Here is a 567,107-nt window from a genome sequence, read left to right as displayed (position 1 = left end):
TTTATATTTGATAGGAATACAAGAAAATACAAATTCATCAACATGTGTTTCTTCATATTGAATACTTATTAGTCCTTGTTTGGCAACTGTTAGTTGATGTTCAGTGCTGATGCAGTTTTGCAGTCTGTAATAATACTAAGTACTATACCACTGTAACCTGGTCGGTTTGTTACAGTTTGAAATGTTCAAACTTAGTCCAGCTTTGCGAATTTTGTTTTTATTAACTTAAGGTATAAGCTATTTTAAAATTTTGTACATATGTATTTATAAGATAAATACCGTAACTTTTTTTTTATTTTGAATCCAGGGTTTTTATATTGTACATACTTAATGCATTTTTTATATATGTTTTGCATAGGCTATCTTCCTTGTTATTTCATGATTGTTTTTTGAAAAATGTTTTTGAGTGTTTTTATATAAGTAAGTGTAAGTAAATGGTAATGTGTGTTTCAATGTCATCACATACATTTTTATTGTGTTTATTTACTGGAAATACATGGTTATGAATGGATTAGCATTCTAAGCCTTAAGTCAGAAGTATAGTAATTTGTAAACATCACTTCGAATTAAAATGTTTTTGTTTTGTTTCCTTTTTTGCTTATTTTTTTAAAGCTTTCTTACTTGATGGTAATGTGTGTTTTGAATCATCCAATAATATTATTTTGTTTACAATATTACCTTTTAAACATAGGAAAGTATAGTGTTTTTGAGATAACTTACAGGTAGACATTCAGAAATTGTGTCGCAGAGTTGTCTTATTGATACTCAAATGATAATGTATTGATAATGCAGCCCTGATGATTTGTATTACATGTAAGTTGTATGTAAAGTGGACACAAATTAGCTTAATTGGCAAACAAGTAATTAGAATATATTTGAAGTGTATTTGACAGGACAGGAAACATTAACATTAATTACCTTGGGTAGTTACGACTGTTACGAGAAATGGAAGTGGAAAAGATTTGGTTCTGTGTGCGTACTTAAATTGGGAGTGGTTGTCATGGTAGAACGTTGTGCACAAGATTGTCCCTGTGATTAGCCGTTTTAAATATAGTCGAACCTCGGTTTTATAGCACTTGTCTTGTACAGATGACTTGTTGAGCCAAATGGATCTCCACATTAGAAGTTGTACTGCCTCACAAAGCCAAATCAGGCAGGTTCTGAAGAATGCCTACTCTGTTAGCCTTACAAGTACTGGAGTCTTTCCTTGGCTGTATACCTCACTGCACCTCAGTGTGTTTGCTGTTAAGGTAGGGGTACATATTTAAGGGTCCGTCTAGCGAAGGAGCAGTGATGTCAGTAGGTTTACTTTCTCTGGCGCATCACGTGCACGCTCAACCTCACGATTAGAGACACGGGTCTCCGGGAAGCATGGCATGACCAAGCCAGAATTTACCTGGTGTGTGTAATACTGGACCCAGCAAGTACATAAGCATTCAAGGAAACAAATGTGAGTACTTCACACTCTTGCAGCTAACCAGTTTTGAAAACTGTCCTTTAGGAAGTTGGTGTCTAATAGCAGTTTGTTAATTATAGAATTTAAAAACTATTTTCAATTATTTTTTGTAAAATTGAGATAGGGTTCTATTAAATTGAAACAGTAAATAAACAAATAAACATTAAAAAAATATGTAAGGGAGAAATATTTAGTTGTCATAAATTCTTGTGTTGGTACATGTAATTTTTTTTTTTGTAAATTATAGATTGAAATTGATGAATGTTCACAAATTGGTTTTCTGTGCTTGAGTTAATCTGATACTCACAAAAAGATGAGTAAAGTACGCAGATGTGCAAGTACACATATATTTGTCGAGTATCGAGATGCATCTTTATTTGTCGAGTATCGAGATGTATCGATATTTTACGATTATTGAAATGTATCGATATTTTCAAGTATCGAGATGTATCGATTTTCGAGACGTATCGATATTTTCAATTATAGAGATGTATAGATTTTTTCGATTATCGAGATGTATCGATTTTTTCGATTATTGAGGTGTATAGATTTTTTCGATTATCGAGGTGTATCGATATGTATCGATTTTTTCGATTATCTAGATGTTTCGAGATGTATCGATTTTTTCGATTATCGAGATGTATCGATATTTTTATTATTATTTGTAGTATTGATATATATTGATATTTTTCAGGTATCGCTATATCGATAATTTGAAAATCGATGGATCAATATTTTTCGAATATTGATATAGACATTTTTCTGGTGTTGAAATATATAGATATTTCGAGTATCGAGATACATCGATATTTAAAGTATTAATATATCAATATTTTTTTACTGATAAATGTGGGTGATTTAATGTTCTTTTGTTTCCTACTTGGCAGCAAACAATGCCTTGCGTTTGCTCGGTACAATGGGCGAATTTCGGGTCACGGGATTAGATTTTATAAATAAAAAACTTTTGAATTAGTTTTTTTTTTGTATTTTGTATATCTCATCTTAAGACTAAAATATGTATTTTAACTCTCTTACATTGAACTTGTATAGTAAATGTAATTGGTGATCAAATTAAATGTTAGGGCTGCAAATTTCAGATGGACCCTATGCTTGGGTTGGATATGTGTTCCTGATATTTTTTTGGCCAATATGGGCTCATCTGTAAAAAAAAAATGAACTAAGCAAAGAAATTATTGTTATTTTTATTGTTATTGTTATTTTCTTGAGGATTTTTGTAATACAACCAATAATTTTATACCTCTCAATAGACCAAGTAAAGGGGTCCTTAAAAACTCCTTAGTTTCTGATTTTGACAAGAAGGTATGAAATGTAACCCGCTATAAAAAAAAGAGGAAACACCGTACTGGAATGAAAACCAGCAGTAACAATAATCTCAATGCAAACTAAAAATGCCGGCAGCGCAGTAATGCCACCTGGCAGTTTATGTCAACAATTTGAATACACCTTAAAAAATTTGGATGTGAAAGGCTTGTATAGCATCAGATTTACAGTACGTGCCGATAAACAGGATACAAGGTGGAAGCCTTTCGCTGTATCATTTGTCATTTTACACTTTTAGTGTTAGGTGTTATCAATCACTGTTTGTTTCTCGAGAGAGTGCCGATTTCTTAACATGGCCTTGTCGACAATCCAGTGCAAGAACTGAGGTCGTGCGACGGGCGTGCAGGAATGTCGCGGAGGAAGTCGTGACTGTTGTTTTACGTGGGGGCCGCATTGATCGGCGAAGAGGATTTAATGAGTAATAAATTATAATTCTAAGCGAACTGTTAACAAGTATTAAAGTTTTCCAACGTTAATGTTGCATGCAGAACGTGTTGTTAGTAACTGACGTCCTTACGGTAGTAGGAACGACGGAGGACAAATGGACTTGGCGCTGAAGCCTGACGTTTGCATTTGAACCTTGTGTTTTTAGTGAACAGAAATATATTTTTGTTTCTGACTTCATCAATATATTTGTTTTACCCAGTAGCTGCATATTAGCAAATCGTGCTTTTTAAGGTTTTTAATTAGTAATTGAAAGTTAAAAGTTCTTGTCTCAAATTGAAAGGCTTGAGTGGGGGGAGGGGACAAAATTCCGGTGGCCCGGGCTTAAAGTGGAGCCTAAAATAAGTTTTGAGATTTTTTACCTTGATAGAATGAAAATTACAAGTCTGTTGTAAATAGGTGGTTCATAGAAAACTTACAAGTGATGTAATACGCACAGATTACATTTACAGTCTTAAAACTTTTTAATTTTGGGTTTTTTTAAATATTAGGGCAGGTGCCCAACAAAATTATTTGACCCCGGATCCGTAGATTCTTTCGACGGTCATGGGTATTTTTTGATTTATTACAGCTGTGTTTTTATATGAATCATCAGTACATCACAGCCAGTATCACACGATCAAAAGAAATGTGTCTGAAATCTCTTAATTACCCTTTTTCATAGTTCAGCTATGTCGCTTGCACAATTATAAAATCAGTTCTGTATTGGTGAATCTCTGTTGAGTTTCAGTAGGCACACCGACCACTCGGTTGCCACCGTACTGGCACTGCTGAACTGTCTGGACAACTTGCTCTACGCACGGCTGGCGTATTCCTCGGCTAGTCTCGTGTCAGCAGATTATGGGGGTCTCTCGCGACCGTGCAAGCGGTCTCTAGGCACATGTTCACCTGTGTGACTGACGAGTGCAGACATTGTACTCTTATGCCATCACGCTTGACAGTGGAGTCCAAGCACATACTTCATTGCAACTTAATAAGAAAGTTTGTGTGATTTCATACCTCATAGGTAGGGACAGGAAAAATTCGCGGGTTCAATGACCTGCAGGATGAACTCCATATTTCTACGTACACTCGGACAAATGTCACCCACTCATTGGCTGCTGTCTTGTGAGGCGTCCCAACGTAGCAGCCTGTGATTCGATAAAGCTTTGGTTGGGTGTTTCTCATTGGCCCAGAGTCATCCAGGTGAGTTGTGAGCCAATAGCAGAGGCAGCACTCAGGTATAACTATTTGTATTTTAGCCTGTCGCGAAATGAATTCGCGAATTTTTCCGGTCTCTACTCATAGGTAATGCTTGCTTTGTTCTAAATGAGACGTTTTATTGTTGGGCAAAGGGGGCAACACACCCTGGATATATATATATTTTTAAATTTTATGTTAGTTTTAACATAAATCAAGGAAAGATAATCTTTTTCAACCCTTTTTATTGAAAAAAAAAATGGGTATCAAATATATGGATAAACCTATCTTTAGTTGTTAATAAATTTGAAAAACCTGCATTTAGTGTTGATCCCTTATGTTTTTATAATGCTGCTGCCTTACATTTATGTATGATTTTAAAATGTTTGAGCAGTTAATACCAACTGTTACTGAAGGATTTTTCTGTTCAGTGTCCATTTGTTCTCCAAGTTCCATGTTGATAAAAAAAAGTCTTAATTTTTTTTAATATTCCATTTGTACATCTCCCATGATTTTTGCAGTTTTTAGGTTTCCAATAATACACTGTAAGTTGTCAATGTAGAGATTTTGTCAGAATCCTCTTATGCACTTATTTTAAGGTTACAGTAGTACACACTGTCATAAAATTGTATGTGTTTTGTGACTGACTACACATTTGAGATGTAGAAGTACGTACTAGCATTCTAAACTATCTGTTGACTATGGTACATGTCTTGACGAAATAATGCCTTACAAGCTGCAATGTTACGAAGTGATTGAATATGAATTTGTATTTGCTCACAGATATATCATTCCATACCTAATGTGTTTGTTATGTGCTTGCCACAATATAATCATATCACAAAATTGTATGAGTATTTATTCTTGGCATTAAAATCATATCCCTTTTACGAAAGTGTGTGTGTGTCAGTGCCTGCATGAAAATAACACCTCTCACAATCCTTCAGTGGTGTGGCATCTTGAGTGTAAGAAGGGTGTGAAAGGGGGGTGGAATATAGGTATGATGTACACCCATAAATGTTTTCTGAAAGTTACAATGCAGAATTTGTACCTCCCCAAAATTTAACCATTATATCAATCAATATTACATTGACTCATACTTTTGTTGATCTGTTGATCGCTTGAAAGTAAACATATTAAAATAATGCTTATGTAAAATTTTTATTATGCTGTTAAAAAATGTCAGCTTTGAATTCCTCCAAACAAGTTAAAAAATAATTGGTTGTCTGTAAAGTCAGTTTACGGACGATAGTTTAACGTGACAACTTCATAACAAAACTTTGATGAAATGATTGCATACTTTTATGAATAATATGGAATCATTTTTAATTGAATTATCACTATTTTGTATGGATACAAAGAAGGAGTGAAATGAAATGTACAATTTAATTGGTAAATTTACTTTTATTTGCACTCATTAATTCAAATATGTTTATTACTTTAACGAACAGATTATTTTAACTATAACATTTATACATGTTTGCTATTTAACTTCTTCCAATCTGTGTTATTCTGTTAATGATAGGACAATGATAGAAAAGTAGGAAACGAATGGGAGTGTTTCAAGTTTAATGTGCCTCGAATAAGTCAAATCGATGGTTGTTCCAATCGAGTGGAAGAGAGATAGATAGATGCGGCGCAAGCTTACAATGAGCATAATGGGACAATGAGTCATCCTTTTCCGTGCGTGCAGCCGGCGTTTATAGATTTATTAGACGTCACGTCAAAAAAAAGTTGTTTTTACATGTTTTTTAAATGAGTTTTTATGCAACATTGATAAACTGAAGAGATACTTTCATTGAAAAATTTTTCGAACCTCAGCATGGTATAAACAATTGCTGATGTTCCTTAAGTTACAGCAAAGATTAAGTGGGAAATTTATGTGAAAGTTAAGCTATCTGATATTACAATCTATGACTTAATTGTTTGTACTGCATTCTTGCTTTGCAGCAATGCAGAAATTTCTACCAAAAGGTTTTGAGGCCGGAAAATATTTTGTATGGTCTAGAAAATATCAACAATTACTGATTGGTAAACAAATAACTTTGAACTAGTCTGCACATTATATTAGTCTCGTCAAAGAGTGATTGGGAAATTTGAGTGCTAAATAAAAAAAATAATTATTTGTGGTTTTTGATCACTAAAATAAGTTAAATTTTTTTAAATGAATATTTCCAGAAACTGTGGGATAGTTTAAAAGCATAACATTTTAGCCTTTGCAATATGAAGAAACTAAACATGCATACCAATAGAAATCAATTAAATTTGCTAAACAATTTTATGTAAACCAAGTATGTAATGCATGCTGACAAAATTCAATACAAGGAATTAAATCAGGGCTAATTCCACCAACCTGTAAGTATCGGGAGTTACACTGGAAGCCCAATCAAAAGTGCAAATTTCCCACTTTTTTTGACACGTAACATCTTAGCTCTCTATATATGGAATCTGGTGGGAGTAATTTCACGAAAGGAACGGAAATGTGAAACGATGATACTGACATCTGTAGCGGATGACACGAATAAACGTTCACAGAGCCAAAGGGAAACTTTATACAATTAACGGTTTAATGAATTTTAACATAAATTGACAGTATTTTAAAGGAAATTCCTTGTCAAAAATAAGGTCCAAAGTCTCTTTTGCCTTTATCAGACCATTTCATTACAGTACATACTTTCAAACTTCGGTCTGCTAATAAAATGATTAAAATGGCCGACGTAGCCTGCTCCGGTAGCGAATCCTAGCAGCGGATGCACAAACTACGTGTGATTCGCCTCAAGAATTTTTTTTTGTTGAAAACTCTGTTTATTACGCTCGGCATTATTTAAAAGAATTCTACGTTAAATTTCGTGCCGACAAGAAGGTATGTTTGCAATGTGAACGATGTGAGAGCACGTGAATGTTCTCGTTGCCGAGGTTGGATGTCGCACTTCTCTGGCGAGGTTAGAGACATGTGAGGAGTTGGAGCAGAGCTGCGAAGGGGGGCCGCGGACACCGACTGCCATATCGGAAGACTACCATAAAGAAAGTATTCCGCCTGGCCTCTTCGAAAAAGGCGGAAAAGTACCCCCGGACCGCCTCTTTATTTTTGAAACCAGTGTTCCTTCATAAAAAACAAACTTCAACCCCCCCCCCCCCCTTTTTCCCCTAAAAAAAAAAATCCTGGATACGTCTCTGTCCGATATGGTAGTCCTCCGTCGTCCCCTGCCAAGTACTCGGGTGTTCCGAGAGTAGCGGCGACCAGTCCAGGAGATGGCTGCCTGGAAGGGAGTAGTAACGGCCGCTACCCGCGGGAGAGACTACTACTACACCCCCCCCCCCTCCTCGGCGTGAAAGTCGTGACCGCTTACCGCGCTCAACCACGCAACACGAGGCGTCGCGCGAAAGTGAGTGCGTGTGAACACGGGGCCTCGTGTGGGTCGTCCCGAGTTTCCAGCGCTTCGGAAACACTCGGGCGTACTCGGCCCGTCGCCTCCTCATTCGGATACGGGCGATCCAGACCATCCATCCTCTGTCTCCTGTAAATTCCTACACGTAATGCATGCCAATTTGCATCCCGCATGAATGTGCCCAGGGTTTTACCTGGGCCCAACCTATCTCTAGTTATAGTCTAGATTTAAGAGTGAGGGGAGTTAGTCATGGCGCCAATCGCTGCCATGGCTGGCCAGTCCCCTCCTAGCACATGATGCATGCGACCTTCTCCTTGCATGGCTAATCCCAGCATGACTAGGCGTATAGGCTTCGGCCTGAGACGCACCTAGGTCCCTCCATAACCCGGACCCCTCCCAAATACACTTAGTTTTAAGTTAGGTTAGAAAAAATAAATTAATCGTTCAGTCAGTAGTTTCCCTGTGGAATGTTAATTATAATTCACGCTATCCGTCACAGATGGCAGCTCCGTTTTCACACTTGTCCGTTCCATGCGGCAACCGTTACTTACAAGAAATTAGTCCTACCAAATTTCGTATACCGAAGGCTCATAATACACCTAACCTTAAATAACTCTCTTTTTTTTTTCTCTCAGGAGGGTAGGTTTTCGCACGTTTAGGAGTTAGTAACTGAAATGAAAGGTTGGTTTCTCCGTGAGGTAGTCACAGGAACCGCCGTCTAGCGAATGTGTAGTTGTCGCGTCCCGTCACAGTCACGCTAGCTCGCATCGTCCTTGCGCTCCAAGCTGGCGTGACGAGCCCCAGCTCCTGTACGAGCTCCCAGCTCGTATGCACGCGGCTGCAACTCGCACTTTCCCCGCAGCCGGCGCAGCGGACCGCTGGAACGCTATCACGACTCAACGCGCAGCCCTAGCCCCCTGCCCCAAGCAGCCAACCAGACAGGAGGAGGGCGAGTGTCGGCGGACGGCTCCATCCACCATCCTCCGCTCTCCGCCGCAGAACAATGAAGCCCCGCCAAGCACCGCGCTTTCTCCCGACCTGTTGCGCAAGCGCCGATAACACCCTCGCCTCGCATCTCGCGCGCGCGGGCTGCGGTCCTGGGCTCGTCCTGTCTTCGACGGAGCGGAGATATCCACGTCCAACTACACATGTCCGCGCATTTATACATTTACACGAGGGGTGCTGTCGCAACTTAAGAGCACATAACCTAGAAACACTCATGATATAATATTCTAAGTTGTGTGATTCTAAGTTATGACAGTTCTAAGTTGTGATAATTCTAAGTTTTGATAGTTCTAAGTTGTGTTAGTTAGAGACCGGAAAAAATCACAGATTCAATCAGCGATAGGCTAGTGTTCAAATACATATATTTCTTAGATGATTTTGCTATTGGATCACTGTTCATCTGGACGAATCTCAACCAATTATAAACCTCTCAAACAAAGAAGGATCGAATCACAGACAAACCAGCCGAGACGATTTACAATTCAGCAGCCGTTGGACTTGGCGTTATTTGCCCGAGTTTACAGGGGAATGTGCAGTCTATCCTGAAGTCCATCGAAACCGCGAATTTTTCCGGTCCCTAGTGATAGTTCTAAGTTATGAATGTCCACGCTACGACGTTTCTAAGTTGTGTGTTTCTAAGTTACGTGTTTCTAAGTTATTATCGTTCTAACTCATGACAGTTCTAAGTTACGTGGATTTTTTTAGAGGTTTCTAAGTTATGACTGTTCCTAAGTTGTTGTGTTTCTAAGTTATTTGTGGTTACCCTATGTCGATACAAAATAGTGCTCGCAGTAATGCTGGGCATTTATGCCTTGCGTTGTCCCAGTACCTCCAATAGTTGTATAATAAGCATGACACAACAAAATAAAGTCACATCGTTGAATATTCGATTCTTTTCCATGGTTTGAATATATATATATATATATATATATATATACACACACACACACACACATATATATATATATATATATATATATATATATATACTTGAATGAAACATCAATCAGAATATAAACTTATGCACCAATTTTCGTAAGAAATACTCAGTATTATCTCTAAAAATAGATTTCATAAATGCATAAATAACAATAACCATGTGTTGTACCAAGTTACAGTATCTTTCTTGTAGCACAGTGTGTCCACAAAAGAATAACCCAGTCTCAATGTTATATTATAACAGTTTAATTTAGACTATTTACAAAAAAAAATTACATCAAGTTGAAGGTAAACTAACCTAGTTTTTTTTTATAGGGCGCACATCCAACTACTAACAATTAAAATATGTCATCAAAATGCCGGCTGTGGTTCTCTAAATTTAAGTGGACTTTAGGATAAAAAAGGGGAGGGAGGGATACAACCACTTTGCCCGCCGTTCGCTTTCAAATTATTTCGTTTGTTGATGTAAATATGAGATTTATCTAGATTTTTAGTATTTGGTTTGGGGGGGGGGGGGAGGAACTAATATATACCCCATCCCTACTGTGCACACCACATGCGTCTATGGGATAAAAATACTTTCATAGAAAATTCTAAAACTGAAAAACGAAATTCTTATTAGAAAAGAAAGATCACGCCGATTCTTACAAATTTTAAAGTACTACACACAAATGATCTAAAATGAATTTTTTTTATGAAGACCGTAACAAATTAGCGTAATGACTGTGAGAACTGGTCTGAAATTCAAAAAAAAAAAATCGTGGAATTGTGCTTTTTTGTGTCCCTGACGTTCCCTGAAAGACTCTAAACCAATGAACATTCGTCAACGGATCGCGACGAACAACACTAAAATACGTCAGAAAATGAATACATGAAATCAGTCTGAATGAATAAGGGAATATGAATTCTAGCGTACGTATCAGCGAACCGAGGAATTTTTACAGTACTTCGAAAATGGCACTTCGTCTTGGCTCGTTCTTTAAATGATCCATGCAATGGGGAATTTTGGTTTAGTACAATTCTTTGGACGCCATTGCAGATTTGCAAGGGTTGCCATGAAAAAAAAATTAAAGAATTAAAACGTAATAAAACTGGGACAGTAAAGTGGACATATGGCTCCAACGATGAAACTAAACAGGTATTATGGACAATACGTAGGGACCGGAAAAATTCGCGGTTTCGATGGCCTTCAGGATAGACTGCACATTCCCCTGTACACTCGGGCAAATAGCGCAAGTTTATTGGCTGCCGACTTGTAAGTCGTCTCGGCTGGTTTGTCTGTGATTCGATCCTTCTTCGGTTGAGGGTTTATAATTGGTTGAGATTCGTCCAGATGAACAGTAATCCAATAGCAAAATCATCTAAGAGGTATACGTATTTGAATTCTAGCTTATCGCCTAATGAATCCGCGAATTTTTCCGGTCTCTAACAATACGACAGTACAGACGAACACAATCAATATTTAAGCATCAGACAGCACAAGAATTCCGTGGAGGAAATTTAGTCATGAAAAACTAACAGCACAGACGAACAAGTGGGCTAACAACGACGACACAGTTTCAACTGTGTTGTTATTTTTAAATTAAAGTTTGTCTGTGCTATCACTGTGTTGTCCATAATACCTGTTTAGTTTCATCATTGGGTCCATCTGTTCGCTGTATCGTCCAGGTTTTCTTATTTTTGAAATTCTTGAAAATTTTACATTACAAACAGTGCAAATCTGAATGGCATATCTCCAAAGAATAATTGTATTAAATCACTTCGTGGTGGGTTTTCCAAGACACGTTTATCTTTAATTGTGGTCAATTACGAGAAGGGATTATCCTAAGTGGGTGATTCCAGTTTTTTTATTATTAGTAAACCGAGAAACAACCTGCAACGTGAACCTCGGTTTTGTAACACCGGCGAGCTTAAGAAAGTCTCCACTTCATTAATTGTAACCCCGGGAGCCGGATAATTAGTCAATTCTTCTGCTTAAATGTCTCTAAAAGCCGTTGCTTCACCTCAGCCCAACTCTACAACTGGCGCCTCAACGGACTTGGCTGAACGCCCCCGCTGTAGTTAAATTACACATTTGCAATTACACTCTCGGGCATGACTCCCGAATTAAGCTATTATCTTCATTTGACCGTCAGTCGGTGACACGGGGAGTTTGAAGTACAACTCTTAATGACTTCAGGAATCAACAATGAAAATAAAAATACCTATGGAGATAATCACAAATGCAAATTATCATAAAATTAAGTACATGGTTTGAAGCATACAATAATTACAGGGACTGTAAATTAAAATCGCGGGTGCAATGACCTCTGTGATATACACTGTTAGAAATTACAGTAAATTTGCGGACTTTCCAAAGAAGAATTTATTCACCTGAAATAAAACAAGAGTTGTTCATAATTTCAAATAACTGAATCTTCGTAGAAACCGCACAGAATTTTTTACTTCAGAGTTGTAAGTTTCGTTCTTAACAAATGTGTTCATTCTTTCTGCATGTTTTGTTAATGTACCAAGAATGAATATTCTTTTGGATTCATGTTGAAAGTAAGTTAACTCAGTGTCCGTAAATTTTTGAAGATAGTCGGAAATTTACGAAGAATCCTGGATAATATGGAACCAATTTTCTCCATAAATTAGAGGTGCAAATTTTTAACAGTGTAGTCTACAATACTTTGCATACTCGGGGAAAATACCACCTGATCATTCACTACTGACATTTGAGTCGTTTCAAATGGGTTTGGTTGGTGATTTCTCATTGGATTTCAGTACTCCGTATAAACTGCGAGACAATAGCAAACCGCAGCTCGAAGACGTAAGTATTTGAACTGTCACGAGATTTATATATAAAAAAATTTCGGTGCCTTATAAGTAGTGCCATATAATTTTTCAGGAAAAGATTTCGGGACAAACTAAGAGTCAAACTACTGTAGTATCTATCGTCTGTGTTTTGTGATTGGTAGAGACCTGAAAAATTCGCGGGTTCATTTCGTGTTATGCTAAAATTCAAATAATTATACCTTAGTGCTGCTTCTGCCATTAGTTCACTGTTAAACTGGAGAACTGAGGGCCAATTAGAGACCCTCACTCATAGAAGTGTCGAATCACAGGCCACTCAGTCGAGACGACTCACAAGTCAGCAGCCAATGAACAGTTGGCATTTGCCCGAGTGTGTAGAGGATATTGGAGTCTATCCTGGAGGTCAATGAACCCGCGAATTTTTCCTGTCTCTAGTGATTGGTCGATTTCAGGCACATTGTCTACTGTCAATCAGTGCGGAATAAAAATGCGTCATGAATGGCCCGGTCAAACAAAGACAATGGGTTCTCGTGCAGACGGCCGCCAATTACCAGGGAGACGTCGCTGGTGTTGGCATGCCACGTGGCATATGATCGGTATTCAATTTTTTTTTTTCGCGAAATATGCCTGGTCCTAATAATAAGTAGAGACCGGAAAAATTCGCGCATGCATTCGGCGATAGGCTAGAATTCAAAATACATATTACTTTTAGATGATTTGGCTATTGGCTTACTGTTCATCTGGACGAATCTCAACCAATTATAAACCCTCTCAACCAAAGAAGGATCGAATCACAGACAAACCAGCTGAGACGACTCAAAAGTCGGCAGCCAATGAACTTGCGTTGTTTGCCCAAGTGTGCAGGGGAATGTGCAGTCTATCCTGAAGGCCAGAGAAACCGCAAATTTTTCCGGTTTCTAGGTAATATATAGATAATGGACAAATTCGCACTTTGGATGACCTCCAGGATAAACTCCACCATCCCCTACATACTCGGGCAAATGCCACCTTCTCATTGGTTACTGACTCGTGTCACCTGTCAACTGGGACGTTTGCGATTCGATACTTTTTTGGTTGAAGGTTTTTCATTGGCTCAAAGCCCTTCAGATAAACCGTGAGCCAATCAGAGAAGCAATTTAAAGGTACAGTTGTTTGGGATTCTATCATATCGTGAAATGTATATGCGATTTTTTCCGGTCTCTAATAATAAGTTACGGTTGGAAACCCTGACTTGTACAGGCTAGCCTGTACGTTCGTGTACGTGCTCGAGAACCGGTAGGCCTTATCTCTTATCGCCTGCATCGCAGAGTATAGCCTTTATTGCTGACAAGCCGCCAGCGGCCACCACAAGGTCCTACCGCATATGCGCCGTGGCGTGTCCTCAGTCTTTATGGGGGCAGTCCCCCTTTCGATTCCTTTCTTTTTTTTATTTTAATCTCGTTGCCATCGAAGAACGAGTCCATGGACGGGATCCGTGAAGGTCAGTCAGCCGCGGCTCGGGTTTCTGTCTTACTTGTGCGTCCGAGTCTCCAGCTCCGCTTGCCCGCCCCGCCCCGCGCCACAGCGACTGCAGCGCTTCACGGGACGAGGCGTCCGTCGGGCGAAGCTCACACATTTGCACACTGTCAAACTACGGACATGTATTAATCCTGGGGAGCTCTATATTTCACTCCCTAGAAGATTTATTGAAATATATATAATTTAATTATATATATTTATTATATAAAATATACTTATTATACAAAAAATGGGAACTAAGAAGACCTATCAATAACCCCGGAAAATCATTTTAGAATCCAGGAAAGAATTGTATATATGTATAAAGAAATAAATTACAGAAATTAATTCTTCAAGTATACCCCCAAGGAGGCTTCTATCTTGAAGAGGAAATAAGTGCTGAATTAAATATTGCCAACATAAGGTTGGATAACATCTGTCAAACTACAGATATTTGTACATTTGTACATTTACACGAAAACAACTGTATCGCTACAAAAAAATAGCGGTCGCAGTAGTACTGGGTTTCGGATTCATATCCGGGGAATTAATGCTTTGTGTAATCCCAGTACATCCAATAGTTAAAGTTATATTTGTGAAACCGTTCCCTGAATAGCTTTCCAACACTAACTGTTCACATTAATAAGCATAATAAAACAAAACAGTACAATTATTGAATATTATATTATCTATTCCATGGTTTAGAAAAAAATATGAAACTATACTCCAATTTAAGTAAGATATACTCTGTTTTCTCTCGCAAAACGGATTTCATATATGTAAAAATAACCATAGCCATGTGTTGTACAAAATTACAATATCTCTCTTGAAGTATTACAAACTATTTCTTTGCAACTGGTTTCCAAAGATAGGTATCTTTTGTAAAAGTACAGGAAAATTTTCTTTTCCGCGTAGCCTAGTTTAATGTTTTTTTTTTTTTTTTTTTAATGTCGAGGTTGACTTACCTGGTGTAGTGATTGAGCATGTTTGTTCGTACGGCAGTGTGTCCAGCTTGAATTCGGGTGATTATGGGTTCCATCGCAGCCGACTGACTTTGTAGGGGTTGTTTCATCCTCAAGTGATTTCCCATCCCCAATCCAGGTGAGCGCTGGTGCAGGTGTTGCATATTTACCTACACCAATCCTAAAAACTTGTAAATTCTCGGATTCATTCTGCGATATGCTAGAATTAAAAATAAAAATAATTACATTTCGGCTGCTTCAGGTTTTTGGTTCACAGCCTATTTAGACGACCCTAGACCAAATGAGCATTCCTCATTAAAATGAAGTATCAAACCACAGGCTAACCAGTTGGTTTCTCAAACCAGCAGGTGGCATTTACAGAAGACTGTGGAATCTATCCTGCAGGTAATCGAAAACACGATTTTTTTTTTTTAACGATCCTTACATACATTCCACTTTTCACAGTTTTTTATTTTTATTTTTAAGGCTTCATGGGGTTATACTTGAGGAGTAAATATGACTTTGTCAAAATATTTTTTATAAATTAAAAAAAAAAACTACATTAAAAGCTATCCGAAATTCTGCAAGATGCAAAAAAAAAATTCCTTTTATTATTCTGCTCTTGCCGCCGTTAGAACTATTTAAATTTATTGAAATAATCATTGAATAAAAGTACCGTACACTCCCGATTATCCGTGAAATTAAGTGGCAGGGCCACCGCGGATAGTGAAAATCGCGGATAATCCGCAAAAGAGCCGAAAATGGGAAACAAAAAAGGAAACATTAATTTCAACTTAAAAATCTAAACATTTATGTACAGTAAAAGTTACAATTAACAGTAAAAAAAAATTAAATGATGCTAAAATTGTAATATTTTACTAAATAATTAACATAAATTACATTTCAGTAATGTAAACATAAAAGTGCTTAACAATAGGACTAGAAACAAAGCGTGACAGAGACAAAAATAGCAACGCATGCCAGCCTACTGCGTGAGTTCCGAGAAGGCCTGTGGCGTTTTACTGTATACTGCACACAATACACTCGTCAGTAGAGTTCAGATTTGCTCACTTGTAATAAAATACAGATTTACATATGTTATGTATTTTTTCGTAGAATGCGCGGATAATAGGGAGTTTACTGTATATGGAGTGCTTTAGTTTGTTTGTTTGTACTAGGAAGGTCCTGAACAAGTAGTTATAATGGCGCGCGCGCCGCTCAGAGAATCGTAGGAACTCCGGGCGGAAGGCCACGCTGTTCCTCAGGAAGCGCGCCGGTGCTGCCACCTCGGTCCAGCGGCCGCTGCCGGCAGCTGGGGCTCACTTTCACTTGTTCCCTTGACCCCTCCCCCACCCTCCCCTCCACCCTCCCTCCCGGACTGACAGCAGCGGCCGCAGAGCAGACACTCGCACAGAACCACGAGGGTCCTGTGGAAGAGGCCCTCCCTCCTCCTATCACCCCCCCCCCCCCGCGGTCCTTTCTGCTTTCACCCCCCTTCCCATGCCCGTAACTCTCCCCCCTAGAACTAATAACCTTATAAGTCGTGTGTTTGTAAGTTATCATTTTCTAAGTTACGATGTTTATAAGATGTGTTCTTCTGCGTTATGTTTCTAAGTTAAGATATCTCTAAGTTATATGATTTTTCTCAAGGATTCAAAGTTATGACTGTTCTTAGTTGCGTATTTCTAAGTTATGCGTGGATCCCCCATCAGACCCCGAGGGCCAGGATGTCAGGCTCGGGCATCGAACCCGGGGCCCGCAAACGAGGGCCTACCAGAGCCGAGTGCCATCCACAACCTCAGTTTTACATCTAATTGGTAGAGACCGGAAAAATTCGCGGTTTAGATGGCCTTCAGGATAGACTACACATTCCCCTGTACATTTGGGCAAATAACGCAAGTTCATTGGTTGCCGACTTGTGAGTCGTCTCACCTGGTTTGTCTGTGATTCGATCCTTCTTTGGTTGAGGGTTTATAACTCGTTGAGATTCGTCCAGATGAACAGTAAGCCAATAGAAAAATCATCTAAAAGGTATGTGTATTTGAATTCTAGCCTATCGCCGAATAAATCCCGCGTATTTTTCCGGTCTCTAACAATAGGTCATGATTGGAAAGTTACTGTGTAAGTTTATGTTTTAAATTTATAAGTTTATGATTTAATTTCTCGGGAATTTAGTTTTGTCAAGATGGTGCATGGTTGCTGGGACGTCTCCCAAGACAGCAGCCAACAATCGGGGGACTCTCTGGAACTCTGGGAATTTTGTCCTGGAGGTTCATCGAACCCCACGAATATTTTTTCCGGCTCCATATTCGCGAACATACGTTAAGATTCCTCTTGAATTGGGAAGTCGGTTATAAAACCGGTTGCCGTTCGCGAGCCACGAGTCTGTTTTCTTTTTTCGAGAAGCAAACTTTTCCGTCGTTGGTCGCTCGGTCCACGAAGGCGTCACCCCCCCCCCCTCCACCCGGCGAGAAGACTGCTCTCTGCCCGCGGACAACAGCGCTGCGACTTGGCAACCTCGCCTGCACAGGTAACAACTGCGGCCACCCACCCATGCTGTAATCTGGACCACAGCCGCAAGGGGGGTTTGTTACACGAATTCCCACCGCGCCGAACGGGAATGTTGGGTACGAAATAAATGAAATAATCAAACAAAACTGATGTTTCTTTATTTTTTTGATGACAGGGTGGCCACGCCAAGAAAAGTTGCGACACCAATCAGTAGAGACTGGAAAAATTCGCGCTTTGGATGACCTCCAGGATAGACTCCACAATCCCCTACATACTCGGGAAAATGCCACCTGCTCATTGGTTACTGACTCGTGTCACCTGTCAACTGGGACGCTTGCGATTCGATACTTTTTTTGGTTGAAGGTTTTTTTTTTTCATTTGGCTCAAAGTCCTTCAGATAAACTGTGAGCCAAATCAGAGAAGCAATTTAAAGGTACAGTTGTTTGGATTCTATCATATCGTGAAATGAATCCGCGAATTTTTTCCGGTCTCTACCAATCCGTGACAAACTCGGACCACCGTTCACAACCACTGGCTCAACATCAGAATCATCAGAGAGCTTGTCCTCAGGTTTCTGCAGTCCCCGTCGCTTCTCGCGAGGTGGACGGCTGTAGGCTCGCTCGAGCGCGAATTACACGCCTCGTTCGGGGGCTAATTTTCCCGCACTGGCTTTTTCCGTTGGTCACCTTTTGCCTCATTCGACACCTACGACACTGTTCTGCATTTTAAATTGCTTCTGCTCGACAGATTGTTTTTATTTCTTTTCCCCCAACATAAAGCCGTTTTCACCTAGACATGTTTGCGATTAATGGCTGCGAAACCAAAGTTAGTGTAACTTTGTAGTTATTCCACCCAACCAGCACCACTCAGTGCTCGCTCAAGATCACGCATGACTATATTCTCAACAGTTTAATCCGTCAGTTCTGTCGGCGAACCGCAAGACAGTGCCCAGGATTGTCATGTGTTATATATCGAGACCTGCAAAATTCGCGGTTTCGATGGCCTTCAGGATAGACTGCACATACCCCTGTACACTCGGGCAAATAACGCAAGTTCATTGGCTGCAGAATTGTAAGTCGTCTTGGCTGGTTTGTCTGTGATTCGATCCTTCTTTGGTTGAGTGCTTATAACTGGTTGAGATTCGTCCATATGAACAGTGAGTCAATAGCAAAATTATCTAAGAGGTATATGTGTTTGAATTCTAGACTATCACCGAATGAATCCGCGAATTTTGCAGGTCTCTAGTTAAATATATTTTAGAGAAGGGAAAATTGCTCCCCTTGCTGCGCGAATGTGTGTCAGTCACGAGTGATCGGGCTGAACCAAGGAGCAGGCGATGGCCGTGGAGCACTCGACCCTGGACTCCGCCCCCCCTCGAGGCCCTGAGAGCCTCTTACTTTCGGCCCCTAGGGACACCCGCCCCCTCGCGGCCCCGGGCGGGCGTCTTCGGCCACTTCCGTCCAGTCCTCCTCTCCCCTTGGTTGCGATGTCTCACTCACGTCACACTGCCGTTCCCCTGGCTGTAGGTTGCTGGGGTAGGTAATGGCTAATGGATAGAGACCGGAAAAATTCGCGGGTTTATTCGGCGATATGATAGAATCCAAACAACTGTACCTTTATATTGCTTCTCTGATTGGCTCACAGTTTATCTGAAGGACTTTGAGCCAATGAAAAACCTTTAACCAAAAAAGTATCGAATCGCAAGCGTCCCAGTTGACACGTGTCACGAGTCGGTAACCAATGAGCAGGTGGCATTTGCCCGAGTATGTAGGGGATGGTGGAGTCTATCCTAGAGGTCATTCAAAGCGCGAATTTTTCCAGTCTCTAGTAATGGATAGAGACCGGGAAAATTCGCGGATTTATTCGGCGATAAGTTCAAATTCAAATACATATACCTTTTAGATTATTTTGCTATTGGCTTACTGTTCATCTGGACGAATCTCAACCAGTTATAAACCCTCAACCAAAGAAGGATCGAATCAAAGACGAACCAGCTGAGACGACTTACAAGTTGGTAGCCAAAAAACATGCGTTATTTTCCCGAGTGTACAGGGGAATGTGCAGTCTATCCTGAAGGCCATCGTAACCGCGAATTTTTCCGGTCCCTAGTGATTATTATAGACACTCCCACTAGTTATTCAAGAATTAATTTCGCTCAGGTGAAACTCTGCTTCTCTATACATGACCAAGCGACGCCCACACTCTCTCATTGGCCGTTATCATGGTAGAAACGTTTCTCCATTCTCACGATTGTGCAACACTTCTCCCTTCTTACTTATTACAGGCTCACATAGTTAAGAGGCCCCGGGAATTCCTCTGTTTCCTTGGTCTCAAGCTGAGATTCACATTAGCGCTTCCTACTGGCTGAGTTCTCACTGCAGTGCCTCTCCTTATTCTAAGTGTGGTCAAAGTGATTCTGTGTCTCTGGTAGTTGGCTGGTAGTTGACTGGTCCACAGTCGTGGAGGGGAGGGGCGGAACTATTGTGAACTTGTAGGGACTGGAAAAATTCGCGGTTTCGATGGTCTTCAGGATAGACTGCACATTCCCCTGTACACTTGGGCAAATAACACAAGTTCATTGGCTGCCGACTTGTGAGTCGTCTTGGCTGGTTTGTCTGTGATTACTGATTAGTAGAGACCTGCAAAATTCGTGGATTCATTCGGTGATAGGCTAGAATTCAAACACATATACCTCTTACATAATTTTGCTATTGGCTTAATGTTCATCTGGACGAATCTTAACCAGTTATAAACCCTCAACCAAAGAAGGATCGAATCACAGACAAACCAGCTGAGACGACTTACAAGTCAGCAGCCAATGAACTTGCGTTATTTGCCCGAGTGTACAGGGGAATGTGCAGTCTATCCTGAAGGCCATCGAAACCGCGAATTTTGCAGGTCTCTACTGATTAGATCCTTCTTTGGTTGAGAGTTTTTTTTTAATTGGTTGAGATTCGCCCAGATGAACAGTAAGCAAATATACAAATAATGTAAAAGTTATATGTATTTGGATTCTAGCCCATCGCCGAATGAATCGGCGAATGTTTCCCGGTCTCTGGGCGTCGCCTCTCCGCGGGAGCTAGTTGGCGCCCGCGCCGGCAGATGTCGCCACGCTCTTCCCCGGCCGGGCGTCTGCAGAAAGTGTGCTTCCCTCTGCCGGCGATGTGCAACTGTCGTCACGAGTCCAGTCACCCCGCGCGGCGTCAATGAGCCATGCTTCTCTCTCCCCCCCCCCCCCCCCCGGGTCAGCTGACCGCTAGCAGGCCCACTGTTACGTCACACCCCTCTACGACTGTGGACCAATCAGCTACCAGCTAGCAGTATAGCGAGGCCGAATCACATCGACCGCACTCAGAAGAAGGAGAGGTCCTGAAGTAAAAAAATCAGCAAAAAAAAAAAAAAAAGCACATGAGGACTCTTTATTTTCAGTAATTCATTCATAAATCAAAATAAATAACGTTAAAAAAAAACATTTAAGTTTTTCAAGTTTGTGAGAAAAAATAATTTTTTATATAATTTATTAACGATTATACTAAAAATAAGCACACAGTCGTCGTGTAGCACTCTCGCAAACACTCTCGGATGTTTCCAAAGAGTGGTTTATCGTCCTCGCTGCTGTCCGGAAACGGTGCGCGACACAGCTGTTTTCATTAGTCTCGTGATTACTTTAACCGTCGCTTAATAATGCTACCGTTTAAAAAGACGCTATTATCTTGTCTGTAACAATTATTTGCTGTAATTCTGCTCTAATGTTTCTTACACAGTATTAACATTTTTTTTTAAATATTAACCAACAGTTTCTAGTACTTATTATTTAATTTTGTGACAATATGGTCCACTGTGAGTAAATATATATATATATATATATATATATATATATATTTTTTTTACTGTGGTATAGGTTCGAACATGAATTTTATTTTATTTATGTTTCAATCATAAATAGACAAGAGATACCATAGCACACAGGATTACAATACACGGTAAAATATACATAACATATGTTTGCTGCAATGTCTGTTATTTTAAGCGAAGAATGCAGATGACGAGGTGAATTATTTGTTGTTTGTTGATTGACACGAAGAGAATTGGTTCAATTGGCTTGAGTGACACTGGTTGCACAGTCTGCTTGCATGGGGGAGGGAATATTTTGCGTTGCTGTGTGGTTGTCGCACTCGACTCTTTGGCCCGTGGAGGATCTAGCCCCCGCGGGCGAGGGAGGACGCAGCGCTCGGGGCAACTGGACCCCTCCAGTACTCGAGTACCTCCGTGTACCAACCTGTTCCCGACTAATGTAACTCCGCCTGCCGTCCGCCCGACATCTGGGTCGGTACATCGCGGCAGAAGGAAGGGTATTCTTCGACGTGGCGCAACATCGCCAAAAGGGGGGGGGGGGGGGGTTTGTTAATTCCCCCACAGCGTTTAGCGATTGTAAGTAAACTGTAACCGGCAAAAAACAAATATAAGGTTCCGTTAATTGCGCGTGTTTAAGCCTGAACGCCATTACTTAATAGCGCTGCTACAGCGTTACGTTAAACGCCACGCCGCTCCAAGAACGAAGAAGACACGGCGTTGTTGTGAAAACGGCGTGAATGACAAGACCCACGCTTTAAAACTCGTCCATATCATTAAAAAATTTATTTATTGCGAATATTAGTAGTAATTTTTTTTAAGTATAGGTAATTATGTAAGTGAGGTTATGTTATCGCATGTGTAATTTATTTGCATTTTAAATTATCACATTTTTTAATAACTAATTAATATTAATAAACTAAAATAAAATTTCAGCATATTTATTGGTTTGGATTATTAATTATAATTTGTATAGATTATTTTACTAAATTAAATAATTAGTTTAATACACGTATTTATACATATTAATATTAAATACTGATTATTTACATATTTTTTATTTAAATTAATTTTTAAACGGGTAAAAAAAAATTATTATTTTGTTTATTCAGCGTATTGAAAAATGCAGCACTGTAGCGTCACTATGCCTGACGCTTGCCTGAGAGTGGGGAGTGAAACGCCCCATCCCCCCCTCGCCAACATCAAGTGCCCCACTCCTCAGTGTTTCACATATCGTTACGCTCGCCTTGACTAGCGCTATCGCTGCAAAAAGGTATAACTTATATATATATATATATATATGCAGTAATAAGTAGGGTCTGGAAAAATTCGGGGTTTGTATGACCTCTAGGATGGACTCCACGATCCTCTATGTACGCGGGAATATTACACCAGCTCATTGGCTACTGACTCGTGACACCTTCTAACTGGGATGCTTGTGATTCGATACTTGTTACGTTGAGGGTCATTCATTGGCTCACAGTACTTTCAGGCAAACTGTTTTCCAATCACTGAAGCGGCAATAAGTAGAGACCGGAAAAATTCGCGGATTCATTCAGTGATAGGCTAGAATTCAAATACATATACCTTTAAGATGATTTTGCTATTGGCTTGCCGTTCATCTGGACGAATCTCAACCAATTATAAACCCTCAACCAAAGAAGGATCGAATCACAGATGAACCAGATGAGACGACTCAGAAGTCGGCAGCCAATGAACTTGCGTTGTTTGCCCGAGTGTACAGGGAAATGTGAAGTCTATCCCTGAAGGCCATCGAAACCGCGAATTTTTCCGGTCCCTAGCAATAAGTTACACGCACTTGGATTCTAGCCTATCACGAAATGAACCCGCGAATTTTTCCTGTCTCTAGTAATAAGCATGTAACTAAACTAAGAAAATGTTGATAAGTCGTGGAAACCTGGAGAATTTAATTTTCTGTGGATATTGGGGGGGGGGGGGGGGGGGAGAATAGAACCACTTTTACCGCTGTTTTCTTCTTTCGAATTCTTTCCATGTGTTGATGTGATTGAGTGGTTGTTTCAAGATTTGCGTACACAGAGAGAAAAAAAAAATTCTGTGCTTTCACAAAAGATTCCTTTGGAAAACCGGTTGCCAAAAAATAGTTTGTAATACAACAAGAAATATATTGTAACTTTGTACAACACATGGACATGGCTATGGTTATTTTTGCGTGTATGTATGACGTACGTTTTATGAAATAATACTGCATATTTCTTACGAAAATTGGTACATAATTGTATATTTTAATGGATGTTTCATTCGATCATTATTTTTTTGTAACCGTGGAAAATATAATAAAACATTCAATAAATTTACTTTATTTTGGGTTCCTATTATGCTTATTAAAGCGCGTAGTTAATACTGGAAAGCAATACATGATATTGTAAGTACTGAGGCAAAAAAATAAAGTATAAACGCTCCAGGTAAGACTCCAAACCCAGTTTTAATACGCACACCATTTAGTAGTGATAGAGTTGATTTCTTGTAAACGTACAAATTCACAATTAACTGTAATAATACATGTATATATCTAGGGACCGGAAAAATTCGCGGTTTCGATGGACTTCAGGATAGACTGCACATTCCTATGCACACTCGGGCAAACAACGCAAGTTCATTGGCTGCCGACTTGTGAGTCGTCTCGGCTGGTTCGTCTGTGATTCGATCCTTCTTTGGTTGAGAGTTTATAACTGGTTGAGATTCGTCCAGATGAACAGTAAGCCAATAGCAAAATCATCTTAAAGTTATATGTATTTGAATTCTAGCCTATCGCCGAATGAATTCGCGAATTTTTCCAGTCTCTAAATATATCTGTTCCAATTACAAAAAAAAAAAAAAGACAGTGTGCGTCCCTGGTGGAAACCGGTTCATCATCGTGCGCAAAAGTGCTAAACGAGGGGAGGGCCAGGCTAACTTGGGATGTTTTTCCTTCTGGACCTCGCGTCTACGTAACGTAATGAAGACTTGCGCGAGGGATGAGTGGGGGGGGGGGGAGGGGGGGAGATCAGCGCGCGCGTGCGGGAGAGGCCAGCGGTGGAGAAGAGGGGGGGGGGGTGGTGTGGGGCGCCGCAATGTTTGTAGGCCGGCGAGTAGAGGGAGAGAAGACAGGTTGTCTTACAAGAGCGGCGACCGGCGCGCCGCGGAACCCAGTCGTCGCCGGGACACGGAGCAGAGCAGCAGCACAGCACCCGCTGCCATGGCGACCTCTTGGACACCCCTGCTTCTGCTCGCCGCGCTGACGACCCTGCCGAGTGAGTACCCTCTTTCGCTTCCTCGCCCTGGCTGGAGACTTCGACTTACGTGCAGAACAGAGTACCTGTACGTTCCTGCCCTCTTAGCTTCCTCGCCTCGGCTGGAGACTTCGACTGACGTGCAGAACAGAGTACCTCTCTGCCCTCTTAGCTTACTCGCCTCGGCTGGAGACTTCGACGAACGTGCAGAACAGAGTACCTCTACCGACCTGCACTCTTAGCTTACTCGCCTCGGCTGGAGACTTCGATGAACGTGCAGAACAGAGTACCTCTACCGACCTGCCCTCTTAGCTTACTCGCCTCGGCTGGAGACTTCGATGAACGTGCAGAACAGAGTACCTGTACCTTCCTGCCCTCTTAGCTTACTCGCCTCGGCTGGAGACTTCGACTGACGTGCAGAACAGAGTACCTCTCTGCCCTCTTAGCTTAATCGCCTCGGCTGGAGACTTCGATGAACGTGCAGAACAGAGTACCTCTACCTTCCTGCCCTCTTAGCTTACTCGCCTCGGCTGGAGACTTCGATGAACGTGCAGAACAGAGTACCTCTACCGACCTGCCCTCTTAGCTTACTCGCCTCGGCTGGATACTTCAATTGACGTGCAGAACAGAGTACCTGTACCTTCCTATCCTCTTAGCTTACTCGCCTCGGCTGGAGACTTCGACTGACGTGCAGAACAGAGTACCTCTCTGCCCTCTTAGCTTAATCGCCTCGGCTGGAGACTTCGATGAACGTGCAGAACAGAGTACCTCTACCTTCCTGCCCTCTTAGCTTACTCGCCTCGGCTGGAGACTTCGATGAACTTGCAGAACAGAGTACCTCTACCGACCTGCCCTCTTAGCTTACTCGCCTCGGCTGGAGACTTCGACTCACGAGCAGAACAGAGTACCTCTACCTTCCTGTCCTCTTAGCTTACTCGCCTCGGCTGGAGACTTCAATTTACGTGCAGAACAGAGTACCTGTACCTTCCTGCCCTCTTAGCTTACTCGCCTCGGCTGGAGACTTCGACTGACGTGCAGAACAGAGTACCTCTCTGCCCTCTTAGCTTAATCGCCTCGGCTGGAGACTTCGATGAACGTGCAGAACAGAGTACCTCTACCTTCCTGCCCTCTTAGCTTACTCGCCTCGGCTGGAGACTTCCATGAACGTGCAGAACAGAGTACCTCTACCGACCTGCCCTCTTAGCTTACTCGCCTCGGCTGGAGACTTCGACTCACGAGCAGAACAGAGTACCTCTACCTTCCTGTCCTCTTAGCTTACTCGCCTCGGCTGGAGACTTCAATTTACGTGCAGAACAGAGTACCTGTACCTTCCTGCCCTCTTAGCTTACTCGCCTCGGCTGGAGACTTCGACTCACGAGCAGAACAGAGTACCTCTACCTTCCTGTCCTCTTAGCTTACTCGCCTCGGCTGGAGACTTCAATTTATGTGCAGAACAGAGTACCTGTACCTTCCTGCCCTCTTAGCTTACTCGCCTCGGCTGGAGACTTCGACTCACGAGCAGAACAGAGTACCTCTACCTTCCTGTCCTCTTAGCTTACTCGCCTCGGCTGGAGACTTCAATTTACGTGCAGAACAGAGTACCTGTACCTTCCTATCCTCTTAGCTTACTCGCCTCGGCTGGAGACTTCGACTGACGTGCAGAACAGAGTACCTCTCTGCCCTCTTAGCTTAATCGCCTCGGCTGGAGACTTCGATGAACGTGCAGAACAGAGTACCTCTACCTTCCTGCCCTCTTAGCTTACTCGCCTCGGCTGGAGACTTCAATTTACGTGCAGAACAGAGTACCTGTACCTTCCTATCCTCTTAGCTTACTCGCCTCGGCTGGAGACTTCGACTGACGTGCAGAACAGAGTACCTCTCTGCCCTCTTAGCTTAATCGCCTCGGCTGGAGACTTCGACTCACGAGCAGAACAGAGTACCTCTACCTTCCTGTCCTCTTAGCTTACTCGCCTCGGCTGGAGACTTCAATTTACGTGCAGAACAGAGTACCTGTACCTTCCTATCCTCTTAGCTTACTCGCCTCGGCTGGAGACTTCGACTGACGTGCAGAACAGAGTACCTCTCTGCCCTCTTAGCTTAATCGCCTCGGCTGGAGACTTCGACTCACGAGCAGAACAGAGTACCTCTACCTTCCTGTCCTCTTAGCTTACTCGCCTCGGCTGGAGACTTCAATTTACGTGCAGAACAGAGTACCTGTACCTTCCTATCCTCTTAGCTTACTCGCCTCGGCTGGAGACTTCGACTGACGTGCAGAACAGAGTACCTCTCTGCCCTCTTAGCTTAATCGCCTCGGCTGGAGACTTCGACTCACGAGCAGAACAGAGTACCTCTACCTTCCTGTCCTCTTAGCTTACTCGCCTCGGCTGGAGACTTCAATTTACGTGCAGAACAGAGTACCTGTACCTTCCTGCCCTCTTAGCTTACTCGCCTCGGCTGGAGACTTCGACTCACGAGCAGAACAGAGTACCTCTACCTTCCTGTCCTCTTAGCTTACTCGCCTCGGCTGGAGAATTCGATGAACGTGCAGAACAGAGTACCTGTACCTTCCTGCCCTCTTAGCTTACTCGCCTCGGCTGGAGACTTCAATTTACGTGCAGAACAGAGTACCTGTACCTTCCTATCCTCTTAGCTTACTCGCCTCGGCTGGAGACTTCGACTGACGTGCAGAACAGAGTACCTCTCTGCCCTCTTAGCTTAATCGCCTCGGCTGGAGACTTCGATGAACGTGCAGAACAGAGTACCTCTACCTTCCTGCCCTCTTAGCTTACTCGCCTCGGCTGGAGACTTCGATGAACGTGCAGAACAGAGTACCTGTACCTTCCTATCCTCTTAGCTTACTCGCCTCGGCTGGAGACTTCGACTGACGTGCAGAACAGAGTACCTCTCTGCCCTCTTAGCTTAATCGCCTCGGCTGGAGACTTCGACTCACGAGCAGAACAGAGTACCTCTACCTTCCTGTCCTCTTAGCTTACTCGCCTCGGCTGGAGACTTCAATTTACGTGCAGAACAGAGTACCTGTACCTTCCTATCCTCTTAGCTTACTCGCCTCGGCTGGAGACTTCGACTGACGTGCAGAACAGAGTACCTCTCTGCCCTCTTAGCTTAATCGCCTCGGCTGGAGACTTCGACTCACGAGCAGAACAGAGTACCTCTACCTTCCTGTCCTCTTAGCTTACTCGCCTCGGCTGGAGACTTCAATTTACGTGCAGAACAGAGTACCTGTACCTTCCTATCCTCTTAGCTTACTCGCCTCGGCTGGAGACTTCGACTGACGTGCAGAACAGAGTATCTCTCTGCCCTCTTAGCTTAATCGCCTCGGCTGGAGACTTCGATGAACGTGCAGAACAGAGTACCTCTACCTTCCTGCCCTCTTAGCTTACTCGCCTCGGCTGGAGACTTCGATGAACCTGCAGAACAGAGTACCTCTACCGACCTGCCCTCTTAGCTTACTCGCCTCGGCTGGAGACTTCGACTACGAGCAGAACAGAGTTCCTCTACCTTCCTGTCCTCTTAGCTTACTCGTCACGGCTGGAGACTTCAATTTACGTGCAGAACAGAGTACCTGTACCTTCCTGCCCTCTTAGCTTACTCGCCTCGGCTGGAGACTTCGACTGACGTGCAGAACAGAGTACCTCTCTGCCCTCTTAGCTTAATCGCCTCGGCTGGAGACTTCGATGAACGTGCAGAACAGAGTACCTCTACCTTCCTGCCCTCTTAGCTTACTCGCCTCGGCTGGAGACTTCGATGAACGTGCAGAACAGAGTACCTCTACCGACCTGCCCTCTTAGCTTACTCGCCTCGGCTGGAGACTTCGACTCACGAGCAGAACAGAGTACCTCTACCTTCCTGTCCTCTTAGCTTACTCGCCTCGGCTGGAGACTTCGACTGACGTGCAGAACAGAGTACCTGTACCTTCCTGCCCTCTTAGCTTACTCGCCTCGGCTGGAGACTTCGACTCACGAGCAGAACAGAGTACCTCTACCTTCCTGTCCTTTTAGCTTACTCGCCTCGGCTGGAGACTTCAATTAACGTGCAGAACAGAGTACCTGTACCTTCCTGCCCTCTTAGCTTACTCGCCTCGGCTGGAGACTTCGACTCACGAGCAGAACAGAGTACCTCTCTGCCCTCTTAGCTTAATCGCCTCGGCTGGAGACTTCGATGAACGTGCAGAACAGAGTACCTCTACCTTCCTGTCCTCTTAGCTTACTCGCCTCGGCTGGAGACTTCGACTCACGAGCAGAACAGAGTACCTCTCTGCCCTCTTAGCTTAATCGCCTCGGCTGGAGACTTCGATGAACGTGCAGAACAGAGTACCTCTACCTTCCTGCCCTCTTAGCTTACTCGCCTCGGCTGGAGACTTCGACTCACGAGCAGAACAGAGTACCTCTACCTTCCTGTCCTCTTAGCTTACTCGCCTCGGCTGGAGACTTCAATTTACGTGCAGAACAGAGTACCTGTACCTTCCTGCCCTCTTAGCTTACTCGCCTCGGCTGGAGACTTCGACTCACGACCAGAACAGAGTACCTCTCTGCCCTCTTAGCTTAATCGCCTCGGCTGGAGACTTCGATGAACGTGCAGAACAGAGTACCTCTACCTTCCTGTCCTCTTAGCTTACTCGCCTCGGCTGGAGACTTCGACTCACGAGCAGAACAGAGTACCTCTCTGCCCTCTTAGCTTAATCGCCTCGGCTGGAGACTTCGATGAACGTGCAGAACAGAGTACCTCTACCTTCCTGCCCTCTTAGCTTACTCGCCTCGGCTGGAGACTTCGACTCACGAGCAGAACAGAGTACCTCTACCTTCCTGTCCTCTTAGCTTACTCGCCTCGGCTGGAGACTTCAATTTACGTGCAGAACAGAGTACCTGTACCTTCCTGCCCTCTTAGCTTACTCGCCTCGGCTGGAGACTTCGACTGACGTGCAGAACAGAGTACCTCTCTGCCCTCTTAGCTTAATCGCCTCGGCTGGAGACTTCGATGAACGTGCAGAACAGAGTACCTCTACCTTCCTGTCCTCTTAGCTTACTCGCCTCGGCTGGAGACTTCGATGAACGTGCAGAACAGAGTACCTCTACCTTCCTGCCCTCTTAGCTTACTCGCCTCGGCTGGAGACTTCGATGAACGTGCAGAACAGAGTACCTCTACCGACCTGCACTCTTAGCTTACTCGCCTCGGCTGGAGACTTCGACTCACGAGCAGAACAGAGTACCTCTACCGACCTGCCCTCTTAGCTTACTCGCCTCGGCTGGAGACTTCGATGAACGTGCAGAACAGAGTACCTCTACCTTCCTGCCCTCTTAGCTTACTCGCCCTGGCTGGAGACTTCGATGAACGTGCAGAACAGAGTACCTCTACCGACCTGCCCTCTTAGCTTACTCGCCTCGGCTGGAGACTTCGATGAACGTGCAGAACAGAGTACCTCTACCTTCCTATCCTCTTAGCTTACTCGCCTCGGCTGGAGACTTCGATGAACGTGCAGAACAGAGTACCTTTACCGACCTGCCCTCTTAGCTTACTCGCCTCTGCTGGAGACTTCGATGAACGTGCAGAACAGAGTACCTCTACCGACCTGCCCTCTTAGCTTACTCGCCTCGGCTGGAAATTCAACTTACGTGCAGAACAGAGTACCTTTACCGACCTGCCCTCTTAGCTTACTCGCCTCGGCTGGAGACTTCGATGAACGTGCAGAACAGAGTACCTCTACCGACCTGCACTCTTAGCTTACTCGCCTCGGCTGGAGACTTCGATGAACGTGCAGAACAGAGTACCTCTACCGACCTGCCCTCTTAGCTTACTCGCCTCGGCTGGAGACTTCGATGAACGTGCAGAACAGAGTACCTCTACCGTCCTGCCCTCTTAGCTTACTCGCCTCGGCTGGAGACTTCGACTCCCGTCCAGAACATCTGCGCGTTGAAAACACCTCGAATTCGGGTGCCTTCTTTTTTGTTGTAGGATGTGAAAATACGCGCTATAAATGACAGTACCGTTACAAACCTTTCAACTGAATTTTTTTTTGAAAATATTTTTAGTCTTTATGTCAGCATTCATGTATGTGTTGCGTCGGAAACCAATACAAGGATTACAGACATTGCAACGCGTATATTATTTCTCCCCATTTATGCAGTTTGTCGACATTAATAGACGTGTGGTTGAAGATTAATTTTACAACCATAAGGCTGAAAAAGAAAACCACGCAATAATGTTTTTGAAGCTCTTTTGTATCGTTACAACTTGATGTAACATGCAATAGCGTTGAAGTTTCACTTAGTACGTTTGACCTTCGTTTTCACAACTGCGTGTACCTATTTCATTGGAGAAATTTTAATGTCCAGCGCTGTAAAAGCTAAGGAATAAGTTTTAAACACAATAATTCATTCCTGTAATATAGATATCTGGAAAAGGTTGATTATTCTGTACTTTTTTTTTACGGATGTTCGATTATAGCTAGTACGTTGTTAATTGGATGCCAGCTAGTGCGTTGTTAATTGGATGCCAAAGTATAACAGGTATAGTCATTTTAAAAAAAAAATCTTAAAAAATTTACTTAGCCTTTCATATTCCTGTCCATTAACTTGGTATTGTCGGCCATGAATGCGGCACTCACCTCAGATAAATGCAGTCAGTGGCTTCCTGGTCGAGTTTTTCTGTTAAAGGTTTAGTATATTAAACTACATTCATTCTTTTTTAGTTCGTGTTTTTCACACTATGTTAGATAAATTCATGACATAACTATGTATAGTTAAGTGTTTACATAAATATGTCCATCTTTTTTAGAAACGTAAAATATAATTGAATTTGAATCCTATCAAGAAATGAGAACTTAAAAATTTATGAATTACAATTTTGAATAAACAATTCGCATCCAACCTTTGTCAAGTATTTCCAAAACTCTGAAAAATTCAAGTTTCTAAGTTTTATGAAAACAATAAATATTAATTATTTGCGAAAGATATTCAAAACTTAAGGGTTTTACGACAGAGGATATGCACTAATGGTTAATTCAAAATTGTAAATACCAGTAATTCAAGCTCTAAATTAATGTTAGGATGGATGTATAAATTGGCCTTTAAGTTTCTAAAAAAACCACTAAAATACTTATTTATTTCAAGAAATCATTAATGCATAATAATTTACGAAAATATTTCATGAACTTATTTAAAATCACCAGGAAAGCGGGTATTATCTTTCAGTCAGGTAAACCTATTTCACTGCTTAATAATTTGGAGCAGATGTATACAGGCCATGTTGAAGTTGAGTTTTTCGTAGTTGTGGCATTAATGACATGGGGCACGTATTTTTGCCGAAATAAGGTATGTCCATTCTGGCGATTGTGTCCTTGCAATTGGCGGCCCGTCTGCGAGCGAAACCACAGCCCTATTTGGCCGGATCATTCAGGATGCGTTTTCTTTCGCGCTGGATGGCCAAGATTAGCTTGCTGACTGTACACGTGTACCAGAAATAAATCCAGCCAATAAGAAACTCACGCAACGGCTACAATGTCGGCAGCACACAGCTGCTCCGTAAATCTTTTCGCGAAAAGTACATCGCTAGACGTACGGAAATTCCACCTATTGTTTAAGTCGCAAGTTAGAATGCATACCTTCACACTCTCGCACCGTGTTCGTGATTGGACCGCAGTTGTTTTGTCAACCCCCCTCCCCTACGACCGTGAGCCAACGATTCCCAGCCAGGAGAGAAGTAAGCCAATCAGTTAGTAACAACTGACAAAGAAAACAATAATCTTGGTAATAAATGAACCAATGGGAACGCAAACATTGGTTTAGCACACATATTCCTTTGAATTATATTCAGATGTCAGAAGAATCCGTGTACATCCAAGTACATCCTTTACAGCTATAGATGTGTATAGCAAATGTGGTTATGCAGTTCCAGTTAAACAAAAGGCAGGAGTGCTAGTCACCGCAGCCACGGAACGTATTTCAAAAGAGGCGGGAAGTAGGGAGAGAGAAGGAGTCCTAGGGAATTTAAACTGAGGGGGGAGTTCGATGATCAGTAAATAGAGACTGGAAAAATTCGCACTTTGGATGACCTCCAGGATAGACTCCACCATCCCCTACACACTCGTGCAAATGCCACCTGCTCATTGGCTACTGACCCGTGTCACCTGTCAACTGGGACGCTTGCGATTCGATACTTTTTTGGTTGAAGGTTTTTCATTGTATCAAAGTCCTTCAGATAAACTGTGAGCCAATCAGAGAAGCAATTTAATGGTACAGTTGTTTGGATTCTATCATATCGTGAAATAAATCAGCGAATTTTTCCGGTCTCTACCGGAAAACTTCGCGGGTTCAATGACCTCCAGGATCGACTCCAATATCCTCAACACACTCGGGGCAAATGCCACGTGTTCATTGGCCGCTGACCTGTGAGTCGTCTCGACTGGGTGGCCTGTGATTCGACACTTCTATCAGCGAGGGTCTCTGATTGGACCTCAGTCCTCCAGATTAACAGTGAACCAACGGCACAAGCAGCGCTAAGGTATAATAATTTGAATTTTAGCATAACACGAAATGAATACGCGAATTTTTCAGGTCTCTACCAATCGGGTTGTTAGACCACAGCGGAATGATCCTCGGGGGGGGGGGGGGGATACTCGTGCGGTGCGCGCGTGGGGCGGAGCGGAGATAAAGACAGGAGCTAGGACAGCGGGGCGCGGGGTCAGAAGAGCTGAGGCCGGAGGCTGCGGCCACGCCCACCGCGCGCCGGGCATTCCTCCGTAATTAGCAGGCGGGCGGGCGGCGCGGCGGGGGGGGGGGGGACAATGTTTTTGTTGCATTTCTAACTGTTGTGACCGCTTTATTAGCGGCGAGCGCGCGCCGTGGAATGCCAGCGGGCCCGGGCGGGGATCTGGGCCGGCGAGGACTGCTCCCTCCCACCCGAGGAGACCCGAGAACTGGTGCACGGGGCTCCTGTTACACCGGCGCGGCGCCCCGAAGTCGCATTCCAGGCGTTCCTCGCGCGCCTGACCGCTGGGACCCCGATACCCCCCCGTTTCAGGTCATCACTAATCACTGATCAACTTTTACACTTTTTCAATTGTTCAACTTTCACGAAATTTAAAAAAAAAAAAAAAGAGGGGTTGTGTGTAAAATCGGTTTACGCACAATAATTTTACGTGATAAAACGTGATAAACTGGAAAAATTCTCGGTTTCGATGGCCTTCAGGATAGACTGCACATTCCCCTGTACACTCGGGCAAATAACGCAAGTTCATTGGCTGCCGACTTGTAAGTCGTCTCGGCTGGTTGGTCTGTGATTCAACCCTTCTTTGGTTGAGGGTTTATAATCGTTTGAGATTCGTCCAGATGAATAGTAAGCCAATAGCAAAATCATCTAAAAGGTTCCGCGAATTTTTCCGGTCTCTAGTGATAAAGCCCTAAGAAAACATTGATGAAAAATTGCATACTTTTTAATTTTCATATATTATTAGCAGTTTTTGCACATTTAATTTAAATAATTAGTTTAAATATAATAACGAACAATTAGTTAAAAAGCCCGCCTTAACCTGTTTGATATTATAGAAGATTTTCTCGCTCGGTGGTCGGCCGGTTCTTGCACGCTCGGCTCAGGCGGTACGTGACAAATTTTCGTGAGTGTAGCCGGCGTTCATTTATTTATGAGACGTTATCACGTCAAAAACTATATATACGTTTTGCATAATTGGCTGCCAAAGTTACATTTTTTAAATTTTTTTGGGTTGAGGGAGGGGGGGGGGGGTACAAATAAGGAGAATTTAATTCATTGCAGAACTGAAACATTTTTAGATTTAACTGAAATGCCACTGGCTACTTCAAGAAGAGGTTTGAATTTCTTTCAGTAAATATTAATTAATTTTACCTGGCATTCAAAAATTTCTCAAATTTGTTACGATTTTGACCGCCAAGAACATGAAATGAGTTTTTGTGATAAAAATGCAAATCATATCATGAAGTAGCCAGTGGCAATGCAGTTAAACCTAAAGAAGTTTCAGTTTTGCAATGAATTAAATTCTCCTTATTTGTACAACCCAAAAAACGTTTAAAATGTAACTTTGGCAGCTAATTATGCATAAAGTATGCGCTGTATATATTTTTCATTTCGTGGAAGTTAAACAATTAAAAAAGTCTACAAGTTTATCTGTAATTACTATAAATATAAAATCATGATCTGAAATGGGAGGCACATTTGTGTGTTCTCACGTCGCAAATACACTTACAACACGACAGCATTCCGAGAGTGATAAATGCATGTAAGCAAGTTGTGTTTTGGACTAGATTTCTGGACGCGGATTCGCACGTAGTTCCGAAACCGCCGCTAGAATTCGCTGCCGGAGCAGTTACGTCGACCATCGAATCATTCGATTTTCAGAGCGAAAGGTTAAACTACATAATGAAACGGCTCCCATAAAAGCGTGGGGAGGGTGAGGGGGAGGGGGTAAACTTGAAAATAAATTATATAAAACCCCGTTTTTGGACCCGATTTTCAACAAGGAATTTGATTTAAATACTGCCCATCTGGTTAAAATTAATGAAAAGGTTAATACTATAAAGTTTTTGCAAACGTTCGATGTCTGTAAATTGTAACATTAAATATAAAGGATGGTTGGACTGAGCTATGTATTAAATAATATTAGAGCAAAAATATAAATAGTATATATCGTGCTTTAAGCATATGTATTTGTATTTTTGTTATTCAAAATCATAAGAAAATATAAAATATAATCATAAGAAAATATAATAGCAACGTTAAAACTACCTATAATTTATTAGCCATGAAAATTTAGTATTTTGGATTCTGTAGAGCATTACGAACATTGCGCTATCTTTGAGTATTTTTAAAATAAATTTTTCTGTCCAATAAATCCCGGATTTAAACTTGATTTTTGACAACGAACTGTGTTAAAATACTGCCCATTTTGTTAAAATTCATAAAACAGTTAATACTATAAATTTTCCACTCTAAAATATTAATCTGAAACATTTTAATACACATAACACTAAGTATTTGTCTTTGAATTTGTTGATCTTTCAAAATGGTAAAAAAATATATTTTTAGTTTATTACTTTTATTATTCTTACCGAAATATTTACATCTTACTTAATTCGTTTAGGATATACGATTTTTTACGATAAAGCAAAACGTGCTCCCCTTTTCACTCCTTAAAAGATAAAAAATAAATGAAAATAAATATGCATTACGTTACGCTAGTTGCAAGTTTTTTTCCTTACTTTCAGCTCTAATTGAATCGAAAGTGTTAATTTTTAGTTTTAAAAGCCCCCCCCCCCCCCTCCCCCTAGAGTTAGCATTTAGAAAAATGGTAAAATGCTGTAGGCAGTTTTCGTATGTTTATTATTGGTACTCAATTTCTTTCCTTATGCTTGATTAGTTTCAGAGATATACTTAACTATCCCAAAAATGATATATACCCCTTTTAGACCCCTTTAGTTGACTGTAATAATTATATACAGCCTATATTTTAAGTAAAAGCTTAAGTTTAATCAAAATAATAAAAATAAAAAAAGTTTTATCAAACTCCTCCAAGTAATTTTCGATTAATGCTGGAACAAACACATAAACAAACAGACTAAACAGACAAAAAATTTAAAAACACTCTTTTATTCCGATAGTTTTTTTTTTCATTATTTAATCCAGTGTACAGACTTATTAATAGTGTATGTAGATGAACATGCAAGACACATGTACCTAAAGGTAGTAGGGGGAAAAAACGTGGATTCAATGACTTTTATTTTAACTGCAGCCAATATATATTCAAAATCTACTTTAATAGTAAATTGATGTAATAACTATCAAGTTTTTTACATTGTTATAAAATTTCTTTCATACGTCGATAAAGAAGTATCGTTTTAAATTATAAATAAACCAAACTAAGTAGAAAATAAATAATAGTTAAAAAAATAAAAAAAACACGCTTTATATAGAAAACCAAACAAAAAAATAGAAAATAAATTTTAATAAATTTGAATTTGTAATAGTGTATATAAGAAAAAAAATGTATTTTATAAAAAAAAACGTGGGGTGCATAGTGTCAATAGTTATAAATATTTTATTGACATATATGAGTAGAAGGATTATCATTTCGATAATATCTTAAAAAGCACCCCACGCTTTTTTTTTAAAATAAAACACATTTTTTTCTTATATACACTATTATTAATTTATATTTATTAAAAAAATTACACTATTCTTAATTCAAATTTATTAAAATTTATTTTCTATTTTTTTATTTTGGTTTTCTATATAAAGCGTGTTTTTTAGTTTTTTTTAACTATTATTTATTTTTTAATTTCTGGCTAGAGACTTGACTCCGCGCCACGGTCAAATGGACATGTCTGGAAACCTACCTTCATTCTCCTTGGGCGAACTAACGGCGCTAGTAGTACTTGAGCCCATCAGTAACATTGCGTTAAATGATATTTCGCATCAAATATGTGATATTATTCCTAATTCCATCTCAATTTTTTACAATTTTTTTTGACTTGATAACGTCTTATAAAGCGATGAACGCCGGCTGCACGCACGGAAAAAGCATGGCTCATTGTCACGTTCCGCCTGAGCCGAACGTGCGAGAACCGGCCGACCACCGTGCGAGAAAATATTCTATAATATCAAACAGGTTAAGGCGGGCTTTTTAACTAATTGTTCGTGATTATATTCAAACAAATTATTTAAATTAAATTTGCAAAAAACTGTAAATAATATTTGAAAATTAAAAAGTATGCAATTTTTCATCAATGTTTTCTTATGACGTTATCACGTAAAATTATCGTCCGTAAACTGACTTTACTGACAAAACACCCCCCCCCCCCCTTTTTTTTTCCCCAGATTACTATTTTTTCATTCGTTTGGGTGCTTGGGAAATGCCTAGTCTGTACCAATTCGCAATTTGTTAGGTTAGTTGAAGTGCTGTTTCAGGCATATATTTAAAACACTGTCAAGTCAGTGGTTTGGCGCAGTGGTTTAGTGCATGGCCTAATAATCTCATAATTTAACTATGTTTGAACAGTTAACTTACATAATTGTGCGAGGCTTTAAATAAAAAAGTAAACCACGCTCTGCAGTAAATACTTTTAAAAAGTGTATAATTTAAAAACAATTAAAATTTACATGTATAAAAAAGAACTAATATAGGTACAGTAAACTTTAGTATATTGAATATTTATTATTTTTAATACACACATGAGTAAATGGCTGACTGCAGTGAACGTGATGTAAGTGTTAATAAGGCTGCAAGTATCCGCTCTACCACTCTGGTTCTGGGGTAGAGCGCCTGCCTTGTGACTTGTAGGACCCGGGTTCGCGCCCCGGCTCCTCCAAGGCGGATTGCCCAGATGAAATGGTGGCATTTTCTCTGGTAGGAATACAATCCCTTGCAACAAGTCAGGCTACCAAAAGAAACGGTGGGTGGAACAGAAAAAAACCTTCCAGGTGGCTTCCAAATGGGGAGCCCGTTTCTTTTCTTGGGCTCCCCATGCGGCGGCCATTCCGGGGGTTTCTCCGGGGGAACGGAGTTTTGAAAAAAAAATTTTTTTTTTAAATTTTATTAAATTTTCACTCCACCATGTTATAAATAAAGTTAAAAAGCAGCTAATCTGTTACTTGTTAATTCTGCGTCAGTAATTTCTGCTTTGCGATTGGCGCCCGTTTGCAATAGAAGCCATTTCATTATTTGGATAAGACATTTAGAACGCGATTGCTTCCGCATATGATTATTGGGACCCACGTGGGGCATGCACTTAAAAAAAACTCAGCCAATCACGAAACACCGGCGATGATACAATGTTTTGACACATAACTTGTATGGAAATCTTTTCGCGAAAAATCTCCACCTCTATTGATTAATACAACTTAAGTTTCGTACGTTACGAATAGCTGAAATTATGTTTGATTTCGTTTTTTTTTAATTCTAGCTGAGCACGGGGTGCAAATACAAATCTGTCTTTCTTGTGGTCACAGCTCACGCGTTCATGAGGTTGCTGCCACATTTCAGGAACTGGATTTATTAGTTATCTTTGAAAGATTTGTGCAATGGGAGTGCATGACTTGATGTAAGTTTTTGGACATACACCATTACTAAAAACTTTTTCTGTTGAAGAAAAACTAAAAAATAAAAATAAAGAAATATATAAATAAAACCCCAAAAAAGACAAAAAAAAATTAAGCAAAAAATTGCTGTTGTCAACAAGGATATAAACACCACAAAATATCCCGTGACAGGAATATGGTCAAAAAACAAAGAAAAATGTACCGAGAGAACGAAAAAAAACCCACAAATGATGACGACAGAAATATTGAACCCATAAAATTCAGCACAACGGTTGAAACGAAACAAAACACGACAAAACGAAAAGACGAAACAAACACAATAGTTTACTAAACAGAATAGGATGATAAATAGGATTTATTAGGATAAACTCCACCATCCCCTACATACTCGGGCAAATATCACCTGCTCATTGGCTACTGACTCGTGTCACCTGTCAACTGGGACGCTTGCGATTCGATTCTTTTTTTTGGTTGAAGGTTTTTCATTGGCTCAAAGTCCTTCAGATAAACTGTGAGCCCAATCAGAGTAGCAATTTAAAGGTACAGTTGTTTGGATTCTATCATATCGTGAAATGAATCTGCGAATTTTTCCGGTCTCTAATGGTTGGTAATCAAAGTGAAGAGAGAAATGAGAGCCCGGATCCCCGTATACAGCTTCCTGGCGGAGGTGTGTTTGCCGTTGTTGGTAGCAGAGGTTACAGCAGCCTTCCCGAGTGAGTGATGGGTTGTGGGGGGGGGGGGGGGAGGGGGACAGGCGTTAAGCGGCAGGCCGGGAAAAGCGACAGGAAAGCGAGCGGAGAAAGTGCCTCCGCCGCGCGCCACGAGCAATTAATGCGCGGGCGAACCGAAGGAGAAAGTGAATGTCCCGCGGCGGCTGGGGACAGCGACACCCCTAGGACAACCGAGGGTTCCGAACAACCACATTTCAACTGAACAATCCAACAACTTCTTGATCAGTAGAGACCGGAAAAATTCGCGGATTCGTTCGGTGATAGGCTAAAATTCAAATAAATATACCTCTTAGATGATTTTGCTATTGGCTTACTGTTCATCTGGACGAATCTCAACCAGTTATAAACTCTCAACCAAAGAAGGATCGAATCTCGGACAAACCAGCCGGGACGACTCACAAGTCGGCAGGCAATGAACTTGCGTTATTTGCCGGAGTGTACAGGGGAATGTGCAGTCTATCCTGAAGGCCATCGAAACCGCGAATTTTTCCGATAACTATTGATCAGCAGTGAAATTAACGACACTATTAACAATTATAGGAGCAAAACCTTTGGAAATCATCATTCCTACTAATATTATAAATTAAGAAAGTGTTTTTGTTGAAGTAGCTTGGCTTATGGTTTGTAGCCGTGTCCTTGGCGAATAACTCACCGACGTTTCGGTCGACATTGCAGTCGTCATCATCAAGGAGCAGTTACCTACTGTACCCAGAAGCCAAGCTACTTCAGACAATGGCCGTGAAAGTCTGCGAACATTATTGACGTGTATTTGTTGGTTTGTGTTTCTTTCATGTAGCAACGGATAAACATGATTTTTTTTTTCCATAAAGATAGTTTATGGGTTGGAGATGCACGGTTCCTGTGGAATGGATCTGGGGCGCAAACTAATAATGTTGCAATTCTGAAGCTTTATTTGTATCCGTGGTGACGTGTTTTTGTATCGTTGACACATTCTGCGTCTGCATGGCTACGGCCATTGCATCGGCTGCTTGCAGTTCGGGTCGGATCTGTCTATTAGATATCCACACTTCCATATCTCTTTGCTGATACTTAATTTCTCCGTGATATGAATGTATTTAAATTGTGTTTTTTTTTACTGGTATTTTCCAACAGCAAACGGTTCGACATGCAGTATCATGTATGTATGATACATGATTTTCTACGTGTGACTAAAGTTGTCGGTAAATTTGATCGGAGAACAGAAAAGAAAAATTTCTTCCCTCTGTATAGGGATCTTAAAAACAATTCGCATATTCAATAACCTATCGGCTAGACGCCACGTGATCAGTCAAAGAACGTTGGTCAGAGTATGCAGATAGGCCCTGGCGAAATACCATATGCAGAGGCAGGCAAATTTCACGGATTCACTTGATGACAGACTAAATATAAAAGACTCTACCCTTCTTTTGGGAAGGTTGATGTGATTCGATCTCTCTCTCGCTGTCTGTTAGTCGACTCAGTCGTAGAGGGGAGTGACGGAACAATTTTGAACCTGTCATTAGAGGCATAGTTCAATTACTAGACTGCAATACAGTATTTCTGCGACATTAATTTCTGTCCTGTGTGAATGCATATTATTTTTGCATGCGGGTCTGCATTTCTCTGAAGTTTCTATTTTCTGTTTGCTATATTATAAATTATTTAAGACTAGTATCTAGCGACATACCGAGAACTGTTGGCGTAAGCGAATCGCAGGAAATTTTATATGCAAGCATTCGTATTTGTATTAATTATTGGTGTGTATAAGTTTTAGCTCTTACATTACGGCATTTGGTAGGAATAATTTCATGAAAATGGAACGGAAGACTGTGAATGTTAATGTGTCACCAAGATGGTGAACCCACTTGTAGCAACATAAATCCATATATAGTCAATTTCGTAAACATCAAGGGACATACCAAACGTATTGGCCTTAAGGCTGTTACTTGGTAACTAGGGCTTAGATACTAATATTCGCTACTCTAATTGCTACTTTAATGATAATATTATGGAGGAACTGTCGGCGTATATAAGTCACAGGCAGATGGGAAAATAAGCATTCGTATTCGGACCATCGATTTTTTTCTAACCTTACTAAAACTAAGTGTATTTTGGAGGGGTCCGGGTTAGGGAGGGACCTAGGTGCGTCTTAGGCCGAAGCCTATACGCCTAGTCATGCTGGGATTAGCCATGCAGGGAGAGGGTCGCATGCATCATGTGCTAGGAGGGGATTGGCCAGCCATGGCAGCGATTGGCGCCATGACTAACTCCCCTCACTCTTAAATCTAGCCTATAACTAGAGATAGGTTGGGCCCAGGTAAAACCCTGCATAGACACAGGGTAAAAACCTGGCCACATTCATGCGGGATGCAAATTGACATGCATTACGTGTAGGAATTTACAGGAGACAGAGAATGGTCTGGATGAAGTGTTGGACAGAGTAGAAAAGAGTCTACCATGCGGGGGTTGGGCACTTGGACTCGTGGTCCGCTTTGAATTTTATTTGTATCTGGAATATTTGACCAGGGACGCAAGCGCCCCTGGTGGTGAGTGGTTACACTGACTACTCACTCCGCCGCCAGTCAGCACCTAAAAAACTAAGAAACTAAGACAGAAAAAAAGATAAATGACTTACAAATGCCTAGTTTGTAAGCATTCGGACTGAAGAGATCACGGCCACCGAGAGTTGCCGAGAGTTGCCGACAGTTGCCGAGGTGGGCCGACGCAGGGGAGAGTGCGCGCGCACCTGCTGGTCGCGTGCGACGCCGCGGTCTACTGCGCAGCTGGTATGCGCAGCAGGAGACGCTCTGAATGGCGGTTATTCCCCGCCCCGCTCTCCCCGGCCGGCACGCGACTGCGACGTGTCGAGGACGCACACAGTCGATGATTTAGTTGACGTCTGGTTGCCTCCGAGGTCAACATAGACGTGACGAGGCCCGTATCCTTATCCTGAAGTAGATACCTGAAAAATTCGCGGATTCATTTCGTGAGATGCTACAATTCAAATAATTATACCTTAGTGCTGCTTCTACCACTGGTTCACTGTTAATCTGGAGCAATGAGGGCCAATTAGAGTCACAGAAGTATCGAATCAAAGACACTCAGTTGAGACGACTCACAAGTCAGCAGCCAATGATCAGGTGGCATTTGCCCGAGTGTGTAGAGTGTAGTAGAGTCTATCCTGGAGGTCATTGAACCCGCGAATTTGTCCGGCCTCTACTCATGACTTCAAAATTTTTTATGGTAAAATTTTAAGTCTTTATCTATTTACAGAATATTCAGGACTATACCGAAAATATTCAGCTGCAGGTTCATTACGAAAAAAAAAAAAATATTACTTAGCACATAAAGTGTTCTCCGAGGCTGGTGTGTGCTGTTGTAGTGGAAGCTGAGCAACGTTTTTATTTCAGTGACAGCTATAGTCAGTGATTTTCTGCTCACTGGACTGCAGTCAGTCTCCGTCAGTAGTTTCTGATTTGTAAAGAGCGGAAAAATTCCCAGATTCATTCGGCGATAGGCTAGAATTCAAACACATATACCTTTTGTTATTGGCCCTCTGTTCATCTGGACTAGGGGCAGAAAATTTTCGCAAAAAAATCTGAACGCCTACTAGACTGCAACAAGTTATACCCACATCAGCGGTTTCTTCCTTGTGATTGGCGGCCGTCTGCGAGAGAAGTCGTTGACTTGTTTGCACGAGCCACTAAGGACGAGTTTGCTTCCACACTGAATCAGTGTGATTGGTTGATGTAACAATCGACATGCACCTCAAAGTAACTCACCCAATCACGAAACACAGACGATGCTACAGTGTTTTAACTTCCAGCTACTCTCGGGATCTTTTCGCTAAATTTTCATGGCCCTAATCTGGACGAATCTCAACGAGTTATAAATCCTCAACCAAAGAAGGATCGAATCACTTACAAACCAGATGAGACGACTCACAAGTCGGCAGCCGATGAACTTGCGTTGTTTGCCCAAGTGTACAGGGGAATGTGCAGTCTATCCTGAAGGCCATCGAAACCGCGAATTTTTCCGGTCCCTACTGATTTGTGATTGGAGGCCGTCTGCAAGAGAAGCAATACCTTATCTGGCTAGGCCAATCAGAACGCGTTCGCTTCCGGACGTAATCGCTGAGATCCTTGTGCCGGCAGTGGGCACGCCCCTGAAATAAACTCAACCAATCACGAAAACACAGGCGATAATACAGCTTTGTAACTCACAGCTTGACTAGAAAATTTTTTTTCGCTAATAAATCACTGGCCGTACGTAATAGTTAGAGACCCGGAAAATTCGCGGGGTCAATGACCTCCAGGATAGACTCCAATATCCTCTACACACTCGGGCAAATGCCAACTGTTCATTGGCTGTTGACTTGTGAGTCGTCTCGACTGGGTGGCCTGTGATTCGACACTTCTATGAGTGAGGGTCTCTAATTGGCCCTCAGTCCTCCAGTTTAACAGTGAAGCAATGACAGAAGCAGCACTAAGGTATAATTATTTGAATTTTAGCATAACACGAAATGAACCCGCGAATTTTTCGGGTCTCTAGTAATAGTAGAAAAAGAATTTAACGTGGAAAGCAAGTTGAATTAAAATTTATACAACCATCACAAAACTTGTCGCCAGTAATAAAATGACTTAACTGTTAATTGGGGTAACACCTTTATTTTCCATGCAACTTTTTTGACGTGTTGTGCTGTCCGATTATTTCACTAAAATAATTTTACGAGAGCGACGAGTTTTTTTAAAGACATTCCACCAATGAGATATTATCCAGACGCGAGTCTTTCAACTCAAATTTTTTCTTCTGGTTAAAATAAACAGTGTTTCAGCGCCAACTTTAAAGACGCATACCAGCCTTATAAACGACTTTAGACAATAAGCTGTAGAAACTTTTTCAATTTATTTTCAGTGATGAACCTGCAAACGAAGTTTTCCGGTCCAATTCTGACTCATGCTGTGTTTAGATTACTATTGTCATGTATGTGAGATAAACATGACGTAATTAGTAGAGACCGGAAGAATTCGCGATTTCAATGACCTGTAGGATATACTCCATGATCCTCTATGCACGCGGAAAAATTACATTTGCTGATTGGCTACTGACTCGTGTTACCTGTTAACTGGTACGCTAGTGATTCGATACTTATTTTGTTAAAGGTTTTTCATTGGCCGAGTATCATTCCGATAAACTGTGGCCCAATCAATGATGCAGTAAAAAGGCAAACTTTTTTGGATTCTAGCCTATCACGAAATGAATCCGCGAATTTTTCCTGTCTCAAGTAATTAGTCGGTTGCATACAATTATGTTTCATCGTCAAAATGCAGACGAAATTAGCACACATTTGATGAAGTAATATTTCTAAGATGCGTGCACAAAAAAAGAAAATTCGCTTTCAGCCATTGCATGCAGCGGGGCAATTACTGCGTTGTGGCATCGTTTGGGTGAAATAGAAAATGTTACGCTCTAAAAAATTTGAACTGGAACACGGTTGGCCAAACTAGTTTTAAACCAGTTATTATGTAAATCTTCTTCAAATACAGCACGCTAATTTCATGCCCTAACTGTATTCAAAATTTAGAGAGAGTTATTTATTTAACTGGTTTCTTATGCTTGTATCACGCACTTACGTATTTATGGTCGAAACAATTAACTACGTGGTTAAGTGCCGTGTTGATTTGGAGGCAATTAGTTCGACATGACTTGATTCGATGGATAGGCCTATAATGCTCGCTGGGTAAGATGCTAGCGGAAGCAATTCTGAAACGTAATCAAAGAGATGGTTACTACCATGATTTACGATGTCATTACCAACACTTACGTTCTAATTTTTATGCGTCGCTTCACCTGCCAACTGACGCATTATGGCTCTTTCTTAAGCACCCGATGGTATTCCAAGAGAAAAGTCCCTATAATATAAGTTTGTTTCAGATATATATATATATATGATTTCCACAGTGTATATATATATATATATATATATATATATACTGTGGAAATCATACATTCAATATTTCCGAATTAAAAGGAACAACAATGTTACTAAATGAAATAATAAGTTTTTTTATTATTTTTTTAATTCTACGTCGCAAAATGCAAATCTATTATGTAGTTTTCTTAGAGAATTTATTTTTAATTATGACTCAGAGGAAAATGTTATTAATTGAAAAACAGTGTAACGCAAAATTTATAGTTACTCGAGAAAACTGGCAACAAGCTTTAAAAACTATACATTAAAGCTTAATTTTTTTTTTCATTTGCTATTGTATATTTTCTTTGAGCTAGTATGAGAGTCCTCGCTAAATGACTTCCTGTCGAACCAGATCTGTGGCTATTACAAAATTACTTTGCTACTACCACAAACTATTTTTCAGGGTGACAGTACTTGGCAGAAGCCAAATTTTCTGAGTTGTGGCCGCCGTGTTGAGAATTGTCTCTTATCCGTGGCAGCGGTGTTGAGGACTACCACTTGTCCTTGGCCGCGGTATTGAGGACTGCCTCTTTGCCGCAGATGACTCGGCGGGACAAGAAGCCGACAACGGCTTCTACGGCAAGTACATCGGCAAGCTGAAGTCGTACCACCACGGCGTCTCGGGAGACGTGTTCGCCGTCGACTCCAGGACGCTGCACATCCGGGACTTCACGTACGACGGCGAGGGACCCGGTGAGTCTTACCCCCTTCCCTTACCCTCCCCGGTTCTTTCCCCCTATCCTTACCGCTCCCCGGTTCTTTCCCCCTATCCTTACAACTCCCCGGTTGTTTCCCCCTATCCTTACCGCTCCCCGGTTCTTTCCCCCTATCCTTACCGCTCCCCGGTTCTTTCCCCCTATTCTTACCGCTCCCCGGTTCTTTCCCCCTATCCTTACCGCTCCCCGGTTCTTTCCCCCTATCCTTACCGCTCCCCGGTTCTTTCCCCCTATCCTTACCGCTCCCCGGTTCTTTCCCCCTATCCTTACAACTCCCCGGTTGTTTCCCCCTATCCTTACCGCTCCCCGGTTCTTTCCCCCTATCCTTACCGCTCCCCGGTTCTTTCCCCCTATTCTTACCGCTCCCCGGTTCTTTCCCCCTATCCTTACCGCTCCCCGGTTCTTTCCCCCTATCCTTACCGCTCCCCGGTTCTTTCCCCCTATCCTTACCGCTCCCCGGTTCTTTCCCCCTATCCTTACAACTCCCCGGTTGTTTCCCCCTATCCTTACCGCTCCCCGGTTCTTTCCCCCTATCCTTACCGCTCCCCGGTTCTTTCCCCCTATTCTTACCGCTCCCCGGTTCTTTCCTCCTATCCTTACCGCTCCCCGGTTCTTTCCCCCTATCCTTACCGCTCCCCGGTTCTTTCCCCCTATCCTTACCGCTCCCCGGTTCTTTCCCCCTATCCTTACAACTCCCCGGTTGTTTCCCCCTATCCTTACCGCTCCCCGGTTCTTTCCCCCTATCCTTACCGCTCCCCGGTTCTTTCCCCCTATCCTTACCGCTCCCCGGTTGTTTCCCCCTATCCTTACCGCTCCCCGGTTCTTTCCCCCTATCCTTACCGCTCCCCGGTTCTTTCCCCCTATCCTTACCGCTCCCCGGTTCTTTCCCCCTATCCTTACAACTCCCTGGTTGTTTCCCCCTATCCTTACCGCTCCCCGGTTCTTTCCCCCTATCCTTACCGCTCCCCGGTTCTTTCCCCCTATCCTTACCGCTCCCCGGTTCTTTCCCCCTATCCTTACAACTCCCTGGTTGTTTCCCCCTATCCTTACCGCTCCCCGGTTCTTTACCCCTATCCTTACCGCTCCCCGGTTCTTTCCCCCTATCCTTACCGCTCCCCGGTTCTTTCCCCCTATCCTTACAACTCCCTGGTTGTTTCCCCCTATCCTTACCGCTCCCCGGTTCTTTCCCCCTATCCTTACCGCTCCCCGGTTCTTTCCCCCTATCCTTACCGCTCCCCGGTTCTTTCCCCCTATCCTTACCGCTCCCCGGTTCTTTCCCCCTATCCTTACCGCTCCCCGGTTCTTTCCCCCTATCCTTACAACTCCCTGGTTGTTTCCCCCTATCCTTACCGCTCCCCGGTTCTTTCCCCCTATCCTTACAACTCCCTGGTTGTTTCCCCCTATCCTCGCACGCACACACTGTAGATTCTTTTGGAAACCAGTTGCCAAAAAAATTAGTTTGTAATGCTGCAAGAAAGATATTGTAACACATGGCTATGATCGTTTTTGCATGTATGAAATTTGCTTTCCGAGTAAACGCTGAGTATATATTCCTTACGAAAATCGGCACATCTGTAGAAATAAATTAAAATTGTAAATGCTTGTTCGCTCGAAATCTTAAATCTCTCTTCACCGCTTGTTTTTGAAATTTGGACACAACGTTGCGTTCGAATACGCGTGTGTTTTTATATACTTGTATGGCACCTGCATTAGTTAAATAGACAGATAAAACTATAGATTGGTGGAAACCTAGATTTTTAATATTTTCATAATTATAGAGTGACATATAATATATAGGTGTATATAGGCTACAGATAGAGAGAGATAGATACTTAAATATGGATATATATATTCAGAGAGATAGACCAATGATTAGAAAGATAGTGAGAAGCTCTGTATATGTGTACTTCAAACAGATTACAAAAAAAATGAATGACCATTACAAGGGATGCCGAACATTTTTTTTAAATAATATTTTATTTTAATAAATGTTTCAGTCGGACATATATTTTCTTTTAAAACCGTGGACGAGGTAATCTAATGTAATACAATTTATTTATTTTTCGTTGTATCACGCCTGATACTGTATAGCTAAGGACACCTGTATTTCGTGATTTAATTTCATGTCAAGGTATTTCACAAAACACTGTAGCTTTTTCTAAGAGTTATGGCAAATTGTGAGGGTGCAGCAGTACGGTGACCACATTCTCATTGGCCCCGTCAAGAGCGGGACGACACCTCTCACCGACCTCAGCCAATAACCACAGGAGAAAAGCTACAGTATTTTTTGAAACACCTTGACACGAAATGTATTCGCGAAATCCAGGTGTCGCTATAGTATAACTGCTGAGGTGATAATGACGGGTGGTGAGACAACTCCCCCGCACGCCTGCAGCCCTGGGACACGTGGTTGCGCTGTGTTGCAGCGGCCTACTTCTACGTGGGCTCCACCAAGGCCCCGGGTCCGGACGGAGTGAGGATCCCCGACGAGAAAGGATCGTAAGTATATCTGCGGGACGAGCTAGAGACCGGAAAAATTCGCGGATTTATTCGGCGATAGGCTAGAATTCAAATACATACACCTCTTAGATAATTTTGCTATTGGCTTACTGTTCAACTGGACGAATCTCAACCAGTTATAACCCTCAACCAAAGAAGGATCGAATCACAGACAAACCAGCTGAGACGACTCACGAGTCGGCAGCCATGATGAACTTGCGTTATTTGCCCGAGTGTACAGGATAATGTGCAGTCTATCCTGAAGGCCATCGAAACAGCGAATTATTCCGGTCTCTAGGGACGACGCACCCCCAACGGCCCTCCTTCCCCGAGAACAGTTCTTGGGCCGATCAACGACGGGCCAATGTGAGAGAGTCTTTCCGTGGGCCTACTATTCGTAGAGGGGAGTGGCGGAACTATTGTGAACCTATCGTCAAAGCAATGCCGATGTATAGATACTTGCAATCTTACGGGTCAACAAAATAATCCTCGAATTTCCAGGTCTCTATTCATAGTATTTATTAAAAGGTTTGGTAAAAAAAATACGGTGAACAGTTTTACTACTTATTATTTCATAAAATTTGAACTAATCTCCTTCAAAACACTCTTCTTGGCTAGCGATGCGCGCTCATGCCGTGGTTGGGTCCGAGAATGAAAGCATTTCTGGAAGAGCCTTCAACTGCCCCGTCCTCTCAATGTCGGGAATGGTGTCGAAACTATATTTCCTTTTAGCACGACCCATTTTTTTCTGGTCTCCGTTTCAAAGACAAAACTTAATGTCAGTGCGTTGTTCCAAGTCCATGATTTTAAATATGGAAATTTCGCGATTTTCATTTAGTCACAAGCTAGAAGGCAAACCTTCACACTCTCGGCACTACGTTCGTGATTGGACCGCAGTTGCTTGGACACGCCCCTCTACGACCGTGAGCCAAACATGCCCAGCTATGAGAGAAGTAAGCGAATCAGGTAAACAAGGATAAAAATGTTTTCGCATAAGAAATCAACCGCTGGGAAAGCAAACTTGTTTTGAGCACGCCTGTAGCTATGAATTCTACCCTGAGACCAGACGAATCCACGAAATATCCGGGTGTCTATCCATGATGGACGACAGACATGGTAAACATGACCTCAATCTTCCGGCTGTGGAAGCCGACTGACAAGTCACAACTTGTTCAAACTTGTCACTGCATGTCTCAATGGATAAGGCTAGCGGGATTATCACTTCAAATAGATGTAGCGTCAGAAGTTGCTGCTGTTAACAGTTCATACACCCGTTGATCGCACCTGGTGAGAAACTGTAGCAACCAACAGGGCATGTGAGGTGGAGCCTTGAAAGATGATGATCCCCCTCCCTCTCGACCAATGAGAGCTCGGCGCTCAAGGCCACGGACCGGACGAGGGGCGCTCAGTCTCTGGAACAAGCTCGCTCCCCGTGGCGACACAATTCCTCGGGCGCGTGTTAGCAATCACCCTGGCACCATCACTCTCCCGCCACTCTGCCGCCACTCTGCCACCACTCTGCCGCCTCTCTGCCGTCACTAGACACCCGGGCCTTCCGCGGATACTCTCTGTCGCCAGGTCAGACTGCAAGCATTTTACCTTTTCATTGTTCTGATGATTGGGAAAAAAAAAATACTGTGAATGAATTTTTAAAGTATCAACTGATGATGCTACGTATTTTTTGAAGTAAAATCTTTTTCTTAGAATTTTTTTTTTTTAAATGACTAAACGGAGCTTATTTTACAAACAGCCCTCGTAGTTGGAGAGAAAGATTTGCCAGTGTGTCAGGGACTTTAGCGATGTTCGTGACGCACGTAGTCGGTTCTGCCGGCCTCGGGTGGTCATCCCCCCCTTCCCCCCCCCCCGGGTCCGGTGGGAAGCCGTACATTGTGTGGAGCTGGCAATTATTATTTCTGCCACGCCACGCTAACAGTTATTAGTCTCCACTCTCTTGAACGTAAACAAGCCGGTGGGTTTTGTTTATTGTCTGCTGACATGCTTGGGAGTTTGTCCTGACTCCTGCAGGAGAAGGTGCTTGCTTCTTGAGGTTTCGGATCTGTTGCCGGCTCTAGTGCCCGAGGAATAATCCAACAGAACCAAGGAAGGTGTGTAAGGATGCTAATATGTAGCCTCTCCACACCAAAGACAACCTGCTGCCTCCTCGTGGTACCAAGGGTGTTTACTAAAGAAGATATCCTTAGATGTTGTTGGAGAGAGTTATCTGATGAGGAGTAAGAGCCTTCTCTGCAAGCAACAGCAGAAAGTTCGGAAACTTCACCCGGGGGTTAGCAGTGCCAGACCCCCAGGATCTGGATCCCAAAAGCCATGGATATAACTTGAGGATCCATAATGGCATAATGGCAAAGGCTGGTCCTGGGTGGGACCGGGTCACAAAAGCTGTAATCTCCGGGGAACCGGAGACGGTGGGACATCTGAGGGGCTGAACTTGCATGTCTCCAGTTCCCGAGGTGACCCAGCGTTCTGGACTGGGGCAGTTATGCCTTTAGCTTACGGGCTAACAGGTCGAAGGAACACCTAATGATATGAAAAGTCTTGGCAGTAGGGCGGGACGACCACTCGTAATGGGAGATACCCCCTGGTGCCCACGTCGTGTGGTGTGTACTCGCGCCAGCAGTTAGGTCGCTCGGAGCTTTACGAGCAAGACAAATCAGAGGTTGGATAGTTCCTCGACCGGCTCTCTGGGTGTTCTGAGGAGTCCCAGCGCTCGCTGAAGGGACTAAGCCTGTAAGTTTCTGTTGACTGCTGAATGGGCTAGGGTTTTCGGTGATACCGATGATGGGATTGGTTGCCCTCAGCCTTTCGACAGAGCTCTTCCCCGACGGCTTTGAACCGCGCTGAAGTGGCGTATCCACATCCCTCACCATAAGGTGCCGCGTCAAAGATGGTCCAGTATCGTAATGGGAGTATATGCCGGTCCGTAAGGGGCATTATCGGACTTGTATTAAATCCGCGGAACGTAAGTTTTGATACTATGTTTTCTGACATGTTTTGAATTTTGTCACGGACTACTTGTCAGAGATCCGCGTGAATTTTAAATGATTTTGTTGTTTGTTTATTGCTCGTCAGGGTGGATCAGACCCGTGATAATGTTGTTGCAATGTTGAGGGTAAACAGTCTAGGGGTAGGTATAGTTCACTGACCGTGGCATCAGTTTCTTCCTTCTTACTGGCTGCTGTCTGCAAGAGAGGCCATCCATCACCTTATTTGGCCAGGCAATTCGTGGCGAGTTTATTTCCGAACTGGATGGCTGTGATTGTGTGCTGGCAGAAACACAGTCGATCCTACAGTGTTCTAACACACATTTAGTCTCAAAATGTTTTCGTGATAAAGACATGCTCTAGTAATAAGAAATAATTGGTGTTTAGCATGTTCGTACGTATGGTATAACACCCACTCCTGTGAAAACATTCGGCAAAAGAATTGAGGGGTGTCGGAGGGATGTCGGAGGGATGTTGGAGTGGTGGACGAGGGGTGATAGAGGGGTATCGGAGGGATGTCGGAGGAGTGCCGAAGGTATGACGAGGCATGATTGAGGGGTGTCGAGGGAGGTGTTAGAGGGGGTTGGTGGTACGACGGAGGAGTGTTGGAGGTGATGGAGGGATTACGGAGCGACAATGCGGGTGCTTCCAGGGACCAGCCGCTGCCGCGCTACGTGGGTAAGCACGTCACGCTCACCCTGCCAGAGTCCAGCAGCCTCAGCAGCATCAAGTGGTTCTCCGTGTGGTGCGACGAGTTCTCGGTGAGTGCACGGCCGGGAGCCAACACGCCCTCGACCGTCTCTCTCTCTATCTATCTATCTCTCTCTCTCCCGAGTGAGCGCGCGAGCGACTCGTGGAGAACGGAAAGAAGTCCCCAATTTATTTAAATTCGGGCAAATTGAAATACGTATAACTCTGTGCTGCTTCTACTACTGGCTAAAAGTTTATTCGGAGGAAGTTTTTTTTTTTTTTTTTTGCGAAAGAAAATTCTGACCGTTCATTAGACTACAAGTTGTAAGAGCTCAATTTGTTTTCAACAAACTTTTGTGTTGTTTCAGGTGGTATTCTATTTTTATTTGTTTGCAAAACGTTCCCGTTTTTCTCGTTTTTCTGTGTCATCTTGTATAATTTGAACTGCTGTGTAGGACTTTGAGGAAGTTTTTACCCGATCATGAGCGACCCAGTCATGAGCGACCCAGTCATGAGGAACCAATTCCGACATGTGAAAAGATAGTGACCTTGCTTCGACCAAAGATTCCACTGAAGTGTTTTTATTATCTATAGTCTAACCTGGTGTGAAAATAATCCGTTAATAATACTCTTTATAATTTCAGGGAGAAAATTGTATAGTTTATTCCAGCTGAACTAAATATTTTGTATTGACTTCTGACAGTAATTTTTGCCATAGTCTGAGAAAAAAACTTAAACACACGCTGTATTAAATATGTTCCAACTAGCAACAGGTTTCGACAAGTATGTTCATATTTCAACACTATTTTGACTGTAGGTATACAACGGACAAGAATTAAAAAAAAAAAAAGGGCTGAGATTCACTTGGACTCAATAAACATAATAAATTTTAGTATATTTTTGATTGTTTGAAGACCACTATAAAGGATAAAATATAAATTATAAACTGCAATTATGTTATTACAGGAGAGAAACTATAAGTGGCAATAGGTCACTAATTAAATAGAACAAGGCATTCCATTAATTATTTATAATGGTTAAACTGGGCCAAATATTTTAATATGAAATTGTGGTTGAAAGTGATAACCAAGATGGCGTCTTTCAGTTACGTTTCCGTAGAAGATAGAATAGAATATTATTTAAATATACTGTTTGATGAAATTCAAGAAGAAAATATATTCTCAAATTTCGCATTACAAAATAATAAAGGTGTGTCTATACCATTTATGCTCTATGACGTGCATCTGGCAACATAGCACGCTGTTTGCAGGTGAACTTCGGCGACGTGCGCATCCCCAAGAGCCTGGACTACCCGCGGCCGCAGAAGATCCAGGGTCTGAGCGGGGTCCACGGGGTGTCCTCCGACTCCATCGTCATCGTGGATGCGCAGACGCTGCTCATCCCCAACTTCTCCTACGACGGCGAGGCGCCAGGTCAGTGCGCCAATCCCCCGCCGGCTGACTCGGTCCATCAACCGGTCACCTGTCGAACCCCGCTCCTCTCGAATTCGAATACCAAAGAGTACTTCGAATATACCTTTCGAATCCGAATACCAAAGAGAAATTCGAATACACCGTTCATATCCGAATATCAAAGAGTACTTCGAACATTCCCCTCGAATCCATGTACCAAAGAGAAATTTGAATACACCTATCGAATTCGAATACCAAAGAATACTTCGAATATACATTTCGAATCCGAATACCAAAGAGAAATTCGAATATACACTTCCAATCCAAATACCAAAGATAAATTCGAGTACACCTAGAGAATGCGAATACCAAAGAGTAGGTACTTCGAATATACACTTCGAATCCGAATACCACAGAGTACTTCGATTTTATACCCCAAAATCCGAATCTAGGTCTCAAGTTTCCCAAATATGAATAATCTATGAGAAATGAAAAAAATATTAACATGGTTTTGAAACATTTAACTGGAAAACGGGAGTATCCGGCGAAAACCGTACCGAGCTCACGGCAACGTACGCCACGTTTGTTTCCCCACTTGCGAAAACATTTATGGGTTCGACATCCACCGGAAATGGAACCCGGATCTTCTCGTCTAAGGGAACCTTGGATAAGTCACTTAGGATAAGGCATCTTGGATAAGGAACCTAGGGTGAGTCACCAAGGAAAAGTCATCTAGGATAAGGTACCTTGAATAAGACACCTAAGATAAGGTACCTTGGATAAGTCACCTAGGATAATGTACCTTGGATAAATCACCTAGGATAAGGTACCTTGGTTTAAGGCACCTTGGCTAAGGGAGGAACCCCGGGTAAGGAACCTTGGGTAAGGCACAATGGATATGGTAGATAGATCTTCATCTTATGAGCAACAACTTGTTGATACAACAAAAAAAGATTTATAACGTCTGGTTTCCCAACAATTGTTTAAAATAGGTATTTATGTATATATATATATTTATATAACACGGCCTGCAAACATTTGAGAGTGATATTCAAGGATATAAAGTTAGATGGTGTGTTCGGGGTTGTGACACTGTCGCACTTGTTCGGACAGACGCCAAGTTCTGGGTGGGACGCGGCGCCAAGCCGGGCCCCCAGGGGGTGCGCGTGCCCGACGAAAACGGCCAGGAGGAACCGCTGCGGCGCTACGACCGCAAGACCATCGTGCTCACCTTGCCCGGCGACCTCACCGTCCTCGACATCGGCCACTTCGGCGTGTGGTGCGAGGCGTTCGCCGTGGACTTCGGCCACGTGCGGCTGCCGGCGCGCGCGCTCAACGTGCCGCCCTCGCTGCGCATGCTGGGAGTGTCGCCGCAGGTAGGCGCCCCCTCTCCACCCTCCGGGGTCATTACCACCCCCCTGGCCTCTTACCCTCGCTGCGCATGCTGGGAGTGTCGCCGCAGGTAGGCGCCCCCTCTCCACCCTCCGGGGTCATTACCACCCCCCCTGGCCTCTTACCCCCGCTGCGCATGCTGGGGGTGTCGCCGCAGGTAGGCGCCCCCTCTCCACCCTCCGGGGTCATTACCACCCCCCCTGGCCTCTTACCCCCGCTGCGCATGCTGGGGGTGTCGCCGCAGGTAGGCGCCCCCTCTCCACCCTCCGGGGTCATTACCACCCCCCCTGGCCTCTTACCCCCGCTGCGCATGCTGGGGGTGTCGCCGCAGGTAGGCGCCCCCTCTCCACCCTCCGGGGTCATTACCACCCCCCCTGGCCTCTTACCCCCGCTGCGCATGCTGGGGGTGTCGCCGCAGGTAGGCGCCCCCTCTCCACCCTCCGGGGTCATTACCACCCCCCCTGGCCTCTTACCCCCGCTGCGCATGCTGGGGGTGTCGCCGCAGGTAGGCGCCCCCTCTCCACCCTCCGGGGTCATTACCACCCCCCCTGGCCTCTTACCCCCGCTGCGCATGCTGGGAGTGTCGCCGCAGGTAGGCGCCCCCTCTCCACCCTCCGGGGTCATTACCACCCCCCCTGGCCTCTTACCCCCGCTGCGCATGCTGGGGGTGTCGCCGCAGGTAGGCGCCCCCTCTCCACCCTCCGGGGTCATTACCACCCCCCCTGGCCTCTTACCCCCGCTGCGCATGCTGGGGGTGTCGCCGCAGGTAGGCGCCCCCTCTCCACCCTCCGGGGTCATTACCATCCCCCTCTGGGGACGTGCCCCGGGGGTAGTGACCCAGGTCAGCCTCTTCTTAAAATCATCTCATCCAAATACACTCATATATACTAAACCAAATATGGCACTTTAGGGGGCACTTAATGTCGTAAAATAACATTTTAGATTTTACGTTTATTTATTTTTTTACAAACACCCCCCCCCCCCCCTTTTCACTCCAAGCAAAAAAAAAAAAAATCTTGCAGAGGAGAAGTAGAGTGACCCTCTGGATTTAAAAAGCCCTTCGCTATAACTTTCTTCGCTTATTTCGTGGTCATAAGCTTAGACCGTTTAATTAGATGAGTTGTGTCGGTTACCCCTCACCGCCTTTTTTTTTTTTTTTTTTTTCAATGAGCGAAACCCTTGGGCACGCAGTTTTCTCTTCCCCCCTCATTTTTTTCTATCGACTCCTACAGACCTGCTCCCTGGCAGAACTTGAGGGCCAGACCGGTCAGACTGCGCCATCTGCATCTGACGTCGTGGACAACATTCGTGAATTAGAATCACGACAAAATCGAGTGGAATAATATTATTTTTTTTCAAATATAACGTTTAAATATGTGGGTATTTTTTATTTTCATTTAGGGCAAATGTGTTATTAATTTTTTAACCTTTACGATAGAAAACGAAGTACCCGAAAATAACAAATCGAATAAGTTCCACTTATAAGTGCGTTACTCATGAAAATAACAGGTCTGGCCTAAAAAAAATATTTACAAATTTCTTAGTTAAAATCTTCAACAAGTGTAACAATACGCGTTCTTGCTAATCTTTATCTGTGTCAAGCCGAGAGGAAAGCCAGGATAAGTATTTTAAACAATCTACCGCACTGCGTTCTATGCACTGTCACGAGAACCAGGTTCGTCGGACAAGTGAACGTGTCTCGCTGCTACAGGAGACGTATCGGACAGCAGGGTCGGACAACTCGGTCGGACAGACGCGACTGCGCAAGTGGAAGGTTCGCCTTTTAGCCCAGTCACAATCCGAGAACATAGCCTAAGACTCCGTAAACAATACTCTACGCTGTTCTCTCCCCTAATAGCTAGAGGTGAAATCAGAAATATTCCATCTTCAATTCAGCAATTTTGAGGTTAGAAACCATTTTTTTTTTTAAATCTTTTACGTTGTCGTAATTTAATGTAATGCCTTGAAATCTATATTCAGCCACCGCTTATTTGTGGAATCATAATAATTACATTATGTTTAGTCACTTTTTGTCTCAAAAAACGAATTATGTGTAATCTCTGTATTAACGACGGCAATGTGGCATACTTCGTTTTATTTTTTTCCTCCCTTTATTTTCGCATCGTATTTAAGTATTTTCATGTGTTTTTTTTATTTACCTTGAAGAGAAAATTTTAAAAATTAAAATATCTCAAATGGAAAATTTCTGAAAGAGTGTTTTCGAAAATACGTGACTCATATTTGAGTGGTGCAGAATAAGGCAAACCTTTCACCGTTCACAAAAATGCTTGGACACTTCTGTCTCATTTCATTTGTAACAGAGAAAGTTGGAGATGTCATGACAAAAGTTTCTTAATTAATAATTTATGTGACTTTTTTGATTTTAAATCTTTATAAGGCCATGGTATACTGAAGGTTGAATTAACATTAATATATTCAAACCGATATATTTTAAGTTTAATGGAACAATCACAGAAAATAAAAACTGCGATTTATCATAACTATGGTTTATCAGAAGATATATAAATAAAATATACAGCATTAATAAAATTTGAAAAGAAATAGCCTACATTCATGAAATCTTAAAAATAATATTATCGTATGGCCTCAGGTAGTTTTAGCTGTAGGTAATCTTAAAATTATACCGAGTCACCAACTAATGAAAGTTAAAACTGTTGAAATAAGGTTTATTTTTCACACAAAAGTCGAAGATTTTTTTCCTCTCCATTAATCAAGCACATTTTCAATTGAGTGGTTAATTTAGCATTGTTACTGAGGAAATAAAGAAGAATTTGTTTTAAAATGCAATTGAATCACTTGAAATGAATAGAAGTACCCAAGCATTTTTTTGGCTTATTTGATTGTTATTATAATGTATTGGTGTGGAACTGTGTAAGTTATATGCCCTTATGTATGTGCAAAATCCACAGGTTATATTCTACACATAAAAAAAGTAAGATTAAAAATCTATTCCTAAAAATACAAGATCAGAAAATAATTATTTTAATTTTATGATATCATACAAAGGTTTGTTTACTTTGAAAATATTTAACAATAATCCTGGGGTAAAAGTTACAACTATTCGGTTGGATGATTTGTTACTTAGATAAATATAAATCTCAAAAATCACGTCAGTGTGAACTTTGACTTACGTGGCAGTTAGCAGACAAAGCTCTGATCTCTGAATGTTTCGTCCTCACAAGTGAACATACAGCTAACGTGATACAAATCTGTCCCACTCTTGCAAGATTGTCTTATCAATTTAATGGTGCCAGTATTGTAAAACACGAAACGAGATAAACACAGCTGTTGTAAAATTACTACTTTGAAATGTTAAAAAAATATATTCTGAACTCGAAAATTTGCATAAGTAACCAAAAAATTCAAACTTGTTTACAATAATTTACCATGTAGTATTTCAAGGAAAACTTGCATTAATTGTTTTAATTTACACAGAATTACTATTAAAAGATTTTAACATTTGGACTTTTTAGAGTTGTTAGTTGCTCATAAAAATACATCCCCAGTATAAATTTTCCATTACTGCTAACTCTTTCGTCATCTTTTTATTGTATTGTTAACCGCTGATCTTTTCACACTGAAAAAAAAAGTTATAAAACATGTGATGTAAAGTTTTGCATGAGTCAATAATTGTCTCTAAGCTTAATTATTTAAAATAAGACTTTAAACTTCATAAGTAAACCCAAATGTTTAAAATTTTGGCCAAGGTGTCTGTGACTTAATTGCTTTAAAGAAAAATTAGTGGATTATAAACATATGGTATAGGTGTCTTCTTAGATGTTATTTAATTCAAATATAAACATTAAATGTTGTGTTAAAAGTTTTTAACATGTTATTGGGGAAAAAGAGCAGGTGTTGGATTCTGCGTTGTTCGCACTAGTTGCTAATTAATGCTTGGAAGTATCTGAGACGCTAAGTGCAATAAATGAAACCTGGTAACATATTTGGTAAGTTTAAAAATGACTTAAATGTCGTAAATTTTGGATTCAAATAAGTATTTTTTCTGTGAAATATGTATTATTTCTTGTGCTAAAGTAAAATTTGAATGAAAGACAACATCGTCCATATGAATTTATGAATTACTAAATCAACAAATATAGAACAAAACAAGCTAGGTTCTTGTTAAGGGTGTATGTGCTAGTTAATGTGGGACATAAATCGAGACATATTTAGCAAGAGGAAGATGTTTTTATTTGTGGAGTGGGAATTTATTACGCTAATGTGAGAACAACTCGTAAGATATCATCCATTCGAAACTCGTGTTTTGAAAAAATCGCACGTAAGACTTGTACGACCATACAAATATTGCAATATTTTAGTTCCCTCTAAAACGCTTTCTTTGTGCACTTTTACACGCGCAATTACTGTCAGAAGAATTTATAGTTTTACAACTCACAATGTCTTAACAAAAACCAAATACAAAAATAATTTTATACATATAGTTTATATTTTTAAAATTATAATTCACTCACTTTCACAGGCAAATTTTTTTTTTCTTTCCTCAAACCGTATTGGTACAATTCAGGGAACGCGCAAAGAAGGGTTTTTGGAATCAGGAAAGTTATGTTTCTCCGACAAGCAGACGTGTTGACAAGCACCGCGGGATGTTCGATGGTCAGATGTTTTCCGAAAATCACGTCAGTTGGCGCACTGCTGTTGGCGACGCTAAACACGCGCCGAGCCCAGTGCGACCAACCTCCTCTTGAAGCGTACGGAAAATTTCCCCGGTTTTCACTGCCAACCCAAAACTGAGCTCGCCCGGTTGCAGTCGGTGTACTTCAACTTGTCCCAGGTTTGACAGTTGACCGAAAGTAGACCCGGTGATCTGTCACTGCTGTCCCGTCAGCGGCGATTGTTAAAAAAGAAACCCTCGTTGGGTTGTCAGCATCCACGACCAAGTGGCAGTTAGGAAAACTGCTTTTTTTGAGAACTGTCAAACTGAGACAGGTAACACGGCATATATTTGACATAAGACACCGTGTCTCGAAAAAAAAAAAAAAATATTTTTAATGAGTGCAGTTTAAATAATTTTAAAATATCTGCATTTTTGACGTAGCGAAAATCGTAGTATTGCACACCGCTGGAGAGAACGTCGAACAGAGGTCAAGTTTAAGGATAAAAGTGGACACAGTGTGTCATGCCGCCGAGGTGCAGATATGTACATGTTCCCGCGGGAGTTGAGTCGACGAATGGGCGACGTGGGTCGACGAGACGAGGACGAAGCGCTGACGGAAGGAAGGAGAGAAACTGGGAGCACCCCGAGGAAACCCGTGTTGGCGGTGTTCTGTCCCGGTCTGGACCCCCCCCCCCCCACCCCTCCCGGGGGGTCACCGATGTCGAGGGCTCCGCGGGCAGAAGGTAAGGAGCGACCCTTGCGCCATCCCCACACCCCTAGGGGTCGCGACCGGGAACCACACATAACTTAGAAAGTCACAACTTAGAACTGTCATAACTTAGAAAACTTGGAAAAATCCACGTAACTTAGAAACACACAACTTAGAACGGTCATAACTTAGAAACACGTAACTTAGAAACACGCAACAAAGAACCACACAACTTAGAAACGTCGTAACGTAGAAAGTCACAACTTAGAACTGTCATAACTTAGAAAACTTGGAAAAATCCACGTAACTTAGAAACACACAACTTAGAACGGTCATAACTTAGAAACACGTAACTTAGAAACACGCAACAAAGAACCACACAACTTAGAAACGTCGTAACGTAGAAAGTCACAACTTAGAACTATCACAACTTAGAAACACACAACTTAGAACTGTCATAACTTAGAAACACACAACTTAGAAACACGCAACGCAGAACCACACAACTTAGAAACGTCGTAACGTAGAAAGTCACAACTTAGAACTATCACAACTTAGAAATACACAACTTAGAACGATCATAACTTAGAAACACGCAACGCAGAACCACACAACTTAGAAACTTCATAACGTAGAAAGCCATAACTTAGAAAATTCTAAGTTATGTGTTTCTAAGTTGCGTGTTTCTAAGTTGTGTGTTTATAAGTTATGACAGCACCCCGTCGCGACCGAGGAACGAACTCAGGACACCACGAGTACACGGGCAACTACGCGCCGTGGAAGGAAGCAACCTTTTTTCCATTTACGGCAAAGTAAAAAAAATAATAATAATGTTTGCAGGCTGTCACGGCCATTGTCTGAAGTAGCTTGGCTTCTGGGTTGTAGCCCGCGTCCTTTGGTGAATAATTCAACCGACGTTTCTGGTCGACACTGCAGTCGCCATCATCAGGGAGCAGTTACCTACCGATCAGGGAGCATTTACCTACTGAGTAGGTAATTGCTCCCTGATGATGGCGACTGCAATGTCGACCGAAACGTCGGTGAATTATTTGCCAAGGACACGGCTACAACCCAAAAGCCAAGCTGCTTTAAAAAAGTTTATCAAACAATTTTTTTTCCTGTAAAAAAAAATTAACCTTTAATATATAATCTTTCTTTGGTGTTTCTCAGTTCTTTGAGGCTACAATATTTTTTTTTTTCCTTGCAACACGAACTCTCACGTACAGAAAGTATAGCTAAACTTCACTTCACGCGAAGAAATGGATACTGGTCCACATTTTAAAAAATAAAAGTTGTTTTTTGCGTCGAAGAGAGCTGTTTTCCAGACCGCTGCCCCGCGCGCGACGTGGAAGTTGTTGGATGTACAGTCACTTCTGTAAACGAAAGGGTCCTTCGTTTTCACTGTTAATCTGGAGCAATGAGGGCCAATCAGAGACCCTCACTCAAAGAAGTGTCGAATCACAGACACTCAGTCGAGACGACTCACTAGTCAGCAGCCAATGAACAGTTGACATATGCCCGAGTGTGTAGAGTGTAGTAGAGTCTATCCTGGAGGTCATTGAACCCGCGAATTTTGGAGGCCTATAGTTATCGGTAAATTTAAGATGAACATAGAGAGAAAAACCGGTATTATAATATAGTAGTGTAATGAGTTTTTTTTGACGTGTTAACGTCTTATAAATCGACGAACGCCGGCTGCACGCACGAAAAAAGCATGACTCATTGTCACGTTCCGCCTGAGCCGAGCGTGCAAGAACCGACCAACCAGCACCGTGCGAGAAAATCTTCTATAATATCAAAACAGGTTGAGGTATGCAATTTTTCATCAACGTTTTCTTATGACGTTATCGCCTAAAATTATCGTCCGTAAACCGATTTTACAGACAACCCTCTTTATTTATTTATTTTTTTTCGCGTAAAGATTTGGAGACTAGCTGAGAGTTAAAACGCTCGGCTGCGGCGTCGTGATTGGTCGAGGTTTTTCTTCCAGGCACGTGTGTCCACAGCTGAACGGCCACGAGTAGAGACTGGAAAAATTCGCGCTTTGGATGACCTCCAGGATAGACTCCAAAAACCCCTTACACACTCAGGAAAAATGCCACCTGCTCATTGGCTACTGACTCGTGACACGTGTCAACTGGGACGCTTGCGATTCCATACTTTTTTTTTGGTTGAAGGTTTTTTCATTGGCTCAAAGTCCTTCAGATAAAACTGTGAGCCAATCAGAGAAGCAAATATAAAGGTACAGTTGTTTTGGATTCTATCATATCGTGAAATGAATCCGCGAATTTTTCCGGTCTCTAGCCACGAGTCGGACAAGGCGACGGCGTCTCTCTCCGATGACCGCCAATCACGAGGAAGAAGAAACCCCTGGTTTTAGTGGGGGGGGGGGGGAATCGTGCCTAATTGCAGTCTAATAAGCGTCCGGATTGTAGGTATTAATTTTTTTTCGCGGAAAATAAAAAAAAAAGATTGCCTGCTCCCTGGCCAATAATAATTTTGCAAGTGAAAGTCACTCCACGGATGTTACCGACGTGTTTTTTCCCCCTTTCGTGGTCCGCCTTTCTACATGAGAGGTTGTCCTGTCGACTCACACGGACTGAGGGGTGGGAGGGGGGGGGGAGGGATCATTGGGACTCGGCCGTCCGTAATTCAACCTCCGAGCCCCGGTCCGACTTTCGCTTTCGCCGTCCGCGGACATTCCCGAGGGGAAGAGCCGGGGAGAGATCGAGAGAGAGAGAGAGAGAGAGAGAGAGAGAGACGGGAGATAAATAAAGCAGGCAAGCGGGAAAACACGTAGAAACGCCCTTGGTTCGCCCGAGAAACACGTTTTGCCCGCCATCAGGTCCTCAAGGTCGCCGCGTTGACAGGGAAAGTCTGTCCGTGATTTCCTTCTCTCCGCCTTTTTTTTTTTTTACTTTAACATTTTTTTTTATGTACACCACTCTCCGCTCTTGTTTCCATGTATAAATAATTAGCGTCGTTCTGTGATATGTTCTCGAGTATCGTTAGGTAAGGATTTCTGCTCGAGGACATTCGTGCCGAACAATATATGTTTTTTTTTTTTTCAATACATTAAAAAAAATATGCGAGCGAGTCTCAGTCCTCGCCGGAGATGTGTGACGTCTAACCCATGTAACCAGCGGTTTAATGTGTTTTCGTGTTGAAGATACGCTTACAATACGGAACTCGTGTCTCGGACACGTAATTTTCCGTATTATTCTTTAAAATAATTTCGATTTAAAGTCAAAAGTTCTATCATCGTCCTATCCTTAAAAGAATAACACAGATTGGAAGAAGTTAAATAGCAAACATGTATAAAAGTTATAGTTAAAATAATCTCTTCGTTAAAGTAATAATAATAAACATACTTGAATTAATGAGTGAAAATAAAAGTAAATTTATCAATTAAATTTTAGATTTCATTTCACTCCTTCTTTGCATCCATACAAAATACGTAGCTAAAGTACATTTCTGGACGCGAATCACACGTAGTTTCCACAACCTGCCGCTAGAATTCGCTGCCGGCATCGTAACAGCGGCTTGCCACCATGACGCGCAGAGAGCAGCACTTTCGCTGCGTCGACTATCGAACCATTCGATTGGCACAAAGAAATTTGAAACTATTATGAAACGGCTCCTTTAAAAGCGAAAAAAGACTTGGGGGAAAAAAATACTAAACCCCTGCTTTGGACCTGATTTCCGACAAGTAATTTTACGAGAACGCTGCCCATCTTGGTAAAATTCACTAAAAAGTTAATACGATAACGTTCACCTTTGTCCTTGTGAACCTTGGTTCACGCTTTGGCCGCAGATAGCAGCACCTTCCCTCCATACTTTATGTTACAAATTTCCGTCGCATTACTTCTTGTTACGTAGTTCAGTCGCATTCACGAAATCACTCCCACCAAATTCCGTGAACCGGAAGCTAAGATGTTACACAACAGAACAGGTGTTTTCGCGGTATACTTCACGTATGAAACATTTGCTGCACAGTATTGTAAGTAGGATACGTACGGGTAAAAAAAAATTAATATGAAATATCCCGCTGCAGAATAATTAGGGACCGGAAAAATTCGCAGTTTCGAAGGCCTTCAGGATAGACTGCACATTCCCCTGTGCACTTGGGCAAAAAACGCAAGATCATTGGCTGCTGACTTGTAAGTCGTCTCATCTGGTTTGTCTGTGATTCGATCCTTCTTTGGTTGAGAGTTTTTAATTGGTTGAGATTCTTCCAGATGAGCAGTAAGCCAACAGCAAAATCATCTAAAAGGTATATGTATTTGAATTTTAGCCTATCGCCGATTAAATTCGCGAATTTTTCCTGTCTCTAAGAATAATATGGTCACCACTCAAGTCTACCTTCCCGAAGACTGCGCGTCAGTTCGGGGGCTGGAGCGTATGGGCCAAGAGGCGTGGGATGCGCGGGGAAGTTTCACCCTTAGAGCACCCTGTGCCCGACCAGGCAGACATCGCCTTAAGCGGAGAACTGCCTTAGTGCGCTGAGCCCTGCCTCAAGGCGTTCAAACGTTTGGAGATACCGCATTCAAGCTCTGGCGTGTTTGACCCTTGGATGTTCATGCGACCTTCCGAGCCAAACTTGTCAATAATAATGTTCGCAGGCTTTCACGGCCATTGTCTGGAGTAGCTTGGCTTCAGGGTTGTAGCCGCGTCCTTGGCGAATAATTCAACCGACGTTTCGGTCGACATTGCAGTCGCCATCATCATAGAGTAGTAACCTACTGTAACTGCAAGTAGGTGACTGCTCCCTGATGATGGCGACTGCAACGTCGACCGGAAACGTCGTTTGAATTATTCGACAAGGACGCGGCTACAACCCAGAAGCCGAGCTACTTCAAACGTGACCATAGGCTACTTCCGCCCACCTGCACCTGTCGATGTTTCCTCTTTTCAACAAGCTTACGCCATATTTCTGCTGTCTCAGTGAAGGGAAGTAGTTATGATTCACTTAAAAAGAAAAGGCATGGTTTATTTATTTCCGTTCATTCTTTTATAATTATGACTGTGTTTCCTAGGAAAATTAGAGAATTTTTACTTTTCTCCCGCCCATTTCAATTTTTCGCAAAATTACAGTCTACTCTAAATAGCATTACCACTTATTCCGCAGTTCTTTAACTGTTACTGATTTTGACGTACTTGATAAATTCTTTTTTTTTAATATAACTTTTTGTGATGCAATTATCACGGAATTTTCTGTAAAGATAAACAAAATATTATTTTGACTAAATAATCCTTTCAAATTAATTTTATGTATTTTCCTTTCTTTGGAATGTTTAAAATTCTTGTAATTAAGTATACTACATTTTCATTTGTCAATAATGTTATTTATATACAAATGTTAAAGTCAATGGTGTGACGGGTTGTAACGCAATACCTACAGTTTTAGCTTTAGTTTCTTTTCTGCGGTGGTATCGATGCGATTGAGTTACAAACCACATTTTGAACTGGGATGCATGCGACGCCTGTACCGTGCTATTTAGTGCGCTTTATTTTTAGCCATCTCAGAGGAGACAGTCATGCGGAACAGAAAATTTCAAAATTCTGAAACGCTTTTATTTTTTTATTTTTTATTTTTTTTTCTCGGTTCGGGTCTGTAGACAGGCTACACCTGAAACAGAATGTGCGGCAAGTTGTGTGGTCTTAACATCCTTGGGCGTATATCCCGGGGGGGGGGGTCAGAGGGCACTGCCCCCCCCCCCCACTCCATCCTTGGAATCATGGGCGCCACGCCCACCCGGGCATATCCGAGTGGGGTCTGCTTACGAAAAGCATTTAAGAGTTCGCCGAGGGTCGAAAAGTACTTTTGATTTCGGATTAAGTTTTTAAACTGTGTTTTTAGAAGAGTTAAAATGGCTAAAACGCATGTTTTCAGAGTAAAACAACCAGTACATATTCTTGAAAGCACTTAAGGGACTTGCAACACACCTTTATCTTAGGATCTAAAACGCCCCCCCCCCTTTCCCCCTAATCTTACAGTCACGCGCTACATTATAATTGCGTGGTTATTTCTTACCTACACTGTTTTTTTAGAATGTTATTTAACCTGAAAATACAGGGTATAATTATGATTATGGTTGCTATTTTATAAGTCCGAACTAAGCTTTGTTTATAAAATATTCAATATGTTTTTTTTTAGTTGGTAAAAAAATTATTATAGTTAGGGACCGGAAAAATTCGCGGTTTCGATGGCCTTCAGGATAGACTACACATTCCCCTGTACACTCGGGCAAATAACGCAAGTTCATTGGCTGCCGACTTGTAGGTAAGTCGTCTCGGCTGGTTTGTCTGTGATTCGATCCTTCTTTGGTCGAGAGTTGTTAACTGGTTGAGGTTCGTCCAGACGAACAGCAAGCCAGTAGCAAAATCATCTAAAAGGTTTATGTATTTGAATTCTAGCCTATCGCCGAATGAATCCGCGAAATTTTTCCGGTCTCTGTTGATAGTTGAAGATTTAAGAATAAACGGGGCCGGGCCACCCAGCCCCGCCCTTGTGGGGGTCGTGTGTCGGAGGAGGGCGGTCAGGGTTCACGGCCCAGGCGCAGTTACGTCCTTGGGCACTTCCCGCCGGGTCGCCGGCCTTGAGGGCTGACCCGGGGGAGCTCGCCGAGTAGAGACCCGCCCTGGCTCTGGGCTGGCCTCCCCTCCTTCCCCGGGCAACACACACTCGGCGCGCACAGCCGCACACAGTCCTGCTGCACAGACCTTGATGCAATCCATGCACTTGCTCGCAACTTCGTCTCCCTCTAAAAGGCCCTTCAGAACCGTCCATCTGAAGAATATCGCTCAAGTTCCATCCACAAAATTGCAACGAAACAATTTTTGTGTAATTGTATGTTAGCCTTCATAAGTAACCCTGTTGAGGCCCGGGCCGATTGTCAATTGTTTTTCACCTTTTTTTTTAATAATGTTGTCTTAAATTTGCAATATGCAAACCATATACAAATTATGAAAGCACAGTCAAAATAAAATAGAAAAACAATTTTTAATAAGAATAAATCGAATAGCTCGCCAACCAAACCTCGGCTTCTCACTTAAAAGCCTTACGATCCTCTCCGCCATCTGTAAGCCCACAGGGGCGGTAATAAATTCTTGTTCACCCTCCTTAGTGCCCCTCTGAAGTATTATTGACATATCTTTTTATTATAAGTTTATCTTTCCAGTACGTATCCAAATTTTTGTATCTTAGAAGTTTCTCCAAGAATTTACTTAATAAAATTATTAGCGCACTAAGGAGAGGCGTAACAAAATCCATATATTGACCATCCCTGAAGAGCCTTTCGAGCAGTTTATTAGCTTCTTGGAACCAATCCTCACAGAGCGTTAGCATTCATGAAGCATACCCCAGATCATCCATGCATAGAATGACTCTAAAGACCACAGTAAATTTGTTTCCCATTCATATCCATTTCAATTTTATACTTTAATGCGTAATATGTTCTTTATCACTAAAGATCTTTGAAAAAGTAAAGGACAACGTTGCTGCGAGATGGCTCCAGTCTCTAACTCCAAGGAGGAAGAGTGCGTAGAATGCAGGAGAGGTCATGTCTCTTCACTGTTAGTTATTATAGTAAATTTGCGGAATTTGCAACGAAAAAAAAAAATTGTGTCTCAGATAAATGAAGAGTTCTTCGTAATATCAGCTATCAGCATCTTCGTAGGAACTACAATGTTGAGTTCGATTGTGTCCAGGGTAGGAAGCCACTTGGAAGGTAGAAGAGTGTTATTTGCTGTGGACTTATCATGTTGTTGACGTGACAACGTCTAATAAATCGATGAACGCCGGATGCACGCACGAAAAAGTGTCCCGTAACGCACATTGTACCCGTCACGCTGTGTCCAGTTACGCTCATTGTACACTTGCGCCGCATCTATCTCTTTTCCACTCGATTGGAACAACCATCGATTTGACTTTTTCGAGGCACATTAAACTTGAAACACTCCCATTCGTTTCCTACTGTTCCTATCATCGTCCTATCCTTAACAGAATAACACGGATTGGAAGAAGTTAAATAGCAAACATGTATAAAAGTTATAGTTAAAATAATCTCTTCGTTAAAGTAATAAACATATTTGAATTAATGATTGCAAATAAAAGTAAATTTATCAATTAAATTGTAGATTTTATTTCACTCATTCTTTGTATCCAAACAAAATAGTGATAATTCAATAAAAATGATTCAATTTTAGTCATAAAAGTATGCAATCATTTCATCAATGTTTTGTTATGACGTTGTCACGTTAAACTATCGTCCGTAAACCGACTTTACAGACAACCAATTTATTTTTTTATTTTTTTTATGTTTGGTTGGCGTGCCAGGATTTTTCTTGTGGATTCGTTTTCAAAGCGAGTAAACTTTGTGCTCGTGAATTTACGAAGATGTTCGAGTAATTACGGAGATACGTGGATAATGTTTGACTAGAATAATTCTCCGTGAGTGTATGCGGAGGACATATTTAACAGCGCGGGGTCGACGGGAAAGGAAAGGACTCCGCCACGCACGCATCGGCCGAGGTCCGCACGACGCAACGCAGAGGAGGAAAAAAAAGAGGAGAGAAGAAGAAAGTGAAAGGCGCTTGGCGGCAGGTTGGCTGACCTGCGCCCGAGGTTTGTTCCTGGTTCTCCTTCGGCGCGCTGATTGCGGGTTGCAGCCCCGCCCCGCGGGGGGAAGAGAGGAAGAAAATGGCGGGTTGAAGGAGACGAGAGAGAGAGAGAGAGAGAGAGAGAGAGAGAGAGAGAGCTGACACAACCCGGCGTAACGCCCGTGCGATGCCACTTTCCAAACATGTACGAGCGATCTTCATTCGGCGGAAACAGTTCAAACCGTTCTCTCGTGGACAGACGACATTGCTGGATTACATTCGACGTCACAGGAAAAAAATCTCACGAATGAACAACAAAGATGAATACACAAACACCCTTTGAACAGTCCGAAAATCGGCTGTTGCCGAAAATTCCGTGAAAGGAATAGAGTCAATGCAAATAAATAAAAATTCAGCGCGGAACTTAACACATTTGGCTGACAACGAAAATATATTTGCAGTAAGAACAGTAAATACAGACAGACAACAAATTTTGGACAACGCAGCAACAAACAACAATTGTTTCTAATTTAGCCTCCCTCACTGCAAGAATCGTCAAAGAGTTCAGGTGATATTGTTGAGCTGTTTCTGGCTGGTGGACCAGTTAAAGTTCGGCCTTACATGCTAGTTGGTCGGCATTGCCGTCAATCAAGCATCATCACGCGGTGACCACATTGTCGCTGACCTTATGCGTTGTCCCGTCGCCGCTGGCCCGATCGATGCATTGTGTACAAAGCAGTGTAAATTCAACCGGTGGAGAAGGGAGAAATTTTATTTTTCTTACCCCCCTCCCGGTAAAAATATTCTCTCTTGCTTATTCCCAGCCAGGGAAACAAATTTCTAGAGATCGGAAAAATTCGCGGATTCATTTCACGATATGACAGAATCCAAACAACTGTACCTTTAAATTGCTTCTCTGATTGGCTCACAGTTTATCTGAAGGACCTTTGAGCCAATGAAAAACCTTCAACCAAAAAAGTATCGAATCGCAAGCGTCCCAGTCGACAGTTGTCACGGGTCAGTAGCCAATGAGCAGGTGGCATTTGCCCGAGTGTGTAGGGGATGGTGGAGTCTATCCTGGTCATCCAAAGTGCGAATTTTTCCAGTCTCTGCAAATTTACCCTTCATAAAATGCTAACACGGGAGCATCGAGTGAGACAAATAAAGCAACGTGTCTGCAGCCAGATGTCGACTGCAATGAACTGCTGTCGGAACAAGCCGGTCTAGTTTCGCAGCTGTATAATGTAGTGTATACGCTGTAAATAACATAACGCTTATCAATTTGCACGTAGCGCATGTACTAACTTCACTGATGGGCTGGTCTGACGACTAATCTTTACGAACAACCTCTTAATTATAGTAGTTTTTTAAAAGTGTGGCATGTACAACTAAATTTAGAATATTAATGTTAGTGTACATATATTTAACAGTAGTTGATGTCAAAAAACTATATACATAATTATAAATTTTGAGCAATCTATTTGTATAGCTATATGTTGTTTGGTTATGGATTTGAAATTATTTTTTTAAGTACCTAAAGTTAAAATATTAAATGCCCTGACGTTGATACTCTAAACAACAAAAATTGACACATTTTGTGTAAATACGTACCCTGCGCAGCGTTCCTGCTGCTAAAAAAAAACACACACACACATATATATCGGTGTGTTTGTTGACTAGTTGTGTAGTGATTAAATAAATTTTTGACGTGTACTTAAAACCAGTTTTCAGTCCAAAGTGTCCAACACTGCAGTAGTTGGTATTCGAAAGGAACGCAAATCGCAGGTCGGTCGGAGAGAGTGGTCGGGGCCAGTGTGTGCGAGGTACGTCCTCTTTCGAGTGCACGAGGCTTGCGGAACTCCCGATGTTTCGTAACGATCCCCGTCTCGTATGTGGGGAAGGGGGGGGGGAATGAGGAACATTCTTTCTTGCAACTCGCGGCGGCCGTCACGATTATATCTGGTTCACGGTTAATAGAAGGGGGAAAAAACCATGAAACCAGACACTGAAAGAAAAAAGAACCTAGCAGTACCTCCATGTAACTGTTTCAAAACTGCCTTCGTAACACACCGTCAATTTAACAGCAAAATGCGAGCAGTAACTACGAAGTTATCATAAAAAATTATCAAAACGACTGACATAAGAGCTCCGCATATGCCATTTACATTACTTCAAGTTCTAAAATTCCCTAAAACTCATTGAAATAAATTATCTGTTCGATTAGATGTTGCAATTAAAGCTTCAGGATAAACACGTGAGTAGGTAGCGGATGTGTGAATACAGAGAAAGAAGAGACTACGAGTAGCTAAGCATTGCTTACATCTGCTGCAGGAAGGCGACTGATTGACTGTCGACAAGTTTCTCCGCTAAATACCTGTTTCCGCAACTCTCAGTGAGCGTTTGAGAGTTTCATAATAATCGAACTCACCATGTTTACAGAAAGGAGTAATCTTGGAAGTTCTCTCTCCTTCCTAGATCAACGCGCTCAAGTAAGTAGGAACCGAAGATCTGAGTTTACAGTTTCGTAAGATACACATCATGTAATCCACTATGAAAGAGTGACTGTATAAATAGTCTTTTATGGACGATTATGCGACACATAAGTCTACATTTGTCTCTAGAATCTACATGATAGAAAGAGGACCCATCGACGCTTTGGACAAAGCACAGTTTTCACGAAAGAAGAGCTGGTTGTGGCCACTTTTGGGTTATCCCCCCCCCCCCCCGTAACTGGTGGTGGATATTGTTTTCTTCTAGACTCTGCTTCCTCTCGTTTCTCTCCTCCCCCTCCTTGCACACCGCTTCTCCTTCTGCACCTCCCCCCCTCTTTGTACAGAGCCGCCCTTTTGTCTCTGTGTGTTGCAGAGGGCGGCCGAGCAGCCCGCGCCGCCGCCTCAGCGAAACCTCGATATCGCGTTCAGCAAAGCGCGCGAACAGTTCGCCGAGGCGCCCGCCTCTGACGCCCGCCCCCAGCACCGCCTGCGGCTCGCCGCCTCCACGTACCGGCCCCCGGCGCGCGGCTCCGTGCAGATAGTGCCGTCCATCGCGGTGGGGCAGTTCGAGGAGAGAGCGCAGATTCAGCGCGACGACCCCAGGGAGAGGTCCCAGGCGCGCTCCTTCAGCCGCTTCAGCATCTCAGGGGCGTCGGGGGCCACCGACACCTTCGTCACGTACTAGCGCGTCGCGTAGCCGCCCTCCAGACAGACCCTCCACCTCGCCAGAAGCTCGTATCCTCGTCCGTCATTCTGGTGCGCTCCTTCAGCAGATATCTCCAGGTCATCGAGAGCTCTAGACACCTTCGTCACTTACCAGCGCCACGTTCTACCTGAGGACCGTCGCGTAGTCACCCTCCAGACAGACCCTCCACCTCGCTAGAAGCTCGTATCCTCGTCCGTAATTCTGGTACGCTCCTTCAGCATCTATCTCCAGGTCATCGGGAGCTCTCGATCCCTTCGTCATGTACTAGCGCGTCGCGTAGCCACCCTGCAGATAGACCCTCCACCTCGCTAGCAGCTCGTATCCTCGTCCGTCATTCTGGTACGCTCCTTCAGCATCTATCTCCAGGTCATCGGGAGCTCTAGATCCCTTCGTCACATACCAGCGCGGCGCTCTACCTGAGGACCGTCGTGTAGCCACCCTCCAGACAGACCCTCCACCTCGCTAGAAGCTCTATTCCTCGGCCGTCAGTCTGGTGCGCTCCTTCAGCATCTATCTCCAGGTCATCGGGAGCTCTAGATCCCTTCGTCACATACCAGCGCGGCGCTCTACCTGAGGACCGTCGTGTAGCCACCCTCCAGACAGACCCTCCACCTCGCTAGAAGCTCTATTCCTCGGCCGTCAGTCTGGTGCGCTCCTTCAGCAGATATCTCCAGGTCATCGGGAGCTCTAGACACCTTCGTCATGTACTAGCGCGTCGCGTAGCCACCCTGCAGATAGACCCTCCACCTCGCTAGCAGCTCGTATCCTCGTCCGTCATTCTGGTACGCTCCTTCAGCATCTATCTCCAGGTCATCGGGAGCTCTAGATCCCTTCGTCACATACCAGCGCGGCGCTCTACCTGAGGACCGTCGTGTAGCCACCCTCCAGACAGACCCTCCACCTCGCTAGAAGCTCTATTCCTCGGCCGTCAGTCTGGTGCGCTCCTTCAGCAGATATCTCCAGGTCATCGGGAGCTCTAGACACCTTCGTCACATACCAGCGCGGCGCTCTACCTGAGGACCGTCGTGTAGCCACCCTCCAGACAGACCCTCCACCTCGCTAGAAGCTCTATTCCTCGGCCGTCATTCTGGTGCGCTCCTTCAGCAGATATCTCCAGGTCATCGGGAGCTCTAGACACCTTCGTCACTTACCAGCGCCACGTTCTACCTGAGGACCGTCGCGTAGCCACCCTCCAGATATACCCTCCACCTCGCTAGAAGCTCGTATCCTCGTCCGTCATTCTGGTGCGCTCCTTCAGCAGCTATCTCCAGGTCATCGGGAGCTCTAGACACCTTCGTCACATACCAGCGCGGCGCTCTACCTGAGGACCGTCGTGTAGCCACCCTCCAGACAGACCCTCCACCTCGCTAGAAGCTCGTATCCTCGTCCGTCATTCTGGTGCGCTCCTTCAGCAGCTATCTCCAGGTCATCGGGAGCTCTAGACACCTTCGTCACTTATCAGCGCGGCGTTCTACCCGAGTACCGTCGCGTGGTCTACATGTTAAAGATAATAACTGCTCTCGTATGGCAAATAAAGGATTCAGTCTTTAAGTAAACCCATCACATCTGTTTACACGTTCCACATGCTTGACTCGTGCGTGGTCGGAGTATTCTGCTCAGGATGAATGGACATGACCTGTCTCAGACAACACGTCGCTAGTTTTGCGATAGTTCGAAGTCTATTTTATGTAGCAAGTTCCAAGTATCATACTGAAGATAACAGATAAAGAAAAGGCAGAATATCTAGTTATTCTTAGAGGGACAATAGATTGAAATGTTTCAAAGCTTTCTTTTTTTTTTGTGGTTTATATTTTTTCGCCATCGGGCTGTAAGTCCGCATTATTTTTGGAGAGAAACCAAAATCTTCTGATCAACCTATTATGGTAAAAATTTAATTTGTTAAAAGATATTGGTCGGTTTTGCAGGTTTCAGCTTCAAAGCAATGTCATGCTGACTATTTTAGAAGGAGAAACATGTTGTTACTTCACATGAGCTCACGAGGGCTTACCTGTAGTGACGGGTGTGATGGGCGAACGTGGGAAGAAAGCATAACTCTTGTTTCTTGGTGCGCGAGTGAAATGGAGTTCCACAAGTGACACTGGTGCAGATATCGGGAATAATCGTGATCCATAGTTTCCCGCTGGTCACTGGGGTGCCAATTTGGGTGCGACAGTAGACATTATAAGTTATAGTTGGTGTCTTGTCCGCGCTAGTTCTACTTCTAACAAGTAGTTTGCATGGATAGTATAATGTACAGTGTGCGTACAGAGGCTATTTTTTTTCTTAACTCTGGGGGAACCTGCCTTGCATATGCTTACATTGTATGGTATTTTAAAGTATTTATGATGTGATATTTTTATACTCATATAACTTAATAAATATATATTTTTTTTATGTACGAGTGAGTTTCTTTGGATTTTTTTTTTCAAGTGTAAAAAGCTTCCTAGCATGTTTGGTGATGGAGTAGATAAAATGAGTGAAGCTCTATTGATGTACAGACATCGAAAGCTTTATCCCATAGTATTTCCTGTGTACCTTAAGCCTGAATGCCTCTTTCCAAGACTGTGCTCGTGAAGGTAGTCGCCTGCATTGATGCCCTGATGGAAATATTTTTGCCTAGTAGACTCAACTCAACCAACGAGGAAACACAGACTGCAATAGAGAACTACATCTTGACAATAATACTTCTTCCAACTTTAAGGGTATAAGAAGCAGTTAAGTGGGATTGCAGGCTATATCAACACAAAAAAAAATTTCGGGATAAAACCTATATGCGTCCATCAAAATTAACCATTGCCATGCGCATTGGAAATTGTGTTGGTAATGTTCATAAACATGACGTAATGGAAGTTGTTAACCCAAGCAGCAAATGGAAAATTTACCATACATGTGTGGTAAATTTTCTTTTCGTTTAAGGGTGGGTGGATAGTATGCTATATTATATTGCTTATAATTTCTCATTATATTGCACATGATTTTTAAATAACTTCACAGTATAACCATTTGTGATTGTTTCTAAAAAAATTTTTTTTACTAATTAGGCCTAAGTCTTTATTTAATGATTTTCAGGGAAATAAACGCAAAGTGGGGGGAAATAAACTGGCAAGTAACACGATCGATTATGCTGGTAGAGCAAATGGGACGGTAACTATGGCAAATAACGGGATCGATCATATGGGTAGAGAGTAAATCGAATAGCAACGAGGTCGACTAACAAGTTCGAATATGAGGAAAAATTTCCCGTTTTAATCCTCATAAATTCTAAAATTTTGTATTCGAAAAACCTCAAAAGACTTTTGGCTTAGAAAGAAAACAAATACCCCCGGATGGCTTAAATTCCCCGACGACAAGCCGTCCCTAAGACATTGCGGTTACGACCTTGACGCCCGTAAACTTGAAATCTTTCATATATGACCAAAAAATTCCGAAAAAATAAAAAAAATATATATATTTAGAAAATTGTTTGCTTCAATTGTTTAGTTACAACATCGATTTCGATCCTTGGTTCAATTCCCGGCCAGAGTAAACATGTGATCTATTATTAACATATTTAAAAAAATTCTTAATAAAAACAAAAAAAAAATATAAAAATTTCTTACGTCACACCCGCCATCTTGGATTCTAGATCGTTGTAGAGCGAACAGGGATAGCAACTAGGGAAAGCAACAGGATCGATTATACGGGTATAATAAACAGGATAGCAACTAGGGAAAGTAAAATAATAAGGTGGCTGTCTGTAAAGCCGGTTTACGGGCGATAATTTTACGTGATAACGTCATAAGAAAAACATTTATGAAAAATTGCATACTTTTTAATTTTTCAAATATTATTTACAGGTTTTTTGCAAGTTTTAATTTAAATAATTTATTTAAATATAATCACGAACAGTTAGTTAAAAAAGCCCGTCTTAACCTGTTTGATATTATAGAAGATTTTCTCGCACGGTGGTTTTGGCCGGTTCTTGCACGCTCGTGGTTCAGGCGAAACGTGACAATTTTTTTTCGTGCGTGCAGCCGGCGTACATCGATTTATAAGACGTTATCACGTCAAAAGAAAGAAGAAAAAAACAGATTATATCCTTGGAGTAAACGGGACAGCATTACCTGCCCTAGTTGCTGTCCCATTTACTCCGGCCGTATAACGTGAGAACGTGAGAGCGTGAGAGCGTGAGACGGGGAGCCACGCTCACGCAAGCGGCCCGCGGTGAAAGTTGGCACGCCTGCCTTGTCGGCCTCGGCGTGGCTCCAGCGCAGGAGGAGGTTCCTCCGCGCAACAATGACTCTGGGGGGGGGGGGGGGGGGGGAGTTGCCGAAGTAACCGCCTTCGCGCTAACAAATATATCGGTTCACCGTTTTTGGTCTCACAGTTGCAAGCATTCGACTAAAACATTGTACGTCCGCTCTCTGCCTTGAGCACAGAGGCTTACAATTCCTACTAAATTTTCAAGACGATTATTAGAGCCACGGAAATTTCGCGGACTCATTTAGTCGCAAGCTAGAATGCAAACCTTCACACTCTCGCACTGTGTTCATGATTGGCCCGCAGTTGTTTGGACACGCCCCTTCTACGACCGTGAGCCAACGATGTCCAGCTGGGAGAGAAGTAAGCGAATCAGGTAGTGCCAAATAACAAGGATAAAAATGTTCTCGCTAAGAAATCAACCAATGGGAAAGTAAACATGGGTCGAGCACACCTATAACTTTGAATTCTATCCTGAGGCCAGAGGAATCCGCGAAATTTCCGGGACTCAAACGATTATATAAATTAATTATAATAATATTTTGCCATACAGTATATATTAAAAAACACAAAAGAAGCCGAAATATTTCTGCATACCGAAGAAAACAAAAAAAAAAAAGTTTTGTGGCAGCCACACGCAACCCCAGTGGGTGCATGTGAATACTGCGTGGATACTTCATGGAGCCGTATCCCCCCATCAGATGATGGTCTGTGTTATGTATGTTTGCGAAGTGAAGTGCAGTGTAGGCATAGCGGAAGCAGTTTTACAAAGGACTGTATTTTATGAACGTGACTGCGTTTGACGACGGTGATTCTAATTCACGCTCATTAGCCATCGTCACTCGAGTCCAAGACTCTTTTTTTTTTCTCACAATGTTTCCGGGTGATGCAATATGGCGATGGTAAGGTGGCAAGTGGTGTCAAATACGTAACAGCAGACGTCTCCAGACAATACCTGAACTACGTGATACAGTCCCCACTAAATATTTCGTAGTAACAACATAAACTTTGCCATTTCAAATAAACCACAAAATAATTTTGTGGTTTGATACTACTATATTTGATTCTTACAGTCAACTATCTATATGGTGATTTTACAACAAAAAAATTAATAAAAAAAGCATATTTCCCTGTGAATCAAACATTTTGAACAATGTATGCCGAACAATGAAATCAAAAGGCATCTTCTGAAAGTGAGTCCAGACAACAACACCCTGAAACTCCTTTCTTTCATCGGATAGCAATCCTTGGTATGGATATGGCCATCCTGCGTACGGAATGAGTCCTTCCACCCTGCGTTTCATGCTTCGAATGAGGTCATAAAGTAATTTTTTTTTTTCTTGGGTCGAACGGTCCTACACTCGGTGAGTTCCTGAAGATTGTCCGGCGGGTTTGGACGACCTGGAATGGTCACTCCTCGCATGCCCCGTGCGTGCTCAACTGCATCCGTGTCTGGGGACTGTACGGACCAAGTCATCCGAGAGACGTTGGGTCTTTGGAGACACCACACCGCTCTTATCACTAGGGACAGGAAAAATTAGCGGGTTCAATGACCTCCAGGATGAACTCCATAGCCCTACGTGCACCCGGTCAAATGCCACCCACTCATTGGGCTGCTGTCTTGTGAGACGTGTCCCAACGTAGCGGCCTGTGATTCGATAAAGCTTTGGTCGTGCGTTTCTCATTGGCCCAGAGTCATCCAGGTGAGTTGTGAGCCAATAGCAGAGGCAGCACCGAGGTATAACTATTTGTATTTTAGCCTATCGCGAAATGAATTCGCGAATTTTTCCGGTCTCTACTCATCACGACGCGACGGTGTGGTCTTGTGCTGCCATCTGCTAGGATGCAGTCCGTGAAGGCCACGCGAATGATGGTAGCACCTCTGGAATGTATCGGGGGGCGGTGCACTGCGCCCCGGGTGAGAAGGGGGGGGGGCGAGTAATTTTCACGCATCAAAAAGGGGATACCGGGTTGTTAACTAACATAATTTTAATTTATTATTGTAGTCATGACCGTGGTAACCAGTAGAGACTGGAAAAATTCGCGCTGTGGATGACCTCCAGGATATACTCCACAATCCCCTACACACTCGGGCAAATGTCCACCTGCTCATTGGCTACCGACTCGTGTCACCTGTCAACTGGGACGCTTGCGATTCGATACTTTTTTTTTTGGTTCAAGGTTTTTCATTGGCTCAAAGTCCTTCAGATAAACTGTAAGCCAATCAGAGAAGCAATTTAAAGGTACAGTTGTTTGGGATTCCATCATATCGTGAAATGAATCTGCGAAATTTTTCGGTCTATAGGCACCAGTCTATATTTTAGTAAAATAAAAAAAAAGAGTTGTTTAGTAAATTTCATGTATATTTAAAATGTTTTATTTTGAAGTTTTCAAATAAAACATTTCTTGTTTGTGTGTTTGTAGATTAATGCATGTGGGTATGATCGACTTCAGTTATCGGTAGGGGCAGGAAATTTTCGCGAAAAAATCTGAACGACTACTAGACTGCAACAAGGTATACCCACTTCCTTGTGATTGGCGGCCGTCTGCCAGAGAAGTCGTTGCCTTGTTTGCACGAGCCACTAAGGACGAGTTTGCTTCCACACTGAATTAGTGTGATTGGTTGTTGTAACAATCGACATGCACCTCAAAGTAACTCACCCAATCACGAAATACAGACGATGCTACAGTGTTTTAACTTCCAGCTACTCTCGGGATCTTTTCGCGAAATTTTCATGGCCCTAGTTATCGGTGAGCAGTGTTTTTGAAATGAAAGGGACATTAATTATTATTGGTGGGATAGGCGCGCGCATTAAACCTGCCCCGGTGCTGCGCGCGACCTTGAACCACGTCCACGTCAAGGCGACCCCCTTCACGCATTCCTCGAGCGACTGGCTCAGACGTCAGACCAGTTGCGTCTGTGTCGGCTCAGGCACAGAACAAGGAGGGAAATAAAGAAGTGCGACTCTTACAGTGGAAACTGAAACCACGTTTCACGCGACAATTGTCGCTATCTGTTGGGCGGGCCCATAACAACCACCAAATAAAAAATAGGAATCTAGGTTCTCATACAAAGTTTTGTTAGTTAATACGTTTTTTTTTGTTATATTATGTTATCTCCTTGGCGGCGCAAAACTAATTTAATCGATGCGAAAATACTTAATGCTGTTTTGTAATAAATAAAGAAGTATGAGGTGCAAAAACTCATTGTATTACACACCACATAATTAGTGGCTACCTAAATAGAGTGAATTTTCACTGGTTTGTTTGCCTGATGATAGCTTATACATTACTTCTCCTAATAAATTAATGTTGTTATGTCAGCAATATATTATGAAAACTACTATCTAGCAGACGGGCCAATAACTACTTCAAAAAACTAGGTCTCAGTCTCGGTAATTAGAGTTTCTCCCCCATGGGCTCAGGACAGTTACGTCTGTGTCGGCTCAGGCCAGTTGCGTCTGTCACTAGATGGGGGCTGCGGTGCGCTCATTGTTGACTGATTGTACACTAACGACTCGGCATTACCAACGTCGGGATGTCATTCCCCTTCAGAGCTAAATTATAAGTAATTTTTTTAATAATGTGACTTGAGTTAAAACTGAAATTTTACTTTCTTAATATGATTAGTTTGACTCGTACAACATTTTGATGCTGAGTAAACCATTCAACAAGTTTTTTTTTTTATATCAAGGTGCGAATCAACAAATGTTACATCGTCAGGTTGGAATCCTTGAATTTTCGAATGGCGCTCGTCAAAAGATAGTTGTGATTTGCATATGCCTGTCTATTGTTTTTTTTTTTTTAATAATACATCGGACGCATAGCTATTTAATAATGTGTAGCGCATAAATTTAAAGGAATTGGGAGACCTCGTTAAACGTTTATGTTTAATTGCAAACATTTATGTCAATTTTTGTGTGACCTTGAAGGCACGAATTAATGGTACATTTCCTCTCAGCGTATTTGCGGTATCTATAGCTACCACTTTCAATCAAGCTAATTTGTGTGTAATCCATTAGCTGGGCATTTATGTAAAATAACAAAATCGTGATTTTACGAGCCAAAAATGGTTATTTATTGTTAAACAACAAGGTTAACCTAACATTATTTAGACAACTAACGAACACCACCTCCCATTTCTTATAAAATCTTATGAAAATCCTTAATTTTTATGTCATGAATACCAAAACACGAAAATACAAATTCGACGATAGTTTATTAAAACGGATAAATGTAAAAAAAAATTCCTAGATCCTGAACCCGAATGATTACGTCAACACCCTAGATCCTGATATGGTCCGGGACAAAACAACTTTTCTTTGGTTTCATGCTGTGTGGTTGGTAGTATAAGAATCGTTAGTGACCATTTTCAGACAGAGATTAGAGAAAGTTACAGATGGAGCATAAGCTCTGAGCACTGTGGCCAGTAGTTTGTTCACGTAAGAAGATGGCGGCCATTTGTTTATATAGTATATAGAAATGTAGTTTACTACATACTCTTGTACCTACACAATCATTTTTCTCGAGTCAACAATCTTTATTTGTTTAATATTCATGCACTTTTCAACCACCATACATACATCACTTATGAGAAAATGCGATTTTCTTCATGTCACAATATGGCGGCGACCTGCTTAACCCTTACGTCCCCTGGCTTCAGCAGAGATACCTACAAACTGTGTTTATGCTCCATCTGTAACTTTCTCTAATCTCTGTTTTCAGAGAGAGATAGAAGAGAACAAAAGGAATTATTTTTAACCAGGAGTGAAATATCTGTTTACTTCAATACTCTTTGGGTAAAGCGTGAAGATAGCGCGACGCTCGCTGGTGCTTCTAGCGCAAGGCTCTGAACTGGAGCGCAGTTTTCTCGTGCATGGAGATGGAGCTGTGAAGATAAAAGTATAATACAAGACCCTTGAGTGCTTTAAGAATCTGTACCGGATGTTTCATGCCCACAAATTATTCTGAAAACAATCGTTTCGAACATTTTTCTCTTTTCTGAGAACACAGTTTTAAAAAGGAAAACGGGAGAAGAAAATTCTCATCCGCCCTCAGCGATTCTTTAATTTCCTCCCCCCCCCCCCCAGACATCGCTCGGATACTTGAGTTGTTTGGTCTGCACACCTGTGAGTAGGGACCGGAAAAAATCGTGGTTTCGATGGCCTTCAGGATAGACTGCACATTCCCCTGTACACTCGGGCAAATAACGCAAGTTCATTGGCTGCTGACTTGTAAGTCGTCTCGGCTGGTTTGTCTGTGATTCGATCCTTCTTTGGTTGAGGGTTTATAATTGGTCGAGATTCGTCCAGACGAACAGTAATCCAATAGCAAAATCATCTAAGAGGTATATGTATTTGAACTCTAGCCAATCGCAGAGTGAATCTGCGAATTTTTCCGGCCTCTACCTGTGTGTAGGTGAGACCGGAAAAATTCGCGGATTTATTCGGGCGATAGGTTACAATTCCAATACGCATACCTTTAAGATGATTTTGCTATTGGCTTACTGTTCATCTGGACGAATCTCAACCAATTAAAAAAACTCTCAACCCAAAGAAGGATCTAATCACAGACGAACCAGATGAGACGACTCACAAGTCGGCAGCCGATGAACTTGCGTTGTTTACCCGAGTGTACAGGGGAATGTGCAGTCTATCCTGAACGCCATCGAAACCGCGAAATCTGCAGGCCACTAGGTATGAGTCCCATGCCGTGGAAGCCGGTGTCGCCACGGGGTGTTCACGGAAGGGGAGAAGGGGGAAGGGGGGAGGGGGTAGGCACGAGCCGCCGGCGCCACGAAGTGTACCGCTGTTGCAGTCCAAGCTGAACTGCGAGGTGCTGCACGACGACCTGGCCCTGGAGGTGCGCTGGGCCGTGGCGGGGGACAGCATCGTGATGCAGCTCGTCGGCCGTCTGGGTGAGTGCCCAGCCTCCTCCCGTCGCCGCTCGATGACGTCACGCGATGGTCAGCTGAGAGCGGTTGGAACCTCCGTCGTTCAAACACCACCTGCTGCACTTCGTCCGGCCTAACTGGCGCAACAATGGTGCTGGAGGGAAAACTAAAAAAGGCTTCATTCACACACTCGCCACGTGATCGTGCAGACGTGACCACCCCTACCGCAGTCTTCTCTCTCTCTCTCTCTCTTTCTCTCTCTTTCTCTTACTGTGTTCCTCTCCTCTCTCCAGAGAAACCAACTACGTGGGGATAAAACCCGCCTGTCTAAAACCCTCCCCCATTGCCACGAAGATATTAATTTATACATAGGTTAATTATTTTGCTTCTAATATTCCGTGTTTTTTGTCATGACTTAAAAATAATTCATAATGCAACCATATGTTTTAATTGTTTATCAAAATTTTTTTTAAAAATAAAAATAACCTAATTTAGTGTTTGTATGAACTTAATGGCAAATATTTGTGTCAGTCCTAGCATGCACTGAAAGCATGAAATCATGTGTTATATACAGTTTTCTGTTAACCGTTCGTATGTAGCATTAGTAGAGACCTGCAAAATTCGCGGATTCATTCGGTGATAGGCTAGAATTCAAACACATATACCTCTTAGATAATTTTGTTATTGGCTTACTGTTCGTCTGGACGAATCTCAACCAGTTATAAACCCACAACCAAAGAATGATCGAATCACAGACAAACCAGCTGAGACGACTTACACAAGTCGGCAGCCAATGAACTTGCGTTATTTGCCCGAGTGTACAGGAGTATGTGCAGTCCATCCTGAAGGCCATCGAAACCGCGAATTTTGCAGGTCTCTAAGCATTAGTCTTCAAACATTTCTTTTTTTTTTTAGTACATATTTCATAATCAATAAAAAATTAAGCCAGTCACCAAGTGAATCCGCGAAACTTTCAGGCCCCTATATATAAAACTAGAGACCGGATTTATTTCGTGTAGTACTAGGATTCAAGCTTCTTCTATTGGTTCGCTGTTAATCTGGAGGGCTATGTTGGCAAACCAGTAGGGACCGGAAAATTTCGCAGATTCATAACGCGATACGCTGGAATTCAAATGCTTGTACCTTTGCGCTGATATTACTGTCGGCTCACAGTTTGTCTGTAGGAGTCTGGGCCAGCGAGAGACCATCAACCAAAAAAGCATCGAATAACAGGCCACCCAGTCGATGACGTCACACAGAAGTCAGCAGCCAATTAACGGGTGACGTTTGCCCGAGAATGCAGAGGAATTTGGGGTCATTTAACGCGCGAATTTTTTCCGGTACCTACATACAGGCAAGTCAGGTCTAGCTACTCGTGGCTGCATCAATGACTAGGGACTCTAGGATGGACTGCACGATCCTATTGCGTACTTGGGCAAACTACACCTGCTCATTGGCTCGTGACACTTGTTAGCCGGGATTCTTGTGACTCGATACCTATCTCGTCGAGGGCTTTCCATCGGCTCAGAGTAGAGACTGGAAAAAATAAAATTCGTGGCTTCAATGACCTCTAGGGACAGACTCCACGAACATCTTTGCACTCGGGAAAAATCACACCTCCCCATTGGCTAGCGACTCGTGTACGCCTGTTAACTTGGATGCTTGCGGTCCGATACTTATTTTTTGTTGATGGTTTTTCCATTGGCTCAGGTCCAGTCGGGTTTCCTGAGGTCCAATCACTAGAGACCGGAAAAATCCGCGGATTCATTCGGCGATAAGCTAGAATTCAAATACACAAACCTTTATAATGATTTTGCTATTGGCTTACTGTTCATCTGGACGAATCTCAACCAGTTATAAACCCTCAACCAAAGAAGGATCGAATCACAGACCAACCAGCTGAGACGACTCACAAGTCGGCAGCCGATGAACTTGCGTTATTTGCCCGAGTGTACAGGGGAATGTGCAGTCTATCCTGAAGGCCATCGAAACCGCGAAGTGTTCCGGTTCCTACCAATAACTGCAGCGGCATGAAGGTGGACGAGCTTGGATTCCGGCCTATCAGCGAATGTTCCCGGTGTTTGGCCCAGTCCCCCCGGGGTGAACTGCGGTCCGAGAGGCAGGAGTGTGTACCCGCGACTATACGACGGCCACACTGGCACGTGTTGTTCGCAGCCGCCGGCGAGTACATGGCGTTCGGGCCGTCGGGGGAGGACCTGGCGAGCCGCATGATCGGCGGCGACGTGGTGGTCGCCTGGGTGGACCACGCCTCGCTCAAGGGCTACGCCGTCGACTACCTCCTGGACGCCAAGTCGCAGTGCTCCGGCTCGCGCGGCAGCTGCCCCGACGTCAGGATCAGGGTCGGTGTCAGTAGCCTCGCCCTCTAGAGCTGACGAGCGCGGCGACAGCCCCTTCCGAGCCCACATTTCACTTCTCATTTCTTTGTAGGCAGGGGCGCAACACCAGGGTGGGGGGCAAGGGTATTTTGTCCCCCCCCCGGTCCACCTCCCCCCCCCCCTTGAAACGTTGAAGTGGTGGCAAACAGGGGCAAAAAAAGTGCTGTGTAATCAATTTTTAGATAATAAAACTGCTTAAATAGCATCATTTTCAAACCTTCAAATACGAATTTTCCCGGGGGAGAACCCCCGGACCCCCCGCTTCAATAGGGGGGGATCGATGATTCTTTATAAAAAGGTATATTGCCCCCCCCTTTTTTTTTTTGGAAATTTAGTTGTTACGCCCCTGTTTGTAGGGAATGTTAATGTTAACTTAAAATACTTACGTTAATGTGCTAAACTCTTCTTTCAATCATAATTTGTACGAAAATACTAAATGTCAGTATTTGAGAGCATGTATTTTGTGAATGTCCCAAGGGCAATGTCATGATTATTAACTGCATGCATCCTCCTGTGTGTGAGAGCCCTGCCCGAGAGGTCTTCCCGGAGCCGCCATTGCTGGCTGAAACACCGCGCTCAGGGACGTAACTAGGCCGGTTCACACCCGGAGCAAGGGTTCACCTCCCCCCAGATCAACACCTCAAATAACCACCACGTATTACATACACTCTTTCCAAATATTTGTCAATTCAACCTATACTTCGTTTTTAATACATCGCAAATTGGATGGTACGCGAAAAACCACAGTTTTGAAATTATTCAGTTCATCTTTCATCAAACATTTTTTTTTTTTTTAAAGTTTGATGTAAGCTTTTGGACATACGCCATTGCTAAGCACATGTATGTCTGTAGAAGAAAACTACAAATACACAAAAGACAAAAACACAAATTAGCAAAAAATTGCTGTACAACAGTTGAAAACGAGACAAAAACACGACAAAACGAAAAGAAACAAACACAACAGTTTTCTAAAACAGAAACAAGCTACGTTTCGGGAACTGCTATCTGCTCCCACCCTCAGGCAGAGACGCACATGGTACGAAAACACAGGTACGACTGTCGCTTACTTCAAGTCATGCACTCCCATTGCACAAATCTTTCAAAGATAATTTTTTTTTTAAAATTTTATAACACAAGTAAATATCTGTAGTAAAAATTACTCTGCCAAGTTACGTCCTTGACTTTCATGACAATGTCGGCAACCCTGTGTGCTACGTTGGCTCCACGTCATGCATGTGGTTTTAATTTCAACCTGAAACCAATTTTGGATGACAAGTTTTAAGGGTGATTTTTCGATGCAATGGTTTGATATAAAAACAAACTCTTTAAGATGCTCATAATCCCGCAATAAAGCCAACATTGTCAAATTTGAAATTAGGTTTATCTGAACGAGCAACCATTGTAGTTTCCCAAATCATGGTTAACACTGAGTACAATATATCTTTTTGTGCCCCACATACATGTGTCAAACATATTTAACTTTTTTATTTTCTTAAGGCACAGCAATAACATATTCTCGTTAAAAGTTTACAAATTTTTTTACGTGATTACGTCTTATAAATCGAATAACGCCGGCTGCACGCACGAAAAATTGTCACATTCTGCCTGAGCCGAGCGTGCACGAACCGGCCAACCAGTGTGCGAGAAAATCTCCTATAATATCAAACAGGTTAAGGCGGGCTTTTTAACTAATTTTCGTGAATATATTCAAACAAATTATTTAAATTAAATTTGCAAAAACTGTAAATAATATTTGAAGATTAAAAAGTTTGCAATTTTTCATCAATGTTTTCTTATGACGTTATCACGTAAAATTATCGTCCGTAAACCTACTTTACAGACAACCCCCTTGTTTTTTCCTTGTGCTCGTTCTACAATGACACGGAAGCGTAGACGGATGTTACGGAACAGAGTTTCTGCGACAGCACGCAGACGGAGACGTATCCGTACTGATTAGCTCTGCAATGCTGAGCTCTTCCGTGCGACCAATAGAAGCCGAGTACTTGGCTGCGATGGCAGCCATGTTTGTTTATGTACTAAATACTTTAAAATATGTTTCAAGTAAAAGACTGTCTGGTGTTCTATCATTACTTTGTGGTTTATTTTTGACGTGACGACGTCTAATAAATCGATGAAAGCCGGCTGCACGCACAAAAAAGTGTCCCGTAACGAACATTGTCCCGTTATGCTGTGTCTCGTTACGCTCATTGTACGCTTGCGCCGCATCTATCTCTCTTCCACTCGATTGGAACAACCATCGATTTGGATTTTTCGAGGCACATTAAACTTGAAACACTCCCATTCGTTTCCTACTTTTCCTATCATCGTCCTCTCCTTAACAGAATAACACAGATTGGAAGAAGTTAAATAGCAAACATGTATAAAAGTTATAGTTAAAATAATCTCTTCGTTAAAGTAATAAACATATTTGAATTAATGAGTGCAAATAAAAGTAAATTTATCAATTAAATAATAGATTTCATTTCACTCCTTCTTTGTATCCATACAAAATAGTGATAATTCAATAAAAATTATTCAATTTTATTCATAAAAGTATGCAATCATTTCATCAATGTTTTGTTATGACGTTGTCACGTTAAACTATCGTCCGTAAACCGACTTTTCGTTGCTACTTTTCCGTGTCGCTGTACAACGGGGCTGGAACGTCCACGAACAGAAAGTACTGTGATGTGACAGGGGAGGGGGGGGGGGGGGGGACTCTCGTGACGCGACGCGGGGCTCAGGACAGCAGTTCTGCCAACAGGAGGGCACGAACAGCGTGGAGATGCTGAACTCCGCCATGGTGAACGGCTACTCGATAGTGACGTACCAGCGCCCGCTGGCGGCCCAGGACGAGCTGGACAGGCCGGTGCTGACCAACGGCAGCCAGGCGGTGATCTGGGCCGTCGGGCCTCTCAACTCGCGGCAGGAGGTCTCCTACCACAGCATCACAAGCAAAGGTCAGTCCGAACATCCTTTCACTGACTCAAACTGTCTACATCACAAAGGTCAGTCTGGTTCTTACGTTGGTTCAAACATCCTTTAACTGACTGAAACTGTTTACATCACAAAGGTCAGTCTGGTTCTTACGTTGGTTCAAACATCCTTTTACTGACTGAAACTGTTTACATCACAAAGGTCAGTCTGGTTCTTACGTTGGTTCAAACATCCTATTTACTGACTGTAACTGTTTACATCACAAAGGTCAGTCTGATTCTTACGTTGGTTCAAACATCCTTTTACTGACTGAAACTGTTTACATCACAAAGCTCAGTCTGATTCTTACGTTGGTTCAAACATCCTATTTACTGACTGTAACTGTTTACATCACAAAGGTCAGTCTGATTCTTACGTTGGTTCAAACATCCTTTTACTGACTGAAACTGTCTACATCACAAAGGTCAGTCTGGTTCGTACGTTGGTTCAAACATCCTATTTACTGACTGTAACTGTTTACATCACAAAGGTCAGTCTGGTTCTTACGTTGGTTCAAACATCCTATTTACTGACTGAAACTGTTTACATCACAAAGGTCAGTCTGGTTCTTACGTTGGTTCAAACATCCTATTTACTGACTGTAACTGTTTACATCACAAAGGTCAGTCTGATTCTTACGTTGGTTCAAACATCCTTTTACTGACTGAAACTGTTTACATCACTTGCAACCCATGCACACTGTTGAAAACCATCCACCTTAAATATACGAAGAAAGCTGGTTATTTTATTATCCAAGGATCTACGTAAATTTACGGCCATGTTCGTAAGTATCTGGATACTTACTTTGAATATGACTCCAAAAGAATATTCTTAGTACATTAAAGAACCATTCATAACTGGTTAAGTCTACAGTGAGAACACTCTTATTTTTTTGTCCACGTGTGTGTCTACCTTTGGATAGAACTCGGAAGTCGAAATACGGCCTAGTCTCTAGGAGTATTCAGTTAGTTTAAATAACGATGAACTCTTCGTGAATTTGACATAAATTCTTCGTTGAAAAGTCCACAAATTTAATTTAATTTCTAACCGTGGTTACAAGGAATATATAAATTGTGTAAAAGGGCGTATATTTTTCGCGAAAAATATCTGACTGCAGTAAGACATGCCGTTACCTTGTGGTTATCGGCCCTCTGCAAGAGAAGCCACCGCCCTGTTCGTCCGGGCCTATCAGGACGCGTTTGCTTCCGCGCTGAATGGCTGTGATTGGTGTGAACATGTAGCTGAAATAAACCCAGCCAACCATGGGCGTAGATCCGACTGCCTTCCCCCACCCCCCGGGAACTGAGAAGCCTTCACAGAGGGGGCTGTGAAACGGAGTTTGATAAACGTAAACGTCCAAACTATTTAATGGGAAATTTTCTGTGGCGGTATTGTAAAGTTTCCCGCTTACTGCATGCGCGTGGACAATATATAGGGCCATGCAGATTTCGCGAAAAGATTTCGAGACTCGATGAAAGTTAAAAACACTGTAGCACCGTCTGTGTTTCGTGATTGGGTGAGTTTCTCCCCAGGTACATATCGATTGTAACAACACCGATCACAGTGATTCAGTGCGGGAGCAAACGCGTCCTGAGCGGCTCGGTCGAACAAGGCAAACGACTTCCCCTCGCAGACGGCCGCCAATCACAAGTAAGAAAACCACAGGTGCGGGTATACCTTGTTGCAGTCTAATAAGTGTTGGAAAAGTGCCTGCCCCTAACAATGTACCTAGAGATGACTCGAGTGTCGGTCAGAACACGCGCGTGGTGCTGATTGCTCGGTGGGCTACAGGCGACCTGCTGCTGGACTTCGGGCGCGCCCCCAAGTGGAACTGCCCGCTGCCCGAGATGGAGACCCCGCGGAGGTTCCAGGCCAAGTCCCGGGAGCACCCCGCTGCCCTGCGCGCCCAGCATGATGACCACCAGGTGGGGAACAAGCCTCCCTCGAAGGTACACCCCCGGGGCAACCTTCAGCTCCAGCCTCCAGCCCCGCTTCTGCTCCCTGGGAGGCATGCGACACTGCATCCACTTCTGACCACCAGGGACCGGAAAAATTCGCGGTTTCGACGGCCTTCAGGATAGACTGCACATACCCCCTGTACACTCGGGCAAACAACGCAAGTTCATTGGCTGCCGACTTGCGAGTCGTCTCATCTGGTTTGTCTGTGATTCGATCCTTCTTCGGTTGAGAGGGTTTATAACTGGTTGAGATTCGTCCAAATGAACAGTAAGCCAATAGCAAAATCATCTAAAAGGTATATGTATTTGAATTTTAGCCTATTGCCGAATGAATCTGCGAATTTTTCCGGTCTAACCACCAGCTTAAACCTCTTTTGATGTTCTTTCTTGTGGCATACAACACAAACATCTAACATACGTCAAATATTCAGATAATTTGGGTTAAAAATAGTTGAGTAAATAAATGAATTGCCATTTAAATTGAAAATTTGGTTTTTTGGGACATACTGATGTATTGTGCTTCCAGAGTAAGTACAATAGAAGGGGAAGTATTTACACCCCTATGATTCATGGGGTTTATCAAACTCTGAATGCGTGAGTAACATTCTAGTCGACATTATACTTCATGAGTATGAAAAATTTAAATTAAATTTATATGTTATAATATTATAATAATAGCTTACTATTATTACAACGTACAGTAACCAAAAAAAGTGTAGTTAAATTTAAAAAATAAATAAATAAAATATCTTAGGAATTGACAAAAGGTGACTGGAAAGGGTTTAAATTACGCGTAATGTAAAGTACGAAGAGTGAGACGTACAAATAAGATATCAAACTGATTCACTATGGAACTATCAGGACGACGTAATGAATGACCAATCCTAGAAGAAGCCCTCACTGCACACTCAGCGGCGAGCACGCGTCCAGCTTGCTACAACAAGCTTGAATCAAGGTGGCCACCACATGTTCACTGGGCTAGCAATTTTCGAACTTATTGCAAGCTTCCAAATGCGATTCAGCGCCATGGTGATCAAAGTTAAGCTTGAATCACGGTCTAAGTGGCAAGCTTGCAGACTTGCCGTAAGCCTAAATGATATGAAGGGGAAAAAATTGTGTTTATAAACTTTTTCAATTGTTTTTTTTTAACTGTAGGCCTATTTATATATTTGAGAATAGGTTATATATAGGTTATATAGGCGCGTTATGAAAAAATGAGCGCTCACCATGCAACAAAAATCTAGAGGATAAAAAAAGGGCTAAATACAAATAAAATTTTATATATATATATATATATATATATATATATATATATATATATATATATATATAAATAATGAGGCAGCGAGTTGGCATAACGGCCTGTGCGGGCAGAGAGAGCGACGAAGGGTGTCTTCAAAATAATTGAGGTTATGTTCCCTTTCGTAGGTATATTATAATATAATTATTGCAGTATATTTTATTCCAATATTATTTAATAAATAAATTTAAATAAAATATCAGCATGTTTATCGATTTTAATTGTTATTCAATGTTTATTTCGATTATTTTACTAAATTATTATTTTTTTTAATGTGTTCATATTAATATTGAATACTGGGTAATTGTTTAAATATTTTTTAATTTGATTGTTTTTATAACCTCACTCCAGCCGTTTTATTATTTTATTACTATAGAGTTATTTTTTTGAACACGCCAAGAAGTGTAGCTTCTAGCGCGTGGGGTTGGTAGGAGTTGTTGAGTTGACGTTGGCACGCCTGGCAGGCCGCCCCCCGCACCACGGCGAGGCCCGCCACGAGGCGCCCGCCCGCCACGCCGGCGCCCGCCCCCACCAGGGACGCCTGGGACATCCCGCCCATCCAGTGCCACGAGCCGGAGGACGGGGTCTTCTACGCGCAGATGGGGCCAACGGGGGGCAAGCACGGCTACCCGGCCATCACCGGTGAGGCCATTCGGTGACGCCACCAACCAGGAGACTTGATGTAAGCTTTTGGACATATGCCATTGCTATGCACATGTATGTCTGTAGAAGAACACTACAAAAAAAAAAACACAAATTAAGCCAAAAAATTACTGTTGTCAGGATATAAACACCACACAATACTCCACAACAGAAATATGGTCTTTGTTTGATGACCATATTCCTGTTGTGGAGTATTGTGTGGTGTTTATATCCTGACAACAGTAATTTTTTGCTTAATTTGTGTTTTTGTCATTTGTGTTTTTTGTAGTTTTCTTCTACAGACATACATCTGCATAGCAATGGCGTATGTCCAAAAGCTTACATAAAGTCATGCACTCCCATTGCACAAATCTTCCAAAGATAATACTAACCAGGAGGCTTCAACAATGCCCACAGCTACTTCCAACTCAGTGACGCACTTTCAGATGTGCATACGTAACTTCTGTGTACAAACGAAATTCCATACACAGAATACTGTGAAAGTATATTAAATCTGAGGATCTAGGTCAGAAACTGTTAAGTCATGCCGAAAGAGACAGTCGTTGGTGACCGGTGCCCAAAACTGACACTGTATAATAGCAGTGACGTAGTTTTGTTTCCGTTGGTGAAAATGTCTGTTGTGAATCGACATCATGGTATAACTGAAGGCAGGGGCGCAACAACAGGAAGGGAGGGGGGGGGCACGGGTATTTTGCTCCCCCTCTGAAACCTTGAAGTGGGGGCAAACGGGGGCAAAGAAAGTGTTGTGTAATCAATTTTTAGATAATAAAACTGCTTAAAGAGCACCATTTTCCACCTTGAAATACAAATTTTCCGCATGTTGTTTATTTATCGCAAAGTATATTGATATCCATGGCCCTCGAGAGAAACTATAAACCGGAGAGGGGGAGATGGTGGCAAAAAATTGTTACGCATTCCCTCCATATTATTATATGTATACCATTTCAAACCGTCACAATCTGTTAAAAATTCTAAGGACTCTGTTAATGTTACTGTATTCATAACCGTAACCATTATGTGTGCATATCATTACTTGTAAAGTTTGCTATAAATTATATTAACCATAGACTCGTAATTGTCGTCCTATCAGGGTAGACCCAAGCATTGAAAAAAAAAATTCAGAACTCAACCAGGGTTGCCCTGGTGTCAGGCCCCGAGGATTTTGTCCACCCACCCCCACCTCTTCAAGACCTGTCTCACTCGACGGCCCTGGATATATCATTCTTTGCGGCGAAAGATTTAAAACTTTCTGGAGCGAAAAGTGCTAATAGTACTTCCCCAGAACTCCTCAATTTCAAAGATTAGGTGCTGTGATCAACCTGTGCTGTATCGTATACGGGCATGCATATTTCGCGAAAAGATTCCTAGACTAGCTGAAAGTCAAAACAATGTAGCACCGTCTGTGTGTTCTGTGATTGGGTTAGTTTCTTTCAGGTCCATGTCTATTGTGACAACACAAATCACATTAAGTCAGTGCGGAATCAAACGCGTCCTGAGTGGCTCGGTAAAACAAGGCGACGACTTTCTCTCGCAGACGGCCGCCAATCACAAGGAAGAAACCGCTGGGTGCGGGTATACCTTGTTGCAGTCTAGTAGACGTTCAGTTTTTTTTTTCTCGCGAAAAATGCCTGCCCCTGTGTATCGATAAGCAGGCGCATCCTCACCAGCAACACTGTTCCTCGCAGGTCACGTCGGCTGGGGCATTTCCTGGTACATAAACGGCCTCCTGATCCCGGAGATAGACGTGGTGCGCGGCAAGACCTACACGTTCGTGGTGGAAGGCGGTCTGGACCCCGAGGTGCCGGCCCGCTACCATCCCTTCTACATCACGGACGACCCCGTCGGCGGCTACGAGCACAAGACGCCCGAAGAGCGAGCGGTAATCGAAGAGACACTGCTTGCGTAGTTTTCCAATCACCCGAAAAACTCCATGTTGGTTTCAACAGTTTTTTATACCATAATCATTTTTTTTATCGTTTAATTTCGTTAAGGCAAAGAACATAGGAATCAGAAGACGCCATATTAGTTTCAACAGATTTTAAGCCATAGCAATTTTCTGTCATCTAATATTAAAAACTTAACTTCGCTAAGACAGAGATCCAACATTTAAATATATAAAAATATTATAAAAGTAAAAGTTATTGTATTACCCCCCTCGCTCTCTTTCTACCAAAAAAAAAATCATTACTCGACACATCACAGGGTGTAATTGTGTTTCAGTCAATCACTATTTTTTTTTTTTTAGACAATCATATATTTTGTTTATGTATTATGCTTTAGCAAAGCCAAATTTTTGAAATCAAACTGTAGAAAATGTATGTAACTCTCTTTGTGCTGAAGTAAGAGTAAGGATGGTCAAAGAGAATTGCAATTGGTCACGTGGTGGAAGCAAGACTCTAATGAAATCATTGCCTCGACTTACACTATAACACTATAACGTATTTGGCCTGTCGCTGAATAAACACATTGATTCCCACGTCATGTCGACGTGCACGCATGCATATCAGAAATGTCACACATAACCTCACTGCACCTTCCAGGGGCGAGCCAGGGGGGGGGGGGGTTAGGGGTTCTAACCCCCTCTTAGCCACTATTTTTTTTCTTATCTGAAAGCAGGTTAGCTAAAAGCCTGGGTGTCTTACTGCTATCACCGGCCACTGGAGGGGTAGAGTAAGCGAGTCCTACCGATTCTCCTGTTTTCAAATATCTTACACCTATTGTATTTAACCAGCGCGGTAATTATAAGCAGGTGGTGACTGGGTAATTCTTCAAGCTAAAGCTAATTGTTTCCAGGAATAGGCCAGTTCTACCGAAACCCGACCATTTTTATTCCTTTATTTTTCTGTATTGTCGAGCTTCGAGCATGATTTATGATTTTGAGTGGACGTGGACAAGGCACTTGGATTGATTGAAATATCTTTAATTAATTTCTTACTTCATCACTCAAACAATTTTTTTTATTAAAAAATTAATAATATTTTTACCGTTACAATTTTTAAAGTTAAGTACCGAAAACTGCTCAAATAGCACTATCTTACACCTTAAAATCCGAATTTTTTCCCGGGGGTACGATCCCCCGCTTTAATAGGGGGGGGGGCATATTTCTTAACCACCCCTCCCCCCCCCCCCCGGGCCCATACACAAATCCTGTGGCTACGCTACTGGGTGGAAGCAAGACTCTAATGAAATCATTGCCTCGACATACACTATAACGTATTTTGGCCTGTCGCTGAATCAACACACTGAATCCCCGTTGTGTCCATGTGCATGCATGTGTATTGGAAACTGGCGTGCCCAGGATTTTGCTCTGTGGGGGGGGGGGGGGGGCGGTCAGGCAGAAGGCTAGGGCCTTTCCGGGGGGCCTGGGGGGTATGGAATACCCCCCAGCTAGGTGGGGGGTCCGGGGGTCCGGGGGTCCTCCCCTGGGAAAATTTTGAAAAATATGTGGTCAATATTGCTGATTTAGGCTATCTAAAAAATACTGGCCGTAACTTCATAAAAGTCAGTTTTATGAATTTTATATTAAAATATTTTTAGCCCTGGGGGGAGGGGGGGGGGTCCGGTCCCGCTCGTCCGTCCCCCCTAGGCACGCTCCTGATCGGAAATGTCGCACATAACCTCACTGCACCATCACAAAGCTGTGCCTGTGGGTAACGGACGCACGGCGTGGCGGCGTGTCGACAGGAGGTGCAGGTGTTCGCCGGGGTGCGCCAGACGCGCCGGGGCCCAATCCCCACGGGCACGGGCCGCCTCTGCAACTGGACGCCCGACCAGCAGCAGCCGCCCGCCGACGAGTTCGCGTCGTTCGGCGCGTACCAGCGCACGCTGAGCCTGGAGTGCGACGAGGGCGAGCCCGGCGTGGTGCAGTGGACCCCGGACCGCGACACGCCCGACACCGTGTACTACCAGGTGAGCTGGGCCTCCGTGTCGGGTCCTCAGCCGGGACTTTACAAGTGTTTGTTGTCCAACTGTGCAAACACGTGAGACGAACTTATGGCGAGAAACCGTGACAAAATTTTTAATTGGGAATATTTAAATGAATTTTTACAAATAGCAGATAATGCAAATAGGCGCAAATATCAACAAAAGTTATTGTAATATACCTATACATATATACTTTATCTACCATGTTACGTTATTCTATTTTCATATGCGAATAGCGAACATTTATTTGGAATCAAAAACTGTACAGAATTCCAATTAAACAATAAGATATTTGCACTTGTTCCAGCTATCAAAATAATCAAGACTATTTTTTTTAAATACAGTTACATGTAATTCTTTATTGAATTTTAATAAAAATCTCTTAGTAGACATTAAAAAAAATACAGATTAGCTGGAATAAACCACAGGATTTGTTTTCGGTTTAGCGCCATTCTTAAGAATGTTTTGTTAGGAATTTTGTTGCAAAATGCATGCTGTACATAACATGCTTCAAGTGAAGAGTAGGGCAACCGTTTAAGATTAAAACTTTGTTTGGCTAGTTGTTGAAAACAGGCGTTTCATTTAGGACAAAACTGGAAGTTGCCGTGGACTGTTTCAGTGCTACACGCATCGGTACCTCGGATGGAAGATCAACGTCCTGGACAGCTGCGACTACTCGGGAGCCGCCAGCGAGCTGGTGTCGTCGCGGGTCCCGGCCGAGGACGACCTCGAAGGGGGCGACGAGGACCTCCAGTCCCGACCCAGCATCCGCGTCACCACCCGCGTCAAGCCGAACGGACTGTTTCCCGACACCAAAAATCACGCAAGCGCCACCGACGGTCTCGAAGACAGCTACCTGAAAGGATTCCCGCGGTCGAGTGAGCTCCATCCGAACAGCCCCCAGGACTTTTACATATCCAAGAGCATGAAACCGGTGAGAGGCAACATCGAACCCGAGGATCAGCAGTATGAAGGCCATATCAGCAGCGACCCCCACGTACCGCCACCGGCACAGCAGAAGGAACCCCAGGGAATAGCGTACAACAGCAGCGCCACCATCTACCACCTTCCGCAGGCCACGGAGGCAAGCCGAGACGGCAGCAGCTTCCTCAAACAAACGGCTGGTGTGATGAGCAAACCCGGGACTCACAAAGTCACTTCCGAATCGCCTAGGACTTCACCGGCATCCCCCCAGCACGTTCAGATGAACAACTCGCTCAGTACCATCGATCCCAAGCGCAAGCCCATCGTGCATGCTACCACGCCTTACTCTGTACTCCCATCAAGCGAAAGTATTGCAAATCCTGTAAATCGAACAGAACAGAAGCTCGACGCTGATAAACTTCAGCTGGCCGAGGAATCTCAGCAGTCGGTGGTGACAGTAAATAGCAATGGGATCAGCCCCAAAAATGAGACCAAAGATCCGAAGCCGCTGAAGAGCATGACAAGTGATTTGACGCCGCCGCCTTTGGGCAACTCGTTCGGCAGTCCACCTTTCATTCGTGGATCGCCACTGCAGAACTTTGGCATCACACGGATACCGCAGCCGATTCCGATGCATCCCCAGATGCCATTTCAGAGGCCAGCTCATATTTACAATGGGCCACATTTTCGTCGCCCTGTGCCCCCTCGGAGTCACCCAAGGCCCTTGCCTTCTGCTGCCATGTACAGACCACACTATGTGCCAGCACCTATTGCCGGCTTCAAAACAAATCTCAAGAAGCCCTTCCACAGGGCACCAGTCGTCATGGCCAGTTCCCATCATCCCGTAATAGTCACACCATCATTGGCCTATCATCCACTAATGTCGAACTTGCCTCATCGCGGTCCGTATCAGCAACAGCTCATGAGCACAGTCAAGTATTTCCCGTACTCCCTACCGAATCCCCACATCATGAATCCCCACCAGGTACCGCCAGTTCCACTTACAACTGAAGCGGTAGCAGGAAGCATCTCTACCACAACTATGGTGCCATCGCCAGACACTTCTGTAAGCAAAGTTAAATCGGTAACTTCCGATAATCAAACTTCAGCCGTTAATCCAGACCCATCTGCTTCCATTTTAAGAGATCGTGGCAGCTTTGACATCCAACTCCCAGTAGCTCAGAATACAGGATTTCACCCAGAATCGGTTATCGTCGAAGGTGGTTTCAAACCGTTGGTAAACAAAAAAGTTATAGCTGAAGATAGGTTGTCTCTGGTAGATGAAGAGAAAGTAGATGTAAAACCAGAGGATGGCGAAGACACCGCGGTACACGAACGGAAAGAAAATCCTTTTGAAGGCCAGCAACCAGAAACGTTCGAACCGATGTTTATCCCATCCCCGCCCGACAAGATCACAGGACAAAAGAATGGCAGCGAGAAGCTTACCAAGAACCCTCTCACCTTGGCAGATGAGCTGGTGCCGCCCACACCAGGTGTGGACCACGGGCTCAGCGCTCAGCCGGCACGGAAGTCTCCACCACCTCACATCGTCAGGAACCAGTTCGACGGGGCCCGGAGGCCCATGCATGGCCACAAAGTGATCGTGCACTACCACCACCTGCCCGCGAGGAGCGGCTCGCCGTCCTTCAGGTACCAGCAGGCCTCGCAGCAGGACGACGAAACTGCGATGGCGGCAGAACGCATGGACATATACTACCTTCCCCCGGACGACTTCGAGCCTGAAGACAGGCAGCAGCCACCCCCTCCTGTGGACGGGGACCTACCCCCGGGGGCTGTCGTCGCGTACGACGGCAGGCCAGTCATCGACTCCTCCCTAGCATCCTCGATACCGGATCGTTCGATAGTCGCTTCAATGCAGACGCAGACTGGGTCTGCAAGCCTCCTCCAGAGGACGCCCCAGTTCGGCCCGTACCTCGGGGAGGTCCCGCCGCCGGTCCCGGGCGACCTCCGCCCTGAGAGCATCCCCCAGCTACAGAACCAGAGGCCGTCAAGCCTGAACCCTGCAGGCCTCACGGGCGATATCCGCCCCGTCCACGGTCAGCGAACCCAGCTCTTGCCGGTCGCCCAGTTCGAAGAGCGTGGTGAGACCGCGGACATGCTTCTTCCCGAAGCCACAGACATCAAAGAGTCGCGAATCCCTTCGGAGGTGGGAGCTGAAACTCCGTCTATGTACACCAGCACTGCAACAACTGCCGCTCTCCCGAGCTCGCGAATCTCCGATGATACGTCAGGAGCCACTGCTTTGCAAGAGGAAATCGGTAGGGTTCGGCGGTCGGCCTCCGCCCACCATAGTCCGGAGCACGACGCAGAGCACGAGCATGACCATCAGCATGGTGACCATGATCACCATCACCACCAGCACCCCGAGAGCCACGACCAACCCATCAGCAACGACCTTCAAACTAACCACAAGCTGATGACTGCACCCACACACCCTGCAAACGGAGCACTGAAACAATACTCCATACCGTCGGTCATTTTGATGGCCTTACTCACAAGTGCAGTTTTGAAGTTCCTAGAGGGAGTAGCACAATAACAGCAACTCATCCAACATACAGCTCAATTACGTGCAAATATCTGTGTCACAAAGTTGGAAAATACATATACATATGGCCCACTGATGATTTTCATGGTGTGTTACCTAGTTGAACATTTAAAAATTATTTATTTTCCAGTCACATGAAAGTGTTATAAATAATATTTAATTTTTGCTAGTGGTGAGAACAATCAGTGACTGCATACTTTGCAAGTAAGTGTCATATTTTACATACATGTGTATATCGTCCAAGCTGACAATTGTGAAATTGAACATACACATAAGTAACAGTTCAAGCAAAAGTGGAAACTACCTAATGTAGCTGGTAGATAAATGAATGTAGTGTCACATATATAATGCAGTTTAAATGTTACTCCTCTTACATGCCTGCTATGTTCTATAAATCGTTAAATAGCTAATGGCAAAATTATGGGAAGTAATGAATAAAAAAAAAATTAAGTTTTTGAATATATTTAAGATTCAGTGTAAATTTATGTAACGGGTAGTAACTTCCGTAATAATAGAATATCAATAATTATATAAATTTCAATCTCCCAGAAATATTATATGTAAAGTCTAGAAATATTTTATGAAATCCAAATAAAATTAAACCTCTTAGAAGCATTAGTATTTAATTTTCAACTAAATAGGAAAATAATTTATCACAGTGTAAATCAAAATCAATGTCAATATTATGTCAATATTGTGCAGACTGACATTTGTGTATCCTGAAATTTAGTGCTCCTCTTTATTTACTTAGTTAGAATTTGTAAGTAAACCTTTTATACATGAATTTATGTATGTACTTATTATTGTACAAAATTTAATTATAAGTGTTATGTAAGTAAATACACACCTGTGTTGTAAATATTAAAAAGAAAATACAGTTATTTTTAATATGACTTTCTTATTCTTTTACGGATAATATTTGGCAGAGTTCAGAATGGCAACTGTTTTATTCAGATAATTATTAGTTTACAATGAATGACATGCACAGTATTTATTTTTCTCAACTATATATATTTTTATGTCATTAACTTGTTTGTACACAGCATCTAGAATTTAAAAAAAAAAATCATACTACAGTAAAAACAAAAAATTTTATAATCGGTTTGAATAAATAGTCACACATTTGATCAATATTACTTTTCAAGGTCTAACTCTATGTCATCTTCAAATCTCAAGTATGTACTATGCAACTATAAAATTGAAAAAATACATTGGATTAACATAAATATTCAAACAAAACTTCAGCGCAAACTTAGAGACTTTATAAATACTAATGCCAATGAGATTGTCATGAATCTCATTTTAAATTCAATAGAAATAGGTACTAGAATGAATGATAAGTAGTTTGATTCCGGTAGCTTACATAAAAAAACACAGCATCATTCAATCAATATTTTTTTCCGAATAGCATGCTATGAAAAACTAACATTATATACGTCTTAGGCTGTACATCATCATTAACAATTGTTTATTAAATAATAAAAAATATAACTGTATGTCGTATGTGTATCACAAAAGATATTCGAAAAACTGTGAAGGCATACTTAAGTTGAAGATAACTCTATAAAAGCTACAAGACTCAATCTTCATGTCTTCACTTCTTTGAGTGTTTTTGAGTTAAAAACCTTAAGGGGCCCACCTCATCAGGGGCGTATCTGTGGCAGCGGAGCGGGATGATAAACGCGACGCTCGCTGGTGCTTCTAGCGCGGTGTCTCCTCTGGACTGGCGCGCAGTCTTCTCCCAGTGCATATGAGCGGTGACCGTAACATTATATGGCCGAGAAATAAAGATAAATGTGTGATGCAAGTCCCCTATGTGATTCAAGAATCTGTACCAGTAGTTTTATGCCTCAAAAATTACTCTCAAAACATGCCTTTTAGCCATTTTGACTCTTTATAAAAATACAGTTTAAAAACTTAATCCGGAAACAAAACTGCTTATCGGCCCTCAGATAAATTTTAAATGCTTTTTTGTAAACAGACCTCACTCGGATATCTTGAGCAGTTTTCAAGTCGCGTTGTTTTTCCTAAAGCTCTCCACACAGAATGTGTGCTCGCGCAGATGGTGCCCTTAAGTCATTAATCAAAACCTCTGTAAAAAAAAAATTTAATAACTCAGTGAACTCATTCCAAAATTGTAATTCTTGTAAAACAACACTAGGATAAAATTATTCGGCATGCTGTTAAAATATATTTAAATGAATTGCTCAACTAATATAATTTATGGAAGAACGTCTTGTAATTGGAAAATTTCTTACTGAATCACAAATGAAAGGCAGCAACTTGCAATTTAGTAACCAACATACCAAATTACCTATTAGAACAGTAGCATACTTGCTTAAACGTCCAAGACATGGGGAAAAAAAACACTGCATCATATTTACCAAACATTTATTTTATTTTAATATATATATATATATATATATATATTAATTTACATTCTACGCTTACTTTAAGCTTTTAAGTCTCCTCAAAGTATAAAATACTATAATACAAAAATTGAATCAAAATTTACGATAAAATTTTTTTAAACAAATATGAATATAAAGTAGATACATCAAATTCTACAACTGTGGGAACTTTCTTGTAGGAAGTAGTATTCCTTGGCAGATTCAGTAAATAAATGATTCATGATTTTTCAAAATTTACAATTTTAAAGCAATAACAGATTGGCATAAAATTTGACACAACGGAAGAAATGAACAAACAATCCAACTCACAAGAGAACTGTGAGGAAAAAAAAAATGTATTTTTTTTTTTGCTATTTACAAACGGTGCATGAATGAGGAAATCAATAAAAAGTCTAAATTTAAAATGAAAAGTCTAAACTTGGCACTGAAAAATATTGACGTGGAAAAACACAACCCCATCTGTCACTGTGAGGTACATCCGTAACAAAAGAAACATACCGAGAAAGTGCTATCACAGGTAGTAAGTATAGAGACGGAAACGCGGCGGGGCGGGTGGTGAATGCGGAGCGACTACAGCACGGGCTGGTGCCACACGACGCGGCCGCTCAGGCAGCCCGACACCAGTAGGCAGTGCCGCGGGGAGAACTTGGTGCTCACCACGATGTCCTTGTGGCACACGCTGGCGGCCAGCTCATGGAGCTTGACGGGCGGCGCGGCGGGCACGCAGGCAGACAGCTCCTCGCACTCGGGCGAGAACGCCAGCAGCCGCACCCCGTAGCCGAAGGGCGAGCACACCAGGCGCCCGTCCGCCGAGAAGCACAGCTCCTTGATGAAGCCCTTGCCCACGTTGGGCTCCTCGACGTAGTGCGTGAGCCTCTTTGCGTTCTGGTGGATGGCGGGGTTCCCGGGGGCGGGCGGCAGCCGCGGCTGCGTCGCCGACGCCCTGTAGATGGAGAAGTGTGAGTTGGGGTCGGCCGTGGAGTGGCTGCTGACCAGCAGGAAGGTGCGGGGGGCGTCCGTCGCTCCCGGGCGCTCGCCCCCCCCCGCCGGCGGCCTCGGGGCCGGGACGCCCCGGTCGCCCGCCTCCTCCCCCGGGGAGCCGTCCAGTATCGCGTAGTTCCGCCTCACGAAGATCCGCAGCCGGCCGGACCGGTGCTCCGCCTCCTCGGCGTCCGGGCTGGAGCGTATCCGCACGTTGAACCGGCGCTCCCTCTCGCGCTCCCGCTCGCGCTCCTGCTCGCGCTCCCGCTCCCGTCGCACCCGGGCGTCCCGGATCGCGACCAGGGCCTCCCACACGTCGGACGACGACACGTGGAGCTCCACGTTGGACGGGGAGAAGCGCTGGAAGGTGTCGCCGACGGCGCCGTGCCGCCGCGCGGTCCGGTCCCCCTCCTCCCCCCGGGGAGGCCGGGTCCTGCGGGCGTGGGGCCCGCTCGACACCGGCGAGAACCCCCGCAGCGCCTGGTCCGAGCCCGAGTGCACCGGGTGGAAGGTCTGGATGGGCACCGACACCAGCCCGCTCGAAGCGTTGGTGCCACTCTCGCTCAGCACTTGCTCCGGAGGAGGCTTGCAGGCCTTGCCCTCCGAGCTCTCCACTTCAAACGGGTCCGGTGTTTCTCGATCTTGAATGTCGTGCACGCAGGTCCACTGAAACAACACAACACAACACTGTAATTCTTTTTTCCATAAAGACTACTTGCTTTTTGTAAAATAGATGGTAACAGTCCTTCTGGTATAATGAACTCTGGTTATCATTAAAGAACTTAACATTTAATGTTATATTTTACCATGAGGTTACAAACTTGAGAAATTTACTTTTAGCAGCCATTTCTTTATACTACCTGGCCACACAAAGTTGCACAATTTAGCATTAGAGAACACAAATTAGTGAAAAAACCTGAATTTGAATCTCCAGGTACTACCATAGTTTCCCAGATCACTATAGGTACAATGCCAGGATGTATCTTTGGGATTAGCAATATTTGATGTAGCGTTCATATAAAAATTTCTTCATAAATAGAATAATTTTGTATCACATAGCATTGAGGTTATGTCTGTACAAGAAAGCTTAGGATTTGCATTATCACGACATACTATCATAGAAATATGAACATATAACATAGATAGGTATATTTTTTCCATCTTGAAAACCTGCTGTAAAAATATTTCTCTTTTGGTAAATCAACCCACGTCAACAGTGAATCACACAAAGGTAAGTTAGAGAACCTGAGAAATACATAAGACAAAAATATGAAGAAATTCTATAATTTTTTAAGTTTCTAATGAAATATTAATATTGTGGAAACCATATTTTTACACAAAATACATTTCCCATGTGTTAATTGATAACATTTCTGAATCACGTGGTACATCATAGTTGTGAAAGCAACACAAGAGAAAAATTTTGATAGCTCAAATGTATTTTTTCTACTACAGTACAAATTAAAAGTACTGATGAATGACGGAAACATGATACGTTAATCTTTGCACTACACATGGCAAAACAAAAGTTAAACATCTTGTATTTTCATATTTTTGATTATTTATTGCAATAGTGGTATCGTATGGTTTTGTTTACAAGAGAGACTACTACTGCATATTTTTTATTTATATCTGGTTTTGCACTAGATTTTTAGTATATTATGTGACACTTAAAATGAATGTCTGCCATGATTTGCCACTAGCGCATCCTAGTAGGCACCAGGTAAAATAGCCCTGAAAGCTTCTGGCTTTTCTCCCCAGAGCTGATGTTGACATGCAGGATGGTGGAATATAAACTTTCCTGGGGAAAGAATTGGCGTTATCAGAAATAATTATGCAATGAAGGAAGCATATAGCTATTAAGGAAAGAGCAAAATACAGTTTGTTGATTTTTCATATTATTAATTTGTTCCATTACTAATTCATTGCATTGTATTTAATGCTACACAAGTGCTGTTGCCATGAGGCGCGCAAGGAAATTAAAAGTCAAAAATAATTTTTGTTTTTATGAAAGTGAAATGTGGCACTGTTAACCCACAAACCGGGTAACTCGCAAACTGGATAACTCGCACCCTGATAATCGGAAGTCTACTGTAAATAAAAAGGTTTAAAATTTTACTACTTGTTGATTTTTCTAAAACTATAAATTAAGTCTTTGACAGTATTATTACAGTTATAGTCAATTTGAAAAAAAATTAACTTTAAACACCTATTATTATTTCAAACAAGAATCTATAGTTAACAGTCTGTCACTATTAATAACAAAGCATTCCATTAAATTATGCGCTATGCTCAAATAATAAAAAAAATTGAATATATGTTTTAGAAAATTTTTTTTGCCAAAAAGAGTTGAAACCAAGATGGCATCTTTCAATTATGATATTTTAGAAATACATACAAATTGAACGCTAGCAGATGACGCTCTTAATGAAACACAACCGGAAAATATATTTCCAGAATTCTCATTCCAAATTTCCCTTAACAAAATACAATGTTTAAAATATGTATTTTCACTAGATCACAAAGTCGTGTCTAGAACGGTTGTGCTCTATGGAGGAGAGCACGCTACCAGATGATGCTCTTAATGAACACAATCGGAAAATATATTTCCAAAATACTCATTCCAAATTTCCCTTAACAAAAAATACAATGTTTCAAATATGTATTTTCACGAGATGACAAAGTCGTGTCTAGAACGGTTGTGCTCTATGGAGGAGAGCACGCTACCAGATGACGCTCTTAATGAAACACAATCGGAAAATATATCTCCAGAATACTCATTCCAAATTTCCCTTAACAAAATACAATGTTTCAAATAGATGACAAAGTCGTGTCTGGAACGGTTGTGCTCCGTGGAGGACAGCGGGAGGGACGGGACGCCCACCTCGGAGCTCTCGTCGTTGGTGATGTTGCGGCTGAGCGCGCACCAGCCCTGCGGGTGGATCTGCAGCGAGGAGACCACCTCCGCCTCGTCCCCCGCGGGGAAGTCCGTCAGGAACTCCACCCTGTTGGTCTTGCGCTCCTGGGAGAACAGGTGCGTGCTCTCCGCGGCGAGCGGTATCGTCGTCTGGCTGATTTGCATCAGGCGGTACATGTTGGGCTGCAAGCCACAAGCATCGCTCGCCACCTCGATAACACACGCCTGACCTCGGGGCGTCGCCCCTCTACCACCTCCCTACCCCTCCTCGGCCCCGTGTGTGACGGACGGACGAGCTTCGTGCCAAAATCTGGGCTTCCTCTCACGGAGAAACAAATTCAGATAATCGTGTAGTAGCGCTGCGGGGAATCACAAATGTAATCAGCGAACAAAAATGAGACAATGATGTTGGCGATGCATTGCATGCTGGATATTTGCTACATCAACACTTAAAAATGTCTGCAAAATCGAAGTTTGCCGTTTTTCGTTTATAATGAAATTGAGCTACGTTCGTGTTGCACAAGTTTGCGTGAATGATATTCACAGCATTTCCAATTATTGACTTTTTATTGAAATGTGATGTTATAACCAGTTTGCCAACGTCAGTACTTGCTAATTTTGTAAAGCCACTTTTACAATGACCAGGTTTGTGATACTTGCACTAGCGACACTGATTTTAATAATTATTAATATTGATTTTCATTTAAAATTTTGATATTAATGTGGCCTTCCACGCGATGCACAGACACTGCAAAGAGGTCATCACACGGCCGTGAAGGGAGCGGGGACCGGTCTGAACAGCATGCACTCACGGCCCACTTTCATGCATCTGCTCAGAGTAACAGTGACTCAAGTCCCGGAGGTAAACAACCAGCTTCACTCGGACTTCGTACAACGGAACTATAATTGAAAGTGACGATGACGAGCACAGGCAATGTCACGGTGATGACAGCCGTCACGTCCCCACGCTTGCCGAGGCAGGATGACTCCACATGTGTTTGCGACTGCCTTCCGTGGGATGAAGGTCACAAACACCCAGCCCTGAACCCACGCTGGGGATCAAACCCGGGCTCCTTGGCCCGCCAGCCATTGGACCAAGTAGGCATAAGAGTAACAACCAAAATGAAAATTACCAACAAACATATGTATTTACAATAAATTTTTTCACTACTTACATACAACAAATGCAAAAATTTACTAAATTACTGACATATGCAGCCATAATGTAGGTCGAATCAAAACTCAATTTTCTCTAACTCCATGTTCTATAACAAACACACATAAGAAGGAAAGAGTTGCACAACTCTAAATACAAGATAGAACTCAAAAGTATATATTTCCAACACATTTCAGTCCTTATGTTCAGAATTCAACGCATCTTCACTTTTTTTTTTCCCCCTGCAAAATTCTATTTTTGGGCTACCTACTCATATTGTATTTTACCACTTCATTTAAACACAAAAATCCATTAAATCATTTTCAATAATCAAAATGGATTGTCCATTTTATACCTAAACATTACACAGTAAATACTTGCTTTGTTTATAGCTAAACCACACCAATTTAACGAAGACATGTTTGTTTCAACAGTGTTCCATAGAATTATAACAATATTTTATGTCGACATGTTTAAAGAATTCATATAAATATAACCTAAAAACATCACAATTATGGCCCAACATGTGCTAGACTGCATAAAAGCCTTGTATGTATTAGCTGTGGTGTACTAATAATAAATAATAGAAAACCAATCACTAAATGCAGCTGATGAATGTCTATTTTTATTGAATGAAACTGATTACTATACCAAATATTACCTTTTAAGAAACATGGTACTCTTATTTTGGTACTTCAAATCTTACTACATATCAGCAACACATGAAATGCTTGTATATTTGTACTTAATGACTAGACTATTTTACGCGATAACAGTACGCCTTTATTCTGCAGATACTTATTACTAGCTTACCTTGAAACCATCTAAATCTTGAGCCATTGTGTTCAGATCCAAGTTATGGATGACAATTAGGTAACCGCTGGTCGTACAAATAACCATTTTGCTTGCATCTGGGGTAAGGCGTGTTCGCATCAGACCATTGGTTTGAAACACTTTATTGTAGACGAAACCATTCTCCGTGTAGCTATGGAAGAGATAAAACAGTAAAAATAGAATTAGTACAGTACAACAAGTGACAAATATATATATATATTTTTTTTTAAATTTAAAAATAAACTTTTCACTTCTCTAGAAATGAGTGGAGACCAAAGTATTAAAAAAAAAAATTTTTTATACAAATTGTAAATTGATCTATGCTTGACAAAAAATTTAAAAATTGTTCTAATTACCTCATTCTAAAAACTGACACAACATTCGGGAAAGTTTAGAAGAAATTCCATTTCATAATATCAAAACGTGTGCACAACTTGAAAACGTTGCTAAGACCACAGGATTCCCCGTGCCAGAGAGATGACCAACTCACAGATTGCATTGTAATTAATATTTTTTTTATATATATACGTATATATATATTCATTTGAGTTTTACGTCCAGTCAATAAGGTCGTTAAACATGGTTCGCACCCTTGTGTTGTAGATGTGAGGTGTAGATGTGAGGTGTAGATGTGAGGTGTAGATGTGTGGTGTAGATGTGTGGTGTAGATGTGTGGTGTGGTGTGGTGTGGTGTGCTGTAGTGTGCTGTGGTGTAGTGTGGTGTGCTGTAGTGTAGTGTGGTGTGGTGTGGTGTGGTGTAGTGTGGTGTGGTGTAGTGTGGTGTAGTGTGCTGTGGTGTAGTGTGGTGTGGTGTAGTGTGGTGTGGTGTGGTGTAGTGTGCTGTAGTGTGGTATGGTATAATGTGGTGTGGTGTAGTGTGCTGTGGTGTAGTGTGGTGTAGTGTGGTGTAGTGTGGTGTGGTGTAGTGAGGTGTAGTGTGGTATAGTGTGGTGTAGTGTGGTGTGGTGTAGTGTACTGTGGTGTGGTGTAGTGTGGTGTAGTGTGGTGTGCTGTAGTGTAGTGTGGTGTGGTGTGGTGTAGTGTGGTGTGGTGTGGTGTGGTGTGGTGTGGTGTGGTGTGGTGTGGTGTGGTGTGGTGTGGTGTGGTGTGGTGTGGTGTGTGGTGTGGTGTGGTGTGGTGTGTGATGTGCTGTGGTGTGTGCATGCGTGCATGGTGTGCGCACGCGTGTGAGTGTGTGTGTGTGTGTGGCACTTGGCAAGCCCCACCTGTTGATGTCCCAGGTGTAGATGCTGCCGTCGAACCCCGACGACACCAGCAGGCCGTCGCGGGGCGAGAACTCCACGTTCTTGACCCAGTTGGAGTGCCCGTGGAGCGTCCTGATCTGGGTCTTGAGGTTGCGGGCGTCCCACAGCGCCACGGTGCTGTCGTCGCTGCACGTCGCGAACACGCGCGAGTCCAGGAACCTGCGCGAGGCCGTTCGCTCTCAAGGTCTCCCCACTGGTAGGCGGGCAATCGGACAGCACCGGCCAAATGCATGCACGATGGAAACAAGCAGGGAGCGGCAATTCTGAGTCTTAGTTTGTACTCGGCTAGAAGCCAAACTGATCTGAAAATGACCGAACAGTCTTAAAAAATAACTTCCGCAACTTTACACAGTTCCCAAAGCAATACCATAAAATTAATTTTTCCTGCTTGAAAATTGAATGTCTGTTAATAAAATACAAAAACCTGTTTTATATATATATATATATATATATATATATATATATATATATATATATATATATATATATATATATATATATATATATATATATATATATATATCTTAGCTCTCTGAATACAGCATTTGGTAGGAGCAATTTTGTGAAAATGGAACAGACGTCGATGAACAGAAATGTGACAATGGTTATGAAACAATAACTGCTTCCGTTACCTACTTTGACGGGGTCTTTTGATAACCGGTAATCGAAGAAAGAGAACCTGATTCCCGACTGTGCAGTAGCACATATCGCTTGTGTTTCTACGAGCAAATAAGATACTGTAACTTGTAACTGCATCTTGTAGTGCCCCTAGGTAATGCCGCGAAATTCCTTTCGTTAGCGAAACACCAGTTGTTGCTATCCATAGTACAGATTCTCAAACAGCAACAACTATTTTCTGAACTGAACTATCCATATCGTGCTTTCCCTTCACACAGTTCTTGGATATGATATAATATGATGAACTGTAATGAGACATCAAAAAAAAAATTAAAGCAAGTTACAAATGGATGCTGGAGATTGAAGTTTCACGACTTCCCAAACAATTACTGTTTATTCAGGCAATTTTTTTTTTTTGGTGACTTTCGACACCAGTCCTCCAGTTTCGTTAACGTGACTTCCGACTTCCGTAACCTGCAGGGACCCTGGATTGAAACCGAGACGCTCCGTGACAAGCAAGAAGCGCTTCCGACCTGACGCAGTTGACGCAGTCCCGGTGCGCGTCCTCCACGGCGTGGATCAGCTTCCTGCAGAGGGGGTCGAACATCAGGATGCTCTTCTTCTCGCAGGCGGCCACCAGCAGCGAGCTGCAACCAACCACATCCAGCATCGTCAGACCACAGCTCCGCTCCGAAACCTACCACGCTCTACCTGCGGGCAGGAACACTACTACAGCAACTCAACCTTCCTCCTTTATATACATGGAAGATCTCCGGGTAAAAGGTAACAAGTCACATTTTGGTGATTTTTAGAGAACAAGTCACTTAAACTCTTAAGTATACTTAGAATATGTAATGTATTTTTAATCATTGGCAACTATGTTGGTAAATATGTTGGTAAATAAAAGAATAATGCAAGAAAAATTTAAGTATTTAAATTCAATTTTTATCTAAGAGTTTTTTTGTTTCTCCTGCAAAAAGTGAATTCTTGACTTGTTACCTTTTACCCGGAGACCGTCCATATATTTTTTAACAAATATAGTTAAAAATAGGTACATTTCCTTGGCTTCTAGGTGTAGGCTATGTCAGGTAATTGTAGACTTCAGTCTACCTGATGATGATGCCAGCTGCAATGACTGCTGAAATGTCACCAGACAATTACCTGACACAGCCTACACCCAGAAGCCAAGCAAATTGCAGACAATGGCCGTGAAAGCCTGCGATCTTTATAGTTAAAAAGTACCTATGTCAAAAATATTTTTTTTGAATAGTGTTTCAAATAAATTTGTCTGTATTTTAATGTTTATTTGCCTAATGCGTGTCAAAAAGTGTTCTAAATTTCTCGTAAAAGTGGCACTACAACTGAAATAAGTATACGATCCCGCAAACAATACCTAGTGTAATGTGGCGCTTGCTACGATCATTTATAACAAGAGAAATAACTATTAACAACGCACACTAGCATAACATGTTTCTGAACTTAATAGGTACTTTCTTATACATAAATCTCTGCATAGCTAACCAAAATTCTTCCTCAAAACCAGACGTAAACTGAACACACACAAAAAATTCACTCAGAAACATACATTCAGTCACAGAACATGGTATCAGCGGCTAGTGTAAGTTTTAACAAAAAAATATAGTGACTTTTTTCTGGAATATTTTCCTTATTTTAAATTAATTTCACATCATGATTTCTCTGGAGTTAATCAACCAACCATAGGGTGAATTATTAAGAATCCACCTGATGGCAATTAAAAAATGTGATTAAATTATTAGCAGATAATCAAAAAATACTATTTCCAGAATTTTTTCTTTTCATAAAAGCATTTACTTACAAAATTTCCCATTGGCCTCTAACGCATAAACAAGGCAATATTTCTATTTCCTTTGTAATTTATACCATAAATAAAACATTTTTTTTTACAAATTAATTTCTTGTTAGGTCATGTGGGAATTATTCTTTGTAGGGCAAAAATGATTTTCGATAGTTGAGAATGGTTAATTTGCCATTTCACTTGTTTTTGCTGTTGTACACTTTCATTAATCTCTCATCAGTCCTAATAGCATCGGTGGTTACTTGGAGCTACGCCCAGTGAGCCCTCAAATGGGTACCGGATACGGGCATGCAACAAATATCTACAGCATGGAACTGAATATTTGATGGTTACTTGTCCAAACACACATCTTCAAGTTTACCATCTACTGTACAGTATAACTATTAGCAAACTTTTGATGTGTCAACATCTTATCTCTCGGTATACTGCATTTGGTAGGAGTAATTTTGTGAATATTTTTGAAAGTCATGAAATGGAAATGTGTAACCACGATGTTATCTGTGCGGATTTTACAAACAAAAGTTCATAGAAACAATGAAAATTTTATGGCATTAACTGTTTAATGAATTTTAACAAGACGGGCAGTATTTTAATAAAATTCCTTGTCGAAAATCACATCCAAATCAGATGCTTGGTATTTATTCAAGGTTTTTTCGCTTTTATCGGAGCTGATTCTTTAAATAGTTTAAACTTTCGCTCTGCAAATCGAAGGACAAAGGACCTAACTCCCATACAAGCAGAACTACAATCAAAACTAACATTTTGCACATGGATAGTTTTAACGATTAACACACAACAAAAAACAAGCAAAGTTTAGGATGGCCACAACAAACTCAAGCATAGCCACATACCATTGTTTATTTTTATTCTTTGCTTGCAAACAATTACTGTTACTGTAATTGGAGTGCTAAATCTTAAGGAAAAAGTGTTATTTACATAATGTAATCTCTAAAAGGGCAGGAATTTCAAAATGAAATATTGAAACAAATGAATACTCTCACAGAAAGTGTGCAGAGTATTTTATCACAAAGTTGTGGTTTTTGAAAATGTCAGAAATTAATAAGCCAATATTCTGTACAGTTTAGTCAACACTTACATTTTCATATTGGTAGCCTATTAAGGAGAGGGGCACATATGAAAAAAAAACTTTTTTTTTTATACTTCCTGACAGTTGTACAATTTTCTGTGGAAAACAAAAAGCAAAGCTAATTACCTGAGACAGCATTAATTACCTACAGGACGTTTATGGCTGGCTATACTTTATGTCATACTAAATACTTAGAACGAGACATTCATATGTGCATGTGGATGTTCCAAGCGGTTGTAAGTTGTTGCGAAGGTCAGTTACTTAACATTTCTTTGAATATAGTAGTATTTGTGTTTGATTTCATTAATATATGATACTGAAGTTAGATTACCACACATTTTGATGATACATGCCAAAAAAAAATTGTTTCCTGGGTTAGGTTAGCTACATTAATAAAACATATTTAATGTGTAATAAACACATTATACATAATTAAAGAAGCTGACCTGACATAACCAACCATTCACACAGTATTTATACTAATTTAAATGTAGCTAACCTAAAATAACCAATCATTAAAATGTTAAACTACTTGTAAACTACTACAAATATCAGAATACCATTTCTCAGAATGATTACAAAATATTTTAGAAAGTTAAAGATTGCATTTTACCCACACTTTACCAGTTTGAATAGTTGGTTAGGTTAGCTAAATCAAAACACTAAAATTGTTTGAATGGTTGATCAGTTGCGGTAAGCTACATTTAAAGTACTGTTAATCATGTGAACGGTTTGTTAAGTTATAGAAATAATAAGAATTTCATTAATTTTTTCAGAAAAAAATAGTTGCATGGCTATTGCTACATTAAAAATAATATATTATAGTACATGTGGTTGGTTAGGACAAGTTAGCTACATTTTATACTGGTCATTCCTAACCAATAATTTAATTTTAATTTTACAGTAGTTTTAATGTAGTTAACATAATCTAACCAACATTACTCTCTGTTTTAAAATACTTTACATGCAGTTTTGGGTGATCAAAACTAACTTGCTCATCACACTATTTTTTTACTATTTTTAATTTAGCTAACCTAACCCATACAACCAAAGTATTTAGAGCATATAAACTAGGTAACCCCAACCAATTGCTAAATGGTTAACTACAAGTAAACTACTTTAAGTACCAGAACACCCTTTAAGAGAATGATTCAATTACACGAAAAAAAATATTGACTTTTTGTTTATTTATTTTGCAAGAGGCTCTCCTTCAGAATTCCCCACAACAATAGACACCAAACAGGTCTTAAGACCTAATTCTGTGCTAGTGTAAATTTTTATCCTAAAATAACTCATTATATTGAATTACATGTTTTCTTGTGGAATGCTTATGTTGTGTGTCGCCCTGACAGGCAATGCCTGACAGGCAATGCACTAACTATGATAGGTACTTATGGTTCGAGGGGATAATGCATTATATGCACCAGCAAGAGTCAAAATTACTATTAGAAACAAGAAACCTACTTCTATTGCAACTACATAAAAGTAAAAAATAAGTCAGGGAAAACAATACTTGCCCATCTGGAGAAAACTCCAAATTGAATACACCACCGTGCATGGCGGTATTTGGGTCTTCCCCATATTCCCATGAAGTACATGGTTTCAGAGAAGAATATAACCCCTTTGAAAATTTATCAGAAAACCCTAGATTAGGTCTTTGTCCTAATTCTCTGTTCCTCAGCCAGTTATAATTCATAATTTTAGTTTTGACTTTAGGCATTTATGTAGTTTTTCTGCTCACACAAACTTATTAAATAGTATGACACAACACGTAAAAAATTGTTTTCTTTCTACAGTTCTTGGCTTACGCGTCACATAATATCACACACGATAAAAACAAGGAGAAAACGTAACAGTGTTTACAATACATTTAACCAAAAAACGTTCGACCAAAATGCATTCATCAAAGAACTATATGTACTAAAATAAATGTTGATCAAGTTGTTTAATTGTTACAATGAAAATATAATAACAAAAATCTTAGACGAAATTTCAAGACTTGCTTCAACTTGAAATGCATCACGGTACTTCAACATGAAATAGCAACCAAATATTTTACTGAATAATAATTTTAAATAACTTTAAAAGACCTATAATAATTTAATGTTTTAGGTAGGCAAGAATTATTGTAGTGTAGTCATTAAACTAGCCCCCCTTATTTTTAACTTAAAACTATCCTAAAAACAATAACTATAATAAAAAGTTAGTGTTTGTGTAGCGCACAACTATGAATAGTTGGGCTACAGTTGAATAAATTAGAAGTAGGGGTATGCAACCTATCTTGTATACATAATTTATACTTTGTCATCACTGCAGTCTCATGGTTGAAACCCGAGATGGCGTGACTTGATTTTAGTAATCTGGGAGGGCGCCAGGCTAACATGTGTGTCTAACCAATGATATTATGTGGGTCATCGGCCTCAGCAAGGTCCACTAAGCTCGTAGGTTAAAACTTAATTATTGAATAACTAGCTGATACACTACTGCACACTCTGACGCCGTCCCTGATACCTCTGACTATTTAGACGTGATTTTTGCTCGGGTTCGTGATCTCAGGGAAGGTCCGGCCTTGTGGCTAGAGGTAGGGGTTAACGCAGTAGGGCCCCCCGAGCTGTTATGGCCACTCGGGACGCCTGAAGAATAACACAAAGTTTCTGGAAGATATTTGGTAAATTTAATACAGCACAGCCCAATACATGGTGCTGCCCGTTCTGGCCGTAACTGTTTGCCCGACGCGACTAGACACACGCGCAGCTCACTTCCTCAGTGGCGGCTCACGACTTTAATGCGCGTGAGGGGTGGACTTGTACACGTGATGCGATAGTTACAAAAATACACTCTGACATGACGAACGATATCTTGACGAACAATACACTTCACTATTACCTAACAATTAATAAACTGGGCTAGTGGCACAAAGGCCCGTGTCTCCGGCGACTCTACGTGATACCTAGATGTGTCCCAGGGACTGATTCGTTATTACGTTCGATGGCACGTGTCGCCTGCTGGCCGCCCCGTGCGGGCCAAAATTAAGTAGCCTGTAGGCTAAGTTGGGGCGTAAAGCGCCGACGTAAATTCTCGTAAACTTCCCACAGTACTTACGTATGACGTAGAACACTCATCTTGGAGCACTGATTTAATTAAGTTAAATACCTCATGGTAGATTGAGGCCGACCGCGGAACTGTACATAAAAGTTTGAAAAGAAATTACACTATTGAAAACTACATGTCGGTGAAAGCAAAGGTTGATGGTTCTGCGTTGCGCACAGGCTGCCGGCCTGTTCGAGCTCTCGAAGGACACTCACTCTGTCGCCGCGCGCGACCCCCCTCCCCCGCCAGCCCTCCCACCGAAATGTGCGAATTTCGCGGGAAACTGAACCGGCCAGGTTCGGGACAAAACGCACAGTGAGAGATAATTTTGACAGGACTGAATTATTAATTAATGAAAAATGTTGTTTAATAAAAACCTGTGGAAAAATGTAATTAAAATAATTTGTTGTAGTGCAGCGGAGGGATATGCCACACCCGGCCGGATCCTTCCGCCGGCGCAGCACTCGTTGCATGGCGTTCGCCTCGTCGCACGAACTACACTTTGCTACGCGCACAGGTGCGTTCGGTGCACACGCTTTTGCAAGACGTTGATGAGGCATATAGCGGTCTATGCGACACAGAGGAGCATTGGCAGTCGGCGTCAAATGCCCCCCCCCCCCCGCTTCTCTGAGACCGCTATGTGCATCAACGCCTAGCTTCACACGCTGAGCACTTCACTGACGTTCGCCGCACTGTGAGCCCTACACTACGCGGTGGAGTGGTGGTGTGTTGTGATGCAATGATTCTGCCCTGAATACCTCTCCCACTCAATGAATGACAATGGGGGTACGCCTTGACCCTTGTCCTTTACCCCCTGGGCCTGTGCGAACCAGAGGGAGCACCGGCGTTCGGCATCAACATGTTACACACTCGTTAAATGCGAAACACACTAGAAATTGTTTTGCCAAAGTTTGGTGAGGGACGAGGTAGTTCTGATTGGAGCCAGCCAGCCTTGTAAAACTTAGTTAAAAACAAATGTAGATCGGACTCTAAAGTACAGGCCATAATTCTACATAGACTTTCCTAGCAATAATTATGTTTGATGCCGACAGGCATGTGCGCGACTCAATTAAGTGAAGTTCTGTCTTTGGAGTCGGCAATGCCATAAGCAATAAACCACATGGCAGGTGAAATTAATTATGGCCAGGTTATGCTCTGCACAGAAAATGATCCGGGGACACATAGGTAGTGAAAAGCAAAAGGTTTTAAGGTCAATGATGTATATTTACCAGAATTATTGAATCGGTAAGACTAAGATAAATGCTCCCCATGGGATAATGTGTCCACTCCGGATCGCGGTCTGATGAAGACTGCTGGAGGAAGGGCAAACAGTGCTGCCTAGTCCAAACCCAACACATAAATGTTAAATATTTGTATGCTAAACTTACAAACTAAACAATTATCTTTGTTAAATTCTTTGAGTGAAAAACAAGTGGCTGAAGGATTTGATGTTTGGTTGTTAAATTTTAATTTAAATAATTATTTATAAATATAAGTCAAAATGGAGACTTACTTCTCATACCTACTCCATTTATTACTGCAGACTAATCCACCATTAGGAAACACACTTGGAGATATTTAAATTAAGAAATTAAAAGGAGAATTCAGGACAAACAACAAATGGCACTTACAGATACTTGCGTGGTGACACTTGGGGTGGTATTCCAAGACGTTTGAGTAAGGTAGCGAATATGCACTGCCTTTTTGAGCAACTGCCGTACCCTAACTCTCGGGTCACATTCCAAAACGTGTCCTAACTGAACCCCTGTAAGGTATCAGATCGGCAGCCATTTTAATAAACGAGGACTTGTGCGAGGCTATAAACAGTTGTACATCGTGCAATCCATCGTAATTTTAGCTTATTTTTTAAAACTATGGAATTATAATGTGAAATAAAATATTTAATTTTGGTTGTACAAGAATAAATGATGAATTTTTGGCCGTATTTATGTTTGCTGTTTAAGATATTAGGGGGGAAATTGTAATCGTAAAAATTCCGTTAAAGTTCATTAAAAAAGGAAAAAAATTATATACAGTTATGGATCAAATCGACAACAGATAGGACACCAAAAATCAATGCCCTAAAAATAAGGGACTGGCCGTGTCCTATCGTGCACTTGGAATATGGTTAGGGTACAGGTGCCGTCGTCCGGGGTCTCGGGCTCGAGTCCCGGTGTGGCTCCTAGTGGGAAAAGGCGGTTCTTGCTACGTATTGTCCGGGTGGGCGCCAGACTAGCTCGGTTCTAGTCGTGAGTTTGGGGGTCGTGGATGTATGTGCCCCTGCGTGGCCCACTAGGGCCGGCGGCGGTGTTGCGTGAGATGATTTTAAATAAGAGGCGTGGAGTTAAGGTGGTGGTGTCGTACCTTTTATTCATAGGAACGAGTCGTACACAATACAACACTCTACAGAGGTCCCCGGGGGGGGTTTACTCGTTATTCCGTGGCGCCGTATGGTTTGTGTTCCGCGTTACGTGGCCTCGGACGCTGCTACGTCTCATACGTCTCACTGGTTACACGGGTAACGTAATTTCGTAACACAAAGGCGGGACACAAAATACACTGAATTAAGGGGGTGCGCACAAGTTACGTGGCACTCGTTACTCGGGTAACGTAAGTTAGCAATACAAAGTACGGGACACAAAAATACACTGAATTAAGGGGGCGCGCACAAATTACGTGGCACTCGTTACTCGGGTAACGTAAGTTAGCAATACAAAGTACGAGACACAAAAATACACTGAATTAAGGGGGCGCGCACAAGTTACGTGGCACTCGTTACTCGGGTAACGTAAGTTAGCAATACAAAATACGGGATACAAAAATACACTGAATTAAGGGGGTGGACGATTGGAGACGGCCAATCCCGTATGCAAATGTCTCGGCGCGGGTGTTGTGCCCACTGTGGTGAAACACGCACCGCAATTAAGTTTGTCCAAGTTCCCTTGCGGGTTTGTGGTCAGCGCCGTGCGCGTGACCTTAAATAAAGTTCTGTAAGTTGCGGGAGGCGGCCCGTGCCGTATACTGAAGAGCAGCCCCGCTGACCAAGTGTGGTGCGGGGTGTCTTTAAATTGATGCGGCCGGATTAGGTCCTGGACCGAAAAAAGGGACCGGGTACTCACGGAGAGGTTAAGTAATAAAAGGGGTTCTGTTAATTAGTGACTATATTTACCGGACGTTACTTTCGATGTAGACAAAGGATGTTGCCTCTCCGTGGGACGTAGGTCCGCCCCGGTCCGTGAGCTGCGCTGAACTGCCGAACTGGCATGGCGTCCGAGGGAGGCTCGGCCTCTCTCGCGCCAGGCGTGACCTCATTACGCTAGACTCCAAACGGGTGTGTCTGGAAGAGATTTTATTGTCGCTAAAATCCTAATTTAATGTTTTAGGAGGAATGGGTACGGTTCTTCTCTTGTCTACTCAGGTTTCCGCGGCTTTGTCTTTGATTGCTGTTCGGGTCGCCTGACTCGGGTGGGCCATGGCCAGGGGTGTGTTCCGTTAGCGGGAGCGTATACTGGCGGGTGCAGGTCGGGCTCTGGGGTGGTCGTCGGCCAGACGACGTCAAACGCCCCCCCCCCTGTGAAGCCCGACCTTGCGCCGCTTATGGTCCCGCTAACATGGGGCCACCCCTAGCTCCGGCCACTCCATCCCGGCGTGGTTCGCGGCTCAGCAGCTGGTTGGCTCCGCGTACTGGACCTGGTGATCAAGGCCGACTGGGCCAGCGTGCGCGCCGCCCCGGTTGCCGTCGTGGCAGGCGTGCCGGGGGCGGCGTCGTGGCGCCTGGGCGGGGTCAGCGGCTGATAGGGTCAGCGCACTGGACCTGGTGATTGTGGCCGACTGGGCCAACGTGCGCGCCGCCCCGGTTGCCGTCGTGGCAGGCGTGCCGGGGGCGGCGTCGTGGCACCTGGGTGGGGTCAGCGGCTGATAGGGTCAGCGCACTGGACCTGGTGATTGTGGCCGACTGGGCCAACGTGCGCGCCGCCCCGGTTGCCGTCGTGGCAGGCGTGCCGGGGGCGGCGTCGTGGCGCCTGGGCGGGGTCAGCGGCTGATAGGGTCAGCGCACTGGACCTGGTGATTGTGGCCGACTGGGCCAACGTGCGCGCCGCTCCGGTTGCCGTCGTGGCAGGCGTGCCGGGGGCGGCGTCGTGGCGCCTCCTAGCTCCGGCAACAGCTCCACCCGGGTGGCGCTCTCGGTGGCCGCAGTTGGTAGGGCCCGAGCACCTGTCCCGGGTCGTCCCACGCCGAACATCCGGGGGTCGACTCGTCGAGGTGGCCTTGCGGCTGACAGGCTCTGCGCCTCGTTCCCAGGTCGTAGTCGGCCAGGCGAACTGGAGGTCTGTGGGCCCGTCGGGGTCGTTCCGCGGGCTCGCTGGCGGGTTCGCTTGTCCCCAGTCGATGTCCCGGTCCGCGGAGGTCCTCCTTCGGCGGCGGTTGACAGTTCGTGGACTGGTACGGAGTCCGTTCCCGTTCGGGTATGGCGGCTGATGCTGAGGCGGCGATCTCCGGGTCGGTCTCTCCGGGTTGCGTGACGATCGGCGTTGGCCCGTCGTCGTTGCCCGCATCGGATTGACCTATGCTGTGCGACAGCTCGGCGATCTCCACGGCCTCTGCTTCATCGCCCCGTGGGTAGCATTGCGGTGGGGGGCTCTCGTACACCCCGCTTCCCTCCCAGGGTACCACTGCCGTCTCCGGTGCGTTCTCGTGGACTTCTTCTGGTTCGTCTGGCACGTCGTGGGCGGGGTCGCCCCCGGTGTCCCCCGTGGCCATGCTAAGGGCATAATCGTCGAGGTACGTGGGCGGGCGCCGCCACCGCCGTGGTCGTGGCCTCGCCTCGTCGTCTGACGCGGCCTCTGCGGGTGATGTCCCGGGCGTGTATGCGAGTTCGTCGCGGGGCCTGTTGGACGTGGTGTTCGTGAACACTAGGGTGCGGTATGGGCGCGGTTCGGGTCGGCTCCTAGCAGGGGTCGCTTCTGGCGAGTTGTCCTCTTCCTGGACGGCGTCGCTCTCCGGCGTACGGCGTCCGTTGTCGTCCGGAGTGGGGGGTCCTGCGTCCCCGTCTGGGTTCCTCTCCCCAGGCAGGGCGGTGAGCCGGATGTCGTCCCTGTGCACCTTTTTCAGGCGCCGTCCCTCCGTGCGGACTAAGTACGTCGTCCTGCCTAGTCGTCGCCGTACCGTGTATGGCCCGCCCCAGCGCGGGGCCAGGCCCGCGCAATAGTTGCGGGGTGCGGCTGAAAGTGGGTGTAGTCGCGCGAACACCTGATCGCCGACCTGCACGGCGGGTGGAGGGTGATCTGTGATTGGGGTGATCCGGTTGGCGTACCTCTCCTGCCTACGTCTTGCCTCGTCGTGCAGAGTCACCCGTCGTTCGTCGCGTTCCTCCGTCGTCTCGTCGGGGTGTGGAGCGCCGTGTGTGGCCCATTCTCCCGGTAAGGGCAGGTTGTGGCCCTGTATCATTTCGGCCGGTGTGCGGCCGGTTGCGGCGTTGGTGCGGCGTCGTACACAGAAGAGGGCGTCAGCCACGTGTAGGTCCCACTGCGTGTGGTCTGCCCCCAGCCGGATCCGGAGCTGTGCCTTCAGTTCCTGGTTCCGGCGCTCTGTCGGGTTCGCTCTCGGGTGGTAGGCGGGCGTCGTGTGGTGCTCGATCTGGTGTTCGTCGCACCAGCCCTTCCAATGTCGCCCCAGGAACTGACTGGCGTTGTCCGTCAACACCGACTGGGGGTATCCCCAACGGGACAGGAATTCCCTGGTCAGCAGGCTGATGATGGTAGGTGTGCGCACGTTCCCGCATGGATACGCCTCCGTCCACCGCGTGAAGAGGTCCGTCACGACGAGGAGGAAGCGTTTGCCGCGCGGCGTGCGGGGGTAGGGGCCCATTACGTCTAAGGCTATCGTTTGGAAGGCGGTGGTGGGTTCCCTGGGTCGCTGTTGCTCCTCGCCGTCACGCCGCCTCGCCTTCCTCGCCTGACAGACCTCGCATTCGCGCACGTACGTACGTACGTCGTACGTGACGCGGGGCCAGTGGTAGTGCCGGGTGACTTCTCGTCGTGTCTGATCGGTCCCCGGGTGTCCAGCGAGGTCGTGGTCGTGGAAGAACCGAAGGACCGCTTCTCGGGCTTCCGTCGGGACGTAGGTCCTCCAGTCTTCCTGGTGTCCGGGTGTGTGAGTCTGAATCAGGCCGTCTTGCATGCGCCACGCCTCGTGTCCGGCGGTCGCTTGCTGGCGGCGTCTTGCCGCGTCTATTGACGTTTCCTGTGCTCGACGTACCCGGTCCTGGACGTCGGCCACGGTGTTGGGTGGGTCTTCGTCCCCGTCCGCGTCGGCCGTGATTCGTGTGCATGCTGAGTCGTGCGATGCGTGTCCGTGTGGTGTGTCCGGGGGTAGAATCTCCTCCCAGTCGTCCTCGTCCGTCAGCTCTGTTCGGTCGTCGGGTTCCCGCGACAGTAAGTCGGGGAGCTGGTTCTCCGTGCCGGGAACGTGCTCGACGTCGAAGTCGAACGACTGGAGGAATAGCGCCCATCGTATGAGTTTGCCTTTCCGCCCCTGCATCGTACGCAGCCAGGTGAGGCAGCTGTTGTCCGTCCTCAGTGTGAAGCACTTCCCCTCCAGGTGGGGCCGGTACTTTTTCATGGCCCAGACTACGGCTAGGCACTCTTGCTCGTTGCTGTGATACCGGCGTTCGGCTGGTCCGAGCTTCGCGCTAGCGTAGTCGATGACCTCGCGGACCCCGTTCGGGTCCGTGTGAAAAAGCACCGCGCCCACACCGAGTGCGCTGGCGTCGGTCTGAAGGTAGAGGCGGCGTCCGGGGTCTACTCGTGTGAGGGTGTGACAGCGAGTGAAGGCGGCTTTTATTTCTTCGAAGGCGCGTTGCGCGGGTTCGCCCCAATGGTACCGTGCCCGTGGTGACAGGAGGTCGGTCAGTGGTGCGATGGTACGGGAGAAGTCGGGGATGTACCCCCTGAGCCAGTTCACCAGGCCGATAAACCGTTGGAGTTGCTTCCTCGTCCGCGGTGGTGCCGCTTCAGCGATCTTGCGCAAGTGAACGGGTTGGGGTCGGTTGCCAGCCGCGCTTACTAGGTGGCCCAGGAATTCGACCTCCTGGGTCCCGATATGACACTTGTGGTGTGCGGCCGTGAGATGGTGTGTGGCCAAGCGTTCTAGGACCAGCGCCAGGTGTCTGGCGTGGTCCTCCCACGTCTCGGAGAAGACGATCACGTCGTCGAGGTACGCGATCGCAAACTGGCCCAGGTACCCCTCCAACACTCGGGTCATCATTCCCTGGAACGTGGCCGGTGCGCACTTTAGCCCAAAAGGCATGGCGCGAAATTGAAACTTCCGCCCGTCTGGTATCGTGAACGCGGTTTTCCCCCTGTCTTCCGCCCGTATGGGCACTTGCCAGTACCCAGCCTTCAGGTCGAGCGTACTGAAGACTTTCGCGCGGCCGAGTCCGGCTACGGCGGCGTCGACGCTGATTTGAGGTGGGGGTGAGCTAATCGTGATCGCGTTTAGCGGCCGAAAATCGACGCAGAAGCGTAGCGAACCGTCTTTCTTTGGGGCTAATACGACGCAAGCATTGTAATGACTGTTGGACGGCTCGACTACCCCGTCGCGAAGCATGTCCGCCACTTGCTCCCGGATGGCCCTCTGTTCCCGGAACCCGTAGCCTCTCGGGGCCTCGTGTACTGGGTTGTCGTGGGTGGTCGGGATGTGGTGTTCGGTGATGGTGGTGCGTTTCAGTGGGTCGGCTACCGCGAAGACGTCCTGCCTTTCTGCCAACACGCGTTCCACTGCTGCTCGGTACTCGTGGGGGACGTTGTGGCGGAACTGGTCTAAGGTTACTTTCTCCCCCTGACTCTCGGGGGTAGTGCCTATGGCGTACACCGTGAGCCGCTCGCGGGTGCCAATGTAAACTCGTCTGGGTTTCATTTCGATCACCGCATCTTGTCTCGCTAACCATGGTTGGCCTAGTACTATCCCTTCGTGTAAGTCCTCCACCACTAGGGCGGTTACCGTGGTGACGTCGTCCCGAATGCGTACCTCGAGTTCGGCTTGCCCTACTGTCCTTCCCGGTTGCGTGCTGGTTGCTAACCGTAACTCGGCTTGGTGGGGCTGCAGCGCGCCGGGGGGTACCAGGTGGGGGGCCACGAACACGTGGCTCGCGCCCGTGTCTACCAGGGCCGCCGTGGGTTGCCCGTTGACTTCCACTGGGATACGGAGTAGGCCGTCGCGAGGGCGGACTAGCTGGTTTATCTGCGGTGTGGCTGCTTCCGCGGCGGGTGTGGGTTGGCTCGGGTTACTCGGAGGCGCGGGTTTTACCGCCGTGCCCCCGGATGGGCGTTTCCCGACGTGTTGGTGAAGGGTGGTGTTTGCCGGCGTGGGCAGTCGACATGCCAGTGGCGGGTACCTGCGGGGCAGCCCAACTGGCATCGCGGTAGTGGGGGTTCCTGCTGTGTCGATGACCCATCGGGCCTACCAGGTGGTGGTGCGTCCTCGATGGCTCGTCGCGGGCGGTCGGGTGGGTAGCCCCCTGCTTCCCTGTTCTGGACGCTGGCTATTCTCTGACCCATTGGGCGTCTGGCCAGGTCCCGGCCGGTGTTCGGGGGGTCGTAGTGTCGCAGTCCCCGGATGTTCCGTTCCGTGTCTATGGCTTGTCGGACGTAATCCTCGACTTCCTCTGCGCGGTGACACCGCATGAACGGTTGCAGTTCATTGTGTAGGAGGGTGGTAATGGTTGCGAGCGCGGTGGCTGGCGCGGCGCCGGGTGCTACTCGATTGAACAGTTGCATTTTCTTGGCCAGAAACTGCTCGACGGGTTCGCCGTCGCGTTGGCGTTCGCCATAGAACTGTGTCGTGCATTGGACCAGTGCGTGTTCCGTGTCAAATCGGCGGTTGAATGACGTGGCAAACTCCTCCCAGGGCATGCCGAAGCGTCCCCAGATGTTCCACCATTGGCGGGCGGTCCCCTTCAGCTGTTCGCTCGCTCGCCCCGACCATTCATCGGTCGGTATTCCGGACCGTGCCAGTCTAACCTCGCAGTGTGTTAGGAAGTCTCTGGGTACTTCGTGCCCTATTCCGCTGAACTCGGGTAGTGCTAACTTCCCTGTGTAGCACGGGTTGCGTGTATGCATCCCCATGTTTGGTCCGGTGATTGCGCTTGGTGGTGGGATGTATTTGGGTGCCAGATTGGTCCGGGCACTCGTGAGGCCCATAGTCGGTAGTATGCCTCCCAGTGTGACGTTAGCTTGTGCCTCCGTCTTAAGCGGTGCCCATGACCACGGTAATTGGGTGTGCGGCTCGCCGAGTAACGTCTCGCTCCAGGGCTTGCCCCAGGTCTGTTCGGTGACGTTGTCCCGGGTGTTCGCGCATTGGCATGTCCTGTACCACGGCAGTGATCCCGTCAATAGGTCTATTTCCCTTGGTAATAGGCAACGCGTGCACACGAGGTCTGTAGGTGGTGCCTGCATGTTGAGCTGTATGTTGTACGTTCAAGTTCGCCGTCTGTGACGGGCTGTTCGTAGTCTGGGCGCGTGTTGTAGCGCGCGGGTTTTAGATCGGCGGCGGGCAGGTGCCCGGACAGCCGCACAAAGAGGAGGCGAAAACGGTCCGCGCGGAGTGGGGGTATCGGGATGGTTGCCCGAAGCGGAGAGCGTGGAGCGGAGTGACGAGGTGGGGGTAGGTGCCCGGACAGCCGCACAAAGAGGAGGCGAAAACGGTCCGCGCGGAGTGGGGGTGGTGACGTCGCTCCGTTGCTCGCCTCGCCGTGATGACGTGCGGGGGTGGGGGTGGTTGGAATGTCCTTTGTCCGCTCGCCTCGTCGCGCTGGTCTGTCTGGCCTTCGACCCTTCCTGTGTCCAAAATGGCCGTTTCGTGTCTCCGCTGTCGCCTGTTGGTGAATTTATTTCGAAAATGTCCCGAAGTGAGAAAAAAAAAATTTTTCACGTTATTTTCTGCCCCACGCAGCGGGCGCCAAATGCCGTCGTCCGGGGTCTCGGGCTCGAGTCCCGGTGTGGCTCCTAGTGGGAAAAGGCGGTTCTTGCTACGTATTGTCCGGGTGGGCGCCAGACTAGCTCGGTTCTAGTCGTGAGTTTGGGGGTCGTGGATGTATGTGCCCCTGCGTGGCCCACTAGGGCCGGCGGCGGTGTTGCGTGAGATGATTTTAAATAAGAGGCGTGGAGTTAAGGTGGTGGTGTCGTACCTTTTATTCATAGGAACGAGTCGTACACAATACAACACTCTACAGAGGTCCCCGGGGGGGGTTTACTCGTTATTCCGTGGCGCCGTATGGTTTGTGTTCCGCGTTACGTGGCCTCGGACGCTGCTACGTCTCATACGTCTCACTGGTTACACGGGTAACGTAATTTCGTAACACAAAGGCGGGACACAAAATACACTGAATTAAGGGGGTGCGCACAAGTTACGTGGCACTCGTTACTCGGGTAACGTAAGTTAGCAATACAAAGTACGGGACACAAAAATACACTGAATTAAGGGGGCGCGCACAAATTACGTGGCACTCGTTACTCGGGTAACGTAAGTTAGCAATACAAAGTACGAGACACAAAAATACACTGAATTAAGGGGGCGCGCACAAGTTACGTGGCACTCGTTACTCGGGTAACGTAAGTTAGCAATACAAAATACGGGATACAAAAATACACTGAATTAAGGGGGTGGACGATTGGAGACGGCCAATCCCGTATGCAAATGTCTCGGCGCGGGTGTTGTGCCCACTGTGGTGAAACACGCACCGCAATTAAGTTTGTCCAAGTTCCCTTGCGGGTTTGTGGTCAGCGCCGTGCGCGTGACCTTAAATAAAGTTCTGTAAGTTGCGGGAGGCGGCCCGTGCCGTATACTGAAGAGCAGCCCCGCTGACCAAGTGTGGTGCGGGGTGTCTTTAAATTGATGCGGCCGGATTAGGTCCTGGACCGAAAAAAGGGACCGGGTACTCACGGAGAGGTTAAGTAATAAAAGGGGTTCTGTTAATTAGTGACTATATTTACCGGACGTTACTTTCGATGTAGACAAAGGATGTTGCCTCTCCGTGGGACGTAGGTCCGCCCCGGTCCGTGAGCTGCGCTGAACTGCCGAACTGGCATGGCGTCCGAGGGAGGCTCGGCCTCTCTCGCGCCAGGCGTGACCTCATTACGCTAGACTCCAAACGGGTGTGTCTGGAAGAGATTTTATTGTCGCTAAAATCCTAATTTAATGTTTTAGGAGGAATGGGTACGGTTCTTCTCTTGTCTACTCAGGTTTCCGCGGCTTTGTCTTTGATTGCTGTTCGGGTCGCCTGACTCGGGTGGGCCATGGCCAGGGGTGTGTTCCGTTAGCGGGAGCGTATACTGGCGGGTGCAGGTCGGGCTCTGGGGTGGTCGTCGGCCAGACGACGTCACAGGTATTGCATATTCAACACCAAAACCCTTATTGTTGTGTCTTGGAATACGGTCCTTACTGTTTAGGACTCAAGTGTGCTAATTGGAGAGTGTTTTCCGCCAGTGGGAACAGGTTCTGGTGGGTTAGGGACCAGGTTTTACTCTCTCAAAAGGTACGATGTCAAACACATTTAAACGGACATTTGACAACCATCGACACAATTGCACCCCCCTTTTTTTCGTTAATAATAGTTTCAAGTTATGAGTTTAAGTTCTGTTTAACATCAGCTAATTAAATCATTATCTCGACTGTTCATAGGCACACAGTTGGAGAGCACGAGACATCTCAGGGTAAAGAGTTCCGGTGAGTCAAGGGACGTGTCTTTAATTATATGCTATACTTTAATTGGTTGAAATTTCAATAATAAAACAAATTCCATTATTACACAATAAATATTTGAAACTAAGATGGCGTATATATTTTTTCTTTTTGAATTATTATTGAAATTTTAAAAAGATTTAAAATGTTATTTTTGTACAAACACTTTTGCTGGTAATAGCATTTGTAAAAAAAAAAATATCAAGCAATAATATTTTCCAATTTTGACAAAGCTCTTTCTAAAATATTTTGTATTTTATGACTACATTTATAGATTATGCATTTTATAAGACTTTTTTAAAGTATTTTTGAATCTATTTTTCATTTTTCTACTGGACTGAAAAAAAAATCAATATTAATTTGTTTATTGGATTAACATGTATACATTTTTGTTATATTTTTTTTATTTCTAGGATGATTTATGCCTATAAAGACTTCTAGCGATAAAACTATTACATTTTTTAAGTTAAGGTTTTGTGTATTTTACGCTTCTAAAATTATTATTCTCTATGACTGATTTTACCCCCTCCACTAAAAAAAACCCTACTTATTTCTGCTTTACGATTGGCTATTTGTCGTGACGCAAGTCGTCACTGGAGAATCAAAACAAACCTACCAAGGTCAGCGAAAACCAGCTGATTAGTGTTGTTTGTTTTGTTGTTAGCGAGGCCTACGTCGTGAATCTAGGAGCAGCATCGAGCCTAGTTGGTGAAAATGACGTCTCCTAAACAAGTGGTAAGTGGAAAATGTGTGAGTGAACGATTTAGAGTCGACTGAACACATTACGAGTAGGGATTTTTTTGTAAAGCTATATTTATTCTCGTTTATTGACGTTTGCTGTACGAGACACACTGTTGACGATATCCTTTGTATGCGTACCAGTGAGTGAAATGTGGCGTGGAATAAATTAGATTATAATATTCATATTTTGTTATAGTAATTTACATAACTTTATTTTCATAATTAGGTAAAATGCGCTCGAGAAAATAATTGTTATTAAGCCTTGGTGTGGAGATACCTAACTGCTTAATGCAGAAAACAAGTGGCATAAAATTACGCAGGGTATGTATTAAATGTATACAAATGTAATAAGGTACATGAACTATAATTATGAGTCTTTATAGCTAAATTTCGATCGAGCAGTTCGCGCAACGGTAAATCGTTTGACTCGCATTCGGGAAGACCCTGGATCGAACACCGGTCCTTCCATTCTGATTTCGGTTTACAACGGTTTTTTGAAGTCACTCCAGGCAAATCATGAAATGGTTCCTAACAATAGACCACGGCCGATTGAATCTATAGTTACGACTTTTCTACGGCGTTCTCTTGGAGAAAAGGAAGGGGAGTGGGAAATAGGGGGGATAACCCCCCACCCCTTCCGAAGTTATGAAAAAATTTGCAAAATATCAGTGAAAGCAGTATGCTACTGTGTGAGAAGCCACATCGCCTACGGAAACTCCCGTAGGTCCATATGTCAGTGTGTTAGTGTCAATGGTGAAAGTAAGTTTTATTTTGAATACATTGCTTGATTTTTTTTTTAAAATCAACCCTCCCTTCCCCCCTCCAAACCTTCCGAAAAATGTTTTAACTGCCACTTTAGTATAGTGTTTGTTCGCCTCTGACGATCACGATGTAAACGAAAGACAAAACCAAAATAAAAAAAGAATTCTTTGCTGCTGTCTATATATAATGCCGCGTTGACAGAAGCTATGACGGAACAGGAGTGTCTTTGTTGGTGAAGAGCCACTTGATAGAACCACTTTTCCCGCTGTTTGCTTAGTTTTAAATTATTTCTATTTGTTGGTGGCAATGTTAGATTTGTTTAGGATTTAGGGAGGATGGTATAACCACCCCCCCCCCTTTTTTTTTTGACGTGACAACGTCTAATAAATCGATGAACGCCGGCTGCACGCACGAAAAAGTGTCCCACTACGGATGTCCCACTACGGACCATCGATTTGACTTTTCAATCATATTTTCGTCGTTTGAATTATTAATATTATGTAATTTAACGATTGTCTACCGATTTTCAGCACAATCGGTACAGTTATTTAAAAGTAATGTTGAATATTCAAATACGTTTTGAACCAACAATGGTGTTTTACAGTTACACATAATAATTCAAATTACAACCGGGATCTTTTGCAAAATGTTTTAAAAAATATTGTAACACATAAATAAGTTTGGTGTATTTGGGAAGCGTATTTGTTATAAAATCGAGTTATAAAAACGAAATAATATTATTCCCCTACCGTGAACAAAATTTTTATAAATGTATATATAACATCTGAAACTATAAATTACCGAATTTGGCCTCGTGGGTGAGCGATCAGCGGCGCTATCTTTTAATTGTAAGGATGTCGGTTCGAATCGTTTTTGTACTTGTAAAAATAAATACGGCGAACGTAACATTTCAAAAGTAATAAATATATTTGAATAATGAATGCAAATAAAAGTAAATTTATTAATTAAATTGTACATTTCATTTCACTCCTTTGTATCCATACAAAATAGAGATAATTCAATAAAAATGATTCAATTTTATTCATAAAAGTATGCAGAGGTAGATTTTATCATACAAAATATAGAAAAGTTTTAAAAAAAAAATTCTTCCTTAAAGAATATAATATTTTTAATGCCTAAATGGTTTGGTTGCTAAAACCTATTACGGCTCAGTCTCAGGCCGAATATGATATTTCCTTTTCTTCTGGATCAATCATTTCATCAATGTTTTGTTATGACGTTGTCACGTTAAACTATCGTCCGTAAACCGACTTTACAGACAACCAATTTTTTTTTTTTTTTTTTTCCGTGAATGAACTTAATATTTCCAGTTTGGTTGGGAATCGAATCCAAAACAGTTATATCACAAGCTATGCTATAAACTCTCATATAACTATAGTATATTAGACGTTAGGGGGGGAGTGGTCTCCTTGAAGTTGAAAAGTATTTTTGTTTTAATTATTGTCAGTACAAAATAGTGTACTTCGCACATAATAAGCACGCTACAACAAAATATATTCAAATTTTTTAATATTCGATTGTCTTTTCCATGGTTTAAAAACTATGCTTGAATGAAAAAGCCAATCAAAACATAAAATTATGCGCCAATTTTCGTAAGAAATTCTCGGTATTGTCTATAAAAGGTATTTCTTATATACAAAATAAAATACCCATAACCACGTTGTAGCATTACAGTCTTAGTTCTTGGCAACTGGTCTCGAAAGGAATCTTTTGTAAAAGTACAGAACATTTTATTCTGTGTATATAATGTTGTTTATAAGACTGAGCTGAAGTTAGCTCGATCCATTCATTCTATCCGGCCGCTCGGCAATTTCCGTTTGTTGCAGAGACCATGATAATCACACATTTGAGGCTATTAGAGCCACTGGTGCAACGTACGTACGCACCCACGCACCCCCCCCCCCTCCCTCACGCACGCAATCCCACCCCCCATGCACGCATGCACCCCCACCCCTCACGCACCCCCCCCCCCCCCCCACGCACGTACCCACCCACGCACCCCCACGCACGCACCCCCCTCACGCACGCAACCCCCCGCCCACCCCCCACGCACGCACCCCCCCACCACCCTTTCGCACGCACCCCCCACGCACGCAGCCCCCCCACCACCCCTCTCGCACGCACCCCTCACGCACGCACCCCCCCTCAAGCACGCACCCCCCCTCACGCACGCACCCCCCATGCACGCACCCCCCCATGCACGCACCCACCCAAGCAAGCACACACCCACCCACCCACGCACACATGCATGCATGCATCCACGTACGTATCCACATATCCACATGCACACACACATACATGAAAGTTTCTGTAACATCCCGAAACAATCTCTGATTATGGAACATTCTAAAGCATTCAGGAACATTCTAGCAAGTCTTGTCCACTTCGGCACTGTATTCCCAGCTGCTACACTATCTTCTCATAATAAGTTCATTGGTACAATGCCTTCTTTTGATACTCTTATCTTCGAACCCAGCCCCTGCAATTCCAAACCAAAACCCTCTTCATGGCTGGGGGTTGGAGGGCTTCTATACCACATAACCCCCATGGGACTGCGGAGTTATAGCTGCACGCAGTGACAAACCACACTTACATTTATTAATGTATATGTATTGAGTAGGTAACATAAATAAAAATTCAATCACGAAAATTAACATGGTTCATTACAATTGAACACAAATAATACATTCAAACTAGGTACCTACATAAAAGTAATAGCTAAATAATATTTAATTTAGAAAAAAACTTAAGTGTAGACTGGTATACAGAAGTTTTTCGATAGGCTTAGTATTTTTACAAGTTTATTGTTGAAAAAAAAAAGTAAAGGTAATGTGTGGATCCCCGGGTTTTATTGAAAAAGCCAGAGAAAACAGTCTTAGGTTTTTATTTTAGCGTAGATGTTTGGCAAGCCTGGTTGTGGTTGGTTGCAGCTGAAGAGCGTGGGTCCCAAGCTGGTGCCGTTCTTCAAGACGGTGGCCATCTACTTCGTGCTGTTCATCCCCGTGGAGCGGCCGTCGTGGTTCGCGATGATCATCAAGTGCCTGCCCATCGTCAGCCTCATCGTGTTCGTGCTGCTGCACGGCATGAGCCTGGGCGACGAGTACGTGTGCGCCCAAACTTTCGGGCATGGAGCCTTCTCAGGGTAGCCGCGGGAGACTTGGGGTCTGAGGGCAGGTTGTTTTGTTAGGCCCCAAGCCCCCAGCTCAGTTATTTACTGTTCTACTTTTCGAACCTCGCAGTAGAAAAAAATAAAGCACTGTAAAAGTGGCATTTGCAAAGGATGGGGGATATCAACCCCTCCCCCCACTTTCGCAAAACTTAAAAAAATTATCTTTCAAAGTCCATCACTCCCACCAACAAAAGAAAATAATTTGTAAGCAAACAATGGGCAAAGTGTCTCTCTCTCTCTCTCTCTCTCTTTCTCTCTCTCTCTCTCTCTCGAGTTTGGCACATTCCCAGAGCCCTGACCGCGTGAAATGGCATAACTATATTTTTTTTTTGGGATTTTGGGGAAGGTGTATACACCCCTCCATCCCCCCCTCTGCGTCTGTCCCTGCAGTTAGCAATTATTAGTCTTTGAAGTAGAAACTAGTTTTCATTTCATTTTTCAAGTGACAGCAGTGTTAAATATTTGTTAATTATGACAACAACAAAAAACACCCATCTTTACGAATGTTGTTCAGTTAACTGGAAAAATAACTACTTGAAAATAAAACCACAGCAATTTGGGGCACAGGTTGTGGTTACAGAATTGAATATTGTTGAGTTTTACAATGTATGATTCTACATTATTTACCTGCTACTGTACTGTGTACAAAATTTTTAAAATAATTTTTAATGGCTTCAGAAATTACCTTTCAAGTGCCTTTTTTTTTTTTTTTTTTTTGGGTTTGGGGGGGGGGGAGGGGGGTAGTTACCATTTGACGATGGGGTATTTCATACCACCCAAACTCTTTTGTCATCACCTCTCCTAAGAATCAAGGCTGGGTCCGCCCCGGTTCGGATCCCACTATAATCTCAGAAGTAGGTTTCATGCTCAGACAACCTTGACCTTGAAATCTATAGAACACACTGTGCGAAAGAAACAGGGGCATAGGCGTGCGCACGGTAGGTGCCACAGGTGCCTTGGCACCACCATTAGGGTTAACGTTATTTTGTTTTTTACAAGCAGATATAATACATACTTACAAAAATACGTATTATTTCTAAAAAAATATGTTTTCCAATCGTGTCGAGTTACAGATATGTGCTCATAACACTATCAGTATATCAATTATTAATCGAACCAACTATACACACGGAAACAAGTCAGTTGCGATTATTTGTGTTGTACACGCGGGCCGCGGCTACAAAACTTCTGAAATGTAAATACTTCTCCTAGTTCTCCTCGAATTACATAGAATGCGCGCTCGGTGTCCACTGTTCACTCCACTCGGCAGGCGCACGGAATAATAGCCGCCGTCCGCCAGGGTTTATTTTAAAAAAGAGAGAGAGTTTAGTTGGCTTACTCGATGACTTATATGCAGTTGCCAACAAAACATTTTTGTTGTATTCCAAAAGTTAAAACTTTTGCCCACTCTTATTTGTGTATTTTTATTATTTTAATATTTTACATATTTAAGGTATGTTACAAAAACTCCCTTGATTTGTTGATTTTAAAACTTAACATTTGAGAATGTTTTTTCTAGCATTTATTTGGCGTCTTCAGAAAACATGTAAGTACGGTTTTTCAAAGCCACCAGCATGAATTCCGTGCAAACAATTTGTGCAATTTACTTTATGGCTCAACAAAGCTTAAAACTGTAAATAGTTTAGTAGTTTTCCTGGTGATTATAACGTTCAAAGCCATAATTTGTCATAAAAAATGTTAAAATTTTTACATCTGTGATTTAATGTTTTTGTTCGGAAACACCTTAAATAGCACTATTTTGCGCTTTCAAATCCAAATTTTTCCGGGGGTCCTCCCCCGGACCCCCTGCTTTAGGCTCGGGGTCCGTGAATGACAGGGCTGTTGTGTAATCTGGCACCACCAATACTGAAGTCCTGCGCACGCCTATGAACAGGGGGATGCAGCTGAACGGCTTCTAAAATAGCTGTGCGCTTGAGATATGCCAACATCTAAAATTAAAGTTGTAAATGTAAAGAAAACATTAGAAATTAAATATGAGGGCTGTTTTTTTTTTTCACCCTCCGATGGGCTATAAAAAAAGACAACTCTGCATAACATAATAATTTTACTACCTAAAGTTCAGCAGGGCCTTACTAATTTTTCTAAATACTCGCAAAAACGATTGAGGCATTTGTCATATTGTGACACAAGCTTCTCGATGCCTTCTTCGAAGAAGTCAGCTGCCAGTGAGGAGTGATACAGGGCCAGCGCCTGGATCTACCCTCTCCCTCAAAACGCCGCTGTTAGGCGGGTGGAATAACCGCACGGGGCACCGGCTCCCGCGTCAAAACTTACCGCATGATTTGTGAATAGTGGGGCAGGCAGTGGCGTAGCCAGAATTTGTGTATGGGGGGTGTTAAGAAGCATGCCCCCCCCCCCCCCCCTATTAAAGTGGGGGGTCCGGTGGTCCTCCCCCGGGAAAATTTTGATTTTAAGGTCTAAAATAGTGCTATTTTAGCAGTTTTCGGTACTTAAATTTAAATATTGTAATAGTAAAAATTGTATTAATTTTAAGATGAAATTTGTTTGAGTGATGAATAAGAAATTAATTAAAGATTTGGTGCTAAGGAGGGGGTTTGAACCCCTAAACCCCCCCCCCCCCTTCCCCCCTGGCTACGCCCCTGGGGCAGGTTGCCTATGAACACCGCACAGTCCGCTGATTCCCGAAGAAAGTAGAAGCGTTGGTTGCAACTGTGTACCTTCCCTTGCCTTGCGGGAAGAGGTGCGTGGCGACTGAGGGGACTGACTGCCGCAGGTACGCCTTCTCGCGCCGCATCCTGGCGGGGCTGGTGCTTTCGTGCGTGGGCGACGCGCTGCTGGTGTGGCCCCAGTACTTCCTGCACGGCATGGCGAGCTTCGGCGCCGCGCAGGTCGTCTACACCGCGGCATTCGGCTTCCGGCCGCTCAGCGCCTCCCTGGGCGTGGCCCTGTACGCCCTCTGCGCGTCGGGTGAGCCTCCCGGGGCCTCCCGCCCGGCCCACCGTCCCTCCCGGCCCGTATCGCACGGCTGGAAGCTTCCAGCAGAACTGCCAGCCGAGCCTGCGTGGCAACACTTATGGACGTTTCTCTGGAAGAACAGGGGGGCACAACCACTCCACAGGCGCACTGAAAAATCTGTGCAGTTGAGAAATGCCAACATCAAAAATTAAGTTTTCAATATGAGGAAATCATATGAATTTCTTAAACATAATATCATAAATAAAAAAAAATATATATATATATTTACGAATATTCTTGGTTCAGAATTAACTGAGTAGCATATTTAAAAATTACACTTCAGGACATCATAGATACATTAAATTATCCAATCAAGGACTGTTATTATTTTTTTTTTTAATTTCGGAATTTCAATTTAAATGGGATGGTATTCCATACTACCAGAAGCTCTCATTCATTCGTTCTCGAAATTCGACGCTGGGTCAGCCAGTGAGGTGTGCCAGGGTCAGACCGGAGTGAAGAAAAACGCCTGGCATTGTTCTCACACCAGTCCAACAGATGGCCTAAGATGGGTTCAGTATCCATGCAGGTATTAGTCTGTAGACTGGCTCATCATCATCATCATCATCATCATCATCATCATCATCATCATCATCATCGTCCTCGTCCTCATCGTCGAATTGGAAAATTTGGAAAAAGCCTGAAAGTAAAATGATAATTTGGAGGGTAGTTAATTTGATTAATATGGATTTTAATATGTAGTTTGAGAAATGCTTAAGTTAAAAAAGCTACAATATCATTCAATGAGTGCCCTTTTCTTAAATGGTCCTGAACTCACACTCTGAAGGCAGCTTTCTCATTACTACGAGAACTTGAATTAATAGGTATGAATACATTAACGTGGCACGTGTTGGGATAAAATTGGTGAATCCAGTTTTCTGAAATGTGGTAAAGAAAACAATTTCTGTCTTGGAAAGAAGTCAAAAAGTGCTACACATATAGTATTACTTAATGTCTGATTTACACTTAAACGAATTGGCAAGTACTGTTTTGTCTCATTGTAGGCATCAAAACGATTGTACCCATTTATGTTAGTAACCAACTTTTAACAAAAAAAAAAATTTTTTTTGTTAAAATCACGCGTTCAACCCCTGTTGGTAGTTCAACCTAGATCGACGGGGAAGGAAGATAGTGTCTGATCAATACGCTACCATGGCCCCTCCTACCTGACGTTCGCCTTCGTCAAGATCGTAAGTGTAAGTGGTCGTATTTTGCAACGCGTCAATCTCGCGTGGCGAGGGTCGATACAAATTTACGAGCACCAAGTCGGTTCCCAACTGGTTTGGAGCCAGTGGCAGTCCCCCTTCCCCTTGAAGAAAAAAAAAGTGATAACACAGCACGTGACGTTTTGTCAGTATGTGTGTGGTAGTGTGCTATGTACAATTTTTTTAAAAATTATTTTTGGGAGGTATTCCATACCACCCAAACTCTCCCGAAAGTCAAGGCTGGGTTCGGCACTGTACGAGGCCCGGTGTGTGTCGCAGCGACCGTGGTCCTGATGCCCGGCCTCAGCGGGATACTCGCAGCCGGAGTGCCCGTCTACAGCATCCTCCTCATCACGATGGCATGGCGGGCCATCGCCAGGGTGCAGCTGTTTGAGGTGAGTGATGCTGTATGAAGTACGAGTGGCTTGGTCAGTGATGCCGATTTAGGTGAGAGTGGCTTGGTTAGTGATGATTTTTGTGGTTAGAGTTGCTTGGCGAGTGATATACTGTTTGATGTACAAGTGGCTTGGTGAGAGATGCTGTTTGAGTGATGATCTTGTTGGGTTTTTAGCTCTCGTTATCCTATTCCAGCCTTGCCAGCTAATCATGTCTCCATTTCTTGGGGCCACGTTAAGGGGGAGAGACGACAGCTTGGATTGCACTGCGTTTAGGGGGGTATGGTTTTTTTAAACTGTTGAAACTATTAATAATATAATTAAAATAGTAATTTATTTTTTCTCAGGGCAAAATAATCTTCTAATATATATATATATATATATATATATATATATATATATATATATATATATATATATATCACTTTCATCTTTTTGCATTCAGTTCAATTTGTGCTATAGATAGAGACACTGTATTTCTTGGGGGAAAATAGGACTGTTTGTTAGACTCTGACATACTGTACTAATTTTTTTTTTTCCACAATTTGTTACATTATTGGTTGTGTTGGTGAAGCTGCTTTACCGCACTTGGCTGGGCCAGCGAAAATGCAGCTACTGTGCTATTGAACGTGCATGATTCGCCATTAGGGTATGAAGACTTACAGTGTTTTGAGAAATATCTTGACGCGCAAATAGTTTCCCTGAAGTACATGTCTTTCGAGCCGTACATCAATCCAGCCATAGACGGATTTAGGAAGGGAGGTGTTTGCACATCCCCCCCCCCCCCCCCCCCCCGCAGACGCTTAAAACTTGATAAGGAGTTTAATACTGTTCCGCTAAAATTAATTTTTTATGACCCTAATGGTCCCCATCCCTCCGTAAAAAAATCCCCCTGGTTCTGCCCTTGAATGCAGTCAAACATTTCAGTTACAAACAGTAGGTGAGACTTAATGTAAAACCTGCAGCACACGTCCACAGCTAACATCTGTTGGTTGTTTGTGTTGTTGTAGGATCTGTGGACTTGGACAAAGCTGTTTGTGTTGTTGTAGGAACTGTGGACTTGGACAAAGCTGTTTGTGTTGTAGGAACTGTGGACTTGGACAAAGCTGTTTGTGTTTTTGTAGGAACTGTGGACTTGGACAAAGCTGTTTGTGTTGTTGTAGGAACTGTGGACTTGGACAAAGCTGTTTGTGTTGTTGTAGGAACTGTGGACTTGGACAAAGCTGTTTGTGTTTTTGTAGGAACTGTGGACTTGGACAAAGCTGTTTGTGTTGTTGTAGGAACTGTGGACTTGGACAAAGCTGTTTGTGTTGTTGTAGGAACTGTGGACTTGGACAAAGCTGTTTGTGTTGTAGGAACTGTGGACATGGACAAAGCTGTTTGTGTTGTTGTAGGAACTGTGGACTTGGACAAAGCTGTTTGTATTTTTGTAGGAACTGTGGACTTGGACAAAGCTGTTTGTGTTGTTGTAGGAACTGTGGACTTGGACAAAGCTGTTTGTGTTGTTGTAGGAACTGTGGACTTGGACAAAGCTGTTTGTGTTGTTGTAGGAACTGTGGACTTGGACAAAGCTGTTTGTGTTGTAGGAACTGTGGACTTGGACAAAGCTGTTTGTGTTTTTGTAGGAACTGTGGACTTGGACAAAGCTGTTTGTGTTGTTGTAGGAACTGTGGACTTGGACAAAGCTTTTTGTTTTGTTGTAGGATCTGTGGACTTGGACAAAGCTGTTTGTGTTGTTGTAGGAACTGTGGACTTGGACAAAGCTGTGCTCATGCGCAGGTGGCATAATTTTCGCTGTGTCAGACGGCTTGATTGGATTCCACCACTTTCATCATCCAATACCTCATTCTCAGGTAAGCCTTTACTGTTAAGCTGTTCACATTGCTTGTTATAGCTAAATCTATGAAGGATTTTAGAAATTTTTAGTCAAATCTTGGTTTTGTTTGGTATTACAATTTTGGTCCAGTCGGCACAAGACATCTCTAATCTCGACCGTATGGAGACATTCCAGACGTTAACTCATCAGTTGCTATTGAATCTCATTCAGTCATATAAACTATGAATGAATTTGAACAAAATTGGCATTACAACTTACGCACCCTTTTGTTTGATTTTTTTTTTCTATAAAATTGGATGTGATTTCGCCATTGTGAAATGTTAAGGGGCATGCCTACCTGTACTTGTTAAAACAGCAGTGGGTAAGCACTAACGGTGAAACCAATACATGCATCAAGTACCCATTAGCCTCTGCGTAAGGCAGTGAGCAGGTATGCAGGCTTTCAGTCGTGATGCGTTGAGCTACCCTCGTAACTTCTTTATTGCCTCAGGATAGTAAATGTTTGGACGTTGATGCGAATTTTGTACTACGTTCCATATTTTAAGACAGGCTTCGAGGGTAAAAAAATTAATTATTTTGGTCGAGGAGGCAGTGTAAAATAAATGGAAGACACCCACATTGTTTCTATGAACTGACATGTGAGCATAGAAAGAGGCGTAAATTTGCAGAAAAAGTCAGTATTGTTTGTTTATGCAACCCAGTACACACCCGTGCAGTGTTTGAATTTGTTGACACTGGCCCTTGTTCACTTCTCCTGGATCCCTATTCAAATGATGACTCCTTATGACCTTCGTTTGGAAAAACAAGCATCTTTAAATTGTTAATTTGTGTTTATTTTTATCTGTGGCTATTTTATCTCACAAATAAGGTTCACAAAAATCCGTTTTTTTTTTTTAAAAAAGCTTGCAACATTATCATCATCTAAAGATCATAAAAAATTAAACAATTGCATTTACAGTTTGTAGTATCAAATTATTTACACGAAAATCAATTATTGTAAAGTAATCTTAAAATTTACAATGCCTGCATAATATAATCAGCCTAGTTGTTTTTACTATGCGGTTAATATTGAATACGCGTGTTACAATTGTATAAATTCACGGGGGAAACGGTCTAGAGACTGAGAAGGGAAAGGGGCTAGTTCCAGTGGATGAAGAGAGCATTCAGGGCGCATGTGTTCCCTTGGTGGTGGTGCCGTGGCAGCAGTGAGTCTCAGCTGGCCAGGGGTGGACTCGGGCACGGCCCCTGTACCGCGGTGTGGCCTGCGCAGGCGCTCATCATGGTGACGTACTACGCGGCGCAGCTCGGCATCGCGCTCAGCGTCGTCGACAGCAAGGCCAGCTACAACAAGCTGCAGTCGCTCGGCGCGAAGACGGGTGCCGTCGGCCACAGGACGAGGCGGGCCATCCGCCTGCACTCCGCGCACTGATCTCGCCCGGTGAGCTCCCGTGTGTCCGGCCTAGCGGGCGGTCTCCCGTCCCACGGGTCCTCTTTGACCCGCCAAGGTTTTGGGCAGTGGCCCTTAGCCCTTATGCCCTTACCGAGAATCACTCTGCTAAACGCACGTTCTTGTGAATTTTAAATTATTTATCTTGTAGTAAAAGCTGTGGTTTTACTGACGCATTGTTCGGATACATGTGTAGTAGTCTTGATTAACTTGGCTTCGATTGACCGAGGCCCAGTATTATCAAGAGCCGAACTAAAGCGCCATTACCAGCAAAGACTGTTGAAAAATTTGCTTGATGATTGTTTTCGAAAGCCTGAAGAAAATTAACCCAAAAAAAAAAAAAAATGTAGTGACCTGAAAAAAATCTACACTGAATAAAAAGGGTAGAAAAACAGATTGATTCCGGGTTGTTCTTTCGGTACTTTTGGGGACTTGACATGGACAGCATAAAATTTTGTTTTTACTGCGCGCTGAGGTTAAATTCATTTGCTAGTCTGCTAGGGCGAGGCGATCTTTGCAGGCGGGCTTTCCTCAGTCTCCAGTCGACGTGCAGACTGCTGTGTATGCCTGTGGTTGCCAAGCCAATGTTCTTTAAATAACGATAATTTTTCTTGTAAGTTTTTTTTATGATAAGAATAAAAATGTTGTTTTAAGTTAAGTTAATAATACCGTAGTATTACAGGCGTCATCTTGGGGATACGAAAAAAAACTGTCCCAGGATTGCACAGCAAGGAGGAATGTGGCTGAAGAAGGATTCGTGTTCTTATCTTGTGATCATGTCCCAATATAGCGTACACTTTTTTTTTTTCTTCGACTGCCTTTTAGGGAGGGTGTGGTGACATCTGTCCAAACCCCTGGACCGGAATGACGTTGTGCTCCTTGTCGCAGTCGACGACCGCCAGCGTTCTGGACTCGGGGATCGACGGTCCTCCGCCACGCGGGATGTGCGGGAGCCAGAGCCAATCGTCTCCCGGCGATCTCCCGTCGCGCCGGGGGCCGCAACTCTCAACATGCGTCGGCACGACGGCGGTGTTTCTCTCTCTCTCTCTCTCTCTCTCTCTCTCTCTCTCTCTTCCTCACGCCGACAGACAGGTTGCTTCTTCGTCTCTCTCTCGTCGCTAGCTGTCTAAACATTCACACTCACTTCCACTGTTATTGTGCATGTTTCCCATGCATTCCCATCTCTCTCAGTCTTCCGACATGAAACTTCATTCGACTTGTTATAATTGTTTTTATCCGTGTACTTTACAGTTGATAACTTCATATGATCTTTTAATAGCTTTCATTGCTTCATCGAAGCAGTCTGTCTTTATTTTTGTGGTTGGGAGTTTGTTTCATACGTTATACATATATACAAAGGCATTGATATTAAATATGTGTGTGATTTCATAGTTAACTAGTTGTGATGGTGCACTCTAAACACATGAAAATTTTTATGATAAATTTCTATATAAATAAAGTGTGTTCACCATGTAGCAATTTTATAGTTGTACTTCGTTGATATAAAATATGTATATTTATGTAGTGTCTTCCTTGTAAAGAAAACAGAGTTGCATAACGATTTATTGGGCTATTTAGTGTATCAGTAATGAATGGTATGTTAAAAATGTTCATTAGAATTTTAATGATTGTTGTATGTTACAAAAGTTACTTGTCTTGAAGTATTTTTAAACCAAAATAAATACATAGGTAGTGTTGAAAGTGACATTCTGTTAATGTTGTGAGTTCCTAAACTTCATAGTGTAGATATTTTTATTTTTTTAATTTAGGTACATAAGTTACCTTTAGTACTGTATTTACAATTTTTAATATGTATATGAAAAGTTTGTGCATGCAGTAATATAAGTTTTTTGTGGTTTGTATCGAATGTATTTTTTATTACTATCACTCATCTGATGTATCATTGTAAAAAATTGCTGCTATTGTTTTTTACCTCTACCAGAAGATTGGTTAACATGTATGTGTAGAGAATTTGATTAAAAACTCTTATCAGCATTTAGAATTAAGACTAGATAAAATATCATGTAAGGCAGGGACCTAAAAATGTCTTACAAACCTAGAAATATGTTTTAAGAATCTTTAAAATGTAAACATGATTAAAACAGCAGAGAATGCTTTGTACATTGGTTTAGCTTCACAAGGCAAAACTAGTTTAATAGAACAGTGGAAATAAAATATAACTGTGTTATTACTATATAACTTGTTGAAACAGAGGGAAATATAAACACTCAAGCCGGCAAAAGAAAAATTTATTCCTACAAGTGTTATCAAATGCTAAGAATATAAATTGTTATCAAATCTTTTACGTAATTGCAGTGTCTCTTGGTTTTATTTGTGTCATGTGTCAGCAAAGCAGATTTTAAAAATGTGTTTGTTCTAATGCAATACAAACCAACTGAAAGGAAGCCATTAGAACAAAAATAAATAAAATAATGAGAAAGACTAGACATTAGACTATATTATATGGGTAAACTTAGCTGGAATTTATGGAACAGAAAGGAAATCCCAAAATAACAAAGCTTATAGAAGTAATACAGAGACCAACAGAGTCCAAATTACTCTTCTATTCCATTATACTAAAGAAACTAGGAATAATGGTGGGATGGTTGAATGAATAATAAACTGTCATTAAATAAAAATAATAATTAATTTTTGGAAGTTTTATAGTGGCCACTGTTGAATCCAATTAAATGACTAGAAATTTGCTCTCAATTGCTTAACATGTTTCATTCCGCACCTTGACAAAACTTTTCTGCTTCCTGGGTCATCAGTCAGGTTGGTTTCATCGTAATTCCACATATTTTCAGGTGGAATGCCTTCAGCACTTTTCTCCAGATTTGAAAAAAAATTAAGTAATGTCTCCTTATCTATACCAGCACGGTCTCGCTTAATGTTTGAGGCCACTTTGAATCCAGTTAAATGACTAGAAATTTGCTCTCAATTCAAATTCTCGACTAGGGTCGAGATGCCTGACTGGTGGGTACCTGTGCATGGTTGGATCGTGTCATCTGCTGTCATCCCAAACGACAGTTGCGTCGATTCAACGCCAGCGTCAACAAGTGGTGGCAGCAGCAGTAACCTTGTGGTCAGCAGACAGCGACGCGAGCCTCGTCGAGAGACCAGTCCGGCCGCTGTTGCGGAGAGAAGGGGTAGGAGTGAGGAAACAAAGATTGTCGACAAGGACACGGACACACCCTTGAGAGGGGCTTGTCTGGGGACCGAGACGACGGAGCCGGGACGCACCGCTGCGTCCCGATATCAGCTCCACCGCAGGTATTTGTTCGCATTTCACATCACAGCCAATCCATGCTTTTGTTTAAAGAGACTTCCCTGAACTCATAACAACACAATGATCCGCAAGTCCGTTGTAATATTTTTCCAATTGGATGCTGCCAACTGACTAGAAAATGTATCTTGTTAAGATTTATTGGTTTTGACAATCATGTACGCTAAGCAATTAGAAATATTTCTTCTGATTTTTTTTCTCTCTCTAATATTTATTTATATTTATTTTGGAATTACCACACATTATCAATTACACCTGTGTCTTTGTCAATTTTAATTTCAAATACAAAACTTCAAAACGTGTTCAAAAGCGAGTTTAAAACATAATACGGAAGCAGCTAAAAAAAAATTAAAAACATTAAAAAAACCTTCAGACATTTACTCTGTGTATGAAAGTTAAAGCTTGGAAAGGTTGGACGGACTGATGGAAATTTTTGGGCCATCTAATTGGCTGCAGGTCACGTGATTGATGGACTGACGGGTGACGGATGGATGAGATGGATGCCACAGCTAAGCATCGTGACCTCGACTCATACGACACTTGTTACAGGGTTACTCCCACTAGAGTTTACAGTTGCAGTCGGCAATGAAAGTGAAACTACAACTCTCTGACGCTCGGTTCTAAATCCTGAGAAGAAAATTTTGTTCGCAACCTTAAAAAATGTCCGCTCCACCCGTGACATTTTGTATCAGTACGTGCAAAGGCAGCGGAACCAGTGGTGTATCTGTATTGTATGAAATTAAGTAGAGCTGGAATCACAACAGTCCGTCGTCTTTGTCCATCCATCATCACGTGACCTCAGGCAATAATATGTCAAAAAATTGCATACTTTTGGCGTACAGACGTGAAGTGACATTTTTCGTTGTCGCGGGTTGTGGCCTGTCACTGCGCAGGTGGCAGGTCGCGCGTTGCGGCGCTAGTCACGTTTCGCTGTGTGGGTCGCGGGTCGCGTTTCGCAAAGAGGAAAGGCGCAGCGCCGTGAAATCGATGGCGTCGCCATCTGTTGAGCTGCGACACGCGACATGGCTAACGCCGCTCGCCGCAGCATGCGACAATAGTGTGTTCCGTTACTCTGATCAAATTCACTTGTGAATCTGAACTAAATTTTATATTATCTTTGAAAGATTTGTGCAATGGGAGTGCATGACTTGATGTAGGCTTTTGGACATACGCCATTGCTATCAGGCAATGACGTACAAAACAAGAAGCCAAACAAACACCAAGTTATTGAAGTAGGATACTTCCCAGTTTTCATGTATCCAGTACGCATTATATAAATGTGCTGAATAATATAATTTTTTAAATCAAAAACAATTTATTTAATAGTAGGTATTCAGAAATATATTATATTTAATTTGACATATTTGCAAAAAATTATAGTAAAACATGCCATAAAACTATGAAATAATTTGGTTTCTCTATGACAACAAGGTGTATACCCATTGCTAGACCCTTTGAAAGGGTGCTGAAATGTTACCTACATGAGAGCAGGTGTGCCAACATAAAATAGGTATGAAAACTGATAAGGAAATGGGCATACTGCAAGGGCTGGCTTAAGCAATAAGGTCGCTATATGGTATATAAGCAACTTTGTCGCTATAGCGACAAAGTCGTGGCGACTTGGCCCAGCGATTTTCATGTCGCTGGTTGCGGCTTGTCGCAGGGACAAAATCTGTCGCTACTCCCACCAATAGTTGTGTGTACACTTCATATTTACCGGACCCGTTCACGCCTGCCTCTGAGCGCGGAGAGCAAAGATTGCCAGACATAAGAGGACATTTCTCTCTCCCCCCCCCCCCCCCCCCCCAGACAAAGGTTTTTTGGCTTTATCCGTCCGGGGTAGATGACTGTTGGGGGTACGATTAAATTATTATTCCGTGAATTGTTTTGATTAAAGAAAAATTACTGGGGTGCAGATAAATACAACTTGTTAAGTATCTAACAGGTTTTTCATTGTGAGTGCAGTTGTGTTTATATTAAGTACATTTATATGAAAATCGCCTTGGGATGCGAGTTAACTGTTTACTCAACCATGACCCCTGGGAGAGTTGACAAACTAAATTCACGCCCCGGTACTGAAAACCTCTGGTAGGTACGCTACAGCTTTATGCATAGAATACAGACACCATACCTAATATAATTTGTGGCAGTAGGCTAAAATAAATGTCTAAAGTTTATTTCTTAAGTGGAATCAATAGACTATAAAATGCTACCATTAAAAAAAATAATTGATTTTTCTGGCCATGAATATTATTACTGTCGAGAGTTTTTATTTAGATAGCAATATTTTTAGAAAAATAAAATAAATACAAGCATTTGACATAATTTTAGAGCTCTGTTTTGATATGTATCTAATTGATACTCAGTGACAGTGGCATAGCCAGGATTTGTGTATGGAGGGTGCTAAGAAGCATGCCGCCCCCCCCAGTGGCGTAGCCAGGATTTGTGTATGGGGGGTGTTAAGAAACATGCCCCCCCCCCACCCCCGTATTAAAGCGGGGGGTCCGGGGGTCCTCCCCCGGGAAAATTTTGATTTTAAGGTGTAAAATAGTGCTATTTTAGTAGTTTTCGGTACTTAAATTTAAATATTGTAATGGTAAAAATTTTATTAATTTTTAATATGAAATTTGTTTGAGTGATGAATAAGAAATTTAATTAAAGATTTAGGGCTAAGGGGGGGGTTTGAACCCCTAAAACCCCCCCCTGGCTACGCCCCTGGCCCCCCCCCCCCTCCACCGTAATAAAGCGGGGGTCCGGGAAATTTGGATTTTAAGGTGTAAAATAGTGCTATTTTAGCAGTTTTCTGTACTTAAATTTAAATATTGTAATGGTAAAATTTTTATTAATTTTTAATATGAAATTTGTTTGAGTGATGAATAAGAAATTTAATTAAATATTTGCGGCTAAGGGGGGGGGGGTGGGGTTGAACACCTAACCCCCCCTCCCCCCCCCGGCATAGCCACTACTCAGTGATAGTAATTTCGTATTGAACATCAATGACCCATCATGTATTTCGCACTTTGCATTAGGGATGTGCGTGCAGAAAATACTTCGATTTTTGAGTCGATACATCGAAATGTGGTATCGATGTTTTCCGATGTAGCAAATAAAAATATCGATGTTTTCGATACATCGAATCAAACATCGACATAAATAAATAATATAGGAATATATTTTAAATATTTGCAAAGTAGAAAAATTATACATTTATTTAAATTACATTTTTAATCGGTCTTTTTTATACAAAGCATGAAAACTGCCAACAAACTGCTAATTCTTCCACAGATTCATCCATATCAATTACCAGCTGCCATGGATGACCTTCCAAGGAAACTTCCATCGTCATAGGGCCTTTAATCAATATTGAATAAACTCCTGCACTCAGGTTTGGTTGACAACTTATGTACATCATTCACACTAATAGAATCTTCGCCATTACCTTTAATTTATCCAAAAAGGCACAAACGCAAACTCCAATGAATATTCCGCCATTACTATTTTTCTTTCGTTTAAAACTAATCTTACCGCATCAAAAGAACACGTGCGTTCTTGCGATGTATCGAAAGAAATACATCAATGTATCCTTGAACATCGAAAGTAATCGATGCATCGGATGGATTCGAAGCATCAAATAGAGAACATCGATGTTTTCGACACATCGATGTATATCGAGCGTCGCTACTTCGCAATCGTATTTTCGCAACTGTGTTAAATGAAATGATAGAATGGATATTGGTTTTTACATAGCAGAATATTTGTACCTGTTTCCTCATATGCATATTTATAACACACAACTTGATGTTCTATGAAACTAAGTTAATCAAAATGAAAATACTTGTCACCTTTAAAACACAATAATTGTTTTAATAGGACACTAGGGTGATCAGTTTGTTAATACACTCCTTTTATTTGTCGGATTAATGTAACGAGATAACTAAGGTCATGTAATGTATTGGAGTAGTAGTGTGTGTTGGCTAGGAGTGAGAGGAAAATTTGCAACCAGGTTTTTTTTTTTTCAATTCTCTTCATAATTAATAATAAAAATACTAATCATATGTTATCAAATAAAATAAACTGCATCATGAATCAAGTTACTACACACACACACTATTGTTTGATAAACGTTAAATAGTAAAAAGCATTGTGTTTTTGAAGTATGAAATAATCATCTTACAAGTGAAGTAAACTTGTTTAAAATTAATAGATTACCATGTAAACGTTTTTTTTAAGCACTTAGGCTGAAAACTGATTGAGGGTTTATTTAATCACTCTTAAAAACAATTTGGAATTTGGGTTGTTGAACGTTAACAGTACGAGTCATAACGCTGGCGTGGCGGTACTAATAAACGTGGGAGAAAATGTCCCGCTACAGAACGAGATGTACTGTTACTTGACGCAACGCTCAGTTCGCGTCTTAAATCCCCTACGTTTCTGTTCCCCCCTCTTTTAACGGGATCAGTAGACTAGTCGGAGAACAGGGAATTTAGATCCTTCATTTGACATTTTGGTCTGGAGGCCGATGCATTTTCGCCGTGACGTCACTGACCGTACGGAGATGGTGCTCTCAAGATGGCAGCAGACATGCAGATGTTTTTATTCCTATTTAAGTCAAAGTATCGTCGAAAATGCGGTTTTCCTTACGAACTGTTGTGTTGTTTTGTAGTATATTCGTGCGTAGTTACTGTGCTTTCAAGTACAAATTGTTCCAGTGTTCAGTGCGTGAATGGTGAATGTATAAATGGGACAGGTTGCGTTTGTTTTGATGGTTGGCAAGGACAGTTTTGTCAGTTCTGTGGGGGAAAAGTCAGGTAAGCGTGTGTTGTAAATAAATGCCCAAGTAGACAAAAGCCATTATAACGTGTTTACCATCTAGATTGTAGCTTTAGATGGTTAAATCATCTATATCATAAGTTAACCAATTAGGTTATGTTTCTGACGTGATTTTATATTGGAACTAAAATTTTGTAAGATTGTTTTGATATAAAAAAATGACAGTTGCACAAATACATTCAGTATTTATTTTATAACGATTTACTAAACATAGACCTAATTTTTGATTAGATTGTTGTAACATTTTTGAATGTACCAAATTTGTTAATTTATTTACCAGGTGTTTGCCCACTCTTTTATGCCAATTTTATTTTTTATTAATTATAGTAGCTTAATTTTTTTCAATTTTTTTTATTGCAAACATATGTACTCTACACAGCTTCTGCTTGTGTTAGCAGAGTGACCAAGAAGGCCATCATCATTTTATCTCTTATTTGTCCTATCTGTGTTGTAAACTATCTGTCAAAAGAGAGAAATCGCTCCCAATAGACGGGAGCGCCTAGTGTACTTCGTATGCTAGTAGAGTGGTGCAAAATTGATGTTACAAGAAATTAAAATTTTGCATAGTGATAAAACTATTAGCAATACAATGAAACAACATGATCTCCCCCCCCCCCCCCCCCTTCTCACTGTATCATTTGTGCACGCCCCTCTAAAACTGTGGCCCGGGGCAGAAGACCCAGCTGCTGCCTCCCCCCCACCCCTTTTCCATATATCCAACTGAACATACATTTGTCAAGACATTATTTATCAAAAAAGCAACTTCAAAACAATCTTATAGCAAGAAAATTTTCTAGTTGGTATTCCTTGGATTGTAGCTGGTGAGTTAGTCAGGATTATTTTGTTGGTTGGCAGAGTAAAGATCTTTTATAATTATTGTTCAACTGTTCTTTCATCACGTCATGGACTACTCTGAGTCTGGCCCCAGATGTGGATAATCAGTAAGTGAGGCTTAATCGTGTGCAGCCCATTCGTAAGGAAGGCAGAACTAACGACAGTAACGGCCAATGGCAGGGACGGAACTAGGCCTTCCTGCACCAGAGACAGAAATTGTGTTGGCTCTCCCCCCTCCCTCCCCTCTTCTTTAGCCATTTTCCTACCCAACAACTGAAAACATACCATGCATTAATTTTTGCATTCCTTTACATTATACCTATAAAAATTTTGTTAAATTTTATCAAACTCTTACGATAATTGATAACTAGCACTTGGCTACGGCAGGACACACTCGCATAGCTCATACATTATATTATACATGCCCCTCTTCGTGTATATGCCACCATCTTTGCAAGAGCCATTGCCTTGTATATGCAAAAGGCATCAACAATGAAATGACGAAATTTCACCAAAAATAGTTAATTAAATTCTGCTTTAGAAGTGGTTTTCTCTGAAATCTCACACAGAGACAGTGACCTTCCTCGTGTTTCGAAGGTCAAGTGTTATCAATTTTTTTAGAGATAGGAGCAAAACTGTATATTTGTATAAGAAACAAACAAACTCAAGAAACGTTTTAGGAATTCTTTCGTATATATATTTTTTTAATCTTTTGTGGTATATTAAAGGTCCGCCTGAGTGGCATCTAGTGCAAGGACCACAGTAAACTAACCCCCCCCCCCCCCTTTTTTAATTTTTTAATATTAATGAACTTGAAATCGGAGCTCAGCTTTGTTGCACGTGGTTGTGAAAAAATATGTTTTTTTTTTATATCTCCGGCTTTCGTTATCTTAGTGAGATAAAAAGTATACCAGTATTAAGTAACATCATAAGCTTTTAAACACACATAGTTTCATCAAAATCCATCCAGTAGTATTTGCGTAATGCTCAAACAAACAGACAAAAAACTTCTGTTTACAGTTTTATAATAGTGTAGATTAGTAAATTCAATTTATAACGGTATTCAGAGTATCGATTTACATATATTCAGAGAATCAATTTACATTTATATTCAGAATACAAATTTACATCAATATTCAGAGTATCGATTTTAAATGATATTCAAACTATCAATTTATATTGATATTTCGATTATTGATTTATATCTATATTCCGAGTATAGATTGTTATCGATATTTAGAGTATCGATATTTCGAGTATCGATTTATGTCGATATTTTAAGTATAGAAATTTCGAGTATCGATTAATATCGATATTCCTAGTATCGATTGATATTCCGAGTTTCGATTTATATCGATATTCCGAAAATCGAGTTATATCGATATTCCTAGTATAGATTTATATAGATATTCGTAGTATCGATTTATATCACTATTTCTGCTATCGATTTATATTGCTATTCCGAGTAGAGATTTATATCGATATTCCTAATATCGATATTTCGACTATAGTTTTATATCGATAATCCTAATATCGATTAATATCGATATTTTGAGTATAGATCTATATCGATATTCGTAGGTTCGATTTATATAGATAATCCTAGTATCGATTTAAATCGATATTTCTAGTATTGAACTATATCGATATTTCTAGTATAGATTTATATCGATATTCCAAGTATCGATTTATATCTATATTCCGAGTATCGATTTATATCGATATTTTGAGTATAGATCTATATCGATATTCCTAGTATAGATTTATATCGATAATTCTAGTATCGATTTATATTGATAATTCTAGTATCGATTTATATCGATATTTTGAGTATAGATCTATATCGATATTCCTAGTATCGATTTATATCGATATTCCTAGTATCGATTTATATCGATATTTCTAGTATCGATTTATATCGATAATTCTAGTATCGATTTATATCGATATTTCTAGTATCGATTTATAGTGATATTTCTAGTATCGAATTATATGGACATTTATTTCTAGTATTGATTTATATCGACATTCAAAATAAATCTATACTAGAAATATATATATAAATTGATACTCGAAATATTGATGTAAAACGATACTCGAAATATCTTTGAAAATTGATACTGGGAATATCGATATAAATCTGTTAGATATCAGACTTTTAAAGGAGTCTGATGTGCCATTGCTTAGATGGCTCTCCTGATGACCATATCTGGTATTAAATATTTATTTAATTGCTACATAAATTTAGGGTAACATTGCAAAAAGGTTTTACTTAAGTACCATTTTAGAACATTAACAGGATTATATACACAAAATATTAGTTTTATGTTTGATAGCTATTCTTTTGTGTTTTTTATATGTCATGTTAAGGCCCCTGCCTACCCGGTCACACGTACAGTGTGCAGAGCTTCAGAAAGTCGTAGGTCTGTTTTCAGTATTTTGTTAATAAAGTGTATTTTTAGAATAGTGAAAATGGCTTAAACACTTGGTCGTAGAATAAATTTCAAGAACAAAACACCCGGTTCAGATTTTTTGAAAGCACTCGAACTTGCATTGCACCTTTATCTTAATTTCTTCGCCATATAATGTTATGATAACTGCTCAGATCTGATAGTTGACCTGCACAAGACGAGAAGACTGCGTGCTGGTTCAGAGCCTGGCCCTCAAATTGGTGGCTGCTAAAAGAGGTTTATTTTGGTATAAGTTCATTAGAATGAGGGTTAAGCTCACTTTGTTCAACGTACGCTTTTAGATTATTAGAAAAAAAAACAAGATTTTGTGGTGTTATTTTTTATTTTTATAAATTCTGTTAAATCTTAAAGATAGTGTCTCATTCAACAAAATAGTAGGATTCTAATTGTGATACATAATAAATTTTTGCATATGATAATTTGTAATAAGCATGTCTAGGACATATAAATATAAACAAAAATAAACCAGCAATAATTTTGTGTTATAAAATCATGCCTTGATAAGTAATGTAAAACACGACTATTAAAGTTGAATTTAATTTTTTTTCATAATCTTTGTGATGTAAGTTTTGTTAAAATGCTTATTAATTTTGTGATTTTAGTCGTATTTTGGTGCTATCTGATGTATTTACATGGTGTTTTATTGCAATTCACCGTAAAACTGTGTTGCCAGTATGTAGGTTGGCGGCAGTTGTATTTGGGTATGTGGCAGGACATCAAAAGTAGAGCTCGAACTCAGAGCCCCTGAAAATATTAATTTAAATGGTGAACCTCCAGCAGTAGCTGCGGATATGCTTTGTGAAAGCAGAAGATGTTCTATCATAAGTAAAGTATGGCTACAAGCTGTGCACGCAAGCTTTACAGTAAAAAATTGTAACTACTTTTTTTCACAGTAGAAATGCTAAAAAGTGCATCATGAGGGACGCAGCTGACGCATGTTTGAGGTTGCCACGTCTCATAGCACCTTGTAAATTTAATTAATAGCGCGTTTCAGTATGCTCATAAAATAGCAGTGAAAGTGCTTTAAGAGCTTCACTTACCTTGGCATACTGATTGTGTCCAGAGCTTCAGAAAAAAATTACGCAGTTTGAAAACTGTTCAAGTTATCCCAGTGATGTCTGTTTACGAAATGCCTCTAAGAATACTCTGAGGGCGTAGGGGGCTAGAAGCCCTTGGCGAGCGTTGCACTTGTCATCCCGCGTCCCGCCTCACTAACGCAGATACACCCCTGACGAGGCGGGCACATTGGCATTGCACGTCCGAGGTCCCGGCCGTGCCGGATTAGCGATTTTTCTGGATTATCGAACGTCGTTGCACTTTTAACAGGATTACCAAAGGAAAATTAATGTACACTAAAACGGTATTTGAAACAAGTTGTAATAAACTTCTCTATGCCTGTACACTGAGTTGTACCTAATATTGTGAAAATGAGTTATGTAGCCTGCTCTATAAAACAGAACTCCACCTGAAAATATTCCAGAGGGGGTCGACTGAAAAGTCAGGGAATTTACATAAAATTTTTGAAGAGTCATAGAAATTTCTCTGTGATAGTAATGTAATTTGGAGGGAACTTGTCAGGTTCCAGTCTGCCATCACCCAGACCGTAAAAGTTATATTTTTTTTCAGATGGTGCTTTTTGAATTGTCATACACACTATAAAATGGTAGAGGCAGGTTATGTTTGAAGTAAAGAAAGTGGAGAGAGAACAAGCCCGGCTGTGGGAACGGTGGAGGTTAGATTTTTTTTTATTTTATTTCTTTCAGAAAAATGAGAATTTAGTCATGGAAACGTCTGGAAAATGTCATCACACATTTTTGTGTGGACACATGCTTCCAAACTCTAGCGGCCGTATCGGAACCGGATCGCAGATTGTTTTCGAACTGAAGGATGCCGGGACTAAAGAGTGGCGCGTTCTTCAAATGATTCGTGCAGTGGGGAATTTTTCGATTTCGTGCAAGTTCTTGGACGTATGCCGTTGCAGTTTTGCACTGTTTGTCACGGGAAAAAAAATTACCAGAACGCAATTTTGAAGAAACAAAAAAAAAAATGCAAGTATGAAAACATAAACGTCAAGCAGGTGAACCCAGCGCCGTTATGTCCGAGAAATTGTATTAAATTGAAGAGTGCCAACTTTACGTGTGAATAGTTTTTGACAAAAAGGTGTGTGTGTGTGTGTGTGTGTGTGTGTGTGTGTTGGGGTGGTACACGTGGCCTCGCTGCCGCCAGTTGTGTCCGAGAGTGGTGCAGGAGTGTCCGAGAGTGGTGGCGTCGTGTCCCGCAGGCTGTCGGGAGCGTCGGGCACCATCCACGACGGGCTCGGCAACTACTCGTTCAACGTGAAGTGCAGCTGGCTGGTGGACGGCGGCGGGGCGCCCAACACCACCATCCGCCTGCACCTGGAGGAGTTCGCCACCGAGTGCGGCTGGGACCACCTCTACATCTTCGATGGCGACAGCGTGCACTCGCCCCTGCTGGCCGTCTTCAGGTGTGACCGGGAGGCTGTCCGCGCTCCGGGGAGTCGGGGAGTTTGCTTTAAGTCCTGGGGAAGTTATTAGAAATTCCTCAGTGATAGTGACAGACAAAAATATTAGGCCAATTTCGTTTTTATTCTAACAAGAGATTTCGGTGTTATTGTTTTTTTGTTGTTGTTTTTTTATGATCTCTGTTATTCATAAAGATAGTACAATTTTAAAACTAATACGGCACGTGCTTGTTCAGTGATACTTCCGTCACCAAAATAAGTGTAATATTTTGACTGATACACAATGCAATTTTTACAATATAATTATTTGCTTATAATATTTTTATTTTTTTTTGTACCTGATATGTAATAAATCCATAATATAACCATATTTAAATCTTTATGAAAGGTTTTTTTCTACTAAACAAATCCTGACTTAATAGTTTCTTATAAAAAAAATTACATTTGATGTCAATTGTAGGATGTACTGAAAGAATGAAATCATGTGTTATGTATACCACACCATTCCATGTTTTTAGTACAGTTGCTTTTGGAGTTTATGAAAACCATTAAATAATGACTTGTTTTTTTTTAGAAAATACCTTTAACAAACAATTAATGTGGTTATATTATCAATTTATTTAATATCATGTGCAAAAACACAAAATATTAGAAGAAAAATAATTTTGGATACTATCCATTAACAATTCAATTGACATCAAGTCAGTGTGATGGCGAGGTGGTGGTGGTGAGAGATTACACGGAGGGGGAAGCTGGGTATTCCGAGGTAAACTCTCCTTCAACTGCAGTCCATTCAGGCCTATCCTAACACGATTTGAAATCAACAGTTAAAAAAAAACAAAAAAACTAATTATGCTTTTAAACTGAAATTGAAATAATGCGCTAATGCTTTGATATAAACTGCACAGAGTTAGGGTTGGTAACATATCAAGAAAATATTCTATGAGTGAACTACATACTAATTAAACTATATACATTTGGAATTTAGTGCAGCTAAAAGTTTGTTTGTGTGCATTAGAACAAAATTTAGCATTAAACATTTTTTTTTAAATTTCAGGCAAAGGTTAACAGTTTCGCATGCTACCTCTGGGCTAACTGAAAACCAAGACTATTTTCTTATTCTGTCAGTGACATCGGGGATTGTGCTCGTCCGAGATTGCCGCTGTCCACATTAAGCAGGTTGCTCGAGACGATAGCGTGAACATGCAGTGGGGTGGTTGTTTCTGCTGCAGCGGCCTCATGTACAAGGACGGCTACAGCATACGCAGGATACCGGAGGTGGTGGCCCGCTCCGGCTCGGCACTGCTTCACTTCTACAGCGACGTCGCCTACAACATGACGGGGTTCAACATCTCGTACAGGTGACACGTCGCTCCTTCGTCCGTAGCTGGGTTGGTCGTAGTGCGGGATGATCGTTGTTGTGAATGAATCCCCGCTGCTTTTTCTTTGTCGGCCCAGGATCAGCTTGGGAAGGTTTTTTTTTTGTTTCCTATCGCTTGGGGCAAGCTCGGAGGGTTCCCTAGCCCTGAGAATAGCTCACACGGTGAGCGGCGATACGGCTCAGGTTACTAGCCTGGACAACTGGGAGAGGTTGGATAGGCCTCCACTGGACCACGTGATTGAGGGGTCCCAGAATGATGTCGTAGATTGGCGTAGGAGCCAGCAAAACTGATGAAGTCTAAGGGTTAAGGACTCGGTCAATTGTCTCGGTGAGCTAGAGGGACGAGGGGGTGGTGATGCTGGGATGGGTTGGCTCAGCCTCTCATCATAGTTAAGGCTCTAACAGCTTTCCCAGTTACATAACCAGGAGGGTCCCAGGGCAGAAGGGCCTTAAGGCTAAGAGCTCTGGACCAACAAAGAAAAGCAGGGGGCAAACTCCTTGATGTTCTAACCAACCTCTGTCTCTCTCTTTCTGTGGGGCCTAGCTAGTGGGTGTCAACCTGTGATGTGTATAATCAGATGTTAAATCCTATCAACAAAATCTGTAATTGCTGGATAAAACATTGAAATGTTCATAAGGTGATGAAGACATTGAGATGGAAGTACATAAATGAAAATGGCATATTTTATTTTTTTCGCCCAGTGGGTAGAATGCAGAGTCCACGTGTCAGTGTCTCGGAGCGTGGCCGTGGTGTGCCTAGGTTGAACTCCTGCCCGAGCCGGTACTCTCACTCCAACTGCTCGGGCCGGGGCGTGTGCATCGACGGCGTGTGCACCTGCGACGCCCTGTACCGGGGCGAGGCCTGCGACGTCCCCATCTGCCCCAACAACTGCAGCGGCGGGAACGGCCAGTGCAACCGTGAGAAGCACCGCTGCGACTGCCGGCAGGGCTTCAAGGGTGGGTCGTGTGTGCTTGTAGTCGTGTCACCGCCACTTTCGTGCATCATGGACCTAAACTAAACATTCCTCCTTCAAATATATGCTGGACTTTTCACGCAATGTAGACCTAAAACTGAAAGTACATTCCTGACTTCCATGAAATTATGGACTCAAATATATTCCAAAATTTGTGCAGAATTCTAGTCTTTTAATGCACATCAGACTATGGTCGACAGTTTGGACTTGAATGCATTCCAGAGTCCCCTACGGTTCAGAATTTCGTGCTTTATAGACTTAAAACTTTAATGCAATATAGACTTAAGACTTTCATGCAATATAGACTCAAAGGATTATTTTTATTGCTGTAATTTACTCTGATAGTATTAAAAGAATTTATAGGAAATCTTACAAGTTATGCAATAATCACAGATTACGTTTACAGTTATTCTCACAGTAATATTTACTCTCGGCCCAGCACAAATACATTCCGAACGTTTGCACCGTTCAGACCTTAATGCATTCTGGTCTTGGATTTTGCGGCAAGCCGAACTGCCTGTGGCTTCAACCAGGGGGGTGTTTTAGGGGTTCAAACCCCTCCCTTAGCACCAAATCTTTAATTAAATTTCTTATTCATCACTCAAACAAATTTCATATTAAAAATTAATAAAAATTTTACCATTACAATATTTAAATTTAAGTACCGAAAAATGCTAAAATAGCACTAATTTACACCTTAAAATCCAATTTTTCCCGGGGGAGGACCCCCGGACCATCCTGGTTTAATACGTTGGGTGGAGGGGGGGGGCCATGCTTCTTAACACCCCCCCATACACAAATCCTGGCTACGCCACTGGCTTCACCCAGCTCGCTCGCTGCTCCGCGCGCTAGTGTGTGCTCTCCCGACCCAGGAGACGACTGCAGCCAGCTGGAGGCGGAGGGCTTCTGGGAGGTCGTGCAGCACTCGGACTTCGTGCCCGAGGGGTCGGCCTCCCACGCGGCCGTCGTGTGGAAGGACTCCCTGTACATAGTGGGCGGCGAGTCCTACCACCGCGCCAAGATGGTCTACGTGTACGACCTGACAGGTGGGTCCAGTCCAGTCCGGTCCGGGATCCTGCCGAACGCAGTGCAGGCGTGACTAAATGCACTACGAAGGGAATTAAAGAAGTTAAACGGTTGGGACCTGATGCAGACTCATTCAGTTAATTGTACTAGAGCTCTTTCCTGTATAACACAGATGCTACTTGTCTGCTGCAAGTAGCGTAGAGAAGCAGTACACTGTATGTAATACCATAGAATCATTGTTTGATAGAGTTCATGTTAGTAGGGATGGGCTGGATGAATATCCTCAAACCCTCGAATCCCCACAGAATCTCTAGTATTCAAAAGATTCTAGATTGGAGGAAAAAGATTTGAAGAATAATATTGAAGTCAGTGTAGTAAATTCAAAAATTCAACGCTGGCAACTCCTAAGTTTACTGTTGTTATTTATGTTTACCTTTGTACTTATTCTATTACTGTTTCCCCAAAATATTTTACTTTTAATTTATGTATGTACTAAGTAAATAAAATAATATGTATCATAACATGTACTGATCTGGAAAATTTAGTTCATAAAACGAATATAGATATGCAATGTAGGTTATCATAGTTAGGAACCCCAAAATATGGTGAAGTGCGAATATTTGTGGAAAACAATGAAATTCTGCTGTTTTTGAAGATTTCACAAAATTTCTCAGCATTTTTTGGTAACACTAAGTTTGCAGTGAAACAGCTTTTTTAACTAATTGATCGACGCCATTTATGAAAATGTAATGCGGAATGCCATTGATCAGTAACACAGGAAACAAATTTTAATAACGATGTATTTTTAAGTATCTCAAATGGAGTATTTTTTTCTTCTACAGTGCCAATCAATTTTATTAATATGAATGCCACAAACGTGATGAGTTGCTCTTTGTGCTGTATGCATGTTTCAAAGTTATACATCTTGTAGCTTATATTTCGTTTGTTTTCCCTCTTAGCTGGACATAACACACAATTTCCCAATTTACCATCAAGTGGTTTGAGTAAAAAATAACATTTCATTAAATTTCATTATACTATTTTCATTATTCTATTTTGATATTTCCACCACAGTAGTTATTAAACTCACCAACCAAGTGCTATGAAGAAGCATTTAATTTTAGTTAACGTTTTTAATTTCTTGAATATTATTTTATTTTTGACCCTTGAACCTAGATTCGGTTTCAAAGGTTGGATTGTAGGCACTTGTTAAGATTGGTATTTGAAAAAATTGGGATTTGAGGATTTGACCCATCACTTGTATTTCGTGAAGGTCAGTATTTAATAGGTTCACTGGTTTCAATGTGATGTGTGCAGGTAATGTGTGGGAGACGTTGCACATGGACAGCAAGAATGTTCCGAAGCCCAGATACGGCCACTCAGCAGTGCTTTTTGGCGTAAGTATTAAAGCGCTCATTCTCTTTTGTCTTATCCTGATGGGTCTCGTTATACACGGACTTATTGTTATTGTTCTCTCTATCTTTCACACCTACCGTACCTTCGTGAGTACTACTTGCACCATTTCTCTTCAGTGACTTGCTAGTCACACACAAAATATTGAGAATGTTTTACATGACACTCAAGCTCATTCATATACAAGGGATTTTGACCCTCGTGCATTAACTACTTTGATGTTATTGATAGTGGTGCTTTAAACACTAGCGCTGCTTACGAAAATAGTTTTAGCTAACATACTCGTATTTTTAGCAGTGTTTTTTTACGCCTGCATTTTTGCCTTAAGGTGCCAACATTTTTATTTTGTAGAACATGTACCCAGATGAGGTTTAATACCATATATGTTTAGAAATGTTTGCAGAGAAACTAAAAAAAAATATTATTCTGGTGGAAGAAGCGAGAAATCTATGTTCCAGTATTTCGCTGAGTCTAAATTGTGTGTAAAAATTGGTAGGAAGAAAGCAGTAAAATTGCTAGCTTGTTTGCGGGGCAGAATCAGGTCTCTTTAGGTATGAGAACAAAAAAGAAAATTTGGCTATGCAGTATTAGTGGAATGTTTGTTGTGAAAGCTAGGATAGATCTGGTGCAATTATTAAAAAAAAAAAAAAAAAAATCTCACTACTGCTTCCAAAAATTGCAAAAATAGAGTACTCCTGATTATGCACTCCTCACTATCTGTCCTTGAACCATTTCACCCTTGTACACACATTCAACTACTTGCACGATTCTTGCTGTTTTAAATTAGTACTGGCCCAATAAACTCAATTAACACAATAAAAATATATATGGTCAGATCTTTTAGAAAGATTTTTTTTTTTTTTCATATTTTTTACTTCCAATCATAATTCCTTGTCATACCACAAGTTTTTGTTTATGTCCAGTATTGTTCGATGCACTAAGTTAAAACATCAAGCATCGTGCACCACAGTAGCAATGTGTACGGCGATGAACTTGGGCACATATGATAATGGAAAATTTACGGATGACACTACAGGGGGGTGGTAAAACACATCTCTTGAAGTGTTTATTTATTTTTTCAATACACAAAATCACTACTGTTTTGTCTAGAGACGTACAAGACTGTAAAATCCAGATAAAAATGATACAATTAATGCTGATGCACTCGCAAACAACTCGATTGGCAGCAAGCGTGCACGACAGCACAACTTACCGCCATGATGGTTCAACAACAACTGTTGCTTCGTTGCCGGAAGCTGCAGGACTACCTGCCTTGGCAGGCAGCCAACTTGAAAAACTTGGCGCTGCTAGCAAGCAGCGCGTGAAGTTCAAAATTCAAACGTTTCTAACACTACACTAAATTAACACACAATATTTACAAGTCAAAACAACTACAAATGTTCATAATTAAGAACATGAGACATCAAAAGTATTTAAAACATTTTTTTTTCACCCTAAACTTTGGATTAGCCGTATTGCGGGATGGGTGGCGGTCGGGATGAGCGAGAGAGCGCGTGGCTGGTGTCGGCAGGACAAGATCTACATGTACGGGGGCGTGCTGGAGAGCGAGGCGGTGACCGGCGAGCTGTGGGCCCTGGACCTCAGCTCCAAGGACTGGGAGAACGTCAAGGTGCGGTCGGAGCCGTGCAACACCACGGGCGGGAACGGCACCTTGCTGTGTGGTGAGTCGCCGGCGCCGCTGGTTTCCGCTCGATGTCCTGGTGAAGTCGTGGGGGACTTTCCTCGGAGTCGGTAGTTTGAGGGGTGTTAATGGTGATAAATATATGTGGACTGTATCGAAAAGTTTTTAACCGACGATGTAACATAAATTGTACGATAGCATTCGCCCACACCATTGCGACCTACCGCCATCATGCCGATCGAAACGAAGACTGTTTTTCCTGTTTCTCACTGCAGGGATACCACCCTCACTGTTTACGAACGCCAATACTTGCAGTGTTCCAACATGGTGCCAACTCTAAAAAGCTTGGGCGCGGGATATTTAAACTGTGTCTATCACTTGGCCCGGTACAAGTGCCGCAAAGTCAACTCGCAACACAGTTCTATATACAAGAGTTCACACTAAGTACCAAACAAGGGGTGAATGTCATGCATGATCCAGTGCTGTCTCCCGCACTGAAAGAGTTTTTTTAAATGTGTAACATCTCACCTCTCGGTACACAGCATTTGGTGGGAGTAACTTCGTGATTGGAACGTAAGTTGCATGGAAGGGAAAATGTGTGACCACAGTGTGCTGCCGTCTGTGGCGGATGGCGCAAACCAAAGTTCGCAAAGCCAAAGAAAATTGTTTAGTGAATTTTATCAAGATGAACAGTGTTTTAGTAAAATTCCTTTGTCGAAAATCAGGTCCATAGCCGGTTTTTTGTTGTATTTTTTGTATTTTTTGAAGTCTCACTCGTATCAAGCGGTACTGTGAATGCTCGTGTGTACAGTGTTGTGTGTGTGTTGTCTCCCCCCCTGCAGGACCGCTGAAGCTGGCGGGGCACACGGCGACCGTGATCACGAACCAGGCCAGGAAGCCGGAGCGCATGATAGTGATCTTCGGCCACTCCCCCCAGTACGGCTACCTCAACATCGTGCAGGAGTACGAATTCGGTGAGGTGCCATTTCAGACGCACAGATCTTAAAAATCATATAAAAGATGTACAGTCGAAGGTGGCTTACATTAAAGGGCAGCTTACATTTGAGGGAGCTGTACATTCGATGATGTCTTAAATTCCGAGTTATCCTTTGTTCGAGAACAGCTTACATTCTGTCATCTTATATTTGAGGGCAGCTTAAATTCGAAGGTGTTCTGTATTCTAGGGTGATTTACATTCATATTTGAGGACGACTCATTCGAGGGATAATTATATTCATGGGCGTATGTTTGAGGGTTTCTTAATTTTCTTGATTATATACAAGATCATAATAATTGAGAACTTATGAGAGCTTCTTACTTTGCAAGAATAAGAACAATATCTTTAATTTTACTTTAATTTAGAAGAAAAATAATTGAAAGTTTAAACAGCCCATTACTGTCAATAAATTTTACGGTAGGTATTTACTTTCGTGTAGTTATTCCACCTGGCAGTTGTGTCGGGAGCTGCAGGGTGGCTTGTGTTGGACAGGAACGCGGGAGTGGAAGGTGGCGGCCACCCAGGGCTACCCGGTGAAGGGGGGCTACGGGCACAGCAGCGCCTGGGACCCGCTCAGCCAGAAGATCTACGTGTACGGAGGGTACGTCTCCGACGGCACCACGTCTTCCGTGCTCAGCAATAAGCTGTACACGTACGAGCCCAACACCAGGATGTGGTACGTTCATCGTTCTTTTTTTTGTTCTTACGCGAGTTGTAATTTAATAATAAAGTTTAGATTATAGTATGTATCTTTCAGTCTGTATTAGTTAGGGAGGAAGAGAGAATTTCCAACTTTCCAGCAATGATGCAGGTTCATTGTTCGCACTCTTCAGTATTATTTTATTGATTGTTTCAGTAGTGGCCATAATCTTTAGATGTTTTTTTTTAAAAAAAAACATAAGTGAAAACTGATTAAAAATTTTTACTTGGTACATAATAATTACGATTTAATAAATAAATTTTATATTTTTAAAGACAAAAAAAAATGTGGTTGTTTGTTCACCAACAATATGGCGCGCATTATTCCAAACACCACCAATGAATACACTCTTTTACTCGGATTGCACTGCAATGACATGACACGTTTTTTACTATCATTACTCATTAGGTAACAACAACAACAAAACAACTGACTGTAGGAAACACGTCACTTCCGGGCGCCAGGTGGACCACCTTTTTAAAAACCGGAAAGTCCTCAACTTTCAGGCAGGCTGGTCAACGTGAAAGTTTTGTTCATTTTCCTTCAGGCACTGCACTATTTACACTGAACAGAGGTAGTGGAGATTAATGCATTTTGTGTCTTGCTGTGCCTCTCGGTGTTTGGCTGTGTAGTGACGCCAGTGTCACTGTCCACCAAGTAGTCTTGAATAAATGAGGTAACGGAGGTGAATGTTGCTGCATGTCGGTGATTGGCGGTGTGTTGACGCCAGTGACGGTCGTGCCTGCCTGTGACGACGTGTCGCAGGACTCTGGTGATGGCGGCCCCCTCGGCGAGGTTCCTGCACACGGCCTCCTTCGTCACGCCGGGCCTCATGCTGGTGTTCGGGGGCAACACGCACAACGACACGGCGCACAGCCAGGGCGCCAAGTGCTACTCGGCCGACATGCACGCCTACGACCTGCTGTGCGACGCCTGGGTGCCGGTCTCCGCGCCCGGGTACCTGCGCTCGGACCTCGCCCGCTTCGGCCACTCCGCCGCCGTCTTCAACTCCTCTCTCTACCTGTTCGGCGGCTTCGACGGCCAGATGCTCGCCGACATGCTCAGGTGCGACCCCTTCCCCCCTCTCCCCCCCCCCCCCCCCCAACCCGGCCCGCGTACCGGCTTTGAATATACATACTGCATAGAAGTCGCCAGCCCAGGTTAGAATTTCTAATACGGTTTTGAGGTAGTTGGTTAATTCGCCGCCGCAATCGCCACCATCTCTAGGGCATCCATCGACTTGCGGTGGTCCCTAGCGGACGAGTGCCGAACTCTTCAAACACCCCTTCCCCACCATCCCACAAACACGCGTTGTCCTCCACCCACCCTCTGCCCCACCTCTCATCCCTACAGTTTTGTGACGCACAAACTCCCGTTGAACGACCTTGAGCCGCCGTGAATGTAGGGTGGGGGGGTGCGGGGTAATGACAGCGGGCGACAGTGCTGCGCTAACAACAACCTAAGACGATACCAAGGCGTTACGGCAGCGTACTGCTGCAGCGGTGAAGTTCCCAAGCTGCTCATCATGCGCTCATGAAAAACGTAGAGTAAATCCTATCCACTCGCTACTTCTATACGGTATATGTATTCAAAGGTACCGGCGGGGTCGGACTGTGATGCTTCACGTGCGAGGTTCCCGGTGGAGGTCCCTGAGGCCTGTGCGAAACTTCCACCAAGCAAACGAATAACATCTTTTTAATATTCATTTAGACTCCACCAGGAAATTTGCTGTTCGTTCCAATTCGAAGCTTCGATTGTGATGCAATGCTTCGGCGTCTGACGTCAAACTTTTCATTTGTCGCAAAGATTTTAAAACATTGGAAACTTAAGATGAACTCATTAAATCTTTAGTTTTTTTTTTTTTTTTTTTTTTTTTGCTGTATACATCTTCATTACTTAAAACATCAACAGGTTTTTTTCTATGAATGCTAAATATTTGTATTATGCATGATTATTTTATAATTTTTATTGAATTATGTTGTTTATAGGGTCAAATTGGTTACTCACTTAATCAATTCAAAAATTACAAACGTTTAACGATTATTTTGTTACTTCAATCATTATTTTTATAAAATAAGTGTAATACAGCTTCACTGAGAACATTATTAACTTCGCGAATATTTTAAACATTTGGTTTGATATTCGCTTTGCTTCAAAAAATTAGTATAGACAGGTCTATGTCCATTTTTAGTGTCCCATGGGTCAATGAGACGTTAAAGGTTATAATGTAAACATAGACCTATAAATTGTGGATTTGGAAAAAATCTGCGAGTTGAAGTAGAAATGAAAGTTTTTTTTAGTGTGTGTTTGGTGTTTTTGCGACATATTTGTCATGATATGGTTTTTGTATGGTTATTTGTGTATTAATATTTTAAGTAATGACTTTACTCTGTTTTTGAGAGTAAAGAGAGAGTAGTCTGCAGGATTTGAGGGTAGGCCAGTATAGTTGAAGTCTTGAAAATGACCTCCTGATGCATACTGAGACTAGCGTGACGGGAACTGCCCGGTGCAGGTACACGCCTGGGCGCTGCGACCACCTGAAGACCAAGTCGTCCTGCCTGAACTCGAGGTTCGGAATCAAGTGCGTGTGGGACAGCAAGGAGTCGCGCTGCCTGCCGGTGGCGGACGTGCCCCACGTGTTCCAGATGTCCGTCGGCGACGCCCACGTCGACACCGAGGGAGTCGAGATGTTCAGGTTCGTTACCGATCGTTCGCATTGACTCCAGATCCTTCCACGGCTACGATCGTTTGCATTGACTCCAGATCCTTCCACATCTACGATCATTTGCATTTACTTTGTATCTACGCACGGCTAAGATCATTTGCATTGACTTTGGATCCGCCCATGGCTTCGATCGTTTGCATTGACTTGTGATCTACCCACGGCTACTATCGTTTGCATTGACTTTGTATCTACGCACGGCTGTGATCATTTGCATTGACTTTGGATCTACCCACGGCTACTATTGTTTGCATTGACTTGTGATCTATCCACGGCTACTATCGTTTGCATTGACTTGTGATCTACCCACGGCTATGATCGTTTGCATTGACTTTGGATCCACCCACAGCTATGGGTACCAACTTGCGAGTTGAATGTTGGTGTGTTTGGGGCTGCAGGTGTTGCTGTTCAAATTGCCTGTGTTTGTCTACGCTGACTGGGAGATGCTTGCATTGACTTTTGATTTCCATGTAGTAACTGCTATTGTTTACATTGACAGTTGCTTTGCATGTGATGGCTGATGCTGTTGTGGTAACTGGTGCAGATCACAGTGTTTGTTTACTTAAATTATGATATCTGGCGCAGTTCACATCGACAATTCGTTTGTGGAAACTAATGCTGCTCACATTGACTGTTGTTTACTGTGGTAACTGGTGCAGATCACATTGTTTGTTTACTTAATTATGATATCTGGCGCTGTTCACATTGACAATTCGTTAGTGGAAACTAATGCTGTTCACATTGCTTGTTTATTTGATTACTATAACTGGTGTTGACAATTTGTTTGTGGAAACTAATGCCACTCACGTTGACTGTTGTTTCCTGTGTGGCCACTGATGCTGTTCAAATTGCGTGTATATTTGATTACGATAGCTGGTGTTGACTATTTGTTTGCGGAAGCTAATGCCGTTCATGTCGACTAGTGTATCGTCTGGTAACCGGTGCCACTGTAGACGCGTGTGTCGGGAAGTGTCATGTTGAACGCCGGCGTGCGTGCGGGCAGCTGGTGCCCGGACGAGAGCCGCTCCTCGGGACTGCTCAGCAAGGAGCTGTGCCTGGCGCAGTCGAGCTGCGTGGCGTGCGTGCACACGTCCCACCAGTGCGTGTGGTGCGGCAGCGGCGTGTGCAGCCACAAGAAGTGCCGTGGCGTCGGCGCGCCCGTCCACTCCGCCTCGCCCGGCTCCGTCCGGGTCAGTACTGGCCGCTCTGCCTCTTCCGCATCACCTCAGATCTAAAAAATAACATAATACTGTGTATTAACTTGTTATCGCTACGAAGTAAGGTTGTTTATTAACGAAATTTGACTACACCTAATAATAATTATAATAATAATAATGGTTATGTATTCATATTATAAATAGCTTAAAATTATTACCACATAAAATATATATATAAAAAAAAAGCAGTTAATATAAAAAAAATATTAAAATAATATCTTAGGAATTGGTCAAGTGTGACTTGAAAGAGTTAAATAATTATTTTTTTGTAGCCTGGAATAAAAAAAAAATAGGTTTAGTACCATGGTACATAATATTTTTTGTACATAACGGTTTAGTTTGGAGTTCAGCTTTTAATAGGTTGTTTATTAAGTTTTGAAAGTGGTTTTTAGTTTCTGTAAAATAGTAAGAGATGAAAGGCAACTTCATGATGTGGAGTCAGTTCCGTTTTGCTCGAAGCTGCCTAGGAGCTGGGCGGACCCCATCTTCGAATTTTGGAAGGGGGCAGATGACATAAGGGTTTTGTGTTGTACATATTAAATACCACCCAGTTGAATAAAATTTCTTTAAAAAAGAATTACCTTAAAGGCTATTTTAATGCATTTCAGGTGGCCTTGAAAAGTTTTAAAAATATTTTTACACAGTACAGTAGCACTAAAAATTATATTTAGAATTGCACATTTTTTACGGGGGGAAAAATAAAAACTTGAGTGCGGTCTGGAGTAGATTATTTTTGTCATCACCCCAGTTTTTTTTTTTGGGGGGGGGGGGGGGGAGGTGATAAGGGGGGGAGATTTATCGTCCCACAGGACGGCCACTGTTCGGGAGATGGTAGTACGAGGGAGCGTGTTCTGCCCCGAGCAGGTGGACTTCTCTCAGCAGCAGCAGTGCGAGGCGAGCGACGGCTCCGTCTGCCCGCTGTTCAGCAGTTGCCAGGCCTGCAGCGTGCACCACCAGTGCCACTGGGACGGCTACAAGAGCCGCTGCAAGGCCGTCGGCAACGCCACCGCGGGCGAGGCTCAGGTGCGGGGTTCCTGCCACCCCCACGGTCTCGGTGTCTCGTTCAGCAACTGACAGCTGGCACCGGGGAGAGCTTTCTCGAGGGCACGGGCTCAATTCCCGATCCGACCGTCGTGATTTCATCTCATCAACTGTTTCTTTAAATCGCTCGAGAAAAATTCTAGCACATGCATATATATATATATATATATATATATATGCATTAAATGCGGTCTGGAGTATATAATTTTTGTTATATATATAACATATATATATATATAATATCATTTTTATTGAATTATCACTATTTTGTATGGATGAAAAGAAGGATTGAAATGAAATCTACAATTTAATTGATAAATTTACTTATTCTCATTAATTCAAATATGTTTATTACTTTAACAAAGAGATTATTTTAACCATAACTTTTATACATGTTTGCTATTTGACTTCTTCCAATATCTGTGTTATTCTGTTAAGGATGGGACGATGATAGGAAAAGTAGGAAACGAATGGGAGTGTTTTCAAGTTTAATGTGCTTCGAAAAAGTCAAAATCGATGGTGGTTCCAATCGAGTGGAAGAGAGATAGATGCGGCGCAAGCGTACAATGTGCGTAACGGGACAATGAGTCATCCTTTTTCGTGCGTGCAGCCGGCGTTCATCGATTTATTAGACGTTGTCACGCCAAAAACCAACATTCGCTCAGGCCTAGTAAGGATGGTGTGTGTGACTCCAGGACCCGGTCCCGTGCATCGGGCCGACTGCGTGCGCGGAGCTGACCTCCTGCATCAACTGCACCAACGAGGAGTGCATCTGGTGCCAGAACGAGGGCCGCTGCGTCGACAAGAACGCCTACACGGCCTCGTTCCCGTACGGCCAGTGCCGCGAGTGGACCACGCAGAAGAGCCACTGCCGCACCGCCGGCCCAGGTGCTTATACTGCTCTGCTCTGCCCTGCCCTGCCCTGAAGCAAACTGATCTTTAGTTTGAGATCGTTAAGGGGCCCGCCTCGTCAGGGGTGTATCTGTGTCGGTGAGGCGGGATGATAAGCGTGACGCTCGCTGGTGCTTCTAGCGCGGTGTCTCCTCTGGACTGGCGCGCAGTCTTCTCGTCGTCACAGGATAACTGTTTAATTTGAGCGGTGACTGTAACATTATATTGCGGAGAAATGAAGATAAATGTGTAATGCAAGTCCCTTAAGTGCTTTCAAGAATCTGTACCGGTTGTTTTACGTCTAAAAATTACTCTGAAAACACGCGTTTTAGACATTTTCACTCTTCAAAAAATAAATTTTAAAAACTTCATCCGAAATCAAAAGTACTTTTCGGCCCTCAGCGAACTCTTAAATGCTTTTCGTAAGCAGACCACGCTCGGATATCTTGAGTAATTTTCAAATCACGTTGTTTTTCCTGAAGCTCGGCGCACCGTATGTGTGCCCGGGTAGGCGGAGCCCTTAAAGAAATACCACCTATTTAGTTGTAATTTTTTTTTGTTCTCTCTGCAATCTGTGTTTGCTGATAAACCAATCTTGGTTTTTGAAACAGGATAAACTGTATGGAGTAACAATAGCAGGTACTAAAACTCTTGAGGGCGGTATTCCAAGACGTTCAGGTAAGGTAGCGAACAAGCTCTGCGTTGTTGGGATAACAACTCACGGGTCGTATTCCAGAACGTGTTCAAACTGAATCCCGGTAAGGAAACATAATCGGCAATCGTTTTAATAAGCATTGCCTTGCCCGAGGCTAGACACTGGTTTCAATGCATTTTAGTGGATGTATGGCAACCATCAGTACAATTTTTTGTGGCAAAAGTACTAGAGATAGCAGCATCATCACACACATAGATACGCTTTTATAATTTTCTCAAATTCTTTTTAAGTTGCGATTACTTCTTATTATGACTATTAAAGTGTACAAAATTTATTCCAGGATAGCTTTGCTATCATAACACGCTTGGTACATCCCCGGATGATGACGAAAATTAATATATGTGAGTTTTGGCGCCAGACGCGGGTCCTGTATCTGGAAGAAATCGACTAAAAAGTGGGCAGTGCGCATGCACGGAAGTTTGGCATCAGATCGGCCACGGATAGGACACCAAAATCCATTGGGACGTGTGCCATTGTGCGCTGGGAATACGGTTGAGAGTACCGGTTAAGCATATTCAACACCTAAATCCTTATTTCTGTGTCTTGGAATTTCAGCTTAAAAGACGTTTAACCAAAGAAACTTTTACCGAGACCTCTTGTAGCAACTTCTTCCCGTGGTTGTGGCGCGGCAGGCAAGTCAGTGTGCAACTTCTACCCGACGTGCGCGGAGTGCCGCACGGACCCGGCGTGTGGCTGGTGCGACGACGGCTCCGGCACGGGCCTGGGCACCTGCCTCCCGGGGGGCAACCACGGCCCCTACGGACCCGAGTTCTCCTGCTCGCTGGACCACTGGTACTTCACGCAGTGCCCCGGTGAGTGCCCCCTGGCTTCTTGGTCCCGTTCCCTTGCTGTCCGTCTCGCAGATTGATACCGCCCAGCTTGTTAACATTTGTAATACCAATTTTGTACATGATACATATAGGTATATACAGTGTTTTATCACGTAATTGTCACACCGTTATTTTATGGCATCAAAATTTGGGAAAGAAATTCTCGCATAAACGCGTCAATATGTTTTTGTCCCGCTGTTAGATTCTAGTTGATAGTCAACATGGAATCCCTCTAATTGTGGTTGTTGCGGATGGTGCTTGAGCTAAACGATCATACAAAACAAAGTATGATTCACTTTCTGGTGTGGTAAGAATAATTAATGAATATTTTTTTTATTTTCACATGGTGATTTTCCTACTGTTTGATTGAGTCAGGTTAGTTAATTGACGTCAAAGTTTCGATCTCTTGTGATAAGTATGGTTTATATAGTTTAAAAATATTTTTAATATCTTATTAATGTCCCATGTTTTAGGTAGATTTCAAAGAAAGACTACCAATTATAGTATTTACCATGGTGCGAATTCCGGAAAACATTTTATGTGTTTTTTTTTTTTGTTTCATGGTCCATAGACCCCAAAACCATTGTTTACTCAAAATTTCATATTTATATATTTATAAATATATCTAGTTGATAGTCAACATGATAGGATAAAGCACCCTGTAACAGCAATCAGTTTTCAAGTTGCTGTCGGGCAGTTTGGTAGTTATAATGGGAAAATACAGTAATTGAATTACAGTTAAACTCATTTTTGATATACCCGCACAATACGATTTCCCATCCAACGTGGGTAGTGTTTCTGTCCCGTCATTTTCTAAATAAGATAAATGTTTTTTTTTTTTTTTTTTTTTTTTTTTCCATGTAATATGTTACCCCTAAACTTCTTTTCCCATGTAAAACAATGGTAATATAAAGTTGAAATTGATTATTCATTTGTATATTACTGCTTCATTATTAGTATTCGAACTCGAATACTAACACTTTGAAATAATGAATATTTGTTTCCTAATGAATATGAGACATTGCATAACTCGTGAGTTTGTCTGATGTCAATGTTTACTGTTTAGTTTAAGCCATTTCTGCTATGTAAATACCCTTTTTTGATGTTTTAATTTGACTTCATAATCAAAAATCATGAACAATAAATGACATTTTAAACATTCAACAAGTATTAAAAAATTAAAAGTTTTTTTTTTTTTTTTTTTCCCCCTCACTACTGTATCGCTAAACAGTAATGAAAAAATCATGTTGACGGGGAAAAAATCAGCACATTTGTCATTTCAAACTTGAAAACAAATATTAATTGTATTCATTCAACACACCCACCAGTAGTTGTGCGGGGGGGGGGGGGAGAGAGGGGGGTAATGCAAAAAAAATCAACAACCTTGGACTACAACACCACGAAACGAGTATACTCCATTGAGATGGGCATTAAAAAAAAAAAAAACAATTTGTGTTTTTTCCCGTGCAAATTTAAGATGGTCTGGCTGCGTGGTCAGTTTCTTAGTATCATCCTGAAAGTATCGGAAAATGATCAAATTTCGGACATTTCTAAAAAAAAAAAAAAAAAGAATGACGTCACTACCAGGGCACTTTTGATTTTGCAGTGGATAATGTGGTGAATGATTTTACTGAGCTGGCAACCCTCCTTCCCCCCCGAAATTAAAACGACCACTTACCTAACCCAGTATATCCTGTTTCAAACCTGTTGTACTTGGTCTTTGATCTGCCTCGTGTTCGCTGCACACGGGAAGTGCAGTGCTTGGGGGTCGAGGTGAGGAACGGGAACGTGTTGTGTGCTGCGCAGCCTGCCAGTGCAACGGCCACAGCACGTGCGCCAACGACTCGAGCCTGTGCAACCAGCCGTGCGCCAACCTGACCCACGGCCCGCACTGCCAGCACTGCGTCGTCGGCTACTACGGCAACCCCGTCAACGGCGGGAAGTGCCACCGTGAGTCGCCCTCCGCGGCTGCCGGCCGCGCGTGTGTGATTTAAGGGGGGAAACTCGGGGGAGTTTACTCGGAAATCCCTGTGGAAAGTCATGGGAAATTCCCCCAGAGGTGGCAGTTTGTCAGGAGAAAATTTCATGTTCCAGTCTGTCATCACTCAAAAGAATTTTTTTCAGATGGGGTTTTAGATTATTAACTTGCATTTTGTTTGTTTCGCCCTCCGTAGCTCGGTCAGCTGCCGGCCGCGCGTGTGATTTAAGGGGGGAAACTCCGGGGGGAGTTTACTTGGAATCCCTGGGGGAAGTCATAGGAATTCCCCCGGAGGTGGCAAGTTTGTCAAGAGAGAATTTTCATGTTCCAGTCTTGTCATCACCCAAGACTGTGAAAGAATTTTTTTTCGGATGGGGGTTTTAGATCGTTAACTTGCAATTTGTTGCTATATGGTTGTATTGAGTTGCTTTTTGGTGTTATTTCAGTTTTATCACAATTCACCATATAATCTTGTCCAGGGGCGCAACAACAGGGGGGGGGGGGGGTGGCAAGGGTGTTCTGCCCCCCCCTCCCCCCTTCTGAATCCTTGAAGTGGGGACAAACGGTGGCAAAGAAAGTGCTGTGTAATCAATTTTTAGATAATAAAACTGCTTAAATAGCACCATTTTCCACCTTGAAATAAGAAATTTTCCCGTTCGAGGACCCCCGGACCCCCCGCTTCAATAGGGGGGGATCGATGATTCTTTATAAAAAGGTATATTGCCCCCCCTTTGGAAATTAAGTTGTTGTGCCCCTGATCTTGTCCCTAATGATGACACCTACTAGCTGAATAGGGGAACCATAGTGGTGTTTTCAGTTAGCTCTGTATTTTGCATTTACACCACTCTCAAAATATGTCAGTTATCGCTAAGAACAGGAAATTTTCAGGAACTGCCAAAATAACTCTGAAAAGCTAATATATTTTTTTTTAAGAACACCTATATTTGCAAGAAATTGTGATGAAATAATCTCATGTTTACTTTTTTTAAACCTGAGTTTTTCACCTGTTTTTTTTATTGTTCACTGCAACTACATAAACTGTAGTTTAGTTCAGCAATATTACAAACACGTTTACTGCAAATATCCTCCTGAGTCTGGAACCCTTATTTATTAGAGGGGTACGGGAATGGCATGCTTTAAGTAAGCTGCTACTGTGTCCTATGGTGGTAGATTGATTATGGAGTATCGATTCGTACACCATTGCAACTATCACGTTCACCATATTCAAGGCAGAAATGTGCCTGGTTTTCTTTTTCTTTTTTAGTCTATTCACTTAGACTTTAATTATTTTTCTTACTACTGTTAATTTTAATGAAAAAATGTCAAAATATTTCAATAATCTTTGTTTTCAAGTTAAAGATATTAAAACTTGTCAATAGTAATAATGTTCTTTGGAATATGCAGTTATACCAATTAAAAAAAATATTCAAATGAATTTTTTTTACCAACCTGATGAAATCAACTAATTTTATTTACTGTAAAAGAATGTCTGTAGTTGTAGCATTACATCAGTTTACAAATAGTCTGGTAGTTTGTATTTTAGTTTCCTGTGATGTAACTTTTCCATCTCATGCTGTGATCGTATTTGCGGAGGTCACGGGGTCAACTCCGGTGCTCTCTTGCAGTGTGCGAGTGTAACGATCAAGGGATGGAGTGCCACTCGGAGACAGGCAAGTGTTTCTGCACCACCAAAGGCATCACAGGAGACCACTGCGAGCGATGTGACACTCAGAACCACTACCACGGCGACCCGACCAATCACGGCTCCTGTTTCTGTGAGTCAGAGCTCTCTGTTGAAACTTTAATGACCTTTTTTTTTTTTTTTTGTAATTATGTCTGATTGTCGCTTGATGAATAAGACCTGTCGTGATTGTACTTACAATATGAAAATCCTTTCAGATGACCTGACGATAGATTACCAGTTTACCTTCAACCTCTCCAAGAAAGAAGATAGGCACTACACGCAAATAAACTTCAAAAATAGCCCACCGAAGCCCGATGTAGATGCCGACTTCTCCATAACCTGTTCAGTTATGGCTAAGATGAACATCACACTTAAGACACGTAAGTAATTTCTAGTTGTTGACTCAGCATATTTAGTTATGTGCACCATTGTTCATCATGAGATCAAATGCAACTTGAATGCTGTGGGAGGGGTTTTGAATTTTAATTTGAAAAATTAGTGGTTAGATCATGCAAGTGCTCCTATTTCGAACATTATATAACGAAATGGTAGCCTCTTTTTTACATTGCAACCCATATTTGAGGAAATAATGAGATATAAAACATAGATACATACTCACAAAATATTACAAAGTACATCTGAAGTATATAGCGAAACTATGGCTAATATTTATATATAACATGATACTTATGCTAATGAGTTTGTCGTACATCAGATTTTGTTTTGTATTTGAGATTGTTTTACATCCAGGGTAATTTTTTTTTGTCGGTTTTCTTGGATTCTTAGTCATATTTTTGGGTATTTACTACATAATTGGAATGTGTTTCCTATTATTATTATTTATTCTGGAAGAATTAAATGAAGGAACTCAAACAATCCGTACAGGATATTAATCCTGAGTAAATCTCTTTATGTGAGTACTACTTTTAGTTTCTCCAGTTATTCTGCATATTTCATTAGCGCTATTAATATGCTTGGCGTCTACGTAGCCATTTTTTTTTTTGTTATATATTGCTGATTTCTCTGAATTTACGACTTATCAAATATCAAATGAAAATATGCAATTTTAAAAGCTGAAATCCTTCAATTTGTTCTGCATGCATTTAGCCATGTCTGTAGGTATCAGCTATAGACTGCTTCAAATTTACTGTATAGAGTTCACTGTATACTGTATACTGTCTAGAGTGTTGAGTGTGATCGGGAGCAGGAGTGGGGTGGTGAGGTTCTCCCGACCGGGCGCGCGCGGTGTTGCAGCGAACAGCCCCGAGAAGCCCCTGCTCATGGACCACAACTGCACCTCGTTCCGCTCGCGCTTCAGCAAGACGGAGCACATATTCGGGGTGGAGGACAACATGACCCTCACCACCTTCTACGTGTACGTGTACGACTTCCGCCCGCCCCTGTGGATCCAGATCTCGTTCTCGCAGTACCCCAAGCTCAACCTCCAGCAGTTCTTCATCACCTTCTCCACGTGAGTAGCGACGCCACGCGGTGAGGGGACGGGACCTCCGAGATTTTTGGTTTTATTTTTTTTAGTCCAATTTCATTTTCAAAACTTGAGATTTCTATTTTATTGTTTTTAATTTTATAAAAGCTGTTTTTTTTTTTTAACTTACTCCACCAAAATAGTGGTTAAATTTATATGCTACATTTTTATGGTAAAATAATTATTAAAACAGATACATTAAGAACAAATGGTTTAAAATTTGTTCAATACAAAATTTAATTTAAAAAAAATGTAATTTTTCCCAACGATGCACTTTTGTACAATTTTTTTGTCAGCAAATAACTACATTCCTTGAATTACAAACTTTAAAAGATTCCTTTTTTTTTTTAATTTTGAATTAGGTTTCGGTCAAATGCTACTTATTTCCATTATATGACTTAAATTTTGGCACTACAGTATATGGTGTATTAACTTGCGTATTTAACAGTGGTAAAATACCAAGCAAGTTTTTTTTGTTACGGTCATGTTTGTGACCTTTTTGCTTGTCAAAAATAATGTTTGGTAAAAAATCCGGTGAGAAAAATTTTTGACGTAACAACAAATGCAGGAGCGCTACTGGAAAATTGACGGGAAAATCTCTCGCATAATAGTAATGGCAGGAAAATGAAATAACCTAAACGGCGTGGAAGACGTAGCCTCAAGGCACCGAGGCAGTTGTGTGTTCCTGGATGATTGTACGCGTATCTGTTTCCGACAGGTGCTTTCTGCTGCTGCTGTTGGTGGCCGCCATTCTGTGGAAGATCAAGCAGAAGTACGACATGTACAGGAGAAGGCAGGTGAGTGCATGGCTGCCAGCGTAAAAACTTCAAATTTGATAAAATAATATATTTATTCCAATTGTAACTATTATCGTTATTATGTATTTGAATCAAAAATTGAGATATTGAATATATATTACTATAGTAAATCCCTCTTAAGAAATTCTCACTTAAGAATATTTCCTTCATGATAAATTTTAAAAATTTAGCACTGGACCTATTAATACATTCAATTATACCATTTTAATAAAATTTTCTTGTCAATGATTTTAAATTTCTAAATACCTCGTGGAACTTCTTAACCACCGGAATTGTCTGTGTTTTATTTGAATGTTGTCACAGTTCCTATTATACTTGCAGTGGTTTATGTGGAGAAGGGTGTAGCTTAGGGTGTTTCCAGTACTCAATCTCTTTCAAATGTTTGAATGGCTAAAAAAATTAAATAAAAAAATGGAAGAAAGGGAAACAAGGGTATAAAAATGGCAGTCCTCTCCTTTGTCTTGTTAGGAAGTGCAGGAATTTGAAGGGTCGGTAATTTGGGGGGGGGGGGGGGGGGTGAGTTAGTCGCCTCACACCCTCCTCCATTGTAAACAGACAAAGAGCTGTAACACGAGTGTTGTATTTCTTGTGCCAATCCCCCCCTCCATCCTGGAACTCCAGTGAAGACAGATTTATATAGGTATATACACACACATACACACATACATATGCTGTGACCTATATGCAGGGGCGACCCTTACCGTGAAAAATTAATGGTATAGCACATACGAAGGGAAGGGGCCCTCCTTCTGCAGGTAAATATGGTATACGTACGGGAACATAAATGGTCACTCGTACAAATACACTTGAAATAGTTTTTTTTTTAACACAATTTCTATCACTAGTATTCACAATAAATAAATGGCTTTAATTATAATGGACTAGTATTCAGTATCAATCACTAACGTATATGATTTAAAAGCACATATGAATAATTTTTGTTTGTATGTAGACTTTTTTTCATCCTGTCAATTTTTGTTGCATTTTGCTCGCACATCGTAAAAATTCATTCTCATATTTTTTTTTTTTCCATAAGGTGCCTAAAGAAGTATAACTTCAAAGATGATAAAAAAAACTGTAATTTGGTTTTGTGGAAAGAGTGGCCACCTCGCCAAGTGCGTGCTGTGACATAAAGTGTCACAGTATGAAATTAATGGGGAAACATGTTTTCCACTGCTTTGTAAACTTGCAAAGGCAGTGCTTATTCTTCCACACAGCAATGCAGGGGTGGAAAGGATATTTAGTAAGCTCAACCTTATCAAGACAGCGCACAGGTCATGTCTTGAATCGCCAATGCTAAATGCTTTGTTGCATATCTCTTCTAGGAAGAATATGGCAGAATTCCAGCCAACAGAAGAAATGGGGAATAGGGCAAAACATCTGAAAAAGTGATATTTAAATACTGCCAGTGGTGAAGTGTAGACTACGTGTGTGTGTAAATACTTGTATAAAGTGTTAAAAATCGAAATTTTTTGATTGAAGTAAGTTACGTACATTATGATCGAGTAATTTTCATAAAAATTGCATTTTTTGTATTTTTTAATGTACAGGATTTTACAGGATATTTCATGTTCAAAACAAGGATATTACAGGATATTTCATGTTCAAAACAAGGATTTTACAGGATATTTCATGTTCAAAACAAGGATGTTACAGGATATTTCACATTTCAATGAAGGATATTGTTTTGAAAGTGGTGGCAGGCGGCGGTGACGGGCGGGCGACTGTTGCAGAGGCTGTTCGTGGAGATGGAGCAGATGGCCAGCCGCCCCTTCTCGCAGGTGCTGGTGGAGGTGGAGCGGCGGGACCGGCTCCAGGCCAACGGAGACGCCCTCGGCCCCCTGCACAAGAGGAAGAAAGTGAGTCTGTCGCCCACAGCCGGTCGCACCGTCCAATCCCAAACAAACAACTCGACTGTTCGATCAACGTATAGGTTAACGTGTCAAGCCGATCAACAAGATAGTTCGCTAGGTTCCCAACCGGGGCCGGCGCGTCCGTACAGGCGAACCAGGCGACCGCCCGGGGCGCCAAGTAGCTGGGGGCGGCGCAGCACGACTCATGACAGCTGATACAACATGTTTAACGATTATTGAAACTAGATGGAAATGGATTTTTGTAACAGTTTGGAATGTTTATATTGATATAAGTAATTATTTAAAGTCCACGGTGACCTGTTTATTATTTGTAATAAGTAAAAAAAGTAATAAAAAAAACACAAGGCTGCTTACATTTGATTGTTGACAAAATCTTAGGCTTACGTGATGTATTTTGACACAAGGAAAATTTTTTTTGGGGTGTCCGGCCGGGGGGGGGGGGGGGGGGGGGTGTGGCATTAAGGTTTTTCGCCTAGGGCGCCAATGTACCTTGCACCGGCCCTGTTCTCAACAGTATACAGATATTACTTAATATTAGTAAACCTAAATAGAAGGAGAACCAATTTTCTGTAAAAATTGTAGTAAAAATTCGAAAAGGCTTTTTTTTTTTTTTAAATTTACTTCCTGGCATGTAAATAGAAAATAAAAAGCCTTTTAGAATTTTTACTATAATTTTTTTAATTGGTGACATGATTCATAGTGAATTGTGATGATACTGAGATAACACCGAAATGTAAGTTAGTACAATACGTCAACACCAAAATCAGTCACAATATAAAATAGGATTTAAACAAAACTATACTCAAATCTCTCAAGTTATATTCTTTACCCTTGAAAATTTCAATAACTGTCATTATTTTCATATGCAGTTTGTAATTGTAACTGAATATACGGAATAATTGTATTTCATGTACTTATAAAGTTAACGGTGGTCTTGTATTTTGCAGATACCAGTTACTTTTTAACAACATAAAGGTAGCTAGCTATATTGGCCCTTTTCAAAGAGTGCACATTCAATGTAGAGCACCTCTACCCCCGCTTCCTTTTTCTTTTTCTTTTTCTGTTCTTGGTCTGTTAACTGTGTAACCCCAACCCCTAATTCCAACAAGAATGGACCACAAGGAACTTAAAATGGTTGCACGAATGTGTCTGGGCACAGATTTTATTGACAAAAATAATCAAGAATTAGTGACAAAATAACACCATAATTTCTTGTTTTAAAAATGAGGTTGACCTCAAAAAATAAAAACCACAAAATCTCGTCTAGTCGTAAGGGAGCGTTTTCAGTGTGTTTGTACCTTGATTGTCTGCGCCGCTGCGAGGGTGATTGTGTGCGCGGCAGGACTCCCCCAGCCCGATAGCGCTGGAGCCGTGCTGCGGCAACCGGGCGGCTGTGCTGTCGCTGCTGGTGCGCCTGCCCACGGGAGGGGAGGCGTTCACTCCGCCCGGCCAGTCCGGTGAGCACCCCGGAGTCTCCCCCGAGGATCTGGCACTGCCCCCTCGTTATGCATAGCAGAAACTTTGATCTAGTGTTCATGCAAGAGCCACATGCAATGTTTTGTCTTAGAGACGTAAGAGACTGTGAAAACCATACAAAATGAAACAATTAATGACGATTCACTCGCGAACATCTCAATTGGCAGCAAGCGTGCACGATAGCACAACTTACCACCATGATGGTTGAACAACAACCGGAAGCTGCAGGGCTGCCCACATTGGCAGGCAGCCAACTTGAAAAACTTGGCACTGCCAGCAAGCAGCACGGGAAGTTCAAAATTCAAATGTTTCAAACACTATGCACTAAATTAACACACAATATTTACAAGTCAAAACATGTAGTCCTGGGAAGGTATATTCTCAAGGAGATACTCCTAAAGTTACTACATGTGTGAGAAAACTTAACACGACAATGCTGCTAACTAATTATTTTATGATCATGTACACATTTTAATTGGCCCTGGTGCCTGGAAACTATAATATTGTGTGTATGTCCTGTTCGGAAGAAGCAGAAAGATAACCTAAGATGAACTGAATGGGATTTCTTTTTTTTTAAACCAGCAGTAATATAAATAATATGAAAAAAAGGGTGACGATTGGTCAGGAAATTCAGGAAAACCTGGAATTACCCAGGAATATTATGTTTTGGGAATTACCCAGTAATTTATTCACGAAATGTCTATACTGCTTTTCAAATGGCAAGTGAAATGATGATGCACCTAAAAATTGTTTCGCAAATACAGTAGAACCTCGATTATCCATGAAGCGTAATTCATTCGGGAAGGGACAAGAAAGGAGTAAAACTAAAAACTACACATAAAAGTAGTATCAGTAATATTTGTACATTTGTTTTGTATAAATTACTTATGAATTTTTTTTATATTGTAAAACCTAAATACATTTGAATTTGATGATCCATGATTTTCCCTTATCGGTGCTGACCTTCTTCACCAATGTCTCGGTAAATCAAGGTTCTACTGTAAATCATAAAATGGCAATAATTTTCTTTTCAAATTCAATGAGTTGTATATAATTCTAATCTTACGACATTAGCTGACACAACTGTTAATGCTTAAAATTGTGTAATGTTACTTTTGTTCCCCACATCTGGATAGTTAATGTAAAATTCTAAGATTATAAGTAGACTTGAGTGTTTGGAAAATCTTTTGGGAACATTTTGAAGCTCGTCTCATGTTGAGTTTGTTATTTAATTTTTTTTCGTCATTGCTATAATTTAAGGGTTTTTCCTGTAAATAGCTCTCTTACATTTATGATTGGGTTACAAATTTTCTCACCGGATAGTTTCTAAATGTTTACTAAAAAAAATATAAAATGCAAGAGAGCTGCCATGAAAAATTTTCAGGGAAAGCCCTCAAATCATAGTAATGAGCAAGGACAAGATCATACGGTGAATTGCAATAAAACCGAATTAACACCCAAAAGCAAGTCATTACACCATAACACCAAAATTCAATTTAATACACTACGAAGCACCGAAATGCAATTAAAATCATGAAAACTAATAAGCATTTTCAATCAAAACTTAACTCTAATGAAAAAAAAAACCTAATCTTTTAAATATTATATTCAGTGAAAGTAATTTATTTAGCAGAACGTTTGTACCACAATTTGATAAAAACTAAATTCGAAAAATTTTACCTTTTTTTTTTTAATCTTGCAACTGTTACTCATTTTTTACATAACGACCTTAGATCATTTTTTTCAAACACAGAAATAGTTGATTTATTATATTTGTTTTGAAAAGTGAGTCATGCTTATTGCAAATCCTTATATTGAAAAAGTTGCATGACTCTATTTTGGAGAAATTAGTATCGTGGATCATTTTAAGTATCATATCTGTTGAGTAATATGCTATTTGTTTTAATGAACAGATTTCATAAAAAAATAAAAATAATAATGCCGAATCTGTTGTTTGAAAAACGAAGTAGGTCTGGGAATGAAACCGTGAGATCTTGTCCGTAGCAGAGAGCCGATGCGGCGTGCGAGACGTGACCGTGTTGTCGTTGGCCCGAGGCGAAGGCGGCGGTGTGTTGTTGTGTTGTCGGCAGCGGGACTGGCCATAGCCTCGGCGCTGGTGACCCTGGGCAACCCGCGCAAGGTGAGCATCGACCCCGCGTGCAAGACGGACGCAAAGTGCAAGTCGCGCAAGACCCTGTCCAGCCAGCACCCGGACAGCTGCATATAGCAGTCGTAGGCGGCCGGCCAGCCGCGTCGCCTTCACGTTCCCCTGCCGGTGCATTCCTTGTCCCCCCCGCCCTGCTATGATGATATTATTCCCGGCCCCACCCGGCGTGTAGTTCTCGCTGCGTGTGCGGTGCAGTCGGCGACGGAACGCTCGTGAACGGACGAAGCCCGCAGCGCCGACCGGGAACACAAATGGTTTGAACGCCTATCGTGACCTCGTTCGTTTTGTCGACCGTCAGCTCATTAGCTTCATTCTTCCACTCATTATTTATGTGATAGGTGCGTGAATTCTTTATCGGACACCAAGAGAGAAAAGAGGAAGAGAGAGAGAGAGAGAGATAGAGATGTTTTCTTATGTCTGTTTTTATATACTCACGTTTAAATTGTAGTTTTCTCATTTATGTCCCAAGTAACATGGAATCTGCAATATGTATTGTAAGAATAATTTGGTGCTATGAGGAACTGGATTAAGCAATCAAATGGTAATTCTTGAAGGAAAACTTTTTAAACAATTTTGGAAAGACTTGCCAGGGAAATAGAATTTGGACATTTTAAAGTAATTTTAGGTGTATACTGTTATAACTGTAGTCTATTGCAATATACTACCATAGGCTATTAGGCAAGAGATACAAGTTTCTCTCTAAACAAATGGCTTACTGTATTGGGTTAGGAAGAACTGTAATAGACCATGTGTACCTCACGTATCGGTGAGTCGTCTTCAGCTTGTCATCTAGTCGTTCCCCAATCGAGTCTGTGAATGGGCGTTTCCTTTTATACTGCTGTTTGTGGATGATCTTATCAAGGATTCGGAAATTATTCTCTGTGTGCGGGTTGCAATTCTCTGACGTACCTTAGGTTACAGCTACTTAAAAAAAAAATGCATCACAAAATTTTTTGTGCATTGTCTTGTAACTGTCACGTGATTGGCCATTAGATACCTTAGCATCATTGCACGTGTTTCTGTTATGTGATGTTTGTTTTTGAAGAATAGTTTCTCTTTTTTTTTATGCAGATAATTTTTGTATGTCTCTTAACATACATAAAATTATTGAATTTAAATAAGTAAAACTTAAAATTCCTTGCACTTAGTAAAATGTGTAGTTTGACTGATTGGCAGATTAATTTGAATTGCAATCCAAGTGTCATACTTGTGTTTGGGTTCTGAATTGCAATGTATTTTTGTTTCAGCATGCATAAAAATGCCTTAATTATTTTTTGTCCATTAGCGTGGTTGGATTAACAAGTGCTTGTACGTTGATACAACTACATGGTTAAAATGTTATCTCAGGCCTTCTTTTAGTCTGTCAGTTTTCCTTGCACCCTTAAAATGCAAAAAAAAAAAAAAATTCAACAGATGGTTGGAAAATTGTATTTCGTTAAATGTTCTTCAAGGAGAATAGTAAATACCATTGTATTACAGAATATAGTTCAGGCAATAAATGAGGCAAGGCACTAAAGCCAACACAGAACCACTTTCTGTGGCGTATGCTGTTTTTCTCTACACTGGTCAAAACTTTGAGTGATATTTTGTTTAGTCTTGGTTCTCCCCCAAGAGCGTTGTAGGCAAGAGAAGAGGTGTGGGTAGCTCTTCCTTCATGGCAGTCCCTTGCAGTTGGGAAAAGGGAAGGGGCAGTCTCCCAAAGTTGCATTATTTGTGTAATCTTGGAAGTTATGAAACTATTTCTTTTTATTTTGTTCGGACATCAAGAATTTGAAATTTTCTTTCCAGTAAAAAGACATGTTAAGATTTTATTTTAATAACTCAACAGAAATATTTTCTAAACACAACAAACTTAACACAATAATTTTTTTTTTAGTCTGTGGGTATACGATTCACGTAAGTTTAAGTGGTTCTTTTTTTTCCAATGTAGGAATTATGCAGGAAGTGGGTCAAGCCCTACTAGTTTGGCTTCATTCGCAGCTCTTTACCATACATAAAACATATTTCAGATTTCAAATTTAAAAATATTTAACTTTTGTAGTTTAAAATAGTTGACATCAGCAATATACAGCCACTGGTTTTATTGCCATGTATAACTACTGCCATCTTCAGGTGACGGGCGGTTGTGTTTCAAGTTATTCAACGGTTTCCGCAGTTGGCGTGGTCTGCTTCTCTTGCGGTCCCTGGTCGAATTGCTCCTGCGTGCCAGATGTTTCCGTTCCATCACTTGTTCTCCCCCATTAACAGACTGTCGGATAGTGTTTGGTCTGCCCCCACGAACTGCTCAGCGAGCAATACTCGTGTGCACCCTACCTCGGACTAAGTCACACAGAAGTATTCATCTCAACCAGTGTGATGTTATACCAGTTTAGTCATTCAAACATTCCAAAAAAAGAAAATACCCTCAGAATGGAAACATGCTAAACAAAAGTTGTAAAGGTTAGGGTCCTATTGCAGACGTCTTCCCATGGATCACCATTTTTTTTTTTTTTTTTTTTTTTTAAAGGTTGCATACGTTGTTGGAAGTTTACGCTAAACCATTGTTTTTTTTTAATTTCGTGACAAAAAGAAATAAGCAAGTTAATGCAGACCTATCCACTGAAAGTATGGCACTGACTGCATTTCTTTTGATTCTCGATTGTAAGTTAGCATTTTTTGTTGTGCAAGGATTCTAAGAAACAAACAGCAGAAATATTCTTGAGGATTGTTTGTTTATTTATTACAAACTATGATTTGTATTAGCAATACTGTATTTCAGAAACCAGGAAATTATGCTGTTATTGAGTCATAATTAAGACTGTGCTCTTTCAGAATTTGCGAACTGTCACTCATGCATTTATGTAAATAATCTTGAGTGCTGTGGAACGCTTAAAAAATTGTAACTACTGTTCATAGCAGTTTTCTGTTTAGTTATTTTGTGTAAAATATATTTTCAAAATGTGAAACTGGTATTAATTTTTAAACCTTAGCATAAAATTGGGTGTGACAGGTCTTGAAGTGCAGTGTGAAATGGTGACTGTTTTTAATCAGTGGCATTTTATATTTATTTGTTATGAATTTGTTATTTTTATTTACGTTAGTGTAACAATTATTTTATGAGTGTAACCAAAAGTCTGAAAATATTTTGTACATTAATGGTAGATCTGGTCAAGTAATGTACATGGTACCATCATCACAAAGTTTCACTATTAAGATTTTCAATTTAAAAAAAAAAAATTCACTAGTATTTAGCAAGTGCAATTAATATCTTACTTTTTTTTTGTGATACTTACAGTATTTAAAAAAAATTTTAATACATGGTTGATTATTGAGATGATATTTATGTATTTTGTTGTGATATTTATGCAAAGAGTCCTGCCTGGTTTACTCTAGAGTTTGTCAGTTTTTTTTTCAAAGGAAACAACAAATAAATGGCAGACTGTCATCCATTGCCTTTTTTCCATGAACAGATGTATGTAGTATCTCTGTTTTATTTACCACGTCAGAGAGATGTGGATCAATTGTGGTATTTGTCACTACAAAGTATCATGTGGTCATGTGACTGAAGAATGGACCAGCTAATTCCAGAACAGTTTCCCAACTATCGTTCACGTCTTGCTGATGACCCAGCGTTGTAATACTACTTTCCATTTCCCCTTATGATTTTTGTTTAAGATTTGGAAGGTGCGGCAAAAACAAAAACCACCTTTTAATCCAGAGCTGGTAAACATACTCCTATAATGTTCGACCGGCATATAAGGTAGTAACGAGTGAGAACGGGTGAAATCCATCCACAAAGTTGCTACCCAGGAAAAATTGGGAAATTATATATTGAAAGTTAAAACTGAGTAGAGTTCAAACATAAAAAGGTGATTAGGGTTTAGCATTTTATTGACATTTAGGCATTTATGAATGGATACCTGTTAAGAGTTGAGATAGATTAGCAATAGAATGCATCTTTCTTGGTGGTTGGGAAGGGGGGAGGGGGGAAATACCATAAGAAAGGAGAAAAAGGCAATATCCAAATTTTTCAACTGCAAAAAATTGACCGTTGATAGTATGTATTAGAGTGCGCGTAACCACAACTTTCATAGTTAAAAATTTATACTTCCGCACTTACCCAAGTGCAAGGCGAGGTTTACATTTTCCTCTCTAATCGTAATATATATATATATATTTTATATATAATTTATATATATATATAAATTATATATATTTTATATATAATTTATATATATATATATAAATGTAAGTCCTACAACAATATTTTCTAAAAATACCTACAATCATTTGACTTATATATATATGTATATATATGTTAGTCAAATAATTGTAGGTATTTTTAGAAAATATTGTTGTAGGACTTACATTTTTTTGTAATGACAAATATGTAAAGAAATCAAAACTAAAATGTTTAGACTAAAACCTGGTGAATATTGTTGACATTTCTAACTTCACTTTCACACTCCTCCAAATTAAGATTTCTTACTTAAAATGTGACCTGAACAGTACCAAGTTTCAACAACGTTAATTAGAAGTAAATTATTTTTACATTACTAACTGTATGTTTGTTTCTTTAGTTTTTTGCCACCACCACACATACGAAGATATTCAGTGTGACTGCAATGCCTCTGCATATATAATTTCTTGGGAATACCTGTAAAAAGTGCTAAAAATAATGGTCTGTTGCATACCTTAGCCCTTAGCGTTAACTTAATTGGCAGACAGTTAAATAAATAGCAATGTTAATCTTGTCAAAATTCTGCAAATAAAGATAAATTTGAATTTTTTTTGCTCTAAGCTTGGAATACATCCTTATACAGCAGTTGTGTAAATATGATATATCTGTGGTCAAACTATAAGACTGAATGAGGGCAGTTTAAGAATTGCAATTTATGATTTTTATGTTTAGTTTTTCCACAGGCCCATTGCGTACAATAATTTTGTAGATTTTCAATTAAATAAGTATTTGAGAACCTAACAAATGTTAACTTAAAAATTTTCATTTCTTTCAGTACTTACATTGACAGTTTCTTATTGAAATGGAAATTAATGTCCTAAATTTATTTGTCAAAACTGATACCTTTCCTTTAACAAATATTCACACAAACAATTCTATTAAACTCTGCAGTGTTAGTAAGTTAAGCATACACTTATGTGGGTGGCACAGAATCAATATAATAAAACAGTATATATATTAAGCCAAGTATTTATTTAGGTATTTATATGGCTCGTAGAAACACTAAAACATTGTGCTACAAAAACAAAACATACATCTAAATTAATTTCAAGACAGTCTACTAACAATTCGATAGAAACAATCTTTGGATGATAAAAATTATACATATGTAACAATGATTAAACTAAAATACTAAAATAAACCAACAAATGTAAATAGAAAATCATATTTTCCAACAATAAATTCTAGCAAAGCTTTAGTAAATAGCTGTTCAAGATACTAGCACAATTAAACTGGTGCATATGAGTCAGCAGTAAGTTTGTGCTTTATGCAAGTTGTGGTTATGGGAACAAAATGTGTTTTTTTTTTCTTCTAAACTCCTAATTTGCTGTGCTTTCATTAATATTATACGACAGCCTAGCAACAGAAAAGTTCAAAAAACCTAACACTGAAATCACATACAATAAAAATGTATAGGTAAACTTGTTTCTCCAAGAAAATTTCCTTGTTTACAATAATGAGGATCGCTTAATTGTTCTTTAGCTTAAATTCATTGTTTTCGTCACCACAAGACTTTGCAAACATATATAGTTAACATTTATTAATATTTTGGTGGATCAAACACTGGTACAATACAACCTCTCTATATAGTCAACATCTTCAATAACAAAGAAAAAATTCCTAAAACAAACCTTTAAGTCACAGTCAAAACTGTATTCAAAACCACACATTTTTAACCTTTATAACACAAACATTTATCTTCCTTTGTCATGACAAAAACTACTAAACATTAAAAGAATATAAAGAATGTATTCATTTAGTATTTCCTTACAAACGCAGTAATTTATAATATTTTTATAATTACGTTTATAACTCAACAAACATTTAAATGTTTAATGAAACAATAGAAAATTAAAACATTCCTATCTAATATACATAAAAAAAGAATTAACAGAAATAGGCCTGTAACATTCAAGATTGCTGATACAGAAATTACAAGAAAGAAAAAAAAATTCATCTCACTCCTTTTAAACTTAGAGCTGTAAGTTGTTTTTTTGTTCCTAAATTTGTCGCATTTAACTCACTTCCTCGGAAAACATCCCCCCCCCCCCCCAGCATCATATGTGCTAAATGACAAAATTTTACTGTATTTTGGAACTTGGTGCATGTGTGTTGGGAGCTTTGCACAGTGATACGTCACCACCCCTCTGACTACATCCTACCCTTACGGCAGTCGTTAGCGCAACGTACGCAAGCGTGACAGGCGCACGGCCACAACTTCTGCCAAGCATGCTAGATGTGCCGGAGAATACCCTGAAAACTTAATATTATCTTATTGTATCAATTTCACTTAACGAAAGAATCGGATACAATGCTCCCTAAGTAGGCATTAGTATTAAACTTTGTTGATTTAATAAAAATGTATTTCAACCTTTTATCTGTTTAAATAACTTGCGATATTTTTAGGGACTTGATTCTTTCTTTGTAACTGCATCCATGGCCCAAATTTAAATTATCTAAAGGTGCGGGTACGCCGTCCCGCTCCCTGAACGCCCCGAACCCAGTCGAGCTTCATCGCTTCTCGTGATCGGAATCGGCCGCAGCGCCCCGTTGCCCCACTGACCTGCTCTTTCTGTCAACTTCCAAATATCATTACTAGAGACCTGCAAAATTCGCAGATTCATTCGGTGATAGGCTAGAATTCAAACACATATACCTCTTAGATAATTTTGCTCTTGGCTTACTGTTCATCTGGACGAATCTCAACCAGTTATAAACTCTCAACCAAAGAAGGATCGAATCACAGACAAACCAGCTGAGACGACTTACAAGACGGCAGCCAATGAACTTGCGTTGTTTGCCCGAGTGTACAGGGGTATGTGCAGTCTATCCTGAAGGCCATCGAAACCGCTAATTTTGCAGGTCTCTAATCACTACTCTCTTCCGCGCATCCCCATGACTGGCCAGGACGAGTAAACTCTTCAACCCTCCGGGGACGTGAGCCTTATTGCGAACGTATCATCCAGTCACGTGGCATGCGGTCGGGAATTTTCACAGTTATAAACACAGTGTAGTTTTCTTTTGACGTACTTCATACGTGACCAGTAATAAACGGACCTTCACGAAACCACGTGTTCTCTCTGCTGTCGCAGGAGCGCACGTGGAAGGGCAGCGGCTTGGAAGTAGCCTAGGGCTCGCCAGTTTTTTTCCCAGCTCCCGAGTTTACGTGCGCTTCACGCTGAGAGCGGACAGGCAGATCCGAGCGACGGCCATGAGAACAGTTCCCGCAAACCTTTAATACGGCGGCACCCATTCGCAGCACTGCCATCATCATATCCTCCGCCAATCATCGAGATCTCCAACTTGAATGGAATGAAACAATGGATGAAATAATTTTTTTTTTCTCTCTTTCGGAAACTAACTGGTACACAAATTTACCGCAGTTTATGTGACAGTCCCACTATCATGGATAAATAAAACCCGCGGACAGACTAGACTTATTTCGTTACACCTCTTTATAAATATCTCAATAGCAAACACACGCAATTCAAACTCTTCAATTTTGCTGTAATGAGTATAGTGGTTTTACTGACATGCTATGTAAAGCGAATGACAAATGACACCATATATCCTCGTTTTAGTACTTTCCACCATTTCTTTCAGCTAAGCCTTTGTTTCCACATTGTTTCATTAAAAAAAAATAACAGCTGAGCTGCACTGTACCACAACTTGCATAGATATTTTTTTCTTTCCCAGAGTACAAAAAAAAACAGAATTAACAAAAAATTCCCATCGCTACATCATGAAATTTACAGGTACAAGAACCTTAATAACATTAATTACTAGTTCAAAGACAGGTTCTTTACAGTGGCAAGAACGTAACACGAATTATTCCTAATATGTACTTAGTTTTCAAACTTAAAACATGACCTGTTACAGAATACAATCTAAGGAATGATTTTATGTCACTTTCACACTCTCATTTACAAGACATCTGACACCAAAAGTGATCAAGCCTCAATATCCAATATGGCATGAAAAGTAACTCATTCTTCTTTTATGTACTGCTTAGTTAAAATGACTTCTACTTAATCCTTGGATGTAATTTGGACACACACGTATAGGACACGTATAGAAGTGGCCATAATTTCTTTACGTGTAAATTGGATGCAAAACTTTGTGAATCAAATGACAGAACGCTAACACTAGTCCTCAGGCCACCATTGAATGAGAAATGTTAAATGTGTATAGAGAGAGATAAATGACTAGTGGATACAGGCGCTTAATGGTTTCGTGAAAAGTAGGCGGAGGTTCATCATGTCATATCTGTGCGTGATAAATATTGGAACAGAATTTACACTTATCGTTTAAAGCGTCTTTACGAAACTTGTGGCCGAATTTGAACAGATACGTTCGTAGAAATTATTTCAACGAGATTATATATTCGAAAACATCATGCTTGGAGAACAAAAGTCTAATGCAAGTTCAGCTACCGATTTTAAGTCCCTTCCTGATGGGGTTTCGAAAAAGAACATTGACCTGATTCAATGCATAGAAACCAACTACATGCAAGTGAAAAAATAATTGAAGATTCAGATGCCTTGAAATAAGAGAATGAGTTGACCAACTGAATAACAAAAACCTTTGTTCCATGAAATATGTATGTAATCCAGATACCTACATTAAATTAAGGGATAGTAATATTTTTAATAAACTTACCACACAGATCCAATATACATATGAAATTTTTTCATGTAACCATCAACCAATTATATTTCATTGTGATATGTTATCATTATCATGCTTGAATTGCACAAAAAAATTTTTTTAAACAATAATTGGCATTCAAATTATGGGCAGACAGCACATTATCAGTATTGGCCTATTAAACATTAGCACCAAATAGTACATAGGTACCTATTTCAAAATTAAAATACAGCTACAAGAACTTCATTAAGTTCGTGTTTAGTCTACAATCAGACTATTATTTCTTAAAAAGAGAAATCACACATCATACAGGCATTACCACAAGAACATTGTAAAAACTATCTAGTCTAATCTACATTTTACATCTAGCTGATATCAGTGGTTGAATACCACAACTGCTATCATATTTAATCACTAATACTAAATCACTATAAAGGTTGACTACACATCACAAAAATTCAAGGACCAAAGATCGAACATTTTGAACATGAAGTGTGAATGATTTTACTTCCACAAGGGACTACCAATTTTAACATACTACAGAGGTATGTTATAATTTTTTTTAAAATCAATTTGGTAAAGCAGTAATTATACAAATTTTCCATTTATTTCCTACCAATAATGCCAAAAAATTTTAACTAACCACAGATATAAAAATTCAATTTCATAAACTGAATCCACAATAGTATTACACACACTTAAGATTTAAACGTAAGTCTGAAACACTTCAAAATGTACAAACAATGTGTGTTCAACTTAGAAATAGAATAAAAGTATTCCTATTAAGTCATATTTACATAACTAACTATACTGCACAACTCATCAAAAAAAATTTCACATTTTTACCTTATTCAAAGCAACATGGTACACAAAATTATAAAATATCAAGACAAGACATAATATAGTCTTCCAATTACCAGTTACAAACATTATGTATGCAAACTTTTTGTATTGGTACCCTGTAAATAAAGGACAAAGTTAGTTTTTACCTGTTTTAATTTTTTTTTTCTGTGCTCAATCTATAAAACATACAGCAGTCTTCTGCAGAAAACTAAGATGGCCAATCCATCATTGCCAAAAGCTGAGATCAATAAAATCTGTACCCAATTTAATCACCATGCACCCGACACATCTCGAAGGAAAATCTAGTCTTTAATAGTATTTAAAAAAATTAACTTCAAGGGTTATAAATACTATTCCTCATTTTTATAACTACAAACCACTATTAGTAAACTTAATTTAGACAATTACGTATTGAAATGAACAGGCACACATAGTGCCTGAAAAATTACTTTCAAATTATTCACTCCCATTTTCTCATCAAGACATACGAGACCTGACGTATTAGCAAAAAGAAACCATACTGCCTTAAAACGAAGTTTTGGCGTGTCCTACTGGCAAATTTTATGCTTGCTCATGATTTCACAGCCAATTTGATAAGAGGTCAACACACATCCTTACCCACGGTGGCACAAGAGAGTTAAGTTACTGCCACACACACACTTAACGTAATGCAGGCAGCAATATCCTAGCACCGCAATGGTAACTACAGTGTTTCTGTTGGCAACTGAAGATATGGCACTTAGATATCAACTCACTGTTGCACACCTCACAGACGTACTGGCAACTCATGTAAACCAAATATAGGACTCCAGAGTATTTTGGTTTTACAAAAAAAAAAATATTAAACTATTCAGACAAAAAATAAAATGCAAGGACTATATTAATATATTTATCGTTCTCTATTTACTGGTATAAATGCTTCCTTATTTTAAAGTTTTTCAAAATATTAAACATTCCTATATACATATATTTACAACATTGACATAAATGATAAATCCAACTACACCACAAACACAATTTATCTCCCTTTGAATCAGTCAAATATGAGGCATGTTCGGAAAGTAATTACCATTTCCATGATCACCGAATTGACGTCAGAGCCCTGGTGTGGGTCTACCATTGTTTCTTGTTGGTTTGGTCTCTGCAGAGTCCATCACCAGCGACACAGCAAGAGTTGCCTTCTTAAAAGCGTTATAAAAATGTTTTAGGGAAATGAGAGGTACGCTGATCATGAATGAATATTTCTTGGTCCAGTTTTTAAATGCCAAACATGAAACACGTGCTAAAATCCATTGGCAGTTCAGTATGGAAAATCCATTGGCAAAGTTCAGTATGGAAACGTAACATATAATGGAATGGTGAAAAGGTAGGTGGAACAGTTTGAGGAAGGATTAATAAGAAAATGCATGATTGAAAAAATATTTATGAGAGCAGATACTTTATCATGTGTCATCTTAACGAATATCCTAAACTTAAAGAATTGCCATGCAGAAATAACTAGGTAACTTCAATGGCAGACAAATATCGAAACATTAGTTGAAAGTTACAGTACGTCAACAGTTTACGGCTTCCTTCCATGTAACATTAGCTTTGTTTAGATTGTCCCTGCATACATTTTCTAACAGCTTAAAGGTACTTACTTTCCGAAAAGTCTCATTTATATAATGTATTCTGATACTTTTTTCTCCCAAAAACAGGTTTCTGTCAGCGTAATTTTTTTCATCTGACTTTAGGAAAACAATTTCTGAGGCCAGGTTTCATTTACGTTTGAAAGTTTTGTCAAAGATGTTTCCTGAACCTCATTATGTTTCCCTAATCCAATGAGTGGAAATATTAACTCTAAAAATGCTAGATGACAAATGATGTGTAAGCTAACAAAGGATGTGAGTAAAATAAAGATTGGCTCACGTCATTCATGGATGCATAAAATAAATCCTATTTTTAACATTATAAACCAGTTTCTGACTCAACAACCAAATCAGGCTGTGTTCCAATTGGTCATTCTCTTAAATGTATAACTTAGCAGGTGTCAATTGCAAATACAATCACTTGGTTTGCACTTGTAAGAACACTGTACTTAAATGTATAGGTATACATTTGTTTATAAAGTAATGTATACTATATATATATATACTAAAATAATACTTACATAATTAGAACACAAATGCATCAAACATCATTGTATTAACAAAATTCCATTTCACTTCTGAGAGTTATTCAAGATAATTTATAAAATGTTCTATAAAGCAGTACTCCTGTTAGCTGGAATATACCATGCCTAGTTTTTAACTGCAGAATTGGTAATCACACACATACACATATTTTTTTATTACAAAATTTAAAATAAATGCACAAAAATTATGAATTAGCAAATGTGTAATTTTTTTTAAGTTTGATTAAATACCTAATAAAAATTACGAAGTGTAATTTTTTTTTAAAGATTATGGGTAATGCGACTATTTCCACAAAATAATTTGAACATTGCCTGAGCTGCCAGAAAAATAATTTCATCCGAACTGTTCTGAAATGGAAAGTTATGAGCCGCAAGCACCTACCTCAGAATTCTCCAGCTGTGACGACACCTGTCGGTGCTCCCTTGGCCGACACAAGCCGGCATGTTCCATTTCTGTTTCTCGAGGGGCGTGTCTGAAAGTGCGCGGCGCAAAAAGTACGACGGTACGAACAAGCGCTGCACCTGGCGACTATCGATCAAGCCCAGTTTAATATGTTTAAATAAAACTAACGAATTATAAGACACTTATCATTTACAATAAATCACCAATTAATCAATAAAAATTGTTCAATGTGCGACTACGTTCTTAAACATAGTCTAGCTCGACTACTGCTCTCTTCACCCCAAGTGGCCGGTTGCCATTAGAGGTCTTTTTCAGTTGCATCTCACCTTACGCAGCAGGGGCCAGACGTGTTCACGCACCGCAGAGTCATCACCGTCTTTGATCACCTGAGCAGCTGCAATAGTGTTAGTTTTACCAATCTCTTCCCATCGGCCCGGATCAAACCCACCAGCTGCATAACTAATCATTCGTTGTTCCTTCGGGAAGCGTTCGCGTACTACGTTACTTGTTTTGTCAGCCTGGCCGCGAGGCGTGGACCCGGCCTCTTGTAATGTGGACTTAGCCGCGAGGCTAAATGTGCAACCAAACTTACTGACGAATCATTTACACGGGACTTTGTGGCGGGCCGCGTACCACACCCACGTGATAGGCGGGTTAAAGGGGCCCTCCACCAGGCATTACCTATGCCAGCAACGGCATAGAGTATGTTACTGCACCAGACATTTCGTGCCTATGTTATTTGTAATTGTGGTTTTGATGTAACATAACCGTGTCGTTCCAAGACACGTGACTATCAACATTGTGTGCCTGTACCTAGGGCCGTACCGTGCCATGATCCTACAGCGGCCATCTACGTAGTTGGTGTTCCTTGTGTAATTCTGCTTTTGACGTGCATCACACCTCTAGAGTTCCCTCAAGGATCCCGTAACGAAACACAACAAAGGTGACGCCTAAACAGTCATTTCTCGCCGTCAGTAAAATCAGAGTAAACAGCGTGCTGTGACGAGCATCAGCTCCAGTTCGAAACAGGCCACGCACGGGAATAGCAGCACCAGCAAGAGGGTCATTGGTGTAATAAATGCCATTCCAGAACACAATCTTTCACTTCGTAAGTAAACAGCATCCCGAATGCCATCCAGGCAACCTTATCGGCTTAGCATCAGCCGAGACAGGCGGGATGACATCAGATGGCCAAAATAGTTCGAATCTTAAAGCAATGGCCCAAATGGATGTAATCGATACTTGTTACTAAACATATAAATTTCAAAATTACTGAATATACTCAAAATTCTAAGACTCACCTTTGTGGTGCCAAGTCAGCTATCGCTTTTAATCTTTAATGTAAAAATACCACTGTGTAAGAAAGGCTGATCATTTCAAAAAAGGCTTTACAAATTTTCCTCAAGTGAGGTAAAGGTCATCGAATAGGTGTATGCATGGTTGACCAATAATATCTGTGCCCAAAGTCTACTAAGCAGCTAAGAGGATTTTATTAGCAAAAATTATGCTTTATTCTTTTAAAAACTGGACAAAAAGAGGAGTACTACTTAGTATGGATGGTCTTATTAAATTTTAGTAAATTATGTCAATTTATTGTAGGTTAGAAATTTCACAAAATGAGCCAAAAGAGCACAACTGAATGTCACAAAAAGCCTACAAAATTAAAACATCCTCGTACCAAAGCCTCGCAAGTAAAATCTCTCCACAAGCATGCATTACAGCAATCACACTACCATCACACCTGACGTTATATTTTAAGTTGTACTTATGTAGCTGTGCAGTTACAAACTAGTACTACGTACTTACCTACAAACAATAATCAAATTCTAAAAGTCACACGTTAAAAAAAAAAAAGTTCAACACACAATAATGTCACAATTTCAAAATGAAGCTAAATAAATTATTTATAAATATGTATATATTACTGCACAACATCAAAAAAATGGTGTTTGTATCATTGAAATATTACCAGCGAATATGACTCAACCAAAAAGATATTTCTTAACTTATACAGAAAATCATTCATTTTAAAAATATTGGACTTTCATGATACGCCACTTTACATAATTTAGTAGTAGTTTTACTAACAAAAAAAAATTAAGCTTGTTAAAACCCATATAACACTGAAATCTTTATACCTGCATTAAATTATTCCTGGAAACAATATGAAAAAAATTGCATTTATTATTAAATATATTAGCAAAGTACTGAAAACATGTTCAATAAAAATGAATATTATAACCACTAATTTATACTAAAATGAAATTTTTGAAAACTGTTGAAAATTTTAGCTCATAACTATTAATGCAGAAAATAGTTTTTTTTTGTAAAAGAACATTAAAAAAACTTACCTGAACTTTTCAAATTTTGCAATATTTCATCCAGCTTCATTTCTACTACGGAACTTTCTTCTGCCATCACCAGATGGTGTTTTTATCACTTCACCGCTACGTAACCTAGGTCTGAAGTATACTGGCGCGATTGTACACTGTGCGTCGGCTCACAGGAAACCAAACTGCTCGCTCTTCTCCCTACCTCTGAACAAGTGGCGGCGTCGGGGGTTACCAGTTGGTGATGCCGTCTGTCTTGCTGGGATTCTGCGCCGTCGCAGGCGCACCGGGCGAGCCCGCGACCACGGGGGAGGCCACGGCGGTGCCCGGCGCCGCGGGCGTCTCCACGTGGTGCGAGATGCCGTACGGCCGCAGGTGGTAGATCAGGTACTCCAGCACGTACATCAGGTTCGGGGAGACGTAGTGGAACGACACCGCGCTGTCCGAACAGCAGTCCATCCCCTGGCGGGACAGACACCCGCTCTCAATCCACGACACATTAACACCATCCCAGATCACAAACCCCCTGACGCATTAACACCATCCCAGATCACAAACTCCCTGACACATTAACACCATCCCAGATCACAAACCCCCTGACGCATTAACACCATCCCAGATCACAAACCCCCTGACGCATTAACACCATCCCAGATCACAAACCCCCTGATGCATTAACACCATCCCAGATCACAAACCCCCTGACGCATTAACACCATCCCAGATCACAAGGCCCCGCTCTGAAACCCCCTGACACGTTAACACCATCCCAGATCACAAACCCCCTGACACATTAACACCATCCCAGATCACAAACCCCCTGACACATTAACACCATCCCAGATTACAAGCCCCGATGGGTACGCCCGTGTATCTATCGCACCACAACCAGAGGGGCAGCGACAGAAAGACATTTGTACTGTTCTGGAACGGGATGTTACAAATGAAATAATTCTGTTGAGAAATTACGAACAGATGACATTGCAGTCCTCCGGTCCGCCACAGGAAACCAAGACTAACAATGTTTGGTTTGTCCGTCTTATTTTCCTACAACGGACAAACGTTACGCGATGGTGTTCGACCACAGACCCGAGTTCACGGAAACATGGGTAAACCATTAAATCGAGAATACCAGTCCAGGATTCCAACCCGGTCCTTCTAATGCTCATTTTACTAATATCAGTTCTTTTTATTACCAAGAAACTGTGTTACTCTGTTGCCATCTTTACAGGAAAAAAATTGACAGGTATTCTGCAAATAACACTGTTTTTTTTCTATTATATTGAAGATGGGCATAAAATCTCTTAAGTTCATTATCAAAATTTTAATATGACGTGGTAATTTATGATTTGATTGGTAATAAACTTAAGACAACTTTATTTTATTTATTTATTTTTATTTGTAACAAGCCTATCAAGTTACGGCTAGTTAACTTTATAGATAGGTGAACACAAACACTGATATACAAGAGACAAAACATACGACTAACCGACAGGACAAAAAAACTATGAGGTAAGCCCTGCCCACACGGCAGGCACCATAGAACAAGGAGGGAGATATAGAAGTACAACTCTTACTTTGGGGTGGGAGGTTCAAGGTGTTTATAATGTTAATTTAACTACTTGATGACTAATTGCTTGGTAATCTAGATTTAAATGTGATTGTATTTGCAATTTACACCTGCTAAGTCATACACTTAAGAGAATGGCCAATTGGAACCCAGCCTAATTTGGTTGTTGAGTAAGAAATTGGTTTATAATGTTAAAAATAGAAGTTTCTTTTATGCATCCATGAATGACGTGAGCCAATCTTTATATATCTCATATCCTTTGCCAGCTTACACATCATTTGTCATCTTGCAGCATTTTCGGAGGTAATATTTCCACTGATTGGATTAGGGAAGCATAATGAGTAGAGACTGGAAAAATTCGAATTCATTTAGCAACAGGCTAAAATACAAATAGTTATACCCCTTATACCTCAGTGATGCCTCTGCTATTGGCTCATAACTCACCTGGACGACTCTGGGCCAATGAGAAACACCCAACCAAAGCTTTATCGAATCACAGGCTGCTACGTTGGGACGCCTCACAAGACAGCAGCCAATGAGTGGGTGGGCATTTGACCGAGTGTACGTAGAAGTATGGAGTTCATCCTGGAGGTCATTGGACCCGCGAATTTTTCCGGTCCCTAATAATGAGACTTAGGATACATATTTGTCAAAAGATTTTCGCTAGTAACACACAGTTCCTATGAAACACCTCACGATGGATACAGAACACGGTGCACATTTGGACAGCAGCCATCCAGTCACACGGACCAACCTCCTTGCTCTCGTAGAAGATGTACTTCCAGTACCAGAAGTCTTTGTTCACGTGGTGGGGGATGAGGTGGTGTTCCGGCACAAACGGGAAGAACCTCCCCCGTCCCAAGGGGTCTCTAGAGTCCATCGCCTTCACCCCCACGAGCTCCAAGCACTTCCCTGCAACACCCCGCCAAGCACGCTCACACTTGCGCCCGGCACTGCGCAGCAGGTGCAGACTTGCCGTGCCGAGAAAAACCGACTTGTCATTGGACGAACGTACACTGAAACCATTTAAACACATTTTCAGATAAGTTCTTTTGTTGTACAGGTAGCAAAACAACTTATACGTAGAGACCTGAGAAATTCGCGGGGTCATTACGTGCTATGCTAAAATTCAAATAATTATACCTTAGTGCTGCTTCCACCATTGGTCCACTGTTAATCTGGAGTAATGAGGACAAATTTGAGACCCTCACTCATAGAAGTGTCGAATCACAGGCCACCCAGTCGTGACGACTCACAAGTCAGCAGCCAATGAACAGTTGGCATTTGCCCGAGAGTGTAAAGGATATTGGAGTCTATCCTAAAGGTCATTGAACCCGCGAATTTTTCCGGTCTCTACTTATATGATTAAATCGCTCATTTGAAAATAAATCAGCAATTCCACCCGAAATAGTGCACTTTGGTTATGTCTTAAAATGAAGCAGTGAACATATTTATTGGATACTTGACAATTATGAAGTGATGTAAAGTGTTCCTTAACAAATTTCCTTTACCAAACCAGCACGCACCATGGCTACTTATCTAAACAAAATGGTCTTGACGATAATTTTTTTATAACGGGGATGTTTAATGTTTGGCATCAAAACACTTCCCAAATAGAAACCAACACACCAGTTAAAGTTTCCTACGGTAAATATAATCTTTTAACAGGCATGACGGATGTATTAATATGAAATGGTAGTATGAATGAATGGATTATAACTAGGGACACCTGTATTTCGCGAATACATTTCGTATCTAGGTACATCGCAAAACACCGTAGTTTTTTTTCTTGTAGTTATTGGCTGTGGTCGGCGAGAGGTGTTTTCCCGCACTTGACGGGGGCCAATGGGAATGTGGATACCGTACTGCTGCACGCACTCGATTCGCCATTACTCTAAGAAAAAGCTACAGTGTTTTGTAACATACCTTGACGCGAAATACAGATGTCCCTAGTTATAACTGAATGTGTCGTCCCCACCGGGCTCATCAGAGACAGGAGGTGAGGAGACGACGCGGGAGGAACGGGAGCAATGGTGAGTTCAGCGGTGGCGACACGTGCGCAGGCACGGACCTATCTCCACGTCCTCGGCTCCCCCGTGGTCCTGCCTGCACCGGCTCGCTTCGACGCCGTCCTCGATGAAGAGCTGGACTGCCTTGCGGCTCAGCACGTAGCCGGCGCCCCCGCTCATGTAGCCCTGCTTCACGTACGGCTTGAAGCGGCAGCCAAAGTACGAGGGCTCGTCGGGGCTGTACGGCGACAGCATGTAGCGCAGGTTCTCCACCACGACGTACCTGCGGCGCGGGAACGAGCCCTCTCTCCACAGCCGGTTCACACACGCTATTGCACAGATCTACCACTTGCTGATTCCACGTTTGTTTCCTTCCTAACCTAACTAAAACTAAGTGTATTTGTTTTAGGAGGGGTCTAGAGTTGGGAAGATTTAAGTGCATCTCGGGCCGAAGTGTTGTGCGTGTAGTCGTGTGTTTGTGTGTGTGTTTTTGTGTTTGTGTGTGTGTTTTTTTTTAAATCTACTCCTTATGGCTATCGTGTGGTATAACTATTTGTCTTGGACTATAGTTTTTTATTTTTTTATTTTGTGTGAGCTGCGCTAAAGAGATGTTCCTCTTAATTGGCTGTACCACTTCCCAATGGCTGCACAGATACAGGGGGTGGGGAGAAACATTTTTAATGCATCCAGACTGCAATGATGCAAACTAGGTGAAAAATAGGTTAAAAAAAAATATCCATAGCACACATGTGGTGTGCAGAGCTTCGGATAAACCCAGCAATTTAAAAACTGCTCAAGATATCAGAGTAGTATCTGTTTACTAAAAGCATTTTAAGACACACCTGAGGGCGGATGTGTCGTATTTCATTTTAAAATTAATTTTCCTGCTATATACGGTTATGCAGGGTGGCCACTCTTCTGGGATAATAAAATTCCTGGTTTTTTCCAGGTTTTTTCAAGGGTGGTTTTTATCAATATTTGCATACAATTTGCATTTTTGTTAGACAAAGCACACACAATATGATGTTTTATTGGCATTAAACAATAGACAACTTAACTATAGGCTTAAAAATTAAATCAATGAACTTGCTTAAAACAAAACCTATCACCAACAAAAAAATTTATAATCTCACATCACCAAAATTACTTGACACCAAACGCACGTGTTTTGCCCCTCTTGCGTAGCTGGCTAATGCTGTTCTTCCCAAGCTACCGGTATTGATTTTAACATTACACAAATTGCAAATGGCGTTTGTCCTGCACTTTGGATCTTTCTCCACCCATTCAAATTCTCTCGTATATTTGTCATTGTATGTGGTGACCGAACTCTTTGACATTTTACAAATTACATGTTAGATTAAAAAATTCAAAACAATGTCCTGCACAACTAAACTTTTAAAAAACTCAAGAAAAGTATCCGTGATACAGTGACGCAACAACATGAGCGCAAAGTAAAAAATATATATATATACAACCAACATGCAGTGCGAGAAATTACTACCACCCTACAACAACATTTTTAGCCAAAATGCTGTTTCTTTTGAATACAGAAACATAATAAGTATGGAAGTCTGAATTGTTAACGGTTTCTTACGTACTACAAAAGTTTTTAAATGCAATATGAACAAATTAACTTTCACAAAATATAGCTCACGAGCAAACTGTCGTGCTTCGACGTGAACGTGGTGAACGTGCTCACGTTCAAGTTTTTCCATCATAGGCTTTTAACAGTCGTATGTTATTGTGACTGTTACTTCATAAAAAAAATTCCCGGTTCTAATAAAAATTCCTGGTTGATTCCAGATATTCCTGGTTTTTTAAGAAATCCTGGCTATTTCCCGCATTTCCCCATTTCCCGGTTGGCTGGCCACCCTGTTATGGTTACCGCTGAAATCTCAAAGAGAGGACTTCACGCGCTAGTAGCACCAACGAGCATCATTGCGACCACTCACGTGTCATCGTCGGCCTTCATGAACCAGTCGGCCTGGTCGAGGTAGTGCCGGTACACGTGCCTGAACGCCTCCTTGGTCTTGGCCCACAAGTAGTCCCTGCCTTCCTTCACCGGCAGGGCGACCGAGGGCAGCGAGCTGTCTGCACACACCACCACAGCCGTGCTTCTGCCCTGAACACATACTCATTACAAATTATCATGGTAGGCCAAGTTGTCGGTGGCCACAGAGAAATGACTAGATACTGGAAAAATTCGCGCTTTGGATGACCTCCAGGACAGACTCCACAATCCCCTGACACACTCGGGCAAATTCCACCTGCTCATTGGTGACCGACTCGTGACACGTGTCAACTGGGACGCTCGCGATTCGATACTTTTTTTTTTTTGGTTAAAGGTTTTCCAGTGGCTCAAAGTCCTTCAGATAAACTGTGAGCCAATCAGAGAAGCAATATAAAGGTACAGTTGTTTGGATTCCATCATATCGTGAAATGAATCCGCGAATTTTTCCGGTCTCTAGAAATGACAAACACGGGTTGTATGTCTGCCAGACAGCAATCTTGCATGTAGTCAAAATGACACTATTTTGGTGCAATAAGTTATCATGAAACATTCAACTCTCATATTCGTTAAATAATATGATCTCTCAATGAATAAAATTATTTAATAAAAAATAAAAACAACACCGAAAGCTATTGTTTGAAAATGAAATAGCCCTGAAAACAAAACCATAAAAATCTTGTAACTAGCTATAGCAAATCTCTTCCTTATTTTGCATTTCAATTCCCCCTTTCCAATACACAATTCTTGCTACTAGAAATGTCCTTGTTTTGGTGTCTATTAATTTGCTTTACAAAAGTTTTTTTTTTGTATCCAAGATGCCAATAAAATTACATTTTTACCAATAGTAAATGACACAGGGCTGTCCTCTGTTTCCAGATACACACCATAGAGCAAAAAAGTTTTAGACACAACTTTTTAATGTTGAAATTTATCTGAAACATTGTATTTTGTAAATAATAATGTGGTTGTAAATAATAGTGTGGTGAGGCTTCTGGAAAGAGTAAATGACGACCACTTGCCAGGTTGATACTACCTGGCTTGTTGACATTAAAAATATTTTATTTTATATCATCATTAATTATAATAAAGTTTAATATTATTAAATTACACTACATGCTGATTTTTCAAAATAACATAAGTTTGTGTCTATTGACCGTGTTATTGCAGTTGTAGTCATTATCAGAGCCTCTCGAGCGTTGTGTAACATTTCCAGAGCCCCGCCTGTGTGAAGTGGTGTAACTAGGACGCCATTGTTCTGGGAGCTTAGGTTGACAAGTTGGCCCTCACGACACGACATTCAAAGGGTTGTAACCACCACTCCAGAAAGGGGCCCAGGGATACAAAAACGCCTATGCCAGCCTCCGAGGCAGTTAGGTGACCCCCTGGTGAGCGAAAGCGGACGACGAGCGTCAGGCTTCTGTGCGGAGACTGGTGCACCGGGACTGTGCTGTGTGCGACGGATGAGAGAGTGGTGCGAGACATTGTGTCGGGACAGCGGGGCGAGGTAAGAGACAGGCAGTAGAGAGAGCCACTGTATAGCCGAGCTCCAGCGGGGGAGAGTGAACTGTGGACTGAAACCAAGGAGTGATCATGTTGTAGTTTTAAAGTGTTGTTATTTAATTAATAGTGTAAATACTAGTCAATAAATAACACTGTAATTAATTAATTGGCCTATCCTTTTTCGAAAACGTTTTCACACTCGTAACAATACTTTAATGCTAAAATAAAATCTAAAAGTAGAACCGCTGACTAAAGATTTTTTTTTTTTTCCATCGCTGGCTCCTAGATTGTGCGCCCGGCCAGGAAACTTCCAGAGACTTCGTGGATGGGTATGTGAATGAGTCACCGGTGGCGAGATGGGCCCGGAGACTCACCGTTGGAGCTGCTCATGAAGAGCAGCACGTTGCAGCGCCGGCCCCAGGTCGCCTTCACGTGGCGCGCCTTCTTCTCGTGGTTGGAGGGCGACGTCATCACCCAGCACAGCACGCGCACCTTCCGCGCCAGCTGCCTCGCCACCAGGTCCTCGTCTGCGCAGCCACACGTCGCCTCCAGCAGGGGACGCACCACAACGCCGAAATGCCAAACTGACCACAATGCCGACAGCTATAAAACTGCTGTGTACCACAACGCCAAATTACCACAACGCCGAAATACACTAACGCCGAAAAATGTCATTGCAGGACTGCCACAAAGGTTAGGCTAGGTTAGACTAGGTTAGGTTGGACTAGGTTAGGTTGGACTAGGTTAGGCTAGGTTAGGCTAGGTTAGGCTAGGCTAGGTTAGGCTAGGATAGGCTAGGTTAAGTTAGGTTAGGTTACGTTAGGTTAAGTTAGGTTAGGTTATATTACGCTAGGTTAGGATAGGTTTGATTGTGGTATTTCGGCGTTAAGGTACATTTAAGAAACACACACAAATTCATTCAGTTGTTATTTCGGCATTGTGGTACACAGCAGTTTTCTAGCTGTCGGCGTTGTGGTCAATTTAGACATTCGGCATTATGGTATTTCGGCGTTGTAGTAACGACCCAGCTGTGCACCGCGGGAGCTGTGCTCGCTGTAGCGGGTGGAAAACCCCCTTAACCCCTCCCCACTCCACGCATCACCGCCCCTCGACGCTGTTATACATCACTGAGCGGCCTTGGGAATTCCGCGGGCCGCCGCAAGGAGCAGCGTGAAATGACACCCTTCTGGACTGTACATACAGTCGTTCGTATCCTTATATCTTACTTTGACTTTATTTAGGCTTTAAGGCTCAGTCTCGCATACCTTCGTGATTATAATTTGAACTTTTTTGTCATTAGGTCATTACTTTTATTTAAAGGATATTCGTAACATTTACATTTTTTTTTCTGCTACAAATATTTTCAACACATATTCACTCAATGTAATATCACGGGTGTAAAATGTTACGCAAGTGATGACTATTACGAAGACTTGCAAGCCCTTTTACACCCATCAAATAGCAAGTGACTATCTGTAGCAGAGCAACTAATGTAGGGTAGGATTCGAGTTATAATGTTATAAACGGCCCTTAAATAAACGTAACTACGTAAAAAAAAATGAAAACAATCAACATGGCAGGAGAGAACGAGCGCAAGTGTCTTCGACATCAAGGCCACCAGAGAAGTCGGCACTCGATGGCACGGAAGCAATAATGGCTGATGACTGTTAATACCATTTATAGATTGTGAGCACCATGAACACTATCAATTAAATTGTTAATAAAATAACTATTTTAGGTACGTGTTAGAATTGCACAGGAATCAATATTTAATTGAATTTAAAAGGTTGCTCTAAAATGACTAGAATTGCCAAATGAATATACAACAGTGAATTAATTACTATGATCTTACAAGTTGTTGGCAATCTTTATGCGACCCAGCAGTGTATCCTTGTATGAAAGTACATACATGATACCTGTCCTGTAAATACGGGAATAAAAAAATAATAGAAATGTTAAAATTTTTTGAAGACAGGTCATTCGCAGACACATTACTACAGACTGTCTTACCGTTAGCTGTTCTGGTGGCTCAGAGTCGTACAACAGGAGACCACTGGATGTTTCGTCTCAGCGTACGGGCGTGCGAGGCTATTGAAATTAACTATTCTACTGATGTTCCGGAGTGATGGTCAGAAGATTGCGCCTCCTTCAGCAGCTGAAAATTTACTAGTGCACCGATCTCACTGATGAAGACTCCAGATCTGACGACTAGATAGGGCAGGGACTGCGTCTCCTTGGGCTCTGCGTTGACGTGTAGTCTGTATACGACCGGCGCGGAAGTTATCACTTCCAATATTTGCTGGGACTAAATCAATACTGCTAGCTACACGTCGTGAAAGTTGGTAACTCTATTTGGTCCCTGTGCGGGGCTTCGAAGAGCAGAAGCCATCTTGCTTCATCGACAGCTAGAGCTATAATCCCTTCATTGTAAGGATGGTTTTCAACCACTATCTACTTGGAAGCTATTGCAAAATAGTTAAATCAACTATGAATGTGTATCTCGTGCGGTCACACACTGAAAAGGAATAAAACTAATGAAATATAACAGCTTGAATATAATTCCTCTCCGGATAACGATGGAACTGTAAGAAAACTAGCAACAATATGGCTGGGTTACTAACTCGATACATTTGCAAACAACAGAACAATATTAAACTTTAGCTCAATGACAAGATCAGTGTTACCATGTTAACTGAACAAAAATGTATATTAAATAAATCAAGACGTGTGGTTAATTGGCTGAAAACCCTGAGCAATCTGTGATGATACCATTGAATCAAACAAGACGTGTGGTAAATTGGCTGAAAACCCTGAGCAATCTGTGAAGATATTATTGAATAAAATATGACAAATAAAAAATTCTGATTAATCAAACTAGCCTATATGTCATGAAAAGCCTGATTAATGGGGTATCACCTGACTAATAGGTTATCCCCAGATAAAGGAGTATTGGTCAATTAGTGGGGAACTGTCTGATTCATCAAACCTTATTTAATGTGTTGACGAATTGAGTTTGATGCCCCTATAAAAATAAAAATTTCAAAATTTTACTATAGAGGAAGAATCAACCTGCTTTGATTCTTGCTTTCAGTCCACTGAAATCTAAGGATTTTGCAGATTCCTTAATTGGAATCAACCCAACATTAGTTACAACCTCCACAAGGTATGGTTTATAATTTTAAGCCCAATTGTGAAGCAAAAAAAAAAACCTTGTATGCTGAACAACATCACTTGCTAAAAAAAAAAACCAATCTCTCTCTCTCTATATATATATACACACACACATACACACACACTCACTCACACACACACACTCACTCACACACACACACACATAGACACACACAAAGTAGTCCCTTGCTGAAATAAATACAAACAAAATAAATATGTACATACTTCTTGCATGGAGTGAGCGAGAGCTTGATAGGGCATGCGTGAGTACATAGTTCTGTGCATTTCTCTTCTGTACTCTCGCAGAGGAACTGACACGGCCAGAGTGGTCTCAGCAGGGGCATTATGGGAATGTGGGAAACATTAGACCATATCCCCCAATGTTCCTCCCAAAATTTCATGTAATAGCTACAGATTCTTGCACCGAAAGTTAATTTAAAAAAAAAAACTCCTACCAGCCAACCTACGTAGTGCAGTTGTTTGAAGCGTCATCTTTGGTACGAGGGATTATGGGTTGGAATGGCGTGTAAGGCATGGATGTTTGTGGCATTTTTAATAGTAAGATTAGGTTAAGTATAGTTTGTATGCCACCTCTCCCCTCTCTCTCTCCTAATTAGCCTAAGAGCATATAAGCAAGACATCAAAATAAACTTAATAAAGTATAATAACATTTTAAAAATCACTACCCCCCCCCCCCTTTTTTTTGATGTGATAACGTCTTGTAAATCAATGAACGCCGGCTGCACGCACGAAAAAGCAGGACTCATTGTCACGTTCCGCCTGAGCCGAGCGTGCCAGAACCGGCCGACCACCGTGCGAGAAAATCTTCTATAATATCAAAACAGGCTAAGGCGGGCTTTTCAACTAATTGTTCGTGATTATATTTAAACAAATTATTTAAATAAAATTTGCAAATTACTGTAAATAATATCTGAAAATTAAAAAAAAGTATGCAATTTTTCATCAATGTTTTCACATGACGTTATCACGTACGATTATCGTCCGTAAACCGACTTTACAGGCAACCCCCCTTTTTTTCCCAAAAATGAAACAGTGGTTCCGCCCCTGACTCTGAGCTACGCATGCCTGGCATCAGTGGCGTAGCCAGGATTTGTGTATGGGGGGTGTTAAGAAGCATGGCCCCCCCCCCCCCCCCCCCGTATTAAAGCGGGGGTCCGGGGGTCCTCCCCCGGGAAAATTTGGATTTTAAGGTGTAAAATAGTGCTATTTTAGCAGTTTCGGTACTTAAATTTAAATATTGTAATGGTAAAATTTTTATTAATTTTAATATGAAATTTGTTTGAGTGATGAATAAGAAATTAATTAAAGATTTGGTGCTAAGGGGGGGGGGGGGGGTTGAAACCCTAAAACCCCCCCCTGGCTACGCCCCTGCCTGGCATACGGGCGCGGGAGGGCACAGGACATGTTCAACCCGGCTGTGGGCCTGGGGACGCACCTTTGTGGAACTCCTCGTCGTGATTGTGGGACCCGACGCTCACCATCTCGGGCAGTGTCGCGTCCTCCATGTCGCTGTGGTGGTGGGGGTCACGGGGACGGGAGGCGCGGCTGCGAGAGGGCAAGGAACACGCAACAAATTAGAGCTGAGCTGCAGCAAACCGTATGTATTCGGTACCGAGTTACGGGTGCGCCGTCCAGTAACGAGCAACGAAACGTTACACACGAATTGCATTTCGTTGCTCGCATTTTTCGTATGTTTCACGCACGCGCGCGCTTATTCGATGAATTTACGTTACAAAGAACAATGTTTGTTTATTAAGTAAAGTATAATTTCGAAATTCGTCATCCAACTTTTTTACGTACTGTTTATTAAAGGTATTGTGTGTGTAAACAAAGTTTGAGATTGGAACAGAAACAACGTAAGAAAGATTTTTTACAAATTAGAAATATGTATGTTTTTGTTTTTTATTATAGTGTATTTTCACGTTTTTTTATGGTTCTTATCTTAAAAGCAGGGGCGCAACAACTAAATTTCCAAAGGGGGGCAATATACCTTTTTATAAAGAATCATCGATCCCCCCTATTGAAGTGGGGGGGTCAGGGGGTCCTCCCCCGGGAAAATTTGTATTTCAAGGTGGAAAATGGTGCTATTTAAGCAGTTTTATTATCTAAAAATTGATTACACAGCAATTTTCTTTGCCCCCACTTCAAGGTTTCAGAGGGGGGGGCAAAATACCCTTGCCCCCCCTGTTGTTGCGCCCCTGCTTAAAAGAGATAATATAATAAAGCCGCTATAATGAGATTTAATTGTTTCTTGGTTAACAAAAACTGTTAATTATCAAATATTGTTTATATTCTATTTATTATTATTTACGCGACGTCATACTGTACGCGTACGCAATACGACTCGATTCGTTGCTGTAACATAACATAGCATGTCATGCGGTATCAGAAATAATTAGTAACGTAACGATACGAAAGTAACGAGTACTAATTGTTATAGTAACGAATACATACGGGTACACTTTTTTTCGTTACTTTTACACCTCTACAACAAATACAGCAATCCACCTTCAACCTCCACAACCAGTTCTTCCGACTGTTCAAGTTTGCTAAACCGTTGGACCACTTCCGCACATCAGAACATGTCTGCTTCCGTTTACTCAATGGCTAGAATTTTTTAATAGGCCTATATAAATATTTACTTTAAATATGAACTAAAATAAATATTATATAGGCCTATACATACTTTTTTTTAATTTTTAATATATTAAAATAACATAAAGAGTTATGAATTAAATTTCAACTTTAATTCATAATGATTAGCATTTTAAGTGATCTTATTATTTCAGTTTTATCACCTAATATGAGCACTTTGATGTTTCAGACATTGCAATATTAAAATGTTTTCATTCGGAACTATTGTAGAACAGGTTATTTTAAGTCGAATTTTTAGTTTGGAAGATCAACACACGTTGATTCCCAGTGTTCAGGTCAGCTGAAACAAAATATAATATAATTCTTACGTCTGCCAAAAAGTCAAGGTGTTAAAGCAAATGCTTTTGGATAGAGTAACAATGGTTACACAACAATAGTGACATCGGTTGGTTGGAACAAATCTTGTAAAAAACAAAGGTATAAAGTCCATTCAAGTTTGTATTATTATAATATTCAAACCGAAGAAATTATTGGCACTACATACATGATTTCTACAGTATCAATTAATGATATTTGTGTCATAAATAAAATGCATGAATGTGTTTAGTATTAAAATTTAACATTTACGATTGTATTAAAGTAGAATTTCAGAGAAGGGCTGATAAACAACTTAAAGTTTCAGCACTTCAGAATCAAAATATCTATGTTTTTTTTTATTATTTTATTTTTATTTTTACAAAATATTGCATGACTATCCAATATTTTTACTTGGACAAGAGCACCCACTAATGACAGATCTCTACAGTATTTGAAATAGTAGATTAAATTCTAGCATGATATTAACTTCAATGCTAAATACAAATTCAAGTTTCTAAAGTGTGTGTCTATACACACACACACACACACATACACACACACACAGTACACTCCCGATTATCCGCGAAATGAAGTGGCAGGGCCACAGCGGATAGTGAAAATCGCGGATAAACCCGCAAAACAGCCGAAAATGGGAAACAAAAAAGGAAACATTAACTTCAACTTAAAAATCTAAAACTTTATGTACAGTAAAAGTTACAATCAACAGTAAAAAATTTTAAATGATGATGATAAGTTTTAGTATTTTACTGAATTATTAACATACAATACATTTCAGTAATGTAAACATAAAAGTGCTCAACCATATGACTAGATACAAAGCGCTACAGAGACAAAAATAGCAACGCATGCCAGCCTACTGCGTGAGTTCCGAGAAGGCCTGTGGCGTTTTACTGTAAACTGCACGCAATACACTCGTCAGTAGAGATCAAATTTGCTCACTTGTAATAAAATACAGGTTTACGCATGTGCTGTATTTTTTCGTAGCATGCGCGGATCATCCGCCCACGGATAATAGGGAATTTACTGTGTATATATATAACATCAACACAGGGTGTTTGAAGAGCGGTGTTACCTGGTAAGAGTCCAGGGCAGGTTCTCCACGGTGTAATGGCTGGTGACCATCAGGATGTAGGCGAAGCTGAACCCGCAGAATATCCCCACGGCCAGGGGGATGAACGTGCGGCTCACCGACGGCTTGAACACTGCACACGAGACAGTGGAGTGAAGGGTGAAGGCCTCCCTTGCCTCCGGGAGTCAACCAGGAGCAGCGGCCGACCCAGCTACAAGTGTCCGGGGGGGAGGGGGGGTGACCGGAGGGTTTTGGGCAGCATGGGACACCTCTGTGAAATGGCGGGTTCAAAATTTCGTAAAAAGATCTCCCCGTTTGAGTCATGATTTCATATTTATGGTAATCACAGATAAACTTCTAAACATTTAAAATGGTTTAACTTTCACGAAATTAAATATAAATATATACATTGCATACATTTTTCATAATTTGCTGAGGCAATGATACTGGCTACTTAAAGATAGAGGTTTTTTTTAATGTCTATTTCAAAAACTTAATTTCATTTTGCTTAGCTGTCAAACTCCTCTCAAATTTGAGGAATTTTAAAGGCCAGGAAAAATTAAATAAAAATTTCTGAAAGAAATCCTAACTGTTTCTTGAAGTGGCCAGTAGCAGGTCCGCCGCGCGTAGCAGCATGAATTGACGCCGCCCTTCTGAACTGTTTGGGCGTCGGGTCGGCCCGGGATGACGCGACTCGCCACAGAGGTTCTCGTCGGTTCGGGAAAGGTACCTCAAGCGACGCTGGCCTCCGCGTGAGTGGCGTGAATCCCGCGACGGTATGTGGACAAGAAAGATGGCTGCCGACGAGCTTAATGATGCAATGGCTTTCTTGGCCGAAATGAATCATAAAATAGAGGAAATGAAGAAGGGTCAGGATGAAATGAAGAATGGCCAAGAAGAGATGAAGAATTGACAAGAACAAATAAATTATGTCCAAGAAGAAATTAAGAATGAAATGGAAGAACTGCCAAGAAGAGCTGAGAAATGCCATGAAGACCGAGATAGAGGACATCAAGAAGAACCAAGACGAAATGAAGAAGATCGATGAAACTAGCAGCCAGTTGGAAGGCAAAGTGCAGAGTTTGGAACAGCACCTTGCACATCAAGAACAGCAACTCGTACAACAATAACAGCAACTTACTGGCCATCAACAGCAGTTAATTCACATTGAACAGGCAACCGAACAACGAGTAGCAGCTGTAACTGAAGAGTGTAGTCGGATGATCTGCTACGAAACGGAATAGGTATTCCGGAGACGCTAATTTCTTGATATTGGAGGCTTTTTTTGGGTGCTTCACTATATGAGCTATCATAATCTCTCGTGATAATTATTAGACTTTGTTTGATCTGAAGCAGCTTTTTATCTAGGTGGTTTCAGTTCGAGAGTCCGTGAGTAAGGGTTTTAAAACTATTCTCTCTCACGTAGTGATTTTACAGATTTAGATTAGTTCGTCCATGTTTTAATCTTCCGTGCTAAAAATATTACTCGGTGATTTTTCTTGTATTCCCTCAGCTTTAGAAGGAGTTTTTTTTTCTTTTTTTTTTTTCGATCTGAACATACTCAGGTTTGCGTCTCGTTCCAGTTCCCAAAAAGACGCATCATTAAGGGGTACTGAAGACCACGGGAAATCTGGTTGGTCTATAGACAAGGAATTGATAAAGGTCAATTCACAATTTTCGTTACAAGAATCAAGGAGTACCTATACGTGAATACCGAGGAGCGCACACCCGACAGCTACGAACACTCTGTCGGCACTAGATTACTTTCAAGTATACATTCTCGTTTGTCAGTTGTTACGTGTGAAGAATAATTCGTGTGAAATATTTTAGGGAAATAATGGGGCGTGGCCTTGTGTTGTACGTGAATACGTGTACGTAACAGGTAATTTTTTCTATACAAAACATAAAATACGCTATTTTTTTATTTTAACACCACATATATTCCTTGTAACTATTTTACACTAATGTTTTCTATATGCAATCGATAGATTTTGACGAGAGTTGACGATTGAAATTGAAACTAACGTCGTAGCTTCTCCGAGTCAAAAGTTACACTAAATGGAAATCTCTAAACGCAGCAAAATTACCTCAAAATGGCGGCGCTTCCCCCTCCACCGCGCGCGATGCATCAAAGTCCTCGCTTAGCGTAACGAATTTTTTGATCCTTTAGCCACCCAGTGGTGTAATTAAATTTTTGATGGAGATGATAGATATGTAGCTGCAACACCAAAATTTTTTAATTGCCTCCCACAACGGAAGCAATTTTAAAGACGTGTTCACGTCGAAAATCGAAGCGTGCGTCTCCAGTGAAGAGGACGAATAGCAAGGGTCAATGAACAGCTGTGTACACGAGCAGCAGGCATTGTTGACACAGCGCCGCCACGTTCTACAACTGTACGGAGTGTACACACGTCCTTATTGATATCGCTGAGAAGCAGTGGTGGATAGAGGGGAATAGAGAAAACATACCTCCCACTACCGGAGTTAAGAAGAATATTGCAAAATATCAGCAGTGAAGACAGCATGTTAATGTGTAGGAAGCCACTTCGACTACTGCAGGCCCCTATGTCAATAGCAACGACTGCATTGCAATGCGGCTCACAAGTAACCTAGCTAGACTTATATGTTCTTTTATTTTCGGGATGGTGAGGGGACGAAACATTAGTTTCTAAACAGGAGCCAGTACCTTTAGGGCTCTGGCCCACACGAAAAAAAAAAAAAAAAACGTTTGCTCTTAGGGCTATTAATTAATATTTTATTCATTTTTTTTGTGTGGCAAATTTCGTCACCAGATATGTAAACATTAATTGGGAGCTGTAACATCTCACAAGAGTGATGATAACTACGGACAATTACACACATGAAAATGTTACCGACAGAACAAAAAAAAATGTAAGAGAACTAGAGTGCTAAATTTACAGAAATAAACCTTAAATAATGTCAACGACAAGATAATAAATAAACCAGCAATGGTGTGTCAGACCTAGCCTTATCTACCTCACCTTTTTTTCCCCCCCGCTAACCTTTGAATGAAAGTGGCCGCAAAAGGAAATGAACCTTTATATAAGGCTGCGTTCCCTTTTACACCGACAAACACTAACTGCAGTGACGTCGGAGCCCTATAGCTCGAAACTGCCCCGGGTTGCACAACAATGATGCTTTTGGCGTCTATTTTATAGCTGCTGTCTCCCTCTCAGACTGCAGTTCAAAGTAAACACTGATACCCGGCTTGCTAATAATGTCTTATTTTATATACATAGTTGATCACAATAAATTTTAATATTTCTAATTTTACCATTTCTGATTTTTATAAAACCCTGAAATAGTTTCTACTAACAGTATTATTACAGTTGTAGTCATTCTGATAGAAAAAGATAATTAAATGCTAAACACCAATTATTCTTTCATAGGATAAACTGGCTATGCTGAAACTTTTTTTTTAAATTAAGTGACATGATTAAATTGTTAAAAACAACGGTTTAGACCAAGATGGTGTCATTTAATTACTTCTTTGTAGAAATATATATTATATTATATAATATATATTATATATTATATATAATCAGATGATACTCTTGATTAAATACAACAGGAAAACTTATTTACACGAGAGAAATTTTAAATTATACTCTACAAAATACAATTTTTCAGATACCTACATTAAAAAAAAAATAATATATCATTACATTACAAAGTTGTGTCTGGAACGTCTGCGCTCTATGGCGCAAACCGAAACAAGGACAGTGCTTGTAGCACAAATCATGCATTGGAAAGAGAGAGTTCTCAAGTGCCCGTTTAAATTCACACTGCTGTCTAAGGATGAGATGCACTATAGAGGGAGAGGTTTCCGACACGGTGATGGTGAGCTAAATGGCCGCGTTGCCGAGAACTGTCGCTCCCTGCTGGCTACGGTCACCTCAGGGGAAGCCTACGATGTATATTCTGTATTGCACAGACCCGAACAAGCCCGAATATCTACCTTCGGCCAACGTCGGGATTAAAATGATTTGACAGTAATTTTAATGTAGCTATACTAACCTAACATAACCAACCATCCACAATTTTGTAAAGTAATAAACAAAAAAAAACTGACGAAGTTGGCCGAAGGTAGATATACGGGCTTGTTCGGGTCTGTGCAATACAGAATGTACATCGTAGGTTCTTCTCACCTCAGCGCTGTCGGCAGTAAATGGAACGCTGCCCCCGGTGTGACGCGGTGCGCCCAAGGAGGAATGAGATTATCGCATCATCCAACCTCCTTGGCCGCCGGCGTGCTACCAAACGTGGACACGGATCGCGCACGAGCTGCGCAGCAGAGATGTTCCGAGACTCGTCGAGCGGCTTAAAAGTTTCATGGCGGACAGCATTTGGTCCGTTTTTTGAGATCACGAAATCTCGTAACATTTATTGGATTTAGTGCATTTAATGAGATGGTGCAAGCAAGAGCAGGAAGGTATGGTCGTGTCCAGAGAATGGGAAAAGAGAGGCTGCCTCGTGAAGTACAAAGGAAGAATGACCCCAAGGAAGACCAAAGAGGAGGTGGGAAGAGCGGGTAGTTAAAGGAGTGCAGGAAAGTGGATACGAACGTAACAGAATGGAGGGGAAAGGAATGGCGGAGGGACAGATGAAGAAGGAGGAATTTTACATTGTTGACCCGGCCGTACACAGGAAGAAGACCCCAAGATAGACCAAGGAGGAGGTGGGAAGAGCACGTAGTTAAAGGAGTGCAGGACAGCAGTGGAAAAGAAAGTAACAGAAAGGAGGAGAAAGGGATGGCGGAGGGACAGATGAAGACGGGAGGAATTTTACATTGTTGACCCGGCCGTACACAGGAAGAAGACCCCAAGATAGACCAAGGAGGAGGTGGGAAGAGCGGGTAGTTAAAGGAGTGCAGGACAGCAGTGGAAAAGAAAGTAACAGAAAGGAGGAGAAAGGGATGGCGGAGGGACAGATGAAGACGGAGGAATTTTACATTGTTGACCCGGCCGCACGTTGGAAGCTGATGATGGTGACGTAAGCCCGCGAGGGAGCTTATCCGCGCGGTGCTTCGGAAAACGGCCGCAGATCGCGGCTGGCTCACTCGCGCAAACACGCCGCAACTGCGCAAACACCGCTTGATCTCTCGCCGGCAGCGCGCACGCGTGCGAAGATTACACCGCGCGACATCAGCACGGCCCCCGCAAGGGTGGGGCTGGGTGGACCCCTGGGTCCGGGGCCCGGGACCAGCCCTGTTTATTTTCAAATGTTTAAACTATTATAATTTATTTACAAACTAGAAACACAATTGGAATATTTTATAAATAAAGCTTAGTTTGGACATATAAAATAGTAACCGTAATCATACCTGGTATTTTCAGGTTAAATAACATTGTAAAAAGAGTGTAGGTGAGAAATAACCATTAAATTATAATGTAGCACGGGGGCGTCTCCGATCCTGGGTCCAGGGCCCGTAATCGAATGTGGGGGCCATGGCCATCAGCTCACTCGTTTGCAAACCGCCCTCCTGCACGTGTCTGATTACGAACAGCATTTACGAACCACCGCACTTCCCCGTCGTATAGTTTCATTTCAAGCTTTCGTTCTCTACGTGTACATTCTAGACTGCGTAAAGGACTAGGAAAAAAAAAACAGGTGGGGTGTTTTCAACTGTCGTTTTTAAAGGCACCGAACATTTGGTACACACAGACCTGTAATAAGAATGTCCCTAACTTTTCTTTTTTTTACTGATTTTCCTTGACCAACATTTTCCAATATCCCTGACTAATTCCTTTTAAATAATTAGCATAAATTGCGATTTTTCGGAAAAAAGGAAAGAAATAAAATCTTGACTCCTCCATACCCACAGCTGTACTAGTTCTCTCTCCACTTTATTTCATAAGAGAACCTTGTATACGCCACTTTATGTTTTCACGGACGTAAGCACATCTTCAATTTCTACCACTGGAATTCCACCACCAGGATTTCATTTACGTTTCCCGACTTTCCCTGGCCATTTCGAACTGTCCTATTTTTGGCCTGATTTTACTCAAGGCAGGTAACTGCTCCCTGATGATGGCGACTGCAATGTCGATCGAAACGTCGGCGAGTTATTCGCCAAGAACGCGGCTACAACCCAGAAGCCAAGCTACTTTAGACGATGGCCGTGAAAGCCTGCGAACATTACTGATATTTACATGACTTCCCATAATGTGGACATCCTGACACGGTATTGTAAAAGGTATAGGGGCGTGCAGAGAGCATTTATCTTCAATATCCTATCAATACGATACAGTGTCATAGAGGCCGCAGGCCAGTTCTGCGCCGGCCCTCAGCCAATTCTTGAATGTTTTTTTTTGTAAGCAGACTCCTCCACTCGGATATGTTGAGTAGTTTCTTTGAATATATATATACTGTATAGAAGTCGCGAGTGGATAGGATTTACTCAACGTTTTTCAGAAGCGCATGATGAGCAGCTTGGAACTTCACCGCTGCAGTGCGCTGCCGTAACGCCCTGTATCGTCTTAGTTGCTATTTACACGTTAGAGCGCAGCGCTGTCGCCCGCTGTCATTCCCCGCACCCCTCATCCATCATTCACTGCAGCTCAACGTCGTTCTAGGGGAGGGGGAAGGGGTGTTTGAAGAGTTCGACACTTGTCCGCTAGGGACCACCACAAGTCGATGCCCTAGAGATGGTGGCGATTGCAGCGGTGAATTAACCAACTACCTCAAAACCGTATTAGAAATTTTAACCTGGGCTGGCGACTCCTATACAGTATATATATTCAAAGGTAGTTTTGAAGTCGCGTTGTTTTTCCTGGATCTTTGGGCACCGGGTGTGTGTCCGGGCGGGCTGGGTAGGCAGGGGTCTTAATGAAGTAGCGGGAGATAACATGGCTCGCGGCTCGTCAGTGCAGGCAATCAGGCTCCCGGGGCCGATAGCGAGGCAAGGTCGCCACCAACGAGGGGACACGACCAAGAACTCATACACCTCGGATAAATACTGCTGGGAATTAACACAGCGTGGTCATCACACCGGTGAGCGCCATTTGCCCTAAAAGTCATATCTCCTAAACGTCACTTGACCTAAAAAGTCACTTGGCCTAAAAGTCAGTTGCCCTAAAAGTCACTTGGCCTAACAGGCATTTAGCCGAAATTCATTTTAGGTCGAATGACTTTAGGGCAAGTGGAGTGTACTCCATCACACGGCTCAGATAGACAGGCAAGTTTTATTTCCAGAATATTTGCATGTGGCTTCGGTTTTGTGGGTCTTGTAATGAAATCGTACTGAATTTTGTTGATAGACAATTTAATTATTGTATTTTTTTTATATAACACCAGTTATCTTTTTATTCTAAATAACAGCATTACTCTATGCTTTTTCATAACTTCTCTGTGGAAACTTTTATTTTTTGTTCTTTAGACTAAATACTCTTTGTAATCAAATGTTTTAATTTTAAAACAAGCGCAGGGGGACAAAAAAAAAGGGAAGGTTTTATTAAAAAGGTGTTAAGGTGTTATAAAAAAATACAATAATTAAATTGTTTATTAACAAAAATTCAGTACAATTTCATTACAGGCTGTTACTTAAATCTGATTCGTTTGCACTTCACGCCATTCGGGCCTTAAAGACTCCTGCTGAAATACCAAGGAACATGTGAAGAGATTTTGGTGGTTTGTTTGTTAAGGTAAAAAAAAAAATACACGTAAAAAACCGTTATGAAATGGGAAAAAAAAGTTAAATAAAAACATGAATTAATTGTTGAGTCTGTAGAAGTTTGGTGATGGTGAAAGTCAACTGATGTGGTGATGATGGTCTTCGGTGGTGATGGCGGTGATTCTTGACACAGCGAAGGTCCTCTCTTGATGTTTTCATATCCTGGTCTTCAGAGTCTTTGTCTGGTGATGGTGGTGATGGTGGTGATGGTGGTGATGGTGGTGATGGTGGTGATGGTGGTAATGGTGCTCGTCCGAACAGGTGGATCAAGCTGTTAAGGGGCCCGCCTCGTCAGGGGTGTGTGTGTGTTAGTGAGGCGGGGTGATAAGCGCGACGCTCGCTGGTGCTTCTAGCGCGGTGTCTCCTCTGGACTGGCGCGCAGTCTTCTCGTCGTCACAGGATAACTGCGAGATCTGAGCGGTGACCGTAACATTATATTGTGGGGAAATGAAGATAAAGGTGTAATGCAAGTCCCTCAAGTGCTTTCAAGAATCTGTACTGGTTGTTTTTACGCCTAAAAGTTACTCTGAAAACATGTGTTTTAGCCATTTTAAACTCTTCTAAAAATACAGTTTAAAAACTTAATCCGAAATCAAAAGTACTTTTCGGCCCTCAGCGAACTCTCAAATGCTTTTCGTAAGCAGACCCCACTCGGATATCTTGAGCAGTTTTGAAATCGCGTTGTTTTTCCTGAAGCTCTACGCACCGCGTGTGCGCCCGGGTGGGCGGGGGCCTTAACGAGAATCGAAGTCCCTAGGGCCTAGAAGTTACCGGTAAGCAGTGCTGCCAAGTATTGCGGATCTCCCGTCATTACAACTGAATGAGAAGTTCAGTTAAGGAATGGAGCAGTGTTACCTACACTAATGTTATTAAACAGAGAGTGTGAGTTAGTTTTTTTTGATTATCCGAAGTAAACGCAAAAATTACTGGACCGACTTCAAGAATTCTTTCACTGTTATAAAGCCACATTATTCCAGATGGACATAGAATATGTTTTATTTGAAAAATATATAAACTACTTAAAACTATCAGTAAACAAATACACGTATACGTACAATGAAGACATGCGTATCAAGAATAAATGAAGTTACGCCAAAGAGCTATTGTAGAGCGGATATAAAGAGCGTGTACTAAACTTATTTTCGTTACCTTTCTTTGTTCGTATTGTTACGAAAGCAGACAGGACCGCGACGGGCACCAGGTTCGGAGCTGGCTGGCGGCCCCGCACGACCGCTGACTTCACGCGCCGTCTACTGGCATAAGGCATGCCACGCGTGCCTGGCCGGATTACTAGGGTCCTCGCTACCCACCCCCTTCCGTACCCCGCGCACCATGCCGCCTCGAGCTCCTGTCCACCTTTAGCGGCCTGGGAATTCCGGGCTTACAGAGCCCGTCGCGAGGAGTGGCGTGAATGCGCGTCGCGGTTCTGGGTGTTTCGGGATGTCGGGTCGGCCCGGCGTGACGCGACGCGTCACGACCGCTCTCGTCCCTTCGAGAAGGACCCCGCGGGTATATAAGCGACGACGCCGGCCTCCGCGGGAGTTCCGAGAGTGAAGAGAAGTGCGACATCGGCGAAGAAGGTGAGAGAGATCGTTCGAGAGTGGCGCGACGAGGAGCGACGGGACCGTGAGAGTGCGACTGAGTGGCGCGAGGCTGTGCGTGTGGACAGGTGCGAGGTAAGGGGCGAACAACTGTAGAGCTTAGCTCCAGTGAGGAGTGCGAACTGTGGAACTAAGACAGACATTGAGTGTCTTGAGCTATGTTGTGTAAAGAACAAAATCGTCCCCTTTTTTTTTTTTTGTTGTAATAATTCGATTTGCAAGAATCATTAACATCACAATAATAATAGCATACTCATAAGAAATTAACGAGCCATGACTTGTACAGAAAAGTCTTTTGTGTGTTTACACTTATTACACAACTAAATAAAAAAAAAACCACCAAAACATAAATATGAAATTTAAAACAGTTTCTGTCGATAATTTTCATCCTAAAACAACAAGGCGCAGTAATAACACGTGGTTAATAACCTGAGGCGAAAATATGACACAAACGAAGTATAGTACTGTGGGGGAAAAATAGATACCCATCTCCATAGATCTGAATTATTTACAGTGTAAGCATTAGAATTTAAAAAAAATTCAGAGCACGGTGACTTTATTGTAGGTCCAAAAGAGTTACTGCGCACCATCTGCTACGTAACTACACCTTCTGCAAATCGCCAAACATTCTAATTAAAAGTAGTGCCACGGTACCATTAACAATAGTACGTGGCACGATGTGGTGATTGTTGTCGAAATTAACGAGATTTATCTTTGAGTGCGGGAAACCCACGATACACGAGTTTCAGAAAAATATTCCAGATAACAGGGCTTATCGAACTACGTGTGCTGTGATGCCGACTGCCAATGCGAGGTGTCGGCGGGCTGTTCGGACCGCCTGCCAGCCAGGCGGGGTCGAGCCCCGGGTTTCTCGGGGCGACTGAAATGCTGCCCCTTGGAAGGGCAGCCCTTCAGGACTTTTCTGACAGTGGTTAGTTTGTAAAGCGACTGGAAGGGAAGCCCTTCCAGTATCTTAAAATGTGTCTATTTTCGTAATTTTATAATCCTGAATGGTTGCCCCTTGGAAGGGCAGCCCATCAGGATTTTTCTGACAGTGGTGTTTTTGAAAGGTTGTCTGAATTGTTGCCCCTAGGATGGGCAGCCCTTCAGGAATTTTCTGACAGTAATGTTTTTGAAAGGTTGTCTGAATTGTTGCCCATTGGAAGGGCAGCCCTTCAGGATTTTTCTGACAGTAATGTTTTTGAAAGGTTGTCTGAATCGTTGCCCCTAACCTAACCTAACCACTGTCAGAAAAATCCTGAAGGGCTGCCCATCCAAGGGGCAACAATTCAGCTCCCCCGGTTTCTCGGCTGGGAAACGTGGCGGATGCCGCCGTGACTGGTGGGTTTCCTCGCCTGCTCGGTTATTCAGATACACGTCCGTCCCAAAGGGCGGTGTTCCGAGGCGCTCGGGCGAGGTGGCGAATACGCACTGCCTCGTTGGTCGTGTTCTGCAACGTGTGCAAAACCGTAGACTCGGTCAAGGAAACAAATCGGCAACGGTTTTAATAAACGGGTGCCCCTGCGCGAGGCTAGAAACTGGTTTCGACGCGATTTTGGATTGTTTTCTGTCTTGTCTGTTATCGAGGATTCTTATGACAGACAGTGCAAATGACAATGGCGTATGTCCAAAATTACACCTCGAATTCACCGCTGCAAGACCCATTCAAAGAACAAAGTCTAAAAATGTTGTCTTAGTAAAAGGTATTATAAATTTAGGCTTTTATATAAAAAAAACATATCCTCATTCAAAAAACCATCGATAACAACAAATACGGGAGCTGTATTTTTTTCCCATGCAATTTCTTCAATGCCTAAGGACCAGTTGTAGTATGAATAAGCAACCTTTTTTTTAAAAAAAAATTTGAATATAACCGTTACAAAGAAATAATCGAGCAACAAGTAGCTTGAGACGTGCTCCCAGGGATTTCTTAACTTACGTCTGACATGGAAGTATAGTTAATTGTATTGCTTAAATATTAAATATTACCTACCTTGGGCATAATTTCACATTCCTAACTTTTTTTTTTCCAGTTACAGTCATCACAAAAATAGTTTTAAATCACACTGTAAAATGATCTTTCACGTAACACATATATTAAAAAATATATATATCTATATTTTATGTCCAATTTTACGAGCTTTAAAACAACAATATAATGCACGTTAGATTAGTGCAATAAATGCACAATTTTCAAGTTTTGGGTCAAAACAATACACAAGGTGTAGAAATTGCAACGTCAACTTTCCACCTTTTCCTGCTAACAATCTATCAGCTTATCTGTCAGACGGACCAACATAACTAGTTCCATTGAATATATATATATATATATATATATATATATATATATATAATGCTAGTTCTAAGCCTAGGGTGACTTTATTTTACTTATAGTAGATAACTTAGCCTTGGATAATGGACTCCAAAAAAAAGATAGTTTACCTTGTTTGCTTAGAACAAAATGGTGGTCTTTTTTGGACAGAGAAATTTCCATGACTACACCCATGTGTGGTCGAAAAAAATAAAGACGCAAAATCCTGAAGTACCCTGCATCAATGGTGTTAGGACGGCAGATAAGATATACAACTGATAAAAAATAAAAAAAAATAAAAAAATAAAAATAAACGTACGATTAGTATCGTTGGAGTGCGATCAAGCTTGACAATTTTGAGTGAACCACGTGAACGCATTACTTGTTTGGGAAAAGGGGGCGGGGATTTCATGAACGTTGAAGGTAAAAATTACCGTTTTTTTGGTCGAAATACCCCGTGGCAACGAATGTTGCATTGTTGATGCTGCTTCCTTCGTCTCAATGGCAACGGCTACTGCAATGCTGACGCATTTTTCGTCTCTGTTAAAATTTAACGAGGGCGTTAAAGATGCAATTTTTCCTGTTCATCAAGTAAATGTCCTGCAGACCTGATGTTCGGCAGTTATGTTCCATATATTACATAGCCATCAACTATGAACGAAGTTTTTCGTGGCTTAGCCCGGGCAACGCCGGGTTCTTCTGTTAATGATAAATAAAATCAGGCCGTTTTTACAGCTCGGTCTCACACGCCATGTTATTTCTTTTTGTCATAACGTTCATTTTAAGAGCTATTTTGTTTTAATACTAACTTCCCGCACACGACCATACTATACGATATTGTGAACCATTGGGTTCGAAAACACGGCGGGCAAATTTTGGGAAAGCCTACGATGTACATTCTGTATTGCACAGACCCGAACAAGCCCGAATATCTACCTTCGGCCAACGTCGGCATTAAAATGATTTGACACTATTTTTAATGGAAAATTAGTAAAGCGGACCACGAGTCCAAGTGCCCAACCCCCGCATGGTAGACTCTTTTCTACTCTGTCCAACACTTCATCCTGACCATCCTCTGTCTCCTGTAAATTCCTACACGTAATGCATGCCAATTTGCATCCCGCATGAATGTGTCCAGGGTTTTACCTGGGCCTAACCTATCTCTAGTTATAGTCTAGATTTAAGAGTGAGGGGAGTTAGTCATGGCGCCAATCGCTGCCATGGCTGGCCAATCCCCTCCTAGCACATGATGCATGCGACCCTCTCCCTGCATGGCTAATCCCAGCATGACTAGGCGTATAGGCTTCGGCCTGAGACGCACCTAGGTCCCTCCCTAACCCGGACCCCTCCAAAATACACTTAGTTTTAGTTAGGTTAGGAAAAAAAATCACTATTTTTAATGTAGCTATACTAACCTAACATAACCAACCTTCCACAATTTTGTAAAGTAATAAACAAAAAAACTGACGAAGTTGGCCGAAGGTAGATATTCGGGCTTGTTCGGGTCTGTGCAATACAGAATGTGCATCATAGGCTCTTCCAAATTTTGAGCACGCAACCTGTTCCTTTTTTTTTTCTTCAACTAAGCAACCAGCTTAAAGCTGGCAAGAAATATTTGAGATATTACAATGCACATGTGTAATTAAAAAATTAATTAATGCTATTACTTATAAAAACTCACTAGTAAAATTTGTAAATAATTTTTTTTGAGTGGTTAGAATGGTTAACTAGATATTTTATATAACCCTTATTTATTTTTATGTTGAAAAACTGTGCTAGTAAATAAATGGTCAGATGTCACGCGATAATCATTCTGTAGATAATAACACTGCCAACAGATGTCGGATACATCGCAATATTTCATTTTGCTGAAATCAGGGTAAGCTGATTTTAACCACGATATTTTAAACCAAGTTGTTTTTATTTAAAAAAAAAAACTATTTTTTAAATTATTATTTTTTAAATAGAATTTTATTAATAAGAGCTCTAATTCCAATTAAAAACAAATGTTAGGATATAAACGTTTCTTGTGATTTACAGAGGAACAAAAAAATTATATACCAATTAAGATCTTAGCATTGAAATTATCTGAATAAGTTGTAACCGATACCCATCTAAATACTCCTCTAAAAATTTATATATATATATATATATATAATTCCTATTCTGTGGTAAACACTTCTATGGAGAATCATCCTGCTCTGAGGTTGAGTCCCAGTCAGATGTACAGATTTGCTGTTATAACTTTTTCTGGTTCGACATCAGTGGCAGAAAGCGGGATGTTTGTATGGCTTTCGTTTGAACACGCTGAGAACCCAAATAAGAAACGAAAAAAAAAAGAAAAAAAAATCCCGGGTTAAAACAAAAAGTGTTTTTTTTTTCCCTAACTCCGGCTGAAATGAACAGTAATACGTGCACAGTCCGCTGAGCTGTGCAGACGGTAGACGGCGCGCAAAGAGAGGGGCACTCACCGGAGGCGTGCATGGCGTCGGGACGCACGCGGCTGCGAGGCGACGACCACGGCATTGAATATATATAACTTATAGAAGTCGCGAGGGGATAGGATTTATTATTCCAATTTTCGGATCCAAAACTGTGGTAGTTGTTAGCTCCGCCGCTAGACAGCTCTTCTTTCCACAAGAGGGTACTCGTAGTTACCAGCTTCCACGCCAGAGCGCTGTAGCGTCGTTTTTTTCAAGGTCGTGCGCGTAATTCTCTGTCTCACTCTATCGAGAGGCGGTGCCTTTTGTTGAAATCCGAGCGCTTAGATACGGGCGGGCGCAACTGAATTGGAGGAGTACGGCCACCGAAAAAAAAGTGCGGTTAAAAGATGCCAACATCAAAAATTAAGTTTTAATTATAAGAAAACTACAGAAATTTCTTAAACGTAATAACGTAAAAAAAAAAATACTGACATTCGTAGTTCAGAATTTATAAAATGTGTTAACGGAGTGGCGCATTGAGTAAAATGGCAAAACATAATTTGGAATAATTCTTGACAACGTTGAATGATTTTGGTAGCTATGAAACAACTATGGCTGCGATGACTGTTCAAACGCGTGCACGTGTTGTTATTAGTAACTGAAACTAATGGTATGATGTCATACTTTGTGGCTATGCAGTTTATAATTTTTTTAACATAAGATGAAGCTTTTTTACATAATGTTTTGGCTGTTTCGTAATTCAAAATAAATAATCTTAAACGTTATATGGTGAATATTCCCAGTAACGAATGACCACAAAAAAAAAATCAATTTTGCCAACATAGATCTAAAAAGTTAACGATTTACTATGTTAAGTTGCTTATCAATAACGCACATTTCCCGGATCTCCAAAGAAAATAAGAGTTTGTGTTAGAGCATTGAGTTGCCACTCTTTATATTCCTTGCTTTGAGGTTAGATACACAAGTTATGCTCGTAAAAACGATGCGCAAGTATTTTGAATACAAATATATTTTCTTTTAATAACCGAAAGGTAAATATTATTTCCATGAAATATAATACAATACTTTAAACACAGACAACATATAAGAGCTATTTTTTGTTTATTATTCCATCTGGCGTGATAAATATTATATTTTAAAAACAGTTTGTGGATTTTTAATATAAAATAAATATTTATTTATGACATCAATTTAAGTTGTTCAAAAAATTCACTTTGGTATGAATTCAACCAAATTCATGTTATTCAGGGCAGAAAATTAGAAACTACCAAAAAAATATTATCTACGTTGCTGTTTTGTGTAAATCTGTGCACGGACTTTGTAAGTGATATATTTATAATTCCTCATTTTAGCAACCCATTTTAACACAAGAGAAAAAGGATTTTATACTAAAAATTATTATGTTAAACCATTAATTAGCAGGAAACATGTATGAATAATCTATTTAAATTTGCATTTGAACAGTGAATATTATTTTGCAATATAAATATATTTTATCATCGTATATTACGGATGAAAAGTTTGTATTTCCATCTAATCAGAAGTATTATGACACAGTTAATTAAATTGCTTTACAAGTTTTTATTCACATGAAAATCATTAAAAATTGGTTGGGAAGTTATATAAACATACAAAAACAAATCATTATACATACAATTTTATTATCTTAGTGGATTTAAATTAATGGTGTCCCAGTGACTACTGCGAAGAAAAAAGTCTTGCGAAAGGTTTCCTCGTAATTGAAATTCGTCAAAAAAAAATCTATCTCTCATTTTTGGTGACATTTCTGACAAGTGGTACGATGAAATTTGAGACTGACAAATTAATGTTGTGAAGCAATAAACAAAATATCACATTCGTGAACTACAAATGTATAGTTGTTTTTATTTTATAGTAAAAGTGTATCTAATAACCCGTGGCTTTGCTCACGTAATTTACGGGTATTGCTGATATTCTACCATTTTAAGAAAAGTATGTATTAAATTCCAAAGATTATTGAAGAATTATACACAAAGAACTGTCAAGTATAGAACATATTTAATAAATAAAAATATTTTTACGGCTTATTTTTAATTGGTTTAGCGTAAGCCTATTTTAACTTTTATTTAAAATTAAGAACCTACCTTATTTTCTATCTCCCGGTTTAGTGACTTTGAGAATATATTTTTCCTTGATGAAATCTTAACTCTTTTCCATCTGACGAAGAAGCCAATTAAAAAATAAACTAAGACTCGCGCACTTATTGTATGTTAAAACTGCCATCGTTTTAAAATACTGTAATTTTTTCGTTATAGTCATGCTTAGGATAATAACATAATATGCCTTATTACGCATACATTTCAATATTCATGAAACCAATGCATTTTTATTTTAAATGTAGAGCAGTTACCAAATTTCTTATCTCGCATATTGATTTTTCGGTATGGCTAGTATTACTTAAACTAAATTTTTGAATTTTCACTGATGTACTCTTTTCACTTTTCTATGTGATTTAGAAAATATAGCAATATACATAAACCAATTAAACCAAAATCATCCTGAATTTTTATTACCGAAAAAAGTTAAATACAAAAAATTTTAATATGCGTATTTTAATATATATATATATATATATATATATATATATATATATATATATATATATATATATATATATATTGACAATACTGATTTAGTGGGTTCCTTTTTATTTATTTTTAAAAATAATATCTACCCCTTTTACTACTTAATAGATAACATTAAATAAGAGAAGGTTGTTTAAGGTATGTTGATTTTCCTTGCCAATATCTAAAAGTAAATTTTTACAAACGCGAAATATAGTTTAAATAAGAATTTACTTTTAAAATTAAACCATATTTTGAACGGAACACTGACTATTGGCTCAATACAAAGTTTTAATAGCTAATTTTCTCTTCACTCGGGTACAGAATCCCATCATTCAGTGATTTCCGTGGCTAGCTTCTTTTGGGATTTCATTATTCTGAAACGACGGTAAGGGAAGCTCCTCTTCAAGGTCGCCTAACGAGCTGATAAGACCTGCCGGGTAATTTGAATCGTTGGTCTGGTATTTTCGAAGAGGGGGGGGGGGGGGTGGTGAAGGATGTCGCGACTGGGCTGGTTAACCTAGTTCTGCCAAATACCGCCAGGGGCGTATACGGCCGATACACAGCGATGAAAGCGATCGCAGCGGCGGAGCTTGGAACTACAACAATTCTTCTGAGAAACCGGACAGAAAATTTAACCTGGGCTCGCGACTTCTATACATTATATATATTCAATGACCACGGCGACAGTCGACCGACTGCTATCAGCGCGCGGCCGTTATCACAGGCCGGTCCGCGCGGCGACGCTCTACCCCCCCCCCATCTCGTGACAGCACACACAACCACCTGGGCGACACACCGTCTCTTCTTGTGGCGAAGAAGTTACACGCCAATCCAGGGGCGTAGCCAGGGGGGTGGGGTGTTACCTATGCATATTATTATGTATTTATTACTATAAAGTTTGGAGGAAATATTTAATTCATTTCCTTGGGCACACCATTTGAGATGCTAAACCAACATACTATTTTTTTTATTATTATTTGAATTTGGCCCTGTCAACGAGTGCATAAAAAATATGGGGAGATATGAATTTTAACCAAATGCCATTACTTAGAATATATTCCTTATAATATTCTTTCTCTCCCAACAGTCACTATGGTCTAGTGGTTAACGTCGCAACCTACTACTTAGGGGTTCTAACCCCCCGCCCCACCCCCCTAGCCTAAATTATTTTTTCTTATCTGAAAGCAGGTTAGCTAAAAGCCTGGGTGTCTCACTGCTATCACCGGCCACTGCACTGGAGGGGAAGAGTGAGCGACCCCTACTGATTCTCCTTCCCTTCCCCTACCCCTGTCGCGAGCAGAAGCTATAAGGTTGTGACCATGGAGGTAAGAAGTTAGGGAGTGGTTGTTTGGCGTGGATGCTGAAGTCATTTTGCTTTTTGGGACACACCCACTAATGCGACCAAAACAAACGGCGAATACAAGTTTGAAATGGTGTTTTTAATGAAATAAAACAATGTCGTGTTGTGCTTATGGTTGTACGAATAGGCTAGCGAAAAAGCAGACGGTAATTACATTTCACAAGTAAGTTTATATCAAACCAGGAGCTTCTATTATTGAAGTGGTGAGATGAATAAGAGAAGACAAGACATGTCTCAAAAGAAAGATGAAATAGTTATAGTAGCAGGTGGAAATTACATGTTCAAGAAAGAATAAAAAAATTCGTGTTGTGCTTATGGTTGTACAAATAGGCTAGCGAAAAAGCAGACTGGAATTACATTTCACAAGTAAGTTTATATCAAACCAGGAGCTTCTATAATTGAAATGGTGAGAGGAATAAGAGAAGACAAGACATGTCTCAAGAAAGAAGATGAGATAGTTATAGTAGCATGTGGAAATTACGTGTTAAAGAAACAATCAAAAACTGTGTATCTCAGTTTGAAATATGTATTACCTTCATTATGTAACACAAAAGTGGCGGTATGTACAATCCCACACAGATTTGACTTGATGGATAACTCATGTGTAAATATAGGGATAAGGAAAACTAATGAAAAAATTCTGACTCTGTAGTAAGTACAATTTTGTACGAGTAAGGTATCTTTTGCTGATGACACAAATCTTCTTATAACTCCAGAAAAATATTCGAATTAAAAAATAAAACTGAATTTGAAATAATTAACTTGAATAAGTGGTTTGATGCAAATAATTTAAAACTTAATATAAATAAAACAAAATTTATTAAATTTGGTAATAAAAGACTGCTCGATCAAGTATTATCTGAATTTCAGAATCAAGCGATAAGTCAAACTGAATCAACTAAATTCTTGGGCTTACATATTGATGATAAACTAAAATGGAATGAACATATCAATCAAACTATTCATAAATTAAGTAAAGCTTGCTACGCCCTCAATTCTTAGCCAAATTATAGACAGAAATTCTCTACGAACTGCATACATTGCACTTTTTCACACACACATGGTATATGTAATTGAAATATGGGGTAAGTGTAGTAATAGTATTAAAATTTTTAGATAGCAAAAAAAAGCCATATGTATTATATGTTTAGCTGATACAAGAGCCTCATGTAAACCTTTATTTACTGAGTTGAATATAATCCCTTTTTTTTTCGTAATATATTTATAGGTTGCTCTTATTTGTAAAATTGTAAATAATTTTGTAGAATCTGAACATACTGGACCATATATCACAAGATATAACTATAAACTGAAACCAAAATTCCACACTTAAGAGGTATAACACTATTTAATAAACTACCTAAAGAAATTATATTACTACAAAATTTTAATGAATTCAAAAAAGTTGTTAGAGAATACATCAAAGGGAAAAAATATTTATTTAGCTGGTGAAATAACACCTTGTAATGACAATATAAATAATATGTAATTTGCTGTATAATTAATAGGACACCCTACAAATGATTCAGAGTATATTAAATGAAAAATATGTACTGTTTGTTGTGTTGTGTAAATTGTGAAAATTATAAAATTTGTGATTATTTGTTGAAAGTGTAGATTAGCAAAATTCATTATAATTGTAAACTTGATTATTTTATTGCAATTTTAACTATGTTTAATTTTTGTTTATAATGTGACAAGGTCAATATCCCTTGAGCTGTTGGCTCATGTAGGGATCTGCAGGTGGATTGAAAAAAATAAAAAAAATGAAATAAAATAGATTGTGTTATCTGCATGAAACCATAATATATTTTCCATTGATTTTTGTTGTCCAAATTATATACATTTATGTAATGTCTTGTTATTTGTTAATAAATTATAGTTTTTACTTCAGTACGTCTTGTTTTGTAGTTGATTTCGCATAATTTCACCCTATTTTAAATTTGCAACACTGTGCTACCAGCTTGCTTTTACCAAAGCCCAATAATGTACCAATTTTATCGTCGACGATTATAAGACTTAACTTAAAAAATATGGTGAGGAAATAGATGAGGAGAAGTGATTTAATCTGTAAAACATTTCACTTTTAGTTTTATGCAGTGTGGTTTAGTATCATTTTGTTCTAAAATTCCCTCGGCGTAACTTTTCCGTAATCAAAGTAATAAAAATCAATTTCGAAAATATTTCTTTCGAAGTAGTCAAATGTGGATAGTGTTTGATTAGGCTAGGTTAGTAACAACACTAGATTGTAGGTTAGGTTAGTATAGCTACATTAAAAATGCTGTAAAATATTTTTAGTGTTTTTCAGGAATTACCAATTTAAGATGTACCAGTTGCCAGAGGGAAATGCTGAAAATTCATTAATTGCACAGAAAGATAGAGGTGGAATAACATACCTGTCTAAGGACGTGCAAAGTATTTGTAAGACGAAAATACATTTTTTTCCTCTTTGAATCAGCATATGCATGACATGTCCCCATTGAATAATCATATTGTTTATTTGACAAAAGCAGTTTCTGATAAGTATGTTTGTATAAGGTTCAATTATTTTGCTAAGAATATAATTTAAACTAGTGATTCTGTTCAAAAGATGTTTACGAAGACAATTTTGTTTAAGGGTCAATGAGAATTTTTGCAGTCAAACTTCTAGTAGCTATGTATGCCTTCTTCCTTTTGAGCTTCAAGTGATCTTGTTATTCCATTCAAGAATAACTGTTTTACCTATTACAAATCAGAAACATAAGTATTTTTTGTATTTATATGCAGTCTTAGTAAGTATTGATTGGTTATTGCTACATAGTATTTATGTGTATCTTGACAAAAATAATTAGGTTTCCTAGAAAAAATTTCTATGAACTAATTTTTGCAAATCTATAGTTGAATGGATATGAATATTAGGGAAATTGTGGGTAAATATTGCCCCCTATGAGAACAAAAAATACAAAAATATAATTTTCAATTTAAATATATCTTCACTAGCATTTTATAATCCTCACTGATCTCAAAGAAGCTTAAGGCACACATTCAAGGCTAAAATTGTGGGATGAAAAATAATTAAAACGTAGACAGTATAAATATATAACACTTGGAATCGCTATAGTAAAAAAAAAAAAGTTGCAAATGTAATCACTGCAACATTGCTGCAGGTAGGCATGTGTGCCCTCTGTTATTACTGTTACTTTACAATACTGGCTCCTAAAGTGAAATATTCGTGCAAAGGACTAATTTAGCTCTGAAGAAACTACTGGTATGTTTACTATTGCGTGGCCACTGCAATAAATAAATAAATATATAAATAAAATGCAAAAGTTTTAGCATGTACAAGTTAATATAGGCGAGTGGGCTCGTGACAGCTAATCCATCCATACACATAGGCCTAATAATTATGACGAGAATTTAAATATCAGTTAATTTGTTCATTTCGTTTACAGTAACATGTAGGTAATAAGCTAATATCTTTAACATTGTAATAGTCCGATAAATGAAATGACGAAAAAAAACCTTCTTTAAGCACAAATAATGTAAACAAGGGTACTATAATGTTATTGACACAACATACTGCCTTAATAACATCAAAGCACCCTACCTGAATGCTGTTAAGTAAGCAATGAATTAATTTTATAACCCATTTCGTCATTACATATATCGGGATTTATTGCCTTATTTCTACTAAAAAATCACACGTTACAGTCTTGCAACACAACATTATATTTCATTTCATAATCTTAACAAGATAAACTTGCACATATACGCCGTTGGTAGCTAATATCGGATTAACAAAATACAGTATTCTGCATTTAAATGCATTGCAACCAGTGATGTTTTGCTCTCACAAGGGGGCGTGGTCGTTTTTTGTTTTGACTTCAACTGTTAACACAGCAGAGATTACACACACCTACTCCCTAACTTCTTAACTCCATGGTTGTGACGCCGTGACGGGTCCCAAGCTTTCAAATATCTTACACCTACTGTATTTAACCAGCGCGGTAATTATAAGCAGGTGTTGACTGGGCTTCCAAAAGTGTAAGGATCGCTGTGTGTGTATAGAATAGAGACAACAACATGGTGTCATGTAACTCTTCAAGCTAAAGCTAATTGTTTCCAGGAATAGATCAGTTCTGCCGAAACCCAACCCTTTGTATTCCTTTTTTTTTTGTATTGTCGAGCTTCAAGCATGATTTATGACTTGAGTTGACGTAATCAAGGCACATGGATTGATAAAAGTATCCTTAATTAATTTCTTACTTCATCACTCAAACAATTTTTTTTATTAAAAAATTCATAATATTTTTACCATTACAATATTTGAAGTTAAGTACCAAAAACTGCTAAAATAGCATTATTGTACACCTTAAAATCCAAATTGTTACCGGGGGTAGACCCCCCCCCCCCCGCTTTATTAGGGGGGAGGGGCGACATGCTTCTTAACCCCCCCATACACACATCCTGGCTACGCCACTGCGCCAATTCCTCGCTGATGTGATGTTAAGGGGCCCGCCTCGTCAGGGGCGTATCTGTGTCAGTGAGGCGGGATGATAAGCGCGACGCTCGCTGGTGCTTCTAGTGCGGTGTCTCCTCTGGACTGGCGCGCAGTCTTCTCGTCGTCACAGGATAATTTTAAAATTTGAGCGGTAACCGTAACATTATATGGCCGATAAATGAGGATAAAGGTGTAATGCAAGTTTCTTAAGTGCTTTCAGGAATCTGTACCGGTAGTTTTATGCCTAAAAATTGCTCTGAAAACATGTGTTTTAGCCATTTTAACTCTTCTACAAATACGGTTTAGAAACTTAATCCGAAATCAAAAGCACTTTTCGGCCCTCAGCGAACTCTTGAATGCTTTTCGTAAACAGACCCGACTCTGATATCTTGAGTAGTTTGGAAATCACGTTGTTTTTCTTGAAGCTCTGCATATCGTATGTGTGCCCGGGCACACACGCGGTGTACAGAGCTTCGGAAAAAGCCACGCTACTTAAAAAAAAACTGCTCAATTTGCATAATCCAGTAATTTGTAATTTAAAAACCGTAAAAAAATCTGCTGCAGATATTTCAGCCACATTCCTTTAGCTGTGCCACAATAAGAATAATGTATTATAATTGTTGTAATGCCAGCATCCTTAGGTTTTTAAAACTTGAAAATACTCTTTAAAATGACTATTTTGGTTTACCAAATATATTCCAAGGTAGTTTAACTATCACAAAGTTTCATTTGGCACACCAATACGTTTGGTATGCGCCCTAATTTTTATGAAAGTGACTATATATGGGTTTTTGTTCATACACGTGGGTCCACCACCTTCCTGTGAAAATTTTGTTGCGTGGTGGCATGCACATCGTAAAAATTCACTCTGTTCATTTTTTTTCCATAATGCACCTAAAGAAGTATAACATTTAAAATTTATAAGCAAAATAATTAAGGAAACCACCCTCTTAATCATACACCACCAACAAACCAAATGAACGCAACCATCACTTACCCACAGCTTGTAAACCCATGTCTGAAGCACGGGGTCACCCGTCCCCGCGGGTCAACAGGAGCGACATGGTTCCTGGGACACAAGAGCACATTATGACACAAAATAAAACGGGCACACCTCGCATGTCGAAGTTACACAAGCCAAAACCATTCCTGTCAATTTTTTGGCAATTTTTCAGTTTCAACGTACAAAAATCAACAAACATTTCCTGCAACAGAAACAAAAGCGGTTGAATCTCGTATGGCGACAATTAGGTATTTGTATTACAACTTCAGACTAAAGCAAAATAAAAACCCTTACTTAATCGTAAAGATTTTCTTTGATTTGTAAGCTCAACAGGGCCAATAGATCCTGTCACCTGTCGTTTCAGGTAGATTTGAACTTGAAATCTTCACTTGCAACTGGGCTTCCACCCGGGGGCAATTTCACTTTCCCCCTCCCTTGAGCCTTTTCCTTCGGTCCGTTGCATCCATCACTCCCTCCTAGTCCTAACCAGGAACTGAGCTCTCACAAGAATCTCTCCTTCCTGTACCCCCTTCTGTGTGCTCTGGTTCCAGGCTTTGTCTGCCCTCCTACACCCGTGGAACGCTTCCAACGTCCTGGAAAACCTACTCACTTTGCACCTCCAGCTGGAAAATATTTTTATTTATATACAAATGAACTTAAGTTTGCTGTCTCGTTAACTCTGAGGTACCTAATCTGAGACACAAAATGGTTCCACAAACTCTCAGAAAGTAGTAGGCTTCAGAAACTGCAGTCTATAAAAATTCCTTTTTAGTTGTTTCAATTGTGATAACACTTTAACATCATCTTATACGAGTATACGAGTCCTTGTGCTCAATGGTATTCTATTTATTTCTAAACAAACAAACATTTATGATGTGGTCACAAAATTGTTTAATACAACATGTTTGTGAATCACAGGTCGTGATCAAAAAGAGAACTTTGTTTTTAAATTTCTGTAAAACAAGTTCGGGAAAACTTATTGCCCATTTGTAAAAAAAAAAAAACCAAGATTTAAAAAACTAGCTACCTCACTATCGCCTTCTCATACTTTATCAACTAAGCCATTGCACTTAAGATAAATTAGCAGCGGAATAAGCCTGTGCACATACCAGTTTTTTTAATGCAATTCGAATGTTTCTGAATTCCTACTGGTTTCTGAGAAATCACTGTTCATCTTACTTATCTTACAATGCATGTGCATTGACACGGCTGCCGCCATTTTTTGATTTCCCCCGTGGGTCTGTGTATGCATATGATTTGGAGAACTTTTGTTAAATTGTGAAAATTGTCTATTACGTTAGGTTAGCTACTTAAAAAAAAACTTCATAACAATGTAGACGGATGTTAGGTTTAGAATAACTAAACACAAAAAATACTGTGAAATCATGTGAATGGTTGGTTAGGTAGAATAGCAACATATTAAATTGGTTATTCCTAAGCAACCATTTGAAATATTTGACATTATTTTTAATGCAGTTTTTGATTTGATTTTTTATTTCATTCAAAAGACCATACAATGGTATAGAATATGTCAAAAGAAAAATTACAAATAAACATAAATACAAACACATAAACAGGTACAAGAACAGTATTAAAAGCATTACAAAATTCAAATAATAAAATATAACAGCTGCTCTTCCATGAATAAGCACCTATTATATATAAAAGAAATTAGATATAAAATAAAAGTCATACATAAATAAAAAAAGATAAAATAATTACGAAGCTACCTCCTGTTCATAGTCATCTATATTATAAAAGGCTTATGTGATAAATAAAGAAATAATTCCTTTTTAAATAAATTATATTGGTCCATATTTTTTAGAACTGATGGTGATTTATTGAATAATCTAATACCAACATTTCTAACTGACTGTAAAGTTTTTTTCTTGTGAACCCTTTGCAGATGAAAATTTGCATTAATTTGTGTGAAATGCTCATGAATATTAGTATTTTTTTAAATAATTAATTTGTTTTTATGAATAAACAATAATACTTTGTAAATATAAATACAGGGCACAGTAAACCCATCAAACTGGTAAACCTGTGCTAAAATACCACCATTTGTTGCTGCAGTTTTACAGAGAATGAATTATTAAAAACTTAACCATTAGAGACTATATACTGTAAGGAGGAATCAAATTATTTTATGGAGTTTGGTAGGTTAGTTTATTCACATTGACACATTTATTTTACCGCTGTGTACGGCTGCACTAGCCAGACAACATCCCAGCCTGCTCATAGACTTCCATGTAATATTAGTCTTGCAGCCAATGAATGTGAAGTGTGTGGGAATGCCCTACCTTATATACTTTACTTAGCTTGGGAGGAGTGTGTGTTGGCAAGAAATGTAGTACAATTGAGGAAAGTAAAAAGAAAGTAAAGAGGGACTATTTGCCACCAGGTTTATGCCCAATAGCAGCGGATTACATTCAATTCTAAAAAAACTATTTTCATATATTTTTCTTAAAATCAGTATTGTACTCACATTACAGAAAATTCTTTTTCCTTGTAGCTGCAGAGTTAGTTTCACTAACTTTTCAGTAATCATTAAAAACATCACGATTAGGTACTTATAAGTATGAATGAGCTTACAACTCTGTACTTGACAAATATCATTAAATACACAGATATAACTAAGATTTCAAAAAGCTAATAGTATCGGACCATCAATTCCAATAGTTTTTTTTTTTACCTTTGTTTATTTCTCTACTTTCATCTGAAACAGTTGCTACCAGAGAAACCAACCTAACTATCGCATCACAAAATTTCTCTTTCAAAGTAAAATTCTTTTTTCCGGAAGGAAAATCCAGTAAAATCAGTTCTTCTACAGAAAAGGGAACGTGGCCCAAGCATGTAAATGTTTATTTCCTCCTTGGCAATTGTAAAAAAAAAAAATAAACACACGAGACACGAGTGCACCTTGTTGCATTAGGTAGGGTATGTTATCCATGCGAAGTACTTGTCAAACTTCAGCCGATATCGTACGTGTGGATGTCGAAAATGGGGGGTATTTAAAGGAAAATTGTTAATATAGTTAATTTTTGTTTTTATTATTCTGCAGTTAATTTGAAACAATGGGTAACCAGTTGGTTGGTATTGCACCATCCCAGATTTTCCCAGTGGAACATTATTTGACCGAACATCCAGATATGCAGTTTGAAGCAAAGTAAGTACTTTTTATATCTTTGTTATTGTTAGTAAATATAGTACATACGTTTTGTAATAGTATTCTATAACCATTATGATCACAATAAAAATAATTAATGATTCTTGAATTGCAAAAACTGACGTAGGAAAATTGTTTCATGATGAAGTACAGCCCCTGGTGAGACAGCCTGAATTCCCCCTTAGGCCCAATGACAGTCACGTAATTTTTTTTTCCTGACAGTCTGGGCAGCACACGGTTCTTCAAAGTGGCTCGCGCGAGGACTCAGGAAGGCCTTGTTGTGGTGAAAGTGTTTGCTATCCACGACCCAACTCTGCCACTTGCGAAGCACAAAGACAAGATTGAAGACATCAGGAATCACCTGGCCCCTGTGAATTGCTTGCCCTTTCAAAAAGCAGTGGTAAGAATTTAAACAAACAAATGCCTGTAAGTAGATTATAAAATTTAATTAATAATTCAGTATGAAGGCAGTTGGAGCTAAATGTCTACTGCTAACGTGATCTGCAAAGTCGTTTTTAGTTTGTCATCCTGTAGATTATTATTTTTTTACTTCTTGTTTGGGATTTCCACATTAAAAAAAAAAGAAAATAATTTACTGAAACATAACTTAAAAGTACTTTTATTTCAGTGATTTCTACGCAAACATCCATCGACATATGAGAAAGAATTAGAAATCAAGATATTTCCTATTTATTTTTATATAGCTCAGCACTCACTGGTTTCCTCTATCTCTGGCACATTCTGGTTCATTCTCCCTCTAATATTTTCTGGTTCACGCTCCAGTTTGGACTTTGACCCTTGACTGTACGCTGAGCACTCTGGATTGAGGGATAAATGACAAACTTAAAGAACATAACTTGACCCAAACATTCTAGATGGAAAGTTTTCTGAAGGAAGAAATGTTTATTTTTACACAACGTTGGAATTATTTAAACGTCCAGTCACAGAATTGCAAGATCAAAATTATTTTTACTGGCAAAAAACTAAACATTTTTATAACCAGAAAATCTGTCTGACTGAAAACTTAGGTGCCTACCGGAAAGTGGGCAAGAGAGTGCAATGATTGAGTATCATTGCTTTTTTATTTGCCTTCCCGTCTGAAGTTCAGATAGGGAGATGGTCCACTCTTAGACGTCCAGAGCAAGCGAGAGTGTGTTCCTTGTACGAGTTCAGTCGCTGCCATAATTTGATTGGATTGCTTACGTGGACGCGATACTACTCACCAGAATTATTATTCGTTGTGTTTTCAGCTGACGGAGAAGGCAGGCTTCATCATCAGGGAGTATGTGAAATTCAGCCTGTACGACCGCATCAGCACACGGCCTTTCCTCACAAACATGGAGAAGAGGTGGATTGCATTTCAAATCCTGTACGCTTTGCACCAGTGCCATAAAGTTGGGGTGAGTTCGAGACTTATCAGCGATACCTATGCCTTCACCATCATCGCATGTTGTTTGCAAATGTGTATTTTCACCAGTAATTATTATTAATTCGTGAATGTATTTACTCAATTTATTAATTTGAGCATGTGCGTGCTATAGAATTTATCAGTCTGTACAATAAAAAAAACAGAAAACAAATACACATAAATAATTAACTTTACAATAAACTTATGTACAGGAATATCTTGACCTGACATTTTATTGCATATTAGATCTGCGAGTGAGCAGGTATATAGTGAATAGGTATTATAGTTCATTCACTTTCTCTGCCGAAACAGGGGGGGGGGGGGAGGGGGGGGGGGGAGTGTTTGTATCCCCTCTGCCCCTGAAGTTATGAAAAAATGTTCAAATGCTTATCACTTATAGCTACTTCTGTGGGCCCATATGTCAGTCTGTTAGTGTCAGTAGTAACTTAATTATTTTAATTCATTTGTTCAAATTTTATTTATTTATTTATTTATTTATTTATTTTAATTACACTGAAAAAATTTCTTGCATCCCTCACTGTACATATCAAAACAGTAATTATTGTATTTTTTTTATTTTTAGAAATTTCTTTTTTTTTTTCCAAAAAAAATGTGATAACCAGCTAGGTTCTATGATAGTTTTAAAACACGTGGGTGTGTGCGCGTGCTGCAGATATGCCACGGCGACATCAAGCTGGAGAACATAATGATCACCTCGTGGAACTGGGTCCTGCTGACGGACTTCGCGTCCTTCAAGCCCACGTACCTGCCGGAGGACAACCCTGCAGACTTCTCTTACTTCTTCGACACTTCTCGGCGAAGAACGTGCTACATTGCTCCTGAAAGGTTTCATGTCTTTCTTTCAATTAGTGATGCAACACCTTTACCTTTCATTCAGTTTGCCAACTAACAACATTTATTATTTTTCTTTCCCCAAAATCCAAGGGATAATGTTTCAAATTATTGCCACGTGCATATCGGGGTGTCTACAGGTCAAAAAAAAAAATCCCGAAAGTCAAAAAAACAGTTAACGAAACTGAAGGGCTGGTCAGAAAAAAATCCCGAAATAAACAGTAATGGTGCTAGAGGTCATGAATCTTTAATATCCAACTGCCTGTTCTAACGTGCATTTAGTTTTTCTTGATACCTTACATCAGTTTATAGTTTCACATTAAATATAAAATCATTGGGGACTGACCAGTTATATCATGTGGAAATTATGTTTGAATAGTTTTCGGCTTTCTAACATAAATATTGGCACATTTCTGTAAATATTAAATATATTTTGTAATATATATATATATTTTAAATATAATATATAAATGATTCTGTTGTAAAAAAAAACTGTTAATGTGCAACCATATAAACTGGACTGCCATCATTTAGCAACACATGTAGAAATGCTTTTAAGTGGTTAGCCAAGTGTCCTGCTTTGTTAACACTTATGCAGGGGTGTAGCCAGGGGGGGTTTTTAGGGGTTCAAACCCCCCCCCCCTCCCCAGCACCATATCTTTAATTCATTTCTTATTCATCGCTCAAACAAATTTCATATTAAAATTAATAAAATTTTTACCATTACAATATTTAAATTTAAGTACAGAAAACTGCTAAAATAGCACAATTTTACACCTTAAAATCCAAATTTCCCGGGGGAGGACCCCTGGACCCCCCGCTTTAATACGGGGAGGGGGGGGACTTTCTTCTTAACACCCCCCCATACACAAATCCTGGCTACGCCACTGCACCTATGTACCCTCACATGGTGTGAGGGGCTTCAAATTCTCCACCTATAATTGTGTTGGTATTTGTAGAACCAAAAATATTCCCAATTAGCAGTTTTTATGGTATTAAAAGATCCTGAAAAAGTCATGAAATTATTTTACCTGATAGTTGTAAACATCCTGTTTATAGATTTTTTTTTTTCCTATTTAATGATTAACAGTAAAGTAATTTAAAATTAAAGAAAGTCTATTGGGTGCGGAAAGCTGGAACATGAAAGAGTATTCCACTGATTTATTTTCGAGGATTTGATAATGTTTACATTTCTAACTAAACTTGCTGTGAGATTGTTGTGATAGAACGAGAGAAAAATGTTTATTTACCTACATAGATGTTTGTGTATGTTCCTTCCCTACTAAGGGTGTGGTTTCAATGTCCAGTACACGTTTCCCAAATTTTCGTGACTGGGGAATGCAGTACACGTGATATAAGTGAAACTTCTTTGGCAATTCAAACCTTGAATGTAAGTATGTCATAAGGGGTAAAAGGTCAGAGAGAGAGAAAGAGAGAATGAGGACAATTTTCTAAATAAACAAATAAAATTATTACAAACTTCAAAATAACGGCACAGGATATCAATTATGGATCAATCAATAATGATTAATTAACAATGAATATTACTTACTGTTGAAATACACCATAAATAAAAACTGTGTGTATTACTGTTTCTTCAGACAATTCTGCCCTTTGGAATATGCCAAATCTCTGAACAAAATATGAAATTCATAACGGGTAGCGATATCGATGCGGGAGATGCAGGGACTGTCTCAACAACACTTTCTACAATGATGATTGAACAAGGAGGAATGCGAGCGAGCTGGTAACAAATATAAAATTCAAGGCTTTCGCAGCCTTAGGATATCTATATCCTTTTTCTGACACAAGCATGTGCACACTCTGTCTTATTATTTTGTTCATGTATCTCTCTCAGGTTTTTTTTGGCAGGGACAAATCATTGCACAAAGAGGAGAACGAAAACGAGCTCAGCAACTTATATAGCGTAGTGCTGCTCTCTTTATATCTCTTTGGCCAAGTACCTATTCTCTGTCCTTTACACATCATAAACGTTTCGCGAAAAGTTGCATTAAAATTCAGTCTTGAAATTTTTGCTCTCATCGTGCCCAAAAGAAGTTTCACTTCAAATATAATCTGTCGGTAGGAATAATTCGGGGAGAACACCCGCAGAATTTGCTGCTGGATCGCGCAGCACAACGAAACCTACCTCAAAATGCTCGTTTGAAGATCCTACCCGCGGCTCTGGCCAATCTCCTTCCCCCTTTCCCTCCCGGTACGACTGCAACTTCCTTCCCAGAGGAACGCCTACGCGCTGATGGGAGCTCACGGAGGAATGCAAGTCTGGAGGGAAGGGGGGGGGGGGAGTTGCCAACCGGTGGAAACGACGCTGTCCGACTGCCTTCCAACAGAGAGTCAGCGCTCTCCGATGCTTCAGAAGACATGGAAGTGTAATAGAAGGTGAACGTGCAGTGTTTCGTGCCCTGAGCCGCGTGCGTGCTCGGCGCAGGTTCATCAAGACCCTGAGCTCGGAGCTGTCGAGCCAGCTGATCCTGCCCGAGGAGGCGCTCAAGAAGGGGGACCTCACCCCCGGCATGGACATATTCTCCGCAGGGTGAGACGCTTGCTTTCCTCCCTCTTTGCTCTCGCAGCGGTGTCTCAAACAGGTCAGGAACCAGTCGCGAATGTCTCTAGAAGCTCCCAAAATAAACAGAAACGGTGCTGGAAGCCACGAAACTTTAATTCCCAGCAGCCTTTTTTCGTATTTTGTTTTTTGATTCTCACTTCAGTGAAGTATAATTAGTTGTAGGCCAGTAGTGGCCCTGGACCTTGTGAGGTCCTAACATTTAGGATAGAGGCCTTGCTGGGGGCACGAGGAGGTAGAGAACAGCCTCCTGATAAGAGATGTTCAGGGGCACTTCACCAAAAAATTCTAAAAATAAATTCTTTATTAAAACGTTTTCAAGCCCACCTAGTACTTGAATGTGGACAATCATTTTGCTACCTAGTTTTTATCATAAAATTTAATGACAAACCTTTTTAAGTTATAGTAGCTTCAGTAGTTTAATTGCCTCACGCGGGGCCCTGGGCAATTGCAACTTACCTTTCGATAAAACTTAAAAAATAAATATTTTATTTATGTGTCCTGGGGCACGACACAGCCTCTGGGCCGATCACCTCATCATCTTTATCATTTTATTCTTCACCTTCATCATATTCAACTTCTAAAACTTTTTTTTCCATTATCTTCATCTTTGTCATCTTCATCTTTATCATCAGAAGTTCTTCAGCTTCTTCATCATTATCACAAGTTTGTCTTCTTTCGATTACAATTTCATCTTCATCATCATCTTACATCTTTGTCATCTTCGTCTTTATCATCAGAAGTTCTTCAGCTTCTTTGTCATCATCACAAGTTTGTCTTCTTTTGATCACAAGTTCATCTTCATCATCATCTTCATCATCACAAGTTCACCAGCAATCTCTCACGGTGCGTGTGGAAAGTCACTCATCTCACGAGTGTGGGACCGACTTGCAGGTGTGCGTTGATGGAGTTGTTCAACGAAGGACACCCCCCGTTCGACTTCTCGCAGCTGCTGGCGTACCGCAACGGCGAGTACAACGTTTCCAAGCAGCTGGACCGCTTGGAAGAGCCTGGAATAAGGGTAACTACCCTTCCATGCCTCGCCTGTGTGTGTTCTTAGCTCGAAGAGGACTGGCTTTAGAAATGTCAGGGTGTAACAGTGTCAGTCTCAAGTAAATGCAGGTATCATCTCAAAAGAAAGTTCTCCAGTACTACAAAATTATCTTTTAAATGTTTTCTCATTTTTTTCATGCAGCGAAAAATATTATGAATTTTTTTTAACTCAATGCATCTAGTATTGAATATCTTAGAAGGAATTTCATATTATGCCAACTGAAGTAATTATTAAATATTTTTTTTACCTTACTGATAACATGGTCAGATAAAAATTTGCTTTTGAACAAGTTATACTATAATATTGAGATGGTTTAAAATAAATTTGAACAAATTTGATACTAAGAAAGTTGTGAATTTTTTTTTTAATTTCAACCCCTTTTTTATGGTAATAATTAGAGCCACGGAAATTTCGCGGATTCATTTAGTCGCAAGCTAGAATGCAAACCTCCACACTGTCACACTGTGTTCATGATTGGACCGCAGTTATCTGGACACGCCCGTCTACGACCGTGAGCCAACGATGTCCAGCTAGGAGAGAAGGAAGCGAATCAGGTAGTGCCAAATAACAAGGATAAAAATGTTCTCGCAAAGAAATCAGCCAACGGGAAAGTAAAGATGGGTCGAGCACACCTATAACTTGGAATTCTATCCCGAGGCCAGAGGAATCCGCGAAATTTCCGGGACTCTAGTGATGATTAGTTTCGTCGAAAACCGAGCGTAAGCTGATCCTGCTACCCCGCGCTTGCTCGTAAACTCCCCGCCCAGCCACGGGGCATCTCTCGTCTCGAGCGGGGAGGCCGCGTCCCGTGTGCAGGAGCTGGTACGGAGCATGATGCAGAAGGACCCCTCGTGCCGCAAGTCGGCCGAGCTGTACCTGGACGAGCAGCGGGGCCGGATGTTCCCCGAGTACTTCTACTCCTTCATGCAGTCCTACATGACCATCTTCTCCGCCGGCATCATCCTCTCGCCCGACGAGAAGATAGCCAGGTGACGTAGCTCGGTTAGCGCTTTCAAGAACAGTCTGTGAACATCAGGAGTTCGAACAACGTCCGTGCAGTATATAAGTCGTTAGTTTTCCACAATGCATACTGTATTTACTCCAATGTAAGATGCACTCTTTGTTTTATCCTTGGTTCGACAAAACTGTGTCTCAAATTTGAGTGAAACATCAGGAATTCGAATAATGTGCATTGCATTGTATAAGTCGTTAGTTTTGCACGACACATACTGTATATTTACTCCAAATCTAAGAAGCACTCTTTGTTTTATCCTTGGTTCGACAAAACTGTATCAAATTTGAGTGAAACATCAGGAATTCGAATAATGTGCATTGCATTGTATAAGTCGTTTGTTTTGCACAACACGTACTGTATTTACTCTAAATCTAAGATGCACTCTTGTTTTATCCTTGGTTCGACAAAACTGTGTCTCAAATTTGAGTGAGCACAGAAAATGGAAAATGACATCCCAAATTTCGAAGTCACAAAAAAAATTTGCAACTTAGAATCAGTTTCTGTGTTACCAAAATTCTCGTTACAAAACCACATCCGTACAATTTTTTTTTTTTTTCGGTAGACAAAATACGTTTTTGTGAACTCGTGTGTGTGCGTATTCTGCGTGTACTGCAAATTTTCGCGGTTCTCGATTTGTCATTAACTGTTCGGATTCAGTTTTATTTAAATGAGTTAAGGAATTTGAACTCGTTTGTTCAGAAAAATTAGGAAGTTTTGGTATCAGTCGTGTGTTGAAAAACACGCTTACTACTGATGTCTCTTGAGTACTTGATGATTGCTTACCCTATCTTACCTATGAAATTTAAAATCGGGGTATCTATTTCAGAAAAATTTATCACTAAGCAAGAAATTGAGCATGTTGGCCTCTGCAATAAATATTCTGGTAGAAAAACAAGGCCATTATCAACACCATTAAACAAGTAAATTCCTCCACACACGTTAATTATATTAAATGCATTCATTCGGTTTTATCTGATGAATGCTGTTCACAGGTTGAAAAAAGACATCGGCTACATCATAAAAATATTGATTTCGGGCGAGGCGGAGTTGGACGATGGCTCGTGCGAGAAGTCTGTCCTCGAAGATCAAGAGAAGAAGACCGAAGATGCAGATGACAGTGGAGCAGAGGGCCTGGTTATCATCACGTCATTGGTCACTTCTTGCATAAGGTGACTGTACCACGTTCTGTGTTGTCATTGTGAGGTGTGTTCATTTACAGTTGTGGGGGTTGTTCGTGCTGCGACACATGGTCAGCGTGGCAGTACTGTTCTCTCTCAGTACGAGGTTCTTGTGCGAGCAGGTATTTTTATTTATTTATTTTTTATTTGTTTATTTACATATTGTCAGATGCACGTGAACACTCCATAGGGAGATTGCAAGGAATGTGCACCATAAAAACAAAAATGAGTGACAAATCATACAAAATGCAGAAAAAAAAATACAACATAAACAGAAACACAAACTACAACATAGACACACAGTAACATAAAAATGACCAAAAAAAATCAAACAAATAAAATATTAATGACACGAAACATACAACTGAAGTATCACGTTATGTATTAAATTAAAAGTTAAAGTTAAAGTCAAATAGTTAAGTTCACAGGATGTGGATGAAAAATATATAATCTTTATTATTACATAATTTTTGTTTATAGTTCATCATTTATTTAATTTATTTATTTAGCACTTGAGAATCTAAGGATGAGCAGTAGAAAAAATACTTTTTTAATGATTATTCTATTATTTGCTGTCTTTAGGAATTCATCATATTTATTGTGATTGCTAATTAATCTGTAAACTATATCATGTTGCTTATATAAGGTACATAAAAATGGCGGTTTAAGACTGTTGAAAAAAGGAATTTTCATCTCAGTAGTTTCAAATATGTGGGGACAAAACAGTTTATAGTTATAGCAGTTATGAACAAATATTGTATGTAGGCCATATCAGTGGCAAGCGAGGCATGGTCAGAGAAAGACATGCTGTCCGGTCACAATACATACTGTATTTACTTGACTCTAAGAAGTCGTTGATTCTAAGATGCACACCTGTTATTTCCTTAGTTTCACTGGAAAACATCCCACAAGTTAGTTTTTGTGGTTGTACAGTTTGTTTGTATATATGTATATATTTGTATTAATTGACTTGTTCTATATCCCGGAGTCCTTACCTCCATATGGGATCTACAGAACAAAAATTGAATAAATAAATAAATAAAACTGCTTGCACCCAACCATTTACCTTTGCGTGTGTGTGTGTGTGTGCGCGCACACACGAAATGAATCATCCAGTATGAATTGTACTGAAAGATCGCTTAGTGGATGTTACACAGTGTGCCAGTATTGTCCAGAGGTGTACTCCAATCAGCGAGCCTCCAACCAAGTTTATTTGCTTGTGACCATGACGACAAAGATTTCCCGCCCCTTCTACAAGCCAGTTGACGTTTTTTCAATTTCAATGAAAAACCGAAGGCTGTATTTTGGTTTGCCGTCTTAAACAGTATGTACCGTGCTTATACCTATTTTGCTATATGGTTCTGATTTCCGCTATTAAAGACAGTATCGTATTTGAATTTGTTTCATAAATTTTATAGCATATAAAATTTGCCTAGAAAGTTAATTTTTTTCTAGATTAAGTGTATTTGAGGCTATCCTGTTTCTATATTCAGGTAAATATGGATATCACTTACACACTAAGAACTTCAAAAATTATAGTATAATATCAACTATTAATACTATACATGTAAGTTGTTCCCTAAAATTGTTAATTAAGATTAACAATTATTGTGAGGGTTTTTTTAGTTTCTAATTGAATTACTAGCATTCATTTCCAAAATTCATTATTGTTTACCTAATAAGTGATTGAGAATGAACAAAAATCCAATAAGAAAGACTGAAAACATAGCTTCAAAAATGTTCAACTTGTGTAGAGTATTGTACAGTGCTTCAAATGTACCAGCTTTAGGGATTTTATGTTTTCGTCATTTTGCAGGGGTTTGCGACATTGCAATTCCAAGTTCCACTGCTTGGACATCTTGCTGGAACTCGCCGGCCACGTCTCGGACGAGACGATCCTGGACCGCATCCTTCCGTACATAGTGAGTACCGACTACTGAGCGATACGCCCTGTGGTGGCCGGTAATAGCTAGGGACAAGATTACGTGGTGAAGTGGATAAAACCGAAAACACCATGTAACACCAACGTGTGAGTTAATACATCATGATGGACTGAAATGCAAGTACTATACTGAAATTAATCCTTTAAAATCGCTATAACTCCCATAATATGTTGAATATCACATCCATTTGAATGTATTATAACTCGTAGGGGTAATACCAAAAACAATTTTTGTAACCACTTTTTTGATACAACCAACCATAACTGCAAGGTGTGGAAAATAACAGGGTTTTAAGGACAAAAAAATAAACACCCTTAGTAATTACAATATTAAATCTGTTATAATTATTTGTTTTACAGAAATATTGACGGAAGATTGCCTCGAAAGTTTCTTGCAGTGATGCAACCCTGCTTCACAAGTTTTCCTTCCCCGAGACGTTTGGTGTGAACCTGATCGTGGTTGCTAGTCGGGAGTTACGTTGCGCCCTGCAGTGCTGTAAGGGGTTGTTGTCGTTCTGCCCGCAGTTCCACTTTGTGCACGACCCGTTCCCGCGCGTTCGGGTGAGAGCCGTCCACACGCTGACCAAGTGCCTGGCCCTTGTCAAGAACGTGCCCTGCAGTGATGCCAACATCTTCCCAGAGTACGTCTTGCCAAACCTCACTCCGGTACGACTTCGTCAGCGCTGTTCATATGTTACAAGTGAACCCTGCTTATTCAATATAATTCCTGAGTCAATGGAAAAATATATAAATAGTCATAGTGTTTGTAGTACGCAAATAAACTTTTCAGGGATTAGTACTACAATATATTGTCAATTTCCTCTAACCAACTAATACATAAAAATACACAGTTACATACTTGTATTATATATGTTTGTTAAATGCATCATTTTCACTTATGTATTTCTGTAAATATAAAACAAATTAAAAAAATGAAATAATAGTATTTACTTTCAGTAATTAAATTTGTTTTGTAGGAAATTTTCCTAGCACATTGTAAAATATATATTTTTTTAGCTTGATTGTGAATTAAGCATAATTTAAGGTAAATCAAAAATGTAAGCATTGTTGTTTTAAAAGTTAGTTCCTTGTTTCTGTTTTAAGTTATTTTATTTCCTATTGAATCACAAAGTTTCCAGGACATGTGTGTGTGTTAATTCCCAACAGATCGCTAAGGATGAAGTGGTGATAGTTCGAGCTACTTACGCTGAAAATATAGCTCAGTTGGCCACTACAGCATTAAGGTCAGTTTCATCATGTACTTACGTACATAGTAGTCTGCTAAAAGGTTTTTTAATCAGGTTAACTCAAAGATATGCTTTAATTCTTATGTGCCTGTGTAGATTTTTCGGTCAGTAATTCATCACAGAATTTTTGTAATAAAACTTCTTTGGCTCTTCATTTTATAAATCATTTTCGGCTGCCTTGTCATTTTTACTTGCCATTTTGTATTTGCAGACATCGTTGGAAGACGTTCGTAGTCAAAGTAAGTAGGAATTTAATCTGGTGTGGGTTTTCAAATTCATCCCCATCACAAGTGGCGTAGCCAGGATTTGTTATGAGGGGTGTTAAGAAGCATGCCCCCCCCCTTCCGTATAAAAGCGGAGGGTCCCGGTGTCCTCCCCCGGGAAAATTTGAATTTTAAGGTGTAAACTAGTGCTATTTTAGCAGTTTTCGGTACTTAAATTTAAATATTGTAATGGTAAAAATTTTATTAATTTTAATATGAAATTTGTTTGAGTGATGAATAAGAAATTAATTAAAGATTTGGTACTAAAGGGGGGGGGGGGGGTTGAACCCCTAAACCCTCGCCCCCCCCCCCCCTGGCTACGCCCCTGCCCATCACTTCAGTTAAGTGTTTTCCTCTCGTCTCGTCTCGTCCACTGCAAGGTAGTCAGTGTACGATTACGAAAGGGTTGTGCTCACGGGGGAAGTGCATTTTTTTCGATCCTGCTGTGAAACTAATAAGCACTGAGTCTGTAGCTTTGAAGTAATTTTTTTTTAAATTTTTTATATTCATTTTTTAATATGCCTTTCTACAGTTAAGGCTTGTTAACTTTCGAGATAGGAACAACACAAATACAGATACCCTATATACAAAAAAAACAAAACTAACTTGACAAGTAGGCATGTGTGCAAAGCTTCCAGTAAGCTCATTCAGTAAATGTAGTACTATTGTTTTGTGTAAATATTTTAAGACTTCTTGCCACAAATTTTTGAAGCAATTGATCAAATTATTCGTGCTTGATATTTACTTATCATTAACATGTGTTTTGATCTTTAATGAAGAAATTACCCTTTTTATAACACCTTAGAATCTTAGTTGTATTCATTCATTCATCCATTCACTATGTATGCACAGCCAGGACCAATTGTGAAATTTCCTAATTACGGTACGTTTGGGACTGCCGGGGAAACGATTTTGCCAGATCGAGTGTCGGTAACGGTGTTGACGGGAATACGAAACGTGAAAAATGTTTAAAGTGACCTACTGTAAACCCGGGAACAATCAACTGAAGTGGAAACGGACGGCATCGATGAACTTTGAGCGAAATTTTTTAAATCGCCGGCGGCGGTGCAGTGACGCGACAAATGTGGCGCCGAGGTTAGCGGCCGGAAAACGTGCGTGCGAGCGACGGGATTGTGGGATGTGCCGGGCCGCCGGGACGCCACAGCAGGTGTGAGCGGTGTGTGGTCCGTGCAGGTTCCTGGAGCAGTGCCAGCTCCAGGGGGGCAGCCCCCAGCCGGGCTACGAGACGGAGCTGCAGACGCTGCAGGAGATCATACAGCAGATGGTGTCGACGCTGCTCACCGACGCGCAGAACGTCGTCAAGCAGACACTCATGGAGAACGGCATCACCAAGCTGTGCGTCTTCTTCGGCAAGCAGAAAGGTGTGCGGGACAACGCCCCGCCGGGGAGCCCCCCGCCTTGGTCTCGCGAGAGAGAACACTCCCCCCGCCCTTTCGCTCCTTCCTCCAGACCAACACAAATATATACTACCTCTTGCGCCGAACCCGTGTTCGTCACAGTGAGCCTAGGAGAACTAACGCTTTTCATATTTTTCCTACATGAAGGGACTTTAGAACTTCTGTTTGTATTTTATCCCCATTGCCGTCTGGAGCTTTTGTACGTTTCACTCTAATTAGGCTTCTGATCATCTGTTTTTTTTTTTTTTTAAATTGGAATCAAATTTTTCAGTTGAGTACTAAAAACTATTCGCGAATATCACATGTACATATTTTTCTAGACAATTACCGATCACTTTGCAGCGAACGACGTGCTGCTGTCGCACATGATCACGTTCCTGAACGACAAGGATGACAAGCAGCTGCGAGGATCGTTCTTCGACTGCATCGTTGGCGTGGCCGCGTACGTGGGTTGGCACAGCTCCCCCATCCTGATGCCACTCCTGCAGCAGGTGCGCCAACCGCCGACGCTCTGTTCCGGGTCCCCTGTGTCTCGAGTGAGGAAGAAATAACTTGTAATCTTGTTCGTGAGATCATTTAATACTACTGTAGATTTGTAGTATCAAAAAATTTTTTTTTTGCTCGAGTAAAAACTGGTAATTTTTGAACCGTTAATTTTTTTTATTACAGTAAAGAAATTTATAGGAACACTCAACTTTGGGCATCATTTTCAACTAACTAGAAATTGACTATTTTAAAATTAAAATATACCGTATCAAGTTATAGTTTCCTTAAGAAAACCATTGAAAAAAAGGCATGATCGCAGCAGTGAATTTTGTTTATTTTTGCGGAAATCTCTTCCTTAGTTTTCCGCCCAAGCGTTATTTCGTGCACGTTTTGGTTGCGTCTTGCAAATGCGGAAGCATGTGAAATGCTTGCCATTATGGTAATTGCGGCATAAAGAGTTTTACGTTTTTCAGTTCCAAATCAACTCCGAGCTCTTGCGTTGCAGGGACTGACGGACACGGAGGAGTTTGTGATGATGAAAGCGATAAGTGCCATGACGGCATTGACCGAGCTGGGCCTGCTGAGCAAGTCTGACCTGTATGACCTGCTGGAAGACACTACGTGCTTCCTGGTCCACCCCAACCTGTGGGTTCGACAGGTAATCAACGCACGCAGTCGCCTTATTCAAGCCGAGTTTAAGAATGTGCAGATTGAAACATTGTAATTTTTCCATGGTACATTTGTATTCATGCCAGGTATATATGAAGTGCAGTATATAGCTTTGAGTAAACACTTAATTTAGAATTAGCAATATAAACACAGCTTGTACAAAATGTTCTTTGTGTAGCGACCAACATGAAAGTTATCTATGTTTCTCTGCGTTTAGTTTAACGTTTTTGAAAAATCAGTTTGAGAACCAATAATTTACATAAAAATATGGTACATACTAGGAGTGTGTGCAGAATTTAATTTTGCATTGGAAGGAGGAGGCATAGAACCATAATGCCTGCTATTTGCTTTCAAATTATTTCCATTTGTTGTGGGAATAATAGAATTTTTAGGATTTCGGAGGGGGAAGATAGCTATAAATTTAGAAATGTATACCCTTGCTGATCACTAAAGTCATGAAATAAACGGTAACAGTTCTGGAAGTCAAAAAATTTAATTTCTGACTGCTTTATGCGAACTATTTTTATTTATTTTGTTTTTAGATTCTTTTTTTTTCCCAACTTCACTCAAGTTTTTAATCAGCCTTTAAATATAAATAATTATATACTGTCTGCTTAAAATCATGTGGAAATTGTCTTTGAAAAAGTGAAAAGGTTCCTGCGAATAGTTTATGTATTTTTCATCATGTTTAATTTGTCTTAGTATGTATAAAAAAAAATCCTGAAATCCTTAAATTTAGGATAAAGAGGAGTGAAAGAGAATATATCATAGAAGAGAGAGATTAGTGGAGTGTGAATAGGATTTCAGTAGTTCAAGTAGGATGGAGAAATAGCGAGAGAGCCAATTTCTTACCAGGCCTATTTTAATTCAGATTTTCCTAGAGAATTGAGTGGGTGGCATTGCCCATAACACAAATTACTCAAACAATCGGTATTTGGAAACCACTGTAGAACATGTGTAAAAGATTTTCTCTGTTTATGTGAAAAAATAACTTAATCAAAGCTTTAAACAATAAACTAATGGTAAAAATGTGCAGAATTAGCTTATAAATTTTAACTTAAAGATAATCCACCTTCCTCACCAGAAAGATTAAACGTGCATCACTACTAACTGAACTGAAGTAAGAAAATGCAAAATTTGGAAACATTAAAACTATATGTAGGGACAAGATTATATGGTGAATTGTTCATCAGTACACCATATACCACCAAAATATAAGTTAATACATCATAGTTCATAGAGCACAATAATGCCACTAAAAATCATGAAATTAATCAGCATTTATAGCCAAATATAACTGAAATTGCAAAAAAATGAATAAATAACCTAATCTTATGATACAGTAATTTGAAAAACTTTTTACCTTTTTTTTTTTTTTTTTTTATTGTGCATTGGTTATTAGTAACTCGGTTTTGCATTACGACGGTACATTTTCCCAACACGCAAATATTTTCCAATTTATTTTTTATTGTTCCGAAAAGTTTAACGTGATCAGTTAAAAATTATTGTATTGTAAAACTGCAGTATGTATTAGTCGAAATTATTTATGTGTTATTATTTGTTTAATATGTTGTTGTTATGAATAAACACAGAATTCATAAAAACAATTACTGAAATCTCCTGTTTTTTGAAAACGAAATTTAGCTTGTGAATAAAACCATATATAATGTTGTCTCTAACTGTGTGGCGACTGCCTCGCGACCCCAGTTTGCTGGTGCATGTCTGCCGTGTCCCGTGGACAGGCGATCGTGGGGTTCGTGAGCGCCGTGGCACGGGTGCTGAACCTGGTCGACGTCCAGTGTCGGGTCATGGCCACCCTTCAGCCGTACCTCGAGCACCCGCTCATCCAGGCCAACAAGGAGGTGAGTGGGCGATTCGTTCATTCATCCACACGTGCGCTTCGTGACGTGCCCACCGCCTCGTCAGGGGCGTATCTGTGTCGGGCGCGACGCTCGCTGGTGCTTCTAGCGCGGTGTCTCCTCTGGACTGGCGCGCAGTCTTCTCCCGGTGCATATTAGCGGTGACCGTAACATTATACGGCCGAGAAATGGAAGATAAAAGGTGTAATGCAAGTCCCTCAAGTGCTTTCGAGAATCTGCACCGGTTGCTTTACGCCTAAAAAATTACTCTGAAAACGTGCGTTTTAGCCATTTTAACTCTTATAAAAAAAAAACGTTTAAAAATTTAATCCTTAAATCAAAAGTAGTTTTTCGGCCCTCGGCGAACTCTTGAAATGCTTTCCGTAAGCAGACCCCGCTCGGGTATCTCGAGCAGTTTTGAAATCGCGTTGTTTTTTCTGAAGCTCTGCGCACCGCGTGTGTGCCCGGGTGGGCAAGATCCCTTAACGGTGGGCACGAACATACCACGCAACAGGTGCAGTCTCTGCATGTGACCACCCACCACGCAGGTAGGCACCACCCGCAAGTAGTCGCAACATAACCAGCAGGCACCGCTCACCACATGACAACACAAAACAAAGAGATACAGATAAATAGATACAATACATAAACCAAGTAACACAATAAGACAAAACAACCAGCCGTTAACACTTACTGCATGATATAATTACAAATGATTGTATTAGAAATAAGAGAATAATATATGTTTATATAAATTGTACAAAAACATAGCAGCAGGAATGAAATGATCGAAGGATATAAAGTATAAGATAGTGCAGAGTATTATTATTCTACCAAATGAAGCGAGCTCTAGATAACAACTTGAGCAATTCTGTGTTTGTCTGATGATAATTTTTGAACCATTCATTTAATTTTCATTATATTTGCTAGGCAGGCAGGTATGGCCAAAATTTTGTTTTAATAAGTTTTTCTTGTATATGGTGTAGATTAAAAAGTTGTTGTAAGAGAGTTGCATTGTCGGGGCTAAGAGTAATTTGAAGAAATTTAAAAAAATAAAATAATTCTTAATTAAAGTAGACCAGCTTCTACGAACTAAATTTTTTATTAAAATTTATATATATATGTATTTAGGTGTTAAATTATGTATAACCAATAATCACTTATATTGGCATTCATCAGTTAATTAGGTTGATGATTTGCGTGGTGTTTCAGGTATATAATTTTTGGTGTTTGAGACTGTGCATGAAGTAATGTCCATAAATCTTTGTTGAGCGAGTGTATAATCAGTTCAGATTGTTCAAAGCATTCTTTCGACGACATTCATGTACATAGTTTTATTAAAACCATAGAGAGAGCGAGACACACAGAGAGAGAGGGACTGATAGAGAGAGACTGAGTGAGGGACTGAGAGAAAAACACACAAAGAGAGAGACAGAGATTGAGAGAGAGACAGAGAGAGATACAAAGAGAGAGACAGAGAGAGGGCCTGGGAGAAAGACACATAGAGAGAGAGACAGGGGTACTGAGAGAGACAGACAGAGGGACTGAGAGAGCGACACACCGCGAGAGGGACTGACAGAGACAGACAGAGGGACTGAGAGAGCGACACACAGCGAGAGGGACTGAGAGAGCGACACACCGCGAGAAGGACTGACAGAGACAGACAGAGGGACTGAGAGAGCGACACAGAGACAGAGGGACTGAGAGAGCGACACACCGCGAGAGGGACTGACAGAGACAGACAGAGGGACTGAGAGAGCGACACACCGCGAGAAGGACTGACAGAGACAGACAGAGGGACTGAGAGAGCGACACACAGCGAGAGGGACTGACAGAGACAGACAGAGGGACTGAGAGAGCGACACACAGCGAGAGGGACTGACAGAGGGACTGGGAGAGAGCGACACACGGAGAGGGCGGGTATCGCAGGTGCTGCTGCTGAGCGCCCTGAGTGCGCCCGTGCCGCGCGTGGTGTACGCCAGCGCCGTGCGCTGCGCGGAGGCGGAACTGCTGCTGCAGGTGCTGCGCGACAGGCAGCGGTGCCGCGCGGAGGTGCGCGCCGGCCACGTGCCCCAGTACACCGAGCCGCCCGCCTCCCTCCGCAGCGTGAGTCTGCCCCTCCTACCACTCTCCTCCGTCGTACTGATTAAGTTTTCCTTGCCAAGGGACTGGTGAAATATCACACGGCATTTCACTCAGTGTTAACTGTTTTGACGAAACTTCTTGCGGTATCTTTTCAGGTGTGTAGTGACTTTACGGGTTTTTTTTTTTTTTTTTTTTTTTTTTTTTTTACGTAAGCTGTCTCATTATCGAAAATCCTAAGTGACTGTGATGTTTTCTATGTTGGAAATAAAAATGTGAGAAGCCCTAGGAAAATGTGAGATGTTCTCTATCAAAGTTACTGGCAAAGAACATCGAGAAGGTCCTTGGGAGCCGTGTCGTTCAAGTGATAACACCAGCACACGAAGTGTTGCTTTGAAGTATTATTAAACCAACTTGGAACAAAAAAAAAGACAATTTAATGTTGTTAGTTGTTCTTCGTTACAAACAACAACCTCCTTTTGTTTACTGAAAATCCAAAGATAAATAAAATATCAGTTATTTCGTAATTTTTTTTTCCGGGGGTGTGGGGTGGTTTTAGAACCTTTTTGCCTGCTGTTTGCTTTTGAATTCTTTGAATTTTTTTTCGTGGGAATGATAAATTTGTATATTTTTTGTAGATTTTTTGTAGATTTTTTTATTTTATTTTTAGAATCTTTTTAGGAGGTAGAAGAGATATAGTATCACCCCACCCATCTGCATACGCCACTGCTTTAGAACACTTTGTATGGGGTCTCTGCCTGCCTGCTAGACCGTGTGCAGAGATTCAGTGGAACTCGTTCCTTTTGAGAGCATTTACTTGTAATTGGAAAGAAAAATTTGTGAACAGAGTATATTGTGGGGTTATTGGATTTAAATTGTTAAGTCTAATTTATGAAAGGCAGATAGAACTATGTCTTGTGTCCAGAAGTCAGGAAGTGAGAAGCATATTTTTTTTGTGCTGTTTTCCAGAAATTAAACATTTGGCAAGTTACAATTTGTGTCATGGTTTACAGCAAAATACTTTTATCCATTTCTGTTTAACTAACAACGTTTTCCAGTTAACCCCATAGCGTGGGTGTTACTTAGATTTTTTTTTTTTCTTTTTCTCAGCTGTTCCGTCGCCTGGCGTCGGAAGGCATGACGGATGCTGTGGAGGACCAACTGCTCGCGATGTCGCGCCACCTCCTCAAGATACAGAAACACAACAGCAACGACAACAAGAACGACGGACGCAAGCCTGACGGTGTGGTACGTCAATCGTCATTTCATTGCGTGCTCGCCGGGCTTAGGGATTAGTGGCCTAATTAAACTGTTCAGATCATATTTATTTAAAACTGAAACAAAAATATGTTTTGGTTATTAAATTTTTCCTAAAATAAAATTGCAACATATTTTTTATATTAAATAAAAAAAATTATAATTTAATAATTTAGTAAAGTTAGTTTTTTTTTTTTTTTTTCTGGGTATTTGTAAACAGCCTGTTTTATAAAACCATTATGTATGGTTGGGTTCTCATCCTTGGCTGTCGGCTTGTTTGTGCGTGAACGGGCCTAGTACGTGTGCACGTGAGCGGGATCGCAGACGTGTTGTGCCTCTCCCGCAGATAGAGCTGGCGATGCTGAGCAAGCGAGTCTCGTGCCACGAGGTGCAGTTGCAGCCCCTGAACATCAACAAGGCGGAGCCCAGCGCCGCTGTGCTCGCCAGGTGAGCGATCAGACGAGGGAAGTAATAATTGGTAAATGGCTTACTTGTCCCCCATGCTACAGAATAAATTGTTTTTTTTTTTTTTTTTTTTTTTCCCCTAACCTAAGTTGGTGATGTCTAGAGACTTGAAAATTTTGTAATTGTGATAAACTCTAAAACATTTGCGATTTCTGATGCTTTGTCACTGAAAGCTGATACTCTTTTTTTTTTAATACTTACAAAAGTTCCTGTAAAAAAGGCTCTCGTTTTACAAATGTTAAATTATGATGATTTTCTCCCAAAAGTATCTATATAATTGTGCATCATAGAGGATTTGGCCAACATTCCTCTCACCCCTCTCCAACATTTCTGCTCTCCCCACTTTCCCCTCTTCCCACTTTCCCTTCTTCCCACTTTCCCTTCTTCCCACTTTCCCTTCTTCCCACTTTCCCCTCCCCATACTTTCCCCTCTATTCCCACTTTCCCCTCTCTCCACTCCCCCTCTCACCCCTTCTAACCCTTCTCCCCCTCCTTGCTGACAGCCCTGCTTGTTAACACTGCCAAACCAGAAAGAAGCAAGTTTTGGCGTGTTTACTATGCTGTCTTTTGATGACTAAATTTTTCTTAACTTTAATGTTTTTAATGGCAGTAAGATAAAATATTCATGATTAAGAATTTCTTACAATTTTTTTTTATATGAAATAAGGTTATTAATTTTATTTTGCTAGGATTCTAAATCATCAACCAAAATACATAAAATAATATAATCTCACTTTTTGCTGCACAATTTATATTTTTTTAAAAATAACACCGCTTTTAAGAAAAAAAACTTTCTTTAGTGTTTAAATGGCAATTATTTTTGTTTTGCAGTTGGTTAGAGGTTGATCGTACTGATACTATTGTCAGGAGCGCAGCAAAAATTTAATATTTTTCCTCGATAAAGCCCATCTCCTCTCAAATCCCCCTACCGGATTGCAACCCGGCGCAGGGTGGAGTGAGACGCTCCGGGGAAGCGCGGGCTGCGTTGTCAGGACTCGCTGCTTGCAGGAGGAGCCACCGCCCCAGGCGGTCGCTGGCCCCGGACGCCCACGCGCCCGCCATGAACGAGGAGTGGCAGCACATGTTCGGCACGTCGGAGCCCCAGAGCCCCGCCGCCCGCCTCTCCGACACGGGCAGCCTGTGAGTCACCCTCCAACCCTCCCTCCCGGGGCGTCGACGGCGTCTCCGTTTTCATTAGTTTCAACAGGTTGAATTGTGTGGCTGGAAAACCTTCGATGGCTTAGAATGAAAACCTCGTATCTCACAATTTTTGGACGACAATGCTTTTTTTTTTTATGTTTTTTGGCCAGATAACCTCGAGTCTCACAAAATGTTTGGCTGAAAGGAATAAAATGTGCATCCTAAAGCTTTCTATCGGGGGGGGAAAAAAAACCACGTATATCGGTAGCACCCCACATTGTAGAGAGAGGAAACCTCGTATGTTCGGTATGAGACACAAGGTTTTCATTCTAAGCCATCGACTTACATCTGAAGGTTGGTCAAGGAATTTTGGATCATAAGTTTTAGTTTAATTTAATTTCGGTATTGACTAATAAATACAATTCATTCGTAACATTTAATATTTTAAACCCATATCTTAATGTTATTTCCTGAAATTTTTATTATTTTGGGGAGAAGAAAATTGTGATACTGAAGATTCTTTGTGGCGCTTTTTTAGTGGACGTTGTTAATCAGTGACAGTGAATCCATTGATGTTCAGAGAAAGTGGTTTGAGAGACATACTATGTGTTAATGAATTTAGCGAAGTCCGTAGCCTCTGTGGCCTAGTTAACCTGCATGCCGTGTGTTTACGCGTGTCGTCGTGGTCTCTTGCTTGCGCAGCTCTCCCCCGGGCGGCAGCATGGTCGGGGACACACACTTCTCCCCGCAGAGGAACGCGGACATGGACCACGGCGCGCACGAGCGATCTTACATCCAGTGTGAGTCTCTCTCTCCTCGCCCGCTGTGTTTCAAGCCATCTGGTGCAAGCACACAAGCTCCTTACAGCCCACCCTTTTTTTTTTAAATTACCTATAGTCTGGTTCTAAAAACATTTGTCATAATTTTTGTGTCGTTCCCCCGTTGTTTTCGGCGTCTAGTTCACCACGCCTCTTCCTCGCGAGCGGCGATGAAGCCTCGGGCGATCGCGACCACGGAGGCGGCGTGGTGACGAAACGCCGAACTTTTCATTCTGGAGGACTCTTGTGTTCGAATCCCGGTCCCGCCTTTGTAATTTTAGTTTTTTCCCTATTCCTCCCACAGAGATCATTTTTCACTGGGCAAAATGCTGGGATGTGGTTGATCCGTTCCCTAGTTACCTCGAAGTGACCGACGAGACGGTAAAACTGAATGGAAAGAAAGACGGCTGGGGGGTTCGGAGCGGGAGGGGTGAGTGAGTGAGGGAGAGTGCGTGCGTGCTTGCAGGCCGCGTGGCGCCGTGCCACCTGGAGCTGAGGAAGCTGATCCAGCGCAAGCAGGAGCTGTACGGCGCGGCCGTGAAGGGGCGGGAGTGGGCGGAGCAGGCGGCCTGGCAGCCCTCTCTGCCCCCGCAGGGCTGGCGTCTGCGGGGGGCCCTCGTCGCGCACCTGCACGAGCACCGCGGGGCCGTCACCAGGTACTCTGCCCCCGCGCCCCCCCGTCGCCAGCCTGCCGTGGTTCGTCGGCGTTGTTACTTTGAAAACCACGCTGACGCAACGGCGTTAACTCCACGGTGTGGGTGTATTGTCATCATTGGTTCGCCGTACTGAATAATACGACATTATAAAATTGAAGTTAGAAAATAGTGTAATATTGACATTCGCACAGGACTAATATTAACCCCTGCTCGACTCGAGAAGTGATATTACGGAGAACGTTTACTAAGAGCAAGTACAAGTAGCTTAAGGTGTGTTTATCTTTTCCGATATCTGAAATTGAGTTTGATTTGATCTGAAGATATTTTTAAAAAATTTTTTGTTCATCTCTTTTTTTCTCTCTTTGTTCCTATCTAAATCTCACTAAATATATATCACTTTACAGTACTCTATGATTCTACATATATCTCAATCTATCTCCATATATATGATATCTCTCGCATATCTCTATACATCTGTAACTATTTCTGTATATCTCTATCACAGGCTATATCTTTATATTTACAAAACAGAAGAGAAATACATATTCATTTATAAATAAATTTTTACCTATCTATATTTTAACTATCTTTTTACCTTTCACAGGTGTGACATTTGGTATATAAAAACACATGTGTATTCGAATGCAACGTTGTGTCAAAATTTCAAAATAATATGGGGAAAGAACTTCTGGAGATTTGACATTTTGAATCAACGAACATTTAAATTTTTATTTATATTGATAAATATTTCTCTGTACCTCTGTCTTATCTATCCATATCATTCCATATCACTCTTATGTCTCTATATCTCTTTATGTATCTATGTTTTCTTTATATCTCTGGCTATCTCCTTATGTATGTATGTGTGTGTGTGTTTATATGCCTGCTCTATCTCTATATCAATTTATACATAAATATATATCTGTATATCATTCTCTATACCTCTCTATGTCCGAGTCTCTCTGTCTATATCTTTATCTTCACAAAACAGAAGATAAAACACAAACATGAGCAGGAATGAGTCTTCAAGCAACAGCAGTGACCGGGAAGTGAACCGTCCAGCGTGCTTTTAGAAATGATGCATGCTTTGTTTTAGAAATGATGTAAGGTGAATATTATGTTAATTTGTGTACAGAAAAGGAATCATAATGCAATAACTTTTTTTTAAACCAGAAAAATTCCTTTTTTTCTGAGTATATTATTTCGTTAAATGTCACGAAAAAAAATTTAAGGGATCAAAAATCGGATTTGGAGAATTGAACCTTAGTTTTAGAATCGAAAATGGGATAGGAACCTGTATATTTCAGGAATCGGCCCAACACTATTGAATATATTTATGTTATTTTGTAATGTTATTTGACGAGACGTGGGAAACAAGTTTGGTGGCCAGGACCGGACGGCGGCCTCACTGCAGGTGCACCTTGCAGGCTGGTGGCAGTCCCGGACACCCCGCTGTTCGCCAGCTCCTCCGCGGACGGCTGCGTCCGCATCTGGGACTGCGGCAAGATGGAGGGGCGCAACATCGCCAACCGCTCGCGCCAGACGTACAGCCGGCAGGCGGGGCCCCTGGTGGGGCTGACGGCCTGCGAGGGCGGCCAGTCGCTGGCCTCCGCCTCGCACGGCGGGGCCGTCTTCGTGCTGCGGTCAGTTGAACGCACACACTCCCGTTCCCGGTGCACGCACCGCCAGGTGCGGTCAGTTGCACGCACACTCTCCCGTTCCCGGTGCACGCACCGCCAGGTGCGGTCAGTTGCACGCACTCTCTCCCGTTCCCGGTGCACGCACCGCCAGGTGCGGTCAGTTGCACGCACACTCTCCCGTTCCCGGTGCACGCACCGCCAGGTGCGGTCAGTTGAACGCACACACTCCCGTTCCCGGTGCACGCACCGCCAGGTGCGGTCAGTTGCACGCACTCTCTCCCGTTCCCGGTGCACGCACCGCCAGGTGCGGTCAGTTGCACGCACACTCTCCCGTTCCCGGTGCACGCACCGCCAGGTGCGGTCAGTTGCACGCACACTCTCCCGTTCCCGGTGCACGCACCGCCAGGTGCGGTCAGTTGCACGCACACTCTCCCGTTCCCGGTGCACGCACCGCCAGGTGCGGTCAGTTGAACGCACACACTCCCGTTCCCGGTGCACGCACCGCCAGGTGCGGTCAGTTGCACGCACACTCTCCCGTTCCCGGTGCACGCACCGCCAGGTGCGGTCAGTTGCACGCACTCTCTCCCGTTCCCGGTGCACGCACCGCCAGGTGCGGTCAGTTGCACGCACACTCTCCCGTTCCCGGTGCACGCACCGCCAGGTGCGGTCAGTTGCACGCACACTCTCCCGTTCCCGGTGCACGCACCGCCAGGTGCGGTCAGTTGCACGCACTCTCTCCCGTTCCCGGTGCACGCACCGCCAGGTGCGGTCAGTTGCACGCACACTCTCCCGTTCCCGGTGCACGCACCGCCAGGTGCGGTCAGTTTAACGCACACTCTCACGTTCCCGGTGCACGCACCGCCAGGACGTGTCGGCTTGTTTCAAGCATGATTACTAGCTTGATTGTACAAAAATAGTTTTAATTAAACCATGTACTGCAAGTAATGCATTTGTTACGACTACAATTGCCTTTTTGTGGAAAAAAAAAATATTTTTTTAATTGAAACAGTATTTATTTATTTATTTATTTATTTATTTATTTATTTATTTATTTATTTGTTTAAAATTGGGACATGCCCACAGACAGTCATTAGACTTGGGTGGTGGGCACGATAATAGTACATGGACAAAGATAAGATCATCACCGTAAACATATCTGTTTTCTCTTTTTCTTTTCTTTTTTTTTCAAAAAAAGGCTTTTATTAACGTTTGATTGTTTTAACTGTTACGAACAATGAATTTTTTTGTTATGTAGTTGGGCGTTCAGTCTCTAGCATCGTTTGTGTTTGTGTTTGTGTTTGTTTGTGTTACTATTGAAAAAATTTATATAGTTGCTTAGAAAAAATAAATAAAATTATATGATGTTATGTAACACTTCTATATATGTACTGATCTTGTTTGTGCATTTCTGTGTAGGATTGAAGCTAACAGCAACAAGATGTCGGTTATCAACAGTCGGCAGTTGGACATCCAAGAAGATGGCTGTGCTGTCGATATAAACTATTTTGATTCAGGTAATAATTTTTTTATATATAAATTTCCAAGAGTTTTTGTACACTCTTCACTTACTGTATCAGTTAACTGGTTTTAAGTACTTTTGAATAGTAAAGCTAAGTGTAACAAAGATATTTTTGGGAAAAAATTTAAAAAATAATAATTTCTTTTGAAAAGTCAACCTGGGAGACAAGTTTTGCCAATATTATGTTGTTGTAGCTCTTTTTTTCATCATCATCAACCCATCACTAGTAATAAACTACATATACTTGATTTCAACCAACAATGCTAGCCAAGTCTAAAATAATACCACTGTGTATTAGTGATTAAAATACAGACTGGTTTAAAGACATCCAAGGAACCCACTAGCATTAGAAATTACTACTTAATCTAGTATCGGCAACCAACATTTAATGATACCCTTTTGTTTTCCAACTTCGAAGAATTTTTTTCTTTTTCAATTCTCTGCATTTTTTTTTTTCCCTTTTTTTTCCTCATAATTTTCCTATCCACGGAAACCCTGCCAAAGCTAAGTGCTAAGTCCTGTGAATTCGTAGGATGTGATCAGGGGCTGGGGACCCATTACCTAATGTACTATAACTTTGCAAACGTTACCATGGCCATAACTGCAAACACAATCTGCGGGTACTGCACAACTTGGTAAATCCCGAAACTCGTTCAGGGCTCTTGCCCAGACCCTGGGGGATCTCACCCCCCTCCGCCCCTCCCTCGACGGCCCCGGGACTGCTGAAGCCGCACGTGCACCGAGCCTCGGCTTCGTGTCTCGAGCGCGAGAGACGGCGCGGGGGTCCCTGCCGAAACCGCCTCGGCCCGCGGGGCAGACCCCCCAGGTGTTCCGTCGCGTGGTTGCAGGCTCCCAGTCGGTGCTGGTGTACGCGACCATGTACGGGTCGGTGGTGGGCTGGGACCTCCGCTCGCCCGGGACCGCCTGGAAGCTGGACAACTACCTGAAGCACGGTAACTACCACCCGCGGTTCTGCGTCCAACCACCTTTCAACTTGAGAGCACCTGATAGAGATGACGTTACGTTGAGAGCTATTCAGAAACATACTGTAAACCTATAGTTTAAACTAGCTGCCCGACCCGGCTTGTCACGGTTGTATTAATGGGGGGGAAAATGAGACCAAATCTCTTATTTACGGTTATAATAAATAAAATAAAATGAAGATTAATTAATTTTGACAAAAACTTAATACAATGCTTTGTAATGCACCGAAGAAAAAACGAATAGCACCAATGGTTTCCCGACTCGAGCACGCAACGTTGTCATGGAGACGATGTACCCACTGTTTCCCGGGCTTCAACACCAATCAACATTGATAATCAGTTTATTATTAATTATAAATTATTTAGACCATTAATCGAAAAAAAAAAATATCCTATCTCTCAAGTTGGAAAAAAATTACACATAAATGCCAATTTTTATCGAAATCGGTTAACTTGGTGAAGTGTTCACTGGAAACAAACATCAGGACACTGGATTTATATATATTAAGATAAACTAAATTTTGATTCAGAGGTACGGAGTTTTAGGTGTATTTATATTTTAAAAAAGAGGTACCAAATGTATTCAATTATAAGATGAATTTTGTCGCGACTTTTCGGGCTCAGAAAATAAGGTGTGTCTCATAATCAATGGTGTCTTAAATCCGCAAAATTTAATCTGATTTTTAAATGCATGTACGTACAGTATTAAGATTTTGTGATTTTAAAAAGGGATTTGCTGTATATTGTTGATGACTACCTACATTTATGTGCAAACTCAACAGTATTTGTCATAAGCACCATATAAATGTAGCGGGTTTCAGTAATATATATTGATTCAGGATATGGCTTCAGTTGTTGCTTAAAGATTAAAAAAAAAACTTATAAACACGGGTACAACCATCGTGTGAGCAGTGCTCCTGTTTATTTCAGAAAGACTGGAATGGAATGGAACTGATCAGGGGGCACAAATTTTTTTTTCTTTAGTTTGGTACCCACATATTTTTTTTTGTGTGCCATACCACAAATTTTGCACCTCCTAATAATTTATACAGAACATGCTTTGTTTATTACAAAACAGCATTAAGTGTTTTTAACGTAGTTTAACTTTAAATCCTGTTTTACTAGTCAGTTAGCTGTCAAGTAGTAGTTTAATTAACATTGTAAACAAAAAAAATTGGATTTGAACCTTTAGCCTGAGGGTTTTATTATTATTATTATTAGTAGTAGTAGTAGTAGTAGTAGTAATAGTAGTAGTTGTAGTAGTAGTAATAGTAGTAGTAGTAATAGTAGTGGTGATAGTAGTAACAGTAGTAGTAATAGTAGTAGTAATAGTAATAGTAGTAGTGATGGTAGTAATAGTAGTAGTAGTAATAATAGTAGTAGTAGTAGCAGCAGCAGCAGTAGTAGTAGTAATTGGTCCACCCGACAGATAGTGTCACACGTCGCACGAAACATGGTTTCCGCTGTATGAGTCGCACCTGTGTCCCCCTGCTTGTTGCACGGCGGTCGTGTCGGACCGGGCTCGTCGCAGGCATGACGACGTCCTTCTGCGTGAACTCGCGGCAGAACTGGCTGGCGCTGGGCACGAGCAGCGGCTACCACGTGTGCTGGGACCTGCGCTTCCAGCTGCCGACCACCACCTTCGTCCACCCCTCGCGTGAGTGCCCCGGGGCCGAGAGAAACCAACTGTCAGGTCCCATCCTCCGTTTTACAAGGTCTGCAATTCTTCGAGCCCCAGAATTTAAAAAAAAAATATATATCTATACTGTAAAAGTTAAAATGACCGTAACCGTGAAATTTGACCTGTGCATATCACGTAACTTGTACGGTACTTGCTGAACATATCTATTGTCGTTTTCCACGCCGTTAAAACGGTAGTGGTCCACCTCTCGTCTCATTGTTCTCGGCTGCTTGACGGAAAGGATGAGCACCATTTCGGAGCCTTAACGCTTAAGAGGCGATTACGAAATTAGATGCACTCCGCATCTCCGACCTGGATACACTCCTGTGTATTTTTTAAGTCGTACAGTGTTACATTCCTCATTTTTAGCTCTAGATGAAAGCTCAATATTTTTTTTTTTTTTTTTTCATTTAGTTTCTAACATCAAAATGATTTACATAATGCACATTACTGTTCACTTTGTCGAGGAATTATCATTGGCCCATGTGTATCAAACAAGTGAGTACTCACTGGTATGGACGGGATAGTAGATTGCAATGCGCACGCAGCAGTAGTGCTTGCATGACGGGAACGACTGGGGCACGTGTTGCAGACGTGCGTGTGCGCAAAGTGATCTGCCACCCCACGGAGCAGTCGTGCGTGCTGGTGGCGTACCAGGGCAACAACGAGGTGTGCGTGTGGAACCTGGAGACGCAGTTCCGCCAGATGGTGCTGTGGGCTAGCGGCACGCCCGTGCTCTCCTACTCCCAGGTACCGTTCCTCCGGCGGCGCCGTGCTTGACGTGTGCGCTCTCGAGCCGTGCCGGGATCACTGCCTCCCTGCCCTTTACACGCACTACCTCCCTGCACACACAGACACAGAGAGAGAGAGAGAGACAGAGAGAGACACACACAGAGAGAGACACAGAGAGTGAGAGAGACACACAGAAAGAGAGACACACACAGAAAGAGAGACACACAGAGAAAGAGAGACACACACAGAGAGAGACACACAGAGAGAGAGAGACAGAGAGAGAGAGACACACAGAGAGAGACACACAGAGAGAGAGACACACACAGAAAGAGAGACACACACAGAAAGAGAGACACACACAGAGAGAGACACACAGAGAGAGAGACACACACAGAAAGAGAGACACACACAGAGAGAGACACACAGAGAGAGACACACAGAGAGAGAGACACAGAGAGAGAGAGACACACAGAGACATGCACACACAGAGACATGCACACAGAGACAGACATGCACTGTAAACATACTTAATTTGAGAGCTATAGAAATATTCATTTGAAAGCTTTAGAGATATTTAATTTGAGAGACTAAGATACATTGATAAGTTTAAGATTTAGATATATACCATGTTAATGAAGAATTTGAAATGGTAATGTCGCCCAGTTTTACTGCGCACCACTGTTTTAACTGTGGGCTATGAAGTGTAGACTATATAACGTTGGATGTAGACATTGCATGCAAGCTGCGCCGTAGATCATTTTTGGCCCCCAACATTGAACAGTCTTGTTTGCCGTTAGACTTGTCAAGAATATATTCATGACAAATGCAGTTGGTGCATCAATAGGAGTTAAAACATTTCATGTGTAAGTTTCAGGCAAGTAAGTGTTTTAGATTTCATTTCTGATACATTTAAATAAGTTCGATAATTACGACAAAAATATTTTGTTTTATGTATGACCATTTGTAAATGAAAGAATGAATGTGGTCTTTATCTTTACATCATCTGAATTTGAATTTTTTGTTGGCGATTATTTGACTGATTCTTGCAATGGGTAATGTTGATTTAAAACATTAAAACACTTTTATGGACTATACCTATGCCAAAGCTGGATTTCACTGTACGTCATGGAGATGTCGTTTGGTTTGTCTGTCTGTTGCTGTGACGTCCAAGAATTTTTTTTTTCTTACGACTGTTCAGTTGTGCTGAGATATTTTTGCTGACCAAATTTTTTTCCACTGATTTCTCTCCGCTGTCTGTTCATTTAACGTTTCACACGGTCTGGTTTTGATTCTTTTTTTTTCTGTTTACTTGTGTTTTTATCTTTCTTGTCCGTTTTTTTGGGTTTCTATGTGACTTAGAGCCCGTCTACAATAGTCCGAACCTGTGCGTGGTCCGTGTCCCAGAGCACAGTAAATGTGCCAAACCAAATGTTTTTGTTTATTGTTTTGATGCTTTGTAGTTTGAGATTGAAGTTATGTAAGTTATAAGTGACTTACAACACCTTCCATTTCCTTCAATAACAAAAACAAACACCACATTTTCAAACGGGAACAGGAAATTCAAATATCGTGAGTGTTCTGTTCTTTTTCTGTGTCCGAAGTACACAGGTTGGGACAAAAAGTTCAAATTGACGAATGTCTTCGGGCCAGGTAGGTTCGGACCTTCGCCCACTTGACGCATGACGTCAGAGGGTTACGTGGACCAATCAGCGACGAGTGTCCTTCGGACACAGTTTAGGACATTGCTATTGTAGACGGGCCTTTAGAGTGGAAACCGGCGATGGCGCGTGTGCTCAAGAGTGTTGTATGTTTGCTGGTGGACCGGCGAGCCGGCGTGAGACGAGAGAGGACGGTGCCTGGTGCCCCGCAGGTGAGCGGGCAGAGCGTGTGCGGGATGTACGCGGGCAGCTGCGACCGGGTGCCGTTCCTGCTGGCGGGCGGCAGCGACATGCGGCTGCGCTACTGGGACCTGGACGCCCCGGGGAACTCCTACCTGCCCGTGCCGGCCGCCGGAGACTCCCACACCGCGCTGCTGGAGTACAAGTGAGCGCTGCCCTCGAGAAGTCTTCTCTTCCCACTTCTGCACAGTGGCGTGCCCAGGATTTTGCTCTGGGGGGGGGGTGGTGGTCAGGCAGAAGGCTAGGGCCTTACCTGGGGGCCTGGGGGGTATGGAATACCACCCAGCTAGGCGGGGGGTCCGGTGGTCCTCCCCCAGGAAAATTTTGAAAAATACGTGTTCAATTTCTGATTTAGGCTATCTAAAAATACTGTTTAATTAAACATTTATGCTTGTGTCATTGAATTAATTTTAATATACTAATTATTTATTTTTTTTCATTTTATGAATTTAATATTAAAATATTTTTAGCCCTGGGGGGGGGGGGGGGGGTCCGGTCCCGCTCGTCCCCCCCCCTCCCCCCTAGGCACGTCCCTGCTTCTGCATATTTTACTATTTTTGTGCCTGATGCGTAGAGACCGGAATAATTCGCGGATCCATTTCACGATATGCTATAATCCAAACAACTGTACCCTTATATTGCTTCTCTGATCGGCTCACAGTTTATCTGAAGGACTTTGAGCCAATGGAAAAACCTTCAACCAAAAAAAGTATTGAATCGCAAGCGTCCCGGTCGACACGTGTTACGAGTCGGTAACCAATGAGCAAGTGGCATTTTCCTGAGTGTGTAGGGGATTGTGGAGTCTATCCTGGAGGTCATCCAAAGCGTGAATTTTACCAGTCTCTACTGATGCGTCTTAGAGGCCGGAGGCTCGGTCACTCCGACCTTTTTTCCTTCTGTTTGGGGTGGCCGCTTTGGGATCCATCCCCCATCCGAGGCTTTCTTTTAAGATTTGAAAAACTATTTGTGGGCAGCAAGACAGAGAAGTTACCCCTGACTTTGCCCGCATACTTGCCAGTGACACCCCTTTCCTTACCCCGATGTCAGAAGAAAATGGCAATGGGGCGGGTGGCAACGCAGGTAGGCTAGGCTGGGTTTTGCAGCGACGGGGAAGCAATACTTCATGAATTCCCAACCTGACCCCCAGCCCTTTTCAGGGTCCTTAAAGTGCCCACCTTTAAGGACCACTGGGAATAAACCCCACCCTGTCGGCATAGGCCCCGTTAGAAAACCAGCGGTACCACAAGGAGGTGGAGGTCGCCTTGTCCCTGAGAGGCTATATAAGACGCATCAAGAGACCTTTCCGTACTATGTATGGAGGCTAGTCTCGGATACTAGGACATTTGCCCCGGCGCCCTATAACCGAGAGTACATTACGTTTTAGGTCTCCGTAAACTCAGTTGTATCTTAATTTCGTGATAATCCTTTATGACTTAATAGTTAAAAGAGTTTAAATCATTACTTTAATATTTAAATTTTTATATGTATAAATTCCGCCAATTAGTACAACAATATCATATAAACTAAACAAATGGATGTTGAGTTGTCAAATATTCATTTAAGCAAAACAATTTAATTTCTTTTACTTTGTATAAAAAAACATTTTTTTAAAAAAAAAATAATTTTGTTAATATAACAAATCACTATCAAATATTGGCTTAAAATTGATGTATTTTGAATTATTATGTATCTTTTTTTTTTTTTCATGGGTGCTGTCTAATTATGTGTTTTTATGGCGGATAGTGGTCGTAGAAATGTTGAGGTTGGTGCAAGTGGGAATTTTAAGTAGAGGTGGGGGTTGTGAGTCTTTTGATAATGAACTGTTGCAGAAGTTGATGGTTGTGGGAATTTTCACTTGGTTTTAGTTGTAAAGGATGATCACAAACATTGAGTTTTCAAAGCCCTAAAATATATTGTACCCTTGAATGTATTTGACATCGAAGATAAGATTATCTTCGAAGGTAAAATCATGTTGTGGGTTTTGTCTGTATTCGTGATGGATGGGGAAAGGCCATGTTTGTATGTAAGAGCAGTAGTTTTAGCTGAGCAAATGGAAAGAGGTTGTGGGACTGTAGGAAGAGTACGGCGACCGGCGACGAGAGGGCGATCGTCAATGCAGACGGGTGTTTGCTCGCAGGTCTCGGCTGGTGGACGGCACCAACGTGGTGGAGGAGGTGCAAGTGAAGCCGCGGCCGGGGGCAGGGGGCGCCGGCCGGCTGGGGGCGGCGGCCCGGGGAGGCGACGAGTCCCCGCGGCCGGGCCCCGACCAGCCCCAGGCCGGCCACCACGACTGCATCACCGAGGTCGCCATGTGCCAGGCGTCGCAGTGCTTCCTGCTGTCCGGCTCGCGCGACGGCGTCATCAAGGTGTGGAAGTGAGGGGACTCTAAACCCCTACCCCATACCCACTACCCTGTACCCCCTGCCACCTAGCTCCTACCCCCTACCTCTAACCCCTCTCTGCTACCCCCTAACCTCTAACCCCTAACCCCTAACCCTCTAACCCTCTAACCACTCACTGCAGGGTGCTCGTTGAAATCTTCTCCTAACTCGGGATGACAAGCCGTTCCCTGTTTCGTACTGGCAGACAAGATAGGTATTCCCTTAATGCTTTTCACAAGAAATTGAAACCTTAAGTCAGTGTTCCATGAAATATGAACTATTAAATTGAATAACTCATTATTTTTTTAAAACAATTTTTTGTATTTAATAAGATTTTTTTTTTTGTACTAACCAAAATATTATCAGTCCCTACCGAGTTTTTAATTAAATTTTGAAAATTCGAGCATATCAACAGAAATTAATTTTCCTTGTGTGTACAGCTCTTTTTCCTATTTATGGTGTACCATTACTTGAAAAAAAAAAATATCAGCTCTAATTTGCAAAAGTATTGTTTGAGGTTAGAAAAGGCAAATAATTTGTGAAGATCGATTTTTTTTTCGTAACTCTAATTTCTTTCAAGTGCAAACTTTATCCTTTGTAAATAACTGGTAAAAGCATCATCCTCTCTTCTGTTTAACTAGAATATATAATATACATATGTATATGTGTGTATATACCTTAATTAAGTTCTGTAAGTCGTTTATATATATTTTTTTTTTTGTAAAATGTTGCAGCAGAACATTTCAGCAAATGGCTGAATTATGTATATAATTTCAGTTTTGTATGTCATTAATGCCAATTAAATTTGTATTATTTGAGAAATAAAGATGATTTTTTTTATATTGAACTCCAGTAATTTGATTGAATCAAGAATACGTACCTATTATATGCATAATTTTTTGTCTTGACCAATGGTGTGATGTGGAAGAACTCTAAAAATAATGTGATGTTTATGTAGCAGTAATTACCAGTGCTAAAGTGGCTTAGTGACACACTTACAAGGCACAGCATGTGCTTTTTCAACTAAGCTGTTCCCTTCGCTGTGAATTCACATCTTCCAGCTGCAAGTTTCAGGTTTGCGATTATAATGACACTTATTTTAGGTTTATCAGTTTTGATAAAAACCATCGCATTATATTCAAGTAAATAGGTAGTTCACAATGCTGCAACACGTTAAAGTGAAACTTTGTCAATGTTGCTGAAACAACTAGTGATGCAAAAGGTATTCCACAATTGTACAGATTCTGGTAGAAAGTGGAAGTGCAGAATCAGTTTCATTTTTTGACATCCTCGGGGAAGAAAAAAAACAGCACAAGTAATTAAAGGAGTTCGGGAAAAAAAACATGTATTTTATTCTTTAAAAGAAATGATCCCAACATTAAGGAAGTTAATTAACGCTTTACAAGAAGACAGTGATTAAAACTACCACTATATACTTGAGAAATTAATTGCTAGGTTTTAGCTGTTTGGAGGACTCAAATATGGATATTTGCATCACAAAATCCATTGGAACATGCAAACAACTTTTTATCGTTAATGCACGTGAAGAAAAAGGCATTGTTATAAATGGTTCACTATTTTTAATTCAAAACAGAAATCTGGAGATAACCTCGATAAGAATTTTGAAAACTTTTCAATGTATGTGAAAAATAAATTACTGCCAAACATCCCTGAAAATTTTATCATTGTGTTCAGTTGCACAAAAACAAACAGTGTAGTACCTAAAACAAGGCCTTCAAAACTGGCTGATTAGCAAAAATTACGAAAGTGATCTTTTTCTTTAAGTAAAAAGCATGACAAGTAATATAAAATAGGTTTTGTATAATTTTTCTCGTTAAAGTACGGTGGTATTTTTTCATTCCTGTTCAATGTTCTGAAGTGGCACATAAAGCACTCCGTACAATATCAGTACAGTAAATTTTTTTTAGCTGTGCCACAAATTAAGTCTTTGTTCATAACAGTTTCTTCAGCAATTGCCTTTGCAAAGGCCTTTAAATTTATGTGTATCTGAAATAAGTTTGTGTAAGCATTTTAACTGTATATCTAGTTTCCAGTAACATTGTTATATTAAACAATTAAAAAATATTTCAAGCCACGAGGGATATAGTCGGGGCCGGATTTAGGGGAGGGCAACCGGGGCGAAAGCCCCGGGGCCTCCACAAACGGAGGGGCCCCCACAAATCCTTTCATATTATTTTTTCGCTGTTTTACCTTTACCTACAGTACTTCGTACATACATCATTATATTATTGTTAAATATTAACAGAAATATTCATTAACACTAAAATCTAATTTCATATAATTCTTGTCTCCGGTTATATTTATGTATGTTTTTTAAATACTAAGAGAATCTACTTGATTTAACAATAAATTATTTATTGTAAATCTCAACTGAAAAAATTGTTCATTTTATTTGGAAAATAATTTGGGGCCAGGGGGCCGCCGCTCCTCTGTTGCCCCGAGGCCTCCAGACCTCTGAATCCGGCCCTGGATATAGTACTGTTTGGATGGTAATTAAAAAAGCTGGGACATGATTCAAGTTACCTAACATGTGATCAAATGTCCTGAGTTATGACATTTCTGCTGGTGTAAGGCTGACTTAAACCCAACAGTTGGTTTTCCACCCCTCTCCTAGCTCACTGTGGGAGGGGATGATAGTCGCTGCGCAGACACATCTGAGAAGGCTCTTCTGTTCATTGTCACATAATCGCAGTGGGAACTTAAAGGATATAATTTGAAATAACAGTACAGTACACTCCCGATTATCCGCGAAATTAAGTGGCAGGGCCACCGCGGATAGTGAAAATCGCTGCTAATCCGCAAAAGAGCGGAAAATGGGAAACAAAAAAAAGGAAACATTAATTTTAAATTAAAAATCTAAACATTTATGTACAGTAAAAGTTACAATTAACAGTAAAAAATTTTAAAAGATGCTAAAATTGTAATATTTTACTGAATAATTAACATAAAATACATTTCAGTAATGTAAACATAAAAGTGCTTAACAATACGACTAGAAACAAAGCGCGACAGAGACAAAAATAGCAACGCATGCCAGCCTACTGCGTGAGTTCCGAGAAGGCCTGTGGCGTTTTACTGTATACTGCACACAATATACTCGTCAGTAGAGTTCAAATTTGCTCACTTGTAATAAAATACAGATTTACATATGTTATGTATTATTTTGTAGCATGCGCGGATAATCCGCACCGCGGATAATAGGGAGTTTACTGTATTAAAACTAAAAGGAAAACATAAGGAATTAAAGTAAGAGCCAAGCGTCTGGCTGGCCGTAATAGTTGCAGATTCCTAGGTCCTTTTGACAGAGGTGTCGGATCAAAGTTGACGTTCGTGACGGACCAACCGTCAGGAAAACGTTGACTTGGTCAGCTCTATGTTTCCTGCAATGATAATGCACCGGACCACAAATTTTCACTGGACAAAGCAGCACATTTGGCATGGATTGAACCTGAAAGCCCACCGTTTAAGTACATTGAATACCAAGTTGTTATATTAAATATCATTTATATTTCAACAGTTAGATACATAATAACAACAACACTGGAATATCATTTCAAAAACGCATGTACATTCATACAATATTTACACGTATATCTTTTAAAACTAGTCAATAACAGACGTACAATTTTACTTCTATCTTTTGAAGCACGATGCAGCACAAATGTGATTTATGATGATGTCAACGGTTAAGTAGCGAGTGGGAAACATTTCAAAGTAAAGTACATAAAAGTGAGCTGTTGTAATCTTTGTTTTGTGTATGCTTAAGATATTTCAAAATATTGCACATCCGGCCCACAAACACAAGGAAATTTCTTCTGAAGTTGGTTCCATCGGCCCCAAAACAGCAACCTTGTTTCATGACCTGAAACACAAAAATAATACAAAATAGTTTGCAAGGTAAATGACAATATGTAGAAGTATGTGAGAAGCTAGGACAAGTACACTCACTATAATATCTATATGGTACATCGTTTTATGGACCTCTTATCAGGCACTTTGGTATTTACTGTGATTTTAAGACCATGAAGCTGTTATTATGGACTGAACACTATTTAGAATGATGTTCCACTACACTTTTTTTTTTAACGTGTGGAACAAGGTGGCACAGTAGTAAAACACTCAACTCCTATTCAACCGGACCTGATTTCCATTTCTGGTCTAGTCATCCTGATTGAGATTTTTCAGTGGTTTCCCAGGCAAGTTCTGGGATGGGTTCTTACTGCTGTTCAAAGTCGATTACTATCCCAACATCTCTGGTCCGTAGTTTAACTCAAATATAACAACAAACTTGTATGCCAACATATTAAATTTTGTACACTTTGCGCGATTCTTCACGCATGCAGTGCAACATGTCTAGTAACTTTGGTGTCAGCTTGTTGGCATGACCCCCGCAAGGATGGGGTTGGGTGGACCCCTGGGTCTTGCCCCATTTATTTTTATCTCAGTGTGTGAAATAATATACATTCTCACTGTAGTTATTATAAAGTAAAATAGCTTAGTTTGGACTTATAAAATAGTAACCATGATTATATCCTGTATTTTCAGGTTAAATAACATTATAAAAAGAGTGTAGGTAAGAAATAACCTTAAAATTATAATGTAGCACGTGACTGTAAATTTGAGTTGGGGAGGGGGGGGGGGGGTGTTGTTTGTGTATTTCTCCGATCCTGGGTCCAGGGCCCGTAATCAAATGTGGGGGCCATGATCCTTACATCTCTGGTCCGTAGTTAAACTCAAATATAACAATTGTATGTGAACATATAAAATTCTTCACGCATGCGCTGCACAACGTCTAGTAACTTTGGTGCCAGTAGAGTTGGTGGTGCTGCCAATGGCGGCTTCAGGATGACTTTTCGGGAGGGGCTATCGCACAAAGAAAGGTCGTAGTTGCAAAAAATGAAAGTGGTGAGATACCTATTGGCCTTGGAATATTATTTACAAATTACAGGTTTCAAATACAGAACCTTAGTAGCTCCATGCAACTTTTGATGAGATAAAAGTTTTAACATATGAAATTAAATATTTAAGTAAACATAAATATACACTGATCAATAAAATTGGTCTCGGGAGAGGCTATCACCCCCACCGGAGCCGTGCTTGGGTGGTGCTGGTTCGTAACCGGTCGGCGCGGACTCACTGCAGCGCTGGTCCGCCGTAGGGCGCCGAGTCGTTCCAGAAGTCCGGCGGCGGCGACGGGACCCTGCGCAGCCTCACGGACTCCGCCCCCTCCTCGTCCCCCTGGCGCGGCGCCTCCTCGTAGTAGTGGCACTGCCTGCCGCCCGGCTCGGCGCCGTCCGGGTCGTAGGGCGGCGACAGGATGTCGAGGAAGGCGGCGGGCCCGCCCACGGAGCGGATCTCGTGCAGGTTCCTGTCGACGGGGGTCAGCACGCACGCGCCGCTGGTCGCGTCCGCCGAGACCTCGGCGTGCTTCACCGCGACCACCTCCCCCGTCTGCGTCGACCTCTCCCTGCGCGGCGAGTAGCTCTGCACCGCCACGGTGCCCAGCAACACCTTCAGGACTCCGTGCATGCGCGGGTGGTCGTGCAAGGGCAGCCGCGCGCCCGCCTTCAGGACGAAGATGCCGATCGTCACGTCCGCGTCCTCGTACACCTCGATGTACGTCACCGGCGGCCTCCTGCTCGGGAACCGCGGGCGCCCCTCCGCGGAGGGGTTCACCAGCCTGGCGTCGAGGTTCACGTGCTCGGCGGTTATCTGGTCGGCCAACGTCTTCAGTTTTAAAAAATTTTCGTGGAAATTTTGCCCCCGCGCATTTCCGCTGCAGTTGTTGGAAAAAGTGAGCAATGCCTGCTTCCACAACTTCTGCATGCTTGGTTCCTCCGAACCCATTGCGTCACACGACACGCCAGTCACTATTGTTTATGTGAAAGCCTTCCGATATGGGAAACCTAAGATGAACATAAAGTTCTGCAATTCCCGATTACACCGGAACAATTCACCTTCGGTCAACTTCGGGATTTGTTTTATTTTTGCGCAGGATAATTGAATTGAAATATTTAAAGTGGTCGGTTAGGTAAGCTAAATTAAAACACTTTAAAACACTATGGACAGTTAGTTAGGTTAGTATAGCTACATTAAAATAAACAGAGAAATATAAATATATATATATATATAAACCCGAGGTTGGAAGAAGATGAAAATTCGGGCGTGTTCGGGCAGGGACAGAACTTGATGGACATCTTAGGCTTCCCTTCCGATATCGGCGGCTAACTTCCCCACTTAATGAATGACAGAACTAAAATTACGGTTATAAAAATTTATTTAAACTATAAGATAAGAGTGTTATTTAATTATTTATTATTTATAATGAGGGCTGATCGCGCATTGCCGGTGATTTTGAGATGTTAACTATGGGCGCCACCACGTGGAAGGGCACGTGGACCCGGCGGAGTCTCTCACTCAGGGCGTGACGTAGCCCAAGTGGGGACGAGTTACCAGCCCTTTCTATCCTAGCTACCCAGACCTGGCCCGCTCTAGGCGTCGGGCACGCCACACTCCTAGACTCCCTCACCACGTGATTAAATAAATACTCACTTTATATTTATTTTCCAGATTTAATTTCACTAACACGTCTCTCTACACGCCCGTTACACGTTACACATTACACGGTTAAAAAGCCTGAGGCACGAATCGGTTTAGGTGAAGGCATGGTCCGCACACGTGGCCATGCTGCAAAGTTTACTTATTACACGGTGATGAAAGAAACTCGACTGAGACAATTAATTAATTAAACAGTCCGCTGACCGAGAGCTGCCCCGAGGATGACGAACGAAAGCGATTTAAAAAGAATTAACGATACAGAAATTACTTGGTCAGAGATGAACAAAGGTTGAGGTCCCCGGGGTGCTGGCGCGTCTGCTCTCGGTCAGTGATGAAGATGGACTGGGCTGAGCTCATCGCTCGCAGGTGGCAACATGGCGCCCTTCGCGCCAACACAATTACCGTTACTATATTCTACGACTCCGTGCCCCGGCGAAAGTTGAGTAAATTACAGATAAACATTAAAAATATATAAAAATTACTGACAATGGAAAGTTTGTTACTATTTACTTATTTAATAATAATTTATATAAAAGCATTCCTACCCTCGTCCAAGTCCGTGCCTGTTCGGGTCCGCCCGGGCAACGTCTATAGTTATTTAAGGTAACCTATTTAAATTAAAGAAAACACAAGTAAACTGCACAGCACTGGGGCGAAGATGGATGAAAACAACAAAAAGGCTTACAATTAATATTAACATAGCAATTTTAGGGATCGCCGCACTGCTTCTACGCGCCCTCTTGTGGTAGTTCGTGGCGCGCAATTCAAACACACGACTACGTACATGGCGGTACAAATGCCGGGGAAGGGGAGAGGAATGTTGAGGAAACGGAGACTGACTAGGCTCATGGGGCGTAGCCCCGGCTGACGTCAATAACATACCCACCAATAGAACATATCATATGTATAAGAACTATATATTTCATTTTAAATAACAATTCAACGATGCAAAATATCGTTGATTTAATATCAAGACACGAATATCCCTAAAATTAAAAGACAAATAAGGTAGATATATTCTGTCAAGTGCAAAAAAACCGGTATGCGATATCGCACCGAATTGCCATTATATTCGGACCACATGAATAAGCTGACAATGCAATAATGCCAAATTGCAGAAACACATGATAATATCCGGTGGCCACAGGAATTTTTAGTAGATGAAAGAACTGAAGTGTTTTCGGAATCTCTGCTAACTGGTAGAGGACTCTTCCAGTAACCAAAATGGAATAGAATTTCTGAAAAATGCATATATGTAAAAAGTATTCGTCAAAGAAGGAATGTGCATTCTCAGGATCTACAAAATAAAAGAAGGAGGTAGCTAAAAATAGGTTTTGATTAGGCTTAGGCAGAGCAGATGGAAGGATATTTCCTCCTTGAAAAAAAACCAGAATAATCTAAAGTTACAAACAACAAAAGGAAAGAAATTTAAAATTAAACAGAGGGCAAAGTTGTTATATGCCCCGCACAAAATCTCACCACCATGGCTTCTGGTTTCTACAGGATGTAGACAAGTGAAAAAGGGCCCTCAAAAATTGTTAATAATAAAAATTTTTTTTCAAAATACAATTTTAGCAAACCTGTATATCCTAAATGGCATAATCATGGAAGAATTGTTTGCAACTGAAAAGGGTGCATTGTTGGATCTCAAAGCCTTTGAAAATCTCAGACCAAAGGACACAAAATCGCACATAGCGAGTATACCTTGGCATTACAACCATTCACTTGGAATGGAAGTGATATCACGAACACAACCTACTTAAAAAAAATTAGGGGGCTATATTGAATAAAGAAACACAATTAACATTGATAAATAACATAGTTAGTCTTGGTGAATTGAGATCTTTAAAACATCTGTTAATCAGCACAGCACAGGATCACTGTATGTTATGGTTGTATTGTCATAGGGCACACTCCAATCGGCTGGCAGATGGTACTAAGACCCAGACTTTGACTACTACCTAGGGCAGTATGACAGTTTCTCAAGGTACTTTATTCCTTTAAGGGGTTAAAGATAGTGTATATCCCAATTTCTTTGTTTTGGAGTAATGTCCCTATGTGTCTGTAATATGCCACAGTGGTCACACAAGTCCTAATAATTAAGGCAGCAGTGATCGGGGAGATGCTATACATGAACATCAACATAGATCAATAACTTGAAATTCAGATTTAAAAAGTTACTCAAAGGGTATAATTTTATTGAATCATATTGCTTATATCTGGCTGCTGAAATGCAGTTGAAATTGCTCAGATATAAATGGACTATTATGTTGTGGTTAGGACACACATAAAATAATAAATAAATTAGGCGCTAGTACTTATCGCTGCACTTTAATATAATTTGAAGCAGAGTAAATGTTGTCTTTTATTTAAGTTTCAATAAAAACACACCTTTCAGATGTTTTAAAAACACGTACCTTCATTGAAACAGTTAATTTAACCAAAGAAATTTAGTTATGAAATCGAGAATTTTGTATTCGTCTAGTTGCTATTTATATTCATATCTCTCTGATCTGTTTCCCTTTTATAACTGCAATTTCTATGTCTTATTCAATGTTTGTTCTATGTAATCGAAGCACATTTTCCATAAAGGTGTAGTTTGACTTTGACAGACTAAACATAATTTAAGCTTGTTTAATAATCATTTGAAGTCAACGTATTCTTCATAATGGTGAGCTTTCCTTAAATGTTTCCATTTATAAGTTTTTGTTTGTGGTGGACAAGTGTAGTTACAGTGTACGTCTACCTTAAATGTATCACAAAAGCGGTGGGCGATTTTAAAATGGCAATCGATTCCGAATATAGGAGAGAAAGGTTCCGATACTAATTATTGAGGAGGGCGCATTTAATTGTATAGATATGTACATATATATATTTACTTTAGACTTTTTTTTCTTATTCTGTCGAGAGAGTCGTGATATTTCGAGAAGTTTGTCGAAACTGTTGGTTATGTTAGGTTAGTTACATAAACCTTTTAAAATGTATGAAGGTTGATTACAGGTTTTTTTTGGTCATAACACCTCAATAACAGACAAAAAATATGAACGTACAAACGTACAGAAAACGAGACAAACTGAAGTAAAAAATTTTTTAAACACGTGGAGGGATTGAAATCATAAAAATACCACTGTACAGATTGATGTAGTTTTAGTCGTAACAACAAGAACCGAAAATAAAAACTTATAAAGACCTTGGACAACACAGTGGCTTAACAATAATGTGGACAGAAAAAAGACAATACAGACATGCACAGGCAAACCCAGCGATGTGGCAAAATTGTATGGACACCACAATGATGACTGCAGAGACAAACTGTTGTTTTAGGAAGTCTTCTGTGTTTGTCTCTGTATTGGTGGTGGTGTCCAGAATAAGTATCAAAGAATATTGAACAAGATTCATTTGAAATGGAAAACTATTGGAAGTGGAACATAGTCTGGCCCCAGCTGTAAAGAACTGACATTAAAATTAATTTTCTTTTTGAAAACATTCTCATCTACACTATATTTGTAAGGATCTCTCTGAGAACCATTGGATCAAGTTGCAGCTGGTTTCAAGAAAACAGTAGGGTTGTAACAGCAGGTTCAAGGGATAGCTCTCATTAAAAAACAGTCCCCGCTACGCTAATAAGCCACAACATAGTGGTGGCTGTGCCACTACACAGGCTACCTAATTTAACCTATAAACTGTAGTTCCAAATAATTCTGGAGGAATTTTTAAAATGTGGTTTTCATGGTAAATTGAGTACGTCTGTAGTGTTGAAAAACACACTTTTAGAATTCTTTATTTTATTTTTTACGGAAAAGCAGTACGGTAAGTAACACTCATAATTTACCAGCATGACAAAACGTAACACTCATGGAATCACTAACAATGCATACATCTCAAAATACAACAGTAAAAAAATCTATGATTCTACTATGAATGACCATAAATATCTTCTAGAAATATTAACGAATAGCAACTAACGCACCAAATTACAAGCGAACAACATACACTGAATTTGACAATTTTCGCCTCCATCCTACTTTGTCAGAATTTTTTTAAAATTACAAACAACACGTCTGCAATAATAGTAAATATTGTAAAACTTTAATTAATTCAAAAGCAAGTAAAATAAATAGCTAACAATTCTTTATATTATAGTTGTGCAGAAGTCACTTAAGTCTGCCTCATTAAATGAAAATTATATCACATCTCCCTTTTGTAGAAATATTAGAACAAGGATGCATTATAAATTTTTATGCATCTTTCTCTTTGGTTATTAGGTGCCTTAATAACACATTTAATTTTTTTCCCCGGTATGTTGAATGTGCTGTGGTATTACATATGTGTTATACGTATTTTGCAATTGTGTGTTGTGATGCATTGCATCGCATCTGATTTCTTGACGACGAATATTTCCTATCATTTCACATTCAATCTGAGAGAAATTACTACCGGTGAGCAACACATTCATGCTATTGTATTCATTGGAGCTATGTCTATTAGGTCATAACTATTTGATTACAGTAAACTCCCTATTATCCGCGCATGCTACGAAAAAATACAGCACAATGTAAAACGCCACAGGCCTTCTCGGAACTCACGCAGTGTCTAATAAAGTCTCTTGAGTACGTACAGTGGCAAATATGTAGTGTACGGATTATCGTCAAAAAAAAATTTAAATAATCTGAAATAACTTTTATTATATGCTCTTTTACGTCCTCTTTTCATTACAGCCTGCGGAGATAAGAAATTCCAATCACTTTTGGAGATATCGCCGTTCTTATTTTGCAATACAAGACCTATGTAATCATTCGACATTCTCAATTTTATATTTTGCAGTGTGTGCGTGAATGCCTAAATAACAGAAATTTCTCATTAGGTAAGGTTAGTTACATTATAAATACTTCAAAATAAATAGAAATTAAAAATAATATCAATTAATTTTACTTGTTGTATAGTTTTAAGTATTTAAAATGTAACTGACCTGACCTTACAAAACGGGACAAAGGTAGATTAGGTCAGGCCAGCTACATTATAAATACTTTGAAACTGAACGGGCATTAAAAATAATAAAATTAATTTTAATGGTTGTTTAGTTTTAAAGTATTTATAATGTAGCTGACCTAACCTAACAAACCGGAACAAAGGATTAACAGTAGGAACAAACGTAATTTTTTTTTACGTGCAACAATATCGAAATAACAAATAAAGTATAAAAATTTGAAACGTTAAAAACTCACCTAAATGAATAAATCATCACCTATTGGTTCATTTGAATATTGGCCTATCACAAACTATCACGTGACAACATTATCCAATAAAAAACAATTAATACTCGTAAACAAAAAACAATTGTGAATGCCGTGTGAATGTACAGGTGTAGTGATTAAAATTTAAAAATTCGATATCTACAAAAGTAATTGGAATTTCTTATCTTTGCAGGCTATAATGAAAAGAGGATGTTAAAGAGCATATAATGAAAGTTATTTCAGATTTTTTAAAAAAAAAATTTGACGATAATCCGTACCCTACATATTTACCCGTACAGTACTGTATCCTTGTTACGAAGCAAGTACCGAGCACTTTTATGTTTTCATTACTGAAATGTATTGTATGTTAATTATTCAGTAAAATACTAAAATTTTAGCATCATTTAAAATTTTTACTGTTAATTGTAACTTTTACTGTACATAAATTATTAGATTTTTAAATTGAAATTGTTTCCTTACTGTATTTATATTTAAAGTAGTGCCAAACAAATAATAATATAATTAGTTTCGTTTGTCAATGAGGTTTCTTAACATTTTTTTTAAATTTATACTAATATTAATATCTATGCAAACAATTAAAGTACATGGATTTGTAACCATGAAAATGTAAACCTCAACTATTTGTGGACATCTTGGCTGAAATTAAACTAGTTGTTCCCTGTCTTCTCTGTCTCTGGAAACTGTCTGCTGTCCATGTAACACTTTCGATGTTGGTTGGAGCTCAGTGCACTACGACACAATACTCTGTTAGGAAACCAACCTGCTGTAATGCTGGCAAACTTTTCTTTCTTAGATTAACTTTTTAGGTACTCTTGTAGGATGTATTACGGCATGTATAGAGATTTTAATTTTCTAGTTAAAGTATCCGACGAGTTATACTTTCACAGTAAAGCACAATCAAATTTATCAATACATTATGCAAACAGAAGCAAATATAACATATTTCATCTAGCTTTACCTCCTAATGGCTCACTTAATATTTAATAGTTGGGAAGATTACATGCTAACCTCTTATCAACTGATTAGGAAAAAAAAAATTGTTGCTTTAATACTGCCAAACAATTGGTGTAAAATAAATAATTGTATCATGTATATCAACATATCGCCGCCTGAGTATTGGAGTGTTCTATGTCCACTTTTTAGGTTTTTCATGCTATGGACACAAAATTAATATTAGTATTCATTTGTACTTATATCCACACGCGTCTACGCACATAAAAATTTTTTGTTCTTGATTTAAGACCAATATTATTTTGTTCTATGTCATGATATTCATACTAGTTGTTTGAACTTTCAAATGCCTATATCTCGGTTCCGACTTCAATGGACACAGAACACTCCAATTCTCAGGCGACGATGTCTTAAATTTGGTAATGGGAAAATTGAAAAAAATTTCCAGAAAAATGTGGTTATATTTTCCCGGAATGTTTTCGGAATGAAAGAGTTCCCTGCTTGCATGTGTACCTGCAGGTGTCCCTGAACCCGGTGCGCATACTGAAGCACGAGGCGGACGAGGAGAAGGGGGAGACGGCACGCCTGTCGAGCTTCGTGGGCGCGGTGGCGATCGGGGACCTGGTGAAGAGCACCCTGGGGCCCAAGGGCATGGACAAGATCCTGGTGTCTCACGGCCGCAACGAGGGCCAGGTGGAGATCACCAACGACGGCGCGACCATCCTGAAGAGCATCGGCGTGGACAACCCCGCGGCCAAGATCCTGGTGGAGATGTCAAAGGTGCAGGACGACGAGGTGGGCGACGGGACCACGTCCGTGACTGTTCTCGGTGAGGACCGCTTCTCCGTTTGGCCAGGAAGGAAGTTCTGGGACCTTCCTGTGTTATGCCTTCTGTGAATATTTCTCTGTACCTTGTAATGGTTGATATATTTTTTTTTTCTGTATACCAAGTTTAAGTGACATAATTTCAATGCCGTTGCCCCAGATCCAGAAAATCCAACATCTCTCTCCCTATCAAATCCGATCCCGAAGTAAAAATTACTATTCCCGTCCACCTGTATTTTTCAGTGTTGGCTATTTTTGCTGATTTTGTGATACTTTTTAATTTTTTATTGGAACCGTTTCCATTGTGTATCAACTTAAATTATCTCTGCCATTATTATTATTATTATTATTATTATTATTATTATTATTATTATTATTATTACATGATGTGGATATTGCTCACTGGCTACACTTGCTGCAGAGCCAGCGTGTTGTTCCAGATATTGGTTTATTTGCTTGTTTAATTTGCTTTCATTGTATTGTTGTATAGCATGATGTGTCCTATATCTTTGTGCAGTCCTGTACACTCTAAAAAGATCTATTATATGCAGTAAACTAAACTTAAGTGTGTGTGGTGAATATAGGTAAGTAATTTTTGTTGCATTGGATTCTTGAAGGTATTTAAAGTTCTTCAAAAACTACCTTATGGCCAGTTGCACCATTCTGATCTTTGATCTTGGCCCAAGAGTGATCTAAGAATCATTCCTCTGAACGTTGGGCCAACACATTCTAGGACTACACAATCTTCATTTGTGTAAACTATAGTTCATACATTTCTAGTCTGTGACAACAGGCAGAAGCAGTGTCCAAGAAATGTAGAATGAAATTCTGTTGGTGGGCTGGAACGATATGAAGTCGCTACAATCGATTGTGACACTGTAAACAGTTGTTAAATGAAATTGCCACAAGATATCAGCACACACAGTCGCTGCCTCATCTTTCGAATTTTAATAACAACTGAAAACACATAAAAGTTTAAACGAAGCAGTATGATTTATGAATAGGTTTTGACTTAAAATGCTTTTATTTGTGTAAAAATAATCAAAATGGAAATAAAAATTGAAACGTTAAATTAAATTAAAAAAGCATTTAAAACATTTAAAGTATGGGCTTTTCTGATAAGAAGTGGTTGTAACACTGGAATTAGTAACTTTTTCATACTTATATTATATATGAGCTTAAATTTTTTTAATATTACTGTAATAGTCTAATGCTTCCTAATTTTTTCTGCCTGGATCCTATGATCAACTTTTCTTTTGGCGGAACCCCAACTACTTCAAAGAAAGTTATTTGAAAATAATTGTGCCTGCTTTATATGACATTTGTCCTGACTCAACGGAACCCCTGTGACCCTGCCACGGAACACCTTTTGGTAACCACTACTCTAATGTATTATGTTTGGTAAAATTAACCTGGGGGTCGTTCAAATCAAAGTTCCCAATTATCTTTGCTCAATGCTCACACCGCAATGGTGCAACAGAAAATGGGGTCGAATGATCGAACCAGCTTACGACTCTAGATCACGCCCGAACTCTTTAACGGTGCAACTGGCCGTCAAGGTCGTCGTGTCTGTGCTTGTCACGAAGGAGCTTCGGCGCCCGCGACGTAAGGCTTGTGTTCTGGTCCAGCTGCGGAACTGCTTCGGGAGGCAGAGAAGCTGATCCAGGATCGCAAGATCCACCCGCAGATCATCGTGGCCGGCTGGAGGAAGGCCACGAAGGTGGCGAGGGACGCCCTGACCGCCGTGGCCAAGGACAACAGGTGGGCCTGAATTAGCCTCGCGCGGAAACAGTTCCCTTTCTGTTCCCGTACTGGGATTCGTTTTTTTTGGACACATTCTGGAATGTGACGTGCGAGTTAGTTTACGGTTGTATCCCAGCAAGGCAGTGTTTTATTCGCTGCCTCACCTCTAAAGCCTCGGAATACCGCCCCTAGTCCTGTTGTTGTTGTTGAGAAATATTTATCACCTTTCAACTGGGCTAGGGTTTATTCCACACTACCGATTAGGAAATGAGGTCTGCGTACATACCTATTTGTTCTGTGTACTCCCCGCATATGCATGCAGCATTTCCTTTGGGCACTTTTTGGAGCAACCCATTCTATATGTTCTGCTTTAGACTCGATAATATTCAGTTGTTTTCAACTCTGTTTTAAGCTTATTGCAAAGGGATATGGGTATAGCTCGAGGTACAGACTGAACACATTGTCCTTCAGTTGAATAGTCATTTCACTTGGAATTTGATCCTGATTTATTTTAATCATCTTGATAACTTTAAACTTATGTGAACTTTTCCGAAAATTGTTTCCTATGATTTTCCTGTAGAAATCATTTCATTATGTTTGTGTGGTGTCCATACAATTTTGTCACATCGCTGGGTTTGCCTGTGCATGTCTGTATTGTCTTTTTTCTATCCACATTATTGTTAAGCCACTGTGTTGTCCAAGGTCTTTAAGTTTTTATTTTTGGTTCTTGTTGTAACGGCTAACACTGCATCCATCTGTACAGTGGTATTTTAATGATTTAATTCCCTCCAAGTACGTACATGTTTTTAATTTTTTTTACATCAGTTTTTTTTTCGTTTTCTGTACGTTTGTACGTTCATTATTTTTTGTCTGTTATTGAGGTCTTAAGAGTGATAAGCAAAAGGCGTTATGTCCTATTGTTGTCGTCGGACCGTGGTGCCGTGTCGCAGCGCGGACCAGTCGTTGTTCCACGAGGACCTGCTGAACATCGCCCGCACCACGCTCAGCTCCAAGATCCTGGCCCAGCACAAGGAGTACTTCGCCAAGCTGGCCCTGGACGCCGTGCTGCGGCTCAAGAGCTCGGGCAACCTGTCCGCCATCCAGATCATCAAGAAGACGGGCGGCACGCTGGAGGACTCCTTCCTGGACGAGGGTACGCCCCGGCCCCGGGAGGGTTCCCGCTTTCTGTCCCAGGACGTCGTTACGTTTCCCGATCTCACTGTAGTGGTGTACTCGTCATTATTCACTAATCATTTCCAAAGAAAGTACTGCGTTTTTACCCAAGCGCACTATCGAAAAAATTCACCTTTTTTTCCAGGGGTCGAAATTCAGAACTAACTACAGTAGAATCTCGTTATAGCGAGCACGGTAATAGCGAGAACACGGCTATAACGAGGTATTTTTGAGGAATTTACGGCGTGATCGCTTGAAGCGCGCTTTTGTTATTTGTTTCCTTTATCTCCACCCCTCTCGCTCGCCACTAGACATCTTGCCGTTGACGCCTGTCACATTATTCAGCCGTGCAGTCGCCACCTAAGTGCGTGGCTTTGAAAATAGAATCCCATCCTTTCTTTCTTTTATCAAACTTCCGTTAGTTATCAGTGCCGTGTGTAGACAAAGTTTGGGATTAGAACAGGAAAAAACGTAAGAAAGTATTTTTTACAAATTAAAAATATGTATGTTTTTGTTTTTATAATCGCGTATTTTCACGTTTTTTTTGTTGTAATCTTAAAAGAGATAATATTAAAAAGCCGCTCTAATGAGATTTAATTGTTTCTTGGTTAACAAAAACTATTAATTATCAAATATTGTTAATTGTTTATATTATATTGATTATTTACGCGACGTCATACTGTACGCGTACGCAATACGACTGGATTCGTTGCTGCAACATAACATAGCATGTTATGCGGTATCAGAAGTAACGAGTAACGTAACAATAGTAACGAGTACTAATTGTTATAGTAACTAATACATACGGGTACACATTTTTTTCGTTACTTTTACACCTCTAGTAGACACTACCGTATTTATTTCCGAATCGCTAGGGCAGTTTTCTTGTAACTTTTGTTTCGGGCAGTTGTTGGGGTATCTGTCAGGGAAAGGGGTGGTAATTATTTGAGTTTAATCCCAAATTTATTTTCTAAAAAAGTTGACAGGTTTCTTTAAATGAAAAAAGTATAGTTCTTCTGCGGACATTACGTTTGAGGCGTACGTGCGTTGCCGCAGCCGCACTCCTGCTTTTTTGTAAGGAATTAAATCGTCGCGCTACACTAGCACCACCTGTTAGCAACATCCCGAACCAAATGCCGCCAGCAGACAGCCCGCGTCGACGATAGATAGCAGGACAATGCTACGCTACGTCAGCCGCGAGCTGAGATGCTATACTTACGTGGCGTGGTAGGGTATTCTGGTTATTTTGACGCAATCGGTGATCGCATCTGTACTTATGGGGTATCGTTTTAAAGATAATTCACACATCTGCTCACAGAAATTAAGATTTCGTTAATATAACCTGTTATTTTTCAATTATACAGGTTTAAACACAATTTTTATGCTATTTTCGGTAGGCATGGTCGGGCAGAGAAATTTGACTTCGGGCGGGCTCGGGCGGGTAATTGTCCAAAATTTTCGGGCTCGGGCAATCTCGGTCGGGCATCAAAATCAGTTAATGAAATAAATTTTGAACATAAAATAGTGGTACTTAAGTTTGCATTGACAAACCTGAACTGTTTTTATTTATTTACTATACCGCACTGATATGAAAGTTAAACATTAAACTAAAAAATAGAGTGCATATTAATCTTGGAAATATGTAAAGTGCTTATTAACTAAATTGTGTTTGGGTAGCTGCTTGAAGGTTCATTGTCACTGCTGATTGTTTGACCTACACTTCCACTGGTATCCATTTTGGTAAAATAATGACATGAATTAAATAGAAACAATTCACAAACACTTTCTGCAAATGCCACGCAACTACAATGTGTGTAATTAAAGTCAGCTTATAATCCTTCTCGCACACAGCAAGCAGCTCCACCGGCCATGAACACTACTTTGTGACTATTGAGCAGTGAGCATCCGCCGTGCGTACGCGTGCGCGTGTGTGTGTGTGTGTGAGGCGGGCGACCAGCTGCATCGTTAGTCAGCCAGCGAGAGTAACGGTAAATGTTGACCTTGACCACTCCCACTTGCTGCAGGGCTCGCTCTCTTATATCTGTCTCCCCCTCCCACAAACACACTTGCTGACCGGGCACCTTCTTTATCTTATCTCTCACGCACGCTCACTTCACCGGCACGCCGGGACGGCGACGGCGTGGCATGTTCCTGCAGCTGCCGCGCGTTCCAAAAAAAAAGAAGCTTTGTTTACTTGCGCCGTGCGGTATTGCCGTTTTCCAAGGTGCCCGATAATTTCGGGCACTGAAATACCCGCCCGGAATTTCGGGTATACTTGATACCCGAAACACTGCCCGAAATTTCGGGTACCCGACCATCCCTAATTTTCGGTTAATTTTTATTTTTTGGGGGCCAAAATTTGTCCAATTCGGTTATAGCGAGGACACGGTTATAGCGAGGATCAAACCCGGAACCGTGACACCTCGCTATAACGGGACTCTAGTGTAGTCTAAACGGCGGAACCTTGATGACAAGTTGTAAAAATGAAAGGAAATTAAAAAAAATTAACCGTATGGCAATGCTTTTTTCTAAAACTAGAAAAAAATTTTAAGTTAGAAAATTTTTTTGTTCATTTATCAGATTATACAAATAGAAGTGTATTATTAATAATTTAAAATAATCACTGATTATTTGTTAAACATTTAAAAGTGTGTGAATAGTGTTGCAGAAAACATATCTCAAGTTTTTCAATAAATCATCTTAGCCCCTCATATATTTCATTTTACAATAATTATTTTTATAAATGAGTGTCATATGGTATATGCCTATCTATTTGCAACAAGTAAATTTAAAAAAAAATATTAAATTGGAACTGTCGAATTGAATTACAAATTATTCTTGAATATTGAATATTTTTTGAATACTCGCAGACCCCCAGTGCATACTTCCCCACTCACATACTTGTGTATTGTAATACTAAACAATCATTATCATACTCTCCCATGTGTACACTGCCTTTACACTTGTATGCGTGCTCACTTGTACATGTTTTTAAATATTTGTTTGCAATACGAACGTCCTATCCCGTACCTCGCTTTGTGAAGTTTCTCTTCCTTTCTCTTCCAACGCACGTGATGGCCATGCATCCCTTTTTATTTTTTTTATTTTTTTATAATTTATGAACTGCACAACATATTAGAATCAATCATGAAATTACATATTTACAAATTTTAATTATTATTGTTAGTAATAAATGTCAAGTTGAATACTTACATAACATATATAAAAAGAGAAAAAATATTTCATTAGTGTAATTTTAATTCTTATGGTATTCACGCAAATTGTGGTTTTATGGAAATGAAGTTACCGGTAGTTGTGTACTTGGAAGTTTGAGCAGTATCGCATTGTTAGTCAGTGATACTGATATCATCATCATCATCATCATCATCATCATCATCATCATCATCATAGACTGCTTCCAACCTGTGGCCAGGTAAGCAGAGTAAAATGCCTCCATTTTCTTCTGTCGATCCACCATTCCTTCTCTCTCCTGCACTCTTTTAAATATCTACTCTTCCCACCTCCTCCTTGGTCTTCCGTGGGGACTCATTTGTGTACTTTCCAAGGCAGGCTCTCTTTTCTCATTCCCTGCACACAGTCATACTATCTCATTCTTTGTTTTTTCATTGATCTCATTCATTTCCTGTACGCCTGATCCTGTCTCGCCTCGTAACTGCCAACATAATCCTTCTAAACTTCATACCTATTGCTCTGTTGGTAGCGGATGATACTGTGGACATGGCAGATGGGCCGTTGAAATCGTGTCGACCCTGTTGACGGTGTCGCCCGTGCGCAGGGTTCCTGCTGGACAAGAAAGTGGGCGTGCACCAGCCGAAGCGCGTCGAGAACGCCAAGATCCTGATCGCCAACACGCCGATGGACACGGACAAGATCAAAGTGTTTGGGTCGCGGGTGCGCGTCGACTCGATGGCGAAGATTGCAGACCTCGAGCTCGCCGAGAAGGAGAAGATGAAGGACAAAGTGAACAAGATCCTCAAGCACGGCTGCACCGTGTTCATCAACAGGTTAGTGCGCCGTTCCACTGTTCCAGTTCACCTGTTACCCCTAGAGTGCCCTCATTTTTCTTTGCGCGTTCTTCCGGTGGTGTGGTTTGTGTGGCCAACAAAAAGGTTTGATTGTAGGGATGTGCGAGTACCCGATATTTTCGGGTTAGGTTCGAATCTACAATTACCCCAACCCGGAATCGTTGTACGTACGTACATGGATTTCGAACAGTATTAAGAATATTCACAAAAGTTATATATTAATTTAATACGGCTCAAAAATACTAGCAGTGAAAAATAAAATTAGGCTACTATTATGTAAGTATTTATGATATGATGTATCAAAGAAAGATATGTAAATTAAATAATTAACACAGTACACTAAAAGAATTTCGAGATTTTGAGGGCTTAAACTATAATCACGAATTTCGTCGTACAGCAAACTATAAACTAAAAACAATTACATACCCACAAGAAAAAAACATCTTGGCTATTTATTGGAGAAATAATGGTTTCGTTTGCTGAAACTTTTATAAAACTGAGATTTCCCTGTAGCGTGGATTTTATTACAAATGAGTTGGAGAATCAAATATATTTTGGTTTTCATATTTTAAAGTGTTTATTATTAATTAAGTTTACATAATTATAAACATTTTAACCTCAGGGTAATAAATAATTGCCAGTAGTTACAGTTAGAAAAAAGAGAACACACATTTTAAAATTAATTAGTTATTTTTAATTTTTCTGTGCTTAATATTCGGAATCAGATTCATATCTCAAATATTGCCAGGGATTCGAATCGGATTCGAACCGAACTGAAAATCAAGGATTTGCACATCCCTATTTGACTGATTTGAAGATATTTATGGTGTTGCTACTAACAGTTAAACTGCTTTACAAACTTGGGTATTGAATACTATTGATTACTACAGTAGAACCTGTTTGATGTTTATCAAGGGGGCAAAAGGAAGAAAAAACATAAGCAGGAAATATCAGTGTAGTACTTGTCTGTGTTTGAACCTTTCACCAATGGATTCACAGTTTACGTAAATAAATATAATGTTAAAACCACTGATAAATACATTTGATGCTCGAATTTGCTTAACCAAGCCAACACTTTTTTTTTTTTCAAATATGTCATGCTTCCAGCTACTATTTTATTTGTCTTTAAACTTTAAATATGCACTGTCATATTTATGTAAAATTGTCTCGAGATTTGTGGGAGGGGCATAGTGTTTGTCACCGAACTTGATCCCAGATGACCCTAGTTCATAGCCAGAGTTCTTTTTCCCCACACACTACTCTAGTCTAATGCTGGGAGGGTTTCTCACCACAGGATATAGTCAGTTTTTCAGTCTTTTATCGCATAATTGTCGCGCTCACATAATCGTCGCACCCATATTTTAAGGCGTCAAAATTTGGATTAAAAAAAACCTCTAGCGTAAACGTCCGCATGATGTTTTTGGTCCTGCTATTAGCTGAGAGCTTTGTTTAGGCTACTTTTACGTATAAAACGATGTATTTTAAAGTATAAATATAATATTTTTTTATTCAGAAATTTCCGCGTACTTATTTAAGTAACGAAAATACGAATCTGTCTGTTGTGTAAATTTTCTTTTAAAGACTTTTTAAAAGTTATAACCTTAATTGTTTGTCTGCGTCGTCGCAGTGTACCACTTACAAAAATGTAGCCAGCGCTCGTTGCAATCATTACTGTTTGGTTATGTTGCTTCCCGTATAGAGCGCGCACACATAGTCGAATATTGATATCTCGCCAATTGCATGCAACGCGCGTTCTCTATCCGGTACCGAGTTAACTACCTTTTATATCCCGCACTCTCGTGGTGTTTACTACGGTAGTTACGCGTTCGTTAGGCTTACATTTGGATCACAGATTTTGGTTTTTTTATTTTTTATACTTGAAGAAAGGTTTTTGTTGCATGACTTATTAAATTAAATTGTTTGGCATGCTCTTTTATACTTCACTTTGTAAATAAACGTACTTTCCATTAATGGGTTTTGTTTTTATGAACATTTTATCTAACAAAAAAAGTTTTTTCCCCGCATAATCGTTGCACCCCTACTTTTCAAACTTGATTTTGATTATTATATTTTATATTTTGGTAATGGAAAATAAGTGGTTATATTTTTCCAGAAAATTTTCCGAATGTAAAATTTTTACACACATATATCTATTGAAAATTGAATCAAAGCTTACGCTTCGCTTAAATTATTACATGCGCTTCGTAGCCCTTGTGGTTCGGTGTATACTCCCCGTGGGGCGTGGCCCCATGTGGCGAGGGAAACGGATACACCGATTCCTCGCGGTCCGGAGGTGTCTGGGGAAGAGCCGCGTCGAGAGGCTGAAGCTGCCCGTCCCAGCGTCGACACCACCCGACCCCTGGCTCTGGCAGGCAGTGAAGGCACCTGTCTCGGGCTTATCGCACCTCTGGGGCTCCCCAGGACAGGCTGGGAGAGGACGGGAGTGCATTGAGGTCGGGTGCCCGTGCGCAGGCAGCTGATCTACAACTACCCGGAGCAGCTGTTCGCTGACGCCGGCGTCATGGCCATCGAGCACGCAGACTTCGACGGCATCGAGAGACTGGCGCTCGTCACGGGCGGAGAGATCGTCTCCACCTTCGACAACCCCGAGATGGTCAAGCTGGGGCACTGTGAGGTCATCGAGCAGGTCAGCTTCGTCGCTCGACACGACCTTGATCTTTTAACTAGGGGTATGCGGGATCCCAACGCTTCGGGAAAAAAGTCGGGAAAATAGGCTTCCCAAAATGCCAGGCGGGAATTTTATTACTCCCGAATTTTTTGGGAAATTGTCTAAAAATTTACAAATGTTTACTAACCATTTGAAAATGTTTTCTAACCATTTGAAAATGTTTTCTATCAATTCAAACTGTTTTTACAACAATATTTTTTATGGATTCGTACATTTTTGAAGGTCCCGCTGATGCGAGCCCTCACGGTTTCCGGAAAAACGGACTTATAAACTGAATGGTCGCAATAGAGAATTCGGGCCAATTTTACCCCCCCCCCCCCTTCCTCCCCCAATTATAAAGTGAATTTGCATCACGCGAGTTCTGCTATGCTAGCCAGCTGGTTGTTATTTTCGTTCAAAACGTGGCGAAGGAACTTGTGTGGATCACGTAGAAAGCATCTGGCTATAAACGAAAGATATAAGAACAATGCTATCCTGAAATGCTGTGACATGATTTTGGAGTAGATAATCACAGCGACAGACCGACAGGATGCGCTCCTCGCCGTTGCCGTCAGCGATGTTTATTTTGACAGCTCAAGCTATTATCTTTTCCACGTCCCTTCACAGCGTAAAAAAAAAAAGGAAAAAAAAAACATGTGTGGATGGGAAAGTGAGGGGAAGGAGAGCGGAACTGCTGGCCGCTCACGTATCTACTCGCCAGTCGCCACTGCCTGGCGGCGGCGCGCGTGTGTGCGTGTGTGTGTGTGTGAGGCTGGCGACCAGCAGCATCGTTAGCTAGCGAGAGTGTGACGGTAAATGTCGACCTTGACCACTTCCGCTTACTGCAGGGCTCGCTCTCTTTTATCTCTGTCTCCCCCTCCCAAAAAAATATATTGGCTGGCAGGTCTCTCCCTCTTCACCTTCTTTATCTTATCTCTCACGCACACTGAAGCACCTAATACGTCGCACCACTCAAATTTTTCAATTTCAAATTGCTGCCTTCCTTCTGTACTGCATTTATAATTTCTTCTCTCTTTTTAAGAATCGTGAAGAGAGTAGACTTCGGAATGCCATATTTCTGTGCTATCTTGGCCTTGGAAAATGTCTTCTTATCCACTTGCTGGATAATCTCATAATTTTTCATTAGCTACAAACTGGCTCGCTTTATAATCATTTTCACGAATCCACAAGTCCGTGTGAATTGAAAAACGAGTCACAATCGTCAAACGGGACCGGGACGGCAATAGACGCGCGCGTAGAAGCTATCAGGTGATGCGCACAGTTTACCGGTATTGGCATTGAATATATATAACTTATAGAAGTCGCGAGGGGATAGGATTTATTATTCCAATTTTCGGATCCAAAACTGAGGTAGTTGTTAGCTCCGCCGCTAGACAGCTCTTCTTTCCACAAGAGGGTACTCGTAGTTACCAGCTTCCACGCCAGAGCGCTGTAGCGTCGCTTTTTTCAAGGTCGTGCGCGTAATTCTCTGTTTCACTCTATCGAGAGGCGGTGCCTTTTGTTGAAATCCGAGCGCTTAGATACCGGCGGGCGCAACTGAATTGGAGGAGTACGGCCACCGAAAAAAAAAAAAAAAAAAAAACAGTGCGGTTAAAAGATGCCAACATAAAAAATTAAGTTTTAATAATAAGAAAACTACAGAAATTTCTTAAAGCGTATCAGATTGGAATGTACAGTATAGTGTACATTCCCACTGACATTCGTAGTTCAGAATTTATAAAATGTTGTGTTAACGGAGTGGCGCATTGAGTAAAATGGCAAAACATAATTTGGAATAATTCTTGACAACGTTGAATGATTTTGGTAGCTATGAAACAACTATGGCTGCGATGACTGTTCAAACGCGTGCACGTGTTGTTATTAGTAACTGAAACTAATGGTATGATGTCATACTTTGTGGCTATGCAGTTTATAATTTTTTTAACATAAGATGAAGCATTTTTACATAATGTTTTGGTTGTTTCGTAATTCAAAATAAATAATCTTAAACGTTATATGGTGAATATTCCCAGTAGCGAATGACCACGAAAAAAAAAAATCAATTTTGCCAACATAGATCTGAAAAGTTAACGATTTACTATGTTAAGTTGCTTATAAATAACGCACATTTCCCGGATTTCTCCAAAAAAAATAAGAGTGTTTGTTATAGCATTGAGTTCCCACTCTTTATATTCCTTGCTTTGAGGTTAGATACACAAGTTATGCTCGTAAAAACGATGCGCAAGTATTTTGAATACAAATATATTTTCTTTTAATAACCGAAAGGTAAATATTATTTCCATGAAATATAATACAATTCTTTAAACACAGACAACATATAAGAGCTAATTTTTATTTATTATTCCATCTGGCGTGATAAATATTATATTTTAAAAACTGTTTGTGGATTTTTAATATAAAATAAATATTTGTTTATGACATCAATTTAAGTTGTTCAAAAAATTCACTTTGGTATGAATTAAACCAAATTCATGTTATCCAGGGCACAAAATTAGAAACTACCAAAAAAGATTATTTACATTGCTGTTTTGTGTAAATCTGTGCACGGACTTAGTAAGTGACATATTTATAATTCCTCATTTTAGCAACCCATTTTAACACAAGAGAAAAATGATTTTATACTAAAAAAATTATTATTTTAAACCATTAATTAGCAGGAAACATGTATGAATAATCTATTTAAATTTGCATTTGAACAGTGAATATTATTTTGCAATAATAAATATTTTTATCATCGTATATTACTGATAAAAGTTTGTATTTCCATCTAATCAGAAGTATTATGACACAGTTAATTAAATTGCTTTACAAATTTTTATTCACATGAAAATCATTAAAAATTGGTTGGGAAGTTATATAAATATACAAAAACAAATCATTATACATACAATTTTATTATCTTAGTGGATTTAAATTTATGGTGTCCCAGAGACTACTGCGAAGAAAAAAGTCTAGCGAAAGGTTTCCTCGTAATTGAAATTCGTAAAAAAAAAAACTATCTCTCAATTTTGGTGACATTTCTGACAAGTGGTACGATGAAATTTGAGACTGGCAAATGAATGTTGTGAAGCAATAAACAAAATATCACATTCGTGAACTACAAATGCATAATTGTTTTTATTTTATAATAAAAGTGTATATAATAACCCGTGGCTTTGCTCACGTAATTTCCGGGTATTGCTGATATTCTACCATTTTAAGAAAATATGTATTAAATTTCAAAGATTTTTGAAGAATTATACACAAAGAACTGTCAAGTACCGTATAGAACATATTTAATAAATAAAAATATTTTTACGACTTATTTTTAATTGGTTTAGCGTAAGTCTATTTTAACTTTTATTTAAAATTAAGTACCTACCTTATTTTCTATCTCCCGGTTTAGTGACTTTGAGAATATATTTTTCCTTGATGAAATCTTAACTCTTTTCCATCTGACGAAGAAGCCAATTAAAAAATAAACTAAGACTCGCGCACTTATTGTATGTTAAGACTGCCATCGTTTTAAATTACTGTAATTTTTTTAGTTATAGTCATGCTTAGTATAATAACATAATATGCCTTATTACGCATACATTTCAGTATTCATGAAACCAATGCATTTTTATTTGAAATGTAGAGCAGTTACCAAATTTCTTATCTCGCATATTGAACTTTTGGTATGGCTAGTATTACTTAAACTAAATTTTTGAATTTTCACTGATGCACTGTTTTCCCTTTTCTATGTGATTTAGAAAATATAGCAATATACGTAAACCAATTAAACCAAAATCATCCTGAATTATTTTACCGAAAAAAGTTAATTACAAAAAATTTTAATGTGCGTATTTTAATATTGAATTTATATATCTGGCCAATACTGATTTAGTGGGTTACATTTTTTTTTATTTTTAAAAATAATATTTACCCCTTTTACTACTTAATAGATAACGTTGAATAAGAGAAGGTTGTTTAAGGTATGTTGATTTTCCTTGCCAATATCTAAAAGTAAATTTGTACAAACGCGAAATATAGTTTAAATAAGTATTTTACTTTTAAAATAAAACCATATTTTGAACGTAACACTGACTATTGGCCCAATACAAAGTTTTAATAGCTAATTTTCACTTCACTCGGGTACAGAATCCCATCATTCAGTGATTTCCGTGGCTAGCTTCTTTTGGGATTTCATCATTCTCAAACGACGGTAAGGGAAGCTCCTCTTCAAGGTCGCCTAACGATGCTGATAAGACCTGCCGGGTAATTTGAATCGCTGGTCTGGGATTTTCACGTGGTGGGCGGGGGGGGGGGGGGGTGAAGGATGATGTCACGACTGGGCTGGTTAACCTAGTTCTGCCAAATACCGCCAGGGGCGTATACGGCCGATACCCAGCGATGAAAGCGATCGCAGCGGCGGAGCTTGGAACTACAACAATTCTTCTAAGAAACCGGACAGAAAATTTAACCTGGGCTCGCGACTTCTATACATTATATATATTCAATGGTATTGGCTAGCGTGGACAGTCTAGAGGGGTGGTATCTATTTTTAGCCGTCTTTTGTATGCCTGCCTGCTTACAGTACAGCGCTCGCCAAGATACACGTGTATACACAGCACCCAACAAAGTGTAACAGACTTGTTTTTCAGCCGATTTTACTCAAATTTTTGACTTTCTCTGCTCAAATTTTTTACGGTTTCTCAAAAAAGGTCTTATAAATGGAATGGACGCATCAGAGGGGGGTCACATCGGCGGGATTATACTGTATTTAAACGCAATACATCTTTTAAACGTATGCCGATCGTAGCGACAGCTGTGGTGTGAGAGTGAATTATGATAATCGTTTACACATATCTAATTGGAATATAAAAAACGTACATGGAGTACCTTAAATATTGTATGCGTTCATTAATTTATTTCTTCAAGGGTACAAATTTGCAAGATACGTGAATAGTCAGTTATACATATAACATTATTGCCATCACCATCAAATATTTAACCTAAAACCACTGTGTGTCCTTAGACACAAACAAAACACATGCGCAATCCAAACTTTTCGCCAAAGATATAAGAAATACTAGACGTGCGTTACATAACAAAGCGTAACCGTTCGCATTACTTGATAGCAATGGCGATGTAGAGAACTGTATTGGCACTTTGAAAATATGAAATCACGTAGTTTTACACCACTGCTCACGAGTATCTAAACATCTATGATTTTGCTTTGGGAGAAAAAAAATAGTTGTTTACTGTTTAGTTTGGTGGGATTTGTCGGCTGACGTTACGTTATTAAGGCTTGTGCAAAGTATCTGTTCCTATTTTCGATGCCGTTGTATATTAAAACAAACTAGCACCCTACAAATAATGGATGTCGCAACCGATCAGCTTGTTACTTGTAAACCTAAAAGTGTTTGGAAGTATTTTGAACGTCTGACAGACAGTAAATCCCTGGCAAAGTGTCTCTCTTGTGAAAAATTTTTGAGATGCGAGCATGGTAGCACGTCTGGATTACTAAGACATCTGAATAAACATCCCTCTATAAAAAATAATTTGAGGATGCTAAAAAATATGAAGTCGCCGCTGAAAAAAGGGCGAGTGAAGCAGACAAAAGAAATAGCAAAAAAACTAACAACTAACTTTGCAAGAAACGTTTAAATGGCCATCTTCTCATATTAGAATTAAAATTTTTTTTTATTTTTTTTTAATTTTCCCGATCCCGTCCCGTTTCCCGCGGGAATAATTTATTTTTCCCGAAAAATTCCCGCAGTACAAAAATCTATTCCCGCACACCCCTACTTTTAACTTCTTCGAAGTATATCTGCCTACAATAACAAGTTGTTATACGGCCTGGAATAAAAAAAACTTTTTTCTTAAAGAAACAAACGTAAATGCATATTTTGTTGTAGTAATCGTGAAACTTTGTCATATTTATTATACTTAATGTTTTATTTGTAGGAAGTATGTACTAGGTTCAGTAGCTGATATTTTTGAGGTTATGTCGTATCTAAAATAGATAAGCCTAAAATTCCCGAAAATCTCTGGAAATTTATTTTCCCCTCCCGACGGGAAAAATATTATTACGTTCCCAAAATATTTCCCGAATTTCGGGATCCCGTACAGGCCTAGTCATAATGTAAAAATGAGTAACTAATAACGGTTAGATGATAAAAATAAACTTTTGCCAATTATTATTATTTTTTATTAAATTGTGGTGCTCTTGCTAAATAAGTTACTTCCATCAAATTTGATATTTAAAAGTTCAGTTATTTGTCGTTAGATTTAAGTTTTTATTGAAAGTGCTGGACTATTTTCATAATTTTTATTTTCGGTGCTGTGTGGTGTATTAACATGAATATTGCCGTTGCATACTGCATTGACATGATTTTTGATGTTATTTGGCTATATCACAATTCGCTACGTAATGTTGTCTCTAGTTGTAAGAGAATAATGTGCAATGGCAAAGAATGTAGAAAAAGAGCATTCACTACATAATCTTGTCTCTAGTTATGAGAGAATTAATGTGCAGTGGCGAAGGATGTAGAAAAAGAGCAGATCTATGGAAACGAGTTGGCAAACGTGATTCTGAAGTAGAAAAAAATAAAATTTATTATTTTTCGGTGGAAAGTTCATCCAAGAGTAGAGTTCAGGCTGGTTTCAAGTTCGGCCTCTATGCAGGTTAATACAGTCCACGCTCGCAGTATATATATGTATTGCCGTGGTACCCCGCAGGCCGATGCACTGTGATGATGCACGATGTAGACGGGAGGGAGGGGGTCTGGTCGGTGCAGGTGATGATCGGGGAGGACACGCTGCTGCGCTTCGGGGGCGTGGCCCTGGGAGAGGCGTGCACCATCGTGATCCGCGGGGCCACCCAGCAGATCCTGGACGAGGCGGAGCGCTCGCTGCACGACGCCCTGTGCGTGCTGGCCGCCACCGTCAAGGAGGCTCGCATCGTGTACGGCGGAGGTGCGTGAGGGGATGGAGCGTCGGTTCATTGTGCAAACAGTTTATGTTGCTAGCTCACGTAATAAGAAGGTATAAGTTATCTAAAATACATGAACTAATCGTAATTCGTGAAAGTTAATTGAGCTATTCCAAAATAAAGCTATTTTTTAAAACTTTTTTTGATTTTTGATTAATGCCTCACTCTGATTTTAGGTACATTTTTCTTCAGTCTCGTGAATGCTAAAGCAGCGCTAATTTTACTCGCACTGTCATGATTTCACATTGTTTTGAGGGAAATGTAGTACTAAAAGATGTGAGTTCGGCCCTTCCCCGCAGGCTCCAGCGAGATGCTGATGGCGTGCGCGATCCAGCGGGAGGCGGCCAAGACGCCGGGCAAGGAGGCGGTCGCCATGGAGGCGTTCGCCAGCGCGCTGCAGACGCTGCCCATGGCCATCGCGGACAACGCCGGCTACGACTCGGCCGAGCTGGTCAGCCAGCTGCGCGCCGCCCACAACCGCGGCCAGCAGGCCTTCGGTCTGGGTGAGCCTTCCGCCCGTGCAAGTGACTTGGTGTAAGCTTACATCAAGTCATGCACTCCCATTGCACAAATCTATCAACGATAATACCTCTGCAAATATTTAAATTCTTTAATACAAACTAGCCACTCCGGCTTGAAAGAGGAATAGTAAGAAATTTTTTATCCCTTTGGAAACCTTTATTATTTGCCGTCGAACAAATAAAACTCAAAATTTAATTAATTATGCATTTTTAAATGTTATTTTTTTCTTTCCAATGTGTCTAGTAAGTTCTTTTTCTGTTAAGTTTTTTCGTAGCCCTAATGATTGCAATTTTTTTGACAGTAAGTTTGCACCTCTGCAACCAATAACTCTGCGTGTATTTCTTTCGACGTTGAATACCAACACCCCAAAATAACAAATGTTCAGTTTGTTACGAATGTTTGACATACCATTCCTCGTGAGTTTGTTCTGTACCGAAGTTCACTGTCGATTTAAGGGTGTATTATGTCCTGTTCCAGGTCATGATTTTAGATTTATATTAATCACTGATCAACTTTTAGACATTTTCAATCGTTTAACTTTCACGAAATGAAAAATATATATAGTTGCATACTTTTTGCATAATTAGCTGCCAAAGTTACATTTTTAACCTTTTTGGGTTGTACAAATAAGGAGAATTTAATTTATTGCAGAACTGAAACTTTTTAGGATTAACTGCAATGCCACTGGCTACTTCAAGAAATGGTTTGCATTTCTTTCAGAAAATATTAATTAATTTTACCTGACATTTCAAAAATCTCAAAATTTTTATGATCTTGACAGCCAAGAAACATGAAATGGGTTTTTGTGATAGAAATGCAAACCATTTCTTGAAGTAGCCAGTGGCATTGCAGATAATCCTAAAAAGTTTCAGTTCTGCAATAAATTAAATTCTCCTTATTTGTACAACCCAAAAAGGTTAAAAATGTAACTTTGGCAGCTAATTATGCAAAAAGTATGCAACTATATATATTTTTCATTTCATGAAAGTTAAATGATTGAAAATGTCTAAAAGTTGATCAGTGATTAATATAAATCTAAAATCATGACCTGGAACGGGACATACGCCCTTAAATACCCAGTTTAATGTTTAATGTTTGAACGGAACCACATGAACAATACTCAATTGTTTTGAACTCACAACATGTATTCAAAGATATTACAGTGCTGTCTCGCCAAACAGCAGCGGGGAAAAAATTGTGTGCGCGATTTGAAACCGGGAGTGTTTGCAACATTTCAAACCTGAAAATGAACCATTATGTGTATTCGTTTCACGTACACTATGCTTTGGGATAGTTCGGAATAGAGGCTTATCTGTAAGAATTGAACTAACCATTGAAGTTATTTTTTTCTGCATTTACTATTTCAAGTTTTTTTATAGGTAATTTGTGATGTTACAGATGGTTCTATTTCTTGATAGAGGTGAAGGTAATGTAGTTAAGTGGTCCTTGATAGGACGAGAGGGCAGGAAGTGTGAGCGCGACGTGTTGCAGACATGGAGCGCGGCAGGGTGGCGTGCATGAAGCAGCTGGGCATCACCGAGTCGTACGTGGTGAAGCGCCAGGTGCTGCTGTCGGCCGCCGAGGCCGCCGAGATGATCCTGCGCGTGGACGACATCATCAAGGCCGCGCCCCGCAAGCGAACCCAGGACCGCCGACCCTGCTAGCTGCCGCCAGCCGTAACCAGCCTTCTGTCCCAGCAAGGCGCTTCACGCATTCACAAGTCGCAGCCTACGATGCTAGCAATGCTTTTGTTAATTTGTATCCTGCTAATTTTCAATAAAATAAATTAATAATCCCTCGCCCCCTTTTTTGTTTTTAAATTTTATTACTGCTCTGGTAATGGTCTTCAGTGTGTTCATTCCATCACACACTCGACTCCGCACAAGGTAGGTAACATGCGTGAAGATATTTGTCTACTTCTATTTGAAATCACTCTGGTTAGCAAAACAAACATGCCAATGGTAGAAATCAATTGAAAGGAATTGGCATGGAACCGTTGAGAAATTACATAAAAGTTACAATTGTGTTAAACAAAGATTTTAACAGTACATCAACAAAGAAACAATTTAAAACTTTAATATGACCAAAACAGTTTTTTTTTGCTGTCCAGAGGGGAAAATGGAGATAGGTAACTGGATTAAAACTGAGAAAAGATTGCAACCTCTTCTGTGGTGACATTCTTCAGGCAAAACCAATGGGAGATGGCTGTTCTGACATTTGAGATGACCAGAATCGTTTAAATGTGCTTGATCTCAGCAGGGTAAACAATTTTATTATTTTATTTTAATAATGGACTACACAAATATTTGAATACGAGCAACGTAACTTTATTATACATCTACAGCTTAAAAAAATAATATTTATATACAGTATTAACATAGCAATTCCATATGTTTGATACAAATACCATATGTTTGATACAAATTCACATTTGCTACACTGCACAGAAGATAAGCAACATTTTTAAACTGAAACAGAACAATTGCACAAATGTATCGTGATACATTTCAAAGAAAAATTATACAACTTTATAATATTGAATTGTGCAATATCATTTGTGATACCTATGGATTACTAGCTAGTTAGAACAGAAATGAAGTACCTTCAATATTATACACAATTACACACATTGAATTTGTAACTGCCTCAAACATTTATTTCATAAAGCACCAATTGCACAATCTACCAAAAAGAAATTTTTCTGTAACTGATCACGCGTGTAGCAAATTTACTCCTAGTACTTGCATGAGAGAATACCTGAACAAACGTAAGAGTGCACCATTATGGAACTGAAATATCAGTTATAAAATTAATATAAAGGGGAATCAAACTGAAATCTTAGGCTAAGCTGCCAGTCCAAATCCTTGGTCATTAACAGAGGATTAGTCGACCATTTGCAGATACCAAGAATGTTGGATGTGCTAAGCGGTTTCACATGTAAACTGCCATAAGATAGTACAGCATATGATTATTTTGGTATTGTCTGGTAATAACTTACCTGATAATGTGATGGCAAAATAAACATTTCTGAAATGACTGCTACAACAGTAGATGAATACAAGTCTAGTTAAGCACTGGTACCTGGCCAGCCAGTCCGAAATCAATTCTGAAAACAACATACAAAAATATGACATAACTGAAGCAAAATATATAAGCATGATGTTTTTCCAAGTCTTAAATCATCTCCACACACTCAATTTTGAACGTTTAAGCTTCGGGATGTTTCCAAGTTAACTTATTTACCCAAATGCAAGGCAAGGATTATTTTTCCAAGCTTCAGCAAATGCATCTTACATTCGGGTACAAAGACAAGATTCTTATCGTGGTATTCTTTTCCTGCTTGCGACTTTAATTAATGCTGAGCTACATATCACAGCCCATTTATTTCACATATGCATAAGCTGCTCTGTTTGTTACATCTAATTCCAACAGTACTTACCTAAAAATTATTTTTCTCATGATGAAAGGGCAAATTGTGGGACTCGTCTTGCATTCGAGTGAATACGATAACTTATCACATCAGCTAAACATGAAAAACCAAGTTCTTGCAAAGGAATATGCAGAAATATGTTTTCTGTCAAGGATTTTCATCAAAATGTTTATGAAGCAATTAAAATTTATAAGCTTTTAAGTATGTTTAAAGAAAATGCAAAAAAAAAAAAAAAAATCATTATAGCTGTGATTTCAGTCAGGGTTGAAAGTTTTCCTGACCAACTTCTCGCAAAACACTTTTCTCGACCGTGAAGTCGTACTCGAAGCTCGACAAGTCCAGGTGTCTGATTTGGTACATGATTTCGCTGAGGTCGGCGCCCAGGAACGAGTCTGCATCGTACTCTGCTTTAGAGGACAGCTTGAAGGGCACGCCACTTAGGGAGTTCTGATTGGCTACCGCGCTACCGCTGCTGCTGCTGCTGCTACCTCTGCCACTCGCGGGTGCCTCAGGGGGCCTGAATGAAGGCGGTGCGACGGGGTATGGCAGCGTTGGGTACACTTCGCTGTTCCCGTAGCCGGGCGCGTCCTGCCTTCGCTCCACAAAAACGTAGTCGTTGGCCGACCTGGCAGGATCAGATGACGAAGCTTCCTCCGTGCTGTCTTCATTCTCTGGACTTTTCTTCCTGCTCCCGAAGAAGGAAAACATGTCTATCTAGTCACCTGCGGAAAAGGCGAAACAAAACCCTTTTACAATACTAATAGTACCTAAAAATAACAATATTGTGGAAAAATTTTATTTTTTAAATATTAAAAGTAGTTATTTTGTAACACATATAGAATTTTATCCCTTGATCTTGCTAGCATGATCATGTATTGATCCTGTGGTACACAATGCTTGCTGTTTTAATTTAGCATGTTAGAAAATCCTGGTCATACAAAAACTTGAATCACAATACAAATAAATACTGTCTGGTCTTGTGAAAATTTCTTAATTAGTATTCAACTTACGATCATAATTCATTGTTTCACGGCAAGTTATTGTCTGTCCACAAGCTTTCGACAAACTAAATTAAAAACAGCAAGCATCATGTACGCACAGGATCATTCCATCAGGATTATGTAAGGGATAAACTTGAATTTGTGATATGGAATTTTTACCACCATTAAGCAATATTAATTGGTTATTAAAATATACACAGATGACTATGCTGAAGCAATTACCTCACTTTGGTGACTTAATAAATCACTACGTCTAATATTTATTTGTAGTTGAAGCAGGCAACCAATTAAATTAGGCTTCTTACATGTCAGGTATATTTCACATGATCTAGACCAACAAGCATGAAACGAAAGTAACTTTCTGCTAGTTTCTCCGATGTGTGAAAACATGTTGAAGGGGTACGTGGCGAAGGACACACTTCTGACCGAGGCTAGGTGTCAACCTCTTTCTAAAGAGCCTGGCTCATGAGATCTATTTTTTATTTGTTTAAAATGAGGACCAATAATGAAGCAGCGATGGTATGCATGGGTGAGGAAAACGCAAGCAGTTAAGCACACTGAGGAAACCCACTGTTCATCAAAAATGCCCACTACACTGCCCAACTTATCCCCATTTCTTGGTAGAACCCTCGCAGCATTGTTTTTGCCAGGGGGATCCTTCACTTTAGTTACCAGATAGAATGACAACTGTACGCACAGTTCATGTGATTTCTGACACAGGGAAGCACATGGAAACGTAGCAAGATATTATTAATTGAAGCTGGATGTTAAAGAATGACACAAGCGTTTCACATACGAGCTAATTTTTCAGAAGTTGGGATGGAGTCTCGTACGCCATTTTTTAATATTTTGCAATCACTACTATTAGTTAAGGATTATTTCTGTAAATTTAACACTATACCTCTTTTGCATCTGTTGTTCTGTCACAGATATTTTCAACGGATATTTACGTAGGTACTTGATATAATCATTGTAAGGAGTTGCTCAAATGATAACAATTACAACTTGCACAACTTTTTACACCCTTTGTATAACCCTTAGTACATATCCGTTAAAAATATTTTTGGCAGAACAAGAAATGCAAGAGAGGTTTAGAGAAATATCCCTGACTATTAGTAATGATGAGAAAATGTAAAAAATCAACATAGTGTGTGAGACCCCACCTAAATTAAAGGAGTGTTATATTATATTGTTGAAGGAAAAAAAAAATTCTCCTTTCACATTATCCTGCTTCCGATTACCATTACTCTCCACTATAACAATTAGGGTTCTTACGTGTGGTTGCTTATGCTTCAATGTTTATTTCCCCCTAGGTACTAAGTTCATTATTTGCAACCAAAGTTGCATGGGTTTGAGCTTCAGTTTCAAAAACAAATCAAATATAAAAAAATCCTGCTCATTTCTTAAAATACAGCATTCTAAGTTATATTGTCACTTACTTTATCCTTACGAACATCAACACCTTAATTTTACTTGGCAACTGTAAAGGTAATAAGCAGTGTTCCATTGCCTGGAACTCTTCAAAGGCACCACTGTTTATGAGGCCCACAACAGCTATGATGACATTACAGTTTAAGGCATATTCAGATGCAGTACCTACTGTCTGATCAAGCAACTGGTCTGTGCTGTGTTCCAATGTGAATATGACAGTTATTGCTTCACATTTGACATATTTGCCATGTGCATATGAAACCTAAGATTATGCAGACCACGAAGTGATCAGACAGAACTTTTAAATGAAACTAAATGTACAGGACAAAATCCTTAACAATGTTTAATGAAATGAATTATTTTTATTCAGGGTATCAAATCCTAACCTAAACCCATGTAAATAAGTAGAGCTTATTTTAACAATAAATTTGAACGCTCTCATTTCAATTATTACCAACTTATTAAACAATGTTCCTAAACATATAGATTTATAATCAATTATATGTATACTTTACCACTCAGGGTTGGTTCTTCCTGTCCTAACGTGTAGCATAAATATTAAAATTCTTCACACACAGTTCGGCACTGACTGGGGATTTGCAAATCATCAGAATCCGCCTGAACTGAATCACTCCGAAATATAAAATACTACCCACCAAGAGCCAATAATTATTTTCACCAAACAAAACTGATAAACTGTTCAATTATTACAACTGTCATCATCCATAATAGTTGTGTAACACTTAAGGGAAAAATCTTTACAATGTTGGCTACAATGAATATAATAGTTCAGTAATGCTTGAAAGGGGGCAGTACGGTAGAGTTGTTTTTGTGCGTGTGCGTATCTAGTGTATGTTAGTGAATTTTATTCTTGTGATAATATCGTTTCAATTTAGTGAAAATTTATTGACAGGAACCATATTTTATACTACTTCAAAGGGAGACTTACATCTGAGTCGCCAATCAAGGTACGTAGGCGGTTCGAGTCATGATGGAATGCAGTGACTTGTTCCTTTTTTTTTTTTACTTCGAGAGACAATACGAATTACTGAAAACTATATCGTTGAGAAATCGCAAAAAAAATAAAAAAAAGTTTCTGCCAATTATTACTGGTTATGTGAATGAACAAATTAAGGCTAGTTGAATCATCGCGTATTTTAGATATGTCCGACTTCAATGTCAAATAGTTTCACGTAGTGTAAGCAGGCACTTGTTTTGACCCTACAGGTTGTTTAGGAATGAAGGCATGATGAGACTTCCGAGATCACATCTCCGGCAATGGAAATTGCAATCTTTTTCTTAACATCTATAATTTACTCAAAGTTAATAACGTTAAGTGGACAGAATGTTTCTTGTTTTATATTGTGGTATATATCGTATTACATGATGTAACTAAAATATGCTATACTAATTACGGAACGTCAGTGTAGCTATGCATTGAAAGTGTAACAATTGTCTTTTAATAAAATATTTAGATAAAACGATAATTTCAGTTCAATTTCACAGGTATGTTCATATTCTGCCTTTTTCTCTTAGTTTTTATTACTGTTTTATATGTGCATTTTTAATTTTACAATTACGCGATTTAGGATTGCATCCGTGATACCATACAAACATAAAACTAGCACGATCGTACACGCTCAGCACAGAATTCGAAGCTATATTCTCACACAACACACCGGTTCGAAAAATTCGGACTCTTTTCCCCTCATTTATTTTTGTGGAAATTTCCATTTTGCATTTTGCCATAATATTTTTATACGAAGCAGTGACTACCTAAATTCAAGCAAGCAACTAATCTGACCCATCACGGAGAAAAGTTTGGAGTTTGGAGTTCTTCCCCTCAAGTTAAGGTTGAGAATTGTGCGTACAATGATTATAACTGTAGAACAGGTCCTACAACCTACAACAGTTCTCGGCCTGTTGTGATCGAATGAAAATGGATCCTACTTGGCCAAATCAGCTCTCCGTGCAATGTTGAAAACTGTTAGGTATTACCTGAACGGCTCTCTTGCGCCAAGAGAAGCTTTTACCTTTGTTTCTGATGCCAAGAAGGATAGTTAATCAACTTGAAGAAGTATTGGAAAATGATCACTTTGAAGTATAATTTGCGGCTGGAATTTACTTATGGTCAACTGAGCCATTTCAAGACCAGACTTACAAAATAGTATTCAAGACAATGAATACTGCTCTTTACCTAACACACGACGTAGAAGAATCTTTAAATGATGGTATTGAAAAAATCTGTCGCAAAGAAGAAGCACACTAGGAAAAAAGTTGCTAATGGACACTTAGCTATGTGATTTGATTGCATCTGAGAATAAGAATGACAATGCTCACTGAATGAATAACATTTATTATTTTCTTCTTTGTTTGTCGTGAACTAAAATAGAATTTGTGTAGCAAATAATGTTTGAAAAAAATTTGTTTTATTTCTTGTACCTGAAACTTCTTACATTTTTAATGTAAAATGTAAAATTGAGGTCAAATTTAATTTCAATAGGTACAATAACAATTTTGTATCGACTAAGGATCGAACCAAGGACTGGAATCGAACGAATCAATCATTATATTAATAGTTATTTTCTCCTTTGTTTGTCGTGAACTAAAATAGAATTTGTGTAGCAAATAATGTTTGAAAAAAAATTGTTTTATTTCTTGTACCTGAAACTTCGTACATTTTTAATGTAAAATGTAAAATTGAGGTCAAATTTAATTTCAATAGGTACAATAACAATTTTGTATCGACTAAGGATCGAGCCAAGGACTGGAATCGAACGAATCAATCATTATATTAATAGTTAATTTTTATATGATGTTTATAATTTTTTTCGAATTTTTAGTTTAATAATTACAGATTTCCAATATGGTGGTCAAGATGGTGGTTGCTACGTCAACTGACGATTTGGTGATTGGCACTACTGTACTCCAGTAGGTAAAAATTAAACCAGTATGACGAAAACAAGATGGAGACATCCACTATGGCCGCCATGATATCATACTGGTTGGCATTAGTTGTGGGCATTAGTTGTCAGTAGCCACCATGGAGGAAGGATTATATAATTTTTCCCTCATCGGGTTCGAAACGAGGACTCCTAAGTTCATGGTGTGTTTTTTATTAGAATGTTATCAACATTTTTATTAAAACTTTTTTTATAAATTTAAAAAAATAATATTTTCTTTTTTTTCATAATAATTATATATTTTCAATATGGTGGACATTAGTCATAATTCCAAATGGCAGATTCCAAGATGGCGGCTACAGTCAAGATCATGACTCAGATGCTTGAGTTATGGCCATTTTAAGGAATTTAAGCCTTAGTGAGAAAAATAAAGTCACAGGCATTTTCTTTTTGAAAAAAAAAGAAGGAAAAATTGACATTTCTTTTTACAAATAAACTCATTTTCTCTCCCACTTTCTCGCTCTCTTTCTCTCTCTTTATAATATTAGCATAAATCTATAGTTATTCTGAAGGCTATTCATATCTGAAAACCACAGTTGCGTAATTTAAAAAATTACATTTAAAAGGTTTTTTCCAAGAGCAATGGCAACATCGATGGTCGAAGGAATACTACATGTACCTTGAAACCTCTAATCTAATCAATTATGTAATCTGAGTGCATGTATAAAATCGAGGTTCCTTCAAATCATGAAAAGGTTTATCGATGTTACGACGTTCTCGCGATAACTTTTATCACAATACGTGGACCAAAATTAATTATTCAATTACACATAGTAAAAGTAAATTAAAAGCTTGTGGTATTATGAGAGACTGGAAAAATTCGCGCTTTGGATGACCTCCAGGATAGACTCCACCATCCCCTACATACTCGAGCAAATGCCACCTGCTCATTGGTTACCGACTCGTGACACGTTTCAACTGGGACGCTTGCGATTCGATACTTTTTTGGTTGAAGGTTTTTCATTGGCTCAAAGTCCTTCAGATAAACTGTGAGCCAATCAGAGAAGCAATTTAAAGGTACAGTTGTTTGGATGCTATCATATCGTGAAATGAATCCGCGAATTTTTCTGGTCTCTAGGTATTGTGTGTCTCATCGATAGTTTAACAGTGTGCATTTTCATGGGCAGTTACTGTCTCTTTCCAATGCCGGAGTTGAACAGTCGCGCCGCCCCACGTGCGCCGGCAAACACGAGGGTTCTCCAGATTACAAAGTTTGCTCTCCGAGTATCGCGGGGAATCGATACTAGCGCCAACACTGTTTCCGTCGGCGTCCCGGCTCGCTGAAGAACTAACTCTTGTCACACGGCTCGTGACGTACCTTGTCATGATGAAATCCTGCATCTTGCACGGCGCGGCGGCCAGCAGAGTGAAGCTAATAATGCGACGGTAATTAACACGAAGCATCTTGTCGTGCTCACACGAACAAGTGCTCAAAATCAAAATTTTGGACATTCTTGATTGCTGGTTGGCTAGAGAACGCCTGAAGAACGGACAAAGGAAAGATGAATGTACAAACACACGCAGAAAACAAGCCAGTTGACATATGTTAAAAGCATAGACAGCACAGAGAATCCCTTGGAAGTAGTTGGAATAATATCACAGATCAGACGAACACATTGGGTTGACAACGACGAAACAGTTGCAACAAGAACAATAAATACAAACAACAGTCTTGGACAACTCAATGGTAACACAGCGACGCACTGGCATACTCTCCGTCAGTGTCAACCAGCAATGACTAGAGACCGGAAAAATTCGCGGATTCATTTCGTGATAGGCTGAAATTCAAACTTGTGTACATTTCTGCTGGTTCTGCTATTGGCTCGCAGTTTAACTGGAACTCTCTGGTGTTTAAGGTCGATACAAGAGACTATCGACCAAAGAAGCGTAAAATCACAAGCTACCCAGTGGAGACGCCTCACAATTTAGTAACCAATGAACACGCGTGTTTACTTGAGAAATGCAGAGGATAATGGAGGCTATCCTAGAGGTCATTGAATCCGCGAATTTTTCCGGTCCCTAGCAATGACGCATATGTCAAAAATAAGGTTTTGAATTAATCTTCCCCATTGAAAGAATCATTTAAAGAACGTACAAAAAAAATAGTTATTTCCTTTAGTTATTTAGATGTGTAACACCATAGCTCTCGGTATACGGCATTTGGTAGGAGTGATTTCGTGAATGGAACGGAAATCGATTGGAACGGAAATGTGTAAACACGGTGCTGCCATCTGTGGAAGTCTCCGAAATCCCGGAAATATAGCGGACCCGCCTGATTCATTTGTACATATTACTTCCGTGAACTTCGCAGAATTTACACCGCCCATAGGTATTAAAAAAATAACATTCTAAAATAATACAACTATCCCTTAATACTTTATGTTATTATTGTAGCCATAAAAATAAATAATGACAACTTTAAAAATGTTACAATCCTGACATTACAATTTTGACAAACTTTAGTTAACGTTGAAATGTAGAGACAGCGCAGCGTTCATCATACTTTAGAGACACAACAAATTATTAGCGCACATATATTTGATGCCATGGAAAAGAATAGCATTCCGTGTTGAAATTTTTACTGTTGAATATTAAATGTTGAATCAGCTCAGATAGGTTAAGGTTTTGTTTATAGAAAGTATTTACAGACTTGATTCAGTCGTTTAAGCAAATTAACAAATATGCAAACATATACTTAGTATTATAATATGTTTTTTTTAAATGTTTCAGGTTAATATTTAAGTAATGTCAAAAAAGTATAACCTCTAACTAGGGGAATGCAGATTTCGCTAAAAGATTTCGAGACTCGATGAAAGTAAAAAAAAAAAAAAAAAAAACTAGCACAGTCTGTGTTTCGCGATTGGGTGAGTTTCTCCCAAGTACATATCGATTGTAACAACACCAATCACAGCGATTCAGTGCGGAAGTAAACGCGTCCTGAGTGGCTCGGTAAAATAAGGCAACGACTTCTCTCGCAGACGGCCGCCAATCACAAGGAAGAAAACGCTAGTGCGGGTGTACCTTGTTGCAGTCTAATAAGTGTTCAGATCTTTTCGCGAAAAATGCCCGCCCCTACCTCTAACTTATATAGGTACCTAATACATACTTCTTTTTTTTAAAAAATAATAATTCTACGTTAAATTTCGTGTCCGACTTTCGCATTTTAAGTGTATTTTCAAGGTGAGAACACGTGTCTTGATGTAAGTTTTTGGACATACGCCATTGCTAAGAACTTTTTTCTGTTGAAGAAAAACTAATAAATAAAATAAATAAAAATACCCAAAAAAGACAAAAAACACACAAAATTAAGCAAACAATTGCTGTTGTCAACAAGGATATGAACACCACAAAATATTCCGAAACAGGAATATGGTCAACAAACAAAGAAAAACAAAGAAAAATGTACTAAGAGAACGAAAAAAAAAACCACAAATGATGACAACACAAAAATATTGAACCCAAAATAATTCAACTGCTATCTGCTCCCGTCCGTACACGTGTATTTGCTCGTTACCGAGGTTATATGTCACACATCTCTGCCGAGTACTGGAAGACTAGCACACAATTTTTAAAGTGAAAACTTCTTTAGCCGCGTTGAGCGATTTTCGCTAGGGACAAAACTTATGGATTCGCGTCACCGACATGCTAGTGACGTGTTGCGCCAGACTGGCGAATCGCAGCGGCCTGTGTGCATGTATACGCATATACACACTAATACATTGTATATACTTACTCGACTGTATCATGTGCGTGTTGGACTCTTGTTTTTTGGATGGGTAAAATATTGTGAGTTCGCATCACCGACATGCTGTAATAGCAGTAGGTGAAGGTTAATTTGACCACCTGAATACATGACCTAGGTATGACATCACTGGGGTAAGGCATAGCTAGGTAATGGATTTTTACGTAATTTTTACATACCACTGACATCTGTTGTGACTAAAAAATGATGTAAGGATAAATGATATCGTGCTGACATTGTACTGATATAATACCAACATCATTTTATTACGTACATTTGACGTAGAAATGATGTTAGATTACTAGAGACCGGAAAAATTCGCGGATTCATTTCACGACAGCCTGAAATTCAAATAGTTATACCTCAGTGCTGCCTCTGCTATTGGCTCACAACTCACCTGGACGACTCTGGGCCAGTGAGAAACACTCAACCGAAAGCTGTATCGAATCACAGGCCGCTACGTTGGGACACCTCCACAAGACAGCAGCCAATGAGAGGGTGAGATTTGACGGAGTGTACGTAGAACTATAAAGTTCATCCTAGAGGTAATTGAACCCGCGACTTTTTCCGGTCCCTACTTATGATTAGGGGTAGGAAATATTCGCGAAAAGATCTGCACACCTATTAGACTGCAACAAGGTATACCCGTACCAGTGGTTTCTTCCTTGTGATTGGCGGCCGTCTGCGAGAGAAGTCGTTGCCTTATTTGGCCGAGCCACTCAAGACTCGTTTGCTTCCGCACTGAATGACTGTGATTGGTGTTGTAACAATCGTAATGAACTTTAAAGAAACTAAACCCAATCACAAAACGCAGACGATGCTACAGTGTCTTAACTTTCAGCTAGTCTCGCAATCTTTTCGCGAAATGTACATGATGCCCTTAATCATAAGTAGGGCCATGCAGATTTCGCGAAAAGATTTCGAGACTAGCTGAAAGTTAAAACACTGTAGCGTCGTCTGTGTTTCGTGATTGGGTGAATTTCTCCCAGATGCATATCGATCTATTGACATTATAGCGGCGGTCCTATGGATTACACCCCCCCCCCCCCCGGGCCTCTTGAACTAAAAAAATATTTTCTAGACAGTTAACAAAGTAGTATCCTCCAGTCCACACCTGACCTAACATCTCGTACCGTACAGTGTTGTTGAAGTGCAACTTCTTTGTTGAGGGGGTTACACAACTAACCTAACAAGACCATTCGCACAAGCTAGGCCTGCACCAATCACAAGTCTTACGTGTGATGGTTTCTTCCTCAGAAACACCCATACCAGCTGCCATGGAGGCTTGGCTAGCTTCTAGCGGAGCCTGTGCGAACATTCCATCGCGTGATACGGGAAGTTCTGTACTAATAACACAGGCGATGTTGTGAAATTTAACCTAGCGGCAAGAGGTGTAAAAGCAAAACAAAAACAAAATTATAGAATATTTGTTTAAATGTTTAAGAAATTTTAAACTCTGTTGATTTTCCCCCACGAACCTATATAATGATTGGATAAAGTGTTTCTAAGGTTTAGATTAAGATTCGTTGTCATAATGTTAGTACCATACGTATTAAAAAGGTACAGACCATACGTCGTACTGACGCGACAACAGTCCAGGTTTCCACTAGGAAAATCTCGAGCTGTCAGGTGTTAAGTCTCTTGTGTACATGGCGTTAGCTAAGCCCCTGCGATCATTGTGTTCGAGGAATTGCCGCGCGTGGGTTGAAGGGCATAGCGAGAGGGGGTGGGCGGTGGTAGGGGGGTTAGCTAGTCGATATGCTCTCCCCCCCCCCCCACGTACCTTATCATCATCTCGTGACCTTGAGAGCTCCTTGGGGATAGCGGCGACCTTGGGCCGGGGAGGTCCCGCTATCGATCCTCTGCCCCCAGAGCTAATGATCACGTGGGGGGTGGGAGTGAGTCATTCCTACCCCTCTCCCCCATCACCTCCTGTACAATCTGGTCGGTTCATGTTCCGAGGGGGCTGAGAGAGGCTGAGGCATTCCCAAGAGCCGACAGGCAGCCGAGTGGGTGCAGGCAGTTCTGTCGCCCACCACCAGGGGCGCTTGCGAATCCAGACGCGGATAAAAGTCATTTAAGGCCCCCGCCTACCCGGACACACACACACACGGTGCGCAGAGCTTCAGGATAAAAACAACGCGATTTGATAACTGCTCAAGATATCCGAGTGGGGGTCTGCTTACGGAAAAGCATTTAAGAGTTCGCTGAGGGCCGATAAGTTACTTTTGATTTCGGATGAAGTTTTTAAACTGTATTTTTATAACAGTTAAAATGGCTAAAATGCATGTTTTCAGAGTAATTTTTAGGCGTAAAGCAACCGGCACATATTCTTGTAAGCACTTAAGGAACTTGCAGTACACCTTTATCTTCATTTCTCCGCCATATAATGTTACGGTCACCGCTAAGTGCACTGGGAGAAGACTGCGCGCCAGTCCAGAGGAGACACCGCGCTAGAAGCACCAGCGAGCGTCGCGCTTATCATCCCGCCTCACCGACACACAAACACCCCTGACGAGGCGGGGGCCTTAAGGCTTTAATCCGGGGGGGGGGGGGGGGGGGGATCTAAGCGAGTGCATAGCAGACCATGCGCACGACTTGTGCGAAGTTGGTTCACAGTTGAAATCTTGCTGTTGATTTCAACTATTGAAATTCCGCGATCCGACATATGTTGGTAGTGTTAGTAAGTTCAAGTACCAAATGATTATCCCGTGACATCTGACCAGCGATTTGTGAGCACAGTTTTTTTCAACACATAAATTAAGGATTACATAAAATCGCAAGGACGTAATTCCTGGCGCGTGCATACCGTATTGCAGTCTAATGGGCGTCTAGCTCTCTCCGCTATGACTAGGGTTGTGCGTGTTCGTTGGCTGTTTATTGGAGATACGTCTCAACTGGACTGCATTCAAGGGCGAGAGATAGGACCCGAAAAACGCCGTTTTGGTTTCAACGGTTCTCAGGTCATAATATATATTTTTTTAACGTACGACAGAGATCACATATTAAAAGATTTTAAGAACCATAATATATAGTATCTATTATTCTATACTAAACGCCTATGACTTAAGGGTGTATTTCCTGTTCCAGGTTATTATTTTATATTTATGTTCCACACGGTTAAAATTTCCGATTTTTCGAGTGGCTGATCTTTCATAAAAAAAAGAATAAAATAAAACATACGTTTTGCATAATTAGCTGGCAGAGTTGCATTTAAACAATCGTGTGCAGCATGGATAAGGAGAATAAAATAAAAAAAACAAAACTGGAACTTTTTGTTTTTTAAAATCAATTTTACTTGCAGCTATGTGATAAGGTTTTATTTCTTTCAGAAAAAGAAAATATTTAATTTTTCCTTGCCTTTTAAAAATCAACAGAACTTTTATGATTTTAAAAGGCTAAATAAAATTAAAAAAAAATTTCTGATGAAATTTTTAACCATAGATACCGCGTAGTAGCAACCAGCACTGCCTTTAGAAACAAAACTTTTCAGTTATTTATTCCATTTGGTTCTCCTTATACCCACTGCACAAAAATGTTATAAATTCCACTTTGCCAGATAATAATGCGAATAATTATCTGTCAAAGTGGAATTTTTGACACACACACACACACACACACACACACACCATATATATATAATTTTGTTGAATTTCGTTCACTCAAAAAGTCTGCAAGTTTAACCTTGTAAAACGTAAAAATTAAATTATGACCTGGAACGGGACATTAAAAAGGAAAAAAAAATAGCAGGCATTCTCGTGTAACATCAGGAATTCCGTTGAATGATTTTCCACGCTTCAACGGAAAGATATGTTGAAAATCGAAAGGCGGGAAATCGTGACGGCCTGAAAACTGCCAGGAACCAACATGGCGTCCTCGGCCTAGGGGTGACAGCGGCGCGGGAGATCACTTCTGGGCGCGCGCTGGTCCCCATGACGACAGCACGCAGCATCCGAAGCCCCGGTCCGCCCCGTGGCACACGACGCAGTTGACTGTGCACAGTCTGCCTCGCGCCTGGACGAATGGGCGCTCACTGTTGCCACATCCATACTGCCCCTCTTATCAACATTACAAATCGTGTTTTGTATACCACCGTTAATAAGTATACCTGATAAATTAATTAATTAAAAAATTTCTGCCGTTTCGACACAATGTCGAGGCATATGTTATTCCGGGCAAAGCCCGGCCTGGCCTAACCTCCACCACCACCTCCTAGATCTGAACCCGTATTGGGTGCACTAGGAGCACTACTTTGTTGTTATACTCGCAGATATGCTCCCCAGGGTCACCTTAGGCCCCAGATGTTCTTGGTTTCCTTCTGAATGGTGTAGCATACAACTCAGTGGGCCTTAAACCAGAATAACGCATCCGTTCTGTCGACACCGCCGTGCGAATATATACAACCGGAATCGCGAGTATCGAGGATTAGAAGCACGTGCAGTTTTGACGTCCCCAAAGGTGCCGAACCTGCGAGGAGAGGGAGAAAACCAAGATGGCGGATGTCGTCCGGCCCTAGCTCGAGTGCAGTACGACATACTTACGGTAGCGAATTTCGACCGTGTCCCGACACAGCCTACTCCCCAGTTTTTTTGGTCCATTGAGTATATCCTGTGACCGCAATATTCGGATGAGTAGAGACCGGAAAAATTCGCGGATTCATTTCACGATATGATAGGATCCAAACAACTGTACCTTTATATTGCTTCTCTGATTGGCTCACGGTTTATCTGAAGGACTTTGAGCCAATGAAAAACCTTTAACCAAAAAAGTATCGAATCGCAAGCGTCCCAGTTGACACGTGTCACGAGTCGGTAACCAATGAGCAGGTGGCATTTGCCTGAGTATGTAGGGGATTGTGGAGTCTATCCTAGAGGTCATCCAAAGCACGAATTTTTCCAGTCTCTACGGATGAGGAAATGCCCTGCGACACTTTCTCCAAAGCATGCTCCATGGGGAGCTGTGAGCCAGTTTTTTTTACTTGATAGCTCAATGCTAAATCTAACCTTGTAAAAAAATAAATAAAAGTTTTCAAGCTGTTACATTTTACTTATATTAAAAAAACACGGGCGTTTCGCCCATTATTAAAGATATCAAGTATTTTATTCCATTAAGTTTCAACTTTATGAAACCCTCAAATTGTTACTGCTTTTAATTATGAGAAACAGAATATTTAATAATTTTCATCACACGTGATTGCACGTGTTGAAACTTGGATGAAAAGAAGGACAACATGGAGTGGTGAAAGTGACCGTCTTGCTAGCTGCAAGTAATCTCATTCAGTGATACGAATTAGACTAAACAACTTTAATATGTTTTTCTTCACACTCCTATCGTTATGTCAGCTGAATAAAATTTACTATGCCCCAGAAAAAATATTGCGGGAGGGCTGGTACCCCACATGCTAACGAAAAAAAATCTCTAGTTTCCTCATGCAAATTTTATACATCTTGACTATTGTATGCCTGCATAGGAATATAGCATTTACGCGTTTGATTTATGAATATCAGACATTTATTTACTCGTGACATGTTTATTGTATACTAGCAGAGCCCCGGTTTTTGGTTGTCACTGATTCACGTACCGGGAACTAAGATGTTTCACATCAAAACGCGGAGGTTCAATAGGGCCGAGTGTCCACTTCGTGCTGTTATTTCATGGACTCTACGCTCGGTATCTTGTGTGTGTTGCAGGAAACGGACCGCAGGCCCGATGTGACCTCGTGCCATGTCCGACCCAGGCGAGGACGGCACCGCCTCTACCGGTGAGCAATTATCTTTTTAACTGAGTGTATTTGCTTGGGAGGGAAGACTGTAAAATAAGTCACAGGCCAAAAGCCTTCATGTCTGATCGTACTGGATTTCAGACATGCGAAAGTCTTCGGGGATTGGCCAGCCATGCCATGACAAAACTCCCCTTTCTTAACTCTAGACTGCAAATAATGAAGTTAGGCCCAGGTATATTAATTGCAGGCAATAAGCAGGCAGGTTCAGTACAGGACAAGAAGGATGGTCCGGGAAGAAGAGTTTGTCAGGGGCAGAAGGTTTCAACCGTGCTGGGGTCGGGAGCTTGGACCTTGCGGTCTGCATTTGTGTTCATGTGTGTCTGGATTGGTACCACCTGACAGTAAACGACTTCATCCGTAACCCAACGACTGCCAATCAACACGTGTGCTTAAAACTGTTGAAAGGAAGATGGCGTTCAGCGCACATTAATAATACTTATTGCAAGTTAAATTAACGTCGGTTAATCGCGAACTGGCCCACCGCGTCTCACTCCAGAAGGGACAGAGCGACATGTCGCTTGTCGCCAGTAGAAGGCTGTCAGGCAGTCAGCACAGGCTGGAAGTCTACAGAGAGCCACGCCCGAACAGTTCCGAAGTTCTCTGGAGTTTGCCAATCTCTAGGCCTATTCTTAAAAAAACACACCATATTGCAAGGATTGATTTATTTTACGATCATAGTTGATTTTAAATAACCCTAACCTAATTTAAACAAACTTTAATTTTTGTTACAGTAACCTTACCTTCCCTCCTGGAAAAAAAAGAACTATTATTTATTCATGGAGTTAGAAGTAATTGTTAGGAGACGAATGCTGTCCTGTGTAAAAGAACTCACTTTTTAACCTCACCATCGCTATATTGTACCGTCCCAAACATTGCGGAAATGGTGCTTGATAAGCCATGAAGCAGGTCCATGTCTGGGCAGTGAGCCAGGAAGCAGGTCCATGTCTCTGAGCAGTGAGTCAGGAAGCAGGTCCATGTCTCTGGGCAGTGAGCCAAGAAGCAGGTCCATGTCTCTGGGCAGTGAGCCAGGAAGCAGGTCCATGTCTCTGGGCAGTGAGTCAGGAAGCAGGTCCATGTCTGGGCAGTGAGCCAGGAAGCAGGTCCATGTCTCTGAGCAGTGAGTCAGGAAGCAGGTCCATGTCTCTGGGCAGTGAGTCAGGAAGCAGGTCCATGTCTCTGGGCAGTGAGTCAGGAAGCAGGTCCATGTCTCTGGGCAGTGAGTCAGGAAGCAGGTCCATGTCTCTGGGCAGTGAGTCAGGAAGCAGGTCCATGTCTGGGCAGTGAGCCAGGAAGCAGGTCCATGTCTCTGAGCAGTGAGTCAGGAAGCAGGTCCATGTCTCTGGGCAGTGAGTCAGGAAGCAGGTCCATGTCTCTGGGCAGTGAGTCAGGAAGCAGGTCCATGTCTCTGGGCAGTGAGTCAGGAAGCAGGTCCATGTCTCTGGGCAGTGAGTCAGGAAGCAGGTCCATGTCTCTGGGCAGTGAGCCAGGAAGCAGGTCCATGTCTGGGCAGTGAGTCAGGAAGCAGGTCCATGTCTCTGGGCAGTGAGCCAGGAAGCAGGTCCATGTCTAAGAGCAGTGAGTCAGGAAGCAGGTCCATGTCTCTGGGCAGTGAGTCAGGAAGCAGGTCCATGTCTCTGGGCAGTGAGTCAGGAAGCAGGTCCATGTCTCTGGGCAGTGAGCCAGGAAGCAGGTCCATGTCTCTGGGCAGTGAGCCAGGAAGCAGGTCCATGTCTCTGGGCAGTGAGTCAGGAAGCAGGTCCATGTCTCTGAGCAGTGAGCCAGGAAGCAGGTCCATGTCTCTGGGCAGTGAGTCAGGAAGCAGGTCCATGTCTCTGAGCAGTGAGTCAGGAAGCAGGTCCATGTCTGTGAGCAGTGAGTCAGGAAGCAGGTCCATGTCTCTGGGCAGTGAGCCAGGAAGCAGGTCCATGTCTCTGAGCAGTGAGTCAGGAAGCAGGTCCATGTCTCTGGGCAGTGAGTCAGGAAGCAGGTCCATGTCTCTGAGCAGTGAGCCAGGAAGCAGGTTCATGTCTCTGGGCAGTGAGTCAGGAAGCAGGTCCATGTCTCTGAGCAGTGAGTCAGGAAGCAGGTCCATGTCTGTGAGCAGTGAGTCAGGAAGCAGGTCCATGTCTCTGGGCAGTGAGCCAGGAAGCAGGTCCATGTCTCTGAGCAGTGAGTCAGGAAGCAGGTCCATGTCTCTGGGCAGTGAGCCAGGAAGCAGGTCCATGTCTCTGGGCAGTGAGTCAGGAAGCAGATCCATGTCTGAGCAGTGAGTCAGGAAGCAGGTCCATGTCTCTGAGCAGTGAGTCAGGAAGCAGGTCCATGTCTCTGGGCAGTGAGCCAGGAAGCAGGTCCATGTCTCTGAGCAGTGAGCCAGGAAGCAGGTCCATGTCTCTGAAATGTGAGCCAGGAAGCAGGTCCATGTCTCTGGGCAGTGAGTCAGGAAGCAGGTCCATGTCTGTGAGCAGTGAGTCAGGAAGCAGGTCCATGTCTCTGAGCAGTGAGCCAGGAAGCAGGTCCATGTCTCTGGGCAGTGAGTCAGGAAGCAGGTCCATGTCTCTGAGCAGTGAGTCAGGAAGCAGGTCCATGTCTCTGGGCAGTGAGCCAGGAAGCAGGTCCATGTCTCTGAGCAGTGAGTCAGGAAGCAGGTCCATGTCTGTGAGCAGTGAGTCAGGAAGCAGGTCCATGTCTGGGCAGTGAGTCAGGAAGCAGGTCCATGTCTCTGGGCAGTGAGCCAGGAAGCAGGTCCATGTCTGAGCAGTGAGTCAGGAAGCAGGTCCATGTCTCTGGGCAGTGAGTCAGGAAGCAGGTCCATGTCTCTGAGCAGTGAGTCAGGAAGCAGGTCCATGTCTCTGGGCAGTGAGCCAGGAAGCAGGTCCATGTCTCTGGGCAGTGAGTCAGGAAGCAGGTCCATGTCTGTGAGCAGTGAGTCAGGAAGCAGGTCCATGTCTGGGCAGTGAGTCAGGAAGCAGGTCCATGTCTCTGGGCAGTGAGCCAGGAAGCAGGTCCATGTCTCTGAGCAGTGAGTCAGGAAGCAGGTCCATGTCTCTGGGCAGTGAGCCAGGAAGCAGGTCCATGTCTCTGAGCAGTGAGCCAGGAAGCAGGTCCATGTCTCTGGGCAGTGAGTCAGGAAGCAGGTCCATGTCTCTGGGCAGTGAGCCAGGAAGCAGGTCCATGTCTCTGAGCAGTGAGTCAGGAAGCAGGTCCATGTCTCTGGGCAGTGAGCCAGGAAGCAGGTCCATGTCTCTGAGCAGTGAGCCAGGAAGCAGGTCCATGTCTCTGGGCAGTGAGCCAGGAAGCAGGTCCATGTCTCTGGGCAGTGAGTCAGGAAGCAGGTCCATGTCTGGGCAGTGGGCCAGGAAGCAGGTCCATGTCTCTGGGCAGTGAGTCAGGAAGCAGATCCATGTCTGAGCAGTGAGTCAGGAAGCAGGTCCATGTCTCTGAGCAGTGAGCCAGGAAGCAGGTCCATGTCTCTGGGCAGTGAGTCAGGAAGCAGGTCCATGTCTCTGAGCAGTATGTCTGGAAGCAGGTCCATGTCTCTGAGCAGTGAGCCAGGAAGCAGGTCCATGTCTGTGAGCAGTGAGTCAGGAAGCAGGTCCATGTCTCTGAGCAGTGAGCCAGGAAGCAGGTCCATGTCTCTGGGCAGTGAGTCAGGAAGCAGGTCCATGTCTCTGGGCAGTGAGTCAGGAAGCAGGTCCATGTCTGGGCAGTGAGCCAGGAAGCAGGTCCATGTCTCTGAGCAGTGAGTCAGGAAGCAGGTCCATGTCTCTGGGCAGTGAGCCAAGAAGCAGGTCCATGTCTCTGAGCAGTGAGCCAGGAAGCAGGTCCATGTCTCTGGGCAGTGAGCCAAGAAGCAGGTCCATGTCTCTGGGCAGTGAGCCAGGAAGCAGGTCCATGTCTCTGAGCAGTGAGTCAGGAAGCAGGTCCATGTCTCTGGGCAGTGAGCCAAGAAGCAGGTCCATGTCTCTGGGCAGTGAGCCAGGAAGCAGGTCCATGTCTCTGGGCAGTGAGTCAGGAAGCAGGTCCATGTCTCTGGGCAGTGAGCCAGGAAGCAGGTCCATGTCTCTGGGCAGTGAGCCAGGAAGCAGGTCCATGTCTCTGAGCAGTGAGCCAGGAAGCAGGTCCATGTCTCTGAGCAGTGAGCCAGGAAGCAGGTCCATGTCTCTGGGCAGTGGGCCAGGAAGCAGGTCCATGTCTCTGGGCAGTGTGTCAGGAAGCAGGTCCATGTCTCTGGGCAGTGAGCCAGGAAGCAGGTCCATGTCTCTAGGCAGTGAGTCAGGAAGCAGGTCCATGTCTCTGGGCAGTGAGTCAGGAAGCAGGTCCATGTCTCTGAGCAGTGAGCCAGGAAGCAGGTCCATGTTCTGGGCAGTGAGTCAGGAAGCAGGACCATGTCTCTGGGCAGTGAGCCAGGAAGCAGGTCCATGTCTCTGGGCAGTGAGTCAGGAAGCAGGCCCATGTCTCTAGGCAGTGGGCCAGGAAGCAGGTCCATGTCTCTGGGCAGTGAGCTAGAAAGCAAGATGCTCTGCTGTGCTCCTGTGCCAGTTGCAATAACGCGGATGTGAGGGTCGCGGAATAAAACGACTCAGGAATGCTGGGAGTGGAGTCGCGCGGAATGGGGCCAGGTTTGTTGATGCTGTCGGAAGCGCATGTGGACCGCAGAATACTTACTGGGCCGTGTACATTCTACACCACAATGTTGCTCTCGCAGCGTCACTTTAAGTACTCCGTACCTATTTGTATGTCATCTTGCCTTGGTTAATTTGTAAGTTTAGTAGTTCTGGGGAGCTATCGGATACTTAATACACGTCTGGTTTTGTAATTTCGTGATGATTTTTTTTGTACGATTAGTACTATATTTATAATTGGAAACTTTATTGTGACTAAAAGTGTTCATAGCATTTTTCGTCCTTATACCCCATGAATGGCTCTATTAGCTAATTTTAGTTTCTCAATTAAAAACATTAACTTAAATTATATATTTTTAAATAAACTGTAAAAAAAAAATAGCTTTTTTCGAAATGAAATCCTGGCTTCGCCCCTTTCTTTTTTTTTTTTGTATGTGAACATTAATATTAATATAGCTACACAACTCAGTTTCTATACTAAAACTGGTTTAAAACTTGTTATGTCACATAATCGTACTTCGTAATCAAAATTGTATACGTTTACCTAAACATCTAAGAATAAATATCAAACATGGAGAATACTATATATATTTTTTGACTCTAATTATACCATTGCCATTATAGCTGAAAACTGATATCCTGCTTGCACAGTCATGTAGGCCTATATTTCTTTATTTTATTAACTTATTTTGTATGTTGAAGTTAAGGCGCGGTGCACAGAAGCCTTAAACTCTTCGCTTTGGACTCGCGCTACTCTATACCGTTTGCCCCGAACGTCCTAGGGCGATATTCTAAGACGTTCGAGTAAGGTAGCGAATAAGCACTGCCTTGTTGCGATATAACCGTAACCTAACTCGCTCGCGGGCCGTGTTACAGAACGTGTCCAAACCGAATCCCAGTAAGGAAACAAATCGGCAACAGTTTTAAAAAAACGGTGCCCTGTGCAAGGCTAGCAACGGCTTCAGCGCTTTCTAAAGGACATTTTACAATCATCGATACAATTATTATGGCAAGAATACTAGAGATAGCAGTACCATCGCACAAAAATGTGTGTCCAGCGTGTGCCGCCCTTTTTGACGAATGTGTGTCCATTTCTAATTTTCTCAAGTACTTTTTTAAGTGGCGATTTTTTCTTGCTAAAATTGTACAAAATGTATTCCATGATAGTTTCGGTATCATAAAGTTTCATTTGGCTATATACGAGTTAATAGCGCCAGACGCGGGTCCGCTATGGACTAAATCAATGAAAAAGTGAGCTCTGCGCATGTGCGGAATTGGGGGAACAGATTGGCAACGAATAGGATACCAAAATTCGTTCCCTAAAACTAAGGGACGGGCGTGTCCTATCGTGCACTAGGAATGCTGTTAAGGTAGAGGTGTGATATATTCAACACCCAAACCCACAATTTTTTTTTCTTGGAATACCACCCCTTAATGGCTCGGTGCAGGTGTTGCCGAAGAAAATATTCGAGGAGACCTCCACCAAGACGTTTGTCTCGGACCATGCAAGTTAGATTGCGAAAATTGCCCACAAGAGACATTTGTGTAAACTATGGCCAATTACTGAAGTCGTAAGGGTGGTCGTGTTACTGGTACAAGATGTCATCGCGTAGGTTTTGAAAGTTTAAACTGTCGCTGAATAAATCTCATAAACACTTTGGCTATCCCATCCACCAACAATCTAAAGATTTGTTGTCACCGACATCATTAAGATTAAACAAACCCAAAGGTATTAACAACATGCAATTTTTCTTAAGTATCCTGGCATGTTCTTGGATTCTTGCATTGGGGAATATTAATTAAAAATATTTTTTTTTTGGGCATACAGTATCGCTAGTTTGAAATGTAAGCCATAGAGAAAACTCGAATAACGGACCAAGAAAGATGAATACACAGCGCACAGATAAAAGCCCAAATCAGCCGATGTCAAATGTTAAGTCTATAGACAGAACGGAGAATTTCATCAGCTCACCGTGTTCCTCAGTGCTGTGATACGGTTTTAATTCCTCCCACGGATATCTCTGTGATATCTATACACATGACTAGAGACTGGAAAATTTCGCGCTTTGGATGACCTCTAGGATAGACTCCGAATCCCCCTACACATCCCGGAAAATGCCACCTGCTCATTGGCTACTGACTCGTGACACCTGTTAAGTGGGACGCTTGCGATTCGATACTTTTTTGGTTAAAGGTCTTTCATTGGCTCAAAGTCCTTCATATAAACAGTGAGCCAATCAGAGAAGCAATATAAAGGTACAGTTGTTTGGATTCTATCATATCGTGAAATGAATCCGCGAATTTTTCCGGTCTCTACACATGACTAGAGACAGGAAAAATTAGCGCTTTGGATGACCTCTAGGATAGACTCCAAAACCCCCTACACACTCCGGAAAATGCCACCTGCTCATTGGCTACTGACTCGTGACACCTGTTAAGTGGGATGCTTGCGATTCGATACTTTTTTGGTTAAAGGTTTTTTATTCGCTCAAAGTCCTTCAGATTAACAGTGAGCCAATCAGTGAAGCAATATAAAGGTACAGTTGTTTGGATTCTATCATATCGTGAAATGAATCCGCTAATTTTTCCGGTCTCTACACATGACATTTGACAGCGGCTGTTTTGACTTTTTTCTATGTGTATATTCTTCTTTCTTTGTCCGTTCTTCGGGGTTTCTCTGTGACTAGCACTGGCATATGTCGAAAATAATTATTTAAGGGATGGTTGTATGATTGCTCAATATGTTGCGGAGTATATGTACGTCAGAGCCTAACCCCTTGGCATAGCCAGTGTACCACAGGCATTCGAGCCGTAAGAGGTACCTCATCGGAGTGACATTTTTGGTGGGACCAATGATTCCTCAAAGAGAGGCAGCAATTCTTTTCGGTTGTTGCTGAGGTTCAACACTGTGGATGATTGATTTGTAACGCGAATTAACTCTGAACACGTCTTTATGTTGTGTATTGGGTGCACATACGACGGTAGCTTCCTTTCGAATGAAACCACACCATAAGTGAAAAAGTCCACTATTTTTATTCCAGTTGGGAATTATTGAAAAGTAGACATCATTAAGGATAAAAGTATGGCCTGTCTGGACATATTTTAGGGCACCCGGGGTTGGTTAATTGTTTAAATGATTTAGTGTTTCGTTAACAGCCGGTACAACAGAAATGGACTTGACGCAACACAAGGGAAATGGTGAAGGAATCTACCGTGGTCTTTGGTAAGAACCAACCCAGACTTTCCTCGGAGTGAAAGATCGCCACGGGGGTTTTGTATATTAAGTCAATCGCATTTCACAATGACGCTTTCAAACAAAAACCTCACTGTGCATTTCAGAAAGAGCAACAGGTTTGCATTGAAAAATAATTATATATTTATATACACGAAGAGAGTATTTTTGCAGGTACGTGTTCTCGGGAGATATTTCAGTGTTCGAGTGTTATAAGCATTTAAAAAAAAAGTATTTGATAGTATTTTCCAATGTGTAGCAATGCTTTCTTTACAAGGGTACACGCTAAGTATTTTTTTATTTTCTTGAAGAGGGGTTGTGGAAGATAGCGGAATAGTGTGCGTGAAAGCCCATCTTGGCACTTGTCTCTGGTCTGTTTACGGGTTGCGTGGAAGTGTTGTAGCGTCGGCGGGACATGAGAAGGGGGGGGGGGAAGCAGGCGCCACCCTCGACGTATCGACCGCCCTAGAAGCCTTGTCGGCGCCCGGCGGTGGTTGGGAGGGGGTTGGAAACGTCCGGAGGGGTGCGAAAGGGGTGGAGGGGACGAGGCTATTTTTAGCGCGGGACATGATGTTCCCATGGCAGCATTGACCGACCGCGCCACGCAAATAGAACTGCCTGTGCTGCGGCTGCTGCAGCGGAACTACCTCCCCCCCACCGCAATCCCCTCACAACCACCTGCCTGGTCACGTGGCCTTGCGACGCTGGAAACATGGGGTTGGGACTTTTTTTTGTTTCCATTTATCCACGGCTAAACAGACTCCCCGATGACGGTTTCCGAAACGTCGCCATTATTTTGTCGTACGTAGCCAGCAGTACCGTCTGATGTGGTCGTTGTGTTGCCAATATCTGTTTTATTTCATCGCCAAGTTCATCTGTGCATCGCTGTATTATCGATGTTCGTCTGTGCTGTGTTACTGTTCTAATTGCTTCTGTGCTGGCCATGCGTTTAACAGTTGACATCGGCTGAATTTGGCTTTTTTTTTTCTTTCCTGTGTGTTTGTGTATTCATCATTCTTTGTCCGTCGTAACAAAAATTAGTTTTTTTAATATATAGAATATAATGAATATATATATAATATTTATAATATTTTTGGGAGTACCTGAGAGAATACTCTTGATTTGTAAACACTCTCAGCTGACGAGTTTGTTCTGCACATAAGCAAACCAAGAAGGCTAAAAAAAGACAGTAGGTATATATATATGTATGTATATATATACATACATACATCTGATATTTCTTTGTTGGAAGATTCTTTACACGGGACGGTAGTATATATGTATATACATACATACACACATACACATACAAACACACACACACACACACACACACATATATATATATATATATATATATATATATATTGGTATTTCGGAGTGTGGAGCGGGAGCAGTGTGTCCGCCATCTTGGATTATGACGTCACGGACACCATCTTGAATGACCTTGACCCCGGTCGCCATCTTCGATTATAGAACCTTCCGCCATCGTGGATTCTAGATCTTTCCGCTATCTCGTATTCCGCAATATTGGATAGTGATATCACATTTTGTTTTCTAGAAAATTTCGCCGCCTTGGTTTCTAGATTATTCCGCCATCTTCGATTCCAGAACCTTCCGGCATATTGGATTCTTAAACGTCCTGCACATTAGGTTCTAGAACCTTCCTCAATCTTGGATTCTAAGACCTTCCGCCATATTGGATTCTAGAACCTTCCTCCATCTTGTATTCTAGAAACTTCCTCCATCTTGTATTCTAGAACCTTCCTCCATCTTGGATTCTAGGACCTTCCACCATATTGTATTCTAGAACCTTCCTCCATCTTGGATTCTAGGACCTTCCGCCATATTGGATTCTAGAACCTTCCTCCATCTTGTATTCTAGAACCTTCCTCCATCTTGGATTCTAGGACCTTCCGCCATATTGGGTTCTAGAACCTTCCTCCATCTTGTATTCTAGAACCTTCCTCCATCTTGGATTCTAGGACCTTCCTCCATCTTGGATTCTAGGACCTTCCGCCATATTGGGTTCTAGAACCTTCCTCCATCTTGTATTCTAGAACCTTCCTCCATCTTGGATTCTAGGACCTTCCGCCATATTGGGTTCTAGAACCTTCCTCCATCTTGTATTCTAGAACCTTCCTCCATCTTGGATTCTAGGACCTTCCTCCATCTTGGATTCTAGGACCTTCCGCCATATTGGGTTCTAGAACCTTCCTCCATCTTGTATTCTAGAACCTTCCTCCATCTTGGATTCTAGGACCTTCCGCCATATTGGGTTCTAGAACCTTCCTCCATCTTGTATTCTAGAACCTTCCTCCATCTTGGATTCTAGGACCTTCCGCCATCTTGGATTCTAGGACCTTCAGCCATATTGGGTTCTAGAACCTTTCTCCATCTTGGATTATAGAACTTTCCGCCATCTTGGATTCTGCCATCTCGCATGACGTTACACCGCTGTTGTGGGGGTCATGGGTGTCGCTGATCCGTGCAGTTGCGTCTCGAGTGACCTCGACGGACCAGGACGAGCGAGCGGACGGCGACCGCGTCCGGCGCCCCCTCCCCGGAGGTGAGGCTCGGAAATAGCCGGCCGAAGGGTGGGGGGGGGGGAGAGGCGGACCTTGGGGCGGGCCTTCGCCGGACAAAGGCCCGCCTCGCTCGCCGCGTGAATGGACTCGCCCGCGGACTACTGGTCGCGTGGTCACGTGCTCCTGCGGCGACACCGCGGGGAGCGGGAAGCCTTCATTTCACAGACGAGAGAGCCACACCCGATCGTGCATCTTCGGTTGTTTTTTGGTTCATTGAAAAAGGTTAGGTTGGCTACATTATAAATACTTTAAAACATTGTGGACGGTTTATTTGGTTAGGATAGCTACATTAAAGATACTGTGAAATCATGTAAACGGTTTCCTAGCCCGGGATAGAAAGTTATTTGCTAAGCAACCATAAAATGATTTTACAGTATTTTTAATGTAGCTATACTTACCAAATATAAGCAACCATCCACAATGTTTTAAAGTATTTATAATTTAGCTAACCTATCCTAATCGACCGCAAAATTTAATGCCACACCGGTTCATACAATGAGATAGAACGGAAGAAGAAAAAAAAGCGAGCATGGACTACGGGGAACTTCGGGTGTGGCTCTCTCGTCTGTGAAATGAAGACTTCCTGACACCGCGTGGAGCCAGTGTTCTCGTCTGACCACGTGACCGCCTGGGACCTGCACGTGTTTGCGATTCTGAAACCCGCGGAACCTGGTGTAACAAACTGAATGAATTTGAAAACACATATAAGTAGAGACCAGAAAAATTCGCGAATTCATTTCGCGATAGGCTAAAATACAAATAGTTATACCTCGGTGCTGCCTCTGCCATTGGCTCACAACTCACCTGGATGACTCCGGGCCAATGAGAAACACCCAACCAAAGCTTTTATCGAATCACAGGCTGCTACGCTGGAACGACTCACAGGACAGCAGCCAATGAGAGGGTGACTTTTGACCGAGTGTACGTAGAACTGTGGAGTTCATCCTGCAGGTCAGTGAACCCGCGAATTTTTCCGGTCCCTACATACAAGTAGATACTGGAAAAATTCGCGCTTTGGATGACCTCTAGGATAGACTCCAACATCCCCTACATACTCGAGCAAATGTCACCTGCTCATTGGCTACTGACTCGTGACACCTGTTAAGTGGGATGCTTGCGATTCGATACTTTTTTGGTTGAAGTTTTTTCATTGGCTCAAAGTCCTTCAGATAAACAGTGAGCCAATCAGAGAAGCAATATAAAGGTACAGTTGTTTGGATTCTATCATATCGTGAAATGAATCCGCGAATTTTTCCGGTCTCTACATATAATTGAAATAAAAGGTACCTACCCAAAATGTAATGAAATAATTGAAATAAAGTGAACCTACGTAAAACTGAATCATTAGAAACCAGTTATAATGAAATAAAAACGATTTGAAATGAAACACACCTTTCAAAGAACCCGCATAATTGTGATCTGCAATTGTAATTATTCATTAGAGATATATTTCGTATTTTTTTAAAAAGATTTATTAATGGTTTTATTCGCTAGGAACAGAACATTACTGCACGCTCAACACGTCTTACTTGGTAATCTTTATAAGACGAAAATAATTTTTTCAAGATAATAGCTCGATGTTGGTAGTTGGGCCCAACTGTACTAGTAGTTAGATTCGAATTACGTCCATTGAGGTTAACACGTGCGCTTTATCGCTGTGTTACCCAGACGTTTTAAAAATTTCAAGGAGAGTATGTATTATTATTAGGGACCTGAAAAATTCGCGGTTACGATGTTATTCAGGATAGACTGCACATTCTCCTGAACACTGGGCAAATAACGCAAGTTCATTGGCGGCTGACTTGTAGTCGTCTCATCTGGTTTGTCTGTGATTCGATCCTTCTTTGGTTGAAAGTTTTTAATTGGTTGAGATTCGTCCAGATAAACAGTAAGCCAATATATATATATATATGTGTGTGTGTGTGTATTTTAATTTTAACCTATCGCCGAATAAATCCGCGAATTTTTATCCGGTCTCTCATTATTATCATTGTAATTCCAATTTTCGTAAAACTTTTTTTTTTTTTTTCAAACTTGAGATTACTTACTGCTATGACTTTTATTTTACCAAATATATTCCTGGGTAGTTTCATTTGGCACACACATACGTTTGGTATGTACCCTGATGTACGAAAGTGACTATGTACTGGTTTTATGTGGTTACACGTGGGTCCGCCATCTTTGTGTCACATTTGCGTTCGTCGACTTCCGTTCTAAATAATAATTTGTAACCTGTCCAAAATTGTAAAGGTGGTGTACACGTATCACATAACTAGAGACCGGAAAAATTCGCGATTTAAAATCCCTAAAGGATAGACTCCATAATCCTCTGTGCACTCGTGCAAATTGCATCTGCTGATTGGTTACCGACTCGTAACACCTGCTGACTGGAATGATCGTGATTCGCTAATTCTTCTGTTAAAGATGTTTCATCGGCCCAAGAGTCCTTCAGATAAACTGTGGCCCGATCACTGAAGCAAAATAATGTCAAAAAGTGTTTGGACTACATCCTATCGCGAAATGAATCCGCGAATTCTACAGGTCTCTACACATAACTTAATAAGTAGAGACCTGCAAAATTCGCGGATTCATTCGGTGATAGGCAAGAATTCAAACACATATACCTCTTAGATAATTTTGCTATTGTCTTACTGTTCATCTGGAAGAATCTCAACCAGTTATAAACCCTCAACCAATGAAGGATCGAATCACAGACGAACCAACTGTTACGACTTAAAAGTCGGCAGCCAATGAACTTGCGTTATTTGCCCGAGTGTACAGGGGAATGTGCAGTCTATCCTGAAGGCCATCGAAACCGCGAGTTTTGCAGGTCTCTATTAATAATGTTTCCAGATAATCTTGTCGGCTATAGATTTATGATTGCGGTCCTGTCATGGTTAGCACACGCAATGCGTTTCCAAATTTAAACCGCCACCCCTGGGGCGCAGACACCCAGAATGCCGGAGGTATTCACGGAGAGTCCCCCCCGTAAACGCCGTCTGCCGCTTCGCGCTAGCTCGCCGACTTGCGCAACTCCCCACGTCATCTGCGCCGACTCGAGGCTATATTTAGCAAGTATCAATCGTGTCGCACGTCATCGATGCGGAGCCAGTAATATCATCTTTGAAAGATTTGTGCAATGCGAGTGCATGACTTGATGTAAGCTTTTGGACATAACGCCATTGCTGAGCACATGCATTGCATTGCTTAGCAATGGCGTATCTCCAAAAGCTTACATCAAGGGATCCAGTAATACAACTAGAAGCGTGTCCACGTTCTGGAAAAGTCGGGGAAAAGTTCCAGGGAAGTGGAAATTGGTCAGGAAATTTACTTGAGAACCTGCTTCGTGATTTCCCTGAACGCAGGCGTGTGTTCAAGAGCACGAGCATAATTAGCCACTGAAGAGCCCTGAATATCCTCAAAACATTTCCGGAGAAAAAAATTCCTCAGTGTAATAGTAATGAAGGGTAAATTTCGAGATCCGGTATGCCATCACCCGTACTTTGGACACATCCCCCCAACCCCTCCAAATGGTGTTTTAGTGTTGTAGTCTTGCACTATGTGAAATGGTGTTTGAAAGGTTGTTTCAACTAGTACTTTATTTCTTTTAGAAAAAATGTAATATAGATAAATTATTTTTGAAAAAAAAAAAAAGTCTTCAGGGAAGATTGTAATTTTGGGCATGGAGAGTCATGAAAAAGTCAGGGAAATTTTTGTACATATATATGTGGACATTCTGGATAACTATTAACAAAATGATTCACCGATGTTTGTAATAATTACATGCGCTTGAATGTTTGAGTTAATGGTATTAATGAAGTACTATCTCACATTATCCTACATTGATTGGCAACTGATGACTTTTAACCTTTAATTACATTTCAGCAGGTGTGTGTGTGCCAATTACGAGTTTCAGTTGAATTGGTCTCTGTTTATCTTTCATCTTTGTATATTTAGTTAATTTTTAGGTTTGTTTCATATCAGTTGTTCTTTTGCTATGCTGTATTATTTTTTATATTCAGTGTTAATGCAGAGAAATGTAAATGTTTAAAGTGGTTGAGTGTAAGAAAAGGCTTATGGTCTTAACTTTGCCACCAATAAAGTAGATAAATAAATAAATTTAAGCGGAACTCTGTTCTACACGTTGACATTTCAAAGGTCAGTTTCATACGTCATGTTTCATTAATATTATTATATTGAGTGTAAGAAAAGGCTTATGGTCTTAACTTTGCCACCAATAAAGTAGATAAATAAATAAATGTAAGCGAAACTCTGTTCTACACGTTGACATTTCAAAGGTCAGTTTCATACGTCATGTTTCATTAATATTATTTAAAGGCTATTCTGTATATTTTTATATGATTCATTTCTTACATTTGTTTTTCTGTCACAATTATTTTCAACAGGTATTTACCAAGTGTTATGTAATGGATAGAGACCTGCAATATTCGCGGATTCATTTCGTGATACGCTACAATTCAAATAATTATACCTTAGCGCTGCTTCTGCAATTGGTTCACTGTTAATCTGAAGCAATGAGGGCCAATTGGAGACCCACACTCAAAGAAGTGTCGAATCACAGACACTCGGTTGAGACGACTCATAAGTCAGCAGCCAATGAACAGGTGGCATTTGCCCGAGTGTGTAGAGGATATTAGAGTCTATCCTGAAGGTCATTGAACCCGCGAATTTTGCAGGTCTCTAGTAATGGATGAAGGTGTCGCGCAAGACGTTAATGATTACGGACACTTGAAGGACTTTCTACGTCCATTATATTACACTTCGTGAAATATCCTTGGAAAATAATTCAAGGAAAATTTCGTGTTGAAATTTACAGATATAATAAATGAAAAATAAGCGTGGTGCGTGATACTTGAATTATGTTTTTTTAAAAATATATAATTATAAAGTTAAAACAAAAAGGTTTGGCAATTTAGTTTGCATGATTGGCTGTCACATTTTATTAACATTTTGTGGAGTGTTTTGCTCGTACAAGAAAGGAAAAGGTTGAGGGGGTGGGGGTTTATACGGTTTGTTATGCTTCGAAATTCTGTGTTCATGTGCGCGGTCTCTCTTTGTTTCGTTGTGTTTGGGTCGGAGAGAGGAGCTGTTTCCGTGGTTACTTTTGGGTTCGTGCGAAAATAGCCACGCCCTGTTGGAGGGGGGGGGGGGGGGAATCTCGCCAGGCAAAGGAGTGAAGGCATGCCGTACGGATGTTCGGAAATTGCGGGACATAAATTAAAAGCGCGGCAAGGAATGCCAAAACAAGTTATTTTTGTCGCGGGACATATCGCTCCTCCGCAAGAAAAGTGACAACTCAAAAAAGGCAGTTATTTGAGACTTAAGGAATACTATTATATATATATATATATGAAATAGTATAAGCTGCTTTGAATTTTCAGGTAAGTTATTTATGGCGGTAAATTCTATTTTATACTACAGAACAGTAATACGGGTCTTTAGCTCTGCCCTCATCGAATGTGACGTGTTATCGGGTGAATATAGGTTAGATATTTGAGTTACGTCACTTTTCTGATTTTCTAAAAAAAAACTCTTTTTTTTGTTATGATAGCACTTGTAATTCTTAATGCCGTTTTTCCAACCCCAAATAATCTAAGTATATAAACTTTTTACTAACTGAAAAATAATACAACTTTCGGATCTTTCTCGGGAAAAAAAATTCTTATTAAGCTAGAATAAAAAAATGAAAAACAAGTTAAAAAATTTTATTAGAAAATTACAAAATGCAAAATTATAATTAGGATCAAGTAGGTGATTTATGGAACGCAATTTACGAAAACTAGTTTCATAAATGGGCTAATACAATGTAATACAATACTTTTCGCTTGAGTAAGGGATTCAATATGAGCATTCTTTATAGCAGAAATAGCCAATTTTTTTTTTCTGTACTCCGCAACGCACTGCATTGTAGAGATGCTCATTTGTCTTCTGGTATTTATGGACGTTTATCGGCGCATATTCTTTTTATTCGTATGTAGTTCTCACAAAATGAAAGCCTGGGTCACTGATTTACATTTTGAGTATTTTCATGTCGCTTGTTTTGATCATCCACTCAACCGGGTTTGCTTTTCTGTTCTTACATTCTCTCTTGTTATCTGTTTTTTTATTTTTCATTCTCTTTCTATTCCGATGACGTGTTTTTTTTTTAGAATCAGAAGATGAAAGCATACGAAAATCTTGATCCATGTCTGAATCATCCACGCTTTCATCCGATGATTCTTCTGGTTCTACTGTTGAATTATTAACCCGTTGTAATATCCATCATAGTGTATGCGGGTTTTTCAGTGCATTGCCATGTAGAATGCGTACCTTGATCTTCTGGTACTGTGTCTCTCGATTCTATTTCTTTAGTTGCATTTTCTTGTACTGCAGTTTGTCCTTTTTTAATTGCGGTAGCAGCTAATTCCAGCAATTTACTACTCCTGAATCCTCCTGTGAATACATCATGAACCTGTAAAATAAAAGAATTGTTAAAATACCATTGTTAAAACTTGAGTTTATTACGAAATGGTTATCATGGAAATGTAAATGAATTTTGAATTTGTGTTTTTTGTTGTTGTAAAATACAAGTTTTGAAAAGAAAACCATAAATTATTCGATGAGTCGTTGTTTTCCTTTTTTTTTAAAGTTATTTGTTGTTAATTTATTTCATTTCAACCATTGCAAGCAACTATTATTCAATCGCTAATTTTTTTTAAACAAGTTCTACCTCTTTAATCATCAGTACTAAAACACCAAAAAAAATCCAACATGGCGTGCGCGACCGGACCTTAAATTACATTCGGCCTCATTACGCCCGTGGAAAAATAAGACATGTCTAAGCAGCTGGATAGCCTAGTAGTGGATGCTTCGTGATTTCCCTGAACGCAGGCGTGTGTTCAAGAGCACGAGCATAATAATTATGCTATATTATAGCCACTGGAGAGCCATGGATATCCTGAAAACATTTCCGGAGACTTTTTTTAAGGTAGGCTAGCTGCTCTATAATTGTTCTTTATTGAATGACCTGTTTATTGAATGCCTTATGTAAATTATATATATATATTTTAAACTTTAAAATATAAACTTTTTTCTTAAATTATTTTGCTTCTTATGAATATGAATTTGAACCCTTGGATCAAAGAAGTACGCAAGGGGGAATGAGAGATGGATCTTCCTCCTAAGATTATATAATAAAAAAAATTGGTTGTCTGTAAAGTCGGTTTACGGACGATAGTTTAACGTGACAACGTCATAACAAAACATTGATGAAATGATTGCATACTTAATGAATAAAATTGAATCATTTTAATTTTAATAAAATAAAATAATACTTGAAATTATACTAGTAATCAGATTTTTAAAATGCAATAATAATAATTAACCTTTATTGCCGAAATTGTTGTAATAAGCAATGAAAACCACATTAACTTTTCACTTCACTTTATAAACAGTCGAGTGGAAGAGAGAGATAGATGCGGCGCAAGCGTACAACGAGCGTAACGGGACACGGCGTGACGGAACAATGTGCGTAACGGGACACTTTTTTTTGTGCGTGCAGCCGGCGTTCATCGATTTTTTAGACGTTGTCTCGTCAAAAAAAAAATCAATAATTTTTTAACAACGAAAAGAAAGAATTTTAAAGGAAACTGTGGGTAAAGATTTTTTGACGTGACAACGTCTAGTAAATCGATGAACGCCGGCTGCATGCACGAAAAAGTGTCCCGTTACTCACATTGTCCCGTTACGATGTGTCCCGTTACGCTCATTGTACGCTTGCGCCGCATCTATCTCTCTTCCACTCGATTGGCCCATGAATCTACTATTATATTAAGTAGGTTAAGGCGGGCTTTTCAAAAGTGGCTTGTAAATTTAGTACTTTTACTGAACTATCATTTCATCAATGTTTTGTTATGACGTTGTAACGTTAAACTATCGTCCGTAAACCGACTTTACAGATAACCAATTTTTTTATACACCCCACTCCCCTTAAATGGAAATTGTTAAGTTCGCTGATGCCTTGAATAGTTGTTTGAAAAACGCGACCAAGAATACCTGTCGGGACCCGGGGGGTGACGGAAGGGTTCGAGGTGACGGGTGATAAGGGGGGGAAGGGGGCACGAGGCTCCAGCAGAGCAGCCGCAGCGAAGCGTGTCCGCCGCGTGCCGAGGCTCGGAGTCTGCGACGCAAATAGCGCCGCCCAGAGCTATTTCCAGCCTCTTCCCTGCCCCCCCCTTCTCTCCCGTACACCCCTTCACACCCCCACCACTCCCCCACCACTCCGCCTCTCCACCCCTCCCCCCTTCATCCCCTCCACCGGCCGACGCGCGCGCCGCGTGGCGGCAGAGTCCTCCAACTACCTCGTCGCCCGGGGTTACGGGAGAGTCGTATCCTGTTTTTTTTTTTATTATTGAATTATTAGCAGAGCCACGGAATTTTCGCGGATTCATTTAGTCGCAAGCTAGAATGCAAACCTTCACTCTCTCGCACTGTGTTCATGATTGGCCCGCAGTTGTTTGGACACGCCCGTCTACGACCGTGAGCCAATGATGCCCAGCTAGGAGAGAAGTGAGCGAATCAGGTAGTGACAAATAACAAGGATAAAAATGTTCTCGCTAAGAAATCAACCAATGGGAAATTAAACATGGGTCGAGCACACCTATAACTTTGAACTCTATCCTGAGGCCAGAGGAATCCGTGAAATTTCCGGGACTCTAATTATTAGAGACCGGAAAAATTCGTGGTTTCATTTCGCGATAGGCTGGAATCCAAGTGCGTGTAACTTATTGCCGCTTCAGTGATTGGAACACAGTTTGCCTGAAGGACTGTGAGCCAGTGAATGACCCTCAACGTAAGAAGTATCGAATCACAAGCATCCCAGTTAGCATTTGTCACGAGTCAGTAGCCAATGAGCAGGTGTAATTTTCCCCGCGTACATAGTGGATCGTGGAGTATATCCTAGAGGTCATCGAAACCACGAATTTTTCCAGTCCCCATGAATTATGTATAGAGACCGGAAAAATGCGCGGATTCCTTTCGAGACAGGCTGGAATCCAAACTCGTTTAGCTTGATGCTGCGTCAGTGATTGGACCGCAATTTACCTAAAGGACTCTTGAGCCAATGGCAAACACTCAACAAAAAGAAGTATCGAATCATAAGAATCGCAGTAAACAGGTGTCCCGAGTCGGTAGCCAATGACCAGGTGATAGATGCCCGAGTACATAGAGAATCGTGGTATCCTAGTGGTCATTGAAACCGCGAATGTTTTCAGTCCCTAATTATGTATCGTCCCGATGGCGAAGTTGAGACTTTAATCCTTCTCCTACACTTGACCACAGATTCTGCCCAAATACACGGAAATCATACTTCATAAACTTATAATAACTAAACTAACCTATCATTTTGCACTTTAGAAGAACATAAACAAACTTAGTAACGTTAAATATTAAAATAACTTAAAACAGGAATATCAATCCAGGCAAACGGTGTCAAAACAGGGGCTTCTCGTTGCAAAAAAAAAATAATTACCAGCCCTTATGTTTTTCGGGGTGCTGAATTCGAATCTGGAGCTATCCAACAAAATTTCCGGGTGCGGTTTAAGATATTCGCAAAAAAAAAAAAAACAGAATTTTCTTAACTTTTTTGGTTTTTCACTTATATCAACAGTATACATGGTAGCGAAAAACTCATTCCTACCGTTTTTAAAGAAGACTAAATATGCCACAATTTGAGCTCAACTGAGCCCTACACGTCCCATAGTTATTGAGATACAGCACTTCAAATATTGGTCATTTTTCTTCTTCAAAAAGTGAAATTTTAATTTGTGGGTCAAATTTTTGATCCAAATATTGAGTCAAATATTCGTCTCAAAACTTTTTAATACAATTAGGTTTTCCAAAAATGAGAGAAAAACATAATGTTTATTTACGTATACTAAAAATAAAGAGTTTTAAGACGAAGGCCACATTAATGGTTAATCCAAAACTTTACGCCTCTTGTATTCATGCATTCAGTACACACCGGGACTGTCATAAAAATTTGCCTTTAAGTTCATAAAAACATTGAGTAGGTACTTGTTTTGTAGGAGACATGTGAAAACAAACTGTAAATTAGTAAGTTAATTCAAACATTTCCGTGCTCTAACAAACAAATCCGTTGAAAAAAAACATATATATATATAACAATACAACAGTTATTTACTTCTACAGATGTCACATCATTTATGTATATTTGTTTTTACATATGGTCCGTAAACTTACGGATAAGGTTTTTTTGCATCATTCATATATTATGAATTTTGTATACAATCATGTGCAGGAACATAAAATATTGGAAGCAAAGTATAGTATGTCCATAAAAGAATGCCCCAGTTTAAAATGTTAATAGTATCGACTGTAAGTGTTATAGAGGTTTATTTCAAGGTCACAAAGAGTAAGAGCATGCGCGAGTATTGCTTTGTTGTTTTCTCGCTTGTAGCGCCACCTACGCAAAAAGGCGTCTCCTGAGCGTAGAGAATTTTGTGTTCTGCAATTTAATAACAGTGAATCTGTAATTAGTTTCAGTTCAACGTGTGTTTTTGTTTGCACGAGAGTGGTTGAACGTCGAAGTCCCTGACCGTTGGATTGGTCGTAATGGTTGAGACGACAGAGCTCTTTTTCGCTGGCCTCCACGTTCACCTGACATAACGACATGCAATTCTTTGACGTGACAACGTCTAATAAATCGATGAACGCCAACTGAACGCACGAAAAAGTGTCCCGTTACGCACATTGTTCCGTTACACTGTGTCCCGTTACGCTCATTGTACGCTTGCGCCGCATCTATCTCTCTTCCACTCGACTGTTTATAAAGTGAAGTGAAAAGTTAATGTGATTTTCATTGCTTATTACAACAACAATTTCGGCAATAAAGGTTAATTATTCTTGCATTTAAAAAATCTGATTACTAGTATAATTTCAAGTATTTATTATTTTATTAAAATAAAAATGATTCATAAAGTATGCAATCATTACATCAATGTTTTGTTATGACGTTGTCACGTTAAACTATCGTCCGTAAACCGACTACACAGACAAACATTTTTTTAAATTCCTTTCGAAGCTTTATAAAAGATCGTGTGTACGTTCCACCGCTACCTAATGATTCGCCAGAGTTGAGACACAGAACTAAAGAGGCTATTGCTTCCGGACGTGTTAACTGTGATACGTGATAACTGTGAGATCTGAGCGGTGACCGTATCATCATATGGTGGAGAAATGAAGATAAAGGTGTAATGCAAGTCCCTCAAGTGCTTCCAAGAATCTGTACCGGTTGTTTTACGCCTAAATAATTACTCTGAAAAAAAAAAGCTATTTAGCCATGTTTAACTCTTCAAAAAAATACAGTTTAAAAACATTAATCCGAAATCAATAGTACTTTTCGGCCCTCAGCGAACTTTTTAAAGCTTTTCGTAAGCAGACCCCACTCGGATATGTTGAGTTGTTTTCAAAAATGGCGTTGTTTTTTCCTGAAGCTCTGCGCACCGTGTGTGTGCCCGGGTAGGCGAGGGCCAGTGGGTTAGTTCCACGGGGGAGAAACCCTAATTACCGAAGCTGAGACCTAGTTTTTGAAGTAGTTATGGGCCCGTCCGCTAGATAGTAGTTTTTCATAATATATTGCTGACATAACTACATTAATTTATTAGGAGAAGTAATGTATAAGCTATTATTGGGCAAACAAACCAGTGAAATTTAACTCTAGTTAGGTAGCCACTAATTTTGTGGTGTGTAATACAATGAGTTTTTGCACCTCCTACTCCTTCTATTTATTACAAAACAGCATAAAGTATTTTTTAATCGATTAAATTAGTTTTGCGCCGCCAAGGAGATAACTTAATATAACAAAAAAAAAACGTATTAACTAAAAAAACGTTTGTATGAGAACCGCTTTTCCGATTTTTCATTTGCTGGTAGTTATGTGCCCGCCCAACAGATAGCGACACATGTCGCGTGAAACGTGGTTTCAGTTTCCAGTGTTAAGAGTCGCACTTGTACATCTCCCTGCTTGTTCTGTGGTTAGTTCTGCGAGGGATGTCCAGGGTGTCTCAGGGTGTCTCAGGGGTGCCCCTCCCCGCGCGGGGGCTTCAACTCGCCCGCCGCCGCGCCACGCCGCGAATAGCGCGCCTGTGCCGCCGCGAATAGCTCGCTGCGACTGTATTTAGCGCTGCCCCCGCGCGCCTTTGTTTACCCGCGCGCCTAGGGGGCCGGCCTCAGCCCACCTGACAGCGGGCGCGCCGGCGGACTTGCACGCGCTTCCACGCGCTTCCCGGTCGGAGAGCAGCAGCTCCTCTGGGAATTTTCGCTCTCGAAAGATGGCCATACTGGCATTAATCTCGCATTTAAAGTTTTCGACGTGATAAACATCTTATAAATCGATGAACGCCGGCTGCACTCACGAAAAATTGTTCACGTTCCGCCTGAGCCGAGCGTGCAAGGAACCGGCCAAAAACACCGTGCGAGGAAAATCTTCTATAACATCAAACAGGTTAAGGCGGGCTTTTTTAAACTAGTTGTTCGTGATTATATTCAAACAAATTGTTTAAATTAAATTTGCAAAAACTGTAAATTATATTTGAAAATTAAAATTTTTGCAATTTTTCATCGATGTTTTCTTATGGCGTTGTCACGTAAAATTATCGTCGGTAAACTGAAGTAGCTTGTCTTCTGGATTGTAGCCACGTCCTTGGCGAATAATACAACTGACGTTTCCGTAGACATTGCTTTCGCCATCATCAGGGAGCAGTTGCCTACTGAGGTAGGTAACTGCTCCCCGATGATGGCGAATGAAATGTCGACAGAAACGTCGGTGAATTTATCGCCAAGAACTCGGCTACAACCCAGAAACCAAGCTACTTCCATTTTTTCGATATTTGTAAATATTTTACATGTTAAGATTACTCAACCAATATTTATTCCTGCCACGGTAAACTGTTATACTATTAAGAATTTATATAAAATAATCAATTTTAATTTATTTAGTAAAAGTTTTTGTTTATATTGTAGAGATTTAACTATCATCGCTAGTCGGGTATAACCAGCAGGCATTTTGGTGATATTGGCCTTACAAATTAACTCAAACTACCTTGGGTGAAAAAAAAAAGTGTTTTATCATGAGCCTTAAACAAGTTTTTGAATGTTTTGCTTGTAACACCCCTCGTGCCTCAAAATTGAATTATTTTAAAAGGAGCCTTGGAAACTGCTGGGTAAGAAAAATAAGTTAAATAAATTGAATTACCAGAGGTGACACGAGGTGGGGAACAAACAAAATTTAGGAACTTCCTGTAACAAGCAAGGAGGAAGTGGGTGGATCGTTAAAATCAATAAATAAAAACTACACGATTAACTTGATCTATAGTTTCCCTGTTTTATTTGCCCTGATGAATTATATTGTTTCCATTACTTTACAAACAAAAGGTTTTAACAAGTTTCAAAGATTTAAAAAAACAAAAGAAAACGAAAAGGGGCCGGCCCGCGATTATTTAAAACAATTTACATTCTTAGTTTGAAATATAAACATTTGCATTATGAGTTTCACACCCAAAATTGGATGGATCCGATGATTACATTGATAATTAGTTCTATTCGTTCTACATGTTCTTGAGGAAAACACTGGTCGCTGGTGGGTTGGTCATCCGCTTAAGATAGTTCGTAGCTAGGTAAGGGGGAAATGTTGAATTTACATTACCACCCGGGGTCTTCAAACGATCACGTCGGGTAGTAGAAACGTTTCTTCTAATGTGACCCACGGAACAGGAGGGGGGGGGGGGGCACGAGATGGGAGCAATCAGTCTCTCCCTGTCATCGACCCTGTCTGCAAAAGTCCAAATCAAAACTGATTAGAACTTGTATACAGGCAGTCTATGGGGCAGAAAATGCCCAAAAAAAATTTAAGGGAAAAAAAGGGGGGTCGCGAATTATCTCTCACCAAAACAGGGGAGTTGCCCAGCACGCTGCAGTCGTGGAGTCAGCCAGGGTCTGGAGCTCGCGAATTGCGCGGCAGGACGCGGATGATTTCTTCATGATAACATTTAAAAGAAAAAAAATTTCGAAGGCAAATAATTAAACTATGCAGACAGACTAATCTACTAGGATTGACTTGAGGGATAGCATCCCTTATACAAAGCGACTACATAGTCGTTAGCGGTCGGATGAAGTCTTGCTGAGTCTGCCGATTCGCCGATACTCGCTGGAGATCTGTCTGCATACGCGACGCGAGTTGATCTGTCTCGCGGCAAACCGCGTCTCGTAATTAAAAGTGGCCGCCGGCTCTTACAGGTGGAGGGGGGGGGGGTCTGGGCCGCCGAAAGATTCCGAACTTGCCCGAATGCGGGCGGAAAAAAAAACTCTGGCAGTAGTTTTGAAGTTGGCATCACTGGGCGACAGTAGAGAAATCTGTCGGAGGGGTCTGAGTTGAAAACAATCGACTCGCCCCTTGGCGTCCACATAACTCAAGGGAAAGCAGGTGCTGCTCTCTGGCGCCCTAGAGGGTAGGCTAGCGGAGAAGTTCGCGACTTGGTCGCTAGGTAGCGCTTGTGCTCAGTTTTAGGGCACTCGTTTTTGCGAGTAGACCTTGGGGACGGTCACTGTTGTCCAGGGGGTTACGACCGGTCATTGGTCTTACTTGGAACTGTGAAGGGGGGGGGAGGGTAAAATGCAACGCTGCTGAGAATCTACGCCCCGTCGTGGCTGCAGAGGAGCGAACATAACACTAATACGTGATGAAAAAGGCCAATCTCAGCTCGTCTCTGAGAACTGGTCGCCTGCAAGCTACAGGCTTGTCTATGCAGTTAGGGTCACGAAGAGAAATGATATTACAGGCTTGAGGCGTGACTGAAGGCGGGGGAAACGGTAAGCTGTCTGCCAGTCAGGGATTAGGCCAGCAAAATATCCGATACGCCGATGGGAAAGGGGCTTCAGAGCACTGAGACAAAGTTTAACTCAGAGGAGTACACCAGACTAACAAATTAAAATCACACTATAGTAGAGCAAATAAAATTTCCACACAAAAATTTAAAATCATAATAAAAATTAAAAATATATCGTGTCGAAATTACTAATTAATGGCACATGCTTGTACACCAAAAATAGATAGGCTACGTGGATTCATGTTCAAAGTCAATTATCTCAATACCAGTAAATTTGCGAAGATCCCTGGGTAATTTTTAACAGCGTAAAAAGGGTAGGTATGCGTGCGCCGATATCGTGGAACTGTTAAAGTGGTAAAAAGATTAAATTTTTGCTCCGTGGATGCATTCTCTTGTGTTAATAAATCAAATTAAAAATTGGTTGTCTGTAAAGTCGGTTTACGGACGATATTTAACGTGATGTCATAACAAAACATTGATAAAATGATTGCATTCTTTTATGAATAAAATTGAATCATTTTTATTGAATTATCACTATTTTGTATGGATACAAAGAAGGAGTGAAATGAAATCTACAATTTAATTGATAAATTTACTTTTATTTGCACTCATTAATTCAAATATGTTTATTACTTTAACGAAGAGATTATTTTAACTATAACTTTTATACATGTATGCTATTTAACTTCTTCCAATCTGTGTTATTCTGTTAAGGATAGGACGATGATAGGAAAAGTAGGAAACGAATGGGAGTGTTTCAAGTTTAATGTGCCTCGAAAAAGTCAAATCGATGGTTGTTCCAATCGAGTGGAAGAGAGATAGATGCGGCGCAAGCGTACAATGAGCGTAACGGGACAATGTGCTTAACGGGACAATGTGCGTAACGAGACAGTGCGTAACGGGCAATGAGTCATCCTTTTTCGTGCGTGCAGCCGGCGTTCATCGATTTATTAGACGTTGTCACGTCAAAAAAAAACAACTTTAAATAAGACCTGCAACGACTTTCCTTTAGTGCTGACCTTTACCCTGGCAAAGTGTATGCGCAGTTTTACAGACGTAGAGACATGCTATCGCCCGTGAATTTCAGAGGTAAGAGTTCGCAAGCTCTCAGGCCAGAGCTAGTCGAATTCATAACGTCGGTTCGGGCCTTGAAAATCAACTCTGAAGTGATAAAGGGTCAGAGTAAGGGCGCAGATGTACAAAACCAGAACCGCGGAGTAGAAATCTTAACAAATCAGCTTGAGGATACGCGCAGGGGATGAACCGTCAATTCCGCGAATCGGATTCGATTAACGATGGAGGAAAAAAAAAATTGTTCTAAGCTGTGGGGAATAAGTCAATTGTCGAGTTGTGATTGGTTTTTGGTTTGCATCCGTGCACGAGCATGAGTTTTTAATTTCCAGCCGCTTTAAAGGTTGATGTGATTCGCTAAACGTATAGGTGACAAATCTAACATGAATATAATAACTCGAATGTTTATCCCCTTTTTCACAAAAACCACGCAGTTATCCATATAAATAGGGTATCATAATGTAGATACATTTTTTATTATAAGTTAAAAAAATTTTGAATTAATATAGTTTATTATTCAATTATTTTTTTTATCGAATTTCTATGTTATTATTGATATAATCTTCTGCTTGTTCGAGCACCGTGTGAAAACGTACCGGACCTATTCTGATGAAAACTTTTTTTGGTGTGTGTGTGTTTAAAATCTTGTGATTAGATACGTTCTTTAAATGATCCATGAAATGGGGAATTTTGATTTAATGCAGTTTTTTTTTGGACATACGCCATTGCAGTTTTGCACTGTTTGTCTTGGAAATATTACGAAAATCAAAAACATATATATGAAGATAACAAATTTACAGAAAACAAGAATGCAACAGTTGATGTCGGACAAACGGAACCAACGATGAAACTGAACAAGTATTATGGACAACACAATGACGACAGCACGGACAAAAAATGTTCAACCTATAAATACCATACAGCACAAGAATTCCGTTGAAGGAACTTAGTCATGTAAAAAAAAAAATATATATATATATATAACAACACAGACGAACACAGTGGACTAACAACGACGAGACAGATTAAATGCAGGCAGACAACAAACCTGGACAATGCAGCAAACACATAAACACAGCGCTGGAGATAAACAAGTACTGTGGACAACACAACAATGATAGCACTGACGAACACAGAAGATTTCCAATGAGCACAGTTGCGACGTTTCGGAAACTTGACATCTTTTACCGTCATCAGGCACAAAACAGACTGTTTGCGATGCAGACTGCAGAATCCCGTGGTATCCGTACCCGTCATTTTTTTTTTGTTAAGTGGGAAACGTAGGCTTTTTTTTTTATTTTGCGCGATGGTTTCGATCCAACCTCCCCCCCTCTCCATTATTAAGTCCCGTTTCTGGTGAGTCTTAAATGTCTAGTTTCATGTCCTGTTCATAGGTGGTGAAAAGCTACAAGCCATGCCTCAGAAACATTGCTTTCCGCAACCCCCGTCTTAAGGACCGGCCTCACGCAAACAAAGGATTTGTTTTTATATTTTATTTTCGATGATTTCAGATTTGTATGAAGAATAATTATTAAAAAAAAATATTAAGACTGAAGAAACTAATTGGTATTTATTACCCAGCTCTGGTAAGACGGAAAATTAATTTAGTTAAAATGAACAGTTAGTAAAATGAAGTATGCATACACAAATATAAATTGCGAGTTTGAGCCAAGGATTTTTTTTTACAAATATCAGATATTGTTTAGCGTGCATCTAGTACCAAAATTTGCAACAAAACATAACTAGGGACCGGAAAAATTCGCGGGTTCAATGACCTCTAGGATGAACTTTATAGTTCTACGTACACTCGGTCAAATGTCACCCTCTCATTGGCTGCTGTCTTGTGGAGGTGTCCCAACGTAGCGGCCTGTGATTCGATACAGTTTCGGTTGAGTGTTTCTCACCGGCCCAGAGTCGTCCAGGTGAGTTGTGAGCCAATAGCAGAGGCAGCACTGAGGTGTAATTATTTGAATGTCAGGCTGTCGTGAAATGAATCAGCGAATTTTTCCGGTCTCTAAACATAACTTAAAATTCCTTTATAAGATTGATAGTTGTCTTGAAAAGACACAGCAGGCGTATTGAGGCCCTGTCTTAAGGAGGTTCGCAACACTGCCTCCTGGAGAGGAAGAGTTCTCCTGGCGGCACGCAGCCAGGCAACCTGCCGTGCACGTGCGCCCCCCACATCCTCCAACCCCTCGGCTCCGCCCCCTACTCCTTCCCCCACCCACTCCGCCACGTCACGCGCGGCGTGCACATGGTAGCGCCGCCTGCCCAGGCGGTGTCGTCTCTTCAACGTGACCTTGAGGCGTTATTTCCGTCCCCGGCGCGCCGCCATTGGCCGGCGCCTCGTCCAGTGAGCGACCGAGGCCCTTGGGGGGGGGGGGGGTAGGGAAGGTTCGATATAAGGGTGGGCGGGACAGGGAAAGTTCACTGTCAATAATAACCCCTCCCTTCCCCCTTTTCATCGTGTGCCTGGAGGGTGGTTACGAAACTCCCCGTGGGGGAAGGTCGTAGCGGCCGTATAACAGGAGATAGGGTGAATAATTTTCACCCCATTGCCACTCCTACATAGGCGCACATAAGGCCGTTCAGAGCTTCAGGGTAGAGACCGGAAAAATTCGCGGATTCATTCGGCGATAGGCTAGAATTCAAATACATATGCCACTTAGATGATTTTGCTATTGGATTACTGTTCATCTGGACGAATCTCAACCAATTATAAACCCACAATCGAAGAAGGATCGAATCACAGACAAACCAGATGAGACGACTTACAAGTCAGGAGCCAATGAACTTGCGTTGTTTGCCCATGTGTACAGGGGAATGTGCAGTCTATCCTGAAGGCCATCGAAACTGCGAATTTTTCCGGTCCCTACTTCAGGGATAAAACCACACTATTTCAAAACTACTCAAGATATCCGAGTAGGAAAGCATTTAACAATTCGCTGAGGGCTGATAAGTAGTTTTCTTTTCGGATTTAAGTTCATGATCTTTATTTTTAGGAAAGTTATAATGGCTAAACGGCATGTTTCCAGAGTAATTTTCGGGCATAAAACAACCAGTGCAGATTCTCGGAAACACTTAAAGGAACTTGAATTACACCTTTATCTTTATTTCTCCGCCATATAATGTTACGATCACCGCTCAAATTTCATAGATGTATTGTGCACGACCAGAAGACTGCACGCCAGTTCAAGAGCCTCTGGACTGGTGCGCAGTCTTCTCATCGTACTTTGAGCGGTGACCGTAACATTATGTGGCGGAGAAACGAAGATAAAGGTGTAATGCAAGTCTCTCGAGTGCTTTCAAGAATCTGTACTGGTTGTTTTACGTCCAAAAATTACTCTGAAATCATGCGTTTTAGCCATTTTTAACTCTTCTAAAAAATACAGTTTAAAAATTTAATCCGAAATCAAAAGGACTTTTCGGCCCTCAGCGAACTCTTAAAATGCTTTTCGTAAGCAGACCCCACTCGGATATCTTGAGTAGTTTTCTGAATCGCGTTGTTTTTTCCTGAAGCTCTGCGCACCGCGTGTGTGCCAGGTTGGGCAGGGGCCTTAAGAGGCCACTCCAGTGTTTCAGGGGCACTACGCAACCCGCGTTAACCTCATAAGATTCAATGCTATTTTCATTTTTCTTATAACTAATTAACTAATATAGATTTATAAATGATGCTTGCTTGATATGTAAGACAACGATGCTCTCATCAAAGCCCCTTTCTTCAATAACGTGCATAAATTATGGTTCAAACCTAGACAATACATTTATGCATATTATTAAAGATTAGTATAAAACCATAATTTATGCACGTTTTTGAAGAAATGGGCTTTGGTAAGAGCACCGTTGTCTAACATATCAAGCAATGATCATTTCGAAATCTATATTAGTTAATAAGTTATAAGCAAAATGAAAATAGCATTGAATCTTATGAGGTTAACACGGGTTGCGTAGTGCCCCTGAAACACTGGAGTGGCCTCTTAAGGGTCGCGCTTCTGTATCTCGTGGCTCCGTGGCTGTCTCCCGCAGCGCGCGGCTTGCAGGAGGACAGAGTCTGCTTTGTGGCCGGGCCTCTCCGCCGACTGGCCGCCGTCCCGCGCCGCGATTGGCTGCCTGCCAGCCCTTCCCCCACCCCACCTCCGCCATTGTTTATAGGTCAGCCCCCGCCGCCGGATGTACGTTCCTCCCGGCTTCACTGGTGCGAATTTTTTTTTTCTTTGAAGGAAAAAAAAAATTACTTTCAGGGACCAGAAAAATTCGCGGTTTCGATGGCCTTCAGGATAGACTGCACATTCCCCTTGCACACTCGGGCAAACAACGCAAGTTCATTGGCTGCCGACTTGTGAGTCGTCTCATCTGGTTTGTCTGTGATTCGATCCTTTTTTTTTTTTTTTGTTGAGAGGGTTTTTAATTGGTTGAGATTCGTCCAGATGAACAGTAATCCAATAGCAAAATTATCTAAAAGGTATATGTGTTTTAATTTTAACCTATCGCAGAATAAATCCGCGAATTTTTCCGGTCTCTAGTCATTTTTGACCCGAGATCAGAGTAGTTGTGCCATTTAATCGTCCTCTCTGCACGCCATTCCGAAATGTAAATGGGACACTAAGCGCAAAACCCTGACCGCTCATTGGACTGCAGTAAGGCACGCCTGCGCTGACGATTGTTTTTTTGTGGATTGGCGGCCGTCGGCGAGAGAAGTTCATTTCCCTGTTTGGGCGGGCCATTCTCAGGACGGCATATTTGCCGAATGGCCGTGATCGTTGTGCTGGAGGTACACACGCGCCTTAAATAAACCCGACCCACCACGAAACACGGACAATGCTGCTAAATTCTAACACGCAGCTGGGCCTTAGACATGCATTTTTTTTTAAAATACTTTAAAACATTGTGGACGGTTGATTTGGTTAAGATAGCTACATTAAAGATACGGGAAAAAAACACGAACTTCCCGGAACTTCGGGTTTTGGCTCTCTCGTCTGTGAAAAGAAGGCTTCCCGTAAAATTCACTCATAATTTTTTTTTCATAACGCGCCTAAATAAGTGTAACTTCAGAAATACATCGTGGCATATTCACGAGTATTTCAGTGAATAAAAATAACGACAGGAAAACGGAACAAGTGAAAGGGATGTGGGAGACCGAGACTTAAGGGGAATATTATGGGGAAAAAAAGAAGAAAAAAAAAGGCCGGGCGTGTGTTATCTTGACCTCGATTTCACACCCCTCCACTTCCGCCCTGCCTCGGCGAGACTACCCAAGACCCTTTGTGCTCGGAATTTGTGGGCGCGGATAGAATATTTCAGAACACGTGGACGATGGGTTACGCAGGGGAAGAATTGGGGGGGGGGGGGTAGGGGGGTAGGGTTGTGTGTGGTGTTTGTCATAAAATTGGCCGCCATTTCCGACGTAGATTAGGTGACCCGAACACACACCTTGCTACTTCGGCTCGAGTTTGTCTTCTTTCTCCCCGTCTTCCTCTCTCCACTTGTCTCCCCTCTCCTCTTGTCCTCCTCCCACGGTTTCATCCAGAGGCGCCTGTATGTCTCAAAACTCAGTTCGATCTACCTCCCCCCTCCCCTTATCATACCATTTCATTATTTTTATTTTCGATCACGTTCCGCGGATGTTTTTGTAAAACATGTCTCCAAACATATGCCATGCGTAATTTATCACCTTGTGGAAAATCAGGCAAGTATTTAATATATCTATATATACAATATGTATTGATAAATTAAGAACTCAGATGTACTTTTTTAATTGAATTATTTTTTGAATATCTATAATATTATCGAATATTTGTCTGCTTGACCTGTGTTTTGAGTATCACGCAAGAACTACTTAACAGATTTTGATAAAACATTGTGTTTAAAAGCTTGTGGTTAGAATTTAAAAAAAAACTGGCGTATATTTTATCTCGCTACGATGACGTGAGCCAGAGATATAACAATAAACCCAATTTCATTTTTCCACGACCAATTGCGACCAGTGCAAGGTGAGTTCCCAATTCTACCATCACCCACTTCTACCAAAGCTGCTATTTACCACGTACATAATCCAATTTATTTATTATATCACAATCAATTGATGATAACTTTCTTATTACGCGATGTGATAATTACAGAAAAAAATATCCCTAGGGAAACGTTTGCAATTTAAATTCTATGATCGTTCTTATATAAAAAAAAATGAAATTAGCAAAAAATAAAATGTTGGGGGGAGGGGGAGAATTAAAGGATTTAGAGAAAAAAAATCTACTTGACGACAAAGTTCGCCACATTTTCTGCTCGTGAGGAATGCGGATTCGACTGTAATAATCGATCCACAATCGCCGCCTTGCGGGGCGACTGCTGTGATCGATCTCTCGACCGCAACAGAGTGTGTGCTGCGATGCACATGAGGAATGTCGGATTCACGCATTTTATCTCATTCAAATTCCTGTTACTGAAATCAGTTTAAGCGTGTTGCAACTTTGTATGTTTATTGCAGCCGAGGAATTAACTTGTTTTAATATGAATCATCGCTTCCTCTTTTTAAATAATTGCTCAGGATAGCTCTAGATATGTGTGTGTGTGTGTGTGAGCAATTTTCGCTGGGATTTACTTTTATTGGTAACAAAAAAAAGGAAGAGCACCATTAAATGTTTGGTGATGGAATCAGTCGAGCGAGTATTAATTATGATCGATAGTAATTACTGTTGATTGCAGAACTGCCTCGGACGACCGCCAAACGGCACTCTTGTGTGTGTGTGTTCAAGCGGCGGGTTCGGGTCCGCAAATTGCCGCGAAGAAACGGCCTGTCGTTTAATATTCCCGGTCGCGGATGCCGCGCGCAGTTAGGACGGGTTTGTGAACGACGCTCAATAAATACGACAACGTAACAGTACTTTAAGTTTTGGTTCAACTCACTCAAAATATATATACGTAGGGGAAAAAAAAATATTTTCCTGGAAGTAACCAGGAAAACTTCTGGTGTGGAAATTTCTACGAAAGTTGTGAAACTAACGTGACCTTGTGTTTTGATGGTTTCGTTCGTTTGGCGCTGGATGGTTTCCGGGATCGCGAACTAGCTCGTAAACCCCCGGAAAAAAAAAGCATCTGAAAGTGGACAGCTCTTCGAATTAATTATTCCAAAACACAACCTTTTGTTGTGTCCACGTGACGTGACGTTTATTCCTCCTCGACCTTTGCTACTGCCCAGACCGCTGGAGCTGACATGGGAAGCCTTCTTTTCACAGGCGAGAGAGCCAAAACCCGAAGTTCCCCGAAGTTCATGCTTTTTTTCCGTATCTTTAATGTAGCTGTCCTAACCAAATCAACCGTCCACAATGTTTTAAAGTATTTATAATGTAGCTAACCTAACTTAATTGACCATTAGTATCCTTTTATCAACACCGCCGTATTTATTTACAATGAACAAAAAAAAAAAACAACCGAAGATGCACGATGCACGTAGGGCCATGCAGATTTCGCGAAAAGATTTTGAGACCAGCTGAAAGTTAAAACACTGTAGCATCGTCTGTGTTTCATGATTGGGTCAGTTTCTCCCAGACAGATATCGATTGTAACAACCCCAATCACAGTAATTAAGTGCGGAAACAAACGCGTCTTGAATGGCTCGTACCTAATAAGTAGAGTCCCGGAAATTTCGCGGATTCCTTTGGCCTCAGGATAAAATTCAAAGTTATAGGTGTGCTCGACCCATGTTTACTTTCCCATTGGTTGATTTCTTAGCGAGAACATTTTTATCCTTGTTATTTGGCACTACCTGATTCGCTTACTTCTCTCCTTGCTGGGCATCATTGGCTCACGGTCGTAGACGGGCGTGTCCAAACAACTGCGGGCCAATCATGAACACAGTGCGACAGTGTGCAGGTTTGCATTCTAGCTTGCGACTAAATGAGTCCGCGAAATTTCCGTGGCTCTGCTAATAAGGCCACGACTTCTCTCGCCAGACGGCCGCCAATCTCAAGGAAGAAAACCGCAAGTGCGGGTATACCTTGTCGCAGTCTAATAGGTGTGCAGATGTTTCCGCGAAAAAATGCCTGCCCCTAACGATAGGGAGTTCGGCTGTCTCGTCCGTGGAGCTGACATGGCGGCGACGCGCGCACACGGGCGGCGCGTGGGAGCGGCGACGCCAGCGCCATCTCTCGGCCGGCGGAGGAACCACGAGGCGGCCTTGGAGAGAGCGAGCTGCCCGCGCCATGTTCCGAGTCCCACTCTCCTTGAAGCTATTTCTGCCCGGCGCGGCCTCGCCATCTTGCTATTACAAATATTTTGGTACCGCCTGCAATAAAAGGGAAGCCTTCAATTCACAGACGAGAGAGCCACACCCGAAGTTACCCGAAGTTCATGCTCCCTTTTTTTTCTCGTTCTATCTCATTGTTAGAGACCTGCAAAATTCGCGGATACATTCGGTGAAAGGCTAGAATTCAAACACATATACCTCTTAGATAATTTTGATATTGGCTTACTGTTCATCTGGACGAATCTCAACCAGTTATAAACCCTCAACCAAAGAAGGATCGAATCACAGACAAACCAGCTGAGACGACTTACGAGTCGGCAGCCAATGAGCTTGCGTTATTTGCCTGAGTGTACAGGGGTATGTGCAGTCTATCCTGAAGGCCATCTAAACCGCTAATTTTGCAGATCTGTACTCATTGTATAAACCGGTGTGGCATTAAATTTTGCGGTCGATTTTGATAGGTTAGCTACATTATAAATACTTCAAAACATTGTGGATGGTTGGTTGTATTAGGTAAGTATAGCTACATTAAAAATACTGTAAAATTATTTTATGGTTGCTTAGCAAATTACTTTTTAATATGTAGCTATCCAGGGCTAGGAAACAGTTTACATGATTTCACAGTATCTTTAATGTAGCTATCCTAACCAAATCAACCGTCCACAATGTTTTAAAGTATTTATAATGTAGCTAACCTAACCTAAATTTACCATTAGTTATCATGAGTTACAATGAACAAAAAAAAAACCGAAGATGCACGATCGGGCGTTTGGCTCTCTCGTCTGTGAAAAGAAGGCTTCCCGCAATAAAAGCTTCCATGCTAATTCTGACGTGAGAAACTTTCATTTGCCCGTCACAGTGGTAGTCGGTCGAACTTTCTTTGTTTCGAACCGTCAGATTTGAATCGCTAATAACTGCCAGACTAATGATGAGTCACCAGTGGTTGAGCCCACAAAGGATGAATCATGCCTGTGACGTCATCGTAACCAGTGTAGGCGTGATGGTTATACGGATTCAGCTTCGTGTAATGTTATAACATGGTTCAGCGTGGAAACGCGTTTAGCCAGGACACTGGCTCGGGTGACATTGTGGAGAGATTGCGTAGCACTAGTAAGTACTTGCAGAACAGATTTAGTATTTGTTGGTGTATCTTTCCGGATTAATTCTGTGCACTTACAATATCATCTCTTCCTCTCAAATATTAATTTTTTTTTTTCCTAAATATGCTACTATGTTATCTGTAGGGACCGGAAAAATTCGCGGTTTCGATGGCCTTCAGGATAGACTGCACATTTCCCTGTACACTCGGGCAAACAACGCAAGTTCATTGGCTGCTGACTAGTAAGTGCTCTCAGCCTCTTTGGTTGAGAGTTTTTAATTGGTTGAGATTCGTCCAGATAAACAGTAAGCCAATAGCAGAATCATCTAATAGGTATATGTATTTGAACTCTAGCCTATCGCCGATTGAATCTGCGAATTTTTCCGGTCTCTAGTTATCTGCTTTTACTGATTTTTGTGCCTGTTCTGTAATTCCAGTGATGCAATAGAGTGGTGAATATCTCGTATTTCTTACCCTGACTAGTCTAATTTTACTGAATAAATTATTTAATTTCCGACTTCATTTAATTTTAATTTTTTTGGTTGTTTATTATTTTCAAAAATAGTTTGATTGTTTGAATCATTTACCGAATATTAATATTTAGTGTTCATCTTGATTAATTTCTCTGAACAAATATCAATACTGCGGTAACCAATTTGACACAATAGTAGAAAGATTGTATTTGTGTATAATTTTGTATTTCCAACGAATATTCTTTCAAAGTGTCAATCATTTAAAATTACTTTTTTTTTGTAATTGTTCACGATAGGAAGTTCTTTGTCATACTAAAATATTATAGACACAAATACATTAAACCTCTTATAAAATTAAAAGATTTGATGTCAAATTAATTTTGTATTGGTTGTCAGACTCGTTGTTTATTTAAGTTTTAAATCAGTTAGTAAATTGGCATTCTCTAGGTGATATTTAGTCAGAGTTTCTTTCTGCGAATAAATTAATTCTGGATTATAGTACAAAAGAATTTTTTTTTGTCTTCCTAAAGAGAAGCCTATAAATAAGATACCACAGTGTGGTCAAAAATTTTAACTGGCAGAACATCTCTTCCCATAAACTTGTCTTGTGAATTTTCTAACCGATTTATGAATTATTGCTTGTATAATTAATATGAATTTCACGAATTAATTTTTTTTAATCATGTTGGTTTATAATATAAATTCTAAGCTAACATTATTTTTAAAATATTTACAAATCCTTTTAGTTTAAGATAAAGAGTATATAATTCCAAGACATGATATATATTGCCAAAAAAAATTATTTGTTCATAAAGACATGCATCTGAGACAAATATTTCGGATTTTTTTTTTTTTTTTGTTCGTTCAGTTTCCTTTCCATGAAACCCTTAAATAACCGATTAGTTAAATTATAACCATCCACCACCAGTAATTACATCCAGGTAACTATGGTGAAGTCAGTGTCTGGCTGGTATTGATCCCAGGAGGCGATAATAATTTCTGTATCTTTTGACTTTTTTTAAAAAATTATTATTAACGCCCAAGCTAGCCGGTAGGCTAATTTCTGGTTGCTTGCGACTTAAATCATGCCTAATTTTAGATTAAAAGAAACAACACGCTTCCATACATTATCCAGGATTTCAACCCACAGTTCCCTCACACCAAAGGTGGCGCTTCAAACGCCACGGAGATCAGTTGCACTTTGTTGTTCTTGCACCCTGGGAGTTTTGACAACTTCAACCGCTGTCTGGTTCTTGCACCCAAGCGAGTTTGTTTTCTTCCGGCTGGCCACTGCACTCGGGGAACAATGTGAAGTCGGTGGCTGTCTAGGTCGTGGACCCTGGAGGAGATGGTAACTTCAGTGGGAGGTTTAGGAGGTGACATTGACTGGCACTCTGAGATTTGTGGCAACTTTAGTGCGTACCTGGTTCTTGCACTCTTAAAGATGACAGTACATTTTTCAATTTTTTTGGTCCTTGCACCCAGGGTAGTTGCGGGACTCCAGCGCGCGCCTAATTATGCACCCAGGTGTTGCAAATTCTGAGGCGCGTGCCTGGTTCTTGCACCCAGGGGGTTGCGTAGGCTCCAGCGCGCACTGATTCTTGCACTTATGGAGTTGCGGAGGATCCAGCGTGCGCCTGGTTCTTGCACCCAGGGGGTTACGAAGGTTTTAGCGTGCGCTTGGTTCTTGCACAGAGGAAGTTGCTGGACTGAAGCACGCGCCTGTTTTTTTGCATCCTGTGGGTTGCGAAGGCTCCATTGCACGCCTGGTTTTTTCATACTGGGGGTTGCGAAGGCTCCAGTGTGCGCCTGGTTCTTGCACCAGTGAGTGACGGAGACTCCAGTGCGCGCGTGGTTCTTGCACCAAGGGAGTTGCTTAGGCTCAAGTGCGCGCCTGGTTCTTGCACCCAGGGGGTTACGAAGGTTCTAGCGCACGCTTGGTTCTTGCACCCAGGGAGTTGTGGGGCCTCCAGCGCGCGCCTGGTTCTTGCTCCCAGGAGGGAGCCGGCGGGCGGGCGAGCTTGCAGTGGAGGGTGCACGGCGTGTTGCATAAGCGCACCCCCCGTGGCGTGGCGTTAATGAAGGTCCGGGAGTAGAAATACCGCCGCCCGATATCCGGCCGCGGGGCTATTTCTGCGCGCTGGCCTAGCAGCCATGGCGGCGGGCCGGCGCCGAGCTGATTCAGCGTTGTGACGCCTGGGGCCTGCCCTTCCGTCTCGCCGAGTCCTGCTGTGGCAGGTGTTGTATACCTAGGGACACCTGTCTTTCGCGAATACATAGGGGCAGGAAATTTTCGCGAAAAAAATATGAACGCCTACTAGACTGCAAAAAGGTATACCCACACCAGCGGTTTCTTCCTTGTGATTGGCGGCCGTCTGCGAGATAAGTCGTTGCCTTGTTTGCACGAGGCCACTAAGGACGTGTTTCCTTCCACACTGAATTAGTGTGATTGGTTGTTGTAACAATCGACACACACCTCAAAGTAACTCGCCCCAATCACGAAACACAGACGATGCTACAGTGTTTTAACTTCCAGCTACTCTCGGGATCTTTTCGCGAAATTTTCATGGCCCTACGAATACATTTCGTGTCAAGGTATTTCACCAAATACTGTAGCTTTTCTCCTGTGGTTATTGGCTGAGGTCGGTGAGAGGTGTCGTCCCGCTCTTGACGGGGCCAATGAGAATGTGGTCACCGTACTGCTGCACCCTCACAATTTGCCGTGACTCTTAGAAAAAGCTACAGTGTTTTGTGAAATACCTTGACATGAAATGAAATCGCGAAATACAGGTGTCCCTATTATACATGCCTCCATGAATCTATAAGCTCCTCCCCGCCCCCTCATTAATCTCATTATTATAACAAACCATAGGCGTGCGCACGGTAGGTGCCACAGGTGCCTTGGCACCACCATTAGGGTTGACGTTTTTTTGTTTTTTACAAGCACAAATAATACATACTTACAAAAATCCGTATTATTTCCAAAAAAAAAAAGTATATGTTTTCCAATCGTGTCGAGTAACAGATATGTGCTCATAACACTATCAGTATATCAATTATCAATCGAACCAACTATACACACGGAAACAAGCCAGTTGCAATTACTTGTGTTGTACACGCGGGCCGCGGCTACGAAACTTCTGAAAAGTAAATACTTCTCCTATTTCTCCTCGAATTACATAGAATGCCCGCTCGGTGTCCACTGTTCACTCCACTCGGCAGGCGCACGGAATAATAGCCGCCGTCCGCCAGGGTTTATTTAAAAAAGAGAGAGAGAGAGAGAGTTTAGTTAGTTAAAAGGATAGGCTTACTCGATGACTTATATGCAGTCGCCGACAAAACATTTTTGTTGTATTCCAAAAGTTAAAACTTTTGCCCACTCTTATTTGTGTATTTTTATTATTTTAATATTTTACATATTTTAGGTATGTTACAAAAACTCCCTTGATTTGTTGATTTTAAAACTTAACATTTGAGAATGTTTTTCTAGCATTTTTTTGGCGTCTTCAAAAAACATGTAAGTACGGTTTTTCAAAGACACCAACATGAATTCCGAGCAAACAATTTGTGCAATTTACTTTATGGCTCAAAAAAGCTTAAAACTGTAAATAGTTTAGTATTTTTCCTTGTGATTATAACGTTCAAAGCCATAATTTGTCATCTGTGTATTTAATGTTTTTGTTCGGAAACACCTTAAATAGCACCATTTTGCGCTTTCAAATCCAAATTTTTCCGGGGGAGGACCCCCGGACCCCCCGCTTCAGGCTCGGGGTCCGTGAATGACAGGGCTGTTGTGTAATCTGGCACCACCACTACTGAAGTCCTGCGCACGCCTATGTAACAAACCCCAATTGCAGCGCTGTATTCCGTGTCTGTCACGCTGTTAGGTTGCAGTGAGGAATACGTGGCGAACAATGTCGCCTGGCTCGCTAAAATTAAGAGAATTATTTTGTATCATATCGTTAATTATGATATTTGAAATTTTGATTTAATATTTTAATACGTTATTTTTTTTTCCGAGACCATATAATAGTGTCAGTTGACAGAATTAGTTTAGTTTAGTCATTCGGATATAATAAAAGTTTTCAAATATACACAAATCGTTATTCCACAGAAGAAACTAGTTGCAATGGTTAAGTCACTGATAATAACAAGGCATCCCATCAAAGTATGTGCTATGATCAAAAAGAAAATTTAAAATATTAAATTATATAAAAAATTTAAATTATCAGATGATCTTAATGAGTACAACAGGAAACTTTATTTCCAAATTTCTCGTTCCAAATCATTCTTTACGTAATAAAGGGGACTGTTACATTAAATTAATTGCCAGTACATTACAAAGTTGTGTCTGAAACGTTTTTGCTCTGTGGCAAATCTTTGGCAAATCTGTGGCGTACATCTGGCAACAGAGCGCACCGGAACGAGAACAGTGCTGGTTGCAGACACGGTGCATCGGAAACAGAGAACAAGTGCCAGTTTAATGCTGACTGCTAGAGATCGGAAAAATTCGCGGATTCATTTCACGACAGCCTGAAATTCAAATAGTTATACCTTAGTGCTGCCTCTGCTATTGGCTCACAACTCACCTGGACGACTCTGGGCCAGTGAGAAAAACTCAACCGAAGCTGTATCGAATCACAGGCCGCTACGTTGGGACACCTCCACAAGACAGCAGCCAATGAGAGGGTGACATTTGACCGAGTGTACGTAGAACTAAAAGTTCATCCTAGAGGTCATTGAACCCGCGAATTTTTCCGGTCCCTACTGACTGCGAACCAAGGATGAGACGTGCTCTAGATGCGTGGGATGCGAGTGTCTGCTCGCCCCTGCGAGACGACAGGCGCGGCAACCCGCACTACCGCCAAGCGTGTAGGGGTGTCTACAGTCCGGAGATCGCCGAGATACGATTGTGTGTACATTCTTAATATATGAAATTTTTTTTTTTTTTTACTTTCGTTCATTTGAAATTGAAGTAACTTTTTTTTATTTTGACTTTCATCACTTAATATTTATGTGAATTTGTTTCCTATTTATTTAACGTTTTTTATCGTTATTAAAAGATTAACTGGATTAACATTACATATTTTTTTAAAAAAATAATAAAAAATAAGTCATAACTAAAATAGAATTTATGCCAAAGTGCGTTATATGATAGAAAACAATCTTGAATGGTAACGAAATGTTCAAATATGAAAAACAATAACTAATTCACATGTAAATATGAATTAAGCTAAGTCATACACCTAGATGCAATTAGTGGTAAAATTCATCCCGAGTGACCAGGGGTTCTCCCCTTTGAAATGAAAAAAAAAAACCTTCACTGTGGAGGCAATCTCAACTGTGAAACGGGATTGATAAAAGTAATAAACGCCAAAATTATACGTTGAGGAAATTTGTTTTTGAATGCTATGAAGTTTTCCGCTTAGTTCATACATTTAGGCCTAGCCACGTGGTTAGATGGCTTGTGTCCGTTAACCCTAAGGGCAAAAACCTTGGGCATCAGATTATACGCCTCTCTCTATATATCTCTCTTTATCCCTCCCTCTCTTTTTCTCTCCCTCTCTCTTTTTCTCTCCCCTCTCTCTTTTTTTTTCTCTCCCAATTTTCTCTCCCTCTATCTCTTTCTTTTTCTCTCTTTTTCTCGCCCACTCTCTCTCTCTCGCCCTATCTCTTTCTCTCCCTCTCTTTCTCTCTTTCTCTCCCTCTTTTTCTCTCTATCTTTCTCTTTCCACTCTCCATTCTCCTCGGGATCATACAGATTTATTGTGTGTAGTGATTAATTAAACTGGTTGTATGTTATCACTTGTAACGTGTGCAAACATGTACGCTCATTATTTTTAACTATTGTATATTTTATTTTCCTTGTTTACTTGGAACTCGTGTGGCGGATGCGTGAGATTGGCCGGAAGTATAAAGGACGCTGGATATACAGTGATGTTAATGACCTTCATAACGGACCTTTTTTTTCCTGCATGGCGTGCGTTGGTCGTCCACTAAGGCTACATACACACGATGTATATTCGTCAAGTAAGCTTAGTTTGGTCATTGAAGATGAAAAATAAACTCGTGAGAAAAAAAGTTTTAAATTGACAGTTTTATTTTACTACAAATCTACTTCACATTTTCACATAATCGCCATTCAGCTACCAAACATTTTTCGATTGCTACTGTTTTTCAGGACGAAAAAGACGACATTTTGGTTTATTTAATGAAACGTGGGTCAACAATTACAGAAAAAATTACGATTGTCAACCGGTTTGATTTCCAGACGGCGAACTTCTACGCAGAGGGATTAAAGAAACTGACGCAGCTTAACAAAGGTTCAAGGTCATCCAATATGGCCGCCGTGAAGTCAGAATTCAAAATGGCGGTCGGCCATTGACCTGCACCTCGCCCTGACTCGCCATTACCCTACTACTAACGCTGATCAATGAAACTAGGAAACTTTTTATTTTGCACATTCACAAATACATCTTGTAATTATTTTGCTTTGGTGAAAACCTCAAACGATGGACCTAGGGCATTAACAGACGCAGTGGGGTCTCATTGGATGCTTGGTTACGTCACTCACCTCCCACCAAGGACATACACGGGTTAGATTCCTCCCCTGAAAATGTCAAGTTGAACCACGTTTCCTAATATTCATTCATCATAACCCTATTGCAACTTCACTATCACATCTGGTTATACCAGTGTAAAGTACGTTCGATAAATAGGTTCTTTATGGTAAAATTTGATGATACATATGTTTTTTTTTAATTTAGTAAAAATACATCATTCTTCACAATTTGATTTTTTGAAATTTTATAATTTTATTTGTATGGTGGCTAATTGTTGAACTAACACTAAAAATAGAAAGCAAGAATTTCTGACATCAAATATAACGCCTTTTCTAATGATGCGATCGGATATATTGTAAGCCCCAGCATATCTGAATTATTAGCGGTTATGAAATCTTTTTTTTTTTTAATTATTTACAGGATAGTTTATGTTACTTTTGAACTTCATAGTTTATCCCCAAAGTTTGGTCATTAAGGTAACTAGCCTAGTTGGGGTGTATCTGTATTAGTGAGACGGGATATAAGTGCGACGCTCGCTGGTGCTTCTAGCGCGGTGTCACCTCTAAGCGTAAGGCTTGTTGACTGGAATAGGAAAATTATATCGTTCATAGGAAAATGATGATGTTTGAACGGTAGCAATAACATTATATGACGGATGAGTGAAGAAAAAGGTAGAGAGCAATTCCTCTTGAGTGTTTTCAAGAATCTGCACAGGGTGTTTTCATACCTAAATACTATTCTGAAAAACACGGCGTTTTACTGTTTAAGAATCGGATATTTTTCAGTGCTTTTCGATGAACAGACTCCACTCTGATACATAAAGTGAGCAGTTTTCAAATCGCGTAGTTTCTTCTGAAGGTCTGTACACCATGTTATGTAAATAAAATCCATTCAATAAACACAGTAAACATGTGAGAGAAAAAGTAAAATGTAATTTAAGTAAATAAAAAACAAACATGGCTGTGCTTGTCCAGCAACTATCCGGCTCTTTGACCAAGGAGTTCGGTTTAATGGCCGCCTGTAAATAAAATCCATTCAATAAACACAGTAAACATGTGAGAGAGTAAGTAAAATGTAATTTAAGTAAATAAAAAACAAACATGGCTGTGCTTGTCCAGCAACTATCCGACTCTTTGACCAAAGAGTTCGGTTTAATGGCCGCCGGGTTGCGGCGGTCCGGTGCGCGCGCGCCGTGTCTCCAAGGTTGGCGGCCTTGCGCCCCGCTCCGCTCCGCGCGCGCGCGCGTGTTGGCAGCCCTGCGCGCTCTCCAAATAGCAGCTTGTTTGGCAAACAGCGCGGGCGGGCGGGCGGCGCTGCCCCAGTGCGTCGCGAGCCACGGTCGAGCGAGGAACTCTGTGTCGCTCAGCCTTTATTCCCCCCGCGCGTGAAGTTCGTCACGTCTCGCCGGCAAGCCGACCCATGCAGTGGTAGCGTCTGTGCGCCGACCATCGCCCGGATCCCAGCTTCTTTCGACGAGGTAATCGCTCGGCCTTAGTTCTATTACCCCTTCACCCCTTCATCATTATTAGAGACCGGAAAAATTCGCGGATTCATTTCACGATATGATAGGATCCAAAAAAAACTGTACCTTTATATTGCTTCTCTGATTGGCTCACAGTTAATCTGAAGGACTTTGAGCCAATGAAAAACATTTAACCAAAAAAAGTATCGAAACGCAAGCGTCCCAGTTGACACGTGTCACGAGTCTGTAACCAATGAGCAGGTGGCATTTGCCTGAGCATGTATGGGATTGTGGAGTCTATCCTGGAGGTCATCCAAAGTGCGAATTTTTCCAGTTTCTAATCATGATCCTGTGCTACGTTGATGCTTACCGTTTTAATTTAGTCCATAAAAACATACTGGACACAACAACATAACCTTGTGATGCAACAATGAATACGACGTTGTTATCTATTGTGGTTCTCGAGTTTTTGTTTGGCTAGGATCTGTCGACGTGCTAGATTAAAACAGCAAGTATTGTGTATATATGGACACTACAAAAAAAAAAAGAACCTGGTGATACAACAATGAATACGACATTGTTTTGTATTGTGGTTCTCGAGTTTTTGTTTGGCCAGGATCTGTCGACGTGCTAGATTAAAACTGCAAGCACCGTGTACATATGAACACAACAAAAAAACTTGTGATACAACAATGAATACGACGTTATTATGTATTGTGGTTCTCGAGTTTTTGTTTGGCTAGGATCTGTCGACGTGCTAGATTAAAACAGCAAGCATCGTGTATATATGGACACAAAAAAAAAAACCTTGTGGTACAACAATGAATACGACGTTGTTTTGTATTGTGATTCTCGAGTTTTTGTTTGGTCAGGATCTGTCGACGTGCTAGATTAAAACAGCAAGCATCGTGTATATATGGACACCACAAAAAAAAACTTGTGATACAACAATGAATACGACGTTATTATGTATTGTGGTTCTGGAGTTTTTGTTTGGCCAGGATCGGTTGACGTGCTTGATTAAATCTGCAAGCATCGTGTATATATGGACACTACAAAAAAAAAAACACTTGTGGTACATCAATGAATACGACATTGTTTTGTATTGTGGTTCTGGAGTTTTTGTTTGGTCAGGATCTGTCGACGTGCTAAATTAAAACTGCAAGCACCGTGTATACCACACGATTAATACATACATGATCAAGGGATAAACTCGAATACGTAATTTTCGTAACAATTACCAAAAAGAAATACCAAAAAAAAAATATATCCCATGCTCGTTCCGTCGTTGCTAAAAACGCTGAATTATTTCTTTTGATTTTTTTTGTAACATTCTGTGCTCAAAAGGCCCTACCTCAAACAACATAGCATTAACGCATTGATAGTTATTTAGCGATAAGCACTTTCCCAACACAAATTTGCACAATGGTCTGGCTACAACGAGCATAAACTTAACCCCTTTACTTTGTTTATTTTGGTTGTTTTAGCCTTCAATAATTCAATGTTGCTGTAGTTAGTAGTTTGTAATTATAATGGAAAAAAATACTAACAAAATAATATCCAAATTAGCATAATAATTGCAAAATTAAATGCAGAAATAATTTTTTCCCCTTCGGAAATCGGAACTAGATGTTTATAGTTTAACTCTATCGATGCCAACATAATAAAGCCTATCACGGTGTTAGCAAAAAACAGTATTAAGCAAGAGTTAAACTTAGAACTAACTACTTAATGCTATTACGGGGCTTGTGTAGGCTTGTGTAAATGCTTATCGCAATGTGCGATTGTAGCCTGTCATGTTTAATGGCATGGAGTACAACTGTTATGTTTTATACTGTGTTGTGTTTGTGGGAAGGTTACATATATGTTGATTGTGGTCGGGACTTACGCAATGTACGTTTATTTACAGAGATCAGTGGCGAATGTAGAACTATTTTCGAGGTTTACACTGGGGAATAAATCATGGCTGCTAAAACAGGATGTCGGTACCCACAGCCAATCTGGGTTGTCATGTCCAAGTCTTCTGGCAACACATGGAAATATTATACGTACAAACTGTGGTTCTTTTTTTTTTTTGTGGTACAGGAATGTGCTCACTGTTGCTTTGTTCTCTGCCCATTTTCATGAGTGCGCGAAACTATTTTAAATATTAAAAATCAGACACCACATATCACTTTCGTATGTCTCTGAAAACTATTACCATCTTCCCGATGCCTTCAAGTTATGAAGGACCATCTGCAACCTGCACCAAAAAGGCAATTTTTTTTTAAATTTATTCAATATATTCCATTGAGCCTTAATTATGGTAGAGACCTTAAGGCTATGGGAAGCAGTGGCGTAGCAAGCGGGTGGCAGGGATGGCCCCCGCCAGTGGCGTTGGTGCAGGGGGGGGGGGGGTTCACCGCCGCAACGGTTTCGCGGTTACTGAACCCTCCCCCCTCTCTTTTAAAGCATTAGGGTGGCGCCATTTTCAAGTCTGGCCAGGGGCGCCAGTCACTTTAGCTATGCCACTGATGGGAAGGGTTTTTTTTTTCATGGAATCATTTACAAATTACATAGAAAAAGAAAAAGAAATGTGAGAGTCTTCCAGTTCTCGCCGGTGATGTGTGAACATCTAACCTCGGTAACGATGCAAAGTCATGTGTTCTCATGGTGGTCATGTTGCAAATAAACTCATAATACGAAACTCGTACCCGAAATTTAAAGTATAATTATTTTAAATAATGCCGAGAGTGATAAATGTATTGATAAAGAAAATATTCACTTTTCAAGTGCATACCAAAATTTCTAGACGCGAACCGCACACTTATTTCCCGCGCCCGCCGCTAGAATTCGCTGCCGGAAACGTAAACGTTGCTTGCCACCATCGCCTGCAGATGGCAGCAAAAAAAAAACAAACCTAATTACAGGTTTTAGCTATGATTTTCAAGGAATTTTATTAAAATATCGTCACGTATGTTTAGAGGCAGTTAGATTAGTAGTTACCAGTCAAGACTCCGTTTAGTTGTTTGGATCAATTTTTAACTGGCTGCAGTAATTTACAAACGAATCACAGCTGTCGATTTGACCAGCGACCCCATTTCATATTGGCCGCAAATGATTGCCGTCGCCGGTCCTGTCCTATCGAAAGAGAAACGTCGCTAACGTAAACACATTGAGTTCCAGACTATCAAGCAGTTAGATGGTTCTGCGAAATGCAACTTTCTCTGTAGTGAACTCTGGCTTATCTGAAACAGATTTGAAATCTTTTTTTGAAGACCTGTAAACAATTAGCATAATAATTTAACAAGATTCATTTCCTGGTAGTCGAAAATTCAAATAATTTTTTTCTTTGTGCTGCTTCTGCTACTTTGTGGCTTTTAATCTGGAGGACCTCAATCAAAGTAGTATCGAATCACAAGCTGTCCAGTTGACACCTCACGCGTCAGAAGTCAATGAACAGGTGACGTTTGCCCGAGTATGCAGTGGATTGTCGAGTCTATCCTGAAGGTCATTAAACCTGCGAATTTTTCAAGTCCCTATGTTTAAGTCAAATTTACGTGTTTAGTTACAACCAGCTGCAGTCGTACATTTTGATAAGCATTTATTAGTATTAAGCAGAGTTCAGTTCGCTATAGGTAGGGGCATGCATATTTCGCTAGGGACCGGAAAAAATCGCGGGTTCAATAACCTGTAGGATGAACTCCATAGTTCTACGTACACACGGTCAAATTTCACCCACTCATTGGCTGCTGTCTTGTGAGACGTCCCAACGTAGCAGCCTGTGATTCGATACAGCTTTGGTTGAGTGTTTCTCATTGGCTCAGAGTCATCCATGTGAGTTTTGAGCCAATAGCAGAGGCAGCACTGAGGTATAACTATTTGTATTTTAGCCTATCGCGAAATGATTTCAAGAATTTTTCCTGTCTCTATATTTCGCGAAAAGATTCCGAAACCAGCTTGAAAGTCAAAACAATGTAGCACCTTCTGTGTTCCGTGATTGGGTGGGTCTCTTTCAGGTACATGTCGATTGTCACAACACCTATCACATTAGGTCAGTGCGGAATAAAACGCGTCCTGAGTGGCCCGGTAAAACAAGGCGACGACTTCTCTCGCAGACGGCCGCCAATCACAAGGAAGAAACCGCTGGTACGGGTATACCTTGTTGCAGTCTAGGAGACGTTAAGGTTTTTTTTTTTCCGCGAAAAATGCCTGCCCCTAGCTATAGGTTTAGTTATTACTTGATACAGTGTCATTGGTAAAATTGTTTTACGTTTTTGGTTCATCGGAAGCTCTGATTGTCGTATTTCTAGAGACCGGAAAAATTCGCGAATTCATTTCGCGATAGGCTAAAATACAATTAGTTATACCTCAGTGCTGCCTCTGCTATTGGCTCACAACTCACCTGTATGACTCTGGGCCAATGAAAAACACCCAACCAAAGCTTTATCGAATCACAGGCTGCTACATTGGGACGTCTCACAAGACAGCAGCCAATGATTGGGTGACATTTGACCGAGTGTACGTAGAACTATGGAGTTCATCTTGGAGGTCATTGAACCCGCGAATTTTTCCGGTCCTTACGTATTACGTTGTCAAGGGCGAACGATAGGTAGAGAGGGATTGTGGAGGGGGGGGGTGGAGTGGGCAGATATTATCTACCCGCCCCCTCTCCCAAAAACGAAATCATAAAACAAATTATCATTCCCACCAACAAAAGAAATATATTTGTCACTCAAACAGCGAGCAAAAGGGTTTTATCTACCACTTTTTTTTTAAATTCAATAAAGGAGAAAATGTGAGTATTGCCTAGGTGGCATATAAAACAAACATTATTATTATTTAAATGTTTTATTTTCGCGCTATGGGTGCCGTGCTATTCTTTCCGTGGAGGATAAATATCACTTCTCGTTTTAATTTCGAAATTCCTGTGCCAATTCTGTAGATACTATTATTTTTTTCCGTCATGATTACACACCACCAAGTACCAAAACATTAATGCAAGCTAAAACAACCAAGATAAAAAAAATAGGAATGGGGTCAAGTTAAAGTCCATTGTAGCCAAGCCGCTGTGCTTTTTTTTTTTTTTTTTGAGTGCTTATCAATATAAACATCCATGTGTACATGTTTGTGTCGATGGTATTCCAGCCTTAAGTGTTTTCTTCCGTTCAAGAAGTAAAGTCAGTTGTACCCTGTGCGAGACAAACTAGGTTTACAGGTTCGATTTTTCTGGAATGCAGCCTACATTCATTCCACACATGTAACTTAAAAAAAAAAAAAAAAATGAAATACAGCAATTCAGTTTAATTTTTTTTTTTTTTTTTTTTTCATTGCGGCAGACCAGATACCAGAAATAAACTTACCTCGGTCTGGTATTAGTGTTATTCATATTGATAAAAATAATTCGTCAATGCTTTACAGTCCAAGGGGAAAAAATATTTTCAGAATTTGTGAGTCGAAAAGTTTTCACGAGTTGCGCTTAGGGGCGATACCGCGCTAGAAGTACCAGCATTGAATATATATAATGTATTATATATATTCAATGGTACTAGCCAGTGGGATTGGCGGCATAACGATTTGTGTTCTCACTGGAAGTCTGGTTGTAGCAACCGGCAGACTTGTTGCGCATTCTGGTCGCGCTAAAAGCGGAATCTGTGGAGCCAACGTTTTCCTCGAGACGTGTTTACCACGTCATTTCCTCCTTGCTCTCTCGTACCCCCCCCCCCCCCCCCTCTTCGGCACACATAACCCTTATCTCACGCTCTTTCCTCTGTGGCTATTCTCGTCTTCACACTGAGAACCAGCGCAGATCTATAAAAAGAAAAAAAAGATGTTTGCTAAGTTGGGTGCGCGATGCGCAAAAGAATGAGAAGAAAACTTCACGTAAAAGCTGTTTATCGTCAAAGTCCGTTTCACACGATCAACTGTTTTTTTTTATTATCGAAGCCGTTTAACACGATCAAAATATTTTTTTCTTCCCTTCGGCTCGCAAAAGAATGCGAAGCAACTTCACGTAAAGCTGTTTATCGTCTAAGTCCGTTTCACATGATCAACTGTTTTTTTTATCATCGAAGCCGTTTCACATGATCAAAATATTTTTTTCTTCCCTTCGGCTCGCATTTTTATTGGATCCAATTCCTGGAATGGCACATGACGTCATTTCACCGTCGTCACCGCGGCCATCTTGCTGTTCGAGGCATCGAGTGCTCGATTCGTTCAAAGATTTTCGTTTCGCACATGACCTAAAAAAAAATTAATGCGATTCTTCGTTTTTGCGCGTTGGTTTTAACCGTCATAAGTAGAGATCTGCAAAATTCGCGGTTTCGATGGCCTTCAGGATAGACTGCACATACCCCTGTACACTCGGGCAAATAAAGCAAGTTCATTGGCTGCCGACTTGTAAGTCGTCGCATCTGGTTTGTCTGTGATTCGATCCTTCTTTGGTTGAGGGTTTATAACTGGTTGAGATTCGTCCAGTTGAACAGTAAGCCAATAGCAAAATCATCTAAGAGGTATATGTATTTGAATTCTAGCCTATCGCCGAATGAATCCGCGATTTTTTCCGGTCTCTAGTCATAAGTCATCTCTGAATAGTGTGCTTGTATGTTGTGGCTTATATGCATGCAGTAAGCAGAAAATTTTTATAATACACAGAAAGTTTTCCTTGAAACATAGTTTTGACGTTTACGTTTATCAATCTCATTTCACAGTCCCCCCTTCAGTGAGATGCTTCTTAATTCCAGGGGTGGAGGAGGAGCACAAACAACCCCCCCCCCCCCGGATCAACGGCCATGGTTTTAGCTGTCGCATATGGTCATTTCATCTCTATTGACGTTGGTGATTTCGGACTGAATATTGATGGTGGTATTTTTTTTCGAGCGCCTGCACTTGATCTAAATCTTAAAAAATGATCAACTTCACATTCCAGAAGGAAAAAAAAAGAGCTCAGGTGATGATAATACGAAGACTTGCAAGCTTTCTTTTTACACCCACCATATTACACTAAGTGAATTGAAACCGTTTGCGGAAGAACAAGAAAAAAAACCCAAGGAAGGTATCGAGTTAATTTTTTTTTTTAGAAATAACCCTTAAATGAAAGTAATTAACGAAAAAAAGAAAGAAAAAAAAATCAACATCTCCGCTCAGAAGCCACAGATGTGCAGTGTGTAGTGCACGCTGGTAAATATGTTCACCCGAAATTTACGAAGAATGTTGGTTACCAATCATTCGGGGATATTCGTAAATTTACCGTTAGCTCTGTAAATTTACAGGTACCAAGTGCACTTACTTTAAACATGAATATACAACGATAATCTTGGCACACTATCAAAACATTCGAAAACGTGTTAACACTCCTGGAAAACACTCGAATTTCTTCCACGTGTGTGTGTTTTTTTAAACTCTAAAATCATAATTTGTAATTTGAAATAAATGTGTAATATCAGCAAATATCCAGTTTTATAGAAAGTTACGAAGAAATCTTGGTTTTGGTTGGGGTGATTTCTTCGTTGAAATGTCCGTTAAATTGGGTGTGTTTTTTAAAAGCGTGTACGGGAACGGGTCGTTACCACAACGCCGAAATACCATAACGCCGACAGCTAGAAAACTGCTGTGTACCACAACGCCGAAATAACAACTGAATGAATTTGTGTGTGTTTCTGAAATGTACCTTAACGCCGAAATACCACAATCAAACCTAACCTTAAATAACCTAACAACCTAGCGTAATATAACCTAACCTAACTTAACCTAGCCTATCCTAGCCTAACCTAACCTAACCTAGTCTAACCTAACCTAACCTTTGTGGCAGTCCTGCAATGACATTTTTCGGCGTTGTGGTACACAGCAGTTTTCTAGCTGTCGGCGTTGTGATCAATTTGGCATTTCGGCGTTGTGGTATTTCGGCGTTGCGGTGCGTCCCCTACGGGAACGACTGCACGGCCGCATCGGTGCGCTCGAGAGGACGTAACGGAACGCTTGTGTCAGTGTGCCTGACGTGTTTCCCCGTCAGCCGGCAGCGGAAAATTACCGTTGGTTTATTAGGAGGGAGGGGGGATATGGCGATTCCAGGATCTCGACGGAGAAGCAGTTTCCCAGGAAACATTTCCTCCCCGCCCACAACTGTGTTCATCCGTCGTCATGGCAACGTGCTTTTCCGTTCCGTCCCGTTCCAATCCGTGCCACGGCGTGTACAGTACCCGCATTTCCGCTGATCTCTACTCTGTTCGTCTTATCCGGGCCTCGCTTCAGGCTGTTCAAGTGTCCAATAACATGTTCGCTATTTTGGCCTTGGTTTGTCCTTTTTTTTAAACGTGATATTAAAAAAAATAAGTGGGTACGTTAGAAGTTACACTTACTTGGCGTAATAAAAAAAAACTATGATCTTGCATGGAAATAATTAATCACTATAAAATAATAAAAAAGGACGGGAAGGATATTATAAGTACGGTTAGTAAAGTATAAATTCAATCGAATTTAAAAAGTTTAAAATAATACTCAGTATTTAATATTAATATAAACACGCGTATTAAATTGATTATTTAGTTCAGTAAAATAATCTAGATACATTTGTAATAGTAGTGCAAATAAATTATACATACGGGAACATAACCTCATTTATATAAATACATTTTTAAAAAGTTTATAAACACAATTTATATCACTATTATTCATAATAAAAAATGTGTTTTAATGATATGGACCAGTAATCAATACCTATAAATCACTAAAGTATAAGGTTTAAAATTACTTATCGATGGCTTAGAATGAAAACCTGGTATCTCATACCGAACATACGAGGTTTTCTCCACAATGTGGAGTGCTACTGATATACGTGGTTTCTTTTTTTCCCGATAGAAAGCAGTAAGATGCACATTTAATTTCGTTCAGCCAAACATTTTGTGAGATACGAGGTTTTCCAGCCAAAATCATAAAAAACGTATTTTCGTCCAAAAAATGAGATACGAGGTTTTCATTCTAAGTCATCGTTATGTAATTTTACTTGTATCTTTTTTTGTGTGTAGCCCTTTTTTTCATCGTGTGAACATTTTTTTTCATGGTGTACGTGCATCGTAAAAATTCACTCTCATCGTTTTTTTTAATAACGAGCCTAAAGGATAATAAAAACACAAAAAAATATACTAAAGGTCAGATCAATTCAACACTTCAAAACCGTAAGTATTGGTCGTGACCTTGAAATATGCCTATGTCCGTACGAGTGTATTGGTTTACTTTGGTCAATCACAAACCTGCTACACTCGTATGCACCCAGTCATATATTTTAAGTTCATGACTAATTCTTAATTGCGTTTGTTTTACGCGTGTTTTATCCCCCCTTCATTGCGCGAATGTAATTACCTACTGACGGATGTGCGTGGCAGTTGGCAGGCATGTGATCGGGATTCGGCGAAGTCGGTTCATAATTGAAATATTTCTGTTTATTTCAGCCAATGCAATTTCGCGATGTATCCTACAGTGTTAGTAACTATATTGACTACCAAATTATTGTCCCGTGACATCTGACTACTAGCAATTTGTGAGCACAATTTTTTTAAACTTGTACATAAGGGTTATATAATAAAATTTAGTTAACCATTCTAACGACGACACGTTTTTATTTACAATTTATGCTAATGACGTAAGCAATAACGTTAATTAATTTTGAAAGCAGGGATTACACCTGAACATTGTAATATATCGACACTTTATAAAGTTCGCAGGCTTTCACGGCCATTGTCTGTAGTAGCTTGGCTTCTGGCTTGTAGCCGCGTCCACTGCTCCCTGATGATGGCGACTGCAATGTCGACCGAAACGTCGGTGAATTATTCGCCAAGGACGCGGCTACAACCCAGAAGCCAAGCTACTTCATCTAGACACTTTCTTGCCGCAGTATGAATTAACAGTTCTTTGGTACCGTAACAAAAAATGGCTTCCTACTGTTAACTCTCATTGGTTGTTCCGCCATGCGTCCGTTAGAGGAATAAAAAAAATTGGTTGTCTGTAAAGTCGGTTTACGGACGATAGTTTAACGTGACAACGTCATAACAAAACATTGATGAAATATTTGCATACTTTATGAATAAAATTGAATCATTTTTATTTTAATAATAAAATAATAAATACTTGAAATTATACTAGTAATCAGATTTTTAAAATGCAAGAATAATTAACCTTTATTGCCGAATTTGTTGTTGTAATAAGCAATGAAAACCACATTAACTTTTCACTTCACTTTATAAACAGTCGAGTGGAAGAGAGATAGATGCGGCGCAAGCGTACAATGAGCGCAACGGAAAAAAATGTGCGTAACGGGACAATGTGCGTAACGGGACACTTTTTCGTGCGTGCAGCCGGCGTTCATCGATTTATTAGACGTTGTCACGTCAAAAAATATGTTCATTTCCCTCGTATGCGCGACCTGTCTCCCGTGCTCACGACATTCCTGTGCGGTGTTGTGAGTCAGCAGGTCGGGAAACATGGCGGTCAAATCTTGTGTGCATACTGTTACTGTTACCTTTGAATATATATACTGTATAGAAGTCGCGAGTGGATAGGATTTACTCTACGTTTTTCAGATGCGTATGATGAGCAGCTTGGGAACTTCACCGCTGCAGTGCGGCTGCCGTAACGCCCTGTATCGTCTTAGTTGTTATTTACACGTTAGAGCGCAGCACTGTCACCCGCTGTCATTCCCCGCACCCCCCATTCTATCATTCACTGCAGCTCAAGGTCGTTCAACGGGAGGGGGAAGGGGTGTTTGAAGAGTTTGACTCTTGTCCGCTAGGGACCACCACAAGTCGATGCCCTAGAGATGGTGGCGATTGCGGTGGTGAATTAACCAACTACCTCAAAACCGTATTAGAAATTTTAACCTGGGCTGGCGACTTCTATGCAGTATATATATTCAAAGCTGTTACTGTTGAAGAAATAACAACCGTACACTCGGCTGCAGCCGCGCGCGATGGACTCAGCGCAGTGAAGCCGTGATGTATCGGGGTATTTCAGCTACGAGAGTGCAATGCGCTATTATTAGCCGCGAATGCTCCTGTAACAGGAGAAGAGGAAAAGGGGGGGGGGGGGGGTTATTGAGGCTCTGGGATCATTCAAGAAGGTCCAAGGACGAAGCTGCGGTCATATGAGCGTCATAGTGTTCTGTGAAGTAGGTTCTTTTTTTTGTTGACGTGATAACGTCTTATAAATGGATGAACGCCGGCTGCACGCACAAGAAAGCAAGACTCATTGTCACGTTCCGCCTGAGCCGAGCGTGCAAGAACCGGCCAACCACCGTGCGAGAAAATCTTCTATAATATCAAACAGGTTAAGGCGGGCTTTTTAACTAATTTTTCGTGAATATATGTAAACAAATTATTTAAATTAAATTAATATTTGAAAATTTAAAAAAAAAAATGCAATTTTTCATCAATGTTTTCTTATGACGTTATCACGTAAAATTATCGTTCGTAACCCGAATTTACAGAAACCCCGCCCCCTTTTTTTTTTTTTTTTTGCGATCGTCGGTTCGTTCCGCCGAGCCAGTGTGCCGAGGCCGACGGGGGCGATCCCGCGGTGGTTGACCCGTCGCCTGTCGCAGACACGAGCGTGGACCCGTGGACTCCCGGTGGTCTCGGCAGGTTGCGCTGTCGTCCGGCACTCGGCGTGGACCACCACAAGACACGTTTGTTCCCGGGTTTTTGTGAGTTGTGGTGGGGGGAGGGGGGGAGCAGCCCGAGTGATAACCGACACAAGCCATCCCTCGATATGGCGCTCGTATGTTGTATACTGCCCGTGTTTTTGGCCTCTGTGTGCATGCAATAAGCAGAAAACTTTAATAAAATATTCAAAAACGTTTTCAGCAAAACATAGTTTTTTATGTTTACGTTATCCCCTACGTTTCAACGGGCCCCTTTCAGGAAGGGGGGATCCTTTAGGAAGGGGGGCTCCTTTAGGAAGGGGGGCTCCTTTAGAATGAAAGGGTCCTTTAGAAAGAGGGGCTCCTTTAGAAAGGGGGGTCTCTCCTTTAGAAATGGGGGTGGGGGGTCTCCTTTAGAAAGGGGGGTCTCTCCTTTAGAAAGGGGGCTCCTTTAGAAAGGGGGGCTCCTTCAGGAAGAGGGGCTCCTTTAGAAAGAAGGACTCCTTCAGGAAGGGGAACCTCCCTTCCCACCCCAGAATCTACGCCCATTACTCCAACTAATCTGCTCTTTTGTAATCGTTCATATTTGGTTGTCGCGCCGGTGAGAGCCGTCATGTCGACAATAACGCGATGTTTCCGCTGTCGCACGGCGACCTTCGCCGTCGCGCTGTTGTGACGTCGGCACGACGGGTGCGTTCCGACGCGAACTACCAGTTGTATCGGCCAGCGCGGCGTCGCTCACCTCTGTGGAGCGACCTCAGGGACCGAGGCGGATGTTTTCCTCGTCGTCGTATCTCGCTTCCATCTCTCTCTCTTTCTCTCTCTGTCTCTCTCTGTCTCTCTGTCTCTCTCTGTCTCTCTCTGTGGGCACCGGGTTCCGAGAACCCCGACCGCCATGTTGTTTTCGCGGCGAACAGCCGACACACACGCTCCGATAACGAAATAATTACGTAATCTGTAAGCGGCCTCGCGTTGGTCTGGGGGCTTTGTTTGCAGTCGCGTACAACTTGTAAACAACACCGTGGCTCGCGGAAATAATTTCCCCCACCTGTTTATCGAACTTATTTTTAGGTTCCGTTCTCACTGCGCTGTCTGTTGTGAAAACTCGGTTAACTTTGGTCTGTCACGGCCTTCAGTTCATGAACGGCATGAAATACAAAGTGTTATTTTCACAGTCACGAGTAATTATTATTTCCAGCATCGTTTTGCCAAATCACTTCTTTTTTTTGACGCCACACTTCCCACGTTTAGTATAACTAATTAGAAAATTTCCACTTGAATCATTTGAAAATTGAATCTGGAAAGGTTTTAACTTTCTAACGTAAAAATCATTACGTTCCTGCGAATGGTAGAACTTGTGCTGCTATATTTGCCCATGTTTAGTTTTGGTTTTATAAAAAAAATCCCTCTTTAATGAAAAAAAATTGCAGGAAAATTAGATTAAAAGTTAGGTTCACCGATTAATTTTTAGACACGTTGTTAAATTTAAAGTAAGTTTATAAGTCATTAAAGTCTTCTTCGCTACAGACTTTAAACGTGAAACACTCATTCACGTAGCCATTAAACGTTCCCGAATAGTTTTAGCGTGTTCACAATTGTACGTATCGTACTTACGTATAGTGAGTATAATTTTACGAAAGAAGGAATTGCTTCCGTGGAGCAGCAATTGCTGCTGATGATTGTTATTCCAGGAACGCAGCATTGTTCATCATTCCAGGCAATATGGCGTCCATGTGGTGTCGACAGAGCGACAGTTGCTGTGACGCAACACAGGAGTTTCTCACGTCTTTGAGTCACGCCTGCTTATCTTCGAACATACCACTTTCGTCGTTTGATTCTCACGAAATTTACAAAACTGGCACTTTAAAAGGAAGACAAATAAAGATAAGGTACCTCAATTCTGTGATTCAAGTCTTTTTAAGGATATGGAAGTTGCAATAACTTTTTTTCCCAGTTCCGTGAAATGAACGTTTACTCAGAACGTGTATTGTTTTCTCCCGAAACTGACAATAGTTTTAATATTATTTATTTATTTATTTTTTGTTAAAGGATAATATGCGTGTAAAATATAATTGTTTTTGCTTCTTTAGTTAAGTAATAGTAAATGTAGGTTCTTTGAAAGATTCTTGGTGTTTGGGCTGCGTATTACGTTTGACATCAGCTGACGTAGATATTCATCTTTGTTTTCCATGTAATTTATTAAATAAATATTCTGGAAACTTAATAGAAATTTCTGAAACATTTTGAGGACCTAATGTAGGTACATAACATCCTACATGGCCTCAAATATTCCAGAATGATCGATTAAACATTTTCTCATAATACATGCAGCGAAAATGTTTCGAATGTCATTAATTCGATGCATCCAGTATTGAATAACTTAGAACGAATATCACAATATGCCGACTAAGGTAGTTCTATTTTTATTTTTTTACTTTGAAACACTATATTCCATCGCTTGCACTAACGAGTGGTCGTATATAATTTTTTTTTTGGACTAAGGTTTGAGATAAATGATTACAATAAGTTTGAACGAATTTGATACTGTCTGTAGCGAGGATGTTTTAACTTTTTATTTATTTCAACCCCTATTTTTTTTCAACCCGTTACAGTAATAGTTTCTCTCATAAAAAGTTTTTTCAGAATAAAATTATAGATAGAGTAAAATTGATCGGAATATAAGTTTAATTCACCGATAAAACAGGGACGTTCATTTACAAAAGAAGAAAAAAACTGTATTCAAGCACAGCAGTTTCAACAGATTATTAGCCAAATTTCACTGGTGTGGGGCAGTATAATAGAATTAGAATTTAGAGTTTAGTCCTTTGGAAAACAAAGTACATTATTTTTTAATGAAATTTGTGGGGAACGGTGACTTAATACATTACGTGGATCTGTCAGGGAAGTAGGCTTTTTCAGATATAGACAATGACTTTTTTGAATACTTCTTTGAAGGAGGTATTTATTTATTTATTTATTTATTTATATTTTACTTTCTTATTTTGGTTGGTGAAGTTAGGGCGTACCGCCTTGTCTTACACGTAACCACATACATCTTTACCAACTAGATACACGCAAGATTAGCTTATTAAAAACTATAGCCAAGAAAAACAAAAAACAAAAAATACGTGCAAATACAATAAAGTAGAAACTAAATTAACAATCACCAGCAAATATAAAAATAAGAAAAATTGGCACATGAAACAATAATTAAAATGAGGTTTAAATACCCATATAAGTTTAAGTTCGCCTTCCGGTAATTTTTATTAATGTTATTTGTTTCTATTTGAGTTATTACTCAACACTTATAACGTTTTGAACAAATATTATTGCAAACTGAGGTAATATTGTATACAAAAAAATTGGTTGTCTGTTAAGTCGGTTTACGGACGATAGTTTAACGTGACAACGTCATAAAAAAACATTGATGAAATGATTGCATACTTTTATGAATAAAATTGAATCATTTTTATTGAATTATCACTATTTTGTATGCATACAAAGAATGAGTGAAATTAAATCTACAATTTAATTAATAAATTTACTTTTATTTGCATTCATTAATTCAAATATGTTTATTACTTTAACGAAGAGATTATTTTAACTATAACTTTTATACATGTTTGCTATTTAACTTCTTCCAATCTGTTAATCTGTTAAGGATAGGAAAATTAGGAAACGAATGGGAGTGGTTCAAGTTTAATGTGCCTCGAAAAAGTCAAATCGATGGTTGTTCCAATCGAGTGGAAGAGAGATAGATGCGGCGCAAGCGTACAATGAGCGCAAGTGTATAATGAGCGTAACGGAACAATATGCGTAACGGGAAAATGTGCGTAACGGGACACTTTTTCGTGCGTGCAGCCGGCGTTCATCGATTTATTAGACGTTGTCACGTCAATAAACATGATTTACTTAACGTATAAGGTATTAAAAATTGATTTTTAAAATGTACCAATTTCCAAACATCTGCAATTTTCAAGAACTTTTCCGTTCCATTCACAAAAAAAATTACAGTGTGGTTACTGTTGTTGGTTATTGAAGTTTTTTTTGTGTGTGTGGGGGGGGGGGGGGGGGTGTTTGCCCCTAAGGTTCTTGTTCAGCGCTAATTCCAGCGCCGCTCCCCCCCCCCCCTCCTCCTCTTCCCAACGGCGTAGCGCCTTCCGGGAACCGAGTGTTCAATTTCGTTTCCAGTCACGGAAAGAAAATTTGCACCTCGTGTGTCGCCCGTGGAAGGGTGTAGGGATAACGGGAAGGGGTAGAGGGGTGTTGTAATCGACTCTGTGTCGGCTAGGAGCCGCTGATTGGCGCGCTAGGCGGGCAGTGAGCACCTGTTCCCAGTAGCGACGTTACCCGGAAAAAAAAGTGTTTTTTTTTTTTGGAAAAGTTTTCCAGTGTCGTGGCGCCGAACTTTCCCGGGACAGCAGTCTGGGACAATGCTACTTACTCCACTCGTACGGGAGGCAACACCCAATCTATATCAATCTTAAATCTCAGAAAAAATTTTTCACCGATTGCTTTGAAATTTTGACACAAAGTTGCATTCGAATACGCGCGTGTTTCATGTCCCTATGTCACAACTGTGACAGGTAAAAAGATATATATATATATATATATATATATATATATATATATATATATATATATGTGTGTGTGTGTGTGTGTGTGTGAATGTTTGTGTGTTAGGCTGCTGTTTTGTAAAGATAAAGATATAGATATGAAGATATAATCGTAGAGTTAGAGATGGAGTATACTGATATATAGAGATAGAGCGAAGTATAGCTATAGGGAGTTATAGAAATATAGATTGTATAGTAGAAACATAGATACATATGGAGTGATATGTGTATGTATATATATATATAATTTATGGAGAGATATCTAGTGATATTTATAGAGGGACATGTATGGAGAGATAGAACGAGATGCTTTGTATATGTGTATTTACTTCAAACAAATTACAAAAAAAAAAAAAAAAAAAAGATATTGCAATGCATGCCGAGCATTGGCTAGTAAAAAATAAAATAAAATATTTAGCAATTATTGCCAGTAATAGCAATATTATCAGCCAACAGAGTATTGAATTTAAAACAAATATATTTATGGCTACCTTAAATTAAAACAGAATCTAATTTACCACACAAAAAAAAAAAACAATAGCAAACCAACTACAATCGCATCAAGACTCTAGACAATAACATCAGCTCTCAGGTACACGGCCAATCAGATGACTGCTCGCGTTTCATTGGCCGCGCCAGGAGTGTGTCTGAGAATGTGTTTTTGAAAGTAATTTCAGTGCTCCCAAGTGCTACATATTTTCTTTAATTTATTGTTACTTGTTTAGACCTCTCGTTATGAAACTACCGAGTGTTGTTTTAAGTATTACGCCAACTCAGAAACATAAACACTGTTGCGTTTATCAGCGTTTCGTGCTATAAATATCGCTAGCTTTTTGTGGCTCGTCTATATTTATGGAATATGATATTGGTATGTATGACGTTGATAAATATAGACACCGTTTGACCGATCGCCTTGAAAGTTGGCACATCGAAGTGTTTTTTCACGGAGAAGGTTTTTATGCTATCCATTTTTTTTTGTAACTCGCCGTTAGATGACGCTGCAGCGCATCAACTTCTACACCGTTCAACCGATCCCCATGAGAATTGGTATACATATACATTTGAATACGGAGAATATTTTCGCGATATCCATTTTGCTGTAACTCGCCACTAGATTCAACTTCTAAACTGTTCAACTGATTGCCATGGCTAAACAGAAAATCGTGGGTCATAGACATACAAACAGAAATTGTGCGTCATTTCTCTACGTCCACCACACTTGTCATATAGCGCTATCCAGTTTGCTTTAACACCCTGCATTTAGCCCGGGCAACGCCGGGTACTTCAGCTATTGCAATAAGAAAGGAAACCTTTTGCAAAGAACTTTAAATAAATATAATTCCTGAAACACATTTCAGCTTTCTCAAACGCGTATTTCATCGTATGCATATGTGTTATTTTCTGATGTGTAGGCCTGGAAGATGGTTGCAATTTGTGTTGTGGTATATAAGTTATATTGCTAGATGGACCAATTGCCTGGACAGGGCAACGCTGTTGGATAGAAACAGGGAGATTCGATGAAAATTCCGGGGAACTGACCGATGTAAGAATGTGAGAAGCCCGCATTTGGTGACTATGGTCACCAAGGGCGGTATTCCAAGACTTTCGGGCAAGGTAGCGAAGCAGCACTGCCTTGTTGGGATACATCCGTAACCTAACTCGCGAGGCCGTGTCCCAGAACGTGCCTAAGGAAACAAATCGGCAACGGTTTGAATAAACGGTGGCCCTGCGCGAGGCTAGAAGCTGGTTCCAACGCATACTAGCGGCTGTTTCCCCAACCACCGACACAGTTGTTACGGCGAAACTACTAGAGACAGCAGCACCGTCGCACAAAAATAGAACCGCTCAATTTTCTACTTTAAAAGTTGCAATTTTTACGACCATTTAAGTGTACAGAATGTATTCCGGGATAGTTTCGCTGTCATGTACCTAGTCCCCCGATATGCACGCGTTAATGGCGCCAGATGCGAAAAAAAAAAAGGGGGGGGGGGGGTGTTTGTCTGTAAAGTCGGTTTACGGACGATAATTTTACGTGATAACGTCATAAGAAAACATTGATGAAAAATTGCATACTTTTTTTAATTTTCGAATATTATTTACAGTTTTTTGCAAATTTAATTTAAATAATAATTTGTTGAAATATAATCACAAACGATTAGTTAAAAAGGCCCGCCTTAACCTGTTTGATATTATAGAAGATTTTCTCGCACGGTGGTTGGCCGGTTCTTGCACGCTCGGCCTCAGGTGGAACGTGACAATTTTTTTTCGTGCGTGCAGCCGGCGTTCATCGATTTATAAGACGTTATCACTTCAAAAATGAGCTCTGCGCAAGCGCGGAATATGGGCAACGGATAGGTCACGGATAGGTGACTGGTCGTGTCCTGTAGTCCGCTAGGAAGAAGGTGTAGCATGTTCAGCACCCGTGTGTTGGAGTACCGGCCTCGTCTCTACCTTTGAATATATATACACTGTATAGAAGTCGCCAGCCCAGGTTAAAATTTCTAATACGGTTTTGAGGTAGTTGGTTAATTCACCGCCGCCAATCGCCACCATCTCTAGGGCATCGACTTGTGGTGGTCCCTAGCGGACAAGTGTCGAACTCTTCAAACACCCCTTCCCCCTCCCGTTGAACGACCTCGAGCTGCAGTGAATGATAGGTGGGGGGGTGCGGGGAATGACAGCGGGCGACAGTGCTGCTCTCTAATGTGTTTTGTTGTTATTTTGTGTCAAAATTCGTTGATAGGTGCTGTAAGGCACAACAGAATGAATTTAAATTTGATCTGACAGTTTTGATGAAGCTACGCATAATAATATATTTTTATTTTCTAATATAAAAAATACTTAAATTTCAGAAGAGTTTATTTTTGAAAGACTGCAAGCCTGTGCAAAGTAAGACTAAGACAACTAAGACGATACAGGGCGTTGTACGGCAGCGCACTGCAGCGGTGAAGTTCCCAAGCTGCTCATCATATGCTTCTGAAAAACGTAGAGTAAATCCTATCCACTCGCGACTTCTATACAGTATATATATTCAAAGTCTCTACTGCGGTGTTGCTGTGAGGAAGGTCCCGCGGGTAGGCGGACAGGTGGTGACCTTGGGAGGGGTCGAGCGGCGGAGGACAGTCACGGGGCGTTGTCTCGGTGGGGCGGGGAGCGCGTGTGGCGAAACAAGTGTCCGCCCGTGACCTTGCCTCTGTATCACGGTCTGTCCGTCACCTGCGCGCTATACTTAGCGGTGAGGTGCTGGCTACGTCACCGCGCGGCTATTTATACCGCCTCTCTCTCTCTCCCTGTCTCCCTGTCTCCCTGTCCCACTGCATATCTGCCTCTCTCTGTCTGTCGCCCTGTCTCTTTCTGTCCCACTGCCTCTCTGCCTCTCTGTCTGTCTCCCCGTCTCTTTCTGTCCCACTGCCTATCTGCATCTCTGTCTGTCTTCCCGTCTCTTTCTGTCACACTGCCTCTCTGTCTGTCTTCCCGTCTCACTGCCTCTCTGCCTCTCTGTCTGTCACCCCGTCTCACTGCCTCTCTGCCTCTCTGTCTGTCGCCCTTGTCTCTTTCTGTCCCACTGCCTCTCTGCCTCTCTGTCTGTCGCCCTTGTCTCTTTCTGTCCCACTGCCTATCTGCCTCTCTGTCTGTCTCCCCGTCTCTTTCTGTCCCACTGCCTCTGTCTGTCTCTTCGTCTACTCTTCTGCCTCCCTGTTCTCTCTCTTCCTCTGTAGCTTTCATTCTCTTTTTTACTCTATATTTCTCTCATTCTCTTTTTACCCTATTTATCTCTCATTCTGTTTATCCTCTATTTTCCTCTCATTCTCATTTTACGCTCTTTTTCTTTCACTCTCTTTGTACTCTATTTTTCTCTCATTCTCTTGTTACTCTATTTTTCTCTCATTCTCCTTTTACATTAAATTTCTCTCATCTTTACACTCTATAATTCTCCCATGCTCTTTTTACTCTATATTTATTTCATTCTATTTCACTCGTGTCTGTATCTCTCTTTACATTTCTCTCTTGCTCTCGGGTTCTCCGACTGCCTCTATTGGTAGCAAGAGAGCAGACATGAAGTATTCGCAGGTACCAGGCGGTCTCCGTGCCTGAACGCGTGCAATAACGCAGGAAAACTTTATTCAAAAAGGTTTTTTTTTTTCAAAACATAAGTTTTGACAATATTACGTTCACGGTTGTTTCCGTAGACAGGAAATCTCAGGGTATTGAAAAATTTATCTTCAGAACCTGGATTACACGAGGAAATTGGCCTTAAATCTCTTAACTGTCTGGATTAGTTATAATTAACAATGGTGTGCTCCTCCAATGTATTAAAACGCTGTAATTTAGACTGTCCATAAAAATTTATTGAGCCATTCCTTTTGAAATTCAGATATAGGTATATTAAATACGTTTGAGAAGTTTTTTGTAGTTTAAACATTGAATTGAAACATATTTTAATCACGAATTCACGCACAGTTCAAAAACTGTTTTTATAATTGATTAAACACAAGAGAAACAATCAATGAATCAGCTGTTTATTGGTTTAATTATTTGAAGCATGATAAAATGTCAGGCATTCATTCACCTGCACACAATCAGTAAAGTATTGTTTCAAAGTTTTATCGAACTTGGTGGTTTTGTAGCACAGAGTGGCAGCATATGTTGCATAACTAGAGGCATGAAGATTTCGCGAAAAGATTTCGAGACTAGATGCAAGTCAAAACACTGTAGCATCATCTGTGTTTCATGATTGGGTGAGTTTCTCCCAGGTGCATATCGATTGTTACAACACCAATCACAGTGATTCAGTGCGGGAGCAAATGCGTCCTTAGTGGCTCGGTCAAATAAGGCAACGACTTCTCTCGCAGGCGGCCGCCAATCACATGAAAGAAACTACAGGTACGCGTACACCTTGTTGCAGTCTAATACGCATTCAGATCTTTTCGCGAAAAATGCCTGCCCCTGTGCATAACACATGGCCAGTTCGACATGTTACGTGTGGTTTGGAATGGTTTTTTTTTTTGTTACGTATTTGTAGTTTAAGGTCCCCGCCCACCCGGGCACACACACGGTGCGCAGAGTTTCAGGATAAACAACGCGATTTGAAAACTGCTCAACATATACGGGTGGGGTCTGGTTACGAAAAAACATTAAAGTATGCGCTGAGTGGTTCCGTTTCCGTATTTCGTTTTAAAACTGTATTTTTAAGGCCCCCGCCTCGTCAGGGGTGTATGTGTGTCAGCGAGGCGGGATGATAAGCGCGACGCTCGCTGGTGCTTCTAGCGCGGTGTCTCCTCTGGACTGGCGCGCAGTCTTCTCCCAGTGCACATGAGCGGTGACCGTAACATTATATGGCCGAGAAATGAAGATAAAGGTGTAATGCAAGTTCCCTAAGAAGTGCTTTCAAGAATCTGTACCTATTGTTTTACGCCTAAAAATTACTCTGGAAATATGCGCTTTAGCCATATTTTAAACTCTTCTAAAAAATACAGTTTGAAAACTCAATCCGAAATCAAAAGTACTTTTCGGCCCTCAGCTAACTCTTAAATGCTTTTCGTAAACAGACCCCACTTGGATATGTTGATTAGTCTTGAAATCGCGTTGTTTTTCCTGAAGCTCTGCGCATCTTGGGTTTCCCGGGGTAGGCGGAGCCCTTAACGGCAAGTGAAGATTCTTTAATGAACGCAAGTTTATCCTCAGTTCCCCGCCGTCCAATGTTACGGTCGCCGCTGACACGCCGTGGCTGGCCCTTGCACGACGAGAAGACCGCCGAAGAGGGTGTACTCTTGACGCAAGCCACGTCGCGGCGACAGAGGGCGGCGGTTCTCTTCGGCAAAACACTTTCCCACGCCATTTCCGCCCCTCGCGTGTCTGCTGCGCACTGCATTAGCATTGACGTCTCGCTCTGCTGGCCTGTGCATATTTCAAGCTCTCGCCCGAGCGCGTGGGAGTGTCTGTTGCGAGTCGATTGTCGCGATCGATTCTTATCGCACGTGAAGCTTTATCATCGTTCTCTTTCAGGCTAGGCGATTGGGCGGCTAGTGCGCAGGCTCGATACGTGATGAATGGCCTGGGATGATATTGTGGCGGCGTACAAGCCCCTATACCATACTTTAACGAAAAAGCGCAACATTCTAGTCGCAGCGGTTCCCAAACGGTGGGTTGTACTACTGTGAGACTTTTTTTGAATAATTCCGAAGCTTTTCAACTAAAGAAAAACTCAGCATAGAATATCAGATATATTTAAGATTTCATTCATTAAAAAAAAAACATGTAAGGGTGAAATTTATATTGTAAAATGTAATTTTGTTTAATTTTAGATATAGTTGAATTAAGTACGCCGACTTTACAGCTCTCGTTTTATTATAGTCTGTTCGGAGCTATTTTACCTTGACGAAATCACACTTACTATACCTCTTCTTTTTTTCCTCTCTTCATTTTATGAGGTAGCCTTTTTTTTAAAATGGTGAAACACGCGCGTATTTAACCTTTCATTTAAAATTGGTCATCTCTGACATTTTCACTTTCAGCTGTTTCTTCTCTGCAAGAGAAGTCGTTGCCGCATTTGACTGAGCCACTAGGAAGCGTTCGCTTCCGCACTGAATGACTGCGGCTGGTGGTCGTAATAGCAGGGGAAGCCTTCTTTTCACAGACGAGAGAGCCAAAACCCGAAGTTCCCCGAAGTTCATGTTTTTTCCCCGTATCTTCAATGTAGCTATCCTAACCAAATCAACCGTCCGCAATGTTTTAAAGTATTTATAATGTAGCTAACCTAACCTAATTGACCATTAGTATCCTTTTATCAACACTGCCATATTTATTTACAATGAACAAAAAAAAAACCCGAAGATGCGCAATCTCTCGTCTGCGAAAAGAAGGCTTCCCGTAACAGCAGGCATGTAGCTGGAAATAAACTCATCCAGTCACGAAACACGGATAATGCTACAGTGATTTAACTCTCAGGTAGTCTCGAAATCTTTATTTGCCTAAAATGCATGCCCCTAATCATGATCACCACCATCGTTGCTGTTGCGCAACTGTGAGCAACACGCTAGGGACCTGCCTTGACGCGTTTCTAAACAACTGTCTGTTAACTTATCTGGAGGATGCTATGAAACACCATTGTTACAGCTATTCATAGGCTTCGTGTGCTGTTGTTCGTGCTGATGACGCGTGTGTCGGTAAGCTTGTGACGATGACGTCATCGCCGTAAATAGATCCGTCGCCGGTGACGTCGGAGGTGGAGCTCGCCCAGGCGTGAGCTGGTGCAGAGACGTGGCGGACGTTGCCGCCGGCAGGCCCTACGCCCCTCTTTTCTCTCGTCTCAGCGTCTGTCCCTGTGCGAACAATCGTACTGCGATTGTGTTTTTCTTTAGTTATCCCATCACGCAATTATAAAAAATTTGGTTGTATGTAAAGTCGGTTTACGGACGATAGTTTAACGTGACAACGTCATAAAAAAAACATTGATGAAATGATTGCATACTTTTATGAATAAAATTGAATCATTTTTTATTGAATTATCACTATTTTGTATGGTTACAAAGAAGGAGTGAAATGAAATCTACAATTTAATTGATAAATTTACTTTTAGTTGCACTCATTAATTCAAATATGTTTATTACTTTGACGAAGAGATTATTTTAACAACTTTTATACATGTTTGCTATTTAACTTCTTCCAATGTGTGTTATTCTGTTAAGGATAGGACGATGATACGAAAAGTAGGAAACGAATGGGAGTGTTTCAAGTTTAATGTGCCTCGAAAAAGTCAAATCGATGGTTGTTCCAATCGAGTGGAAGAGATATAGATGCGGCGCAAGCGTACAATCAGCGTAACGGGACACAGCGTAACGGGACAATGTGCGTGACGGGACACTTTTTCGTGCGTGCAGCCGGCGTTCATCGATTTATTAGACGTCACGTCAAAAAGTTCCTAAAATCGTTTGAAGTTGTATGTGAAACTTTTTCTTCTGACCTCTGGAAATTTTTTTGGTGAATCATCACGACTAGAATTTACGTTCGTTTGCACTGAGTATGAAAACAAACAATATTCTCGTGGGCGGAACAATACAAATGAGTAGTATTTTATCTGAGCTTATACTTTTCATGACTGTGCGTTTTCGCAATCGCGTTATTTTCGCTGTCGCTCGAAATGTTCAATGCGGTAAGCATTTACCGTGTTTCCCACAGTAAGAATCAAGGCCAACCACTGGACCCGATTATCTTACCTTACTGGTTCCTGCTGGGAATACCCATGTTCAGCCGAATTTTCACGTGATTGAGTTTTATAATCATATGTGAATATAATTATAGAGTGAGTCGTATTCGACCGACAAACGTCGGCTACAGGTTGTATATTATTTATGGTCTAAAGTGTTTTCAAAGGCGGGTAAGTTATATGCCTATTACGTTTGAGCTTAATAATTTTTTTAAATTGCAAATAATGGAGAAAATATTTAAGATCAAACACTAAAAGCATCTGGATGTCCAATTACAAACCTGTTGATGACGTAAAAGGATTTCAGAGGTAACACCATTATTTTTCATAAGCATTTTTTTTGACGTGATAACGTCTTAAAAATCGATGAACGCCGGCTGCACGCACGAAAAAGCATGACTCATTGTCACGTTTCCGCCTGAACCGAGCGTGCAAGAACCGGCCTAACCACCGTGCGAGAAAATATTTTATAACATCAAACAGGTTAAGGCGGGCTTTTTAAAAGCAGCAACTTAGAAAAATTTGATTTATTTGTTCAATTTCGTCATTTCAAATTAACAATTTATTTACATTGATTTGATTTCAGTTTATTTCTATAACTAATTGTTCGTTATTATATTTAAACAAATTATTTAAATTAAATTTTCAAAAACTGTAAATAATATTTGAAAATTAAAAATAATGCAATTTTTCATCAATGTTTTCTTATGACGTTATTACGTAAAATTATCGTCCGTAAACCCAATTTACAGACAACTCCCCCCCCCCCTTTTTTTTTCTGAAGCGTAGTTATACTTTATATCAATGAAATCATTTTACGACAGCGAAAAGTTTTGCTGTGGTTGTATAACTTTTTTAATTAAACATTATCCAGACGCTCAGTGATCCATATTAAATACTTTCTCTATTATTTACAGTAAAAATATTGTTCAGCTTCAACTTCAAAGACTGCTACCAGTAAAATAATAATTTGTGTTTAGAATTGATGAAAAAATTTGTTTCGTAATGTACCTATACAAATGTAATAACTATCAAAAGTTACTATGAAATTGTTAAAATTTATAAATTACTGAAACTTATAACCATCGTATAGTATACTGTATAATAATGTTAATGTTAACAGGTTGGGTGGTGCCAGTTTGGCAACAGTGGATGAAATAAACTTATAACCATCGTATATAATAATGTTAATGTTAACAGGTTGGGTGGTGTCAGTTTGGCAACAGTGGATGAAATAAACTTATAACCATCATATATAATAATGTTAATGTTAACAGGTTGGGTGGTGTCAGTTTGGCAACAGTGGATGAAATAAACTTATAACCATCGTATATAATAATGTTAATGTTAACAGGTTGGGTGGTGTCAGTTTGGCAACAGTGGATGAAATAAACTTATAACCATCATATATAATAATGTTAATGTTAACAGGTTGGGTGGTGTCAGTTTGGCAACAGTGGATGGAATCTTGCTGTACTGCACTCTCCATAGAATGGCTCCCACGCAGTAGCGAATATAACCGTGGGAGACTCAGGAATCTTTGGTATTTCGCCCCGTCGCCAACTTCCCGGAATATTTTTTCTTTTAAATTTCTTTTTACGATTATTTATTTGCGGTTATTAATTTTTGAGCGCGGGCCAACAGCTGCGCTCCAATTAGAAGGCGGGAGGTACATCGCTCGCGTCTCACGGCAGTGCTTAGGGAATCATTCAGCACCGACGCTGAATCGTTTTCAAGTTGTTGCTTTGAGCTTGCGAGATTAGGGCCATTTTGTACATTCTTCCGCGTAGTTGCCAGTTTTACGTACTACTTTCGTAAATGTTCGAGCTTAAATAAGAGAACAACTCGGAACAAACTGAAACATTGTAAAATAAAAGGACGGTGATAATCTCCACGATATACCAGGAGCAGTCAGATTTAAACGCGGCATCGAAAACATTGCAATATTAATTTGATTACAGGTCTCGCCGCGACTATCATAGCTGTTCGCGATAATCAAGCTTGTGCCCAAAAAAACAAACAATAGCAGAGAAAAGTCTGGATGAAATCAAGGACGACCGAGTAGAGAGTGTTAGCTGGCATGAATTAAAAAAATATATATATCATTAACTTGTGTGTATCTTTAATGCGAACTAAACTCCAACCCAAAACAAATGTATATGGAATTTCGTGGCTGCATGGTTCGCAGTTGGCTTCAGCCTCGAATATGTTAAAACTTGAATATATTTAACTGTACACTAAAATTAAATGCTTGAAAACATATGTGTAACACAATCGACATAAATACCAAACCACCGTGGACGGCGTATCAAGAAATGCTGTATATATTTATAAACAAGTCTATTAACCTAAACACTAAAATAAATACATAAAATGGACAAAATTATTTAAAACAATAAAACTTTTAAAGTCTGTACGACGTTACGTTCAAAAGGATCCATACTGAATATTTGCTGGTGTGGGCACCTTTTAAATTAAATCCCTAGCTATGTAAAATGAAAAAAATATATACATATATAAAGGATAATAGTTTTTCGTACTTTGCAGGGTACTATTGCATTATAGGATTCCGTAACAATACTAATGACGTCACCAATATGGCGTCGCTTACGTCATTACTACCTCTACATTCTTACAGAACAAGCGCGGTAATATGGGGGTTTTGAGCAGGAAACTATAAACACACTATTTCTCACGTATTGCATTTTTTAAATATTATGTTTTGTCGGTATCGCAAACTACACAATAATTCCCCCCCCCCCCCCCCGGCTAAGGGACTATTTTGCGATACCGAAATTTCACTCATCAAAGACACTATTTCTGTACGTGATATAAATTACATTGGTATAGTGAATTATAAGCAACGTGCCCTATTTATTAGAGAACATCGTGATTCTGAAATATCAAAGTTACGGGAGACGTGAATTATAAAGAATTAAAACCGATAACTGAAAATACAATAGAACGAGTGGGACGATGCCCATAAAATATTTTCTGTAAAAGTCTTACTTTCATTGCCTTAATCACTGGTATCACAATATACACGATACCGCGATTTTTTTTCTAATAATTATTACTTTCAATTAAGTATTATCGGTATCGCTAAATACATCATATCTGGCGGGACTGAGGTGTACTTCACGATACCACGAATATATTTTTTTTAATTATTACTATCAATATATAATTTACCGGTGTAGCAAAATAAAATAGACCGGTCGGAACAATACCGCAAATATTTTACCTGTTATTGCTTACTGTCAATATATTAATTATCGGTATCGCAAAATACACTATACCGGTTGGGACTGTAGTCTACTAAACGATACCGCGATTCTTTATCGTATAAAAACCCTTACTTTCAAATAATTGAATACGCGACTGTCACCTAACACAAAACACCACATACACGTAAAACAACTACAAAATACAAAATCTTCACATCCATTCAATCCCACTGACCTTTCTTGTTTTTACTGCAGTGGTTCTATACTATCAATTTTTCTCTTACAGTTGCATCATTCACTCCAAATCTAATTGCCGTTTCTCTCCATTTCGAAACGCTAACCGTAGTTCTTCCGTTTACTAATACAATCTCAAGCCACGCATTATTACACTCCACTTCACCTTCATAACAATCTGTTACAAATAAACGCCTTTCTCTTTCACTAGATACAATTACACTTATTTGCACACATATTCACTGCGTTTCTGACAACATTCTGAATAGGTACCTATTTACTGAATACAACTGTTGTTTATTTATTACGTCATTCCTCGTACCACATCCGCTCCAAAACAAATGAACACACGATAAAAAAAAACCTTACCATACTCTGTTCCAATGCTATAATATTTGGCCTTCTAAAGCGGGGAAGCCTAAAGATGTACAAGTTCTGTCCCTGCCCGAACACGCCCGAATATTCACCTTCGGCCAACCTCGGGTTTATTTATATACATACTAGCTGCCCGACCCGGCTTCGCACGGCTATACTAATGGAAAAAGAATTATGCCACATCTCCCATTTACAGTAATGGTAAATAATAAAAAATTCCGTGAAAATTTATTACAATGCTGTATAATGTACCGATGGTTTCCCGACTCGTGCACGCAACATAAAACTGATGTACCCGTACTTCGCTACGGCAGTCTACAGGCAGATCACTCTTGCGCCGCTCATAATACATGCCCCTCGTTGTGGGTACGCCACTGCCGCGCGATGCCTGTTGCCATGGAGACGCAGAAGGCATGAACAATGCAAAATACTGTTCTCATGCAGACAAAGTACCCACTGTTGCCTGGTTTTAACCACCTATGCTATGGGATCTAATTTTCGGAAAATGTCATCCTGCGTAACATAAGGAACATTACTGTGAAGTTTCAAGTCTGTAAAATATATATACTTGAAAAAAAAGGGCAATTTTTGATATTTAAAGTACTTGCAAAATTTCAACGGTGATGAGGACTGCACTAACAATGAAATAGCCGTTGCCATAGAGACGAATGAAGCATCAACAAAGCAACAGCCGTTGCCATGGTGATTTCCTACCAAAAACTGGAAATAAAAAAAAAATTTAGGGGTGGACTACCCCTAACATTTAGGGGGATGAAAAATAGATGTTGGCCGATTCTCATAGATACCGGATAAGCACAAAAAATTTCATCAAAATCGGTCAAGCCGTTTCGGAGGAGTATGGCAACGAAAACTGTGACACGAGAATTTTATATATTAGATTTATATTTCTCTGTTCATTTTAACGTAGCTACACTAACCTAGCTAACCGTCCATAGTGTTTTAAAATGTTTAATTTAGCTAACCTAACCGACCACTTTTAACATTTGAATTCATTTATCCTGCGCAAAAATTAAAACAAATCTCGAGGTTGGCCGAAGGTGAATATTCGGGCGTGTTCGGGCAGGGACAGAGCTTGATGCACATCTTAGGCTTCTCCGTGTGAGCCCCGGTGAAAAATCCGTGACGTGAAAGGGCGAAACAACCACTGAATATTAAAATAAACTATTTTGTCAGTAAAATATTTTTCAGTGACATATATATTTTTTTTTTTATTTCGAGTATTTAATAAAAAAAACCTGTTATTTTGATTTAACAGTTATTTAATTTAAATATGGAGTAAAATCTATCATTTAAAAGTAAAAACGTGATAAAAATAGTTAACTGTGTGGAGTTGTTGTGGTTCAGAGTCCAGCGACAGGGAAGAGTGCGCGGGTAAGTCGCGGACCGCGGTGCGATGTTGAGGAAGGTGGCTGGCAGTTGGTCGACCCCGCCACCGGATCGCCCCGGGCGCCCCGCCCCCTGACGCGGACACGCGCATCCTGTTGGCTCGGGCCGGCGAGGCCTCCCGCGCCGCCGCTTCCCCGAACTGCTGGCCCCGGGGCGGCCAGGTGAGCGGCTTGGCGGCGTGCCCTGCTGCGCAGCCTCCGGCCGCCGTCACTCGCCCCCTGCAGCTGGGAGCCTCGTTCCATCATGTCTGCTTGTCCTACTGCTGCTGGGAGCCTCGTTCCATCTGGTGCAGATGCTAGTACCCAGGTCCATCATGTCTGTTTGTCCTCCTGTTAGGATCCAGGTTACATCTGGTGCAGATGCTAGTACCCAGGTCCATCATGTCTGTTTGTCCTCCTGTTAGGATCCAGGTTACATCTGGTGCAGATGCTAGTACCCAGGTCCATCATGTCTGTTTGTCCTCCTGTTAGGATCCAGGTTACATCTGGTACAGATGCTAGGGTCCAGGTCCATCATGTCTGTTTGTCCTCCTGTTAGGATCCAGGTTACATCTGGTGAAGATGCTAGTACCCAGGTCCATCATGTCTGTTTGTCCTCCTGTTAGGATCCAGGTCCCATCTGGTACAGATGCTAGGGTCCAGGTCCATCATGTCTGTTTGTCCTCCTGTTAGGATCCAGGTTACATCTGGTGAAGATGCTAGTACCCAGGTCCATCATGTCTGTTTGTCCTCCTGTTAGGATCCAGGTTACATCTGGTGCAGATGCTAGTACCCAGGTCCATCATGTCTGTTTGTCCTCCTGTTAGGATCCAGGTTACATCTGGTACAGATGCTAGGGTCCAGGTCCATCATGTCTGTTTGTCCTCCTGTTAGGATCCAGGTTACATCTGGTGAAGATGCTAGTACCCAGGTCCATCATGTCTGTTTGTCCTCCTGTTAGGATCCAGGTTACATCTGGTACAGATGCTAGGGTCCAGGTCCATCATGTCTGTTTGTCCTCCTGTTAGGATCCAGGTTACATCTGGTACAGATGCTAGGGTCCAGGTCCATCATGTCTGTTTGTCCTCCTGTTAGGATCCAGGTTACATCTGGTGAAGATGCTAGTACCCAGGTCCATCATGTCTGTTTGTCCTCCTGTTAGGATCCAGGTTACATCTGGTACAGATGCTAGGGTCCAGGTCCATCATGTCTGTTTGTCCTCCTGTTAGGATCCAGGTTACATCTGGTACAGATGCTAGGGTCCAGGTCCATCATGTCTGTTTGTCCTCCTGTTAGGATCCAGGTTACATCTGGTGAAGATGCTAGTACCCAGGTCCATCATGTCTGTTTGTCCTCCTGTTAGGATCCAGGTTACATCTGGTACAGATGCTAGGGTCCAGGTCCATCATGTCTGTTTGTCCTCCTGTTAGGATCCAGGTTACATCTGGTACAGATGCTAGGGTCCAGGTCCATCATGTCTGTTTGTCCTCCTGTTAGGATCCAGGTTACATCTGGTGCAGATGCTAGTACCCAGGTCCATCATGTCTGTTTGTCCTCCTGTTAGGATCCAGGTTACATCTGGTACAGATGCTAGGGTCCAGGTCCATCATGTCTGTTTGTCCTCCTGTTAGGATCCAGGTTACATCTGGTGAAGATGCTAGTACCCAGGTCCATCATGTCTGTTTGTCCTCCTGTTAGGATCCAGGTTACATCTGGTACAGATGCTAGGGTCCAGGTCCATCATGTCTGTTTGTCCTCCTGTTAGGATCCAGGTTACATCTGGTGCAGATGCTAGTACCCAGGTCCATCATGTCTGTTTGTCCTCCTGTTAGGATCCAGGTTACATCTGGTACAGATGCTAGGGTCCAGGTCCATCATGTCTGTTTGTCCTCCTGTTAGGATCCAGGTTACATCTGGTGAAGATGCTAGTACCCAGGTCCATCATGTCTGTTTGTCCTCCTGTTAGGATCCAGGTCCCATCTGGTACAGATGCTAGGGTCCAGGTCCATCATGTCTGTTTGTCCTCCTGTTAGGATCCAGGTTACATCTGGTGAAGATGCTAGTACCCAGGTCCATCATGTCTGTTTGTCCTCCTGTTAGGATCCAGGTTACATCTGGTGCAGATGCTAGTACCCAGGTCCATCATGTCTGTTTGTCCTCCTGTTAGGATCCAGGTTACATCTGGTACAGATGCTAGGGTCCAGGTCCATCATGTCTGTTTGTCCTCCTGTTAGGATCCAGGTTACATCTGGTGAAGATGCTAGTACCCAGGTCCATCATGTCTGTTTGTCCTCCTGTTAGGATCCAGGTTACATCTGGTACAGATGCTAGGGTCCAGGTCCATCATGTCTGTTTGTCCTCCTGTTAGGATCCAGGTTACATCTGGTACAGATGCTAGGGTCCAGGTCCATCATGTCTGTTTGTCCTCCTGTTAGGATCCAGGTTACATCTGGTGAAGATGCTAGTACCCAGGTCCATCATGTCTGTTTGTCCTCCTGTTAGGATCCAGGTCCCATCTGGTACAGATGCTAGTACCCAGGTCCATCATGTCTGTTTGTCCTCCTGTTAGGATCCAGGTTACATCTGGTGCAGATGCTAGTACCCAGGTCCATCATGTCTGTTTGTCCTCCTGTTAGGATCCAGGTTACATCTGGTACAGATGCTAGGGTCCAGGTCCATCATGTCTGTTTGTCCTCCTGTTAGGATCCAGGTTACATCTGGTGAAGATGCTAGTACCCAGGTCCATCATGTCTGTTTGTCCTCCTGTTAGGATCCAGGTCCCATCTGGTACAGATGCTAGGGTCCAGGTCCATCATGTCTGTTTGTCCTGCCCTTAAGGTCTTACGCCCGCGTGTGTGACCGCACTGCGTGGTATCGTCTGTGTCATGTGGGCCTAGCGGTTGGTGGGCGGGAGGGGAGAAGATGGATGCTCTGTCGTCAGACGGACAGCTCGCGACTGTCGACCCATCACCGTCATGCGTCACATCCGGCGCTGACGAGCGGCCGTTGCTTCACAACGTCGCCTTCGCCTCGCAGCACCGCGTTCCGTTACTCACCGCGTTCCGTGCGATCTGTGCGATCTGTGCTCTTTTCTGTTGGTACTTTTACCTGCTGGTAGTTTTTCTCTGTGGTCCTTTTTCCTTCTGGTAGATTTCTGCTGGAACCTTTCCATGCTGGTACTTTTCCCTGGAGGTGCTCTTTTCTGTTGGTACTTTTACCTTCTGGTAGTTTTCCTCTATGGTACGTTTCCTTTTTGGTTCTTTTCTCTTCTAATACTAGTATTTTTTTCTTTCATGTAATTTTCCCTCCTGGTAGGCTGTGTTCCCGCCGGCACTTGTAATGCCAGTGTGGCCGCGGACAGCCGTGCTTGCTCGGGGCGGAACCACCGGAGTGTTGGCAGCCGTGGGCGCCGCGGTCGGTGACCCTGGTCAGGTCTGTCCGGTCGAAGGGGGCGTGTCCCGCGGGCAGGCCTCTTACCCCTCCTCCCTCCACCCTGCGGTCTGCACGTGTGACCCCGCCGGCTGTCCCGCAACTGGGTCACACACCCTCCTCCCCTCTCATTCCTCCCCCTTACTGTCCCCGTCGGGAAGCCTTCTTTCCACAGACGAGACAGCCAAACAAACTATCGTGCATCTTCGGTTTTTTTTTTGGTTCGTTGTAAATAAATATGGCGGTGTTGATAAAAGGATACTAATGTTAGGTTAGCTACATACTTTAAAACATTGTGGACGGTTGATTTGGTTAGGATAGCTACATTAAGGATACGGGGAAATAGCATGAACTTCGGGGAACTTCGGGTTTTGGTCATCAGACGTTACAAACCAGGCTTGTTTGTTAACAGTTTCAAAACAGCACACACTGCAACTAAATACTTAAGTTTTTCAAAGAGGTCTCTGACTTATTTTTTTCCTTATTTAAATTATATATATATATATATATATATATATTCAATTTCATACTGCTGTTGTAACTACCGCAATATAACAATACGTGCTGTATATTGTTTTTAACTAGTTTTAAATCTATTACGAAAGGTTTTTTTTTTTTGGATTAGGCCCTAATGATTTTTAGAGAACTGCAATAGTTAGTATAAACTAACAATTTTTTTTTTGTTCGCACCTCAAATTTTCCCGCCTGTGGCCCGGGGTCAGTGCGGGCACAGAACAAGGAGGGAAATAAAGTGCAACTCTTACAGTGGAAACTGAAACCATGTTTCACGCGACATGTATCGCTATCTGTTGGGCGGGCCCATAACTACCAGCAAATAAAAAATCGGAATAGAGGTTCTCATACAAAGTTTTTTTTTTTTTTTTTTTTTTTTTAAATGGGGACCCCCTTAGGGGGTCCACCCTGCCAAAAATCATCTCAACTTTATTTGAGACAGCTAGGTACATGATTGGAAACACTGGATGAGTACATTGATTAAATAGAAAAATACAATACAATATAATGTATGTATACACTGGGTGAGGCCCCTCCCGACGACCAGGTCCTAGGGGGGATGATTCATGTGGTGTGATGGTGACGTGTGGATGATGATGTCTCGTTCTCGCTGGTGGTTTGGCTCGGGCTTGCCCTGTCCGGACGGTGCTGGTCTTGTTGGTTCGGCGGGGTGGTCAAGTGGAGTTGCCGTGGTACTGTGGCATAGTTGGTACCGCAGTGCTATCTCGTGGACGAGCTGGTATTTTAGTTAATACGTTTTTTTTGGTTATATTAAGTTATCTCCTTGGCGGCGCAAAACTAATTTAATCTATGCGAAAATACTTAATGCTGTTTTGTAATAAGCCGTCATGTAATAAATAAAGGAGTAGGAGGTGCAAAAACTCATTGTATTACACACCACAAACTTAGTGGCTACCTAAACAGAGTGAATTTTCACTGGTTTGTTTGCCTGATAATAGCTTATACATTACTTCTAATAAATTAATGTAGTTATGTCAGCAATATATTATGAAAACTACTATCTAGCGGACGGGCCCATAACTACTTCAAAAAACTAGGTCTCAGTCTCGGTAATTAGAGTTTCTCCCCCGTGGGACTGGGTTTGGACACGTTCTGGAATACGGTCTGCGAGTTAGGTTAAGGTTGTATCCCAACAAGGCAGTCCTTCCGAACGTCTTGGAATACCGCCCTGATAGTTTTCTGCAAACTGAACAAAATCCAATGCTAAAAACACACTCGTTTTCTGTTGGTTCTGTTAAGAAAACTTTGACCTAATCCAGTATGGTTTTATTTTTTTAGTAGTGGTTTTTAATTTAACTGGAACTCATGCATAAATGATGGGTGTTTTCACTAATTAGTTTTTAAATACTTAGCATTAGTAATCAAACTTCAATTATATTTGAGAATACTAGTTTTTACTAGTGCTTGAAAATTTTTCGTCCATGTATCTACTATACTATTCAAGGCATTACATATACTATTCAAGGCATTACAAGAACAAAACCACTGTATTTTTTGTTTACCCCAGATGTGACTAGATAACACTATTACTAAGTCAAGTTTAAGAAAAAAACTAGGTTAGGTGGCGTTCCCATTGGTTCAAAGAGTACTCATAGCAGCGCCGATAAAAGTCGCCCAATACTATGTCAGTGGAGGTCCGCGTTGTGTTGTGTTTTTATTGTTTTGTATTGTTTTCCTATTTTCATTTGTTTTGTTTCTGTTTATTAATATGTAGTCTGCCAGTTTCGCTTTAAACTGTTCCTATTCTTTTAGCCATGAACCACGGTATTTTTTTTTCTAGTACATTCATTGCAAACAAAGTAACTGGTATTTGAATAATATCACAAATTAAAAATGTTATGCACGTTTTAATATTTGTAATGCATATATTGTATCGTACGGTTGGGTACGACGTAGAAAACCAAAAAAATAATCTGTCTCTTGCATTTGAATCGCCACTCAGCAGGAAATCCCGTATGATAACGTACCAAAAATAGAACTCGGAGTAAACAACTATGGCAGCATCGTGTTTTATTCCAGCGATGACAAATTGAAAAACCCGGAAAATATTGCGTCGTAATTGTCATCACTTCTTGCATCATTCCATAATTGCCATCTTCGTTGGCGTTCGATTTTCCAGTTTTGTCAAAATAATTGAATCTATTCAGTTACACAGGCAGGTATGCAGAGCAGGCATGCTTTATATTAAATTGTGAAATGTGAAGCTGTAGCATTTTAATGTTTAAATCACGAACAAATGGTTTCAATGTAGTGTTGAATGTTGGACATACATAGTGCTGTGTGATACTTGATAACCTCGAACAATGTGGAAATTTCAAATATGTATAACAGGTTTTCCTGCTTCATTCGAAGGAGCGAACAGGTTGCGAACTAAGGGGGAGATATGGAAACAAACAAACAGGGAATTTTTGATTTCAACAGTATTTATCGTGTAGTAGGTATTGCAGATTTGTCTTCGTTTAGGCAGAGCGCGGCTTAACACCCGCAGGAGTCGACTACCGTATACCTTGTCGTTCCGGTCAGCCTGATGAGTTGGGGGGGGGGGGGGGTTTACAGGTCACGGTATCGTCCGCCACGTTTCCCACCTGCGAAAAAATCCTGGTTCTGCCCCGCCGGGGAATCGAACCCAGATCGCCGTGCTGAGAGGCGAGAGTTGTAACCACTTTTTATTTTTTTATTTTATTTTAATGATTGAATAAATGTTCGACTTGCTCGTGAATGTCATCACCAGCCACCCAACCCCCCCCCCCAACCCCTCTTTGTTTACTTATTATTCCTTATAGTGTGATAGTTTCGTTTGACAGTTTTTATTGACTTTGACAAGTTAGTGACAAAATTTTATAACATTTACAAATTTACACCCATGCCTTACCCGGGATACGAACCCAGAACCCCTCGCGCTGTAATCCAGTGTGCACCCGACTACGCCACTCAACCACCCCGTCTCCCACACGGCTCATAATGACAGTTGATGATTTAATCGCAAAAAAAAAATATATATTTCTAATAGTTATATAGTTATGATGTTACTCTTTTCAGTTGTGGAAAGGGGGGGGGGAGTTTCTTTTAGTTTTAAAATATTATTGAGGATTTAGACCCCACCGAAGTATTTTTATCCTCATGCTTTTATCCCTCCTCCCATCCATTATGCCCTTGACACTAGGTTATTGCGGGCGAGAACCACCCGTGTGGGTAGATTGAGGGGGGGGGGGGGCAATACGGCGCGCCGAGTAGCGTGCTCCGTAGCACCTAGTTCCAGGAATGTCGGCTTTATCGACTCGGCGGGCGGCATTCCGCGCCGCCTGCCACCCCTCCCTTCTTTGCCCCCTCCACTCCTTCAGCCTCCCTCCCCTCCTTCACCCTCCCTTCCCCCCGCACCATGCGGGTAGCCAATGAGAGCTTCTCAAGGCCAGCGGGGGATTCCAGGAGGGGCAAGGCAGTTCTAATGGCGCAGGCGAAGCTATGTTCAGTGGGGTAATTGGCCAGACAGTTAGTTGCTCTCCCGCCGTTGCTACATTGCCTTCTTTGTCGGCGCGGCAACCTGTTGCTGGGTCGGGCAACACCGCCGCAGGGGCTGATCTTGTTTGTACACTTACCGTTGTCTTCGTAGATCTGCGGGTACTGAGTTGGTTCACTTTCTTCGGGAATGAATCTATAAGAATCATCTTGTTATACAAGCAGAACCTTAAAAAAAAAACTGGGTAAGACTACTGAATAAACAGCACCTTTATTTATTTCACGCGTGTTTCAATGATTTTTTTTGAATTAATAAAAACATGATTTCATTTTCACACATAAAATGTTTTCGCATACGACATTTATACTATCATTTTTATAGTTATTTCACTTTTATAATCTCTTTAATCGTGAATGTGTTCTTCGCCATTTTAAATTTACGTTGTGACGGAAACGGATGTGATTTCCGTTTTCGCTAGGCACGGTTGTAATTGGCCGAATGCATCCAATATCCAACATATTTCAAAACCCGTCCTACATGAAAAAAAATAAAAATATTTGATGGAAACACAAGAACTCAAGCCATCCAACTTGTCAAACAAACATGGATGTGCTGATGACGTTTTCGGTTACGTCATAACCCAGCAACTTTGACACGACATAAAGGTGTTGGAAGCGAAAATTTGACACTGTTTCAGGGCCTTAATGACCTCGCTTTCGAAGAGACGTTGGACTGAACTATGTATCCACCTTAATTTGGGGAGGGGGGGGATGGGGTGTGGCTGTGTCATGGACACGGCCGTGTGTTGTACGTGAATACGCTTTTTGACGCGTATAGACCGACATTATATATTTTTGATTATTTTTTTTTAATTTTAACAATATATATAGTCACTGTAACTATTTTACACTAATGTTATATATATATATGCAATCGATTTATTTTGACGAGAGCTGACGATTGAAACCGAAACGAACGTCGTAGCTTCTCCGAGTCAAAAGTTATAGTGAATGGAAATCTCGAAGCGCAGCAAAATGATGTCAAAATGGCGGCGCTTCCCCCTCCGCCGCGCGCGATGCGTCACAGTCCTCACTTAGCCTTAACGATTTCTTTGATCCTTTAGCTATCCAGTGGTGTAATTAAATTTTGGATTGTAGATGATATATCTGTAGCTGCAACACCAAACTGTATACCCCGATTTTGTTATCATTCGTTATTTTTTTTTAATTGCCTCCCACTACGGAAGCAATTTTAAAGACGTATTCATGTCAAAAAGAAGAGCTATCCAGCCCCAGGAAGTAACAAATATTTTTAACCACGGATAACGACCGTAAACTTTAGCCGATTCATTTCGCGATAGACTAGATTCCAAGTAGGTACGTTTACCATTTTGCTGCCTCAGTGATTGGGCCACAGTTTATCTTAAATTACTCCGAGGGGGGGGGGGGATAGTGGCATGGCCCTCCCCTGAACCCTGAATACATATATACATATGTAATGTTCTCCTAATTCATTACCATAGTTTCTCCAAACTTACGTTAAGTGTTATTTTACTGCAGTGCTATAGAAGATAACAGGACGATTTTTGAATTACAATTAAAATTAACTAAATATTTAAATGTACTAAAATTGTATTAGAAAATTTAATTTGGATCTCCCCTCACCGTCGTTTTGGATCCGCCCTTGACTCTGAGCCGTTGAAAAACCGAACAAAAGTTAGTAATTAATAGAGACCGGAAAAATTCGCGGGTTCAATGATCTTCAGGATAGACACCAATATCCTCTACACACTCGGGCAAATGCCAACTGTACATTGGCTGCTGACTTGTGAGTCGTCTCGACTGGGTGGCCTGTGATTCGACACTTCTATGAGTGAGGGTCTCTAATTGGCCCTCAGTCCTCCAGATTAACAATTAACCAATGGCAGAAGCCGCACTAAGGTATAATTATTTGAATTTTAGCATAACATGAAATGAACCCACGAATTTTCAGGTCTCCAGTAATGAATGAAAAGTATCTAGAGTACATAAGAGGTATGTGGAGTCCATCCTAGAGGTCATTGAAACACGAATAGTTCCAGTCCCTGACCATGAAAAGTACGTACGCCTTGCGCTGACTGTGAGCTCGAGTAATGCGTGAAGCGACGGCTTTTTATTCTTCTTTTGTGTGAGTGTGTTTTTTTTTTTTTGGCTGAGGGGGCCTGTTGGAAAGGGGAGAAGGGGGGGGGGGGGGATCTCTCGGGTTGTCGACCCTGGTTGCGTGTCTTCACCCCGACCTCGGCTCTCCACGTCAGTCCGTCATTTCCCGGCAGGCCACGCGCCCGAACAATCCCGAACAATCCCGAACAATCCCGAACCTTCGCCCGTGCGAGCCAGGGTGTCCACAGTTAGTACTTTCCTACTAGATCTAGTACTTTTAGTGGTCTAGTACATTTACGCTCAGATCTAGTACTTTTTTTTTCTTTAATATAATAATATTACAGTAACTCCAATATGTTTTATTATTAAGCGAAATTATTTTTAAAAACTACGTATTGTATGTGTGTGGTGTGATATTTAAGTTAGAGCATTGCGATGCCATAATAACTTCCTAAACTATTAAAACCATAAAAAATTATAATTTAGTACTTTTTTTCAGATCTAGTACTTTTTTCTCGCCTAAGTTGGTACGAAATATTTATTCCTCGTGGACACCCTGCGTGCGACTTCGGCGCCGCCTGTGGTCGATGGCAACGCTCCGGTTTAAAATTAACGATTTTCTAAAACAAGTTGACTTTTATGTAGGCGTGTAGTCACTGGAAGGTTGTCTACACGCATATGTATTAAAATGAACTACATAAAACTATTTCTGGTTGTTTTGATGCCAAAGGAGCGTGTGTAGCTTCGCCTGGTAAATTGGCGTTATAACTAGGTTATGTTAGGCCTGACCTAACATACAAGCTTTCCTAAAAAAAAAAAAAAAAAAAAAAAAAAAAAAAAACAGCATCTTAGGACCTTTCGTTGGCGAGCACAAGTCATTATTTCCTAATTTAAAGGTCACGTCCAAACGTGTATTTATTAGTTGCTGTTAAAAAATTTTTCAGTCAACCCCTAGCAAGCAAACATATAGTCACTGGAAATGTTTCATGCACGCAAAGCAAAGCACCGCAATCGCCGAAGACGCACGAACGCGCTGTCGGAAGCGTTCGGGCGTTTCCGGCCAATGAAGCGAATCTTGGTCTCGTTCCCGTGTCCATAGAGTGGATCTGGATATAGAGCGAGCGAGTTTAGGCTGTTGCCTACAGTGCTGAGATGTAAGTCACTGTTTTTCATTGTTTGTGAGGGAAAGGGCCGAATCTTCCCCCCCCCCCCCCCCCCCAGCGGTTAACTGGTGATTTTGAATATCCTGAGAAATCAACGTATAATCCAGGTTTGTGACACTCGTTATATTTATGTTGGGTTCTTACATGCAACCTTTGATGGTGTGATGAAATGATTTTAAAAGTGATTTTAATGTACATAGTGAGATGTATCACCATGGTTATGTTTTCATGGATAAAAAAAGTCCGGATTTATTGCAGCGTGTTCTGATTTTTAAAACCAATATATTTCCAATTTCTAATATTAATCCAATATATCTAATCTAATATTAACCTTACATAAAATTTTGAAGTAACATTACCGAGCACAGTGAATATTACTTTGAACTTATAAAAATAGAGCAGAAATAAAGTTTATATATATATATATATATATATATATATATATATATATATATATATAGGTATATATAATATTCTAAAAGTTCCGTATTATAAAAACTTTTATTTGGACCTACATGTAAAAATGTAAAGGTAAAAACAGACTTTCTCGTCCCCACAAGAAAGATACAATTAGCATTTTTAAAATTAATAAAATCAGTAGTACTTTAAAAAAAATCCTTATATTATCATCTTGTTACAGAATAACATATGCAAGAGAGTTTTAGTGTAAATGTACAAACATAGATATTAACTAATACTTAACCTATTAATGGCGATAAATTTAATTAAAAAAAAAAAAAAACTACATATGAACACGGAAATTTAATGCATAATTCTTTCAAATAATGCCGAACGAGATAATATACGCAAATTGTGTTTTCAACTACATTTATGAACGCGAATCACATGTAGTTTCTTCACCCGCCGCTAGAAATCGCTGCCGGAGCAGCCACGTCGACTATTGAATCATTCGATTTGCAGCCCGAAATTTAAAAGCGATAAAGACCTGATAAAATATCAAACCCCGGCTTTGGACCTAATTTTCCACAAAGGATTTTTTTAATGAAATACCGCCCATTCTTGTTAAAATCCACTAAACCGTAAATACTATAAATTTTCCCTTTTTTCTTTGTGAACTTTGGTTCGCGACATTCGTCACAGATGGCAGCACTGTTGTTACACAATTTCTGTTCCATGCGACTTACGTAGCATTCACGAAATTTGCTTTCACCAAATGCTGTATACCGAGAGCTGAGAAGTAACACATTAAAAAAATGTGGTGTGGCTGTGTCATAGACACGGCTGTGTGTTGTACGTGAATACGTGTACGTAACAGGTAATATTTTGTATACAAAACATAAAATGTGGTATTTTTTATTTTAACAGCATATATATTCACTGTTACTATTTACTCTAATGTTTTATGTATGCTATTGATAGATTTTGACGAGAGATGACGATTGAAACTCAAACGAACGTCGTTGCTTCTCCGAGTCAAAAGTTACACTAAATGGAAATCTCTAAACGCAGCAAAATGACTTCAAAATGGCGGCGCTTCCCCCTACACCGCGCGTGGTGCGTCACAGTCCTCGCTTAGTGTAACGAATTCTTTGATCCTTTAGCCATCCAGTTGTGTGATTAAATTTTTGGATGGAGATGATAAATATGTAGCTGCAACACCAAACTGTATCCCCCGATTTTGTTATTAGTTTTTTTTAATTGCCTCCCGCTACGGAAGCAATTTTAAAGACGTATTCACGTCGAAAGTGAGCATTCCGTGGTCGCGTGCGGCCGGTCAGGGCCCGCCGCGCGCGCTGCCTGGTGGCGTGCGCACGCACTAAGGTCAAGGCCGCGCTCTCCCTCTCCCTCCCCCTCCGACACTGACCCTGCTTCTTCGACCTCCAGTGGTCTCTCACGCCGTGTTGCCTGGTTCGACCTCATGCCGTCGCTCTTATTCGAGGATTCTTCCAGCCTGCCTGGGTGTTCACCACGTCAGCTCTCAAGCACCCTCATGCTTAGTCTCTCTCTCTCTCTCTATCTCTCTCTCTCTCTCTCTATCTCTACACACACACACACACACACACACACAAAATATTACCTAAAAGCGTTAAAAAGAAGTCACGGAAAGTAAGTGTTAGTACGCGGCAAGGGCGTCGCCAGCCGATGACCTAGGGGGGGGGGGGGGGGCAAGTTGTGGGAAAAGTATGTATTTTTTTTTTGCATTTGGCTACATTATTTTATATCTCTAAGGCTCTAGGAGGGGCAACTTACCCCCCCCCCCTACCCCCCCCCCTTGCCACGCGGTCTCTACTTATAAATCATAACATATTTCAGCTGTCTGTAAGTTCGGGGTTGATTAGGGTGAGGGAAAAGGGGGATGTTGTGAGAATGTTAACAGTGTGATTTCTGCGTAACGCATTAGCTAGGCGAGTTTCATTCAATATTTTTTTTTTTGTTGTTGGTTGCCCCCCCCCCCCCCCCCCCCTTTTCTCACCACTCTACGAGAGATCTGGCGCCAGGTGTCAAGTGGCCCCCATTCACCGGTAGCGCGTCGTCGTCGCGTCGGCGCGTGGTTAGCGCGCCCGTGCTAACAGCTGTCCACCTTCCCCGCCAGCTGCCCAGTTGTCCAGTTGCCCAGTTGCCCCAGCTATTGCTTCTCCAATTCGCGAGTTTATCTGTCGCTGTCGTGACCGTCAATTACCACTCTCTTCACCCCGCCCCCAGGGAAACACACACATGCACGTCGCGTCAAGGCTGGCGCGTGACGTCACCTGACCGCACGTATTTACCTGTTCCGTGTGCCGTCATCATCATCATCTTCATCATCATCATCATCATCATCATCATCATCATCATCATCATCATCATCATCATCATCATCCCCTGGACTTCGTCTGGTCGCCGTCACACAGACCTGTGGTAGACCTAGACGGGTCGTTACCACAACGCCGAAATACCATAACACCGAATGTCAAAATTGACCACCAACGCCGACAGCCAGAAAACTGCTGTGTACCACAACGCCGAAATAACAACTGAATGAATTTGTGTGTGTTTCTTAAATGTACCTTAACGCCGAAATACCACAATCAAACCTAACCTTACCTGACCTAACCTAGCGTAATACAACCTAACCTAACTTAAACTAGCTTATCCTAACCTGGTCTAACCTAACCTAGTCTAACCTAACCTTTGCGGCAGTCCTGCAATTACATTTTTCGGCGTTAGTGTATTTCGGCGTTGTGGTAATTCGGCGTTGTGGTAATTCGGCGTTGTGGTGCGTCCCCGACCTAGACGGACTCCTCAGCAGGGGCGTAGCCAGGGGGGGGGGGGTTAGGGGTTCAAACCCCTCCCCCCCTTAGCTCCAAATCATTAATTAATTTCTTATTCATCACTCAAACAAATTTCATATTAAAATTAATAAAAATTTTACCATTACAATATTTAAATTTAATTACCGAAAACTGCTAAAATAGCACTATTTTACACCTTAAAATCCAAATTTTCCCGGGAGAGGACCCCCGGACCCCCGCTGTAATACGGGGGGGGGGGGGGGGGCATGCTTCTTAACACCCCCCATACACAACTCCTGGCTACGCCACTGCTCCTCCGCCATGGGATACACCAGAAATCCATCATCGCACTGGACGCGACCATCTTTCCGTGGTTTCCGAATCCTCGCGGGGGATTCTCCCCCTACGTGCGTCCACGAAAATCGAGCTTTCTAGGGCATTATCTTCGGAATAGTGTTTCATTTGATATAATATTACTTTAGATTTTTGGCACAAGCTTTGTTTTAAAGTTATAAACATTTGTGATGACTCACATAGAGACAATTAGAAAGTTAATAATAATTACCGAAAGGAGAACTTAAACTTACAGGATACTTAATTAATTCTCATGATAAGTATTTTTTTTAATATTTTGATATTCATAACATTTTTTTTAATTTTGATCGCAGACGTTATAACATTCACGTTACATTACTTTTTTTTTAAATTGGTCATTGTTATTTCAGTTTTGCTGAATGTTCGTAGATATCACGACCCAAAATGGCTACGTGCACATTAGTACGACCAACTATCAACAGGTGGTGCTTGCAGTAAAAGTATTCGGATACTATCCATCCACTGGAAATGCGTCCTTTACATTGTGACTACCTTTGCTCATATCATCACTGCCGACTATCACCTATGATTAGATAACGGTATTTCGCGAAATTTTCATGGATCAAGATAATTCTCAAAACAGTGTAGTTTATTTTCACTCTCGTGGTTGGTATTGAAAAAAATTACAGTGCAGATATTTGTTTAAGCGAATAGCGGAGATTCATTAACTCAAATATCGCATTTTCATAGGCGAATTTACCTGCGTTGGCCGGACCTAGTCGATTACGACAGAAGCGTCGCAAACTTCAACACACTATGTTGAAGACCATCAAGCAGTCAAAACATTCTTCGGAACACAATTGTCGCTTTTCAGAGCAAAGTGATCTTAAGTTTAAAAAAAAAATTGTTTATATAAAACCGTTTTATAGTTTTATTCATAGTTTTAGTACGTATTTAATGTTTGCTAACTACAACAACCTTTTTTATTGAAAATTTTCTAGAATCTTATTAATAGGTTTTATTTTTTCCTAAAACGTTTATAGGCACTTGATAACTTTATTCCACTGATTCAACTCTCTCTACTTGTAAACAGTGGAATTTTGTTGTTAATATTACGCTAGTATCTAGCTTTCTCAATAATTCGCTCTCATTAACTGTGGTGTACGTAACAATTGTTGCCAGCCGGATTCGAATTTAATTTTTGTTAACGTACAATCTTATTAAATTAATTTTCTTAAGTTCATCAGTGACTTGACGTGTAGACAACAAAGCCGAGACATCTTTGGCTGATAACAGAGACGCCACACGCTAGTTATTTATCGCTAGTTTATTTTTCTTACTCTTATCAGCTGGTTGTAAACGAAGTGTTCCACGGCACTATCTGCAAGTAATAGTGAATTAAATGGCGTTAAGTGCCGAAAATCCCCGATATCTTACGTGCCTTTTAATGATGGCTTTTATCTCTGCTCTGTTATGAATGTATCAACTTTTTAGTTTTTTTTAAAGGGCCCCGCCTACCTGGACACACATATGATGTGCAGAGTTTTAATTTAAAAAAACAAAACACGCTATTTGAAAATTGCTCGATGTAAGAGTGGGGTATGTTCACGAAAAAAGCGTTCAAGAATACTCCGAGACCGTATAAGTAGTTCTGTTTCCGGACTTAGTTTTTGAACTGTCGCAAGGGAACTTGGGAGTAGAGGATTCATTTAGCAACAAGTCGCCGCCTGAGAATTGGAGTGTTCTATGTCCATTGAAGTCGGAACTGAGATATAAGCATTTGAAAGTTCAAATTACTATGAATAGCATGACATAAGAGCAAAATAATATTGGTCTTAAATTAAGAACAAACATTTTTACGTGCGTAGACGTGTGTGGATATAGTACAAATGAATACTAATATTAATTTCGTGTCCATAGCATAAAAAACCTAAAAAGTGGACATAGAACACTCCAATACTCAGGCGGCGAAGTGAAGACGTCGGAGTGTGTGCAGTTGTCGACGCAGCACCCATGTCACTGACCCGCCACATATAACCACCTCCTTGCAATGCACAGTCTGTCGTCACGTATCGCCCGAGCGTCGAGGTGGGCAAGCCTTCATTTCACAGACGTGAGAGCCACACCCGAAGTTACCCGAAGTTCCCCGAAGTTCATGCTCGCTATTTTTTCCCCCCGTTCTAACTCATTGTATAAACCGGTGTGGCATTAAATTTTGCGGTCGATTAGGATAGGTTAGCTACATTATAAATACTTTAAAACATTGTGGATGGTTGGTTATATTAGGTAAGTATAGCTACATTAAAAAATACTGTAAAATCATTTTATGGTTGCTTAGCAAATAACTTTTTTAATATGTAGCTATCCAGGGCTAGGAAACCGTTTACATGATTTCACAGTGTCTTTAATGTAGCTATCCTAACCAAATCAACCGTCCACAATGTTTTAAAGTATTTATGATGTAGCTAACCTAACCTAATTGACCATTAGTTATCATGAGTTACAATGAACAAAAAAAAACCGAAGATACACGATCGGGCGTCTGTGAAAAGAAGGCTTCCCGTCTAAGTGACAGTAGTTCTAGCGCCGCGGGTGAGGTGGAGTTCACAGTGTGAGGTTAGCGAGCTCCAGGAACGGTTGTGTTCGGGCCGGTGTTAGGCCACGCAGAGGTGATGTTCTGTCGCCAAGAGACCAGCGGGTGTGTGGAGTCCAGCCTGGCATGAGCCGGGGGTCCTGTGTTCGAGTCTCTTGTCTCTATGAGCTCCCAGCGGCCCCACCACGTACAGCCGTCTGGTCGGGGTGAATGTGTGTCGGCGAGGCGGGATGATAAGCGCGACGCTCGCTGGTGCTTCTAGCGCGGTGTCGCCTCTGGACTGGCGCGCAGTCTTCTCCCAGTGCACATGAGCGGTGACCGTAACATTACATGGCCGAGAAATGAAGATAAAAGGTGTAATGCAAGTCCCTTAAGTTCTTCCAAGAATCTGTACCGGTTGTTTTACGCCTAGAAATTACTCTGAAAAACATGCGTTTTATCCATTTTAAACTCTTGTAAAAATACAGTTTAAAAACTTAAATCCGAAATCAAAAGGTACTTTTCGGCCGTCAGCGAATTGTTAAATGCTTTTCGTAAGCAGACCCCCCACTAGTTTTGAAATCCGCGTTGTTTCTCCTGAAGCTCTGCGCACCGCGTGTGTGCCCGGGTGGGAGGGGGGCCTTAATTCCTCCGCCGTGTAGAGTTGTCGCCGCACCACGAGCAGACACGGCCTTGCGCCTAGAGGCGACACCGCGCCGGAAGCGCCGGCGAGCGTCGCTCTTATCGCCCCCGCCTCGCTTGCTCGCTGGAGGGCGTGTTCGTGTGACTGACACTCTGTGCTCTGTGTTCCAGAAGACGTGGGTCCGTACCGCAGCGTGGAGATCTCGCCGTACCCTCACATCTCCCGCAAAGGTGAGTCCCGGCGTGCCAGCCCGCAGACACGACACAGGGAAAAAAACCAATCAGAAGTGTTGTAGTTTTCGAGTTGTTGGCATTTTTTTTTCTCAAAAGTTTCTATACCACACCCTGCACCAAATTATTAGATACTGTATTATCTTTGAAAGATTTGTGCAATGGGAGTTCATGACTTGATTTAAGCTTTTGGACATACGCCATTGCTAAGCACATGTATGACTGTAGAAGAAAACTAAAAAATACCCAAAAGACAAAAACACAAATTAAGCCAAATATTGCTGTTGTCAACAGGATATAAACACCACATAATATTCCATAACAGGAATATGGTCAACAAACAAAGAAAAACAAAGAAAAATGGACTAACAGAACGAAAAAGAAAACCACAAATGATGACAGTACAAAAATATTGAACCCAAAATATTTAGCACAACAGTTGAAACGAGACAAAATCACGACAAAACGAAAAGACGAAACAAACACAATAGTTTTCCAAAACTGATACTGTGACTAAAAATTTGTTTTCTGTGCATTCATAACAGTCCAAAATGAAATATCCTGTACTTAAATTAAAAAAAAAAACCTTTGCACGACCTACGCGGAAACAATTTTTAATCTGATAGCTTTGACTATCAACACTAAAAAAACACTGTACTAAATTAGGTAGTTGACCTATTTTCTTTAATTAGCTATATTTTCAAATAACTTGTGGAGTTCAAAGTAAATTTTTTCCAGTATGACTATTAACTTTCCCCCCCCCCCCCCCCCCCCCACATAACTCTTCCAAATAATGATTTTTTTTCCCTAAAAGTATAGGATATTTAACTTTATTTCGTATTGTTATCAGTAGAAGGATTGTTTATGATTGCATTGCATAATATTTAGTGACAGTATCTAAAACTTTGTTGCAAGGTAGGTATTTAGAACTTTAAAAAAATTCCTAGGTATATCTCGAAAACATCAACATTTTTTTTAATTTCGGTTTTTTTTACAGAACCTTAATATACTGGCCTATAAACTGTTATTGGCTTGAAGTTGCGTTATGGGAATTGCTGTATACTGTGTACTAGTGTTGTCATCATCACTTCCCTAGAACTTTTCTTGGGAATGGCCTTAGTGTTCAAAACCTCTTTAGTTCGTGTAGTGGCATTAGAAGTTTTGTTATTTGTCTTCATAGTCGTCGTGGTTTTGTGGACAAGACACGATAAGACACGGCGTCCTCTGACGAGAGTTATCTGTGCTACTAAAGTAATTACGGGAATGATAATGTCTTATCAGTACAATCGGTAACAGAACGAATTTTTTTCCCCTCGTGTTTTAGAGAATGGAAAATTTCGTGTGTTCAATATTTATCTAACCAATCACACTTTCGACGCTTGTGACGTCAGCGTGACAGAAATAGCGGACGCGACAGATTTCTCGATTGGAAAGGGATTTTTTTTCTCCGTACCGTCGCCGGCGCGATGCTACTGAAATGAGCATCATAATTTGGTTTTAGGATGTTGGTCAAACTTTTGGATTGTAAATAAAATTGTTACTCTTGTATTTTTGAGGGTTTTATTTAATATATTCGTTTGGGAAATCTATTTAATACGTTTATGTTGAACGAACTTTCGGAATAATTATTAAATTTGGCTCAAATAATTTTTTTTCTTCAAAAAGGTCCGTACAAACATACTTGGTCGTAGAGTATCTATGGGTTGCGTTAGTAATGGCGAGAGACAGTTCACACCCAGGGCATGTTCACAACAATGCGACATTTGCTGCCGTCTCTATTGCAAACCCAGCGTTGAACTTCAGACATTCCATGTACTTCTGTCGTTAGATCACTGTTTCGTGTTATCTTTTTGTGTGATGGAATCTAGGCCAGCAAACGAAAAGAAAAAAAATTGGTTGTCTGTAAAGTCGGTTTACGGACGATAGTTTAACGTGACAACGTCATAACAAAACATTGATGAAATGATTGCATACTTTTATGAATAAAATTGAATCATTTTTATTTTAATAATAAAAAATAAATACTTGAAATTATACTAGTAATCAGATTTTTAAAATGCAAGAATAATTAACCTTTATTGCCGAAATTATTTTTGTTGTAATAAGCAATGAAAAACACATTAACTTTTCACTTCACTTTATAAACAGTCGAGTGGAAGAGAGATAGATGCGGCGCAATCGTACAATGAGCGTAACGAGACACGACTTAACGGGACAATGAGCGTAACGGGACACTTTTTCGTGCTGTGCAGCCGGCGTTCATCGATTTATTAGACGTTGTCACGTCAAAAATTTGGAGATAGTGAATGTGGTAGCCACATTAAAGAGAGGGGTGGAACCACTTCATTTGTTGTTACATCATTGACTTGTACCCAGCAAATGATTGCATGTGTTTTATTGCAGATTATTAAACATAAGACGTAACTGTGAGGACTCGCGAAAATGCCAAGTTGCCAGTTGGATAACTCTTATCGCAGTGTTTATCTGTGCGCGCTGATGACTTCTTGAGCGTTTGGCCTGCGTCAAAGTGTTGATTTCGCTTTGGCGTATTATAATATTGTTGCAAGCTCCGAGAGAGTCTTCTTGTGTAATAGACTTGGGCCTTGGTTTAAGTGGCCGAGACTCGAACCGAAATACGCCATCTTGGTTCCAACCATTTTTAGACTTTAACAAAGTTTTATCGTATAAAAACGAAAATTTGTCTTTATTAAGGCAGAAAACACACACTGAGATATTTTATGAGAAATTTTAAAAGAATGTTTATTTCATTATTAGTTGTAGACATTCCCATGATTAAATTTAACACTAAACGCCATTTTGTTCAAAGTGAAAAATATTTGCAGCGGAGAGTCACTTTCAAATTCAGGCATTCCATTAAATAATTAACTGTTATTTAACGAAATTGAATATGCAACTTTATACGATTCAAAAATTATTGCTATAAAACAAATCTTCTTAGCCTCCCTCCATTGGTAAATTAAAATAACTGAGCCATAAATCAGTGCCAACTACTATACACTACTCACCAGTTAAAGATGTGGCAGGTTATAGGTTTTTAATTACCTTGGACGTAATCATTTATAGCACAAGTAGAGGTTTGCTACAGATCTTAAAATAATTAACATTTATTAATACTTATACTTAAGAAATATAACAATTTTTAAATTATTCCAAAGTTTATAAATAATTAACTAAAAAAAGTTTTCGGAACCAACTTCAATATATGTATGAACTATGGTTTTAGTTACCATGTTTCTTGAAATAATATAAATATTATTAGTTTAATTTAAAATAGAAACTTGTTTCTATTTAAAAAGTACAACTTTAAAACATTTCCACTTCTAAATTCAGAGAGTAACTTAAAATTACGATAATTTTACATAATAATTGATTATTATGAAAACCTCAATCTGTTTTAGTCACACCTAATAATTTTAAGCCATTGTCAAACAATAATTATATAATCTTTTGATTAGTTACAAAGGTAAATTCGAGTCACTTAAATTACATAGATTTTAAAATCCAGTATTTTTAGTACAACCGTCTTTTTTTTCTAACACATAAAAATTCTAATTACAATTTTCTTTTAGAATTTTTTTTTTGTTTTTGCCGGTACACGTGCGAATCAATGATTTTTTTTTTAATTTTAATTTTTTTATTTCGTGGGGACGGAAATAAGAAAAATTGTTTCCTGCTGTGGATAAATCACGGGGCGAAATCATTCCGCGCAAGTTTTTTTTTTCTTTCTTTCAAGCCGGCGCGGCGGTGTGATTGACGAATCGCGTGCCCCGCATTCATTCCCCCGTGGTGGGCTGTAAAAGGGGGGGGGGGGGGGGGGACATGTCTCGATCTGCAGTATGTAATTGGTATCTTGCCTCGTGCACGCAGGCTAGCCGCTAGCGCCGAGTGAAATATTGCCCGTCTTGGCCCGCGGTGTGTGTTCGTGGTGCGTATTAATTATTTTTTTTCTTCTGCGACGTAGAAAAGGTTTTTTTGAAAAGTCCTGTGTTCAGAAAAGGCCATTCACTCTGTTTCTTAAAACAAGAATTGAAATCGTGACACATTTGATGTTACTAGCCGTTGTTCAGATTTAGACAGTAACAAGGGAGCCAACAGTGTGAGTGACCCTTGTAAAATTTGTTAAAGTTTAATGATTTATTAGTCTTTTAATAAAAAAAACTCTTTATAAGGGTTTCTAGATTTGTCACCGTAGAATTAAGTTATTTGTTACGAAAATGTAATTTGTGTATGTTACATGTTGGACGAATAGTTTATTATTGGCAAAAAAAATTCAAAATATTTATGAATTTTAAAAAAAAATTTATCTCAAAAATATTTATTTTTTGATGCAATGGTGTAACTAAGTGGTTGTGAGGACTGACGAAAATAGAAGAAGTACAGTAAGAAATAATGTTCGCAGGCTTTCACGGCCATTGTCTAAAGCAGCTCGGCTTCAGGGTTGTAGCCGCGTCCTTGTCGAATAATTCAACCGACGTTTCTGGTCGACATTGCAGTCGCCATCATCAGGGAGCAGTTACCTACTGACTGGTAACTGGTAACTGCTCCCTGATGATGGCGACTTCAACGTCGACCAGAAACGTCGGTGAATTATTCGCCAAGGACACGGCTACAACCCAGAAGCCAAGCTACTTCAGTAAAGAAATTATATGATTGTCGAATGTAAATCAACTTAAATATTGATATGTGATACGTAATATTATTATTGACGTGATAACGTCTTATAAATCGATGAACGCCGTCTGAACGCACGAAAAAGCATGACTCATTGTCACGTTCCGCCTGAGCCGACCGCGTGCAAGAACCGGCCAACCACCGTGCGAGAAAATCTTCTATAATATCAAACAGGTTAAGGCGGGCTTTTTAAAAGTGGCAATTTAAAAAAATTTGATTTATTTGTCCAATTTCGTCATTTTAAATTAACAATTTATGGACATTGATTTGATTTGCTAATTATTTCTATAACTAATTGTTCGTGATTATATTTAGACGAATTATTTAAATTAAATTTGCAAAAACTGTAACTAATATTTGAAAATAAAAAGTATGCAATTTTATATTAATGTTTTCTTTAACGTTATCACGTAAAATTATCGTCCGTAAACAGAATTTACAGACAACCCCCCCCCCCCTTTTTTTTTTACTAAATGAAAGCGAGTCTTGGAGCGACGACGACCGTGGACGATGTCTCCGTCGACAAGCCTAAGGTGTACATCAAGTTCTGTCCCTGCCCGAACACGCCCGAATATTCACCTTCGGCCGACCTCGGGATTTGTTTTATTTTTGCGCAGGAAAATATGAATTCAAATATTAAAAGTGGTCGGTTAGGTTAGCTACATTAAAACACTTTAAAACACGATGGACGGTTAGTTAGGTTAGTGTAGCTACATTAAAATAAACAGAGAAATATAATTTGATTTTAATTTTTTTTTCCTAACCTAACTAAAACTAAGTGTATTTTGGAGGCCGAAGCCTATACGCCTAGTCATGCTGGGATTAGCCATGCAGGGAGAGGGTCGCATGCATCACGTGCTAGGAGGGGGATTGGCCAGCCATGGCAGCGATTGGCGCCATGACTAACTCCCCTCACTCTTAAATCTAGACTATAACTAGAGATAGGTTGGGCCCAGGTAAAACCTGCATAGACACAGGGAAAACCCTGGGCACATTCATGCGGGATGCAAATTGGCATGCATTACGTGTAGGAATTTACAGGAGACAGGATGGTTTGGATGAAGTGTTGGACAGCGTAGAAAAGAGTCTACCATGCGGGGGTTGGGCACTTGGACTCGTGGTCCGCTCTGCTAATTGTCCAGTACTGGATTTAGTGACCAGGGACGCAAGCGCTCCTGGTGGTGAGTGGTTGCACTGACCACTCCGCCGCCAGTCAGCACCTAAAAAACTAAGAAACTAAGACAGAAAACAGATAAATGACTTACAAACTAGGCATTTCGTTACGAAATATGCAAACTCCTAACTCAGGGATGGACGTGCAGTGCTTAAGATAAATATAAATATGTATATAAATGAACCCGAGGTTGGCCGAAGGTGAATATTCGGGCGTGTTCGGCCAGGGACAGAACTTGATGTACATCTTCAGGCTTGCCGTCTCGGTCGGTGCGGGCGGTCTCTGAGCGCGCGTGGTTGCCAGATGTGCCGGGGCGAGACGGCTGACGTGGCAACGTGGCGGCGCGCCGCGGTATCTGAGGAAGTGTGTGCCCCCAAGGAGGCTGGCTGGCTGGCTGGCTCTTATCTGCGCGTCGCTTCTGCCGCGGACTCGGCGGGCGCGGGGAATATTCCAGTCCTTGCTTCATCGACTTGCTCGAGGGAGTCCGGTCAACTCCAGTGGCGGACGCGGGAGTTGTGGCGAGGAGGGGGACGTATACATAGGGGCAGGCATTTTTTCGCGAATAAATCTTAGCGCCTATTAGACTGCAACAAAGTATACCCGTACCAGTGGTTTCTTCCTTGTGATTGGCGGCCGTCTGCGAGAGAAGTCGTTTTCTTGTTTGACTGGGCCAATCAGGACTTGTTTGCTTCCGCACTGAGTCACGGTGATTGCTAGGGACCGGAAAAATTCGCGGATTCAATGACCTCTAGGATAGCCTCCATTATCCTCTGCACATCTCAAACACGAGTGTTAGTTGGGTGCTAAATTGTGAGGCGTCTCCACTGGGTAGCGTGTGATTCGACGCTTCTTCGGTCGATAGTCTCTCATTGGCCCAGAGAGTTCCAGTTAAACCGCGAGCCAATAGCAGAACCAGCAGAATTATACACATATTTGAATTTCAGCCTATCACGAAATTAATCCGCGAATTTTTCCGGTCTCTAGTGATTGGTGTTGTAAAAATCTACATTGACCTGAAAGAAACTCACCCAATTAAGAAACACAGATGATTCTACAGTGTTTACACAGTTAAAACACTTTCAGCTAGTCTTGGAATCTTTTCGCGAAATTTGCATGTCCCTACGTATACAACAAATACCCCCCCCCCCCCCTTCTCCACAATTCTCCTTCCCGAGGTGGAGAACACATTTGCAAAATATCAGTGAAAGCAGTATGTTATTCTCTGTTTGCAGTAGCCAAGAAATATGTTTGTAATTATAACTTTGTACAACACACAATTATATTTTTTGCATACATGAAATACGTTTTTTTTTCTCGAGATAATGCTAAGTATTTAACTTACGAAAATATGGCGCATTATTTTTATATTTTAATTGCTGTTTCATTCGAGATTTTTTTTTAAACCAGGGATGGCACAGTACAAAAATAAAACAGTATATACAAAAAAAAAGACAATGGCGTCAAATTTTAATTATTAAATTATGTTCTAAACATTTGGTTGAAAAACCTGTTGAAACCAGGATGGCGTCTCTCAGTTCCATCTCCGTAGAATAAAAAAAATAGAATACTGTCATTAAATGCTCTTAAGGAAATGGAGTGGAAAATATGTTTCCAAAATTTATATTCCAAATTTTTTTTTTACAGCGTTCAATGTTCAAGAGACATTGCAAAAAAAAATATTGTTTAATATAAAGTAGTGGCTAAATTTTTGTGCTCCTTGACACATCGAAACAATCACAACGCTAATGGCAGAAATCGCGCATAAGAAAGAGAGAGAGAGAGAGAGAGAGAGAAAGAGAAAGATTGTCATGCGCACCACCAACTAAGCATGGGTAGAGACTGGAAAAATTCGCACTTTGGATGACCTCCAGGATAGACTCCACCATCCCCTACACACTCGGGCAAACGCCACCTTCTCATTGGCTACTGACTCGTGTCACCTGTCAACTGGGACGCTTGCGATTCGATACTTTTTTTTTGGTTAAAGGTTTTTCATCGGCTCAAAGTCATTCAGATAAACTGTGAGCCAATCAGAGAAGCAATATAAAGGTACAGTTGTTTGGATTATAGCATATCGTGAAACGAATCCGCGAATTTTTCCGGTCTCTAAGCACGGGCCACGCTATGCAGTCCAGCCAGGCTCTGGTGCGAACACTTTCTGAAACGAAGCGCTTGGAAACCATCACGGGCCGGTAAACTAGGCCTGGAATGAAGTGATCCACACACAGTGGCGAGCACCAACCAGGTTGTCTGCGTATCGCGGTCTGTTTGTGCCTGGGTGGACGGGAACAGACGCCAGTTCCCGAAACAATGACAGCTGTTTTGTCTTGGGAAGCCTCCTGCTGTGTTCGTTGACGGTGTCGTTGTTGTTGCCCTAGAATACCGGTTTGTTTTTCATCGTTTGTGTTCCGTCTGTTTTTGTTGCAGTAGTCTGTCTGCATGCATATCCTGTTCTTGGTGAATCTGTCTCGTCACTGTATTCGTCTGTGCTGTTATTATTTGACGCGACAACGTCTAATAAATGGATGAACGCCGACTAGACGCACGAAAAAGTGTTTCGTTGCGCACACTGTCCCGTTACGCTGTGTCCCGTTACACTCATTGTGCGCTTGCGCCGCATCTATCTCTCTTCCACTCGATTGGAACAACCACCGATTTGACTTTTTCGAGCCACATTAAACTTGAAACACTCCCATTCGTTTCCTACTTTTCCTATCATCGTCCTATCCTTATAACAGAACAACACAGATTGGAAGGCATTGGAATGCCCCATCGGCGGGCAGGTCTGCTGGTCGAGCACAGGGCAGCCACGACGCTACACGGTCCCTTCGTCCCTTGAGCGTTTTCAACTAATTCTGAACTGGAGGTCTTCATGCCTGAAAATTATTCCGATGATATAATTGTTGGCCAATTTTCACTCTTCCGTAAACAGAACTACCCACCCGCAGTGAGCGCATTCTTAAATTTTTTTTCTTCGTAAACTGACACTGCACTCCGATATTTTGAACCATGGCTTGAGGCTGGAATTAAGGAAGTCCCTCACTGAGGATGTGAAACAGGGTTAGTTAACGTAAACGTGAAAACTTATGTTTTTTATTGAAAAAAAAAACTTTCTGTACATTTTAAAGTTTTTTTCCGGTTTTTAGCAAGAGGGGCCGACAGAAATTCACGGGGTTGGGGTGGGGGGGGGGGGAGGGGGTGTGTACAACCCGAGGATTTTTTGGATGAAGTTTTTTTTTACCGACAAAAGACATGCATGCGATAAGCATAAAAACTTATGTGCAGAAAGTTTTCCATAAGACATAGTTTTTACACGATTTTGCAATCGTAAGCGGGCTCCCTCAGTGATGTTTGGAGGAGGGTAGTGGGGGGTTGGAGGGTATGCAGTCAGCATGTAACATACGAGCCTCACATCCAGGGAGGACGTGTGTCGGTCTGCAGATGAGCGCGCCTGCCACGAGCAGTGGAGGATGACGGGTCGTTACCACAACGCCGAATGCCAAATTGACCGCAACGCCGACAGCTAGAAAACTGCTGCGTACCACAATGCCGAAATACAGTAACGCCGAAAAATGTTGCTACGTGGAAGGGGGAAGGGGGGGGGGCACAGGAACAAAACGAAAAACAACTGAATGAATTTGTGTGCTAACCTTACCTAACCTAACCTTTGTGGCAGTCCTGCAATGACATTTTTCAGCGTTAATGTATTTCGGCGTTGTGGTACACAGCAGTTTTCTAACTGTCGGTGTTGTAGTCAATTTGGCATTCGGCGTTATGGTTTTCGGCGTTATTGTACGTTCGGCGTTGTGGTGCGTCCCCGAGCATGACAATGGAGGCAGCGGAGGGATGGGGTGAAGGAGGTGGAAGGGGGGGGGGGAGGTGGAGGATCCTCCCACGACTATTCTTAATGTCAGCGCGCTATTCATAGCGCAACCCGGCCGAGAGTGGCGGGATAACAAACGGCCGTGAAATTGTGTAAACGTCCAGGAATAAAAACGCGCAGTCGCGGTCGGCACCGCGTCTCAGCGGGGGTTAGGAAGGGTGTGGAGGGGGTTAGGGGGTGTTGCTTGAGAAATGGCGACTTTCCCTACCTTGGCGTCTGCTCGACTTGCTACGATGTAGCTCTCTCTCTCTCTCTCTCTCTCTCTCTCTCTCTCTCTCTCTCTCTCAGCCTCTCAGCAGGTGGGCGTGTGGTGCCTTTGTTCAGTGTGCGTGTGTGTGTTTGGACCTTGCAAGGGATGCCATTTTGTCGACAACATTCAGTACTAGCTGCTTCGCTTGCTCATTTTAGAGACCTGCAAAATTCGCGGATTCATTCGGTGATAGGCTAGAATTCATACACACATACATCTCAGATGATTTTGCTATTGGCTTACTGTTCATCTGGACGAATCTCAACCAGTTATAAACCCTCTCAACCAAAGAAGGATCGAATCACAGACGAACCAGGTGAGACGACTCACAAGTCGGCAGCCAATGAAATGCGTTGTTTGCCCGAGTGTACAGGGGTATGTGCAGTCTATCCTGAAGGCAATCGAAACCGCGAATTTTGCAGGTCTCTACGTCATTATACATGTCCATCCTCGTGGGGTTCGCCACTGCCGCGTCTTGGGGAAAAAAAAGGGGGGGGGGGGGGACCTAAATCGAATTTCGAATACCAACTTACATTGCCAAAAAAAAAATTAATGTAACTTAGGTAAGCGGGAAGACACAATGACACAATAAACCAAATACTTGTCGGTATGATGGCGAAGATGGTTATAGAAATCTGTCAAAATATCCAGAAGTCAATGAAGTATCAACATTGGGATGACCGTTGCCATGGAGATTAGGTATGGATTGAGATTAATTATTGTTATTTTTTTATATAACAAGAAATAATACTTAAGAATGGTAAGAAAACTGGTATGATCTCAAATAAAATAAAAAGCCCATTTTCCGCGCTTTGTACTCTTGCATCCGTTCATTGGCACTTTTTGGTGCCTCTTTTGGAGGTTTATTACCTACCTAGTTGCCTTTCATAATACTTCTCATCTGCTTCTCCTTTTTATTATTATTAGGCTTAATGTTAAATCACGATCTCCAGATGAATAAAAAAAAATTTGTTGTCGGTAAAGTCGGTTTACGGACGATAGTTTAACGTGACAACGTCATAACAAAACATTGATGAAATGATTGCATACTTTTATGAATAAAATTGAATATTTTTTATTAAATAATCACTATTTTGTATGGATACATAGAAGGAGTGAAATGAAATCTACAATTTAATTGATAAATTTACTTTTATTTGCACTCATTAATTCAAATATGTTTATTACTTTTAACGAAGAGATTATTTTAACTATAACTTTTATACATGTTGGCTATTTAACTTCTTCCAATCTGTGTTATTCTAAAACAATACTTTCACGACACTCTTCGACAGTACTGATTCGCACAAGTGATATCAAAAGCGTTTGTTCATCCGTAATTGAGGCGCAACTTCTGGAGGGTCGTGTGTTGTTACGAACCGGCGCCGCCAGGCAAAGTTAACTGCCGTGTGTGTGTTCGGAAGTGACCGCAATTCCTCTTCGGGATACGTCTCATGGCAATGCCAGAGTCCAGACACTACGGCTATGTCACGCGCGGCTCGATGTTGCCCGGTTCTCTTGAAGAAGGGGGAAGGGAGGGGGAAGGGGATCTATTTCCGTCTATTTTCAAACTCCGGAAATGTATTCAGCGGTCACTTCCTCTCCTCCTCCTCCCCTCCCCTTTTCCTTGGAACATTGACGTCCGGTAGTGTCGAGTCGTTTGGTTGTCCGATGTTCGTCTGAGTGCCCGCGCCTCACTCTTCCCTCGTTCGTGCGTTTCCGTGTATTTCCGTGGACCCTCGGGGGGGGGGGGGGGCGAAGTGTGACCGCAGCGGATCGTGTGACAGCCGGGGAGACACTTCTGCCACGCTGTCATCCGACGACGATCAAACTTTTTTTTTGTTTTTGGCAGTATTATTACATCCTCGTGTGTGTGACGTCACGTGCTGACCCGACCTTCGTCGCAGCAAGTTCGACCTCGGCGTCGGGATTCCCGTTTATGTGGCGCGTGTTTTCAAAATGATTCCTCCGATTTCCACGAGCCTGTAGCTTTGTCTCCGAATATCGTAACTGTTCCTCCCGAAAAAAAAAAGTAACTTTGAAATACATATATGTGTCATTATATACATATGTCAATCTTCGACTGGATATTTGAATTAATGATGAGTAGAGACCTGCAAAATTCGCGCATTAATTTCACGATAGGCTAGAATCCAAAAAGTTTGCATTTTTTTTTCTGCTTCGGTGATTGGGCCAAAGTATACCTGAAGGACTTTGGGCCAATGGAAAAATGTAAACAAAAGAAGTAGCGAATCGCGAGCAACCCAGTTAACAGGTGCTGCGAGTCGGTAACCAATGAGCAGATGCAATTCGCCCGAGTGCATAGAGGATCGTGGAGTCCATCCTACAGGTCAGTGAAAACGCGAATTTTTCCGGCCTCTAATGATGAGATAACGAGGGTATTATTTTCTCCGGTAGCACACACATTGTTTTCATTGTTGAATCAATGGAAAACATTATCCTTCCTAATATTTATTTGCGCCTTTTTTTTTTTTCAAAAAAAAGGCGTTTAATATTTATGTTTGTTTAACGTTGTTTTTATTTTTAACGGTAATGTGTTAACATCTGATCACTTCTATAATAACTGAAGTGAATAAAATTGTTAGGTATATGATTGTTCGTCCATAATGTAAAGAATAACTCTTTTTTAAAACTATATGTGTAGTGAAGTTGAAGCCAATCCAAAAATCGGCAAGCTTACCGTGTGTACTGTAGATGTAAAGAATGACCTGAAACATAACACACGCCCGTAAAGGCTTATAGCTGGAGGAATCGTGGAACGCTAGCGACGTCAGGAGAAACACTGGTGGCCCCTGCAAGGCAGACTCGCCGCTTCGCACGCGCGCTGCGGGTTGCCTACCGCCGCAGGCGCCAACTCGGCTGACGCACGCACAGCCAACAAGGTTTTTTTCCGTGTAATGGATGCCTTCGTTTGCTCTTAGGCACTACCCGTGTGTAAACAAACACATCCCCGTATCCTTCCGCGGCGAACATCAACATTTGCCTGCTGCCACAACCGCGGACATCATGATGTAGTACAGTTTAGCATGAAAATAGGCCCTTACTCAGATACATGTTTATTTAGACGTCTCATGATCTGATGCAGAGGTGCTTGTAGCAAGCTTTTTTGATAATTTTTTTTTCGCAAACAAACAAAAAGTAAGGAAATTATGAAATATATATATTTTAATTAAGAATTTCCTGCATAAGATCTAAGATAAGATCAAAGTAAATTCTTGTCTTATGCGTATGCTGCCTTCGTTGGCTTACGATTAGCCGTTGGAACTTCCAAAATAAGTTGATGTAAACTATGCAGTGCGTGTACTCGTAAAACACGTTTGCTGTTTTTTTTACTCATTATCTATTTTACTGCACTCGTGAAATATCAAAGAAAATTCAGGGATACCAAATGCAGATGATTCCAAATATTGGAATGTTTATTGTTGTCACCACCTGCATCCAAGCACTGTTTGGTATGCTAGGGATCAGAAATGTCCTTTCTTAAATGCATTCCTCAAGATTTCAGTCCTAATTTGCTGTCTAGTTTTCATTAGCACCTTCGTAACTCTGAGTTAATGCTATATCTATGATTTAGGCTAATTGCACACGCAGTACTTATTAAATTACTATTTTCTGTTTGGCTTCATCGAGTAAACAGGATTGTGTTTCCTCGGCTACATTTGCTTCTCTTGCGTCATTCTTGACTTCGTCTTCATTTTCTATCTTCTCTGTGTCGGTTCTCTGATAGTTTGTATCTTACTATCAGTTCACTTCCCGAATGCCGTCCTTATTTTTGTATTCTTCACGTAGATCTTCTTACCTTTCCTCGTCCGTTATCATGTTTAAGGCGCCTGCCTGGTCAGGGGTGTATTTGTGTTAGTAAGTCAGGATAGTAAGGGCGAAGCTTGCTGGTGCTTCTAGCGTGGTATCGCCTCTAAGAGCAAGACTTTGGACTGGCGCGCATTGGGTAACTATCAGATTCTAGTGGCAATAATAACATTATCTGGCGGAGGAATTAGGATAATGGTTAAATGGAGTTACATCGAGTGCTTTCAAGTTTCATACCTAAATATTACTCTGGAATTACGCGTTTTAGTTATTTTCACTGTCCAAAAAATACAGTTTTTAAAAAATAACTCCGGAAACAGAAATAATCGTCCGCCCTCAGCGTATTCTTAAATACATTTTTTTTGTAAACAGACACCACTCGGATATCTTGAGCAGTCTTCGAAACTCGTTCCCCCCCTCCCCTAAATCTCTGCAGATCTTATGTCCGGGTAGGCGGGGCCCTTGTTACAACTTCGCAAACTAGAACAGCTTTCAAAGACGCTAATAGGTTTTTTTTAACGAATAAAGTCATACAGGAGTTTAAGACAATAATACAAAAACATTTCAAAATTTTGGTCTATTTTTTTTATAAAGTATATTTAATATACTGTAACGAGTGGGGGAAACAGGTCCGGAAAGGATGGCCCAATTAATTAAATACGTTTTTATTTATTATCAAATATTTACACTATTCTTTTAGTTAAAACAATTTAATTGTCGGTCCACAAATTAATCGGAGTTTACTCTCTACACTATACTGCCCTTCTCTTGCCTCGCCCCTCTGTCTCGACACACTGCCTCGCATAGTTCTCTATGCATGCCATATTTCATTTTCTCTGCAACTGCAACATCTCCAAAGTTTCTTCAATATTCCACGATGAAACGATACATCATGGTTCGTGCCTTTACACATTAATACTAATGAATGAACTCAGAGTTCACCGAAAGTAAAACTATTATTAATATCCGGGAAAAAAATCCTCTGATTCACTATTGACACAAGGAACGCAGGCACAAAGGAGATGAATACCACGGTGGAACACTTACAAAAGGGAATGCGCGTGAAATTGGTTTTCGGTCGTGTATTTTTTTCAATTTTTCAACAGGTTGTAATGCGAAGTAGCTTGGCTTCTGGGTTGTAGCCGTGTCCTTGGCGAATAATACTTTACTAGTTTTGACTGAAGAATACAAATACATGATAAAAGATCTCAGTAACCGTGTGAATAATTTATATTTAAAATGAACATCCACACAGTGCTAAGGTGTCAATAGTTATGTTATCACCTTAGATTCATTACCCATTTGTGGTGTAAGCAGATAAATTTTTATCGTTAAGGTCAATAGTCATCCTAAATTTTCGTTCAACTGTTTTTCTTTTTCGAACTGCAAGCAAATTGCAGCACACACACCAAAAACCTGAACAAAGCTTGAAGTAACTTGGCTTGTGGGTTGTAGCCGTGTCCTTGGCGGCAGTTACCAGTCAGCAGGTAACTGCTCCCTGACGATGACGACTTGCAATGTCGACCAGAAACGTCGGTTGGCTCTAGAGGGTACCAAGCAGGCCGCGTGTGTGTGTTGCAGAGATGGCGCGGGAATGTCTGGCGAGCACGAGGTTGCAGTGTGTTTGTGGGCTCCGTGGTGGGCTGTACAGGAGGGTACCAAGCAGGCCGTGACTCCGTGTGGTGGGCTGTATAGGACAGGCGAGGGTTCTAGAGGGTACCGAGCAGGCCGTGTGTGTGTGTGTTGCAGAGATGGCGCGGGACTCCCCCATGGGCAGCCCGGCGCTGTCCCGCCGCAACCAGCTCAACAACTACCACCACCACCACCAGGCGCAGCACCATCAGCTCGACCCCAACCTGCAGGAGGACGCCTTCCAACAGCAGATACTGCAGGTCGGTCCCATCATCATGCCCCCTGCACGGCTGTTCCCACACAGTTGAAAATGTTCACCTCAAATTTACAAAAAAAAATTCTGGTCACAAATTATCCAGAGATCTTCGGTTATCTTGGTAAGATTGCGGAAATTGCACTGAACATAAATCAGGAAGAACCATCTTAGTATACCACCAAAAAACATTCAAAAACTTTTTTAAGTCAAACAGCAAGGACACCCTTCTTCCTTACATTGCCTGTTCACCCTGTTCACAGTGGAGCACGGAACTAGGAATACGGAGTAGTTTTTTTACTAAGCTTCAGTTATCTGCAATTTCGAAGAAATCTTCGTTTATTTGTCGTTATTTCTTCGTTAAAAAGTCAGTAAATTTACAGTTTTTCTAACAGTGTAGAGACAGGAAAAATCCTCTAGGATTAACTCCAAAACCCCCTACACACTCCGGAAAATGCCATCTTTGGCTACTGACTCGTGACACCTGTCAAGTGGGACGCTTGCGATACGATACTTTTTTTGGTTGAAGGTTTTTCAATTGGCTCAAAGTCCTTCAGATAAACTGTGAGCCAATCAGAGAAGCAATATAAAGTCACAGTTGTTTGGATTCTATCATATGGTGAAATGAATCCGCGAATTTTTCCGGTCTCAAGCTATTCCTCACCTACACTCTTTTCACAACGTCACTTAACCTAAATACAGGGTACACTCATGGTTACTGTTTAATTGACGTGATAACGTCTTATAAATCGATGAACGCCGGCTGCACGCACGAAAAATTGTCACGTTCCACCTGAGCCGAGCGCGTGCAAGAACCCGGCCAACCACCGTGCGAGAAAATCTTCTAGATAATATCAAACAGTTTTAAGGCGGGTCTTTATTTTAAAAGCAGCAATTTTAAAAAAAAGATTTATTTGTCCAATTTCGTCATTTCAAATTAACTATTTATTGACTTTGATTTTATTTCAGTTTATTTCTATAACTAACGTTATCACGTAGCCTAATAAAATTATCGCCTGTAAACCGACTTTACAGACAACCCCCTTTTATAAAAGTCCAAACTTAGTTTATTTATAAAATATCCATTATGTTTTTCTAGTTTGTACAATTTTTTTTTGATAGTTAATCATTTAAAAAATAAACAGGGCTGGTCCCGGGCCCTGGATCCAGGGGTCCACCCAGCCCCACCCTTGTGGGGGCCATGCATATCATAACATGATTTACAACGAATCATACATCGAATTGGAGGTAAACTAATCTAGTTTTTTTTCTTACAAATGTTCAATGCGTGAACCTATAGTTATACGCCACACGTCCAAACCGAAGCCCAATCTTCCCACACTTTGGTTAACAAGTTCCGGAGTAATCGAAGCAATAGCATCTTCAATTCTGTGTCTCAACTCTGGCAAATCATTAGGTAGCGGCGGAACGTAAACACGATATTTTATAAAGCCCCGGAGGGGAAAAATATTGCGTGGCGTTATGTCAGGTGAACGTGGATGCCAGCGAAAAATAATACCAATCCAACGGTCAGGGACTTCGACATTCAACCACTCTCGTACAAAGTGATTCCAACGAGATACCTGTTAATGGTTCTCCCTCTACTTATCGCCATTGTTGCGTAGGTGACGCTGCAAACGAGAAAACAACAAAGCAGTGCTGAGTTACTCTTTAGTTGTGACCTTGAACCAAAGCTATATACACTGTATTTGGGGAAATAAACGTGCCTAGTATTATCGGATTTTTTTTGTCGTCGCGTTGGCCTCGGCGGAGGGGCGATAAAGCCTGATAGCATACCCGCCCGGTTATTTCCAGAAATGTTTCAGATATGGTAATGCCACCGCTCAGGTGGCGTGAAGCGTGTGTTCGTGTTGCCACACGCACGCTTAGCGCTGCGGGTGGCCGTGCGCGGAACTAACTCCTGCCTACAGGCCCGTATCTCGGCGTCACACGCACGAGTAGCGCTGCGAGCGGCCGTGCGCGGAACTAACTCCTGCCTACAGGCAGGGATGCCAACTTGAGGGTTTTCCCCCCAAATTTAGGGGGAACCAAAACTAAGATATTTTTTTTAGGGGGTACATTTATTTATGGGGATTTTTTTAGCGGGTACATTATTTAAGAAATTTTTTGAGAGCGTGAAATTTAAGTGTATATCTTTAAAACAAAGTGAAAAAAGAACAGCAACACAGATTGCATAGTAAGTAGTTTGTTTTTTTCTGTGGTGCCAAGGAATTAAAAAAAAAATAAGAATGATAATTAATTATTCGTGTTCAAATCTTTTCCATATTTAAAAAAAAACTAATAGCAAAAATATATGAAATGTTGGGAGACCGATACAGAACTTCAAGGTTAGTAAACATGTATTCTTTAAATCGAAATTATATTCGTACATATCTAAAATTGTAGATACTGAACGTAATTTTTCAAAATTATTATGCTCTGTTTGAGCAGAAAAATAAGGAAAGAAAAGAGAAAATATATTTTTTTTTTTTTAAGCTCTCAAATAGGGTGTACAATGACAACTTTAGGGGTTTGTAATCGAAGTCTAGGGGGATTTGAAGTTGGTCCTAGGGGGACCACTCTGTAGGAGTTGGCATCACTGCCTGCAGGCCCGTATCTCGGCGCCACACGCACCCAGACCTGCGGGTTGATTACCAACACACGCTTTGCGGCTTAAGTCGCGGCAAACAGGCCGAGGTCGTGGAGAACACCGCAGGAAGTAGCAACGCGATTACGAGCACCACATTTTACTGGCACGATTTCTTTTTTTCATAGCTGGGGCTGTAACCTGTAACGTAAACAATATTTTGAGGTTAGGAACTGTTTTACGGTAGTATTTCTATCTGTGATTCTGTGTTTGCTATGGAAACATTGACGACACAAATTTATTTTTCTCAGTCTTTAAATTAATTAATTATTGATAATTTAATTGCACTAGATAAATTTAAAATCTAAAAATTTATTTTAGTAGATCAGTGAGATACATGTTCTAGTGGAGCGCGGAGAGCACAGCAAGTTTACGCGAGTGTCTGTGATCAGCCGGGCGGTCAAGGTCGCGGGTTCGCAGACTTGCACGACCGTTCGACCAATACGCAGGGACTTATCTAAAGGGGGGAGGGGGGGGGGGAACCCGGCAGAGTAATTTCAGCGATGCTAACCGCACGACCACGAGACCATATTGGAAACAATTGTTTCAGATGTTATATATATATATATATATATATATATAATTAGTTTTGTGTTGTGGAAGTTTTAAAAACGTATGTAGTCGGCCATGTTTATTTCTTATAATGGTAGGCGGGAAATTAATAACCGTACCGATTGTGCTGAAAATCGGTGGACGATCGTTAAATTACATACTATTAATAATTCAAACAACGAAAATATGATTGAAAAGTCAAATCGATGGTTGTTCCAATCGAGTGGAAGAGAAATGCCACGCATGCGCACAATGAGCATAACAGGACACATCCGTAGTGGGACAATGTGCGTTACGGGACACTTTTTCGTGCGTGCAGCCGGCGATCATCGATTTATTAGACGTTGTAACGTCAAAAAAATGTTGGACGGCAGGTGAACTGGATTATTTATAGTGAAAGACCTAGAAATATTTGATAACTGGTATTTTTTTTCGCGTACTATCAAACTTGCGATGTATTTAAAAAATAAAACGCCTCGGGAAAGGTTTTTTTGGTTCGGTTGGTTTGAAAAAAAAAAAGTAGGGGGCGCCAATAGGAGTTCTTCCCGCGAGTGAATGTTAGTTTAGTCACGTCCCTGCCAATACGGAAACAGAAAACTGTGGGAGACGAATTTTATTTTATTTTCCACGTAAATAAATCATTCGCGACACAAACAAACATGTATTTTTAAACTGCTACAAAACAACTCATTGTCACAGTGTATACTTGAATTTTCATCGCCAGAAATAGACGTCTTCAAATAACTAACCTAAGTAAAACAGGTGTTACAAACTAGGAAAAATACCTTCATTTCTCATATTTGGAATCAAAATGAACTTCCATTAAAAAAAAAAAAAAAAAAAAAAAAAAAACAGTGTATTTCTTACACAGGGTCGTGTATCTTGGCACTATGCGTAAATAAACATAAACTCGCATTACGTGTTCATTCACTGCGTGCAAGTTCATTGATCACCCTTTTCCCGCCCTGGACATCACAAACAGCACGTAGGTCCCGATGCTTGTTGGGGGGGGTTTACGGCAAACTTGACGTGAATTCTATGAATGTCGTATTTTTCGTACGTTGGAGAAAAAAAAAAGGGGGGGGGGGGGTTATGAAAGAAGCTTGGCGACTCGAAAATAGGATACCGTGAAACGCCCACCACGGCCAAACTATACACCCGAGGCTAATAATAGCTGCGCCGCCGTTAAGCCCGCTCTGCTGACGACGACGGGAAACGCTGGCGCAAACTTGCGACGGAATGCTTCCAGATATCTCAGAAGGAAGCGGTGCGAAATTTAACTGGCCATAACTTGAGCGGTTACAGCACACCAGAGCCCATTGTGTGGATAGCTGCGGACAGCGCAGACGTGATTCACGTGTCAAAAAAAAAAAATCCCGGCAAGGAAACGAATCGGCAACCGTTTTAATAAACGGTGCCCCTGCGCGAGGCTAGAAACTGGTTCCAACGCATTCTAGCGGGTGTTTTTTCAACCATAGATTCAACAATACTAGAGATAGCACCGTCGCACAAAAAAAAATAACTGGTTTTTTTTTTCTAATTTTTTTCAAGTACTATTTTACGTTGCGATTATTTCTTGTTATGGCCATTATTGCAGTTTCATTTGACACACCAACACGGTTGGTACGTCCCCCGAAGATCACGAAGGGAAGCCTTCTTTTCACAGACGAGAGAGCCAAAACCCGAAGTTCCCCGAAGTTCATGCTTTTTTTTTTCCGTATCTTTAATGTAGCTATCCTAACCAAATCAACCGTCCACAATGTTTTTAAGTATTTATAATGTAGCTAACCTAACCTAATTGACCATCGGTATCCTTTAATCAACACCGCCATATTTATTTACAATGAACAAAAAAAAACCGAAGATGCACGATCGGACGTTTGGCTCTCTCGTCTGTGAAAAGAAGGCTTCCCTGATCACGAAAGCGACTACATACGAGTTAACGGCGCCAGACGCGGGTCCGCCAACCGGACGGAATCAACGGAAGAAGTGGTTATGTTTGAATGATCCTCGCACGTCTAACCCGACAATCCAACTTCAACTAGAGGTGGGTCGAAAAGTAACATTCTGCTACTTTGTAATTGATACATGCCTGTATCAAGTACTGCATATGAGTACACTATTCAAGTATCAAGTACTTTAGTATCAGTTTAGAATTCGCCTGGAACAACACCACGGCCAATGTGCGCAGAACCCGATCGCAGATAACGGTCACTTGGGCGGAGCTTGTGAAAGGGGAGGGAGCGACACGACGAATAAGAGATAAAGAAGGGAAAGAATGTTGGGGTGGAAGTACAGGGGAAGGCGTTGAAGGAGAGGCGCAGAGCGAAATTGTTACGAGTCGTTTTGTTTATTGTCCCATATCAAAGTACGCTCAGTGCGCAGTGCGTGTTTCTTGCGAAGACTGAAGACTCAAGATTACGAAAGGCGTGGAAAGAGAACACAGATACCAATTTTTCGACTACGAAGAATGTAGAATGAGAAAACTGATACCTTTTTTACACTGGTGATGACGGCACGGAGGATGTGTAACCTGTAACGAGAATGCTGATACATTGTTTGCTTCCCGGGACCGCTACTGCTGTAGCTGATACAGAAGTATCAGCTACTTGTAACCATTACATTACCGTATCAGTAACTGGTTGAAACAGATAACGAAAATTGCTGTAACATCCCACCTCTAGTTCCACGGAGCGGTCACGGAGGTGCTCGTGTGTTGCAGCTGAAGAAGCAGCAGCACCTGCAGCACCAGCTGCTGCTCCAGCACTTCCATGTGCAGCAGCAGCAGCTGGCGGAGCAGCACGAGCAGCAGCTGCGGCAGCATATCCAGGTAATGTCGCCGGCCGCTTGCAGATGTTGCCTCTCCCGGGGCTACAGTAGAGTTACCGATGTCACAGTTATTACGCCCAGGGTGTCCACAAGGAAAAAATATTTCTTACCAACTTAGGTGAGAAAAAGTACTAGATTTGGAAAAAAAAAAAAAGACTAAATTATAATTTGTTATGGTTTTTAACAATTTAGGAAGTTATTATGACATTGCAATGCTCTAACTTAAATATCACGCCACACACACATACATTCCATAGTTTTTAAAAATAATTACGCTTAATAATAAAACATATTGGAGTTACTATAATAATATTATATTAAAGAAAAATGTACTAGATCTGTACTAGACCACTAAAAAAGTTATAAAAGTACTAGATCTAGTACGAAAGTACTAACTGTGGACACCCTGATTACGCCCCCACCCAGCGATTGATCCAAGAGTTCTGACCGCCCCTAGGCTAATTATGAGAACGTGCCCCCGCCAGGTGACCAGTCAGTGTTTTGTTTTACGCGCGCTTTTTAAAATTTCAAAATTTATTGTTAAAGATCAGGGAATCCCAAGCTTTTTCAGTTCACAGCACACTTAGTTTAAGTGTTTTGTCTTGGTCTAGTTGAAATATGTAGGGTAGATGCAATGATGCTAGATTAATAGTGCATGCGAAGACACAAATTCAGCGCCTCCCCCCACCCCCCCTCACCACCCCGATCCTAGCGCCCTAGGCTGCAGCCTAATTAGCCTAAGGGTTAATCAGGCCCTGCCCCCACCTGCATATTTCTCCTGTTAGTTAGTACCATGCTGTAACAAGGCATGAAAGCTCGGGAAGATGTGATTAGTGGTTAAATATCTCAAGATTGCAATAATGTAAAAAATACAATGATTCCTGCGATTGATTCCCCTATGCCTGTACCTACTACTGCCGCATGCCACATACTACACGACCTTCGCTTTTCTGTAGACATCGTTGTGATGAATTTTAGGAACAGGATGAATGGAACAAAGTACGGTGTTGGGTCAATCCATATATCACACGCTGAAAGCAATACTGCCGCGACTTGTGAAACCTAGTTTTAAGATTATGACTTATGACATTTTAAATTGGTTTTGTAAGTACAGATTTCAATGGAAAAACATGAAACCTTTGTTGAAATGTTATTATTGTAGGACCTATAAGTAAACAATTGTGTTTACTTCTTGTTATTGAAAGTTGTGATTTCATTGTTGAGGTGCATATGTGTATCCAAATGAGAAACTGTCATAGCATGAAAATCTGGCGTACAATAAAATTGTATTCACAATTTAAATGCTGCCGTAAATAAAAATGTGGGACATGGCCACATTGCAAAATTGCAAAATCTATAGATGTGGCATGTTGTGAAACATTTTCAACCATGTATAGCTGCGCCATTGAGCAGCCGTACTATTGTCAATGACTGCAATAGAACTATAATACATGATGTGGTATTTTTCTTCTGCAACACCTTAAAAGAATTGCCGAATTGACACATGTCAAATAACAATGGACTTTATATTAAATTCAGCTGGGAAAGTTTTTCACAAGGAAACGGATCACTTTGTGACAGTAAAAATGTGTGTAACTCAAATCCACAATTTTGCGGCTGCCTTTTTAATTTTGTGCGATTATTTTTTATCAATAATACTTACATTTTGGATTTTGAAATTATTTTTTATGTTTATTTGTAAACATTTTATAAATTTTTAACAACTACTGTGTAAATAATTACATAATATTTTGCAGTAATTGTTAACAATACATAAATCAGCTGATATCCATGTGTTCTATACGCACTGCATTTCATGTGAGTTCTTTGATTTTTGGAATTGTAACCAACATATAAGCATGTGAACAAATAAATATTTCCATTTGAAAAGCTTTTTTTAATTAATGCAAGGGGTTGGTATTTAATCACTGATTCTTACCTCACAAGCATGTCACTCTAAAAGTGAGCATGCCCAAAGAAGTGGCCTCCATTGTTGTAACATGTTGATGTTTCTAACAATGTCTGTATTTCACAGTGATTATGATAAAACTTGTGGGACACATTTTTGTTGATACATGCTTTGTCTTGCACAAAGTAGAGTATGGGTGTAGGCATGCATTGAAGGGATTGGAGGTGGTAGTAAGAGTCTTCTCTTACGTAAACATTTCTTAAAGTGTTAAGTAAATTGAGTTTGATCCCTGCCATCTTTGGTTTTTATATATATTTAGCCATAACTTTCAGTGAAGAGACAGTTTTAACATTGTATTGGTTGACAGTGTAGTTGACATGATTGTAGATGTAGTCACTGTTTGAGGACTGAAGAAACTATCTCTACGCACTTGTAGTCACCATCTAGGGGAGGGAGATTCTACATAGAAACCAAAAAATGTCACCTTTGTTTAAGTAGAACAATTTTTTATCTTTCATTATTGAAAGTTACTTCATTAAGGCATACCATTTTATTTAATGGAATGCCTGAAGTCAACATAGCTTGTTACTGAATTGATAGGCCTACTTTAAGAATGACTAAGCTGTAATGATATAAGTAGCAATAGTCTTACAATTTCTGAAAATATTATGAGAGCAATCTGCCATAGCAATAGCAAAGCAACATTTCAATTGAAAAATCTGTATGGAAAAAAAATATTATCATCTAAAAACTGTTGAAATTAAGGCAGAGGCTTTTAGTTGTTCTCTTTTTGCCTGTAATTTCTTCTCTGAAGACTGTAGAGTAGGAATGACTTATTAATTTCAAACCTTGAAAACTAGAAGATGGTGATAAAGTTGAAGAGAAAACGAATCAATCTCCTTGCAGTGAAGTGCTGAGTGTTCTAATGAAATGTAAATTAATGGGCTTAAGGTTGTACTTCCCATTTCACGTCCTTATTATATTTTTACGCTTAACACTGTTAAACTTGCTGACTTTTTAGTAACTGAACTTCAACAAAATGAAGAAAAATATATATAGTGCATACTTATTGCTTAATTAGCTAGCAAAGTTGCATTTTTTACATGTTTGTGTAGTATGTTTAAGAACCAAATGAAATAAATAACTGAAAATATTTCGATTTTAAGGCGATGCTGGTGGCTACTGTGTGGTACAGTTTAAATTTCTTTCTGAAAAATTTATTTAATTTTATTCAGCCTTTAAAAATAATTAAAATTCTAATGATTCAAGAAGGCTAGGTAAAATGAAATAATTTTTTTTTCTAAAAAGAAATTAAACCGTATCTCAGAGCACCCAATAAAATTTAGTTTAAAACTAAAAAGTTTCATCTTTATATTCTGTTTCATTCTCCTTATCTGTACTGCACATAAATGTTTGAACATTCATCTTCGCCAGTTAATTATGCAAAAAGTGTGCTATGTATATATTTTTCATTTTGTAAAAATTCAGGCCACTTAAAAATTGGGCATGTTAAACCATGTTAAATTTACAATAATTTAAAATTTAAAATAATGACCTGAAACAGGACATACACCCTTAAGGCTTGGTCTACTGGCTGAGTTGTTTAAATTTAATTTTATTGTCAGTGCTATTGACTGAGTGATTTTTTTGCAGATTTATTCGTAAAGACCTTTTGCGTTTGTTGTGGGTTACAAATTGTCTTGCCAGATATTTACTTAAAATGAATTTTGAGCTCTAAAAGGTCATGCAAGTAATAATTGTGAACACTTGCATGACTTTTTACCGCTATTAGATAATATTTAGTGAACATGGTAACAACATTTTGACAAAACATATAGTTAGAGGGAAAGACCTCAAATGAAAGAAGTGAGAAGAACATGAATTAACCAACATTTAATGTGAGACTGAGCCGTATTACGTTTGTTTTACTTGCTGTCTCTTCTGCTCCCTAGGAGTCGTAAGATTAGGAGCAAATGAACCTCGGTCAAAAAGAATTGTTAACTCTCATGTAGCCAAAGAGAATTACTTTTTTTATGGCGCAAACAAATACAATTGAAAAATACAATTGTGCATTAAGATTCGTCTGAAGGTGAAGCTGCGTAGGTAATACTTAATATTGTGCCACAAATGATGAGATCTTAATCAAACTATGTTGTACGTGTTTTATCGTAAGATTGCCAATATGAATATACTCCACATAACCTGTAGTAATTAAAAAAATACATTTTAACAAAAATACTTTTTAAAAAATATTATGAGAGATAAACATAGAATCGTCAATGTCATTTGTAAAGTGATAAATAAGTTATTCATTGTCCTAAAAATTGCAATGCATTATGAACAACACACAAGCAGATGATTGCGCAGAAACAACCTACTGTTTCCGGCAAGTGAAACGTGCAAGGGCACCCTGGGAGTTGAAAGGTAAAAAAGAAACTTTGAGTGAAACAAACCTAATGTCTCATTGGTCATCGACATCGAGGTCATCAGGCGACGAGGTGTGGTGAGATGCCGACAGAGCGTGATGGAACGAACGAGCGGGTGAAATGGGAGTGAATGGAGGAAACCCACCGCCCATGACGACGTCTGCCATGTTTCATCTCTTGTGAAAAAAGTGGGTTCTGCCGAATACATTCGTCAACTTGAACGTTTTATCCCTATCTGTGTGCCCTTTGGATAACTTAGAAGAAGAACACTCGTGATATTTTCTTTCACCGGGTCCTGTTTCAAAAAGGTAAACAGAAAATAAAGGGGGTCATTTATTAGCATTTACAGAATAAATAAATATTATTGAACTCCCACAACTTTCACAAGTTAACTAAATATTCAAAACTTGACTGCGTACTTTTTTTTTTCAAAGCATGAAAACAGTAAATAAAAAACAATTATTTTGGCATTCTATATTTACTGCGCTCTGGCGACTACTTTAGAAATCATTATATTCGGACATCGGACGTAGCAATTGTAGACCGGGCTGCTTTTCGTGTGGAAATGTTACGTCATTCACATTAGGATAAGGACACGGACCGCTCACAGGTTCGGACTATTGTAGACGCGCCTTAAAGGGTCCGCCTGATCAGAGGTGTATGTGGGTCCGTGAGTCGGGATGATAAGCGCGACGCTCGCTGGTGCTTCTAGCGCGGCGTCTCCTCTGAGCTGGCGCGCAGTCTTCTCCCAGAGCATATGAGCGGTCACCGTAACTTTATATGGCGGAGAAATCAAGATAAACGTGTAATGCAAGTCCCTCAATAATCCGGTTGTTTTACACCTAAGGATTGCCCTGAAAACACGCCTTTTTAGTCATTTTAACTGTTTCAAAAAATGCAGTTTAAAAAACTTTGTTCGGAAACAGAACTACTTATCGGTCCTCTGTGAAGTCTTGAATGCTTTTCGTAAACAGACGCCACTCGGATATGTCGGGCAGTTGTGTGTGCGGGGGCGGGCGGGGGCGGGCGGGGGCGGGTGGCAACGGAGCGGGGCTCCAACTCGGTCTGTAGTACGCCTATATGTCCCAGGAGCTGTGGGAGCAGCAGAGGCAGCTGGAGGAGCAGGAGCGCAGGGAGAAGGAGAAGCTGGAGGCGCTCAAGAAGAAGGACAAGCACGAGCAGAGCGCCGTCGCCTCCTCCGAGGTCAAGCAGAAGCTGCAGGTAGCCGTGCGTCGCCCGGCGGCCGGCGCCCGTGTCTCGCACCGTCTTCTTTCTGGTGCTTCACGAGGGGCCCTGCTCCCCCAACCCTCCCCAATTGGACGGCTCCGTGGAGGCAGTGGCAGACCACTGGCCGCTCTGTATCTTGCACTGTCTTTCTGGTGCTTCACAAGGGGGCACCCCCAACCCTCCCCATTGGACGGCTCTGTGGAGGCAATGGCAGACTACTCTGGCCGCTCTGTATCTCGCACGGTCTTCTTTCTGGTGCTTCACAAAGGGGCACCCCCCCAACCCTCCCCTAATTGGACGGCTGTGTGGAGGCAATGGCAGACCACTGGCCTCTCTGTATCTTGCACAATCTTTCTGGTGCTTCACAAGGGGTCCTGCCCCCCCAAATTGGACGGCTCTGTGGAGGCAGTTCTCTGGTAGCCCTTGTAGCCGGCTGCGCTCCAACTTCTGTCGAAGGTTTCCTACAAGACGAGAACATTTCATACAATCCACATGATGCGGTAGTGTGGCCCCTTTGTAGTTTGAGATATTTGATTATGGTTTTTGAAAGGGGCGAACACTTGTCTGTTCGTATTAAAGCAGTTGCAGATCATGCAAAAAATTTTCAGCCTTTCAGATGGCACCAGATTGATGGCTCTCATCATGTTGCAAATGCTCACCCAATTTTAGATATTTTTTTGGATTTGAATCAGGGTGTTCAAAGTGTATTTTAAATAAATCAAATGGCTGGACCGTTTTTATGCGCTTGTAATGAAATAATGAGCCTAGGACTATATTTAGAATAAAATTACGCAATCTGTTGTAGGTAGGCTGTAGTACAGGGAAGATAGAAATGTAGTTTAGATAGTTTTATATGTGATGGCTTGATAACAAAAATATATTTTACTGTTCACAATATCAACAACTACAAAACTCTCATTTGTATCTCATTTTATGGCATTTCAGTTCATTGTTGGTACTCACAGGCAACTGAGCTGGATGTAACATCTTGTTTGATTTCAGTTTATTTACCAGGGTAGTAGTTACACCCTGCCTTGTGTGACAGGCAACTCCCAACTCTTCTGTGGGCCAAAACTTCCCCGCGGGTTCGCCGCCATTGACACAGACAGATTCTTTTATTCTGCACTGCTCTGCGAAATTACGAATTAAAATACATTAAGTTGCTTTCTGAGCAATATCACTACTTGGCATCCGGTGACTTTGTCACTGTTTGAAGAGTAAGTTCATTAACATGTGCATGTCGTGTTGTTCGATCTGGGAACCGTGTGGGGATAGGATTTTTTTTTTATCCTATGGCATGCAAAAATATTCTGAAACCCTCGGGTTAAAATAAAAAAAGTTTCCGCAGATAAACAGTTTGAACAAGGCTACGGCTTGACGACAGCTACTGTAGCACGCTCCTGCCGCGTGGTTGGTGCGTCGCTGGAAGTGGTGTCTGCTTGCAGGGCTTCCTCCTGAGCAAGAAGCAGCGGGAGGCTGCCGCGGCCGCCAACGGCGCAGTCGTGGGGCCCCAGGGCTACTGCAGCTGGTGAGTCCCGGTACTTTCCACTCTGTGAGATCCCCCGGTTCTCTCGGTCATTTCCGGACTCGGCATCGACGGCATAATTTTTTATTTCAATTTTTTATTTTTTTACTGCGCACTAAGTCTACTTATGTTCGATCTCTCATTTGGCGAGGCGATCATGCGGGCTTTCCTCAGTCACCTGTCTGTGTTCGGACAGCTGTGTGCCTGTGGTTTTTTGTTGTGGTTTTTCTTTCTTTTAAGTTTGGTATAAAAAGAGTTTTTTTTTTTTTTAGTTTATAATTATGTGATTTTGAAACAGTTAAAACAATTATTTGCTTAATTTTTTTTCCTTGCAAAGTTATATGATTGAAAGTAAGAAGTGATTTTTTTAACGTTAGTAGATACTTTATTTTGCAATAAAAAATCGTAACAAAGTTGTTCAAAACTAAATGTTAATGCTTCAGTCACCGACTGCTGCACCATTAATAAAAAAAATAAAAAATAACTACCTGGTACCGCGAGTACCGGGATTTATCGGTTCCGTTGAAAACTGGTTCCAAATACCCTACTGGTGAGTCGCCTTGCTCTCTGGGATTCCAAAAATTGGAAAATAAATATCAAAACTATGGAAAAAAAGGTGCAAAAACAAAAGGTATTGCTGTGAGTGATATTATATTTACGCATGATGAATGCAGAGTGTAGGTTTCACTTCAGCGTCTGATATGTTTACCGTGTGCTTTTCTGCTCGTTTGGAGTTGATCTCCGGCCAGTGGTGTGTTTGAACGTGTGGAGTGGCCGTGAAAGCTGAAAGTCTTTCTCAGAAATAAGTCAGTGAAGACCTTAGGTTAACTTGTATGTGGATCAGGGTTGCTGGATCTGCCATTTTGGTGGACTGGGCTCCTGTTTATGAAAGAAAGAGCTTTTATAGTGCCATTAGTTTGATGTAAGGATGTGTATTTCATTGCTTTGGCAGCGGTCCATAGCCCTTTCTTTCTTAAACTCATTCTTTGAGATATATTGCGTGTTGAACCCATTCATTCCGTTCTAATTCTGTCACACTCCAGCATGCATCATTTTCACAGCTCCATAAAATAATGTCTGTTTCTTTTTAACCAGGTTTATACAGTATTGGGGAATAGGATATTTTTTTTCCCCTGTCAGTTTCAATATTCATGTGGAAATTTTACCCTGTTATACTTAATTTTTTATAAGATGTTTTATTTTGCGTCTCTGGATATTGTAATAAATACATACTGTATTTTTTGCAACTGCCATGCTCACTTTAGAGATGATAACTCCCTCCGTTGCTCATTTACTTGTCAAGTCATTATAAATGTCACTTATTAATTATTATTATATTTTTGTAATGTAAAACAGTTCTTTAGGAATAACAGACAAATCAGTAAACTCGACTTTTTCACACATGTTGTGAGTGTTTAAAGATTTTAAGTCTGATCGAAAGTGAAGCAGTATAGCCACCATAACAGCCCTGAGTTTACCATTAACATGAACAATGCAAATGTGCTTGTATTCATGCACCAAGCAAGCTAGTGTGTGAAGGTGTTGGATACCTATGTAATTTGTCACAATGTCTGTAGTAAAAGAGGATATCTAATTGATGACGAAAGTCCCTTTAAATTCCTTAAACATCATGAATATTAGAAAAAGATCATGAAAGACACTAGTAATAAATAAATAAATAAATAAATAGTTCCAAATTTGTTTTTCAATCAGTCACTAAAACACACATCACATCAGTGAAATTTGGCAGTTAGCTTTTGTTATTGCATGGTTTAAACTATTGTTGATAAAGTTCAAATTTTGCTATTTTTTGTTTTTAAAACAGCTTGTGAAATAAACCAGTAGTTTCACAATTCAGTGGCAGATTTTTGACATGTTTGCCTCAATTTATTTGCTATAGTAATAGAGGCATTTAAAAGTCAAGAAAAATTTACCAGTTTTTTTTTCTCTCGAAATCCAGCAAATACTGTACTATGTAATATTATTTTTATTAGTGACAAATTCAAACATCACAATCCTAGTGTAGTGTTAAAGCTGTCTTTGGGTGGAGTTATCTGGACCAATTAGTTAAAAACAGTGCTATATTTCCAAGATGTCTCTCTTTACGTTTTTTTTAATGCCTGTAATGTTCTTACTTTTGTCTCCAAACTAGTTCTTTTGGTAATCATATGTTTTATTTATTTATTTATAAATTATTTCATGTGAACCCACAGCATAAGGCCAAAGTGGTAGACACCATACATAAAAACAAACAAGAACAAAAATTAAAAAAAATTCACAAAACATAGATTACATAAACAAAACATAAAAAATAGACAAAAACACATATAATTGTAAAGTAAAACAATAAATGATAAATTAAATCATGCAAATAATTAAGATGACAAGAAACATCAACCATTACAGTATAAATACCAAATAATACATTTTCTTATACACATAGAACAACCCTGTAGGTAAATACTGGACAATACACAAGTAAAAACTAAAATATAGCTTGAAGTTAACGTTAATAATTTAAAATTAATATTTATTGGTTAATATCTAAAGTGGATTATTGTTGGCATGTAACGAACAAACAATGACTTCTTCTAATATGGGGGAAAAAAAATACTATCAGTTTTGTTAAAATTATTTACTAATCTGTATAAAATATCGTTAATTTTACTAGTACGACATGAGAGAGGATGATAGCGTTCATTGAAAGTAGGAAACTTTGAAGATAATATTATTAATCAAGTTATTGCAGTCTAATTATGTTTTTCAAGCAGTGCTGAAGATTTTGGTAGAGATTCTCAAGGCGAACGTACCCTGTTTCCTTGTATTTGTTTATTTTTTATTTTCTTTCTATATGCTAAGCCACAGTTTCAGTATAGCACAGGTTTCAGGTGTAACCTCTAAAACAAGTTTTTTGCTTGTCTTGAATCACGGCCAGTTAGGGGAGGCAGGACGTGGTCTTGTGTCCTTACAGTTATGCGCCAACTCAAATTTTGTTTTCCGGTCATGTCCCGTAATTTTTAAGTGTCGACGCAGTTAGTTGCCCTCTTATATTGGCGACACGGGCAGTGTCGTGCGTTTGGCGCCTGGTGCCCTCGGCCACAACAATGTTAGTTTTGCGGCGCGACGGAAGGATGCAAAGTGTCGGGGTAAGGGGAGGGACACTAAAAGGGCTTCGAAAACTTGTTCGTCCAGCTACACAACCAACATCGGCGGCTTGTTTTCCAATGCTCGCTCGTCTCTTGAACTGTGTTGAGCTCGGGACAAGCGACACGTTGTGCTATTTGCGTTGGTGAGGTCAGGAGCGTTCTGCCAACCTCGCGCTCTGCAAATATAACCAGCCCAGACAAGACCACGGGAGGAGGGGGGTCGGGGAGAGAGAAAAAAAAAACAGCGGCAGACAGGAGCAATTTGTTTGTTACGAAATTGAGCCCCCGTCAGCTTAATGAGGAAGTGGAGAGGAAACAATGAGTGGGTGTTACAGCGACATTTCCACCGGGGTCGTCACGTTCCACGGCCGGTGGGCCGGCCGCCTGTCGTTTATTTACTTTCAAGCGCCACTGGGCGACAGACAGATGCTGTAAATAGTTCGGTTAGTCACCGGTGTCAAGTTCTTTTTATAAGGTTTTCATGTTGCCTGTTTATAAAATATCTGGGCGTTTGCTTTTGGTAGAATATTTTCATGTAGATGACAGCTAACAAGCAGTTACTGTTCTGCAGCGCATGTTGTGTCCGAGAGCTAGCTATTAGGAAAATACAACAAAGGGGCATACACACACACACACACACACACACACACTTTTAATGATTATTTGACATTCACGCACATTAGATAGGAATTATTTTGGGATAGGCACAAGTTTTGTTTAGGTTTTTCGTGTGTGTGCTGCAATTTGCTTGCAGTTTGAAAAAGAAAAAAAACTGTTGAAGGAAAATTAGGATGACAAGTGTCACGTTTTTTTGCTACAGTACTATTCTTTCTTAAATCTTCTTGAACAAGTATGTAGCCATCCTAAAATTGTATCTTACAATCCCTTGGGCAAGTTTTCTTGGAGCATATTTTTATTTTATGTGTGTCATGCATGTACTTAATAAGAAATTTATTTATGTTATTTAAAAATTATTTACAATTTGTTTATACATTTTTTAATAGTTTGGTTTAGTAAAAAAAACTTGTTATTGCAAAGTGACATAATTATGGTCCTTTTCAGGTTTTGTATTATGTATTGAGGTTTTACTGAATAACTTGCTAGAAAACAGGAAACGCTGTGTTGAAATGTAAACGGGCAATAACGTAAACACTGGCCGAACTGGAAATTCTGGCAGGTGCTGTATTACTAGGGAGAAGATTGTGTGATGAATTGCGATAAAACTGAAATAATAGCGAAAAGCATGTCAAAACTTTGCATAACACCAATCGCAGATAAATATGCTGAGGATTTATTATTATTTTTTTAAGTTTTTATTAAATAATAATGTAATTATTTCTAATGCAAATAAATTAAACATACATAAACATAAATCACATATATAAAAGTACTTTAAATGCACTAAAAAGTTTATAAGTGATATTTATATAAATAAAATTTACAATATTTTTTTAAAAATTATATGGCTCAGTATTCAATATCAATAACTTAAGTATATAATTCAAATGCACATTTATGATTTTTAATTTATGTAGCTTTATTTTTCATCTTGTCAATTTTTATTGCATAATGCACATGCTAATTGTAAAAATTAATTCTCATAATTTTGTCATAATGTGCCTAAAGAGGTAGAACCTAGCCTCACTTATATAAACACACTTGAAAAAGTTTATAAAAAATTTTTTTATCACTACTATTTACAATTAATAAATGTATGTAGCCTTGTTTCATACTGTGGAATTTTTGTTGATTGGTGCGTACACATCGTAAAAATTCACTCCCATTTTTTTTTTCATTTAGCATCTAAAAAAAAAAAAAATTCCAGTGACAGGAATTGAACATCGTCCCTGTACAGCACAGAAATGCAAGTTGTGTCATGTAGCATTTAACTAAAACTTTATTCAATTCATAAAAAATGAAATATTTTCAATGTTTGAAATCCAAGGAATATCGTTATTTCTGGACGAAAAATTGTGTACAGAGTGCATTGATCAGAAAAATTAAGTTCTTTTGTTTTATTGTGCATCCCTTATTGAATCAATTTCAGACCAATTGATTTAAAATTATTTTACCGAAAATATGCAGCAAATAAATTGGCCCCTGTTTTGGTGGAGTAAGTATTACAAACCAGCTTTTATAAAAATAAAAAATAAAACACAATAACACCAATATCCTCGGTTTCAAAAACAAAATTATATTTTAAATGCAACCATAAAATCTTGTCTCTAAGTATTACATAATGTGCAGAACCATAGAATGTCTGATTAAAGACCTTTTTACTCTAATTAAATGTTTGTGTTTATTATCTTTTTTTTTATATATAATTGTCTTCTTTGTCAAACCTTACCTTGCCATTGTTTGAGTACATGTCTGTGCTTGAAAGCAGAGAAAAAAAGTAGAAATGTTGAATATTTTTGTTTATTAAAATTTTTTTCATAGTTGTAACATTTGTACCTACCTAAAAGATGGTATAATTAAAATAAAATAAAATTTTTATCAAATACCAAATAACCAATCACTTCAGTTATTACATATTTTTACCTTCATGAAGTATTTTTGAAAATAATTATAATCATTTCAATGGACAAGAGTTGTAAAAAATTTCTGTGGTGATAATGGCAGTATTTTCAAGCAACAGGGAGAAATAAATGCTCAAAATGACATCATTGTGGAGGCACCGCACACATTAATTAGGAACACACACTCGTTTTGAAGACGTGGCCCTTTCTTTTTAAAATTGATGTGTGTTCCGGGCACCTTCGTGTTTGGCCGGGAAACAGCAGCGTGTCGACACTTGGCTCGTCACCAGGACGTGTTGACGCGCGGGAGTGTTCTGGACGCGTGCCAACACGTCTCGAGAGCGACAAATTTACTGCGACCTCCTTCCTGTCAGCCCTGCCTCGTGTGCAAGTTGTCACGTGTCGGTACTGTCGGTACTGTCGGTACTCGGGGCGAAGTGTGCTGCCGGTCACCAACTTTCAGAAAAATGAGGCCCCTATCATCGGACCAAATGTAAATTTACAACGTCGAGCTCACAATTTTTTTTTTTTTGCCAAGTCCACAGACTTATACATTACGGAACTAGATTTTAATGTTGGTATGTAATTTCTAGGGTCAAGATTATATGGTGAATTGCGATAAAACTGAAATAACGCCGAAAATCACTTCAGTACACCATACAACACTGAAATTCACAAAGCACTGAAACAAAATTAAAATAATGAAAAATAATCAGCTTTTTCAATCAAAACTTAACTTTAATGACTACCGATTCTTTAAAATATTAAATCACTATTTAATGAAAACAAATTGGAAAAAGTTTCTTGTTTTTAATCTTACAACTTTAATAGTTACTCATTTTTACAATACGACCTTAGAATAATTTTCAAACACAGAAAAATTAAAATATTTTATTTATTTATTTGTTTATTCCAAAAGTGAGTCATGCTTATTACAAATCGTTAAATTGAAAATGTGCATCATGTAGCAGTCAAAATGATACTGTTTTGGAGAAATTAGTATCAATGTTATTGTTTTTTATTTTTATAAAAGCTGGTTTGTAATACTTACTCCACCAAAACAGGGGTCAATTTATTTGCTGCATATTTCCGGTAAAATAATTTTTGATCAATTATTGGTCTGAAATTGATTCAATAAGGGATGCACAATAAAACAAATGAACTTAATTTTTTCTGATCCAACCATGCACTTTGTAGACAATTTTTCGTCCAGAAATAAAACGATATTCCTTGGATTTCAAACATTGAAAAGATTTCATTTTCTTATTATTTGAATGAAGTTTTAGTTAAATGCTACATGTCACAACTTGCATTTCTGTGCGTGTCCCACCACTAATTATGGTGTAGTTTCTCGTAGACGATTGGGGTCGCTGGAGACAGGGAGGGGGGATGAGATCTGAGTGAAGCAGTCTCCTGACTGACGATTGGGTGGTAGGAGCTGTGGCACTCACCGCGTTTCCGTCTCGCGAAAACCACCGGGTTCGACCCCGCTGAGATCATCTCAGCCACACGGCCACGCAGGGTTCGAAAATCTGCGGGGTTCTCGGGACAGGGGCCCAGGGAACAGCTGGGACTGTGCCGGTGCAAGCGGGCGCCCCTCGGTGAGACCCACGGGAGCGTGAGCGTGGCCGGGTGACTGCTTGCAGGACCGCCCTTCAGGGCTCGCAGGGGGCGGAGCCCGGCAGCTCGGGGCTGACCGCGGGACACCCTCACCCGCACCCCTACCGCATGCCCCCCCTGCTGCCCGCCGGCCAGTACGAGTCCGAGGACTTCCCGCTCCGCAAGACAGGTGCGTGGTCCCCCGCCCGCCCGCTTCTTCCAGTTTCATTTGCTGATCCACAGTGATTCTCATTCTAATGTCTTTCGAAACAAATTACAACTAAGAGAAACAAACGAAGTTGCTGCAATACACACAAAAAACATAGTTGATGCTTGTGTCATAATTCTACTTGGAAGTTGTTAATGTCGGTTAAAATATACTGACAACTCTCATTTTACTAAAATTGTACTTGTTTCAAAAGCTATCCAATCCAAAAAAAAAAAAGTACATCTTTTCTAACATTATTCATTAGATTTGAAAAATTGTAGTTTGTCATAAATTTTCCTAAATGTTTACATAAGGTGGAATTTTTTTTTTCTGGCTGTAGATATGTGCATATTGTCATGCTGTGTGTGATAACGTAACAAATACTTGTTTAACATCTTAATATATGGTTGATTCATAACAGCTTGTCCATGTGATGTATTTTTTCCCTCATTGCATTGAGTTCTCGTGTAGTAATGTGTTGAGTTTGTGCATGTGTTTGTACGTGTTGAGTAGGCTTAGCGACGACACAGAAAGTCGCAGCTTTGGGAAATTTTTTTGAGGTTTAAAGTTTTTCTGTCATTAGAAATTGATTTGTGGCTAATGCGAGGAGGATCCAACCACAGTAGAGTATATCAATACATTTTGCGATCCAGTTAGAATGAATATAATTATGTACTTAAATTGGTTTTTTTTTTGTTCGTAAACAGGGACCATATTTTGCAGGTCCAACCAGAGGCGAACACAGGGGGGTAGGGCAGGGGAGGTTTATTTTCCCCCTTCCCCTCAAATCATAAAAAAAAAAATTATAAAAATCTATAATTTCCATCAGCAAAAGGAAAGAAATTGAAAGCAAACAGCGGGCATGGTGGTTTCATTTCTCTGCCCCCTTTCCCACCAACAACCAGCAAATGAAATTCTGTGTACACTCCTGAGTTCGACGACCTTTAAGCTATTATTGATTGTTATTTTCTTACTCAGGCTGATGTTTTTTTTTTGTTTATTAGTTACAGTCCTTGCTGGAAGCATTGTTAGGCTTGACTGTTCAACATGATTCTATCCTTGAATACTGTATCGAAAAAAACGTTGTTTGAATAATCGGATGTGGCTCAGGTAGCCAACTAGTTTTTTTCTCGCCTCTGCCTGTGACGTATCGAAAAAAACGTTGTTTGAATAATGGAATGTGGCGTGTAGGTAATCGACTAGTTTTTTTTCTCGCCTCTGCCTGTGACGCGTTCGGGACGAAACGGGGGATAAACGGGAACGGGGGGGGAGTGGTTGCCGCGGCGATCTGTGTCGTCGGGACTGGGCGTTGCTGCCGTGTGGCCTAACGCGTTAGCCGTCGACTAACACTGTGTGGCGCGCGCGCGTGCTCCCAGCGTCCGAGCCCAACCTGCTGAAAGTGCGCCTGAAACAGAGGGTGATAGAGCGGCGCGCCAGCCCGCTGGGGCGGCACCACCGGAGCCGCCTGCTCGCCGCCATGAAGAGGAAGTCCCAGCTCGCAAGTACGCCCGAGACCCCTCCGCGGCGGACCAACGTGCACTCAGATCTGTCCACGACGTCTATCCCTCTTGAAAAAAAAAGCATATTTATTTATTTATTTATTTATAAATTGTGACATGCACACCAACACTCTGAGAAGAGATTACAATAATTATTATTTATGTTTTTAATTTCATTTCGAGAACCTGCCAACAGTCGAATAAGAGACAGACTCTCTGACCCCTCCACGGCATCTCCGAGTTCATGCAGAGAATTGACTGGACCAAAAAATTACCAATATGCATTCAGTTTCTGTCAATGATGACTATCCCTCCTGAAAAAAACATATCGATAACAATAATTATTATCTATTTATGTATTTAATTCCAGTTTGAGTACCTGCCAACAGTCGAAATAAGAGGCAGACACTTAACAATCACGCGATACAGTAAATACACACACTAAATAGTACTTATAATAATAATTTGAATGGATTTGATAGTGTGCTTTTTTTAAGGAAGTTAAGAATTTTTTTTTTTCGTCCTCCAACCCTTGTATTTTTTCCACCCCTTTGCAACTATGTTTGGTCGTATCAGAACTGTATTCCAGACTTTTTAAACTTGTTTGAAATACAATAATAATATATATTTATCATAGAGAATATAAATTTCATTTTGTGCTAGTGAAAACACGTGATTTTTTATAATTATAAACTTTATTTTATTGTCTGTTTAGGATATTAACTTGTGTGCAGTAATGTTTTATAACATTGGACAGATAGGTCAGCTTAGTTGGCAACTGAGCGGTGCTCTTGAGCTGCCGGATGTTATGTTTGCACCACTGCTGCGTGATAGGAGCACTTGTGCCACTTCATTTTGTTTACGTTTGTCTGCAAGATTGTTTGGTAAACACTCGTATGCCTTAAAGTTTAAAAGCCTATCAAGGATGCAGCATAATGTAGCCTAATAATAATCCAGGCTTCACCTTACCATTTTTTTGAGCTGGTACTAAACATTCTTCTCATCCTTTAAAAAAAAAAAAAAATGCACACAGTCATTATAGGTTATAACTGCTACCAGTTTTAAACATAATACTTCACTTTTAAGAGATTGTTAACCAGGTAAAAATAACAAGTGATCTAAGCCATTTAATTAAAATAATAAATTACTAAATTGGTTGAATTTAAACTGAGCTCAATAACATTGAAATATGCAACTTATAATAATACTGATTTCTGGAGAATCTTTTTTTTTTTCCATGATGGTTGCTTAAGTCTTAAGTCTCTAAAATGCAACAGCGAATTAAAATTGTGTAGCATATCCTAGTCCTAGCATATATCCTACGTTCAGCACAATATGAGGAGGTAAAAAAAAGTGATAACCTTCTTAATGGACTACTCGTGGTAAGTCAAGGTACCCACCAGAAGCATGTATTAATTGTAGTGGATACCACTAACTGCATTTTTCTGCATGAAAATAATGTATGTTTAAAGTGTTAGATGTTCAATTAATTATTGAATTGTATCTATAATTATCAGTGGATTACATTTCAAACAGATGATTATGTTATTAGGAAAATAAGATGTAAATGTTAGTCTTTTTCTTGAAGTTGTAAACCATTGAATTATATTTTATATGCATAATTTTTTTTTTTTTTTTTTTTCATGTGTAATACGTATATCTCAAACTTGTACTGAGCTCACAAGTCAGTGCGTGGTTACGAACAGCAAAATTTGAGAGTTTCAGCTTGAGCATGTTGTAAAATGTTCAGCTTATTTTTTTTCTTTATGCTCAGCTGCAACATGAAAGGGGCCCCCTAAATGTTCAGTGAAACACAAGTTCTCTTGTATCACATGTTGCCATTACCCAGCATCCCATACAAGGAAGCTGGGGTGTCGAGGGAGGGAGGGAGGGGCGTGGATATAATCATCACGAGGACAGAGCACCATTTGAGATCCAAATTTTTTTTTTGTGCTTTTGTGTCTGTAAATTACAATTATTATTGCTAGTAAATCATTGAAAACCTTACAAGTTAAGCAGTTTTTTTTTTTTCAGTAACATCTATGGTTACGGCCATTTTAACTCCTGAGTCTTTAAGAGTGGTTTTTAATCGTGGTGTTTGATGGGTAGGGACCGGAAAAATTCGCGGTGTCGATGGCCTTCAGGATAGACTGCACATTCCCCTGTACACTCGGGCAAATAACGCAAGTTCATTGGCTGCTGACTTGTAGTCGTTTCATCTGGTTTGTCTGTGATTCGATCCATGCTTTGGTTGAGGGTTTTTAATTGGTTGAGATTCGTCCAGATGAACAGTAAGCCAATAGCAAAATCATCCAAAAGGTGTATGTATTTGAATTTTAGCCTATCGCCGAATAAATCCGCGCATTTTTCCGGTCTCTATTGATGGGTAATGGGGAGTGGGGGGACAAAATTATTTTCCCCCCTCCCACGGGCCATTAGTTTCCCTTGACGGCCCTGCGTGGAAGCAAGCAGAGAGCGTAGCGTGTCTGGAGACGAGCGCTGACTGGCCGTGTGTGTGTCGGCAGATGCCAACAGCAGCAACCAGGAGTCGGGACCGAACTCCCCGCCCAGCTCGTCCAACACCCAGTCGTCCCCCACGGCCGGCCGCAACACGCCCATTCAGGAGGTACCGTGCCCGTCCGTTCCCCGTCTCCCCGTCTCGTGCGCCGCGCAACGTTCCTCATTTGGACGTAGTTATGCAAAAATTAACCAACCCACATGAAACCTATTCTAAGTATTCTGAAGTTAAAGTTAATTATGAATTGTAATTCTCGTATTGATAACAAAATGTGGGCATAATTTTAATGGTCTGGTATAAATACTGATATAATAATAGCAACGATGGTACGATCAACCTTGTACTATTTTAATTTATTTTCAAATAAAATATAACAAAATTGTGGGTTGGTTCCTTTTTGCATAACTACGTCCATTTGTACTTTGAGAACAAGGAACAGTTCCCTTCAAGTGATGCAGAACAGAGCCAACAGAATATTTTATTCAAACGCTGCAAGTAAATGTACTCGGCATAGGAACTATCGTGGAATTATATATCATGAGCTTCTGGCTTTGCTACCAAAATGACTGCTCATGATTTCAGGGAAAAAAACTGCAACACGAGAAAAAAAAGGGTTTAAGTACCACACTCATTCCAAACAACATGGACATCAGCTCGAAAGGGCTTATTGCATTAGCTGCTTACAAGAATGTTATTGTGAAAGCCCGTAACAAAATATGGAAAACAGTAGTTCTCTATCGGGGGAGAAGTGACCAAGTGGCAAAGCTTAATAATTATGGTAGCAGAGCGTTTGTATCATTTTAACTGAACTTTTGTTTTTAATTTTAACAACTGTCAATTTACCAAACTGCTTTTAAATATACAACTACAAAAAGGCGTTTGGTTCTTAAAAATTTGAAAGTGAAACACTTTTGTAACTAGTGCCGTCCGCCGCGGTCTCGTGTTCGAGGTCGGACGCAGGTCCTAGCGGGGTGGCTGGCTTTCTTAGAGATTTCTGTTCCGGGAGGGCGCCAGGCTAGCTCGGTGTCTAACCGTGTGATGGTCGTGGGTTCGTTGCCCCAGCGTGGTCCGCTAGAACCGTCGGCGGTGATGGAATTTGTTTCCTGATTAGGTTGGGTTGTTTAGGTGAATTTACATACACTGTTCTGGTTGTTCTACGGGTCGCACGTCGCGCACGGGAGGTGCGGGGTGGACTTTTTATTGTTCACGATTGACACTGGTTCATTACATTGGGCGCGAGGTTTACTCGGCGGTACATGACTGCCAATGAGGCGTCGGAACACGTAGAAGTTTTGATTACACTATTATTACAATTACACTTGATAAAACTGCACTCTGTGGTGCTTTTACGTACACGATTACACTGCACACGTTATCTGAGAGGGACACCTGCGTGCCTCTACGTGTGTTTACTTATTAAGTCCTCACGCCAGTCGCAGTCGCGGGAGAGCGTTCGATTAGCATCGGCTAATCTCGTAATCGGTAACTTGCGACGCGCGGGCCCACCTGTGTGGACCGCGGCTCGCTACTAAATTAAAAACACGTTTAAGCTTGGGTGTAGCCTGTGCCTGTGCACTGGGCGAATAACTAAAGTTCTGGGTTGGCGGGAGACGGCCCGTACCATATACTGCACGGCCCCACGTAATGCTTTGTGTGGGGCGTGTTGAATTGACGCGGCTGGGTTAGGCCCTACACCGGAAAAGGACCGGGCAAACACGGGGAGTATTAAAAAAAAGGTTTTGGTTGTGACTATAATTACCAGATGGACGTTCGGTGAAACAAAGAGGTGCTGGCTCCCCGTGGGACGTGCGTCCGTCCCGGTCCGCGAGTCGCGCTGTACTCGCGTGCAGCCCTGGCGCGAGGGGAGGGGTGAGCTCCCTGTCGCGCCAGAGTTTCTAAAGTTCCGTTATTCGTAAAAATCTATATAATTAACTAAATTTAAGTGGCTCTAAATTCACATAATAAAACATAATGATTAATTTAATATCTATATGTGTTTTAGAATTGACATTTAATAAGTTTGTCTAAAATAAGTTTGAATATTAGAGTCAAGCTGGAGACTGTCTGTTTCTTGATAACTACTCCAGTGGCGAATGATAATGCTGATTTGGGGCGGTTTGCGTTACGTCACACGTTTCACTACTGAATTTAGGCTGAAGGCCGCAAGGGTTGCACTCACAGCTGTTTTAGTAGAAAACTACACGTGAGTGACCCGGGCACTCCTACGTCGCACTCTATTAATTAGGGGCTTTTGTTTGTTTTTGATTACTTTATTATTGTGTGGGGAATTTTGTAGGCACGGGGAGTGCGTTGCATGCGTAATTAAAATGGTTCGCTATTCTCTACCTTGGGCTGCGGTCCGCTCACTTGACTCAGGTGGGCCATGGCTAGGGGTGCTTTCCGTTAGCGGAGCCGAGTACTGGCGGGTGCAGGTCGGGCTTTGGGGTGGCCTTCGGCCGTACGATGTCACTAGTTGTTAACAGTATCTGTGTGTACAAACAATTATGTATGTTTTCCATTATATTTCATGCAGTTCGTAATGTTTATCCATCTTGAGGGGTATTAGCCCTTGCTGTCTTGAATGTTTGCAATATTTAGCTACAGCTTGCATTAAGATGCCTGGCTAGTCAAGGGTGTGTTTGTGTCAGTGAGGCGGGATGATAAGTGCAACACTTGCGGTTGCTTCTAGCGCAGTATCTGAACTGGCATGCAGTCTTCTCGTCGTGCACAGAGAAACTACGAGATTTCAAGTGATAATCATAGAATTATATGGCGTAGAAATGAAGATTTAAAAAAATATATATATATATCTACCAGATGTTCCATGCAAAAAAAAATAATTCATCCGCACTCTGTACCCTTAATTGCCTTTATTTAAACAAACACCACTCTCATATCGTGGACAGTTTTTAAATAATGTGTGGTTTTCCTGAATCTCTGCATACTGTAAGTGTGCCCAGGTAGGCGGGGCCTTTGTGTTCTGACAGAACATTGGTCGTAGCTTTCGACACCAGTCAATGTCAGTGTTTGCACACTTGTATTATCATAATGGCAGTTATAGTGCCCGGCATGAAATGATCAGCTGTTTCCTCTGTGTGTTTTGCAGACTGGAACCTGTTTGTGTAAACCCCAGAAGCACAAATAATATCTCCCCTTATATTACATACCCTGTCCAGTGGCGGATGCAGCTTGGAACTGCGGGGAGGGGGAAACCTCCGAAGGGTTTTGCTGGCGTGGGAAACCTCACATTTAAAATGTAATCCGAATTTATGAACATAAAAGGCTATGTATGTTTAAGCATTTTCGACATCTTGAAAAGTCATCAAAAAGTATGGTTTTACGTAATTTTAGAGTATTAAAGTTTTTTAAAAAAAATAGAGGTACGTTGATAAATGCAAAATAATACATTTCAAACAAATAAAAAAAAAAGGAACTGTATTCAAAGGTTAACATTCAGCCTGGAATAAATTAATTATTATTTTTTTTGGTTTGAATGGTTATTTGTTGGGCAGGGGGGTATTAATAAATCCTCAGCGGTTTGTAGATGTCTTGTTGACTCCCGAAGCTCTGCATGCCATTTGGCGACCTAGCCAGGTGACACCTTAAACCCATTCAGGGAGTAAAATATGATACATTTAAAATCCAAAAACTAATTTATGGTGGAAAAAAAACCATAACCCCTCCCATAGGACCGCCACTGAACCGGTCGGCCAGAGGCGTGAAGGTGGCGCGAGGCTGCCGCTCACGGCCGCTGTGTTGTCTTGCCCGCAGGAAGGCGACGGCTCGAGCTACGGGCAGCTGGCCAACAGCCGCCAGGACAGCATCAGCGACCTGTCCCTCTACAGCAGCCCTTCCATGCCCAACATCTCGCTGGGCCGCCCGCCCGCCCACTCCTCCGTGAGTGTCTTCGCTCCCGTCCGCCGATAAGGCCGTTAGCACGGCACACTCAAGTCATGCGTGGGGCTCACGTTCTTTATTGCTGGCTGTGAAATAACTGATTCTTTTCTAATTTTATGTATTACAAAATAACTAGCTGCCCGACCCGGCTTCGCACGGCTATACTAATGGAAAAAAATCAAGCCACATCTCCCATTTACAGTAATGGTAAATTTAAAAAAAATTCAGTGAAAATTTATTACAATGCTGTGTAATGTACCGGAGAGAAAATGAATTGCACCGATGGTTTCCCGACTCGTGCACGCAACGTACAACTGATAATCACATGTTGAAATTATAATCCTATCTTAATTATTACTACATAAAATTTTCCAGAAAAAAAAATTAATAAATCCTCAGCGGTTTGTAGATGTCGTGTTGACTCCCGAAGCTCTGCATGCCATTTGGCGACCTAGCCAGGCGACACCTTAAACCCATTCAGGGAGTAAAATGTGATACATTTAAAATCCAAAAAACTAATTTATGGTGGAAAAAAAAACTTCAGTGTATTAAATATTGTTATAGAAGTGAAAAAAAATTTTTTGTCACCAGATAAAAATCATGTATGACTGTGTGTTTATAAATTGTAGCAAGGCGGCACAGTGGATAAGACATTGTACTCCGCCCCTTGGGTCCCGGGTTTGAATCCCGGACAGACGATCCTGATTCCGTTTTCCCCACGGTTTCACGGAAATCGCGCCAGGCAGATGCTATAGATCAGGAGGTATTCTCGCTGCAGTGAATAATGATACAAGTTTATTTTACTTATTTACCAAAGCTGAGAAGTCTTTAATGGTGGGTACCATACAGAAATTCAGCTACATAAAAAAAAATGACTGCCACAGACAAGTACTAATTTTTATACTTCTGTTTTGCACGTCATATGCACATTGAAACTTGTAAATTGTTTCCTTTGCCCTTTTCATTTGGAAAACTGTCTGTTAGGTGCCAGTTAATTCTCGCCTTATTGCCGAGAATTGAGTTTTTCCGGGAAGAGTTGGTATTTTGGGTCTAAGCCAACTATAAAACAATTAGTACTATGATCAATTGTTGGATAAGGGGGAGGGGTTGTTTTATTATGTTTACCCCTTTGAATATGTATGTATATATTTTTTAAATTGATTTTGCGCATCACAAATAACTGCGTGTTTATATGCTTGGAAAGGGGGGGGGGGGGGGGTGGCTAGTTCAGGTCAGCACCACCACAAAAGCTGGGTTTGGGTCTTCCGCACGTATCTCGCTTCTCGGAACAAAGTCTCCGAGCGGCAGCGCGGCGTTGAGGACGGGAAGCTCAGTTGCGTGGGAAGATTGAAATATATTGAAATGATACCTGACTCTTAAAATTAAAGTGAAACAATACAATCGAAATAATCTGAAACGAAAAAATTTTGAAATGAAATACAACCAAACGTAACAAAATGAACTGAATACTAATGTATCAAACTAAATGATTGTAAACATTGTAAATAAACAGGAAATGTACCCAAATGAAGAGAAATATATGAAATTTAGTGAAACTACATGATATGAAATCGAAATAAATTAATATTAATGAAATGAAACGATTTGAATAGTAACGAAATAAATCAAAACAAAAGATTGATTGAAATACATTGAAGTGATACCTGACTCTCCACATCAAATGTAAATGACCGGAGACGGGGGCGAGGCGAGGACGGAAGGGAGCGGGCGCTGTGTTGCAGTCTGACGGCGCGAAGCTGGCTTCGGTGTCGGAGGCGGAGGTGCGGGCGGCGTTTACAGCGCGGCTCGGCATGCCGCTCACCGGCCAGATGCTCAGCACCAACCTGCCGTTCTTCCCCACGCTGCCAGGTGGGCGTCGCCTCCTCCGCGGACTAGCTGTCTGCACTGCGCACACTCTTTATAACGACTAACTCCTTAAAACGTCGTAATTGCTCTGCTTTGTTTTGTTTACCTTGTTTACACTTTTATAACGTCACTCGATTTAACGACAAACTCCTTAAAACGTCGAAATTGCTTGGCTCTGGTTGGTTTACCTTGTTTTCTACACAATAATACACTCTATATAGCGTCACGCTCACTCTATTTAATGACAAACTCCTTAAAACTTTCAAATTGCTCGGCTTTGGTTGGTTTACCTTGTTTTCTACACAATAATACACTCTATATAGCGTCACGCTCAATTTATTTAACTACAAACTCCTTAAAACTTCCAAATTGCTCGGCTTTGGTTGGTTTACCTTGTTTTCTACACAATAATACACTCTATATAGCGTCACGCTCACTCTATTTAACGACAAACTACTTAAAATGTCCAAATTGCTTGGCTTTGGTTGGTTTACCTTGTTTTCTACACAATAATACACTCTATATAGCGTCACGCTCACTCTATTTAACGACAAACTCCTTAAAATGTCCAAATTGCTTGGCTTTGGTTGGTTTACCTTGTTTTCTACACAATAATACACTCTATATAGCGTCACGCTCACTCTATTTAACGACAACAATACAGTATTATAAATCATTAAGCAGTACTTTCTAAGTTGCCGAAGTTGATAAGAACTGCAGCTGTGTAAGTTCTTTTGTTTGGTGTCTTGTTGTTGTATTATCTAGCACGTGTTTACTTCAACTGACGTACCGGAGATCCTAAGAAATTTTTTGTCTTTTGATTTTGTATGATGAACTTGCACATGTTTAACTTGGTCACTAGACTTTTGTCAAGTTGTTACACGTTATTATTAATAATGCAGTTGCTTGAAGACTTTCCAACTGTAAACATGGCGAGTAAACAAAAATCTTTGTGTATTGACGAAAAAGTTTTATTAATACGTTCAGTAGAATAGTTAAATGATATATTTTATTTCTCTCCATTTAACGACCACTCTCTATGATGCCAAAAAATGCTCAGTCCGTTAAGTGTCGTTGTATAGAGTTTACACTGTATTTAAAAAAAAATGCTCTTCAGTTATTGATTTTTGATATTACAATTAGTAATGGCAACCGTTACAAAATTACGTAAGAGATATTAAGAACAAATGTTACATCAAAGAGATGTGGAAGTGTGAAATGTACGTGAGTGTGTGCACCTTAGACCTAGAGTTACATTGTGTGAGTTGGGGGTTTATGCAGTGCTGTTGTAGCAGCATCGGTAGTGATGCCGCATGTGCCTTCACGCGAGGGGGCATAGACCCGGGGGAGAGACCGTCTCTAGGCGTGATTTCGCTCATGTAGGGATGATTGTACCGGCCCACTGTGAGCGCCAGGCGTGCTGTTGGCTTTTGATTAGAAACACCCATTACTCTGAAGGGCCCCGCCTAATCAGGGGCGTATCTGTGTCAGCGAGGCGGGATGACGAGTGTGATACTCTAGCGTTGTATGTGAACTGGCGCGCAGTCTTCTTATCATTGATAGGACATCTATATATAAGGTTTGAGCGGGTAACCATAACATTATATGGCGGAGGAAAGAAGATAAATGTGTAATGCAAGTCCCTCGAGTGCTTTCAAGAATCTGTGCCGGTTTGTCATGCCTAAAAATTATTCTGAAAACATTGTTGTTTTACACATTTTCAATCTTCTAAAAGTATACTAGTTTAAAAGTGGAATACAGAAACAGAACTACTTACCTACCTGCCCTCGGCATATTCTTAAATGTTTTTAGTTAGCGGACACCACTCTTGATGTCTTTGAGCAGTTTTCAAATGGCGTAGTTTATTCTGAAGCTGGGCCCTTAAGGCGTCACACACGCCTCGCCCTCCGGAAGTAGTCGTCGCTCGTCCCAGCTGCGTGCAGTTGCAAGTAATGCCACTTGTCTTGGCGTGCTGAGCGGGGAGTGTTGCACGGACGGTGTGGTGCCTGCCCGCAGCGATAGACGGCGAGTTCAGCAGCCCGAGCTCCCCCAGCTACGTCCACAAGCAGATGGCGTCCCTGGAGCAGCAGGCCGCTCCCCCCGGCCTGGTGCCCGGGATGTACCACGGCGCGCCCATCACCGACACGCAGGTACCACCGTCGCTCGTCTCGCCACGCCGGGAGTATTCCTCACGTGTTAGTAATTGTGATCACTTGTGCGACCTCGTCTGGCTGGAAAACAGCGTTTAAGCAAATATCTGCCAACAAAAACCTGTGACCCTACAAGAGAAATGTTGGAATAAAAAACTAAAAATCTTTCAATTAATAATAATGACAAGAAAATTAAATAACCAACTCAGCCAAGATCATTCATGACCAAACAATTTTTTTTTACTTATTAAACCAAATTTTAGTTCTAGTTGGACTCAGATCTATGGATGAAAAAAAATATTGGAACTGAGATTTTCAATTTTTACATGCTGAGCCTCGTATCCATCCCGTCTTATAGATGGCCTTCGTTATTAAATGCCACTGAGTTACGAGTTCCCAAAAGTGTAACATTTCGGAATCTGGAAATTTTGAAATCAAGATGACCTTAAATGTAAGATGACTTTAATTATTAAGTAGGGTTGTGCGAATGTTCGGTATACCGATACCGAAATCGAAATTTTGCTACTTTCATTTTCGATTTCGGTAAGAATTTCATCTGTCGAAGTTCGTTTTTAGCGAAATATTTCGAGCCAAACGAAAGTTCAATAGCTTACCGAAGTTCGTTTGTTCTAGTTGAAAAAGAAATCGTAATTTAATAAAAATGTACAGTATAATACCGGTACAATAACGTTTCTTATTATAAAGTATATTTCACTTAACAAATTTTTTTTAAGTCCCCGCCAAAAATCGTATCTTCGCCATGCAAAACAGTTTCAGTTTAAAGTATCATTTTCACTATAACGTAAAAATTCTACTAGTAGCGTGGCATTACTACACCAAAATTTACTTAAACTGGTAAATAAATTTCCAGCTAAATGATTAATGTAGTGGAACAAAGATACACAAATACCACCGCAACGTATTTTCTAACCTCTAAATTCTCAAAACAAAGTTAACAAACAGTTGCGCGCACAACCATAGATTATACCATACGTAGTACGCGACGTGAGCAACAAACATCATTCGATACATCGAAAGACGGAGGTTTGAGAGAAGTATTAATTATTTAGACAAAAGTGTTACGCTACGCTAAAAATACTGTTTGATGTGTGCCGGGATTGTTTATTGTTATTGTTGAGTTTATTTTCAGGTTACGTTATTTAGACACCGCATTGTATTTGTGCTACAATATGAATGATCCTGGAGATAAAAAGAAACGAAAGCAATTCACGCTTAAGGAAAAAGTGGATATACTCAGAGAACTAGACACGGGGAAAAAAGCAAGTCGTCGCAGTTGCAAATACATATGGCATTGCGGCTCTCCTGTAGCTATTTTTTTTATATATTTTTTTCTCTTTGTAAAGATATGTATGCATGTTTCAGTGCTAAGTACAAAAACTTGAGGTACCTGTAAGTACTTAGCACTGAGATTCTACTGTAATGTCTTTATATGATTTGCTTGTTATTACTAATAATGTAATAACATATGCAAATCATATAAAGACATTAATTCGAAAAAAGATTTCCATTAAGATTAATTTACGTGGTGATGAAAAAAACTCACGTTAATGAAAATACGGTAAAATCATAATTTGAACAAACATGGCAGATAAAGTAAACAAAATTCAACCGTGATTACAGTAGGTCTAGGTATCAAAACAAAATCATGCAATATTTGAAAAATTACCTGATTCATTTGCTTTCAAACAGTAGTGTAGGTACTATATTCGTAAAACATACATTCCAGAACTGCTAGTACACTATTTAGTATTTACCGTATACACATAAACAAAGAACGTACCTACTTTTATTCGCGCACAGCCAAACAAAAACATTGTCGTCTGCTTTATTTAAATTTTACATACTCTGACTGGCATATAAAATCCTCATAATATACAGCCAATTAGACAAAAAGGTCAACAAGTCACTGCATGTAATGACCACTTGGCAGCAACCATTTGTTATGTTTTGTTTTGACCATGTCCCTTGCCTGGTTTACAGCTTCCTGAGCTAGCCATGTGTGACAGTGGTGCAAGATGGCGGCCGTTCCGCAGTATTCACGTATTTTTTCATCAGTACCATGCACGTGATAAATATATTATCATAGACTGCGACATTACGACTGTAAAGGAAATAGTCTGTGCGCTGAAAGATCTGGATTGATTCTTGAAATTTACGAGTGACATGGGGCTGTGTTGTGTGGTCTAGGGCGGATGTTGATTTTATTAAATAGTAATATTTATATATACATCAAAAGGTACCAAAATGATTTATGTAATAGAATTTATTACTGAAGAGCAAATTTTGGGGCACTTTTTTTCTTTGTTAATTAAAAAATTTCGCTTAACTTTCGTTAAGAATATATTTATCTCTCAGAAAAATTCATTTTCGTTTCGCTTTCGCAAAACTTGATAAATTTTCTTTCACTTTCATTTCGTGTGGATAAAGTCACTTTCGCACATCCCTATTATTAAGACTTCTGTCTCAGTGATTGATATTTTTTTTAAAAATATGATTTAACAAAACACAAACCTTAAATAAGACAACCGCAAATGTAAGGAGAACTGGAATAAAATGGATATCTCAAATTACATTTTCAGTTATTTATTACTTTTTTTTTTCCTCCCATTTTGTTGAAGTTCGGCTACTAAAAACGTCTGTAATTGCAATGGTGATGCGACACACGCTGCAAGTCACCGAGAGTGAGTGTCCGTTCTAGCCATGTCCTGGGCCGCGTCCCAAACTTAAGAACCAATCCGAACCGTCCAGGTGAGTTCGGTTCGGTTTGAAGTGTCGTGTTAATAACAAGTTCGAAAAATCTAGCGTTGATTTTTGTCGGTCTTAAAACTATAATTAGTAGGCCAGTGCGGTTCCCAGATTTTTCGGTTCCCTTTTTAACTTGCTTGACCCCGGAACCGACATGTGAAATCTTTGGTTTTGGTTATTTTTGTATGTTTCTCTCGCTGTGCAATCTTTTATATTAACATGACGTTTAGCCTTGCGGAAAAAGTAGACCATGTCATTCCTTCAGTGCATCCTTTTTGTTTGAATGTCATGTTCACGAACATGCTGCAGCTAGTGTGTGGCGGTGAGCGGCGTCGCCGTGACGAGTGTGTGTGCGTGCCAGGTGGCGCACGCCCGGCTCAACAAGCAGGGACACCGGCCGCTGGGGCGCACGCAGTCCGCCCCGCTGCCCCTGGGACACCCCATGCTGGCGGGGCCGGCCGGCATGGGGCTGGTGCCCCACTACGAGGAGTACTCCGGCGAGAAGCCCCTCATGGACCCGCAGCAGGCTCACAACTTCCTCAAGCAGGTGCGTGTGGCCAGCCCCCTTCCCCCCGGCGTGCCTCGACAAGATACCCCCGTCCTGCCCCCTTGGGCCTTGGTCCTATCACAGACCTTCCTCAAGCAGGTGCGTGTGGCTAGCCCCCTTCCCCCCGGCGTGCCTCGACAAGATACCCCCGTCCTGCCCCCCTGGGCCTTGGTCCTATCACAGACCTTCCTCAAGCAGGTGCGTGTGGCTAGCCCCCTTCCCCCCGGCGTGCCTCGACAAGATACCCCCGTCCTGCCCCCTTGGGCCTTGGTCCTATCACAGACCTTCCTCAAGCATATGTGTGGCCTCCCTTTCCTACAGTGTGCCTCGACAGATACCCCCGCCCTGCCCCCCGGGACTTTGGTCTCACCACAGGGCTCCTACTGGGCCGGACCGAGCGAGGTAGTTTATTCATTTAACTTCGTTACAAGCCCAGAAACTGTCTAGGGACTTGAGTGGTGGGCCCAGCACACACAAACAAAAGGACGAACGTAGTCACTGCGAAAACGCGGCCACTGTCGACCGGTAGGCAATGGGCAGGCAGGCACCACCACAACAGGTAGGCACACCGCAGTCGGACAACCGGAGTGAACGGCCTTAACCATGCAGATGCAGGGACTGCAACAGACACACACACACACACACACGCAATCACAATAACAAAATGAAAGGATAAACAATTAGCACAAACACAACAAAACTGGCACATATACACGTAAAAATTAAGTAACATAATATAATGACAGAACATTTCAAAAGATAATACAAATAATTGAGTACAAAAATAATAAATTTAAGGTTAAAAATATGTTAAGTATAAATATTAAATCAAATTTGTTAGAGTTTGAAATTAACCTATACATAATATGGTTTTTATTGTTGACTGTACACAAAACTGATAATAAGCAACTATTGAATTGGGGCACTCTAAGACCAGTGTTATCTAAAATTTATTTCCACTTGGTTTTTGAATTATGACAGTTATAAAAAAAAAAGTTAGCCTGAATAAGCTTCACGATCTGGAAGGGAAATTATATTATTAGATTTAGGAAAATTCTTTAGAATTATTAAAATTAGTATGCAATGATAAAACTGATTCTGGTCCATCCATCCTGATAATGGTTTTCCATCATTTCCTGAAATCACCCCAGGGAAATGCTGTATGTTTCTTTACTATAGGCCAAGATTGCATGTGTCGTACTTTAAGGGGGCCCACCTAGGCGTGACGCTCGTTGGTGCTTCTAGCGCTGAATTGCCTCTAAGCGAAAGTTGCTGTTGGCACGTAGTCATCTCGCTATGCATTGTGAAACTATAAGATTTGGGCTGCAACCATGACATTATCTTGCGGAGAAGTGAAGTTAAAGGTGTGATGCACGGTCCTTGGGGTGCTTTCAGTAATCTTTTCAGGGTTTGTTTATGCCTAAAAGATTATCCCGAAAAAACACTCTTTAGTCATTATCACTCTCATAAAACTACAGTTTGAAAATGAAATGCGGAAACAGAACTACTCATTCGCCGTCAGCATACTCTTAAATACTTTTCGAAAACAGATCCCACTGATATCTTAAAGTTAGTTTAGTTTTTAAATTGCGTGAATTGAACAGCTCAATAAACCAAATACAAACGTGAATAAATAGAGTAAAAATTAAAATAGTAGTGACTAAAACAAAGCCTTTACTCAATGTATGTAAAACGGAAACATGTCACAAAAATAAATAATATCAGGCCTAAAATTTAATAAATAAAAATATTAAAGGGAGTTGTTAGCAACACGTCTCGAAGCTTGTGATTTTTTTTAAAGGCTGATTTTCACGTGGTTTGGTTTATTGCCTGACTGGTGTTGCTTGGTGTTTGGGACAGTGTGTGGCGCAGTGATGTGACGGGAGTGTTGTTTTCTCTCCGTCGCAGCAAATCCGACAGACGGTGCTGACGCGGGCGGGTAGGCAGTCCGGCAGCACGCAGCTGGAAGAAGCGCCAGAGACGGACGAGTGCTCGGAGGTATGCACAGCGATGCGTTTATAGCACATGCATCCTTACTTCCCTTAGCAAGTGCAGCCACAGTGTGAAATGCGCATTCCTAAGGGATGGATACTAATCCGAATATTCTTACTGCCAGCACCACCTGCAGAGAGTTGGTCGTACCAATGTGCACGCAGACATATTTTGAGTCGTGATATCTTGGGAGATGATTCAGCCAAAAAGTAAATAAAAACCATTTGTAAATACAATCACAAAATGTTAATGTACCATGGATGCTATAAATGTTTGGGAACAAAATAAAAATATGGCTATGAATCCCAAAATATTAAAAAAATACCCTTATAAGTTTCAGTTCACCAATAGGTAATACCATTAATACCTTTATTTACATTTTCTTTGTCTTTATTTTAGTAACAAATTAAACTCTTTATATTTCCAAAAAATCTTATTTGTAAAACTCTGTAGCAATATTATGTGCGAGCAACGTACGACACTATTCCGAAGCTAATGGACATAGGGATGCATCAATACATTGATGGGAATATCGCATCTCTAGAAATCTTGAGTCAGTAGAGGACGCACGTAGAGAGGCATCCCTGGTGGGGAATCTGAAGCAACGCTAAGAAGGCTGTGTCCGTTACGATGCACTTTAAAGTTAAAAAATAGGCGAGAGAGTAAATTTTATTTTTAGGCTGGTAAAATAAATCTGTAGTTAGTGGAAAAATTTTATTACCACAGGTTACTTGATGAGTGTGTGTTAAGTTTCTGAGCTGGCTTTTTATTTTGATAATATTTATCCAAATTGTTATGTATTTTAGAAATTATTATTCACAATTGTTATGTTTTATCATGTGGATTTTAGTGACTTTGTTTAATTTTTGTACGTGCGGGCGGTGCTTGTCGCGCAGGTGATAGATCTGACGGACAAGAAGTCTGAGGAGAGTGAAATCTCGAAGCAGCAGCGCGAGCGGGAGCAGTTCCTACAGCAGCAGAGGGATCTGATGATGCGACACACGCTGCAAGTCACCGAGAGTGAGTGTCCGTCCTAGCCGCGTCCTGGGCCGCGTCCCAAACTTAACGAACCAATCCGAACCGTGCAAGTGAGTTCGGTTCGGTTTGAAGTGTCGTGTTAATAACAAGTTCGAAAAATCTAGCGTTCATTTGTGTCGGTCTGAAAACTATAATTAGTAGCCCAGTGCGGTTCCCAGATTTTTCGGTTCCTTTTTTAACTTACTTGACACCGGAACCGACATTTGAAATCTTTGGTTTTGGTTATTTTTGTATATTTGTCTCACTGTGCAATCTTTTTTATTATCATAACGTTTAGCCTAGCGGAAAAAGTAAACCATGTCATTCCTTCAGTTCCACCAACGTCTTGAAATATAAAAAATTTTGAAACATGTCTGCCGTAGAGTATTGCTCATATTTTGTCTGGCAACATGTATTAAGTTGGCAGTACTGGTGTTTGTCAAGTGAAAAGTAATGATTTCTGGCCATTGCGCACTTTTAAGGCCATGCCATCTTGTAAATTCCAAATAGTATTTTGATACCGCTAGCAATAAAGTTTCCGTGCTAAACATTTTGGGTTGACATGGCGTAGGACTTAGCTTTGGCTACTTGTGGAACTCACCACTTGTGCAATGGTGTTTTAGTCCCCCCCGTGTGAAATAATATGTTATTTCCTCACTGCGCTTACAGACTAGAGCCTGTTAGTAAATATGTGGTAGCAACAAGGTATAGAAGGTGTGGGAGGTATGATTAATGCCTGGATATGCCAGAAAATTGGGATAAATAGTTCTAAATTAGAATTATAACAAAAAAAGGGGGGGGGGGGGGGAAATTCAATATGGTGGTGCCTAATTCCTCGATATAAAAAAAAATGCAAGCAAAATGTTATTATTGTGTTAAGAAACAAAGCACGTTAGAACTGTTAGAAATTAATTGCATTAGAACTAATGCTGGACTGAAAGATGTGAATGTATCTTCGCCATCAGGATCTGGAAGCCAGCAGAGTTTGAGGTATACCATGGTTTAAAGTTAGCTCAAAAATACTTTAAAATTAAAGTTTTAGGCTAATGCAAGGAGTGTCTTCTTCTTTTCTTTGTTGTTGAACTACCATTTCCAGAAGTCATTTGATGAATCAGGAAAATGCATAAATTTCATACATATTTTTAGTTCATCAATCAAAATAAAAGCATTTTTTCTTGTATAATAAATGAAATAAGAGGTTATTGAAGCAGAACCAAACTGGAATACTTCCTGTGTTTGTAAACATTGAGGAATATTTTAACAAGTTTCGTTCAAAATTCGAACCAAGAAATTTTGTCGTTCGTTCGAGAAAATTTTTTCCGTAGTATCAGTTTGGTTCAAAGCTAAAAAACGAAGATTCGCACAGTTTTAGCTCTGCATTCTTGTTTGGGGTTGGTGAGCGTATAGCAGAACTTCCAAACTTGGCTGTTAGCAGTTCAGAAGCAAGTCAGGATAATTTTCTAGTAGATAAAGGAGCAGACAAATTCTTAGTCCGATAGGAAAGTATATTTCTGTTTGCATTATTTTCATGAAAAACATATTACTAAAAAAGGTAAAAGTAATTTATAAAGGATAAAGAATTTTGAGGATTTGTGTTAGTCCAAAATTCACAGTACTATGGATTCTATACCCATATTTGCTTTCCTATTGGCTGGTTTCTTACTCCAGTTCCTCTCCTTCTTCTGATTGGGTCGATGCAATTCTCTCACTCTGCTGCTGGCTGGCCCACCGTCGTGGAGGGGAGCGGCGGAACAATTGTGAACCTAACATCAAAGCAATGCTATGGTGTAGATGTTTGCAGTCGAGCTGGTGAACAGAAGGATCCGCATAATTTCCGAGTCTCTCCAGTCAAATTAAGCTATCATCAAGCTAGCGAATGTTTTATCATAAAGAATCTGCTCATTGAGTTATTATTTTAAAAAAAAGGCTAGGGGGGTGGGGGTGGTTATGTAAAGTCGATTTACGGACAATAATTTTACGTGACTGATAACGTCATAAGAAAACATTGATGAAAAATTGCATACTTTTTAATTTTCAAATATTATTTACAGTTTTTTTCAAATTTAATTTAAATACATAATTTGTTTAAATATAATCACGAACAATTAGTTATAGAAATAAACTGAAATGAAATCAATGTCAATAAATTGTTAATTTGAAATGACTAAATTGGACAAATAATTTTTTTTTTTTTTAAATTGCCGCTTTTAAAAAAGCCCGGCCTTAACCTGTTTGATATTACAGAAGATTTTCTCGCACGGTGGTTGGTCCGGTTCTTGCACGCGCTCGGCTCGGGCGGGACGTGACAATTGAGTCATGCTTTTTTTGTGCATGCAGCAAGGAGTTCATCGATTTGTAAGACGTTATCACGTCAAAAAAAAAAATTAATATGTAGTTATACATTAAAGTTTTTTTTTTTTTTTCATTTCGTTCTTTTAAAAAGGAAAGTTCAGCAGATTGGAGTCTCGTACAGGGTTAGGTTTGTTACACTTAGTCGCCGGAGAATTGGAGTGTTCTATGTCCTTTGAAGTCGGAACTGAGATATATGCATTTGAAAGTTCAAACAACTATGAATATCATGACATGGAACAAAATAATATTGGTCTTAAATTAAGAACAAACATTTTTATGTGCGCAGACGTGTGTGGATATAGTACAAATGAATATTAATTTCGTGTCCATAGCATAAATAACCTAAAAAGTGGACATAGAACACTTCAATACTCAGGCGGCGACTTGATGGCCAGGAACTGTGAACTGCCCCGAGGGTGTTGACGAGGGTGTGTCGCGTGGGGGCAGCAGCAGGCCCGGCGCCGGGCCCGAGGGCGTGCCACGCGGCGCGGCCGCTCTCCCGCGCGCTGTCCAGCCCGCTGGTGGCGCTGGGGCCCCCGGAGGCCGGCCACCACGGCTGCAAGGCCACCACGGGGCTGGCCTACGACAGCCTCATGCTGAAGCACGCCTGCGAGTGCGGGGACAACTCGAGCCACCCGGAGCACGGCGGCCGCCTGCAGAGCGTGTGGGCGCGCCTGGTGGAGACGGGGCTGGCGCAGCGCTGCGACCGCGTGCGCTCCCGCAAGGCCGCCTTCGAGGAGCTGCAGTGCTGCCACAGCGAGGCCCACGCCCTGCTCTTCGGTGAGCTCCTTCCCCCCTTCCCCCCGCGCTTCTTCGGCATCATTAAAAATTAGTTTTTAATTGCATGCAAATAATTAATTACAATAAAATAAATAAAAAGGCTAGAAACAGATAGTCAAAACAGCCAATAAGGTTGAGTTTAAATTTGAAAAATTAAATAATTAAAATTTAGAGAATAATAAATATTTATGACATAATTTGTACTAAATATTATAGGTTTTGTAATTTTAAATATCTATTATTGATTATTTGATATTTTAAAAGAAAATAACAAATATAATAAATCAAGGAGCGAGTTTCCTCATTTTTGTCTTTATCGTCATTTAACATTTTAACACATGTGTCTATTAACAACAATTAATTTGATCAACTGCTTCAAAATTTCATTGTGACATACTTAAAATTTTTTCATGAAATGATTCTACATATGTTGATGAAAGTTAATAAAAAAACTGGAACTAAAAATATTCAATCTTTCCTTAGTTCATGAGAAAGTTATAAATATGAAATTTAAAAGTCAAGCTAAACATTTTTTTTTTTAGATTTAAAATTTTAGCCAAGTTTTTTTTCCATTATTAATATGAATCAAATTATCATCGTGCAAAGTTAAAATCCCAAACACTCTTTATACTTATTAGTTTACTTGTTATGTTTCTCTGTTAACCTTTAGCCATATATGTCTAGTATCAGCTATGGACTGCGTTTATGTACTTTTAAAATGCCATTAATGGAAACTAAACATATTATTTTCGCTTTTTTTAAATAAAGGCAGAAACTAAAGATTTTTGTAATTAACTCTATATTCTAATAGAAAAAAACAAGGTAATTGAGGCGAATTTCACATCAATTTGTGTTTTGCCTTGCGTTTTGGTGTTATGTGGTGTATTCAGTGTTTGACTTCCTTTTCGGTGTTTGGCTGTGTTTGACTTCCTTCTCGGAGTTTGGCAGTGTTTGACTTCCTTATTCGGAGTTTGGCAGTGTTTGACTTCCTTTTCTGTGTTTGGCAGTGTTTGACTTCCTTATTCGGTGTATGGCGGAGTATTGACTCCAGTTCCGCCGTTGATGAGCTTGTATCACTATCCCCGGTACGATCGTGCCTCCGCTTGTTGAAACGACGGGGGTGGTGGTGGTCTGCGCAGGCACGAACCCCCTGAACCGGCAGAAGCTGGACATGAGCAAGCTGTCGCAGCTGCCCATCAAGAGCTTCGTGCGGCTGCCGTGCGGGGGAGTGGGCGTGGACTCGGACACCACCTGGAACGAGCTGCACACGGCGCCCGCGGCACGCATGGCCGTGGGCTGCGTGGTCGACCTCGCCTTCAAGGGTGGGTAGCTCCGTGCGATCCTCCAGCTCGAAGCAAGCATCAGCTTGCCTTTTTCAAAATACCCGCGAGAAAATTATGTTCAGGCAAGAGTTGTGCTGATTCACGAATATCAAATTTTATTATACAGTGATTTTTTTTTCACACTGCGCACAGGAGGCCAAGAAAAATTGTTACAAAATACAGTAAAAAAAAAATTGACTTACAGTAAAATTTTCAATTAGAAAATAGTTTTGTTTATATAACTGATCATATCCATAAAATAGCGTATTAGTGTATTACTAATAAATTTAAATCGTGATCATCGATTTGTTGAATATAAAAACAAAGTGTAAATGTTACATAAAACAAATCTAAATTTATCAATAAATAATTTTAGCCCCATACGTGTTACATTATTATAATTTTTCCCCCAATAATTTGGTTTGTGAATGAAATCCACGTGGTGTAGGTAAGGTATTGGTAACAAATGATTATGTATTTATATGCACAGAACTACTTGTCCGCCCTCGGCGTATTTTTAATGCTTTTCATCAGACACAGTCTGATGTCTTGAGCGTATTTTAAACAACATGCCTTTTGTCGAGGCAACTCCGGTCAGTGGAATCCCTCACCGAATTTACTTTAACGAAGGTCTTCTATCCGACTACTAGGGGCGATTTTTGTAGTCGGGCATTTGCACAATTTTTTTTTAGAAAGTTTTCAAGCTCATTAAGTTCAGAATTGAAAAGCAAAAAGAAATGACACACATAAAAAAATTTGAGTGATAAGAGAGTTACGAAGTGATATGAGTGCCACACATTTTCTGTTCCAAAAATATTCTGGAAACAAATAACTACATTATTTCCCCAGAAAAAAATCCCTTTTTTTAAATGTGTGTCTCACCCGTGCGACTGTGCATTGGCTGCAGCTGCGACGGGCAGCGTGAGGAACGGCTTCGCCATCGTGCGGCCGCCGGGCCACCACGCCGAGATGTCCCAGGCCATGGGCTTCTGCTTCTTCAACTCGGTGGCCATCGCCGCCCGCCTGCTGCAGCAGAAGCTGGACGTGCGGAGGATCCTCATCGTCGACTGGGTAACGCCTCCGCGTGGGGTGGCACCACCGCAGACAAGAGTTTTATGCTTTCATTGACGTGAATACGTCTTCAAAATTGCTTCCATAGCAGGAGGCAATTCATAAAATGAATGATAACAAAATCGGGGTATACAGTTTGGTGTTGCAGCTACATATCTATCATCTCCATCCGAAAATTGAGACTTAGATTAAGATCCAAGTACTCTATTCGAAGTACTCTTTGGGTTTCGAATTTGAGAAAACTGGTATTTGACCCGTCACTAGTTTTCTTTCAGAGAATCTTGAAAATCAAGAGAGATATACACATTGTAGACTAGATGGTGCTGGGTTGGAGTAATGCCCCGTGATGCCAGTCTGAGGGGGCACCGCCGCTGTTACAGGACGTCCACCACGGTAACGGCACCCAGCAGATGTTCTACGAGGACCACCGGATACTGTACCTGTCGATACACCGCCACGACGACGGCAACTTCTTCCCGGGCACGGGCGGCCCCGCTGAGGTCAGTTGCCGTGTGCGTCCCACGCGAGACCTCGCGTCATTGGTGACAACCTATTAGATATTGATATGCATTGGCGTAGCTGTGTTCATAAAGTTGGGGGGGACAAATAATGATTTTGATGTCATGTAAACCCATTCCCCTCTTACTAAGACGGGGGTTGTCCGGGGGTCCTCCACACGAAAATTTTGATTTTAAAAGTGCAAAACAGCGCTTTTTAAGCAGTTTTTGTATCTAACCATTGGATACATCGATGTTAAAATTATTATTGTTTCCTTAAGATAAAATTTGATCAGTGAAGAAATTACAAATAAAGTTGGGCAGAATAATATTATAAAATAAAAATATCACGGTCTAGAAAGTTGGGGGGGACAGTCCCCTCCGCCCAAAAAGTTCAGGGGGACACTCCCTCCCCCGGTTCCTACGCCCCTGTTGATATGCTTTATTTAATTAGAAAGTCAGATGTGTGTTGAAAATAAATTAATAACTTTGGCAATTGTGTCTTGAATAAAATAATTACTTTCGCAGTTCAAAAGCAAACCAAAATTTCTTGACCATAAGAAATTTATTTTACATACGTAAATATGGTTGTCGCAAGTGCAGGACCGTGGTAGAATTGAGTAAAGTAATTATTTGAGATCTACTAGTAGAATCTTTGTTAAAAAAGTATGTTAGTCACAATTTTTATGGATATTTTCTTATTGGGTTGTTAAATGTTAAAATTATTTGTGTCCAAGCATTAATTAGCATATGAGCAGTGAATAAAATTAAAAAGTTCTTGTTGAAATAAAATTACAAAATAAACTGTTTTATTTCTCTAACATTTTTAGTATTTTACAACACTAATTAGTATAAAATTTATGATTAAACTAAATAAGATTAACACAACTTTATAGGAGCAAGTGAAAACCTTTAAATTGGGTAGTTTTCTGTTCCTGAATTTCGCAATGGATTTATTTTAGAATTTTTACCATTTTTTTCATTAGTAAGACCCTTAAAACCAATTCCCATTGTTTTAATATTTTCAGTAAACTTTACCACTTTTAATGCTTTTAGATATTTATACATTTTTTTATGTCCATAATTTTGTTCTCATTACATGCTTGTGAAATATTTCTGTGCATTTAAAATTTTGCATTGAACATACAGTAAAACCCCTTATTTGCACTTTTCAAGGAACCCCAAGGAAAAAGTGTAAATTGCGGGAAAGTGTAAATTGTGGGAAAGCACTTTTATTGGCAGTTAATGCTAAATTTTAGCTTAAAAAAATGTATCAGCATTTACCTATTTTTAATTATTGTGTTTAAAGTACTAACAGGAATATTCAGTTCCTTGGCCAAAACCACTTGGGTACCCACATGCTTGTCAAACTTCTCAATAATTTTAATTTTATCTTCAATAGATAAAGTATTTCGTGGAACTTTATACCTATCCATCTTCAATCAAAATCTTGCCATAAATAATATTGTGAACGATAAAAAAACATGTGCTAACCAAAACGGACGTTGACTAATGTAAACAATGAAAGCCATCATAGATATGTACTGTACATAATGCAGCACTACTAAATATACGTACTGTGTATGAGCGCTTTCCGGTAGTATCGATAGCTCAGCGCTTCGGACTATGCTCTGCTACGAGAGTGCTCTATGACACCATAAATAAAACCGTTTGTGGTTCTGCTACGAATGTTCTCTATGGCAGCAAAGATTAGAACGTTAGTAGAGGAGAGGCACCATAGAACTTGTCGATACATCAAAACGAAAGGTTACAGACAATAGGCGAACTACTTCAAACTTTTCACATCTATGACTAACGTGACGAGTATTTACATTTTTACCGTGTTTTGAAACGTACATTCCGGGTTTTTTGGTTACGTAGCGGTGTAATTTCAGGGAAAATGCAACACGAAAGTTAATGTACAATAAAACGGACCTACATAAAATGACGTTATTTGCGGGAAAACGTAAATAACGAGAACGTAAATACGAGGTTTTACTGTACTATAGTTCAACAGTAATGTCAGTAATACATAGGGTCATGCATTTTTCACAAAAAAATTTCCAAACGCTTTTTAGACTGGGATAAGATGTGCCCATGACAGCGGTTTCTCCCTTGTTATTGGTAGGGCCCCCTGAAAGTGGTAATAAAAATTTTTAGTTTTCGTCATTAAAAATTACCAAAAGCGGTGTTAAAATTCACTTTAAAACACAAAAGCGGTGCTAAAATTCACTTAAAAACACAAAAGCGGTGCTAAAAACTACAAAAAAAAAAGCGTGTGTTACCGTAAATATATCTAAAATTATTTAAGTTAAATAATTTTACTTGAACCTACTCATTACTGAATACCCTAAACAAATAGGTTACATATATTTATATGACAATACTTTTGATTTAGACACTGATTATTAGTTCATTCCCATAAACTAATCTGGAAAACTATTAATCCCTTTAACAAAATCGAGGACGAACCACAACGCCGAAATGCCAAATTGATCACAACGACGACAGCTAGAAAACTGCTGTGTACCACAACGCCGAAAAATGTCATTACAGGGCTGCCACAAAGGTTGGGTTAGGTTAGGCTAGGCTAGGCTAGGCTAGGCTAGGCTAGGCTAGGTAAGGTAAGTAAGGTAAGGTTAGGTTTGATTGTGGTATTTCGGCGTTAAGGTACATTTAAGAAACCCACACAAAATCATTCAGTTGTTATTTCGGCTTTGTGGTTAATTTTGACATTCGGCGTTATGGTATTTCCACGTTGTTGTAACGACCCAACAAAATCTATAAAAACTGTTGGCCAACTAATCATCATCGTCACACCATTCGAAAATTAATGTTTGTTTACATTTTTCCGCTTTATGGCGCGATTTAATCTGCTTGATACTACGACGCTGTTCCAGCTATATGCCAGCGCCCCCCGCTGACGTGATATGGCCACTCACGTAAGGCTGTTCCAAACACCGTTCTCCCAATCATCTGCTTGCTTTTGTATTTATCCGGTGTCGCTGTTCCAAGCTGACGTCAGTGCCCCGAGCGGTGTGTGTACGCTTTAAAACTTCGCCTGTTTGTCTTATCTATCCAAACATTATGCCGGAAAGGAAAATAAACGCCGTAGTTTTGCGTATTTTTACAGTATATTTTTGGGTTTAACATTATAACGTGAGCGTGTGTAAGCTTTTGTTTGCTTTAGTGCATTTATGATTAATGTTCGGCGGCCATGTTGCGGTGTTTTTTAACCTTTGATGAGACACGTCTTTTAACCAGTATTTAAATTTCGCGTAAAAACACTGCGATTTCGCGTTTTAATACAAAATTTCGTGTTAAAACGCTGTGTTATGGCGATTTCGCATAAAAACTGTATTTAACGGTGATTTCGCGTTTATCGTCATTTAATCGCGATCGCGAAAAGAACAGGCCCCTAGTTATTGGTTACCGTCTGGAAGAGCCAGTCAGGATGCATTTGCTTCCACACTGAATGGCTGTGATTCGTGTAATAACAGTTAACATGTATATAAAAAAAAAACTCAGGCAAATGTGCATTAATATTAATATTGAGCATTCATGAAAGCAAACAGAGCACCTTTTTTTTTTTTTTTAAATTTTTTAAGTGACAACTTCAGTCAATCAAAACATACAAGCTGCAACACAAAAAAGCAATGAGCAAATTCTTAATTTTCCAATGTTTAAAAGCTTCGCAACAAATGCGAAGTTGCACTTCAGACGCGAAGGTTTTTGCATCTCAAACCTAAGCTTCAAATACTGATATGAATAGCAATTTTCCTGGCGAAGTCAAATAAAATATTTAAAAGAGCTTCGATTGACTCGCTTGGTCGAAGCTTCGCACATGTCTAAAAGATCAGTTTCAGTGTTTTGCTTGTACCAACACTGCAGTGCATGTAGCTAAGAGCCCAGTATCACCATTGTTATCAGTTGTTGGCAAGTTTACTTTATAACTGAATTTTAAAATAAAATTGATCGTCAGACTAAAATCGCAGGTAATAGTAGACTTTTTAGATCACCAGCATTTATACATAGAAATTTTATTATACTACGCATAACTCAGGCAAATACGAAACATAGATGATGCTAAAAGTACTTGCCCCTAGTTGTGTGCATCTCCGTGCTTGTATGCAGCATTGACGGCCAGGGTGTGTACCGAGCGTCTCTGCTGTTCCAGTGTGGCGTGGGGGAGGGCCTGGGGTTCAACGTGAACGTGTCGTGGTCCGGGGGCCTGAACCCGCCCATGGGCGACGCCGAGTACTTGGCCGCATTCCGCACCATCGTCATGCCCATCGCGAAGGTGGGTGGGTGGCCCTCGTCGACATCGTTCGTCTTTGGCCTTTCTAACTTTCAGTCCATTCGTACACTGAAGTGGACAGTTTAACAGGCATCTGCGTGTAAAAAAATATATATATATTCTATAATCATGAATAATTTGATATTCAATTTAACATTTAAAAACAAATATTTTTTTTTCCGCCATTACTAACACTTTCTGCATTTATGACATTGGCACATTTTTGGAACATGTAATTATTTATTGATTTATTTTAATTTTTCTGACATTCTTTTTTCTTATTGCCTATTCTACTGTGAAAGTGTATCATGTATCAGTAAAAAAAAAGTGACTGTTGAAATAACTATTGAGTAAAAAGTACTTACAGTATTTTATTTATTAAAAAAAAAAAATGAAATATATAACAGTTATTAGCCAAGTGCAACTAATACTGATGTAGAGTTGTTTTATTTATTAATTTCATGAGATTACAGTGACACCCTGTTGACAAAATCTTTTTTTAAGACGATTTCTAGGATAGAAGTATAAAAACATTTAGCTCTTGGCCTATTCACACATGCAATTTTACTCTTTTAATAATATTTTTCCTGCTAATAAGCCTAGATTTCTATGCACCATGAGAAATAACAGGAATTGACCACATACAAACAAAAGTTTTTAGTGTTATTCCTTTTTTTTGTAAAAATAGTGTATACCTGTTTTTTAAGGATCAAAATTATTAGTGTACAGAGCTTTAAATTCAAGTGTATACACACAGTGTAAAAGTTAATAGGTTTGATTCAATTCGACAGAGAGTGTAACCTTTGAATATATATACTGTATAGAAGTCGCGAGTGGATAGGATTTACTCTACGTTTATCAGGAGCGTATGATGAGCAGCTTGGGAACTTCACCGCTGCAGGGCGCTGCCGTAACGCCCTGTATCGTCTTAGGTTGTTGTTTGCACGTTAGAGCGCAGCACTGTCGCCCGCTGTCATTCCCCCGCACTCCCCCACCCATCATTCACTGCAGCTCGAGGTCGTTCAACGGGAGGGGGAAGGGGTGTTTGAAGAGTTCGACACTTGTCCGCTAGGGACCACCACAAGTCGATGCCCTAGAGATGGTGGCGATTGTGGCGGTGAACAACCAACTACCTCAAAACCGTATTAGAAATTTTAACCTGGGCTGGCGACTTCTATACAGTATATATATATATAAAAAATCACGTTAGTTATAAATTTTCAGATCCGTAGAAGATGTTGAGCATTATTATTTTGAAGGACCAGAGGTGTTGGTTGAATGGAGCACGTTGTAATGCAGGAGTTCTGCCCCGACGTGGTGCTGGTGTCGGCGGGCTTCGACGCGGCGGCCGGCCACCCGGCCCCGCTGGGCGGCTACAAGGTGTCCCCGGCCTGCTTCGGCCACATGACGCAGCAGCTCCTGCAGCTGGCCGACGGCAAGGTTCGTCTGGACGCTCTGCCCCGCTGCTTCCCGCTACAGATACCTCACAAGTAGAGACCGGAACAATTCGCGGATTCATTCCCACGATACGACAGAATCATAACACAGAGATCGTCAGCCATTTGCAGTTAACCTGTTTCGGCCATTGAAGCAAACGGCGACGTATCAGTACCAAGTTTGCATGTTTGTCGTGTGCTATATCATAACCAATAAAAGCGTCCTGTACACAAAGCTGTTTTAAGTTTCTTCGCAAGATAAAAACCCACCCTATCTCCCTTGGCAACTCTGTTCGAATCGCTGTAGGAGATAACAGTACCTTTAAATTGCTTCTCTGATTGGCTCACAGTTTATCTGAAGGACTTTGAGCCAATGGAAAAACCCTTCAACCAAAAAAAGTTTTCGAATCGCAAGCGTCCCAGTTGACAGGTGTCATGAGTCAATAGTCAATGAGCAGGTGACATTTGCCCCGAGTGTGTAGGGGATGGTGGAGTCTATCCTGGAGGTCATCCAAAGTGCGAATTTTTCCGGTCTCTATACTTAAGCTGCACGTTACTAGGTGAACGTTTCTATTCCAAAATGATATTGAGACATAAGACACAGCTAAAAACTGTAGCTTTGCCGATGTTTCATAATTAGTCGAGTTTCTTTCAGGTACATGTCTGCTGTTAGATCACCTAAAAAGGTTAGTGGTTTCTTTTACAGATGGCTACCAATTACAGGGGGAAAAAAACCACTGTTCCTGGCAAACCTTATTTCTTCAGTCAAATGAGCATTTAGATTATTTTTTTTCACAAAAATACCTGCCCCTACTTGTTACTGTTTCTTGTTCATTCTTGCACCAGATGCATTCCACACATTATTTTCTGTTAATAATTTGGAAGCAAAAAAAAACAGCATGACAAGTGAAGTTAACCCTTATTCTTGTACTTGTTCTGACTGATGGCATAGTGGAGCAAATAGTTCCATATTTTAGCACCATCTTGACCTAAAGAAAATGTGGAACTAACATGAACATTCCAGATTCTAGCTATGTATAGTAAATGGAAATAAGAAATCAAATGCAGTGACGAATCAAAACTTATTTTTAATGAATCTGAACATCAAAAATTTATTCCTTAAGTGTGCCGCCGCAAATATAATTCTCATTCTCCATTACAGTTTGGGTGCAGAATTGAAATAATGCACATCCTATGCGAACTAAACCAGTTTTTTTTTCCTGTTACTAAATTAAATTTACAGTGCTGAAATATATATTTTTTTCTTTGACCGGTTTGAACTCGATGTCCATATTTTTTTATTAGGTATGTACTCAGTATTCAGTGTTACTTGCATGTTTCAAATTTCGACTGGCCCGTCCGTAATGAAACCTGGTCCAGCAAGGGTGTTGTAGTGTTTGGTGGAGGATGAATGGGGCGGTGGTGTGCCCCGCCAGGTGGTGCTCTCGCTGGAGGGCGGCTACGACCTGCCGTCCATCTGCGACTCGGCGCAGGAGTGCGTGCGCGCGCTGCTGGGCGACGAGCCCGGCGCGCTCCGCGAGGAGGAGCTGAGGCGGCCGCCGTGCCAGAACGCCATCGACACGCTGCAGAAGACCGTGGCCATACAGGTACGAGGGTGCGCTCCTGCTTGCCTCGGGTGCGGTCGGGGGACCGGGGATCCACGATAACGCAACGTGAAGGTGGCAACGCGACAGCAAAATATTGCGTTGCGGTATTGTGAACATACAGTTTTCACCCTGGAGGATGTGCAAGAGTTGCTCATGTAGTCGTGTGGCTGAGGTTATGGGTTCAGTCCCAACGTGACGGGCATGACTCACCTTCACGAGCGCCGAGTCTGTCTGTGTCCAAGTGGTTCGGAGCACACAGATATTGGCAGGCCTGTAGCATAGCTGTGTGACTGAAAACGCTGTCGCGGGATGGGGTTGTGCCCTGCTGGAGCGGATCACCTCCCTGCGTCCAATTTTTACTGGGCTGCCTGGGTCCGAAGGTAGGGCCTGACTGGCGCAAGTACCTTATGATGGGATGCCCTGAAAGTGGCTCCCCGTGTACTTGCTGCGGATGGTTGGGCTCTGCGGTCTCCCTTTCCCTGCAGTAGTAGTATGGGCTGGGCTGGGCTTGGGTGGGTGGGTGGGTGGGTGGGTGGGTGGGTGGATGGATGGATGGATGGATGGATGGATGGATGGATGGATGGATGGATGGATGGCATGGGTGGGTGGATGGATGGATGGATGGATGGATGGATGGCATGGGTGGGTGGATGGATGGATGGATGGATGGATGGATGGCATGGGTGGGTGGATGGATGGCATGGGTGGGTGGGTGGGTGGATGGATGGATGGATGGATGGATGGATGGATGGATGGATGGATGGATGGATGGATGGATGGATAAATGGATGGAATCCACAGTGAGTGATTTTGTATGCGGTGGATTTTTGATTTCTGCAGTGTGTTTAGGTATGGGTGAAACCCATTTTGGAACCCAGCCAAGAAGATAATCTTCCAATCTAATTAATCTCCCCAACTTGATCGAGTCATAGTCCTGAGCTTTGACCGTCTCGTCACATGTCACACAGACAAACTGTCATGGAGGAGTCGGCAGGGTCCTTGAGGGAAACCGAAGGCCTGGGGCAAGTCATTTTTGTCAGACCCTGTCCTCATTATTTAGTGTACAACTTTTCAAACCCCATAGTTAAAAAAAAATCTTAAGACTGTAAATTTACGGATCATAAGTGTAAACATGATCTCTGGGTATCACATAAATATTAATGTTTCCACTTAATCCTATTAACAATAAACTTGTAATTTTTGCCCTACTGTCAGGGTAAACTCATGTATTAAAAAAAAATCTCAAAACTCAACCAGGTTCCCATGGTGCCTGGGTCCCGGGAATTCCCCCCCCCCCTTCCTGTCTACAGTCCTGGAAGTTGGTTAAAGAACATTAAAGGACCATTCACTTTTAATCGAGGTAATTCGGTTTTGATTCCTGACTGGGTCACACATATAGTTTTCACAAGCAGGAAAAATGGTTTGCATTGCTGTGAGCCGGGGTGTTTTCTCGGGGTACTCCTGTTAGTTACCCCCACCCATCCATTCCCTAAAGACTTCATCCTCTTATCACTAGGGACTAAATTATATGGTGAAAATGTCAATACACTACAAAAAATTTAAATATAAGTTAATACAGCATAAAGAATCAAAATCACTTAAAATCATAATTTTTAATCAAATTTTAACAAAATCAAAAAAATGTGATTTTTAAGAATTAAAATCATTCAGTGTTATTTAATTAGTAGGAAATTTGTACCAAAATGTTTGTACTGAGTAATTTGGAAAAAATTAATTTTACAATTTTTTTTTATCTTGCAACTGTTATTAGCAACTTATTTTTTCATTACAACATTGGTACATTTTTCAAAGCAAACAAAAACTTGCAGTTTTTATTTTTTTATTTCCAAGTATTTCTGTCCTGGCCATGCTTATTATAAGTTATTATATTATAAAAGTGCATCAGTCAAATTCGTACTGTTTTGGTGTAAAAATGTATCAGGAAACATTTAAAGGACATATTCATTCAGTTATATGCTATCTTTATGAATAAATGGGATTCATAAACAATTAACACTAGAATCTCCTGTTTTAAAAATAAATCCCTGAAATCTCATCGCTACTCTTTACCGCTCACCGTCTCTTAACAATGCTGAGGCTACGTTCACTCGTGTCTCTTAACGATGCTGAGGCTACGTTCGCTCGCGTCTTAACGATGCTGAGGCTACGTTCGCTCGAGTCTCTTAACGATGATGAGGCTACGTTCGCTCGCGTCTCCTAACGATGCTGAGGCTATGTTTTCTCGCGTCTCCTAACGATGCTGAGGCTACGTTCGCTCGTGTCTCTTAACGATGCTGAGGCTACGTTCGCTCGTGTCTCTTAACGATGCTGAGGCTACGTTCGCTCGTGTCTCTTAACGATGCTGAGGCTACGTTCGCTCGTGTCTCATAACGATGCTGAGGCTACGTTCGCTCGTGTCTCTTAACGATGCTGAGGCTACGTTCGCTCATGTCTCTTAACGATGCTGAGGCTACGTTCGCTCGTGTCTCTTAACGATGCTGAGGCTACGTTCGCTCGTGTCTCTTAACGATGCTGAGGCTACGTTCGCTCGTGTCTCTTAACGATGCTGAGGCTACGTTCGCTCGTGTCTCATAACGATGCTGAGGCTACGTTCGCTCGTGTCTCTTAACGATGATGAGGCTACGTTCGCTCGCGTCTCTTAACGATGATGAGGCTACGTTCGCTCGTCTCTCTTAACGATGATGAGGCTACGTTCGCTCGTGTCTCTTAACGATGATGAGGCTACGTTCGCTCGCGTCTCCTAACGATGCTGAGGCTACGTTCGCTCGCGTTCGTCGGTGCCGACGGTGCCGTGAAGGTGGCCTCATGTTGCCTTGTCTGCCGCAGCTGTGCCACTGGCCGTGCATCAAGCGCACGGAGCACCTGGCCCACTGCTCCGCCCTGGAGGCCATGCAGAAGGAGCGGGACGAGTCGGAGACGGTGACCGCCATGGCTGGCCTCTCCATGAAGCAGCAGGCCAGCACGATACAGTGAGTATCTCCGCCTCCACGGGTCCACACTTCGCAACCTTCTGGGGATCATACTCTTGTTCACGTATAATTTTTTAAATATAAAAGCAATGTATAAGGTTGTAGGAAATAAATCCAAATTCCTCAATAAATCATCTTACATACTGTTGCGAATATAATGTGGGGAAAAAACTGGGTTCGTAAGGGGATAGCCCAATCAATTAGTACAGTTTTATTTATTACTAATCTCGACACTATAAATTTAATTACCGCACTCAAGAATTCTGTCCACAACTAGTCTTACACTGATCATTGAAACATTAACACTTTCCACTGGAGCCTGGTTCGACAGTGGCTTGCTCTTCTGTCCGCTTCCTTCGCACACTCACCCACTCCGCGCCACAGTACAGTCCTCAGCTATCACTCATCTCGCCAGGCCTTCTCGCAGGTATCGCCTCCTGATAGGTCTGGTTCGCTCAGCAAGGGCCACCTCTCGCAGATCGCACGGGTATCGCCAGTATCTCTCAGAACTCTCCGAACCCTTAGAACTCTCTCCAAGCTCTTGCGGAGGCCGGCGTCATCGCTTATTTGCCCGTTAGCGTCTGTGACGTGTCATGTCATCCAGGGCTGACCCAACGCCTGAAACACCCAGAACAGTGACGCTTATTTACGCCCTTCCTTGCGGTGGCCTCTGTAGGCCCAGAATTCCCAGGCTGTAAAGGTGATAATAGCCCGAGGCGGGACAGTGAGCAGGGAGCGGAGAGGGGTGGGTAGCGAGGACCCTTGTAATCCGGCCAGGCACGCGTGGCATGCCTCACATTAATAGACGGCGCGTGATGTCAGGGGCCGTGCTGGGCCGCCAGCCAGCTCCGAACCTGGCGTGCGTCGCGGTCCTGTCTGCGTTCGTAACAATACACACACACACATATATATTAGGGATGTGCGAGTACTCGATATTTCGGGTACGGTTCGAATCCACAATTACCCGAACCCGGAATCGTTGTACGTACATGGATTCGAACAGTATTACGAATATTCACAAATGTTATAAATTAATTTAATACGGCTCAAAAATACTAGCATTGAAAAATAAAATTAGACTACTGTTACGTAAGTATTTATAATATGATGTAACAAAGAAAGATATGTAAATTAAATAATTAACACAGTGACATTAAAAGAATTTCGAGATTTCAAGGGCTTAAACTATGCTGTACGACGAAATTCGTAATTAAACTATAAACTAAAAACAATTACATACCTACAAGAAAAAAAGTCTTGGCTATTTATTGGAGAAAAAATGGTTTCGTTTGCTGAAACGTTTATAAAACTGAGATTTCCCTGTGGCGTGCAGTTTATTACGATTGAGTTTGAGAAACGAATATGTTTTGGTTTTCATATTTTAAAGTGTTTATTATTAATTAAGTTTAAATAATTACAAAAATTTCAATCTCAGTGTAATAAATAATTGCCAGTAGTTACAGTTAGAAAAAAAAAGAACATGCATTATTTTTAAATTAATCAATTATTTTTAATTAATCTGTGCCTAATATTCGGAATCGGATTCATATCTCAAATATTGCCAGGGATTCGAATCGGATTCGAACCGAACTGAAAATAAAGGATTCGTACATCCCTAATATATATATATATTTATAGAGAGAGAGAGATTTTAAATTTATTTTTTGTGAATGAGTCCCATTTGGTGCATCTATTGGTGATGAATAATTATAAAAAAATATTAGATTTGTAATGTCAAATGTCAAATCAAGTATAAAATATTTTTTGAATATTCACAGACCCCTGGTAATAATGCAACCCTGAATGTAGGGCCAAACACCACTACACTCTACCACTTTGATGATATACGCCTCGGAAGCCGATATATCCAAAACAATTCTGGATGTTCCTTAATTCCAGATACGCGCATTGTAAATTATAACTTCCCCCTTCCCTTCGCTTCTTTTAAAAGTACCTACTCTTTAGCATTTAAGCAGTTAAAAGAATTATGTGTCTGTTATCTTTTATTGTTTGGATTTTAAAATAGTGTAATTTTAACACCTCTGGTCAATAGTTACATCATCCATTACCTGAGGTGATACTAACATAAAATACATTTATTTCATGTTTTACCCTAGTTCAGTTTACTGCATGTGTTTGTGTGTCCCTGTGTAAATTACTTTTCGTAATGGCATTACGTGTTTGTTACCAAATTGAAGCAGTTTTATAATAAGTATCATCTAAATTAATTTTAAATGCTAAGAAAACTGTGGCTTATGAATTGAATTGAATGAGTTGAATGTTGAGATGTACTTTCGGTGTTATTAACTCCTTTTTTTTTTGTCTGGTGCCATTTGATTACAAGGAACCCAACATTTGAGGAGACAATTTGAAACTCGTACGTACTTTGATGTAAACGTGGCTCAAATTTGAGTTGTGCATTTTTTTCCTAGCATGAAGCTGGGACAAAGCCTAATTTGCTTGGGGGTGGGGGGTGTGTTTGTGTGTTTTCCCAGGGGGTCCCTTCCAGGAATTTAAAAAAAATACAGAATAAGAAAATTATAGCAGTCCTTGGTGGGCTAGAATAATGTATTTATTCCCCATTACAGCCTCACATGCCTCACACAAAAGCCACTGGGAATGTGATATCCAAGTAGTCTATGTTTAATGTGGGTTTGCGCACATGTCATTCATACAAACTTGACATGTGTGTTTTATGTATTTAATAACAATTTAATTTTATATGTTTTAATAAAAAAAAATTTTTTTTTTGAAAAGTCTTGGAAAGTGTTAAAAACTATTGAGTATAAAATATCCAGGTTTTTATTTTCCAAGCAATATCTATACATACTTAAATTTCATTGTGTAAACGTTGGAGACCTCAAAGTATAATTTTCCCCGAGATTTTTAGTGTGACGATAGGTGTTTTAAAATACAATTGCAGAGAAAACTCACTCATGTAAAATTAGTACCATCACGGTTGTGCTGGACCCCTCCTTCACGTTGTCCCTGCATTGAGCGGCAGAGTGTGCGAGTGTTGTTGCCGTGCTCACGGCGGTGTGGTCCGTGCGCAGGAGTCCCAAACATTCCCGAGACACGTCGGAGGAGCCGATGGAAGAGGACGACGCCAAGTGAAGCGGGCGGGCGCGGGTGAATTATCGGTTCTGATCGCTGGCTGGCAGCGAAGCGCGCCCTAGCGCGAGCCTTCGCGACCTTTGCTGCCCCGGGAGTCGGGGTCGGTCAGTCGCACGGCGCTCACTGAATTGCCAAAAAAAAAAAATGTTAAATGAATGAATGAATGAAAATTGTGGACTGCCCTTGAGATGTCGGGAGTTCCGCTGCAGTCGGGCGACTCTCGGCGAGCGAAATGGCTGTGGGGGATGGGGATGTGGTGCGCTCAGCGTGTCTCGCTGTGGTTTGGTCAATGTTGGTGCTTCGGGCTGCTCAAGATTTTTTGTGGTTTATTGAATTGCCAGGGTTTGTAGTACAGCTGCTGCCACTACTACCTACAATTGTTTTTATCACACGCAGAATGTATTTCCTCCTCCCGTTCTGATCTTCAGTGCGGAGAAGGAGGAGGTTGTTGTTTTCAAAGCTGCGAGTCCCATTCAACAGTGCGAGCAAAATTTTTAAACTGTAAAAATCAGGTACGAGGGAAACCATTTTGTTAGTATGTATAAGATTGTGGAAGGGTAATGGATCAGTGTCCTTATGATACATGGCAACGAAAACTGCAAGAATAAACCCTTGGTTCCAGCCTTTTGTACAAGCGAATTTGGACCAATTTTGAAATGAGAACTATTCCTCAAAATGAGGGTTGAACTGTTTATTGAGAACATTTTCTTATACGACAAAAGACAGTAGGGTTAGATGTTACGGTGTATAGCATCAAAGCGATTTGTGTTGTAATTGTATGTATTTTAATTGTGTACTGTAAGTGCAGGACACTTGAAAGTATTTTTTTTTTTTGTGATTTGGATATATGAAAATAATATATTTCAGATGTATTCAGCGAATTCGCCATCCTGTAGTTGTGCTAGACAGAGATATATTTGTGACATCTCTCCCTCTTGTGTGGGACAGATGTGTGCAGTGTTGCGTAGAGATGTAATTGATGTAAGTATATTTTTAAGAAAAGAAACGTAATGTATCATCGCTTTATATTGTTCATGGACTGACTTTTTTAGATGTTGTATAATGAAATTGAAACAAACTCATAACTAGAGCATTTATTTTTGTGCGATGCATTTTGAAAATTTGCAGATGGCCAATTTTTGTAAGAGAAATGTTGTTAAATAAGTTTTGGCAAATGTTAGCCATTATATTGCTCTCTGTACAGTTTGCATAATATTGAACATGTACACTACTTATCTATTTAATCATCTGTTATTTGGTATAAAATATTTATCTTGGGAGGAGTTTGTTTAAAAAAAAATTTCCCCAAATACTTGTTGAATGTTTAGAGTGTAAGACAGGAAAAATATATTTGTCGTTGCATGATACAGATAAGTTAATGGTTGTGACAAAATAATTGGAGAAGTATTTGATTAAAATTTTTATTTTATTGTGGATTTTTATACTTGTAAACATTCCTAACTGAATATAGCAAGTTTTGCATAGTTTTAAATTTGTTTGCTATGTGTAGTAAACTTTCAAATTTTATGATGTTCCAAGTAGATTTCACAATTCATTTGTTTGTCAGCTAACAGAGTGTAAGTATATATTGTGGCTCAGTTGTGCAAGAAAATAAATATCAGCTCTTTGGTAAATGTAAGCATTACCTTACACCTACTTGATCAAAAGGCAATGTAAAAGTTTGTATGTCAGTATTAACACATTTTTTTCTTACTATATATGGTTTTAGGAAGAGATTGCAAGTGTTTTAGTTGGAATTTTACAATGAATTAAAACTGTATTAGTTCTGTTGCCATTTAATGTAAAAATTTAATCATTTAAAGTAAATACAGAAAAAAAACATGAAAGTTAACAGGTTAGTTACAATTTGTTTTATTTAAAGTATATGTACTTGACAGTGATGTGTAACATCTAATATATCATTTCACAAACTATGTATTAACACAACACATATTTTATAATACTTATAAAATTATTGTACTTATATTATACATTATAATTTCACAGCGTATTTATTACGTATTATAAAAGCCACGTGGCAATGCGTTGTGCTGTTCAAGACTTCTGTTCAGCTGAACGAACAGTAAACAGGTAAATGGTGAACATCTGTCAAGTTGTCTTTCTCCCTTTCTTTACAAACGCCATGGAAATGTTTGCGCCAACTGTAGCCGCACTGAAAAATTGAATTGAGCGCACTTCTCCCTATTTCTACTATACATTTCCGTTCTTCGACTTCCTTCTCATTCGCGAAATTACCATTTACCGAGAGGCAAGATGTTACACATCAGAAATTACTTATAAATTTGTGGCATGACAAAGAGAATCAGTAACATTTTTGCAACCTCTTCACATTACCATGTTTTTGCATTTTGTATAATAACAAATTCTTGCGATCTTTGCTATCAGTGAATGATTTACTGATTTGGATTTTAAATTGCAGTGTGCGGTTTCACCATTAATTAATTTCTTACTTGATTGATGGTAGATTTTTGTGTGGTTTGGTGTTATTTCCACTTTGTCTCGGTACTATTACATTTACTGCCAAAACGTTCTGGGATTCTCCGAACGAATAATTTTCTCACAGTGCAGTCAGTAATGTTACAATTTAATTTTTTTACTGTCCATTAGAGCATACATTGTTGCTGTTTATCGTACTGTGAGGTATCATCGGATGCTATTCGGTTTTCCTCATAAATTTTTACCAATAAATATATTTTGTGCAACATATCTTTCAGCTTTTTGAACGTGAGCCTTTTTTAGAATCATTTTAAGCTATTCACTTGTGGAGGTATGTTCGTCTCCCAGTACCGCTACAATAAACAGCAGCAAATTCTCTCACACCATAGTTTTATTTGAAATTTAAAAGACTGCAAGGTGTTGCCAGGGAGTGTTCATGTTACACTGCACTTTTTTTGACACTTCTGTAACGTATCTACCCTCATCTTGCGAGTAGCAACATGTTTTATACCTGGTTTGAGAACTAGGACAGGGTTCTTTTTTGCTCCCTCTCTCTTGTAAAGTGATCTTCTCGCTGTGAGCTTGCAACATGGGTTGTCAGTCTGTTCATGCCCCTCCACATACGTCACAAAGTGGTGCGTGTCAAGCAATTATAAAGTCAACCAATGAACTGCACTTACAGCCAAATCTTAAAAAAAAAAATAACAAAGAAATGTTTTACAGCAAGCAGATGACTCCCCTCCCTCCTTTTCTAGTTTTGTACAAGATCATTCAAGGCCAAGCTATGAAGCTGGAAAAATTTTTACCACCATTTTTTATGAAACAAAATCTTTGTTTCTTATCATTCAGCATAACGACTTATGTTAGTGGATATACTCTTTATCTGTACAAAATATTTGTCACCTCTTGTAATGCATGTATTGAACTTGTAATTTTGTAAATGTACGTCCTCGTGCTGCTGGCAAGCAAATGAGGACTCGTCACGAGGTATTTTGAATGTTGTTGACACGTGGAAGATACCGGCGGGCCGGTTCTTTTTGAAACCACGTATTTTGCAGTTTATCAGCCGTTTTACGACTTTTGTAATGGCCGGTCCACAGTTCCGTGTTCTTTGACCTCTGTAGCACCACTCACTGGCTGTTGCTACTTCGATGGCTGCGGCCCCCCTCCGGCTTACCACGATTTAACGGGCACTTTAGTTTTTTTTTTTTTGCATCCGTCAAGTTGTCACCCTGTTGCCATGTGTTCGGTGGTCAAACGAGCTTGAGCTCTCCCAGTCATTAGTGACTGAATGTATATCCTGTCAGTCATTTCACAGACCTTTGCACACTGTTAGCACGTTTTTGTTAAGGATGTTTCAATTGCACATCCGTTTTACCTCTCATCAGAGAAATCTAATCTTTAAGTGTTCTAAGAATATGATGCTAATTTGTACGTAGGTATTTCTCCTAGTTATTGTAGTTTTATTAGTAAATATTTTCCTTATGGCGTGGTTTATTTGATCTATTAAGTCGCAAATTAGAAACTAGCAGCAAATGCACTTGACTTAATTATGACATTCTTTTTAATATTCTATATTTCAAACAGTATACCACCAGAAGAACAATATTAATTAATCATCCTACATGATCATTTGTAAATATTAGAGTGCATTAAAAAAAAGGCGTGGTTTTATCTTATCCAGTGTAAACATTCTCCTAGTTACTGTTTGTGTGTTGCAGTGATGACAGCTACATTAAAGCACAATTTGTTCCATTTTGGCACACACAAACCGAGAGCCATTTTTAAATACGTAACTTACACAAGTTTTGGAGAGATATTTTACTCTAGCAGCTAGAATAGCGATTTTGAGATGAAAAGTGAAAAAGTTGCCACCAAGGTTTAACTTACTGTACAATAAATTTATAAGCTATCTCTGCTTTGTATGCAGTATTTTGAGGTTAAAATAGTTGTTACAGTTAATGGATTTTAAATATTTTTTTTTGCATTTGAAAAAAAAATTACATGACTCATTATCATTTTTAGGCTATACTGGTTTTTTACTATGGATATTTTTATGCTTAGGTGGTGCTAGAAAATGTTACACGCGAATTATGGGCATGGTTGTTAAGTTTATGCGTACATTTAGGAATCAATGTAAACAACGTCAAAACATTTTTGCAAGAAAAAGTTATACAATTTCAAGGTAGCACATTTAACTTTCCTGACAGAACACTCAAACAAATTGTATCAATTACTTTTATTTTTGTAAATCTTCAGAAAATGAAAAACATTCAAAATGTGTTTTGTTTTTCAACAGAAAAAGTTTTATTTACTAAGAGGAACAGTAACATTAAAGATAACTTACTTAAATTAAGAAAACAATATTGTAATCCTATGCTTAACAGTTCACTGATTTTCAGGCGTAATTTATGTGTGAAGAATTTTTTAATTATAAAAAGTGCCCTATTTCTACTCTGGCTTATCCATTTAACACAACAAACAGCAAACTATATATCATTATCTTCAAAACACACTCGTGACACTAACCAACAATATGCGAGTTGAAAGAAAAATAAACTTCAAAGGGTCCTTAAAAATAAAACTTTAAATCATAAGTTTTCTACGGTCTTATTTATCATCTAAAGTTTTGTAACACAAAATAACTGATAAGTTTTATACTTGTGATGTGTATAAATTATACCTGTATATTTAATTTTGCACCATGATAGCAAATTATAAAAATTTATAAAAGATAAGAACTGGACCACACCATATTGGTTTCAACAGATTTTAGGCCATAATAAATTTCTGTCTAATTTCCAAAAGTTGGCTTCATTTAAACATAGTGTACAACCTAATGGCATGTCTCAAGTGAAAAGTGACTGGCTATTACAAGTAAGATAACTCTGTGAAATCATTACCATTTACTACATCTTAATGAAGGCAAATTTTCAATAATAAACTATAAAAATCTGTTATGGCATAAAACTTTTTGAATCAATATGGCATATGTATTTTGATTCCTGTAACTTAATGAAGGGAAATTTTCAATGATAAACTATAAAAATCTGATATGGCATAAAACTTTTTTGAATCAATATGGCATATGTATTTTGATTCCTTTATCTCCCCTTAAGTGATAAACGTAATTTTCTTGTTTCATAGTTACGTACAAGCTTTATTTATAATTCTGTTCGGATTGCCTGAAGATATTTTTTTCTTTCAAAACTTTCAAATTGTGTATCATATCCAAAGTGTCTTTACCTTGTAAATACTTTTAGCCCAGTTCACTATAACTATAAGGGCTTGATTTTCTTGTATACTTAGTCATTTTTATATTACTGAATGCTATAGATATAGGGAAATTTAAAAATTACTTTCACATCCACATCCAAGATGCTCAGTTTTTTTAAATCATAGTAGACCTGCACTTAAACATTTCAGATGTTCATCAAAAAATAATTTTTGATGGCGTGCCACTTGGGCTAAAAATTTTGGAATATTTTTGTTCCCCGCTTATTGTATTTCTAATGACCAATGCTTGCCATACTTTAAATTGTGTATCACTAAGCACATCTCTAATATCGAAAGTGAAATGTTTATTTGACTTTTAGTGTCTGCAACGGTTACATTTAAAAATTGTGTTTGTTTTCATACAGTTCCCAGGTGCCTAGAGTTGGATTTGAAGCAAGACCATACACCCTGACACATTTTCCACCCGGATTAGCTTGTGTCCACATCTTCACTAGTTCGTCAATCCAAAACTTAAAATAATAGTTAACATGAATGAATAGAAAATACACTCTTTTTTACAAAAGAAAGTTAATTATTTTTCCCCTCTTTACTGTAAGAACTTTTATTTTAGAGTAGGTCTAATTTTTCTGTACATACCAAGCTCATAATTTTTTTTATTAGATTCAGAGATGTACTATTTATTGCTAAAAAATAATTTTAAGGGCTAAGTGGCAATGTCTTTGAAGAAAAATTTGTAATTTATTATTATTATTTTTTGCATTAAAATTGTTAAATGTAGTTGGTTAAAAAGTTATGTTGTAATATAAGTGTTGGGGAATTTATTGTAATAGGTACACAATTTACACGCGTATGAAAACAGCCTTTGCTCAGTGTGTTTGGTAAAGCACAATGCTGCCATAAGTTTTTCAGTATTTCCATAAACTTGACACTTTCATTTGGTAGACTTATTAATCCTTCACTAGATATGAAATTTTAAATAAACATAATGGTACGTAGCTTGAATGGAATTTAAAGTGAATGAAATGTTTTATATTATATATCACATGTAACCAATTCTTGTCCATAACCAATATGGTACAATTTTTAAGATGTGCTGTACATCAACAGATATAGCGCTTTATGTACATATTCAGATATACGTATATGTATATATATATTTGTGGTATGTTTAGTTTTTCGTCGGACTAGTGGAATTGTTTTCATCATTTGCATTGAAATCATGTGTTCAATTTGTAGTCATATTAGTTTTACTAAGTGTGTATTATATGAATACGAGAAATATTTTTTATTGTTCTAACCAGTCAATGTTCGAAAGTAAACATTGCTTGTTAAAAATGTACTGTAAAACATATTGTTTGTCAATAATAATAAGGTTTCAGTTTACAGATCCATATATGATTATATTTTTAAAAAATGTTTAGTTTTGTCTTGCAGAGTTTTTAAGAGTTGTAATGATTTTTAATATTCTATTATCTGAATTTTTGCTGCTGTTTTGAGAGAGCAAATATATATATATATGAATATTGATAAATAAACCAAACTATTTCTGTTTAAGTATTGTTTTACTGTCTCGTAGAAATTAGATTCCCATCTGGATCATGTGACATTTATTATACCTAAATTTACATAATTTTTAGGATATTTTAAAATACATTTCTACATTTAGTTCACCTAATTAAATAGTCCTCTACAAGACAATACAGGAATTCAGTAGTTATATTTATAATTTTTTTTATAAAGCACCTAAAAAGTATAACTAAAAAAAATGTAGCCATTAATGTGAGAAAGTACATAAATTCAATGTAAATATTTTCATCAGGAAATTTTAAAAAAGGTAACCATTTAAATGTACTTAGACACACTACGTGGAGGGGCTTGAACATTTCTCTGCGGGCTGATAGTCTTAGTCACAACTTGTAGGACAGATGTAAGCTGCATTGTGGGCGACCTCAGTTACGTGGGAAATAACCTCTTGTCACTTCAGTATGGCTACGTGCATCCTTTAATTTACGAGCAACCATGACTTCCCTATAACTTGTATCTGAGGCAAGCATTGCCCTCATTGGACCCAGGGACGAATCTAACGCATTATGGGAGGGAGAGGAACCCTGCATCTGGTGCCTTGTTAGGGAGGGGTGCATTCTGCCCTTGGGTCATTCCATGTGAAATCAACCAATAAAAAAATTAATTTGGACCTTTCCCCTTTAGATTTGAATGATTTTTGGTACACATGTTGTAGCCATGGGACAGTTGATAAATACAAAATTTTAAATTTTTTGGACTAATAGTTTTTGAGTAATAGCCATTCAAAAAATAAAAAAATAAACAAATTTTTTGCAATATTTGGATACAGTAAACATATATATAACTTCAAAACTACTAGGTCTAGAGAGCTCAAACTTGTTTTATTCTCTTCAGTATTTATTGGCTTTAACCTGATATATAACAAGGCTGTCATCCTTCGACTTCCGTTTTTTTTCCAAAACAATTAAAGAAATATTTTTGAAAATCTCAAAAACACCCCTTTGTATTTTTTTCGAAAAATATATGTTTTTTTGTATACTAATAAGCTACCTCTATACCAAGTTTCATAATGGACCAACAATGGACTCATCTAAAAAAAATAGTCTTAATAGTGCTTAAGCCAAAATTTACTGATAAATGTTGCCCAAGAGTGAGAATTTAATATTCATTTTTTTAAATACGAATTAAATCAAAGTTATATAACTGAATAATCGAATGTATACTTATTGAACTAATAAGACAAAATGTTGCTTATTGATTTAATATTTTAAAATTTTAATGTGTTTGTAATATCAGCCACTACAATATTTCTTAAAAATAAATGCATAACTGAAGAAAAAAGCATAAAAGCTTTTAATACATATCTAAAATATACATACATTAGTATGCTGTTTACTTACCAATTTTCAGGATGAAAGAGTATTTGAATTATTTGCAAATAATTGTTAAGTTGTCATAATTACTAGAAAGTAAATGTCACAAATTGTATTAGTAAAGTTATGTAGCAAGTTTATTTAATTTTGTGTTACACTGTTACTCAATCTTGATTTCTTAAATTTTCTAAAGCATGTGATGACACACTAATTTAAGTTTTACTTAACGTGTACACTCTTCCGGTTGCTGTCACAGGATTTGTCACAGGATTCACTACTCCTAGAATAGAATTACTGGGTACTGTTAGTATGTCATTTGGTTTGGGGTAAAAAAATGAAGGAGATGGCCCCTTAGGATGTAAAAAGCTAACTGTAAATTCATTGTCACCATTTTTTTGAAGAATACAAGCAAGCCACCATGATTTATCGTAGACTACTGTAACATATCCAGAGTCAATTTTCTGTAAATCTGTAGGTGTTACGTAATCAACTTTTGTTTCAATTTCTGTCACACTTTGTGCACTTGATGAGAATGACTTTGTGAGAAGACGATTTTCAGAAATCAGTATAAACGCATGCAGTTTGTGAGTACCTTCAATTGCTTTTGAATTGTTTAATCTCGGAGAAAGTTTCTTTTAAGCTGCATCGTAATCATCAGCTGTGCAGTATTCAAAGTCTTTACCCGGAATATTGTGATTGGCAAACTCAAAAAGCTGCTTTGGTGTAAGTATTTGGTCATTGTATGGTCTTTGTAAACTAGCTTTGGAAGCTAAACTTTTAACCGTGCCACCTAATCCATCGCAGGCACTCTTGCCGTGTGATGTAGCGAAGAACTGCCATTCTGCTTCTACTTGAAAAACATTCTTGTGTAGGCACAAGTTTAAAAAATTCTTTCTATCTTTATACTGCGCAGCACTGCCATCAGAAAAGTAAGTGATTTTTCTTAGTTCAAATGGTAGTGTATCTTTCAGTATTTGTATAATTTTTCTTTGAAAACCATAGAATGCTATTGTATTGTGTTGCAAACACTCTGAAATGAACACATACTCCGCATGCCGTAGTTTTTCTTGCCACTTATAATATACAATAAATGGGTGCAGTGTGGCTTGGCGGCTCGTCCAGTGATATGATTGTACTTCGTCCTGCAATACAAATGAATAACTTTCTGCAAAGTCACAGTTAATGATAACCTCACCTTCCGCCAGATTTTCCATACATTCTAAGTAGCAATGTTTCTGTTGTAATGCAATAAATGAATGGGTTTTCAGTTCTAAGAGACTTTCTATAAAATCTTCTATGAAATCATCAATTTCTTTCACAACTGTTTCCATCATACATCTGTCTGTCACCCATTGCTTGTATGTTACCTCATCAATTACCTCGTTTTTAAACATCTCAGCCAATGCTTCATTCAGGTATGCTGTCCCTGGAACTTGATGCATTCATTCATGTAACAATGAGAGGCTGGAGGGTTACACATAATTTTTGCTAGAAAAGTGTGATATGTTTTAAGAGGTGATCCATCTAAATAAAAATTGTTTATCCCTGAACCAGCTATCATCAATTTGACATTTTGATGCACAGTAGACACACATACTGTGTGAGTTCCACTTTTACCAGCTAAAATACAATTTTTAGGTCTTAACTCACAAAATTTTGAGAATCCAATTCATTGAGTTCGATGTTTTTCTTTAAAAGCTTGATAAATTTCATTTAAGTTAGCTAATACTAAACGCTTTTGCACTTTAATTTTCAATCCTTTGTTCCTGATTGTAACGCAATCTTTTTTACCAGGTATAATTCTACTTATGTCATCCTCTTGATAAAAATCTTTAACAAGCTGTGCAGTATCTTCACTTAATGTTTTGCCAGGCTTTGGGTTCGGAGTTGAAAGAACTCCCTTTTCACATACTAATTTTTTTACAGCGTGAGCCATATAATTAGTGAAACCAATCTCTTCAATTTTTTTTACATGTCCAACTTTCGGGTAACACGGATAAAATAGTCATTTTTTTCACTTCGCTTAGTTGTTTGGGCTAATTTTTTTTCAATTGTTCAATAATTTCAGACTCACGTTTTTCTTCTTTGTTTCCTTCTTTACTTTCTTGCTTAGAAGAAATGAATTTGTTTTCCAAGCTAGTCACTATTTTTTTCTATTTTTTTCTGTGGAGTAATTTTCTACAGCAAGTTTTTTTTCTTTTTTATGGGAGATTCACCAATAAGTTCCAGTGATTTATTTAAGTAATGTATCGCTGCTCCTGAGTCAGTAAATGATTCATCATCAATGTCATCCTTTTGACTCTTACCAGCCACATTACCATCCATCTGTTCTGATATTTCAAGTTCACTATACACTTTTTTTCTACATTTGTTACATATTTTCATACCCATTTTAATGTCTGTATTTAAAGAACACATATACTATCTGTCACATTTCTGAGATATTTTTTCTCCATTTTCAGATGGTTTTGTTCCTTATATGGGTTACAACATTTAACATTATAAATTCACCAGTTATTTTTTTGATGTTTGATTGCCATTTTTAGGAATTAAAAAGAATTATTTAGCTTTATAACAAATGCTAATAACATTTCACTCTAAATAAATAACAGTCTTGACACTTTGAAAGAAGTATGCACTCAAATAATTCACATTGAACACATTACAAATATGTAGACAACCATAAAGTTCACAGTCCTACAACAACTGACTGGGATAAACAAGAGAGCCACAGAAAAAACTGGGCTGAAGTTCGCTCTATCCTGCGGCTCTATCCGGCCGCCCGGAACTGAGAGCTTGGAACAACAACAGCCTAAGTCATTCCACGCAAATACGGCAATTACCATCCAAGTTTTAATTGTTTTCCAAGAGAATGAGCAGTCATAACGTTGAAGCAGTTACAAGATAACATAAATACATCTGTTTACTATAAATAAAAATTAAATTTACTGTGTAAACCAACGTACAGGTTGTCCCAAGTACTCTGAAAGCCACCAAAGTGTTGTTTTATATTGCGTATTTCACAAATGAAGGTGACCCAAACTCCTCCAAGATATATACAGACCAAAATAATATATAGGGGTGTTCCTACAGGTGTCCTTAATAAATAAAAAATAAATTTGGAAGGATTTACAACGTATCCGTTGCACAAGACCCTCTTAGGGTGTCCAAAGTGTTGTTTTTAAGGTATTTAACAGAAAACTTTATTTTTTTTCGAAACTTTGGCCTACACATAACACCACGGCAGGTACATAGGACCTTTCCTCTATGATCCTTCTAACAAAAACATATTAATTTCCAGAGGTAAGCCCCGTACGAGACTCTCCAGGGCCTCCTAGGGCCTCCAAAGTGTGGTTTTTAACGAAATTATCACAAACATTAATTTTTTACATAACTTTATGCCGCTGGAAGTGACAGACGTGGCATATAAGGGTGTTCCTACAGGTGTCCTTAATAAATAAAAAATAAATTTGGAAGGATTTACAACGTATCCGTTGCACAAGACCCTCTTAGGGTGTCCAAAGTGTTGTTTTTAAGGTATTTAACAGAAAACTTTATTTTTTTTCGAAACTTTGGCCTACACGTAACGCCACGGCAGGTACATAGGACCTTTCCTCTATGATCCTTCTAACAAAAACATATTAATTTCCAGAGGTAAGCCCCGTACGAGACTCTCCAGGGCCTCCTAGGGCCTCCAAAGTGTGGTTTTTAACGAAATTATCACAAACATTAATTTTTTACATAACTTTATGCCGCTGGAAGTGACAGACGTGGCATATAAGGGTGTTCCTACAGGTGTCCTTAATAAATAAAAAATAAATTTGGAAGGATTTACAACGTATCCGTTGCACAAGACCCTCTTAGGGTGTCCAAAGTGTTGTTTTTAAGGTATTTAACAGAAAACTTTATTTTTTTTCGAAACTTTGGCCTACACGTAACGCCACGGCAGGTACATAGGACCTTTCCTCTATGATCCTTCTAACAAAAACATATTAATTTCCAGAGGTAAGCCCCGTACGAGACTCTCCAGGGCCTCCTAGGGCCTCCAAAGTGTGGTTTTTAACGAAATTATCACAAACATTAATTTTTTACATCACTTTTTGCCGCTGGAAGTGATACAAATGGTATATAGGGGTGTTCCTACAGGTGTCCTTAATAAATAATAAATAAATTTGGAAGGATTTACAACGTATCCGTTGCACAAGACCCTCTTAGGGTGTCCAAAGTGTTGTTTTTAAGGTATTTAACAGAAAACTTTATTTTTTTTCGAAACTTTGGCCTACACGTAACGCCACGGCAGGTACATAGGACCTTTCCTCTATGATCCTTCTAACAAAAACATATTAATTTCCAGAGGTAAGCCCCGTACGAGACTCTCCAGGGCCTCCTAGGGCCTCCAAAGTGTGGTTTTTAACGAAATTATCACAAACATTAATTTTTTACATAACTTTATGCCGCTGGAAGTGACAGACGTGGCATATAGGGGTGTTCCTACAGGTGTCCTTAATAAATAAAAAATAAATTTGGAAGGATTTACAACGTATCCGTTGCACAAGACCCTCTTAGGGTGTCCAAAGTGTTGTTTTTAAGGTATTTAACAGAAAACTTTATTTTTTTTCGAAACTTTGGCCTACACGTAACGCCACGGCAGGTACATAGGACCTTTCCTCTATGATCCTTCTAACAAAAACATATTAATTTCCAGAGGTAAGCCCCGTACGAGACTCTCCAGGGCCTCCTAGGGCCTCCAAAGTGTGGTTTTTAACGAAATTATCACAAACATTAATTTTTTACATAACTTTATGCCGCTGGAAGTGACAGACGTGGCATATAAGGGTGTTCCTACAGGTGTCCTTAATAAATAAAAAATAAATTTGGAAGGATTTACAACGTATCCGTTGCACAAGACCCTCTTAGGGTGTCCAAAGTGTTGTTTTTAAGGTATTTAACAGAAAACTTTATTTTTTTTCGAAACTTTGGCCTACACGTAACGCCACGGCAGGTACATAGGACCTTTCCTCTATGATCCTTCTAACAAAAACATATTAATTTCCAGAGGTAAGCCCCGTACGAGACTCTCCAGGGCCTCCTAGGGCCTCCAAAGTGTGGTTTTTAACGAAATTATCACAAACATTAATTTTTTACATCACTTTTTGCCGCTGGAAGTGATACAAATGGTATATAGGGGTGTTCCTACAGGTGTCCTTAATAAATAATAAATAAATTTGGAAGGATTTACAACGTATCCGTTGCACAAGACCCTCTTAGGGTGTCCAAAGTGTTGTTTTTAAGGTATTTAACAGAAAACTTTATTTTTTTTCGAAACTTTGGCCTACACGTAACGCCACGGCAGGTACATAGGACCTTTCCTCTATGATCCTTCTAACAAAAACATATTAATTTCCAGAGGTAAGCCCCGTACGAGACTCTCCAGGGCCTCCTAGGGCCTCCAAAGTGTGGTTTTTAACGAAATTATCACAAACATTAATTTTTTACATAACTTTATGCCGCTGGAAGTGACAGACGTGGCATATAGGGGTGTTCCTATAGGTGTCCTTAATAAATAAAAAATAAATTTGGACACCCTAAGAGGGTCTTGTGCAACGGATACGTTGTAAATCCTTCCAAATTTATTTTTTATTTATTAAGGACACCTGTAGGAACACCCCTATATACCATTTGTATCACTTCCAGCGGCATAAAGTTATGTAAAAAATTAATGTTTGTGATAATTTCGATAAAAACCACACTTTGGAGGCCCTAGGAGGCCCTGGAGAGTCTCGTACGGGGCTTACCTCTGGAAATTAATATGTTTTTGTTAGAAGGATCATAGAGGAAAGGTCCTATGTAACTGCCGTGGTGTTACGTGTAGGCCAAAGTTTCGAAAAAAAATAAAGTTTTCTGTTAAATACCTTAAAAACAACACTTTGGACACCCTAAGAGGGTCTTGTGCAACGGATACGTTGTAAATCCTTCCAAATTTATTTTTTATTTATTAAGGACACCTGTAGGAACACCCCTATATACCATTTGTATCACTTCCAGCGGCAAAAAGTGATGTAAAAAATTAATGTTTGTGATAATTTCGTTAAAAACCACACTTTGGAGGCCCTAGGAGGCCCTGGAGAGTCTCGTACGGGGCTTACCTCTGGAAATTAATATGTTTTTGTTAGAAGGATCATAGAGGAAAGGTCCTATGTACCTGCCGTGGTGTTATGTGTAGGCCAAAGTTTCGAAAAAAAATAAAGTTTTCTGTTAAATACCTTAAAAACAACACTTTGGACACCCTAAGAGGGTCTTGTGCAACGGATACGTTGTAAATCCTTCCAAATTTATTTTTTATTTATTAAGGACACCTGTAGGAACACCCCTATATACCATTTGTATCACTTCCAGCGGCATAAAGTTATGTAAAAAATTAATGTTTGTGATAATTTCGATAAAAACCACACTTTGGAGGCCCTAGGAGGCCCTGGAGAGTCTCGTACGGGGCTTACCTCTGGAAATTAATATGTTTTTGTTAGAAGGATCATAGAGGAAAGGTCCTATGTACCTGCCGTGGTGTTATGTGTAGGCCAAAGTTTCGAAAAAAAATAAAGTTTTCTGTTAAATACCTTAAAAACAACACTTTGGACACCCTAAGAGGGTCTTGTGCAACGGATACGTTGTAAATCCTTCCAAATTTATTTTTTATTTATTAAGGACACCTGTAGGAACACCCCTATATATTATTTTGGTCTGTATATATCTTGGAGGAGTTTGGGTCACCTTCATTTGTGAAATACGCAATATAAAACAACACTTTGGTGGCTTTCAGAGTACTTGGGACAACCTGTACGTTGGTTTACACAGTAAATTTAATTTTTATTTATAGTAAACAGATGTATTTATGTTATCTTGTAACTGCTTCAACGTTATGACTGCTCATTCTCTTGGAAAACAATTAAAACTTGGATGGTAATTGCCGTATTTGCGTGGAATGACTTAGGCTGTTGTTGTTCCAAGCTCTCAGTTCCGGGCGGCCGGATAGAGCCGCAGGATAGAGCGAACTTCAGCCCAGTCAGAAAAATACAGGTTATGTTGGGAATCTTACACAGCGAAAGCAATGATTTGCAACAAAAAAAAAAAAAAAAAATAGCTATTCTTACAAACACATTAAAACTTACAATTTGTATATTAATAAAAATTTTGATGGCTTCAGTACAAAATGTATACATTCTGATTATTCAGTAATAACACTTAGATTCTATTTGCATTTAAGAAACCTAATATTAAATGCTAACTCTTTGGTGACATTTATCAGCAAATTTGGCTTAAACACTATTAAGACAATATATTTTTTTTTAGATGAGTCCATTGTGAAACTTTGCATATAGTTAGCTTATTAGTATACAAATAACATATGTTTTACTAAAAAAATAAAAGGGATGTTTTTGATATTTTTAAAAAAATATTTTTTTCTTGTTTTGAAAAAAAAAATGGGAGTTGATGGCAGACAGTCATGTTATATATCAGTTTAAAGCCCATTAAAACCTGAAGAGAATAAAACAAGTTTGAGCTCTCAAGACCTAATAGTTTTGAAGTAATAAACTTTTTACTGTTTCCAAATATTGCAAAAAAAATGATTTTTTACTTTTTTGAATGGCTATTACTCAAAAACTACTAGCCCAAAAAATTTAAAATTTTGTATTTTTCAACTGTTCCATGGATACAACAAGTGTACCAAAAATTAACAAAATCTGAAATGGTAAGGTTCAGAACACTGGTTGATTTCACATGGATTGACCCAGCTATATTCAGCCTAGTGTTATGAAGTCCTAATTAAATATTTCTCAAAATATTTTTATAGAAGCACAGTTAAGCCCTTTATGAAACCTTTCTTCATGGTTTCCCTCATTGTTGCCACTGATATAGTTGAGAAAAATTAATATTTCTAAAGCAATGCACACCTTGCCAGGCAAGTAAGACCTCGGAGCGGGAGAAACAGGGTGGTGGCCAGGGAAGAGAAGAAGAGAGGCAGACGGCGAGAACCCCGGCTGGCGTCTGGGCTCTGACCGAGTCTGACAACAGGGGGTGGGGGGCGGCACTACCTGCGGAGCTGCCCCACAACCGAGGTCCGCCACTCGCGAGAAGAAAGGAAATACAGCTATTAATGGCTCGGAAGTCTAGTAAATACAGATTGTTCTTATCAGCAACAGGAAAAAAAGGTGCAGCCCAGATGCACTACGTAACTATGTGTGAGTAAAACATTTTCTATAAAATACACGCTTATGAAATTAAAGTTTATGTCATGTTTTGGTTGATTGCAGTCATAAATACTGTCACAGGAAAGACACAAGTAACTTGGGGGTGTAAATGCAGGAATATCCTCCAAAGCAAGCTCTTCCGAGAACTTAGAGCCACCATTAAATATTGAACAGGAAAGATATTGGATACCATCAGACAAATTTCTCGCCAAAGTACCATATTTATTTACATAAAAAATAAATAAATAAAGTTAATGAATCTTTTTTTAAAATTAAATTATATGTATGCTCTTTTTTTGTATCTATATGAACAATTTATTAGACATTTGTTCCAACGGATGGACGGACATCATGAGAAAATGGGTTTTGTTGTTTTACAAGAGTTCAAGTAAAACAAATAAATTTGATGAGACAGTTAACATTTATCAAGATAAATTACATTTCTAACCATTAAGCAGAGGAGTAAATGTCAACATACATTCATTAAAAAATTCAAGTGTAAATGTGTTTGGTTTTCTTACGACAGAGAAGTAAATTTCATAAGCCAAATTTTTATTTCTTGTCTAAATGTTTCCTGCCAGTGATATTCTTGCATACTGCCTTAATTGTTTCTTAAATATTCAACACTCTTGCAATGAAGTTTGAAGATTCATGACACATGAATTTACTCGTTATCGAGATTATCTGTTTACACATCACTGGAGAGTCTTGAAATAAACTCTCTTACTTTTAAGTAGATATAGAAGAATGACTATCTATTGTACTCATTATCATGGTGCGACTTCCAGAATTTTTAAAATATATTTTTTTCGTTTCATGGTCTGTCAAATCAAACGATAGTACTTAAAACACATTTTTATGGTCACAATTACGGTCGTAATTTTGCACCGATCACTTCCAAACTTATACATAACTTATACATAAAATATAGTAATCTAGATCGCGTATGTTAATTGGCAAAATCTTATCCAAGGGGTATAAATAGGGAATTTAAATAAAAAACTCTAACTCCCATAATATTAAAAACATCAAATCCACTTGAACGTATAACTTGTTCGAGTAAAACAAAAAAACTTTTGTCTAAATTAATTTTGGATGCGATTAACCATAACTGCAAGGGGAAGAAAAAACAAAGCTTGGAGGACAGAAAAAATTCCCATCTCCCTTCGTGGACAAACTATCGAAACTATTCTAATTGATTATAAATCTTATATTTTTTATATAAAACCTTTCTCTAAAATAATTTTTGATAAGACTTACCATTGCTGCAAGGGGTAGAATTAAAAAAAATCTATATCATGTACACTATTACAGGGATAGGGAACCTTTATTGGTGAATGTGCGAATTTTTCTTTAAAAAATAATGTTGCTATGACATGCCATCAAATAATCTTGACTTAGTAATAATAATAATCGGTAAAAATAACACTAGATGCTATCAAGCTGAACTGTTCTAGAACATAAAACATACACTGCTTTATCATCTTGATTAATCATGCCATATCTCTCAGTCCACCAAAATTAAGTCTCTTTGAAACTTACCTTGGTATTTTCTTCTTTTTTTGACAAACTAGCCAAGCCGAAGGATACGATTTAAAATCGTTGAAAACCGTTTAAATTTAATACAATGAAGAACGTAATTACAGCAGTGATGCCAACTCCTACAGAATGTTTCCCCTAGGACTAACTTCAAATCCCCCTAAATTTCGATTAGCAACCCCTAAAGTTTTCACTGTACACCATGTTTTAGAGCTTTTCGAAGAAAAAAAAACCTTGAACCTTACATTTCCTTATTTTTCTGCCCAAACAGAGCATACTAATTTTGAAAAATAACATTCAGTACATATCTACAATTATATATACCTATGTACGAATTTACTTTCGGTTTAAAGAATAGGCCTACATGTTTACTAACCTTGAAGTTCTGGATCGGTCTTCCAACATTTCGTATATTTTTTCTGATAATATATATGTATATATATTGGCATTCTGGAAAAAATTTGAACATGAATAATTAATTATTATTCTTGTTTTTTTTTTTTTTTTTTTTTTTAATTCCTTGGCACCACAGAAAAACATAAACGCTTTACTTTGCAATCCAATAAAACTCGCGAGTACACAACAAATTAACGGACACAACCTCAACCAGACAACTTACAACGTGAAATCGTTGAACGGTAACAATAAAAACGAAATTCTCTTGACCAGCAAGTTGTTGGCCGTAGTGTGAAATCCAGGCACCAGCGCCACTTGTGTTGCTGTTCTTTTTTCACTTTGTTTTCAAGATATACACTTTAATTTCACGTCCTCAAAAATTTCTTAAATAATGTACCCGCTAAAGAATCTAAATAAATAAATGTACCCCCTAAAATAACCCATTGTTGACAAATATAAGGTAGAAAAGAAACTACATATTCTAAATTATAAAGTGATCATGAAGTTGAGCGGACACCTTTTAACGCCATCGGAGATATTAAACCACCTATTTCTATAGCCACATAGCGATATTCCTGATTAGCAGTAACAACTTTACAAAAAAAAAAACTTGTATAATCAAGCTCACTATTTTTTCTGAAAACTACATTGTGGTTCACGGAATAGAAACATAGATACCTTCCCCCCACCCCAAACTCTTCAACAACTTTAGCCTTATCCCAATACTCCTTATTTTTAGACCTCCCGCTGATTTTACAACTTTCCTCGCCTGCCTTGCTGCCCACTGGGTTTCTTTACCTCATGCCTCATGCATACCAGCGAAAAAGCAAAGCAGAAAAATTGTCTCATTGTTGAATCCTCTTAAAATCGATTGCAAAATGTGTACCGAACAGACAAACAACAAAGCGAGTTAACCAACAACAGAAACGTGGCGAAATCGCACCGGGCTACATGCAACCAGATATCGCCCCATCGCTATGTTTGTTGCATCCGATTTATTTCACGAGAGAGATGCCCCGCAGTAGACGTAGCACAGCCTACTGGAGCACGCGGTGTGTGTTACGAGCCGCGCTGCTGAGACATGCAACCGTTACCGCAGCTCCGCCATGGAGGTCGTACCAGCAACCTCCTTGGGCGCTGCTGCAGCATTCATCGGCGGGTCGTTCAGTTTTACTGTTGTGTTTGTGGATTCGGGGTGGAGGGGGAAACTCGTCCGCCATCCATCCACGATCTCTCGGGTGTGGTTAAGGGGGGAGGGGGGAAGTGTCTTGGGCGAACGTCTACGTCACCCGCGGCGTGATAGCAACTCCCGCAAGGGGCGTGAACTTTTATTATCTGCAGTTCTCGGGCACGTGTTCGCGAGCCTCGCCGCGGCTGTATTAGGCCGGGGGGGGGGGGGGGGGGGGTGAAGCAGAGATATGTTCGGCACCTGGCTCGTTCCCCCTCCACCACCCCATCGCCAGTGCCGCCACGAACTGCGAGTGGGCCGTCGAGGGAAACTAACGACCGATCCGAGATGCTTGTATGTGCAGACATCCCAGCTCCCGGCTCACGGCATCTCGTAGGAACCATCCCCGTGGAAGTCGATGAAAAGGACCCCACGTGTAGCAACATTAACCCGTTATACAGTCACTTTCCGTGAAAATTACTGAACATACGAAAACATTCCCGCGTGTGTTTATGAAAGAAACAACTACCCTCGAATATATACATATTTTTTTTTTTTTTAAATTATAATAGTCATAGTAAAAAGGAATCTCAAGTTTTAAAACGCGTAAGAAAACTGACGTTACAATGGTTATGAGACACATTCTCCTTGAAATGTGTCGGCGCAGCGGCGGAGTGCGCGCTTCAAAGGACGCGGTTCAAAACTCACCAAGAAAACAATGACGTTGAACTACCTCAATAACGTCAAGGTTTGTTTGTAATAAATATACAAACGTGTATTTAGTGTTATAATGCACGTTTTAAAATGTTTCAGGTTAAAATGTTAGTAATGCCATAGAAGTATAACTTCTAAAGTGCGGATAAACTTATAGGATCAACTGTTTAGTGAATTTTTAACAAGATGGACAGTATTTTAATCAAATTCATCGTATCAGGTCCACAGATTTTATCGGAGCCTTAATCATGACTCAACGGAACGTATAAATAAATAAATTAAAATATAACACTACAGAAACCTCAAAAATGGAAAACAAAGATGAACGTATGTTATTTATTAATTTGTACGTTGATGCGCAGTTAAATTAACGTACTCGTTGTTTGTATTTGGAGGAGGCACGCCGTGTGACGTAGGCACCCCGCGCACGGGAAGAGAAGGCTGTCCCTCGGGCACTCGCCATCGACCTATCGATTCCCGCGCGACCTCTCGAAAGCTCTCCGCCGATTGCTTCCCGGCCCGCGATCGCTTATTCCCCCAAGTTTCCCGCGCGTGTTTATGAAAGAAACAAGCGGCTATCGCGCGGCTGCGTGCAACAAGGCGCCAACGACCTCCAGATTACTTCTTGATGGAGCGGAAATCTGCGGCTTGCGTAGAGCTCTGGAAGAAACCACGTGATATGAAAATTACCCAAAAGCATTTAAGAATATGCTGAGGGAGAATGAATAGTAATGTTTTCGTATTTCGTTTTTAATCTGTATAGGTATTTAGGAGAGTGTAAATGGGTAAAATGGGTGAAGTCGCTTGGCTTCTGGGGTTTAGCCGTGTCCTTGGCGAATAATTCACCGACGTTTCGGTCGACATTGCAGTCGCCATCATCAGGGAGCAGTTACCTACTGTTACTCACGAGATCTTCTCGTAGGTGTGAGCCGATTGCGTGCGGAAAGACAGTTGAGTGCCTCGCTCAAAGGGACGATGTGTCATACGCTGCTCCAGCTTATGTCGCCCTTACTGCTCCTACACGCAGAAGAACTGCAACCAGCAGGTGGAGACATCGAGAGAAAACAAGAGCTGGGGGAAAATAATTTTTTTCGGGGCACCTCTTAATTATTTAATATGCAATTTACGAAACCCCACAGTTAAAAGAAAAAATGTAAAGACTGTAAAAAGTTTTTATGGTAATAACTGTAAACGTGAGATCTGCTTATTGCAGGTTTAAAAGTTTGGAAAAGTTCAACTGGATCTGGGCGTATTCAGGTGGAACGTTTCAAGACTAAGACGTGCGAAAATGGTCATTTAGGTTATTTTGAAACGCTTCAAATTAATTTATTTACCAAACGCCAAATGTCTCGAGAGCAGGCATCACGTGAAGTAGTTTCGTGTGAAAATGTAGACATGTGTAATTCAAACACACGCAGTTCGGCCCTGCAGTCGGACGGCTCCCTTAAAAAACAAATAAAATCTGAAATTGGTTCCAACCCCAATCAGAAGTAATCTTCGCTGGTGCCTCCCCCCTCTCCTCTTCAAACAAGCGAGGCCATCTCTCCAATCCCGGAGCTCCTGGCGGCAATAATTAATGCATAGGTTTTTTTTTGTTTTCCTCATCAATTCCGGGATTTCCTAAAACCTAACCCCACTCCCTTCCTAACCCTCCCCCCCCCCCCACCCCCGGCCTCGAAAATCCCTGTACTCCTCATCATGAACTAGAAAACTAAGTCTGCTTTGAAGCCGCCTTCAATAGCAGAACTTTCCCATTTCGGCGAACACATTTTCTGTGTGAAGTAATTAATCCAGTTGTACACGTGATCCAACTTAAGTTTTGCTCTAGACTTAAAAAAAAGAACTTTTTTTTTATTATTGAAACTCAATCATCGCTTACTAAATTGCCTGGGGGCAAGAAAAATAAATCTGTTAAGATGTTAATTCAAAAATATCGCTTTCAAAGATTTCCATGACAGTCACGAAGGAAATAATGACAGGTAATAAAATTTATTTAACTTGTTAACTAGTTGCATTGTGTTAGTTAGACTTATTTGCACAAACAATAATAAATTATTTGCTATGGTTCTGAATTAATGCAACTAACTACAGTAATGAGATGAGTGTCGAATACCATCGTGTCATTACTGGAAAAATAGTTTTGTCATGTACTTTTGCTATTATAGATCTCGTCAAATATTTTGCTGTCACTAATAACTACATAGATTCCTAACCCCATACAGATTGTCCTAAAAATTTGTATTTGCTGATTTTTAACACCTGTGAATTAACTTGTAAGTTTTAAAACGAAAAACGTGGGGCACATGCGATCGATACTACACAACAGTTCGTATCATTTTCACTGCAATAAAACTGTTAAGCGAACTATTCATGCACCAATTGTCAATTCATAAATTTGTAAAAAAAAAAAAAAAAAAATTCACAAATTTTTAGGGCAATCTGTATGCGGTTAGGAATCTTATCAGGGACAAGGAGAGTATATTTTATACTCTTTAGTTCGTTAAAAAAACGCTTTTGAAAATATTTTTATTTAATGATTTTTTTCTGCTTTTTAGTATTGTGTGTGTGAAATTTGGCAATTTAATTTAATTTTTAGTACAGATTTAGTACCCGATTTTATTCCTAACCCCATACAGATCGTAATGAAAATTTGTGTTTCTGAATTTTAAATACGTTTTAAAATACTTGTAATGTTTATAACTAAAAATGCTTGCAATAAGTAATAGTAAGGAGACAAGCCGTGATGGACGCACCAAACGACAAAGCGAGTCAAATTCAATGCAACGCCATCTATTGACAAAGTTCTAAGCTGAACTGTTATCAGCGTCTTTAGTTCGCTAGTCGCCGTGAGCTTTGCTAAGCGGGCGGGTCTCGCCAAGGAGAAGGATATGAAGTTGCCAGACCTTACTGTATGACCGTGTGGCGGACGTTTCTCGTAGCCCTGTATGCGTTATGCATGCACCGCCTGCGAGTGTTGCGTTATGCATGCACCGCCTGCGAGTGTTGCGTTATGCATCCCGCAACACAGTACTGTTGTGCTTGTAGCCCGATGCCACGACCCCAGGGGCTTGGCTGAACAAAACCGAACAAATTTGTAACGAACAAATAAACCAACAAGAAAGCGAGTAAATGAAAATGTTTTAAAAAGTAAGTACTTTTTAAAAGTAAACGAGTTATAAACCATATACTACAGAAAATAAGCAAGTTTTATAAAAATATAATTATTAATTAATTCTAATATATTAATATTATATGTCCTACAACAGTCGGTTAACAACAGTCATGGCCCCCTTAAAAAAAAATTGCTTTCAAAGAAATCCCTTTCGGCACAGCCTACAGGCATGGGTATATTTCGAAGTAACATTGTCTTCTAGAAATGTTCTGGAAAATTCTATAAACATCTGGACTATTATAAGAATTTAATGGACATGATATCCTATATGTTCTCCAATATTCCAAAAAGATCGATAATTTTTTTTTCCTCATATTCCATGCATCCAGCATTGAATAGCTTACAACGAATTTCATAATTATGCCTACTGACGTATTTATGAATTCTTTTGACCTTCAAATACTATTTTTCACATCTTGTACTGATACGTGGCCGTATAAAAAAATTGATTTGGACCAAGACTTAACACAACATTAAGATGGTTTAAAATAAATGCCCCGCTAGGAGAGAAGTAGGTAAGGGAATCAGGTAGTGCCAATCAACAAGGATAGAAATGTTCTCCCTGAGAAATCAACCGATGGGAAAGCAAACATGGGTTGAGCACACCTATGACTTCTAATTCTATCCTGAGACCAGACGAAATCCGTCAAATTTTCCGGGTCTCCACCCCATGATGCGCGACAGACAAGTCACAACTTGTTCAAACTTTATCTGAACGGATGTAGTGTCATCAGGTGCTGCTATGAACATTCATTTGCGGGTTTTTTTTCTTTTTTTTATCACACCTCGTATAACTCGAGCTTCTGCATGGGCAAGGGGGCAAGGGGGGGGGGGAGTGCTTGCCCCTCGAGGGAAAGGAAAGGGGGGCAAGCAACCCCCCTCCCCCCTAGCGGCGCTCGTGACGTCGGCCGAGCGAGGCGGCGTCCAGACGCTCCGCGGAATTACAGCGCCGCCGCCATTAACGAAATTGCGCTTTTCCCGGGGAATCAATTTGTAATGCGCGCGCCGCCTGCCACTAAAACCTTCTATTACTCTGATTAGATCCTCGCCTCTGCAGACGTCCTGGGGGGGGGGACCTCCGCCTTACATGCCGTCAGCCTGCCTTCCGGTTCCCGTGACATCATCAGGCCTTCCGGTTCCTGTTACGACAACCTGACGTCCGGTTCCTGTGACGTCATCCGGCCTTCCGGTTCCCGTGACGAAATCCGGCCTTCCGGTTCCCGTGACGACATCCGGCCTTCCGGTTCCTGTGACGACATCCGGCCTTCCGGTTCCCGTGACATCATCAGGCCTTCCGGTTCCCGTGACGAAATCCGGCCTTCCGGTTCCCGTGACGACATCCGGCCTTCCGGTTCCCGTGACATCATCAGGCCTTCCGGTTCCCGTGACGAAATCCGGCCTTCCGGTTCCCGTGACGACATCCGGCCTTCCGGTTCCCGTGACATCATCAGGCCTTCCGGTTCCCGTGACGAAATCCGGCCTTCCGGTTCCCGTGACGACATCCGGCCTTCCGGTTCCTGTGACGACATCCGGCCTTCCGGTTCCCGTGACATCATCAGGCCTTCCGGTTCCCGTGACGAAATCCGGCCTTCCGGTTCCCGTGACGACATCCGGCCTTCCGGTTCCCGTGACATCATCAGGCCTTCCGGTTCCCGTGACGTCATCAGGCCTTCCGGTTCCCGTGACGACATCCGGCCTTCCGGTTCCCGTGACATCATCAGGCCTTCCGGTTCCCGTGACGTCATCAGGCCTTCCGGTTCCCGTGACGTCATCAGGCCTTCCGGTTCCCGTGACGACATCCGGCCTTCCGGTCCCTGTGACGTCACCCGGCCTTGCTCTCGTCTAGGTTCACGGTCTGCACATCCCCGGGAACTGCTCGGAGACCACATGGTAGAAGCAGATAGACTCGAACCTTGTTTCTTCATCTTACACCATTATGTCAATTTTCTTTTTGAAATTAGTTTTTTTTTCTTATACTTAAAATTACGTCGAGTGTCTTACACACTACAGTTTTTTTTTTTTTTTTAACTTAGTAGTAATTTGAAGTAGCTTGGCTTCTGGGTTGTAGTCGCGTCCTTGGCGAATAATTCACCGACGTTTCGGTCGACATTGCAGTCGCCATCATCAGGGAGCAGTTACCTACCTACTTATAGTTACAGTACAGTTACAGTTACAGTAGGTAACTGCTCCCTGATGATGGCGACTGCAATGTCAACCGAAACGTCGGTGAATTATTCGCCAAGGCCACGGCTACAACCCAGAAGCCAAGCTACTTCAGACAATTTCCGTGAAAGCCTGCGAACATTATTAGTAGTATTTTTTTTTTTTGGTTCGTATCACAGTCATATTATTCTTTGTTAATTTTCTTTATCTACTTTTCAAAATTTTGTGCGTTAGGTTGTGGACAAAGTATCATTTCACCACATAACTTAGGTCTTTAAAATTATATTAATATATTTATAAAAAAGAATGCAGCATTTAAAATCAATCTATAAGTTTAAAGGGTTTTCATTTTTGATCGTCTATAAGAATAAAACGGTAGAAAAACATTTTTTTTATATATATATTCTGGGCCAATTAAAATTTTTTTAAAATTCTACCAAGTCAACTTGTGTCTTGTAATTGTCCTTTTAGTATCAACTACTACCAACACCAACTTCCCAACATGTATCTTGCAATTTGCGTTTAAAATGCAATAGAAGTACAAGTGAATGAGCATTCAACAGTATCACAGCACATATACAGTAACTGAAAAAAAATGAAATTAAATTTTTAATTTAGCAAGACTCTGCCAGCCGTGTGTATTTCATTTTTGGCATGAATACGTCTTATAACTCGGTAGGTATACGAGTTTAAAAGTGGGGTGTTACGAAAAAAGGTGCATTTCGAAACGTTACAATATATAAACAGGTATCAGTATATTCTAGTAGCGCATACATACAGGTAGGGTAAAAGTTTACGCGTGGACTATTTTAAACAGTTTTTTTGTAAGTTTACAGGTCACTTTGAGTAACATGCACATAACCCGAACGTTTTTGTCCAGGTGACTCATATTCTTTGAGAGCAGAAATTGGACAAACACGTTAAACAATCTGAATCAAATAAATTCAAATTGTGTACTTTCAAAAAAAGCTTATACGTAGAGACCGAAAAAATTCGCAGATTCATTCGGCGATAGGCTAGAATTCTAACACATATACCTTTTAAATGATTTTTCTTTTGGCTTACTGTTCATCTGGACGAATCTCAACCAGTTATAAACTCTAAATCAAAGAAGGATCGAATCACGGACAAACCAACTGAGACGACTTACAATTCGGCAGCCAATGAACTTGCGTTATTTGCCCGAGTGTACAGTGGAATGTGCAGTCTATCCTGAAGGCCATCGAAACCGCGAAGTTTTCCTGTCCCTACTTATACGTAGAGACCTGAAAAAATCGCGGCATCAATTCGCGATATGCTAAAATTCAAACATTTATACACCAACGCTGCTTCTGCCATTGGCTCACAACTCATCTTCAGGACTCTGGGCCAATAAGAAACACTCAACCAAATATGTAACGAATCACAGGCTACTACGTTGGGACGTCTCACACGACAGCAGCCAATGAGTGGGTGACATTTGACCGAGTGTACGTAGAGCTGTGTAGTTCATCCTAGCGGTCATTGAAACCGCGAATTTTTCCGGTTCCTACTTATACGTTATGACTGCGAAGAAAAAATTGCTAAGTGTGGCCATAGGTGGCATGGCCACTTGATTTTATATTTATTTTAATTAATGTTGAATTATGGCTGTGATGTAATTTTAGATTTAGTATTTGCCCTTTTTCTTTTTTTATAAGTATTGGTCTTTTATAAGTTTTGTTAATCTTATTTTTAAATATGTTTTTATATTATGTTTTTTTTAAATGGTTTAGTTTCTTGATATTTAATTATATCGTTTTGGACTTTGAATCATAATACGGTGTACGACGCTCCCCCCCGTGAAGATTAAAATGGACTGTTCCAAGGCAATAAGGTGGTGGGGGAAAATACGTCAAGAGGGACGGAATGAGCTGTATGAGGGAGTCGTCAGCTGATCGCCGTGGGGGACGTGTATGCGCTTCGGGCGTGACGAGCGCGGGGGATGGCTTGTGGTATTGGGCCGGCGGGGACTCGTGAATATTTTTTAACATAAATCAGCTGACGTATATTGAACTTCGGCAAATACTTAGATTGTGGCGGGTGCTGCCAAGAGGATGAAGAGTCTACGCTACTTTTTTCGTTAATGAAGCATTTAGCATGTGTGCTAAAGTACAGCCGGCTAAACTCCGGGCCAGGAGGTCCGGGGTGGGATGCGACGTACAACGTTTAATCCAAGTAAGTGATTCCGGCTCCGAACTTTTGCCCCTGTAACCCCGGGGCGTTGATATAAACTTTGCCCACCATAACAGTGAACAATTTAAAAATGATTTTTGCCAAAAGACCCTAATTCCCACGTCGAGTGTATGTTGCGTCCTCGTACTCATTTTTACCGAACCTTCCATCAAGCATGCCATGAAGCGCCGTAAAATAAATTCACCCGGGTGTAATCAAGATGTTTTAGAGAGACATTAATTTTTACTAACCTTTACTTGAATAGTATTGTAATTTATTATTTATACATATATATATATATATATATATATATATTTAGAACGGTTTTTGTATCAATGTCTGAATTTATTTATGCGTTTATTGCAGTATTTATTATTTATTGGTATATATTAAAACGTGGCTATATTAAAAGCCTCTATAACTTTATAGGGCAAATGGTTTTAGATATAATTGTAATTTTTTTGATATTTAGTCGTAACTTAAATTCCTTACCATGCTCATGCACAAATGGTCTCATTAAAGTTTTTCACATTTCGAGTAATTACGTTCTTTTCATTTTAAATACTATTAATCTGATCTCTTCCTTTTCTAAAAACCTTTTGAATAATTTATTTATGAATTTTGGGGCACTCGTTTTTTGGAGCAGCGTGCAAAATAATAACTTAAAAAAGATAAACAAGATTGGAGTGTTGAAGGCTGTTCCCAGACGGGTGTCTAACTTGTGGTGGTGTGACACCGGGAGTGTCAACCGCGACATAAGCATAGTGCGAAACATTTAAAATGTCGAGGCGTATTGCAAGAATCAGAGGAAAGAACAGCTTGTAACGGTTCCAAGAATGCGCCGAACGAACTAGACTCTGCGGGGAGAGGATGAAAGCTAAGATGGCCGACGTCGTCAGACCTAGTTTTTTTTTGTTATGCTTCTTTACACAATGCGCGCGCAGAGTGCAACGAAATTTTCACAGGATGAAAAATAAAGGAGGTACATTAAAATAAAAAAATGTATATGTGCTTTTAAATCTTATACATTAGTGATTTATATTCAATACTGGTCCAGATCATTAAAAACATTTATTTGTGTGATTGATAGATAGTAATATAAATTGTGTTCATAAACGTTTTCAAGTGTATTCATACCAGTGAGGTTATGTTCTCGTGTGTATATAATATTCACATTATAAATTATTACAATATTATTTAATAAATAATTAAAATAAAATTCCAGCATATTTATTTTCATTGTTAATTAAATTTTATTTTGGTTTTAACTAAATTAAATAATTAATATATTACACGTGTTTATATTAGTATTGAATATTTAGTATTTATTTAAATTTATTTAATTTGATTGAATTGAGGCGTTGACAATGAAAAGAAGGTTAAATGCCATATTTCACCACACTGACATTTCCCCACGAAAAGAAGGCTCTACTGAAAATGTAAAAGTGAACATGAACAAAAAATACCACAAATTTCATCATAATACAAGATGAGTCAGTGGTAGTGTATTTATACTCCTTAATTTGTTTTTATTTTCCTGGAAAAAAATGAAGAATCATGAATGGCACTTACCTCCTTTTCATTCTCAACGCCTCAATTTAAATTTTACCAACCGTATTTATAATATCACTCCAGTCCAATTATTGTTTTATTTCTATCAATTATTTTCATGCAAAACTAAAGTTTTTTTTATCATGTCAAGTAAGTATAACTTCTAACAATTATACATAAAAAAACGCGCGCCTTTTTTTCCATGTTTTTTTTAGTAATTACTTTTAATTAAGGTCTATTTTAAAAGTTTCAACTCAATACTGCACTTGCATTAGTTGTTCTGTCGTAAATATTTCCAACAGATATTCACTTGGCGTAATATCATTCAATAGGTGAGGCGGGATGATAAGTGCTGGTGTTTCTAGTCGTCCATAGGCCAACTATGGCATTTGAGCTGTTACCATACCCTTGTAGGGCGAAGAAATGAAATGAAGACAAAGGTGTATTTGAAAGTCCCTTGAGTGCATTCAAAAATCGGTACCAGGTGTTTTGTGACTTAATGTTAGCGTTTTTAGCTATTTTCATTATTCTATAAACGAATTTTAAAAACCAAATAAGGGAATAAAACAGCTCATACACCCTCAGCGAATTCTCAAATGATTTTAGTAAACGGCCATCACTCTGAATTAGTGAAGAGCTCACACATCACGTGGTTTTCTCCTGAAGCTCTGTGCACCGCATGTGTGCCCGGATAGGCGGGGGGGGGGGGGGGGGGGGGGGGCACTTAAACAAAAGTAATGACTAAAAAATTGGTTGTCTGCAAAGTCGGTTTACGGACGATAGTTTAACGCGACAACGTCATAACAAAACATTGATGAAATGATTGCATACTTTTATGAATAAAATTGTATCATTTTTATTGAATTATCACTATTTTGTATGGATACAAAGAAGGAGTGAAATGAACTCTACAATTTAATTGATAAACTTACTTTTATTTGCACTCATTAATTCAAAAAAATTGTTTATTACTTTAACGAAGAGATTATTTTAACTATAACATTTATACGTGTTTGTTATTTAACTTCTTCCAATATGTATTATTCTGTTAAGGATAGGACGATGATAGGAAAAGTAGGAAACGAATGGGAGTGTTTCAAGTTTAATGTGCTCCAAAAAGTCAAATCAATGGTTGTTCCAATCGAGTGGAAGAGAGATAGATGCGGCGCAAGAGTACAATGAGCGTAACGGGACAATGTGCGTAACGGGACACTTTTTCGTGCGTGCAGCCGGCGTTCATCGATTTATTAGACGTTGTCACGTCAAAAAGACGAAAATATCAACATGGCGCGAGACAAACTGATCTTTACCAAACGTTGGTAGGTATAGCAGTTTCCTCAGTATCGCCTTGTATGTCGCGCTCACGCTTGCGCCTGGTAGATAGGCGAACCCGCACTACATAACTGTTCAGCGGGTCACAGACACGATTTCCCTTGGCGCCACTGCCCACTGCCGATTTCACCCCTCACAAACACTTCAGCCTAATTATAACTCGCTATTTACGGGCCTATACCTGCCACGGGACCAACATGAGACCAAATATATTTAAGAGTATAAAACAGTTATCTTCAGATATGGGAAATCGTCTATCATAGTTTATTTTTTTGTCTCTAGCCTATCTTATTCGGATGACTCGTTTAAATTCAAGCTTAAAATTAATAAAAATTAACCGCATGGATTTTTTTTTTTTTTTTACTTTTTCAGATTTATTTGTAAATCAGTTGCCAAGTTTTAAATACTACAAGAAAGATATTGTAACTTTGTACTACATTTGGCTATGGTTATTTTTCAAAATTTGAAATACGGTTTTCGAGATACTCCTAATTCTTACGAAAATTGGCGCATAATTTTATATTTTAATTGATTTTCACACAATTTTTTTTTTCAAACCGTGGAAAAGACATACAATATTAAATAATTGGACTATATTTTATTTTCATTATGTTTACTAATGTGCGCAGTAAACACTGCAAAAACTACTCAAGGAAAGGTTTACAAATATAACTATTGAAAATACTGGGACAACACAAAACATAAAAATAGTCCAGGTAAGAATCCGAACCCAACATCATTGTGAACGCCATTTTGTAAAGATATGGCTGTTTTCATGTAAAGTGTAAAGATTTACATACTACATCAGTAGTTTAACATGACTATTTCTGTTTCATTTACAAACAAAAATACAGTGCAAATAATTATAACTAGAGACACCTGTATTTCGCGATTTCATTTAATGTCAAGGTATTTCACAAAACACTCTAGCTTTTTCTGAGAGTCACGGCAAATTGTGAGGGTGCAGCAGTACGGTGACCACATTCTCATCGGCCCCGTCAAGAGCGGGACGACACCTCTCGCCGACCTCAGCCAATAACCACAGGAAGAAAAGCTACAGTATTTTGTGAAATACCTTGACACGAAATGTATTCGCGGAAATACAGGTGTCCCTAGTTATAACTACAGTTATAACCTGTGCACCCCTGACCGCCGCTTCACACCTGAGTGTGCACCCCTGTACACGCGCGCACCCGCCCGCTCTCACACTAATTAGCAAGTGTGGCTTCAATCAAAAGCTGGTCCCTTCTCTCGCGCGCTGCCCTCCCCTCCTGCGCCCTCTTTCCAATTATATCTGCACCCCGCAACCGCCCCTCCTTCAACCTCCCCTCCCTTCCCCCTCCCCCACCCCGCGGAGGAATCATCCGCCTTGCAGGGCTGCCAACCCCTTCGCCAGCGCACCGCGGCTCAAGCTCGCGCATCTTGGCCTCGGCTTCTGTCGTTTTGTCGTTTTTCTCGCATCTGTCCCCGCTGGTCACACAGTCCAACCAACTGTTCCGCACTGTCTCACACGTGGTGCATTCCTGATTAAATTAACACTTTTAAATATTCGTTCTATCGACATTCTTTGCAGATTGCCACAAATTGTTAATTGTTTTTATTTGGGATTATGTATTTTAATTTTGACGTGACAACGTCTAATAAATCGATGAACGCCGGCTGCACAGCACGAAAAAGTGTCCCGTTTAGCACATTTTTCCGTTACGCTGTGTCCCGTTACGCTCATTGTACGCTTGCGCCGCATCTATCTCTCTTCCACTCGACTGTTTATAGAGCGAAGTGAAAAGTTAATGTGGTTTTCATTGCTTATTACAACAATTTCGGCAATAAAGGTTAATTATTCTTGCATTTTAAAAATCTGATTAATAGTATAATTTCAAGTATTTATTCTTTTATTATTAAAATAAAAATGATTCAATTGTATTTATAAAGTATGCAATCATTTCATCAATGTTTTGTTATGACGTTGTCACGTTAAACTATCGTCCGTAAACCGACTTTACAGACAACCAATTTTTTGTTATTATTTCCCCTAGTGCGATCGGAAATTTTTCGCAACGCTCGAAAACTGTTGAAGACAACGGCCATGAGCCGCGCGGACAGGCCCTGGTCGGCAGGGAGTTGACCGCCGCGGGGTTGGCCGGCCTGGCGCTGGCGGAGCGGCGCGCTGGCAGTTCGCGCGGCCGCCGCCCGACGCGCCACCGCCGCGGGCCCCCACGTGCCGACGCGGGCCGCTCAGTCGCGAGTCGGCGCCCGGCGCGGGAGGTTGTGTGCGCTCGGGGACAGTGCGTGCGGCCCGAGCCACGTGCGGGGCAGGGCTTGACCGCGACCGCGCGAACGAGAGTGTGCACTTCCCGTTCAACAATAACATACATATACATATTTCAACAGTGTGGTTGGAGTTGTTTACCTCAAGATCCCCCAGACTGTAAGTGCCAGCTTGTTTACGTACTACTAGTAAACTTCTAGAAAACTTTAATTCAGGAGATGGGGGGAAGGGATGTTAAAACCCCAAACTAGCTGATAAAACTCCACAGCTTCTTAATTGTAATATTTGACATGACGAAGCAAATATTCTTTAGTGCAGATATTATTATTTTTTTTTTCTTTTTAAATATTTCAACTGTGTGATTGTAGTTGTTTACCTCAAGATCCCCCAGACTCTAAGTGTCAGTTTGTTTACGTACTACTAGTAAACTTCTAGAAAACTTTAATTCAGGAGATGGGGGAAGGGGTGTAATAACACCAAACTAGCTGACAAAACTCCACAGCTTCTTTTATTGAAATATTTGACATGACGAAGCAAATATTCTTTGGTGCAGAAATTGTTTCTCTATTTTCACCGAAGACGTAACGAACATATTCATTTTTTTTTCAGAATTTTCTCCTCATGTAAACAGTACACGGTGGAACCTTTTCATCACAACTATTGGAGCTCTCGATGTAGCATCCAAGAACTAGCACCTTTTAGAGACTTCTAAAAATTAAGAGTGCGTTAAGGGGGATTTTCACGATGATTTACGGTCTCCACCTTTCTGTAGACTCGAGAGTTATTCTTTGGAGCCGAGGCAGACTAGACAGTTCTTGGCAAACTCTGGAAGATATATTGTTCGTGTTGTACGAGTAGGCGACTCGGGGTAAGTCACGTGATGCCTAAAGGCTTATCCCGCGGAAAGGGCCTAGACGACGCCTGTGCCTGTTTCAGGAATCCAGACCGACGGTCTTCATCGATAGGCATAATTGGACTAGATTAAATCACAGAAATAAAATCAAAATGTGCTAGAAATCAAATAATATCCTGAACATCGACAGCTAATTAATTTGCGAAAATTTAATGGCATAAGTTTTTTTTCTAAGTTACAGGGGTATTTGATACTAACACTCGTGCCATTAAACGTTTACGATAGTCGGTAATTATTTATCCACTGGTGTGTGTTTAGAGGTCATCACTTTAGCAGTAGTTTCGCTGGTTTTAGATACCAAATTAATTTCTTGACAGAAAATTTTAATTTATAAGTATTTCATAATTAGATAATTAAATATATGCGGCATGACAAATAAATTACTTGAAAGCTTCGACTTATATCGTCTTGACGGTTAGGTATGCAGCCAATGCCTTCGGTAGGGAATGAATTATTTTCTTTTTATTTACAACTTTTCTCTAAATAAATAAATTTGCTATCTCAAAACTATGACAAGCATATTAAAAAAGGTTTTTTTTCTGGAGAAGATATTTTTGTAAATACTTCATGTGGTACATTCTCAGATTAGTCACTGATGATAAAAATTAATTAAATTCCCTTTTCCCTCTTTTTTTACCACTTGTTGCTCTCACAGTATTATGTAAGGGGGCTGCATTATCCTGCTTATTAACAAATCTTTGTAAGTAACAGTTTTAATATTCCATTAAATGACAACTCCCAACTTCACATTCCAGAAAATAAGCACATACTTTAAGGATGGACGTACGTGGGGTTAGTAGTATGCTTAGCAAAGTGTTTTGAACTAGCTTTTGAAAATTGAACTATCAAACGTAGGAACGGTTTGTCCTTTTGAAGTAAGAATTGTTCAGCTGCTTTGCTTCTGAGGGCAGAAACGAGCATTGTTAAGTCCGTGCATGCATTCGCCTTTAACTGCGTGCATCCGTAAACAGCGCGGAGTTTTTAATTTACGGGTGTAAACTATCCTGTCAGCTTTCCACGCTAAACTGTGTGTTCGGTTCGAAAGCGGCGAGGTAAAAAAAAAAAGTAACACGACTTTTTTTAAAAAGTGACTAACATTCCAGTGAGATTGTCCTGAGGATTAGTCGCTATACCAGACTTGTATACGTTACAGCACAGTAGTATACCGGCGAGCAGGAAGTCTTGAGAGCTGCCATTAGAGAGATGAAAGGAGAATGAAAAAGGGGGGAAAGGAATTGTTGGCAACGCAGGCCCTAGCTGTCTCGTTATCATGAATTATTTCGGTTGCAAGCTGAAGAGTGTACGAGATATGTAAGTGCGCATCCCCGTTTATTGCCTCTTAGAAGGGCTTAAAAGCCAGCCTAGCAAGATAAGGGGAGAGCCAGCCTACAATCTCTCCACAGTCTTGCAAAGTAACGAATTAATGAAAGACTGAGTAGCTATTTCTGAGAATGCAAAATTGGAATTTATATATATAACACAATATAATATAATTAATTAAACATCTACGTGCGTGGCATGTCTGCCTCTATTTCAAACTTTTGAATATTTCCTTAAATGTTGAAATTCTGCACTATAATTTTATTTTATTTTAAAAAATAAGTACCTAAAAAATTTAACACTATGACTTTAAGCCAAATATTGTAAATTTAAATTGCATATCTGAGTTAAAATAATATTAATACGGAATACTTGCTAGTTTTTAAAAAAGATTAGTTTTATATTTTATATAGCAATGTGCCGTGAAATTTATTCCATTTTTTCTTACTTGTGTTGATGAACTAATGGCAAATAGTTTTCCAAAGAACAGTTCCAAGTATGCACACCGGGAAGGTACAAGTAGACTTCAGCACCAAAAGGGTCCGTGTACTAATATCCGGAGAAAGAGGAGATCAAACCATTAATTAACAACTGCGTGAAGTCGAAATCCTCACGGCAAAATCCGCCACGTTTTATCAGACACCGCGCTAGAAGCACCAGCGAGCGTCACAATTATAATCCCACCTCAGTAACACAAATTACACACCCGACTTAGTGGGCCCCTTAAGGCCCCCGCCTCGTCAGGGGTGTATGTGTGTTAGTGAGGCGGGGTGATAAGCGCGACGCTCGCTGGTGCTTCTAGCGCGGTGTCTCCTCTGGACTGGCGCGCAGTCTTCTCCCAGTGCACTTAGCGGTGACAGTAACATTACATGGCGGAGAAATGAAGATAAAGGTGTTATGCAAGCCCCTTAAGTGCTTTCAAGTATCTGAACCGGTTGTTTTACTCCTAAAAATTACTCTGATAACATGCGTTTTAGCCATTTTAACTCTTATAAAATTACAGTTTAAAAACTTCATCCAAAACCAAAAGTACTTTTCGGCCGTCAGCGAACTCTTAAATGCTTTCCTTAAGCAGACTCCACTCGGATATCTTGAGTAGTTTTGAAATCGCGTTGTTTTTCCTGAAGCTCTGCGCACCGTGTGTGTGCCCGGGCAGACAGGGGCCTTAACTGCCATTCCTTACAAATGAAATAAAATAAAGGACGTGATTTATTTCCTAAGGAACTTAGGCTAGCCAACCATCTACCGGTATTTGACTCAGAAATGACGGAACACTCAGCCGTCAAACTAAAAAAACAATTGATTGTCTGTAAAGTCGGTTTACGGACGATAGTTTTAACGTGACAACGTCATAAGAAAACATTGATGAAATGATTGCATACTTTTATTGATAAAATTAAATCATTTTTATTGAATTATCACTATTTTGTATGGATACAAAGAAGTGAAATAAAATCTACAATTTAATTGATGAATTTACTTTTATTTGCACTCATTATTTCAAATATGTTTATTACTTTAACGAAGAGATTATTCTAACTATAACTTTCATACATGTTTGCTATTTAACTTCTTCCAATCTGTGTTATTCTGTTGAGGATAGGACGATGATAGGAAAAGTAGGAAACGAATGGGAGTGTTTCAAGTTGAATGTGCCTCGAAAAAGTCAAATCGATGGTGGTTCCAATCGAGTGGAAGAGAGATAGATGCGGCGCAAGCGTACAGTAAGCGTAACGGGACACAGAGTCACGGGACAATGTGCGTAACGGGACACACTTTTTCGTTCATCGATTTATTAGACGTCACGTCAAAAAAAAAGTGAATAGCTTGTACGTGTGGAGAAAGAGCGCTCGTCGGTGGTTGGTGGGCAGCAGCCAGAGCCACGCCCCCTGAATGACGTATTGTCCGCACGTGACTCGCAGCTCTCGCGACGGTCGCGTGGGCTGGTTAATGAGGCGTCAGCCGCGCCACGCTCGTCGCAAGTGAAACTTCACGCGCAGGAGGCACGAGCAGTTTCGCTAGTGTGCGCTGACGCGCCTCCCTGCTGGTCGATTTGAATCATCATTGTTAGGACTTGCGTCATTGATAGTTTACACTGTATAGGCCTATCGTAGAGAAAATCAAAGAACAGACTAAGAAAGATCAATACATAAAAACAGGGGGGGGAAGGGGGGGAGGGGGGCTAAAATCGGCCTCTGTGGAAGGAATTAGTCATAACAATATCTCAGTAAATACGAACATGATAACGAGACAATTGCAAAAAATATATATATATACAATAAATATTTATACCATCCCCGTAGCTGGTCTGGTTCTTTCCCCACTTCATTCATTTTTTTTATATTTAAAAGAACCTTTCACACACCATTTTTCAGGCTATGGCAATAAACTAAAAAAAAAAAAAAAACCCTGGGAAACAAACAAGTTCACGGTATGGATGTCGGCAGACTGGTGAATGACGATTTATCCTTAAAAATACCTATAACTGGGGAATGGCCAGGGTTCCTGACTTTTACCCTGGTCTCCCAATGACTAGAAACCTGAAAAATTCGCGGGTTCATTTCGTGTTATGCTAAAATTAAAATAATTATACCTTAGCGCTGCTCTTACCACTGGTTCACTGTTAATCTGGAGCAATGAGGGCCAATCAGAGACCCTCACTCATAGAAGTGTCGAATCACAGGCCACCCAGTCGAGACGACTCACAAGTCAGCAGCCAATGAACAGGTGGCATTTGCCCGAGTGTGTAGAGGATATTGGAGTCCATCCTGGAGGTCATTGAACCCGCGAATTTTTCCTGTCTCTACCAATGACTGTCCAGGATGTGGACACCATGTACGTAGATTATTTTTTTCCTGACCTAACTGAAACTAAGTGCACTTGCAGGAGGGGTCCGGGGGCTAGGGAGGGGACCCAGGTGCGTCTCAGGCATAAAATCCCACCACTAACCTTTTTTCACTTTTCATACTGCTAACTACTTTGAACGTCGTTTCCTTAGCTATACGTGCCAGCCGTACACATATCAAAACTTAAACACTTTTTATGTTTTAATAACGTTCACCAGCATGTTAAAATTAGATAAAAAAGAAAAGAAAAGAGGGTTGTCTGTTAAGTCGGTTTACGGACGATAATTTTACGTAATAACGTCATAAGAAAACATTGATAAAAAAATTGCATACTTTTTAATTTTCAAATATTATTTACAGTTTTTTGCAAATTTTAATTTAAATAATTTGTTTAAATATAATCACGAACAATTAGTTATAGAAATAAACTGAAATAAAATCAATGTCAATAAATTTTTAATTTGAAATGACGAAATTGGACACGTAAAACAATTTTTTTTTAATTGCTGCTTTTAAAAAGCCCGCATTTAACCTGTTTGATATTGTAGAAGATTTTCTCGCACGGTGGTTAGCCGGTTCTTGCACGCTCGGCTCAGGCGGAACGTGACAATGAGTCATGCTTTTTCCGTGCGTGCAGCCGGCGTTCATCGATTTATAAGACGTTATCACGTCAAAAACAAAAAAAAACCTTGCTTCGTTCAGAGAATGTCTAGACCTGTACGCCTTGTTATGCAGGGAAAGGGTCGCCTGCATCATGTGCTTTGTTCGAAGGGAAGCCTAAGATGCACATCAAGTTCTGTCCCTGCCCGAACACGCCCGAATATTCACCTTATATATATATATTTATATTTCTCTGTTTATTTTAACGTTGCTATACTAACCTAACTAACTGTCCATAGTGTTTTAAAGTGTTTTAATGTAGCTAACCTAACCGACCACTTTTAATATTTGAATTTATTTTTCCTGCGCAAAAATAAAACAAATCCCGAAGTTGGCCGAAAGTGAATTGTTCTGGTGTAATCGGTAGAGACCAGAAAAATTCGCGGTTTCTATGGCCTTAAGGATTGACTGCACATTCCTCTGTACACTCGGGCAAATAACGCAAGTTCATTGGCTGCCGACTTGTAAGTCATCTCAGTTGGTTTGTCTGCGATTCGATCTTTCTTTGATTGAGGGTTTATAATTGGTTGAGATTCGTCCGGTTGGACAGTAAGCCAATAGCCAAATCATCTAAAAGTTATGTGTATTTGAATTCTAGCGCATTGCCGAATGAATTCGCGAATTTTTCCGGTCCCTAGTAATCGGGAATGGCAGATCTTTATGTGCATCGTGGGTCTCCCTTGTTCGGAGACTGGCCTGCCACGGCGGAGATCGGAGCCGTGACTGACTGCGCCCACTCCGGACTGTGACTGGATACAGGTTGGGCCTGCACAGACACAGGGATAAGCCCCTGGCACAGACCTGCGGGACGCAAGGGCGAGAGAATGGTCTGGACGGAGTGGAAGACTCCAAGACGGCGGGCGAAGGCCTTGGGTGTCTCAGGGGTAACACGTGTGTGTGTGGGGGGGGGGAGAGGGGAGAGTGGGGTGAATTATGCACGGGGACTCTTACCGGCGCGGGGTCGCGCCCCGCTGCTAATTACCATGACAATCGGGCGCTTCGGGCTGGGAGCGGTCCGCCTGCAGCGCGCGCCTGGCGGCCGCGCCGTCAACTAACTAGCCTTCCCTCCGACACTCCCGTCCTGCTACGACGTCTATGACACGCCCTGAATCAGGGAAAACTTCATTTCACAGACGAGAGAGCCACACCCCGAAGTTCTCCGAAGTTCATGCTAGCCTTTTTTTTTTCCGTTCTATCTCATTGTATAAACCGGCGTGGCATTAAATTTTGCGGTCGATTAGGATAGGTTAGCTACATTATAAATACTTTAAAACATTGTGGATGGTTGGTTATATCAGGTAAGTATAGCTACATTAAGAATACTGTAAAATCATTTTATGGTTGCTTAGCAAATAACTTTCTAATATGTAGCTATCCAGGGCTAGGAAACCGTTTACATGATTTCACAGTATCTTTAATGTAGCTATCCTAACCAAATCAACCGTCCACATTGTTTTAAAGTATTTATAATGTAGCTAAACTAACCTTTTACAATGAACAAAAAAAAAACCGAAGATGCACGATAGGCCGTTTGGCTCTCTCGTATGTGAAAAGAAGGCTTCCCCCCGAATCACAACTCAACATGGAGTTGCTCGGCTTCGACGTTTCAGGTCGGCATTGAAGTCGCCATCTTCAGGGTAGCAGTACCTACTGACGATATCGAAGTTATACTTATTTTGGCGCGTTATAAAAAAAAATAACGAGAGCGAAATGTTTACAACGCGCGCGGACCACGCAACGAAATTTTCTCATGATGAAAGAAAAAAGGCTAGTCTACATATACCAAAAAAAAGGCTACAAACGAACATGTTTAAGGGCCCTTACTGACAGGGCGTACACGAGATTTGTGAACTCCTCGGGATGTGAGAGTGTGTGTGAGCGTGGCTTGCTGCGGTGTATCCTCTGAGCGCAGTCTTCTCGTCGTGCACATTCGAGCGGTCACCACAACACTGCGTGGCAATAAAGGTGGTGATGCAAATCCCTTCAACCCTTTCAAGAATCTGTACCGGCAGTTTCACGCCTAAAATGTAGGTATTCTGAAATAAATGTTCGCAGGCTTTCACGGCCATTGTCTGAAGTAGCTTGGCTTCTGGGTTGTAGCCGCGTCCTTGGAGAATAATTCAACCGACGTTTCTGGTCGACATTGCAGTCGCCATCATCAGGGAGCAGTTACCTGGTAGGTATCAGATAACAAACTGCTCCCTGATGATGGCGACATGCAATGTCGACCAGAAACGCCGGTGAATTATTCGCCAAGAACACGGCTACAGCCCATAAGTAGGGGCATGCAGGTTTCGCGAAAAGATTTCGAGACTCGATGAAACTTAAAACACTGTAGCACCGTCTGTGTTTCGTGATTGGGTGAGTTTCTCCCAGGTACACGTCGATTGTAACAACGCCAATCACAGTGATTCAGTGCGGAAGTAAACGCGTCCTGAGTGGCTCGGTCGAACAAGGCAACGACTTCTCTCGCAGACGGCCGCCAATCACAAGTAAGAAACCACAGGTGCGGGTATACCTTGTTGCAGTCTAATAAGTGTTCAGATCTTTTCGCGAAAAGTGCCTGCCCCTACCCATAAGCCAAGCTACTTCATGTATTAAAAAAAAAAAAAAAAACATGCGTCTCAGCCATTTTCACTCTTCTAAAAATACAGATTAAAAAGACGTAACACGAAAACAGAAAACCAGCCATCCGCCCTCTGTTTCTTCTGGAGCCGTGCCGTGTAGTTAAGTGTTTCCCCGGGTCGGCAGAAGGGCCTAAGCAACAACCGCATTGCCGTTCGCTGGTCCGGGACGTGCCGGATCAAAGGTCGGGCGCGGACAGGTTGCGCCCGGAGGAGAACCGCCGCGTCGCGGGTCGCCATGGTTACCGGAGGAACAGCCTCCGAGTCCGCCACGGGGCGTCTCTGCAGCTCCCCGGGTCCTAGGAGGGGGGAGCTGTGGGGGGGGGGAAGAAAGCTGTTAATGGAATCCGCTAGACTCAATCTCCTGCCCTGTCGTCTCCCAGCGACGACAACTCCTGCAGAAGGAGGCTATGGAGGGGGGGGGGGGGGGGGGAAGGGAAGATTGTGTGACGTGGTGGGCGGGGGGGAAGGTGAAAAACAAAAGATCTGACCCGCAACTTCAGTTCCCGCGCTCTTGCGCACAGACTCGCCGCGCCGCGGAAAGAAGAAGAATATAAACTTTTTTTTATTATTATTATCATCATCGTCCTCAAGTCCTCGATGAAAGAAAATCATTTACATATCCACCAAAAAAAAAAAAAAAACTTTTTTTTATTTCGAGAAGAAAAAAAATTTTCTCTGTCTTTCCTCGTCACCTTTCTTTTGTGGGTCTTCTTTTTCATTTCTGCTTAGGCCTTAAACCCCCTCTCTCGTTCAGAAGTTTTTTTTTCTTTCTCTCCACTCTCTCCTCCCCCCCCCCCCCCGGGCACGCCATCCTATTTGTACCTCTTCTTGATTAGAGTCAACACGGAGATGAGGTATATAGAATTTAAGGGGGGAGACGGGTGTGTCAGTTGAAAGGGGTCGGTGCTTCATTACTGCGTCTTATTCACGGGGTGCCCCCCCCCCTACCCTGAAGGCCCCCCAACCCTCTCTTCCCCCCGCTCACTTTCTTCCGCCACCCCCTTGCCCCCTAACCCCTACCCAGAGTTCAATTTCCTGAGGCGCGGTTCAACCCCCCTAACCCTTCAACCCCCCCTACACTGCCGGGTCTTCTGCTGAAAGCACCCTCCACTCTCCAATTAAGCTTAGGCGGTACGTATTGTGTACTTAGGATTCAGGCTGACGTCTTGCCGTAATTAATACACGCGGCTCCCTTGCCCCCTACCATCCCCCCCTATGCTCCATCAGCCACCGCCAGAAACTATGCATAAACTTAACAGCTTGGGGGGGTGGAGTCCCCCCTCCCGGTGTTGACACTGGCGCGTTCATCCCCAACTTTCCTCCTTGGGGGGGGGGGGGACCACCCCCCACACCTCCCTTCCCACCTCACGAGGTGACACTTGCGGCGTGTCCGAGGAGGACCACCGATCCTTAAGGACCTGCGGTGCCCCCCGTCCATCGGACAGTAAGGGCGGTATTCCAGTGCGTTCGGGCTTTGAATATATATACTGTATAGAAGTCGCCAGCCCAGGTTGAAATTTCTAATACGGTTTTGAGGTAGTTGGTTAATTCACCGCCGCAATCGCCACCATCTCCAGGGCATCGACTTGTGGTGGTCCCTAGCGGACAAGTGTCGAACTCTTCAAACACCCCTTTCCCCCTCCCGTTGAACGACCTCGAGCTGCAGTGAATGATGGGTGGGGGGGGGGGGGGGCGCGGGGAATGACAGCGGGCGACAGTGCTGCGCTCTAACGTGTAAATAACAACTAAGACGATACAGGGCGTTACGGCAGCGCACTGTAGCGGTGAAGTTCCCAAGCTGCTCTCATACGCTTCTGAAAAACGTAGAGTAAATCCTATCCACTCGCGACTTCTATACAGTATGTATATTCAAAGGTTCGGGCGAGAAGGCGAACAAGCACTGCCTTCTCGGGGTGCAACTACTGTAACCTAGCTCGCGGCCCGTGCCCCAGACACAAATCGACAATCTTTTAGATGATAAGCGGTGCCCTGCGTGAGGCTACAAAGCTTTCTGCCAGACGTTTCGCAACCATCGACGCAATTGCTACGGCAAAAATACTAGAGAGAGCAGCGCCATCCCAAAAAAAATTATATATAATTGCTAAGAGACCGGAAAAATTCGCGGATTCCTTTCGAGACAGGCTGGAATCCAAACTCTTTTAGCTTAATGCTGCGTCAGTGATTGGACCGCAATTTACCTAAAGGACTCTTGAGCCAATGGCAAACACCCAACAAAAAGAAGTACCGAATCATAAGAATCGCAGTAAACAGGTGTCCCGAGTCGGTAGCCAATGACCAGGTGATAGTTGCCCGAGTGCATAGAGAATCGTGGAGACTATCCTAGTGGTCATTGAAACCGCGAATTTTTCATACCCTAATAATTGTCTTTCTAATTTCCTTAAGTACATTTTAAGTTGTGATTATTTCTTGCCATGACCAGCAAAGTGCACAAAATGTATTCCAGGATAGTTTCGCTATAATAATTTTTTTTTTATTTGGCATATCAACACGCTTGGTACGTCCGCTGATGATCACAAGAAAGAAGATGTACGGGTTAATGGCGCCAGATGCGATTCAGCCATCTGGACGAAATCAACGAAAAAGCAAGCTCTGCGCATGCGCGGAAATTTGGGCAACAGAACGTCAACGTCCGCTCCCTAAAAAAATATATAATGGACTGGCCGTGTCCTCTCATGTTGTTTTGCTTCATTTTATTTATTTCATCAAATTTGGGTTTATTTCCTATCATTTATTTTTCGCGAAAAGATCTGAACGCCTATCAGACCTGTGGTTTCTTCCTTGTGATTGGCGGCCGTCTGCGAGAGAAGTCGTTGCCTTATTTGGCAGAGCCACTCAGGACGCGTTTACTTCCGCACTGAATCACTGTGATTGGTGTTGTTGCAATCCATATGTACCTGGGAGAAACTCACCCAATCACGAAACACAGACGATGCTACAGTGTTTTAACTTTCATCTAGTCTCGAAATCTTTTCGCGAAATCTGGATGCCCCTATTTATATTGTATCAAACATTTTTTTTGATACATTAGGTTTTCAATTTATTTAGTTTCATTTGGTTCACTGGTTCACTGTTAATCTGGATTAATGAGGGCCAATCAGAGACCCTCACTCATAGAAGCGTCGAATCACAGGCCACCCAGTCGAGACGACTCACAAGTCAGCAGCCAATGAACAGGTGGCATTTGCCCGAGTGTGTAGAGTGTAGTGGAGTCTATCCTGGAAGTCATTGAACCCGCGAATTTTTCCGGTCTCTAATTTATGACCTGTTCAAACGAACTCATCAAATAACTAACTTAAAGAACACAATATTATAAACAATAAAATAAAACCCGAAATATAATAATATTTTCAGTGATATTTTCTTGAGCAAAATCATCACATGCTTAAAATTAGACATGAAAACGTTGGAGTTATAAAATTCTACTGTTCCTTAAGATTTTAGTTAGAAAAACAAGTTTCTAATAACATTCGATTATAAAGAAAACTTACCTTGAACCCCAAATCAGCCTGACAGGGAAACAAAGTGAAAAAAACTGCACTATTTGCTATTGAATTCTTTGTAAACATTTTTTTTTTATCGACATGGAGGTTTTTAGTAACGTTGAACACACAGCGGCACCGGAAAATGAATCAGCCATGATTATGGATATTCATTTTCCGTGAAAATATATCGAGACCAGATCTGTGTGTTAAAAACTTATCATCGTCTGTATTTCGTGATTGGTTGGTTTTCTTTCAGGGACCCTTATCTTGCAATGTCTTATCTTTCAAATGGCTGTCAATCACAGGAAAGTTATGTGCGAGCATACTTAGTAAATAAGCATTCATTTTTGGGAGGGGGGGGGGGCGGAGGGATAATACCTGCGTAGTTATATAATGATTATTGATCAATATATATTCAAAAAGTTTTAATGCCTGCTGAAAATTACTAACTACCAACTGCCATTATACTATTTTTAGAGGAGAAGAGAGTGTGACAATACTAGGTAAAATCGTCAATTTTATTCCTGAATCTGTAAGTAGAACGAAATCAGTTTTCATACAGCAGATTATGAATAAGTATGAATCATAATTTTTTATTATTAATTTAATCGTCACTATACAGAAAAGGCAAGCCACGTTTATAAATTATTTATGATTGCTGCAACAAATAACAAGTTTAAATTAAATGAACGGAGATATTCATTATGATAATAAAGTCATTAAAATAATAATACCTAGAGACTGGAAAAATTCGCGCTTTGGATGACCTGTAGGATAGACTCCACAATCCCCTACATACTCAGGCAAATGCCACCTGCTCATTGGTTACCGACTCGTGACACGTGTCAACTGGGACGCTTGCGATTCGATACTTTTGGTTAAAGGTTTTTCATTTGCTGAAAGTCCTTCAGATAAACTGTGAGCCAATCAGAGAAACAATATAAAGGTTCAGTTGTTTTGGATTCTATCATACCGTGAAATGAATCCGCGAATTTTTCCGGTCTCTAATAATACCTGCCTTTGCCATTTTGCATGGAGTGGTTTCCAGAAAAAAAAAATACCAGACAAACTTCTGAACGATGGCCGGACAGGGCTCCAAAGTCCGAAATGTCTCTCGGGTTGTGAGTATCGCGTGTCGGGCGCGCACGACGTCCTACTTGTCCACCCCTGGCCCGAGCGCCCGGGGGCGGAGGTCTTTGGCCACCCCTCGACCCACTTCTGACACCAATTCCGCGCACTTTCTTCCAGAGTTTCAAATAACACGGCACAGCAACAACGAGGAGGGGGGGGGGAGATGGGGGGGAAAGAAACCTTCATAAGCGAGGGCGGCTGCGGGCTGTGGGCGGTGAGTGGGGGGGGGGGGGGAGGAGGGGGGCGAAATCCAATAGTGGAGGTCTGGCCTCAGTCCCTGGATGAAATGTTTGGCAAAATATCAATTAAGAGGGTGTCAGTGAGCGCCCAGCTATGTGGAAGCGACCAAGAAATTTCATCAAGGAGGGCGGCTCGGCCGTTATTGAACTGGGCACATAACTGTCTGGATATTATACAGGGGTGTCAAGACTGCGGGACGTCCCGGCGAGGCGCCGGCCAGGGAGGGGGGAGGGGGGGGGGGGAGACCTCGAGGCAGTCACGTGGTCGCTAGTCTCAGGGCTGGACTCGGTGGTGACGTGTTCACGCGCGCGCGAGATCTGCTGGTCGGGCTTCAGTACCGCCTGGCCAGGGTCCGCTAAACCTTTGAATATATTTACTGTATAGAAGTCGCGAGTGGATAGGATTTACTCTACGTTTTTCAGGAGCGTATGATGAGCAGCTTGGGAACTTCACCGCTGCAGTGCGGTTGCCGTAACGCCCTGTATCGTCTTAGTTGTTATTTACACGTTAGAGTGCAGCACTGTCGCCTGCTGTCATTCCCCGCACCCCTCATCCATCATTCACTGCAGCTCAAGTTCGTTCAACGGGAGGGGGAAGGGGTGTTTGAAGAGTTCGACACTTGTCCGCCAGGGACCACTTCAAGTCGATGCCCTAGAGATGGTGGCGATTGGCGGCGGTGAATTAACCAACTACCTCAAAACCGTATTAGATGTTTGAACCTGGGCTGGCGACTTCTATACAGTATATATATTCAAAGGCTAAACGCATGGGCTAGGGGGCCTTGCGTATTTGGCGAAAAAAAAAAATTTCCAGACCAGCTGAAAGTTTAAAACAACTGTACTATCGTCTGTGTTTAATAATTACGTAGGGACCGGAAAAATTCGCGGTTACGATGGCCTTCAGGATAGACTGCACATTCCCCTGTACACTTGGGCAAATAACGCAAGTTCATTGGCTGCCGACTTGTGAGTCGTCTCAGCTGGTTCGTCTGTGATTCGATCCTTCTTTGGTTGAGAGTTTTTTTTTTTTTTTTTTTTTTTTTTAAACTGGTCGAGATTCGTCCAGATGAACAATAAGTAGGGACGCCTGTATTTCGCGAATACATTTCGTGTCTAGGTACATCGCAAAACACCGTAGTTTTTTTCTTGTAGTTATTGGCTGTGGTCGGCGAGAGGTGTTTTCCCGCGCTTGACGGGGCCAATGGGAATGTGGATACCGTACTGCTGCACGCACACGATTCGCCATTACTTTAAGAAAAAGCTACAGTGTTTTGTGACATACCTTGACACGAAATGTATTCGCGAAATACAGGTGTCCCTAACAATAAGTAATCTTAAAGGTATATGTATTTGAATTTTTCGCTAAAACGTCCCTTTGTCATCGTGAACCTCGGTTCGCTCCATCCGTAGAGACCGGAAAAATTCGCGGTTTCAATGACCAGATTCCATGATACTCTATGTACTGGGACAAATTGCACCTGCTCATTGGATACTGACTCGTGACACGCGTCAACTGGGATGCTTGTGATTTGATACTTCTTTTGTTGAAGGTTTTTCCTTGGCTTAAGAGTCCTTCAGATAAACGGTGGTCAAATCGCTGACTCAGCATAAAGGTGTACAAGTTTGGAGTCTTGCCTGTCGCGAAATGAACCGGCGAATTTTTCCGGTCTCTGTCCATACGCCACAGATGGCAGCACCGGCGCTGTTACACATTACTAGAGACCTGTAAAATTCGCGGATTCATTTCGCGATAGGATAGTCCAAATGCTTTTGACATTATTTTGCTTCAGTGATTGGGCCACAGATTATCTGAAGGACTCTGGGCCAATGAAAAATCTTTAACAGAAGAATTAGCGAATCACGATCATTCCAGTCAAAAGGTGTTACGAGTCGATAACCAATCAGCAGATATAATTTGCACGAGTGCATAGAGGATCATGGAGTCTATCCTTTAGGGATTTGAAATCGCGAATTTTACAGGTCTCTACACATTACCGTTCCTTTGACTTCCGTCGCGTTCAGGTGAAATCTCTTCCGCCGAACGTCGCATGCCGGGAGCTAAAAGGAAAGAATGAAGTGTAACGTTGTCACGCCGGGTGGTGTAGAAACCTGACAACTGCGCACAGGCGAACCGAGAAGAGGGAGACGCACACTAGCCGCGGCGCGACGCGGAGGTGGAGGTAACTCATCCCCTTCGTTAGCGCGGCCTTGTTACCGCCAGCGGAGACCCCGGCAGAGGACTTCCGCCGGTACAGTCCGGTCCAGAGCAGCTGCCCGGCGAGCAGTCCGCTCTGTACCCAGTGCCCAGGTCGTGTTTCACGTCGCCGCTGGAGTGAAGCTGTTGTGTCGTGCACTCACGAGAAAGCTTTTGTATTCACGATCAAATACTAGAGACCGGAAAAAATCGCGGATTTATTCAGCGATAGGTTAAAATTCAAATACATATACCTTTTTGAATGATTTTGCTATTGGCTTACTGTTCATCTGGACGAATCTCAACCAGTTATAAATAGAGACCTGTAAAATTCGCGGATTCATTTCGCGATAGGATAGAGTCCAAATACTTTTGACATTATTTTGCTTCAGTGATTGGGCCACAGTTTATCTGAAGGACTCTGGGCCAATGAAAACTCTTTAACAGAAGAATTAGCGAATCACGATCATTCCAGTCAACAGGTGTTACGAGTCGGTAACCAATCAGCAGATGTAATTTGCACGAGTGCGTAAAGGATCATGGAGTCTATCCTTTATGGATTTGAAATCGCGAATTTTACAGGTCTCTAGTTATAAACCTTCTCAAACAAAGAAGGATCGAATCACAGACAAACCAGCCGAGACGACTCACAAGTCGGCAGCCAATGAACTTGCGTTGTTTGCCCGAGTGTACAAGGGGAATGTGCAGTCTATCCTGAAGGCCGCATCGAAACCGCGAATTTTTCCGGTCCCTAGCTTTTGTATTCACGGGAACCACACATGACTTGGAAACACACAACTTAGAAGTCATAACTATGGACACCTGTATTTCGCGAATACATTTCGTGTCAAGGTATTTCACAAAATACTGTAGCTTTTCTCCTGTGGTTATTGGCTGAGGTCGGTGAGAGGTGTCGTCCCGCTCTTGACGGGGCCAATGAGAATGTGGTCACCGTACTGCTGCACTCTCAACAATTTGCCATGGCTAGAGACCGGAAAAATTCGCGGATTAATTTAGCGATAGGTTAAAATGCAGGTACATATACCTCTTGGATGATTTTGCTATTGACTTACTGTTCATCTGGACGAATCTCAACCAGTTATAAAACCTTCTCAAACCAAAGAAGGATCGAATCACAGACGAACCAGCCGAGACGACTCACAAGTCGGCATCAGCCAATGAACTTGCGTTATTTGCCCGAGTGTACAAGGGGAATGTGCAGTCTATCCTGAAGGCCATCGAAACCGCGAATTTTTCCGGTCCCTAGCTTTTGTATTTACGGGAAGCACACATGACTTGGAAACACACAACTTAGAAGTCATAACTTTGAAACCTCTTAAAAAAATCCACGTAACTTAGAACTGTCATAACTTAGAAACACACAGCTTAGAACAGGCATAACTTAGGAGATTCTATCTTGTGTGTTTCTAAGTTGTGACAGCACCCCCTGTATTCACGATCAAATACCAAATGAAATGTTCTTCTAAACGATTCGTGCGATGGGGAATTTTGATTTTAATACAATCTCTCGAACATACATAATTAATTGAAGTTTTGCACAGTTTTTAATGGGAAAAATTCATAAATGCAAAATGAAAAAAAAGAAACCCCCCATCAGAGAACAAGCCTAAAATTGGCTGATGTCAAACAGATCAACCAAAAAAAAAAAATGAACCCGAACAGGTATTATGGACAACACAATTATCTACACGCACTTTCGATCACGTTAATTCAATTTTATGGTTCACAGATATCAGTGAGGTCGGTGGTTGTGTGGAGGTACAGGAAAGCAACCCCGAGTGTCCGGTGTGTTAGTCTCGTGGTCGTCAGCAGCTGCTACGTCCAGCAGCGCCCAGCCATGCGCGAACACGAGGCTCAAGTCTGCCCGCGGACAAAGGGAATGTTCGGAAAAGGAGGAGGGGGGGGGGAAGTCGCTCCACTACAAAAAAAAATGACTTTTCATGTTATTCAAATATATATATCAGAGAATACGTATAAATCATTCCATTTCCCCCCCCCCCGGCCCTTTTGCCTTCCTCGTCGGGTTTTCTCGAAGGATAGAATGAAAACGTATTTCAATTGTTCCTCGCCACAAAGTGTTCGTTACGTTCCGAATCTCCCAAGACGAGTTCTGGGTGAGGTGTTGGTGGGGAAAAGGAAGGATTTTTGTGTTGTATAGGAGGTTTAGTTGGGGGGGGGGGGGGGGTTACATTAGCATAGCGGGTCCGACCTCTCTGCTTCGCCTGGTTCACACGCCCTTTGCGCGGCGCGGATTGGCTGCTGGTTGAGAGGTGGACACCTCGGCGGTGCTAGCCCCAGTAGGGGGAAGGGGGGGGGGCACTCCGGCCCGAGCGGTGGCACGAGACGGCAAGAAAGGCTACCAACATTTTCAGTAACAGGCGGAATTTAAGGGGCCCGCCTACCTGGGCACATACGGTGTGCAGAGCTTCAGAAAAAAACAACGCGATTTCAAAACTACTCAAGATATCCGAGTGGGGCCTATTTACGAATAGCATTTAAGAGTTCGTTGAGGGCCGAAAAGTACTTTTAATTTCGGATTAAGTTTTTAAACTGTATTTTTAGAAGAGTTAAAATGCCTAAAACGCGTGTTTCCAGAGTAATTTTTAGGCATAAAACAATCAGTACAGATTCTTGAAAGCACTTGAGGGGCTTGCATAACACCTTAATCTTCATTTCTCCGCCATATAATGTTACGGTCACCGCTCAAATTTCACAGTTGTCCTGTGACGACGAGAAGACTGCGCGCCAGTCCAGAGGAGACACCGCGCTAGAAGCACCAGCGAGCGTCGCGCTTATCATCCCGCCTCACTAACACACATACACCTCTGACGAGGCGGGCCCCTTAAAGCGATGCCAGTACGTTTTTAAATACACCAATTTCTTCAGAAAAAAATATTATATTTTTTTTTGCCGACAAGCTTGCTTTATTTCTTTAACTCTCCATATGAATTATATTTATCATTATTTTTTGCAAAATGTTTTATATAAGTGAGGTTATGTAACCGTGTGTATAATTTATTTGCATTATAAATTATTATATTACGTATCAAATAATTAAAATAAATAAAACTAGGATAACAATTCAGAATATTTATTGGTATTCATTATTAATTAATTTTATATCGATTATTTTACTAAATTAAATCATTAATGTCATACACGTGTTCTTTTTTTAAATATTTTTAATCTTATTGAATATAAACATTTTCAACCGTAAGAATAATATCATTACAGTCCTTTTATTATTTTATTTCTATTAATCATTTACATGCAAAATTAAAGTTAGTTTTTTTTTTATCACGCCAAGTAAGTGTAACCACTATCGCGCGCACATAAGTACACGCACCTATCCGACGTCGATCCTTCTCTACCTACACAGAAAAAATATTTTTTTTCTTCCTTCTACATATTTATAAACAATTCCTTTGGAAACCAGTTGTCAAGAAAAATATTTGTATTACTACAAGGAAGATATTGTAAATTTGTAAGTACAACACGTTACTATTGTTATTTTTGCATGCATTAAATATTTTTTTTTTTTTTAGATAATACTGAGTATTTCTTACGAAAATTGGCACATAAAATTACAATTAAATTGATTTTTTTATTCAATAATAAGTTTTTTAAGCATTGGATAAGATAGTCGTACATTATTCTTACGCGCGCAGTTAATACTGGGAAGCTATTCAGGGAACGGTTAAAACAAACAACTATAACTATTGGAGGTACTGGGACAACACAACCCATAAATACCCGGGCAAAATTCGAACTCAGTATTACCGCGAGCGCTAACTTGCAGCGACACTGTTGTTTTCGCATGATTGCACGAATTTACAAAATTTACATTGATATTTTTTTTACCATTTACTAAAAAATAAATAAAAATGGGGTGTGGCTGTGTCATGGACACGGCCGTGTGTGTGCTGTACGTGAATACGTGTACGTAACAGGTAATATTTTCTGTACAAAATATAAAATACGCTATTTTTATCTTAACACGAACGTCTTTGCTTCTCCGAGTCAAAAGTTATACTAAATGGAAATCTCGAAACGTAGCAAAATGACCTCAAAATGGCGGCGCTTCCCCCTTCCACCGCGCGCGATGCGTCACAGTCCTCACTTAAGAGTAACGAAAATTTTTGATACTTCAGCTATACAGTGGTGTAATTAAATTTTTGGATGGAGATGATAGATGTGTAGCTGCAACAATAAACTGAACCCCCCTATTTTTTTATAATTCGTTATTTTTTTTTTAATTGCCTCCCACTGTGGAAGCAATTTTAAAGGGATCGTTACCACAACGCCGAACGTACAATAACGCCGAATGCCAAATTGACCGCAACGCCGACAGCTAGAAAACTGCTGTGTACCACAACGCCGAAATACAGTAACGCCGAAAAATGTTGCTGCGTTGTGGGGGCGGGGGGGGGGGGGGGCGGCACAAGAGCAAAATGAAAAACAACCTGAATGAATTTGTGTGCTAACCTTACCTAACCTAACCTTTGTGGCAGTCCTGCAATGACATATTTTTCGGCTTTAATTTAATTCGGCGTTGTGGTAGCCTAATTCGGCGTTGCGGTACACAGCAGTTTTCTAGCTGTCGGAGTTTGTAGTCAATTTGGCATTCGGCGTTATTGTACGTTCGGCGTTGTGGTGCGTCCCCATTTTAAAGACGTATTCGCGTCAGAAGATGTTACAGTGCAGGCAAATGGCGGGCTTGTGCGGTCCCAGCGGAGTGAAGAGACCGGGGTCGTTCCGGGGAACGACGGGTGCTTCTCCTTGGCTGGGGGGAGTGGGGGGGGGGGGGGGAGTGGGGGGATGGACCAATCACGCGGGAGCGAGTCCCGGGGACGAGATGGGCCGACGACAAGAGACTCTTCTTCCGGGCACAGCCGGGGGCTGCTGGTCGGCCGAGGAACACACAAGTAAACAAGAGATCTCACTCCCACGTCTCACTCGATTCCTTAATTCCCCCCTTACCCCCTTTCACTGACGATACTCACACTACCAACCACACAGCATTAAAAAACAAAAATAAATAAATGTAGTTTTTTTTTGTCCCGAACGAAATCAGGATCTGGGGCATTTCTGAATTTCTTAGGTTTCAGGATCTAGGTCACTTCTATACGTTTTAATAAAAAAAAATAGATTTTATTTCAAAAATCGTCTTAATTCGGTATCTTAATATTCATGAGAAAAAAATTAAGCATTTTCATTAAGATTCTATTAGAGTCTAAAGCTTGTGTTCGTTTAAGATCTTAAAGAATGTTAGGTCTACCTAGTTGTTTCACAATTATCCATGAACTTTTTTTTTGCTCTTAAAATCGCTATGTTAATGTACGTAAATTCCCATCTAATGCAATACACACAAATTGGCTTTATTTTAAGTGGTAGCAATAAATACTGGAAATTACGCAAATTGGAAATGTACAGTTAGTATCTTCAAAGAATCAACCGTTACATTCAAACACACATGGTCGCAGAAAATTAAAATAAAAGTTGATATTTAAACATAAAGGTTTACATAGTTCTCCCGATTCCTTTGCATTCGAGGAGCTACACATTATTTAATACTTGTGCGTGCTATTTATTATCTTTATACGACAGACAGGCTCGTGAAAAACAATTTTTTTTCTTTTTTGAAGCTCCTTTAAACAATTACTTTTTTTTATTTAATAAGATTTTCAAGCTGAAGAGTTTCCCGTCGTTTCGGTTGACGATGCAGTCGCCATTATCAGGGTAGCAGTCTTATAGTGATTATACGCAGTCAGGGGCGTAGCCAGGGGGGGAGGGTTTAGGGGTTCAACCCCCCCCCCCCCTTAGCACCAAATCTTTAATTAATTTCTTATTCATCACTCAAACAAATTGAATATTAAAATTAATAAAATTTTTACCATTACAATATTTAAATTTAAGTACCGAAAACGGCTAAAATGGCACTATTTTACACCTTAAAATCCAAATTTTCCCGGGGGAGGACCCCCGGACCACCAGCTTTAATACGGGGGGGGGGGGGGGCCATGCTTCTTAACACCCCCATACACAAATCCTGGCCACGCCACTTTACGCAGTACATTACGGGACAGTCACCCTGACGATTGCGACTGCAACGTCGAACCGAAACGTCTGTGACCTCTTTTTTTTTTTAACTCCCGACACCGGCCAAGGAAACCCAGAAAGAGTGTCGCGAAAGCCTGCGACCCTTGTTTAGGAATCTCCAGCCGTCAAAAAGTCCGAATTTTTTGCCTGAAGAACTTGTCGGGGAAGGGGACACCTCGTAGCACCCTAGCATTTGCCCTAGAAGGCAGGGTCTCTGGACGAGCAGGGCTCGTGGTAACTCCCCTCCCCCTTACTTACCCTTCCCCCCCCCCCCCCCACTCACACACACACTAGCGCGGGTGAGAGAGGTATAAAGGAGGTAGCTCACATCGCCGCAGCTGTTTATAGAGGTTACAACCCCGAGTTAATGGAAAAATTATCGAAGTGAAAATTTCTCATTAAAGAGCCTGTGTTCGGGTCGCGGGACCAGGGGTGTCCACGTGTCGCGTCGTGGCGGAGCAGGGGTGTCCACGGCGGGGACTCCAAAGCATTCCACCTCGAAGTTAAAATATTGACACTCCCGTGGGATTTCAGGTCCGGAAAGGTAAGCCCAAAATCAAATGAACTAGTTACCCTTATTATTTACCCTAGTTACAGAAATCTGAATGACGATACCACAAACTGATCAATAGAGACCGGAAAAATTCGCAGATTCATTTCCACGATATGATAGAATCCAAACAACAGTACCTTTATATTGCTTCTCTGATTGGCTCACAGTTTATCTGAAGGACTTTGAGCCAATGAAAAACCTTCAACCAAAAAAGTATGGAATCGCAAGCGTCCCAGTTGACAGGTGACACGAGTCAGTAGCCAATGAGCAGGTGGCATTTGCCCGAGTGTGCAGGGGGTTTTGGAGTCTATCCTGGAGGTCATCGAAAGCGCGAATTTTTCCAGTCTCTAGTTATTAGTAATTTATTTTTTCATACAAAAAGTAATATATTCACAACGAATTTTTGTTTTGCATTAGGACGCAATGTTTTAAACAGAATGCACCCCCCTTCTAGATATCTATAAAGATAGCGATTATCCTAACGAGATATTTCATCATTAGAAACGTCACCAAACGATCACCTGATAGGCTAAAATTTCCTCCTCGTAAGAAACCTAAAAAAAAAAAAAAAAAAAAAAAAAAAAAAAAAAAATGTGGACACGGAAAAAGAACCAAGATTTCACTCACAAGGGCCAGCTTACTGCTAGACTTCCACGGAGCATTCCATTCCAAAGTCGTGGAACCTATAGCCTGTGCCACGTAACTGGTCTCAACTCAGACATTTCTCAAAAGTAGTACAAAACTGTGTGCGTATCCTGCTCCCACTTTTGCTCTGTCAACGATGTTTGTAAACAACTTCATGTGTAGGGACCGGAAAAATTCGCGGTTTCGATGGTCTTCAGGATAGACTGCACATTCTCCTGTACACTGGGCAAATAACGCAAGTTCATTGGTTGTTGACTTGTAAGTCGTCTCAGCTGGTTTGTCTGTGATTCGATCCTTCTTTGCTTGAGGGTTTATAATTGTTTGAGATGTAAAGTAAGCCAATAGTAAAAATATCTAATAGGTACATGCGTTTGAATTCTAGCCTATCACCGAATGAATCCGAGAATTTTACAGGTCTCTATTCATGTGTTTGTCAAGTGACAGTAAAGAAACTTCACGATGCTTTGGAAGCTGCAGTTGGGCTACGGTTGCCACCGGTCTACCTTCGAGGTCTGTTAGCTTCGAGGCAAGTCTCACAAGACTGGCTGTACAGAATGAGTTTGAACAATACCGATTAACTTTGACATAATTATGGTCTAAAGTGCTTCCGAAGGCTGGTATGCACCTTTGAATTTGGGGCTGAGCAATATTATTATTATAGACCGGAAAAATTCGCGGATTTATTTGGCGATATGTTAAAATTCAAATACATATACCTTTCAGATGATTTTTCTATTGGCCTTACTGTTCATCTGAACGAATCTCAACCAGTTATAAACCCTCTTAACCAAAGAAGGATCGAATCACAGACGAAACAGATGATACGACTCACAAGTCGGCAGCCAATGAACTTGCGTTATTTTGCCCGAGTGTACAGGGGAATGTGCAGTCCATCCTGAAGGCCATCAAAAGCGCGAATTTTTCCGGTCCCTATACTTATTTCGTCGTGGTTAACCTGCAGCAGAAAAGTTCGCCGGCCGAATTCAGACCCGTTCTCTGTGTGTGACACTCGAATGTTCTCCGGTTGGGGGGGGGGGGGGGGGGGAAACGGATCGTTCGCGCGACCCGTTCGCGCCCTCTTCACTCCCCGTGACGCCCGGGCGACACGGCCCGTGGAAATTAGGCGAAATGAAATCGGAAATACCCGCGGGGGAGGGTGGGGGGCGGGTGTCCGGGTAAAAAACAACTGCTCCGCCCCCCCAACATCACCGACCCACCGGCAGAGACACGGGCCCCCCCCCCCGTGATCTAATTAAGATAGCCCCTCGCCTGGTTGGGGCAGGGGAAAGGGAAGAGGGAGGGTGGAAAGGGGCCTAACTGAAGCGGGTCGGCGTCCCGACGCTCTGTGACGCGCGCCGCTCGGCCCGGAGATTTAAACTAATCACTGCGGCGTCCTCCGGCGTCCGCGTCGGGTTCGGAAAACAGCGCAGACGCGAAACCCCAAGGACGCAGACAACACAGCAGCATTCAACAATGGAACACATATTCTGTTACATCGCTTTTTGAAGTGAAAACTTCTTTAGCCACGTTGAGCGATTTTTGGTAGGAGCAAAACGTATCTAAAATTCGCGGATTCATTTTGCGATAGGATAGAGTCCAAATGCATACTTTTGACATTATTTTGCTTTAGTGATTGGGCCACAGTTTATCTGAAGAATTCTGGGCCAATGCAAAAATTTTAACAGAATAATTAGCGAATCACGATCATTCCAGTCTACATGTGTTACGAGTCGGTAACCAATCAGCAGATGTAATTTGCACGAGTGCATAGAGGATCATGGAGTCTATCCTTTATGGATTTGAAATCGCGAATTTTACAGGTCTCTATACATGGTTTATTCCTCCATGAAACACGATCAAATAGTTAATATCTTAAATTACGTGTCGTATAACGACGTGATTAGGAGCACAGGAGTGAATAGTATCAAAAGTTTGTAACATTATAATTTTCAAACGTAATAAAGCAGAAAGACAGAGCTCTTTTTTCGCTGGCCTCCACGTTCACCTGTCATAACGCCATGCGATTTTTTTCTCCCTTATAAAAAATGATCATCGTGTCTACGTTCCGCCGCTAATGAATGATTTTCCAGAGTTGAGACACAGAATCGCTTCTATTACTTCGGACTTTTTAACCAAAGTGTGGGAAGAGTTGGACTTTTAAGTTGGATGTGTGCCGTACAACTAAAGCAGCGCGTATTGAACATTTGTAAGGAAAAACTAGGTTAGTTCACCTTTAATTCGAGGTATGATTGATTGTAAATAGTCTAAATAAAACTGTTTCAACATGCCGTTGAAACTGAGACATTCGTTTGTGAACACTGTGCATTAGGCAGCCACAGTAGGATAGGCTACATTGTTTTGTGTGTGAGAAATGTCAACCCGAGTGAGTCCGCGAGCCTTCGGACGACATCTGGCAACGCTGTCACTTATCTGGCATCTCGGCTTCTCTTCTGACGACACGGGGCTTATTGACATAATGCCCGGGCCACACCGCTTCCTCCAGCCAGCAGATAAGATAGCGCGCAGCGTCGCTGAGACCTTTATACCTCGGGAGCCAGGCGCAGCGAGGCGTATAGCTCACTTGACGAACACCTGTCATTCATCAACATCGGCGAACACCTGTCGTTCATCAACATCATCGAACACCTGTCGTTCATCAACTTCGACGAACACCTGTCATTCGTCAACATCGGCGAACACCTGTCATTCGTCAACATCGTCGTTTATCGACGCCTAAACATCTTAGCTCTCGGTACACGGCTCTTGTTACGAGTAATTTAGCCAAAATTAAGATTACTAACTTTAAGTGACCTACAACTGATTTGCGTGTACACACAGGTCAGAAATAATATTAAAAAATATTCATAAAAGGTTAAAATAATTTTTTTTTAACATTACACTCTGAAACCGAGAGAAGAGGAGGTATGACAGCGGCGAAGAGGAAGCCGTCCCGCCGATGCGCACACAGCCGCATGACGTCACGCCGTCCGGGAAGCCTAAGGCCGCGTGCCCATCGACCGGCATCCTGCCTCGCCTCCGGCACCGCGCGGCCACGGCTGGCCAGCCGCCGATAAGCGCGCTGCCCTTCCCCGCGCCGCGCGTGGCCCAACTCCTCTTGCGACTAACTACCGTTGCAAGGTACGCAAGAAGTACTCCTGGTTCACTCGCTCAAAAGCTGAAACTAGTCTTGCTGACTCAAGAGGATGGGGAAGATCGCATCGTGCATGAATGATTATAGACCGAAAAAACTCGCAGATTCATTTCACGATATGATAGAATCCAAACAACGGTGCCTTTAAATTGCTTCTCTGATTGGCTCACAGTTTATCTGAAGGACTTAGGGCCAATGGAAAAACCTTCAACCAAAAAAGTATCGAATCGCAAGCGTCCCAGTTGACAGGTGCCACGAGTCAGTAGCCAATGAGCAGGTGGCATTTTCCCGAGTGTGTAGGGGATGGTGGAGTCTATCCTGGAGGTCATCCAAAGTGCGAATTTTTCCAGTCTCTATGAATGACGAGAACATGAAAAGAATAATACACGGTGATTACTAACTAACTATACGTTCTTGTGGTAAATTACATTATTAATCAAACGTTTACCACAACAGGACACAATTTTAGTACATTTAAGTGAGGCCCCCTTGTACTACATCTCGGCACAACTACCAGCATACCATCGAGGCCCGTGAAAATATGGCGCAACATAGCTGGTGTAATAATTTACTCAATTTTGACGTATCTTCACCTGGTACACCTTGGATCTTATAAATCTAAAGGGGCCAAATCTGGTGACCACGGAGCCCGCATTCTGGAGCGAGATCCGAAAATCCTTCTGCCGGGGAAAATGCAATAAGGGCGAATTGGCGTTGTGCTCCGTCCTTTTGGAAATTAACGGTGTCCGTAATTCCATCACTTCTCAACTGTGGCTCTAATAACAGCTCCAAAATGCCGAGGCACACGTTATCCAGTGGTGTAATTAAATTTTTGGATGGAGATGATAGATGTGTAGCTGCAACAATAGACTGAACCCCCCGATTTTGTTTATCATTAGTTTTTTTTTAATTGCCTTCCACTATGGAAGCAATTTTAAAGACGTATTCTAGTAAAAAAAAAAAAAAAAAAGAAAGAAAGATGTTACAGTGTAGGCAAATGGCGGGCATGTGCGGTCCCAGCGGAGTGGAGAGACCGGGAAACATCTGTGTCTTCAACTATGGCTAGGAGCAGGCATTTTTCGCGAAAAGATCTAAAAACTTATTAGACTGCAACAAGGTATACCCGCACCAGCGTCTTCTTCCTCGTGATTGGCGGCCGTCTGCGAGAGAAGTCGTTGCCCTTATTTGACCGAGCCACTTAGGACGCGTTTACTTCCGCACTGAATCACTGTGATTGGTGTTGTTACAATCGATATGTACCTGGTAGAAACTCACCCAATCACGAAACACAGACGATGCTACAGTGTTTTAACTTTCATCTAGTCTCGAAATCTTTTTGCGAAATCTGCATGCCCCTAACTATGGCAAATCATTAAGTAGTGGCGGAACGCAGACACGATATTTTATAAAGCCTAAAAGGAACAAAAAAAATCGTATTGTTTTATGTCAAGTGAACGTGGAGGCCTAGCGAAAAAAAGAGCTCTGTCGTCTCGACCAATCCAACGGCCAGGGACTTCGACGTTCAACGACTCTCGCACAAATAAAAAATATTCCAATGGGGAGGGGCTCCATCATGTTGCCAAATAAAAGTTTACAAGTTCACTCTCTACTAACTGGGGGGGGGGGGGGGGTTAGAGACATTCTTTAGCGCTGCAGACGAGAAAACAATAAAATAGTCTAAAACTGTTTGAGTTACAGTTGATACTATGAAATTTTATAACTGGGACATTTTTGTTATGGACATATGTACTGTATTTTACCAGTGCACATTCCAGAAGTAGGCCAGAGAGGCCCAGCCCCCTTCCCCCTGCAATTAAAAATGGTGGGGGGGGGGGCAGATAGACTTGTATCTTTGTCCACCCCAGGATAAAACTCTTGGGTCACATATTCCCCCCTTGCGAACCCTAAATTTTGGTTACCCCTGTCAGTGCATGTGCTTGATAGAAGTTATTTCGTATGGGCTCTCGTCATTTTCATACCGTTCATATTTTCTCTTTCATCGTTTGTACTTTCTGTCGCACGGGCTCGCTCGCCGGTAAATAAATACAGTAAATAAAGCCCAAAGGAACTTTATTGTCAACTGCAAGGCCTAAACCATCAATCGCATCCGCAGCAAGGATCCATCACTTTTTTTTGTTTGTTTTATTACCACGCGGCATCCATTCCTCGAAGTAATTTACTCTTCGCGTCGTGACGTCGCTGCCAACGTGACGGCCTTAAACATACCTCGGCTGACTTTTTCCCGGCGAAGGCCTCGCGATTTTGCGGTAATTTACGACGCGGCGTCCTCCGTTCGGCGGGACGTCTGTCGGGACGGCAGGAGGACGCAAACTATTAATTTTTTTTAACTGCGAAGCATTTTCCAATAAAATGCATATTACGACGGTGCAGTCCTCTCGCGCAAGCCTGTCTCGTGGGCCCCGCCCACCCGGAGAGACGCGCGGTCTGTGGAGATTCAGGAGAAACCACGAGGTTTGAAAACTGCTCGAGATGTCAAGAGTGGTGTCTGTTCACGAAAAGCATTTAAGAATGCGTTGAGGGCGGACGAGTAGTTCTGTTTCCTTATTTATTTATTTTTTTTTTAAGGCGTGAAAATTGCTAGAACGAATGTTTGCATGATAAGTAGGGGCAGGTATTTTTCGCGAATAAACCTGAACGCCCATTAGACTGCAACAAGGTACACCAAGTCGTCACCTTGTTTGACCGAGCCACTCAGGACGCGTTTGCTTCCGAACTGAATTACTGTGATTGGTGTTGTGACAATCGTCGTGTACCTGGAAGAAAGACACCCAATCGCGAAACACAGACGATGCTACGGTTTTTTTTTTTAACTTTCAGCTAGACGAGGAATCTTTTCGCGAAACATGCATGCCCCTAATGATAAGCTTTAGGTATGAAAAACCGAAGCACTCAAGGAACTTGAATTACACCTTTCTGTTCATTTCTCCACCACAAAATGTAATTGTTACCGCTCAAATCTCACAGTTATCCTGTGACGACGAGAAGACAGCGCGCCAGTCCAGAGGAGACACAGCGCTAGAAGCACCAGCGAGCGTCGCGCTTATCATCCCTCCTCACTAACACAGATACAGACCTGACGAGGCCACGGGAGTTATCGTTCTCCCACCGAGGAAGTCCGGGCTTCAGTTTCACAGTTGGTTTGGGGGGGGGGGGGGTGAGGGGGTTCGAACCCGGAAACGTGACGGACGTTGCCGCGCGCCTCGTGGGTTTTTCCGTGGCGCTCCTGTTTTTTTTCTCTCTCTCTCTCTCGCCAATTCATCACGTACTCAAACGTCTCATCTTTCTTCGTCTCTGATCTCCAATGTGTCTACGAGACAGTCAGCTGAAACAATTCATTCGCTCGTCCACTGAAGGCTAGTCTCTTGTGCAATGGTTCATGTCTCTCGCGTATAGCCACGGACATGCGGTCTGTGAACTTTGGTGCCGGCGATTATACAAGCTCCTATAATTAGAGACCTGAAAAATTCGCGGATTCATTTCGTGATATGCTACAATTCAAATAAATATACCTTAGTGCTGCTTCTACAACTGGTTCACGGTTAATCTGGAGTAATGAGGGCCAATCAGAGACCCTCGCTCAAAGAAGTGTCGAATCACAGACACTCAGTCGAGACGACTCACAAGTCAGCAGCCAATGAACAGGTGGCATTTGCCCGAGTGTGTAGAGTGTTGTGGAGTCTATCCTGGAGGTCATTGAACCCGCGAATTTTTCCGGTCTCTAGCTTTAATGGGTGTGAAGAATTCGATATAGAGTTTTCAAGCCAATTTTAGTTTTGAAATATGCAGTAATACTGTATTTGAGGGGTTAGATATTGCCCTTCTCGAATGGTGAAGTGGTGTGAGGGACGCTGAGAATAAAGATCTGACAAACGACCCGGAGTATGTGTGTTCGATTCCCTTTTGCAATCAGGACATTTTTGTAACAAGCTGCTTGAAGTGAACCTAGTTAGGGTTTGGTGTAGGAAGTTGGCTAGTGCGACACCCCCCCCCCTCCCCCCACTTCCCTACATCCCTTCGGGCGTGTGAGTCTGAGAAGATTTCAAGCCTTCGGAATGAAAATAAATAAATTGCAAACAACTAAACCATTGGTGAAACTAACCGTAGACAACTAACTTGTGTAGAGTTCAGTATGGTTCAATTGAGAATTAGGACTTTAGCGAATTTAATTTATCTTATAATTGTTTACCAACAATTTTATTACCATAGATATTGGACAGACAAAATATCAAACACTTCAAAATAACACTGGGCTTGAAAGTGCATGCTAGACTTTAAAAATATTTCGAGAACTCGGGAAAGCTGTAAACAAAGAGGTTGGCTCACATTAATTATGATATTATTTGTTAAACACACGTAACAGGTGAAACAAACTCATACGGTTCAAAATATTTGTATCGGAACCAAAAATAAAAAATAAAAATACCAGGGAGGTATTGAGTTGAGATTTTAGAAATAGCTCTTAAATAAAAGTAATTTCGAGAAAAAAAAATTCTAAATTACTATAAAATACGCATTGCATAGTAATTATAGGTATTAAAAAATAAATAATGATGTTCTTAATTTTTAGTTTATATTACTACAAAGACTCCGGTTTCTTCGTATTTCAAACTATAGGTATATCTGTATGAGAATATTAATACATTTTATACTCACATTTACCTGCACAGTAATCGCATACTTAAGATTTAAAAGCGCAATAAGTTGTACACATAGGAACGAATATAATGTCATCGTTAACACGTCACGTGACCATGTCGATGACGACTTACATGAATTTACTCCCTATCCAAACCTTCCTTATAGAAGTTTTCACTTCAAAAAACCAAACGTGGCCTGTTAGACCGATCGTTAAACGCTTTTCGTAAACATACGACACTCGGGTGTATCCGACATTCACTCTGGTGACTTGATGTAAGTTTTTGGACGTACGCCATTGCTAAGAACTTTTTCTGCTTTTCTGTGTTTCCGTACCATGTGCGTCTCTGCCTGAGGACGGGAGCAGATAGCAGTTCCCGAAACGTCGCTTGTTTATGTTTTGGTAAAACTATTGTATTTGTTTGTCTTTTCGTTTTGTCGTGTTTTTGTCTCGTTTCAACTGTTGTGCTGAATTATTTTGGGTTCAATATTTTTGTGTTGTCATCATTTTTTTTTTTTTTTTTTTTCCGTTCTCTTAGTACATTTTTCTTTGTTTGTTGACCATATTCCTGTTTCGGAATATTTTGTGGTGTTCAGATCCTTGTTGACAACAGCAATTGTTTGCTTAATTTTGTGTGTTTTTTGTCTTTTTTGGGTATTTTTATTTATTTATTTTATTTATTAGTTTTTCTTCAACAGAAAAAGTTCTTAGCAATGGCGTACGTCCAAAAACTTACATCAAGTCATGCACTCCCATTGCACAAATCTTTTAAAGATAACATTCACTCTGGTGGGTTGTTTCTGAAGCGCAGGTGGAGGAGCCTCAATCCTCCCCTCCCCCCCTCCACATGACCCCCCTACTACCCGAGTGTTTCCCCCGGTGTTTGAGCGGACACCCGCGGTGCAGGCCGATGCTAAATGCTAATAACTGCTCGACGGAGCGCATGTACGGACGGATTTACGACCGCTCGTAAAGAGCGCGCGTCGGGGTTAAGGGCGCGTCTTACCGCTCGTCCGGGTGTGGTTGATGAGTCTGGTGGTTGGGGAGGGAGGGAGGGAGGGAGGGGCACACCTCTCACACCGCCAGAGTCCCTCGCGGGATCCGAACCATGGACCATGCAGACAGATTCTTCACCCGGTGGTGAAGACGTTTTTTTTTGACGTGACAACGTCTAATAAATCGATGAACGCCGGCTGCACGCACGAAAAAGTGTGTCCCGTTACGCCCATTGTCCCGTTACGCCGTGTCCCGTTACGCTCATTGTACGCTTTACCTCCCGCGCAGAGCATACACATTTTTTTACTTTGTTTCCCTAACCTAACTAAAACTAAGTGATTTTTTGGAGGGGTCCGGGTTAGGGAGGGACCTAGGTGCGTCTCAGGCCGAAGCCTATACGCCTAGTCATGCTGGGATTAGCCAGCCATGCAGGGAGAGGGTCGCATGCATCATGTGCTAGGAGGGGATTGGCCAGCCATGGCAGCGATTGGCGCCATGACTAACTCCCCTCACTCTTAAATCTAGACTATAACTAGAGATAGGTTGGGCCCAGGTAAAACCTGCATAGACACAGGGAAAACCCTGGGCACATTCATGCGGGATGCAAATTGGCAGGCATTACGTGTAGGAAAATGCAGGAGACAGAGGATGGTCTGGATGAAGTGTTGGACGGAGTAGAAAAGAGTCTACCATGCGGGGGTTGGGCACTTGGACTCGTGGTCCGCTTTTCCAGTTGTCTAGCACTGGATTTAGTGACCAGGGACGCAAGCGCCCCTGGTGGTGAGTGGTTGCACTGACCACTCACTCCGCCGCCAGTCAGCACCTAAAAAACTAAGAAACTAAAACAGAAAAAAGATAAATGACTTACAAACTGGGCATTTCGTTACGAAATATGCAAACACCCAACTCAGGGATGGACGTGCAGTGCTTAAGATAAAACTAAAATAAGAACTAAAAATATATTTTTTTAAATTTTTTTTAGATGTTTTATTATTATTTTAGAAATATATATTTTTGATGACTATTACTAAGTATCTAGGACTTATTACTAAATTGTAAATTGGACTCGCAGAGCATACATGGCGCCCGACGCGGAGCGGAAACAGCCGAGTCTCCCTGAGGACTCACGGCCATGTTGACTCATGGTCCTCGGAAGCGCCCCGCGCGCAGCTGATTACAAGACGCGGGAGGTTGGAAACTGTCAACAACCTCGACTGCGACGAGTTTGTGTCGCTCATTAAGAGGGGCCCCCGCCTGGTCATTAGTGGAGCAGTGTTAGTGAGGCGGGCCGATAACTGCGACGCAAGCGCGGTGCCTGAACCGGCGCGCAGTCTTCCCGTCGTGTAGGGGGCAACCATGAGATAAAGAGTCATGATACGGGTGTAATGCACCGTGTGTTTCGAACTTCAAAAAATATTTTGAAAAACACGCGTTTTTAGCCATTTTCACTCTTAATAACGAAATACGGACACAGAACTACTTATCAGTAGAGACCTGCAAAATTCGCGGATTCATTTCGTGATATGCTACAATTCAAATTATTATACCTTAGCTGCTTCTACCACTGGTTCACTGTTAATCTGGAGCAATGAGGGCCAATCAGAGACCTTCACTCATAGAAGTGTCGGATCACGAGACACTCGGTCGAGATGACTCACAAGTCAGCAGCCAATGAACAGGTGGCATTTGCCCGAGTGTGTAGAGTATAGTGGAGTCTATCCTGGAGGTCATTGAACCGTGAATTATTTACGGTCTCTATTTATCAGTCTTCGAGGTATTCTTAAGTGTTTTTTTTCGTAAACAGACACTATTCTGATATCTTGAGTAGTTTTCAAATCGCGTGTGTTCGGTTTTTTTTTTTCACTGTAATTGAATATAATGTTTATAGTCCAAGCGGTGGTCATAAACTTTTTTTCCCTTCCGAAAAAACTCTAGCGCTGTAGAAACACTGCTGCCTATATTTCTCCTGCGCTTGCGGGCTTGCACGGCCTGCTGTTACGGCAACTGCTCCAGTCCAGGACACGAGGAGCGCAGGGTGACTGGACCTGGAGGATCAGCCCTTCTGCTCCAGAGCCCCGAGGCTCACGGCTGATAATAATAATAATAATAATAATAATATTTCCTATTTTTTTACACTTAGCTAACAATAATCACTTAATTAACCAGGAAATTTAGCACTCACGAAAGCAAGCTTGTATGTGAGTGCATCTAGTCGCTTCAAATTACATGCGGTATTTTGACGATTGTATACACCCGTTCGTGGACCTTTGAACAGAAGAAGACGTGAACCAGACCAGCCTTGGCCTTTCGCGACTTTGGATCTTCACGGGGGACGCAAGGCCTTCCGGAACCCGGTGGCCTGAGGCCAGGACATCTGGCCGTGCGGGCCTTTTCCACCTCACCAGACACATCCCTCCAGCAGCTGAGAATGTCGAGGGACGATGAATCCCCGGCAGAGCTCACTCTGGTACCACGAGGAGGCGGTGAGCTGCCTTGCCTGGAGCAACTGCAAGTTCCGGTATTGACGTCTGTCGCCCATCGCGTTATTCGCTAGGATAACGGCAGGACCCCGGGGTCGATATCGATGTATCGCAAGCTATCGATGTACAGCAAGGTCGCAGAAGAGCAGCGGCGACCGCAGGCCGCAGCACGTCTTGTATTCCGACCCAGAGGTGGATATCGATGTATCGCAAGCTATCGACGTACAGCAAGGTCGCAGAAGAGCAGCACGCGACAGCAGGAGACAGCACGTCTTGTATTCCGACCCGGAGAACGGCAGGACCCCGGAGTTGATATCGATGTATCGCAAGCTATCGACGTACAGCAAGGTCGCAGAAGAGCAGCAGGCGGCGGCACGTCTTGTATTCCGACCCAGAGGTGGATATCGATGTATCCGGCAAGGTCGCGACCTCGCGGACGAAAGAACCCCGCCTGGCCCTTGGGGAGAGTAGTGGGGGAGGAGGGAGTGATAAGGGAGGAGGGGTGGGGGGGGGTAATCCCTCGAACAGGAGCTACAGTAATTGGAGCAGCCGGAATTCCCGCTGACAGGAGCAAACGGAGCCTGTAATTGCTTTCTTCGCCGCCGCCCGGCAGTCATAACGACCCGGGGAGCCCTGAGGCCCGGCGCCGAGCAGCGCAGGGCGCTAACAAGGGCCGGCTAATGAGGCGGGCGCGGTAATTACGCGCGTGTGTGCCCCTCCACCCCCTCCCCATCTTCCCCCCTCCCCCGGGAGAGGGTAGGGAGGGGGGCAGAATGCTTGCGGGCGCGCGCCGCCCTCCAGTGGAGCCGGATAATTAAGCAAACAGGCGTCAGAAAGCGAGGCCGCGCGCGAAACTGCCGTGGGACAGACATCTTGGTTTTGAACCCGCGGGCCCAAGGAATTCAAACAAACAAACAAACAAAGAGAAAAACGTGAGTTAGGGATCTCCGGAAATACGTCATGACGTGAACGTCAATCCGCTGACGGTTAAGTTCACTTACTTCGGACAACAATGCCCGCCCATCCGGGCGCGCAGAGCTTTCAGGAAGAAAAAAAAAATCAACGCGTTTTCAAAACTGCTCGAGATATCCGAGTGGCGTCTGCTTAAGGAAAAGAATTTTAAAAAATCGCCGAGGGCCGAAAAGTAGTTTTTGATTACGGATGTAGTTTCTAAACTGTATTTTTAGACGAGTTAAAATGTCTTATAGGCGTGTTTTCGTAGTTTTTTTTTGCGTAAACCACCCGGTACAGATTCTTGAAAGCACTTAAGGGACTTGCATTACACCTTTATCTTAATTTCTCCGCCATATAATGTTACGGTCACCGCTCATATGCACTGGGAGAAGACTGCGCACCAGTCCAGAGGAGACACCGCGCTAGAAGCACCAGCAAGCGTCGCTCTTATCATCCCGCCTCACTGACACACATACATACACCCCTGACGAGGCGGGCCACCCAAGTCTACAGCAAAAACACTCTTATATTTTGTCCTTGTGTGTGTTTACCATTGTTTGGGACGAAACATACAGCCGGAAGTCGAAGTACAGCGTAGTTTTATTTTTTAAAAGAATATTCAATTATTTGTTATTAATGAAGAACTCATCGATTATTTGAGTTGAATTCTTCGTTGAAAAAAATGTAAATACAGTGTAATTTCTAACAGTGTACCTCACAATCACCAAATTGCAACACTCCCCCCCCCCCCCCCAAAAAAAAAAAACATGGTGGAAGCAGTGCTTAATCACGCACGTCTCTTGACGGCTGGTAAATAGTGTGACCGTGTGTTTGGTCACGAGACGTTTCATGTTTAAATTTTACGTTGGGAAAACATTAAGGACATTGAGAGAAAACACGTAACTTTACCTGTTGTTACCATTTGGACATACCATCTTGTGACATCACAACTCATAGACAGGCTACTGCTGGGTGCAGGCAAACTCCAACCGAAATTCAGAGGGTTTTATTCCAAAACCTCTTCAAACTCAGGGGGTACCAACTGAGAAATACCACCGGAAGACTCGATTGTTTGGACTACAAAGAAGAACCTTCTGGAACATTCTACTATAGTCTCCGATTTTCTGTTTCTTCCCAGACTAGTGAGAGGCAAGACGGGGAGAAATTTGGGGCATACAAGCTGGGGATTTGGGACCAGATGGGACCGGCCACAGAATGAATTATAATTTCCGTCGTTATAATACAGTCGCTTTTAAAACTGTCGTTTGCAACTGTTTCCACAGTGCGTGTGTGTTGGGCGCCGGATCACCATGGAGCAAGAGGCCATGTGCTGATGTAAATACGTCTTTTCCCAGTCACCATGCCTACTGTCCGCATGCGAGTCCTGAAGATTTGCTCCCTTGCCAAACAATTCACTCAGGTCGCGACCGTCTGTGAGGTTACCGATCTGGAGGATGGTTTTATTATCCCCGGAAATAAAATATTTCATGTCCGGGATAGTTCAAGACAAATTTTATTTTGTGTCATATATTAGAAGGCCCTTAACACTCTTTTCGCCACCCCTACATCCCCTTAAACATAGGAGTTGCTTATTCTCCTGTTTCCAGCTCTGTCCACGTAGCTAACCTTCCTGGGAAAGATAACGTTCTTTTTAGTAGTTTTATTTACAAATTTATCTAAAAGCAAGGTTAAGTTCAAAGTTTTCTTAACACCAATTTTTTTTTTTGGACATAATTTAAGGAAGTAAGCTCAAAACACGGGTTTTGATGGTTTCCGATGTGTAGTTTTGAATTAAGAAATAATTCAGGAGTACGTTAAAGCAGAAGTTTCAGTTTAACGACTGAGTTAAACTCAGTCTTTACTGAAGATATTAATTTAAGGCAGTAGACAACAGTGCCGAATTCATTCACGTAGTTTCAAGGGTGCCCGTACGATAGTTTGTAAAGGGAAGCCAGGGTTAATTATTTTTAAAAGTTTTTTTTCCGCTTTTGTCGTAGCCGTTTCATTTTAGAGTTCGAAATTTCTCTCTGCTAATCAAATGATTCGATAGTCGACGCAGCTGCTCCTGTAGCGAATTCTAGCGGCGGGTGTGGGAACTACCGTGTGGTTCGCGTTCAGAGATGTAGTTAAAAAACCTAATTGTCGTATATTTATTAGACTTAGCACTATTTTAAGAATGCTACGTTAAAATGTAATGTCCCAGTTTCGTATTATAAGCATATTTGCGAGTAAGTATTACAAATGCTTGCTACCGAGGTCAGATGTTACACGTTTCTGGCGAGTATTAAGACTCTCTCACGTGTGTTTTTTTTTTTGACGTGATAACGTCTTATAAATCGATGAACGCCGGCTGCACGCACGGAAAAAACGACTTATTGTCACGTTCCGCCTGAGCCGAGCGTGCAAGCGAGAACGCGGAACAAGCGATAGAGGCACGATCGGCTTGTGAAGTATCTTATCTCTTCAAACTCCATCGGCCGATGCGTCCGCGAGTAGAAGAGAGACAGCGGCAGCACACAACCTACACGTGAACTGTTTTGTCAACCGTTTATAAAGGACGTTCGTTATCACTAGAGACATTCAAATTTGGCGGATTCATTTCGCGATAGGCTAGCATCAAAACAACCATACCTACCTTCGTACCGCTTCTGCGATTGGCCCACATTTTATCCGGGGAACTGTGAGCCAATGGGAAACACTAAACCAGGAAAGTGCCGAATTACGGACAGCCTAGTTGAGACGTCTCGCGCGTCAGCAGCCAATGGACAGGTGTCATTTCCGCGAGTATTTAAAGGACTGTGGAGTCCATCCTAGAGGTCAATGAATCCGCGAATTTTGCAGGTCTCTAGTTATGACGTTATCACGTAAAATTATCGTCCGTAAACCGACTTTACAGACAACCCCCCTTTTTTTATGTGTAGTAAGTAGATATCGGCGCCGGTACACTGGTGCATTGGGCCGGACTCCAGAATGGATCTAACTTGCCATTCGCAGGCAGGCGGGTATGTGGCTCGAGGAGGGGGTGGTTGGTGGAGGGGGTGTGTGTCTCGCAGGACGGCGGAGGAAAGGACAACCTCCCTCCAGCACGTCAGCGACGACCCCCTCCCCACCCCCCCTCCCCACTGTCCGGCTGAGAAGGGAGGGGAGCACCCCCCAGTGACTCGGCCACCCTTAATTGAACCGGGGCGCCATATATAATACCAGAATTCTGTGACGGAGACGCCGTGAAAAATGTACGCGGGGAGAGAGAAGGGCGTGTGTGTGTGTGTGTGTGTGTGTGTGTGTGTGTGGCGACAGAGACGGGGGGGGGGGGGGGGGAAGTAGGAAGTCAGGGGAGATGACGGGAAGAGTTGGGGGGGGGGGGGGAAGTGGAGGGGGACTAAAATAAAATAGAGAAAAAGATGAGATTTTCTCAATTTCCTCCGTGAAATTATACTGGCGGCGGTGAAGAAGGGCAGTTTGTAGGAGGAGGAGAGAGAGGGATGATTTTTTTTTTTCCGCGGACGCGGGGGTGGGGGGAAGAGGGGAGGTAAAAGGCCAGACCATTTGTTCTTACGAGTTGTATGGAAGGTTTTCTGAGACTTCTCTTTGCGCCAGTAATAGCTTTCCTTTTTTTTCCCCCTTCGGAAAGCCCCTTGAGGGGGGGGGGGGGAAGTTTGAGAGAGAAAGAGAGAGAGAGAGTGAGAGTGCGGTTGATAGGAGGGTGAGGGAAGGGAAAGGTCAAAAGACATGATTTACTCTATCTGGGGTCGGGGATCTGGCCCCCGTGTGGAGTCTTAATTGCGCCGACTGTGGGGGTCTTGCCACGGGGGAGAAGGGGGGTCTCAATTTCCAGCCGCGGCTCCACACCATCTAGCAGGGGGGGGGGGGGGGCAGGGGTTTCCAGTCGTGGGGCACGCGGAAATTGGGTGGCGCGTTTATTGGAAATCTTTCAGCTGTCCGAAAGAGTCTCTGCAGGATGGACCGCGAGGGGGGTGGAAGGGGGGTAAGAACAGATGAAGAGGGGAAGGAGGGGAGGCTGTTTCATTCTCCCCCCCTCTCTTCACCCCCCTCATCCCCGGCAACCCCAGCATCCTGACAGGCTCGGCGGGAAGTGTTCAGATGAAGTATACAGGGAGCCCTGGAAGCAATCTGGTTTTATTACAGTGTAGTTGGCACCTTGTCGCGCGTGAGAAGGGGGGGTTGACAGTTGAAGGCTACCCCTCCCCGTGGACAGCACCGACCAATAAACCATCCCCCTCAGCGACGTGACGCGGGCAGGCTGGCTAATGTGAAAACCACCCTCGCGTCCAGCCAGGGTGCAGTCATATTACAAAACATTTATTTATAATTAAAAAAATGTTTCAGGCAGGGCCTTGAACTTGTGAAAACTTGGAAGAACTGCGAAGACAAAGTAGGGGAAAGTTGTGAAACCATAACTATATAACTATAAGAGGTAATCGTCCAAAGAGTTATAAAGAGAGCACTATGCCATATACGTTGCTGGGCTCATTTTTCCTTCTCGTTGAGCGATATTCCGTCCCCCGGCCAAAAAAAAAAAAAAAAAAAAACGTGAGAGATAGATGGACGAAAGAATAAGACAGAGAGTGTGCGCATGCGCTTGTTTCAGAAAATAGATATAGGTATCCTATACAGTCAGCTGCGAGTGCCTTGAATTATTTATTTATTTGCCACCAGCGCGCTCGCGTTTCATATGTCATTTTATTTAGTTACATTGGTTGTAGGGGGGAGGGGGCAGATTTCTCCAATAAATAATAAAGGCATGTTTTCAATTGCTTCATTCCTATGTGTAATCCCTGTTAGGGTATAATAGGAGATTAATCAATTAACAATAATAATAATTTTATCTTCAAGTCATGTAATCTTCATTTTAAATTATTTTCAATGGTTTGGTTTTTCGGGGTTAGTAAGAGGTTATATTGCCTTGTCCCCATATAAATATAATATTGTATACATATTATATATATTTTATATATTATATATTTTTATTATATATTATATTATATATTTTCAAGAGGGGACAATCACACCTCCTCTAAGACTGCCTCTGAACCACGCATCTCAGAACTGTTGCAAGCTAGAACCCACGTGAGTTAGAACCGACATAGCTGTGTGTTGCGTGTCTCTCCGAGTTACGACCATGTGGCATCTTACAAGGCGGGACCCCCGCAGGGCTACCAACCCAACCACGCACAGCGGTCGGCGCCGAAGGCATGAATCTCCGCGGTCACGCCGCAAGATGGCCGCCGGCAGCACCGCGCCACGGGCTATTAGCTTTTCAAATGCGCCATCGGACTTGGAGATGCGCTCGGCCCTCGGTGGGCGATGCTGACCGCGGCACTGCAACCCTCCTCCCCCCCCCCCCCCCCCCACACCTAACCCCGGGGCGCGGTGCCATTCCACGGACCCCACTCCCCGACCCGGGACCACAAGTGCGACTCTCGCTGGTGCTGCTAGCGCGGGGTCGCCTCTAAGAACAAGACGTAGTGGCAACTATGTATGATATCTGGGCAGTGTCCATCACATTTATATTAATGCAAGTACATTAGAGTGCTTTCAAGAATATCTACAGGAATTTTCGCGTCTAAAAATACACGTTTCAGTCATTTTATCGCTTCTAAAAATACGCTTTTAAAAGAAATACGGTAACATAAGTACTCAGTGGATTCTTAATCGCTTTTCTTCAACAGACCCGGCTCTGGTATGTTGAGCAGTTCTCAAGTCGCGTTGTTTCTCCTGAAGCCCCGCGCACCACGTGTCTGCCCGGGTGGGCGGGGGCCTCGTTGCTAGAGACCCGAAAATTTCGCGGATTCATTTAGTCGCAAGCTAGAATGCAAACTTTCACACTCTCGCACTGTGTTCATGATTGGCCCGCAGTTGTTTGGACACGCCCGTCTACGACCGTGAGCCAATGATGCCCAGCAAGGAGAGAAGTAAGCGAATCAGGTAGTGACAAATAACAAGGATAAAATTGTTCTCGCTAAGAAATCAACCAATGGGAAATTAAACATGGGTCGAGCACACCAATAACTTTGAATTCTATCCTGAGGCCAGAGGAATCCGCGAAATTTCCGGGTCTCTACTCATTGCGAAACACCAGTTTATTTCACGGAAGAAACTATTTTTAGCAGTCGGTTACCATTAATAACAAGGTACTCCATTAATTTTATGTGCTATGCTCGAACAGATACAAACTTTTTAACATTAAATTTAAAAATAAACATTTGTTGACAAAACCGGATGAAAAACCAAGATGGGGTCTTTCAGATACGTACAACCAGAAAAAAGTATTTTCCAAAATGTGTCCTAATCGTTCGCGCTCTATGGTGTGTATCTGGCGACAGAGCACACTGAAAGAAAGACAGCGCTAATTGCAGAAAGCGTGCATTGGAAAGAGAGAGAGAGAGTAAATGCCCACTGCAAACTAAGGGAAGCCTAAGATGCACACCAAGTTCTGTCCCTGCCCGAACACGCCCGAATATTCACCTTCGGCCAACCTCGGGCTTATTTATATATATTTATATTTCTCTGTTTATTTTAATGTAGCTATACTAACCTAACTAACCGTCCATAGTGTTTTAATGTAGCTAACCTAACTGACCACTTTTAATATTTGAATTCATTTTTCCTGCGCAAAAATAAAACAAATCCCGAGGTTGGCCGAAGGTGAATATTCGGGCGTGTTCGGGCAGGGACAGAACTTGGTGTGCATCTTAGGCTTCTCGCAAACTAAGGGTGGGGACGCGGAAAACCAACTGCGGCCGGTCGCACTCTGGAGCGGTGTGCCAGTTCGGTGTGCGACCCGCCGCGCCAGGGCCGCGCGCCGTCTTATTGCTTCCTCCCGCCGCGGGGCGCGCGCCGGTCGGCCTGATGGTTTTATTAAATATCCGCGAGGGGAGCCGCAGTCGTCTGGGGCGGGCCCCTCCCTCCCTCCCTCCCTCCCTCCATCCCGCGCGATGAGACCCGGGCGAGGTGTCGCGCATGCCAATCAGAGCCGGGGAGCAATACTCGGTCCAATCCCCCCCTCCCTCTATTCTACCACTCCCTTCAACAGCCCGCAACCGCTCTCCCCCCCCTCCCCCCCCCCCTCGCATAGACGCCGTGACGTCACGACAACCCAGAGACGTGCGACATCTAACCTCCGCAAAGAGCAACTTCGTGAGTTGTCACGTAGCAGGCACACTTACAGTACGAAACTCGGACGAAAAAAAAAATTAAACGTGGAATTCTTTAAAATAATACTGAAATTGTGTTTTAACTACATTTTAAGTAAAAAAATTGTTGAAATACAATTATCGTTAGGGGCCGGAAAAATTCGCGGTTTCGATGGCCTTCAGGATAGACTGCACGTTCCCCTGTACACTCGGGCAAATAACGCAAGTTCGTTGGCTGCCGACTTGCATGTCGTCTCGGCTGGTTTGTCTGTGATTCGATACTTCTTTGGTTGAGGGTTTATAATTGGTTGAAATTCGTCCAGATGAACAGTAAGCCAATAGCAAAATCACAATAAAGGCATATGTATTTGAATCCTAGCATATTGCCGAGTGAATATGCGAATTTTTCCGGTCTCTAATTATCGTATATTTATCACGTTCGGATTTATTTATAAAGAATTCTACGTTACGGAGGTGCGTACTGAAATACTCACTCACAATTTCTTGTTTAATTTTATGATGACAAAAAATTTTTAAATATAAATTTTAGGGAAAACTGTAAAAAAAAAATCTTCTTTTTAAAACCCAACTGTAATTCTGTTTAACAAGATGGTACTATTCATTTCTCAAAAATGAATACCTAGTACTTCCTGTTATACAATTCTGTTCCTTGGCTTCCCTCGCATTCCCACTGAACGCAGTATGCCGACAGCTAATATGTTACGCATCGAAAACTAGAACTATTCGTATCAATTACTTTACGAATTGAAACAGTTCCAATAACTGGCCACATAAAATTATATTAATCTAAGACCGTGGCAGAGTAATATAATTTTTTTTAGTTTATTACCATACAAACGGGTTTAAGAAAATCGTGACATAATTAATTATTCTCCTAATAATAATTCTCATCTAAACATGATAATGGACACCAAGGTAAAAGGTCAAGGTCAGATCCAAGATGTTGGAAGTATTAATATATTAATACAAGATGGCGAACGTATTAATAGATTAATCCAAGACGGCGGACAGATCAATGGATTAATCCAAGATGACACATGAATTAATTATGACGTCATCAAAGATGGTGGATTGATTAGTGATGACGTCACAATCCAAGATGGTCTCCTCCTCACCTCCTCCGCCTATCCCATCTCCTGATTTTGTTAAAAATATTTCATGTTTTAGAACATGATTTAAAATATTTGACTGTTTATAAAAGGTTTTTCTGCTAAAAAAAGTCATTATTTCATGTTTTTTTTTATGAAGGCAAAGTTTTTGTCAGTCCTATAATGCACTGAAAGCATGTAATTTTGCAGTAAACAGTTTCGGTTTAACCATCGCCTTAAACCAAAAACTCGTAGAAACGGGAGTGCGCAGAACGCATCAGGAAAACCTAACGAACCTGCAACTGAAGATGCCCTCCCTCCCCTCCCTTACCCACCTCCGCCATCAGCGGGGTATTCAGCGGTGATCAGCCCGGTTTGTTGGGCCAATCAGGGCGACCCTTCTGCCGGGCTCGTCGTCTCTCTACCCCCCTCCTCCTACCCCTTCTTTCTTACCGCCGTCGCCGTGTTCATTTCCTTCGAGCACGCAGAGACCTTAACACTTCCCCCTCCCCTCCCTTGGTTGTTGTTCTATTCTTCCACAGACGGGGACTGCGATACATCTGCAGGATCGACGATCGGTAGAGACTGGAAAAAATTCGCACTTTGGATGACCTCCGGGATAGACTCCACCATCCCCTACACACACTCGGGCAAATGCCACCTGCTCATTGGCTACTGACTCGTGTCACCTGTCAACTGGGACGCTTGGGATTCGATACTTTTTTTGGTTGAAGGTTTTTCATTGGCTCAAAGTCCTTCAGATAAACTGTGAGCCAATCAGAGAAGCAATTTAAAGGTACATTTGTTTGGATTCTATCATATCGTGAAATGAATCCGCGAATTTTTCCGGTCCCTGACGATCGGTGACCAGCACTCGGAAGTACTGTGTGCCGCAACTGAAGGACTTAAATACACGCCACGTCAACAGCGAAGTAGCGAATAAGCACTGCCTCGTTGGGACGCGACCGTAATCCAACTCGTCTTATTCCAGAACGTGTCCAAAACCCGAAATCCCAGCGAGGAAACAAATCGTCAATATTTTTTTATATCAAACTGTCCCCTGCGTGAGACTAAATTAAACTGGTTCCAACGCATTCTAGCGGACGTTTCGAAACCATCAATGCAATCGTTGCGGCAAAAGAACTGGAGATGGCTGCACCATCGCATGAAAATAGAACCGTTTCTCTTTAAAGTTATGATTAGATACCTGCAAAATTCGCGGATTCATTTCGTGATATGCTACAATTCAAATAATTATACCTTAGCGCTGCTTCTACCACTGGTTCACTGTTAATCTGGAATAATGAGGGCCAATTAGAGACCCTCACTCATAGAAGTGTCGAATCACAGGCCACCCAGTCGAGACCACTCACAAGTCAGCAGCCAATGAACAGGTGGCATTTGCCCGAGTGTGTAGAGTGTAGTAAAGTCTATCCTGGAGGTAATTGAATCCGCGAATTTTGCAGGTCTCTAGTTATGATTATTTCTTGTTATTACCATTAATGTATTCCAGGATAGTTTCGGTGTTATGAAGTTTCATTTGGCACACCAACACGCTTGGTACAACCCCCCAACCAACATTTTTAATATTAGACTATCTAAATAAAATAAAAGTGGACAAAGCAGCGGGAACCAAGATGGCGTCTTTCAGTTACATCTCCTTAGAAGTAAAAATTGAATATTATCAGATGATTCTGCAGGATAGACTGCACATTCCCCTGTACACTCGGGCAAACAACGCAAGTTCATTGGCTGCCGACTTGTGAGTCGTCTCATCTGGTTTGTCTGTGATTCGATCCTTCTTCGGTTGAGGTTTTATAATTGGTTGAGGTTCGTCCTGTTGAACAGTAAGCCAATAGGAAAATCATTATAAAGGTATATGTATTTGAATTCTAGCCTATCGCCGAATGAATCCGCGAATTTTTTGCGGTCCCTATCTATGGCGTAGTTACTTGTGGCAACAGAGCACACGGCCACAACGACAGCGCTGGTCGCGGGAGAGGGGAGAGGGAGGGAGAGGGAGGAAGCGAGACTGACGAGACAAGGCGCTGAGCTGACCACGTGACAGGACGTGAGCTCGGGTTACGTCAGCAGCCCCGGCGCGAAGCCCCTCCGCTTCCCGGGGGTCGGGTTCCGCGCGCGGCCGACCGCAGCGCTGGTGTCGCCTTACCGCGCTCCAGGCGGAGGCCCGAGTCGCCATAGAGCGACGAGGGAGGTAGAAGCGCGACTCTGAAACCATGTTTTTGTTGCGTGACATGTGACGCGCTATCTGTTGGGTGGGCCCGTAACTACTACCAAAAAAAAAAACTCGGACGGGAGGTTCATATCTAAAGTGTTAGGTATATAATATATAGAGAATGGAAAAATTCGCACTTTGGATGACCTCCAGGATAGAATCCACCATCCCCTACATACTCGGGCAAATGCCACCTGCTCATTGGCTACTGACTCGTGTCACCTGTCAACTGGGACGCTTGCGATTAGATACTTTTTTGGTTGAAGGTTTTCCATTGGCTCAAAGTCCTTCAGATAAACTGTGAGCCAATCAGAGAAGCAATTTAAATGTACAGTTGTTTGGATTATATCATATAGTGAAATGAATCTGCGAATTTTTCCTGTCTCTAATAATATATTGTTAACATAGTTACATTAATCGTAGAAGTAATGCATCAGCTATTATCAGGCCAACAAACCAGTCTTTTTATTTTGGAAGCCACAATAGTTTGTGGTGTGGCATACCAGAAATTTTGCATTTGCTATTAATTTGCATATATATAATGCTTTTATATTTCAAATAAGTATTATATAAACAAACATGGCTGCCATCGCAGCCAAGCACTCGGCTTCTATTGGTCGCACGGAAGAGCTCAGCATTGCAGAGCTAATCAGTACGGATACGTCTCCGTCTGCGTGCTGTTGCAGAAACTCTGTTCCGTAACGTCGGTCTCCGCTTCCGTGTCATTGTAGAAAGGGCTTTAGCACCGCCTGATTGTTGTTCTAGGAAGCAGTGTTGTGGTCTTTGGCCGAACTGGGTCGACCAGCCCAGCTGGGCCGAATCCCTTCTCGCTAACCCACAATCCGCACTGAACAAACTTATTGTGAAAAAAAAAAAATTGGTTGTCTGTAAAGTCGGTTTACGGACGATAGTTTAACGTGACATCGTCATAACAAAACACTGATGAAATGATTGCATATATGAATAAAATTGAATCATTTTTATTTAATTATCACTATTTTGTATGTATACAAAGAAGGAATGGAATGACATCTACAATTTAATTGATAAATTTACTTTTATTTGCACTCATTAATTCAAATATATTTATTACTTTAACGAAGAGATTATTTTAACTATAACTTTTACATGTTTGCTATTTAACTTCTTCCAATCTGTGTTATTCTGTAAGGATAGAACGATGATAGGAAAAGTAGGAAACGAATGGGAGTGTTTCAAGGATGATGTGAAGGAAAATGGCTTACCCAACACCAAGATGCAGTCAAAAATAATATATTTGCTCCACGGACTCTGCAGCAATGCTAGGAGGAACGGGTTAGCAAAGAGCAATGAAAATGTTACATTGAAATGCATGAAAACAGAATTACGCCACGGACTCGGTCGCAATGCTAGGAGGTTCAGGTTAGCAAAGAGCAATATAAAATGAGCGTAACGGAACACAGCGAAACGGGACAATGTGCGTAACGGGACACGTTTTCGTGAGTGCAGCCGGCGTTCATCGATTTATTAGACGTTGCCTCGTCAAAAAGTTGCTGAAGAGGGGGGGGGTCTAGTGAAATTAATCTAAGAGTCAAATATAAAAAAGAAATACTGGTAAGACGCTGCACTCTATTCGGGAAAACCTATATTTAGACAAGGCTATCCTGAATTCTGTTTATATGTAGTTCTCGAAGAAAGACTACCTGTTACAGTCGTTACCACGGAGCAACTTCTGGGAAAAAATATTTTTTTTTGACATGTAAATATCTTAGCTCTCTGTACACGGCATTTCGGTAGGAGTAATATCGTGAAATCGGAACGGAAGGTCGATGAACGGAAATGTGGACACAAAGATGGCGGACATACGTGTAGAAACTAAAACCCCTGATTGGTGTTTCCAAACGCAACTCACTGGAATACTAAAACTAAAATAGTCATCGCAAAAAGAGATATTTAAGAAAACTGTTGATAATACATTGTCTCCTTCCCCAAACCCCAGTATGTAGTCCTTATAACGCAGTGGTACATCACGCGTGTGTTAAGTTGAGGGTATATATTTTTGACGTGATTCAAACATCGTCATTAAAAAAAAAACTTTTTAACATAATTTATAGTTTCATGATCCATTTAATTCCCCCCCCCCCCCCCCCAAAAAAAAAAAAAAATTCTCGTGCGTACAACTACGCCACGGAGGTCGTCCCGTTGCTCTTCCTGTGCACGAGCCCAGGGTGTGACGTCACAGCTGGTCCACGGTTCGAGGCCGTGCAGGGACAGTGTAGACTAGTGGTGGAGGGGGGAGGGTGGTGGCTAGTGGGTGGTGGTGGGGGGATTGCGCGTGCTCCGATTGGCCTCGTTGCGGCCGCCGAGCCGCTGACGGCAGGAGACACCCCCGTATATCCCCCCTACACCACCCTGGAGGGATCCTCATTATCCCGGGGTCGCAGTCGCCGCGTCTTGTCTTGGGTAACGAGCGGCGCTGTAGGGGGTGACCAGGGGGGGAAGGGAGGCAGCTTCTCGCGGTTAATGATCTGCCGCCCGTGGACCCCGGGCCTCGTTACAGTGGAGCAATTATCGCGCCGTCGTCGTCGCGGTCCCCGACGGACGTATCGCGAGACTCAGACCTCGCGCGCGCGCGTCTCTCGTCAGCCCTCCATTCACGGCGGCCAATCAGGCGCGCATTCAGCGACGCCCGCACCACGGGCTCCGGGTGGGAAGACGTCGTCCTTCGGCGGGTAGCGGCGGGCAGAATCGATCTGCCTCGGAGGTGAAGGAAAAAAAATATCGATTTTTTTTCCTCCCTAGCATCTGTATTCGATGCTTCGATTCTCGGAGAGAAGGAGAAATAAAAAAAAACCGTATTACGCCTCTCGTCGACAGCTAGGTCATTAAGAGACCAATCACTAGGGGCCGGAAAAATTCGCGGTTTCGATGGCCTTCAGGATAGACTTAACATTCCCCTGCACACTCGGGCAAATAAACGCAAGTTCATCGGCTGCCGACTTGTGAGTCGTCTCATCTGGGTTTGTCTGCGATTCGATCCTTCTTTGGTTGAGAGTTTTTTTTTTTTTTTAATTGGTTGAGATTCGTCCAGATGAATGAATCCAGCCGAATGAATCCGCGAATTTTTCCGGTCTCTAGCATCCGGTGATGATTGTTGAGAGCATCCAGAGGGCTCTGCGCAGCTGTGGTTACCGCTCGGATCGACGCTAGGAGCTCCAGCGCGGACGGACGACGGACACCCGGACCTGCGACACGGACACACGGACACACGGACGCCTGTCCGTCAGCGCGGCCGAGGCGCGAGGCTCGTCGCCAGTCAGCGCCCGTCTCGTTAGCCGCGCTGAATTATTCTAATAACGAGCCGCGAGCCGCCAGGGGTTTGCTGGGCAGGGAGCTAGGGAGGGGGGGGGGGTGAAGTGTTTGGGAGTAGCGGATACAGTCCGGGGGGGGGAGGGGAGGGTCGCGCCGTAATTGGATCGCCCGCGCTGACGGATGCCGCGGCGCGCGCGGCGGTAATTGGCCGGGCGTGACGTCATCCATTAGGCGTGGCGGGTAACGAGTTGCCCAAAAGGGGGGGGGGGGAGGGGGGGGAAGTGTGGGGTGCTCCTCATTAGGACGTCGTCCACTCCGTGCCACGTCTGAGACCTTTAGCCGACTGGCGTGCCTGATGACTAGAGACCGGAAAAATTCGCGGGTTCATTTCGTGTTACTAAAATAAAATTAATTATACCTTAGCGCTGCTTCTGCCACTGGTTCACTGTTAATCCTGGAGCAATGAGGGCCAATCAGAGACCCCTCGCTCATAGAAGTGTCGAATCACAGACACTCGGTCGAGACGACTCACAAGTTAGCAGCCAATGAACAGGTGGTATTTGCCCGAGTGTGTAGAGTGTAGTGGAGTCTATCCTGGAGGTCATTCAACCATCGAATTTTTCCGGTCTCTAACAATCGGGTACTTTCGGTTACAAGACGTTTCCCAGATCGGGTGTCATTCAGGTACACAGGTACCCGAAAAAGGTATTGCCGTCTTATTTGACACAAATATCATACACACTGTTCTGTTAAATCTCACGATAGCGTGACAACACTAAACTTTAGACCAGGCCTCGTGCGAACAAAAATTTGTTTTTTTTCAGGTAAAGGTTGGTGTGAAATAATTGTAAGTATTAATTGTAATACAAAATATCGCGTTGTAAATTTGCGTCGTGCTTTGATAGTGTAGC

The 567,107-nt window shown here is 41.1% G+C and overlaps 11 protein-coding genes and 1 long non-coding RNA gene across 23 annotated transcripts in view; 7 read left to right on the top strand and 5 right to left on the bottom strand.

Moving 5' to 3' along the window:
• The first annotated feature begins 24,533 nt into the window (after window positions 1–24,533).
• LOC134537025 (protein Skeletor, isoforms D/E-like) lies at window positions 24,534–99,966 on the top strand. The gene is made up of 14 exons (XM_063377218.1): window positions 24,534–24,643; window positions 45,929–46,081; window positions 48,531–48,603; window positions 52,255–52,363; window positions 53,563–53,725; window positions 54,818–55,080; window positions 82,297–82,396; window positions 84,548–84,732; window positions 87,533–87,728; window positions 89,536–89,669; window positions 91,467–91,644; window positions 93,351–93,544; window positions 95,350–95,574; window positions 96,209–99,966. Exons 1-14 carry the CDS (start codon window positions 24,589–24,591, stop codon window positions 99,068–99,070), a joined length of 4,890 nt encoding a protein of 1,629 aa, XP_063233288.1. The 5' UTR covers window positions 24,534–24,588; the 3' UTR covers window positions 99,071–99,966.
• An 86-nt stretch (window positions 99,967–100,052) lies between these two features.
• LOC134537026 (DDB1- and CUL4-associated factor 10) lies at window positions 100,053–114,197 on the bottom strand. The gene is made up of 6 exons (XM_063377219.1): window positions 113,703–114,197; window positions 109,795–109,908; window positions 108,605–108,802; window positions 107,358–107,529; window positions 105,356–105,571; window positions 100,053–103,137 (listed from the first exon to the last, which is right to left on the bottom strand). Exons 1-6 carry the CDS (start codon window positions 113,903–113,905, stop codon window positions 102,061–102,063), a joined length of 1,980 nt encoding a protein of 659 aa, XP_063233289.1. The 5' UTR covers window positions 113,906–114,197; the 3' UTR covers window positions 100,053–102,060.
• A 13,372-nt stretch (window positions 114,198–127,569) lies between these two features.
• On the top strand, window positions 127,570–142,300 carry LOC134537024 (lysoplasmalogenase TMEM86A). The gene is made up of 7 exons (XM_063377217.1): window positions 127,570–127,749; window positions 131,469–131,638; window positions 134,463–134,656; window positions 136,189–136,304; window positions 138,047–138,157; window positions 139,412–139,579; window positions 140,477–142,300. Exons 1-6 carry the CDS (start codon window positions 127,729–127,731, stop codon window positions 139,568–139,570), a joined length of 771 nt encoding a protein of 256 aa, XP_063233287.1. The 5' UTR covers window positions 127,570–127,728; the 3' UTR covers window positions 139,571–139,579; window positions 140,477–142,300.
• A 4,961-nt stretch (window positions 142,301–147,261) lies between these two features.
• Window positions 147,262–183,947, top strand: LOC134537023 (attractin-like protein 1). Its single transcript, XM_063377216.1, has 23 exons — window positions 147,262–147,682; window positions 153,291–153,494; window positions 154,724–154,852; window positions 155,633–155,829; window positions 156,719–156,892; window positions 158,190–158,269; window positions 159,817–159,967; window positions 160,770–160,901; window positions 161,417–161,600; window positions 162,390–162,689; window positions 164,137–164,319; window positions 165,350–165,536; window positions 166,428–166,586; window positions 167,300–167,492; window positions 168,843–169,022; window positions 170,847–170,990; window positions 172,644–172,793; window positions 172,918–173,082; window positions 173,957–174,173; window positions 174,907–174,985; window positions 176,740–176,865; window positions 178,223–178,337; window positions 180,447–183,947. The coding sequence occupies exons 1-23, from the start codon at window positions 147,444–147,446 to the stop codon at window positions 180,581–180,583; spliced, it is 3,825 nt and encodes a 1,274-aa protein (XP_063233286.1). The 5' UTR covers window positions 147,262–147,443; the 3' UTR covers window positions 180,584–183,947.
• A 1,748-nt stretch (window positions 183,948–185,695) lies between these two features.
• Window positions 185,696–235,666, bottom strand: LOC134537022 (glycoprotein-N-acetylgalactosamine 3-beta-galactosyltransferase 1-like). Its single transcript, XM_063377215.1, has 9 exons — window positions 235,449–235,666; window positions 232,955–233,026; window positions 209,466–209,595; window positions 206,856–206,965; window positions 202,603–202,755; window positions 200,670–200,808; window positions 198,780–199,000; window positions 197,463–197,620; window positions 185,696–195,600 (listed from the first exon to the last, which is right to left on the bottom strand). The coding sequence occupies exons 2-9, from the start codon at window positions 232,971–232,973 to the stop codon at window positions 195,370–195,372; spliced, it is 1,161 nt and encodes a 386-aa protein (XP_063233285.1). The 5' UTR covers window positions 232,974–233,026; window positions 235,449–235,666; the 3' UTR covers window positions 185,696–195,369.
• Window positions 235,667–235,868: 202 nt separating this feature from the next.
• On the top strand, window positions 235,869–270,149 carry LOC134537021 (phosphoinositide 3-kinase regulatory subunit 4). 2 transcript variants are annotated; one of them, XM_063377212.1, is made up of 28 exons: window positions 235,869–236,129; window positions 236,352–236,529; window positions 237,380–237,529; window positions 238,211–238,383; window positions 240,839–240,943; window positions 241,868–241,994; window positions 242,844–243,016; window positions 244,035–244,211; window positions 246,037–246,142; window positions 246,688–246,828; window positions 247,330–247,406; window positions 248,867–249,054; window positions 249,433–249,581; window positions 250,082–250,234; window positions 251,988–252,107; window positions 254,034–254,210; window positions 255,297–255,434; window positions 255,790–255,890; window positions 256,917–257,048; window positions 257,751–257,848; window positions 258,333–258,522; window positions 259,950–260,165; window positions 261,579–261,676; window positions 262,530–262,634; window positions 264,196–264,321; window positions 264,938–265,095; window positions 266,948–267,120; window positions 269,113–270,149. In XM_063377212.1, exons 1-28 carry the CDS (start codon window positions 236,038–236,040, stop codon window positions 269,351–269,353), a joined length of 4,062 nt encoding a protein of 1,353 aa, XP_063233282.1. In that variant the 5' UTR covers window positions 235,869–236,037; the 3' UTR covers window positions 269,354–270,149. The 2 variants fall into 2 exon arrangements, with proteins under 2 accessions (XP_063233282.1, XP_063233284.1); XM_063377214.1 differs by lacking the exon at window positions 236,352–236,529 and having other exon boundaries at window positions 236,040–236,129.
• Window positions 270,150–272,864: 2,715 nt separating this feature from the next.
• Window positions 272,865–275,348, bottom strand: LOC134536520 (2-aminoethanethiol dioxygenase). Its single transcript, XM_063376244.1, has 2 exons — window positions 274,515–275,348; window positions 272,865–273,239 (listed from the first exon to the last, which is right to left on the bottom strand). The coding sequence occupies exons 1-2, from the start codon at window positions 275,222–275,224 to the stop codon at window positions 273,233–273,235; spliced, it is 717 nt and encodes a 238-aa protein (XP_063232314.1). The 5' UTR covers window positions 275,225–275,348; the 3' UTR covers window positions 272,865–273,232.
• A 3,087-nt stretch (window positions 275,349–278,435) lies between these two features.
• On the top strand, window positions 278,436–301,896 carry LOC134537019 (T-complex protein 1 subunit beta). The gene is made up of 9 exons (XM_063377210.1): window positions 278,436–278,606; window positions 282,661–282,970; window positions 284,595–284,727; window positions 285,660–285,862; window positions 289,679–289,907; window positions 292,401–292,575; window positions 299,382–299,559; window positions 299,875–300,078; window positions 301,589–301,896. Exons 1-9 carry the CDS (start codon window positions 278,604–278,606, stop codon window positions 301,759–301,761), a joined length of 1,608 nt encoding a protein of 535 aa, XP_063233280.1. The 5' UTR covers window positions 278,436–278,603; the 3' UTR covers window positions 301,762–301,896.
• A 506-nt stretch (window positions 301,897–302,402) lies between these two features.
• On the bottom strand, window positions 302,403–306,724 carry LOC134537020 (uncharacterized). The gene is made up of 2 exons (XM_063377211.1): window positions 306,475–306,724; window positions 302,403–304,249 (listed from the first exon to the last, which is right to left on the bottom strand). The coding sequence occupies exon 2, from the start codon at window positions 304,233–304,235 to the stop codon at window positions 303,786–303,788; it is 450 nt and encodes a 149-aa protein (XP_063233281.1). The 5' UTR covers window positions 304,236–304,249; window positions 306,475–306,724; the 3' UTR covers window positions 302,403–303,785.
• A 46-nt stretch (window positions 306,725–306,770) lies between these two features.
• LOC134537017 (histone deacetylase 4) lies at window positions 306,771–491,325 on the top strand. Of its 6 annotated transcripts, none has more exons than XM_063377206.1 (25): window positions 306,771–306,927; window positions 318,355–318,425; window positions 410,010–410,066; window positions 425,643–425,785; window positions 431,700–431,807; window positions 437,213–437,362; window positions 438,814–438,896; window positions 446,205–446,347; window positions 447,742–447,867; window positions 450,390–450,490; window positions 454,154–454,279; window positions 456,022–456,148; window positions 458,162–458,295; window positions 461,423–461,608; window positions 463,517–463,606; window positions 464,497–464,620; window positions 467,417–467,749; window positions 468,889–469,071; window positions 469,979–470,142; window positions 470,523–470,642; window positions 474,817–474,939; window positions 476,236–476,376; window positions 477,809–477,979; window positions 480,827–480,969; window positions 484,023–491,325. In XM_063377206.1, the coding sequence occupies exons 2-25, from the start codon at window positions 318,389–318,391 to the stop codon at window positions 484,081–484,083; spliced, it is 3,174 nt and encodes a 1,057-aa protein (XP_063233276.1). In that variant the 5' UTR covers window positions 306,771–306,927; window positions 318,355–318,388; the 3' UTR covers window positions 484,084–491,325. The 6 variants fall into 6 exon arrangements, with proteins under 6 accessions (XP_063233276.1, XP_063233279.1, XP_063233278.1 ...); XM_063377209.1 differs by having other exon boundaries at window positions 410,007–410,066; window positions 437,234–437,362; XM_063377208.1 differs by having other exon boundaries at window positions 410,007–410,066; window positions 437,231–437,362.
• Window positions 481,152–502,562, bottom strand: LOC134537018 (uncharacterized). Its single transcript, XR_010075915.1, has 2 exons — window positions 502,463–502,562; window positions 481,152–481,587 (listed from the first exon to the last, which is right to left on the bottom strand). It is a non-coding gene; the product is annotated as an uncharacterized LOC134537018 (long non-coding RNA).
• A 14,815-nt stretch (window positions 502,563–517,377) lies between these two features.
• The window catches only part of LOC134537016 (LIM domain only protein 3-like), a 222,760-nt gene continuing 173,030 nt past the window's right edge, over window positions 517,378–567,107 (top strand). For all 6 annotated transcript variants that reach the window (XM_063377200.1, XM_063377199.1, XM_063377198.1 and 3 more), the window contains exon 1: window positions 517,378–517,576. The gene's annotated coding sequence lies outside the window, so the exon portion shown is untranslated. The remainder of the gene's footprint in view (window positions 517,577–567,107) is intronic.

The sequence above is a fragment of the Bacillus rossius genome, chromosome 11 (assembly GCF_032445375.1).
Source record: "Bacillus rossius redtenbacheri isolate Brsri chromosome 11, Brsri_v3, whole genome shotgun sequence".
NCBI lineage: Eukaryota > Metazoa > Arthropoda > Insecta > Phasmatodea > Bacillidae > Bacillus > Bacillus rossius.
This window is presented reverse-complemented; position numbering and strand designations above follow the sequence as displayed.

What these genes read in the sequence shown, in the direction of transcription:
- LOC134537025 (XM_063377218.1), top strand. Translation starts at nt 24,589, where the DNA reads ATGGCGACCTCTTGGACACCCCTGCTTCTGCTCGCCGCGCTGACGACC. An exon ending in GCCCCGACGTCAGGATCAGG is followed by an intron (nt 84,733 to 87,532) that starts GTCGGTGTCAGT and finishes TTCTGCCAACAG; the next exon opens with GAGGGCACGAACAGCGTGGA. An exon ending in AGACGCCCGAAGAGCGAGCG is followed by an intron (nt 93,545 to 95,349) that starts GTAATCGAAGAG and finishes GCGTGTCGACAG; the next exon opens with GAGGTGCAGGTGTTCGCCGG.
- LOC134537026 (XM_063377219.1), bottom strand. Translation starts at nt 113,905, where the DNA reads ATGCCTAAAGTCAAAACTAAAATTATGAATTATAACTGGCTGAGGAAC. An exon ending in TACACCTGGGACATCAACAG is followed by an intron (nt 107,530 to 108,604) that starts GTGGGGCTTGCC and finishes TCTCTTCCATAG; the next exon opens with CTACACGGAGAATGGTTTCG. An exon ending in AAGATTTAGATGGTTTCAAG is followed by an intron (nt 105,572 to 107,357) that starts GTAAGCTAGTAA and finishes TGTGGCTTGCAG; the next exon opens with CCCAACATGTACCGCCTGAT.
- LOC134537024 (XM_063377217.1), top strand. Translation starts at nt 127,729, where the DNA reads ATGACGTCTCCTAAACAAGTG. An exon ending in GTACGCCCTCTGCGCGTCGG is followed by an intron (nt 134,657 to 136,188) that starts GTGAGCCTCCCG and finishes TGTGTGTCGCAG; the next exon opens with CGACCGTGGTCCTGATGCCC. An exon ending in CCAGGGTGCAGCTGTTTGAG is followed by an intron (nt 136,305 to 138,046) that starts GTGAGTGATGCT and finishes GTGTTGTTGTAG; the next exon opens with GAACTGTGGACTTGGACAAA.
- LOC134537023 (XM_063377216.1), top strand. Translation starts at nt 147,444, where the DNA reads ATGGCAGCAGACATGCAGATGTTTTTATTCCTATTTAAGTCAAAGTAT. An exon ending in CTACGTGTACGACCTGACAG is followed by an intron (nt 156,893 to 158,189) that starts GTGGGTCCAGTC and finishes TGATGTGTGCAG; the next exon opens with GTAATGTGTGGGAGACGTTG. An exon ending in CTGCCGCACCGCCGGCCCAG is followed by an intron (nt 167,493 to 168,842) that starts GTGCTTATACTG and finishes GTGGCGCGGCAG; the next exon opens with GCAAGTCAGTGTGCAACTTC.
- LOC134537022 (XM_063377215.1), bottom strand. An exon ending in AGCCGAGGACGTGGAGATAG is followed by an intron (nt 197,621 to 198,779) that starts GTCCGTGCCTGC and finishes GGGGTGTTGCAG; the next exon opens with GGAAGTGCTTGGAGCTCGTG. An exon ending in TCTTCTACGAGAGCAAGGAG is followed by an intron (nt 195,601 to 197,462) that starts GTTGGTCCGTGT and finishes CTGTCCCGCCAG; the next exon opens with GGGATGGACTGCTGTTCGGA.
- LOC134537021 (XM_063377212.1), top strand. Translation starts at nt 236,038, where the DNA reads ATGGGTAACCAGTTGGTTGGTATTGCACCATCCCAGATTTTCCCAGTG. An exon ending in TGATGCCACTCCTGCAGCAG is followed by an intron (nt 249,582 to 250,081) that starts GTGCGCCAACCG and finishes CTTGCGTTGCAG; the next exon opens with GGACTGACGGACACGGAGGA. An exon ending in AGCGCCGCTGTGCTCGCCAG is followed by an intron (nt 255,891 to 256,916) that starts GTGAGCGATCAG and finishes CGCTGCTTGCAG; the next exon opens with GAGGAGCCACCGCCCCAGGC.
- LOC134536520 (XM_063376244.1), bottom strand. Translation starts at nt 275,224, where the DNA reads ATGGGTTCGGAGGAACCAAGCATGCAGAAGTTGTGGAAGCAGGCATTG.
- LOC134537019 (XM_063377210.1), top strand. An exon ending in TGCACCGTGTTCATCAACAG is followed by an intron (nt 289,908 to 292,400) that starts GTTAGTGCGCCG and finishes GCCCGTGCGCAG; the next exon opens with GCAGCTGATCTACAACTACC. An exon ending in CCAGCAGGCCTTCGGTCTGG is followed by an intron (nt 300,079 to 301,588) that starts GTGAGCCTTCCG and finishes GACGTGTTGCAG; the next exon opens with ACATGGAGCGCGGCAGGGTG.
- LOC134537020 (XM_063377211.1), bottom strand. Translation starts at nt 304,235, where the DNA reads ATGTTTTCCTTCTTCGGGAGCAGGAAGAAAAGTCCAGAGAATGAAGAC.
- LOC134537017 (XM_063377203.1), top strand. Translation starts at nt 318,389, where the DNA reads ATGTCCGACCCAGGCGAGGACGGCACCGCCTCTACCG. An exon ending in TCCAACAGCAGATACTGCAG is followed by an intron (nt 425,786 to 431,699) that starts GTCGGTCCCATC and finishes CGTGTGTTGCAG; the next exon opens with CTGAAGAAGCAGCAGCACCT. An exon ending in GAGGAAGTCCCAGCTCGCAA is followed by an intron (nt 447,868 to 450,389) that starts GTACGCCCGAGA and finishes GTGTGTCGGCAG; the next exon opens with ATGCCAACAGCAGCAACCAG.